General features: G+C 50.2%; 27 protein-coding genes, 5 long non-coding RNA genes, 3 other non-coding genes and 2 pseudogenes across 119 annotated transcripts in view; 26 read left to right on the top strand and 11 right to left on the bottom strand.

Annotated features, from left to right (window-relative positions):
• MYO1A (myosin IA) overlaps nt 1-3,952 on the top strand; it is a 21,582-nt gene extending 17,630 nt beyond the window's left edge. For both annotated transcript variants that reach the window (XM_070051459.1, XM_070051460.1), the window contains exons 23-28: nt 1,591-1,725; nt 2,345-2,451; nt 2,757-2,889; nt 3,028-3,180; nt 3,267-3,394; nt 3,631-3,952. In XM_070051459.1, the coding sequence (XP_069907560.1) occupies nt 1,591-1,725; nt 2,345-2,451; nt 2,757-2,889; nt 3,028-3,180; nt 3,267-3,394; nt 3,631-3,757 (783 nt within the window). In that variant the 3' untranslated portion in view covers nt 3,758-3,952. The remainder of the gene's footprint in view (nt 1-1,590; nt 1,726-2,344; nt 2,452-2,756; nt 2,890-3,027; nt 3,181-3,266; nt 3,395-3,630) is intronic.
• A 4,811-nt stretch (nt 3,953-8,763) lies between these two features.
• TAC3 (tachykinin precursor 3) lies at nt 8,764-15,597 on the top strand. Its single transcript, XM_008274195.4, has 7 exons — nt 8,764-9,452; nt 9,964-10,082; nt 12,227-12,338; nt 12,546-12,575; nt 13,007-13,060; nt 13,287-13,361; nt 15,319-15,597. The coding sequence occupies exons 2-6, from the start codon at nt 9,969-9,971 to the stop codon at nt 13,358-13,360; spliced, it is 384 nt and encodes a 127-aa protein (XP_008272417.2). The 5' UTR covers nt 8,764-9,452; nt 9,964-9,968; the 3' UTR covers nt 13,361; nt 15,319-15,597.
• A 4,395-nt stretch (nt 15,598-19,992) lies between these two features.
• On the top strand, nt 19,993-27,199 carry ZBTB39 (zinc finger and BTB domain containing 39). Its single transcript, XM_070052424.1, has 2 exons — nt 19,993-20,157; nt 21,478-27,199. Exon 2 carries the CDS (start codon nt 21,521-21,523, stop codon nt 23,654-23,656), a length of 2,136 nt encoding a protein of 711 aa, XP_069908525.1. The 5' UTR covers nt 19,993-20,157; nt 21,478-21,520; the 3' UTR covers nt 23,657-27,199.
• A 2,154-nt stretch (nt 27,200-29,353) lies between these two features.
• GPR182 (G protein-coupled receptor 182) lies at nt 29,354-36,492 on the bottom strand. Of its 6 annotated transcripts, none has more exons than XM_070052425.1 (5): nt 36,361-36,492; nt 34,593-34,708; nt 31,636-31,899; nt 31,330-31,377; nt 29,354-30,790 (listed from the first exon to the last, which is right to left on the bottom strand). In XM_070052425.1, the coding sequence occupies exon 5, from the start codon at nt 30,771-30,773 to the stop codon at nt 29,532-29,534; it is 1,242 nt and encodes a 413-aa protein (XP_069908526.1). In that variant the 5' UTR covers nt 30,774-30,790; nt 31,330-31,377; nt 31,636-31,899; nt 34,593-34,708; nt 36,361-36,492; the 3' UTR covers nt 29,354-29,531. The 6 variants fall into 6 exon arrangements, with proteins under 6 accessions (XP_069908526.1, XP_069908527.1, XP_051688951.1 ...); XM_070052426.1 differs by having other exon boundaries at nt 31,636-31,789; XM_051832991.2 differs by lacking the exon at nt 36,361-36,492 and adding an exon at nt 35,824-35,939.
• Nucleotides 36,307-42,490, top strand: LOC103352259 (retinol dehydrogenase 16-like). Its single transcript, XM_008274252.4, has 2 exons — nt 36,307-36,634; nt 40,211-42,490. Exons 1-2 carry the CDS (start codon nt 36,322-36,324, stop codon nt 40,543-40,545), a joined length of 648 nt encoding a protein of 215 aa, XP_008272474.4. The 5' UTR covers nt 36,307-36,321; the 3' UTR covers nt 40,546-42,490.
• A 150-nt stretch (nt 42,491-42,640) lies between these two features.
• On the top strand, nt 42,641-48,610 carry LOC138843007 (retinol dehydrogenase 16-like). Of its 4 annotated transcripts, none has more exons than XR_011380109.1 (5): nt 42,641-43,103; nt 46,010-46,268; nt 46,876-47,039; nt 47,984-48,255; nt 48,425-48,610. XR_011380109.1 is itself a non-coding variant. In XM_070052431.1 (5 exons), exons 1-5 carry the CDS (start codon nt 42,791-42,793, stop codon nt 48,457-48,459), a joined length of 1,047 nt encoding a protein of 348 aa, XP_069908532.1. In that variant the 5' UTR covers nt 42,641-42,790; the 3' UTR covers nt 48,460-48,610. The 4 variants fall into 4 exon arrangements, 3 of the variants coding, with proteins under 3 accessions (XP_069908532.1, XP_051688679.2, XP_069908533.1); XM_070052431.1 differs by having other exon boundaries at nt 46,876-47,043; XM_051832719.2 differs by having other exon boundaries at nt 47,984-48,610.
• Nucleotides 48,611-48,747: 137 nt separating this feature from the next.
• On the top strand, nt 48,748-56,889 carry LOC138843120 (retinol dehydrogenase 16-like). The gene is made up of 4 exons (XM_070052437.1): nt 48,748-51,854; nt 54,315-54,582; nt 55,176-55,339; nt 55,890-56,889. Exons 1-4 carry the CDS (start codon nt 51,542-51,544, stop codon nt 56,105-56,107), a joined length of 963 nt encoding a protein of 320 aa, XP_069908538.1. The 5' UTR covers nt 48,748-51,541; the 3' UTR covers nt 56,108-56,889.
• A 1,925-nt stretch (nt 56,890-58,814) lies between these two features.
• LOC138844369 (retinol dehydrogenase 16-like) lies at nt 58,815-64,360 on the top strand. Of its 4 annotated transcripts, none has more exons than XR_011380108.1 (5): nt 58,815-59,278; nt 62,157-62,415; nt 63,020-63,183; nt 63,735-64,006; nt 64,176-64,360. XR_011380108.1 is itself a non-coding variant. In XM_070052429.1 (5 exons), exons 1-5 carry the CDS (start codon nt 58,966-58,968, stop codon nt 64,208-64,210), a joined length of 1,047 nt encoding a protein of 348 aa, XP_069908530.1. In that variant the 5' UTR covers nt 58,815-58,965; the 3' UTR covers nt 64,211-64,360. The 4 variants fall into 4 exon arrangements, 3 of the variants coding, with proteins under 3 accessions (XP_069908530.1, XP_069908531.1, XP_069908528.1); XM_070052429.1 differs by having other exon boundaries at nt 63,020-63,187; XM_070052430.1 differs by having other exon boundaries at nt 63,735-64,360.
• Nucleotides 64,361-66,355: 1,995 nt separating this feature from the next.
• On the top strand, nt 66,356-72,847 carry LOC138843048 (retinol dehydrogenase 16-like). Of its 4 annotated transcripts, none has more exons than XM_070052436.1 (5): nt 66,356-66,804; nt 69,685-69,943; nt 70,526-70,689; nt 71,265-71,524; nt 71,618-71,926. In XM_070052436.1, the coding sequence occupies exons 1-4, from the start codon at nt 66,492-66,494 to the stop codon at nt 71,480-71,482; spliced, it is 954 nt and encodes a 317-aa protein (XP_069908537.1). In that variant the 5' UTR covers nt 66,356-66,491; the 3' UTR covers nt 71,483-71,524; nt 71,618-71,926. The 4 variants fall into 4 exon arrangements, with proteins under 4 accessions (XP_069908537.1, XP_069908535.1, XP_069908534.1 ...); XM_070052434.1 differs by having other exon boundaries at nt 71,265-71,528; XM_070052433.1 differs by lacking the exon at nt 71,618-71,926 and adding an exon at nt 72,626-72,847 and having other exon boundaries at nt 66,357-66,804.
• Nucleotides 72,848-75,677: 2,830 nt separating this feature from the next.
• Nucleotides 75,678-80,836, top strand: LOC100343254 (retinol dehydrogenase 16). Its single transcript, XM_051832723.2, has 4 exons — nt 75,678-76,128; nt 77,418-77,676; nt 78,290-78,453; nt 79,127-80,836. The coding sequence occupies exons 1-4, from the start codon at nt 75,816-75,818 to the stop codon at nt 79,342-79,344; spliced, it is 954 nt and encodes a 317-aa protein (XP_051688683.2). The 5' UTR covers nt 75,678-75,815; the 3' UTR covers nt 79,345-80,836.
• Nucleotides 80,837-81,231: 395 nt separating this feature from the next.
• On the top strand, nt 81,232-91,316 carry SDR9C7 (short chain dehydrogenase/reductase family 9C member 7). Its single transcript, XM_008274190.4, has 4 exons — nt 81,232-81,673; nt 84,875-85,133; nt 85,760-85,923; nt 89,873-91,316. The coding sequence occupies exons 1-4, from the start codon at nt 81,373-81,375 to the stop codon at nt 90,088-90,090; spliced, it is 942 nt and encodes a 313-aa protein (XP_008272412.1). The 5' UTR covers nt 81,232-81,372; the 3' UTR covers nt 90,091-91,316.
• Nucleotides 91,317-126,840: 35,524 nt separating this feature from the next.
• Nucleotides 126,841-137,095, bottom strand: LOC108178888 (uncharacterized). The gene is made up of 3 exons (XR_011380107.1): nt 135,713-137,095; nt 132,793-132,883; nt 126,841-129,658 (listed from the first exon to the last, which is right to left on the bottom strand). It is a non-coding gene; the product is annotated as an uncharacterized lncRNA (long non-coding RNA).
• Nucleotides 137,096-170,133: 33,038 nt separating this feature from the next.
• PRIM1 (DNA primase subunit 1) lies at nt 170,134-194,435 on the top strand. Its single transcript, XM_002720916.5, has 13 exons — nt 170,134-170,330; nt 170,828-170,985; nt 174,754-174,860; nt 174,931-175,004; nt 176,416-176,552; nt 176,997-177,055; nt 179,414-179,523; nt 180,328-180,419; nt 180,585-180,726; nt 184,550-184,619; nt 185,065-185,156; nt 191,259-191,357; nt 194,296-194,435. The coding sequence occupies exons 1-13, from the start codon at nt 170,228-170,230 to the stop codon at nt 194,313-194,315; spliced, it is 1,263 nt and encodes a 420-aa protein (XP_002720962.1). The 5' UTR covers nt 170,134-170,227; the 3' UTR covers nt 194,316-194,435.
• A 5,116-nt stretch (nt 194,436-199,551) lies between these two features.
• NACA (nascent polypeptide associated complex subunit alpha) lies at nt 199,552-213,217 on the top strand. Of its 7 annotated transcripts, none has more exons than XR_011380091.1 (10): nt 199,729-199,988; nt 200,797-200,868; nt 203,416-204,674; nt 208,459-209,085; nt 210,253-210,338; nt 210,510-210,587; nt 211,246-211,392; nt 211,990-212,118; nt 212,779-212,901; nt 213,093-213,217. XR_011380091.1 is itself a non-coding variant. In XM_051832899.2 (9 exons), the coding sequence occupies exons 2-9, from the start codon at nt 200,799-200,801 to the stop codon at nt 213,105-213,107; spliced, it is 1,275 nt and encodes a 424-aa protein (XP_051688859.1). In that variant the 5' UTR covers nt 199,729-199,988; nt 200,797-200,798; the 3' UTR covers nt 213,108-213,217. The 7 variants fall into 7 exon arrangements, 5 of the variants coding, with proteins under 5 accessions (XP_051688860.1, XP_069908500.1, XP_051688859.1 ...); XR_011380090.1 differs by having other exon boundaries at nt 199,984-200,425; XM_051832899.2 differs by lacking the exon at nt 203,416-204,674.
• A 442-nt stretch (nt 213,218-213,659) lies between these two features.
• LOC138844360 (large ribosomal subunit protein eL22 pseudogene) lies at nt 213,660-214,383 on the bottom strand (annotated as a pseudogene).
• An 8,239-nt stretch (nt 214,384-222,622) lies between these two features.
• Nucleotides 222,623-223,309, bottom strand: LOC127487427 (large ribosomal subunit protein eL19-like; annotated as a pseudogene).
• A 10,301-nt stretch (nt 223,310-233,610) lies between these two features.
• PTGES3 (prostaglandin E synthase 3) lies at nt 233,611-258,130 on the top strand. 9 transcript variants are annotated; one of them, XM_051846383.2, is made up of 10 exons: nt 233,712-234,018; nt 235,642-235,755; nt 250,405-250,518; nt 250,659-250,728; nt 251,868-251,903; nt 251,980-252,078; nt 252,832-252,921; nt 255,393-255,455; nt 256,839-256,863; nt 256,968-258,130. In XM_051846383.2, the coding sequence occupies exons 2-10, from the start codon at nt 235,706-235,708 to the stop codon at nt 256,985-256,987; spliced, it is 567 nt and encodes a 188-aa protein (XP_051702343.1). In that variant the 5' UTR covers nt 233,712-234,018; nt 235,642-235,705; the 3' UTR covers nt 256,988-258,130. The 9 variants fall into 9 exon arrangements, with proteins under 9 accessions (XP_069908519.1, XP_069908521.1, XP_069908520.1 ...); XM_070052416.1 differs by lacking the exon at nt 233,712-234,018 and adding an exon at nt 234,512-234,647; XM_070052417.1 differs by lacking the exon at nt 233,712-234,018 and adding an exon at nt 234,652-234,751.
• On the top strand, nt 249,350-282,195 carry ATP5F1B (ATP synthase F1 subunit beta). Of its 3 annotated transcripts, none has more exons than XM_070052401.1 (11): nt 249,350-249,420; nt 277,142-277,378; nt 277,837-278,019; nt 278,269-278,443; nt 278,822-278,943; nt 279,170-279,354; nt 279,786-279,944; nt 280,044-280,166; nt 280,646-280,858; nt 281,219-281,420; nt 281,935-282,195. In XM_070052401.1, exons 2-11 carry the CDS (start codon nt 277,252-277,254, stop codon nt 282,030-282,032), a joined length of 1,587 nt encoding a protein of 528 aa, XP_069908502.1. In that variant the 5' UTR covers nt 249,350-249,420; nt 277,142-277,251; the 3' UTR covers nt 282,033-282,195. The 3 variants fall into 3 exon arrangements, with proteins under 3 accessions (XP_069908502.1, XP_069908503.1, XP_002711130.4); XM_070052402.1 differs by having other exon boundaries at nt 249,356-249,420; nt 277,174-277,378; XM_002711084.5 differs by lacking the exon at nt 249,350-249,420 and having other exon boundaries at nt 277,078-277,378.
• On the top strand, nt 278,096-278,170 carry LOC127487432 (small nucleolar RNA SNORD59). The gene has a single exon (XR_007914230.1). It is a non-coding gene; the product is annotated as a small nucleolar RNA SNORD59 (small nucleolar RNA).
• On the top strand, nt 279,017-279,092 carry LOC127487433 (small nucleolar RNA SNORD59). The gene has a single exon (XR_007914231.1). It is a non-coding gene; the product is annotated as a small nucleolar RNA SNORD59 (small nucleolar RNA).
• A 1,836-nt stretch (nt 282,196-284,031) lies between the features above and the next one.
• Nucleotides 284,032-320,645, top strand: BAZ2A (bromodomain adjacent to zinc finger domain 2A). 18 transcript variants are annotated; one of them, XM_051832808.2, is made up of 31 exons: nt 284,094-284,233; nt 288,440-288,524; nt 288,673-288,775; nt 302,322-302,459; nt 304,023-304,613; nt 305,472-305,657; nt 306,941-307,159; nt 307,592-307,954; nt 308,076-308,136; nt 309,097-309,205; nt 309,377-309,478; nt 309,632-309,842; nt 311,124-311,221; nt 311,534-311,599; nt 311,785-312,018; nt 312,110-312,364; nt 312,706-312,920; nt 313,171-313,245; nt 313,423-313,603; nt 313,677-313,757; nt 313,951-314,095; nt 315,145-315,809; nt 315,922-316,144; nt 316,228-316,383; nt 316,486-316,637; nt 316,814-317,103; nt 317,211-317,343; nt 317,433-317,579; nt 318,201-318,427; nt 318,550-318,693; nt 318,779-320,645. In XM_051832808.2, exons 4-31 carry the CDS (start codon nt 302,324-302,326, stop codon nt 318,942-318,944), a joined length of 5,631 nt encoding a protein of 1,876 aa, XP_051688768.1. In that variant the 5' UTR covers nt 284,094-284,233; nt 288,440-288,524; nt 288,673-288,775; nt 302,322-302,323; the 3' UTR covers nt 318,945-320,645. The 18 variants fall into 18 exon arrangements, with proteins under 18 accessions (XP_051688765.1, XP_069908479.1, XP_051688767.1 ...); XM_051832810.2 differs by lacking the exon at nt 284,094-284,233 and adding an exon at nt 285,237-285,346; XM_051832814.2 differs by lacking the exon at nt 284,094-284,233 and adding an exon at nt 285,815-285,897.
• A 3,249-nt stretch (nt 320,646-323,894) lies between these two features.
• RBMS2 (RNA binding motif single stranded interacting protein 2) lies at nt 323,895-405,321 on the bottom strand. 7 transcript variants are annotated; one of them, XR_011380092.1, is made up of 15 exons: nt 378,883-379,248; nt 351,148-351,314; nt 342,840-342,898; nt 342,007-342,098; nt 339,907-340,064; nt 332,365-332,444; nt 332,123-332,232; nt 331,782-331,828; nt 331,522-331,615; nt 328,050-328,127; nt 327,619-327,729; nt 326,613-326,693; nt 326,309-326,393; nt 325,367-325,540; nt 323,895-324,113 (listed from the first exon to the last, which is right to left on the bottom strand). XR_011380092.1 is itself a non-coding variant. In XM_008256679.4 (14 exons), exons 2-13 carry the CDS (start codon nt 351,288-351,290, stop codon nt 326,313-326,315), a joined length of 1,134 nt encoding a protein of 377 aa, XP_008254901.1. In that variant the 5' UTR covers nt 351,291-351,314; nt 405,182-405,321; the 3' UTR covers nt 323,895-325,540; nt 326,309-326,312. The 7 variants fall into 7 exon arrangements, 5 of the variants coding, with proteins under 5 accessions (XP_008254901.1, XP_008254900.1, XP_002711128.1 ...); XR_516732.4 differs by lacking the exon at nt 378,883-379,248 and adding an exon at nt 377,756-378,033; XM_008256679.4 differs by lacking the exon at nt 378,883-379,248 and adding an exon at nt 405,182-405,321 and having other exon boundaries at nt 323,895-325,540.
• LOC138844364 (uncharacterized) lies at nt 376,958-379,215 on the top strand. Its single transcript, XR_011380101.1, has 2 exons — nt 376,958-377,204; nt 378,239-379,215. It is a non-coding gene; the product is annotated as an uncharacterized lncRNA (long non-coding RNA).
• An 806-nt stretch (nt 405,322-406,127) lies between the features above and the next one.
• Nucleotides 406,128-420,608, top strand: GLS2 (glutaminase 2). Of its 8 annotated transcripts, XM_051846380.2 has the most exons (19): nt 406,436-406,564; nt 406,688-406,784; nt 412,205-412,304; nt 412,695-412,816; nt 413,397-413,526; nt 413,922-414,085; nt 414,171-414,334; nt 414,557-414,615; nt 416,043-416,075; nt 416,376-416,434; nt 416,925-416,991; nt 417,125-417,175; nt 417,369-417,545; nt 418,491-418,622; nt 418,755-418,847; nt 418,990-419,051; nt 419,428-419,504; nt 419,724-419,787; nt 419,917-420,608. In XM_051846380.2, exons 1-19 carry the CDS (start codon nt 406,561-406,563, stop codon nt 420,071-420,073), a joined length of 1,812 nt encoding a protein of 603 aa, XP_051702340.1. In that variant the 5' UTR covers nt 406,436-406,560; the 3' UTR covers nt 420,074-420,608. The 8 variants fall into 8 exon arrangements, with proteins under 8 accessions (XP_051702339.1, XP_002711127.1, XP_051702340.1 ...); XM_051846379.2 differs by lacking the exon at nt 406,688-406,784 and having other exon boundaries at nt 406,128-406,564; XM_002711081.5 differs by lacking the exon at nt 406,688-406,784 and having other exon boundaries at nt 406,265-406,564; nt 414,006-414,085.
• Nucleotides 420,571-422,610, bottom strand: SPRYD4 (SPRY domain containing 4). The gene is made up of 2 exons (XM_051832836.2): nt 422,422-422,610; nt 420,571-422,061 (listed from the first exon to the last, which is right to left on the bottom strand). The coding sequence occupies exons 1-2, from the start codon at nt 422,504-422,506 to the stop codon at nt 421,523-421,525; spliced, it is 624 nt and encodes a 207-aa protein (XP_051688796.1). The 5' UTR covers nt 422,507-422,610; the 3' UTR covers nt 420,571-421,522.
• Nucleotides 422,611-439,290: 16,680 nt separating this feature from the next.
• MIP (major intrinsic protein of lens fiber) lies at nt 439,291-443,257 on the top strand. The gene is made up of 4 exons (NM_001099961.1): nt 439,291-439,686; nt 440,145-440,309; nt 440,739-440,819; nt 442,415-443,257. Exons 1-4 carry the CDS (start codon nt 439,327-439,329, stop codon nt 442,598-442,600), a joined length of 792 nt encoding a protein of 263 aa, NP_001093431.1. The 5' UTR covers nt 439,291-439,326; the 3' UTR covers nt 442,601-443,257.
• A 925-nt stretch (nt 443,258-444,182) lies between these two features.
• Nucleotides 444,183-476,673, top strand: TIMELESS (timeless circadian regulator). 7 transcript variants are annotated; one of them, XM_051832821.2, is made up of 30 exons: nt 444,797-444,909; nt 444,983-445,020; nt 456,854-457,007; nt 457,819-457,972; nt 458,092-458,206; nt 458,292-458,354; nt 458,569-458,670; nt 458,846-459,001; nt 459,229-459,362; nt 459,551-459,638; nt 459,927-460,103; nt 460,455-460,672; nt 460,850-460,953; nt 461,059-461,228; nt 465,540-465,674; nt 465,780-465,934; nt 468,792-468,889; nt 468,979-469,096; nt 469,192-469,393; nt 469,660-469,805; nt 470,684-470,769; nt 470,861-470,978; nt 471,063-471,145; nt 471,330-471,472; nt 471,618-471,795; nt 471,876-471,944; nt 472,041-472,159; nt 474,872-475,088; nt 475,817-475,903; nt 476,012-476,673. In XM_051832821.2, the coding sequence occupies exons 3-30, from the start codon at nt 456,911-456,913 to the stop codon at nt 476,083-476,085; spliced, it is 3,606 nt and encodes a 1,201-aa protein (XP_051688781.1). In that variant the 5' UTR covers nt 444,797-444,909; nt 444,983-445,020; nt 456,854-456,910; the 3' UTR covers nt 476,086-476,673. The 7 variants fall into 7 exon arrangements, with proteins under 7 accessions (XP_051688778.1, XP_069908493.1, XP_051688781.1 ...); XM_051832818.2 differs by lacking the exons at nt 444,797-444,909; nt 444,983-445,020 and adding an exon at nt 444,183-444,302; XM_070052392.1 differs by lacking the exon at nt 444,983-445,020 and having other exon boundaries at nt 444,793-444,909.
• A 6,546-nt stretch (nt 476,674-483,219) lies between these two features.
• Nucleotides 483,220-484,410, top strand: LOC100344979 (apolipoprotein F). Its single transcript, XM_008256668.4, has 2 exons — nt 483,220-483,359; nt 483,469-484,410. Exon 2 carries the CDS (start codon nt 483,491-483,493, stop codon nt 484,253-484,255), a length of 765 nt encoding a protein of 254 aa, XP_008254890.2. The 5' UTR covers nt 483,220-483,359; nt 483,469-483,490; the 3' UTR covers nt 484,256-484,410.
• Nucleotides 484,411-485,471: 1,061 nt separating this feature from the next.
• Nucleotides 485,472-489,614, top strand: APOF (apolipoprotein F). Of its 2 annotated transcripts, XM_070052408.1 has the most exons (3): nt 485,472-485,610; nt 486,309-486,372; nt 488,605-489,614. In XM_070052408.1, exon 3 carries the CDS (start codon nt 488,622-488,624, stop codon nt 489,561-489,563), a length of 942 nt encoding a protein of 313 aa, XP_069908509.1. In that variant the 5' UTR covers nt 485,472-485,610; nt 486,309-486,372; nt 488,605-488,621; the 3' UTR covers nt 489,564-489,614. The 2 variants fall into 2 exon arrangements, with proteins under 2 accessions (XP_069908509.1, XP_051688709.1); XM_051832749.2 differs by lacking the exons at nt 485,472-485,610; nt 486,309-486,372 and adding an exon at nt 488,368-488,507.
• Nucleotides 487,377-490,328, bottom strand: LOC138844362 (uncharacterized). Its single transcript, XR_011380097.1, has 2 exons — nt 490,146-490,328; nt 487,377-487,618 (listed from the first exon to the last, which is right to left on the bottom strand). It is a non-coding gene; the product is annotated as an uncharacterized lncRNA (long non-coding RNA).
• A 119-nt stretch (nt 490,329-490,447) lies between these two features.
• STAT2 (signal transducer and activator of transcription 2) lies at nt 490,448-509,475 on the top strand. 4 transcript variants are annotated; one of them, XM_051832745.2, is made up of 24 exons: nt 490,448-490,672; nt 493,085-493,220; nt 493,666-493,819; nt 494,142-494,237; nt 494,401-494,490; nt 494,582-494,657; nt 494,790-494,875; nt 495,029-495,177; nt 502,842-502,997; nt 503,099-503,191; nt 503,404-503,463; nt 503,838-503,858; nt 504,086-504,179; nt 504,317-504,364; nt 504,447-504,530; nt 504,694-504,792; nt 504,883-505,018; nt 505,122-505,174; nt 505,274-505,368; nt 505,782-505,918; nt 506,082-506,264; nt 507,098-507,155; nt 507,717-508,021; nt 508,330-509,475. In XM_051832745.2, exons 2-24 carry the CDS (start codon nt 493,090-493,092, stop codon nt 508,470-508,472), a joined length of 2,547 nt encoding a protein of 848 aa, XP_051688705.2. In that variant the 5' UTR covers nt 490,448-490,672; nt 493,085-493,089; the 3' UTR covers nt 508,473-509,475. The 4 variants fall into 4 exon arrangements, with proteins under 4 accessions (XP_051688705.2, XP_051688706.2, XP_051688704.2 ...); XM_051832746.2 differs by having other exon boundaries at nt 490,459-490,672; nt 493,090-493,220; XM_051832744.2 differs by having other exon boundaries at nt 490,459-490,672; nt 493,039-493,220.
• Nucleotides 509,476-510,597: 1,122 nt separating this feature from the next.
• IL23A (interleukin 23 subunit alpha) lies at nt 510,598-512,053 on the bottom strand. Its single transcript, XM_002711079.5, has 4 exons — nt 511,768-512,053; nt 511,470-511,574; nt 511,155-511,301; nt 510,598-511,049 (listed from the first exon to the last, which is right to left on the bottom strand). Exons 1-4 carry the CDS (start codon nt 511,927-511,929, stop codon nt 510,888-510,890), a joined length of 576 nt encoding a protein of 191 aa, XP_002711125.1. The 5' UTR covers nt 511,930-512,053; the 3' UTR covers nt 510,598-510,887.
• A 4,865-nt stretch (nt 512,054-516,918) lies between these two features.
• Nucleotides 516,919-531,908, top strand: PAN2 (poly(A) specific ribonuclease subunit PAN2). 13 transcript variants are annotated; one of them, XM_070052391.1, is made up of 26 exons: nt 516,919-517,068; nt 517,673-518,068; nt 521,646-521,815; nt 521,928-522,048; nt 522,201-522,278; nt 522,635-522,902; nt 523,276-523,618; nt 523,809-523,905; nt 525,051-525,170; nt 525,387-525,506; nt 525,773-525,901; nt 526,027-526,238; nt 526,334-526,470; nt 526,605-526,711; nt 526,909-527,007; nt 527,128-527,201; nt 527,305-527,446; nt 527,749-527,892; nt 528,019-528,078; nt 528,303-528,393; nt 529,541-529,698; nt 529,796-529,939; nt 530,042-530,221; nt 530,337-530,430; nt 530,709-530,906; nt 531,256-531,908. In XM_070052391.1, exons 2-26 carry the CDS (start codon nt 517,787-517,789, stop codon nt 531,288-531,290), a joined length of 3,603 nt encoding a protein of 1,200 aa, XP_069908492.1. In that variant the 5' UTR covers nt 516,919-517,068; nt 517,673-517,786; the 3' UTR covers nt 531,291-531,908. The 13 variants fall into 13 exon arrangements, with proteins under 13 accessions (XP_069908492.1, XP_069908491.1, XP_069908488.1 ...); XM_070052390.1 differs by having other exon boundaries at nt 527,305-527,452; XM_070052387.1 differs by having other exon boundaries at nt 527,278-527,446.
• Nucleotides 524,003-527,432, bottom strand: LOC103348297 (uncharacterized). The gene is made up of 2 exons (XR_011380100.1): nt 527,241-527,432; nt 524,003-524,383 (listed from the first exon to the last, which is right to left on the bottom strand). It is a non-coding gene; the product is annotated as an uncharacterized lncRNA (long non-coding RNA).
• On the bottom strand, nt 531,813-533,410 carry LOC138844366 (uncharacterized). The gene is made up of 2 exons (XR_011380104.1): nt 533,084-533,410; nt 531,813-532,505 (listed from the first exon to the last, which is right to left on the bottom strand). It is a non-coding gene; the product is annotated as an uncharacterized lncRNA (long non-coding RNA).
• On the top strand, nt 532,503-536,310 carry CNPY2 (canopy FGF signaling regulator 2). 2 transcript variants are annotated; one of them, XM_070052421.1, is made up of 6 exons: nt 532,503-532,705; nt 533,306-533,418; nt 533,524-533,639; nt 535,341-535,544; nt 535,707-535,803; nt 536,150-536,310. In XM_070052421.1, exons 2-6 carry the CDS (start codon nt 533,331-533,333, stop codon nt 536,191-536,193), a joined length of 549 nt encoding a protein of 182 aa, XP_069908522.1. In that variant the 5' UTR covers nt 532,503-532,705; nt 533,306-533,330; the 3' UTR covers nt 536,194-536,310. The 2 variants fall into 2 exon arrangements, with proteins under 2 accessions (XP_069908522.1, XP_002711123.1); XM_002711077.5 differs by having other exon boundaries at nt 532,503-532,792.
• A 4,634-nt stretch (nt 536,311-540,944) lies between these two features.
• Nucleotides 540,945-541,016, bottom strand: LOC127491218 (small nucleolar RNA SNORD61). Its single transcript, XR_007919808.1, has one exon. It is a non-coding gene; the product is annotated as a small nucleolar RNA SNORD61 (small nucleolar RNA).
• Between the last annotated feature and the right edge of the window lie 10,854 nt (nt 541,017-551,870).

The raw sequence follows: 551,870 nt of genomic DNA, 5'->3' as shown, positions 1-551,870 counted from the left end.
ATAAGCTCTATTAAATTAAAAAAAAAACAAAACACCTAAGTTAGATCAGGTCATGCACCTGCCTCAAACCCTCCAGTGGCACTCCACTGAGCTTAGAGCGAGAGCCTGGGTCCTGACCTCAGCCCCTAAGGGCCTTTGTCATCTGCTCCGATCAACTCTCTGTTCTTCCCTCTTGCTCGATTTACTCCAGCCACACTGGATTTCTTTGTTTCTGGAATGTTCTACCATACAACCCCGCCTCAGGGCCTGCATCTTTGCTTCGAATCAGATAGCTGGGTCTGGCATTACATTGTATGTGCATGTGCACTTGTGCTCTGAGCTCTGCCCACCCTCTCCTGCAGTGCTCCCTGCCACCCCCCAGTGTCAGGCACAGAGCAGACCCCCAGTACGCATTGAAGGGGGAAAAACTCATGCTCTGGGCTCCTGTGCGAGGAACTTGACTCGGGTGGGTGGAATCCGGGTGGGCAGAGCTGAGTGGAGGGCAGCATGGGCTGAGGCACAGAGTGGAAAGGCGTGGGCTGGGCAGCGGCCACGATGAGCAGTCCCGCCTGATTGGTGTCCTGGAGCAAAGCCCTGGGTCCTGGGTTCGCTGCATGACAAGCTGAGGTGTGAGGCCTGACTGACCATGGGGGAGGTGGGGTCGGTGCCGCCAGCTGCCGGCCGTTGTGGGCTGAGAGCACAGGAAGCTCCAGGAGCAAAAGTTGAGAACAGCTTTCCTTCTGGGAGGCTGCCGCTAATCCTTCTCTCCCCGCCTCTGCTGTCCCTGCTACACCGGCCACCCTCAAGCTACTCTTCCCGCTGAGGGTCATCCAGAGGTGGCTCCCTGCCTTCCTTCAGCTCCACTCACTGTTCTTGCTGTGGCCCTCTTCTGACTCTTTTTGCCATATATATTTTTAAAAGATTTATTTATTTGAAAGTCAGAGTTCCAGAGAGATAGAAAGAGAGAGAGATTTTCTATCCGCTGGTTCACTTCCCAGATAGCTGCAACAGCCAAGGCTGGGCCAGGCTGAAGCCAGGAGCCAGGAGCTTCTTCCAGGTTTCCCACATGGATAGCAGGAGCCCAAGTACTTGCTGCTTTTCTCAGGCCATTAGCAGGGAGCTGGATTGGAAGCAGAACAACCAGAACTCAAGGGAGCACTCGTATGGGATGTCAGTGTCTTAGGCAGCAGCTTAACCCGCTACACCAAAGCGTTGGTGTCCAACGTTTTCTGTGTAAAACATGTATTTATCTGAGAGAGAGAGAGGGAGAGAGAGAGAGAGAGGAAATATTCCCATCTGCTGGGTCACTACCCAATGCCCCCAAAAATCAGGGCTGGACCAAAGCTAACGCTGGGAACCAGAAACTCAGTCTAGGTCTCGCACATGGGTGACAGGAAGCTGATTACTTGAACCATCACCACTGCTTTCCAGGGTTGTGGAGGCAGGCGTTGAACCCGGCACTCTGATATGGAGTGGCAGCATCTTAAGTGCGAGGCCAAATGCCCGAGTCCTCCCTCCCCTGCAGGGGCAGGACGCGGGGGGGCGCATTTGCCTACCAGGAGGGGCTTCTTCTCACCACACCTCTCCCGGTGCCCCTTGCCCCCAACCCAGACACAGAAATTCCTCCTGGGGCTGAAGCGCAATCTGCCGTCCACCAAGGTCCTGGACAGCTGGTGGCCGCCCGCCCCCTACAGGTACTTCCAGCCGGCCAACCAGCAGCTGCATCAGCTCTTCCACCAGTGGAAGGTGAGCGGGCGGCGCCTCGCCCCTCACGCGTTCCTCCCATTCTCCCTCCGAGTTTCCGCTCGCGCCCCCAACTTCGACTTTTCCCCCTCTTTTTTAAGTCGAGGTAAAGCGCACCTAACCGACAGTTGACCATTTTAACCACTTCGTGCAGAATTAGCACGTTGAGTGCATTCACAAGGCTGGGCAGTTGCCTCCACCCCCCACCCTGCGCGCATGTGCCCCGTCACCCCAACTCGAAAACTCAGGACCCACTAAATGACCACTCCCCGACTCCTGGCAGCCTGTAATCTGCTGCTGTTTGCCGGTGTGTTGTGGGTTCCGCATACAAGCAGGCACCACTGGATATTTGTCCCCTTGCGTCTGACTTCCCTCACTTAGCGTAGTGTTGTTTGCTCTTGGATTCAGGAAACGCTTGGTGAGTGCCTGTCTAGGACGAGGCCTTGCCCCGGGTGCCATGTGGTGCCTCATCTTTGCCTGCCTCTCTCCCCACAGCAGCCCCCACTGGCAGCCCTCCTCCCTAGTAGCTTGCCCACCCCGCCCCCCAGTGTCCCAAGTCTGCCCCTCCCACCTCTCTCCCGAGCCCTGCCTTGATCCCAGCTCCTGTCCCCGATCCTCACAGTGCAAGAAGTTCCGGGATCAGCTGTCCCCTAAGCAGGTGGAGATGCTGCGGGAGAAGCTGTGTGCCAGCGAGCTGTTCAAGGACAACAAGGCTTCGTACGCCCAGAGGTGAGGCCCCCTCCTGCCCGCCACAGCCGGCCCCAGCGAGCAGCAGCTGGCAGCCTGGAATTGGCACCAGAGCCACCTGGCATGCTGTCCACACCCCAAGGCCTCGCCTTCTCTGTCTCTGACTCGGCAGGGCTATTGGGGGGCAGGGCCAGGTGGTGCTGGTGTTGTCAGTGCTGGCCCACATGCCACAACCCCTGGACACACAGGCTGCGGTGCTGAACGGGGAGGAGGATGAAGAGGGGGGCTCTTGGGGAGGGGGTGGTTTAGGGTTGGGTTTGCATTGCACCCCGCTCCTGTGCCCTCAGCGTCCCCATTCCATTCCGCGGCGACTACATCGGGCTGCAGGGGAACCCCAAGCTGCAGAAGCTGAGGGGCCGGGAGGAGGGGCCGATTCTGATGGCAGAGACCGTGAGGAAGGTCAATCGTGGCAACGGCAAGGTAAAGGCCTTCAAGCCGACTTCACCAGGCAGGCGGCTGGAAGGCCCAAGCTGGGCCGAGTGCGCTTGCCCGGTCCGGTGCGGGTTGGCTGGGGTTGGTTGGTCCTGCCTTTCCTCACTCTTCCCGTTCCATGCCTAGACTTCTTCTCGGATTCTCCTCCTGACCAAGGGGCATTTGATTCTCACCGACACCAAGCAGTCCCAGGCCAAAATTGTCATAGGGCTGGACAGCGTGGCTGCGGTGTCAGTCACCAGCCTCAGGGATGGGCTCTTCGGCCTGCATCTGAGCCAGGTATTTGAGGTGGTGGGAGACGGGCCAGGGGGCTGCTCCCGAGGACAAAGTGAACCCCTTCCCTGCTCTTCTTCCCTCTTCCTAAGACGTCACCTGTGGGCTCCAAGGGGGACCTGCTGCTAGTCAGCAACCACGTGATTGAATTGCTGACAAAACTGTACCTGGCTGTGCTGAATGCCACGCGGAGCCAGCTCCCAGTCACCGTGACTGAGAAGTAAGGCCGCGTGCTGGGGCGAGGGGTGACCGGACTGCTGGTCATTGTGACCGGGGAGACCTGAGCCGGCAGAGTGCAGTGTTCGCTCATCAGGGCCGGGCTCCGAGGGGTTTCCTAGTCCCCCGCTGGGAGGGAGTCGCTAGCCGGGGCTGGGGGCTCGTGCCTTTGCCTCGGGAAGGGGAGTGGGGGTGGGACCGGGGGCACTAGCTCTGGCTTCTCTGTCTGTTCCGCTCCAGCTTCTCAGTGAGATTCAAGGAGAGCTCTGTGGCTGTGAAGGTCACCCAGGGCCCTGGGGATGGTGAGAACAACAAGCTGAGCTTCAAGAAGAAGGGGGGTAACTGCCTGGAGGTGACTGTGCAGTGAGCGCCTCCCGCAGGGACCTGGATCAGCACCTCCCCTGGCGGGGGAGGGACCCCTGTGTCCAGGGGGCTGATGTGGAACCCCTCTATGGGCAGTGGGGCTTGGAGATGAAAGAGCCCCAAAGGAGGTCCTTTCTTTCCCTGAACCCTGCCCAAGGCAGCTTCCTTCACCCACTAATAAAACATGTGACTTCCAAAAGGCTGGGTCCGAGTGGCTGGGTCCCCGACAGCCCTTGCCCTCCCAGGGCTCCCGCTCCTGGAGGTAATAAGAGTGGAAAAGCAGGGAAATTTTCCCCAGGCTCCTCAACCGGCTGAGCTCTCGGGTGGGGTTTGGAGAGGCTGGGGTGGGGGTGGGGAAGCTGGGCCTGGGGCTTAGGTCGCAGGTGGCCACCGGGCTGGTTCATTAAGTGTGTCCCTGGAGGGAAGAAGTGAGCCTGCAAAGACGCTGGAGGCTGGGGGGCTCAGGTAAGCTGGGGGAGCTGGGGAATGTGGGGTCCCCCGTACCCAGGAGCTCTACGACCTGCAGCACCCTGTGAGCACCGGGCAGCGTCGCCCCGCCTCCCTGGTACCCCTTTCTTTCCATGCGCCTGAGAAGCCTGTGGCCGTCTTCTGGGGGCGTAGCTGGGGAAGGTCCCCCACCCAGACTCTCCTGTCCCTGGGACTCGATTCCTTTCTCTCAGCCTCGTGTATTTTCCCTGTGTCATTGTCATTATCTCATTCGCTGTCCCTCACCATCTCACTGTCCCCGTGTCTGTGGGCGCTGACGCTCATCCGTGATATTTTGTGCTATTATGTCCGTGATATTTGTGTAATGCTTTCTATGTTCTTCCATTGCCCTGCATCCCTGTGCCCTCACAACCACTGTCTTGTGTCGGCTTCTCACCATCCAGGCCACCTTTGGGGAGCACACTGCTCACACATTCACAGTGAGCTCTGCGAGAGCCCACCCCGGGGCTGCCTTTGTTCCTGGCTCTGGCCGGCTCTCCCTCCTTCCCAGCCTCCTCCCTGCCTCCTCCCCTGAGCTCACCGTGCCTTGAGGCTGGGGTCTCCCTGCACCTTGCATCTGCAGGCAGCTCACGGCCCCAGGTAATCACTGTGGCTGGGGAGACCTGATTAACTTCTCTTCCTGCCTGCGGATTAATCTTGCTATCTGAGAGCAAGCCCAGGCTTCCACACGCCCGTGCTCTGGGGTGAGGGCTGGAGCCCGTCCTGTGGGCTCTGTGGCCCGAGCACGGCCGCTCAGGCTCTGGCTGGCCTCTCGCACCCAGGACCGCTCCCTGCATCCCTGACCTCTCAGAAGCAGGCCGAGAAGATCCTGTCTGGCCGAGAGGGAGGTGGTGACCCGAGCCCGTCGCCCCCGCTCTCTGCCTCATCTCCTGCTCCCAGGGCCCAAATTGTCGTCACTTTCCCAGTGAAGTGTCTGGTCATTTCAGAAGCAATTTCAGCAGAAAATGCAGCTGCTGCTCCCCAACCTGCTTTTCCTTTCCCCGGGGCTGAAGGCACTGGCAGCTCTCCACGGCGGGGGCGGGAGGCGGCCAGGGTTCCTGGCCTCCCACATCAACCCTGTAGAGGGGTGCTAGTTCCAGGAAGGTGGGGGCCCCTCTCTTTCTCCTCTGCCCTCCCACACTCCCTTCCTCTTTCCCTTTCCTCCCTTCCCTTCCCTAGTTCAGAGTTTTTACCCCCTGAAGCCCACAGGGACCCCGTTTCCCGTTCTGTGCTACAAGCTTGAACTGGCTCCAGTCTCCTCCTCCCCAGCCTGCCCCCTCCGCCAGCCCCTCGGTTGTTTCAGTGCCAGAGGGGCACAGCCGTCCCCGAGTCCCCTCATCCGGTGAGGCACCACCCCAGCAGCTCACAGCTTGACCAGCTCTGGCTCTGAAGGTCTTTCTTTTCTTTTTTAAGATTTATTTATTGGCCGGCGCCGCGGCTCACTAGGCTAATCCTCCGCCTTGCGGCGCCGGCACGCCGGGTTCTAGTCCCGGTCAGGGCGCCGGATTCTGTCCCGGTTGCCCCTCTTCCAGGCCAGCTCTCTGCTGTGGCCCGGGAGTGCAGTGGAGGATGGCCCAAGTACTTGGGCCCTGGACCCCATGGGAGACCAGGAGAAGCACCCGGCTCCTGGCTTCAGATCAGCGTGGTGTGCCAGCCGCAGCGCCAGCCGCGGCGGCCATTGGAGGGTGAACCAACGGCAAAAGAAGACCTTTCTCTCTCTCTCACTGTCCACTCTGCCTGTCAAAAATAAATAAATAAAAATTTTAAAAAAAGATTTATTTATTTATTTGAAAGACAGAGTTACAGAGAAGGAGAGACAGAGAAGTCTTCCATCTATTGGTTCACTCCCCAAATGGCTGCAATGGCCAGGGCTGGGCCAGGATGAAGCCAGGAGCCAGGAGCTTCTTCTGGGTCTCCCACATGGGTGCAGGGGCCCAAGCACTTGGCCTTTCTCTGCTGCTTTCCCAGGCTATTAGCAGGAAGCTGGATTGGAAGCAGCACAGCCAGGACTCAAACCAGTGCCCATGTGGGATCATGGTGCCCAGACGGTGGCTCTTCTTAATGTCTGCTCTATGGGTTGTCCCCAGATGTGTCCTGGCTGCAGGACAGACACTGCCATCCTTCTGTTCCTCACTGCAGTCTCCACCCAGTGTCCCACAGCGCCCTGGCCCAGCCTCCCGCCCCAGCCCTACAGGACATTGGGGAGTCCACCAGTTGTGCCCAGATGGACACATTCGGGTCACGTCATGTGCACCAGCACCAGCCGGAGCTAGACGCACCTCTAGCCCCTATCTCCTGTCAACACCTCTTCAGGCCTCACCTTCAAGCCCCCCTGGTCACCAAGAGTGGGGGAGCTGCAGGGAGGGGGGCTGCTGGGGAGCCCTGTGACAGGAGCTGTGTGTGAGCAGCTCAGGCCCCAGGAGGTGCTCTACTGGCCACCAGCCTGCCTGCTGCAACACCACTTTACATGCTATTTGCATACAGTCTGTGGCTGGGGGGGGGGGGGCGGCGACACCCCCTCCTTCCTCACCTCTCTAACTTAGCTTACACTGAGCTCTTTCAAGTCTTTGCTAATCTCAGAGATCAAGGGGTGATCAGTGCTCCCTGCCTTCCCCTTGCCCTACCCCCACCCTGAGCCCCCGCCAAGATGCTGCATCATCAAAGGACATTATTCATGGGGGACCTTTGCTGAGGCCAGCTTCCCTGGCCCAGGGCTTGGGGGCGGGGAGGGAGGAGCGGTTTGGGGAGGGGCCTGGCACCCAGATCAGACCCAGGTGGCTGTCGGTCTCCAGCTTTTGGTCTGCCACCTGCTCCCCCTGTACACCCATCTGCCCCCGGCCTGCGTGGTGCAGGCCTGCCTGCGCCTCCAGGTGGGTGAGGCAGAACAGGAGGAGGGTGGTGGCTGGGTCCAATTCAGAAGAGCTTCTCGGAGGACTGAACCAGTCACGGCATTTGCATGTAAACAGCCTTCCATTTGGTTCCTCATCCCGCCAAAGGCTGGCCGGCGTCCTCTGCCCCACAGTCCTGTAATTAGCTGGGTAATGAGAAGCTTTTAATGAGGCCCCATTAGCCTGTCCCACAATAAAGAGGCCTTGAGCCCCAGCTGCTGCCCTCACTCAGAGGCGAACACTGGGCCCTCTGCAGCCAAGGTGGTTTCTGTCAGGGTGGCCCAGGTCCCAGGGTGGGGTGGGGCCGCCAGCGACACTTGAGAGACTCCATGGAGGATTCACATTTTGGCCCATGATGTAGAAGTGTGGCTTTGTTTTCTTTGCTTTACAAATAGATTTTCATTGAGCACCTATTACACGCCAGCCTGTGCAGGGCGAGGGATGCACCAGCATGTGATGGACACAAGCAAATCCTTGCCCTTGCAGCCTCCACACACTTACGCTCTAGTTGGGTGTGTGGGAGAGAGACAGTCAGCAAAGCAAACGGGCATGTTGGGTGTAATACATGCCAGAAGACCAAAAACGGGGGATAAATGAAGCATTTTTTTTTTAACAAAAAAGGTTTATTGTAGTTGAAAGGCAGAAGGAGAGACAGAGAAAGAGAGAGAACGCTCTCATCAGTTTATTCCCCAAATGGCCACAACAGCCGCGGCTAGGCCAGTCCAAAGCCGGGAGCTTCTTCTGGGTCTCAGGGGTGTGGGCCAGCTTCCGGTGCTTCCCCCAGGCACATTAGCAGGGGGCTGGATTGGAAGTGGAGTACTGGGGACTTGAACTTGCACTTTGATATGAGATGCCCATGTCACAAGTGGTGGCTTAACCTGCCGCACAACAACGCCGGCCCCATATGGAGTTATTTTGTTTTTAAAGATTTACTTATTCGAAAGGCAGAGTTGGAGAGAGGGAGAGATCCTCCATCTGCTGGTTCTTGCCCATTCCTGGCGATGGACCAGCAGAAGATCCCAAAAGTCTCTTGGCAGCTGGGCTGCCCACTCTCCCAGGGGAGCGAACTGTTCTTTCATAAGCTACTATTCAGGCAGAGCAGTCAAAAGAGCAGGAGGGAGGGAGGAGGGGAGGGAGAGCGAGCCATGGCTTCGCGGTGCTTCTCCCTGGGGTGATTCACCGTGTGTGCTGGGGCAGACGACTGGACTTCCCAGACTCCCGTTCCCTCAACTGAAACCCAGGAATATTGCCATCTTACAGGGCGGTAGCATTGACACTGAGTGGATCCCTCCAAGCCCAAGCACCTTGCAGGCATCCACACCCCACAACCACCCCTCGATCTGTCTCTGGCCCTCCTCTGGGTGTGGAACAGGCATGTAACATCAGACTAAGAGATCCATGCTGGCATGGGGCTTGAGATGGGGAGGGGACAGCCCAACTTTGGTTCTGTTCCCCTTCTGATGACAGCAGGAGGGATGGAAGTTAGAAGTAGAGAGGCTGCAACAGACTCGGGCTGGCTGGGGTCAGGAAGGAGCCCATGGGGGCCCAGGGGACGGGCGGGCACCAGCACTGGTGAGGTGGGGGTGGGGGCAGGTAGGGGGATAGGTCCTGGAGGATTCTGGATCTAACAGCAGGGGACAGCAATGTGATACAGCAGCTGCAGGAGGCGAAAATGAGGCCTGGGGCAGATATTGGGCTCCCCCACCTCCAAGTCCTCCTGGTGGGGCAGGGGTGGAGAGGCCCCAGCTTGAACCTGTTCTAGCCTGGCAGTCAGGCTCAGAGGTTTCAAGAGCTGGGAGCTGATAGGTGAACGAGGAGGCCGAGGATCTACGCTGCTCAGCTAGGGCTGCGTGTGACCAAGCCTAATCAACTGCATGCTTTAAGCCCAGCTCAGGTGTGGCCAGCAAGTGGGCTCCTGGATACCTTCAGCCATATGTGTGTGTGTGTGTGTGTCCTGGATACCTTCAGCTCTGTGTGTGTGTGTGTGTCCTGGATACCTTCAGTCGTGTGTGTGTGTGAGTGTGTGTGAGTGCGCGTGTCTCTGCTGTCTTCAGCCTCCTTTCTTTTCTCCAACCTCCCCCCCACCAGCCCCCAGCCACCCTGGGATTGGTGACTCTCAGCCCCTCCCCTCGGCTCCCCCAGACCCTCCCAGCCTTTATCAGGGAGCTGGGACGGAGTTCCTGCCACCTTCCCAGATCTCCTCCACTCTGCTGCTTTCTTCGCTGCAGCGGCAGCCGCGGGTGTGGGGAGCAGGCAGTGCTCCCAGCCGGCTCCCTGCTCCTGCCAGACTCTCTGCCGGGCCCCAGGCTCGGAGCAGCTCCACAGGTAGGCACGAGCGGCAGAAGGTGGGAAGGACAGGAGCCAAAGTCAGGAGGGAAGAGAGGGACGGCAGCATGGGGCCAATGAACGGAAAAGTGCCTATAGGGCAAAGAGCTTGTGAATGCGTGGAGCCTGGGAGTGCAGAGGCTGGGTTTTCCATGCCAGAAAGTTGTCGCCTGCATCTCGGTTTATCCAGTGCCGGAGGAGAGTGTCCGGGATCCCCCCTAAGCCGATGGAGGAAACAGACCAGTGTGTGTGCTATCCATGTATCCTCCTCAGAGGAGGCATCCAAGCGTGGCCAGGGAACATCCTGGAAGATGACTGATGGCCCCCGAGTGGCAGCCCCTGCTCAGAGATCCTTTCCACTCTCTCCCCTGACCAGGGCTTGGGTGTGAGAGTTGGCGGCTGGGGAGCAGGCTCAAGCCAGGCTGCTGCTCTTGGTGCTCCTGGCTTTCGCTCCCACGCCATCCTCTTCCTCTGTGCCCCTCACCTGGGTCCTGTCGCTCTGCCCCGGCAGGCACCATGAGGCGCACCCTACTACTGGCAGCCACCCTGGCCCTCAGCCTGGCTGGGAGCTTCGGGGCTGTCTGCGAGGAGTCGCGGGAGCAGGTGGTGCCCGGCGGGGGCCGCAGCAAGGTAAGGTGCCCCCTGGCAGAGTCCGGGAAAGTCCTGGGCACCCGGGGCTCGGCCTGTCTGGAGAGCAGCGGGGAGGGCACAGGTGGGCGGGGCTGCAAGTTGCGTGCGTGAGTTCTGCAACACAGGACATCTGCATCCCCCCAGGATCTCGCTGTCTGGGGTTGTCTGAGGGCGTCACTGTCTCTGCGTGGCCTTGAGCCCCGGCACAGGAAAGGGGCTCTGAGAATATGGCTGGTGACTGGGTAGCTGGGTGGGACCATGGCGGGCGGGGGGGGGGGGTGTGTGTGACCTCGACTTCCTGAGGCCTCTGCTGGGGCTCGGTCCCTTTGTGCAGGGCACAGATCCCCTCCACGCCCAGATGAAGCAGTCAGCTTTTCCCTCGCAAGCTGACATTGGTCTGCTGCTTTGCCCATGACTTGAGTATATTATTTCCTAACTGCAGACAAATTCCTGTGTCCTCTGTTCATGCCTCTCCCACTTCTAAGATCCCAACCCCTGCCCTTCCCTGCCCGCCTCTGGCCTCTGCTCAGTCAGGGTGGGGAAACAAACAAAAGCCAAAATCCAAGAGCCAGGTTTGCGCCCACCAAAGTTCCTCCAAGAAAAAGAATAGGATCTGTCAGGCTGAGGGCAGGGAGGAAGTCTTTTCAGGGTTTCGAAATGACAGCAATTACCTCGGCACAAATGCTTTTAAGATGATTACAGGTGGGACTCATCACCAATTCAGTGTGTGCAGCCGAACAGCCTCTGCAGCTCGGATCTGCTTAGCATCTCATTACAGGCGGCGGGCCGAGCAGCAGAACGATCTAGGCAAGGCGGCTGCCTGGGCAGCTGAGCGCTGGGCCGAGAGAGAGAGATGGCCAGAGCAGCCTTGCAGGTGTCTGCGGTTGTGCCAGGTCCCAAAGACCAGACCCATTCCCAAAACCACACAGGGACCCCAGGATGGGCTGCGGGGCCGTGTTGGGAGCCACAGAGTTCCAGCCGGCAGAGTCAGAGTATTCGGGCTTCTCTGAGATGCCTTTGCTATGGGATCTCCGGCCCTTCCTGGGCCAAACAGAGAGGGCTTGCCCTCTTACCCCCCCCCCCCACCCCTGTTTCCCTGGAGTCTGTGGGGAAGAGGGAAACTGGGGCAGGGAGACAGTAGGACGCAGGTGTGCCCAGGCACCCGAGGGGGTGCATCACAGGTAAATGCACCCCTCTGCCTGCACAGCAGCCCCAGGATACCTGGGCTCTGGGGAGGGAGGGAGGGAGGGAGGGAGGGAGAGAGAGAGAGAGAGAGAGAGAGAGAGAGAAACGGGAGCCCTGTGAGCTCTGAGGTGAGAATCTCCAGCTGGATGTTGTAAATCCTGCAGAGAACAAGAAAGACCCCCACCCCCAGGGGGCAGGGAGGTAGGGTGCCATCCCGATCATGTTTTTGAAATTCTAGATCCAGGGTAGAAAGGGGAGGGGAGAGAAAAACAGAGGCAGAAGAGAGTGTGAGGCTGTGGGACAGCAGGGAGCAAGCGAAACACCCTGGGACCTCGCACACCCTGGGACCTCCACGCAGTCTGGCGGTCTCTGGCTTGCAGGTGTGCCCTGGCCACCTAGTGCCACCTGTCCCCAGGACTGAGTCCCGTCTGTGTCAGCCAAGGAGCACAGAGCAGAACACACCTGCTCTATCTGATGGGCCTTTCGGGGGGGGGGGGGGCAGAGGGGAGGCAGAAGCTGGGATGGGGTCCCAAGGGACAGTCCCCATGAGCTTTGGGTGGGGGGTAGCATGATCAACTGTCCCAGTTTGGACACTGAAAGCCCTGCATCCCAGCAGCCCTTAGTCCCAGGCCACCTGTCAGGACGCCCAGTGTGTTCCCTCCCAGGGCTTCTCAAACTTGGGTAGGTCTTTCCCCTGGGGTGGCTGGCTAAAGTGCACATCCCACGGCAGCCGGGGCAGGAACCAGCTCCATGGCCTGCTGGTGCTGCACAGCGCCCTGCTGCCCCGAGCGTGCACTTCTCTGCCAGTGCAGCGTGGAGGAAACCCTCACAGAAACAGGTTGTCGGATTCCGCTGTCGTGGGCTCAGGAAGGGGCTGGCTCTTGTGGGAAAGGAGCCAGCGGCTGGAGGGTCGGGTGGGAGCCTCCTGCCTCCGCCTTCTTTGTTTCTTCCCCGGCAAGGACGTGGACCTGCAGCAGCAGCCTCCCTCGGTGCTGCGGAGACTCCAGGACAGCAGCCGCCGCCCGTTCTCGCTGGAGGAGCTGCTCAAAGTGCTGAGCAAGGCTAGCGTGGGTAGGGAGCAGCCCTGGGGAGAGTGGGGCTGGGGGCAGGATTGGGCTGGGAAGACGTCCCTGCCGAGGTGGGAGGGAGATGGCTGATGGGTTAGGGCAGAGGTGAGGGTTGTGACCTGTACTCCCCTGCCCCGCCCCGCCCCGCCCTACTCATCATCACTTTCCAGGGTCAGCCCCCCAACCCACACACCTGTTCTCCGTTTCACAGATCCCAAGGCAGCATCACTTCCCCAGAAACGTGAGTAGCCCCTTCTCTCTGCCTTGTCTCTGCTGACCACTTTCCCAGAGCACCCTAGGCACAGGGCCCAGGAGTCATCTTGGCCAGCCCCACGCCCGCTGGCACAGACAATATGCCAGCAGCAGCACTCAGCGGCCCAGGAGGAGGCGGGAGGAAGCAGGTGTGAGGGCTGTGATGGACTCCCCCCTCCCCCACAGCTGCCACCCCCGGCTGCTCACTGGGAACCTGGTGGCCTTGAGGAGTCTGTGCCAGGCGCTTGTGGAGGGCAGAGAATTCTTGAAATCTGGAGGAGGGGGAGAAGGGTGGGCTTAGAGGACCTGCTTGCTCGCCGTGGGGATTCAGAGTGGGTGAGACAGAGGGACTCATATCTGGGGAGATGCCTCCCCCCCATCACCCCCTGGGGCTGTGGACGACACGGGCCTCCTCCGCAGGAGACATGCATGACTTCTTCGTGGGACTCATGGGCAAGAGGAACAGCCAACCAGGTAGGGGGCGTCCCCTGGCCCCCTCCCCAGAGTCAAGCCCTCCCTGGATGCAGAGTTGGAGTCCGTACAAGATAGTCCTCCTGTGGCCCCCAGGGAGGGTTGGAGGCTCTGCTTCCTCCCCATTCGCCCCCCCCCCCCCGCCCTTGGCCGGCTCTTTGCTGTTGGGTCAAGGTCAAGGTGACATTCAGAAAAACACCTCCTACTTCCTCTGTCTGCCTCACCCCAGCTCCTCCTGCTGATGTGGATGAAGAGAAAATGTCCAGCTTTGAAGCATTCAAGTATCTCCCCAGGGCCGAATGAGGTAAGGGCTGCTGGCTGGGGAGCGGAGAGGGGGCTGTGCGGGTGCTGGGGGAAGGTGGCCGGCTCTGCATTTCCTCTGATGTGTACATACATTCGTGCTCATAAACTTGCCCTCAGCACCTAGCGCGCTGTGGGTCGAGCACAGAGACACTTAGAGGCCAGCGTGACTGCCCCTTTTGTCACCACCCTCCCCAGAGTCATGGCTGCAAACTGACTATATCTAGAGGGGTGAGCAAAGGGGCTGGGGGTTGCAGCGGGGCTTCCGCTGGGGGTTCTCGGATAGGCAGCTTCTGCAGTTCCAGCTCCCATCTCCTGGGATCCGTGCAAATTAGGGAGAGAGGGTTATCTACATCAGATGGTACCACACCAGTTGCACAGGTGAACCGTCTGCCTCCCAGGCAGCCTGATCCTTCCAGATCATTCCAGACCCCAGGCTACCAGGCCTAGGGTGTAGTCACACACATGAGGGCAATGTGGGAAGAAATGCAAGGAACTCTGAATCCTAATGGGGGGCAGCCGGGACCCTTGTCTTCCCCTGTCTGTAGAGAGTCATGGATAGAAGCATGACCTGAGTTTGACTCCAGCTGTGTCCCGTTGGCCACGTTGCATAGCCCTTGTGTGAGAACTGGGCGTGATGACGGCGCCCAGTGGGGCTGCGAGTTCAGAACAGTGCCTGGGGCACAGCGCTCTTGCAGCCTGGGAGGGGTGGGGGTGGGGTCGCAGTGCCCCCCCTCCGCCTGCTTGCTGAGAGAGCCGCGTGGGCTGGCCCTCAGGCCTGGGTGGGCTGACGGAGGCCTCCCTGCCGTGCCAGTGTGACAGTCCCCCGGGAAGTGTCTAGTCAAAACACGGAGCTTTCCGCCTTGACACCCTCTTCCCACACAGCAAGAGGAGCTCCGGCGGCGACTCTCTTCTCCCTGGCTTCCGAGGAGATGAGGTGGGGGTGGCGGAGGAGACAAGGATGGGTTGGGGAGCCTTGGCACTCAGAGACTTCTGCCTCTTTCCTGTGTCCCTGCTACCCACACTCATGGGTCTCAAGGGAGTGCCTCTTGGTGATACCGCCCGTGCGAGACTCCCTGGGACCGGGGACGGGGTCTGTCCCCCCATTTAGTGTGGGGCGAGAGGGCACAGCGAGCCGTAATAACTGTAACTCGCTGATTGCATGGTACGCACTGTATCATTTTGCTCTCATTAGATGGTTATTTCAGTCCTGCCGACGGCCAGATAATTACACGGGCAGCTATATCTGGATGACACACTCTCCTCCAGCCTTATGCACCAACCATAAAGATAATTACAGTGCAATTTTGCTATAGTATTTTATACAAATGGCAAAAAAAACGAGTGCATTGTGGAAATCTACTTTTAATGCTTGCTGGAAAATCCAGACTCTTTCTGAGGGCCCAAGTCGATAATTGCAGGCTTCAGAACCTCACCTCTGACGGGGCATTCTCCACCTGCTGGGCGTCCGGGACAATAGGACAGCAGGTCCCCGGGCTGGCATTCAAAGGAGATCAGAGGAGACAGACTAACGCTGATCCCCGTGTCATCTTATTTCATTCACGTGAATCTGCTGCACAAGGAGATGCTCCCGGGCCACTCCTCGCTCGGAGAGGTTTCTAGGAAGACGTGGGGCGAGGCTGAGCGAGGCTGGGGGAGCATTAGCACCCACGTGCCTCGGCTGGGGCCATGTGTCTGGCTCACGGGGGTGCTGGGGTGCTTGGAACTGGGTCACTGCCTCTTCCCGCCTGGGCCCCGCAGACCATGCACGCAATAGCGTGTGTGGGAACACAGCAGAGGGGAGGGTCACGCACCTGCTGCTGAGAGAGGTCAGTCCTCCAGGTCAGAGGCTGCGGGCAACACTGAGGTCAAGACCACGGAGCATGCTCAGTGGTGGTTTCAAAGGATGTAAAATATGATGACCTTGGTTCTCCAGGCTTTTTTTTTTTTTTTTCTTTCAGTCCTTAGCATTCCACTTCTGGACCCCCAGGCTGCACCGTGAAGACCCCGTCTCCCTGTCCCAGCTCCCAGGTGCATGCTTTCCGGTTTCCCTCTCTTGTCGCCGTCCTGGGGACAGCCTTGTGCTTTCACTGTTGCCCGTCCCTGCCCCTAAACAACAGTCAACGTCCCCGGTCCCAGCAAGTTTTGCCTGTGGAGTCCCCAGCAGATTCTCTGGTGTCTTATGTTGAAACTAGGACATCTGTCTCTATCCCTCAACAATAAAGGATTTTTATGTATGAGTGGTGGGATGTACTTGCTTGTTCGGTGGGTTTTCCTTTCCTTGTCTCTTGCATCACACATACACACACACACACACACGTATATATGATTTCTTTTTTTTTTTCTAAGGAAGCAGTATTTTTTTTAAAAAAGATTTATTTATTTATTTGAAAGGCAGATGGAGAGAGGAAAAGAGGTCTGGCTCACTCCCTGGCCCACATCCACCTGCTCACTCCCCAAATGGCTGCTGTAACTAGAGCTGGTCGAATTCAAAGCCAGGAGCCAGGAGCTTCCTCCAGGTCTCCCCACACAGGTGCAGGTGCCCAAGGACTTGGGCCATCCTCCACTGCTTTCCCAGGCCAAAGCAGAGAGCTGGATCGGAAGTGGAGCAGCTGGGATTTGAACAGTTGCCCATATGAGATGCTGGCACTACGGGCAGCAGCTTTACCCGCTACTCCAGTGTCAGCCCTTGTATATATGATTTCAAAACCTGTGCCTAAGTGGGGTCTTCAAAAATGCACAGGAAATGTGTATTATGAAAAAAAATGCATGCATTTCTTTATTTTTTTGTACCAAAGTAAGCTTATCTTTCAATTCCATTTTCCATGAACTTTTTGACATTTTCTCATACATGTCTACATGTCTACATGTGATACACACTCATCATATTTATTTATTTATTTTTCCTCACATCATATTTAAAGGGAAGTATCTTTATTTTGTGCACATACCCATTTCCCCAGCAGTGTCTTACATAATGCTGTGCAGTTCATATCAGGTTTAGTAATTAAAAAAAAAAAAAAAAAAGAATGGGGGCCAGTACTGTGGCATAATAAGGTTAAGCCTCTGCCTGTGGCACTGGCATCCCACATGGCACCACTTTGAGTCCCGGCTGCTCCACTTCCAATCCAGCTCTCTGCTAATGGCCTGGGAAAAGCAGCAACAGATGACACCATGTGCTTGGGCCCCCGCCACCACCTTGGAGACCTGGATAAAACTCCTGGCTCCTGCCTTTGGCCTGACCCAGCCCTTGATGTTGTAGCCATCTAGGATGTGAACCAGTGCATGGAAGATGGCGCGTTCTCTCTATCTCCCTCTCTATATATCTCTGCCTTTCAAATAAATAAATCTTTTTTTCTTTAAATGAATTCAGAAGATGATGCCTAACACGCAGAAACCTTCACAGATCCGCTCCAGATGAAGACAGCACAGGTGTTTGGAACGGCTTGTCTGTATTTCTAGGACGGGCCTGGGACACATCAGTTCTGGAATCTGCACTTGGGCGAGGGAGGTGCACAGCCCTGGTCAGAGAGGGGGTGCCTCTACAGCACTGGAGCATTTTTCCTGTCTCTACCTGTCGAGTGTGGGTTCTGTCTCTACCTGTCGAGCGTGGGTTCTGGGACAGATGCTGGGGATGAGCTGATCTGTGCGTGGGGTTTAGAATCTAGCAGGGCTGGGCACGAGCAAACAGAACTTGATCTTTAAGTGTTGACTGGCTGCCTTAGTTATAGTAGGAAAACATTGATTTCAGACCCCTCTATCGTGAGCCTGGCCCTGCAGCGCTGGCCCCACAGCGGTGTGTGTGGCTGTGATGTCTCTCATTAATCTGATGTGTCAACTATCAACAGGCCCCTGACCCCGAGGCGGGGGTGCCAGTGCCCCAGTGGAAACTGGGAAGGCCTCAGCTCCCTGCCTTAGCCTGGCTGGGAGCCTTGGTCAGACCCCTGAATCGAGCGCCTACAAAGTCGACCCCTCCCTAGGCAGGGGAAGGACAGGGGCCACTTCCTGCAGTTGTCTCAGTCCAGTGAGAGCTCTGCCATCCCAGAACCTGATGGGGCTGCTTTGGACTGAGGGTGAGCTCAGAAGCACAGGTGTCAGCTTCAGAGCCAGACATCAAAGAGCGCCCCCAGCCCCAATTCCAGAGCCTCTCTTTGGCGACTCAGCGCTTTGCTTTAAAAAAAAAAAAAGAAAAAGATCTCTGGAGGGGGCACTTTTGCAGACTGTGGGGAATTCTATGGGTCATGCAAGCCTCGCGCGTTGGTTCTGCTCAGGCTTGGTGGGAGTCAGGCACATAGGAGATGAGACCACTGCTTTGCCAAGTAGGAGCGTCCGTGCAGGAAGGTTGCTCTCTGGTGGGGCTGACAAAAATTGCAGCGCTGAGGATTCCGGCAGCAATGAAGACACATTTAAAAATCAGATTCCTGCTTTTGTACTTGGAGAATATGTGAGCAGATCCCGGCCCTCCCCTTCCTGCTGGAGAGAGGTCGGTGCCTAAGGAGACCTGGTTAACCTGACCTCAGCTAAATTCCTGGCCCTTTCTTCTTCACTGAGCTTCGTGGATGTCTGCTATCGTGACTGACTGGTGATTCATTTTATTTTTTTTTAAAGATTTATTTATTTTTAAAGTCAGAGTTACAGAGAGGGAGGGAGAGAGAGGTCAATTTTCCATCTGCTGGCTCATTTCCCAAATGGCAAACAGCCAGGTCTGGGGCAGGCAGAAGCCAGGAGCCAGGAGTTTCATCAGAAGGTCTCCCACGTGGCTGCAGGGGTCCAAGGACTTGGCCATCCTCCGCTGTTTTCCCAGGCCAATAGCAGGGAGCTGGATCGGAAGTGGAGCAGCTGGGACATGAACTGGCGCCCTTATGGGATGCTGGCCTCACAGGCATCAGCTTTACCAGCTAGACCAGGACACTGGCCCCAGCTATTTTTTAAAAAAAGATTTTATTTATGTATTCATTTGAAAGGCAGAGAGAGAGAGGGAGAGAGAGAGAGAGGTGGAGAGACAGAGATCTCCCATCTGCTGGCTTTCTCCCCAAATGGCTACAATGGCCAGAGCTGGGCCAGACTGAAGCCAGGAGCCCGGAACTCTATCCAGGTCTTCACATGGGTGGCAGGAGGCCATCTTCTACCGCTTTCCCAGGCACATTAGCAGGGAGCTGGATGGGCAGTGGAGCAGGCACATTAGCAGGGAGCTGGATGGGCAGTGGAGCAGGCACATTAGCAGGGAGCTGGATGGGCAGTGGAGCAGGCACATTAGCAGGGAGCTGGATGGGCAGTGGAGCAGCTGGGACTGGAACTGGAGTTCATGTGGGATGCTGGTGTGGGATGCAGCAGTTCAACCCACTGTGCCACAAGGCCAGCCCCGTGATTCACTTTTTAAAAACCTCAGTCTAACAGTATACATGTTATCTGCACACTTCAGGTGGTTTGCTGGCCCGAGGTACCAGGGTCCATGCTCCAGAGACAGCCACGGCAGCTGGTTAGCAAGAGTGAACAGGCCAAGCCCCTTCCATCTGGCACCTCGGTGTTGTGCTGGAGGTCTCGGGCCTGCTGGCTGTGTGATGTCCACTCCCGGTGCAGGGGGGGGCATGACCCCACTGCCCAGCTGGAAGGCTGGCCTGTCTGTAAGAACACTTTCGTGTGTGGGATTCCCTGCCCGCAACCTACAAGAGCAGCTTGTGTGGCTGTTTCCACGTCCTCTAGCTAACAAGCGGATGTTGGCCAGCGTGCGGTACTGCCCACTGGCTAATGAGGAGTGGAGAGGAGGACCCACAATCTTTCGAACTCATCCAGAGACTTGACCATTGCTGAGCAGCCACACGGGCAGCAGTCAGTTGGCAGCATCCCATGCGCCCCTCCCTCGCGTTTATCCTGCAAGGAAGTCCTGTCTCAATTGTGTGCCTACCCTGGGGCTCTGGGCCGGCTTGTGGCAGTGCCTGCGGTTGCAGGAAGAGAGGTTCAAATAAAGGGGGCGGGGGAGGCGGGTCACGGGGACTCCTGCTGTCCCTGGAAGGAGCGGAGGCAAGCAGGTCAGGCAGTTTTGGTTTGATAGCAATTCTTGGACAGGAGCCCTGGAGGCAGAGAGATGATGGAGTGCTCAGGCTTCGGGAAGCAGGCGGGGCGGCCACGGTGCAGGGGCATCCTGTGACTTCCCCCACTGGGCCATCTCGGATGGGGGGCAGCCGCAGTGGACCCTCCGGAGGGAGGGTCTGCCAGTGCGCACCTGCATTCCTTGGCTCACATTCACACTGCGCACCTGACCTCCCAGCCAGCCAGCCAGCGCGCTAAGAGCGGAGAGAGAGTCCGCGCGGCCTAACTTAATCAGCAAGCTGACCACTCAAACTGCAGCAGCGGACGTTTGAGAAGGAGCTTCCGGAACGATGAGACGCGTCACAGGGCAGCCTGGGGCTTTGGAGAGGGGATTTCACCTCCCGGGCACCAGGGCGCGGGAAGACTGGGCCTCAGCACCGAGGTCCAAGCTCGCAAAAGCCAAGCCTGGCCGCGTCGGGACCGCCCCCCGCGGGGCCTCGCGCCCGCCCCGCCGTCGGGGGGCGCTGCCTCCTCCCGGGCGGCGGGGGGCGCTGCGGGCCGGGCGGCGGGGGGCGCTGCCTCCTCCGGGACGGCGGGGGGCGCTGCGGGCCGGGCGGCGGGGGCGGCCCGGGCCGGCGCGGCGAGCGGCGCGGCGGATGGAGAGTCTGGCCGCGGCCAGCGGCGCCGCCTCCTCGTCGGGCCGGGCACAGCGGGCCGGGGCCTTTGTGTGAGGCGGCGGCGGCGATGGTGCTCGGGGCCCGCGGAGCCGGGTAAGCGCGGCCGGGCCGAGGGCTGCCCTGGCCGAGGCCCGACCCCGGCCCGGCCTTTTCCCCTCGCTCTCGCTGGGCTCCCTCCTGCCCGTCCCCGCGGCCGGACCCCTCCTGCCCGCCGGCGCGCGGACCCCGGCCTGCCCCGGCCGACCCCGCCGCCGCTCCCTGGGGCCCTGTCGGCCCCGCGCCCTCGCCCCCCTGCGCGGGGTCGCCCGGATGAACCCGCTGCTGTCTTGGAGGGGCCGAGGCGCTCGGTGCCCGCCCGGAGCCTGAGCGCCCCAGCCCGATCCAACGCCCTTCCCTCCCGCGTCCGACCCCCACAGGGCAGGGGAGACCGCGGCGCCGCCGGCTTGTTGGGGCGCCCTTCTTGGGAAGTTGCGACCCTCCCCGCCCGGCGGCCGCCAGTGCCCCCGACTCGCCGGCCATTGAGTGGCCGCCAGGCCCGGGAGCTGCCAGGCCGGTACCCAGCGACACTGCGGAGCTTCCTGGGCTCCAGGAAAAGTTGGGAGTTGTTGGTAGACTCGGGAGAGCCGGAGACGGGGGGCCGTGCTGCGCGGGGCGAGGCGGGAGACGGACGAGGGGACAGGAATGTGGTGGGCCTTTCTTCCTTGGGCTGCAGGAGTCCAGGGCGGGGAAGGCGGTGTGGACCGCGCCTCCAGGAGGCTTACCTGTGTGTGCAGTGGGCGTCTTTCTCCCGGGGACCTGGCCCGTGTACCCCTGAAGAGGCAGTGAGCAGGAGAAAAAGGCACAGCCCCCCCCCCCCCCCCCCCGTGCTTTCCTGCCCTGGGGTCGCCGTGTTTGCAGAATAAGCAGCCTCTGGGTGTCAGAGGCCAGGAGAGGGGGGCATTCAGGAATGAGATTTATTTAGGGGCTGGAAGGAGGCAGAGAAGGCTTATCTTTTCCTAGGGAGCTGAGGGAGCCTTGGTCGTTGCGTTCGGGGCTGTGTATGGTGTTTGGCCTTGGGAGGGAAGAGAGTGTACTTGCCGAGACGCGCAAGTTTGCTCCTGGGAGGAAAGGAGGCAGAGAACAGTCTGGGCCAGGCGCTCTGCTAACGAAGCGTGGGGTTGTGTCGGAGCGAACGCTCCCACTCGGCTCCAGGGTGCAAGTTTCCCACCCGGCCAGGCCTGCGACCCCTCTGCCTGTCTCTTGAGACCAAGCCACCAGGTCTTTTGCGGTCCTCTGGGAAACGTGGTATGGTGACGGTGCATGCAGGGGGCGGGGCCACTGTCTGGCCCTCCAGGGCCCTTCACTCCTGCTCGGAGTGGTGGTGTCTTCCGCAGAGCAGAAGGCTCATCCGTCTCTGTCTCTGGCTACCCACAGATCAAGCGGCTGAGAAGGAGGCGCCGTCATCGGAGCTGCTAAGATGGGCATGAGGATCAAACTGCAAAGCACCAACCACCCCAACAACCTGCTGAAGGAACTCAACAAGTGCCGGCTCTCGGAGACCATGTGCGATGTCACCATCGTGGTGGGGAGCCGCTCCTTCCCGGCCCACAAGGCCGTGCTGGCCTGCGCGGCCGGCTACTTCCAGAACCTCTTCCTGAATGCCGGACTTGACGCCGCCAGGACCTACGTGGTGGACTTCATCACCCCCGCCAACTTCGAGAAGATCCTGAGCTTCGTCTACACGTCGGAGCTCTTCACGGACCTCATCAACGTGGGGGTCATCTATGAGGTGGCCGAGCGCCTGGGCATGGAGGACCTCCTCCGGGCCTGCCACTCCACCTTCCCTGACCTGGAGAGCACTGCCGTGGCCAAGCCCCTCACCGGCCCCGGGGACAGTCACCCTGCGGCCCTGAGTTGCCCCTCAGCCGAACCTGCCCACCCGCTCGGCGAACTCCGCAGCGGTGGGGAGCACTTCGTCCCCGACAGAAGCTACGCGTTGCCCAGCGATGCCGGCGGAAGCTACAAAGAGGAGGAGAGGAGCGTCGCCGGCGACACCGGCCACGGCCTGCCTCTGTCGCAGCCGCCGCTGCCACCAAAGACAGAAGACCACGATGCTCCTGCTGCCTTCCCGTCCGTGCCCAGTGTGGTGGGCCAGCCAGCCCTGGGCACCGTCAGCACAGGCATCCAGGCCAGCGCGAGCTCCTGCCAGCCGTACAAAGTTCAGAGCAACGGAGACTTCGGCAGGAACAGCTTCTTCACCTCCGACAACGCAGTGGACGTCACCACGGGGGCCAACTCCTGTGTGAGCAGCAGCGACCACTCCAGAGAGCCGGGCTTCGGGCAGGTGGACGAGCTGCAGCTCGAGGACCTGGGGGATGACGAGCTGCAGTTTGAAGACCCCACCGAAGAGATCGGGGCCCCGGAGGAGGTGATCGAGCTGAGCGACGACAGCGAGGACGAGCTGACCTTCGGCGAGAGTGACAGCCGCGAGAGCAAGGCCATGCCCTGCCAGGTGTGCAAGAAGGTTCTAGAGCCCAACATCCAGCTGATCCGGCAGCACGCCCGGGACCACGTGGACCTGCTGACAGGCAACTGCAAGGTTTGCGAGACCCACTTCCAGGACCGGAACTCCCGGGTGACCCACGTGCTGTCCCACATCGGCATTTTCCTCTTCTCCTGCGACATGTGTGAAACGAAATTCTTTACCCAGTGGCAGCTGACCCTCCACCGGCGGGACGGGATCTTTGAGAACAATGTCATCGTGCACCCCAACGACCCCCTGCCCGGGAAGCTGGGTCTGTTTCCAGGGACAGCCTGCCCGGAGCTGAAGTGCGCTGCCTGTGGGAAAGCATTGGCCAAAGATTTCCACGTGGTCCGGGGCCACATCCTCGACCACCTGAACTTGAAGGGCCAGGCCTGCAGTGTCTGCGACCAGCGCCACCTCAACCTGTGCAGCCTCATGTGGCACACGCTCTCCCACCTGGGCATCTCCGTCTTCTCCTGCTCCGTCTGTGCCAACAGCTTTGTGGACTGGCACCTGCTGGAGAAGCACATGGCCGTACACCAAAGCCTGGAAGACGCCCTCTTCCGCTGCCACCTGTGCAGCCAGAGCTTCAAGTCGGAGGCCGCCTATCGCTACCACGTGAGCCAGCACAAATGCAACAGTGGCCTTGACGCACGGCCCGGCTTTGGGCTGCAGCTCCCAGCTCTGCAGAAGCGGAAGCTGCCGGCCGAGGAGTTCCTGAGCGAGGAGCTGGCTCTGCAGGGCCAACCTGGGAACAGCAAGTACAGCTGCAAGGTCTGTGGCAAAAGGTTTGCCCACACAAGCGAGTTCAACTACCACCGGCGCATCCACACGGGCGAGAAGCCGTACCAGTGCAAGGTGTGCCACAAGTTCTTCCGGGGCCGCTCAACCATCAAGTGCCACCTGAAGACGCACTCGGGGGCCCTCATGTACCGCTGCACGGTGTGCGGCCACTACAGCTCCACCCTCAATCTCATGAGCAAGCACGTGGGCGTGCACAAGGGCAGCCTCCCGCCCGACTTCACCATCGAGCAGACCTTCATGTATATCATCCACTCCAAAGAGGCCGAGAAGAGCCCGGACAGCTGACTGGCTCCCCGTGGAGCCTGGGGCAGCGCCCGCAGGGCAGCCAGGACGCTGGTTTTCCCGATGGCCCTTGGGCCCTCCCCAGCCAACGTTGCAGTTTTGCCTTGCTAGGAATTCTGTTCTGTGTTGTGTCGAAAGGAGAGAGAGAGAGCACACGAGCCGTTGCCATCTTTTTATGAAACAGCGGCCCTATCGCATTTACCTCCACACCCGTTCTTGCCCACGAGGGGCGTTTCTGATTCCTTGGAGGCTGGTTTTGGGATCTGGCCAAGCAGCTTGTGTCAGCTAGGTCCCCTGCCCAGCCTCTCCGGTTTTAGTTTACTGATAGGTTTTATGCTGCTAAGAATCCAACCGACAGCCTCACCGGAAGAGAGGAGGTAGAGAGAGGTTTTCGTTCACTGTGGGTGTTAGTGCCGGACCTCCGACCGCGACGACCAGCCGTGAGAAGACTGGGGGAATGTGGTCGTGCAGAGAAGCCTGGGCAGCAGGCCCGCCCCTGCAGGGCCCAGCGCCAGCCCGCAGCAGGGCAAAGGTGTCAGGGATGGAGGTGCCTGCTGGCTCCGCGGCCCTAATCTGCTGACTGGACAGCGAGCAGCTTTGGGGCAGCTAGATCCAAACTGGGGACAGAGCTTTCTGTTCAGGTCAGGAAGCTCTGGGATGAGTTCTTGTCTGCCGGAAGGGGTGTCCTGCAGTGCCGCCTCGAGTGGAAGCCCGGATGGACAGGAAGGGAGGTTGCTCTTTTCTTCTCATTTCCAAAGAGACATGCTTTTTTGCGGAGTGATGGCCCAGGACGCCGGGGCCCCGCTGTGGGGCAAGAGGACGAGGAGCCACTTTGCTGGAGTCACCTGTCGCTCTGGCCAGCTCCATCGGCCTTGATTTCCTGGTGGGGAGGTGGGGATGCCCCTGACAACAGCAGCCTTGCCTTAATTTATGTTTGTGCTCCACCCAGAGGTGTTTGGCCGGTAGCGGCGACGAGAAGAGCCCAGTAGGCAGTGGCGTGGTGGACTCTGAGCCCTCCAGGGTGAGAGGGACCCGAGTGCGTGGTGGTGTGTAGCAGGGTGTGTGTTCTGTTTGTCCCGGTTGGGCAACCTGTTGTTTACTTTGTGCTAACAGTGCGGCTGCTTTGGCCCGCTCACCTTTGACCTGCTGGAAATTATCCCGATCTGTCTGCCCTTGCATCACCTCCAGGGGGCGCTGTTGGATGACGGCTGCTTCAGGCCCTCCCTGGATGTCCAGGACCGCGGGACCAGTGGCTCCATTCTTAGTTGGTTTTTGCTCAAGTCTTGCCCAAAGAAGGCTGGAGGGAGGGCCCCTGGACCTTGTGTACCCGCAAGGGGGCACCTCAGTAGCTCATACTACCTCACCCTGCTCAGGAGAGCTCTGGGAGTCCCTGCCCCGGGGACCATGCAGCACCCCGGGCTGTTTCACAAGCAGGTGTTTTAAGTAACCCACAGAGCCTTTTTGGACCTTACTATTTATTTATTTGTTTTGTTTTGTTTTCGTATACACATTACCCAGCATCTCTTTTGCATAAGAGACTTCAGGAAAATGCGTTTCTTCTCAGCAAGTAGCCATATTCTGGGGGACAGTCCTGCCTGGAGATTGGAGGAACATACGTGGAGGCTTTAAAACAGCAGGTTCTTTTCTTCTTCCCCACCCTTTGGAGTAGGTGTGAGTTCTGGAAAGCCGGGTAGATTCCCAGACCCTCCGTGCCCCTTGTGTGGTCCTGGAGTCAGGAGAGACTGGGTTGGGGGGCGGGGTCACACGCAGGGCCTCGTCCACATGGAGACACGCGGGGCACCCGCAGCTCTGTCCCTGTTGGACCCCAGGCTGGGGCGCCTGGCTGGCTGCTGGGGTGCCCGTCAGATGGAGGGACTTGTCCAGTGGCCAGTTGAGGGCCTACCCTTGACCCTCGCCACCCAGTTCATTCACGGTCCCCTCAGGACTTTCTCCTTGGGCGAGCGGTGCCGAGGCTTTTCCTTAGGACTGCTGGCTTCCCATTGCTCGACGCTGAGCTCTGGGCGTTTAGGCCACGAGGGGGGGCAGACTGCAGTCTGGTGTGTGTGAGCTTCGTGAGCAGGTGTGGCTGGCGAGGACTGACTGAGGGGGCGGTACCTGTGCAGCCCAGCCAGGCCGCTGGGGATGGAAGACTTGCTGGAGAAACCCTTTCCTTAGTGGCCATCGGGGGTGCCGGGTGGTCTGCGTACCTAACTGAAACTGTGAAACTTGCCCTTGTTGCCAGTAAACCAAAAAGCGGACCCTTGGAACACTAAACTAAAAACAAGCTCCCGGCGGTGGCTTGGGAGCTCCCGGGGCCCCTGACCAAAGCCCTGCCCAGCGGCAGCGCCCCGCTCCCGCCTGGACTCCGTCGGGAGCTGCCTTTGCTTCCTCCGCCTCTAGTTCACCTTCTGAATCGTCTTACTCACGCTGTGTTGGCGAGGGCCCTCGGGCCTGACCAGCAGGAGGCACTCACTCCATTTTGCCGTTTTGATTTTCGGCCCTGTGCCCGTTGAGTCGTGTGGTCCCGTCGTCTCCCGGAGCCCGGGGGACCTCGCGTGCCCTCCCATTCCCCGTTCTCTCTCGTTCTGTCCTCAGGACCCGCTCCACTGTCACAGAGCCCTCGTGTTCACATGACCGGGACTTTGAAGGTGACGACTGTAGCGCGTTAAACCCAACGCGGGCTGCTTCCCAGTCCCCTAAGGGCAGGCGGAGGTACTGCTGTGGCACCCAGGGCTGCTTTCGGCCAGAGGGCGGGATCCGTACTCCAGTGCCCGGTGATCCTGGTGTTGGTCCTAACCGTAAGACTCCGTGGAGTCCCTCCCTGCATTCATGGCTACTTGGGAAGAGAGGAGGTGAGGTGGGGGCTTGGCCCAGGTGACCCTCAAGAACAGGAAATGGGTAAGAGTTGTTGACTTCTCTTTAGACTGTCAGCACCCCTCTGAGTCCTGGACAAGCCTCTGGGCCTCCGCACCTTCTTCCCAGTCAGGTTTTTGCTACTGATTTTTCCTCTCCTGGTCTCCTGCTGTGCCCCGTTGTCCAGACCCCAGACCACTCAACCTCAGAAGTGGGTTTCACTCCCTTTATTGATGGACACTGAGTCTGTTGGCATGGGGGTGGGCCGTGCCCCCCCGGGGGTTCCCAAGTGTCCTCCTGCCTAGCTTCGCACCGGCCAGCTGAGGAAGCGGTGGGGTTACGCATCACGCGCTGCACAGTGAGAAGGAAACTTGATTTTGATGTTTCTTTAACACTCCTCCCCATCCCCCACCCCACCCCCCCCCAGCCTGGTCCGCTGCGCAGCTGTACTGGCTAAAGTCTCTTATGAAACAGACGAGTTCTTAACGTCCGACTCCTTCCATTAAATTAAGAAGTACTGACCTCCTAATATTTAAGTGTTTACTATCTATTGCTGTAAAGTTTTGTATATTTTGTAAACTTCTTTTCCCAAATAGTAGATGTCTAAAATCGTTGTACATCTGATTCTTTTATATTCCATTGTTCAGCACAAAGTGTGGTTTTTATTTAGAATAAAAAAAAAGAAATCTGAAACGGGAGTTGTTTTCCTGTGTGCCACGAGCGTGCTCACAACATCTGGGCTCCTGGTCCTGTCAGCAGCAGGTCTCTCAGCAGGCGCCCGGCACGCGTTCCTGTCCCGGGGCTGGAACGCCCCGGGGTTCGTGTGCTGACATGTGTTTTAGTGGGTGCTGAAGTCAAAGCCTGCACCTGTTCAGGGAGCTGTCCCTGAGCGCTGGCTGGGCCACCCTGCAAAGTGAGCGACTGGCCGCACGCTGTGTTGCCGACACTCACTCCTGTGCCTCGCTGGGACTGGGCAGAGGCGGATGCAGAGTGAGAGCAGAGGGAGGGTCAAGCAGGGAGGAAGCAGAGGTTTGGTTTCACTTTGAGGTGGATCCAGATGTGTTCCCACAGAGGAGACAAACCTCTGGCTGTTGGAGGTTGGTGTGGCCCAGGCCAGGCTCCCATGACAGCCTTGTTGCAGTCAGTGCCGCCAGTTCCCACTGCCCACACGTGGGTGAGTGGAAGGGCCCTACGGAAGTAGTCAGTGCCAGGGTGATAACGGCTTGGGGAAGTGGCGTCTGAGTGACCTGGGGCAGGACAGAGGGCGCATCTTCCAGGAACGGGTGGGGTATGACGCGGGCATCAGATCTTGGCTTGGTGGTGGTTTGTTTTGTTCGAGGGGCAGAGGTACAGATAAGGGCTCCCGTCTGTTGGTTCAGTTCCTGTAATGGCTACGGCTGGGCCCAGGGAGGAGCCTGGAACCAGGAGCTCAGTCCAGGTCTCCCAGGTGGGTGGCAGGGACCCAACCACTAGAGCCATCGCCTGCCGCCTCTGAGGGTTTGCGCTGGTAGGAAGCCAGGACGAGGAGCTGGAGCTGGGAGTTACACCCAGGCGTTCTGATTGTGGCTTCAGGCGGTGTCTGAAGCGCCAGGGCAAACCCCTGCTCCTCTGCTGGGTGTTGAACAAGGTCCCTAATGCAGTCTTTGCATTGTTAGGTTAGGCCCCATTGCAGCCCTGAGCCACAACCCAGACTCTTGATCCCAAAAGCCTTCAGCCCTGCACTGGGGCGCTGTTTGTTGCTCCAGGCCCTTAGGTGTGGGCGCGTGCACCAGCGGAGTGCACGCTGAACGCCTCCCATGAGTACAACTTCAGGTTTCTACAGGCGGAGGAGACGGGAAGTGAGAGGATTCCAGACACGGAGCTGTTGAGTGGGACGGAGGAGACCCTGGGGTGATCAGAGATCACATCCACCACCCCTCCCTCTCCACAGCAGGACTGAGAGGATGTGGAAGTGGAAACAGAAGCTAGAAGCTCGTCTCGGGCTTTTACTGCACGGTGCTTCCTGGACACGGTCCGACTTTCCCAAGACCTGCCTGTCAACAACAGGGCTGCTTATCTACAGAACAAGTGTTTATGAGCAGAAGTAGCCGGACAGGAAAACAATGAAAAGAGATGGCCAGGGAGAACTGACTTAACACAGCGTCAGCACTCTGCCCTGTGACAGAACTCGGAAATTTCCACTCCCCCCATCCTGCGGCGGGGACAAAGGCTGAGGGATGGAGCACCTGCCAGGCCCTGCTGCTGCCGTCCCAGGATCTGCTCCCAGCACGGGTGCCCCGTGATCTGGAGGGAAAAGGAGAGATGAGGGTGGGGCGGGCGGTTCTGATAGCTCCGGGTCTTCCTGGAAGCCTCGGAGCATCCCGGATCCAAAGCTGGGAGTATGTCCCTCAGCTTCAAGGAACACTGACTCAGGGACAGCCCCTCTGCTTTGGAGGAGGGGGAGCAGGATGGACAAGGGGGAGGGGAGCCACGGCCAGGAAATAGAGCCCCTGTTTCCTGGCTGGCTGAGGGTGGAGAAACCATCCTGCTGACCCAGCTGCAGGGTGCCTGTGTCTGGCCCTGGCCTTGTCCCCATCCTCCCAGCCCCTGACTTATCACAGCCCTGAGGATGCACGGCCAGGGGCCGCCCTGCTGGGGCCTCCTGGTTCCCTGGCCTCTGGCCTCTTGTCCCCATGGTGAGCTGGAAGTGGAACAGGCAAACACACAAGGGACATGTTGTGAGGTTCCTACAGCGCCCCCTCTTTCTAGCCCCCTGGTGATTTGTGAAACGGGGGGTCCCCTTGCTTCTGCCAGCTCCCTTCCCAACTGCAGCTGGAAGCATGGGGTGATCAGACATCGGAGACAGAGCCGCCTCTACGCTTTATTTCACCTTTGTTTTTTTCCTGCATGGCCCCTTGGATACAAGGACCTGTTCTCTGTCCCCACCCCCCGCCACCTCTCCATTTTGAGGGCTACTCAACATGGCCCGCAGGCGCTCAGATGCTCACACCCCAGGAATCTCTCCCCTGGCCCTCCCGCCTTCCCTTCACTCACGAGGTGCCTGCGGCCCACCTCCGCTGGGCGTGGGAGGTTGGGGCACGGAGATGGGCGAGGTATTTGGAGGCAAAGAGGGCGCCTGGCAGTTGGGGCCCTGGTGTGGCCCGGGGCCTGCTGCAGAGGGCGGGCTGCCCTCCTTGAGGATGACGATGGAATGCTGCGTGGAGGAGGCGGAGGAGCCCCGGCCGCCTGCACGCGCCTGGTCCTTGGGGAGGTAATGGACCACGGCGCTCACCAGCCGGCCCCGGAAGCTGGGGCTGAGGAAGTTGTAAAGGATGGGGTTGGCGACGCAGTGCAGCATGGAGAAGCAGTCGATGATGTCATAGAAAAAGTAGAGCAGGTGGGCCAGGTAGCAGTGGAGGGAGATGTGGGTCCCGTACAGGGTGAGCAGCAGCAGGGCCAGGTGATAGGGCAGCCAGCAGATGGTGAAGACGGCTATGTAGGCACAGAGCAGCAGGCTGTGGCGCCGGCCCTCGGACTGCCCCGGCCACCGGAGCCTGCAGGCCGTGAGCACGTTGAAGACAGCGATGAGAGGGAAGGGCAACACGAAGCCCAGGATGGTGGTGGACAGGGACACCAGCAGGCCCCAGGAGTTGTATGTTTCGAAAGGCGCCATGAAGAGGCACATGGGCTCCAGGCCCTCCATCAGCTGAATGTGCACCACCTCAGGCAGCGGCGCGATGGCCGCGAGGACCCAGACGCCCGCACACACGGCCCGGCGCGCTCGGTGCTGGTGGCGCTGCCAGGAGGCCGAGGCTCGCGTGAGGGTGACGTAGCGGTCCACGCTGAGGCACACCAGGAAGAAGATGCTGCTGTACATGTTGGCCAGGTAGAAGTAGTGTGTGAAGCGGCACGCGAAGCTGCCCCACAGCCAGGTATAGTCCAGGGTGACCTCCAGCATCCACACGGGCAGCGACAGGATGATGCCCAGGTCCGCGACGGCCATGTTGAGGACGTACAGGTTGAGCAGCCCCACGCGGCCCGCACGTCGCCAGTTGACGCAGATCACCAGCAGGTTCTCCACCAGTCCCACCACAAAGATGGCCAGGTAGACCACAAACAGCACAGCACGCTTGGTGTTCTCGCTGAGGTTCAGGTGGCACTCGGAGAGCGTGGCGTTGAGGAAGTCAAGCATCTCCGTCCAGTTGTGGATCTCCGGGAAGTCGCTGGCTGGGGCGGTCGGCGTGACCACCTCCGAGGGGCGGGGCCCCGAGCTGGCTTCGGCTGTCATCAGGACCAGCACACACTCTGCTGGGGAGAAGGTTGTGGTGGGGAGGGAAAGGAGACCTCGAAAGCGGCCTTGGGGCTGGCACTGTGGCGTAAGGGGTAAAGCCGCCGCCTGCAGTGCTGGCATCCCATATGGGTGCTGCTTCAAGTCCCGGCTGCTCCACTTCCAACCCAGCTCTCTGCTGTGGCCTGGGAAAGCAGGAGATGGCCCAAGTGCTTGGGCCCCTGCACCCACGTGGGAGACCCAGAAGAAGCTCCTGGATCCTGGCTTTGAATCGGCGCAGCTCCAGCCGTTGCGGCCATTTGGGGAGTGAACCAGCAGGCAGAAGACCTCTCTCTCTCTCTCTCTCTCTCTCTCTCTCTCTCTGCCTCTCCTCTCTCTGTGTAACTCTGACTTTCAAATAAATAAATAAATCTTAAAAAAAAAAAAAGAAAGCAGCTGCGCATTCGAAAGGTTGAAAGCCACAGGGACTGGGGTGCTTCGGGGAAGATGCTGGGACTGAAGACAAGCAAGAGGGGCGGGGTTTAGATTCAAACTGAATAAATGACATGCAACTCACCTGCCGGCTTTGCCTCCAGAGCAGAGACGCGGTTATGAGGTTTCAGGGCTGGAAGAGACCAGGACTGTTTGCACCTGCTAGGCCCACCCGCCTGTAGCCCCGGGGGTCTTCTCCCCTGACGCCTCACTCTTTGGTCCTTGGCCCAGGTCATCAGCAGTGGCTCTTGCTCTGCCTTGGGCAGTGGGTGTGGGATGGACACACACACACACACACACACACATCTAACTCACCCCTGGGAAAATCCATGCACCCCTATGTGTCCAAGCCCCTGGTTGCCATTGTCCCTGGAGACAGAGCCACACTCACCTGAGCGTCTCTTGTGCGAACCCCCAGTGCGGTGCAGGAGCGCCTGTGTGGTCTGGGCAGCTGGGGAGCTGCGAGGAGGCTGCTGTGGGGCTGGCTTTCCTGCTGGCTGCGGGGGCCGCCCTCCGTCCGGGAAGCAGCTGTCACTGGCTGAGCTCTGTGGCAGATGGATGAGGTTTTCCTGCTGCTCCCCAGTCCCGCGAGAGGGGACGTCCCAGCAGAGGAGCCTCAGCACCCTGTCCCTCTAAGCCTCAGTTCTTCTCTCCTCTGCAAAAGGGGGCAACAGTCACGCCTGCTAACGGGGGTGAGCCATAGAGGCAAAGTGCATCGCACACGTGTGTCGCAGGGTAAATGCGCATTGTCCTCTCCGGCCTGGACTCCCACTCCAGTCCCCCAGAGCAGAGCTGCGTGTCTTGTGCAGGGCAGGGCTGGCGGGGGGTGGGGTGGGGGTTGCTTCTAAAAGAAATAGAAAAATCCAGTTGGGCTTTTGATGACTGGCCCCAGCCATTCTCTCCCGCCCCTCACAGGGCATCCAGCTCCCTGCCCTCATGAGAACCTGGGTGGAAAGGGAAGCCTACCGCATCTCCCCTCCCCTAACCCCCACCCCCAGGCTCCACACTTGCTGCGGGAAGGGTGTGGTACGGGCTGGGGCAGGAGATGGCTCGTGGGGGAGAGACGGGACCTGCCTCTCCCTCTGTCCCGTGTCCTGTGCTACTGTGGGCAGTGCTTCCTGCCCTGCAGAGCTCTCTCAGGCGGTCAGTCCCCTTGAGTGCCCCGTGGGGAGATGAGAGGGGTGTCTTCCTCGTCGCCGAGGCCCAGAGACGTTGCCTGTCTCACACACGCCACACTGCACGGCCACAGAGCCTCCTGGGCCTGAGCCCTTGGTTTTGTAGGCACAGGGTCAGGAGCATGTTGGCTGAGGGCGTGAAATCTGCATGCATCGGAGGTGAAAGTCCCCTAATGCGAAAGGAGCCAGTTTAAAAGCGCGAGATGCTGTGGCAGTGAGTACACGCGGGTTTATGTGCAGCCCCGCTCTGTCGAGCTCCCCAGCACGGCCATCACCCCTAGAGAAAGCCCTGTATCTGTTCCATAGTCACCCCGCCCTCCCCGGCCCCCAGCCCCAGCCCCTGTCATTCCGCCATCTGCTTCCATGGGCGGTCCCATTCCGGCCGTTTCATACACACGGACTCACGGGACAGGCCTTGGGCGCCTGCATTCCGCGCCGCAGTGCCTGGATCAGAGTCTGGTCTCCACTTCACTTCCAGTTTCAGTTTCCTGCCTGTGTGCACCCTGGGAGGCAGCAGTGTTGGCTCTAGTGGTGGGATCCCTGCCATCCACATAGGGGCCCGGGTGGACCCCCTGACTCCCGGCTTTGGCCTGGCCCAGCCCTAGTTGTCAGCATTTAGGGAGTGAACCCGTAGCTGGAAGATTCTCTCCCTCCCTCTCTCTCTCTTTCTCTGCCACTCTTCCTTTCAATAAATAAATAAGATAAAATAATAAATAAATAAGATAAAATAATAAATAAATAAGATAAAAAATTAAACGGACTCGTACTATGTGACTGTCTGTGGCTGTTAGTATAATGCTTCTGAGTTTATCCACACCGTATCTGTGTTTCATTCCCTCTCATGGTAAGTAATATTCCAGTACATGAGGTAGGGGACTTCAAACAGCTTCTGGGAAAATGGAATTAAAAGATAAATTTATTTTGCACAAATATGCAATTTTTTCCATAATAGGTATTTTGTATGAACTTAATGTTTTTTATTTGCATCAACGTGAAAGTCACACACACACACACACACACACAGATCTTCCATCTACTAGTTTATTCCCCAAATGCTCCCAACAGCTGGGGGCTGGACCAGAGCAAAGCCAGGAGCCAGAAACTCCGTCCAGGTCTCCCACATGAGTGGCAGGGGCCCAAGTACGTGAGCCATCACTGCTGCCTCCCAGAGTCCGCATTAGCAGAAAGCTGGAACGAGAAGCGGGACTGGGACTTGAACCCAGGCACTGCCAATGGGGTGAGGGCGTCCCCAGCCAAGTCTTCACAGTGGCACCCAACACTCGCTCCAGTGAAACCCTCACCTTAGCCATCAGACCACTCCCAGGTCAAGAAATCTGTCATCAACTGCAGCAAGGTAAAGACATGCTTGGTTTGATTTTTCAGACAATTCTTTCTGTCTCTAGGCTCTCAGTTTCTGGGCCTTTGATATCTTTTTCCAGTAAGGGGCCTTTTCTCTGCACGCCTTCGCACTGTGCTGACCGAGCCTCTGCTGGACTGAGCCCCCTCCGCGGAGGCCCCTGGCTCCGGGCTCTGTCCTCGCCACGTGGGTGACACCACGGGCATTTCTGTGCATTCTAGTGGCTCAGGTCACCGGGGTCTGGGAATCCTCCCTCCCACAGGGAGGCGTCACCTGCAGCCTTGGCCCCACCTGCTCCACTGCCCAGCGTGCGTTCACAGCAGAAGGAAGCGCCGGGCTTCCCCTGGCGGAGGCTCAGAGCGAAGCCGCTCCCACAGGAACAAATAAGTGACAGGTCTGCACTTTCCATGCAGCATGCAGGTTGTTTTTTTTTTTTTTTTTTTTTTTTTTTGCTGGGAGGCGGCAGCTGGAAAGAGAGGGCCTGGCAGGAAGGCACAGAGGGAGGGGCAGGAGGCAGGCTCCCTGCCAAACTGGGCAGGGGGGGTGGGAGGGTGAACAGCTCTGTTCTCAGCAGCAGCAGCAGGGAAACAATTCCTGGAAATTTACTCTTTCTCCTTCCCCACCCCCAGCTCTTTTTTTTTCTCCCCCCTCCAAAAACTAGACAAGACATTGTGGGCAACAGTTCGAAAGGAAGGAAGGCACCAGGGAGCAGATATTGAGAGGCACAGATAAAGGCAGGGGTTGGCAGCAAGGGGCTTGTGCCCCGGTCCTGGAGGGAGGGGTGAGGCCAGCTGTCCCCACAGTCCCCCAGCTTACCTGTGCAGCCGGGGCAGGTGGACTGCAGACAGACAAGGCTGAAGGGTTTGGGAACTATTGCACTGCTTCCGGAAGGTTCTGGAGTGAAGAAGCCAGGTCCAGCCATGGAGGTGACCCTGCCAAACCCAGAGAGGAGGAACTGAAGCTGAGCTGGGGAAACACGGCCTTGCAGGCCCCCTGGCCCTGTCTGGGACCTCTGGCCCGAGGCTCCCTGGCAATGACTCCCCCGGCCCTCTCCAAAGTCCTGCCTGTAAATACACTCTCTCCGAAGCCCGCTCTTCTGCGTCTCCCTTAGACTCTGAGCTGCGTGCTCCCCAGGGGCCCACATCCACACTCCTGGCCAAGTGTCCTGGCTTGCTAGGAGAAATCTTTGTGGCCTGTTCTTGCTGTCCCCGAGCCCACAGCAGCACTTCGAGGTCCCTCTGAAAAACACGGTGACCACGAGACCACAGTCTACAGCTTCCACACAGTGGTGTTCAGGAGGCTTGGGGACGCCTGTGTCAGGGGACCGGCAGCTGTGTGCCACTAGGCTCTGCCTAGGGCTGCAATGGCGGGCCTGGCACAGTGGAAAGAAAAGCAAGGTGACAGGGATGTCCAATGTCCCCGGGGCCTCAAAGTCCCATCAGACCTTCACAGCTCCTCCCTCCCCCCGCCCCAGGCCTCTCATCCTACAGAGGGGGCCTGCTGCAGCCAGGAGAGCTGAGTCTGCCCGGATGAGGGAGTGGCCCTCACTGCTTTCCGTTGCAACCGTGGCCCTTTCGGAAGAGCAGAGGGTCAGTGACTTCCCACTTCTGCCACCCCTGCAAGGAAGGGGCTGTGTGTGTCCTGTCCCTGGCCTAGCAGGGTGGCACACAGCCTGCAGGCTAGGAACAGGCTGTGTGGTTAACACCTAAACCAGGCCCTTAGCAGCCCATGGCTTTGCTCTTTCCCGCCTTCTTGGAGGCCCCATGTGGGGGCAATGAGGGACATCCTGATACTGAAGAGACTGACCACATGGGCATGGACTGACCAGTCCATGGGGCCTGGTCCAGGCCAGTGCTCAAACTGCAGCCACAGCTCTGCTCCAGCCGATGGTTGGGGCAGGAAACATCTCACCCTCCCTCCCAACTCCTCTGCACCTGCTTTCTGCACGACATTCCCTCCGCCCTCCCTGCAACCAGGGCACTCATCCCGGGAGGGGACCTCTTCCTGCCCTCTCTCCTCCCCCTTCCACTCCTGGAGAGACTCTGACTTGGTTCTCCGAGGGGCGAGTCTGGATGCTGAGCCGGAAGAGGACGTGCAGGCTCAGAGAGGGGATTCCGTCTACTGTGTCTTGCCCATGACTGCAGATCCCCAAGAAAACCCCGCCTGTAATCAGGACGCCCGTGGTTCAGGACTTTGGCCCAATAGAGGCAGTTGTGCACTTGCGCTTACGTAAGAGCACTTGACATTCTCTGTGTGCACACCTGCACCGGCACCTGTGTCAGCAGCAGACAGAGTGTTGCTGAGTACTCATGCTTTCCTTCTGGAAAGAACTTGATAGTTCCAAGGACACAGATTTAGCAATCCCAAAAACAGTCGAAGAGGAGTAAGGTAAGATACAGGAATTTCCAGGAAGATGGCCATCAGGGACGAGGTGAGGACTGCAGTCCAGGGAGCCTGCTGGCCAGGCTGCTGCCACAGCCCTCCTGCCTGGGAGACCAGGCACGGCTCTGAACACCTCTAGTTCATGTGTGACCCCCGCAAAGCCATGCGGCTGTGGCTGGTGGCCCTCGTGGGCCTGTACTACCTGGTGCGCTGGTACCGGGAAAGGCAGGTGGTGAGCCAGCTCCTGGACAAGTTCGTCTTCATCACGGGCTGTGACTCCGGCTTCGGGAGCCTGCTGGCCAGACAGCTGGACAGGAGGGGCTTGAGGGTGCTGGCTGCGTGTCTGACGGAGGAGAGGGCTGAGCAGCTGAGGCGCCAGACATCAGACAGGGTGGAGACGGTGACCCTGGACGTCACCAAGACCGAGAGCATCGCGGCCGCCGCCCAGTGGGTGCAGGAGCGCGTGGGGGACCGAGGTACCAGCCCCTCCCTGCTCCCGTCTGCTGGCTGCTTCTCTCCTCTCTAAGCTGGGACGAGAGTCCTGGGCTCAGATCTGTGGTGGGGGCCAGGCTCCCGCCTCAGCACTTGGTCTTGCTCCTCCTGGAGACCGTGGGCACCCACCGAGAGTTATGAGCTTCCTTCTCTGGAGGAGGCCCTGAGATGGCAGATGGGGCTTAGGAAGGTCAAAGACAAGGAGAGGCCGCTTCTCTGCCTTAAAAAGCACGCAATTGTGTACATTTTATTATGGGAGGGGACGAACCATGCTTTCTTTTATTGAAATATAGGTGGAACATGATCATTGCGGCCAATACCAAGAAGCATAAAGATAAAAACAAAATTCACCCTTCCATTGCCCTCCAGACATAGGTATGGCCAACAATTTGGCACCTGTAGGATTCTATTTAGCACATTTGTATGATATTTTTCCTTTAAAAAGATCAACTTTTAAAAAGATTTATGTATTCACTTAAAAGTCACAGTTAAAGAGAGAGATCTTTTTAAAAAAAAAAGATTTATTTATTTATTTGAAAGTCAGAGTTACACAGAGAGAGGAGAGGCAGAGAGAGAGAGAGAGAGGTCTTCCAAAGGCCGGAGCTGTGCTGATCCGAAGCCAGGAGCCAGGAACTTCTTCCAGGTCTCCCACGCAAATGCAGGGGCCCAAGCACTTGGGCCATCTTCTACTGCTTTCCCAGACCATAGCAGAGAGCTGGATCGGAAGAAGAGCAGCTGGGACTCGAACCAGCGCCCATATGGGATGTCGGCACTGCAGGTGGTGGCTTTACCTGCTGTGCCACTGCACCGGCCCCTTAGAGAAAGATATCTTTTAACCACTGGTTCATTACCCAGGTAGTTACAGTGGCCGGGGCTGGGCTAGGCTGAAGCCAGAAGCCAAGAACTTCATCCAGGTCTCCCACGGGGGTAGCAGAGGCCCAAATGCTTAGGCCATCTTCCATGGCTTTTCCCAGGCCATTAGCAAGGAGCTAGATTGGAAGTGGAGCAGTCAGCACTGGGACTGGTGCCAACGGGATGTTAGTATTGCAGGTGGTGGCTTTCCCTGCTATGCCACAATATCAGCTTCAAGATGAACATTTTTAGAACATGATGGGACTTTTTTTTTCAAATGTTATACTTAACGAGCTAGAATATTCTACCTTTTGATACAGCATTACTTACTTTAAACCACTTTCTGTGGTTGGGTGCTGAAACCATTTACTACATTTTCGTGTCATCCATGAAATCCTCTAAATTTCTATTTTCTGGGACCCTCTGTCCTTATATACTCATATTAATTGGGCTCTTAGAACATCGTGGTGTAGGAGGGCTCCTTCCCACGACGACAGGGGTCTTTCTGGACCAGTTCAGACTTGAGGTCACAGGACGAGGAACTCCGTTCGACCTTGGCATTGTCTATGTCTTCCTGCTAGCTTTTCCCAGAGCTGAGTGAGCTTGAAGGGGAGCAGTTGAGGGTGGCCTTCTGGTTGGGAGAGAGGAGGGGGGACACTTTCAGGGCCACAAGGCAGGGCCTGCATGCCGGGTTCCGGGGAGGGGCAGCCTGGCCTCCCTGAGACTCTGCCCCCCCGGGTTTTCCAAGCCGTGGTGCAGAAGGCTGCTCAGTATGAACGCAGGACGCTCCGGGCAGTCTGCAAGGTCAGAGGAAGGGCTGTTGTCCAAGGTCTCCCAAACAGAGGAGTTCAAGTCTTTCCTTCCCAGTGAAACTCTGCCTCGCTGCTCCACTCCCTCCTCTCCCTCCCCCCTCCCCTCCCCCCATCAGGTGGCTGAGGAGCACTGAGTGTTGGTCAGTTTTTCATTACTGTAATGAAACACCAGAAGCAGGCTACTTCGTCATGAAAGGGGGCTCAAGTTGGCACAAGCTTTACAAGGGCAAGGTCAAGGGGGATCTGGGGTTGGCTCCCTGCAGGCGGAGCCTTGAGGGGTCCAGGACACGCCTGAGCCTGAATCAGAGAGCACCGGGGCATGTTTTAGTCTGGTCTCTGCCCCTCTTACAGAGACCACGTTCACGAACGAGGGCTCCATGTGTTGAAACTGAAGACCTTTCCGGCGGCCCCAGCTCTCGGCACCAGGGTCAGTGTGCACCTCCCGGTAGGGATTCAGCTGCAACACAGAAGTCTCGGGGGACTCAGCCCTTCCCGAACCTCAGCAGGCACCTACTGTGCAAGGAGCTCCCCAGGGCTCACGGAAGACGCATCAAAAAGATAACACGCATTTTCCACACACACTCTTTAAAGATTTACTTGTTTATTTGAAAGGCAGAGTTACAGAAAAAGAGAGAGGCAGAGAGAATCTTCTATCTTCCGCATGGGTGCAGGGGCCCAAGCACTTGCTGCTTTCCCAGGTGCATTAGCAGGGAGCTAAGTAGAGGAAGTAGAGCAGCTGGGACTTGAACCGGTGCCCACATGGGATGCCGGAGTCACAGGCAGCAGCTTAACTTGCTATGTCACAATGCCAGGCCCTGGAAATGTTTAAAGCCCTCTCAAATATGCTGTTAAAAAAAAAAGTCTGAAAATGTTTCCAGCATTGTGGCTTTGCAGGTTAAGCCAAGGCCTGAGCATTGCCATCCCATATCGGCATCCATTGAAGTCCCGACTGCTACACTTTTTTTTTTTTTTTGGACAGACAGAGTTAGACAGTGAGAGAGAGAGACAGAGAGAAAGGTCTTCCTTTTTCCGTAGGTTCACCCCCAAAATGGCCACAATGGCCAGAGTTGCGCTGATCTGAAGCTAGGAGCCAGGTGCTTCCTCCTGGTCCCCCATGTGGGTGCAGGGCCCAAGCACTTGGGCCATCCTCCACTGCACTCCCGGGGCCACAGCAGAGAGCTGGACTGGAAGAGGAGCAACCGGGACAGAATCCGGCGCCCCAACCAGGACTAGAATCTGGGGTGCCGGGGCCACAGGCGGAGGATTAGCCTAGTGAGCCGCGGCGCCGGCCAACGACCCCTACACTTCTAATCCAGCTCCCTGCAAATGCACCTGGGAAAGCAGTGGAGGATGGCCCAAGTCCTTGGGTCCCTGCACACGTGAGGGAGACCCAGAAAAGCTCCTAGCTCCTGGCTTCAGCCTGGCACAGCCATGGCCATTGCGGCTATTTGGGGAGTGAACCAGCAGGTGGAAGATCTCTGTCTCTGTCTCTCTGAGTCTCCCTCAGAAAATCTGAATCTGTAGCGGGGATGATGACGGTGCCCAAGAGGGCAACGTGAGTGTGTGAACACGCAGACGTCAGTCCCATGTCTCCAGACAGTGTGGGCAGCAGGTCCTGTAGTGCAGGGTGTCGTGCGGGGTGGCCGCCTGCTGTGCACTGCACACGCACTGAGCTGGGTCGTGAAGAGCAGAGGGAGGAAGGCTGCCGGCTGCCGCCCAGCAGCTTACAAGATCCTCAGCCCCCCAAGCCCAACAGACCCCGTGTGCTTCTCTGAGCTACCCCTCGCCCCCGTGCCACACCCGTCCCAGTGCTGTCAGGCTAGTGGACGTGGACTTGAACCACAGCTGTGTCCGCACTGCACACACACAACCTAGAGCTGCCCTCTCCTTTCCCAGGGCTCTGGGGCCTGGTGAATAATGCTGGCATCTCCATGCCCGTGGCCCCCAACGAGTGGCTGACCAAACAGGACTTTGTGGACGTGCTCAACGTGAACCTGCTGGGGATGATCGAGGTGACCCTGAGCCTGCTGCCTGCAGTGAGGAAGGCCAGGGGCCGCGTGGTCAACGTCTCCAGTGTCATGGGCCGCCTGTCACTGAGTGGTGGCGGCTACTGCATCTCCAAGCACGGCGTAGAGGCCTTCTCAACTCCCTCAGTTATTGGGATGAGCTGGGGCCCCTCCCTGGGTCCTATTCCTGTTCTTCTGTGGAAACCACTTTCTGAGCTTCCATAAATCACAGAGGTAGAAGCCCCCTCTTGAGGGCAAGGCCGGCTCTGGCATGTGATCCAACAGTTAAGTCTCCTGACTTCTGTTTCTCTGTGCACATGCAGGACACCTGGGGGCAAGCCCAGGAACAAAACTCAGGAAGTGAAAAGCACAGCCGTGGGCGGGCATTCACGGTGTGCCTGTGGGTGCTGTTGCACTGCTGTCCAGAGTGGCAGGGGACTGTGAGGGTCCTGACCCGGCCTGCGCTGCCAGGCTCCCTAGGGGAGGACACGCACCAAATAGGACCTCCGACTTGAGCCACGGACAGCAACCCAGAGAACAACTTGGCGAGAACGGCTTGAGGTAGAAGTCAGTGTGGCTGGGTCAGGTCCCCATCTCGCCCTCAGGGCAGCGCCCCCTCCTGAGCCCAGCCTTCCCCTCAACAAGGGTCCGTCAGTCTGGGAACCTGAGCAGGGGCAGGGGGGTCCCATCAGGGGCCTGGGGCTGTCACCGCAGTGCATCTCCTCCTTCCCTTCCCTTCCTGAGGGGCAAGGGTCGCTGAGCGCCCACCGCAAACCTCTTTCATCCGGGCCTTAGACAGATGCAGCGAGCAGGCAGGGGTCTCTTGTCTCTGGGACCCACTGCACACTTGGTGGGGGCTGCGGACTACAGGGCGGGACCCAGGGCCCCCTCCCCCTGCGAAGCCCAGCCAAGATGGAGAAGGGGGCACAGCAGGGGCCCTCACTGCCAGGCTGAGCCACACCCCGAGGGCCACCACCCAACGCCCCAAGCCGCCAATAGGGGGCACGCGTGGCCGGAGCGCGCAGAGTCTCAGTCTGGGCCCTGGGTCCTGGATCTGTCTGGGCTGTGGCTCCCCAGGAGGCCGAGGTGCAGGGGTAAGGGTGAGGACAGCCTGGGCAGGAGGCTGGCGGAGGGCGAGTGTATGCCAGCGGGAGACGCCCTCAGAGACGTTTGGCGCCTGCCTCGCTCCTCAGCCTCTCTGACAGCCATGATTAGGATTCCAGGGTCCCGGGCTGGGGAGCAGTCCTGCCCCCTCCACCCTTCGTGGCCTCCCCCAGGGCTTCCCTGGCAGTGGCTCTAAGAGCAGTGCAGCCCCCGCCCGAGGGATGACTCTTCCAGGGCTGCAGAGCGCCCCCTGCTGGCACGAGGAGCCCTCAGGCCGGGCTGGGCTCTGCACCCCTGTTCTCCTCCCTTGGGCAGGCTGCCCGGGAGCCTCTGGTTGGGCCAGAACCTCCGTCCCTGCAGCCCAGCTCCTGGCCTCTGTCAGGAGCCCAGGGCCCGGAAAGCAGCACTGGGCGGCGGCGGAGGCAGCACAGCCCTGGCTGCTTCAGGCCCAGGCCCCGGAACAGTTCCCTGCCCTCTTCTCTCCTCCTCCTGCTGGGAAGGGCTGGTCTCAACCTCACCCAAGAGCCCTCCGTGCACACCTGTAGGGGTCGCGCTCCGGCCCTTGTGGGTCTCTGAAGGAAGCTCCTTGCCGTGTCCCAGCCCCATGATACTGACAAAGCTCAGCGCCTGCCATGTCCTGTCCAGGCCATCCCTGTGGTCATCATTTGTCGGGGTCTTTCTGTTCACACCCTGGAGCTCACAGGGGTCCCAACTCTGAGTGTTACACGGCAGGACAGGCCCTACGGAGAAAGGGGGCAGAGGGCAGTGGCAGCAGTGCCCGGGGGGCCACACCTGCTTGTGCACACAGCCCCTCCTCCCTCCTTGCAACTCTGGGGCTTGCATGCCAATGTGTGCACCTGCAGGTGCACCTTTGTGGGTACCTGTGTGTGTGCACAGGAATACTGAGGGGAATCAGTGAGAAGAGGACAGGCGGGACATGGGTTATAATAGACACACATGCTTACACCTGCATATACCTAATCATGTGCACACACACATGTACACACGTACTATATAAGTGTACACATGAATGTGCACACACATATACACACATACATATGCACAAATGTACTAAACAAGTGCATGGGATATCTAATTAAATATTGGTTTATTCAAGTTCAATAAACACTCTGAAGTCCATACATAGGAGTTTGAGCCCTTGCAAAAGAAGTCCAAAGAACAGAGGGGTGGAGTTAGAATAAATAAGAGTTCTAGAAAGACAGTGGTTAGCTGGGAAGGAAGAACCTTGCCAGAGCACCAGGGAGCAGGCTGTCTACCACAGTCTTCTGGCTGCTCCCTCCTCTGCTGGAGCAGGTGCCACACTCAGGTTTCCCCGCAGCCTGTCTGTGCGTGACCCCACAAAGCCATGTGGCTGTGTCTGGCGGCCCTCGTGGGCCTGTACTACCTGGTGCGCTGGTACCGGGAGAGGCAGGTGGTGAGCCAGCTCCTGGACAAGTTCGTCTTCATCACGGGCTGTGACTCGGGCTTCGGGAACCTGCTGGCCAGACAGCTGGACAGGAGGGGCTTGAGGGTGCTGGCTGCGTGTCTGACGGAGGAGGGGGCCGAGCAGCTGAGGCGCCAGACATCGGACAGGGTGGAGACGGTGACCCTGGACGTCACCAAGACCGAGAGCATCGCGGCCGCCGCCCAGTGGGTGCAGGAGCGCGTGGGGGACCGAGGTACCAGCCCCTCCCTGCCCCTGTCTGCTGGCTGCTTCTCCCTCCTCCCCAGCAGGAGTCCCAAGGCGTCTTTCAGGGCTTGAGGTCAGTCTGACTCTGGCCCTCACCGGTCAGGCCAGGCTGGGCCTCTTCTTCCTGCTGGGGGCCCTGTGGCCAGGGTGCGAGGCCGCCCTGCTGAGAATCTGCCCCCAGAACCCTCCTGTCTCGGGGCCTCCTTTCCAAGCAGAAGTTCTCATTGCTGGACGCTGACGCCTGGGCTGGAGCCGGGCACCTGAGGGAGGGGAGGGGAGCAGAGCCCTGGTCTCGGGTTTGCCCTGGAGGCTGGGGCCGCGCTGGAGCAGCCTCAGGCCCTCAGTACCTGCCCTGCTCCTCCTGGTGACCATTGGCGTCCACCGAGAGAGAGGGACTCCTCCCATTTTCAGATGGGTCCGAAGGTTAAGGTCAGGTTTAGAGTAGCCGAGCTGGTGATGGGTCCCCGTTTCCCTCTTTTTACCTGTCTTTTAGGAAAGGAAAAGAACATTCCTTACACTTTTCCAAATGGAAACCATAATCTTTGTGGAAAATACTGAAAAACATAAAAATAGAAACCTGATCATCCCTAATCTGCACTGCTGAGAGAGGTAGTTTAATATTTGATGTCTACAGAATTCTATTTTTTGTCTAGTTTATGTCATATTCTTTTTTCTTAATATAAGTAGTATTACAATAAAAGGGAAATATCTTCAAAATGCCACGTATAGTTAATTAGAATATTCTGTCCTTAAAGCCTGCTATGCTATGTCGAGGTATCTAATTCCAAGTTTTAACTGTCTTGGTAAACTTCTGTACATTTGCCTCTCTGTGTGCCTGTGTGTGATTGGGATATTGGGAATAAATCTCTCTGGGTAGGAATTTGCATGGCCATGGGGCGGGGCTTGGTTCGAGCAGGGGAGGAGCCTGTCCACTGGCCACATCCCCTCATCCGGCCTGCAGTCCGTGGAGCCGTGTCTGCAGGCCGGGAAACTCTGCAGTTCTGGAGCTTGTGTGTGGGTGTTCCAGGGAAGTTTCCTGGCAGATCCGTGAACTGGGGACCGGAAGAGCTGGGGAGACGGTGGCCCTCCCAGTTCACCGAAGAGGGCCCATGTTTTCTCGAGCAGAGGACGGCCTGCCAGGGGTGGGAGAAGTCGGCCTTGCCTGCTCCCCCAAGCCCGCCTGGTGGGTGCTTTCCACTCTTCACAAAAAGGCTTTTTTTTTTTTTTTTTTTAATTTATTTGAAAGGCAGAGTGACAGTGAGAAAGGGAGAGAGAGAGAGAGCAAGAGATCTTCCACATGATGGTTCGCTACCTAAATTGCCCTCGTGGACGGGGCTCCATCAGGCAATTGCCACAAGCAAGGATCACCACACAGTTTACACTTGGGGGTCAGGGACCCAAGTGCTCTGGCAATTGTCCACTGCTCTCCCAGGCGCATTAGCCCAGAGCTGTGATGCAAGATAGCTGGGACTGGAACCAACACTCTGATAGGGGATGCTGGTATCCCAAGCAGCGGCTTATCCAGCGTTGTTCAATTCTGGCCCCACCCACTGGGCTGCCAAGCACTTCCTGCAGGAATGTTGTTCAATATTGATAAAGTGGGGGCCAGCACTGTGGCACAGTATGTTAATCCTCTGCTTGTGGCAACAGCATCCCATATGGGTGCCGGTTCAAGTCCCGGCTGCTCCACTTCTGATCCAGCTCTCTGCTATGGCCTGTGAAGGCAGTAGATGATGGTTCAAGTCTTTGGGCCCCTGCACCCACATGGGAGACTCAGAGGCAGCTCCTGGCTCCTGGCTTCGGATCCACGCAGCTCCAGCTGTTGCGGCCATTTCGGGAGTGAACCAGGGGATGGAAGACTTCTCTATCTCTCCTTCTCACTGTCTGTAACTCTACCTCTCAAATAAATAAACAGATATATATATATAAATATATATATATATTACAGGCAGAGTGGACAGTGAGAGAGAGAGACAAAGAGAAAGTTCTTCCTTTGCCATTGGTTCACCCTCCAATGGCCGCTGCGGCCGGCGCACTGCGCTGATCCGAAGGCAGGAGCCAGGAGCTTCTCCTGGGGTGCAGGGCCCAAGCACTGGGGCCATCCTCCACTGCACTCCCGGGCCATAGCACAGAGCTAGCCTGGAAGAGGGGCAACCGGGACAGAATCCGGTGCCCTGATGGGACTAGAACCCGGTGTGCCGGCACCACTAGGCAGAGGATTAGCCTAGTGAGCCGCGGCGCCGGCAATAAATATTTTTAAAACATTTATACAGTGGGTTTCAAGGCAGTCCACTGACGTCAAACACGTGACCCCTCTCCACATTCCACATTCCAAATTCACTTTCTCAACAAACCTTGTCTCAGCCTGCTTTGTTTTTTCTTCTTTCTGTTTTTTTTTTTTTTTTTTTTTTAATCTTCCTCTATTCCCTCTCTTCCCCGTTTGCTTCTCTCTATGGTCTGTCTTTTCCCGTGATAAACGATCAGCACTCACTACAAGTTGTTCAGAAAGTCTGAAAATGCAGCGGGGATGCCGACGGTGCCCAAGAGGGCAACGTGAGCGCATGAACACGCAGACGTCAGTCCCACGTCTCCAGACAGTGTGGGCAGCAGGTCCTGTAGTGCAGGGTGTCGTGCGGGGTGGCCGCCTGCTGTGCGCTGCGCACGCGCTGAGCTGGGTCACGAAGAGCAGAGGGAGGAAGGCTGCCGGCTGCCGCCCAGCAGCTTACAGGCTCCTCAGCCCCCCCAAGCCCAATAAACCCCGTGTGCTTCTCTGAGCTACCCCTCGCCCTCGTGCCACACCCGTCCCAGTGCTGTCAGGCTAGTGGACGTGGACTTGAACCACAGCTGTGTCCGCACTGCACACACACAGCCCAGAGCTGCCCTCTCCTTTCCCAGGGCTCTGGGGCCTGGTGAATAATGCTGGCATCTCCATGCCCACGACCCCCAACGAGTGGCTGACCAAACAGGACTTTGTGGACGTGCTCAACGTGAACCTGCTGGGGATGATCGAGGTGACCCTGAGCCTGCTGCCTGCAGTGAGGAAGGCCAGGGGCCGCGTGGTCAATGTCGCCAGCTTTGTGGGCCGCCTTTCGCTGTTTGGTGGCGGCTACTGCATCTCCAAGTACGGCGTAGAGGCCTTCTCGGACTCCCTCAGGTATGGGGGTGCTCTTGGAGGGGAAGACTAGGCAGGGCCTGGCAGGTGGATAGGTGGGCACAAGGAGCCTGTGGGGATCTAGGACTCTGGGTGGGGCTGTGCATCCTGCTGTTGGCATGGAGCCCCATGGGAGAGATTGAATCAGGGAGCCACTCAGTCCAGTCTGGGTCGAGAGAGTGCCCTGGCAGGAGGGCAGGGCATGGCCCTGAGTGTGGGAGGCAAGGCCAGAGGCAGACGGACACTCCCCAGAAGACGGTGGCCATGGCTGAGCTGGGACCAGGCTGGGAGAAGTTGTGTGGGGGTGGAGGAGCGGGGGGGGGGGAGGGGCCTATGGGCGGGACCTGGGGCTGCATGGGCTGCGAGGGGACCAGGAGGGCACAGCATGGGAGTGATTGGCGGCAGAATACATCTGACTTACAGCCAATGAGCGCCTGGGTGTCCAATGCGTGGGCCCCGGGCAGAAGCAGCGCTGTGATCCCAGTGCCGTTCCCCAGCTGTGCCCTGGCCTCTGCACCCCAGTGCTCTGTGGGGTTTATTGTGTGTGGGGATGTGTGTGTGTGGATTCCATGAGCGCTGTGTCTGTGCCCTCCGCCGCTCTGCCTTGCAGGAGGGAGCTCTCCCCCTTCGGGGTGAAGGTGGCCATCATTGAGCCCGGTGTCTTCAAGACCAACATGGCAGACCCGAAGAGATTCATGCAGTCCTTACGGGCGGCCTGGGAGCGCGCTGGCCCGGAGGTCAGGGCCATCTATGGCGAGGACTTTCTGGCAGCCTGTGAGTGAGTGTGCACACGGTAGAGGGACAATGTCCTGTGGGAATCCTGAGCCCAGCGCTTGTGCCTCCAGTCCTGACAGGGGGGTCCATCCTGCAGGCTCCGCCTCCACCCCCCCCCCCCAGGGCGGGCCGTTCAGCCCCATTTCCACGGTCATGTGTGGTCAGCAGTCACCTGAAGCCATGTGCAGGCTTAGTAGAACATACACCCCCGAGCACCAGAACCCGGGTAACTGCGGGCGGAAGTGAGGCAGGAAGGGAAGCCGCCGCAGACTCACGGCCAGCTGGCGCTACAGAGAGCTGAGACCCTGTGCCTGCATTTCTGCGTGGCCGAGACCTTGCGTTTAGGTGCCCGGCTTTGCCAGGTGGAGGGGAGTGGGGGCTGAGTGGGGCCATTTTCCTGTGGAGTCAGGGCTGGGGCTTCTCCAGGGGAGCCGGGTGCATGGGATTGGGTGCTTCGGAGGAGGAGGGTGAGAAGTGGAGAGCCCTTTCTTTCTTTCTTTTTTCTTTTCTTTTTTTTTTTTTTTTTTGGACAGGCAGAGTTAGACAGTGAGAGAGAGAGAGACAGAGAGAAAGGTCTTCCTTTTTCCGTTGGTTCACCCCAAAGTGGCCGCTACAGCCGCTTGTTGTGGCCGGCGCGCTGCACCGCTCCAAAGCCAAAGCCAAAGCCAGTGCTTCCTCCTGGTCTCCCATGCAGGTGCGTGGCCCAAGGACCTGGGCCATCCTCCACTGCACTCCTGGGCCACAGCAGAGACTGCACTGGAAGAGGGGAAACCGGGACAGAATCTGGCGCCCCAATTGGACTGGAAACCGGGGTGCCGGGGCCGCAGGTGGAGGATTAGGCTAGTGAGCCGCGGCGCCGGCCAAGATCCCTTTCTTTCTGTGTTGACTACAAGCAGGAGCCAGCAAGGCAGCAGCACACATGAGATCTTTCTTATTCTGTGCAGACATGAAGTTGGGTCAGTTGTTCAAGTCTCCGTTCAGGCAGGACCTCCCCTTGGTGACGGACTGCATGGAGCACGCGCTGACCGCCTGCCACCCCCGCACCCGCTACTCGCCAGGCTGGGACGCCAAGCTCTTCTTCCTCCCCATGAGCTACATGCCCACCTTCCTGGTGGACGCCATCGTTCACTGGTTTTCCCCGAGGCCAGCCCAGGCCCTGTGAAGCCTCGCCCAGGGCACCAGGTGGTGCAGAGCTGGGCTCTGAGAGAGGAGAAAGGTGGGTAGGGGCGCTCTCCTGTCTCCTTCTGCCCCTCCCCAGGGATCTTCTTGTGCTAGGTTGCCTTGGGCGGCCACTCGGGGCTCCCAGCTTCCTGGCTCCCAGGGCACATCTGAACAGCCGTGGGCGTAGCAGGTGCAAGGAGCCCACACCTGCTCTGTCTCCTCAGGGTGGGCGTCGGCCTGTGCACTCTGCACCTCTTGAGAAGACACCTGTGCACTGGTGGGGATGGGCAGAAGCAAACCCCACCCCTGCCCAGCAGCCTGGGACCGACTCAGCTGGTGCTGGCAGGTGGGACACACCTCATAGGTTCTCAGTGTATGACACACAAACCAATTTAGCATTTGTCATAAAACCATGGTTTTCTTGTGGTTGTTTTAAGGAAAAAAATTTCAAAGATGTGGGGAGCAACTGAGACTAGACTAAGTTACTGGAATTAAGACTTATTCTATGCATCTGCTCTCCCACAATATGGCGCTGGGGAGGAGTAAAACTTCTACGCAGCTGCCTCTCGCCAATTTGACTGATGAACTGCAGGAGCTGATCCTGCTCCTGATTGGAGGAGAGCAGCGTGCTCGGCGTGTGGGTAGCAGAATTGGGATTGGTGGAAGAGGACTATAAAGGAGGAAAGAGACAACATGCACCGGGAACATCTGAAGGAATACCTGAGCAGCCCCTGAGAGAGCCGGCCTGCGGTGTGCCGCTCCTCCGTGGAAGCGGGGAAAGTGGCAGGGGCTACCGCCCCTCCACGGAGGTGGAGGGGACGGCAGCCAACCCGGGAAAGACCAGCAGCAAACCTGGGAAGGGCCGAGCAGACAAAAGATGCGCAGGGTCCTGTGTCGTTCCTCCGCGAATGGGGGAGCGATTACCGCATTCTCCTTCCAAAACCTCCCACCCCCTGGTGATTCAACCTTGGCCTTGTTAAGGTGGGCATGGACTTTTGGAGGAAGGGTCAGTAGAGGAGGGGTCGATCCCCGGGGATTTGAAGCGGGACATTGGGTGTTCCTGGGCCTCTCTCGGGCCTGCTGACACACAGGGGAGAAGCAATTGCTTCCCGCTAGGATTAATACCCTGCCCTGATACCAGGATGAGACAGGGCAGCAAGCAAAGAGATGCCCACAGGGGGAGACATGGACCCAAGCCCATTCCCTTGGGAACTCAGGCCCTCACCGCTCCTTTGGCAGCCGTCCCCTCCCCTCCTTTAGATTCCTTGCACCTGCACCTCTGCCACCCGTGGGCACCACAGGCTGGCGCCCCTCCCACACCTATAGCTGCCTGCACTACTGTGCTCATGGGGGTGGACACGCACCCAAATAGGACCACTGGACCGGACACGGACTGCAACTCAGGGAACAACTTGGTGAGAACGGCTTGAGGTAGAAGTCAGTGTGGCTGGGTCAGGTCCCCATCTCGCCCTCAGGGCAGCGCCCCCTCCTGAGCCCAGCCTTCCCCTCAACAAGGGTCCGTCAGTCTGGGAACCTGAGCAGGGGCAGGGGGGTCCCATCAGGGGCCTGGGGCTGTCACCGCAGTGCATCTCCTCCTTCCCTTCCCTTCCTGAGGGGCAAGGGTCACTGAGCGCCCACTGCAAACCTCTTTCATCCGGGCCTTAGACAGATGCAGCGGGCAGGCAGGGGTCTCTTGTCTCTGGGACCCACTGCACACTTGGTGGGGGCTGCGGACTACAGGGCGGGACCCAGGGCCCCCTCCCCCTGCGAAGCCCAGCCAAGATGGAGAAGGGGGCACGGCTGGGGCCCTCACTGCCAGGCTGAGCCACACCCCGAGGGCCACCACCCAACGCCCCAAGCCGCCAATAGGGGGCACGCGTGGCCGGAGCGCGCAGGGTCTCAGTCTGGGCCCTGGGTCCTGGATCTGTCTGGGCTGTGGCTCCCCAGGAGGCCGAGGTGCAGGGGTAAGGGTGAGGACGGCCTGGGCAGGAGGCTGGCGGAGGGCGAGTGTATGCCAGCGGGAGACGCCCGCAGAGACGTTTGGCGCCTGCCTCGCTCCTCAGCCTCTCTGACAGCCATGATTAGGATTCCAGGGTCCCGGGCTGGGGAGCAGTCCCGCCCCCTCCACCATTCGTGGCCTCCCCCAGGGCTTCCCTGGCAGTGGCTCTAAGAGCAGTGCAGCCCCCGCCCGAGGGATGACTCTTCCAGGGCTGCAGAGCGCCCCCTGCTGGCACGAGGAGCCCTCAGGCCGGGCTGGGCTCTGCACCCCTGTTCTCCTCCCTTGGGCAGGCTGCCCGGGAGCCTCTGGTTGGGCCAGAACCTCCGTCCCTGCAGCCCAGCTCCTGGGCCTCTGTCAGGAGGCCAGGGCCCGGAAAGCAGGACTGGGCAGCGGCGGAGGCAGCGCAGCCCTGGCTGCTTCAGGCCCAGGCCCCGCCCCAGCTCCCTGCCCCCTTCCCTCCTCCTCCTGCTGGGAAGGGCTGGTCTCAACCTCACCCAAGAGCCCTCCGTGCACACCTGTAGGGGTTGCGCTCCGGCCCTTGTGGGTCTCTGAAGGAAGCTCCTTGCCGTGTCCCAGCCCCATGATACTGACAAAGCTCAGCGCCTGCCATGTCCTGTCCAGGCCATCCCTGTGGTCATCATTTGTCGGGGTCTTTCTGTTCACACCCTGGAGCTCACAGGGGTCCCAACTCTGAGTGTTACACGGCAGGACAGGCCCTACGGAGAAAGGGGGCAGAGGGCAGTGGCAGCAGTGCCCGGGGGGCCACACCTGCTTGTGCACACAGCCCCTCCTCCCTCCTTGCAACTCTGGGGCTTGCATGCCAATGTGTGCACCTGCAGGTGCACCTTTGTGGGTACCTGTGTGTGTGCACAGGAATACTGAGGGGAATCAGTGAGAAGAGGACAGGCGGGACATGGGTTATAATAGACACACATGCTTACACCTGCATATACCTAATCATGTGCACACACACATGTACACACGTACTATATAAGTGTACACATGAATGTGCACACACATATACACACATACATATGCACAAATGTACTAAACAAGTGCATGGGATATCTAATTAAATATTGGTTTATTCAAGTTCAATAAACACTCTGAAGTCCATACATAGGAGTTTGAGCCCTTGCAAAAGAAGTCCAAAGAACAGAGGGGTGGAGTTAGAATAAATAAGAGTTCTAGAAAGACAGTGGTTAGCTGGGAAGGAAGAACCTTGCCAGAGCACCTGAGGTCAGGCTGCCTACTGCGTTCTTCTGGCTGCTCCCTCCTCTGCTGGAGCAGGTGCCACACTCAGGTTTCCCTGCAGCCTGTCTGTGCGTGACCCCGCAAAGCCATGTGGCTGTGTCTGGCGGCCCTCGTGGGCCTGTACTACCTGGTGCGCTGGTACCGGGAGAGGCAGGTGGTGAGTCAGCTCCTGGACAAGTTCGTCTTCATCACGGGCTGTGACTCGGGCTTCGGGAACCTGCTGGCCAGACAGCTGGACAGGAGGGGCTTGAGGGTGCTGGCTGCGTGTCTGACGGAGGAGGGGGCCGAGCAGCTGAGGCGCCAGACATCGGACAGGGTGGAGACGGTGACCCTGGACGTCACCAAGACCGAGAGCATCGCGGCCGCCGCCCAGTGGGTGCAGGAGCGCGTGGGGGACCGAGGTACCAGCCCCTCCCTGCTCCCGTCTGCTGGCTGCTTCTCCCTCCTCCAGGCAGGAGCCCCAAGGCGTCTTTCAGGGCTTGAGGTCAGTCTGACTCTGGCCCTCACCGGTCAGGCCAGGCTGGGCCTCTTCTTCCTGCTGGGGGCCCTGTGGCCAGGGTGCGAGGCCGCCCTGCTGAGAATCTGCCCCCAGAACCCTCCTGTCTCGGGGCCTCCTTTCCAAGCAGAAGTTCTCATTGCTGGACGCTGACGCCTGGGCTGGAGCCGGGCACCTGAGGGAGGGGAGGGGAGCAGAGCCCTGGTCTCGGGTTTGCCCTGGAGGCTGGGGCCGCGCTGGAGCAGCCTCAGGCCCTCAGTACCTGCCCTGCTCCTCCTGGTGACCGTTGGCGTCCACCGAGAGGGGGACTCCTCCCATTTTCAGATGGGTCCGAAGGTTAAGGTCAGGTTTAGAGTAGCCGAGCTGGTGATGAGTCTCCTTTTCTCTCTGTCTTTCCCCCACACTTTCTGTCTTACTTTGAGAGGAGAAAAGAACATTCCTTACAGTTTCCTATAACTGTGCTCATGTGGATGATACTGAGAAACAAAAACAAAAGCAACTTTAGCCTTAAACTGAAAACCTGGAGGAGCAGACGGGTAACATTTTATTACCAGAGGAACAGTCCGGGCTGGCAGCTCAGTGTGCGGGTTCCAACTTGCTGGAGGCCAGAGCTGGTGGCAGGAGGGAGGCTGTGTCAGGGAGCAGGTGGTCCTGGGAAAGAGGCATCTCTCCATCCAAATGGCTCATTTCCACCCACGAAGTCAGCATGCGGCAGGGGGTTAAAGCACAAGGGGTTTCGCAGGGAGATTAGGAATAAAGCAAGAGAAAGCCCCTGATTAGCAGGCGGCATTTCTAGCTCTGCTCTGCTCTGCTGATTTTCTGGGAAACCCAGGGTGTCAAGCAGGGAGGTTTTGGGGGGCTTGGCAGTCAGGTGCGTCAGGGCTCATTCCTAGCGGGGGGTGAGGTCTGCCTTTCCACTCTCCCCTTTTCTGGGCTCTCTCGGATCCTACGTCAAGCTCATTATTTCTAAGACTGCTGGGGGTAAATCTTCACAGTGTTGGCCTTTGGATCCTTGTCAGTGCAACTGTGAAAGGGGGAGGGAGATGCCTGTTGTAGGGTGACAAATCCCTGTAGATGTAACACAGCGACTTTACACCCTAAGGAAGTTCCCAGTGCTCTTAGTAGAGGTGTTAGTCCTGATTCTAAAAATTTTTTCAAAAATGAACCTGCTTCCAGATGGTACCCAGGAAAAGAAAGGCAAAACCTAGTCTCTGAATCCTTGGAAAAGCATGTGTTTGACTCAGGTCGTCTTGGCATGATTGGTCTTGTAGGTGTGTCATCATTTCACTGCAATCAAAGCAAATCAGAAAGATTACCAGTTGTCACCATGGGCCTTTAAGCTCCACTCAGTAGAGCCCTGGGCGACAGCTCAGGATAGGGGTCAACAGAGAAGTCACTGGGGAGGCATTGGTTAGAGAGCTGGAAAAATGCTCTGAGCCACGTTAGCCCCACCACCACCACCACCACCACCACACACACCCTCCTGTTTGGCTGAGGGCACACGTTTCTGTCTGTCCTGTTCGCCTCTGGGGGATTGCCTTCCTCAGTAGGAAACCTGAAGAACAATCCTCTCGCCTTCCACGCAGCCCAGCAGGCCCTAACACGAAAAGGCACACTTGGAGTCGTGGAGGGACCGGGGTACTAGCCTTAACATCTTCCCTCCCACCTGCGGGACTGGGGGACACACAACCGAAGCCAGGTCCAACCACACAAAGCCCAGTGGGTGAAGATGGAGGGCTCCCTCCACGTACCCAGTTCCACTTCCTGGTCTCAGCACCTGTCCACTCCCCAACCCCCTCCCCGCCTACGAAGTACCCTTTCCTCAGACCAACACAGCGAGAGCAGGGAGCAAGTGGCCAGAGGGTGGGAGGGAAGAGTCCCTGAGAGAAAGGGCGCCCAGTGGTGCTGGGGTGGCCCTGGGGTCCCAGCCTTGAGGACCGCTCACCACCAACTGCACTGGGGGAGCAGTCTTTCCTCCAACCTGAGGGGGGGAGGCCGCAGGAAGAAAAGACGCCAAACGCCTGGGCTGCCTCAACAATTTTATTACCAGATAACCAGGTGTTGCTGCTGGCTGATAGGAGAGAGAGATGAGAGAGGGCACAGAGACAGTTTGAGTCAGGAGCCATCTATCCACACAAAATGTGCTCTTGGGTGTCCAAAAAGCCGCAAGGGGGGATTTTAAAGGACAAGGACTGCCTACAGGATGTGCAGCCTCCCCAAGCCCAGCAGACCCTGTATGCTTCTCTGTGCTATCCCACACCCCAGACACCTGTCACAGGGATGTCAGGCTAGTGGGTGTGACCTTGAACCATGCTGAGTCCCCCACTGCACACACACAGCCCAGAGCTGCCCTCTCCTTTCCCAGGGCTCTGGGGCCTGGTGAATAACGCTGGCGTCTCCACCGCCACGGCCCCCAACGAGTGGCTGACCAAACAGGACTTTGTGGACGTGCTCAACGTGAACCTGCTGGGGACGATCGAGGTGACCCTGAGCCTGCTGCCCGCAGTGAGGAAGGCCAGGGGCCGCGTGGTCAATGTCTCTAGTGTCATGGGCCGCTTGTCGCTGTTTAGTGGCGGCTACAGCATCTCCAAGCATGGCGTAGAGGCCTTCTCAACTCCCTCAGTTATTGGGGTGTTCTTGGAGGGGAAGACTAGGCAGGGCCTGGCAGGTGGACAGGTGGGCACAGTGGGCTTCTGGGGGTCCAGGGCCCTGGGTGGGGCTGTGCATCCTGCTGTTGGCATGGAGCCCCATGGGAGAGATTGAATCAGGGAGCCACTCAGTCCAGTCTGGGTCGAGAGAGTGCCCTGGCAGGAGGGCAGGGCATGGCCCTGAGTGTGGGAGGCAAGGCCAGAGGCAGACGGACACTCCTCAGAAGACGGTGGCCATGGCTGAGCTGGGACCAGGCTGGGAGAAGTTGTGTGGGGGTGGAGGAGCGGGGGGGGGAGGGGCCTATGGGCGGGACCTGGGCTGCATGGGCTGCGAGCGGACCAGGAGGGCACAGCATGGGAGTGATTGGCGGCAGAATACATCTGACTTACAGCCAATGAGTGCCTGGGGGTCCAATGCGTGGGCCCCGAGCAGAAGCAGCGCTGTGTCCCAGTGCCGTACCCAAGCTGTGCCCTGGCCTCTGCACCCCAGTGCTCTGTGGGGTTTATTGTGTGTGGGGATGTGTGTGTGTGGATTCCATGAGCACTGTGTCTGTGCTCTCCGCCGCTCTGCCTTGCAGGAGGGAGCTCTCCCCCTTCGGGGTGAAGGTGGCCATCATTGAGCCTGGTGCCTTCAAGACCAACCTTGCGGACCCGAAGAGATTCATGCAGTCCTTACGGGCGGCCTGGGAGCGCGCTGGCCCGGAGGTCAGGGCCATCTATGGCGAGGACTTTCTGGCAGCCTGTGAGTGAGTGTGCACACGGTAGAGGGACAATGTCCTGTGGGAATCCTGAGCCCAGCCCTTGTGCCTCCAGTCCTGACAGGGGGGTCCATCCTGCAGGCTCCGCCTCCCCCCCCCAGGGCGGGCCGTTCAGCCCCATTTCCACGGTCATGTGTGGTCAGCGGTCACCTGAAGCCATGTGCAGGCTTAGTAGAACATACACCCCCGAGCACCAGAACCCGGGTAACTGCGGGCGGAAGTGAGGCAGGAAGGGAAGCTGCCGCGGACTCACGGCCAGCTGGCGCTACAGAGAGCTGAGACCCTGTGCCTGCATTTCTGCGTGGCCGAGACCTTGCGTTTAGGTGCCCGGCTTTTCCAGGTGGAGGGGAGTGGGGGCTGAGTGGGGCCATTTTCCTGTGGAGTCAGGGCTGGGGCTTCTCCAGGGGAGCCGGGTGCATGGGATTGGGTGCTTCGGAGGAGGAGGGTGAGAAGTGGAGAGCCCTTTCCTTCTACACTGCAAGCAGGAGCCAGCGAAGGCAGACGTACACGTGAGATCTTTCTTGTTCTGTGCAGACATGAAGTTGGGTCGGTCGTTCAAGTCTCCGTTCAGGCAGGACCTCCCCTTGGTGACGGACTGCATGGAGCACGCGCTGACCGCCTGCCACCCCCGCACCCGCTACTCGCCAGGCTGGGACGCCAAGCTCTTCTACATCCCCATGAGCTACATGCCCACCTTCCTGGTGGACGCCATCATTCACTGGTTTTCCCCGAGGCCAGCCCAGGCCCTGTGAAGCCTCGCCCAGGGCACCAGGTGGTGCAGAGCTGGGCTCCGAGAGAGGAGAGAGGTGGGTGGGGGCGCTCTCCTGTCTCCTTCTGCCCCTCCCCAGGGATCTTCTTGTGCTAGGTTGCCTTGGGCGGCCACTCGAGGCTCCCGGCTTCCTGGCTCCCAGGGCACATCTGAACAGCCGTGGGCGTAGCAGGTGCAAGGAGCCCACACCTGCTCTGTCTCCTCAGGGTGGGCGTCGGCCTGTGCACTCTGCACCTCTTGAGAAGACACCTGTGCACTGCTGGGGATGGGCAGAAACAAACCCCACCCCTGCCCAGCAGCCTGGGACCGACTCAGCCGGCGCTGGCAGGTGGGACACACCTCATAGGTTCTCAGTGTATGACACACAAACCAATTTAGCATTTGTCATAAATCCATGGTTTTCTTGTGGATATTCAAAAAAAATTTCAAAGATTACTGCATCTTCTCCCCCCCCCACCATGATTCAACCTTGGCCTTGGGGAAGGTGGGGGGGACTCTAGTAGAAATGTCAGGTGACAGGCCAGCGCCACGGCTCACTAGGCAAATCCTCCGCCTTGAGGCGACGGCACACCGGGTTCTAGTCCCGGTTGGGGCGCCGGATTCTGTCCCGGTTGCCCCTCTTCCAGGCCAGCTCTCTGCTGTGGCAGTGCAGGGAGTGCAGTGGAGGATGGCCCAAGTGCTTGGGCCCTGCACCCCATGGGAGACCAGGATAAGTACCTGGTTCCTGCCATCGGATCAGCGCGGTGTGCCGGCTGCAGCGCGCCAGCCGCGGCAGCCATTGGAGGGTGAACCAACGGCAAAGGAAGATCTTTCTCTCTGTCTCTCTCTCTCTCTCACTGTCCACTCTGCCTGTCAAAAAAAAAAAAAAATTAAAAAAAAATGTCAGGTGCCTCCTGAGGTCAGGTGAGGAGGGGCCAACCTGTGGAGGGATTTGAAGGGGACATTGGGTTTTCCTGGGGCTCTCTCAGGCCTGCTGACACAGGGGAGAAGGGATTGCTTCCCGCTAGGATTAATACCCTGCCCTGATTCCAGGATGAGACGGTGCAGCACACAAGGAGATGCCCACAGGGGGAGACATGGACCCAAGCCCTTTCCCGTGGGTACTGAACCCCTCCCCACGCCTCCAGGAGCTGACCCTCCCCTCCATTAGAGTCCCTGCACCTGCACCTCTGCCACCCTTGGGCAGCCCAGGCCCGCGCCCCTCCCACGCTCTCAGCTGCCTGCCCTGTTAGGCTCATGTGGGTGGACAAGCACCCAAATAGGGCCTCTGCCCGAGGCACGGACTGCAACTCGGGGGCCGACTGAGTGACAACAGCGGGAGGAAGATCAGTGTGTCTCGGTCAAGTCCCCATCTCCACCCTCAGCGCAGCCCCTCCTCCCGAGTCCAGCAGGGCTCCGCTGGGGCCTGACCACCAGAGACCACAATGCCCAAGCGGCGGATCGCCAGTAGAGGGCGCGTGGCCGGAGCGAGTAGGGACTCCACCATGGGCCGGCTGGGTATGCTCTCCAGGACGTCGAGGCGCAGGGGTCAGGGTGGAGACGGCCTGGGCAGGGGCTGGCGGCGGGCGAGCGTATCACGCGGCAGTTGCCGCTGAGACGTTTGGCTCCAGCCTCGCGCCTCAGCCTCCCTGACGGCCAGGATTAGGATTTGAGGGTCCTGGGGTGCAGAGCGGTCCCGCCCACTCTGCCTTCCTAGCAGTGGCTCTAAGAGCAGGTGCGGCCCCCGCCCGAGGGATGACTCCTCCAAGGCTGCAGAGCGCCCCCTGCTGGCACGAGGAGCCCTTCATGCCGGCCTGGGCTCTGCACCCCTGTTCTCCTCCCTTGGGCCGGCTGCCCGGGAGCCTCTGGTTGGGCCAGAACCTCCGTCCCTGCAGCCCAGCTCCTGGCCTCTGTCAGGAGGCCAGGGGGCCGGAAAGCAGGACTGGGCGGCGGCGGAGGCAGCACAACCCTGGCTGCTTCTGGCCCAGGCCCCGGCCCAGCTCCCTGCCCCCTTCCCTCCTCCTCCTGCTGGGAAGGGCTGGTCTCAACCTCACCCAAGAGCCCTCCGTGCACACCTGTAGGGGTCGCCTTCCGGCCCTTGTGGATCTCTGAAGGAAGCTCCCTGGTGTGTCCCAGCCCAGTGATACTGACAAAGCTCAGCGCCTGCCATGCCTTGGCCAGGCCAGACCCCTTGATCACTGGGGTCTTCCTGAGTTGAGACCCTGGAGGTCTTGCGGGTCCCAACTCTGAATGTGACCCGGCAGGACAGGCCCAGTGTATCTGAGGGCAGAGGGCAGTGACAGCAGTGCCCAGGGGAGGCGGGGAGGGGTGAGAGAGCCACACCTACTTGTGCACACAGCCCCTCCTCCCTCCCTGCAACTCTGGGGCTTGCATTCCAATGTGTGCACTTGTGGGTGCGCCTGTATGGGAACCTGTGTGTGTGTACAGGATCCGAGGGGAATCAGTGAGGAGTGGATGGGCAGGACACGGGTTATGATGGACACACATGCATACACACAAGCACACATGTTCTATGTATGTGTACACATGTGTGTGCACACACATATACACACATATATATGCACAATAATTTAGATAATATGTTTAATCCAGTTCAATAAAAACTCTGAAGTCCATACATAGGAGTTTGAGCCCTTGCAAAAGAAGTCCAAAGAACAGAGGGGTGGAGTTAGAATAAATAAGAGTTCTAGAAAGACAGTGGTTAGCTGGGAAGGAAGGACCTTGCCAGAGCACCTGAGGTCAGGCTGCCTACCACAGTCTTCTGGCTGCTCCCTCCTCTGCTGGAGCAGGTGCCACACTCAGGTTTCCCCGCAGCCTGTCTGTGCGTGACCCCGCAAAGCCATGTGGCTGTGGCTGGCGGCCCTCGTGGGCCTGTACTACCTGGTGCGCTGGTACCGGGAGAGGCAGGTGGTGAGCCAGCTCCTGGACAAGTTCGTCTTCATCACGGGCTGTGACTCGGGCTTCGGGAACCTGCTGGCCAGACAGCTGGACTGGAGGGGCTTGAGGGTGCTGGCTGCGTGTCTGACGGAGGAGGGGGCTGAGCAGCTGAGGCGCCAGACATCGGACAGGGTGGAGACGGTGACCCTGGACGTCACCAAGACCGAGAGCATCGCGGCCGCCGCCCAGTGGGTGCAGGAGCGCGTGGGGGACCGAGGTACCAGCCCCTCCCTGCTCCCGTCTGCTGGCTGCTTCTCCCTCCTCCAGGCAGGAGCCCCAAGGCGTCTTTTAGGGCTTGAGGTCAGTCTGACTCTGGCCCTCACCGGTCAGGCCAGGCTGGGCCTCTTCTTCCTGCTGGGGGCCCTGTGGCCAGGGTGCGAGGCCGCCCTGCTGAGAATCTGCCCCCAGAACCCTCCTGTCTCGGGGCCTCCTTTCCAAGCAGAAGTTCTCATTGCTGGACGCTGACGCCTGGGCTGGAGCCGGGCACCTGAGGGAGGGGAGGGGAGCAGAGCCCTGGTCTCGGGTTTGCCCTGGAGGCTGGGGCCGCGCTGGAGCAGCCTCAGGCCCTCAGTACCTGCCCTGCTCCTCCTGGTGACCGTTGGCGTCCACCGAGAGGGGGACTCCTCCCATTTTCAGATGGGTCCGAAGGTTAAGGTCAGGTTTAGAGTAGCCGAGCTGGTGATGGGTCCCCTTTTCCCTCTTTTTACCTGTCTTTTAGGAAAGGAAAAGAACATTCCTTACACTTTTCCAAATGGAAACCATAATCTTTGTGGAAAATACTGAAAAACATAAAAATAGAAACCTGATCATCCCTAATCTGCACTGCTGAGAGAGGTAGTTTAATATTTGATGTCTACAGAATTCTATTTTTTGTCTAGTTTATATCATGTTCTTTTTTACTTAATATAAGTAGTATTACAATAAAAGGGAAATATCTTCAAAATGCCACGTATAGTTAATTAGAATATTCTGTCCTTAAAGCCTGCTATGCTATGTCGAGGTATCTAATTCCAAGTTTTAACTGTCTTGGTAAACTTCTGTACATTTGCCTCTCTGTGTGCCTGTGTGTGATTGGGATATTGGGAATAAATCTCTCTGGGTAGGAATTTGCATGGCCATGGGGCGGGGCTTGGTTCGAGCAGGGGAGGAGCCTGTCCACTGGCCACATCCCCTCATCCGGCCTGCAGTCCGTGGAGCCGTGTCTGCAGGCGGGGAAACTCTGCAGTTCTGGAGCTTGTGTGTGGGTGTTCCAGGGAAGTTTCCTGGCAGATCCGTGAACTGGGGACCGGAAGAGCTGGGGAGACGGTGGCCCTCCCAGTTCACCGAAGAGGGCCCATGTTTTCTCGAGCAGAGGACGGCCTGCCAGGGGTGGGAGAAGTCGGCCTTGCCTGCTCCCCCAAGCCCGCCTGGTGGGTGCTTTCCACTCTTCACAAAAAGGCTTTTTTTTTTTAATTTATTTGAAAGGCAGAGTGACAGTGAGAAAGGGAGAGAGAGAGAGAGAGCAAGAGATCTTCCACATGATGGTTCGCTACCTAAATTGCCCTCGTGGACGGGGCTCCATCAGGCAATTGCCACAAGCAAGGATCACCACACAGTTTACACTTGGGGGTCAGGGACCCAAGTGCTCTGGCAATTGTCCACTGCTCTCCCAGGCGCATTAGCCCAGAGCTGTGATGCAAGATAGCTGGGACTGGAACCAACACTCTGATAGGGGATGCTGGTATCCCAAGCAGCGGCTTATCCAGCGTTGTTCAATTCTGGCCCCACCCACTGGGCTGCCAAGCACTTCCTGCAGGAATGTTGTTCAATATTGATAAAGTGGGGGCCAGCACTGTGGCACAGTATGTTAATCCTCTGCTTGTGGCAACAGCATCCCATATGGGTGCCGGTTCAAGTCCCGGCTGCTCCACTTCTGATCCAGCTCTCTGCTATGGCCTGTGAAGGCAGTAGATGATGGTTCAAGTCTTTGGGCCCCTGCACCCACATGGGAGACTCAGAGGCAGCTCCTGGCTCCTGGCTTCGGATCCACGCAGCTCCAGCTGTTGCGGCCATTTCGGGAGTGAACCAGGGGATGGAAGACTTCTCTATCTCTCCTTTTCACTGTCTGTAACTCTACCTCTCAAATAAATAAATATATATATATATATTACAGGCAGAGTGGACAGTGAGAGAGAGAGACAAAGAGAAAGTTCTTCCTTTGCCGTTGGTTCACCCTCCAATGGCCGCTGCGGCCGGCGCACTGCGCTGAACCGAAGGCAGGAGCCAGGAGCTTCTCCTGGGGTGCAGGGCCCAAGCACTGGGGCCATCCTCCACTGCACTCCCGGGCCATAGCACAGAGCTAGCCTGGAAGAGGGGCAACCGGGACAGAATCCGGTGCCCTGATGGGACTAGAACCCGGTGTGCTGGCACCGCTAGGCAGAGGATTAGCCTAGTGAGCCGCGGCGCCGGCAATAAATATTTTTAAAACATTTATACAGTGGGTTTCAAGGCAGTCCACTGACGTCAAACACGTGACCCCTCTCCAGATTCCACATTCCAAATTCACTTTCTCAACAAACCTTGTCTCAGCCTGCTTTGTTTTTTCTTCTTTCTGCCTTTTTTTTTTTTTTTAAATCTTCCTCTATTCCCTCTCTTCCCCGTTTGCTTCTCTCTATGGTCTGTCTTTTCCCGTGATAAACGATCAGCACTCACTACAAGCTGTTCAGAAAGTCTGAAATTGCAGCGGGGATGCCGACGGTGCCCAAGAGGGCAACGTGAGCGCGTAAACACGCAGACGTCAGTCCCACGTCTCCAGACAGTGCGGGCAGCAGGTCCTGTAGTGCGGGGTGTCGTGCGTGGTGGCCGCCTGCTGTGCGCTGCGCACGCGCTGAGCTGGGTCACGAAGAGCAGAGGGAGGAAGGCTGCCGGCTGCCGCCCAGCAGCTTACAGGCTCCTCAGCGCCCCCAAGCACAACAAACCCCGTGTGCTTCTCTGTGCTACCCCTCGCCCCCGTGCCACACCCGTCCCAGTGCTGTCAGGCTAGTGCACGTGGACTTGAACCACAGCTGTGTCCGCACTGCACACACACAACCTAGAGCTGCCCTCTCCTTTCCCAGGGCTCTGGGGCCTGGTGAATAATGCTGGCATCTCCATGCCCGTGGCCCCCAACGAGTGGCTGACCAAACAGGACTTTGTGGACGTGCTCAACGTGAACCTGCTGGGGACGATCGAGGTGACCCTGAGCCTGCTGCCTGCAGTGAGGAAGGCCAGGGGCCGCGTGGTCAATGTCGCCAGCTTTGTGGGCCGCCTGTCGCTGTTTGGTGGCGGCTACTGCATCTCCAAGTACGGCGTAGAGGCCTTCTCGGACTCCCTCAGGTATGGGGGTGTTCTTGGAGGGGAAGACTAGGCAGGGCCTGGCAGGTGGATAGGTGGGCACAAGGAGCCTGTGGGGATCTAGGACTCTGGGTGGGGCTGTGCATCCTGCTGTTGGCATGGAGCCCCATGGGAGAGATTGAATCAGGGAGCCACTCAGTCCAGTCTGGGTCGAGAGAGTGCCCTGGCAGGAGGGCAGGGCATGGCCCTGAGTGTGGGAGGCAAGGCCAGAGGCAGACGGACACTCCCCAGAAGACGGTGGCCATGGCTGAGCTGGGACCAGGCTGGGAGAAGTTGTGTGGGGGTGGAGGAGCGGGGGGGGGAGGGGCCTATGGGCGGGACCTGGGCTGCATGGGCTGCGAGGGGACCAGGAGGGCACAGCATGGGAGTGATTGGCGGCAGAATACATCTGACTTACAGCCAATGAGCGCCTGGGTGTCCAATGCGTGGGCCCCGGGCAGAAGCAGCGCTGTGATCCCAGTGCCGTACCCAAGCTGTGCCCTGGCCTCTGCACCCCAGTGCTCTGTGGGGTTTATTGTGTGTGGGGATGTGTGTGTGTGGATTCCATGAGCACTGTGTCTGTGCCCACTGCCGCTCTGCCTTGCAGGAGGGAGCTCTCCCCCTTCGGGGTGAAGGTGGCCATCATTGAGCCCGGTGCCTTCAAGACCAACCTTGCGGACCCGAAGAGATTCATGCAGTCCTTACGGGCGGCCTGGGAGTGCGCTGGCCCGGAGGTCAGGGCCATCTATGGCGAGGACTTTCTGGCAGCCTGTGAGTGAGTGTGCACACAGTAGAGGGACAATGTCCTGTGGGAATCCTGAGCCCAGCCCTTGTGCCTCCAGTCCTGACAGGGTCCATCCTGCAGGCTCCGCCTCCACCCCCCCCCCAGGGCGGGCCGTTCAGCCCCATTTCCACGGTCATGTGTGGTCAGCGGTCACCTGAAGCCATGTGCAGGCTTAGTAGAACATACACCCCCGAGCACCAGAACCCGGGTAACTGCGGGCGGAAGTGAGGCAGGAAGGGAAGCTGCCACAGACTCACGGCCAGCTGGCGCTACAGAGAGCTGAGACCCTGTGCCTGCATTTCTGCGTGGCCGAGACCTTGCGTTTAGGTGCCCGGCTTTGCCAGGTGGAGGGGAGTGGGGGCTGAGTGGGGCCATTTTCCTGTGGAGTCAGGGCTGGGGCTTCTCCAGGGGAGCCGGGTGCATGGGATTGGGTGCTTCAGAGGAGGAGGGTGAGAAGTGGAGAGCCCTTTCCTTCTACACTGCAAGCAGGAGCCAGCGAAGGCAGACGTACACGTGAGATCTTTCTTGTTCTGTGCAGACATGAAGTTGGGTCGGTCGTTCAAGTCTCCGTTCAGGCAGGACCTCCCCTTGGTGACGGACTGCATGGAGCACGCGCTGACCGCCTGCCACCCCCGCACCCGCTACTCGCCAGGCTGGGACGCCAAGCTCTTCTACATCCCCATGAGCTACATGCCCACCTTCCTGGTGGACGCCATCATTCACTGGTTTTCCCCGAGGCCAGCCCAGGCCCTGTGAAGCCTTGCCCAGGGCACCAGGTGGTGCAGAGCTGGGCTCTGAGAGAGGAGAAAGGTGGGTGGGGGCGCTCTCCTGTCTCCTTCTGCCCCTCCCCAGGGATCTTCTTGTGCTAGGTTGCCTTGGGCGGCCACTCGAGGCTCCCGGCTTCCTGGCTCCCAGGGCACATCTGAACAGCCGTGGGCGTAGCAGGTGCAAGGAGCCCACACCTGCTCTGTCTCCTCAGGGTGGGCGTCGGCCTGTGCACTCTGCACCTCTTGAGAAGACACCTGTGCACTGCTGGGGATGGGCAGAAGCAAACCCCACCCCTGCCCAGCAGCCTGGGACCGACTCAGCTGGCGCTGGCAGGTGGGACACACCTCATAGGTTCTCAGTGTATGACACACAAACCAATTTAGCATTTGTCATAAATCCATGGTTTTCTTGTGGTTATTCAAAAAAAAATTCAAAGATTACTGCATCTTCTCCCCCCACCATGATTCAACCTTGGCCTTGGGGAAGGTGGGGGGGACTCTAGTAGAAATGTCAGGTGCCTCCTGAGGTCAGGTGAAGAGGGGCCAACCTGTGGAGGGATTTGAAGGGGACATTGGGTTTTCCTGGGGCTCTCTCGGGCCTGCTGACACAGGGGAGAAGGGATTGCTTCCCGCTAGGATTAATACCCTGCCCTGATTCCAGGATGAGACGGGGCAGTACACAAGGAGATGCCCACAGGGCGAGATATGGACCCAAGCCCTTTCCCGTGGGTACTGAACCCCTCCCCAGGCCTCCAGGAGCTGACCCTCCCCTCCATTAGAGTCCCTGCACCTGCACCTCTGCCACCCTTGGGCAGCCCAGGCCCGCGCCCCTCCCACGCTCTCAGCTGCCTGCCTTGTTAGGCTCATGTGGGTGGACAAGCACCCAAATAGGGCCTCTGCCCGAGGCACGGACTGCAACTCGGGGGCCGACTGAGTGACAACAGCGGGAGGAAGATCAGTGTGTCTCGGTCAAGTCCCCATCTCCACCCTCAGCGCAGCCCCTCCTCCCGAGTCCAGCAGGGCTCCGCTGGGGCCTGACCACCAGAGACCACAATGCCCGAGCAGCAGATCGCCAGTAGAGGGCGCGTGGCCGGAGCGAGTAGGGACTCCACCATGGGCCGGCTGGGTATGGCTCTCCAGGACGTCGAGGCGCAGGGATCAGGGTGGAGACGGCCTGGGCAGGGGCTGGCGGCGGGCGAGCGTATCACGCGGCAGTTGCCGCTGAGACGTTTGGCTCCAGCCTCACGCCTCAGCCTCCCTGACAGCCACGATTAGGATTCCAGGGTCCTGGGGTGCAGAGCGGTCCCGCCCCCTCTACCCTCCCTGGTCTCCCCCAGGGCTTCCCTGGCAGTGTCTCTAAGAGCAGGTGCGGCCCTCCAAGGAGGGATGACTCCTCCAAGGCTGCAGAGCGCCCCCTGCTGGCACGAGGAGCCCTTCATGCCGGCCTGGGCTCTGCACCCCTGTTCTCCTCCCTTGGGCCGGCTGCCCGGGAGCCTCTGGTTGGGCCAGAACCTCCGTCCCTTTAGCCCAGCTCCTGGGCCTCTGTCAGGAGGCCAGGGGGCCGGAAAGCAGGACTGGGCGGCGGCGGAGGCAGCACAGCCCTGGCTGCTTCTGGCCCAGGCCCCGGCCCAGCCCCCTGCCCCTGCCCCTGCCCCCTTCCCTCCTCCTCCTGCTGGGAAGGGCTGGTCTCAACCTCACCCAAGAGCCCTCCGTGCACACCTGTAGGGGTCGCTCTCCGGCCCTTGTGGATCTCTGAAGGAAGCTCCCTGGTGTGTCCCAGCCCAATGATACTGACAAAGCTCAGCACCTGCCATGCCTTGGCCAGGCCAGACCCCTTGATCACTGGGGTCTTCCTGAGTTGAGACCCTGGAGGTCTTGCGGGTCCCGACTCTGAATGTGACCCGGCAGGACAGGCCCAGTGTATCTGAGGGCAGAGGGCAGTGACAGCAGTGCCCAGGGGAGGCGGGGAGGGGTGAGAGAGCCACACCTACTTGTGCACACAGCCCCTCCTCCCTCCCTGCAACTCTGGGGCTTGCATTCCAATGTGTGCACCTGTGGATGCGCCTGTATGGGTACCTGTGTGTGTGTACAGGAACTGAGGGGAATCAGTGAGGAGTGGATGGGCAGGACACGGGTTATGATGGACACACATGCATACACACACGTGTACACACAAGCACACGTGTACACACGTTCTATATATGTGTACACATGTGTGTGCACACACATATACACACATACATATGCACAATAATTTAGATCATATGTTTATTCCAGTTCAATAAAAACTCTGATGTCTACACATAGGAGTTTGAGCCCTTGCAAAAGAAGTCCAAAGAGCAAAGAGGAGGAGTCACGATTAAAAAAACATACTGGACAGACGTTGGTCAGGTAGGAAGGCAGAGCCTGTGCCAGAGCACCTGAGGTCAGGCTGCCTACTGCGTTCTTCTGGCTGCTCCCTCCTCTGCCGGAGCAGGTGCCACACTCAGGTTTCCCCGCAGCCTGTCTGTGCGTGACCCCGCAAAGCCATGTGGCTGTGTCTGGCGGCCCTCGTGGGCCTGTACTACCTGGTGCGCTGGTACCGGGAGAGGCAGGTGGTGAGCCAGCTCCTGGACAAGTTCGTCTTCATCACGGGCTGTGACTCGGGCTTCGGGAACCTGCTGGCCAGACAGCTGGACAGGAGGGGCTTGAGGGTGCTGGCTGCGTGTCTGACGGAGGAGGGGGCCGAGCAGCTGAGGCGCCAGACATCGGACAGGGTGGAGACGGTGACCCTGGACGTCACCAAGACCGAGAGCATCGCGGCCGCCGCCCAGTGGGTGCAGGAGCGCGTGGGGGACCGAGGTACCAGCCCCTCCCTGCTCCCGTCTGCTGGCTGCTTCTCCCTCCTCCAGGCAGGAGCCCCAAGGCGTCTTTCAGGGCTTGAGGTCAGTCTGACTCTGGCCCTCGCCCGACAGGCCAGGCTGGGCCTCTTCTTCCTGCTGGGGGCCCTGTGGCCAGGGTGCGAGGCCGCCCTGCTGAGAATCTGCCCCCAGAACCCTCCTGTCTCGGGGCCTCCTTTCCAAGCAGAAGTTCTCATTGCTGGACGCTGACGCCTGGGCTGGAGCCGGGCACCTGAGGGAGGGGAGGGGAGCAGAGCCCTGGTCTCGGGTTTGCCCTGGAGGCTGGGGCCGCGCTGGAGCAGCCTCAGGCCCTCAGTACCTGCCCTGCTCCTCCTGGTGACCGTTGGCGTCCACCGAGAGGGGGACTCCTCCCATTTTCAGACCGGTCCGAAGGTTAAGGTCAGGTTTAGAGTAGCCGAGCTGGTGATGGGTCCCCTTTTCCCTCTTTTTACCTGTCTTTTAGGAAAGGAAAAGAACATTCCTTACACTTTTCCAAATGGAAACCATAATCTTTGTGGAAAATACTGAAAAACATAAAAATAGAAACCTGATCATCCCTAATCTGCACTGCTGAGAGAGGTAGTTTAATATTTGATGTCTACAGAATTCTATTTTTTGTCTAGTTTATATCATGTTCTTTTTTACTTAATATAAGTAGTATTACAATAAAAGGGAAATATCTTCAAAATGCCACGTATAGTTAATTAGAATATTCTGTCCTTAAAGCCTGCTATGCTATGTCGAGGTATCTAATTCCAAGTTTTAACTGTCTTGGTAAACTTCTGTACATTTGCCTCTCTGTGTGCCTGTGTGTGATTGGGATATTGGGAATAAATCTCTCTGGGTAGGAATTTGCATGGCCATGGGGCGGGGCTTGGTTCGAGCAGGGGAGGAGCCTGTCCACTGGCCACATCCCCTCATCCGGCCTGCAGTCCGTGGAGCCGTGTCTGCAGGCGGGGAAACTCTGCAGTTCTGGAGCTTGTGTGTGGGTGTTCCAGGGAAGTTTCCTGGCAGATCCATGAACTGGGGACCGGAAGAGCTGGGGAGACGGTGGCCCTCCCAGTTCACCGAAGAGGGCCCATGTTTTCTCGAGCAGAGGACGGCCTGCCAGGGGTGGGAGAAGTCGGCCTTGCCTGCTCCCCCAAGCCCGCCTGGTGGGTGCTTTCCACTCTTCACAAAAAGGCTTTTTTTTTTTAAATTTATTTGAAAGGCAGAGTGACAGTGAGAAAGGGAGAGAGAGAGAGAGCAAGAGATCTTCCACATGATGGTTCGCTACCTAAATTGCCCTCGTGGACGGGGCTCCATCAGGCAATTGCCATAAGCAAGGATCACCACACAGTTTACACTTGGGGGTCAGGGACCCAAGTGCTCTGGCAATTGTCCACTGCTCTCCCAGGCGCATTAGCCCAGAGCTGTGATGCAAGATAGCTGGGACTGGAACCAACACTCTGATAGGGGATGCTGGTATCCCAAGCAGCGGCTTATCCAGCGTTGTTCAATTCTGGCCCCACCCACTGGGCTGCCAAGCACTTCCTGCAGGAATGTTGTTCAATATTGATAAAGTGGGGGCCAGCACTGTGGCACAGTATGTTAATCCTCTGCTTGTGGCAACAGCATCCCATATGGGTGCCGGTTCAAGTCCCGGCTGCTCCACTTCTGATCCAGCTCTCTGCTATGGCCTGTGAAAGCGGTAGAAGATGGTTCAAGTCTTTGGGCCCCTGCACCCACGTGGGAGACTCAGAGGCAGCTCCTGGCTCCTGGCTTCGGATCCACGCAGCTCCAGCTGTTGCGGCCATTTCGGGAGTGAACCAGGGGATGGAAGACTTCTCTATCTCTCCTTCTCACTGTCTGTAACTCTACCTCTCAAATAAACAAACAGATATATATATATATATAACAGGCAGAGTGGACAGTGAGAGAGAGAGACAAAGAGAAAGTTCTTCCTTTGCCGTTGGTTCACCCTCCAATGGCCGCTGCGGCCGGCGCACTGCGCTGATCCGAAGGCAGGAGCCAGGAGCTTCTCCTGGGGTGCATGGCCCAAGCACTGGGGCCATCCTCCACTGCACTCCCGGGCCATAGCACAGAGCTAGCCTGGAAGAGGGGCAACCGGGACAGAATCTGGTGCCCTGATGGGACTAGAACCCGGTGTGCCGGCACCACTAGGCAGAGGATTAGCCTAGTGAGCCGCGGCGCCGGCAATAAATATTTTTAAAACATTTATACAGTGGGTTTCAAGGCAGTCCACTGACGTCAAACACGTGACCCCTCTCCACATTCCACATTCCAAATTCACTTTCTCAACAAACCTTGTCTCAGCCTGCTTTGTTTTTTCTTCTTTCTGCCTTTTTTTTTTTTTTTAATCTTCCTCTATTCCCTCTCTTCCCCGTTTGCTTCTCTCTATGGTCTGTCTTTTCCCGTGATAAACGATCAGCACTCACTACAAGCTGTTCAGAAAGTCTGAAATTGCAGCGGGGATGCCGACGGTGCCCAAGAGGGCAACGTGAGCGCGTAAACACGCAGACGTCAGTCCCACGTCTCCAGACAGTGCGGGCAGCAGGTCCTGTAGTGCGGGGTGTCGTGCGTGGTGGCCGCCTGCTGTGCGCTGCGCACGCGCTGAGCTGGGTCACGAAGAGCAGAGGGAGGAAGGCTGCCGGCTGCCGCCCAGCAGCTTACAGGATCCTCAGCACCCCCAAGCCCAACAGACCCCGTGTGCTTCTCTGTGCTACCCCTCGCCCCCGTGCCACACCCGTCCCAGTGCTGTCAGGCTAGTGCACGTGGACTTGAACCACAGCTGTGTCCGCACTACACACACACAACCTAGAGCTGCCCTCTCCTTTCCCAGGGCTCTGGGGCCTGGTGAATAATGCTGGCATCTCCATGCCCGTGGCCCCCAACGAGTGGCTGACCAAACAGGACTTTGTGGACGTGCTCAACGTGAACCTGCTGGGGACGATCGAGGTGACCCTGAGCCTGCTGCCCGCAGTGAGGAAGGCCAGGGGCCGCGTGGTCAATGTCTCTAGTGTCATGGGCCGCCTGTCGCTGTTTGGTGGCGGCTACTGCATCTCCAAGTACGGCGTAGAGGCCTTCTCGGACTCCCTCAGGTATGGGGGTGCTCTTGGAGGGAATGGACATGGCTGGGTCTGACCAGAGGGAGGGTGGTGGGCTTGTGGTAGGCCAGGGACCCTGGGCAGGTGCCACACTTCGTTCCATGGAAGGGATTGAGTCAGGGAAACCACTTAGTCCAGTCAGCATCTGGGAGCCCCCTGGCTGCAGTACAGGGCATGGCTCCGAGTCCAGGGGCCAAGGCCAAAGACAGAGAGGCTCCATGGAAGATGGCGGCAATGATTCAGCCAGGAGAGGGCCAGGGACCTGACCAGGGTGGGCATGGATGGGCAGCATGGAGGAGGTGAAACGGACAAAGCCTGGTGATCCGTGGGATTGAGGGCTACAGAGGGGGCAGTATTGCTTGCAGTACCTTGCAGCAGAACAGGTAGGATTTGGAGCTCTTTGAATAAGCATCCCACATTTCTGGGGCAATGCTATCAGAGTTTGTACCCTGGGGATGCTGCATATTATCCCAGTTTACGTCACCCCGATTCTACAAGGAGGTTGTCTTGTTTCTTGTGTGTGTGCTACCACCCGAGACCACAGAAGTCCTTCCTCTCCATCTCCCTGTCTTCTAGGAGGGAGCTGTCCTACTTTGGGGTGAAGGTGGCCATCATCGAGCCCGGCTACTTCAAGACTAGGGTAACGAGTAGCGAGAGATTCATCCAGAGCTTCAGGGGACTGTGGGACCGGGTCAGCTCAGAGGTCAAGGAGTTGTATGGCGAGAAATTTCTGGCAGCCTGTGAGTGAGCTCTGGGCGATGGGGAGAGAAGCACCTCCTTATTTGGAATCTGGGTCAGCATGAGCACCTCCAGCAGTATCAGGATGTGTCTGCGCCTCTGCTACCACCCCACCCCCCACCCCAGCAAGTGCAGATGTACAAGTCCCATTTCCATGGTGCTGTGTGGTCAACTGGGCACCTAAGCAAGTGTCCAGGCTGGTTCAAACATAGAACCGCTGTTTCATTAAAACATTCGATTATTCTAAGGGGCGACGTGAAGCCAGAACAGGAAGGCACGCCTGGACTTGTGGACTGGTGTCAGAGACAGCTAGTCCTTATGTGCTTAGATGGCGTGAGTGTTGGCTGAGACTTTGAATTCGTGCAACCCAGGGATCCCCAGGAAGAGTGACCAGAACAGCTGTTCCTCTTGTTGGGACAGTGGGCACTTCCAGGGGAATTCGATGGATGAGATATTGGGCATGGGTTTTGGGGGTGGGTGACATGAATTCTTAAGAGAAATGTCCCTTCCTAAGTTGACCCCAAAGCAGGAGCAGTGGAGGTGGGAATATACCTGGGTTGTTTCCTATTCCGTACAGACATGCAATCAAGTAAATCTATGGAGCAAAAGTACACAGAGGATCTGTCCTTGGTGACGGACTGCATGGAGCACGCGCTGACCGCCTGCCACCCCCGCACCCGCTACTCGCCCGGCTGGGACGCCAAGCTCTTCTACATCCCCATGAGCTACATGCCCACCTTCCTTGTGGACGCCATGGTCTACTGGGGCACCCCACGGCCAGCTCAGGCCCTGTGAAGCCATGCCCAGGGCGCCTGGTGGTGCAGAGTTGGATGTTGAGTGAGTGAGTGAAGGGGCACCTCGGGGAGAGGTGGAAGGGGCGGGGAAGGTGTCATGTCACCAGGGCCTGCCTTCGTCTTTACCTGTCCCCAGGACACTCTTGGGGTACCAGCTCTGGGCCCATTAGGAGGGAAGACCCAAGAACTCGGCAGTAGAACAGGGAGCTCAGTTGAATTGGGCAGCCACTCAAGCCTCGTGGTCAACCCCGAGGAAGCCACACAAGGGATGGAGGCTCTGCCCGCACCTGCTCTGCCTCCTGTCCACATAGCCAGGGTGTCCCTTGGCCCTGGCCAGTCTGCACCTTCCCATAGGATGGAAATTTCATATCAGGCCTGGCATGGGACCTAGGAACCAATTTTGTATTTGTCCTGAAACCATGGTTTTCTTTTGCTTTTTTTTTTTTTAAATAAAAGTCACACATTTCAGACACACACAGTGATTTCCCAGCCTTGACCTTGTGGAGTCTGGGGCTGTGGGCCTGTGGGAAGAAGCATTGGGGGAGTTTCTGGAGGTCAGGGATGAGCAGGACCACCCAAGGGAGAGCTGTCCCTGCCTTCTCGGTCTCCCTGCCTTGGTGGGAGGGGCACTTGCTCCCCTCTCCAGACTTCGAAAGGCACCCAGAGTGGCAGGGTTAGAGACCAGGACGAGAAAGGTTGACAGTGCAGACTGAGGGGTCCCAACCCCTGTGTGGGGGAGCTCCAGCCCCTCCCCTCAGTGGCTGCGCTGGGCTGCAGGGTCAGTGCAGATGTGCTCCTGCTGTCCCTCAGGGCCCAGGCCCATGTCACTTCTGTGGCCCATTTGTCCTTGTCCTCTAACCCGTGTTGAACTTCCGGGGCTGGAACCTTCTGGAACCACCTAATACCTGCTGAGACCTGGGTCTGCATGTTGCCGGCTTCCTGATGCTCCCAGAGAGCATGGTTGCAGGTTCCTGGGCTCCTGCAGCTGGCAGCGGCACCTCGGGGGTCTCAGTTTTTCCCCCAGCACTAAAATCAAGGGGTGGTGGGGCCAGCGCTATGGCGTAGTGGGCTAAGCCTCTGCCTGCAGCACCCACATCCCATGTGGACTCCAGTTCGTGTCCCTTCTGCTCCTCTTCCAATCCAGCTCTCTGCTGTGTCCAGGGAAAGCAGCTGAAGATGATCCAAGTGCTTGGGCCCCTGCACCCACGTGGGAGACCCAGAGGAGGCTGCTGGCTTCTGATCAGCCCAGCTCCAGCCATTCTGACCATTTAGGGAGTGAACCAGAGGATGGAAGACCTTTCACTTCCTCTGTCTGTAATTCCCTCTCTCTCAAATGAATACAGAAATAAAAAATCAAGGGCATGGAGCCTTTTGTGCAGTAACAGCAAAGCGAGGTACACACCCTGGGAGGCATGGACGGTGTCTGGTGTTGGACTCTGCATGCTGAGGACCCAGAAGACAGGGAAGGGACTGCCAGGAGCCCAAAGGGAGTCCCCTGGCTCCAATCCAACAGCCAAGCTAGAGCTTCCCTCTCAGGCGAAGCCCCCCAGTCCTATCAAACCCTGCACACTCACTCATTCACACTCTCCCATAACTACACGACACACTATCGCGGAGTACAGGCTGCTACTGTGCGTCCCAGCCCCATTTGGGGGGATGGTAGGCGTTGAGGGGGTCCTTCCCCACAAGTCCCCTCCACAGTGCCAGGGAGGGGCCACCCTCCATGCTGGGCTCTGGGTTTGCACTGAGGTGCAACTGTCCCAAAGGACTGCCACTCAAGGGTGCACTTCGGTCACCACAGGACAACTGCCACCAGAAAACAAAGCCGGAGCACAGACACCCTGCTCCACGCAGCCCTTCCCCTCAGCAAGGGTCGGGTCAGACCGGGAACCTGCACAGGGGCAGGAGGGTCCCATCAGGGGCCTGGGGCTGTCACCGCAGCGCATCTCCTCCTTCCCTTCCCTGCCAGCCTCCTGGGAGCAAGGGTCCCTGAGCGCCCACCTCAAAACACTCCCCACCCCACCCCCCCGGTCTTAGGCGCGGTGGGCGGGGCAGGGGTCTCTTGTCTCTGGGACCCACTGCACACTTGGTGGGGGCTGTGGGCTGCAGGGCGGGTCCCAGGTCTGGCGAGGCGCCCCTTCGCGCCCTTCCAGCTGTGCCTCCATCTCCGACACTGCCCCCTCCCCCTGCAAAGCCCAGCTAAGATGGAGAAGGGGGCGCGGCTGGGGCCCTCACTGCCAGGCTGAGCCGGGCTCCCCTGGGGCCCACACCCCGAGGGCCACCGCCAGTAGGGGCCGCGCGTGGCCGGAGCACGCAGGGACTCAGTCTGGGCCCTGGGTCCTGGATCTGTCTGGGCTGTGGCTCCCCAGGAGGCCGAGGCGCAGGGGTCAGGGTGAGGACGGCCTGGGCAGGAGGCTGGCGGAGGGCGTGTGTATGCGCCCGGGAGACGCCCGCAGAGACGTTTGGCTCCTGCCTCGCTCCTTAGCCTCTCTGACAGCCACGATTAGGATTTGCGGGTTCTGTCGTCTTCTGCCCTCTTCGTCTCCCCTAGGGCTTCCCTGGATTCGCCCCAGGAGCTAGCGCGGCCTCCGCTGGAGGAATGACGCTCCCGGGTTCAATGCGCCCCCTGCTGGTACGGGGGAGCCCTTTGGGCAGGGCTGGGATCTGCGTATGCCTATACACACACACACACCCTTCATCTCCTCCCTCTGGGCCAGCTGCACGGGAGCCTCTGATGGAGGCAGGAACTTCTCCCCCAACCTCCCTCTCACCCCTCCCTGCAACTCTGGGACTTCCACTCCTGGGGTCCCCAGTGCCAGTCCTCCTTCCCTTTCTCTGCTGCTGATGCCCGACCCCCTTGGCATCCCCCCACCTTCTTTGCAGAGCGCTCATCCCAGGAGGGGACCTCCTCCTGCCCTCTCTCCTCCCGCTTCCACTCCTGGAGAGACTCTGACTTGGTTCTCCGAGGGGCGAGTCTGGATGCTGAGCCGGAAGAGGACGTGCAGGCTCAGAGAGGGGATTCCGTCCACTGTGTCTTGCCGGTGACTGCCGCTCCCCAGTGAGATTGTCTTGCACTAAGGAAGGCCTGGGTCTGGCAGTGTGGTCAGACAGGATGTGTAGACAAACCAGACCTTCGAGTGATGCCATTGTGTGTGGGCTCCGTGTGGTTACCTGAGTGTGCATCTGTGTGTGCACAGAAAGGCAGAGAGGGATCAGTAGAATGGGAAGTGTTGCTGAGCAGCACACATACACACACAGACACAGTCACAGTCACACACAGACACACACATAGACACACACAGACACACACACACACATAGACACAGACACACACACACAGACACACAGAGACACACACACAGACACAGACACACAGACACACACACAGACACACACACAGACACACATACAGACACAGAGAGACACACACAGACACAGACACACACAGACACAGACACACACAGAGAGACACACACAGACACACAGACACACAGACACAGACACACACACAGACACAGACACACACACAGACACAGAGAGACACACAAAGACACACACAGACACACAGACATACACAGAGAGACACACACAGACAAACATAGACACACACAGACACAGACGCACATAGACACACAGAAACACACACACAGAGAGAGACACACACAGACACACACAGACACACACACAGACACACAGAGACACAAATACAGACACACACAGACACACACAGACACAAACACAGACACACACAGACACACACATAGACACACACACATAGACACACACACATAGACACACACACAGAGAAGGGTACTTCAAAAAGTTTATGGGAGGGGGCCAGTGTTGTGGCACAGCAGGTTAAACCTCCACCTGCGGCACCAACATCCCATATGAGCTCCAGTTCAAGTCCCAGCTATTCCACTTCCACTTCTGGCTTCAGATGGGCCCAGCCACTGCTATTTGGGGAGTGAACCAGTGGACGGAAGACTTCTCTCTCTGTCTGTAACTCTGCCTCTCAAATAAATAAGTAAATCCTTATTTAAAAAAAGTTAATGGGAAATATAATTAAAATATGTTTGTTTTGGTTCAAATAAAATTGAAGTCCATGCATAGGAGTTTGGGCACCTGCAAAACAAGTCCAAAGAGCAGAGAGGAGGAGTCACGATTTAAAAAACATTCTGGACAGACGTTGGTTAGGTAGGAAGGCAGAGCCTGTGCCAGAGCACCTGAGGTCAGGCTGCCTACTGCGTTCTTCTGGCTGCTCCCTCCTCTGCTGGAGCAGGTGCCACACTCAGGTTTCCCCGCAGCCTGTCTGTGCGTGACCCCGCAAAGCCATGTGGCTGTGTCTGGCGGCCCTCGTGGGCCTGTACTACCTGGTGCGCTGGTACCGGGAGAGGCAGGTGGTGAGCCAGCTCCTGGACAAGTTCGTCTTCATCACGGGCTGTGACTCGGGCTTCGGGAACCTGCTGGCCAGACAGCTGGACAGGAGGGGCTTGAGGGTGCTGGCTGCGTGTCTGACGGAGGAGGGGGCCGAGCAGCTGAGGCGCCAGACATCGGACAGGGTGGAGACGGTGACCCTGGACGTCACCAAGACCGAGAGCATCGCGGCCGCCGCCCAGTGGGTGCAGGAGCGCGTGGGGGACCGAGGTACCAGCCCCTCCCTGCTCCCGTCTGCTGGCTGCTTCACTCTGTGCAAAGGAAACACTGCCTGCCTGCTAACTGGGGAAATGCCAAGGTTTTTGTTTTAAATTTTACTTTCAAGGGTTTGAACGTCAGGTTCCTCAGAGCAGAACTCCTGCAGTGATTGCACGGAGCCCCAAGTTGAGCCCAGCTAGGCTTAGGGCTGACCCTGTGGCCAAAGGCTGCATCTGGAGCCAGACCTGGGGGTTGGCACGGGCCCTGGGGGACTGGGCCAGGCTGGAGGCTGGAGCCAGGCGCAGGAGCTCTGCACTTCTTATTGGATCCATCACATTTCTCCCCTCTGCAAGGCTTTAAGGTCATCTGTGCCTGACTTAGGAGAACTGAGGTTGGGAACGCTGAGGGACTTTTGCACCCACACCCATGGTAGATCCTATTCTGCCGTGTTAGGCTGCCTGCTCTGTATGTAAAACTAGAGATCATTGGTTTGTCTTTCTCTGATTGGAAATGTAAAACACACTCTTTCCAGAAAGCACAGAAGAGGGTCAGGGTGAAACCACGTTCACCCTAATCCCACCCTCCAGAGCTGATGACTCGCTCCAGAGTGCACCTTGAGATCAGCGTTTCCATCACCACATCTCCAACACCTGGCATTCAGTGTCCGTGCCTCCCAGCCTTGAGAGACCGTCACAGCACTGTCACAGCTCTCCTACCCTGCTGGCTGTTGATGCTTGCTTCCTGCTTTTCCTGGCAATGGAAGTCTGTTCATATGCTCACAATATTATCTAAACAGAATACAATAATAGGATCCAAGTATTCCTTTCTCGGAGGTCAGGGAAGGTTTATGGGTAGTAAGGACTTATGTTCTTCCCAGTATGCCCAGGGCCAAGCTGTCTCCCCCACCTCCCTGGCCCTTGCCCACCAAAAACTCCTGGTCCTGTTGATCTGAGAGTCATGGGTCAGGAACTCTGACTGTTCCAAATCCCAATGACCTGTCTCTCCCCGTCCCACCCCCGCTTGTCTTCCAGGGAATTTTCCCAATGCCGAGTGGGCTGGGGGCTTATGAGCTTAGGACAAGGGTGCAAAGGTGGTCTTTTTGCTCCCAACCACCAGTAGCTTAAAGTACGTGCACACCCTGACACCCGCATCACCATGCATCATTTCCGCCCTGTCCCTCTTTTCCCGATGTCACACATCGTTATGCACACAATCAATAAATCCCACTGGGACATGAACTTGGACCACAACTGTGTCCACACTGCACATACACAGCCTAGAGCTGCCCGCTCCTTTCCCAGGGCTCTGGGGCCTGGTGAACAACGCTGGTGTCTCCATGCCCACGGCCCCCAGCCAGTGGCTGACCAAACAGGACTTTGTGGACGTGCTCAACGTGAACCTGCTGGGGACGATCGAGGTGACCCTGAGCCTGCTGCCCGCAGTGAGGAAGGCCAGGGGCCGTGTGGTCAATGTCTCTAGTGTCATGGGCCGCCTGTCGCTGTTTGGTGGCGGCTACTGCATCTCCAAGCATGGCGTAGAGGCCTTCTCGGACTCCCTCAGGTATTGGGGTGCTCTTGGAGGGGAAGACTAGGCAGGGCCTGGCAGGTGGACAGGTGGGCACAGTGGGCTTCTGGGGGTCCAGGGCCCTGGGTGGGGCTGTGCATCCTGCTGTTGGCATGGAGCCCCATGGGAGAGATTGAATCAGGGAGCCACTCAGTCCAGTCTGGGTCGAGAGAGTGCCCTGGCAGGAGGACAGGGCATGGCTCTGAGTGTGGGAGGCAAGGCCAGAGGCAGACGGACACTCCCCGGAAGACGGTGGCCATGGCTGAGCTGGGACCAGGCTGGGAGAAGTTGTGTGGGGGTGGAGGAGCGGGGGGGGGGGGTTCTATGTGCGGGACCTGGGGCTGCATGGGCTGTGAGGGGACCGGAGGGCACAGCATGGCAGTGATTGGTGGCAGAATATGTCTGACTTACAGCCAATGAGTGCCTGGGGGTCCAATGCGTGGGCCCCGAGCAGAAGCAGCGCTGTGTCCCAGTGCCATTCCCCAGCTGTGCCCTCCCTGCTCCCTGGCCTCTGCACCCCAGTGCTCTGTGGGGTTTATTGTGTGTGGGGATGTGTGTGTGTGGATTCCATGAGCACTGTGTCTGTGCCCACTGCCGCTCTGCCTTGCAGGAGGGAGCTCTCCCCCTTCGGGGTGAAGGTGGCCATCATTGAGCCTGGTGCCTTCAAGACCAACATGGCGGACCCGAAGAGATTCATGCAGTCCTTAGGGGCGGCCTGGGAGCGCGCTGGCCCGGAGGTCAGGGCCATCTATGGAGAGGACTTTCTGGCAGCCTGTGAGTGAGTGTGCACACGGAAAGAGTGGAAAACTTTTTTTTTTAAGATTTATTTTATTTGAAAGATGCAGCGAGAAAGAGAGAGAGAGAGAGAGAGAGAGAGATCCCATTCATTGGTTCACTCCCCAAATGGCTGCAATGACCGTGGCTGGGCCAGGCTGATCCAGTAGCCAGTAACTCCATCCTGGTTTCCCATGTGGGTATCAGGTACCCAAGTACTTGGACCACCTTCCGCTCATATTCCAAGCACATTAGCAGGGAATTAGGAACTAGAGCAGCCGAGACGTGAACCAGCACCCATATGGAATGCCCACATTGCAGGAGGCTTAACTGGCTGTGCCTCAAGCCAGCCTCCTCTTCATTATTTTTAAAGAGCATACTAAAGCCAGAGAGGGGAGACACCGTGGGCTCCTGGCCAGCTAGGCTCAGAGAAAGTCAGTTTTCCTGTGGTCAGAGTCCCAGCAGAGACCTTTGGCATGTGTTCTGGAACATTCCAGGAAGGGCTGAAGAGGCAGCTCTGGGGGGAAAGGTGCGCACTCCCTGTGGATGAGGCTAGGTTAGGCTTGAGCCCTATCTGAGAGGATTGGGAATTCTTAAAACTCTCCTAATTTATAGCTCTAAATGGGGGAGGGGGATGGGCAAGTACTTTAAGATCTTTTCTCATCCTGAACAGACGCCAAAATGTCTGAAAATGGCCTGAAAGCATGCAAGGTGGATCTGTCCATGGTGACGGACTGCATGGAGCACGCGCTGACCGCCTGCCACCCCCGCACCCGCTACTTGCCCGGCTGGGACGCCAAGCTCTTCTACATCCCCATGAGCTACATGCCCACCTTCCTGGTGGACGCCGTGCTCTCCTGGGGCACCCCACGGCCAGCCCAGGCCCTGTGAAGCTATGGGAGGAGTGCATGGCTGGGGGTCCATGGGGTGCTGCAGGAGGAGCAATGTGTCAGGGGATGGGGACTGGCACGGGGGAGGACACTCTAAGTCTCCAGGGTCCTTTAGCTCACCCCCTCCTCACCTCTGCCCCGTGTTTTTCCTGGGACAGTCATTGTTGGAAGCCTGGGCACATTAGGAGGAATGAACCACTTTTTAGAGTTGAAGAACACAGACCCGTTGCATGTATTGGCGTCCTGTGGCCGTGGGGAGCCACATGAGGATGGAGTCTTCTGGCTTCGGGAGGGGTGGGTGTCGGGGGCCTCACTTGCTCTGCCCCTCTACCTGCTGAGCTCTTGAGTGACATCAGCTGACTTCTCCCAGCCATGGCTGCTTGTCACTCACCCAGGATGCCAGCCTAGGGGGCAGGTACAGAACAGGGGAGCTTCGCCTTCCTCTCTCCGCAGTTCCACCATGCATGAGCTGGAATCGGGGTTGAACCTCCTCTACTCCCTGGCATAGAACAGCCAGGCCCTGCGAAGCATCCCGAAGGTGCCGCTGGCCTCATCTCATCCTGGCTTTGGTCAGAGGTGGTGAAGCGGCACGTGGACGGGCGTCATTTGTCCTTCCGCTTAGGCCACTGGCTGGCCCCGTTTCTGCGTCGGGCCCTCTGATCACAGGTGTGCGGTGTGAGCCAGGGACTGGCAGCTTGACTCAGGGTCTCGTTCTAGGCCCCAGCCTGGTCCTGGGCCTGTACCTTATGCAATGCTGGGTGTGCCCCTCCGCCGCCCACAGCTCGCCCCCTCCGGCATTTCCTTTGCTTTACCAGCTCACCTCCTGCCTTGCCCAGTGTCTGCAGTTTCTCTCCTTCCCCTCTAAGTCCTGACTCTGAGAATTTTCCGGTAGGTCTCTGCCCTGCCCCTCCTCTGCTCCTTCTACATCTTGTGTCCTCCCAGAGCCCGGGACTCTTCCCTCGGCTGCCCGCTGCCTGCCCACGCATCCTGGTCATGCAGCCGTCGCTCAGAGCCCTCTGTTCTTCTGCCTTCCCTCTCTGTGCCCGGCGTCTGGCCTCTGACTTCTTTAGCCACCTGTCGTTCTACCTGTCATTGGCCTCATACCTTTGATTCCATTCCTGCTTCCCCTCTGCACATCCCATTGAACACCAAGTCAGCCAATCTCCACGCCCCCTCCTCCCAGCCCCCCTTCCGGCTCCTTAGCCCACCTAGAATGTGCCTGGTGCTGGGGAGGGGCCCTGAGGGTCCAGTCCTGGGGGAGCTGGGGTGCCCTCAGTCCTTGGCTCTCCCTGCTGGCTTGGTCACCAGGAACTGGCGGTCACCTGGACCTGAGCATCACCCTCCCGGGAGCCAGGCCGGCGTGCCTTGGGTCTATCTTCTGGAGTTGGGGCCCACAGCCCCAGCCACTTCCGTAGGAAGGCCCTGCTGCCTTGGCCTTGGGCTGATGGAGGCGCACTCAGCCGGAGGACATAAAGCCAATTTTTGTTTTCTAACCAGTGAATCTGTCTTATTTCTTTCCCCCCCTGAAAATAAAAATTGAATTTAAAGTACATACATGCACTCAGGACAGATGATTCTGGTTTTGCTCCCTGGCCTGGGGGGTGGGGCTGAGGTCGGGCTGGAGTGAGAGATTCCTGGGGTAGGGGAGGGTCTTGGGACTGGATTCCCCTTCCTCCAGCTACCTCCCTCACCCCACGACACAGAGACCCCTCCTGGCACCCACCTGGCCCGTGGGGGCTTTCCCGCATCCTTGGTGTCTTCAGCCATCAGGGCAGGGACAGGGAGGGAGGCGGCCAGCAGGGCTATCAGAGGTGACAGGGCTTCAGGTTGAGCTTGAATTTCTTGCATCCGGACTAATTGGTGTGGTGACACATCCACCTATAAAAATTACAGAGTGGCTCACTCAGGGCCCCGCATCTGTGGCGAGGGGTGGAAGGCAGGGAGCCCTCCCGTGTGGGCTCCGCAGACTGCCGGCCAGGGCTCCAGGACCAGCCTCTCCCGCCGTCCCCAGAGCCCCCACCCAGGCCCCATGGCGGCTCTCACAGACCTCTCCTTTATGTACCGCTGGTTCAAGAACTGCAATCTGGTCCCCCACCTCTCGGAGAAGTTCGTCTTCATCACGGGCTGTGACTCCGGCTTCGGGAACCTGCTGGCCAGGCAGCTGGTGGAGCGGGGCATGCGGGTGCTGGCGGCTTGCTTCTCAGAGGAGGGGGCCCAGAAGCTCCTGCGGGAGACGTCCTACCGGCTGCACACCACGCTCCTGGACGTCACCAAGACCGACAGCATCCGGGCGGCGGCCCAGTGGGTGAGGGACCAAGTGGGCGAGCAAGGTGGGGCAAATGGCTTTTTCTTTGCGTTCTTCAGGTTAGCCTTCCCGACTCTGTCCATGACCCACAGCATCTGATAGCGCCCGGGGGCCTGGTGTCCAGAGGGTGGGAGAGGTGACGCAGGGAGCCACCCATAGCTGGCCGAGGAGGTGATTTCCTGGGAACACGTCTTTTCTCTCCCTGAAGCCCAGCGGGGGACAGGGCAGACTGGCAATAGGAGGGAGGGAAGGAGGGAGGGGAGAGGGGGGAGGGAAGGAAGATGCATTTTGTTTGTCCAGACGCGGCTGACAGAGGTGCCTCACCGTAGCCCCTCTGGAACACACCCACATCTCTGGCTGGGGTCACAGCCAGTTAAGCCTCCTGCAATGTGGGCATTCCATATGGGTGCTGGTTCATGTCTCGGCTGCTCTACTTCCTATCTAATTCCCTGCTAATGTGCTTGGAATATGAGCGGAAGGTGGTCCAAGTACTTGGGTACCTGATACCCACATGGGAAACCAGGATGGAGTTACTGGCTACTGGATCAGCCTGGCCCAGCCACAGTCATTGCACTTCCCGAGTGGGGAGCATCCGCTCTCCTCCCTGTCAGGCAGGGGAGCAGATTTTTTTTTAGATGTTATTTATTTATTTATTTATTTGAAAGGCAGTTACAGAGAGAGAGAGGGAGAAACAGAGAAAGAGATCTTCCAGGTACTGGTCACTCCGCAAATGGCCAGGAGCCAGGAGCGTCATCCGGGTCTCCCACATGGGCAGGACATGGGTCATCTTCCGCTGCTTTCCCAGGCGCATCAGCAGAGAGCTGGATGGGAAGTGGAGCTGGCGTCGCAGGTGGCGGCTGAACCCGGCTGTGCCACAACGCTGGCTCCAGGCCCCAGGCCCCCGGCCCCCAGCCCCTGGCCCCCGGAGCGGAGCGGAGCGTGAAATCTTTTCTCTTCCTGTGTCACGCTGTGGCTGTTGGTTTGACTCGGGGAGAATGCCTGCATCACAGCGTCTGCTCCTAATTGGCAAAGGAGGCTGGGTGCCCACAGGACTCTGTCCAGCGACTTTCCGACACGCAAGGCGTGGGCGTGGACATGGATGCAGGGACGGGAGGAGCAGGAAAAGCGGGTTGCAGCCTGGGGCGGGTGGGGGCGGTCCTCGCCCAGAAAGGGGTGGAAGTGCACGGCGGGGCTGCAGAGCCCTGCTTAACCTTCTCTCCACAGCCTTTGTCGCTGTGCAGTGCACAACGCCTTTTACTCTACTTTTCTGATTTATCATAAATATTTGTTAAATGAACTAACTAATTAATAATTCAGCAGGGGTGAGCCTCTTTCCTCCACAGGCTGCCTGGCACCTCCCTCCCTCACCCCTGGGCCACACAGGGGAGTAACTCACCAAGTAGCTTAGTTTCCCACTGCACTGGGTGTACCTGTTTCAGGTAACAAATTACCGTGTACCTCATGGCTTAACATGACTCAGCTTTAGAACCTTGTAGGACAGAAGCCCAAGATGGACCTCCCTAGGCTAAAGCCATGGTGCTGGCAGAGTAGCGCTCCTTCCGGAGGCTCTTGGAGAACCCCTTCTGTTGCCTTCTCCAACTCCTGGAGCCGCCTGCATCCCTTGGCCCCCGGCTGCATCCTCAAGGCCACAAGGTTGGGCTGGGTCCTTCTCCATCTCTGGTTCCCTGGCCTCAGTCTCCTTGTCCACTCCAGAGGATCCTTGTGATGATACCGGGCCCCCAGGCTGATCCAGAGTCGCCTCCTCCCTTTAGGGCCAGTGAGGCGCAACCTTGATCCCATCTGCTCTTTCCCACGTAACCAACACAGTCACAGGTCCCCAGGGTGAGGGTGTGGACATCTTTGAGGGGCCTGGGGAGAGAGCGGAACGTGTTGGAATGTGCAGGAATCTTGGGGCTGTGGGGGCCAAGGACGGGGTGCAGTCTGGGGGGAGGGAGGGAGAGGAGACAAGGCTGTGGGATCACGGAACCCTTGACTGAAGGAGCTGGAAGGGGTCCATGAGGACCATTTGGAGGCCCTGCCAGTGACTTTGGCATTGCCCTCCCCGCAGTGGAGTTGGCCTTGGAAGCTCCATGTGTAAAGCAAATGCAAGGAGAGCCACCCCGCACTTCCCCCTGACTTGCAAAATGCAGGCTGGATGCAGGCGCTCTCACCCAGCCCGAGACCCGAGACCCGAGACCCATGGAGGGGAAGTCACTCGCTCAAGGTTGGAGGTGGAGCCCCAAACCCCTGCAGAGCTGGACAGCACTACCCAACATCTCTCCTGCCCTCTTTATCCCAACCCAGTTTAAATATCTCAGCGAGTCCTTTTCACCTTTCCCATAATCATTTCGTTTGAATAGGTTGTGTCTTTACCTACACATTGTTCTTCTCTGGTGTGTGAGCCCCTGGAGGGAGAGGTATGTCTCCTTGGTCCTGTAATTGGCAGAGAATAGAATGAAGGTGTGGATGGATGAGTGGCTGGCTGTGAGAACGAACGCATGGAGGGAGGGACTGATTTTGGTAACGTGAAGTGAGTACATTTCTTGTGCTCTGGTGAATAGAGAAGGGGAGGGTTTACACATGAATTCACTGGGATGACAAGGACACTGCTTAGCCCAGAACTAATAACTTGGTGCTCTTAGCTGAAGCTGGGACTGTGGCCACAACAGAGCCCCCGCCGACCGGCAGGCTTTATGTGAATGTCCCTTAGGGAGAAGACTAGTAAAAGGCTGACGCGCTTTAGGCTGTTATAGCTCCACACCCCAGGCCCCAGGCCCCAAGACAGGTGCTCTTGTATCTTTATTTTTTTTTAAAGAATTATTTATTTATTTGAAAGGCAGAGTTAGAGAGAGAGAGAGAGAGAGAGAGAGGCAGAGAGATATCTTCCATCTACTGGTTCACTCCCTAAATGGCTACCACAGCCAGGGTTGGACCAGGCCAAAGCAAGGAGCCTGGAACTCCATCCAGGTCTCCCACATGGGTGCAGAGGCCCAAGCACTTGAACCATCTTCTGCTGCTTTTCCCAGGCCCTTAGCAGGGAGCTGGCTCAGAAGTGGAGCAGCCAGGACTGGAACCAGCACCCACGTGGGATGCCCGCATTGCAGGCAGTCTGCCCCTGTCCTGTGTTTTAGGCACCTGCACCACCTTTCTCAGACCCTAAGCTGGCAGGTACTGGATAAGCACTGCTGATTTTCTGTGGTTCTTTGTCCCTTCATCTCATTCCCAGGCCTCTGGGCCCTGGTGAACAATGCAGGTGTGGGCCTGCCCAGTGGTCCCAACGAGTGGCTGACCAAGGAGGACTTTGTGAAGGTGATCAATGTGAACTTGGTGGGGCTGATTGACGTGACCCTGCACATGCTGCCCATGATCAAGAAGGCCCGGGGCAGAGTGGTCAACATGTCCAGCTCTGGTGGGCGTGTGGCTGTCATCGGTGGTGGCTACTGTGTCTCCAAGTTTGGTGTCGAGGCCTTCTCTGACAGCATCAGGTGACTGGGTCCTAGGGTCACCCCGCTCTGGGTGGGAATCCTGGGGGTTTTACCTAGGGAGAGAGGGTCAGGGGGGATAGTGTGCGGGCAGGGCCATTCTGGAGGGAGGAAGACAAGACTTCTAGGGGCCTTCTCCAAGGACCATGCAAAGAAGGGATGAGAAGAGGGGGCTGGAGAGCCACCAGGTGGGTCCTCTCTGATGCCATCCCAGGGTGACTAGAACCCTGTTTGGACCCACGGGTGTAGGACAGAGAGGCCTGGGGGCACAGGTGCTACAAGGGGCCCTTGGAGGAGTCTTCTGTGTAGCCCTTGTATAGACCGTGTCACCCCAACAGCCACGTGGGTGCTGGGTGTGGGGCCAAGAGTGGGAGGAACTGGTGGGTGTTGAGGTCTTGGCCTCGATTCTTTATCGGCCTCCTCTGGGCTGGGTTTGCCTAACACAGTTGCTCAGCCTCTGCGGGGCCAGGATGGGGAGGGGCCCAGCCCTAAGGAAGGGCTTTTTCTGCTTGAATGCAATGAGTGGGCCAGGGTGGGGAGAGCACTGTCAGTTCCTGGAGAGACAGGTCCCTCCAGAGAGATGGCTGTCCCCTTGTGGCCCAGTTTGAGTGTGACTCTTAATGTCCCAGGCGTGAGCTCCACTACTTCGGGGTGAAGGTTAGCATCATTGAGCCTGGGAACTACCGGACATCCATCCTGGGCAAGGAGAAGCTGGAGGCACGCTTGCGAAAGCTGTGGGACAGGCTGCCGCAGGAGACCCGGGACAGCTACGGCGAGGAGTACTTGCACACCTGTGAGCTGCCCGGGGCGGGGGGGGGGGGGGGGGGCAGTGGGGGAGGGCCGGGGACATTGCTGGCATTGCTGACAATTGTTCAGTGTCCAGATGAAGGGTTGGAAGCTCCCAGGGGTCCAGAGCCCAGGGCACACAGCTAGTGGCCAAGCTGGGGTGTTCGAGAATGGAGACCAAGCAGTGGCACCATAGCTGCTGGGGTGATGGGGGATCAGGAGAGAGACTTCCCATACTTGGCATCTACCACCCCACCCCACCCCGACCTCGACACCGTCATGCAGGTGAATGCCGTGACAGCGTGCCGAGATGAGTGGCATGGCTCCTGGAGCCGGGATTCCCGGGTTCAAGGCTGGTACTGCCAAGTCCCAGCCAGGAGACATCGCACATGTGTGGTGTCTTCCCACGCCGCTGTGCCAGTGCACTTTCCACAGCCATAACAGCCGGGGCTGAGCACTGGATAAAGAAAAGGAGCTTATTTAGCTCAGAGTGTGACAGATTGAAAGTTCAAGATCAATGGTGGCCCCACTGGGCCCGCCTCGGATGTGGGCTTCATGCAGGTGGCATTGCGGTGGCAAGGGCTCATGGGGAAGAGGTCACAGAGCAAAACACGAAGCCGCCTGGCTCGAGGGTCAGCTGGGCTTTTTGTAGCAACTTGCTCCGTGGGGACTAACCAGGCTCCCTGAGCAATGCACGAATCTCTTCGGAGGTTGATGCCCCAATGACCTCATGACTTCTCGGTAGGTCCCTCTCCCTAAAGGTTCGCCCACCTCCCAACACTGCCTCCCCAGGGACCGAACCTCTGGGGGTACACTCTCAGATCATAGTCCAGTCATAGCAACCTCAGTTTTCTCATCTGTGAAATGGAGCTAACGACAGCGCCTATTTCACAGGGTGGCTATGAGGATGCGTAGGTGGGAAGTATCTCACACCAAGTGCTTGTTAAATAAAGAGGAAAATGAGCACTGGGTGTTTAAAGGGAGCTTCCCGTGCTCTCCCTGTGCTGAGGGTCACCCGCAAGCCTCAGGTGCCCTTGGAGGGTGGATGAGGGACAGCTCCGCTGCCCCCTGCCCAGTTTAGTGTGGCTCTTCCAGTGGGGGCGGGGGCAGCCGCTGTGGCGCGTGGTAGTGGGAGGCCTGCAGGAGCAGGGGAGGAGGAACTGGTCCGAAGGCCTGATGGAACATCTCCTGGTGAGGGAGAAGCAGAAAGCCCCGTAGTCACCGGCAGCTTCTGACTCAAAGCCGGCCCGTGTGGTTTCAGCGGAGGATGACTCGCAACACCTCCCAGCTCTCTCCAAATTTGGCTCCACTGGCCGGGAGGCAGAGCACCCCTAAGAGTCACCCCAGCCGCCGGTACCTGGGACAACCTCTGCCCATAGAAGCAGGTTCCGGCTCACAGTGCAGGCAGCTCCCTCGGCAGTCGCAGTCGCAGTCGGCTGTGGGCTCTCACAATGGGGCCGCCACCAGCCAAGAAGCTGGGCTGGTTCTTGGAGGGCTCGGGAGGTGTGCCACCCCCCCAAGCCAGGTCAGAGCAAAGCAGCCGCACTGCCAGCCCTGCCCTCGCTCCCTCTGGACCTCAGCCACGTCCCACATTTCTCTGATCTGTTTTTTGTTTTTTTGTTTTTTTTCCCTCTCTCACTTGGGACAGACTTTTCTGTCCTGGTCAGGTTCTTAGGCTTGGAACCAGGCCACCCAGGTACGCATTCCAGCTGCCTGCTCACCTGGGGGAGGAGACTTAACCTCCCAGTACTCTCAGCTGCAATGAGTTCTGAGAATCAAGCAAATGAAGCTATGTAAAGCACACAGACTAGCGCTGGCCCCTGGTGACCACGGCGGGTTTAAAAGCTGCGTAGTTGGTATTATCTTTGCTTGGACTGAGTGAGGCTTCCTTCTCTTCCAAACGCTGCCACCTACACACTGTAGGTTCCAGTATTGCAAAGAGAGATTTTTTTTTTTTTTTTTAGTATTTATTTATTTATTTGAAAGGCAGAGTTACAGAGAGACAGGGAGAGGCAGAGAGAGAGAGAGAGAGAGAGAGGTCTTCCATCTGCTGGTTCACTCCCCAGATAACTGCAATGGCCAGAGCTGTACCAAACTGAAGCCAGGAGCCAGGAGCTTCTTCCAAGTCTCTCACGTGGGTGCAAGGGCCCAAGCACTTGGGCCATCTTCCACTGCTTTCCTGGGTCATAAGCAGGCAGCTGGGTGGAAAGTAGAGCAGCTGGGACTCGAACCACACAGGTGGCAGCTTTACTTATTGAACCACAGCACCAGCCCCCAAAGAGAGATCTCGAAATCATAATTATCTGCAGACTGAAGTGATGAATCCTTGATGTACACACAGAAACACTGGGTGAGCTGACTGCAATCACTCAATCAGGTCTGGGGCAGGTCTCCAGCCACCCCGGGGTTATTTTAGTAACAGATTCTCCTGGGTGCCATGCATCAGTGGAGCTCAAAACCAAGACAGCCATTTCTGCACTCAATACAGAGTTCAAGGGGAGGCCACCGCCTGCGGGGTGCTGAGAGGGGCTGCAGAGTAGCTGGGAGCCTCAGACAGAGCTCAACGAAAACAGACTTAATGACCCACGTGGCTAAGGGCCATCCAGGACAAACACAAAGCCTTGAATGACAGCCAGCCACTTGAGTCCACAGTGGCCTAAGACTGCGTTGGGGGCAGCATTTCTATCTTCTCATGTAGTTTTTTTTTTTTTTTTAATTTTTGCTTGCCATGAAGCACTCACACATGTTTATGAGGTAGAATGCAATATCACAACACATGCGCACCGCATAAGCCAATCAACCTTGCCGTTCCTCTATCTTTGTCTATCTGGGGCCTTGCCACTCTGTATGCAACCTATAATTCCTTATTGTGAACTACAGCCACTCCACCATGCTGGGGAGCACTTGAACTTGTGGTGACTTCTACCCGATGGATTCTGGTGGCTTTTTTCCATCATCCAGTATGTCTATTTCTGAATAACATTTTTTTTTCTTATGTGCTTTGGTAGAAAACGTGGGAATTCAGGAAAGGGCACAGAAGGAAAACAGACACTCTGCAGTATGTGAGAATCCTATCAGTGAGACAGGGTTTTCCCTTCCTCCAATTTTCCATGCACACATATATATGTTTGCTCCTGTCTTGCCCCCTCATCTCCCTGCCTTGCATCATCCAAGCATTGCTGTCCCCACTTTACAGACTGTGAGAGTTTAAACTCAAGGTTTTGTAATTACGAAGTGGCACAGTTAGAGGAAGAACCAGGCACAGCTCTCATCGCGGGTCTAATGCAAGAGTAGGAAGTCCATGCACTGCACTCGGCAGGAGAAATACGATTATTTGCTATAACCTGACAAGTGGCTGTTTGTGAAAGGTCAATGCCAGGGGTGGTTGGCAGAGCCACCTGAGACATTAGACCCAGCAGCTCAAGGAAACGGAGCTTGGATGGCACTCAGAAGCAACCACCTCGGGGCCGGCGCTGTGGTGTAGGGGTAAACAGCCGCCACTTGCAGTGCCAGCATCCCATATGGGCACCCATGCAAGTCCTGGCTGCTCCACTTCCCATCCGGCTCTCTGCCATGGCCTAGGAGAGCAGTAGAAGATGGCCCAGGTCCTTGAGCCCCTGCACCCACATGGGAGACTAAGAGTAGGCTCCTGGCTCCTGGCTCCTGGCTCCTGGCTCCTGGCTCCTGGCTCCTGGCTCCAGGCTCCTGGCTCCTGGCTCCTGGCTCCAGGCTCCAGGCTCCTGGCTCCTGGCTCCTGGCTCCTGGCTCCTAGCTTCGGATCGACACCGCTCCAGATATTGCGTCCAATTGGGGAGTGAACCAGAGGATGGAAGACCTCTCTCTCTCTCTCTGCCTCTCCTTCTCTCTCTGTGTAACTCTGACTTTCAATCTTAAAAAAGAAGAAACCACCTTTCACAAACAGTAACAGACCCTTTTGTGTTTGTGCCCTGAAACAGATACCGAGAAGTTGAAACACATGATGCAGCTGGCAGAGCCGAGATTCAGGGCCGTCACCGACAGCATGGAGCACGCCATTGTCTCCCGGAACCCCCGCATCCGCTACAACCCCGGCCTGGATGCCAAGCTCCTCTACCTCCCCCTGGCTAAGCTGCCCACCGCGGTGACGGACTTCATTCTGAGCCGCTACCTCCCAAGGCCGGCAGACAGTGTCTGAGCTGGGCAGGCTGGAGCCGTGGTGGGTGGAGTGTTGAGGAGGCGGTGGGGGAAGGGACGACACGGTGGCAAGTGGGGGCCTCGCCCGTCCCGGGGGTACTTGCTGCTAAGGACACTTTGCTAGGCTGATGCCCACCACCGGCGGATTGACCTGTAACTTCTAACAGAGGAGTGGCTGCCTCTGCCCACACCCTGGGGCCCAGAGGCTGGAAGTGGTCTTGGCAGGCTCAGAGCGCTGCGGCGTGGCGGAGGACGTCTTCCTCCTGGAGAAGTCAACGAGAGGAGACTCACCGCCTGCTGGGGTGCAGTCCATTGGGAAACCCGGAGAATATGGCCCCGGGGGGACTCGAACCCCTTTCCTCCTGGGTCTGCAAGCGCGCGCTAAGCCTGCTCACATGGCCTCTTCCTGGAGCAGGCGGGCAGTGCGAGAGTAGGTCGGACAGTTTAAAAAAACGCTTTCTCTCTTCAGATTTCTCTTTTCATAGGTGATTGGGTTCCGCATGAAACAACATTCGTTTATTTGCTCACCACGGATGAAATATTCAAATATTTATCCAGTGCCTACTACCCATGAGGCACTGCATAGTTGCTGGGAGGTGGAGTGGTATAAATATGATTGAATCATTGTCTTTTTTATGATTTGTTTGTTTTGTTTTAGCACAATGTCTGGTAGTAGGGATAGGATGAACAGTGATAGAAAGAACAGAAATCAGAAACTACATTTTTAGAGAGATCATGGATGCCATCGCCCAGTAACTTCTAGATGGAGCTATACATCGTCATCACCCAGTGAACTAAAGCTACAGCTCCGTGGGCCCCAGTGTTAGAGTGATCTGATCCAGTAGGCCTGAGAGCGAGCCCAACAGTGTGTATTTGCACCTACAACCTGGCTGACGCTGATGCCTTAGGGCACTTGGGAGCCACTGATAGTTCCATGGACAAAATAACCAATGCTCAGAAGACAGAGGGGTCTACCCAAGGACCCCAGCTCACTGGCCAAGGACAGAGCTCAGGTGTTCAGACCCCCAGACCTGGGATCCTTTTTCCATCGTCAGAGAATCAATTGCTTAAATTAGGGACACCATCAAATGAGTCTTGGAACTAATTCTTTCACAAAACCTTAAATTTCTGGCGTAAGTTCTGTTGAAAATACTTTTTTGATCTTGACGAGTGGTCATGTAACAGAGGTCAAGTTTGAATTTTTTAATTAAAATGTCTTGAACTTGTGTATCCGCAACATCTGGTTGAACTTGAAAACAAGAATGTGACTTAATTATATCCATAGCTAAGACTATTTTTCCAAATAAGATAACAGTCACAGGATCCAGAAACTAGTGTGTAACATATCGTGTTTTTTTTCTGGGGAGGGGGGTACCTTGCAACCCACTACTGTCTACTATTTGCAGTAGTTCTGTTCGTGGTATCAAATTCCGAATCAGGAAGAATGCATTAAGCAATAAGCAACAGAAAAGCCAACCCACGCTGACTCCAACAGTGGAGCGCCGACAGGACCCTGTGGCTGACTGCTGACGTCAGCACCTGGGCTCTGTCTGAGTCTGTGCTCCGCCATGCAGCTGCCATGAATTCCTTAATCATGGGACAGGATGAGGGTGTTGGGGAACTGGTCACGGTGCCTACTGCCTCGGAAAATTCAAAACTCAGACCCACGCACTGTTGAGAAGGTTACAGAGGCCCAAAAGTAATTTTCTTAGTTGAAGACACAAACACTTTACGGAGGAAATCAGGACTAGGAACTACTTTGAGATCCTAACGTATGCTTTTCCGCAGTTCCTTGTTTTCTCGCTTCCTCTTTCCCCGCGGAAGTGGGTAGCCATTGGCACTTCACGACCTGGGTGAGATGTGGGAGAGGCCTGGACGCAGATTTCCTCCAGCTTGAGTTTCCCCGACTGCAGTATCTTTAGAAAACGTGCAGAGTTTGGAGAAAGAAGCAGAAGGGTGTGTGAGCTGTGGGTGTCCACACGTCTCAGAGAAGCAGTGCCTTTCCCCTAACGCAAGGAGAGTCACTGGCCCATGGGAGAGGAGGGCAAGGTTTGGGGGCCCCAGAGCACGAGGGACCAGGGCTCACTTTCTGGAAGCACCTCTGGGAGTGGCACGGCCTCAGGGAGCCACAGCTCCACCATGCGCTTAGGCAGACCCCAGACGACCTCACAGACCTCGCGTGCTCTGGTGAAGCTGGCCTGAATAGAAAGGACACGAGGTCTGGGACGGAAGCTATTTAAGTGGTAACCTGTGCATTTAGGTGGAAGACGTCATCATTAATAGTTGAAGGTGGGGGCTGGCACTGTGGCGTAGTGGGTAAAGTCATCGCCTGAAGTGCCAGCATCCCATATGGGCACTGGTTCAAGTCCTGGATGCTGCACTTCCCATCTAGCTCATCGCTGATGGCCTGAGAAAGCAGTAGAAGATGGCCAAAGTGCTTGGGCCTCTGCACCCCCATGGGAAACCTGGAAGAAGCTCCAGGCTCCTGGCTTTGGTTGGCCTAGCTCCAGCTGTTGCAGCCATTTGGGGAATGAACCAGCAGATGGAGGACCTCTCTCTGTCTCTTTCTGCCTCTGCCTCCATAACTCTGCCTTTAAAATTAAATATATAAATCGTTGGGGGAAAAAAAAGAAAAAAAATAGTTGAAGGTGATGTGGCATGGGCTTTTTCTGTTTCCACGAACCTTCTAACCTGCCTTGCTTGGGCCCCTCTTCCAGCTCTTTCCCACAGGGGCGGGGGTCAGCTGCCCTCCAAACCTCCTCTCTCCCATGGGCCAGGCTTGCCCCCCCTCCCCCCGCTGAGTCTCAGCATGTTCCCCAGCCCCCAGTGGATCTCAGCCGAAACAAAGGGCAGCAGAAAGAAGAAGGAGCCTGGAGTAATATGAAGGTCATTGAACTATGGCCGGCCGGCCGGCCTGCCCGAGACATTCTCGAGCGAGAACTCCCTCTGCATCAGTGCCGACAGGTACAGAGACGGCTACAGCCAGACTTGGAGCAATAGACACAACGTCCCAGTCGGAGTTTCTGACATGAAACAGGCAGGGTAATGACTGAAGAAATGTGTGTAAATATACTTCTTAGCCAAGGACATCTTCCAATCAGGAGGCAAAAAAGGAAGTACTGCTAGTCAACAATTCTTGAAGGCAGAATGGAGTCTCCACCTAGGAGACATCACTGAGGGCCCCCAGCTCTTCTGCAGCATTCTGGTCATCGCAGGCATTTGATGAGTCAACCAACTGATGAAAGATTTCCGTCTGCCTCTGTCTCTCTGCCTTTAAATAAATAAATAAATAAATACATCTTTTTAAAATTTAATACACTATTTTAGCTCCTCTGTTGATTTTTTTATTTGCCTTTTTTTTTTTATTTGACAGGTAGAGTTATAGACAGTGAGAGACAGAGAGAAAGGCCTTCCTTCCATTGGTTCACTCCCCAAATGGCCGCTGCGCCAATCCAAAGCCAGGAGCCAGGTGCTTCTTCCTGGTCTCCTATGCAGGTGCAGGGCCCCAAGCACTTGGGCCATCCTCCACTGCCTTCCTGGGCCACAGCAGAGACTGGAAGAGGAGCAACCAGAACTAGAACCTGGCGCCCATGTGGGATGCCGACGCTGCAGGCGGAGGGCCCCCTCTGTTGATTTTTTAAAACTGTTTTTTAAAATACTTATTTTATTTATTGGAAAGACAGAGTTACAGAGAGAGGTAGAGCCAGAGAGAGAGAGAGGTCTTCCATCCGCTAACTCACTCCCCAGATGGCCACAATGGCCGCAGCTGTGCATATCTGAAGTCAGAAGCCAGGAGCTTCCTCCTGCTTTCCCAAGCAGGCGCAGGGGCCCAAGCATTTGGGCCATCTTCCACTGCTTTCCCAGGCCATAGCAGAGAGCTGGATTGGAAGAGGAGCAGCTGGGACTCGAACCGGCGCCCACATGGGATGCCAGCACCGCAGGCTGGGGCTTTAACTCGCTGCACCACAGTGTCGGCCCCGAGTTTTTAAAACTTTCAAGAAATGTTATTTCCTCAATGATTGCTCTAGAGAAATGGTTGTCAACCAGGGACAAGTTGCCCCCCCCCAGTCCCACCCGAAGGCACTGGGAACATGGAGACATTTTTGGTTTTCACAGCCTGGGAGGGCCTTCCAGTTCCAGACAATGATCAGTGTTGGCTTTGCTTTCGGCTCTGCTCCGGTATTGCATTGACTGGTTTCCAGGCTGCAGATCGTGAACTAGGTTTCTGGCTGGTCTACTGCTGGCCCAACAGGCCAGAGGAGCTGTGTTCCCTATTGTCTCTGTTCCTTTCCTACCGAGTTTGCTGCTTTTACTGGTAAGGCTCTGGTGTGGTCACTTCTGCCTGAAATTGAGCCTGCCCCGACTGGCAGCAAAGCTGTTGGCTTTCCAGCCAACCCTGCACCTGCAGCACTGCCATCTTGCCGCACAGGGTAGGGACAAAGGGAGTGGCCTCAGCTGGAGAGGCCAGATTTCTGCCATCTTGCCTGAAGATCTAGCCGTTTTCCACAAATAAATGATTCTGAATTTGTCGTTCACCTGTATTTGATGTCAGAGTCCCTGACCATTATCTTTGGGTCCTCGCTGTGGTGGCAGCTTCTCCCTAGCACATGAGGTGTCCCCATTTCCCTGGCTTTCCTACTGCACCTTGCACACTTGTGTGGATGCCCAGAGAATTGGGCAGTTTGCTTTCTGGAGCAATTCAACTGTGGTTTCAGTGAGGTGCCCTGGGAAGGATTTGCTGTAGATCCGCTCCTCCTCGTGCCAAAAATCAGGGACGACCCTTTATTCATTCATTGAGCTGACACTTGGGGTGAGCCATCCCCATACGCTGGTTCTGTGCCTGGGGTTGCAGACGTGGTGGTGAAATGCCTCAATCTCCATCTTGGAGGAACTTCCAGTTCTGCGGCGTAGGACAAGGAAATAAGTACTTATAAAAAGCATGATTTGCGTAATGCTGAGCGAGGAACCATGTGTTGCAGGAACTCATACAAGGCAGGGGCAATTAGTCTCGCCTTGAGGGATTGGAGGAGGCGTCTTGAAAAAAGAGATGTCTAGACGGACACTAAGGCATGAGCTAGGCGGGAGCCAGCTTGTTAACTCTATGAGATATTCACCACTGTTCAAAACTAGGCAAGCTTAACTCCACCTCTCCCCCAGCCTCCTCTGCTTTGCCTCCTTGCCTCACCCCACCCCTGTAATCATTATGTGATCTTCCAGGAACACCAGCTCATTGCATGTGCATTTGAGCCACATAGATTTAGCAAGGCAAGTATGCAGCAATAAAAACAATCGCTGACTTGAGGACTGAGCAATCAAGCCCTGAAATTCCTGGCAGCCTCTGAGCATGCTCCAGAAACCAGTTGACGAGGTTTTTTCCTAAGAGCCCTACTGGCCTGGGGGTGGGACTACACAGCCCTGACCTTCCAGACCAGGACCAACCACTGGGTAACTGGCAGGCCGGACTATTATTATCAGCATTGCTGACAGCAGTAGTAGGACTGGTGTACCACGCTGACTTATTTCAAGCAGAGACATAGAGATAACATAACAATGAGAATAGAGTTTATCTAGTGAGGTTAAAGAAAAACTATACACCCAGAGACACAATGGGGACAACACATGAGGAAAATTCACACCACAGAGGCCTGCCCCCACCCCACTTTTGTGGTCTCCTTTCTTGGGTAGGGGCATACCCTGAGTATACAAATGGGGTGGAGCTTGGGCTGCAGTCAGTGCCCACGATGATCTCTGGGAAGGTTTTATAGTGTCTCTACGTGGAGTTCAGCATACATGTGTTCAACATGGCGTCTTCTTCATGGTGGAGGAGGCCCAGGTGCATCATGGGAAAGTGGGTGTGCTGAATTGGCAGGGAAGGGGGTGGAGTCAGGGTGCCAGGCCGTGGGCCAGAGACTGCAGGAAACCTGTCAGCTGCTTTGTTCCTCACTCCTTCCCTGCCTAGCCCACGTCCCAGGAGAAGTACTGCTTTCCCAGGTCATAAGCAGAGAGCCGGATCGGAAGTGGGGCAGCTGGGACACAAACTGGAGCCCAGATAGGCTACCGGCACCGCAGGCGGAGGCTCAGCCTACTACGCCACAGCGCCAGCCCAAATCACGTTTGTTTCAAAGCCGAGTAGAAATGATTTCTTGAACTGGTGGTGCCATAGATAGCAGGCTGAGGTCCTCACTCAAATGAGAACAATGGTTCCTAACACGCCGGGTAGAGTTAAGGAACGGAGCTGGGGGTCTTGCCGTCTGCCCCGTGGCTCTTTACCACTTAAGGTGCAGCCCCCTCACAGTCCCTTTCCTTGACACGTGATGGAAGGCCCTGCGCCTACCTCCCAATGTTACTGAGTGCAGCCAATCAGAGCTGCCTCTCGGGACAGGCAGCGAAGGACGGATGCTGACTGGTTCCTATCCCCATACTTCCTACGCTGCTGACGTAAATGCTACCTTCCCCTGTCCTACTAATCAGCTTTCCTGGAGGAACCCCGATCCTATTTGAGACCAGGCAAAAGCCCTGCATAAGCGAGGTAGCCCCTCTGCAGAGCCCGCGCCCGCATCCAGAGGGTCATTTGCAAGATTAAACCACAAGCTCTCTACAGGCTGTGTGAATGGCTCACAGCCTTGCGCCTGCTCCCCAGCACCTACAAGAACCCGCCTCCTGCTCCCTGCACCGGGGTTCAAAGAGAAGTTGGGAACTGGAAGCCAGCGCCTGGGGCCGACTCCTCAAGCGGAACACCACCATCCCGGTTTTCAGCCAGGCCTCTTGAGTCACGCTGCTGCAGGCATTTTCAGCAGAGGACTTGGCCACCAGGGGCTTTGGTTTAATCTTGGTAAGATTACTAAGGAGAAACTTTGCCAAGATCAGTGTACGCTTTTGACATGAACACACAAAGGGCCAATCAGGAAGCTACCAAATTCTGTTCTCTGGGTGTACTGTCTCCTACAGCGTGGCTTGTCGCTCCCCGTCTTCGTGGAGGAACGACACAGGACCCTGCGTTGTTCTTTCGTCTGCTCGGCCCTCCCCGGGTTTGCTGCTGGTTCTTCCCGGGTTGGCTACCGTCCCTTCCACCTCCGTGGAAGGGCGGTTCCCCCTAGCCACTTTCCCCACTTCCGCGGGGGAGCGGCACACCGCCGGCCACCGGCTGGCTCTCTCGGGGGCTGCACAGGTGTTCCTTCAGATAGATGTTCCCTGATGCATGTTGTCTCTCTCCTCCTTTATAGTCCTCTTCCACCAATCCCAACTCTGCTACCCACACGCCGAGTACGCCGAGTACGCTGAGTACGCTGCTCTCCTCCAATCAGGAGCAGGTCCTACAGTTTATTGGTTGAACTGGAGGCAGCTGTATAGAAGCTGTTACTCCCTTCTCAGTGCCATATTGTGGGAGAGCAGATGCATAGAATAAGTCTTAATTCCAGTAACAGTCTAGTCCGAGGTGCTCCCCACATGGCTGACATAACTGAGAATGACGTTGTTATCTTTGGGGTGGCTTCAGTTGATTGTCCGATGACCCCAGGTGGTTATTTATTTATTTTTTTATTTTTATTTTTTGACAGGCAGAGTGGACAGTGAGAGAGACAGAGAGAAATGTCTTCCTTTGCCGTTGGTTCACCCTCCAATGGTCGCCGCGGCCAGCACGCGGTGGCTAGCGCACCGCGCTGATCCGATGGCAGGAGCCAGGTACTTATCCTGGTCTCCCATGGGGTGCAGGGCCCAAGCACTTGGGCCATCCTCCACTGCACTCCCTGGCCACAGCAGAGAGCTGGCCTGGAAGAGGGGCAACCGGGACAGAATCCGGTGCCCCGACCGGGACTAGAACCCGGGGTGCCGGCGCCGCAAGACGGAGGATTAGCCTAGTGAGCCACGGCGCCGGCCCCCAGGTGGTTATTTCTTCCAGGTTTATTGTCCCAATAAGCGGTGGGTTAAGCCACCGCCTGTAGCACCAGCATTCCATATGGGTGGTGGTTCAAGTCCTGACTGCTCCACTTTGAGCCAGCTCCCTGCTAATGCACCTGGGAAAGCAGTGGAAGATGGCCCTAGTGCTTGCACCCCTGCCACCCACAGTAGACCCAGATGAAGTTCCTGGCTCCTGGCAGCTGCACAGCAAAACATTTTTATTTTTTTAACCTGTGAGGCTTGTTTAATTTTTTTCCTATTATCAGATTAAGAAATCTCAGTCCTCTTGACCTGAATTGACTTAAAAATGTAAAGAATTTTTTTTGAAAGATTTGTTTACTGGGGCCAGCACTGTGGTGTAGGGGGTAAAGCCTCTGCCTGCAGTGCCAGCATCCCGTGTGGGCACCAGCTGGAGTCCTGGCTGCTCCACTTCCGATCCAGCTCTCTGCTATTGCCTGGGAAATCAGTAGAAGATGGCCCCAGTCCTTGGGCCCCTGCACCTGTGTAGGAGACCCAGAAGAAGCTCCTGGCTTCAGATTGGCCCAGAACCAGTCGTTGCAGCCATCCAGGGAGTGAACCAGCGGATGGAAGACCTCTCTCTTTCTCTCTGCCTCTGCCTCTCTGTAGCTCTGCCTTTCAAATACATAAATAAACCATTTTTAAGGTTCACTCCTCAAATGTCTGCAATAGCTGGAGCTGCCCAGGCCTAAGCCAGGAGCCAGGAACTTCTAGAACTTCTGAGGCTGTGAGAATTAAGTTCAATTAAACACAGTTATTAAACAGTGTTAGTTTATTAGTAAAAAAGAAGGCAGAGAGTTCTTCAGTCAATCCCCACACTGCTTTTGCTTCTTTTACAGTGAATCCAACTCATAGCAGAGTTAAAGGACAGGGCTGTGTCCTGCCTCCTGGCCCTGTGCCTAATTCAGCGCCTGGCACCTGCTGGGTGTTCCACCCGGCTTGTTCCATGCAGTTGACTCAACCTGTAATGGAAATGTGCCAGGTTAAATATTCAACTGGGAATGTATAAGTACTCTGAATCTTGGCTGAAATCCTAACGGCAATTATGTTTGGGTAGTGAGATGCTTGTGGCTTTAATTCCCATCTTTATGCTTTTGGTATTTCCTCCAGATCACAGCTTTAGCTGTTTGCAACAGAAGGCTGCTTGCAGAAATCAAGGGAATCTTCTCTCCATCTCCTTCTTTAAATTGTGTGTAGTTTTCGTTTTAAATTTATATGGGAGGCAGACACACACAGAGAAACAGAAAGAGAGGAGAGACAATGAGAGAGAGATAGCATGATCCCATTCACCAGTTCACTCCCCAGATGTCTGCAAAGGCTGGACTGAGTTGAGTGGGAGATGGGAGCCAGGAACTCAGTTGAGGTCTCCCACATGGGTGGCAGGAGCCCAATTACTCAGACTATCGGTGCTGCCTCCCAGGGTCTGCATTAGCAGGAAGCTGGAGCGAGCAGCGGAGCCAGAAATCAAACTCAGGCACTTCAACAAGGGACAGGGGCATCGTACCTGGCATCTTACCTGCTAGACCAAATGCCTGCCATTGAATGGTGCCTGTCACTTTTTACAACTTTTACCAGCATTGAATAGGGACCCAGCCAGCTAGACGGTTCTATAAAGACAGCTGTGGAAAGCGGAAGTCCCCCTCCCCACTCTCCCACCATCATGGAGGAAGTGCTTTGTTTTCTGGTAGCTGATTCTCTGGGTTTTTGCCGCCATACGTCTGACTGGGATGCTCTCCTGGGTCGGTTTTGATTTGGATGCGTTCCGTGGCCTCTCAGTGTGCAGCCTGATGCTTCAGCCTGTTTCCCCTCCTCTGCCTCCGCAGCCTACACTCTTCCAACGTAGTTATTCTAAAATCTGGCCAGACTGATGCTCAGTGTTGAAGAAGACTAGGCAAGGGGCCGGCACTGTTGTGTAGCAGGTGAAGCCACTGCCTGTGATGCCAGCATCCAATATGGGCACCAGTTCAAGTCCCAGATGCTGTACTTCTGATCCAGCTCCCTGATAATGCACCTGGGAAAGCAGAGGGAGATGACACAAGTATTGGGGCCCCTGCACCCATGTGGGAGACCTGGAGGAAGCTCCTGCCTCCTGGCTCCTGCCTGGCCCAGCCCTGCCCATTGCAGCCCTTTTGGGAGTAAACCAGAAAATAGAAGATCTCTTTCTCTCTCTCTCTCTCTCTGCCTCTCAAATAAAATAAATAAATCTTTTTAAAAATACTATGCAAATTATTATTTTTTATTTTCTGCACATTTTATTTTCTCTAGTTAACAACTGTCTTTATTTGCTTAGTTTTTTTATATCCTAATCACCTAAGTGAGTATTCCTCTAAAACTGCCATTGTTTATTGCTTTTCTTATCCTCTCTCTAATGCAAAGAGCATGCAGTGATACCTACCTTTTTTAAAAAATGTTTATTTTACTTATCTGAAAGGCAGAGTTACAGACAGAGAGCAAAGAGAGGGAAAGAGATCCTCCATCTGGTGCACTCTCCAAATGGCTGAAACAGCCAGGGCTGGCCCAGGCCCAGGCCAGAAGCCTGGAACTCCACCCTAGTCTCCCACGTGGGTGTCAGGGACCCAAGTACTTGGGCTGTCTTCTGCTGCTTTCCCAGGTGCATTAGCAGAGAGCTAGAATTTGTACCAGCACTGAAATGGGATGCTCGCGTCACAGGGGGCGGCTTAATCTGCTGTGCTACAATGCCAGCTCCGAGTATCTCATCTATCTTATTGGGAATGAAATTATAGAAATAAAGGATTGGTTCTTATTTTAAAGTGTAGTAAACAAGTAAATGAAATCCTAGTAAATAAGTAAATGAGAGCAATAAATAAGTAATGTTGAAAGCAATTAGTCAATTCACCCTTGTTTTTCCCAGTATTTGACTTAGAAGAATTGGAAAGAAACATCTGCCACCGTGGAAAAATGGTCACCTATTCTCCCAAATCCAGATCTCCAGGTTCAAGATGTTAAATCCCAAGAGAAGCTCCCAGATTGGGATTGGGTGCAAGGGGTAGGAGGGAATTTGTTCCCAAAAATATGAGAGTGTCAGGATGCATTCCTCCACTTTCTGTCATTTACAGCTGCAAATTGATTGCACTGACCTGAAATGAGCCAGCTAGCTCCAGTGGGCCAAGGGAGAGTAAGACCAGCCATTCATCTGAGGTCAGATAGTCTATGAGATACATATAACCAATTAACGCCCCCACCCCACGTGTCCAGCGGAAGAATTCCTATGAAAACCAGGTCACTTACTGCAAACCATGGCTGCAGTAGGGATCAGAGTTAAGCATTTGTGTGCCGTAAGCCAGGAAAACACAGGCAGGGAGAGTGTGTGGGCAGGGAATGTCTTTGTACAACCAGCCAGTGAGGTGCTCAGGGCCCAGTCCCACAGGGTCAGTTGGACAAGTCTTGCCATCCAGCAAGAGGAGCTTTCGCTTGAGAGAGCAAAAGTTTCATAAACAGAAGAAAAACCTTATCATCTGTCGAAGAGAGGGAAGGCTAATGCTAGTGCCAAGTGTTAAGCCTAGAAACAAATCCAGGAGTAATGCTGAGCCAATCAGACAAAGGTTAGGCAGCAAGGCAGGTGCAAGGCTGTCAAAGGAGCATTGAGCTGTATAGGGAGAGCGGTGGTGTTGAATGAATCAGAGGAGGACCACGCATGATTTGCTGTGTTTCCTGGATTCCCCGGAGTAGCTACTTCCATGAGCTCCACGGGGTCAGAGGGTTGCCTGATGGGGAGTTCAGCTGGACAAGTTCCACTGAAGGAGAGGATGCTCTCTCAGCTGGCACCCTGCAGGCATAAGCAGATGTCCGATGCACACAGCCTTGTGTGAGTGAGATGACCACTGAAGCTTAATAAAGCTAATTTGCACGCCAGATGAATCTTTCTCTCTCTCCGGGAAATGGACAATGAGTTGGCTTCTCATTCTAATGAGGCATGCAAATAGGGTGCTTGTTTGTGTGATTGTTCTATGCACCTGCCAAAGACACAGGGATTGCCACCCAGAGGTGAATAGCGATAAGGCCTTGTGTCTTCTCCTTGTAGGAGGAGAATGAGAATGTCTTCATTGTACAGAGGAACATGCATCTCCCAGCCAAAGGCACAAGTTGTTTTGTTGTCTTGTGCCCAGAAGCACTGAGGGACTGAGAGACGGACTGTGTTGGTTATGAAGCCATTTTCTAAGTTTCTTCCCTTTTTTTTTTTTTTTTTTTTTTTTTTTTTGACAGGCAGAGTGGACAGTGAGAGAGAGAGAGACAGAGAGAAAGGTCTTCCTTTTTGCCGTTGGTTCACCCACCAATGGCCGCTGCAGCAGGTGCGCCGTGGCCAGCGCACCGCGCTGATCTGAAGCCAGGAGCCAGGAGCTTCTCCTGGTCTCCCATGGGGTGCAGGGCCCAAGCACTTGGGCCATCCTCCACTGAACTCCCTGGCCACAGCAGAGAGCTGGCCTGGAAGAGGGGCAACTAGGACAGAATCCGGCGCCCCAACCGGGACTAGAACCCGGTGTGCCGGCGCCGCAGTTGGAGGATTAGCCAAGTGAGCCATGGTGCCGGCCAGCTTCTTGTTTCTTTATGTTACCATGCCTGGAAATCTGCAAGTCGTGTTTTTCCTCTGCTAGCTTCTCTCCAGGATCTTCTAATAGGGGCTCCACGGGGAGAGCAGGTGCGGGATTTCCTCCCTCGTGTTTGCTTTCCTTCCCTGCCAGTGTCACCAGGCAACTGTTCCTCACCAGGGCATCAACACTGGGTCCAGCAGCGACCTTGGGCTGCAGGTTGCAGCTCTTCACCCCAGGCACCTGCTGCGCCCTCCGCAGGGTCTGAGTTCCAGCTCCTTCGGGAGCTCTCTTTGGAGCAGGGAGATTCAAATAATCAGACCACTTTTCCTCCGCAGGCCTAGGAGCGGCCATTGCTTCTGGCAGTTTCCATGTCATGAAACCCAGTGCTCCCTTCCTCTCTTGTCAGTTCTCCCAGTTGCTGGTTAGCAGTTACGTAGGTCCCATTCTGGTGTGGTCTCTGGCTTTCTGCTTGGACTCTAAATGCGGCTTGCACCCCTGGGTGCATGCTGACATGCTCTTTCACTTACGGAAGATCCTGCCCTTTCCCCATTTCAGAATCGCCACAATAACCAGGCTCACCATATATCCCAGTTTGCCTAGAAAGATCCAGGGTTACGCTCGTTGTCCAAGCACAGCTGAGAGTAGCGTCCCCTTTCTCTTTCGAAGGCATTTCTATGAAATGAAATACACGGCTGTCTTGAATATAAGGAGCCACTGTTCCTGGTGCACACCTCTGGTGTGGTATAGGGCAAGAAAACAGAAACCATGGCTTAACAACAACAAATGGATGACATTAATTAAAAGTAAAAAATACCAACAACAAAATAGATTATGACATTTAAAAATTCATGAAAGAAATTAAGTAGTCCAAAATTAATGTAGAAAATATTAAGTATGATTTATTTGAAAATTGCTAAGAAAGATTTTAAGTGTTTTTACTACAAAAAAGATTAATATGTGAAGTTATATATATGCAAATTAGTTCATTTAGCCATTCTACAAAGTATACATATTTCAAAGCATCATGTTGTATAGCATAATTATATATAATTCTCATCAATTTAAACACCTAATAAATTAATTTAAAATGATGATTATTGGCCGGCGCCGTAGCTCACTAGGCTAATCCTCCGCCTTGCGGCGCCGGCACACCAGGTTCTAGTCCCAGTCGGGGCGCCGGATTCTGTTCCGGTTGCCCCTCTTCCAGGCCAGCTCTCTGCTGTGGCCAGGGAGTGCAGTGGAGGATGGCCCAGGTGCTTGGGCCCTGCACCCCATGGGAGACCAGGATAAATACCTGGCTCCTGCCATCAGATCAGTGCGGTGCGCCGGCCGCAGCACACCAGCTGCGGCGGCCATTGGAGGGTGAACCAACAGCAAAAGGAAGACCTTTCTCTCTGTCTCTCTCACTGTCCACTCTGCCTGTCAAAAAAAAAAAAAAAAAAAAAGATGATTATTTTTAAATGTTTGGTGTCGACATGGAAAAATATATCTAGTTTAGACAGGACTAATTTATAATAATGTTAAAAGAAAATGTTTCAAGTTTGTTACAAAAATTACATAACTGAGAGCCAAGCATGGTGCATAGTGGGCTAAGCCACCTGGGATGCCCACGTCCCATGTCGGATGCCAGCTTTGAGTCCTGGATCCTCCACTTCTCATTCAGCTTCCAACTAATGTGCCTGAGAAGGCAGCATATGATGGCTCAAGTACTGGGGTCCCTATCACCCACATGGGACACCCAGAGGGAGTTCCTGGCTCCTGGGTTTGGCCTGGCCCATCTCTGGCTTTTGCAGTCATTCAGGGAGTCAATGGGTGAAAGGGAGATCTCTCACTCTTCCTTTCAAATAAACAAATAAGTCTTAAAGAAATTATATAACATAACAGAGAAAGTAAACTCTCATTTAAAATAGAGCATTTGGGGCCAAGACTGTGGTGGAGTAGGTTAAGCCTCTGCCTGCAGTGCCAGCATCCCACACCGGCACCAGTCTGAGTTTTGGCTGCGCCACTTCAGATCCAACTCCTTGATTATGGCCTGGGAAAGCAGTGGGAGATGGCTCAAGTGCTTGGGCCCCTGCAGCAATGTGGGAGACCTGGAAGGAGCTCCTGGCTCCTGGCTTCAGATCGGCTCAGCTCTGGCCATTGTGATCAGAGTGAACCAGCAAATGGAAGTCCTTTCTCTCTCTCTCTCTTTTTCTCTCTCTGTAACTCTACCTCTCAAGTAAATAAATAAAAAATTTAAAAAAAATTAAATGAGGATATGTGGGTGGACCTAATCCAATTTATAAGAAGTGGAATGGTTGGAGCATGGGCAGGAGGGAGCTTAGGGTGGGAAGTATCACTATGTTCCTATGTATGTATATATATATATATATATATACACACACACACACACAAAATACATGAAACTTGTATAACTTGAATACAATTTTTTTTTTGACAGGCAGAGTGGACAGTGAGAGAGAGGGACAGAGAGAAAGGTCTTCCTTTGCCGTTGGTTCACCCTCCAATGGCCGCCGCGGCTGACGCGCTGCAGCCGGCGCACCACGCTGATCCAATGGCAGGAGCCAGGTGCTTCTCCTGGTCTCCCATGGGGTGCAGGGCCCAAGGACTTCGGCCATCCTCCACTGCACTCCCGGGCCACAGCAGAGAGCTGGCTTGGAAGGGGGCAGCCGGGACAGAATCTGGCGCCACGACCGGGACTAGAACCTGGTGTGCCGGCGCCGCAAGGCGGAGGATTAGCCTAGTGAGCCATGGCGCCGGCTGCTTAAATACAATTTTAAAAATAAAAATTTAAAAACTTTTAAACAAGAAGTGGAAGATCTCGCCCCCCCCTCCACATGAGGACACAATGACAAAGCAACCATCTACAAGCAAGGAAGGGCTCTCATCAGAACCACATCACGGCCAGCACCATGGCTCACTAGGCTAAACCTCCACCTTGTGGCGCCGGCACACCGGGTTCTAGTCCCAGTCGCCCCGCCAGATTCTGTCCCGGTTGCCCCTCTTCCAGGCCAGCTCTCTGCTATGGCCCGGGAGTGCAGTGGAGGATGGCCCAAGTGCTTGGGCCCTGCACCCCATGGGAGACCAGGATAAGCACCTGGCTCCTGCCTTCAGATCAGCGCGATGCGCCAGCTGCAGCGCGCCGGCCGCGGTGGCCATTGGACGGTGAACCAACGGCAAAAGGAAGACCTTTCTCGCCTTTCTCTCTCTCTCTCTCTCTCACTGTCCACTCTGCCTGTCAAAAAAAAAAAAAATCACACTGGACTTTATCATGGACTTCGCGCTCCAGAACTGCGAGACAATGGCCTCCTGTTGTTTAAGCCACCGGGTCTAAGGTATTCCATTATGGTAGTCCCACACTGATATTAATTAATGGGTAACAGATATTTATGTAACTTCATAGTTACCCCCCTCAAAACACTTATTACCAAAGAAAATAAGTAACTTCATGGAGGCGAAGCCTGGCAAAGGCCGCCTGAGCCAAGTGGCGAACACAAACGATGTCGGGAATGAGACAAATCGGAATTACGTGCCCCCTAGAGGATGCAATGAGATCGCAGCCTCCTTTGGATGAGATTCCTGCAAAAGATGCCTAAATCCAGCCACCAAGGATTTATCAGACATTCACGAACACAGCTGGTCCATGAACTTCAAAACCACCTGGGTGGTGAAATTCAAGGAAATGCAGAAAAAATGTGTACTGAGAAGATGCTCTAATTCCTACTGCTGAGCTCTGCAGGAGCAGCTAGGCTTGGGGGTCAGTGTCCACAACTCCACAGCGGGAGCCCCAACACCACTTCCTCGCACTTGCACACGCTCACTCTCCAGGCCTCCTCCCCACTCCCACCACCCTTACCTTACTACCGAAGACCACACCTTTAATCCACTCAGCAATCACAGGCGTGAGCTTCAAGCCTGGAGACTAGGACACCCCCATTCCACATCATCATGTCAGGTAGGAAGTTAGAAATGAGCCGTGTGTGAGGGAGGGGCCTAGGAAAACAGCATCTGCAGAAGCCCACCTTGGAAGCAGCCCAGCATCTACGCTGCAAAGTCCTGCCCAGACCCCATAACCTTCCAGGTGGTCTCAGCCCTTCCCACTAGGGACGCTCCCCAGGATAATCCTCTCTTCTCAGCACCCAGTGGCTTACCTGCCTGATAACACCGAGCCGTAAAACCACTGCGTTCTCCCTCTGAGGCAGGCGCCCTAGGGGAAGCTCCTCTGGCCCAGGTGGGCTCCCTGGTCTGAGAGCACTGCGTAGTAAAGCCTGGGAGGAATTGTCTTTGTCCTGGAGAAGGAGGGGAAGGAGAAACAGCGAGGAAAACTGGATGCTTTCCCTTACAAGCCGCAATCTGAGCTGTGCTCAGTGCTCAGCTCTCTGCCGAGCCACCCACCCGGCCGGCCAGGTGTGTCCTCTCCATTTAACTATGGAGCCTTGCTTTCCCCAGTCTGACTGCACACTCTTTTGGATTCTGTCCCATCCGTTCTGATGGATGCCCTACCCCCAATAAACCTTGCCACTTTGCTCACCACTGCTCTCTGTCTCACACCTGAATTCTTTCTTGTGCGAAGACAAGAACCCCACACTACTCATCTCCGCTAACAATAGCACCTGGGTCCAGGTCTCTGCGACACTTCTGACTCCAGCTTCTTGCTAATGAAGACCCTGGGAGGCAGCAGGGGTGATTCAAGTACTTGGGTCCCTGATCCCCACATGGGAGACCTGGATTAAGTTCCTGCCTCTTGGCTCAGGCCTGGCCCAGCTCCAACTGATGTGGACATCTGAGTGGGGAGTGAACCATTCAGTGAATGAGAGCTTTTTCAGTCTCTCAAATAAACAAATTTTTAAAATTTAAAGATGTATTTTATTTATTTCAAAGGGAGAGAGAGAGAGACAGAGAGAGATCTACCATCCGCTGATTCACTTCCCAAATGGTCACAACAACCAGGGCTAGGCCAGAGTGAAGCCAGGAATCTGGTACGTCATCCAGGTTTCCCATATGAGTGGCAGGAGCCCAAATCCTTGAGTCATCATCCACTATCTTCCTAGGCACATTAGCAGGAAGCTGAGTCGGAAATGGAGCAGCCGGGACTCAAACCAGCACTCTGATATGGAACGCCGGCTGGCATTGCAACCCATAGCTTAACCCGCTGCACTGAAACAAAAATAAAAAGGAAAAAAAGAAAAGAGATCAGAACCCCTGGTCTGCACCTGTCTGTCTCCCTCCCTGCGTCCACCAGTCTGTCAGTGGCTCCCAATGCTTTTGGGCTTCTCTACAGAAGGAACAATGGGACTGCCCCAGTTGTGACAGTGAAAAATTTCCCCTGCCAGTGCCAAATGTCCCCTGGAGGCAAAGTCACATCCTGGAGAGTAACTGATTCAAAAATACAAACAGGGGAGAAAGGACAGGGGAAGGAAACTGCCTTCCCAAATCAAAACTCTTCCTCTACATTAAAATTGCATGGTGCTATCCAGACACTGACCAATACCTCGAAAGAACAGAAGAGAATCCCAAAACAAACACATGCGTATGTGGACATGCAGTACATTGCGATGGTAACATTCCAAATGAAGGAGGAAACGCTTAATCATGTATTTGTTCTGATGAATGGTGTTGAGACCATGGGCTATGTCTCAATGGGGGACAAGTTAAGGCTCTCACGCTACAGTCATTCATCGGTCTTCTTGGGGGACGGGTTCTAGAACCTCACGATACCAATATCTGCTCAAGTCCCTTAAGAAGGGGGCTTTGTGACAGCCGAGCGATCTCTATAATAAATGGCAAGCTGATGAAGGCTCTACTCGATGCTGCCCAGCTGCCAACAAAGGCTGCTATTGTTCACTGCAAAGGCCACCAGAAAGATAAACAGCAGCTTACAACCAGGCTGCTTTCCCAGGCCAACTCTAACCCTAACCCTAATATCAGGCCACCCCCACTCCCCATCCACCAGGCCTGCGGGTCACTCCCAGGGAAGGACTGGAAGATTGAGTTGACCCAAATGCCACCAGTTAGGCGGACATGTTACCTTCTGGTTATGGTGGACACCTTCTCGGGGTGGGTGGGAGATTTCCCCACTACAGACAGAAGAGCTTCCTCCACTCCCACTGTACCATCCCAAGGTTTGGACTACCTGCTTCCATTCACTCAGATGATGGCCCGGAGTTTACCTCTCACGTTACTCAAACAGCATTGCCTCTCTTCATGTCTCATTCTCTAGCTTCTTCAGGAAAAGTAGAACGGATGAATGGAATTTTAAAACGAGCTCTAACTAAACTCTCTGCCCAGGTCCACTTAGATTGGATAAGGCCCCTTCCTCTAGCTCCGTTAATAATTACATCTCTCATGGGGCTGGCACTGTGGCGTAGCAGGCTAAAGCCCAGGCCTACAGTACTAGCATCCACCAGCTCGAGTCCCAGCTGCTCCACTTCTAATCTAGCTCCCTGCTAATGCTCATGGGAAAGCAGCAGAAGGTGGCCCAAGTCCTTGGGCCCCTGCACCCACGTAGGAGACTCAGAAGAAGCTCCTGGCTCCTGGCTTTGGATCAGTTCAACTTCAGCCATTGCAGGCATTTGGGGAGTGAACCAGTGGATGAAAGACCTCTCTCTCTCCTGTTCGGAATTCTCTGTGGAAGGCTCTTCTTGCATCCGACTTCCCTCCCCTCCAAAGTTCTGGAGCTATTCCTCCTCCTCTCGGTGACGACCTACGCAGACACACACCTACCCAAACCGCACTCTCTGCCTCCCAACCACGCTCCTAGCTTTCAACCTGGTGCCTGGGTTTATCTAAAACAAAATGAGGCTGCTCTAAGGCCAAAATGGAGCTTGTCCCTACCAAGGGACACTGACCACTGCCACAGTCAAGAGGAACCCCCGCCCAGACACGTTTTACTTCGCTGGAACTAGTGACACCTCCCTCCTCTAAGTGCCACCTCTCCCCCACAAGAACCGCCTCCTCGGGGCCCTGCCAGGACAATTCCTGAATTCTGTAGATTTCTGCAAGAGTTCTACAGGGAAGCTACTGTTCTCTACTGTTCATCTCTGCCCCGTTTACCTTCCTGACCTCATCTGATTGCTGGTTCCCAGGGTGACCTGTGACCCCACACCTACGCAAATATCATTTTCTACCTCCTGTTTACATTTTTCACTGTAATACACTGTCCCCTTTTGCCAGTGTCTTTAGTCAGTCTTAGCCCTAATCCTGGCCCCAACCGACTGAAAACACTTCTCTTAGCACTCTCATTTCCTCTTCTAGGAAAGGTGCTTTACTGTTGTCTGCCGCTTCTAACCTGGCCCCCTTTCATGGCTCCAAGTCCCCGCTACCTGTCACCCCCACTTGTCAATCTTCCAGGCCCACCCCCTACTGGCCACCACTCCTCCTCACACCCGGTGGAAGTGGCTGCCATGGCAATTACTCATCAAGTCCCCCGACCAGGAGGAAGCCCAAAGGTTGTCTCTTTCCACACGGTTGCCATGTACAGGACCAGAAGCACGGGCTCTCCTTCTCTGTGGCAACCAGGCGTACCTCTGCCTCCCCACCAACCAGACGGGGACTTATACACTCACCTTCCTGTCTCCCACTTTGTCCTATACCCTAGACCAATCTCTATTTTCTGTCCCTCTAAGTCACCTCATTGAGAGGAATTTTGGGCTTGGCCCCTTGCTAATCTCATTGGGTGGCTTGGTAGGAATTGGAACAGGAATAGCTGGATTGGCCATTTTGGGAGACAAAGCAAATAAAATTGAAGACCTATCCCTCCCTCAGCAACCGTCTCACCTCCAGGATCAGGTGGATTCATCGGTGGCTACAAGTAGTTCTCCAGAACCTTTGGGGCTAGACCTCCTTTGCCTCTTTTTGGGTGAATAATGTTGTTTTTACACCAATAAATTGGGTGCGGCAAGAGTAGGGTTCAAATGCATTAAAAAATGTGGTAACAAAATGTGTTCCCAAAATAATTCTGCCTCATCTTGGCCATCTTTTCTGCCATAGGCAAGGTCTCTAATATCTCCTTTTATCCTCCTAATCATAGTGCTCCTACTCCAACCATGTATTATTAACTTATTTTGGGGCCAGCGCTGTGGCACAGTGGGTTAACGCCCTGGTCTGAAGCACTGGCATCCCATATGGGCACTGATTCAAGTCTTGGCTGCTCCTCTTCTGATCCAGCTCTCTGTTATGGCCTGGGAAAGCAGCAGAAGACAGTCTGAGTGCTTTTGCCCCTGCACCCGCGTGGGAAATCCGGAAGAAGCTCCTGGCTCCTGGTTTCAGATTGGCACAGCTCCGGCCATTGTAGCCAATTGAAGAGTGAACCAACAGGTGGAAGACCTTTCTCTCTCTCTGTCTCTCCTCTCCCTGTGTAACTCTGACTTTCAAATAAATAAATAAAAATCTTTATAATTAACTTATTTCAAAAGTTCTTCAGGAATGAATGACTACTATATCCCAAGCCATCACGCAGGAACAACACAAGACTGCTCTCCTTCTTCCATCAATCCGATCCTGAGTATAGATTTCCCCGCCCTGCATCTATGCCCCGTATCAGCAGGAAGTAGCCAGAAAGAAACCGGAGCCCATCTCCTTGTCTCTACACAGAGCCAGGATTGATGGAACAGAGACATAGGCTTCAGCCATTCTAGCTTCTCAAACAAAAATAGATAAAATCAGAATTTACCCCTTATCCTTAACATCCTTTTAAGAGACCGATTGAGTCTCATACCCTGTGTTGTTCTCCACCCCCAACCCCTGCAGTCTTTTTCAGGTTTGGAAGCCAGCGCCAAACTTGAAGAAAAAAAAAAAAACTGCATGGAAAAATTCACCTCCATCTATCACTTCCACCTCTGCTCCAGACCCCTAGCCCACCATGAGATATAACAAATCCAGTCTGCTAAGGACTGGGCCCTCTGCCACATGTTCAGTCTGTGTGTGCTGGCAGTGGGTCACCACCTCTGCAAATTTATTTATTTTCCTTAAATAAATTCGCTCTGGCTGAGAGTTTGTATCCTGTCTCCTCTCAGTTCTGCACCCTTTTCATTACATTATTCGCATATAACCAGCTCATCTTCCCATATACTTTAAAATCATCTATAGATTACTTATAATAACTAATATGGAGGCTGCTATTGTGGCATAGCAGGTTAAGACGCCACCTGCAGCACCAGCATCCCACATGGGTGCCAGCTGATGTCCCGACTGCTCCACTTCTGACCCAGCTCCTGCTAATGCTCCTGGGAAAACATCAGAGACTGGCCCAAATGCTTGGGCCCCTGCACCCATGTGGGAATCCCAGATGAAGCTCCTGGCCCCCATCTGGGGAGTGAACCAGCAGATAGAAGATCTCTTTTTCTCTCTCTCCCCCCTCCCCTGTAACTCTGCTTTTCAAATACATACATACATAAATAAATCTTTGAAAAATAGACTTGTCATGCTGTGTTGTTTAGGAAATGATGACAAGCAAAAAATCTGTGTGTTCAATAGGGGCACATTTTTCCCCTGATATTTTTGATTGATGGTTGATTGAGTCCATAGGTATAGAGGACTGACTGTACACACAAATGCGAGTTTCAGATGGACTGTGATTACAACTGGCTTAAAGCTTATAAAAGTATTAAAATAACATATATAGGACAATATCTTATCTTGGGTGCAGAGAATGTATTTGTAAACATTATGCAAGACATACAAGGGTACCTCAAAAAGCTGGTGGAAAATGGAAATAAAAGATAATTTTAGGGGTGGGCATTTGGTGCAACAGTTAGGACACCACTTGGCACACCTGCTCCCACATCAGAGTGCCTGGCTTTGAGTCCCAGGTCTGCTCCCAATAATCCCTTCCAGCTAATGCACATCCTGCTCTGTGCTGTGGTCTGGGAAAGCAGCACAAGATGACTCAGGTCCATCTTCTGCACCCACATGGGAGACCTGGAAGAAGCTCCTGGCTCCTGGCTTCGGATCAGTGCAGCTCTGGCCATTGTGGCCATTTGGGGGAGTGAACCAGCAGATGGAAGACCTCTCTCTCTCTCTCTCTTTCTCCCTCTCTCTTTCTGTAACTCCAACTCTCAAATAAATAAATAAATAAATGTTTTTTTAAAGATTTTTACTTATTTGAGAGGTAGTTACAGACAGTGAGAGGGAGGGACAGAGAGAAAGGACTTTTATCCACTGGTTCACTCCCCAAATGGCTGCAACGGCCAGAGCTGCACTGATCCGAAGCCAGGAGCCAAGAGCTTCTTTCTGGTCTCCCACGCAGGTGCAGGGGCCCAAACACTTGGGCCATCTTCTACTGCTTTCCCAGGCCACAGCAGAGAGCTGGATTGGAAAAGGGACAGCCAGGACTCGAACTGGTGCCCATATGGGATGCCGGCACTTCAGGTGGAGAATTAACCTACTGCGCACGGCGCGGCCCTCCTAAATAAATGTTTTAAAAAGAGAGATGTTGATGATTAAGTAAGTGAAAATGACAACCATCAACCCGCGTGGGCAGCATGGTCCTGTATAGAGGGATGCAGAAACAGAAAAGATAGGCAGACTCTCAGCAGCTGTTGTCATTAGGTGGTGGGATTTCCTTGGATCTTCATTTTCCTCTTCATCTTTATCTCTTCCAATTTTATCAACTGAAACAAATCTATTTTGAAGGACAGTTAGTGTCGCTCCCCGTCTTCGTGGAGGAGCGACACTAAACCCTGCCTAGGCTTCATATCCGAGTCACGGCACCATTATGTCGCTCCCCGTCTTCGTGGAGGAACGAGACAGGACCCTGCGCTGTTCTTTCGTCTGCTCGGCCCTCCCCGGGTTTGCTGCTGGTTCTTCCCGGGTTGGCTGCCGTCCCTTCCACCTCCGTGGAAGGGCAGTTCCCCCTGCCACTTTTCCCCACTTCTGCAGGGGAGCGGCACACCGCCGGCCGGCTCTCTCGGGGGTTGCACAGGTGTTCCTCAGGTGTTCCCCTTAGATGTTCCTGGTGCATGTTGTCTCTCTCCTCCTTTATAGTCCTCTTCCACCAATCCCAACTCTGCTACCCACACGCTGAGTACGCTGCTCTCCTCCAATCAGGAGCAGGTCCTACAGTTTATTGGTTGAACTGGAGGCAGCTGTGTAGAAGCTGTTTCTCCCTTCTCAGCGCCATACTGTGGGAGAGCAGATGCATAGAATAAGTCTTAATTCCAGTAACTTAGTCTAGTCCGAGTTGCTCCCAGTTGCTCCCCACAGTTAGGTCTTGTTTTAGAAGAATACTGAGCATACACCCATCTGTCCAACACTGGAGACCACTGCATTCGCCGCCCCCCCCGCCCCGGGAGATGCCCCTCTTCTCAGAGAATCTGCTCACACAGTCCCCAAGGTGCACCCTGCCCCCCAGGAACTTGCCCTGCAGGCTCCAGTTAATTGGTCCACAAGATCTTTGATCATTGTAAAGCAGCAGAAACACTGCCAGCGTGGGCTGAAAGCGACAGGGAGAATATGAGATGAAAGAAGCCCTCAGGGCCCCCCAGCTGGATTGACAGGAAGCTGCCTGATCAAACCACTCAGCTGCAAGAGCCTGCGTTCATTGAAATGGGAAGATGGATCGGGGCGACAAAAGCACCCAGGGAAGCGCCCAGAGCATAGCACACGGGACTGGGGACACGGAGGACGATCCCAGAGCATAGCACACGGGACTGGGGACACGGAGGACGATCGCTTCCAGGCCTGGCTGGGTTTCAAAACACAAAACGGACCTGGCATGGTGATTTTTTTTCCTAAAGATTTATTTATTTACTTACTTATTTGAAAGGTAGAGTTACAGAGAGAGAGAGAGGCAGAGGCAGAGAGAGAGGTCTTCCATCCACTGGTTCACTCCCCAAATGGCCGCAGCGGCAGGAGCTGCGCCAATCTGAAGCCAGGAGCCAGGAGCTTCTTCTGGGTCTCCCACGCGGGTGCAGGGGCCCAAGGACTTGGGCCATCTTCCACTGCTTTCCAAGGCCATAGCAGAGAGCTGGATCAGAGGAAGAGCAGCTGGGACTCGAACCGGTGTCCATACGGGATGCCGGCACTGCAGTTGGCGGTTTTACCCACTACACCAACCTTCCACTTCCTCCCCTTTGAGCCGGAAGGTCCGTAACTGTGATCCCAGCCCAGGTCATCATTACATGTTGGGAGCAGATGACTTGTTTACTTAACTGATCAAGACCACAGATGGAGAGGCATTGTGCCCAGATCCTTGTCCACACCTGATTGAGATTATAGGCTGAGATTTGGGATTTAGGATTTGGGAGTCGATGACATTTTCGGGTAGGATTTCTTTGCTCCTACCATATGCAGCCCAACTTTGCCTGGAAGAAGTCGGCCTGATACCTGCTTTTTCCTCCACAGTAAGTGTGGAACAACGGTCTGACAGTCCACAGGGATGCCTGGGGGGCTAACTTCTAAAGAATGGAAAAGGAATATTTTAACAAAAACCCTCCCTAGTTCTCCCGATGACAGGCTGGGGAAGATGGGTCATGAGGGGACGGTTTACGCATGCGCAGGCCGGACCCGTATAGACCCCCCCAGTGCGCATGCTCTGGCTGGACCCCCACATGGACCCCTGTAGGTGTTCCCTCCAGTTCTGCATTGCATTCCCAGGCAGTCCTATTGCCATTCCAACAAGAAATTTCCTGTCCACGCTGGGGTGAGGACAAGAATACACACTGAGCGCTGTTTTTCTTGGAGCTGGGAACTTGGCAGGCACTAGAAGCCCACATTACAAAGCTCATGTGTGCCAGATGCGTGGTCTGTTGGTCAGGCTGCTCAAATCCATACACGTTTCAGGAGAAAGAGGCCCAATCCTGGCCCCTTCTACACTCCTCTTCCCTCCTTAGCCACTCACTGTTCAGAGGCTCTGAACCAAGTGTGCCCAGCTGCTCTGAGGAAATTCTCAGGTAGTGAAGACAAAGAGTCTCCCACGTGGGCGCAGGGGCCCAAGGACTTGGGCCACCTTCTACTGCTTTCCCAGGCCATTAGCAGAGAGCTGGATCAGAAGTGGAGCAGCTGGGACACGAACCAGCACACACATGGAATGCTGGCACTGCAGGTGGCGGCTTTACCCACTACACCACAGCATCAGCCCCAACCATAATCTTTTTTTTTTTTTTTTTTTTTGACAGGCAGAGTGGACAGTGAGAGAGAGAGACAGAGAGAAAGGTCTTCCTTTGCTGTTGGTTCACCCTTCAATGGCCGCTGCGGCCGGCGCACTGCAGCCGGCGCACCGTGCTGACCCGATGGCAGGAGCCAGGTACTTATCCTGGTCTCCCATGGGGTGCAGGACCCAAGCACTTTTCTATTTCATGACCATTTTCTAATATATTCCTCAACTGCATACATTTCTGATTATAATCATAAGATAATCAGATTGGCTCAGTTCCAGCTATTGTGGCCTTTTGGGGAGCAAACCAGCAGATGGAAGACACCTGTGTCTCTCTTTCCCTTTGTAACTCTGCTTCTCAAATAAATAAATAGAGGCCTACACTGTGGCGCAGTGGGTTAACACCCTGGCCTGAAGGCCAGCATCCCATATGGGCGCCAGTTCGAGACCTGGCTGCTCCACTTCCGATCCAGCTCTCTGCTATGGCCTGGGAAGCAGTGGAAGATGGCCCAAGTCCTTGGGCCACAGTACCCATGTCGGAGACCCGGAGGAAGCTCCTGGCTCCTGGCTTTGGATGGGCACAGCTCCAGCCATTGCAGCCAACTGGGGAGTGAACCAGGAGATGGAAGACACCTGTGTCTCTTTCTCCCTTTGTAACTTTGCCTCTCAAATAAATAAATAAAATCTTGAAAAGAGAATGTACTTAGACTGTTTTGTGTTCACCCAGATTGATACCACAGTAGATCCTTTGGACACACTTACTTTTTTGCCAATGTTTCTGTGGTGTAAGTTTCAAGGTCTCAAATTGCTGGTGGAACTCTGCGGCCTGCCTGGGCTGTTCTGGCCCCACCATACTCTCCAGGCTGCCACAGGTGGATCCACGAGCCTTGGGAAGCGGGTAACAGGAGAGATGGCTGCTGTTCTAGTCCCAGGGCTGAGACGCCTGCTCCACGGTCTTGCCCCAGCTTCCACCCCCTGGCCTGGCCCTGAGCGCAGGCAGAGACACAGACAGAGCCACCGCCTGGCCACTGGACACCCCCAGTCTGAGTGACTTTGCTTTGGATTCAGGGGGACAGGGGTAGCTGTCCATCGCACAGCTGGAAGAATTCACTCCAGAGTCTGGGGCAGCGGACACGGAGTTTCCGGGTGCTGCTTCCTAACTTACCAGCGCCCTGCCTTGCGGTTTGAAGCAGTTTGAAAAGGCACCAGATTCAAGGGTGCCCCTAGCAGCAGCTAACACTGCAGTTTTACGGTGTTGGGAAATAGCTCGGGCCATCGTAAACTCTGAGTCGAATTTTTCTCATTACGAAACAGAAGGCACAGGAAGCGGAAGCATTGAGAGAAGGCAAGTTGTGGATTCAGTGGTGCAGTGGCCAAGTCGCGGGCGGTGGCTGGGCAGCAGGTTAGAACCCCCCACCCCCGGACCCTCACAGGGGACCTGACGCTCCTTGCCGGGCGCTGCCGCCCATGGGAGCAGAGCTGCAATTTCCCTGCTCACTGTCCGCTTCGGAAAGTCGGCTGGCTAATGCCTGTGACCACTCCTGCTGTTCAAATGGGCAGCCTCAAGGGACAAACATGGTGAAAATCATCAGGATAAAAGTGACCACAGAGGTTTGCCTGTGAAAGCTGCCAATTAAAAACAGGGTGAAAAGAATGTCCCTGGTTAGCCTGGCAAGCGCAGGCTGACACTCCTGGGCCAGAGGCAGGCTTTAGGCGAGCGGTGGGGCCAGGGGAGACGTTTAACAAAGCGACCACGACGCCAGCTCAACAGGCAGCAGCTGAGCTGGGAAGGGCCATGTTTATGATCGCCTTGGGGACATGGGGCTATCTTGGCTTCCCTCCATGTCCTGTGGCATCAGCCAGGAAACTTGCCCAGAGAGCAAACTCGGCTCCCACCCCATGTCTGCTCAATCAGAACTCGGGGTCAGCGGCCCCTCCAGGGGATTCTGCTGGCTGCTCCTGTCTGGCAACTACCAACAGAAACCAGCAGCCTTGGCCCGGTGTGGCTCTCCCCTCCCTCTCCCCACCCAGGAAATGCTGGGCAATGCCTGTGACACATTTGGCACAGTTGGGAACAAGAGGGTGCATTTAGCCAGACAGGTCAGAGAGGCCGCCCACAGTGACCCTGCCCAGGAACCCTGCTCTGCCACACCTGCTTCCCTGTCGGTCTGGCCTTGCCTCCTGTGTGGCAGGCTCGGCCACATTCAGAGTGCTGCCAGTCCCCAGCCACAAGCACGCCCTCCCCACAGTGAGGCGCCCGTGTCTCCGCCTGAAGCCCGGCTGACATGGCGCAAGGGGAACCTAGCGGGGGAAGTAGAACCAAAGTCTTAGTGAATCTGCTCCATGAAAGCCGGCTGAACTCAACGGCCTGGAAACAGCAGAGCTAGCGCAAGATCAGACACTGCTTTGCAAACAGGAAAGACTGCAGCATTGCATCCCGAGTGGGTATCGTCTTGGAGCAAACGCTGCTTCTAGGAACCACGTGGAAAAAAGACACCTTTCCCCAACGTTTTTTTTTTTTTTTTAAGATTTACTTATTTATTTGAAATTCAGTTACAGAGAGAGAGAGAGAGAATCTTCCATCTGCTGGTTCACTCCCCAAATGGCTGCAATGGCCGCAGCTGTGTGATCTGAAGCCAGGAGCCAGGAGCTTCTTCCAGGTCTCCCACGCGGGTGCAGGGGCCCAAGGACTTGGGCCATCTTCCACTGCTTTCCCAGGCCACAGCAGAGAGCTAGATTGGGAGTGGAGCAGCCACTTTCCTTGGAAAAATGACCGAATGCAGGGCTGAAGCAGGGAAAATGCAAGATGAGTCTGGAGGAACAGGCACTGTTGCGTAATAGGCTAAGTCTCCGTCTGCAGTGCAGGCATCCAGTATGGGAGCCAGTTTGAGTCCCAACTGCTCCACTTCTGATCCAGCTCTCTGCTACGGCCTGGGTAAGCAGTAGAAGATGGCCCAAGTGCTTGAGTCCCTGCACCCTTGTGGGAGACCTGGAAGAAGCTCCTGACTGCTGCCTTCAGATCTGCCCAGCTCCAGCCATTGCAGCCATTTGGGGAGTGAACCAGCAGATGGAAGACCTCTTTCTCTCTCTCTTTCTCTCTGTAACTCTACTTCTCAAATAAATCAATTCTTTGTTTTGTTTGTTTGTTTTTGACAGGCAGAGTGGACAGTGAGAGAGAGAGAGAGAAAGGTCTTCCTTTGCCATTGGTTCACCCTCCAATGGCCGCCGCGGCCGGCGCGCTGCAGCCGGCGCACCGCGCTGATCGGAAGGCAGGAGCCAGGTGCTTCTCCTGGTCTCCCATGGGGTGCAAGGCCCAAGCACTTGAGCCATCCTCCACTGCACTCCCGGGCCACAGCAGAGAGCTGGACAGGAAGAGGAACAACCAGGACAGAATCCGGTGCCCCGACTGGGACTAGAACCCGGTGTGCCGGTGCCGCAAGGCGGAGGATTAGCCTATTGAGCCATGGCGCCGGCCTAAATCAATTCTTAAAAAAGAAAAATGATGACTCTAGAATCTCCTGTTTTACCAGGAAGTTTGAAAATGGTCTAATAACATTTTAAAATATACTTTTATATATTTTTATGCTTTTAAATATAAATTATAAAGAACTATAAGTATATTATAAAATATAAATATATAATATAAATATATTTTAAAATAAACTTTTAAAAATACAAAAGACAGTCCTACAGGGTATGCATTGGACAACTCGATAATTTGAATATCAAACTAAATAATATTTAAACAAAGTATAGCTCATTGAATAAAATAGGAATCCATGAATATATTGATATAAATAAGAAGGGAATATTCTTCCTCATTGTAGAATGTCAACTAATAAATGTCAAAGAGATGACAGAATTAGAAAGTCCCCATTTGACCAGCCATCAGAAAAATAATTAAGCACAGGACCAGTGCTGTGGTGTAGCAGGTAAAGCCACCACCTGTGACACTGGCGTGCCATGCGTGTGCTGGTTCAAGTGCCAGCTGCTCCACTTCCCGTCCAGCTCCCTGCTAATACTCCTGGGAGGCAGTGGAAGATGGTCCAAGTCCTTAGGGCCCTGCACCCACGTAGGAGACTGGAAGAAGCTCCTGGCTCCTGGCTTTGGCCTGGCCCAGCCCCAGTCGTTGCAGTCATTTGGGAGTGAACAAGGGATGGAGGATCTCTCTCTCTCTCTCTCTCTCTCTCTCTCTCTCTCTCTGTATTTCTCTCTCTTTGTGTAGCTCTGCCTTTCAAATAAATAAAATAAGTCATTTTAAAAAAAGAAGCACAAATCAATAATAGATGCCAAACCCAGGGAATGAATTTTTCTTTTTAAGATTTTGTGACTAATTGATGAGAATTGGGGTATTTACATAATCTCAAAAAGTGTCTCCCACAAAGTACTTATTAATTATAGAGGAAAAACATTAATTTTACAGTTACAAAAACTGGCAGAGAAAATAGCAAGTGATCCAAGTTAACATCAGCCATAATAGAATAAACTGACATCACGGGCCTCCTGATATGGTACACTAAGGTTTTGGGTTTTTTTCCCTCTGAGGCCGCTTTTCGGGAACTCATCACACCTGGTTGTCTTGGAGACTTCCTCAGAGCCTAGCTTCCTGCTCTACATCCTGCCTGGCTGGGGCATGCAAACCCAAGACCTGCAAACTCAAGCTTGAAGCAGCCAGAAGCCCTCCCATAATGCAATCCTTCCTCCAAGCCTCAGGGCTGCTGCTTGTTGAAACACAGCCCTTCACAGCTCAGAAAAGTAAACCTTTGCCAATAAACCCCTGCCAAACCAATCTTGGTTATTCTGTGTCCCTGGGCCTGCCAAACACCTGCCATTAACTACTAGGCAAGACACCTGCACCTGTAGTGCTCAGCATTTCAGAATCAAAGAAAAATCTTGATGAGCTGAATCAGATGGCCATTAAATTCCTTTTCCTATGAGATTACTAATCTAGAAAATGAAAAAGAGAAAATAAAAAAGGGCAACTTATTACATCTACAGACTGCAAGTGTGGACTTTGTGGATTGAGCAATTTCTTCCTGCTACCGCCACCAGGAAGCATTCAGTGTTGCTCCTCTGTGCGTGATCACGACTGAATTTTGCTCAAAAAGTCTCATTGTCACACCAAATAGACCAGAAAATGACGTTCCACCGTCAATATACTATAGCAAAAACTATTTTGCACTTCTATAACAAGAAGTTGTGCGTTGTACCTCAGCAGGTTAAAACTAGCATCGCATAGCAGAGTGCCAGTTCGAGTCCTGGCAACTCCACATCTGATCCAGCTCCCAAATAGTGCTCCTGGGAAGGCAGCCGATGGTGGCCAAAGTCCTTGGGCCCCTGCCACCCACATGGGAGACTCAGATGGAGTTCCCGGCTCCTGCTTTTGACCTGGCCATTTAGGGAATGAACCAGTGGATAAAGGTGCTCATCCTCTCTCTCGCTCCCCCTATCTCTGTCACTCTACTTTTCAAATAAATAAATAAATCTTTAAAGTGCTTGAGCCCTGCACCCACATGGGAGACTAGGATAAGTACCTGGCTCCTGCCTTCCAATCAGCATGGTGCACTGGCCGCAGCGCGGCGGCCGCGGCGGCCATTGGAGGGTGAACCAACGGCAAAGGAAGACCTTTTTCTCTGTCTCTCTCTCTCACTGTCCACTCTGCCTGTCAAAAAAAAAAAAAAAAAAAAAAAAAAAAAAGACAAAAGCCTCCTCTTCCACACACCCTTCCACTGGGTGAGCCTGGAAGATTTTCCTTCTTTCTCCAGGAGAGATCCCTGCCTTGTGGCCCTTAAGGGCCTGTACTACCTCCTGTGCTGATACCAGGAGAGGCAGATGGGGTGGCACCTTTGAGACAAATTTGTCCGAGTCACCAGCTGTGACATGGGCTCCAGGAAACTGCTGGTCAGACAGTTGCACCTGTGGGCTTAAGGTTGCTGGCGCCTGGGGCTGTCAACCGTGTCAGAATGACTCAGGCCAAAGTGGGATATGCATCCTCACGGGAATAATCTGATTTATTTTTTTTTCATTTGTTTTTATTTTTGAGATAAATCTGGGGCTGTGCCAGGCAGAAGCCAGGAGCTTCTTCCGCGTTTCCCACTTGAGTTCAGGGGCCAAAGCACTTGGGTCCTCTTCTACTGCTTTTCCGGGAGCATTAGCAGGGAGCTGGACTGGAAGTGGAGCAGCCCCGGACTGAAATCGGTGCCCATATGGGATGTCAGCATTGCAGGCAATGGCTTTACCCACTGTGCCACAGCGCTGCTCCAACATGATTCTAATTTACATTACAGTCAAAAGCTTAATGCTCGACTGAATAAAATCAACAAACAGAAGTAGGCCGGCGCCGTGGCTCAATAGGCTAATCCTCCACCTTGCGGCGCCGGCACACCGGGTTCTAGTCCCGGTCAGGGCGCCGGATTCTGTCCCGGTTGCCCCTCTTCCAGGCCAGCTCTCTGCTATGGCCAGGGAGTGCAGTGGAGGATGGCCCAGGTGCTTGGGCCCTGCACCCCATGGGAGACCAGGAAAAGCACCTGGCTCCTGGCTCCTGCCATCGGATCAGCGCGGTGCGCCGGCTGCAGCGGCGGCCATTGGAGGGTGAACCAACGGCAAAAGGAAGACCTTTCTCTCTGTCTCTCTCTCTCTCACTGTCCACTCTGCCTGTCAAAAAAAAAAAAAAAAACAGAAGTAAAAAGATCATAATGAATGGCAGAGTTTTAAACACCAAGGTTTTGGATACTCTGTGCTATTAGGGAGAACTCAGCAGCCACTCAAAGAAAGGGATCGTTTGGTTGCTTTGACAGTGAGATCCGGGTCCTTCCGGAAAACCTCGGGCCAGGCAGGAATTTCCTCTGAGTTAACATTTGCTTCCTTGGGGAGCAGGGCAGGCCTGGCGGGTGGAGGGTGCATGATTGGCAGGAGGCACAAGAACTTGGTTAAATGATTGCTTTCTTTGTAACTCACTGCGTGGTTATTTTGGCTTTGCTTACTGCGCAGATCCCTCCCTTCCCAGTTTTGAAAAGGAAATGAGGAACTGATATTCTGTCTGCCCCCTCTTCCAGCTCTCCAAGCCCCAGTGGCCCTCGGCTCCAGGCAGCTGTAGGAAGCTGGTAAAATACCCACTCTGGGAGGAAAGCAAAGCAGCTTCCTATTGAGACTGGAGCAAACAGAGGCCTTTCACAACACAGCTCAACCTCATGGCAAGGAAACTATTTAATTTGTTTTCTTAGGTTCTTGATTTACTTGACAATAAAGTGAGGCAAAAAAGGGGGTGGAGGGTGGAGAATGGATTCTTTGCTATCCTCACCATAGCCTGGCTGGCTTACTACTCACATCGACCAAACACCTGACATGGGGCTGGCACTTGGCACAGCGGTTGAGACACCACCTGCAACCGATGTCAGAGTGCCTGGTTTCAGTCCCAGCTCTGGTCCAGATTCCCACTTCCTGCTAATGCACACTCTGGGAGGCAGCAGCTGATGGCTCAAGTACTTGAATCTCTACCACACACACACACATACACACACACACACACACAGGCAGAGAAGCAAGAAAGAAAAGAAACCTCTTTTTACCACAAGACGTCCTGTGCTGCCTCAGGACTGTGCCAACAGAAAAGTTAGCACAGCTGTGGTTTCAACCTTGGATGAGAACTCTGTCTCAAAATAAACCTCAGAAGCACAGGCAGTCAAAGCCAAAATTCACATTTGGGATTGCATCAAATTGAGAAGTTTCTGTACTTCAAAAGAAACAGTCGGGAAAGTGAAGAGACAACCGACAGAATGGAAAAATATATTTGCAAACTATGCAACAGATAAAGGGTTGATAACCAGAATCTACAAAGAGATCAAGAAACTCCACAACATCAAAACAAACAACCCACTTAAGAGATGGGCCAAGGACCTCAATAGACATTTTTTCAAAAGAGAAAATCCAAATGGCCAACAGACACATGAAAAAATGTTCAAGATCACTAGCAATCAGGGAAATGCAAATCAAAACCACAATGAGGTTTCACCTCACCCCAGTTAGAATGGCTCACATTCAGAAATCTACCAACAATAGATGCTGGAGAGGATGTGGGGGAAAAGGGACACTAACCCACTGTTGGTGGGAATGCAAACTGGTTAAGCCACTATGGAAGTCAGTCTGGAGATTCCTCAGAAACCTGAATATAACCCTACCATTCAACCCAGCCATCCCACTCCTTGGAATTTACCCAAAGGGAATTAAATTGGCAAACAAAAAAGCTGTCTGCACATTAATGTTTATTGCGGCTCAATTCACAACAGCTAAGACCTGGAACCAACCCAAATGCCCTTCAACAGTAGACTGGATAAAGAAATTATGGGACATGTACTCTATAGAATACTATACAGCAGTCAAAAACAATGAAACATGGTAATTTGCAACAAGATGGAGGAATCTAGAAAACATCATGCTGAGTGAACTAAGCCAGTCCCAAAGGGACAAATATCATATGTTCTCCCTGATCAGCGACAACTAAATGAGCACCAAAGGGGAAACCTGTTGAAGTGAAATGGACACTATGAGAAACAGTGACTTGATCAGCTCTTGTCCTGACTGTTGATGTACAATGTAATACTTTATCCATTTTAGTATTTTTTTGTTCTAGTACTATTGGTTGAACTCTGTAATTAACACACAATTATTCTTAGGTGTTTAAATTTTAACTGAAAAGTGATCCCTGTTAGGAATTTGGAAAACATTATGCTGAGTGAAATAAGCCAGTCCCAAAGGGAAAAATATCATATGTTCTCCCGGATCGGTGACAACTAACCGAGCACCAAAAAGGAAACCTGTTAAAGTGAAATGAGCACTATGAGAAACGGTGACTTGATCAGCCCTTGCCCTGACTGTTGATGAACAACTTAATACATTATTCCTCTTAGTATTTTTGTTTGTTTGTTCTACTTAATACTTTTGGTTGAATACTGTAATCAATACACAGTTATTCTTAAGTGTTGAAACTTAACTGAAAAGTGATTGCTGTTAAATATAAGAGTGGGAATAAGAGAGGGAAGAGATGTGCAATTTGGGACATGCTCAAGCTGACTTGCCCCAAACAGTAGAGTTAGAAACATACCAGGGGATTCCAATTCAATCCCATCAAGGTGGCATGTACCAATGCCATCTCACTAGTCCAAGTGAGCAATTTCTGTTCACAATTGATCATAATGATAGGACTAAGAGCCAAAGGGATCACATAAACAAGACTAGTGTCTGCAAATACTAACTGATAGAATAAAAAAGGGAGAGAACGATCCAACATGGGAAGCGAGATACACAGCAGACTCATAGAATGGCAGATGTCCTAAACAGCACTCTGGCCTCAGAATCAGCCCTTAAGGCATGCGGATCCGGCTGAAAAGCCCATGAGAGTATTTTAGGCATGGAAAGCCAAGACACTCTGGCAAAAAAAAAAAAAAAAAAAAAACTAAATGAAAGACCTCCGCGAGTGAGATCCCAGTGGAAAGAACAGGTCATCAAAGAAGGAGGTACCTTTCTCTGAAGGGAGGAGAGAACTTCCACTCTGACTACGACCTTGTCTAAACAAGATAAGAGTCGGTGAACTCAAAAGGCTTCCATAGCCTTGGTAACTCATGACAAGAGCCTAGGGTGATTACTGATGCCATAAACAAGAGTGTCAAATTGTTAAGTCAACAACAGGAGTCACTGTGCACTTACTCCTCATGTAGGATCTCTGTCCTTAGTGTGCTGTACATTGTGATTTAATGCTATAACTAGTACTCAAACAGTATTGTTCACTTTGTGTTTCTATGTGGGTGCAAACTGTTGAAATCTTTACTTAATATATGCTAAACTGATCTGTATATAAAGAGAATTGAAAATGATTCTTGATGTGAATGGAAGGGGAGAGAGAGCGGGAAAGGGGAGGGTTGCGGGTGGGAGGGAAGTTATGGGTGGGGGGAGCCATTGTATTCCATAAGCTGTACTTTGGAAATTTATATTCATTAAATAAAAGTTAAAAAAATTATTTATTTATTTGAAAGTCAGAGTTATACAGAGAGAGGAGAGACAGAGAGAGAGAGAGAGAGGTCTTCCATCCCCTGGTTCACTCCCCAGTTGGCCACAATGGCCAGAGCTGCACTGATCTGAAGTCAGGAGCCAGGAGCTTCTTCCGAGTCTCCCACGTTGGTGCAGGGGCCCAAGGACTTGGGCCATTGTCCACTGCTTTCCCAGGCCATAGCAGAGAGCTGGATCGGAGGAGGAGCAGTCGAGTCTCCAACTGGTGCCCATATGGGATGTGGTGCTTCAGGCCAGGGCGTTAACCCTGGACATTTCAAAACAGGATTTGCTCAGGGGCTTTGGATAGCAGCCTCCCAAGGTGCAGAGCAAGGAGACGTTCTGCAAAGGCTGCAACTCCCTCCTCCGTTCCCAGAGAGCAGGGTGGCAAGCATATGTGTTCAACCCACAGTTACCGACCACCCGTTCCAAGTTCACATTCTGGCTGCCTTTTCTCTGACCTCAACACTCAGTGCACATGCGCTAACTATCAGGCAGTGTCCTCACTACTTTAGAATAACTCAGAATGTTCAAACAATCCAATGTGTGTACTTTAATCAACTCCTTTTTGTAGGTCAGCAAATTAAGGTAAGCAGGGGACTGGCATTTCGGCAGAGCAGGTTAAGATGCTGGCATCCCTTGTAAGAGCGCTGGTCCAATCCTGGATGCTCTGCTTCTGATCCAGCTCCCTGCTAATGCACCTGACAAAGCAGCAGAGGAAGGCCCAAGGGCTTCAGTTCCTGCCCCCATATGAGAGACCCAGAGGGAGTTCCCAGCTCCTCGCTTCTGCCTGGCCCAGCCCTGGCTACTGCAGGCATTTGGGGAGTAACCAGCCCATGGAAGGTTCTTTGTCTCTCCCTTTCTCTCTCTGCCATTCTTTCAAATAATAAAGAAAATTGTTACACAAAGAAAACTAAGGTAAGCAATGTACAGTTTTTTGCCCAACACCACCCAAGAAGTCAGTGGCAGGAGCAGGGAGGCATCCAGGCAGTCAGCATGGAGGCGGGGCCATCCTTCCTGTCACTTCTCATCACATCCGCCAGCAGCCACTGCTCAGCCAGCAGACCCCAAACTGCTGCAGCCACAGCACAGGTGACAGGCTGACCCCAAAGATGAATGGCGTGACACAGCATAAAGAGGCAGACTCAGATGAAAGACTTCGATGTGGGGAAACCGGGGGGCTCTCTGTCAAAGACCAAAGGCAACAGCAGAGGCCCCGATGCCCGGTTCGTCCCAGTTTTATTATCACCAGTGATGTAATCCATTCATCATAAACAATGTGCAGCTTCACAAAAATGGGGTCTTGCATCAAGGAACTTTAAATACAGAAAAACAAGCAATAATAAGTTTCAGTGATTATAGGAAAGTATAGGAAATCACAGGTTACTCACAACAACTTAAAAACTAGTAACTACAGGGCCGGCGCCGCAGCTCACTAGGCTAATCCTCCGCCTTGCGGCGCTGGCACACCGGGTTCTAGTCCCGGTCGGGACGCCAGATTCTGTCCCAGTTGCCCCTCTTCCAGGCCAGCTCTCTGCTGTGGCCAGGGAGTGCAGTGGAGGATGGCCCGGGTGCTTGGGCCCTGCACCCCATGGGAGACCAGGATAAGTACCTGGCTCCTGCCTTCGGATCAGCACGGTGCGCAGGCCGCAGCGCGCCGGCCGCGGCGGCCATTGGAGGGTGAACCAACGGCAAAGGAAGACCTTTCTCTCTGTCTCTCTCTCACTGTCCACTCTGCCTGTCAAAAAAAAAAAAAAAAAAACTAATAACTAATAACTACAACGGTCATCCCAGGATCGGGAAATCCTAAAGAAAACACATTCTTCCCCACCAAACACTAACCAGGAGAGAATGTTTCAACTGCTGCTGCCCGAGCCCACGGCATCTCCACACCTGCCTCGGCGTCAGGCGGCTGACCTCTGCCAGCGGCACAGCCTGACCGGTCACCTTTGCAGCTCGGCCAAGCGCGCTTCAGCAGAGCTCAGGCCATGCCGTGGTCTCCGACACCTCCCACTTTTTTATTATTAATTTTTTGAAATGGCAACACTGTCATGGTAAGCTGAGGCAGAATCATCTTTAATTGGTCTCTTACGTGGGTTGCGTTTTGGCAGACTGCAAAAGAGAAAACAGAAAAGAGAAACCGTGAGCAATATAATCATCAAAAAGATACAGTTTCTTCGTAACCAAATCGTTGGATAAAAAGCCTGTAAGTCTTTAGTAATACTAGAAATGATACCGTCTCCAGCGGCATCCAAATGGAGAGTACAGAAGCGATCGATATCCTTTTTCAGAGCAATTACGTCTAAGGTAGCGTTGTGCTGTCCCCACGCACCCAGAACGTGCGCTCTAACTTGATTCCAGCTGTACTCAGATACATTGTATCTTAAGGGAGTGATGCAGTAGGCAGTGACATTAACATGACATGGCAACTCCACCTGAGTATGCACAGTGTCCAAATCTTGTCCCAGCCAGGAAATGGCATCTTTCAGACTGTCTAGTTCATCCCTAACAGCAATATCCAGTCGATGCTGGGTTTGCCAGAGCTGTGAAGAGTTCATTACCATGTTACTAACAAAGGCATGTGTTTGTACATCCTGGGTGAGAGCCACCGCAGCGGTAGCCACAGCTGAAATTATGCCAATGATGGTCAGACTAACGCCAATAAAGAACTCCAACATACGTTTAGTCCTAATGACAACTGCTTGGATCACTGAATGAAGAACGGGTAATGTAGGAGTTTGTGTCCACAGCTCAGTTAAATTCACAGGGAGCCAAACAGCAGTGGGTTGATACATAAACAAAATGGTTTGATTTTCGTTATCCTTAGAAATGCAATGATGTAAAAAACAATGTTTACAGGAAACATGAAAGAGGCCTGTGTGGTTATCCTTTTGGATAACCACGTTTTGTCCGACAAGCAAAACATAAGGTGCAAAAACGCAAGATTGGATAGGGACAGTATAAGCAAGAGGTACATAAATAGAGGTTGCATTAGTGGTGTCTAGGGTGACATCCATTTTAAAAATACTTAAAGCACCTAAAGCTGCAGCAACCTTCCACTGGGTGTCTTGTAAGGGACCAGAGCTAAGCTGTAGCTGTGGTCCAGCCATGCCACCATCACGCCACCGTAAAAGACCTGGTGAAGTGACGGTTTTAGTAGTACTGTTATAAAAAATATTAAGATGAGAGGGGGAAATTATATGCCCATAGGGGCCCCAATTAAAATAAACCTCATCTAACAGTTTATAAGCTTTTGAGTAAGGAGAGATGCAACTGTGCCATTCTAATTCCCCCACCACCCAGGAAGATTGGTGCTGACAAAAGTGTTTGTCTGGTCGGTCAGGGAACTTAGAGGAATTGACCTCTGCCCCTCTAAGACTATATGCTCTAAGCAAATACAGACCCTGAGTGGAGGAGTCTGTATCCGGTGACTGCAAAAGCCATCCTTGATACCCAATGGAAACACATGCTGGACTAAGAGACTGATTTTTTGTGATACAAAAGGGCCTGTATACTGTTTGACCAGTATAATTAAATGGAGTTCCTTCTTTTGTCATATCTGGAAAATTCGTAATTTTGGGATGGGGCATGTGAGTTGTATCATTAACATATACAAGAGGTGGTCTGTCAATCCAGGTCATTGCTCTCAACACTGGGGGCCTGGGGATAAATGCCCAGTAATGTTCCCCCTGCGCTCCTGCTACCACAACAGAAAGTATGGTGAAGACACCCATCCAGAGGCTGGCTGAGGAGGTGAGAGGGAGGTTTTGTTGACAAAGGTTTTCAGTGGCTTGAATGGTGTTTTTGAACTGGCCCCAGGTGACTGGAGAGGAATCAGGGGTTGCTCTGGTCTTCGTAGTTGGTATCATACTAATGGCTGGCGCCTTCCGGGTCCCGCTGGGGTTCAAGGCCGTCCTCCGGAAGCTCTGGTCTAGCTGGTCATCCTCCACGCCCCGGCCTGATGGAAGCACCTGGAATCCAGAAGGGTGTTGCAGCTGTTTAGGAAAGACAAGCAAATCCCCTTCCCCAGGTTAGTAAGGGGTCCGGTCCTTTCCAAATTCCTTCTTCTTGGTTTTCCAATTGACAAGTGGAGAAGGGCTTGCAGATTTTTGACCAGAATGTCTTTCCATAGAACTCACATTTTGATTATAACAAATAAAAAAAATTAAAGTTAGTAGGGCTAGTTTTAGTCTGTGACGGGGCTTTGCTGTCATGAAAGGCCATCAGATTCCCCCTTTGGCTTTTTAGTTTTAAATAAGGACATCCAATTATCTCTTGAGCTTGTGGGCTATAAGGGATGCCAGTAATACGGAGAACTCCCCAAATTTGACAGAAATCATCAAAGGCCTCACTTGTACAAGCTGGGCCGTTGTCAGTTCTTACAGAGTGCAGAATGCCGAGGACAGCGAAAGCTTCTAAACAAGGATTTTTAACATGTGAAAGGTTCCACCCACCTGTGCAGGTGCCCAGATGAGTGAGCAGAAGGTATCAACTCTGACATGAACATGTTTTAGACGCCCAAGTGAATTTGTATGCATAACATCCATTTGCCACAGCTCATGGCTCCCAAGTCCTCTAGGATCAACCCCTTCATTAACCAGAGTGGGAGCCAAATTTTGACACATTCTTAGAATATTCTGGGCCTGGGCCTTGAAAATATGAAATTGTCGTCTTAGCATTGCCACAGGTTCCTGCAACAACGTATGGGAGGCCCTAGCCATTTCAAATGCTGACATCATCAACTCGTCAACTGTATCATTTGCTGTGTGTGGAGGTCCTGGCAAAGAAGTATGAGACCTAACATGAGTAATAAAAAAGGGTGAGGTCCTATTTCAGATTACTTGTTGCATCTGGAAGAATAACATAAATAGTTCTTCATCCTGTAATTACTTTAGTTTAGCTGTTTCCTGTAATTACTTTAGTTTAGCTGTTTCCAATTTTTGTACTAGAGTCAGAATAACGTTTGTAAGATAAGGACCCTTTAGGCCAGCCTTCCCAATGAAGGACCCATCAGTAAAGCATGTCTCTGCACCTGGAATAGGTTGTGTCTGAGTGATTTGAGGAACGATAAAAGTAGTTTCTTGTAGAAACCTTAGAAGTTTATTTTGGGGGGACCATTATCAAGATATCCTGCAAAATTCAGTAAGGCTATCTGCCAAGGAACAGAAATTTGAAAAAGGGTCTCTCTGACATTTATCTAAAGGCACATGTATAATTTCTGGATCTTGCCCGGTAAGTTGAGTAAGACACTTACGTCTTGGTTGATGCTATAAGATTCACATACAGTGCAGCTGTTTTCATTTCCCGATTAGGGAGATGAATCCACTCTACAACACCGAAATGTGGCCGTTGCTGTATAAGAACAGCCGTGGGAGACACACTGGCAGGAAGAACTACGGGAAGTACTAGCATGATCAGTGCGCTGTGATTGAACTCTACGCTTCGACCAGCTTTGATTCGGCCAGCACAGCAGATGACATCTGTTGAGGAGATGAAAGGTCTGGGTCCCCTTCAAGCATTTTAAATGAATTTGCTAATTGGTGGAGAAATTGCTAAATAAGGATGAAGCCAATTTATATTTCCCAATAACTTTTGAAAATCATTAAGAGTCTTTATCCCTTTGGCTCTCTATCTTCTGTGGCTTAATTGATCTATTTGCAATTATTGTTCCCAAACATTTAAAGGGTGGTAGTTGTTGTATTTTTTCAGGCGCAGTAGAAAGCCTTTTGCTTTAAGATGTTGTTCTGTTTCTAGTAATACCTGCTGAACCCATCTTTCTGGAGGAGCAGAAACTGAGATAGCATCCATATAATGTACGAGATAAATAGAAGGAAATTTGGAAGTATAGCTGCTAAGGCTTTGTCAATGAATTTCTGACACATAGTAGGTTTACTCTGACTATTTTTCATTCTTGGAGGGAAACCTTCCACTGACACCTTTGCGTGGGAGCTGTGTTATTGAATGTTGGTGCTGAAAGAGCAAATCTCTGTTTATCCTGAGGTGCTAAAGGAACTGGGGAAAAAAAGCAGTCTTTGAGATCTATAACTACTAACTTCCACTCTGCAGGAACTGCTGTGAGGGAAGGAAGCTCGGGCTGTAAAGCACCCAGAGTCTGCACAGTTTTGTTTATTTCTCTTAAAGTCATGTAGAAGTCTCCATTTTCCTGACTTTTTAGGGATAGTAAAAATGGATGTGTTCCTAGGGCTAGTGGTCTCTTCAGTATGTCCCACCTTAAGTTGCTCATCAACTAATTCCATGTACATGTGAGAGCGTCTCCTCACCCGGGGACCACTGATCCACCCTACAGGGTCAGCATTTGTCCACTGCACGGCTCTGCATGGACTAATGGAGAAGCTTCGGTGGCCCCAAGGAAAAATCCTCAGAATAGCTGAGTCCTTGCTGATTGTTTTTTGGGTGAGTCTCAGTAGGCTCAGGGACTTCTTGACTATTTTCTCTTGACCCTTGACCTGATGAATAATCACATCTTTCCATTATTTCCCAGCCCAGGGAACTATGAGACACATTAGAAGTACTTGTAAGAAAAACATCCTCAGGGCGGGTGCTGTGGCGTAGCAGGGTAGGCCTCAGCCTGTGACGCCGGCATCCCGTATGGGCGCCGGTTTGATTTCCTGCTGCTCCACTTCCCATCCATCTCTCCTCTATGGCCTGGGAAAGCAGTGGGAAATGGCCCAAGTCCTTGGGCCCCTGCATCCACATGGAGACCCAGAAAAAGCTCCTGGCTCCTGATCAGCTCAGCTCCAGTTACAGTGGCCTTTTGGGGAGTGAACCCAATGGTTCTCTCTCTCTCCGCCTCTCTCAAAAAATTAAATCTTAAAAAAAAAAATTTTGCAGTGGTTAATTTTAGTTTCATAGCTGAGAGCAAATCTTGATCCCATAAGGTGACAGGAATATCAGCTATACAGAGCTTAAAATAGCCTTATTTTCCTTCAGGCCTTCCCCAGAAAAGTTCTCCTGTACTTTGCCTTCCTAGGGTAGGAGCCCCTAACCCCCTCAGCCTGCACTCTGGGGTGTGGCTTCCCAAGCCTGTGGATCCCAGAGGCGTCTGGCCCTGAGCCTGTGTGCCTGTGAGCCTTTCCCCACTTACCTTTGTGATCATCTGAGGTCTTTCTGCAGGAAGGGCCTGAGTCTAAAACACTTGAGAAGCGCCTGAACCGCCAAGCTCCTTAGAGCGGCGTCTTCCTAAGTGAAGATAAGGTCAAATTAGTAACTGCAATTCTCATGCCTGGTTGCAATGTATGAATAGGATTTGATTTGCCATTACTTTAATTCCCCCCTTGAAAATCAGCGTCAATGACTCCAGGTAACACTGGAGTGTTACTTCTTCCAATGATTAATCCAACTATTTTCTTTCCTTTTTTAAAAGATTTATTTATTTGAAGGCAGAAAGAGAGAGCGAGAGCGAGAGTGAGAGCGAGAGAGAGAGAGAGAGGTCTTCTATCCACTGGTTCACCTCCAGATGGCCACAATGGCCAGAGCTGTGCCGATCCAAAGCCAGGAGCCAGGAGCTTCCTCCAGGTCCCCCCACATGGATACAGGGGCCCAAAGACTTGGGCCATCTTCTACCACTTTCCCAGGCCATAGAAGAGAGCAGGATCAGAAGTGGAGTAGCCAGGACTCGACCTGGCACCCATAAGGGATGCTGGCACCGCAGGTGGCGACTTTACCCACTACACCAAGTGCCCCGATCCACCTATTTTCGATGGAACAGGACCATATATTTCTGTAGGAATGGCCTAGACTCCTTGTTCAAAGGTTAGTACTGTCGAGATGGAGCAGGTAAGTCCAGCCCTGTACTGTTTGAGGTGGCTCTGAAGACAGAGACAATTTGCTTGGGGTCGGAGCCACAAATTCCCTCATTGGTTGACAGGGCTGGGGTGGGCCCGGTTTCCCGATTCCCGAAGGCTGAACAACTAAAGGAGTGCCATCCTGATAGAATTTAGATTCCCATTGATTTGCCCAATGGTTGCTTCTTTTACATCTAGGGCATAACCCTGGAGCAACAAAAGGTAGGCGACTCATTGCAGTTTTTGGATTCTGTCTGCAATCCTTTCACAAATGTCCTAATTTACCACAACTGAAACACCTCTTTTGGCTGCACTATATGTTCCTTTAAGAGCCGATGCCAACATTGCTTGGGTATGGCAGGTTCTGCCGATAGCCTGACAAGCTCTAATATAGTCTGAAATTCCCTGTGTGTGTGTGTGTGTGTGTGTTTTAATGAGTGCTGCAGTCTTCTAACCATCTTTATTTACATTTTCACATGCCATTTGCGTTATCAGAATTTCTGCAGCCTGGCTGGCGCCGCGGCTCAATAGGCTAATCCTCCGTCTGCAGCACCGGCACACTGGGTTCTAGTCCCGGTCGGGGTGCCAGATTCTGTCCCGGCTACCCCCTTCCAGGCCAGCTCTCTGCCGTGGCCCAGGAAGGCAGTGGAGGACGGCCCAAGTCCTTGGGCCCTGCACCTGCATGGGAGACCAGGAGAAGTACCTGGCTCCTGGCTTCGGAATAGCGCGGTGCGCCGGCTGCAGCGTGCCAGCCGCAGAGACCATTGCAGAATGAACCAACGGCAAAGGAAGACCTTTCTCTCTGTCTCTCTCACTGTCCACTCTGCCTGTCAAAATAAATAAATAAATAAATAAATAAATAAAAAATAATTTCTGCAGCCTGACTGTGTGATACCTGTCTGAACTGCTCGTGTTAACCGATCCACACGTTGGGAATATGGCTCGCTAGGGCCTTGGAGACATTGAGTAAAGGGCCCCTGGGCGTTCCGTGTTTCTGGTATAGTCATCCAAGCCCTGTGGGCTGCTAGTCATTCAAACCCTATGTGCTGTTCATAAGCTCAGAGTTCGTCCTAAGTTAGCTGATTCTCCAATTCTAGATAAAGTCCTATTCCAGTGAGCATTTCCAAGGCGATTGGGATGTTATTTCTTTGATTAGCCTGTGCTCATTCCTGACAGAAACCTGCTAAGCTAGATTTCCAAATCAAACACTCTCCTCTATCTAGCGTAGCTTTGGCTAACACGAACCAATCCCACGGCAGGAGTGTCACTGACCTATGGTTTCAGTCATACTTGCAGTAGAAGGGGCAGTCACTCTGATTTCAATCACACCATCTCTAAGAGCTTTCAGAGACTTGAAATCGAAAGTTTGACGTAAAGGCAGCATGCGACCTTCTGCTTGTGGACCAGGTTCCATGGTTGTGGGACCTGCAAGCTGGACTTGATCTAAGCTGACTCTGCTGCAGCTTGGACTGAGGGCAGCCTACCTAGGCTTGTCAGCAGAGGAAGCGAAAGGATTTGTGGAAGGAAGTGCAGCAGTGGGGCTGTTTTGCCTAGGAGGCTCTGTTATGGGCTCCAAGATGGGTTTTATTAAACTCCAAGTAGAGAAACTTGTCACCAGGGGAGAAGCTCCAGTTTTGTGAGCCCTTTTAAAATTTTCCCCTTCTGGGGCCGGCGCTGTGGTGTAGTGGGTAAAGCTGCCGCTTGCAGTGCCGGCATCCCACATGGGCACTGGTTCAGGTCCCAGCTGCTCCACTTCCAATCCAGCTCCCTGCTAATGCACCTGGGAAAGCAGCAGAAGACGGACTAAGTCCTTAGGCCCCTGCACCCACATGGGAGACCCAGAAAAATCTCCTGGTTCCTGGCTTCAGATTGGCCCAGCTCTGGTCATTGCAGCCATTTGGAGAGTGAACCAGCAGATGGAAGATCTCTCTCGCCACCTCTATCTCTCTGTAACTCTTTCAAATAAATAAATCTTGAAAAATAAATAAATAAATCAAATCAAATCTTCCCCTACTCTATCCCAACATTCAGCATCTACAGTACCTTGTTAGGAACCAAGGATTATGCTTAATTACAGCCTCTAAAAGGTCCTCCAATTTAGTTTCTGAGATGTTAGCTCTTGGTTGTTTAAGCATATATCTCAGTGACTGAACAGAATGTTACCTCCCAGAGATTGATTTTGCTCCCACTGTTACCCTGGTTTGAACAAAACAAAACTACTTGCCTTCTCACGGCCGCGACTCTGACCAGCACCAGGGCTGCCGCTGGCCGTCTGTGTTTCACTTTCTCCTCTCCTCGCCACTCGGCTTCGTCCAGTGCAGCACCGCAGGGCACAGAGTACAGAAGTGATGTGGGGCAAGTCAGGCACACAACTTAAGTTCAGGACCTGGAAGCCACACCTCCCCTACTCCGTGTTACCATATCAACCCGACTGTCAATCAGATGACCTCTTCCCCAGGATGTACCTCTCCTCACCGAGACCTTCGGGCAGTACTTTGTAACCACTCCCTTTTCTAAGCGTGTAAGAAGCCTGGTAAAGGGGAGGGGGCTCTCTCTCGCTCCCCTGCTCTCTCCCCTCACCGACCCAGGGAAAGCAGGGTGTGGAAGTCCCTCTCTACCCGTCCTTCCGCACGCTCCCTAGATAAAGCCCTCCGGTGCCTGTGCATTCTCTCACTGTGTAAATAAACCTCTTCGCACTGCACGGCACGTTTGTGCCTGTACTCAGAGTCCTCCACGTAAAAGGCAAGAGTCCGGAATAGAAATTTAGGCCCAACCAACCTCGCCCACAACAGAAACAGACGCAGATTGATTCTGTGTGCGGAAACCAGAGTCTCTGTCAAAGACCAAAGGCAACAGCAGAGGCCCCGATGCCCGGTTCGTCCCAGTTTTATTATCACCAGTGATGTAATCCATTCATCATAAACAATGTGCAGCTTCACAAAAACAGGGTCTTGCATCAAGGAACTTTAAATACAGAAAAACAAGCAATAATAAGTCTCAGTGATTATAGGAAAGTATAGGAAACCACAGGTTACTCACAACGACTTAAAAACTAGTAACTACAACGGTCATCCCAGGATAGGGAAATCCTAAAGAAAACACATTCTTCCCCACCAAACACTAACCAGGAGAGAATGTTTCAACTGCTGCTGCCCGAGCCCACGGCATCTCCACACCTGCCTCGGCGTCAGGCGGCTGACCTCTGCCAGCGGTACAGCCTGACCGGTCACCTTTGCAGCTCGGCCAAGCGCGCTTCAGCAGAGCTCAGGCCATGTGTCTCCGACACTGAGCCACAGATAAACCTTGTCTCCTTCCCTGCTTCACAGGCTACACTTAGTGTTCTGTGTGTTTTTTCTTAGTTGCTTTCCTTTTCATGTGCTGACATCTCCCCTTAGGAAGGAAACCATCCCAACACAGTGAAGCCATATATGAAAAATCCGCAGTTAACATCACACTCGATGGTGAAAGACTGAAAGTTTTTCTTGTAAGACTGAGAACAAGACAAGGTTGTCCATTCTTCTAGCTAGAGCAGTCAAGAAAAAAAACTGGAAAGGAAAAATAATCTCTGTTCACAGATGAAATGATCTTGTATGTAGAAAAATCTTGAAGAGTACACACACACACACACATACACACAGTTATATTAATTCCACAAAGTTTCAGAATATAAAATCAATACACAAAGATTAGTTGCATTTATTTTTTCAAAAAAAGATGTATTTATTTGAAAGCCAGAGTAACAGATAGGGAAAAACAGAGACACGGAGATCTTCCATCCACAATGACTGAGGCTGGGCCAGGCCAAAGCCAGAAGCCTGGAACTCCATCCTGGTCTCCCACACAGACAGCAAGGAGCCAAGCATATGAGCCATCTTCCGCTGCTTTCCCAGGCATGTTAGCAGGGACCTGGATCGGAAGTGAAGCAGCCAAGACTCCAACTGGTGCTCATATGGGAGGTCGTCATCGCAAGCAGCAGCTCAAACCACTGCACCACACGCCATCCCTAGTTGCATTGCTATACATGCACAATAAACAATCCAAAAAGGAAATTACAAAACTAATTCCAATCACAATAGCATCCAGAAGAATAAAATCCTCAGGAATAAATCTAACCATGGCAGCAAAACATTTGTGTGTTGAAAGCCACAAAACATTGCTGAAAGAAATGAAAGATGACACAAATAGTGGAAAGACATCTGTGTTTGTGAACGGGAGGACTTGAGACAGTTAAAATGCTATCCAAAATGATCTACAGCATCAATGTAATCCCTACAAAAACCTCAACAATTCTTTTTGCAAGAGCAAAAATATCCATTCTAAAATCCACTTGGAATATCAAAGGCCTCTGTATTAGTCAGCTTTTCTTCACTATAACAGACATCTGTGAGAGCCAGTTAGAAAGGAAGAAGGGTTTTCCTAGGCTCACAGTTTTGGAGGTTCGCAGTCAAAGATCGGGTAACCCATCAGCCTTGCAGTTGATAATGGTGGAGGTTGGTGAGGGTGGAGCACGTTACACAGGGATGATGACATGCTGAGCCAGGAAGCAGAGAGATAGAGAGCACATTCTTCCCGTGTCTGGGGTCCCTCCTAATAAAACCACCCTAATTCAATCACACGAGCTCCAAACCAGCAGTCCAGTCCGATCTGATCCCTTTCTAAGGCCCCACTTTCAGACACCCTAATTGAATTAAGCTCCTTCCTTAATCCATTAACTTAAGACTCTAAGGATCAAGCCCCTAACACATGGGACTTGAGGGATACTCAAACTATCATCCAAACCATAAAAGACCCCCAAACAGCCATCCCTGCTGATGCACCTGGGAAAGCAGTAGGAGATGGCCCAAGTGCTTGGGTCCCTGCACCCATGTGGGAGACCAGGATGAAGCTCCTGGCTCCTGGCTTTGGCCTGGTCCAGTTCCAGCCATTGCGGTCATTTGGGGAGTGAACCAGCAGAAGGAAGCTCTCTCTTCCCTCTTCTCTCTCTCTCCCCCTCCTTCTCTCCCTCCACCTCGCCCCCCCGACTCAGTCAAATAAGTAAATAAATCTTTTTTTTTTTTTTTTTTAGAAAAAGGCAACATTATAATTGATGCTACCAAACCCAGCTAGAGTCCCCACCAAGCCCAGCTGGAGTCACCCCTCAAATTCCTACAAGGGAGTATGCTAAAGCCCCCTAAGATAGAGCTGGTGGAGATTCCAAAGAAGCACGGAAGGCCACGGTCACCGCAGTGACCCTCATGAAGTGTAATGAGAGAAAATTTTCCTACCTGGGTTTGTCCTCTACAAGGGGGTGGTGGCGCAGTTTTTATGAGGGCTTAAGGAACTCAGCTTAAGACTGGGACTTATTTCTTTCAGTGTTCTAGGCAACAACCTAAACACCTTTATCAGTGCCTGGCAATGTTCAAGGCTCCAGCTTGGATTCAAGCTGGCAGAGAAAGATATACAGTTAGCCTGTTCATCGAAGGGTCAAAATACTCTATTTCTCAGGACAGAGAAAACGGTAGGAAAATCGGGGATCCTAAGTGTATTAGCCAAACGGCCTTTGACCAAAAAGCATTAACGGAAGTAGATGAGAGGCCAGCATTGTGGTTCAGGGGTTAAGCCACCACAGGCAATGTTGGCATCCCATATGAGCACTGCTCCACTTCTGATCCAGTTCCCTGCTGATGTGCCTGAGAAAGCAAGGGGGGAAGGACCAAGGGGTTGGACCCTGCCAGCCACCTGGGACAGACGGATAAAGTTCCAGGCTTCTGACCCAGCCCTGGCCATTGCAGCCATTTGGGAATGAAGCAGCAGATGGAGGGGTGTGTGTGTGTGTGTGTGTGTTTCCCCTCTATCATTGTAACTCTGCCTTTCAAATAAAATAATAAATAAATCTTTAAAAAAAAACTGGAAGTAGTTGAAACCAACCCTTCATGTGGAAAATCACTTCTCTCTCTAGAGCTTATCCAATATTCCAGACAAAACTCTTTTTCTCGAAAGGTAGTCAACGCACAAGCTGTATCTGAGACGCTGATGATCCACGTTGTCTCTAATGCCGTCTTACATGCTCCCATGTCCTAATTACAGATCGCTGCATCCTCTTAGTCTTGTCATCCAGCCCAGCCTCCCCCGTTTCATTTCAACAAGAAAAAGAGTGCAACTTTGCTTTCATTATCTCTGTTAGGCAAAATGTTCCCTGAGTTCCCATCAAGATTTGATTTTATCTAAGAAGCCTCATCACAGTTCTCTCAAAGGCCTGTTCCGAGTTGTCATTCCTCTACCTCTGAATTCATCACAGGTTCCACCAGCACAAGCTCCTTTGAGTCATCCTTGTTTGCACTTAGTGAAGTCATGTTGTTCAGGTTCTGGTAGAACCTGGGGCCAGGCTCCACCGCAGGCCAAGGATGGCAGGACCGGCTGGGCCCGGGAGACCTGGGAGCTGTAGTGGAAAAGCAGATAGACTCTTGGGAAGCAGGCCCAAGCCTAACTCAGAGAACAGCCTTGGTTTGCAGCAGGCAAGGGCTTGTACTACAGTACAACCAACCCCTCCAATGGGGATTTTCTTCCCTTTCCCCTTCTGACGTCCATCCCAAAGCCTCAAAAGGAATGTGAGGTTCAACCAGGCAAAGCAGGTCAACCACCACCTGGGCTCAGGACCACAGGAAGGACCTGCCCTGGCTTGGCCTTGGCCAAAGGTGAACCTTAGAGAGAAAGTGCAGGCATGAAGTCTCCGGAAGACAACTCTACCCGGGCCCAGATGAGCCTGGAAAAACGCATGGATGCAGTTAATAGACCGCTTGGCTGTGGCATTCTCAACTAGACTGATGCTTTGCAATGTGTCTTCCTCACATCCCAAAATATGTTCATCTCACACGGTGAAAACATAAACTCTGCGCACTAACCTGCCCACTCAAGGTACCTGCGCTGAATCTAAAGAAGTCTCTAATGCAGACGCTGCCTTGTGACGGCTCTGGCTGGAGCAAAGACGAACCATGACTGACACTGAAGCCCGACGCTGTGGAAACCGAGTCCCAGGGCACCTCAGAAGGCTCACGGGGGTGTGGGGCAGGGAAATGAGCACGCTGTGCAGCTGGCAGATGGCGACGGCCTTGTGAGGACGGGAACCAAGCACACAGCATCTCTCGTCACCAACCTCGAACCAAGAGTGGGAAAAGGCCAAGCAGGAGGGCCCCCGGGCATTCTCGGCTTGGGTCACAGGCACCTGAGGCATTTACGTCACCAGAACCGGAGCTGCTGGGCTCCCACAGGGCTGCCTTGCCCTGGAGAAAGAACCCAGTGCTCACTGCACCCTCCCCCTCCCAGGCTCAGCTGCCTACAACCATCTTGAGACCCCGCCCACCTGCCCCACCTCCACCTCCGGGAACTGCTCCCAGCAGCTCCGCAGCACTTGCGGAAGAGCCCTCCTCTGCAAGCCACCCTTCCTAGCCATCCTCTACTGTTTTCCCAGGCCACAGCAGAAAGCTGGACTGGAAGTGGAGCAGCCAGGACTTGAACCAGCGCCCACATGGGATGCCAGCACCACAGGCAGTGCACTACACCACAGCGCCAGCCCCAAAGAGTATTCTTAAAACAGGGGCCGGTGTTGTGGTGTAGGGGATAAAGCCACTGCCTACAATGCCGGCATCCTACATGGGCACCTGTTCATTTCCTGGCTGCTCCACTTCCAATCCAGCTCCCTGGTAATGACCTGTAAAAAGCAGAAGAAATGGCCCAAAGGTTTGGGCTCCTGTACTCACATGAGAAACCCAGATGAAGCTCCTGGTCCCTGGCTTCGGCATGGCCCAGCCCTGACCCTTACAGCCATCTGGAGAGTGAACCAGCAGATGGAAGATTCTCTCTCTCTCTCTCACTCTGCTCCCCCACTTTCTTCCTCTCTTTGTGAATCTCTGACTTTCAAATAAATAAATAAATAAATTTTTAAAACCAAGAGAAAGGCATAAGTCAGTTACAAGAGAATGCCTGTTAAATTAATGGCAGACTTTTCCTCTGAAACCTTACGGGCAGGAGAGAATGGAATACAACACTCAAAGTTCTAAAAGAAAAAAAAAAGCCAGCCAAGAATACTATTCCCAGAAAGCTATCTTCCAGAGGTGAAGGAGAAATAAAGATTTTCTATGACAAGCAAAAGCAGAAAGCATTGCCACCACTAGAACAGCCCTCTTAGAAATGCACATGGGGCCGGCACTGTGGCATAGCCGGTAAAACCACTGCCTGCAATGTTGGCACCCCATATGGGTACCAGTTCTAGTCCTGGCTGTTCCACTTCAGTCCAGCTCTCTGCTACGGCCTGGGAAAGCAGTAGAAGATGGCCCAAGTGCTTGGGCCCCTGCACCCATGTAGGAAGCACCCGCAGAGGAAGTTCCTGGCTCCTGGCTTCAGACAGGCACAGCTCAGGGTGTTGCGTCCAATTGGGGAGTGAACCAGTGGGTGGAAGACCTCTCTCTCTCTCTCTGCCTCTCCTTCTCTCTGTAACTCTGACTTTCAAATAAGAAAGAGAGAGAGAGAGAGAGAGAGAGAGAGAGAGAGAAAGGAAGGGAGGAAGGGAGGGAGGAAGGAAGGAAGGAAGGAAGAGAGAGAGAGAGAGAGAGGGAAAGAAAGAGAAAGGAAGGAAGGAAGGAAGAGAGAGAGAGAGAGAGAAAGAAAGAGAGAGAGAGAGAGAAATGCTCACAAAGTCCTATCTCGGAAGCCGAAGTGTGGTAACTACTGCCATGAGATCACACCAAAGCGTACACCAAAACAGCAGAGCAGATACACAAAGGAGAAGAAAAAGCGAGTGATTCATGTCTTAATATTTCTGGATTTGATCTGCCATACACTTAATGAAGGGTTTTTGTTCACCTGTATGAATTAGAACTGTAGTTCTGAAATGTTTTTCCTCTCATAATCATTAGGGTCTGATATCTGGGTTATGTTGTTCTCTTAAAATGAACTGGAAAGCATTTGATCCATCTCCATTTTCTGAAAGACTATATTATTATACTATTATTTCTTCTGTCTAGTAGAAGTCACCAGTGAAACTATTTAGGCCTTTAAGTTTTATCTCTGGGGAAGCTTTTGAAAATGAATTTAATTTCCTAAATGCATATGATGCTGTCCAAATTTTTTTCTTTCCAGATCAGTTTTCTGAATTTGTGTTTTGGAAGAACTGTGTGCATTTCACATAAGCTGCCAAAATTGTTAGCATAAAAATGTTTAACCATCTTTTTTAAAAAATAAAAATAGAGCTACCCGATGATGTAGCAATCCCACTGCTGGGTAAATATCCAAAGGAAATTAAATCAGCCTGCCAAGAAAACATCTGCACACCCACATTATTTTTTATTTTAACTTCTGTTGTTGTTTTATTTGAAAGGCAGACACGCACAGGGAGAGAAAGAGAGAGAGCTTCCATCTACTGGTTCATTCCCCAAATGCCTACCACAGCTGGACTAGGCCATAGCCAGGAGCCTGGAACTCAATCTGGATCTCCCAGGTGAGTGGCAGGGACCTGAGTATCGGAGCCATACCTGTGCCTCCCAGGGTGCACATCAGCAGAAAGCTGGAGTCAGAGGTGGAGCTGGGACTCAAACCCAGGATATGGGGTCCAAGGCGGCATCTTCTCCGTTGCACCAAACACCCACGCTCACACCTGTGTTCACGGCAGTACTGTTCCCAATGACCAAGATAGAGAATCAACCCAAGTACCTGTAACAGATGAATGGAAATGTCATATACAGATGTATGTGTAATACGTCTAAGTAAAATGGAATACTATTCAGCCATAAAAAGGGCTGAAGTCCTGTCATTTGTGACAACATGGATAAGCCAGAGACCGTGAGGGCAGCTGAAGTTAGCCACACACAGAAAAACAATGCTGAAAACCACAAGATCTCATTCAAACGTGGACTCTAAAACGAGTTGATGTCACAGAGGTTGAGTAGCCCAGTGGTTACCAGAGGGTAGGGGGTGGAGTGGGGCATGGAGAGAGATTTGTCAACGGGTGCAATGTTACAGTTAGTAACACAGGAGGAAGTTTTGGTGTTCTGTCCCAAAGTAAGATTGCTAAGGTTAACAATAAGGCATGACATATTTCAAACCAGCTAGGAGACGATATTTAACGTTCTCATCACAAAGCCACGATACATTTTGACATGATGAATATGCTAATTACTCTAATTTATCATTATACAATGGATACACATCAAAACATCACACTAGAGACTAGTGTTATGGCATAGCTGGTTAATCTACGGCTTGAGACACCAGCATCCCATATCAGAGTACTGGTTTGAGTCCTGGCTATTCCACTTTCAATCCAGCTCTCTGCTGTGGCCTGGGAAAGCAGTGACGGATGGCCCAAGTGCTTGGGCCCCTGACATCCATGTGGAAAACCTGGATGGAACACCAGGCTCCTAAGTTTCGGCCTGGCCCGGCCCCATTCCTCTGGGGAGTAAACCAGCAGTTGGAGGATCTCTCTCTCTGTTTCTCCCTCTCTGTTTCTCTCTCTGTAACTTTCCAATAAATACATAAAATCTTCTGTTAAAATTTTGTGGGAGGGGCCGGCGCAGTGGCATAGCAGGTAAAGCCGCCATCTGCAGTGCCAGCATCCCATATGGGCGCCAGTTCGAGTCCTGGCTGTTCCACTTCCGATCCAGCTCTCTGCTATTGCCTGGGAAAGCAGTAAAAGATGGCCCAAGTCCTTGGGCTCCTGCACCCACGTGGGAGACCTGGAAGAAGCTCCTGGCTCCTGGTTTCAGATCGGTGCAGCTCCGGCCATTGTGGCCAATTAGGGGGTGAACCAGTGAATGGAAGACCTCTCTCTCTCTTCCTCTGCCTCTCCTTCTCTCTGTGTGTAACTCTGACTTTCAAGTAAAATAAATAAATCTTTAAAAAAATTTTGTGGGGAAATTGAACTTAAAGATGTTTATTTTAGTGCAATTTTTTTAAAATTCACCAATAGAATGATCTTCAAGAAGTTCACAGAAAATGCATACTATAGAAAAACTATATATGGATTTTTAGAAGTTTTTTGTGCCAAGAAAAAATGTTTATTTATATCGAGATAGGGTAGTTGAAAGGGAGAGAGAGATCCCTGTCCACTGATTCATTCCACAAATACTCACAATGGCCATAGCCGGACCAGACCCAGAACTGGAGCTCTAATGCAGGTATCCCACATGGGTGGCAGGAGCCCTGACACTTCAGCCATCACCGCTGCCTCCCAAGACCCAAATCAGCAGGAAACTGAGATCAGGAGCAGGAGCCAGGGGCAAACCCAGGTGCTCTGATATGGGACAAGGGCATCCTCACTGACATCTTAACCACTAGGCCAACACTTGCCCCACACTTGTATTTTAATTCCATTTTGCCATGAACTTTTTGAAGTACCCTTGTATTTCAACACATTTTCAATATTTCATGTTTGTAAAACAATGTTGGTGCTACAAGCATTATGTAAATTGAATTGAACTAGATGCTTTCCTGTCTGGATTTATTGAATTTTGTTAGAGTTTCTATTTTATCTTATAAGAAGCAGCAAAGAAATTGATTTTTTTTTTCATGTGTACACATTGAGCAATTTACAAAAATGCAGAATTCCTATCGATAGGTGAGAGGCATGACAGTAGCACAGAGAACAAGCTTTTCATCAAAAATCATGTAATAAACACCTGATTGTCAAGGTCAAGGTCATTGCTCTTGGTCCTCAAGTCACTGGAGCAGAGGAGTCCTTCCCCACCATTTATGCAATCACTCACCAGGTCCCACTCGTTCTTTTCTTGCAGTGACTCTAGGCTGAATCACTTTCTCTCTACTATAAAATAATAGTTCTTTTTTAAAAAACATTTTCTGTAAACTGGACAGCACTGGGATGTTTCTGTTATCCCGGTTGTGGTCTCCTCACTCCAGGCCAACACTGGCATCAGCACCTCTGTGCCCTTCTGATCTCCTTTCCCCAGTCTTAACACCTTCCTCTCACTGATTTGCCATTAAAGATCGTGACTGCCTTTGTCACAACTGTATCTCCTCTCTGGGACACAGGAGGTGTAGCACACATGACAAGCAAATCTTTACTAGCTGTGTCATATAGCACGTCCCACCTATGTTGGGCGACAAAAGCATCAAGACCCATTGGATATGAAAGCATAGAATTACGCTCATTGGTACAGAAAAGAAATGGATCCAGAGCCAGCGCTGGGCACAGCAGGTTAAAGCCCCAGCCTGTGGCACCAGCATCCTATATGGACTTCAGTTCAAGTCCCGGCTGCTCCATTTCCAATCCAGCTCCCTGCTAATGTGCCTGGGAAAACAGTAGAAGATGGCCCAAGTGCTTGGGCCCCTGCACCCACATGGGAGACCCAGAAGCAGCTCCTGGCTCCTGGCTTCTGCCTGGCCCAGTCCTGGTCATTGCAACTATTTGGAGAATGAATCAGCAGATGGAAGACCTCTCTCTGTCTGTCTCTACCTCTCTCTGTAACTCTGCCTTTCAAATAAATAAAAAAGAAAAGAAAGAAAGAAAGAAATGGATCCACAGAGACCTCAGGCATCTTTGCTGTCATTTAAAGGAATTTATCTATTTTCAAACTAGCTGTTGTAGAATCATGAAAATGTCTTTGCTCCCGATCTCCTTTCAGGAAAATAACACAGGGCAGACGTTTGGAGTAGTTAAGATGCTGCTTAGGACGCTTGCATCTCATACCAAGTTCTTGAGTTCACATCCCAGCTCTGTTTCTGATTCCAGCTTTCTGCTGATGCACCTGTTTGGGTGCCAGCTCATGACCCAGCTGCTCCACTTCCAAGCCAGCTCCCTGCTAATGGCCTGGGGAAAGCAGGAGATGATGGCCCAAGTGCTTGAGTTCCTGCTCACATGTGGGAGGCTCTGAGTTCCCAGCTCCTGGATATTGCAGGTATTTGGGAAGTGAATTTGCAGATGGGAGGACTCTGATATAAATTTCTAAAAAAAAAATAAAATAAAATGAAACAAAGAAACTATAAACCTATAGTCCCAGTAATGCTTAGTATTTAAAATCACAAATATTTGTAAACAATTTAAATTTCCAATTACTAAGTTACACAAATTACACACCATAATACCACTGATTAAAATATTTATGTCTGTATAGTGACAAGAACTAGAAGGAAATGTGAAAACAAATCAAACAGGTTAATTTGTTAGGCTGACTGAACATTTTTTTAAGATGCATTTATTTACATGAAAGTCAGAATTACAGAGAGAGAGACAGAGTCACAGGGAGAGATCTTCTATGCTGGGTACAATGTGATCATTCCACACACAACTCAATGGGTGATAAGTCTTTCCAGCTCCTTAAACATTTAAAAATGTTTAAATTAAAACTTAACTGCTTGCACATATTTATGTGGCACAGTGTGGCATTTCAACAAAGGTACCGATCCTATCAAAGCGACCAGTGCATCCCTCTCCCGTTATCATTTTATGCTAGGAGACTTTGAGCTCTCCCTTCTATCTCTTCATAAAATATGCAATGGGTTATGATGTCGTCCTATTTAATAAGTCTCTACTGAACAACTACCAAGACAAACTTATAGACAATTGGCTCCCCTTAACTAACAGAGCCATCAGTTTCCTTTGAGGAACCACATAAACTCTAAAGAAGTAATTCCTAGGCCGGTGCCGCGGCTCACTAGGCTAATCCTCTGCCTGTGGTGCCGGCACACCGGGATCTAGTCCCGGTCGGGGCACCGGATTCTGTCCCGGTTGCCCCTCTTCCAGGCCAGCTCTCTGCTATGGGAGTGCAGTGGAGGATGGCCCAAGTGCTTGGGCCCTGCACCCGCATGGGAGACCAGGAGAAGCACCTGGCTCCTGCCATCGGATCAGCGCGATGTGCCGGCCGCAGCGCACCAGCAGCGGCGGCCATTGGAGGGGGAACCAACAGCAAAGGAGGACCTTTCTCTCTGTCTCTCTCTCTCACTGTCCACTCTGCCTGTCAAAAAAAAAAAAAAAAAAAAACTTATTATGAAGTTTCTTAAAATGTAAAAATAAGACACATTTATTATAGATAAAAATGTTGAAAGATAAAAATAAAGATAACTGAAATTGCACTGTTAGCATCTTGATTTACGTATTTTCAGTTATTTTGACCTATACCTTTTACAGAATTTTCTTCACATGTAAAAATAAGACAATTTATAGATAAAAATACTGAAAGATAATTTGAAATTACATCACTGTTAGTATCTTGCTTTATGTATTCTCAGTTATTTTCTTTTTTAAAAAGATGTATTTATTTATTTACAAGTCAGAGTTACACAGAGAGAGGAGAGGCAGAGAGAGAGAGAGAGAGAGAGGGAGAGAGAAAGGTCCTCCATCCAGTGATTTACTGCCCAACTGGCTGCAACGGCCGGAGCTGTGCCGATCCGAAGCCAGGAGCCTGGAGTCTCCTCCGGGTCTTCCAATGTGGGTGCAGGGCCCAAGGACTTGGGCCATCCTCTACTGCCCTCCCAGGCCACAGCAGAGAGCCAGATTGGAAGTGGAGTAGCCAGGTCTCGAACCAGCGCCCACATGGGATGCCAGCACTCCAGGCCAGGGACTTAACCTGATGAGCCACAGCACCAGCCCCTCTCAGTAATTTTCAAGCTATATTTTAAACAGAACTTGGATCATTCTCAAAATAATCTATATTTTATTTAAACATATACTGTGAACACTTTCCCATTCATTAAGCATTGCCTTCTACAATTTGACCATTAGTGTCTACTGTTTCACCCTTATTGTGGAGGGGTTGGATGCCTGAAATTTTTTGAGCAAGAGAATTGAGGTTGTTATGGAAAAGTATTCTGAAAAGCAGTTACAGGTGGAAGGAAGTTAGAGGCAGAGGCAGTTGGAAGTGGAGGAAGTCGGAGGTGCAAGACCCACTCAGAGGCCCATGTGCTCGCCTGTACCAGACCACCATTCCTCTGCTTCAGGGAGCTCCAGGGAAGACTGAGAAATGCGACTGTGGCAGCTCAACAAACGCAGGTACTCAGATACAGGGTCCAGGGCACAGGAGTTGCCATGGTTTGGGTGTGGTGGGTCTCCCAGGGTTGGTGTATTGGGAGATTGGTCCCTGAGAGGTATTGGGAGGTGGTACGGAACCTTCAAAAGATAGGGCTTGGGGCTGCCTGAAGCGCCGGCATCTCATATGGGCGCCAGTTCAAGTTTCAACTGCTCCTCTTCTGATCTAGCTCTCTGCTATGGCCTGGGAATGCAGTAGAAGATGGCCCAAGTCCTTGGGCCCCTGCACCCACGTGGGAGACCTGGAGGAAGCTCTTGGCTCCTGGCTTCAGATCAGCCCAGCTCCGGCTGTTGTGGCCTACTGGGGAGTGAGCTAGCAGATGGAAGACCTCTCTTTCTCTTTCTCACTCTGCCTCTCCTTCTCTCTGTGCGTAATTCTGACTTTCAAATAAAATAAATAAATCTAAAAAAAAAAAAAAAACAGAGATAGGGCTTTAGGTCAGTTGGGGGTGTACCCTTGACAGGGATTAAGGTTTTGCTCATGAGACCCTGTTAGTTCTCTCAAGAGCATTTTGTTATAAAAGCCTGAGCCTAGTCTCTAGTTTCCTGTTTCAAGATGTGACGTTTTCCTCCCACACACACACTTCCACCATTGCCACCTGCCCTGAGGTGACACAGCCAAGTTGGGGGGTCGGAGAGAGGACCCTCACTTGAGCCACAGCCATGCAGTTTGGACTACGAACCTCCAAAACTGTGAGCTAAAGAGAACTCTTTACAGAGTTAGCCCACTTCGTATTCCATTATAGTAACAGAAAGCTACCAATAGAGGAGAGGAGCCTGGAACGAGTCCTGCAAGAGCTTAGGGGGTGGGGGCAGTGGGCCCGGAGGTCTGGCAGGGATTCCTCAGGGCAGAAGGGAGGCTTGGGAGGAGCAGTGGGGATGGGGCATGGGGCCTCAGCAGACGCTGGCTCACCTGGGAGAAGACAGTACCGACCGTGAACTCCTTCATTCTCTTCCTTCTTCCTCTTTCCCTGTGAGGACTCCTTCCCCAGCCCTCACAGAGGAAGACCAGCCCAAAAAACCTCCAGCCCCAAGGAGGGTGACTCCGTGGAGCTGCTGCTGCCCGGCTTCCAGTTTTGGAAATGACCTTTGGCAACTTCCTATTTATCTCCCTCATCACTTCATGCTTTGTCAGCTGGTGCTTCCAAGCTGTTTCTTTTTAGAACACATATGTGGGGCTGGTGTTGGAGTACAGCAGGTTAAGCCACTGCCTGCAGTGCCAGCATCCCATTCGAGCACTGGTTTGAGTTCCAGCTGCTGCACTTCCAATCCAGCTCCCTGCTAATGCGCCTGGGAGAGCAGCGGAGAGTGGCCCAGGTACTCGGGTCGCTGATTTCCCACATGGGAGACCCAGATGGAGTTTCAGGCAACTGGCCCAGCCCTGGCTGTTATGGCCATTTGGGAAGTGAACCATCAGATGGAAGATCTTTCTGTCTCTCTATGTATCTCTGCCTCGCCCTCTCTCTCTGTAACTCTGCCTTTTAAATAAATATTTTTAAATAAATAAGACATGCACATGTGCACACACACACACAAGCAAACACACTCAACAGACGTGTGCACACACTTTGTTTAGCAGCAAATTTCTGCTTCACTTTCAAGGTCTCTCTCACCTCTTACTTTCTCTAAAAAAAAAAACCTTTCCCTAAATTCTTGGCTCCCTGCCCACACCCCCAGTACTGGCTCCTTCTCTGAGCCCACAGTCCAGCCCAGCCCTGGTTTGTTCTCTCCAAATGCAGGCATCCTCAGCTCCCCACCTGTGTGGCCTCAAGGCATGGCTCCTAGCAGTTCACTTGTGTTCAATGGACACAACTTGAAAAATAAAAGCAAAAGGAATTGGAGAAAGGTTTAGGGGATATCCACGGCACCATTTTCTATCCTGCACCCGGCGTGTTCCACTTCAAACAGAACTTTGTTACCCCTGCCACCCACACCACAAACCCCCAGCACAACCCAGTGAGCAACTCCTCACAGTGCAAAGATCTGAAGTGGCCATCTCTGCTCTCCCATTCAATGAATATTTATTAAGCAACTATTATGTTCGAGGAACAGGCTCTTTCGGCAGCCCCCTTGAGACCTGCTGCAAGAGACAAATGAAGGCATTATTACAAATGTACACCCAGACACTGAGTAATGACAGCTGAGGGTGCATCTAGCTTTTCTTGTGCAGCTCATGCATTCAGAATCGTTTCACCCTGTCCCAGCTTTCCGTGTACCTTTTAAACTTTTATAACTTAGGCTGTCAGCATGATACGAGCCATGGAGAAAGAGCTTTTAAAAGGCTATTAAAGTCAGCGAGAACTTTGTTGTTTGCCATCGTTCCTGGGCCTAATGAGAAGTGAGTATAATACGAGAGAAGCAGAGTGTGTCCTCAGACCCAGGGAACTGAAGGCCTTGTTTCCTGTCACCAAATTCGCCCATCTTCCGCACTAAATTGCATTGACATACAAGTTTCATTTCTAACTTATCAAGAAGTTTACAAAGCAGGCTCTATGTAGAGAAAAGGGCTGGGGTCAGTGGGGGAGCCCAGGGACACACAGAGGAAGGGGTCTTCCTCCACGGAGACTTAGGAGGACGTGGCGTTAGGGGCAAGAAGAATAAAAACAACGGAGAGAGCAAGAGGCAGGTCCAGGCACAATGAAGCTGAAATAAAGGCTGAGTCGTAGCCGCGAATTTTGCAGTCTACAAATGGCAAGAGCAGTGCCAAGGCTAGCAACGGAGATGGCTGAGCTGCACTGCATTGAGAAGGGCCTCAGGGGACCAAGTGCAGGGGTGAGCACAGCCCACTCCACCGAGGAATCTGATTTCACAAAGAAGAGCAAGGGGGAGGAGACAGCTCAGCAGACAGGACGCCGCTGGGGATGCCCACGTCCGATATCAGAGTCCCTGGGGTGACTCTGCTTCCCACCCTGCTTCCTGCTAATGCAGACCCTAAGAAGCAGCAGATGGTGGCCCAGGTACTTGGGCCCCTGCCCCCCACCAGGGAATCCAGGCTACTGGCTCAGTCCCAGCTGTTGTGGGCATTTGGGGAGTAAACCAGCAGACGGAAGATCATTCTCTCTTGCTCACTCACTCTCTCTTTGTCTGTCTATGTCTTTCAAAGAAAGAAGCAATAAATGAGTGTTTTCAATGCTGCAAATGAAATAAAGAAAAAATAGTTTAACAACATTTTTCAAAAGAAGGTATAATTTTTTAAAAAGAAGAGCAAGACAGGAGAGTATCCAGAAAGGTACTAGGGTCCAAAGGGACACAGCAGAGACCCAAGTGTGTATCTAGGAATGGGGGGAGCCAGTGGACAGCAGACGCTGAGGACAAAGAAGGGACAGGCATGGGGAGGAATAATGAGTGGGGTAAAGACAAGCGAGGGAACGAGATTCAGAACCACAGGAATTAGCCCTCCATAGGAGGAAGGACACTTACTCCATAAAACTGCAGGAAAGGAAATTATGTTGGTCCATGGGGAAAACAGCAAAGAGGGAAGATTTCTCATCTGGGCACCTTCAATTTTCTTTGTGGGGTCAAGGCATTCAGAACAATGATGAATGCTTAAGATAACTCCTGCGGAAACAAGACAGCTGGTTAAGGACAGAGATGCTGCCACAGCAAGTTCAGGGTTAGACCATGAGCTCATTATATTAGCAGAGAGTGAGGAGAAACAACAGGGTCTGTTCTCCCCTGGGAGGAAAGCAAAGGCAGGAGCAGTGACAGACTGGAGGAAATGCCTAAGGGACCTGTGTCTCCCCATGAGGAACTCTGTTTGAGGTAGAAGAACAGGATTTAGGACAGAGTGAGACCAGTGTGGTGGAGCTGAAGACGGCTGAGGAGTGGCTCTGCATGCTGAAAGTTGAAGTTACGACCTGAAGTTGCCTGAAGCAAAAATAAAAGTCACTGAGGTCAGGGAGATCGAGTAGCTAGGGGCCCGTGCTCTGGCGTAGCGAGTAAAGCCGCCGCCTGCAGTGCCGGCGTCACATATGGGCACTGGTTGGAGTCCAGGCTGCTCCACTTCCAATCCAGCTCTCTGCTATGGCCTGGGAAAGCAGTAGAAGATGGCCCAAGTGCTTGGGCCCCTGCACCCACGTGGGAGACCCAGAGGAAGCTCCTGGCTCCTGGCTTCAGTTCAGCACAGCTCCGGCTGTTGCGGCTAATTAGGGAGTGAACGAGCAGATGGAAGACCTCTCTCTCTCTCTCTCTCTCTCTGCCCCTGCCTCTCAGTAACTCTGCCTTTCAAATAAAGAAAAGTGGGGGAGGGGGGCTAGATACCATCATATCTTCCTCCTGAGCACTGAAGTCACCCAAAATCATGGCAAGACTGCAATGGAGGGGGAGCCAGGAGAATGCAATGAGCACAGTGAGCACGTGGCTTTTCACTGCCCAGCTTCTGTTTCTCCGCTCTTGAAAAATTGTATTTATTTGTTTGAGAGGGAAAGAAGGAAGGGGGGGGAGGGAGGGAGGGAGGGAGGGAGGGAGGGAGGGAGAGACGGGATCCTCTTCACTAGTTCACTCTCCAAAAGCCTGCAACAGCCAGGGCTGATCTGGGGCCGAAACCAGAAACCAGCAAAACAGGGATGCAACCACTAGAGCCTTACCTCTGCTTCCCAGGGTCTGCGCTGATGGGACGCTGGTATCACGAGCCAGAGCCGGTACTCATCTCTAATGCAGGATGCAGGCATCTTAACCTTTAACTTAAGTGCCTACCCTTCTTCCTCTGTTGATGTAACACTGTGATTTCCTTTCAGGGACAGACCTCTCTATATGGACTGCACCTCGCTTTTCTCTAGCCAAGGGTTGGGCACAGCACCACAGTCCAATAGAAATCTCTCTCTCTCTCTCTCCCACCCCCCGCCCTCCTTCCATCTCCTTAGTTTTCCCTCTTGACTTTGAGCAGTACAGAACAGTGCAAATGCAAAGGGTGGCTAGGACACATCTATTTCAGAGTGGTGCCTGACAAATAAGGAGTTGTCACTACTGAAAGTCTTTCTCCAAGCCTGGATCTCCAGCCTTCAATTCTTTGCACCACCCTCAGTAATTTTATGCATAATTTTTTGTTTTAATTAGCCAGAGTTAGCCTCTGTTGCTTGCCTAACTACTAGAGAGCCTCACTACTACAATTATGAGATCTTGGTTTACCTGAACAGTCCCAGTTGACCCTGTACCATTGTCACATGTGGCTAACACTTATCCTAAAATTTCTCCAGCGTAATGGAGTTTTACTTACAGTCATTAAAATAAACAGGGATGGGTTCCACTTTGTGCTTTTACATTCTACCATGCTTGTTTGGAAGCAGTGATGTGAGTTCTCACTTAAACAGATAATTAAATCCAAAATAAAACAGCATTAATGGATCTCTTTTCCCAAGTATTCCCAAAGTGCTTAAAATAAAACAAAAGGCAAGGTGTAAAAAAATAAAATAAAAAACCAAGTGTGTTTGGGCATGAGTAGGCAGGGACAGCTAACTCCTTTTGGTCTCAAATGGTCACCCCTGCTGGTCACTCGGTGAACAAACCAGCCCACTGTTCATGGTCTGTACCATGGCCTATGAGGTGTACATGCCCTGAGTTAAAAGCTTATGGGGGCAAGGAGAAAGTACAGATTAAGAGTATATGATGGGCCGGCACCGCGGCTCAATAGGCTAATCCTCCGCCTGCGGCACCGGCACACCGGGTTCTAGTCCCGGTCAGGGTGCTGGATTCTGTCCCGGTTGCCCCTCTTCCAGGCCAGCTCTCTGCTATGGCCCGGGAGTGCAGTGGAGGATGGCCCAAGTACTTGGGCCCTGCACCCCATGGGAGACCAGGAGAAGCACCTGGCTCCTGCCTTCCGATCAGTGCGGTGCGCCGGCCGCAGCGCGTCAGCCGCAGCGGCCATTGGAGGGTGAACCAACGGCAAAGGAAGACCTTTCTCTCTGTCTCTCTCTCACTGTCCACTCTGCCTGTCAAAAAAAAAAAAAAAAAGTATATGATGGGGGGCCTGTGCTGTGGCATAGCAGGTAAAGCAGTTGGCTAGCAGTGCCAGCATCCCCTAAGGGAGCCAGTTCTAGTCTCGGCTGCTCCACTTCCAATCCAGCTCTCTGCTATGGCCTGGGAAAGCAGTGGAAGATGGCTCAAGTCTTTGGGTCCCTGCACCCACATGGGAGACCTGGAAGAAGCTCCTGGCTTCTGGCTTCTGGCTTCGAATAGGCGCAGCTCCAGCCGTTGCAGCTAATTGGGGAGTGAACCAGCAGATGGAAGACCTCTCTTTCTCTCTCTCTTTCTGCCCCTCCTTCTCTCTCTGTGTAACTCTGACTTTCAAATAAATAAATAAATATTTAAAAAAAAAAGAGTGAGCTAGTATCATCCAGGGTATTTCAAAAACTAAAAAAAATAAAATAAAATAAATAAAAAAAAAAGACACCACTTGGGACACTTGCATCCCATACAGGAGCACCTGGGTTTGAGTCCTAGGTCTGCTTCTGATTCCAGTTTCCAGCTAACGTGCACTCTGGGAGGTAGCAGGGGATGGTCAAGTACTTGGCCACTCTTGTAGGAGACCCAGACTGAGTCCCAGGCTCCTGGATTTGGCCCTTGTCCAGCCCTGGCTGTTGCAGGCATCTGGGCAGTGACTCAGCAGATGGAGAAATCTGTCTCTCTCTGTGTGTCTTTCAAATAAATAAAATTTTAATTTCATCCTTACAAAATCAAGATAGGAACAGAACAAATTAACAATGAGAACTCAAATTGTGAATCAGGTTTAATTTTGAAATTCTGTAAGTGCATTTTGGATTTATGTCCATATATTCATATGGACTTATGGGAAGAACATTTTGATAGAACTCCTATTTTTAATGTATAAACTTATATTCTTGACTTTTAAATCCAATTATTAAAATCAAAATGAAGCTCTTGGAAGTTATTCTGTCAAAGGTGGAAAAATATGTGGCATAAGCCGGCACCACAACTCAATAGGCTCAATAGGCCTGCGGGGCCAACACACCGGTCCCAGTCGGGGCGCCGGATTCTGTCCTGGTTGCCCCTCTTCCAGGCCAGCTCTCTGCTGTGGCCAGGGAGTGCAGTGGAGGATGGCCCAAGTCCTTGGGCCCTGCACCCCATGGGAGACCAGGAGAAGCACCTGGCTCCTGCCTTCCAATCAGCGCGGTGCGCCGGCTACAGCGGCCATTGGAGGGTGAACCAACGGCAAAGGAAGACCTTTCTCTCTGTCTCTCTCTCTCTTTTTTTTTTTGACAGGCAGAGTGGATAGTGAGAGAGAGAGACAGGTTGGTTCAGCTGGATTGGAAGTGGAGCAACCGGGACTAGAACTGGCCCCCATATGGGATGCTGGCGCTTTAGGCCAGAGCGTTAACCCACTGTGCCACAGCACTGGCAGTATATATTATTTTTAATAAGAATTTTCTTTTTCAGAATAGATTTGAGAAGAACTATTACGTTTTCCATTAAATTTATAACTAATTTGTGGTGCACCAGGTAAAGCCACTCCTTGCAACACCAGCATCGCATATGAGCACAGGTTCCTGTCTTGGCTGCCCACTTCTAATCCAGCTCTCTGATAATACACCTGGGAAAACAGCGGCAGGTGGCCCAAGCACCTGGCCCCTGCCACTCACATGGGAGACCTGGATGGAGTTCCAGGTTCCTGACTTCAGCTGACCCAGCCTTTGCTGTTGTAACCATCTGTGGGGTGAACTAGGGAATAGAAGATCTCTCTCTGTCTCTCTCTCTCTGCCTTTCAAATAAATAAATAAATCTTTTTTTAAAAAACTAATTTTTTCTGTTACTATATACTTCAAACATTATATGGCTTTATTATTTCAGCACCTTCTTTCGTTCCCCAAAGCAATCTGGTTTTGACCAAAAATTCTTTGATCTTCCTATATTTGGGATCATATGCCATTTTCAACTTTTTCTTTTTTTTTCTAAAGATTTATTTATTTATTTGAAAGTCAAAGTTACACAGAGAGAGAAGGAGAGGCAAAGAGAGAGGTCTTCATCCGCTGGTTCACTCCCCAACTGGCTACAACGGCCAGAGCTGAGCCTATCGGAAGCCAGGAGGCAGGAGCTTCTTCCAGATCTCCCACGCGGGTGCAGGGGCCCAAGGGCTTGGGCCATCCTCTACTGCTTTCCCAGGCCACAGCAGAGAGCTGGATCGGGAGTGGAGCAGCCGGGACTAGAACTGGTGCCTATATGGGATGCCAGCACTGCAGGTGGCGGCTTTACCCGCTACACCACAGGGCCGGCCCCTGAACTGTTTTTTTTTTTCTTCCAATTAACATTTTTAAAAATATTTTCTCATACTCAGAAATTTTCAAAACATTCCACTGTTTCTATTTATGATGTGCTGTTCGCCTCTCTGCACTTGTCTCCATCTTTCCCAGCCAAAAGTTTAAAATAAACAACTTGTCTTAAAAGCCGAAAATAATTTTGCTACATTAGAATCTGCTCTTTTCAATTTGACATATTGGTGCTGGAAAATTGTTTATATCCACTTGTTCTACAAATATTTACTATGTTTGGTGCAGGCATGATGGCACAGCTGGTAAAGCTGACACTTGTAACATCCATGTCCCATACAGAGTGCTGATTTGAGTCCCTGCTGCTTTGGGTTCCAGTATGGCTTCTTGCTAACGTACACCCCAGGAGGCAGCAGTTGTTGGCTCAAGTGCTTGGATCACTGTTACCCACGCGGGAGACCCGGATGGAATTCCAGGCTCCAGGCTTCAGCTTTGGCCCAGTCCTGGCTGTTGGGGGTATTTGATCGGTGAACCAACGGATTTCTCCCTCTCTATCATTCTACCTTTCAAGTAGATAAAAATAAATAAATAAACAAACAAACATTAAAATGTAAATTTACTGTGGTCTAGGTTGGCCTAGGGATAGCAGGTACTAAGGGACAAGACGATTTTTTTTAATAATTTTAATGTATTTAATTTCATTGTACTTTAAAGCTGCAAACAAACAAAAAAGACATATAGAGCTCTTCCATGCGCTGGTTCACTCCCCAGATGCCCACACCAGCCAAGGCGTGGGCCAGGCTGTGGCCAGGAGCCAGAAACTCCACCAGGGCTCCCACGAGGGCGGCAAGGACTCGCTCTGGAGCGCTGCTGCTTCCCGGCACGTGCATTCACAGAAGGCGGAGTCAGGAAGGGCTCCAGAACTGAACCCAGGCACTCTGCATTTTAATTGCTATGCTAGACACCCGCTCCCCATGCATCCATTTTTTAAATCAAAATGACAGCACACCATTCACTGTTTGGTAGTCCTTTTTCACTTTTTAAGTACACTGTGAATACATGTATGCAATTCTCATATCAGACTAAATGTTAATAAAGTTTGGGTGACTTTCATTTAATATCAATGTTTATATGTATCTTATAAATATTAATTTATTGAATACTTTTAAATCTGTAAAAATTTACATATTGTTAAATATATTGTGAGTATTTGTAGTAAATATTCTCCTATGGCATGATTGCTGTGTTTTTGATATAATATTTCCCCTATTTTGGGAAATACACATTATTTCTTAATTTGTCTGTATTTCTTTTTTAAAATACAGTTGTGGGGCAGGCATTTTGCTTACCCATTAAGACACCACCAGTTAGGGCTGGCATTGTGGTGTAGTAGCTTAATCCACCGCCTGCAAACCTGGCATCCCATATGGGTGCCTGTTCAAGTCCCCAGCTGCTCTGCTTCTGATCCAGCTCCCTGCTGATGCACCTGGGAAAGCAGCAGAAAATGGCCCAAGTACTTAGGATCCTGCTCCCGTATTGGGGACTCAGATGAAGCTCCTGGCTCCTGGCTTCGGTCTGGCCCAGGCCTCTCCATTGCTCTTTCTTCCTCTCTCTCTCTGTCTCCCCCTCTAACTCTGCCTTTCAAACAAATAAAATAAAGCTTAAAAAAAAAAAAAAAAAAACCCACCTGCATTCCATATTGGAGTGCCTGGAGTCAGGTCCCAGCTCCACTCTCAATTCCAGTCTCCTGCTAATATGCAGCCCACATGGTAGCAGGTGATGCCTCACCCATTTGGGTCCCTGCCACCTACATTGTGGGAGACCTAGATTGAGTTCCTGGCTCCTGGCTTCAGCCTGGTCCAACCGTGGCCATTGTAGGCATTTAGGGAGTGAACCAGCAGATATGAGGTCTCTCTCTCATCCATATTCATTCTCTCTCACCCCACCAATCTCTCTGTCTAAAATAAATTTGTTGGGGCCGGCGCTGTGCCAAAGCAGGTAAAGCCAACACCTGCAGTACCGGCATCCCATATGGGCACTGGCTCAAGTACTGGCTGCTCCACTTCCCAACCAGCTCTCTGGTATGGCCTTGGAAAGCAGCAGTAGATGACCCAAGTCCTTGGGACCCTGCACCCATGTGGGATACCTGAAAGAAGCTCCTGGCTCCTGGCTTCAGATCAGCCCAGCTCAGGCCATTGCAGCCATTTGGGGAGTGAATCAGAAAATGGAAGACCTCTCTCTCTGTGTCTGTCTCTCTGTAACTCTGCTTTTCAAATAAATAAATAAATCTTTTTTTTTTTTTTTTTTTGACAGGCTGAGTGGACAGTGAGAGAGAGACAGAGAGAAAGGTCTTCCTTTGCCGTTGGTTCACCCTCCAATGGCCGCCGCGGCCGGCGCGCTGCGGCCAGCGCACCGCGCTGATCCGATGGCAGGAGCCAGGAGCCAGGTGCTTTTCCTGGTCTCCCATGGGGTGCAGGGCCCAAGCACCTGGGCCATCCTCCACTGCACTCCCTGGCCACAGCAGAGGGCTGGCCTGGAAGAGGGGCAACCGGGACAGAATCCGGCGCCCTGACCGGGACTAGAACCCGGTGTGCCGGCGCCGCTAGGCGGAGGATTAGCCTAGTGAGCCGCGGCGCCGGCTAAATAAATAAATCTTTAAAAAAAAATAAATAAAATAAAATAAGTCTGTTTCTATCTATCAAATTAATTAATTTAAAAAAAAAACATTACAGGAGGGCCGGCGCTGTGGCGCAGAGGGTTAACACCCTGGCCTGAAGCAGCAGCATCCCATATGGGTGCTGGTTCCAGACCTGGCTGCTCCTTTTCTGATCCAGCTCTCTGCTGTGGCCAGGGAAAGCAGTAGAAGATGGCCCAAGTTCTTGGGCCCCTGCACCCACGTGGGAGATTGGGAAGAAGCTCCTGACTCCTGGCTTCGGATCGGCACAGCTCCAGCCATAGCAGCCATTTGGGGAGGGAATCATCGGATGGATGATCTCTCTCTCTCTGTCTCTCCTCTCTGTGTAACTCTGACTTTCAAATAAATAAATAAATCTTAAAAAAAAAAATTACAGGGGCTGGCATTGTGGTCCACCAGGTTAAGCCATCATCTGGATACAGTCATCTCATATCAGAGTTCCAGTTAGAGTCCTGGTTGCTCTGCTTCCAATACAGCTTCCTGCTAATGCACCTGGGAAAGCAGTAGAGGTTGGCCCTGCCACCCATGGAAGACCTGGATGGAGCCCCAGGCTCCTGCTTTTAGCCTGGCTCAGCCCAACCTGTTATAGTGATTTGGGGAGTGAACCAGTGAACGGAAGATCTGTCTCTCTACCTGTCTCTCTCTCTCTCATTCTGCTAGTCAAAGAAATATTTTTTTATAAAAATGTACAATGCATAAAGTACAGATCCAATCCCTTGAGATAAACACTAATTGGGATTATATTTCATACACATGTGCACACACATGCATGGATGGATATGTACCAATATAAATTTATTTTTCCAGAAGCTTCATATAACACTTTATATTTGTAATACTTAATAATATATCTTAGCACTGTGGCGCAGTGGGTTAATCCTCCACCTCTGGCACTGGCATCCCATTTGGGTGCCAGTTCTGGTCCTGGCTGTTCCTCTTCAAATCCAGCTCTCTACTATGGCCTGGGAAAGCAGTGGAAGATGGCCCAAGTCATTGGGCCCCTGCACCCACGTGGGAGACCTGGAAGAAGCTCCTGGCTCCTGGCTTCAGATGGGCGCAGCTCTGGCGTTACGGCCATTTGGGGAGTGAACCAGCGGAGGGAAGACCTTTCTCTCTGTCTCTCCCTCTCACTGTCTGTAGCTCTACCTCTCAAATGAATAAATACAAATCTTTAAAATAATAATAATAATAAATCTTAGAGCTTTCCTGATAAGTTGATAATGTAGAGATTTGCTGAAATAGTCCATTAACAGGAAGGTCAAAATTTTGTTTATACCAACCAGCACATCTAAATGAATATGTAGAGGCTCCCAGCATTATGAAATAGTGTAGTGCACAGGAAAATTCAGACCTACATAGAGAGCTATCACACTGTCTTGGGTTCCAGTTGCAATTTAAACACTGCTGGCCGGTGCCGCGGCTCAATAGGTTAATCCTCCACCTGCGGCACCAGCACACTGGGTTCTAGTCCCGGTCAGGGTGCCAGATTCTGTCCTGGTTGCCCCTCTTCCAGGCCAGCTCTCTGCTGTGGCCCGGGAAGGCAGTGGAGGATGGCCCAAGTCCTTGGGCCCTGCACCCGCTTGGGAGACCAGGAGAAGTACCTGGCTCCTGGCTTCGGAATAGCGCGGTGCACCAGCCGCAGTGCGCCGGCCGCGGCGGGCATTGGAGGGTGAACCAACAGCAAAAGGAAGACCTTTCTCTCTGTCTCTCTCTCTTTCACTGTCCACTCTGCCTGTCAAAAAAAAAAAAAAAAAAAAAAAAAAAAAACACTTAAACACTGCTTCTTTTTCCTATGGCTTTAACTTAGCAAAAACAACTCCCTCTCAAAGCATCAGAAAAATAGCCTTTTTGCTTCACAATCTTGTATTTCCTACATTTGCCTCATTCAGCAAATATTTATCTATCAGTTGACTGGCTATCAGGACTTCCTGTGAGTGATCTGCCTGAACAGATTCTTTATAATAGTCTTTGGCCACAAGAAAACTCCCAGCAATAGTCACAAAAATAGAAAATATAGAAAAGCAAATCCAAATTACTAGTCCCTGTTGAAAATGCAGCATATGGCTTACTTTCTATGTTCAAAAAGTACTTTTTGACTTGGGTACCCTGTAATAGGTATATAAAGAGGTAGGTCCTAAAGTTTGAGATTATACAGACCAAGAAATCCACTTAAATTTTATTTTTACTATTAGATATTTGAGGCACAAAAATAGTATCAAGAATATTAACACTTACACTTATATACCTAATATTCAGCTTAAGAAATACAACACTACTACAGTTGACATCTCGGTATACACATCCTCAGTCCCAAAAGGTAATCATTGTCAGGAATTGCATAATTATCATCCTCATAACCACTGTAGTACTTTCATTATTTACATATTTATCCAGACACAACATATAGCATTGCTATGGTCTGGATATGATATGGCACTTGAAAACATGCAGACTTTAATTCTCAAAATCATGTGTTAATAGTACTAAGAAAGCTGGAAATTTAATCCAATGACAGTATTTGAGAGGTGGTCCTAGTAGGAGGTCCTTGGGTCACTAGAGACATGCCCTTGGAAAGTAAATCTCACAAGAGATTTGGTTATAAAAGCCACGTTGGGTCCAGCCTCTCTGCTTCCTGGCTTGCTTTGTGATCGGTCGCAGACTGCCCAGACAATGGAGATCTGTGAACCTTCAAAACCATGAACTAAAATAAACCTCCTTCCTTTGTAAGTAGCTTCTCTCAGGTATTTTGTTAGAGTGATGATAAGCTGACTAACACAAGTATTTTCTGCAAGTTTTAACACCTTGAACAAAATGTCATACCACTAATCACATCTTCTATAACTTAATTTTTTCATTCATATGTTCTTACATTTTACCTACATTGATACATGTAATTCAATCTCATTCATGTCAACCATCATAAAAATAGATGACTGGATGGATTAATGGTGGATGGGCGGATGGATGGAGAGTTAGCTATAGGCAGACCAAACAATCAACCCATTCTCCTGTGAACAGGCATATAAATTGTTCTAAATTTATCATGATTTAAATAATAGAGCAATGAAGATTCTTATACAAGTCTCCTTTGCACTTGCATGATATTTACAATATGTATGTGATATTGAAATTGTTGCATCATGGGTTAAATAGTTCAACTTTTTAGTTATCAGCTGTTTCCCAAACTGCTTACCAAAGTTGCTATATAAATGTATACCTGCCTGCAGGAGGATGTGAGCTCCCAGGGATCTATAGCTTCATTCTTGGTACTGGCTGGCTGTAATTTTTGTCAACATTGTAAATGTGAAATTGTGTCACACTATGGCTTTATTTTGCATTTCCATGACAACTAGTGAAAATTAACATATTTTGTATGCTTATTGGCCATTCTGATTTTCTTTTATTCTATTTTTGTCAAGATCTCTTTTGTTTGTAAATTGACAGGAGTTCCTCCTACTTCTTAATAATAAAACTTTGTGGTTCTCTATGATGCAAATACATCCCCCAGTTGGTGGATTATTCTTTTGCTCTAAGTAAGTTGTGTTTTGTTGTAGAGAAGGTCTTGATTTTATTGTAGTCATATTTAACAAAGAGAGAAGAGACAGAGAGAGATCCTCCATCTACTGGTCACACCCCAGATGGACAGGGCTGGGCAAAAGCCAGGAGCTAGAACACTATCCGGGTCTCCCAAGTGGGTGCCAGGGACCCAAGCACTTGAGCCATCCTCTATTGCTTTCCCAGGCACATCGGCAGGGAGCTGGATGGGAAATGGAGCAGCAGGGACTCCAATTGGCACTCATATGGGATGCTGGCATTGTAGGTGACAGCTTAACCTGCAGTAGCACAACACCAGCCCCAAAAATAAATTTTTGGTATCAAAATAAACTTACCTGTAAATCCATTTTTTCCACTAACTTTTTGAAGTTACATAACAGGTTATTGTGAATTATGAGGTTATACAGTAGGTTATTGTGAATTACGGTCACCCCACTATGCTGTGCAACAGTAGAACATATTTCTTTTCTCTGTGTTCCGGTGGCCATTATCCACCCTCCCTTGGCTCACTCCCACCCATGTCAACCTATAATAATCACTATTCTAAGTTTTTTTTTAAGCTTCCACATATGAGAGCGAGCATGCACTAATTGTCTTTCTGTGCCTGGCTTATTTCACTTAGCATAATGTCTGCCAGTTCCATCCACTTTCCTCAAAATAGCAGGTTTTATTTCTTGTCTAAGGCTGAATACTATTCCACTATAGAGTATATCACATTTCTCATGCATGCATCGGTGAGGAAGCACCTCCATTGGTTTCTTTTTTTTTTTTTTTTTGACAGGCAGAGTGGACAGTGAGAGAGAGAGACAGAGAGAAAGGTCTTCCTTTGCCATTGGTTCCCCCTCCAATGGCCGCCACGGCCAGTGCGCTGCGGCCGGCGCACTGCGCTGATCCGATGGCAGGAGCCAGGTGCTTCTCCTGGTCTCCCATGGGGTGCAGGGCCCAAGCACCTGGGCCATCCTCCACTGCACTCCCGGGCCATAGCAGAGAGCTGGCCTGGAAGAGGGGCAACCGGGACAGAATCTGGCGCCCCGACCTGGACTAGAACCTGGTGTGCCGGCGCCGCTAGGCGGAGGATTAGCCTATTGAGCCGCGGCGCCGGCCCGGGAGATCTATTTTTATGTTTCTTTAGGAACCCCCATACCATTCTCCATCATGATGCCCACTGTGCTCTGTTGCCCTGCTAGTCCTCATGTTTAGACTCTAAAGCTCTTGGAAGCCCATCTGCAGCTGGCACAGGGAATGGTGCATGACAGATGTTTTGTAAATGTTGTTAGATGCACCAAGTAATACTAAATGAAAATATCCTGAGGGAGAAACAAGGAACAGGGAGAGTGAACCAAAAAGTAATAGGAGCTGACAGGAGCCCAGGGAAGAGGGGCAGACTGGGGCAGACCGGAAAGCATTCGGAGGGCGCTGGTGGCCTTAACAGGGAGATTCTTAGGAAGCAAAGGGCACAGAAGCCAACCTGCTGCAGGCTGACGGAGGCATTGGAGGGAGAAGGTGGAACCACTTGGAGGCTTTTTCCAAAAGCCTGGTCTAGGACGGAGGGGAGAGAAGGCAGAAGCCAGTGAAGTGCAGTGCAGGGTGAAGAGAGCACAGGGAAGGAGGAGAAAATAGTTGGCAAAGGCAATGAATGCTCCTCCCCCTTCTCTCCTTCTCCACTACCCCCGCCCACCGCAAGCCTTCTGCTCTCCCGGGTCTGAGAGCAGGTGTCCTCCAGCCAGCGGCCTCTGTTCCACCCACCTGGCACTCTCTGGTGCACTGCAGTAAGGCAGAGAGCTCCCGCCTGCCTGTTTATTTCCCGAGGTTGGTCAAAGGTGAGAATCCACATCCCCCATTAAGGAGAGGCTTGGACCCACAGTCTCCCTGGGTGCCTAGGGACAAGAACACTACACTTGCAGAACAGACAGGCCTGGCAGAATCCCAAACTCCAGGTCAAACATGATCAAATACCTGTTTCAAATATCAACCCAGGGGCCAGCACTGTGGAGCAGTAAGTGGGTTAAGTCACAGCCTGCAGGTCCAGCATCCCATAGAGGCACTGGTTCGAGTCCCATCTGTCGCTCCCTGTCTTCGTGGAGGAACGACACAGGACCCTGCGCTGTTCTTTCGTCTGCTCGGCCCTCCCCGGGTTTGCTGCTGGTTCTTCCCGGGTTGGCTACCGTCCCTTCCACCTCCGTGGAAGGGCGGTTCCCCCTGCCACATTCCCCACTTCCGCGGGGGAGCGGCACACCGCCGGCCGGCTCTCTCGGGGGCTGCACAGGTGTTCCTCTTAGATGTTCCCCTTAGATGTTCCTGGTGCATGTTGTCTCTCCTCCTTTATAGTCCTTTTCCACCAATCCCAACTCTGCTACCCACACGCCGAGTACGCTGCTCTCCTCCAATCAGGAGCAGGTCCTACAGTTTATTGGTTGAACTGGAGGCAGCTGTGTAGAAGCTGTTTCCCTTCTCAGCGCCATATTGTGGGAAAGCAGATGCATAGAATAAGTCTTAATTCCAGTAACTTAGTCTAGTCCGAGTTGCTCCCAGTTGCTCCCCACACCATCTGCTCCACTTCTGATCCAGCTCCCTGCCAGTGTGCCTGGGAAAACAGCAGGAGATGGCCCAAATGCTTGGGCATCTGCACCAATCTGGGAGACCCACAGAAAGCTCCTGGCTCCTAGCTTCCACCTGGCCCACCCTGGCCATTGCAGCCATATGAGGAGTAAACCAGCAGATGGAAGATACCTATCTCTCTCTCTCTCTCTCTCTCTCTCTCCCCACCCTCCTTTCCTTCTCTCTCTGTTAACTCTGTCTTTCAAATAAATAAATCTTTATAAAAATAAAATCCTGGCAATAACAAATATGCTGGCACTCTTCCATTTTTTAATAGTTTATGCTAACAAGAGACATAAATCATATAATCTGAAATACAACCTTGATCCCATGTGGATAGTCTCCCTTTGTTTATTATGTTCCCGTATCAACAGAACAAATTCTCTAATATTCTCTTCCTTATCTGATTGAAAGGGAAAACTATCATAGAGGTACATTAAGTTTTCAACAGCTTATTTCAACAAGAATATTACTTCCAAGTTTGCTGATCAAATGTTGATATGATCAGTATTTTATTTCAACCAAAGCTGAATAAAAGTGGAAGAGGAATAATTTTTACTTCCACATTCCTGCAAAGCTCAGTCCATGGTTTGTCTCTCAGCCGCATTCCCCACTATGCCTCCCCTGAGTCTGAATGCTGTCTGTGTGGATCTACTGATGGTTTCCTGAAAGCGCCATGCCACTTCAACTTTGTGCCTATGTTCTCTGTACCAATCTTATGCAAGTTTTAAGGACTATCGTGATATCAATATAGAATGCAGGGGCTGGCACTGTGGCGTAGCGGGTAAAGCTGCCACCTGCAGTGCTGGCATCTCATATGGGCGCCAGTTCAAGTCCCAGCTCCTCCACTTCCAATCCAGCTCTCTGCTATGGCCTGGGAAAGCAGCAAAAGATGGGCCAAATGCTTGGGCCCCTGCACCCACATGGGAGACTGGGAGGAAGCTCCTGGCTCCTGGCTTCGAATCAGCCCAATTCTGCCCTTTGTGGCCATTTGAGGAGTGAGCCAGCAGATGGAAGACCTCTCTCTCTCTCTCTCTCTCTCTCTCTCTCTCTCTGCCTCTGCTTCTAACTCTCTGTAACTCTACCTTTCAAATAAATGAAAAAATCTAAAAAAAAAAAAATTGCAGCTATGAGGGTGCTTCACAAAGTTCATGGAAAAATGGAATTGCAGAGTTTGTTTTGGTGCAAAAATTTTTGAAATTCATGCATAGTTTTTTCATGATATGCATTTTCTGTGAACTTTTTGAAGACCTCTCACATAGGATTTTATTTTTTTTTTAATATTTATCTTATTAATTTGAAAGACAGAGTTACAGAGAGAGGTAGATACAGAGAGAAAGAGAGAGGTCTTCCATCCACTGATTCACTCACCAAATGGCTACAATGGCCAGAGCTGAGCTGATCCGAAGCTAGGAGCCAGGAGCTTCTTCTGGGTCTCCCACATGGGTACAGGTGTCCAAACCCATCTTCTACTGCTTTCCCAGGCCATCAGCTGGGAGCTGGATCAGAAGTGGAGCAGCAAGAACTCAAACTGGTGCCCATGTGGGAATGTTGGCACTGCAGGGGGCCTTTAACCCACTGAGCCACAGCACTGGCCCTTATTATACTTTTTTATTTGTGTCTATTGCCCCAACAAAAAAACTGCTTTCTTGGAAGCAGAAGCCATTCATTAGTTTTTTTTTTCTCCCTAGATTCTACCTAAGTGTCCAACACGTACGATATTGGTCAAGATTCTCATGTACATATGTGTGTGTGTGCGTGTGCATTTATACACACACACACACATATATATGAGTACTTCACAAAGTTTGTGAAAAATAAAATTAAAAGATAAACTTATTTTGGTGCAAAAAAAATTTAGAAATCCACATACATACATTTTTCATGAATGTTTAAAAACCATCTCATATGCACAGGTTTCAAAATTTTTTGCACCAAAATTAATTTATTTTTTAATCCATTTTTCCACAAATTTGTTTGAAGTACCTTCATACAGCTATAGACTGCGATATATGAGAAGGGATTTATTAGGGGAACTGTGTCACACCATGGACGATAGGGGTGGGGTGGGAAGAAGTCCCATGCCAGGGACTCTGGTGGCTGCCCAACTCCAAGTCCAAAGGCCAGGGAAGGCCTGGCAAGCCTGGAATTCTCATGTCCAGGAGCAGAAGAGTGACCCTATTCCTAGAGAGTGGAAACCACCTTCCCTTTGCCTCATTCGTTCTATCCAGGTCCCCAGCTGATTGCCTGGGGCCGGCCCACAGTGAGGTGAGATGTCCTCTTGGTCCATAGATTCCTGTGCCAGTCTCCTTACAAACACAGATGCAACGCTTTACCTATAGTTTAGGTGTTCCTAGTCCAGGGGACACATAAAATTAACCATGGCAATACGTTCATTAACTATTTGCGAAATAAGTGAAAGAATGAAAGAGTGACTGATGAGTCATCTTCACAAAATAGATCATCCTTTTAGATGCTAAAAACACCCAGAATAACGTTAGAGTTGAATGGCAAGGGAGGTCCATGAGTAGGTTCCAAGCCTGCAAAGAACTTAGGGAGAGAGATCTGGGCTGATAGGCAAGTCCAAAAAGGTTGAAGAGCGTGGGCTAACCAGAAGCCGTAAGACTTGATGGAGAAAAGGGTTTTGTATCACTGTGGATAAAAGCACAAGGGGAAATTATCTGAATGGCAACACCGCCTCCTAGTGGCACTTGGGATAAAGGTCTCTACAGTTGATCTTAGCCAAAGGGCTGAGAAGCAATATAAAGGTCTCCACACCAAAGCATCTTTAAAGAACCTTGTCTTGTGTGGCTCTGGACTTTGGACTGTGTACCACATACTCCTTAGTTTATCCAATGTAACCCTCACAACAACCTCTTGTAGAAAGATACAGCAGCATACAGCTTAGGAGTTAAACATAAAGACTCTGGAAGCCAGGCTATCTGATTCTCTGCTTCATGCCTCTGCCACATACTAGCTCTGTGATGTCATTCATGTTACTGAAATTTTCTGCATTATGGGAGCACTTCAAAAAGTTCATGGAAAATGACAGTAGGGGTGGAAGCTGTGGCACAGGCGATTAAGCCACCGCTTGTAACACCCACATCCCGTATCAGAGTGTCAGTTCAAGGTCCGGCTCCTCTGCTTTGGTCCAGCTTCCCACTAATGCATTCTGAGAAGCAGGGGGTGGTGGTTCAAGTGCTGGGGCCCCTGCTACACACATGGGAGTCCCAAATGAAGTTTCAGGCTCCTGGCTTCAGCCTGGCCTATCCCTAGCATTTGGGGAGTGAACCAGCAAGTGGAAGATCTCTCTCTTTGTCTCTCTCATCTCCCTTTCAAGTAGATGCAAATAATTTTTTAAATTACTTAAAAAATAGGGACTGCTGTTGTGCCAGAGTGGGTCAAACCACCACGTGCAATGCACGCATCCCATATGGGTACTGGTTTGAGTCCCGGCTGCTCCACTTTCAATCCAGCTCCCTGCTAATGCACCTGGGAAAGCAGCAGAGGATGGCCCAAGTGCTTGGGTCCCTGCACCTATGTGGGAGACCTGGAAGAAGTTCCTGGCTCCTGGCTTAGGAGTGGCCCAGCTCTAGCCATTGTGACCATTTGGGGAGTAAACCAGCAGATGGAATCTCTCTCTCTCCCTGTAACTCTTTCAATTAAATATATAAATCTTTAAAAACAAATAAAATCAACCAAGTTTTGCATAGGAAGCCAGATCTCTAGGAATATTCAAATAGGTCTGATATACCTAGAGCCCATTTTTTTACTACTTTGCCCACAGGCACGAGGAAACCAGTTCATTTTCTGAATTAGACTAATTAGCAGCTGACTAGAGAGTCTAGTCTTTCCTTCCTTTCCTACTATTATTGTAAAAAATAAAATTTATTCAGATGATGGTTTTCTTTTTTTTAAGATTTATTTTATTTATTTGAAAGGCAGAGTTACAGAGAGAGAGAGGGGTCTTCTATTCGTTAGTTCACTCATCAGATGGCCTCAACAGCCAGAGCTGTGCCAATCTGAAGCCAGGAGCCAGGAGCTTCTTCCAGGTCTCCCACGTGGTGGGCCATCTCCTACTGCTTTCCCAAGCCATAGCAGAGAGCTGGATCGGAAGTGGAGCAGCCAGGACTAGAGCCACTGCCCATATGGGATGCAGGCACTTCAGGCCAGAGCTTTAACCTGCTGCGCCACAGCGCCGGCCCCATCAGATGATGATTTTCAAGTGACAGGATACTTGGTCCCCTGTCTTTCCCTCTCAATGTCTATAACTCAGCCTCTCAAATAAATAAATAAATCTTAAAATGAAAAAAAGCCCATCTTTGTACACAAACAAGCTAATAATATATTTTTTTAAATGATATGTTACTTCTAAACAGCCATAAGGTTAGCATGGAACATCTTTTTCACTTCATTCCCTAAGTCAGAACGTTTCCAGCCTCGTGTCTCCGGGGATCCTTCCAGAATAGACAGGGACCACAACAGCGGTGCCCCTAGTGCTCCCGTGGCCTAGGCCAACCCTAAGCAGGAACTACAATTCCCAGCAGCCCCAGCGTCGCGGGGACGCGGCCCAACGCGCCTGCGCAGTAGTGGGCGCTCGGGTCGTGCCGTTCCCGCCAATTCTTGCGGTAACCCTGCCTGGACCTGGTTCTGCGCTCATGGAGTCGTTTGACCCAGCCGAGCTGCCCGAGCTGCTTAAGCTTTATTACCGGAGGCTGTTCCCCTACGCGCAGTATTACCGCTGGCTCAACTATGGCGGAGGTGATGGAGGCGGGCGGCGGGGCGGGAATTGGTTGCAAGCGGGGGTCTTAGAACGACCATAATGTGCCGCCTGCGCGCCGAGCGTCGCGCCGGAGCCTTCCCACCGCTCTGCAGTGGGCGCCCCCGAACTCCCATCCCGGGTGTGAGCAGCTGGCGACCCCTACGTGGTCGGGCGCACGGCGGGAGCGCGTTACCGGGTCGCAGCAGGAAACTGCGGAGGCGTGATCTGCCCGGGACGGAGGCGCGCCTCCTGGGGAAGTGCAGCGGAATTTATTCGTGCCCACCGAGGAGAGAGAAGTGACATTACAAGTTTTAATATCGCTTATCCCTCGTAAATGTGGGATGGTAAACCTCTTCAAATTAGGGACTAGGTCCTGTCTTTTTTTTTTTTTTTTTCACCCCTAACACATTGTGGGGCATCTTCTGATGGATTGATGTCATAATATCCAGAGCTGACTGCAGCACCGAATTGACTAAAATGCGCACTTGTTTTGCAGTGGTAAAGAATTACTTCCAGCACCGTGAATTTTCGTTCACTTTGAAAGATGATATTTACATTCGCTACCAGTCCTTCAACAACCAGAATGACCTGGAAAAGGAGATGCAGAAAATGAACCCATACAAGATTGATATAGGCGCAGTGTATTCCCACAGAGTAAGAGAGCTCTTCTGTGTTTTGTGGCTTTGTTTTGTAAACCAAGAATGGGTCGACGCGCCCAGCGTTTTTAGATTAAGTTTGTTCTAGAGTGTGGAGAGCCGCGGCTGTAGCCTGTTTGTGTGCTTTGGCTTGCTGTGTTGCTGACTGGAAATCTTCTGGAAGTGATTTGCTTGCATTCTCACTGGGACAAAAAATTGAGTTATCTGGTTGAAAATCGGACTGGGGAGGTCGTGTGGTTTAAGAGCAGGCAATACTCATAAAAGAAGCCTTCGCTTCCAGCACTGGAGGTGTTTTCGATCATCTCTCACACTTGTACCCATTCCAGTCCCTTTGACCTGGCCGTGGTAGACACCTGAAGTCCAGCTACCGCTGCCAACATCATTCCTCTCACTTGCACTACTATAAAATCCTCCTCCCAGGGGGTCCCTGGAGACTAGAGGCCGCTGTCAGCACAGCAGCCACAGTGTCCCTGGTCCTCCTAAACCAACGCAGATTTTCAGATTTTCTGCTCAAAACCACCACGTCTCGTCCACCCCCCCGTTTCACTCAGACTAGATAGCTCCTCTCTCTCCTCTCCTCACGCCCCTCCTGGCACACTGGCCCTTGCTCAGGGCATTTCCACTGCCAACAACCCATTTCCCCAGATCACCACTTGGTTTATTCGCCCACCTCCTTCCAGTCTGACCCACATAGCCCCTTCTCAGTGAGACCTTCTTCATCCTGTCACTGGACCATCCTGAGTGCCTAGAATAACACCCACCAGAAAGAGTACACCATAAGCATTTGGTAAATGAATGAGCAAATTAAAATTTTCTTCATTCCCCTCCTTAAGCATATACATAGGATAATAGCTTCTTTATTAAGTTTTTTACGTGTTATACGGTTATCCATGTCTGTGGGAGGTTAGTTGCAGAACCTCCTGCAGACGTTAAAATCCCTGGATACTCTATTGTCTTACGTAAAATGGCATAATGTTTGCATATAACCTACACATGTTCTCCTGCATACTTTAAATCATCTCTAGATTATTTATAATACCAACTATAGTATAAATGCTTTATAAATAATTGTATTGTTTAGGGAATAATGCAAAAAGTCCACATATTCAGTGCATACGCAGGTTTGTGTGTGTGTGTGTGTGTATGATTGTTTTTTAATCTGTATTTTTTGTTGTTTAATCTTTTAATAAAATGTAGAAAGAAAAACTGGTTTACTCTACTGGTTTCCTCCCACAACAGTCAGGGCTGTGCCAGGTCAAAGCCAGGAGCCCAGAACTCATTCTGAGTCTCCCATGTGGGCAGGGTCCCAACTACTTAAGCCATCACCTGCTGACTCCCAGGGTATGCATAAGCAGGGAGCTGGAATTGGAGCAGAGGTGCCAGGACTGGAACCAGCACTCCAGTATGGGATGCAGACGTCCATGCTGCAGCTTGACCCGCTGTACCACAACCTATCCCAGTGGCAGTTTTAAAAGTTCTTCTGTTACACTTTTCTCTACATTGCTTTTTTTCTATTTTCCCCCTGTCTTTCATATTAGAGGCTTGCCTCAGATGTCTGGTTATTTTTTGCTTGCTGTTCATATTTAAGATTGGAGTACTAAAAAGCTGGCTAGAAGCTCCATACAGACATCTGTGATTTCTCTGCTGCAGGGGTGACCTGGCTAAACCGTGTTATTCTGGAATCTAACGTGAATTTCTCTAAATCTTTGTCAAAGAATGAAAACTCCATTAGTACAGAAATATTTGTTTTGATTGCTGATCTATACCTTGAGCCTAGAACAGTGCTTGGCCCGTCTGGTCAGTTTCTTCAGAGAAAAATCTTCCAGTCTCCTGCCTGGGTTGACAGTGGAAAGGTATGGAAGTGGAGCTCCACATTCCTCATATAGAAGTTGAACCCCCCTAATAGCAGGACAATACACTCTTGTTCAGCTGTGCCTGTTGTCCCCTCAGCCTGGAGACTGCTTATGCTGTCCAGATAATCAGGCGTCTTCTGCCATTGACACAGAGAGCAGTCACCTGGCTCTGCAGGGATCTGGGGGGCATCCTGCTTCTTAAACAGGCTTTGAATCAATCTTTTTTCTAATCTCAGCATCACCACCACACAAATGCTTCCTCTTCCAGAGACACCTGGTATTGCTACTGCTGAGCCTCTCCAAGTTCTCAGGTGTAAATTGGTATCTCTTTCTTTACAATTCAGCTTTCATGAGTCTTAAGTTTTCTTCCTGAGTTACAAAGTTATAAATTTATAAAACATTCTGGTGGTAGTATCTCCTCTCTGATTTTTTTAAAAGCCTTATGCCTTAAAAAAAAAAAAAAAGAAAGAAAAAAAAAAAGCTTTACTCACTTTTGTAGGGGTTTGAAGAGAGTAGAATAAGTACCTATATTCAGTCCACCTGCTTTATCTGGTAGACCATAGCCTCTTGATAATAAACCTTGGTTCAAACTACCTGGGGAGATTTTTTTTGAGTTATTGAAAAATTGAAGCACCGGCGCTGTGGTGCAATGGTTTAGTTAAAGCCCCAGCCTGCAGTGCCGGCATCCCATATGGGTGTCGGTTCATGTCCTAGCTGCTCCTCTTCCAATCCAGCTCTTTGCCTATGGCCTGGGAAAGCAGTGGCAGATGGCTCAGGTGCTTGGGCCCCTGTACCCACATGGGAGATCTGGAGGAAGCTCCTGGCTCCTGGCTTTGGATCCACTCAGCTACAGCCGTTAGGGGAGTGAACCAGCAGGTGAAAGACTTCGCTCTGTCTCTGCCTCTCTCTATAACTCTGTCTTTCAAATAAATAAAATCTTTTTTTAAAAAAGAAATTTTAAAATTAATACATATTTGTTACCTTCGTATAGTACCAAGTAAAAGTCCTTAAAACATCTTGCAATAGGGCATTATCTCTACATACTTGTCCTTATCAGAAACCTAAAAACAGCTCTATTGTAATTTCTCTCAGCCAACAAATATTAAGTGGGTAAAAGTGAAAGCTGTCTTCAATTCTGGATACGTGGGATCCAAAGTAATGCACTTCAGGGCCAGGCGTTTGACACAGTGATTAAGTCACTGCTTAGGATGCATCCATCCCATATTGGAGTCCTGGCTACTTCGGTCCAACCCAGCTTCCTGTTCATGTACGTCCTGGGAGACTGCAGTTGATGGTTCAAGTATATGGGTCCCTGACACCTACGTAGGATACCACAATGGAGTTCCAGGGCTCCTGGCTTCAGCGTGGCCCAGCTCTGGCTGTTGCCACCATCTGAGGAGTGAACCAGCAGGTAGAAGATTGCTGTCAGTGTCTCTGCTTTTCAAATAAAATGAAAATCGTACTTTAAAAAAAAAGTGATGAGGGGCCAACATCCCACATGGGCACCTGTTCAAGTCCCGGGTGTTCCACTTCAGACTCAGCTCCCTGCGAATGGCCTGGGAAAAGCAGTGGAAGATGGCTCAAGTGCCTGGGCCCCTGCCTCCCATATGGGAGACCTGGAAGAAGCTCCTGGCTTCAGCATGGCCAAGCCCTGACCATTGTAGCCATCTGGGGAGTGAACCAGCAGATGGAAGCACCCTCTCTCTCTCTCTCTCACTTTCTCTCTCTCTCTAACTCTGCCTTTCAAATAAATAAATAAATCTTTTTAAACAAAATGATGAACTTGGACATAGACTTGGCATTATATAGTTTCTTCATTTCGTTTTGACCACTTTTTCCACATAGCTAAAAAATAAACTTTTAGCTACATGGCAGCTACTGTAAAAACTAAGCAGTGTTTTGTGTACCTGCAGCCCAGTCAACACAGTACCGTGAAGCTGGGCGCTTTCCAGGCTCAGGAGAAAGAGCTGGTGTTCGACATCGACATGACTGACTACGACGACGTGAGGCGATGTTGTAGGTGAGCCCGGGGGCCTGGCTGCTGGAGCGGGGGACCTCACTGACGGGCAGTAATGGCTCCTCTGCTCCAGTTCCGCAGACATTTGTTCCAAGTGCTGGACCCTCATGACCATGGCCATACTCATCATCGACCGAGCGTTGAAGGGCAAGTATCAGCGGTGTCTGAGCGGGATCAACTGCGAGGCAGTGTTCTCCTCCAAAGAGTAGTCTCTGCGTTTGATAAGTTTCTAATACGTTTCCTTGAAGCACATAAGAGGAAAATAAATTATAAGGATGAAGTTGGAGTGGAAACATTACTACAGCTATTGAACAAGCCAGTTATTTTTTTCCAATTCAGTCATCTATTGAGCAGGGATAGGCACTAGGTACTATTCTAGGTGAGAGAAATAAAAAAGGTAATTTGTGTAGGTTACACAGTCTGAGGAGACAAGTAAGAAAAGTGAGGGTTAGATTCGTGGTGACTAATATGCACAGCGAGGTGTGGGGACACCGAAACAGCAGGGATGCAAGAAGGGCTGGGGAGAGTTTGACTCAAAAGAGACTCCCAGAAAGGGGTGGTGGCAGTCACAGCAAACTCAGGCTTGTATAGAGGGTTCATTGTGTGCCAGACGATGTTCTATTTCTACTCTTTAAATATTCCTAGACCAAGGTTTTTTTGTTGTTTTTTGTTTTTTTAAGATTTATTTATGTAGTTGTTTTGAAAGAATCCTACAGAGAGAAGGAGAGACAGAGAAACAGATCTTCCATCTGCTGGTTCACTCCCCCAAGACAGCCACAACAGCCAAGGCTGGGTCAGTCAGGAGCCAGGAGCTTCTGGGTCTCCCATGTGAGTGCAGGGGACTTAGGACTTGGGCCATCTTCTGCTTTCCCAGCCCATTTTCAGGGTGCTAGATCAGAGTGCTAGAAATGGAGCAGCTAGGACATGAACTGGTGCCCATATGGGATGCCAGCATCACAAACTGAGGCTTTACCCACTATGCCACAAGGCCAGCGCTGTGGCGTAGCAGGTAAAGCTGCCGCCTGCAGTGCCGGCATCCTATATGGGCGCCAGTTTGATCCCAGCTGCTCCACTTTCCGATCCAGCTCTCTACTGTGGCTTGGGAAAGCAGTAGAAGGCCCAAGTGCTTGGGCCCCTGCACCCATGTGGAAGACCTGGAGGAGGCTCCTGGCTTCAGATAGGCATAGCTCTAGCCGTTGCGGCCAATTGGGGAGTGAACCAGGAGATGGAAGACTGACTCTCTCTCTCTCTCTCTCTCTGCCTCTTCTCTCTGTGTAACTCTGACTTTCAAATAAATAGATAAATCTTTAAAAATAAATAAATAATAAAGATAAGTGGTGATGGGTCAGGGACAGATGGAAGTGCTTCTTGGCAGAGGAACCAGGATTGGTAAAGACAGGAAGGCAAGACCATGAGGGACTCAGGAAACCGGAAGCCATTTAGTAGTGAAGAGGAGAGCACATGTAGATAACGGGTGAGACAAATGGAAGCCGGGAAGTAAGCAAGAACTGGAAGTTTATATATTTGTCTTAAAACCTGTGGTTGCTCCCCTCCTCAGAGGACTTTGGATTTAAGCATCGTCTCTGGGTGTATTCTGGAAGGAGAGGTGTTCATTGTTGGGTCTGCGATGAATCGGTTAGGAAATTGTCCTCCGCAGTGCGTTCTGGAATAGTTGAGTATTTGAGTCTTGTAAAGGTGAGGCCCTTTAAATTATAGTTTTATGTGTTTTTGTTTGTTTGTTTGTTTACTAGATGTTTGCAAGCCTGGTATGTTTAGTAAAAAAGAAAATTAAACCATCTTTACAGCATTCACATTCCAGAGTGGATTATTTTACCAAAAGATCAATTTAAGTCAATAGCTGCATTTAAGTATTTCGTAACTTGCTGTAAGTGTCCTCTTTTGTGGCAAAAGGAAAATTAATTTACTTTGCTATTATGTTGGTTAAAGTTAGCCCAGATAGTTACAGTTGTTGAAACTCTACAAAATAGGTTTCAAGCTTCTGTATTTTGACAGAATTTAATCAGTATTTTTGAATTTACACGATCTTAACTATAATAATAGAACACATTAAAGGAAATTTTAAATTATTTCTGTTATATAATATACATGAAGTATTTTTTTTGATGGTTTATTTTTCAGGGCGGTCAAGACGTTAAGAAGAAAGTTCACCTAAATGAAAAAGTTCACCCTTTTGTCAGGTCAGAAAATACTCCACACAGGTTAAGCTGTGTCTCATTTGCCTGCGTGTGCGTGTGCTGTTAGAATTACCATGCCATCAGTTTTCACTGCAGGGTAGCATTTTACAACAGTAACAGCTACAGTTGCTTGAGAGCCTGTTTTCTGCAGCAGTATTCATGAGGGTGCTCTAACATTGTTCCCACTGTCTTTACCATCTATGAGAAACATGACAGTGTCTCCACTTATGGGATGAGAAAAGTATGATTCAGAGAGAGTCTATAATTTGGTGTTACACAGCAAGTCTTTTTTTTTTTTTTTTTTTTTTAATTAATATCCCAGGTTCTTTTACTTAGAGAAGAATTTTTTTTTTTTTTTTTAATTTTATTTATTTACTTGAAAGAGTTACAGAGAGGCAGAGGCAAAGAGAGAGGGAGATGTCTTCCATCTGCTGGTTCATTCCCCAAATGGCTGCAATGGCCAGAGCTGAGCCAATCTGAAGCCAGGAGCGTCTTCCAGGTCTCCCACACAGGTGCAGGGGCCCAAGGATATGAGCCAGCTTCCTCTGCTTTCCCAGGCCACAGCAGAGAGCTGGATCAGAAGTGGTGCAGCCGGGACTCGAACTGGCGCCCATGTGGGATGCCGGCACTGCAGGCGGCGGTTTTACTTGCTATGCCACAGCACCAGCCCCAGCAAGTCTTTGTTAAATTCAGCATTCATGGCCCGGTCTGCCTGGCTCCAGAGCTCATGTTCTTCCATTTAATTCACTACTTCTCTAAGACAGCAGAAAGAATGTTGCATTAGGAGTAAGAATCCCTATTCCACCTATGACCTTGATGAAATATTGGAGCCTCCATTTCCTTGTCTGAGGAGAACCTCACCTGCTCTCAGTCATGGCAAAGACTACTGAAATGTTAGATGAGAAATACAATTTGCAAGCACTATAATTATTGAGATGTTAAAACAAGCAATCAGAATATAGACTGTATCCCCACAACCTACTACTCATGTCTTTGTTTTTGTTTTAAAGATATACTTATTTATTTATTTGAGAGGCAGAAAGAGAGAGAGGTCTTCCATTTGCTGGTTCACTCCCCAAATGGCCACAATGGCCTGATTTGAACCAATCCAAAGCCAGGAGCCAGGAGCTTCTTCCGGGTCTCCCACGTGGGTGCAGGGGACCAAGCACTTGGGCCATCCTCTACTTCTTTCCCAGGCTATAGCAGAGAGATGGATCGGAAGTGGAGCAGCCAGGACTCAAAATAACACCCGTGGGATGCCAGCACTATAGGTGGTGGCTTTACCTGCTACGTGAAAGCCCTGGCCCCTACTACTCATGTCTTATGAAGTCCCGGCGTTGGTCACTTTCTACCATTGTCGCACAGGGGCTTGAGCCATCATCTGCTGCTTTTCCCAGGCCATTAGCAGAGAGCTAGATCAGAAGTGGAGCAAACTGGTGCCCAAATGAGATGCCATCATTGCAGGCAGAGGCTTTACCTGCTGTGCCACACCACCAGCCTGTTATACAACCTGGATACCTGTTCTTTTCCAAGTACTATGCTGGGGTCTTTTTTTTCTCATGTAACACTCATAACCCTGCAAAGAAATATATAATTCTTTTTTTTTTTTTTTTTTTTTTTTTTTTTTTTTTTTTTTTTTTTTTTTGACAGGCAGAGTGGACAGTGAGAGAGAGAGACAGAGAGAAAGGTCTTCCTTTGCCGTTGGTTCACCCTCCAATGGCCGCCGCGGCCGGCGCGCTGCGGCCGGCGCACCGCGCTGATCCGATGGCAGGAGCCAGGAGCCAGGTGCTTTTCCTGGTCTCCCATGGGGTGCAGGGCCCAAGCACCTGGGCCATCCTCCACTGCACTCCCTGGCCACAGCAGAGGGCTGGCCTGGAAGAGGGGCAACCGGGACAGAATCCGGCGCCCCGACCGGGACTAGAACCCGGTGTGCCGGCGCCGCTAGGCGGAGGATTAGCCTATTGAGCCGCGGCGCCGGCCAGAAATATATAATTCTGATTTTAGCTGATTAAGTTATAGAATTTCTCTTTTTACTTGTTCAGTATGTTTAGTGGTGAATTAGAAGTCTTTGAAAATAGAATGGATTAAAATTATATCTTTGCAAAAAACGATGAAGAGAGGGGAGAGAGGGACAGGGATGAATGGGGGGAGCAGGGGAGTGAAGGAAGTGTGGTTGTCTTCCTGGAACCGTACCTATCAAATAAATAAAATCTGTTCTCTTCATTTTAATAAAAATTAAAAAAAAAATTCCAGAAATTCGGTAAAAATAAGCATAGCCTCCCACCCAGTGGCAATAATACCTGTGTCGCATATGTAATGTTAAACAGTGTTGGGACTTTGTTGTCATTGTTGTTCCTGCAGAAGATCCATAAACATAATTAAAAAATACTTTGAAGAATATGCCTTGGTTGGTCAAGATATTCTTGAAAATAAAGAAAGCTGGGATAAGATATTAGCCCTTGTTCCTGAAGATATCCTTTCCTGAGACTATTTCTAGTTGTATTTATCTGTGATATGCATTTTGCTTGCATATTCTCTTACGCTTATTCCTGTAAATTTAACCCTTATTGCTCAAAATATCTCAAGTGTTTCTGCCTTTTTATTTTTCTTTTATTTCTTTTTTTTTTAAGATTTTATTTATTTGAGAGAAGGAGGTCCTCTACTGGTTCACTCCCCAAATGGCCGCTAAGGCCAGACCTGGGCCAATCCAAAGCCAGAGCCTAGGAGCTTCTTCCAGATCTCTCACACAAGTGCAGAGGCCCAAAGACTTGGGTCTTTGCTGCTTTCCCAGGCCATAATAGAGAGCCGGATCAGAAGTGGAGCAGCCAGGACTCAAACCAGCATCCATATGGGATGCCAGCACTGCAGGTGGCAGCTTTACCCGCTACGCCATAGCACCAGCCCCACCTCCTCTTTCTATCATCTTCCTGCAGCACAGTCAGAAAGAGGATCATTTTTATAAGCCAGTTTCCTCATTTTGGAAATTGGTCCTAGAATGAATGGCTAAAGAATGTTTCATCATTTAATCAAAATATGTGCAGGCCAGGGAAATCTTTCCCTCTTGCAGCTGCTCTGACATTCTTTCTCTGATGTTACCGCTGTATTTTTACTGGGGAATTCTCTAAGGATATAAATGTTTAACGTTTATGTTTTAGAGGACCTTAGTAATTACTTTCTCAGTAGTTAGAAGTGTTAGAAAACATGATGATCCACACTGAAAACTGAGTTGTTCGTGTATATGCCCTGAGTGGGTGTGTTCCTTAATGATCCATCACCAATTCATGCTGATCTTCAACAAGGCTTCCAGAAGTGTCACAGCTCTCTTCAGCGTTGGGAGCACCTGAAGAAAACAATAGCCAAACATCAGGTATGTTCCACTGAATCTGTGTTACAAATATAATATGGCAATTCTTAGTTAAACTCTGTTTTGCTTAGTCAGCTAATGATGGTTGGAAATCATTTTTTAACCTTCCTCAAAGAAATCTTCAAAAGGTCCTACCAGTCCTCATAATGAGCTTACCTCTGTTTTTAGAATAACACCAAAAACGACAAATGTGCACCCTGGCTGGAGTGGGAGATTATGCTGCAGTACTGTTTTCCACGGCTGGATATCAATGTTAGCAAAGGAATCAATCATTTACTGAAGAGCCCTTTCAGTGTGCATCCTAAAACAGGTACTGTGTGACAACAGTAAGGAAAACTAAAAGGAAAATTAGTTGTTTTTCTGTTTCAGCGAGCATATCACTAGGTGTGAACACACGTGATGTCTGATTAGTAAAGGCTAAAGGATTGCTCTGTCAGCCAATACCTAAGTTAACATTTTGCATTGTTGATTAAGTAGCTACCAGGTGAGTTTCTGCTATGCAAATGTTTTTCAGTTGGGTTTCTGAAAAGTCAGAAAGTGTTAGAATCAGAGTTGGCGAGTACTTCATAATCTCAGGACAACAGGTCTTGTAATACAAAGAAGACAGTGGCCCAGGAGTTTAAAATCACTTGTCCAGAGTCATAAACAAATGTCATATGTCAATGCCAGGAACAGAATTCGCTCCTTAAAGTTCTGGGGCTGGCATTGTGGCATAGCGTCTTAAGCCACTGCCTGTGATGCTGGCATCCCATATGAGCACTGGTTTGAGTCCCAGTTGCTCCACTTCTGATCCAGCTCCCTGCTAATGTGCCTGGGAAAAGCAGTGGAAGATGGCCCAAGTCCTTGGGCTCCTATACGCACATGGGAGACCCAAATGAAACTCCTGGCTCCTGGCTCCATCCTGGTCTAATCCTGGCCATTGTGGCCATTTGGGAAGTGAACCAGCAGATGGGAGCTCTCTCTATCTCTCCATCTCTCTAACTCTGCCTTGTGAATAAATAAAATCTTAAAGAAAAAAAAAACTCAAAGTTCCTTGCATTTTCCACTATGCTGCTTCCTTCAAAATTTTCTTAATAGTTCTGTCTTGGCCAGCACCACAGCTCAATAGGCTAATCCTCTGCCTAGCGGCGCCGGCACACCAGGTTCTAGTCCTGGTCCGGGCGCTGGATTCTGTCCCGGTTGCCCCTCTTCCAGGCCAGCTCTCTGCTGTGGCCCGGGAGTGCAGTGGAGGATGGCCCAAGTGCTTGGGCCCTGCACCCCATGGGAGACCAGGATAAGCATCTGGCTCCTGCTTTCCGATCGGCGCAGCACAGCAGCCGCGGTGGCCACTGAAGGGTGAACCAATGGCAAAGGAAGATCTTTCTCTCTGTCTCTCTCTCTCACTGTCCACTCTGCCTGTTAAAAAAAAAAAAAAAATGCTCATTTACATTTTTCTTAAATAATACTTGATGGACTGAAGTTAAAGTAGATATAAAAGTAGCTATATTCTCATAAAACATTACTCCATCCAATCAAGGGACATATTGTAGAAGTGTATTTAGTTGTGCTCTTTAAAATTGGAAAGCAGAGAGAGAGAGAGATGGACAAAGAGGTCTTCGCTCATTCACTCCCCCGGTGCCAACAATAACCAGGCTAGGCCAAGCCAAAGCCAGGAGCCTAGAACTCCATCTGGGTCTCCCAAGTAGGTGACAAGGACCCAAGCACTTGAGCCATCATCTGCTGTCTCCCAGAAAGCGCATTGGCAGGAAGCTGGATCAGAAGTGGGGGAGCTGGAACTTGAACCAGGCATTCCAGTATGGGATGTGGGTGTCCCAAGCAGCAATGTAACCACTGCACCACATGCCTGCGGCTAGTTGTTCACTTCAGTGTCAACAGTCCAACCCCACCACTTGTTATGAGATCTTAGACAAATTAACTCTTTTCTGTGCCTCGGTTTCTTCATCTGTAAAGTGGAAATAATAGTGTCTACCTCAGTGAGGTATTTTAAAGATATAAAATGTAAAGTGCTTAGAAAAATATCTGGCACACATTGCATTCTTCCAAACGGCTCGGTTTCCTTTAACAGTCTATAATGACTGCAGTTTATACGCTTACATAGCAGTTCTTCAAACCTGTCAACTATGTGTTTTTAGCTTCTTTTGCTAATGAGCTTAATATTTATTTTATGGGCCGGCACCATGGCTCACTTGGTTAATCCTCCACCTGCGGCGCCGGCATCCCACATGGGCGCCAGTTCTAGTCCTGGTTGCTCTTCTTTCAGTCCAGCTCTCTGCTATGGCCCAGAAGGACAGTGGAAGATGGCCCAAGTACTTGGGCCCCTGCACCTGCATGGGAGACCAGGAGGAAGCACCTGGCTCCTGGCTTCGGGTCGGCGTAACTCCAGCCATAAATCTTTTATGCTTAATTCTAAAGCTCCAATAGGTATCAGGTTTGTGTAAATAATTTTGCTCACTCATAAGTGTATACATTTTCAGGGCATCTGTTTGCCTTTTCTATCAAGTAACTGCAGTCCTGTTACTCTTTCTTCAAGTAACAACTCCTAATTTTCTTAATTATTCTAGTAGCATTCTGGCATTCTGTAGACTCATTTTGAAAATGTGATCTCCCAGGTGTAGATGTTGTAGAAAAAGTAAGATACTGTTAACTACAATCATGCATCATTTAACAATGGAGATACTTTCTGGGAAATGCATCATTAGGCAGTTTTGCGGCTGTGTGAATATTATAGCAGATGAAAGATTGTTTGTGTGCCTTCACTTGTCTCTTCTCCTCTGTCACTCTGCCTTTCAAGTAAGTAAGTAAATAAATAAATATATAAATAAACTGAGAAGGAAGTACGTAGTTAAGATGCCCAAATCTAGCTTCTGATTTCAGCTTCCCACCAATGTAGACCCTAGGAGGCAGCAGTGATAGCTCAAATAATTGGGTTCCTATAACATCGACATGGGAGACCTGGATTGAACTCCTGGTTCAGTTGTCCCAGCCATCATAGGCATTTGAAGAATGAACCAGTTCTCTGTCTCTCTGCCTCTCTATTACTCGAAAGAGATATGAAAAGCACAGTTAATGTGAAAATGTGAAAGTATATTTCTAAATACTGAGGTTTTTTGTGTTTTTTTTTAATATTTATTTATTTATTTGAAAGAGTTACACAGAGAGAGGAGAGAGAGGGGAGAGAGAGAGAGAGAGAGAGAGAGAGAGAGAGAGAGAGAAAGGTCTTCCATCCACTGGTTCACTCCCCAACTGGCCACAACGGCCAGAGCTGGGCCAATCCAAAGCCAGGAGCTTCCTCTGGGTCTCCCATGTGGGTGCAGGGGCCCAAGGACTTGGCCATCCTCCACTGCCTTCCCAGGCCATAACAAAGAGTAGGATCGGAAGTGGAGCAGCCGGGACTCAAACCAGCGCCCATATGGGGTGCCAGCACTGCAGGCAGTGGCTCTACTTGCCACGCCACAACACCGGCTCCTTTTATTTTTAATTAATTTATTTACTTGAAAGGCAGAGTTACAGAGAAAGATCTTCCATCCACTGGTTTACTCCCCAGGTGACTGCAACAACTGGAACTGGGCAGATCCGAAGCCCGGAGCCAGGAGCTTCTTCCAGGTCCCCCACATGGGTACAAGGGCCCAAGGACTTGGGCCATCTTCTACTGCTTTCCCAGGCCATAGCACAGGGCTGGATTGGAAGTGGAGTAGCCGGGACTCCAATTGTTGCCTATATGGGATCCTGGCTCCACAGGTGGCAGCTTTACCCTCTATGCCACAGTGCCAGCCCCTAAATATTGTCCTTAACAGATAAGTCTATTTCATCTGCTTGGTTCACTCCCCAAATGGCCACAATAGCCAGAGCTGGGTCAATCCAAAACCAGTAGGATTCTCCGGTCTCCCACAGACGTGGATCATCTTCCGCTGCTTTCCCAGACACATTAGCTAGGAGCTAGATCAGAATTAGAGTAGCTGGGACTCGAACCAGTGCCCATATGGGATGCTGGCACTGCAGGTGGCAGCTTTACCCACTACACCACAGTGCTGGCCCCAGATAAAAATTTTAACCAAAAATAACTTGTAGAAGATAGCCAGTCTATGATGATTTGTATTTTGCAATCATCACTTTATAACTTTTGGTTTTTACAGGTCGCATTTCTGTGCCCATTAATTTACAGAAAGTGGACCAGTTTGATCCGTTTACTGTTCCAACCATAAGGTATGTACCAGATCATTGAACACTGATTTGTGTGTGAGTGCTGCTCTGAATCTGAAGCCAGTTAGATTAGATACCTTAGAGACCAGCTGGAGGAGCATGCTGTATATCGTCATGGAGATGGTTCTAAGGTGAGATGATGATGCCCTGAAATAGCTGCTATACAAGCTATTCCGCTGCCACGTAGGAAAAAGATTTTAAGGTCAAATCAATTTGGGAAATGTGGACTGAAATAGATTATTTCTTTTATATAGGATTTCCCTGTCTTTAGTATGATAATGCACATCAAAACCTCTAAGAAGAGACCATAGTTTTTAGAATATGCCAAATTTAGTTGGCCACATAATTTTTTCACAGAAAATATTGTAGGATTTGTGTTCTGTATCGTACATACACAGGGTAATGCCGACCAGGACCCAGGTTAAAATGCTTATTCTGTTACTTGTAGCTCCATCTGCCGTGAGTTAGATGCCATTTCCAACAATGAAGAGGAAAAAGAGGAGAATGAAGCTGAATCAGATATCAAACGTAGAACCAGAGGTTGGTTAATATATTGAAACTTCATATGATCACAGGCTTTTTATTTTATTGTTATTATTTTGTAAAGATTTATTTTATTAGGCAGAGTTACAGAGAGGGAAGGAGAGACAGAGAGAAAGATCTTCCATCCACTGGTTTATTCCCCAAATGGCCTCAGTGGCCAGGGGTGGGCCCAGCTGGAGCCAGGAACTTCATCCATGTCTCCCCTGTGGGTTCAGGGGCCCAAGTACTTGGACCGACTTCTGCTTTCGCAGGCATATTAGCAGGGAGCTGGATTGGAAGTGGAGCAGCTGAGACTCGAACTGGTACCCATATGGGATGCTGGCACTGCAGGTGGTGGCTTTACCTGCTACACCACAGTGCCAACACAGGCTTTTTATATGGATAAGCATCTGTCATTCCAGTCATTAATTCTTGGATTTAGCAGAGGATATGTCAATGTTTTAAGCAATTTGAAAGCAACTCAGTAACAAGTAAGTTTGTAGCAATGTTTCTGCCTTCATCAATTGCCCAAATGGTATTTTTGCATCCAATATTAGATTCAACAAATATTTACTAAGCAATTTCTAAATGCTGGAATCTAAGAACAGTGAGTTGTCAGTTGTTACTGATAATTATCTAACTCAGCATCTTAGATTCAATAACTATTTATTTCACACCTAGTCTGCATGCAGTACTTATGTTCTTTATTTTGGATAAATCCAGATGGGTTTTATGGTAAATATGTTTAAGCTGTTGACTGCATTGTATATTCAAGAGTTTGAAGGAGCTGAGGAATCTAAATCTCCCTGCTACTCGCAGTTAGATCTTATACTAGCACCCAAAAGACGCTCTGTAGCAGTAGAATCAAATAGCACTTTTTGTAGCGATGGGAATGTTATGTATTCCACTGCCTATTACGATAGTCACTAGCCACATGTGGCTTCTGAGCATTTGACATGTGCCTGGTGTGACTGAGAAATTTTTAATTTTGCTTTCACTTAAATAGCCAGAATGGGATGCTGGCAATTGTACGGTACAGATATGTGGTCTGTTAGATCTTTTTTACTCAAATATTACTAACCTCTGTTAACATCCAACGCCTAATGTTGCTTCAGCCACTCCAGCTCTAACATGATACCAAAACTGTGGCTGGCATTGTGATGTAGCAGGTTGAGTTCACCATTTGCAATACCATCATCCCATATGGTCAAAGATTCAAGTCCCATCTGCTTCACTGCTGCTGCAGTTCCCTACTAATGTGCCTGAGAAAGCATGGAAGACGGCCCAAGTACTTAGACCCTGCCACCACATGGAAGAACCAGAATGAGGCTCCTAGCTTCAGCCTGACCCAGCTGTTTGGGGAGTGAACCAGCAGATGGAATATTCTCTGCCCCTCTTTGCCCCAGTCACTGCCTTTCAAATAAATAAAATATTTTTTTTGAAGTTCAGTTTCAGAATCATCTTCCCCTCAACCCCATCCCTCCAAAAATCCACAAACTTAGAAGGAATGACCTCAGATTTCTAAATAACAGAGAAAATGCTAATTTGTTAAATGTAGTTGTCATTCAAGAGCACAGAAGTCAGAATTAGGGCAAATGGCTGCTACTGTTTGCATTATGCACCTGTTAGCGCTAAATTTATTATTTATGTGTTTGAAAGGCGGAGCAACAGAGAAAGATTTCTGTCCTCTGGTTCACTCCCCAAATGACTGCAACAGCCAAGGCTGGGCCAGGCTGCAGCCGGGAGCCAGAAACTCACTCCAGGTCTACCACATGGTGGCAAGGGCCCAAGTACTTGGGCAATCCTCTACTGCCTCCCCAGGTGCATTAGCAGGGAGCTAGATGGGATGTATGGCATCCAGGACTCAAACTGGCCCTCCAATATAGGATGCCATGTTGCAAGTGGCTGTTTAACCCACTGTGCCACAATGCCAGCCCCTATTTTATTCTTTGAATAGTATGTATTTATTACTTTAGCACAGCTTTTCAAGCTGAATATTATCTTTGTGAACATCTTTTTTGTTTTACTCAAAGTTTTTAAGGAGACAAGTTTGGTTTCTTACAAGGAAAAACTTATTAGTAAATACAACTGCAGGAATAAACCGAATGGCCTGTCATTTCATGTATTCATAAATAGGCAACTCGCTGCTAGTCTGGGATGTTTTAGAACTGATGGACATTGGAATAGATGACATGTAAATTCCTTATTATCTGTTTAGTGCCTATGATTTTAAGCCTTTGCCCTTTTCACAATAGTTCTGTTTGCTCTTTATATTCTTAAATCCTTAATGTTCTCCAACCTCCACTCTGTTCTAATTGTGCCTTTTTCTAAGATCCAACTCATAATCCACCTTAGTCAATATGCATGGATTCTTTGGATGCCTACAATTACCCCATGCCTGTTTGGCCTTTAATACATATATTGATTTTATAGATAGAATTTTATAGATAGATCTTGTTATTCAGAGTTAGACAGTGAGAGAGAGAGAGAGACAGAGAGAAAGGTCCTCCCTTCCGTTGGTTTACCTCCCAAATGGCTGCTACAGCCAGTGCGCTGCGCCAATCCGAAGCCAGGAGCCAGGTGCTTCCTCCTAGTCTCCCACGTGGGTGCAGGACCCAAGCACCTGGGCCATCCTCCACCACCCTCCTGGGCCACAGCAGAAAGCCAGACTGGAAGAGGAGCAACCGGGACAGAATCCAGCACCCCAATCGGGACCAGAACCCAGGGTGCTGGCGCTGCAGGCGGAGGATTAGCCAGGTGAGCCACGGCACCGGCCAATATGCCATATGCTTTTATAAAACTTAGAAAATGGGACCAGTGCTGTGTCATGGTGGGTAAAACCACCACCTTCAATGTTGGCATTTCATATGGATGCCAGTTCGTGTTCAGCTACTTCACTTCCAATCCAGCTCCCTGCTGATGGCCTGCAAAATAGCAGAAGATGGACCAAGTACTTAGGCCCCTGCCACCCAAGTGAAGTTTCTGGGTTCAGCCTGGCACAGTCCCAGCTATTGTGGCAATCTGGGGAGTGAACCAATGGATGGAAGATCTCTCTATCTCTCCTTCTCTCTCCATAACTCAGCCTTTCAAATAAATATATCTTTAAAGATATATCTATTTACATTTATATATATATGTAACTTAGCATAGTACTTAATATATAATATGTGGGCAGAAAATATTTGTTTAAATAATTATTGACTGTTATATCTTCCAAATGGTAAAAAATATAAACCTCATCCAACGGGCTTAGAATCTTGAATTAAAAGCTCAAAGTACCATATAGCTGATCCCAAAATAAGCTGTTTCTTTGGTATAAATTTATTCATTACATGAAAATTCATTACATATAAAGTTAGAACAAAATTGTATATACTATCATAATTGCCACAGCTCAGATATTCATCCTTAAATATTGTTGTCAAGATGGTTTTTCCAATCTCAAGTAAACCCTGTAATTTTTTTAAGATTTATTTATTTGAGAGGCAGAGGGAGAGAGATCTCCCATCCACTGGTTCACTCCCCCAAATTCCCACAACAGCCAGGGCTGGATCAGGCCAAAACCAGAAGCACAGAACTCAATCCAAAGTCTTCCAGGTGGGTGACAAGGAGCCAAGTACTTGAGCCAACATCTGCTGTCTCTCAGGGTGTACAACAGCAGGAAGCTGGAGCAGAAACATCATAACTGGGACTCAAAAATACTGATACAGGATGTGGGTATCCCAACCAGCAACATAATCACTGTATTGGCCGGTGCCGCGGCTCACTAGGCTAATCCTCCGCCTAGCGGCGCCGGCACACCGGGTTCTAGTCCCGGTCAGGGCGCCGGATTCTGTCCCGGTTGCCCCTCTTCCAGGCCAGCTCTCTGCTGTGGCCAGGGAGTGCAGTGGAGGATGGCCCAGGTGCTTGGGCCCTGCACCCCATGGGAGACCAGGAAAAGCACCTGGCTCCTGGCTCCTGCCATCGGATCAGCGCGGTGCGCCAGCCGCGGCGGCCGTTGGAGAGTGAACCAACGGCAAAGGAAGACCTTTCTCTCTGTCTCTGTCTCTCACTGTCCACTCTGCCTGTCAAAAAAAAAAAAAAATCACTGTATTATGCTATGTACATTTTAAACATTCTTTTATGAATCAGGTAAGACCCAATGCAGTGCATTTATCACCATTCTGAAGTTTAGTTTTGTTAGTAAAAAGCTATTTCTTGGGGGCTGGCATTCTGGCACAGAGAGTAAAGCTACCTGTGATACCAGCGTCCCATATGGATGCCAGTTCAAGTCCCAGCTGTTCCACTTCTGGTCCAGCTCCCTGCTAATGTGCCTGGGAAAAAAAGCAGAGGATGGCTCAAGTACCTGGGCCTCTGCCATCTGTGTGGGAGAACCAGATGAAGCTCCTGGCTCCTGGCTAAGCCTGGCCCAGCGTTAGCTGTTGCAGCCATCTGGGGAGTAAACCAGTGGATGGAAGATCTCTGTGTCTCCCTATCCTGTAACTCTTTCAAAGAAATAAATAATTTTTTTTTAAAGCTACTTCTTATTAAAGCCAGAGTTTCTAAAGAAGGGAATGGTAGGGCATGCATTTGGCAGAACAGTTAGAGTGCCACTTGGGATTCCTGCGTCCTGTGTCAGAACGCCTGGCTCCAGATCCCAGCTGCGCATCCTGAGAGGCAGCAGGTATTGCCTCCAGTACTCGGTCCCTGCCACACACCTGGAAGACTTGGATTAAGCTCCTGGCTCTTGACTTAGCTCTAGCTGTTTTGGGCATTTGGAAAGTAGACTGGCAAATAGAAGGTATCTGTTTCTATTTTTAAAAAAAGCTGAGGTGGGGGATGTTGAGTGGGGCTTAATAGAGTATGTTGGTCTGATACCAGAAAGCATGACTACCAGAGTAACTGTGGTTTTAGATGCTACAGAGCAGCCCCGTTCAACAGTGACCACATATGCCTACTAAGCACTTGAAATATGGCCAGAATAACTAAGGAACTAAAGTTTTTCCTAATTAATTTTAATTAGATTTAAAAGCTAAGGATAGGGGACTGGCACTGTGGTGCAGTGGGTTAATGCCCTGGCCTGAAGCACCGGCATCCCATAGGCGCCGGTTCGAGACACGGATGCTCTACTTCCAATCCAGCTCTCTGCTATGGCCTGGGAAAGCAGTGGAAGATGGCCCAAGTCCTTGGGCCCCTGCACCCATGTGGGAGACCCAGAGGAAGCTCCTGGCTCCTGACTTTGGATCAGCACAGCTCTGGCCGTTGCGGCCAACTGGGGAGTGAACCATCAGATGGAAGACCATTCTCTCTCTGCCTCTGCTCTGTCTGTGTAACTCTGACTTTCAAGTAAATAAATAAATCTATTAAAAAAAAAAAAAAAGCTAAGGATGAGCATTTGACACAGCACTCAAAACACCACTTGGAGCACCTGTGTCCCACACTGGAGTGCCTAGCTCGAGTCCTAGCTGTGCTCCTGGTCCAGCTTCCTGCTACTGCAGGCCCTGGGAGACAGCAGGGATGCCTCAAGTACTTAGGTCCCTGCTGCCCATGTAGGAGACCTGAATGGAATTCCTCGCTCCTGGCTTTGATCTGTTACAGCCGTTCGGGGAGTGACCCAGTGGACGGAATACTTCTATGTCTCCTTCTCTGTTGCTCTGCCTTTCAAATAAGTAAATTAAATAAAAGATTCCCACTTCAAGGTCCCTGAGTTCAGTACTCTGACTTCTTACTCTACCTTCCTGCTAATGCAGACCCTGGGAAGCAGCAATGATGGCTCAAGTAATTGGGTCCCTGCCATTCACAGGGGAGACATAGATAGCACTCCTGGATCCTGGCTTTGGCCTGGCCCAGCCGCAGCCATTGCCTGCACTGTAGGAGTAAACCAGCAGATGGGAAGAGTAAATCAGTGGATGGAGCACTGTCTCTCTCTCTATTGAAATAGTACTTTAGATATAATGGGTTAAGTATCTTATTAGAATGAATTCTGCCTTTAATATGACTATTAAACTTTTAAATTATTTATGGTTTTCTCATATTTCTGTGGGGTGGCACTATTTTACACAATTCTTACAAGAAAGTCAAAGTTATATTTTCCTTTTATTCTTGCTGCTAACATGCTAATAATATGCTTTCTTCATTCAGATTATAAGAAGACCAGTCTGGCACCTTATGTCAAAGTTTTTGAACAGTTTCTTGAAAACCTCGATAAATCCCGAAAAGGAGAACTCCTCAAGAAGAGTGGTAAGACTGTGCCTCTTCCATTTATTCAGTCAAGTCTTAATGTAGCACTTTAAAGCACCCAACAAATGAGAGATTTCTGAACTCTAGTTTTTGCCTACCTCCCAAAATGTACTATTTTACCAGCTTTAATTTTTTAAGTTTTTATTTATTTATTTTAGAGACAGATAGAAAGATCTTCTGCCTTCTGGTTCATACCCCAGATACCTGCAACAGCCAGGGCTGGGCTGGGACCACAGCCAGGAGCTAGAGTGTCAACCCAGGTCTCCCACATGGGTGACAGGAACCCAGTTACTCAAGAGTCATCACCACTGCCTCCAAGGGTTTAACATATATCTATTGAACACATTTTCTCTGTCAAGGTACTATGACAAGCAAAGATGGATTATACAAAAATGAATTCCATACAGTGGAAAAGGATGGTATGTGAACTCCTTTCAGTGAGCTGCTGTTGGGAATTCTAATCCCCAGTGTCTTGAAATCTGAGTAGGATTTCCATAAGCAGAGATTTGGTGAGATAAGGCTACTGCATACAGAAAGGAGAAGAGCTGTTCACTCTTCTTTTTTTTTTTTTTTAAGATTTATTTATTTATTTATTTGAAAGGCAGAGTTACAGGGGTTGGGGAGGGAGGGAGGCAGAGAGAGAAATCTTCCATCTGCTGGTTCACTTCCCAAATAGCTACAACAGCCAGGGCTGAGCCAAGCTATAGCCAAGAGCATGGATCTTCATTCAGGTCTCCCATGTGAGTGGAGAGTCCCAAGGACTTGGGCCATCTTCTGCTGCTTTCCCAGACACATTAGCAGGATTGGAAGTAGAGCAGCTGGGAACTGAGCCAGCACCAATATGGGATGCTAGCATTGCAGACATCAGCTTAACCCATTACGCCATGACGCCGGCTCCTAGCTGTTCATTCTTGATGGAGCAGCAAGAGCAAAGGCATAGAGGCAGAAAAACATCCTATCACTCTGGAGGTAATCAAATCTATCAGGTAGTAGAGCTAACCTGGAAAAAATTATGTCAGGATGTGAGGAGGTGCAAATCTGAAGAAGCAGGCTGAAGCCAAAGTGTGATTGGCCTTGAATTACTCCAGACTTGGGAGTTCAGGCTTCATTTGCTGGGAACAGGAAAGTCATTAGAGGTTGTGCAGGGAGTGCCTTGATGTGTAGGTTTATGTGGAAAGAAAAATCTGGGGGAAAACAGGATGGGAAAGAACCTAAGAGGCCAGTTGGGCTATTGCCATTAGGACAGTAGCATTGGAGTTTCCAAAAGATACCAATACTGGAACCATCCTTGACACTTGGTAATGATTTAGAAGTGGAAAGGTCTGGGTACTGGGGCCAACGCTGTGGTGTAGCGGGTAAAGCCACTGCCTGCAATGCCAGCATCCTATATGGGTGCTGGTGGTTCAAGTCCCAGCTGCTCCTCTTCTGATCCAGCTCTTTGCTATGGCCTGGGAAAGCAGTAGAAGAGGACCCAAGTCCTTGGGCCCCTGCACCCGCATGGAGACCCGGAAGAAGCTCCTGGCTCCTAGCTTCTGATTGGCACAGCTCCAGCTGTTATAGCCATCTGGAGAGTGAACCAGCGGATGGAAGACCTCTCTCTCTTCTCTCTCTCTCTCTCTGCCTCTCTGTAACTCTGCCTTTCAAATATTTTTTTTTTAAAAAAGGAAGGAAGGGAGGAAGAAAGAGGTGTAGGTATTGTGGTACAGCAGGTTAAGCCTCAGATCGGGATCTGGCAATCCTATGGGAGTGCCTGGGTGTGAGTCCCAACTCTGCTTCCAATCTAGCTTCTTGCCAATGCCCACCTTTGAAGGCAGCAGATGGCGGCTTAGGTAGTTGGGTCCCAGCTACCCATGTAGGAGACCCAGGTGGAATTCCAGGCTTCTGGCTTTGGCCTGCTCCAGCCCTGGTTGTTGCAAGCATTTGGAAGTGAACCAGCAAATGGAAGATCTCTCTCTCTCTCTCTCTCTCTCTCTCTCTCTCTCTCTCTCTCTCCCTTTCAAGTAAATAAACATTTAAAAGAAGTAAGGCCCATTGTTGTGGCACAGCACATAAAGCCATCACCTGCAACACTGGCATTCCATATGGGTGCCAGTTTTGAGTCCCAACTGCTCCACTTCTGATCCAAATCTCTGTTTATGTGCCTGGGAAAAAAGCAGCAAAGGTTAGCCCGAGTGCTTGAGCCCCTGCCACCTACATGGGATTCCCAGATGAAGCTCCCAGCTCCTGGCTTTGGCTCGGCTCAGTCTGGCTGTTGTGGCCTCTTACAGAGTGATCAAGCAGACAGAAGTTCTCTAATTCTCCCTCTCACTCTGTAACTCTGACTTTCAAATAAATAAATATTTTAAAAAGAAGAAGCCATAGTAGAGAGATGCAAGGTAGAAAGGACGGTTTCAAGATGAGGAACTGATGGAGTCCTGTAGTCCTGTAGGATACAGCAATGAGGAGGTTCAAAGAGAACAGCAGTGTCAAATGAAGAGCTCTTTGAATGGGAGACCTGAGCGTATGTGTGAGCCAAAAGGAAAAAAGTCGGAATACTGTTCAAGAGATTGATGGGTACGCTAGGAAACAGAGGCAACGTTACAGAAATAGACTCCCTCTCCGCTTTATTTTCTAATTAAATGTGTGATAGTTTAAGGAGTACTGCCTAAGATAATGCTCTACTCAGACACTCAAATTTGTTCTTACTGAATGAACAATGATGACTCTGAACTTGGAAAGCCTTGCTGAGCCACCATTCCAACTGGCTGTATTAAGTCCTTTGTATTCTCGTTGTTCCATACTGGCTCAGCCTAGAATGTGGGCTTCAGCAAATGTGAAAGCAAATCTTCATGCATGATGTGAATTTAATGGAGGCATTAAGCAAATCAGAATGTGAAAATAAATGGGTTTTGTTTTCTTTTCTCTTACTGTCCCTTGATGAAAATATATTTTATTTTAGATTTACAAAAAGATTTCTGAAGACAGCGTGCCTCAAACCAGTGTGGATATCTTCTGTTTTCACCCAACAATCAAGTATTTCTAGAGACATTTTAATAAATATGGCAGAACTGTGTAGGCATCTTCATGCTCAAAGTAAAATTTTCTTTTCTTGAGAAGTAATTTATGTTGAAAAGACATCTTGAGACAACCAAAGGGGAGGGTTGAGCTTCCTGGAAGGAGCAATTAAGGAAAGAATAAGTAGACTGCAGACAACTTGTAAATTTAATATTATACAAAGGTCCTAAGACATCAGATAGAAATGCTGAGTTCTGGGGCCAGTGCCGTGGCTCACTTGGTTGGTCATCCGCCTACAGCGCCGGCATCCCATATGGGCGCCGGGTTCTAGTCCCAGTTGCTCCTCTTCCAGTCCGGCTCTGCTGTGGCCCGGGAGGGCAGTGGAGGATGGCTCCCTGCACCCGCATGGGAGACCAGGAAGAAACACCTGGCTCCTGGCTTCAGATCGGCGCAGCACTGGCCGTAGCGGCCATTTGAGGGGTGAACCAACAGAAGGAAGACCTTTCTCTCTGTCTCTCTCTCTCTCTCACTATCTATATCTCTACCTGTCAAATTAAAAAAAGAAAAAAAGAGCCCAGGCTCTATTAAAAGAAAAAAAGAAGAAGAAAGAAAGAAATGCTGAGTTCTACCAGCTGCCATGTATAGTAAGTAAGCAGTAATATGTCCAAGACTTTCATCTCAGTCCACTGGATACCATCTCTATATTTCTGGGTCATTGAGGGCTTTGTCCTTAAGTCTTTTTTTTTTTTTTTCTGACAGGCAGAGTGGACAGTGAGAGAGAGAGACAGAGAGAGAAAGGTCTTCCTTTGCCGTTGGTTCACCCTCCAATGGCCGCCGCTGCAGCCGGCGCACCGCGCTGATCCGATGGCAGGAGCCAGGATCCAGGTGCTTTTCCTGGTCTCCCATGGGGTGCAGGGCCCAAGCACCTGGGCCATCCTCCACTGCACTCCCTGGCCATAGCAGAGAGCTGGCCTGGAAGAGGGGCAACCGGGACAGAATCCGGCGCCCCAACCGGGACTAGAACCCGGTGTGCCGGCGCCGCAAGGTGGAGGATTAGCCTATTGAGCCACGGCGCCGGCCTGTCCTTAAGTCTTAAGACATTTAAGTTGGGGCCAGTGCTGTGGCGTAGCGGGTTAAGCTGCCACCTTCAGTGCCAGCATCCCATATGAGTGCCAGTTCGAGTCCTGGCTGCTCCACTTCTGACCCAGCTCTCTGCTATGGCCTGGGAAACAGTAGAAGATGGCCCAAATCCTTGGGCCCCTGCACCCACATGGGATACCCAGAGGAAGTTCCTGGTTCTTGGCTTTGGATCGGTGCAGCTCCAGTCACTGCAGCCATCTGGGGAGTGAACCAGCTGATGGAAGACCTCTCTCTCTCTCTCTCTCTCTCTCTCTCTCTCTCTCTGCCTCTCCTTCTGTCTCTCTGTAACTCTTTCAAATAAATAAATAAATCTTTTTAAAAAAAAATTGGTTAAGTTGATTAAACCTGGAGTGTATGTTCAGACACTTCCTGATTCGCCTACTGATATTTTCATTGGTCAGGTGACAGCCTTCTTTTTCTTTTTTTAATATTTATTTTATTTATTTGAAAGAGGTAGAGCCAGAGAGAGAGAGGGAGGTCACTCCCCAAATAACTGCAATGTCCAGAGCTGAGCTAATCCGAAGCCAGGAGCCTCTTCTGGGTATCCCACATGGGTGCAGGGGCCCAAGCACTCGGGCATCCTCTGCTGCACCACAGCACCAGCCCCCTGCCCGTCTTTTTAAAATCACTTTTTGGGCTAGCGCTGTGGCTCAGCCTGCAGTGCCAGCATCCCATATGGGTGCTTGTTGAAGTCCCAGCTGTGCCACTCTGATCCAGCTCCCTGCTAATGTGTCAAGGAAAGCAGCAGAGGATGGCCCAAGTGTCTGGGCCCCTGCAACCCACATGGGAGACCCAGGTGAAGCTCCTGGCTCCTAGCTTCAGCCTACCCCAGTCCTGGGCAGCCATTTGAGGAGTGAATCAGCGGATGAAAGATTCTCTCTATATAACTGCCTGTCAAACAAATAAATCTTTAAATAAGTAAATAAAATCACTTTATACTGTGTATCTAAACCTACCAAAAGTTCAACTCGAAAGATATGTTACTAGATTAACAATATTAGGGCCTAGTAGGGTTGTTTTCACAACTACAGCTATCATAGCTCCTAAATTTCCATCAGAGAACAAAGGGGTTACTGTAAAGAGCAGCTTAGAAAAAATAACCCAACTTTATTTACATAAAACCTGTTTTTCTCAGAACACTTGGACTTCTTACATATCTACATAACTTGTTTCTTCCATGTTTGATTTTGTTTGAGGGATTCTAAGTGTCATGTTGCTCTCGCCTGGATTTACAACAAGATTAAACAAGACAGTCCTAGTGTACTTTCTATCTTCTGAGAAGAAGGAGAGGCAAGCTGTCAGGTTGGTGCTGCCGTTTAATGGAAATTTTCCTTCATGTTTCCTTTAACATAATTTCTTTTTTCTTTCTTTTTATATAAAATGGATTATAATACAGTCAGCATGCTAAAATGCTTTGCATTTCTTCAAACTTTTTTCCTGTTTTTTAAAAAAATACTGGGATTATTGACTGGCATAGCTGGTAAAGCCGCCATATAGGCACCAGTTTGTCTCAGCTCCACTACTGATCCAGCTCTCTAAAGTGCCTTGGAAAAGCAGGCGAAGATGGCCCAAGTACTTGACCATGTGCACTCAAATGGGAAACCTGGAAGAAGCTTCTGGCTCCTGGCTTTGGCCTGGCCCTGGCCATTGCAGGCCATTTGGGAAGTGAACCAACAGATGGAACATCTCTCTCTCTCTCTCTCTCACTCCCTGCCACTCCTCTCTCTGTAAGTCTACCTTTCAAATAAATCTTAAAAAAAAGACTGATGTGCCAAGTTCCTCATTAGTTGAGCACCAGGGCCGGTGCTGTGACATAGTGGATAAAGCCGCTGCCTGCAGTGGGTGCCGGTTTGAGCCCCGGTTGCCCAACTTCCAATCCAGCTCTCTGCTATGGCCTGGGAAAGCAGTAGAAGATGGCCCAAAACACTTGGGCCCCTGCACCCATGTGGGAGACCCAGAGGAAGCTCCTGGCTCCTGGGTCGGATCGGCACAGCTCCAGTCATTGCAGCCAATGCAGGGAAGTGAACCATCGGATGGAAGACTCTCTCTCTCTGCCTCTCCTCTCTGTGTAACTCTGACTTTCAAATAAATAAATAAAATCTTTTAAAAAAAATAAAAAATTACTGATGACTTACTAGTTCGTCTTAGTGAGAAAGACTGGTATTAGGCTTCCAACAAGAGACACAATACTCATGGTTTTTAAATTAACACTTCTAATATCAAAGTACTTGGACAAAAGCTGGTATACTTGTCAGTGAACTTATTACAGAACATACTACACTCGTTTGAAGAAAAACCATTCTCAGAGAATGCTAGCTTTCTTTTTCTCTGACTTTCCAATTCACATATACTAAAATGTAGAACCAAAGGGCCTCATCCCCAAACTTGGAAATGTAGAAATAAGCCCAGAGAAAAAGAAAATACATCCTTAGGCTAGTGACTTCAACACAGAGTTAGGGAAACTCAGTGTTGGGGAGGAAGGGGGGACGGTCCCTGTAGGAGGTCTGAGGAGATGGCTATTTCTAGTCCTGACTGTAAACAGCAGAGATCGCATATTTACTTCGCTAGAAATGAATCTTGTCTACAACTTCAATAGTAACTAACATTTGCTCAGGCAAATGACATGTATTACCTAATCCTCCTAGTGGTCCCCATTTGACATATAAGGAAACTGGCAAAGATGAATCAGCAGGGATGGGGGACCTTCTGCCAACGGCCATTTGGATATTTATGATATTTGCAGGACATACAAAATTATCAACTCAAAAATTATCCTACTCTAGGGGCCAGTGTTGTGGTGCAGCAGGTTAAGCTGCCACCTGCAACACTGGCATCCCAAATAAGCACTGGTTTGAGTCCCAGCTTCACTTCTCCCTGGATGTGCTTGCAAGGCAGTGAGAGATGGCCAAATACCTGGGCCCCTGCCACCCATGTGGAAGACTTGGACAGAGTCCAGATTCCTGGCTTTTGCCTGGCCCAGCCCCAGCTATTATAGGCATTTGGGGGAGTAAACCAGCAGATGGAATTTATTCTCTCTCCTTCTTCCTCCCTCTGGGAAGCTACCTTCCAAATAAGAAAAATCTTAAAAAAAAAAAAAAAAAAAAAAAAAAAAAAAAAAAAAAAAAAAAAAAAAAAAACTCACTGTCCACTCTGCCTGTCAAAAAAAAAAAAAAAAAGTCATAGATGTACTAAATTTTGAGTCCTGCCTGTGGTTCCCTTGGCAGCATAGGCCTACTGGCCAGACCCCCCGCCACCCCTGGAAAGTGAGTTGAGATTCAGATAAAGAAGTCTGACTTCCGAGTCTGTTCTTAATATTTCCACAATACTGCCTCCTGAGAATTTCAAAATTTACCATTCGTAGTAAGCTCAATTTCATTTAATCCTAACCCTCAATTTACTGTGGCAAAGCTGTCAGAAATTTTAAAACAGCTTTCAGGGTATTTTAAATTCCCTACTTCCAGGGCAGGCACTTGATGTGGTTAGGACCTGGCTTGGAACACCTGCATCCCATACTGGAGTGCCTGGGTTCCCATCCTGGCTCTGATTTCTGATCCCAGCTTCCTGCTAATGCAGACCCTGGGGAGCAGCATGTGGTGGCTCAAACGGTTGGGTCCGTGCAAACTATGTGGAGACCAGGATGTAGTTCCTAGCTCCTGGCTTTTGCCTGGCCCAGCCCCAGCTGCTGCAGATATTTGGAGAGTGAGCCTCTCTCTGTACCTTTACTCTTGCCTTTCAAAGAAATAAAAATAATTTTCACTTCTCGCAAAAAGCAGCCGCAACTGTCTTAAATGGCTTAGAGAATTCAAGGACGTGTTCGCTGCGTCCTATTCCAGGAGAGTATGGGCGTCAGTGGCCCTTGTCTTACCAAAGTGCTGATTTCACATTCTACTTTTCAAGACTGCGTTAAGGACCTGCACTCCTAAAATGGATGTCTAAGGATATCCAGGACGCGCCCAAAAGAGCAGGCAGAAAAAACTGCGAGTGTGCCTGTTTTCCCGGGAGGGGGACACGCTGTAACAACTTCAGCGTCGTGTACTCCAATAGAACTACGTCACTTCTCCTTTCCGGCGCTGTGAACACCACCTCTGAGCCTCTCGCTCTAATTTATGGTCCCCCATCTTCCCGCTGTGGTGTCACGCAGGGAAATCGCGAAGGCGCCTTCCCACAGACGCCAACCGCGAGACTTTGGCGACCGAAAGCCGGAGCCTGCTTCTCACGGTTTCTCACACACGCTCGCGGGTGTCTGAGGGCCGCGCCGAGTTCCGGCCGGACGAGCTCGCCCAGTTCGGAATTCTTCCCTTATTTAGACCTCGCCGCCACCCCGGCCCCAGGCACAACCGGACGGTCACGCAAAGGAAGTGGCTGCCTGCGCCTCCTGACCCGGAATCGGATCCGGGCCCCGCCCCCCGCGCGCCGCGCTGCCTTCTGCAACAGGCGTGGGTCACGCTCTCGCTCGCTCTCTTTCTGCCGCCATCTTGGTTCCGCGTTCCCCGCACAGTAAGTGCTGTCTGCGCCGCTACTCTCTATCCGCAGCCATCCGCCCTTCTTGCAGGCCGGGCCGCCCCTGGGATTGAGAATTCAGGCGAATTGGAGGCTTTATGAGCCCACGGGCTTTCTGCTCGTCCCTGGGCCTCAGGACAAAATGGGGACTGCCGTTGGTGTCGGGCAAAAGCAGGGCATAAGGGCCGCGGGGGCCGTGGACCCTGCGTCCGGGCCTGGAGACATGGGGGGCCGTTGTCGTAGGTGGGCGGAAGCGGAGTGCGAGTGCTGTTGGGAACGGCTTCGTAAGAACCCGGAGGTTACGGGGTCACGGCCTTCGAACCCCTCACACCGTACTTATGTGACAAGCGAGTGTTGGGATTTAGACGCCCCCACCCCCCGCGCCTTCTCCCCTGCTGACCCCCGAAGACTGGGCAGAGGGGAGGGGGTTCGAGGTAGCGTCTGAAGCCCCCCGCGCTCGGGAGCCGGACTGGAATGCCGCCCCTCGGGTGGAGAACGCACTGGCTCCCGCTGGCCTGGTGGGGTTTGGAGTGTGGGATAAGACGAGCCCGGGCCACCGGGACGACCCGTGTTTGCAGTGGGAAGCGGCTCGAGGAGAGGTGATTGGCTTGCCGGAGGGAGTCCTGAGGGTCGCGTCGATTTCTGCCCGTTCCCTGCTGCCTTGGAGGGGCGGGTTGTCGCCAAACTGTCGCGTGACTTGTTTTCTCAGGAGCCCTCCGCGGAGTTCTAGAGGATACTTGACCCTGGGTTAAAGAGGGGACTCCTGCCTGTCCATTGAGGCCTCCTTTTTATTCCCTTCCTTCAGAAATGCCCGGCGAAGCCACAGAAACCGTCCCTGCCACAGAGCAGGAGTTGCCCCAGCCCCAGGCCGAGACAGGTAGGTGCCCTTCGCCCGCCTGCGCATCATTAACACGGACCCTGAGGCCTTTGCTGGGGGAGGGGGAGTGAGGAAGGGGATGTGGGCTGCTGCCACCTTTCAGAGTTAGCTGTCATTGAAGTTGGGGTTGCAGCTTTACCGGGTAACAGCCATCCTGGGAGGATTTCTTCAGGGGGTGGGCTAAAAGATAGTACCCTTAGGATGTGTGGACATTAGGAGCCCCCTAGCCTATTTTGTGATTTAGCCAACTGCCTCAGAAGAGGCTGTGCTGGGCTCAGGGATTCCTGCCTATGAGGACTGGGTCACACAGGCAGGCCAGGGAGACCTGAGCTTTTGAGAAGTTCAGCCAGCAAGTTGGATCAAGGTTTTAGATAGCAGGGCTTGGCACAGTGCCTTCATCACATGTCTGGATGACACGGGTGCTGGTGGTAACCGTGTCCTGCTGGGCCCCAGAGCTCTCCGAAGTCGGTTCGCTTGCCTTATGGGTGGGTGCTGAGATATTTCTGGTGTGCTGGAATAATGCCTGTACTATCATCTGGCACTCGGGATTGATTGAAACAAAGCCTGCCTTTGCCTCGTCTTAGGTGTTGGAAATAGTGGATGGAGAATATGGTGTGAAGGCAGGTTTTGAATTCTATTTAGAACATGTCTCTGTAGAAGACTTGAGGTGGTAGTCTTGCTAAGTCGTGCAGTATTAAATGAAAGGCATCTTCAGGCTGTGACCTCCGCTCCCCTGTGTTTATGGTAAATTTAATATTTCTTCAAGTTCCACCTGTCGCTTAAGGGCATCTTTTGGAGTTAAAATAGAGTTGTTTATGGCTGAAAGCATTGAGGTTCTCCCTCTCCACCTGTCTGATTTTAGCAGCTGAAGGGATTACTACAGCTGCTAAGAGAGGAGGGGGCCGGGAGCTGGGGTGTGAGCAGTGTGAAATACTGACCCACACAGATCTTAAGGAAGAGGGAAATAAAGGACTAGTGTAGATCCTGTAGTTTTAATGCTAGGCGGTATATTTTAGAGATTGTTTCGTTGAACAACTTATTTACAAATGTAGAGAGTGAAGTTCAGGTACATGTAGGGTATTCTGGTTTCAAGCTTTCTAACTATAATGCCATATACTTCGGAAGCAGTCCCGACAGTGTTACTTAAACATACATACACCTGAATAGTCTGAGCTTGTGCAGGTTTATAATAAAGCTGTGCTGGCTAGAACACAGGTTCTGTCTGTAGTTAAATAGAATGAATGAAGTAACTAGTTCAGGGAACAAAGCAGGTAAAAGTGTATTCTAATCCTGAGATTTTGAGCTGTCAATTCTCTGGAGAAAAATGGTTGAACCATTTGCGTTTCTACAGTGGGACGCCATAAGAACTTCAGAATTACTGGTTAAGTGAATTTTGAATGCTACTGGCTTTTTTTTTTTTAACACCCCTTCTAGGCATTGAGCATTTGTTAATCTAACCCTGTGTTACTCCTGAATGACAGACAATGGTGTTTTGCCCCTCTATGACAAAACCTTTTACGCAGTTTTACTGTAGTGCCAAGTATTGGTCTGTTTTGAGAGAATGAAAAATAACTTGTCCAAATTAGTGGGTAAGGATCCAGTATATTCTCTCCACTCTAATTCTCTCCTTCCAAAATAGAGCTACAGTCTGGTTTAACAAGTTGGGTTACAATTTCATAATACAGTCCCTACCCTTGTGACTAAGCTGTCTCCCTGGAGGTTTTATTCATCTTTGATTGATGTCTGAAGATCTAACATTACCAAGGAAGATTTGTAGAGACTAGAGGCCAGCCCAATCATGGTTGGTTTTGTTTGTTTTCTTTTTGGTTTTGATGAATAAGTAACTTGGCATAAGGAAGCTAAGGGACTTAGTAAAGGACTAAATTGTACCAGGCACCCATTTCCTAAAACTGTTCTAGCACAGATTTTTTTCCTAGTGGAAGCCTGGAAGTATACACACCCTGATTTTCTGTTTTGTTTTGTTTTGTTTTGTTTTTTTCCGTATTCAGCTCTGATTTGCCATTGTTGTCACTGCGAGTTCCAGTTTTCAGTATCTGTTTCGGTCAGACCACGCTCCTTGGGTGGACAGGGTAGCACAGCTGTTCTTCAGTGGTAGTTCTGTCGACTGTGTGAAATGCTTAGGAGTGGGGTCCGTTTCAGGAGGCAGTTGGAGGGCACAGTGGAACACACTACAAAGCTGTTCCCAGCCTTCTGGGCCTGTGCTCCCTCTTACAGATAAGCTTGTCTTACATTGTCCTCCTGTCCTAAAATAGTTGGTTTATTTTAGTAGAACTTGGGAAGTGTGGGGAGACGAGGAGAGGAATGTATTCTCTTGAACACTGATAGGTGTTTTGGGAAGGTTTGTTGCCTGTCACCTTCATCTAATCCTGTGTGGTGACTCTCAAATCTCAGATTTTAAATTCCAGTGTTCCCTGTGAGGCATGTTGTGCCAAGTTGGGCTGCATAACTCACCTTTGTTTTTGTTTTTGTTTTTTTTTCCTTCCCTTCTTTATCTCTTTTTTGCTTTTCCAACTGTGCTTTTTTCAGCTATGCGTGTCACTGCTGCCTTAGGGCAGCCTGGACCTGCCCTTCCCCCTCCTGGCTCCCTTGCCCCCCAACAGTGCCCTCTGGCAACTGCTAACCAGCCTTCCCCGTTCCCTCCTCCCTCTGCTATTGCCTCAACCCCCTTTGAAGTTCCTTTTCCCCAGTCATCTTCTGGAACAGCCCTGCCTTTGGGAACTGCCCCTGACACCCCGGTTTTCCTGCCAAACCTGATAGGGCCTCCAATCTCCCCCGCAGCCTTAGCTCTGGCCTCTCCCATGATAGCTCCAACTCTGAAAGGTGCCCACTCCCCTTCAGCTCCCTTGGCTCTGGTTGCCTTGGCTCCCCACTCAGTTCCAAAGAGTTCTACTTTTCCACCTCTTAGCTCACCACCTGCAGTTGCTGTAGCTGAGTCAGGCTCAGTGACATCTAAATCAGGCCCCACTGCTCCAGAATCAAAGACTTCTCCTATTCAAATTCCCCCTCAAGGAGTCCCTAATCCGAAAGGTATTGCCAGTGCTCTTCCCTCCAACCTTGTAACCCCCTTGGCATCTGTTCCATCTGGAGTAGCCTCCTGTCCTCAGACACCACCCGCCACTCCCCTGACCATTACTTCTCAGGTCACTTCCTCAGCTCTGACTTCTCCACAAAACCCTGTAAACCTCCCCCTGAAGGAGCCTGTTAGTCCACCTGCTGCCTTACCCTTTTCAACCCAGTCTATTCCTGTGGTAACCTCTTCTCAAAAGACTGTGGCTCCCAGCAGCCCCTCAGTTTTCCCCACCATGCTGGGTTCTCATCTTGGACCTTTACATCCGAGTTCTTCTGTTGGTTCTCCTGTACAACCATTAGGTCAGAGAGAGCCTAATGATCCGTGCACACTGCGTACCACTTCTCTAGAGCCTTCTTCAGGAGCATCTTACCTCTCTCACAGGTCTGCCGTTCCTCCCCTTCCTTCCAGAAATGAGCCAGTGACTACTCTTCCCACAGGAGCTGCAGCTTCCCCTCTGGCTCCATCAGTGAACAAAGGGCCCATAATCTACAGTCCTTCTGACTCCCCAGATGTAACCACTTCTTCACTATCTCCTACATCCCCTTTTGTTCTTAAAGGCTCTCCTAATGCCACTCAGCAGCAGCCTTTTGGAACACAGATTCTTCCTTCTTCAGGAACAGGCATTGGAGAAGCACCCATTTCTTCTGTTGGAACCTCCCCATTTGTGATGACTACTAACCCCTCTACAATTTCTGCAGCACCTACTACCTTTCAGGTAGCTACTTCTGTCTCTTCTCCAATCTCATCTGGTCCAGTAAGTGGGAAAGAACCAACTTCCCCTAGCGCCATGGTTGCGGCACCTGTGGCTCCCCAAGTGCTTGCTCCTACTCAAGCAATAGCTGGTTTGGCAGAACCAGTCTCTCCTCAGCCAGTCCCTGAAGACTTCAAAAATCTCCCCACTTCAGAGTTGGTAAAGTTCCCAACCCAAAAAGATCTTCAAACTATATCATCCTGTCCTGTAGGAGCCCCTGTTTGTCCAGCCCAGGCAGGACTCTCCACCGAGAATGACCCTACTCTACCACCATTGGCCTTGGCAGCCCCTAAAAATTCCCCTTGTCCTCAAAAGACAGCATCTTCTCTGGACATGCCACTTTCTCCAGAAGCTGCCCTAGCAAAGAAAAGCCCTGTGGGTGCTCTCCCTGTAGATAAGTCAGCAGTTGCTGCTGCTGCTCCTCTAGGTGGTAAATCCCCAGCCTCTATCATTGAGACAGATTCTCACATAAGCACGGACCCTGCTAGTCTGCTTCTCAAAGGTTCTTTCACCACCTCACCCGTGGTTCCATTTTCTTTGGAAAGTAGAGACCCTGTGGCTCATAAAACTCCCACAAGTGCCTCTGCTGTCACTATAAGCAGCCATTTCCCAGAAGGAGCTGTCTCTTCAGCTCCTACTACAAAGGGAACTTCCACTCTTCCTACTTCACCTGTGACTCCTGAAGCCTCTGGAAGTTGCCCTGTGCCTCCTGGCGTTTTATCCTCCCAGACTATTTCTGCTTCTGCAGATGTCTTGGCCCTGGCCCCTGAAATTCCCAAGTCTATGCCCTTTCCCTCTCTTCCCCCAGCTGGGACTTCTCCAGGCACAGAGAAAGTTTATGGTATTTCTCAAACCTCAGCACTGGCTCCTGTGACTTCCTCTCCTGAGGGTGCTGGTGCCTCTGTCACGGCATCTTCCAAGGGCTCTCTGACTTGCCCGGCTGGCTCCCCGTCTCCTTCGGGACCTCTTGCATCTCCTCAGACTAAAACACCTCCAGCTAAGAAGGGGTCTGCTCTTCCTGATGCTCCGGTTGGGAATCTCTCATCTGCTGTTCCTTCAGCGGAAACTTCCTCTCCTCCAGAGGCCAGTCTGTCTGTGCAAGGCCCCAAAAGCTCACCAGCCAAGAAGCAGTCTTCTATTTCTCCATCCTCCCAAGAGGCTCCCACTCCCCCAGCTACCCCATCCCTTAAAGGAGTCCCTGCTAAGACTTGTCCCTCTCCCAAAAAGGCCCCATCCTCCACAGAGGTCCCTGTTCCCCCAGCTGTGACTCCCTCCCCTAAAGAGCCCCCAAAAACGTTAGCCCTCAAAGAGGTCCCAGCTACCCCATCTACCAAAGAGGACTCTCCTCCCCCAGCAGTGACAATTCCCTCCTCCAAAAAGGCCCCATCCCCCAAAAAGGTCTCCACGCCCCCAGCTGTGACACCTTCATCTCCCAAAGAGGTCTCAGTTACCCCATCTCCCAAAGGGACCTCCACTCCCCCTGTTGCAACTCTGCCCTCCCCCAAAAAGGCCTCAGCCCCAAAAGGAGGCCCGGCTGCCCCACCCCACAAAGAGGCTCCCTTGCCCCCAGCTGTGACACCTCCCTCCCCTAAAGGAGGCCCGATTTCCCCATCCCCTAAAGGGACCCCTATGTCTCCAGCTGTGACACCCCCATCTCCCAAAGAGTCCCCCGTTCCCCTGGTTGCATCTCTACCCTCTCCGGAAAAGGCCTCAGCCCCCAAAGGAGGCCCAGCTACCCCACCCCCCAAAGAAGTTCCCATGCCGTCAGCTGTAGCACCTCCCTCCCCCAAAGAAGTCCCAACTACCCCATCCCCCAAAGAGTCCCCCACTCCCCCAGTTGCAACTCTTCCCTCTCCCAAAAAGGCCTCAGCCTCTAAAGGAGGCCCAACTACCCCACCCACTAAAGAGACCCCCGTGCCCCCAGCAGTAACACCTCCCTCCCCCAAAGAGTCCCCTGTTCCCCCAGTTGTAACTCTTCCCTCCCCAAAAAGGGCCTCAGCCCCCAAAGGAGGCCCAACTACCCCACCCCCAAAAGAGACCCCCGTGCCCCCAGCAGTAACACCTCCCTCCCCCAAAGAGTCCCCTGTTCCCCCAGTTGTAACTCTTCCCTCCCCAAAAAGGGCCTCAGCCCCCAAAGGAGGCCCAACTACCCCACCCCCAAAAGAGGCCCCCGTGCCCCCAGCGGTAACCCCTCCCTCCCCCAAAGAGTCTCCTGTTCCCCCAGTTGCATCTCTTCCCTCTCCAAAAAAGGCCTCAGCCCCCAAAGGAGGCCCAGCTACTCCACCCCCCAGAGAGGCCCCTGTGCCCCCAGCGGTAACCCCTCCCTCCCCCAAAGAGTCCCCTGTTCCCCCAGTTGCAACTCCTCCCTCTCCGAAAAAGGCCTCAGCCCCCAAAGAGGCTCCCTTGCCCCCAGCTGTAGCACCTCCCTCCCCCAAAGAGTCCCCCACTCCCCCAGTTGCAACTCTTCCCTCTCCAAAAAAGGCCTCAGCCCCCAAAGGAGGCCCAGCTGCCTCAGCCCTTAAAGGGACTCCTATATCTCCAGCTGTGACACCTCCCTCCCCCAAAGAAGTCCCAACTACCCCATCCCCCAAAGAGTCCCCCACTCCCCCAGTTGCAACTCTTCCCTCTCCCAAAAAGGCCTCAGCCCCAAAAGGAGGCCCCACTACCCCACCCCTCAAAGAGGCCCCCGTGACCCCAGCTGTGACACCTCCCTCCCCCAAAGAGGGCCCAGCTATTCCAGCCCCCAAAAAGGCCCCAGCCCCTAAAGGAGGCCCAGCTGCCCTATCCCCTAAAGGGACCCCCACTTCTCCAGCTGTGGCACCCCCGTCTCCCAAAGAGGCCCCCCCTCCCCAAGCTGCAATTACTCCCACCTCCAAAAAGGCTCCATCCTTCAAAGGAAGCCCAGTTACCCAACCCCCTAAAGAAGTCCCAACAACTTTAGCCCCTAAAGAGGTCCCCACTCCCCCAGCTGCAACTCCTTCCTCCCCAAAAAAGGCCCCAGCCCTCAAAGAGGCCCCTATTTCCCCAGCTGTGGCACCTCCCTCCCCCAAAGAGGCCCCAACTACCCTATCCCCCAAAGGGGCCTCTACTTCCCCAGATGCTACTCTCCCCTCCCCCAAAAAAGCCCCAGCCACCAAACCAAACCCACCTACATCACCTAAAGGGGTTCCCACTCCCCCAGCTACAACTGTTCCCTCCCTCAAAAAGGCTCCATCCTCTAAAAAGGCCTCTACTACCCCAGTTGAGACACCTCCAGCCCCTAAAGGGGCCCTGACTCCTGCCACTTCTCCCCCAAAAAAGGTCCCGACCCCCAAAGCAGATCCAGCTACGCCATCACCCAAAGAATCTTCCACTTGCCCAGTCATGACTCCACTTCCACCCAAAGAGGCTTCCACGCCTCCAGTTGCAGCTCCTTCCTCTCCCAAAAAGATGGTCGCCACTCCAGCCCACAAAGGCGTCCCAGCTGCTCCACCCTCCAAAGAGGCTCCCATATCCCCAGCTGCAACACCTCCCTCCCCGCAAAAGGCCAGAGCCACTTCAGCACCCAAAGGTGGCCCAGCAACCCCATCCTCCAAAGGAGCCCCGGCTGCCCCATCCCATAAAGAAATTCCCAGTCCTCTACCTGTGACTCCTGTCTCTCTCAAAGGCTCCTCTAGTTCCCCAGTGTCAGTCAAAAGTACCTCTGAGGCCATTGCCCCTCAGGCCTCTGAAGGGCTACCAGCTCTCAAAGAAGTACTTGTTGCTCCAGCTCCAGAAAGTGCACCCGTCGTGACAGCTCCCACTCAGAAAGGTCCACCACCCAAGAAGAGTTCTGCTACTTCAGCTCCTGTGTGCTTGGATCCTTCAGCTAAGACTGATACTAAAGGACCTGTTTCAGCATTGGCTACAGCCCCTCTACAGACAGTCCCCATTCACAAAGACTCTGCAAAGGCTGCAAAAGTGGTCCCTGTTTCTCCTGTGAAAGGCAAAGATTCTTTTCATTCCCCAAAGGGTCCCTTGGCTCCTCCCCCTGAGTCTGAGACATCTCCCCCTCCAGCAGCAGCTGCCTCTGAGAAGGGCCTTCCTAAAGCTGGATCAGCATCTGTCTCTCCAGCATCCACCCCACCAGTCTCTCTGCCTCTTGCTCCCTCCCCAGTTCCCCCTCTGCTTCCTAAACAGCAATTTCTGCCGTCCTCACCTGGGCTGGTGCTGGAATCACCCCCTAAGCCCGCAGCCCCTGCTGATGAGGATGAGCTGCCGCCTCTGATCCCCCCGGAACCAATCTCTGGGGGAGTGCCTTTCCAGTCGGTCCTCGTCAACATGCCCACCCCTAAACCTGCTGGGATCCCTGCCCCAACCCCCTCTGCCAAGCAGCCTGTTCTGAAGAACAACAAGGGTATTTGCCTTGGTTTGCCGTGTGCATGGTGTGTTGCCCACACCCCTCTTGGGGGCTACCCACCAGTACTAACCCTAGGATGCGCCGCTTTCTCCAGTGTATCTGCTTGTGTTTAGACGTAGAACATAGAGTGATAATTCTAAATGCAAAAGCTCTAGGAATGAGAGATTGAATCTTGGTGTTCATCACCTCAGGTAGTTTGGTATGGTCCAGAATAAACCCTTGGTCTGCCATCTATTTTACCTACCTGATGTGACATTGAAAACCAAGACCTTGCAGACTTTGATTTGCTCTAATCCCTATCACATCACTAACCTTGTCCCTGGGCCTGGGATTTGCTAACTATTGGGGAATCTGAAGTTAATGTCAACTTCTTTTCACTTCTTAGTAATGACCAGTTGCCCAGGAACTCCCTTTTCTTTAAAATGTAGAGACCTGTTTTTTATAGCCTCAGAATGGTGCAGATGTACGCTTTTTTCCCTCAGTAGTCTTTATTGATGCTTGGCCTTTCAATGAAGAGAAACTTAATGTGTTTGGAAGAAATGGAGGAAGTCATAGGACAGTATCTAATAGAGAAAATGACTTATTGGATCTGTAAGTTGCCACTGAGAATCTTCCAGCTATGCTGACTGAATCAAATCACTATGATGGATGGCTTGAAAATAAGGCTGAATGTGTGTACACAACTGCTTCTGGCCTCCTCCAACCCAGTTTAAAGGATGCAGGGAAAGCACCCTGCTTTTTCTGCCTCTACAGTGTAATTCTATTGTTTTCCACTTAAGTATATATGGAGATACCTTCTACCAGAACTTTTCCAGGATTGTTGTGCTATTGGGTACAATTGGAGTTAATGGGTCATTGGTGTTTATTTGTGCCAAGAAATAAAGACCTCAAGGGAAAGAAAGCAGTTATAGTGCATAAACTGCTCGGCTATATCTAGTGATTACCTCTCGTTTCTGGGACTAGGACTTTAATAGATATGTACACACTACTTTATGACCGAGTTCGAGGCTCTCAAGCTGGCCTCACACAAACCAGTTGGCTTACAAATGTTTAACTTTGTCAGGTCTAGCATAGAGCAGTGACCTGTAGTCTAGATAGGCCGTGGTGAGGTACCTCCTCCTTACCATCTGTACTATGAAATGTAAAAGTTGTTTGTTGTCTTAGGGTCTGGAACAGAATCTGACAGTGATGAATCAGTGCCAGAGCTTGAGGAACAAGATTCCACACAGGCAACCACGCAGCAGGCTCAGGTAGGTATTCTAGTGGTATGTGTCCTTGAATCATGGGAGCATTGGACAGTCAGAGTTGATCACAGATGACTTTTGTATTGGAGACTTGTGAACTTTAATAAAGGGAAAGCCCTGTGGAACATGTGGTATCTAGATCTTAGTTTCATTTAACTCAAAGCTGTTTTATCTTAGCTGGCCGCCGCAGCTGAAATCGATGAAGAACCAGTCAGTAAAGCAAAACAGAGTCGGAGTGAAAAGAAGGCACGGAAGGTAAAACTGAGTGATACGCAAGGATAAAATGGATCTGTAGTAGAACCCTTGGTAGCAGTAGAATCTTCCTTAGTTAAATTAATGTCATATAGGCCGGCGCCGCGGCTCACTAGGCTAATCCTCCGCCTAGCGGCGCCGGCACACCGGGTTCTAGTCCCGGTCGGGGCGCCGGATTCTGTCCCGGTTGCCCCTCTTCCAGGCCAGCCCTCTGCTGTGGCCCGGGAGTGCAGTGGAGGATGGCCCAAGTGCTTGGGCCCTGCACCCCATGGGAGACCAGGAAAAGCACCTGGCTCCTGGCTCCTGCCACCGGATCAGTGCGGTGCGCCGGCCGCAGCGCGCTGGCCGCGGCGGCCATTGGAGGGTGAACCAACGGCAAAGGAAGACCTTTCTCTCTGTCTCTCTCTCTCTCACTGTCCACTCTGCCTGTCCAAAAATACAAAAAAAAATAAAAATAAAAAAATAAAAATAAAAAAAAAATTAATGTCATATAAAAGCCACTATTGGAGAAAGCCCAGGAATCCTGAAAAACGATTCTCTATTATTGTATAAACTTTTAACCTGGGAAAAGACTTTGCTTTGGGTGTTGTATTACTGTGTTCCTTGCTTCCTGGAGCTACTTCTAAGAAGTTGAAACCTGATGTTCTTTTCTGTTCTGTAGGCCATGTCCAAACTGGGTCTTCGACAGGTTACAGGGGTTACTAGAGTCACTATCCGGAAATCTAAGAATATCCTCTTTGTCATCACAAAACCAGATGTCTACAAGAGCCCAGCCTCAGATACCTACATAGTTTTTGGGGAAGCCAAGGTGAGTACAGTTTTCTGTGGATTACTCTAGATCAGGGTTTTCAACCTCGACTACTGACATTGTGAATCAGATAGTTCTTTGTGGTGGAAGGGCCATTCATCCTGTACATCTTAGACATTTAGCAGCATTGTATCCAGTTGTGATAACCAAGAAATTGCCCAGACATTGTCAGCTGTTCTTTGGAGGCATTATCACCCTTCTTTGAGAACCACTTCTCTTTGTACAATGATACATAGGCTGAGTGAGGGGGAAGCAGTTAAAGCTATTTAGTAAGTGGGTGTAGACTGAGGGTTTTGAGGGACTTTGATTTCTCTCTCTCTTTAATTCTGGCTTTCAAATAAATAAATAGGAGCCAGCACTATGGTGTAGTAGGTTGAACCTTTGCCTATAGTGCAGGTATCTTACATGGGCATGGATTCAAGTCCCAATGATGACTTGGGAAAGCAGTGAAAGTTGGCCTAATGCTTGGGTCTCTGCACCCACCTGGGAGACCTAGAAGAATTTCTTAAAAAAAGAATGAGGATTTTGAGAATACATACATGATTTTTTATTTCATGCACACTAATTACTTCAATTCCTGTATTCTCTGCCCTATAGATTGAGGACTTATCTCAGCAAGCACAGCTGGCAGCAGCTGAGAAATTCAAAGTTCAAGGTGAAGCTGTCTCAAACATTCAGGAAAACACACAGACTCCAACCGTACAGGAGGAGAGTGAAGAGGAAGAGGTATACCAGGAAATGTCTTACACTTTGAATCCTCTCAATAGCAGTGTTTGTGTTGGCGGATAAAGACTTTACTGTTTCAGGCCAGAGGCAACTGCTGTCAGGACTTGAAATTGAGCAAATCTTTAACAAGCTAATTTGTAAATTGAAAATTTGAAGCCGGCGCCGTGGCTCAATAGGCTAATCCTCCACCTTGCGGCGCCGGCACACCGGGTTCTAGTCCCGGTTGGGGCGCCGGATTCTGTCCCGGTTGCCCCTCTTCCAGGCCAGCTCTCTGCTATGGCCAGGGAGTGCAGTGGAGGATGGCCCAGGTGCTTGGGCCCTGCACCCCATGGGAGACCAGGAAAAGCACCTGGCTCCTGGCTCCTGCCAGGATCAGCGCGGTGCGCCGGCTGCAGCGGCGGCCATTGGAGGGTGAACCAACGGCAAAAGGAAGACCTTTCTCTCTCTGTCTCTCTCTCTCACTGTCCACTCTGCCTGTCAAAAAAAAAAAAAAAAAAAAAAAAATTTGGTGCAGCCTGTAAGTGATATTATAAATATGCAAATGGCCCTGCTTGAGGCACTCAGCTTGCATTGAGTTGAGTGGCTTTTGAATTATATTATCTAGATTTAAGAAACTAACTCCAAAGAACTACTGAAGTTACTCTTGCCCTCTCCTTTCAGGTCGATGAGACGGGTGTGGAAGTTAAGGATATCGAGTTGGTCATGTCACAAGCAAATGTGTCAAGAGCAAAGGCAGTCCGAGCCCTGAAGAACAACAGTAATGATATTGTAAATGCTATTATGGTGAGTGTCCAAGCCCTCTGCCCTGACCAATTAAGAGTGGCATCATTTTTTCTCTGCTTAATATCAGCCACTTAAGAAGCCTCATCCCAAAGCCTCTTCTGAGTTGCCTTAGGTTTTAGTGACCTGGATTTGCCCATGCTGTCTATAACTACCTCTAACTATCTTTTTTTTTTTTTTTTTCCCTCTTACAGGAATTAACAATGTAACCATCTGAAAAACAAGGATCTTTTTTGGTGTTTCAAAGAGTAACTGCAGCTTGGTTTGAAATTTGTACTGTTTCTATCATTAATAAAGTTATGGCTTCTTGTTGGATGAACTCAGTAGGTGCTTGGTCTCTTCCCCCAAGAAAAACCAGGAAGCTTCTTATTTGGTGCGGTCTTTAAGATGCAGTTTGGAAAACCACATCCCATTGTCAGTGTGCTTAATTTTAGTAGCAGCTACACTACTTTTGATCCAGCTTCCTGCTAAGGCACACCCTACGAGGCAGCAGATAATAGCTCAAATTGTTTGTTCCCTAACACCCCCATGATTTCAAGCTTCTCTCCCTTTCAAATAAAATGAAAATAAGCAAATTTTTTGTTAAAATCTCAGTCTTTTCACCCTTTGTAAGAAGTTTTTCAAGATTTATTGTATTTATTTGAATGGCAGAGAGAGAGAGAGGTCTAACATCCAATTCCCTAAATGGCCACAATAGCCAGGGATGGGCCAGGCTGACGTTAGGGGACAAGAGTTTGTTTCTGGACTCCACTGTGGGTGCAGGGGCCCAAATGCTTGGGCTATCCTCCTGCTCTCCAAGGCAAATAAATCTTTTTTAAAAAGAAAAATTGTACTTGCGAGTTTGAATTTTCATCTTTTCCTGAGCTGGCAATATGTGATCTAGTATACCAGCTGGGCACAGGGGACCAGGGTAAGCAACAGATTCTTGCCTTTTTTTTTTTTCCCCCAAATTTTATTCAAGAACTCATACAAAATAGTCCAGATAAATGAGTTTTAATCCTCCTCTTCATCCTGGTTAATCTGGAAGTATAATTCCCAATTCTGTTTGCTGTTAGCAACTATTTGTAACCAATCATGTAGATGATTATTTAAATTTTTTTAGCAAGATATTTCAAATATTTTTTGGAAAAAGGCACCTCAGAAGTCATGGTGATCTCACTCTTGCTCCTTTTCGATGGTCACAACCCCTCCACCAAGATTCCCAGCTTTTCCATTCAATTTGATTCTCTGGAGAAACTGCTCAAAATTTGCAGTATCAGGTTCCATCTTCTACAGGGTGGGTGGGGTTGAGGGTGAACCTCAGAACCTGCTTCTGCCCCTGTTTGCTACAAGCTTTTTCACGGGCACCATAGCAGCAGCCTAAGTGCATTTCCAACTTAGGTGTTTCACAGCTTTAGGTAGGTTTCTCAGAATGTAATCGCATGCTACCATCTATACAGTCTTCTCAATGTACACTGAGGCTTGTGTGGCCTCTGGGGAGTTTAATTTTGACATCTAAGTGCTTGTACAGGACTAGAGAAGATGGATGCAGATGAAGAGTCTGCTGCTGTGGCATATACACGTGGGCTTTTTTGTTGTTGTTGTTTACAAAGTAATGATGAGGATAGGTGAAGACCAGTGCTGTCTTAAGGCAAACTAGAACATAAGAAAAATCATTTATGATAAAGATTAACTGTATGAGAGTTTGGGTTGTCAGAGAACAGTTTGGGGAGCAGAAGGATGAAATTTAAAAACAGGCCACAAGTAAATTTAGAAGCAAAACTCCTAAAACTACAAGTGAATACACCTAGAAGGAATATGTTAGAATAAATTAATACCATGGGAGGTTTTTTTAGAGCTAAACTAAGACTCATTTTGATAATTCTGTGAGAAGACTTTAGCAGATGTGAGTGCAAGCTGAGGAGTAGAGAAAGGAGAGTTGGGTCTTCTCATTTACCTCACACCTAGAAAATCAAGTTTTGCAAAGAATAATGGCTATCTCACATGGGTAAAGCAGTTTGGATCATTTGATGAAAAGAACCCTTACAAGGATACAGATAAGCCCCTTGAAGCGAAATTAGAGTGAACACAGTTTCCATTTCAGGAAAAAGTTTTGGGATGTTAACTTCAAATATCCTCACTCTTCCAAACAAAAAGTAGTAACTGGGGCCATTGCTGTGGCGTAGTGGGTAAAGTGGCTGCCTACAGTGCAGGCATCCCATATGGGAGCCTGTTCGAGTCCTGGCTGCTCCACTTCTGATCCAGTTCTGCTATGGCCTGGGAAAGCAGTGGAAGACGGCCCAAGTCCTTGGGCCCCTGCACCCGCGTTGAGGACCTGGAAGAAAGTCACAAGCGGGGAAGTCTGGATTACTTGCTAGGGATCTTGCTCAAGCACAGCCATTCCTGTCCCCAGTGCTGTGTTGTCATTCTCCAGAACTGCTACATCACTTTGCTTGCTTTCCCCCACCGTGCTTGATATGCAACTAGCTTCTGTTCACCAGACTGATTAAATTTGTTCGCACATTAGGAGATGTGTAATTTGAATGAGGCTTTTAAAAGGAATTCTTCCTGATGTAAAGCTGAAACACTTGTATTAGAATACTTTAACAATGACATTTTAAGTAAAACTGCTCTGACCACATGTGAAGATAGACCTAATTCTCCCAAAATATATATAGAAGCCTTTGCTAAAGGTCGGTGTGAAATCATTGGCACTGGACATTGACTAAGTGACCCTTCTGATTCCCAAAGAAAATCTCATTCATTAGGTCAGTTTGGCTAACTTCTTATTTGTATGATTCTTATACCATTTTACTTAATTTTTCAATGGGAAATAATTGAAACAGATAAAAGGCTATATGTATACCCACTGCCCAGCTTGTTTTGTTGTGTGGGTCTCCAGTGTGCCCTTAATCCCAAAAGGAACACGTTAAAACAAGTGTTCAGGGCCGGCACCGCGGCTCGCTAGGCTAATCCTCCACCTTGCGGCGCTGGCACACCAGGTTCTAGTCCTAGTCGGGGGGCTGGATTCTGTCCCGGTTGCCCCTCTTCCAGGCCAGCTCTCTGCTGTGACCAAGGAGTGCAGTGGAGGATGGCCCAAGTTCTTGGGCCCTGCACCCCATGGGAGACCAGGATAAGTACCTGGCTCCTGCCATCGGATCAGCGTGGTGCGCCGGCCGCAGTGGCCATTGGAGGGTGAACCAGTGGCAAAGGAAGACCTTTCTCTCTCTCACTGTCCACTCTGCTTGTTAAAAAAAAAGACAAGTGTTCAGCCTAGGGGTTAAGAGGCCAGCTATGAGGTGCCTACCTCATACCTCATACCATATTGGAATGCCTGGGTTCAAAGCCTAGCTCCATCTCCTGACCCCAGCTTCCTGTTAATGCCCAAGTATTTAGGTTCCTGCCACTTTCTTGGGAGACCTGGATTGAGTTTCCAGTTGCTGGCCTCAACCTGGACCTTTCCCGTCCCCACAGTTGTAGATCTTGGTGTAGTGAACGAGCAGATGAGAGCTCTCACTCTACCTCTCAAGTAAATAAATGCATGTAATCCCTATCATAATCTACTGTTTTATAGCATCCATACATAAGATGGTGCTCTTAATATACCAAAAATAAAATTGTGCTAGTGTTACAACTTTTTAGTAAAACTTATTTAACACATAACGTCCTACAATTTTTTTTTTTTTAAAAACAGGCAGAGTGGACAGTGACAGAGAAAGAGAAAGGTCTTCCTTTTTTGCCGTTGGTTCACCCTCCAATGGCCGCCGCAGCTGGCGCACCGTGCTGATCCGAAGGCAGGAGCCAGGTGCTTCTCCTGGTCTCCCATGGGGTGCAGGGCCCAAGCACCTGGGCCATCCTCCACTGCACTCCCATAGCAGAGAGCTGGCCTGGAAGAGGGGCAACCAGGACAGAATCCGGTGCCCCGACCGGGACTAGAACCCGGTGTGCCGGCGCCGCAAGGTGGAGGATTAGCCTATTGAGCCACGGCGCCGGCAAATTATTTTCAATTCTAACTTGTTTTTAAAATTTATCGGTAGGGGTAGATACAGCTGTATTCATTTCCTTCCGATCCAGTGCAGTCTGCCTCTCATCAAGGTCATAAAGTTGCTAATTCCCCTGGATATTCATCACACATAGCTGTGTTTGTGTTTTCTTCAAAGGGGTTTCCTTGACACCTTTCTTTTGGTTTGTCTTAGATCTCTTTAGGAGCCGGTGTTGTGGCACACAGTTAAGGCACTGCATGTGATGCTAGCATCCTAGAGTGCTGGTTGAAGTCCTGGCCACTCTACTTCCCATCCAGCTCCCTGCTAACGGTGTCTGGGAAAGCAGTGAAAAATGACTGAAGTACTAGAGCCCCTGCTACCCACGTGGGAAACCCAGATGGAGGTCCTGGCTCCTGGCTTTGGCCTGCACCAGCCCCAGCTGTTGCAGCCATTTGGGAAATAAACCAGCAGATGGAAGATTTCTTTCTGTCTCTCCCTCTCTGTCTGCCTTTCAAAAAATTATGAATCTTTGTTTAAAAACCTAGTTAATCTTCAGTTTCAAAATGTGTGGAATTACGTTATTTTCTAGGAGCCTGGAACTCCATTCAGGTCTCCCATGAAGATGGCAGAGGCCACCCTCTGCTGCTTTCCCAGGCACATTAGCAGGGAGCTGGACCGGAAGCGGAGCAGCTGAGACTAACCAACACTCCTGTGTGAAATGGGGCTGTTCAGAGCATCTTAACTGCCGTGCCAAACAACTACCCCCTCTCAGTGCCTTTTATTTTCTCTTTGCCTAATTGTCCTGGGTAGACCCTCCAGTACCACACAGAGCAAGTGAGACAGGGATAAACTTTTTTGTCTTTTTCCTGATCTTAAAAGGAAATCACTAAATTTTTCACCATTAGTAAGATGTTTAGCTGTGGTTTGTTCTTAGTTGCTCTTATTTATAAAATTGAGGAGTTCCCTCTTTTTCCAGTGTTGAGTGTTTTTGTCCTGAATCTGTTAAATGCTCTCAATTGCTTTTCTGCATTTATTGAAATATCCTGTGCTTTTTGTCTTTTATTCTATGGATATGGATAGATGTGTTACATCTATTGAATGTTGGCTATTAATTTTTTCTTAATTGTGTCTGTATACATATTTTTAAATTATTGGCTTATTAATTTGAGAGACGAAGAGCTCCCATTTGGGTTCAATCTCCAAATTCCCACAGTGGTGTGGCTGGGCCAAGCCAAAGCCAGGAGACAGGAATTCAATGCGGGTGTCCCCTCTGGGTGTCAGGGACCTGACAATTTGACTTATCATCTGCTATCTCTCAGGGTACACATTAGCAGGAAGCTGTCATTGGAATCAGAGCTGGAACTTGAATCCAAACACTCTGATATGGGATGTGGGTGTCCCAACTGGCAGCTTAGCTATTAGGCCAAACACCCACTCCTCTCTTTATTTAAAGTGGGTTTCTTGTGGCAATATATAGTCGAGTCTATTTTATTAATCTGATAATTTCTGTCTTTTAATTGGGAATTTTTTTATTTAAAGATTTGCTTATTTGAAAGGCAGAGCTACAGAGAAAGGGAAGAGAGAGATTCCACCTACTGGTTCATTTCCTAAATGGCTGCAACTGCCAGGACTGGACTAGGCCAAAGCCAGGAGCCAGGAGCCAGGATCTTCTTTTGGATCTCCCAAATGGGTACAGGAGGCCAAGCATCTGGGCTTTCTATCTTTCAGAAGCTGAGCAACCAGAACTCAAACCAGCGCCCATAAGGGACAATAGGCACTTCAGGTAACAGCTGCCATGCCATGATGCCAACCTCAACTGGGACTTTAAAGAGCATTCACATTTCATGTGATGGTTCAGATAATTGTATTTAAATCTAACTTTTTTTTTCCTTTTTAAAAGTTTATTTACTTATTTGAGAGGCAGAGAAACAGGCAGAGCTCCCTTCTGGTGGTTTACTCCCCAAATTCCTGAAATGGCCAGATTGGGACTAGAGCTAAAACCAGGAGCTGCGAATTCAATCCAGGTCTCACATGGGTGGCCTTTGAGCCATCCCTATCAGCTGGCAGGGTCCCCATGAGCAACATGGGTCACATTTTCCTGCTTTACATGTGTGTTATTTTTTTAAAAAAGATTTATTTTATTTATTTGAAAGAGTTAGAGAGGTAGAGACAGAGAGAGGGGTCTTTTATCCGCTGATTCACTCCCCAGATGGCCGCAACGGCCAGAGCTGCACTAGTCTGAAGCCAGGAGCCAGGAGCTTCTTCCAAGTCTCCCATGCAGGTGCAGGAGCCCAAGGACTTGGGCCATCCTCTACTGCCTTCCCAGGCCATAGCAGGGAGCTGGGTCAGAAGAGGGGCAGCCAGGACTAGAACCAGCGCCCATATGGGATGCCAACACTTCAGGCCAGGGCTTTACCCCTCTGCGCCACAGAGCCGGCCCCATGTGTGTTAATTTTTTATTGAGTGCCAGACATGTGAATTTTACTTTGTTAGGTTCTTAATAGTTTGATATTTGTTCTAGGATGCAGTTAATTACTTGGAAATAATTTGATCCTTCCAGGTGTGGCTTTTAGCCTTGTTAAATGGTACCAGAGTACAGTTTAGTCTGGGCTAATTCTCCACAATTCATTCCCCAAATGGCCTCAGCAATAGGAGCTGGGCCAGACAGAAGCAAGGAGCCAGGAGCCAGGAGCTTCATCCAGATCTCCCACGTGGGTGCAGGGGCACAAGGGCTTGGGCCATGTTCCACTCTTTTCCCAGGCCATAGCAAAGAGCTGGATCAGAAGAGGAGCAGTGGGGTTTCGAGCTGGTGCCCATATGGGATGCTGGCATCGGCTTATCCTGCTATGACACAATGCTGGCTCCTCAGATGCTAGTTTTTATCAAACATTTTTAGCAGTTATTACAATATGTTAATATGATCAAAACAAATTATAGTTATTGATATTCTTAAGATTAAACCACCACGGTATTCCCAAAATAATTTAACTTGGTTGTAGAGTATTATTATACACTGATAGAATCTCATTACTAATATTCTATTTAAAATTTTTCACATCTGTGTTTGTAAATAGTATTGGTCTATAGTGTGTTTTTTTTTTTTTTTTTCAGAGAAGTGTTTATCCTTTTTTAAGATTTGTTTTATTTGGGCCGGCGCCGTGGCTCACTAGGCTAATCCTCTGCCTTGCGGCGCCGGCACACCGGGTTCTAGTCCCGGTCAGGGTGCCGGATTCTGTCCCGGTTGCCCCTCTTCCAGGCCAGCTCTCTGCTGTGGCCAGGGAGTGCAGTGGAGGATGGCCCAAGTGCTTGGGCCCTGCACCCCATGGGAGATCAGGATAAGTACCTGGCTCCTGCCATCGGATCAGCGCGGTGCGCTGGCTGGGGCGGCCATTGGAGGGTGAACCAATTAACTTATTTTTTAAGGAATACAAGTTTCATATGTACAACTTTAGGAATACACTTATTATATATATACTATATATACTACATATACTATAACTATACCTGCCCTTCCACTACACTCCCAAGCCTCCTCCTCTCTCCCCCCTTGCCAGTCCCATTCTCCGTTAAGATTAATTTCAATTAACTTTATACACAGAAGATCAATACGATACTAAGTAAAGATTTCAACAATTCTCACACACACACACACACACACACACACACAGAACTAGTTTCACAGTTAACTCTCACAGTACAATTCATTGAGGACAGAGATCCTGCACGGGGAATTAGTGCACAGTGACTCCTGTTGTTAACTTAACAATTAATACTCTAATGTGGCCGGCGCCGCGGCTCACTAGGCTAATCCTCCGCCTTGCGGCGCTGGCACACCGGGTTCTAGTCCCAGTCGGGGCACCGGATTCTGTCCCGGTTGCCCCTCTTCCAGGCCAGCTCTCTGCTGTGGCCAGGGAGTGCAGTGGAGGATGGCCCAAGTACTTGGGCCCTGCACCCCATGGGAGACCAGGATAAGTACCTGGCTCTGCCATCAGATCAGCGCGGTGCGCCGGCTGCAGCGCACCGGCCGCAGCAGCCATTGGAGGGTGAACCAGTGGCAAAGGAAGACCTTTCTCTCTGTCTCTGTCTCTCACTGTCCACTCTGCCTGTCAAAAAAAATAAATAAATAAATACTCTAATGTATGATGTCTGTGATCACCTGAGGCTCTTGACATGAGCTGCTTAGGCTATGGAAGCTTTTTGAATCCACAAACTGTCAGTAATTAGACAACGTCATAAGCAATGTGGAAGTTCTCTCCTCCATCCACCCTGTGGTTTTCTTAGAAAAGAAAAAAACCGGAGCTGGCTCTGCAGCATAGTAAGCTAAGCCTCTGCCTGCGGCGCTGGCATCCCTCATGCGCTCCATTTCATGTCTCTGCTGCTCCTCTTCTGATCCAGCTCTCTGCTATGGCCTGGGAAAGCACCCACTTTGGGGACCTGGAGGAAGCCCCCGGCTCCTGGCTTTCATCAGCCCAGCTCTGGCTGTTGCGGCCATTTGGGGAGTGAACCAGCTGATGGAAGATCTCTATCTCTGTCTTTAACTCTTTCTATAGCCCTACCTCTCAAAGAAATAAAACCTTAAAAAGGAAAAAAAAAAAAAAACTATAGCAGACTGTAGTGAAAAGGCTGGAATAGCTGTGATGTAATAAGAATATGTTTACAGGCCAGCGCAGTGGCTCACTTGGCTAATCCTCCACCTGCGGTTCCGGCACCCCAGGTTCTAGTCCCGGTTGGGGCGCCGGATTCTGTCCCAGTTGCTCCTCATCCAGTCCAGCTCTCTGCTGTGGCCTGAGAAGGCAGTGGAGGATGGCCCAAGTGCTTGGGCCCTGCACCTGCATGGGAGACCAGGAAGAAGCACCTGGCTCCTGGCTTCGGATTGCCACAGCGTGCCGGCCGTAGCGACCATTTGGGGGTGAACCAACAGAAAAAGGAAGACCTTTCTCTAACGCTGCCTGTCAAAAAAAAAAAAAGAAGAATATGTTTACAAATCAGAAAATGACATTATTACATTAATACTAGCAAATCAGAATAAAATTTTTTTAAGATTATTTATTTGTTTGAAAGGCAGAGTTATAGAGAGGCAGAGGAAGAAAGAGAGAGAGGTCTCCCATCCGCTGGTTCGCTCCCCAAGCAGCCGCAACAGCTGGAGCTGGGCCAATCCAAAGCCAGGAGCCAGGAGCTTCTTCCAGGTCTCCCATGCAGGTGCAGAGGCCCAAGGACTTGGGCCATCTTCTACTGCCTTCCCAGGCCATAGCAAAGAGCAGGTTCGGAACTGGAGCAGCCCGGACTCGAACTGGTACCCATATGGCACTGCAGGCGGTGGCTTTACCCACTACGCCACAGCACCAGCCCTGGAATAAAATGGTTTTTTAAACATTTATTTATTTGTTTGTTTTAATTGAATGGCTGATCCACTGTAATCACTGATGCTACTAATTGCAGACAAGAGAGGTGAAGTGAAGATTCATTTCTTGGTCTCCTTCCTTGGACCTTGGACGGTCTTTTTTTTTTTTTTTTTTTTCCCCAAGATATGTTTATTTTGGGGCCTAGCTGTGGTGTAGCAGGTTAAATTGCCACCAACAGTGCCAGCATCTCGTATGGGCATCAGTTCAAGTCCCAGCTGTTGCACTTCTGATCCAGTCCCCTTTGGCAGAGTTACAGAGAAAAAGAGAAAGAGATCTTCCATATACTCGTTCACTTTCCAAATGGCTGCAATGGCTGGATCTGGGCCAGGCCAAAGCCAGGAGCCTGGAACTCCATCTGATTCTCCCACATGGGTGGCAGAGACCCAAGCACTTGGGCCATCATCGGCTGCCTTCCCAGGCACATTAGCAAGGAACTGGTTCGGACGTAGAGCAGCCAGGACTCAAGCCAGCACTCAGATGGGATGCCAGTAGCCTAACCCACTGTGCCACAACAGCGGCCTCTGGACAGTCTCAATGGTCTCCTCCTTCTTGGCCTGAAGGCGCTCTTCATGATGTTTGCCTGCTCCTTTGGTCTTAGACCTGCAGGCTTCAGCCGGGGCAGCCCGAAGCTTCTTGTGGGCCTTGTCTGCCTTCTGTCTGTGGATGTGTTCTCTGAGAATCCCCTTGTTTTCACACATTTCCCCTTCCGTTCAGGTGCCAGCTGTGTTGCATGGAGCGGTCAGTCTTGGATTCACAGTATTTTCTGAGCAACTGGACTGAACCCACCTCCTCCTTCTCCTCCTCCAGGTTACCTTCTCTGGCTTTTGAATGTTGGCTGGGCGCTGTTGTGCCCATATGTTTGCCCTTCCGCCTGGCCAAGGTGTTTTTCTGGCTTTGAGCCCTGGAATGGACAGGCGCAGGCTCCAGAGCTTCCAGATCTGTGGACAGGAGTTGGCATGGGAGATTTCCTGAGTCTCACTGGGATCCAACTAGGCCTTTCTAATAGCAGAAGACCCTGAAGACAAGTCTTTTCTGAAGCCTGAGCATGCTCTTGGCTGTGGCTGAGGTAGCAAAAAGAACTCCCATCCATAGATTTTTGTCTTTTTTTTTTTTTAAAGATGTATTGATTTGAAAGACAGAGGAAGAGAGAGAGATATCACAGAGAGAGGATACACAGAGAGAGAGAGAGAGAGAGAGAGAGAGAGATCTTCATCTGCAGGTTCACTCACCAAATGGCCACAATAGCCAGGACTGGGCCAGGCCAACCCTAACAGTCAGGAGCTTCTTCCGGAGGCAACAGTGATGGCTCCAGTGGCTGGGTCCCTGCCACCTCTGTGGGAAACTTAGATTGAGTTCCTGGTTCCCAGCGTCTTCCCAGCCCTGCACCAGCTGTTGTGGGCATTTAGGGAGTAAATGCAGATGGGAGCTTTCTGTCTGTCTCTGGCTCTCTGCCTCTCAAATAATAATAAATATTGAAATCTTCTTTGCTCGTACTCTCACCCCAGGAACTGTAGAATACATCAACCACTGAAAACCTAGGCACACAGGTGGAAATCTGTTGCTCTCATAGGATAATGGAGGGCTTCATGAAAGCTCTAAAGAAGGGACCCAGAGATCAATTGGATGCAATTCACACAAGCCTCTCTCCTTACCCTCTCAAGGTGCCTCATTTCTGCTATGCCTTCTCCCCTTACTTGAAAACCAGAAATATAATCAAATGGTGATATTAAAAAGTGGTTCTCTCAACCTCTGACTTGGAGAGGGTGGGGTGAGAGTCCACAGACACAAGACTACAACAACTTACACTCGCAACTGAACCTACCGAAGGAATGTAGAAAACTCATTTACAATGGGCAGTAAAACTACATCCCCTTCTCCCCTTCAGTTACCTAGACAAGCAGAAGAAGATAATTTCACCTTGAAGAAACTCTGAAGGAATTAAAGCTGGCGAACACTGGAGCTGGGCTCTCCAAGTTTCTTGGTGGCTTCTGGGCCATGATGCAGAACCAGAGGAAAGGGCAACCTGACCCTACTTTCTCTGCAGTTTACAAAACTGAAGTGAGGGTGGCTGAAGCTCTCTGTACAGTGAACACAGCTCATTAGGGTAGGCAGGAAATCAAGATTGGTTCTTTCAGGAATGTGTTGTGCATTTGACAGGTAGGTCCCTGCCTTTTGGATTATACTTCTATCAGGTACAGGTAGCTGTGAGAACTCCCAGAACCTCAATAGGATGCAGCTCAGATAAAGCTACCAACAGAATCTTCTTGCCCCAATGAATTGAAAGGTGTGTGTGTGTTTTGTTTTTTTGAAAGAGGCAGGTAAACAAGGTAAATGCATTAATAAGTGGTACCACAAGTTTTAATTTATAAATATATACATGCACACATAGTTGATCCTCATTATTTACAGATTCTGTGTGAATTTGTGGTCATTCATGGACACATGCAGAGCTGTGCAGTTCCAGCTGAGTTTGAACAAGAACATGTTCTGTCTTCTTGTTTCAGCTCTCATATTGTAAACAATTATCTTCTTTGCAGATAACTTAGTGAATTTTTCACATTTTTGCGGTATTTGTTGGTGATTTCGCCATCTAAAATGGCCTGCATACTGGCATTGCGGCCCAGCAGGTAAAGCTGCCGCCTGTGACACCAGCACCCCTATGGGCGCCAGTTCGTGTCCTGTCTGCTCCACTTCCAATCCAGCTCTCTGCTAATCACCTGGGAAAGCAGTGGAAGATGGCCCAAGTGCTTGGGCCCCTGCCATCAGCATGGGAGTCCTGGATGAAGCTCCTGGCTTCTGGCTTGTGACCATATGGGGAGTGAACCAGTGGATAGAAGATCTCTGTGTGTCTCACCCCTTCTCTCTTTTAAAATAAAAAAATAAGCAAATCTAAAAAAACATCTCTATGGAGACCAGAATTGTGGTATAGCAGATTAGGCCTCTGCCTGCTATGCTGGCATCCCATATGGGCACTGGTTTGTGTCTCAGCTGCTCCAATTCTGATTCAGAGAGAGAGAGAGAGAGAGAGAGAGAGGTCTTTCATCTGCTGGTTCACTCCCTAAATGGCTGCATGGTTGGGGTTGAACTGATCTGAAGCCAGGAGCCAAGAACTGCTTCTGGGTCTCGCACATGAGTGCAGAGTCCAAGACTTGGGCCATCCCAGCTGCTTTCCCAGGCACATTAGCAGGGAGCTGGATCAGCAGTGGAGCAGCCAGGACTCCAAACCAGCACCCATAGGGGATGCTGTCACTGCAGGCTGGGGCTTTAACCCACTGCATACAGTGCCGGCCCCAATTTACCAGTTATCATTGCACTTATTCGTGTTCTCACTTCATATAGATGGAAATTATAGGTTTCTGCCTCTCTTTGTGCTTAATCAGTTTTCTACTCATAATCATCAGGAAATAAATCATATACCCTAACAGAGGGCCTAAAAACCTAAGTGGCCTTCGGCATTTTCCTGAAAGTTTCAAAGCATTTCAAGTTACCTATATTGGGGCAATATTGCGGTACAACCCGTTTCATGCTAATGTGCCTGTGAAGGCAGCAGGAGATAGCCCAAGTTTTGGGCCCCTGCCACCCACCTGAGAGACCAGGCCATACCTTCTTCACTCCTGGCTTCAGCCTGGTCCACCCCAGCTGTTATGGTCATTTGGGGAATGAACCAGCAGATGGAAGGTCTCTGTCTCTCCATCTCTCTCTCTCTCTCTCTCTCTCTCTCTCTCTCTCTCTCTCTCTCCTTCCCTCCTTCCCTCCCTCCCTCTCCGTCACTCTGTTTTTCAAATAAATAATTTTTAAATAAAGAAAAGCATAGTTATTTATATAAAATGTAACATACAGTGTTAGAGTTAAGATATTAGTTTTATTTCTATATTGCATAACCTATCAAGTCTGGAAACAGAACTCAAGTGGAACATATTTTTCTGTCTGTTTCACCCTATCTGTATGCCTCTGCCTTTCAAATAAATAAATAAATATTTTAAGAATTTATTGGCCGGCACTGTGGCATAGTGGGTAAAACCACCGCTTGCGGTGCCGGCATCTCATATGGGCGCCGGTTCGAGACCCGGCTGCTCCACTTCCAATCCAGCTCTCTGCTATGGCCTGGGAAAGTAGAAGATGGCCCAAGTCCTTGGGCCCCTATACCCGCATTCTCTGCTATGGCCTGGGAAAGCAGAAGATGGCCCAAGTCCTTGGGCCCCTGCACCCGCATGGGAAACTGGGAAGAAGCTCCTGGCTCCTGGCTTCAGATCAGCGCAGCTCTGGCCTCTGCAGCCATCTGGGGAGTGAACCAGTGGATGGAAGACCTTTCTCTCTCTCTCTCTCTCTCCTTCCCTCCCTCCTCTCTCTCTCTCTGCCTCTCCTCTCTCTGTGTAACTCTGACTTTTAAGCAAAATAAATAAATCGTAAAAAAATTTATTGAGCAAGAATCAAAATAAAGCCCATCCAGTAGAAATAAAACCAATTCTCTGAAGACTGCTGTTGGCATCTGCAGGGGTCAAGAAAGTGACTATGGGCTAGGAATTAAGAATGTTCCTCTATAAGCCCGAAGCTCCCTGAGAAGTCAAGAGTCTGATTTATGCACTTTATTATTTTTTAAAAAGATTCATTTTTTGGCCGGCGCCGCGACTCAATAGGCTAATCCTCTGCCTGTGGCGCCGGCACACCGGGTTCTAGTCCCAGTCGGGGTGCCAGATTCTGTCCCGGTTGCCCCTCTTCCAGGCCAGCTCTCTGCTGTGGCCTGGGAGTGCAGTGGAGGATGGCCCAAGTCCTTGGGCCCTGCATCCGCATGGGAGACTGGGAGAAGCACCTGGCTCCTGGCTTCGGATCAGTGCAGTGCACCGGCCACGGCGGCCATTGTGGGGTGAACCAATAGCAAAAGGAAGACCTTTCTCTCTGTCTCTCTCTCTCTCACCATCCACTCTGCCTGTCCAAAAAAAAAAAAAAAAGATTCATTTTTTATTTGAAAGGCAGAGTTACACAGAGAGTGAGGGAGAGACAGAGAGAGAGAGAGATCTTCCATCTGCTGGTTCAATTCCCAAATGGCCACAATGGTTGGAACTGGGCCAGATCAAAACCAGAGTCAGGAACTTCTTCTGTGTGTTTCATGTGGGTTCAGGGGCCCAAGCACTTGGGCCATTTTCTACTGCCTTCCCAAGCACATTAGCAGGGAGCTGGATCAGAAGCAGAACAGCTGGGAATCCAATCAGTGTCCAGGCACTGCAGGCAGCAACTTAACCCACAAAGCTGCAATGCTGGCACCAGATTTATGCACTTTAATGTATAATTCAATACAAATTATTATGAAACAAAGCAAAACAAAAAGTCTTACCCTCACAGGAAGAATAGGCTTTCTGAATGTATCATTACTGGTATCTATCAGCAAAATTCAAGTGGTAACCCCAAAAATCTCCACGTTCTGGGAAGATTCCCCATTCTTCTCAACATTCACAGTCTTTCTACCATTTTCTCCTTTGGGAGGATCATGCCCCTCATCCTTATTTATGTCAGTTATCATTAGAATCCAGGACTGCCTGGCTATGCCTCATGTCCTAGACTTGAATGTTCCCACAATCTGTACATCACTGTTTCTAACTCCATCTTATACCCCTTCCAATTGCTTGAAGCCCTTTCACAATTGAACTGAGGCTCAAAAATCTGCAAAATCCCTGGCTTTCAGCTTTGCCCAGTCCTGGCTGTTGCGGCCATTGGGAAGTGACCAGTGGATGGAATACGTCTCTTCCTGTTACCTGCCTTTTTTTGTAAAGCATCAATGATTTCACTATTCTTCCACTCAAACTTCACCATAAACTTGTTTGTTCTTGGTTCAGTTTAGCAGAATGCATGTTTCTCTGACAGTTCTTTTCAAACTGAAGCAATGTCTTATCCTTCTTAGAGCCTTGAACTAGATCCTATTCAAATAACATTTTGAGGCAAAAAAAAGTTTGAAATCCATACATAGGGTTTTTATTTTCTTTTTCCTTTTCTTTTTTTTTTTTTTTTTTTTTTTAAGGAAAGGTTTATTGTCAGGTGGGGAAACCCAACAGGCATACATAGTTTTTTATAATGTGCCTTTTTTTTTTTTTTTTTTTTTTTGACAGGCAGAGTGGACAGTGAGAGAGAGAGACAGAGAGAAAGGTCTTCCTTTTGCCATTGGTTCACCCTCCAATGGCCGCCGTGGCCGGCGCGCTGCGGCCGGCACACCGCGCTGATCCGATGGCAGGAGCCAGGAGCCAGGTGCTTTTCCTGGTCTCCCATGGGGTGCAGGGCCCAAGCACCTGGGCCATCCTCCACTGCACTCCCTGGCCACAGCAGAGAGCTGGCCTGGAAGAGGGGCAACCGGGACAGAATCCGGCGCCCCGACCGGGACTAGAACCCGGTGTGCCGGCGCCGCTAGGCGGAGGATTAGCCTAGTGAGCCGCGGCGCCGGCCACCTCAATGTAGTTTAAACCAGACTGATAGTGAATACTTCTAAACTGTGAGAATGATTGAATCAGAAAATAAAAAGTAATTTAAGTGGACATCTACAATGTTTATACTGGGTCATGATGTCTCCTTTGGGGTTTGTGGCCAATGTTTCATTCCCTAGACCCAGAAGCTATTCTTACCCATTGCTTCCCTTCCTTTGACTTAAAATATGAAATTAACCTCTAGTTTCTTGTTTTGTTAGAAGACTCACCTTAACTGGAAAGTTCTCACCATCTGTTGTGTAATTTAAAGAAAAAAATTGTACATGTCAGTCTATAAAGTTATTTCGCTGTTGACTATTTTTCAGTTCAGTTCTCAGAAAAATAGCTGAGTATACAGATGCTAAGATCATAATTGATAAAATTACTATGATCTGGTAATTATAATTGATAAAATTACTATGATCTGGTAAATTTTTAGGAGCTTGTTAGGATTAAATTTGTAAAATGGCATCTAATACTTGCCAAATATTTTCTAGTTTGTCCCAGTCAGGTTACAGATTTCTCTCCCAAAAGCCCTGACACCTTTAAAATGTTTGAACTTAAGATTATTTTTCCATGTATAAAATAAGTTTGTTAGTGAATTTTAAAAAGGGACTGTGGGGAGCAACTCGGACTAGACTAAGTTACTGGAATTAAGACTTATTCTGGCCGGCGCCGCGGCTCACTAGGCTAATCCTCCGTCTTGCGGCGCCGGCACACCGGGTTCTAGTCCCGGTCGGGGCGCCGGATTCTGTCCTGGTTGCCCCTCTTCCAGGCCAGCTCTCTGCTGTGGCCAGGGAGTGCAGTGGAGGATGGCCCAAGTGCTTGGGCCCTGCACCCCATGGGAGACCAGAATAAGTACCTGGCTCCTGCCATTGGATCAGCACTGTGTGCCGGCTGCAGCGCGCCGGCCATGGCGGCCATTGGAGGGTGAACCAACGGCAACGGAAGACCTTTCTGTCTCTCTCTCTCTCACTGTCCACTCTGCCTGTCAAAAAAAAAAAAAAAAAGACTTATTCTATTTATTCTATGCATCTGCTCTCCCACAATATGGCGCTGGGAGAGGAGTAAACAACTTCTACACAGCTGCCTCCAGTTCGACCAATAACCTGCAGGAGCTGATCCTGCTCCTGATTGGAGGAGAGCAGCGTACTCGGCGTGTGGGTAGCAGAGTTGGGATTGGAGGAAGAGGACTATAAAGGAGGAGAGAGACAACATGCACCAGGAACATCTAATGGGAACATCCGGATAACATCTGAGCAGCCCCGGAGAGAGCCGGCCGGCGGTGTGCCGCTCCCCCGCGGAAGTGGGGAAAGTGGCAGGGAGAGCAGCCAACCCGGGAAGAACCAGCAGCAAACCCGGGAAGGGCCCAGCAGACAAAAGAACAGCGCAGGGTCCTGTGTCGTTCCTCTGCAAAGAGGGGAAGCGACAAGGGACCTGAGATAACTTGGGTCCCAGCAGCTAATGGATATTAATGGCATGGGAAAACTGTTTACAAACTGAACTACAGAAAGAAGCCATTTCCAGAGCTAAAATGGAATTCCTTAAATATGCTCCGCAAAGAATGATACAGGAAATAGGTAAACCGAGAATTAGAATGGGTCTAAATTTTTAAAAACTATTTCATGTGAAACTATTTCCCATGCCAGTTTTTTTGGTAAGGGAAACTACTATTTGGGATTGCAGTCTTACAATCTTTGATTCACTTTTTTTTTTTTGACAGGCAGAGTGGACAGTGAGAGAGAGAGAGAGAGAAAGGTCTTCCTTTGCCGTTGGTTCACCCTCCAATGGCCACCACAGCTGGCACACTGCACTGATCTGAAGGCAGGAGCCAGGTACTTATCCTGGTCTCCCATGGGGTGCAGGGCCCAAGCACTTGGGCCATCCTCCACTGCACTCCCTGGCCACAGCAGAGAGCTGGCCTGGAAGAGGGGCAACCGGGACAGAATCCAGCACCCCGACTGGGACTAGAACCCGGTGTGCTGGCGCTGCAAGGTGGAGGATTAGCCTATTGAGCCGCGGCGCCGGCTCTGATTCACTTTTAACATCATTACCAAATTCTTTCTAGAACAAAGTGTTAGTCTTCTTAGAAAAACTTCAGTAGCTTGCCATTGTCAGAGCAGTGCCATTATCTGGATGTGACTTTCTTAACTTTTATCTTGGATTAGTTCCTCACACTCTGGACTAGCTAGGCCAAATACTGCCTGCAGTCTACATTCAGCCTACCATCAGTCTCTTTGACTCGAGTTACGGTTTTTAAATTTTTCAGTCGGAAAAAATGAAATTGCTGTATGTGAAAACACATTCAGGCCGGCGCCGCGGCTCACTAGGCTAATCCTCCACCTAGCGGCGCCGGCACACCGGGTTCTAGTCCCGGTCGGGGCGCCGGATTCTGTCCTGGTTGCCCCTCTTCCAGGCCAGCTCTCTGCTGCGGCCAGGGAGTGCAGTGGAGGATGGCCCAAGTGCTTGGGCCCTGCACCCCATGGAAGACCAGGGAAAGCACCTGGCTCCTGGCTCCTGCCATCGGATCAGCGCGGTGCGCCGGCCGCAGCGCGGCGGCCATTGGAGGGTGAACCAATGGCAAAAGGAAGACCTTTCTGTCTCTCTCTCTCACTGTCCACTGTCACTGTCTCTCACTGCCTGTCAAAAAAAAAAACAAAAAAAACAAAAAAACAAAAACACACATTCAAATTCCAGATCCTGCAATAGTTTCACTGGTACAGAGTCATCCTCATTTGTACACATTGTCTACAGTTTTTTAAGCAGTTCTAGAGTTGAGAAGTTACAACTGCGCCCTTATGCAAAGCTATCGGACCCTTTATAGAAAAAGCTGCCTAACCCCTGACCTAGACATTCTAGTTTCTATCTCCTCACCTATCAAGGTTTCTACTGTCACCTTTATGAGGCTGTCAAGGTAGAATTTTAAAGAAAGTTAAAAACATGACTCTTTCTAACATTTATTTGAAAGGCAGAGGAAGGTCTTCCATCTGCTGGTTCACTCCCCAAATGGCTGCAACAGCCAGAGCTGGGCCCATCTGAAGTCAGGAGCCAGGAGCTTAGAGCCTCTTCCCCTCTTCTGAGTCTCCCACGTGGGTGCAGAGGCCCAAAGATTTGGGCCATCCTCTGTTGCTTTCCCAGGCACATTAGCAGCGAGCTGGATCAGAAATGGAGAAGCTGGGACTTGAACTGGCACGCATATGGGATGCCCGCACTGCAGGCGGCTTTACCTACTATGCAACAGCGCAGGCCCTTAACAACAGGATTCTTCCACAGTGAGCTAAACTCCAACTGGCAGAATCAGTACAACGGTAAAGCTGGTTCCAGGAACATTTAAAGAGCAAAGTATTGACAGGTTTAAAGGTAAAAATTAGAGTAAGGCTGCAAGTTACCTTTTTTTTGTGTGTGTGTAAAGATTTATTTCATTTGAAAGACAGATTTACAGAGAGGTAGAGACAGAGAGGTCTTCCATCTGCTGGTTCACTCCCCAGATGGCTGCAACGGCTGGAGCTGGGCTGATCCAAAGCCAGGAGCTAGGGGTTCTTCCGGGTCTCCCACGTGAGTTCAGGGGCCCAAGGACTTGGGCCATCTTCTACTGCTTTCCCAGGCCATAGCAGAGAGCTAGATTGGAAATGGTGGATCAGCCGGGACTAGAACTGGTGCCCACATGGGATGCTGGCACTTCGGTCAGGACTTTAACACGCTGCACCTCAGCACTGGCCCCAAGGATGCAAGTTAAATAAAATTGTTTTGCATCCCACAGGGCAATACCACCTTAACTTGGGGTTTGTTTTTCTATCAGAAATCTTACAATTCGAGAAATTTCACAATGTCTAGCCAGGTCAAACACAGGTATCTAGAATTAAATAACCATGGGGCAGATTATAAACAACAGTCCAGTGTGAACTGAAAGGCCATTCCTCCACTCTTTGCCTTATTTGCCATTTGGTCAGTTTTTCTTAAGGCCTGTCCTGATTCTTCCAAAGTACACCTCTCGCCCTTTCAGGCTCCCATTCCTTTCCCTACTTTTATTACAGCACCCAGTTCTGTCTTCCCTGACAGGTATTAGGTTCCTAGGCATCCCAGTACTTAAACTGGGATTTTATCTTCCTTTTGGGACTTGCGTGTAGGGTCCAAGTTCAATAAGCCCCCAGCACCGGTCTTGCCTAAGTCACAACACCTTCTCCCTTAATATGACGGCCTCATTCTTTCCAAGCGTCTTATGCTATTTTCCTTAAGCCTCCGTCTTCCAAAGAGGTGAATTTCCCCCTTACTTCTGGTAGGCGAGCTCTGTTTTGATATTTTTGGTTACCACCCATTAAGATCCTTAACTCGTAAAAAAAAAAAAAAAATGAGACCCTTCCCCCAGCTGACTCCTCAGAGCCAAGGAGCGTCGCAGTCTCTCCAGTCCCAGACACCGACCCTGTTCCTTCAAACATTATTCCTGCGCCACCTTCGGCACCAGGGGCTCAGAGCGGCGGCAAACGCCCGCCGCCTCCCACGGCGACCGCGGCTCCCCAGCCAAGGCCTCCAACCTTCAGAAACGCGGCCTGAGGCCCTGGACTGAGTTGGGCCGCGGTCGCAACTGCGCCCCTCACAGGCTCGCCACGTCTTCCCGCGGCGACACGTTTGCCTCCCGCGGCTGGCTCACTCCCTCCAAAGCGGCCAAGGCCCCACTTCGCTTCTCAAGGATCACGACCCCGCGTCCCTGCCTCCCACTGCCGACGCGGCCCGTTCCCCAGCGACATCGCCAGGGCCGTGCGGCCGCGGACGGTTGGGCGGCCAACGGCTCCCCGACGCGAGGCGGCAGCGCGGCGGGCGAGGCGGGAACGAGGCGGCCCGGGGCGGGGGCGCAGGGCGGCGCCGGCGCGGGGAAGGATCGCGAAGGAGCGGGGAGGCCCCGCCCTTTCCGTAGAGATCTCTAGAAAGCCGCGCAGCGGCCCGAAAACACGGACTGCGCACGCGCGGCGGCCGGGCCCGGGCATTTTGCTGCGTCACCAGCCGCCGCCCGGCCTCACCACCCCTCGCTCGCACGCACGCACGTTCCTCCTCCGTCCTCGCGCCCCTTTTCCTACACTTTCCTCTTCTCCCCGACCGGAGGAGCCGCTCGCGCCGCGCGGTGCATTCTGGGGACCCAGGTCGAGCCCGCCGCCGCCGTCGCCGCCGCCGCCTGAGGGGAGCGAGGAGAGGCCGCGACCGGAGAGAAAACGCCGGAGTCGCCGCCGGAGAAAAGTCGACTCCCCAGCCGCCGCCGCCGCCGCCAGCGAGGCCCGCCCACCCGCTCGCCCGTCCCCCTGCCCCGTTCACAATGTGAGTGCGACACCCCGCCGAGTGAAGGTCGCCCCGGGAGTGAGGCCGAGGCCGCCCCGGGGCCCCCAGGCCTTGGGCTCCTTCGCCCTTCTCCCCTCCGTGGTGGCAGTCGCTCCTGGGGGTGGGAGGGCCGGGGTCCTGGTTCCGGTTCCCGTCGGCGGGGGGAGGACATTTTTTCTCCAGATGTCCTCTCCCCGCACCTTTAAGCCGTCCCTCAGCCTCCCCTGCCCAGAACTCGTCCCTTTTTCGTAACTTAGCCCCAGGCCCTCAGCCCTGGCGAGCTCTCGGCCATGCGGGCGCCCTGCAGGCGGGGACCCTCGTGGGCTGCCCGGGCAGTCGCTCCCGCCGCCCGTGACGCCGCGCCAGGGCCAGGTGCACCTGTGGTGGCGGCCACCAGACGCCCGCGGCCCGGGCTCCCCGGTGGAGCGGCACGCGGCCGTGCGCCATGCGCGGCGGGCACTGCTAGGCAACTGGGGGGTGGCCATGCCGCCGCCACAACTTCCTGTCTGCTGGGTCGTGGGGGTCCTTGCAGGCCGCCTGCTCCCCCCAGTGCCCGGGGAGAGGAGGGCGAGTGCCCACCACGCACTCGGCGACTTCCCTGGCGGCGAGGAGGAGTGACCGTTGAGCAGGTAGTTGTGCACGTGTCCAGGCCAGGCCGGAGAGAACCTGTGGACATTTTCTGTGTTCCCCAGGAAACTTGAGGAGATCACTTTTCGCTGTGAGATGGGAAGAGGTGTGCGATCACCTTTTGTTGACGTGGAAGCGACTGCAGATTTTTTTCTTTTTTGCACTTTTTTTTTTCTTTTTATGAATCATGGTAAAGTCAAACCTTGGTAGTTTTCCTAAGAATCCTTGGCCCTGCCGCTGCCGGGCCTTCCGTTCTTTTCAGAAAAAGCTTTACCTCTTCCACTGCGCGGATATTCGGGGTTTGGGGGTCATTTTTGCTTCATGTTCTTGGGTTTCCTGGGTGCTGACTTCCCTGAAAGTTTTAGAGATGAACAGTTGAAAGGGAGCAATTTTGATTCCCACAGAAAGTAATACACTTGAAAGAGTTAATATCAGGTAAGTATATAGGGTAAAAATCTCCATGCCCTCCAGCCAGTTGAAGAGCGCCAAGGACTCCAGAAGAAAGCCTGTATCCCTGCAAGGGCGTGTGTTTGCATTATGGAGAATTTTTTTTTCGCTCAAAAGAGATGTCTAAATTTTTTTTAAAGAAGGATTTAGATCTATATAAAACAGTTCCTAATTTTTCCTTTGAAATCTGAGTTACATGGCAAAGAGTCAGTCTTAAAACGACTTTTATAACTTGAAAATTGTCTGATACAGCATTACTAACTTGTAAATGCAGTTACGTAGCCAAACGAAAATAGCTTTTCAAGAAGAAATATTTTTTTAAACAGCTTGAAATAGTGACTCTGGAGGTCAGAAAAAGTAGCTAAATGGGTAAGAAACATGAAGTTTTGTAGATATGTGGGGACTTAAAGTTTGTAGGAAAATGAGATTAAAGGTAAGGTTATTTTAGTCCAAAAAGTTTTGAGCTCATAGTTTATGGACAATGTATATTAAAATTGTGCATTACAAAAATTTTTACACCAGAATTCTTCCTTCACAAATTCTTTGAAGTACCCTCTTAGATTAAAAACTTGGAAGAAAAGTGTAGCAGCCGTAGTCCAAAAAAGCAGTCTCCATGTGGTCACACGAACGCTACCTTCAAAATGAGTGTTTTCCAGAAAGCAGGTAATTCTTACTCTGTTCAAAATGGTATGTGCCCTCTTGTAAATTTTTCAGGGGGTCTTACCTAACCTAGTGACTTAAGTGAAATTATAGAATGAATATTATGAGTTGGAAGAAACCTTTAATGGGCCATCTAGTTCTCAGAAGAATCTGCTTGACTGATAAGGGTTCATTTTATTGATTTTATTGATGTCAGTTACAAAGATTTTTTTTTTAATATATAGAGGGAGACAGTTATGTATCTTAAAGGCTTGGAGGTGTGTGATTATACAAAGTTAATAAAAGTTTTAATAGTTTTTATGAGAACTCTTAATTTGACTTCTTCCTTGTAGTAGGCTGGAATTTTAAAGTTACTCTTTTCTCCCTTTTGAGAATTTGTGCTAACCTAACCTTATGAGGGGTGCCACTCTGAGGTTTTCTTTTAGTGATTGTTGTTGGGTACATTAACAAATATAAAGTAAAATGTTTTGAGATACTCTAAGTAATTTTTAATGCTCCATGTCTTTATTGTCTTGAAACATACTGTGTCTGTCTCTGTTGGTTAAAACCTTTGCTACAACTCAGCGTTGTAGGGTAGGATCCCCAAAATAAAATCGTCAGTCTTTGGCTTTCAGGACATCTTTCCCTAGTGAGAATATGGTGTATAGTGAATTTCTGTAAGTTAGAAAAGAGTAACTGGTCATGGCCTTTGTTCGTGTTGATTTTCTAACCACTGTAACCTGGCAACTGGATTTTCTTCTTTTTTTTTTTTTTCTTTTTTTTTTTTTTTTTTCCTGTGCTGAGTTAGACTTTAACTAGAAGGCAGTAGAAACTGGAAATGACATGACTGAGTGCAAGCCACTTTTGCTAAATTAAGATTCTGCTGTTTATATTTTGCTTGAAACTCTTTTAGAAGCCATATGATTTGGTGGTTTTAACGTGGTTAGAGATTATTATATCAATTGTTTAGAATCACCCTAACTCTTATTGCATTTATTGTGTTTTGCCATGGAAAATCGAAGTATGTGGTATTAAACGTATTAATTTATGTGGATGGGCAATGATAGATTTTAAGTTGAAGCTGCTTCCCTCATATATGTATGAATTTATGGTTTTCCATGAAGATACCAGTTAACGTTTACCTTGAGCACTAGGCCCTCCTCCCCATAACATGTTATTACAAAGCTGAAATAAAATGTACTGTTAGATTTTTTTTGTCCCACAGTTGCTTTTCACATGTAGTTATGCTTTGTCAATAAAGAATGTATGTATAAGTATCATTTCCAACTCAGGATATTCAGATACATTCATGGATTGAAAGGATCTCAATCAACAGGTTTTTAATATTAGGCTGTGGGAACTAATTCTTAAAAGTACTGATTAGTATCATAAGAGGAAGTCCAAAATGGGATTGGAACCCAGGGTTTTTTACAGACTTTCTTCTTTCTTGAGATGTATTTATATTGACGAGAGATCTTCCATCCACTGATTGACCGCCCACTGACCCGCAACAGCCAGGTCTGGACTAGGCCAAAGCCAGGAACTGCATCCGGCGTGATGGGAACTCATACTTGAGCCATCAAGTATGCTTCTCAGGCACATTAGCCGGGAGCTGGATCAGAAGCGGAGTAGTTGGAACTAGGACTCAAACCTGCTCTCCATTATGGGATTTGGGCATCCCAAGTGGAAGCTTAACCCACAAAGTCTACCTCCAGAAGACTTTTGCTACTTCATAAAAAGGAAAACAATGTTCAGGGTGTACCTTCTTTTTCCAAATAAACAGCCATGTCTCTCTGGTTCAGATTTATTATATACTCTAAGCTGCTTGTCTTACAACCTATGCCATACTTCTTTTTGATTTATTTATTTGGAAGAGTTACCAGAGAAAGAGAGGCAGATGCCTTCCATCTGCCAGTTCACTCCCCAGATGGCAGCAACCCCTGGGACTGGGCCAGGCCAAAGCCAGGAGCTTCTAGGTCTCCTACTTGATTGGCAGGGACCCAGGTACTTGGACCATCTTCTGCTTTTCCCACGCCATTAGCAAGGACTTGCAACAACACCCATATGGGATGCCAGTGTTGCAGGTGGTGGCTTTACCTGCTGTGCCACAATGCTGGCCCCTGTGCCATACTTGACGTAATGGTAGTAAATGCTTGTGTGTATAAAATTTGTATCTTATTGAGGCAATAAGACTGACAATTAACCTTGAATCTTTTTTATGAAGAAAAAAAAATTCTAAGATTTATTTCAGAGAGTGGCAGAAACAGAGCTCTTCTATCCACTGGTTCACTCCCAAAATGGCCACAGCTGCCAGGGCTGGTCCAGACTGAATTCAGGGTCTTCCGTGTGAGTGGCAGGGGCCCAGGTACTTAGGCTATCATCTGCTGCTCTCTCAGGCACACTAGCAGGGAGCTGAATCAGAAGGAGTGCAGGTAGAATTGGAACTAGCACTGATATGGGATGGTAGTCTTGCAGCTTCATTCACTGTGCTAAGGCACTGGCCCCTGGAGAAATATTTTTATCTGCTTTGGGGATCTTAAAAGGAAGAATGCACAGAAGCAGTAAGGTGAGGAGGCTGTTAGCTCGAATAACTTTTACCTTTATATCTTGGAACAGAAATTGCCAAATAAAGGAACTAGCACAAAAATTCAAAGATGTTCTTGTTTCATGGTGCCTTTGGTGCCTTTTTACTGTCTTGGTGGTCCAAAAGGAGTAATTACCAATTCTTCCCAACAGGCTCCTAGTTATTTGAGAAGCTAATACACAAATTATACGTACCATAGCTACTAATAGGATATATATGTTGGGCACTGTATAACTTAGCTAATCTTTGGAGTCAGATAATATACATAGGTACCACTTCTGTTAACTTGCTGGTGTGTGTGATGGGCTGGTGAGTTGGGAGTACTTGTTTTGATTTTTTGTGTGTGTGTGTGTGTGTATGAATCAGCTGTCACCAGAAATCCAACTTTGAAATGAGACTTTTTTTTTTTTTTTTTTAATTTTTTTTTAACAGGTAGAGTGGACAGTGAGAGAGAGAGAGACAGAGAGAAAGGTCTTCCCTTTGCTGTTGGTTCACCCTCCAATGGCTGCCGCGGCCGGTGCACCACACTGATCCGATGGCAGGAGCCAGGTGCTTCTCCTGGTCTCCCATAGGGTGCAGGGCCCAAGCACTTGGGCCATCCTCCACTGCACTCCCGGGCCATAGCAGAGAGCTGGCCTGGAAGAGGGGCAACCGGGACAGAATCCGGTGCCCCAACCGGGATTAGAACCTGGGGTGCCGGCGCCACTAGGCGGAGGATTAGCCTATTGAGCCACGGTGCCGGCCCTTTTTTTTTTTTTTTAAGATTTATTTATTTGAAAGTCAGAGTTAGAGAGAGAGGTCTTCCATCCTCTGGTTCACTCCAGCAATGGCTGGAACTGCACCTTTCCGGAGCCAGGAGCTTCTGGGTCTCCCACGCGGGTCCAGGGGCCCAAGAACTTGGGTCATCTTCTACTGCTTTCCCAGCCCACAGCAGAGAGCTGGATTGGAAGAGGAACAGCTGGGACTAGAACTGGCACCCGTATGGGATGCCGGTGCTTCAGGCCAGGGCGTTAACCCACTGTGTCACAGCACTAGCCATGAGAAGATGAGACTTAATGGAGAGGACTTTGAAACTAAACCACCTCAAACTGGTATAATGGCTTGCTTGGTGTCTTGTGTGAGGTTCAGTGAATTCCTCTCATTTTATTTTTTTAAGATTTATTTCTTTATTTGAAAGTTAGTTACACAGAGAAGGAGAGTCAGAGAGAGAGAATGGTCTTCCATCTGCTGGTTCACTCTGCACATGGCCAGAACTGAGCCAATCTGAAGCCAGGAGCTTCTTCTGGGTCTCCCACGTAGGGGTAGGGGCCCAAGGACTTGAGCTGCCATCTACTGCTTTCCCAGGCCATAGCAGAGAGCTGGTTCAGAAGTGGAGCAGGGATGCCAACACTACAGGCTGTGGCTTTACCCACTATGCCACAGCGCCAGCCCTTCAAATTTTAAATAACCTGTACAACCCAGTGAGTTCTTCCATGATATTCTGGTACCCCTTAGCACATGATTTGAGAACCACAGAACTATCACATTTATTCATGTGGCCATTTAGAAAGTTTTATGTAGTAGTATAACTAAGGTGCAGAAGATCTGAAAATATGAAAAGTATATCTTGGGGTTTCTCTAAACAGTGTGTTAGTGATGGTTTCAGATATTTATAAGTGGGTTTTCTTTTTGTTTTAATTTGAAAGGCAGAACAGCACAGAGGGAGATACTCCATCAGCTGGTTCACTCCCCAAATGGCCATACTGACCAAGGCTGGCCTAGGTCGGCCTGGGGCCGGCACTGTTGTGCAGTGGGTTAAAGCCCTGCCCTGAAGCACCAGCATACCATATGGTGCCAGTTCTAGTACTGACTGCTCCTCTTCCAATCCAGCTCTCTGCTATGGCCTGGGAAAGCAGTAGAAGATGGCCCAAGGACTTGGGCCCCTGCACCCACGTGGGAGACCCAGAAAGAAGCTCCTGGCTTCTGATTGGCGCAGCTTCGGGCGTTGGGGCCATCTGGGGAGTGAACCAGCGGATGGACGACCTCTCTGTCTCTACCTCTCTCTCTGTAACTCTTTCAAATCAATAAAATCTTTTTTTTTTTTAAGGGCAGGAGCCAGGAACCCCATTTTGGTCTTATATCTTTTCACTGCCTACCCAGGTGTATTAGCAGGGAGATAAATTGCACTCTGATGCCAGTCCTCACGCCGGGCTTTCTCCGCTTAAAAACTCTGCTTAGTTTGAACTCAAGACTTCCTCATTTTCCATTGCAGAGCTTAAGTATTTCACTTCAGCTATTACAGGCTGAAGTAGATTTAGTTCTTTTATTCCCTTTTGCAAATGATAAATTTTTATTTTGAAATTAGTACTTCTGGGGCTGGGGCTGTGGTATAGTGAGTAAAGCCACCACCTGCAGTGCCAGCATCCCATATGGGTGCCGGTTCTGGTCCCAGTTTCTCCTCTTCTGATCAGGCGCTCTGCTGTGGCCTGGGAGAGCCCAGGTCCTTGGGCCCCTGCTCCCACATGGGAGACTGGGAAGAGGCTCCTGGCTCCTGGCTTTGGATCGATGTAGTTCTGGCTGTTGTAGCCATCTGGTGAGTGAACCAGTGAGTGGAAGACCTCTCTCTGTAACTCTTTCAAATTAATAAAATAAGTCTTTTTTAAAAAAAAATTATGTCCAGCAGATTAATCTGCTAATAACTCCAGCATCGTCATTGGAGTGCTAAGTGCTGGCTTCTGTGCTTCTGATCTAATTTCCTGTTAATGTACCTGGGAGACAGAAAAAGGTGGCCTGAGTGCTTGGGCCCCTGCCATCCACATGGGAGACCTTCCTGGAGTTCCTGGCTCCTAGCTTCTGCCGAGTCCAGCCAGACCTTTCTGTTGCAGCCATTTGGGGACTAAATCAGTTAATGGCAGATCTCTGTCTTCTCTGTCACTCTTTCAAATAATAAATAGTAGTGTTTCTGAATTTGATGACATCTTTTATTGCTGCTGATCTTTTTTTTCTTTCATCTTAGTGTTGATTGTTGTACAACACTTGTTTTTATACAGATACTTTTTGGCTGTATAAAAGATTAGTTAATCTAGTCTTCAAATAGTTTTTTCTTTTATTAGAAATCTGTTTAGTTTATTCCTAACCCTAAAAGACAATTACTCTGTTAGTAAGCTGTAGTAAAAAGCTAGTCGCATTGTTATTTTCAGCATTCAGTCATCATACTCTTATAGTAAGCTCACAAGGGAAGTACGATTACCTTTGAATAAAGCATGTGAGGTTGTGTACTAGACAACATATTATGTTCTCTAGTATTTTACATATTTAGATATCAAAATAGACAAGTTTTTGAAGTACTAACAATAAAGAACATCTTACAATAAATCATATAGTTATATCAAGAAAGGTAAACCACAAACAATAACGTGTTTGCCTACTTTTTTTAGAAGAAGGTTTTTTTGTTTGTTTGTTTGTTTGTTTTTAGTTCATCACTAATTTGAACGTAAACTTAAGGGATTTTTTTCTGTTTTGTTGGCTGTCAGAAGGATTCTTGGCAGCATGTCCAATAAGTTCACAAAATATTTTATCTGTATAGCTTAAGTACATGTGAATTACTTTATGGTTAATGCTGAGTCTAACTGGGGATTCCTGCAACACCTGCTAGGTCAAATTCAGTATCATATTATATTCATTGGAAAGTGGATTGTAGATGAGAGACACAGTTGTTTTGTTGTTGTTGTTGTGTGTGTTTTTTTTTTTTTTTTTTTTTTTTTTTTTTTTTTTTTAAGGATTTATTTACTGGGGCTGGCGCTGTGGCATAAGTGGGGAAAGCCTCCATGTGCCATGCCAGCATCCCATATGGGTGCCGGTTGCTGGTTCGAGTCCTGGTTACTCCACTTCCAATCCAGCTCTCTGCTATGGCTTGGAAAGGCAGTAGGAGATGGCCCAATTCCTTGGACCCCTGCACCTGCATGGGATACCTGGAAGAAGCTCCTGGCTTTGGATCAGTGCAGCTCCAGCTAGATGGAAGACTTTCTCTCTCTCTGCTGTTGCAACTCTGCCTTTCAAATAAATAAATCTTATTAAATAAATACCTTCTTTTAAATTTTATTTGAAAGGCTTAGAGAGGTCTTCCATTCACTGGTTCACTCCCCAGATGGCTGCAACAGCTAGAGCTGGACCCATCTGGAGCTAGGAACTTTCTCCCAGTCTCCCACACATGTACAGGGGCCTAAGCACTTGGCTGTCTTCTACTGCTTTCCCAGGCCACAGCAGAGAGCTGGATTGGAAGTGGAGCAGCTAGGTAGGATTCAAACCAGCACCCATAAATAAGGGATGCCGGCACTGCAGGTGGCAGCTTCACCTGCCTGTTGACGCCACAGTGCCAGCCCCAACAGTTTGTGAGAGCAACCTATAAATCCAGTTTTCTTTTAGTAGTTTATTAAATATTGAGGCTTTGCTGTATTTTCAGAATTCTGAAAAAAGTATAACCAGGTCAGTATATACCCTTAAAGTACATTTGACTTCTTTGTGAGCCCTTATTAAGAGTGTTTAGCTTGTTATTCATGGTGAAGTCTGATCTTTTTAAAGTGTGTGTCAACCCCATAGGTTCCTCTTTTTAATCTAAAGAGGTTGACTTTTTAATTAAAACTCTGACTTTTGCTTATTCTGTTTTTTATTTCTTTGATAGACCACTAAATAAAAATGGAAAAAAACAGGTTTCAAAATAGTTTTGATATTTTATTTAAAAGGTATTGTTAGAATGTCCTTGTACCTCATTTTACCATCACTTAAATGAAAGTTTTTTTCAGTATATTTATAATATTTTACAGTTCCAAGTTTTTTTGTTTTTTTTTTTTTTTAAAGAAGAGAGGTTTAGGCCGGCGCCGTGGCTCACTAGGCTAATCCTCCGCCTAGCTGCGCCGGCACACCGGGTTCTAGTCCCGGTCGGGGCACCGGATTCTGTCCCGGTTGCCCCTCTTCCAGGCCAGCCCTCTGCTGTGGCCAGGGAGTGCAGTGGAGGATGGCCCAAGTACTTGGGCCCTGCACCCCATGGGAGACCAGGAAAAGCACCTGGCTCCTGGCTCCTGCCATCGGATCAATGCGGTGCGCTGGCTGCAGCGCGCTGGCCGCGGCGGCCATTAGAGGGTGAACCAACGGCAAAGGAAGACCTTTCTCTCTGTCTCTCTCTCTCACTGTCCACTCTGCCTGTCAAAAAAAAAAAAAAAAATCAGAAAAAAGAAGAGAGGTTTATTGTGGGGTGGGGTCGGGGGGAGAGTAAGAGAGCAAGATGCAAGTATTTTGTACTAGATACATCATCCTGATTTTTCCCCCAATGATTTAAGAATTAAGAATCTAGATATTAATGGTTTGTCACACTTATATATAGAGAGAAACTTTTAATTTATAAAGAAATTGCTGGTTATTTTGAATCATGCTCTACATCTATTGAGTCACTAAACAATAAAAAAGATCCATCAAAAAAAAAACTGTGATTAGACTGAGAGGAAAGTATTAAAGATAACTGGGGGAGGTACAGAAGAATGGTGTGTTGTTCTATGGAAGAGCATGCATTGCACACATATGTATATATCTCCAGTGAGATTGTTCTAAGTAATGCATGTTAGGGAACCAAATCTGAATTACTGAACAGCTCAGGGTATTTCAGTTAGTTTCCATAAGATAAGCCTTGTGCATAGTAAAGTATCCAAAAAAATTGCAATAACTGGAACATTTTTCTTAGCAAATTATTTCCATCTAGGTTCCCAGGTGCTTCTTTTTGGGGGGGGGGGGGTAGTGGGTCAGTTATAGATCTTCCGTCTGTTGGTTCACTCCTAAGAGGGTGGCAGTGGCCCAAACACTTGGGCCATCCTCCATTGCTTTTCCTAGGCCATTAACAGGGAGCTGGATCAGAAAGGGAACAGCTGGAATACGAACCAGCACCCATATGGGATGCCAGCATTGCAGGTGGCAATTTTACCTGGTATGCCACACACCCAATCCTCTAAAGTCAAACTGCTTATGATTTTCTACAAGACAGAATTAAGACCCATCAGTTTTCTTGCCTGTAAAAATTTGTGGCAGGAGGTGGATCTGGCAGTTAAGACAACAGCTTAGGTTACCCTCATCTCATAGGAGGGCCTGGTTTGAGTCCTGGCTCTGCTTCCAGTTCCAGCTTCCAGATAATATGCATCCTGGAAGGCAGCAGGGAATGGCTTGAGTACTTGGATCCCTGCAATCTGTGTGAGAGAACAGATTGAGTTCTGGATTCATGGCTTCAATCTGGCTAAGCCTTGGCCATTTTAGGCAGTTAGGGGAAAAAGCAGCAGATGGAAGATCTCTTTCTCCATGGCTTGGTCTCTGCCTTTCTTATTCTTTTTGACAGGCTGAGTTAGTGAAAGAGAGAGACAGAGAGAAAGATCTTCCTTCCATTGGTTCACCCCCGATATGGCTGCTGTGGCCAGTGCACAGTGCCGATCCGAAACCAGGAGCCAGGTGCTTCTTCCTGGTCTACCATGCGGGTGCAGGGCCCAAGCACTTGGGCCTTCCTCGAGGCACTGCCTTCCCAGGCCACAGCGGAAAGCTGGACTGGAAGAGGAGCAACCAGTACTAGAACCTGGGGTGCCAGTGCTGCAGGCAGAGGATTAACCAAGTGAGCCGTGGCGCCGACTGGTCTCTGCCTTTCAAATAAAATGAAAAATGGAAAAAATTTAGTATGGTGTTTGGGAACAACATTTTCATTCAGTCCTTAAAGTTTTGTTTATTTGAGAGGTAGAGTTAGAGAGGTCTTCCTTCCGTAGGTTCACTCGCCAGATGGCTGCAACGGCCAGAGCTGCGCTGATCCAAAGCCAGGAGCCAGGTACAGGTTCTCAAGCACTTGGGCCAACTTCTGCTTTGTCAGGCCATAGCAAAGAGCTGGATTGGAAGAGAAGCAGCTGGGACTAGAACCAGTGCCTATATAGGATCCTGGTGCTGCAGGCAGAGGATTAACCTACTGCACCATGGTGCCGGCTCCAAAAGTTGTCTTTAGTCAGAACTCTTCTGGAGATATACGTTATTCAAAACTTAGTTACTTTAATTGGCATATAAGAGGGTTCTTCAGAAAGTTCATGGGAAATACTTATTATGCAGGGACTTAAAAATTTTTGGACCAGGATAAACTCATTAAAAAAAATTTTTTTTTCCCCAAATGCCAGCAACTGCTGGGGCTCTGCTGGGCCAAAGCTGGGAGCTAGGAACACAGTCCAGATCTCCTGTGTGGGTGGCAGAAACCCAGCAAATTGGGTCAACACTGCTGCCTCCCAGTGTCTGCATCAGCAGAAGTTGACATCAGAAGTCAACAGCTGGGAATTGAATCCAGCTGATAATTCTCTGATGAAAGATTCAGGGTTCCTAACCAGTAGGCCAAATGCACACCCTGATTCTATTTTTTGATAAGCTGTTTTTTGTTTTGTTTTTTAAGATTTATATATTTGAGAGGTAGAGCTACAAAGAGGGAGGGAGAGACATGGAGAAAGGTCTTCCATCCAAACTGGTTTACTCCCAAAATGGTTGTAACAGCCAGAGCTGGGCCAATGTGAAGCCAGGAGCTTCTGCCAGTTCTCTACACAGATGCAGGGGCCCAAGCATTTGGGCCATCTTCCACTGCTTTCCCAGGCTATAGCAGAGAGCTGAATCGGATAAGAGTAGCTGGGACTTGAACTGGCACTGTAGGTGGTTGCTTTACCCACTATACCACAATGCCAGCCCCTCTATAAACTGAGATTTATTATTTGAAAGGCAGATCGGTATAAGTAGAGAAATATCTTCCATCCACTACTGTTTGAGTTTGCTGTATAGCATTAATGTTTAGCATAGAAATGCTAGACAGCCGGCGCCGTGGCTCAATAGGCTAATCCTCCACCTTGCAGCGCCGGCACACCGGGTTCTAGTTCCGGTCGGGGTGCCGGATTCTGTCCCAGTTGCCCCTCTTCCAGGCCAGCTCTCTGCTGTGGCCCGGGAGTGCAGCAGTGGAGGATGGCCCAAGTGCTTGGGCCCTGTACCCCATGGGAGACTAGGAGAAGCACCTGGCTCCTGCCTTTGGATCAGCGCGATGTGCTGGCCGCAGTGGCCATTGGAAGGTGAACCAACGGCAAAGGGAAGACCTTTGTCTCTCTCTCTCTCTGTCCACTCTGCCTGTCAAAAAAAAAAAAGCTAGACAAAAAAGCATAGAATGTGATCTTTTTTCATAAAAGGGATTTCATAAACATCAATTTGTGTTTATTGTTGGCTTTAGTTAAGTGTGGGACATTTCACTCAGAATTGTATTTTTGGTGTCTTAGAGTAAACAAAGCTAGTAAATATTGAGTTACAGTCCACAAAATTCTTTCTCCTCCCTCTCACTCCTTTTTGCCCCCCTCCTTTTTTGTGAAACAACCTTTTACAAACATAGAATTAAATTTTGGCTTACAGAACACCTTCTGGTTAGGTAATTTAAATTGTTTTGTATGGGTCCAGCTTAGTGGCACAGCAGGTTTAGCTGCTGCCTGCAATGCCAGCATTCTGTATCCTGTGCCAATTCAATTCCTGGTTGCTCTGCTTCTGATCCAGCTCCCTGATAATGCACCTGAAAGGAGAGTAGGGGATGGCCCAAGCATTTTAGAACCTGCCACCCTTGGGGCCAACGCTGTGGCGCAGCGGGTCTGAAGTGCCAGCATCCCATATGGGCACCAGTTCAAGACCCGGCTGCTCCACTTCCAATCCAGCTCTCTACTGTGGCCTGGGAAAGCAGTAGAAGATGGCCCAAGTCCTTGGGCCCCTGCACCCGCGTGGGAGACCCGGAGGAAGCTCCTGGCTTCGGATCCTCGCAGCTCTGACTGTTGGGGCCAATTGGGGAGTGAACTGGTGGATGGAAGACCTCTCTTCTGCCTCTCCTCTCTCTCTGTAACTCAGATAAAAATAGATAAATCTCTAAAAAAAAAAGGGGGGGAGTGAACCAGCAGAGGGAAGATCTCCCTCTGTTACTCTGCCTTTCAAAATAAGTATGTTTTAAAAAATGGTTATTGTGACATGGGAAATGGTTGTACTGGTTTGCTAAGGCTCTACTATAACAAACAGGCTGGAGAGTTGAAACAGCAGTTACTCCCCCCTCCCCCCACATTTTTCTGAGGCTGGTAGTCCAAAATGATGGGGTCAACTGGGTTGATTCTTATATGCGGTCAGCCTCCTTGACTTGAGCTAGTCAATATATTGTTCCTTTCCTCTTTGTGTTAAAGCCTACTCTATAGCCTCACTTTTACTTAATTGCCATCTAAAGATCCTATCTCCAAGTACAGCCACCTTCTGAGGGACTGAGTAGTCCCAGGACCAACATTAAGATTTGGGGAAAATATAGTTCAACCCATGACAATTTCATGACTAGATTATTGTTTGAATATGAAGAAGATTGATTGTCCCCTGATTCCATGTTCTTGATAGGAACAGAAGCTGAAGAGCTGATAGACTTAGTTTTTGATATAACCTTTGCAATAACCCAGTCATCAGTGGGTTGCTCCCCTGTTACTTTAAAGATTTATGTATTCATTTGAAAGGCAGAAATAGAAGGGGAGGGAGAGAGAGCTCTTCCATGGACTGGAAGAGCTACCCAAAATGGTAGTGACGGTGGGGGTTGGGCCAGGCTGGATCCAGGAGCTTCATCCAGGTCTCCCATGTGGGTGCAGGGGCCCAAGGACTTGGGCCATCTTCTGATTCTTTCTCAGCCACATTAGAGAGTTGGATTCTAAGTGGAGCAGCCGGGGACTGGAACCAGCGCCCACATGGGATGCTGGCACTGCAGGTGAAGGCTTAACCATTCTGAGCCACAGTGCCAGCCCCTGTTACTATAGCCTTAATATGGAATTTGCTGTTTACAGAGTAAACAGTACTGATAAATATGTTCAGATTATGTGGCTGCAAAAGCATTTACCAGAATTTATTGAAAATAAACATGAAATCTGTTAGGATAAGAATTCCTGTCAACAACCAGGCTAATTTTTAACTTGATTGTAGTTTTAAAGCAAAAAAGGTAGACTTGTACAGTGAATCCTCAAGACCTGTTAGCTTTAGCTATTATCAAGATAAAGTGGCCGGCGCCGCGGCTCACTAGGCTAATCCTCCGCCTAGCGGCGCCGGCACACCGGGTTCTAGTCCCGGTCGGGGCGCCGGATTCTGTCCCGGTTGCTCCTCTTCCAGGCCAGCCCTCTGCTGTGGCCCGGGAGTGCAGTGGAGGATGGCCCAGGTGCTTGGGCCCTGCACCCCAATGGGAGACCAGGAAAAGCACCTGGCTCCTGGCTCCTGCCATCGGATCAGCGCGGTGCGCAGGCCACAGCGCGCCGGCCGCGGCGGCCATTGGAGGGTGAACCAACGGCAAAGGAAGACCTTTCTCTCTGTCTCTCTCTCTCACTGTCCACTCTGCCTGTCAAAAAAAAAAATATATATATATATAAAATTGGGAGACCAGGAGAAGCACCTGGCTCCTGGCTTCGGATCAGCGCGGTGCGCCGACCGCGGCGGCCATTGGAGGGTGAACCAACGGCAAAGGAAGACCTTTCTCTCTGTCTCTCTCTCTCACTGTCCACTCTGCCTGTCAAAAAAAAAAAAAAAAAGATAAAGTATTTTATTATATATTGCTCCCCTTCTCCCTTTTAAGCAACATCTATAATCTGGGTAAAACTAGGGCAACATTTACTTGCCTCTAATTTCTGAGGTTTTTTTAAGATTTATTTATTTGAGGCCGGCACCGCAGCTCAATAGGCTAATCCTCTGCCTTGCAGTGCCGGCACACCTGGTTCTAGTCCCGGTCCAGGCACCAGGTTCTGTCCCAGTTGCCCCTCTTCCAGTCCAGCTCTCTGCTGTGGCCCAGGAGGGCAGTGGAGGATGGCCCAAGTGCTTGGGCTCTGCACCCGCATGGGAGACCAGGAGAAGCACCTGGTTCCCGGCTTCGGATCTGCGCAGTGCACCGGCCGTGGCAACCATTGGAGGGTGAACCAACGGTAAAAAGGAAGACCTTTCTCTCTGTCTCTCTCTCACTGTCTACTCTGCCTGTTTAAAAAAAAAAAAAAAAGAAGATTTATTTATTTGAAAGAGTTACAGAGAAGAGTCGGAGCTATCTTTCATCTGTTAATTCACTCTCCAGATGGCCAGAATGGCCAGGCCAGAGCCAGGCATTTCTTCCAGTCTCCTGTGTAGGTGGCAGGAGCCCAGGTACCTGGGCCATTAGCAGGCAGCTGGATCAGAAGTGGAGTGCCCAAGAAATGAACCAGTGTCTACATAGGATGCCAGTGTCACAGGCTGTGACATTACCCATTGAGCCACAGTGTGGCCCTTCATTTCTAAGAATTTAAAGTGAATGGTAATTGGACAATCATAGTTGTATTTTATATGTGTATGTGTGTGTGATTATTGTAGTCTTTTAAGATTTATTCATTTATTTGAAAGGTGGAGGACAGTCATTTCCCATGCCTTTTTTTTTTTTACTTGAAAGAGTTACACAGAGAAAGGTCTTCCATCCTCTGGTTCATTCCCAAGATGGCCGCAACGGATGGAGCTGTGCCAATCCAAAGCCAGGAGCTTCTTCCTGGCTTCCTGGTATCCCATGTGGGTGCAGGGGCCCAAGGACTTGGGCCATCTTCTACTGCTTTCCCAGGCCATAGCAGAGAGCTGGATGGGAAGAGGAGCAGCCGGGACTAGTGCTGGTGCTCAAATGGTATGCTAGCGCTTCAGGCCAGGGCGTTAACCTACTGCGCCACAGCATCGGCCCCTACCCATGCTTTTTAATGCCCATAGTTCTTAACATAAGTAGAGATGTTGAATACTATAATTTCACTGAAATTGTATTAGTTTACTTTCTTTATTCTGTGAATTTTAGTTTTAGGAGTAGGGCTATAAAGGAATAGCAAATGATTTCTGACAGGGCTAACCAGTGGTTATTCTGTAAGGCATTGTTTGATGTTTTAAATCTCGTGTTAGGAAATTGGTGTCATTCTGAAACTAAACCTTGGTAGAGCCCTGACTTACCTTGGAATGTAATATCATTCATTTGTTTAACTTTAGATGTTACAAACAATTCATTGGCCTGACTTTGTCCAATTTTATCTTTGTAGGCAGCCTGCTTCTGCAAAGTGGTATGATCGAAGGGACTATGTCTTCATTGAATTCTGTGTTGAAGACAGTAAAGATGTTAATGTAAATTTTGAAAAATCCAAACTTACATTCAGGTAAATTGCCATTTAATATCATTGGATGAAAAGCTTACCTGAGACAACTAACTTCAGCTTGCTTGTTTTAGTTTTTCACTGAAGTTTTTGTTACTTTTTATCTCTTTGAAAAGACTTAATTCTTTTTTTTCCCTCAACAGTTGTCTTGGAGGAAGTGATAATTTTAAGCATTTAAATGAAATTGACCTTTTTCATTGTATTGATCCAAATGTAAGTAATCTTGATGCTTTAATCTGATTTTTTTTAAAAGATTGATTTATTTGAAAACCAGAGGTGGGGTAGGGAGAGAGAGAGATGGAGGAGATGATTTTCAGCTGCTTATTTGCTCCTTCGATGACCATAGGGGCCACAGCTGAGCTAAGCAGACACCAGGAGCCCTTTCCTAGTCTACCACGTGGGAAGCAGAGGCCCAAGTATTTGGGCCATCTCCTGCTTCTTTCCCAGATCCGTTAGCAGGGAGCTGGAGCTGGATTGGACATAGAGCAGCTGGGACTCAAACAAGTGCTTATGTGGGATGCTAGATTTAGTCTAAGGCAGCTTAACCCACTCTGCTACAATTACAGCCCCCTTTAATCATGGTCAAATCATGAGGGAATGGACATACTTCAAGTATCCTTAATAGTAGACATTGGCCGGCGCCGCGGCTCACTAGGCTAATCCTCCGCCTTGCGGCGCCGGCACACCGGGTTCTAGTCCCGGTCGGGGCGCCGGATTCTGTCCCGGTTGCCCCTCTTCCAGGCCAGCTCTCTGCTGTGGCCAGGGAGTGCAGTGGAGGATGGCCCAGGTGCTTGGGCCCTGCACCCCACGGGAGACCAGGAGAAGCACCTGGCTCCTGGCTCCTGCCATCGGATCAGCGCGGTGCGCCGGCCGCAGCGTGCTGACCGTGGCGGCCATTGGAGGGTGAACCAACGGCAAAAGGAAGACCTTTCTCTCTGTCTCTCTCTCTCACTGTCCACTCTGCCTGTCAAAAAAAAAAAAAAAAAAAAAAGTAAAATAGTAGACATTAATCCTGATTTTCTTTTTCTTTTTTTTTTTTTTTTAGATTTTTTAATTTAAAGATAGCATTTCTTCTCTGATTTCCTCATGCAAACTGCACATAAAATAATAATCCTGTTTTCCTTTACTCTAGGATACTAACTAGATATATTTCTGTCTTGCAGTATTTTCCCCTTTAATTCAAAATTTTTTTCTGCTTGTTTTTGTTTTTGCTATCAGTATTTGAGTATAGGAAGCTACTTCTAAGACTTTATTCTGTTCACCCTATGTAAGGGAGGAGGGAAAATGATAACTTCCCAGGTTTTTGTTTTGTTTTTTTTAAACTGGGTAGTCACAGGTGTGTTTCTTTTCAGTCTAGAGAACGTAAGGGAAGAAGTAAGAAAGGAGAGGTGAGAAATGACAGTCCTTCTTTCTGTCTTGTCCTGATACTGGAGAGAAATGGTGTGATGATGCTTTTCTTTTTAGGATTCCAAGCACAAAAGAACGGACAGATCAATTTTATGTTGTTTACGAAAAGGAGAATCTGGCCAGTCATGGCCAAGGTTAACAAAAGAAAGGGCAAAGGTAGGTTTCTTTTCTTTATTTTTTCAAAGTTTAATATTTTTACCATTTGTCCTAGCCAAATAAAAAACCTCCTGTGTTGTGAAGTCACAAAACAATATTTACTATTACTACCTTTTTTTCTCCACACTGAGTATTTTAGCCTTTTTTGTATATGTGTGCTAATTACGTGCCCCCACAGCTCAAAAAATGTGGATTCTTTTGTTTTTGTTTGTTTTGTTTATTAAGAGTTAGAGGGAGAGAGAGATCAGTCTTCCATCCGCTGGTTCACTCCCCGGATGGCTGTATTGGTCAGGGCTGAGCCAGGCTGAAACCAGGAGCTTTATCAGGATCTCCCATGTAGGTGGTAGGGGCACAACAGTTGGGCCATTTTCTGCTACTTTTTTTTTTTTTTTTTTTTTAAGATAACTTCTATTTAATAAATATAAATTTTGAAATTACAACTTTTGGATTATAGTGGTTTTTTCCCCCCAATAACCACCCTCCCACCTGCAAACCATCCCATCTCCTGCTCCCTCTCCCATCCCATTCTTCTTTAAGATTTTTATTCTCTTTATATAATTTCTACTGCTTTTTCAAGACCACTAGTAGATTGGAAATAGAGCAGCCAGGACATGAATTGCTGCCTACACGAGATGCCAGCATCACAGATGACAGCTTTACCCACTATGCCACAGCACACGCCCTAGATAATGTGGGTTTTAAAGTGCAGATTGACCTAGTCACACATACAGTGATGTTTTTGTTGATCCATAGCTCAATTGGCTTAGTGTGGACTTCAATAATTGGAAAGACTGGGAAGATGATTCAGATGAAGACATGTCTAATTTTGATCGTTTCTCTGAGGTAAGTTCCTTTCACTACATTTTCTCACCCCTCTGCAGTGCATTTCTTTTTTAAAGCTTTATTTATTTGAAAGAGTTAAGAGAAGCAGAGGCAGAGAGAGAGAGGTCTTCCATCAGCTGGTTCACTCCCCAATTGGCTACAACGGCTGGACCTGTGCTAATCTGAAGCCAGGAGCTTCTTCCTGGTCTCCTACATGGGTGCAGGGGCCCAAGGACTTGGGGCATCTTCCATTGCTCTCCCAGGCAATAGCAGAGAGCTAATCAGAAGTAGAGCAGCCAGGACTTGAACCAGCTCCCATATGGGATGTGGGCACTTCAGGCGGCAGCTTTACCCACTATACCACTGCACTGGACCTTGCAGTGCATTTCTATATAGTCATTTTAATTTGGTTGTAAGCACCTGGTAGTATTCAAAATGTGCACCATTTTGTTTTTAAAAATCATTTTGCAGTGACAGTTTTGAAGTGTAACCTCTATGATTTCAAAAGAATTGTTAAAGCTGATGTGTAAAAGCAAAAGACAAGCCATACAGTCTTATCAGTCCAACACACCTAGTTTTCCTTCTAGCATTGGAACAAGTCGGTGGTGGAGGGTGTGATCACAGTAGTCTTGCATTTTTATCTATAAAATACAAATAAACACCTTTAAACACAATCCTTGTGAGATGTTGACACTGGGAAGTATGCAGGAATATTTTTAGTTTGCAAAAAAAGGGGGGGGTTAATTAGCCTGTTTTCTAAGATGTCACTCAAATGCGTATTGTTATGGCCAACGAAAAAATGATATTTGTAGGCAGAATAAATCTTAAATGTACTAGAGATGAGTATATTGGGTTATAAGTTCAGTGTGCACTTAAGAAATCCATTTCTTATTGGTAATTTGAAATTTTGAATTAACTAGACTTCATTTGTATTTCTTCATTGAGAACTAAGAGTTAAAAAGAGCCAAGTTTCCACCTTTGTGCATGCAACTGCTGATTTAACATCTCTCAGTTATTCTAGAACATCTCAATTATTCTGGCACTTTCAATAGAAGAGAACTATATATTGCTGAGATTATCCTTATTTGTGTACAAGTCACATCTTAAAATTGTTCTCTTGCTGTTTTTGTTCTCTGTTTTACCTTTGAAGTAGTTCTTCAATACTTTAAATTTTCTCTTGCTATTCTATTCTTACCTCTTAATACCGTGCCTAGCACGCTTTGAGCATTTTTCCTGCTCAAAGAAACTGAGTATCATTGGAGATGGAAAAACTACTAGTTCCTCCTGTTAATACAAGACTGGATTGCCCATAATTTTTGTGCTGAGAGATTTGACTAGGGGGAGTGTGTGTTTATTAATTGAGATAAGAACATTTAATGAGATACACCTCTTAACAAATTGTAAGCACATCACAGCAGATGTTTAGAACTTGCTCATCTTGTATACAGCTGGAACTTTATACCTGTTGGAACAGCAACTCCTTGTTTTCCCTTCCAAGCACTTCAGCCATCTTTTGCTGCCTTCCCAGGCTTTTTAACAGGAAACTGGATCAGAAACAGAAACTAGAGACTGTGGGATGTTAGCATCACAGTTGTTTCTGTGACTGTCTTATTTCTCTTAGCTTTATCTTCAAGGCTAATAGTACTCAATTTTAAAAAATAACTCATTTAAAATATTAGCAATATATTGCTTATTTGAGATATAGGAAATTTGCTGGCTCATCCCCTAAATACCATGACAGCTAAGGTTGAGCCCAACTGGATCTGGGGCCTCAGTTCAGGTTTCCTACTGGAGTAGCCACCTAGGGTATGCATTAGCAGGCAGCTGGAATGTAAAACAGAGACAAGACTCAAACCTAGGCACTCCCAATATGGGATACATGCATCTTTTTAAGACCCCTTCCAATGTTAAAATCTAGGTAGGCAAATGTTTTTGCTAGAAACTGTTTGTATTTACAAAGTTAATATATTATATTGGATTTTATTTTTCTGGAATTCAAATGTTACAGAGAATTGTTAATTTGAGGAAATAAATTTTTCCACATCTGTTAATAGTAGTTTAGTCTTTGTTTATGTCCTCAAAATCTGTACTGTTAGCTTTATGATTTAAACGACTGAAATTTGAGAATTTGTCATATAGTTGTTTATTGGCTCTTTATACTATAATTACAGAATACTACAAATAATAACATACACCTATCTTAAGATAAAGTTTTAACAGCTGCAAAAAAAATCCCACCCCACCCCCCTTTATTTAACCAAAATAACCACTATTCAGGATTTTGATGTTTAAAACATTTCTATCATCTTGCTGGGTGAATTTAGTCTTCCCTACAGGTTTTCAGGATTTTATGTAACTACCTTTTGCAAAAACAAAAGTGCTTGAGTTTATCATGTGCAAAAAAATCTGACAGATTTACAACCTATTCTGGAGTATGCAATCTAGCAATTAGGGCTTAATTTAATATCTTTGAAATTTTATACTTCACATAGATGATGAACAACATGGGTGGTGATGAGGATGTAGATTTGCCAGAAGTAGATGGAGCAGATGATGTAAGTCTAAATTTTATTTTCTGTTTACTTTAATAGTAAGAAACAATGTATTTACAGGATAAAATTTAAGGTTACTTTCTTGGGCCACTTCTAGTGTTTTTTGTTTTTTTTTTTGTTTTTTTTTTCCCCTCCTAAAAAATACAATAGGGAAAGGAGTCTTTAAATGTGTGCATTTTTAAAGACCATACCTTAAAGTGGCCAGATTTTGCATAGATGCATTATGTGTACCTTATTTAATAGTTACTTTAAGGCTTATTTTGTCTTTCTTTGTTAGTTTATAGAGAGGGAGAAACACAAATCTTCCATCTGCTGGTTTACTTCCCAGATGACTGCAATAGCCAGGGCTGGACCACACCAAACTTCTGCTGGGTCTCCCACAAGGGTGGCAGGGACCCAAACACTTAGGCCATCTCCTCTGCTTTTCCCAGACCATTAGCAGGGAGCTGCATCAGAAGTGGAGTGGCCATGGCTTGAACCAGCACCCATATGGGATGCCAACATTGCAAGCAGTGGCTTTACCTGGCCATAGTGTTTACCCCAGATTATTTTGTCTTAAAATGATAAGTTAAATAAACAAGTTTTATAGCAGAATTGGTCAGAGGCTAGATTTTTTATACTTGAGACTACTTTCTCAGCATTCCCTGTTAGCTTTTTTTTTATTATTTTTATTTTTTTATTTATTTGAAAGGCAGAGTTAGGCAGAAAGAGAGAGGTCTTCCATCCACTGGTTCACTCTGCAGATGGCTGCAATGGCCAGAGCTGTGCCGATCCAAAGCCAGGAGCTTCTTCCGGGTCTCACATGAGGGTGCAGGGGCCCAAGCACTTGAAACGTCTTCTGTTGTTTTCCCAGGCCATAGCAGAGATCTGGATCGGAAGTGAAGCAGCTGGGGCTCAAACTGGCACCCATATGGGATGCCAGCACTGCAGGCGGCAGTTCTGCGCACTATGCCACAGCACCAGCCCCTCTCTGTTAGCGTTTTATTAACATCTTCCAGAAAATTACTGAATGCAGTTTGGAAATTAATTCAGAATGAGCTAAATTTAAAGTTGATTGTCCATTGTTCATGAGCCATTTTTCCTCTTTAATGAAATGCCAAGTGGGAGGGGGACGATTTAGGGCCAAATTCAAATGATAGGTTAAATTCTTAGCAAAAGCACATGCTAGTTTTTACAAGGGTTAGATGCTTGCCTGTTGATTTGTTCACACCAAATAGATAAACTTGGCCTTAAATTAGATGCTTTAATTCCTTGACTTAATGTAACCATGTATTTTTGCTACTTTGGTTTAAAGAATATGATAATTCAGCTTTTTAAAGGTAAACTTTTGAGTTCACAGAGTAATTTGTTAAGCCTGGTAAATTTTTTTTTTTCCTACTTCTTTAGGATTCACAAGACAGCGATGATGAAAGTAAGTGTCTTTTTAATTTATTTTTGGTACTTTTCCTATAAGACTCATTTAAAATTGGTATTATTCCCTGGTATTTCATATTAATGTTTTTTAAATTCTTTCAGAAATGCCAGATCTGGAATAAGGAGTATTGTCATCACCTGGATTTTGAGAAAGTGATTTCTCTGCAAAATTTCATAATTGAGAGAATTCCTGAGTTGATAGCTCTAAAGGTGGATGCTGTATTTGCCTCCTTTAACCCATTTTTCAACCTATTTGTTTTTTTAAAAGGCTTCACTAAGGGTTGATATGTACCATTGTAAGGGGCAGTTTTAAGTCAGCTAAGGCAATAACCTTATGCATGAACATTTCCCAGACTTCATGAAGCTGTTGAGGTCCTAGATAATTGATACAGCAGTTGTGATAAATAAAAACATTTCACTTAAGTCTCCTTTACTTCTTCATAACATAGATACTGACATGATAGGAAGTGCTCAGCTTAGGGAAAGATAAGTAAATTTTAGGGTTTAGAACATGGACTCAAACGTGGCTGAAACAAATTGGCTGACACCTTAAACTGATAACCGGCTATTCCTCTGGTGTATCCTTCAGGAGTGTTCCACTAAAGTTTATTTTTCAAAAAATTCACTTCACATTATTCTATGTAAGTGATCACTTGTCAGTGTTCCAGATGTATCTTAGCTAAAACTAGTGAATGCCCTAACTTAGATGGTTTTTGAAGCCTATACATTTGGTATTGTTTGGCCCTTAAGCTTTTACATCTCTTAGCATGGAGGACGAAGAAAGCTGTACATTGTTGCTTGAGAGTCTGTACATTTAGACCAGATTTGTATTTGCACTGTCAGTATGGCAAATGAGTGAAGAAAATGTTAATACACTATTGGAAATTTTTTTTTATTTCTTTTTTTTTTCTGGTTCAGCTTATACCAGGGCTGAAAACCTCAATTTATGTTCATGACAGTGGGGATTTTTTTAAATGTCTACATTCTTTCTAATAAACTGTTGGAAGACTTCTTGGCTGTCCTTTTAAGTGTCTGGTTTACCGTAACTTCATGTATTTACCATTTACTGGAATGGAATTTTTATTTTTATTTGAGAAAGAACTTGGGACTATTCCTCTGTTGAATAAAGAGGCTTGCTGTAATGTCACAGGAGACCTTCTTAAAGTGGATCTGTAATAGAAAATTGTAGATGCACTTGGCAGCAGTTGAAAAAGGAAGTTGTTGTGATTTGATTGAAATAAAACTGAATGTGTTGTCCTCCACTACATCTTTGAGCTTCTACATTTTGGTAGTTTTCATTGCCTCACAGCTGCTGTATTTGTCATAGCCCAGAAATGCGTAGTATTTCAGCACTTTAATTTCTAATTTCAAGAGGAAAGAGAGCGGGCTTTTGGTTGGTTCACTCCCCAAATGCTTGCAACAGCCAAATGAAAGCCAGGAGCTGGGAACTCAATCTGCGCTTGTCCCAAACTCCTTGAGCAATCGCTGCCTTCCCAGGGTGTGCATTATCAGGTAGCTAGAGTAGAAGCAGAGTAGCCAGGATAGGCAACTTAACCAGTATGCCATAGGCCTGCCCCTCGACACGTCCTATGACCAGTAATTCAGGTGCAGTGCCAGGCAGTGTGTTAAAAGTGCTAGGAGGGCCAGTGCTGTGGTGTAGCAGATAAAGGCATTGCCTGCAGTGCCGGCATCCCATATGGACGCTGGTTTGAGTCTCAGCTGCTCCACTTCCGATCCAGCTCTCTGCTGTGGCCTGGGAAAGCAGTAGAAGATGGCCCAAGTTCTTGGGCCCCTGCACTCGCATGAGAAACCCAGAAGAAACTCCTGGCGTCTGGCTTCGGATTGCTGTAGCTCCAGAAGTTGGAGTCATCTGGGGAGTGAACCAGAGGATAGAAGACCTCTCTTCCTTCCACTGGCTCACTCCCCAAATGAATGCAGCAGCTGGAACTTGGCCAGGATGAAGTCAGGCACTCTGTCCAGGTTTCCCACCTGGGTGGCAGGGCCTAAGCACTTCCTACCAGTGAAAGCATTGTATATCATTGCTTTGCTTGGCAGTAGGCATGTGTCAAAGACCTAAGTATTTGTTGCATGAATTCTCAAATACGATAGCATGACTAGTGTTTTACAGAAGGTTGTGGAGGTAAGGAAGGAAACAAGAGTGCAATATTCAGTTCTTGGGGGATGGGAAGTCATGTGTCTCAAAGTGATTTAAGCCACTACCTACAATGTCAGCATCCCATATGAGAGTGCTGCTTTGAGTCCCAGCTGCTGTGCTGTTGATCCAGCTCCCTGCTAATGGTCTGATAGTCCAAGTGCTTGGGTCCCTGCCACCCATGTGGGAAATGGATGGAGCTCCTGGCTTCAGACCAGACCAGCCCTGGCTGTTGCAACTGTGGCACTTGGGAATGAACCAACAGGGGAAATCTCTGGCCTTTTTTTTTCCACTCTGCCTTTCAAAGAAAGAAGGAAGGGACAGACTTAAGCATTGGCAGTAGGGCCCAGACACCCACCCATCCCAGACAATTCTTAATGGGTTTGGTGAAAACCTAGGATACTACCAGTCTTGCTTTGCTCTTAAGTACTAGTTAGGTGCCCGTGGTGTGGCACAGTGGGTTACGGCCCACTTGGAATGCTGGCATCACATGGGTGCCAGTCCCTGCCACTTCCCTTACAATCTAGCTCTCTGCTAATGCACTGGGAAAGCAGTGGAAGATGACCCAAGTACTAGATGATAGGGCCCTAACCACACATGTGAGAGACCAAGGTGGAGTTCTAGGCTCCTAGCTATTTGGAGAGTGAACCAGTGGGTGGAAGATTTCTCTGTAAAACAAAAAGACGTACAAGCTTCTGTCTGCTTTTTAAGACTTATTTTAGTTGATTACATACAGGGAGGGAACCAGAACTTTATCCACTAGTTCATTTGCCAAATGGCCACACTGGGCCAGGTAAACCAGGAGCTTTTTGGGAGGAACCCAAGCATTGGGCTGTCTTCTGCTTTCTTAGGTGCATTAATGGAGCTGGATTGTAAGTGGAGCAGCTAGACTAAACCTCTGACTATGGGATCCCAGCACTGAATGCCACAGCTTAACCCACTGCACCACAGCACTGGCCCCAATTTTTATTTTGGAAAGGCAGAGAGCCAGTTTATATCTTCCATCTGTTTACTAAACAGGAACTCTTTGTTACATGCATAGCAGGGATCCAAGTACATAAGCTATTATCTGCCTTCCAGGATGTACATTAGCAGGAAGCTTGATCTGATCAGAGGAGCTGAGATTCAGTCCAGGCCCTGTGATGTCTCCAAAACAGCATTTTATCCTCTGAACCCAACAACTGCCCCGTGTGTCTTCTGAAATGAAAAATGTCAGTAATATTGGGTGATTGAATGATTTCATTTGTGAGAGGAATCTGTTCTTTTATCATTTGAAAGAGTGACATGCTGCTGGTTCACTCCCCAACAGTGGGAGCTGAGCCAGGAACTCCATCCAGTTTTCCCGTGGGGGTTTCAGGACTAAAGCACTGGAGTCATCCCTGGAAGTATAGGAAACTGGGTTGGAAGTGGAGGTGTGACCTGATGCCAGACATTCAGACCTGTATGGGATGCAAGTGTCCCAAACTGCAGCTTAACCTGCTGTGCCACGAAATTTGTTATGAGAAGCAGAAACTTGCTCCTTCATTTCCTAAATTCCTGCAACAGTGGGAGCTGGGCCAGGCCCAGAACTCAGTCAAGGCCTCCCATGTAGATGGCACAGCCGCTTCTCAGCATCCACACTGAGAGCGGAGTTGGGGCTGAAACCCAGACACTGACGTGGGAATGCAGACTAAAATATTCACTTTTATGTTTTGTTTGAAAGGCATAACGATGTTTCCTATCTGCTTGTTTGCCTCAGAGCCTGGAATTCCATCTAGGTCTTCCATGTGAGAGGAACGAGCCCAAGCCCTTAAGCCATCACCTGCTGCCTCCTGTGTGTGGCAGGGACCTTTCATAATCAGCAACCCAGTCTCATAACTGTGCCATGATTACAAGATAAATAGAGTTAAGATTATTGGCAACCAAGTCTGTCAACCAGTGTTCTTTCTCTGACTTCATGAGCTTCCTAATTCTCATTCCCTATGTCTTCAGCCCTGTTTGATCTTGAACCCAGCACTGTACCAAAGTTACAGGGTTCTAATCAACCAAGGGGTCCATCATCAGATGAATGAATAAAGAAAATGGTATATACATATAATGAAATATTGTTCAGCTATGAAAGAAGCAGAATGGCTGCAACCGGAGGACATGTTGAATGGAATAAGCCAGAAACAGAAAAACATTGCATCTTCTGCCTTATGTAATGGGCCTATAATTTAAAAGAAATTCTAGGGTTCTTTGTGATAATGTGGATTCTTAGGTCCCAACCAAGAGTTCTGATTTTGATTACTTGATACCAGTCGTTCCTCGGGTGTGGTCCTTCCATGAGCAGCATCAATCTCACATAGGAACTTTGAAAACCTAAATTCGGCATTGCCTAACAGACCCACTCAATTCAAAACTTGGGAGGGCAGGGATTCAACAGCCTGTCCAGCGCTCTGGGTGACTCGGTGGTAGGAAAGTTTCATAGCCAGTGTTTCAGGTGTAAGTGCAGATTCTGATGCAGTTGATCCTGACAAGATACCACCCTTGTCTAGTGTGACATTCATGAAGGGGATGTTCTAGATCGCCACAGACTGACACGGTAAGTACTAGCCACTTAGTTACTGAAGGTCTAAAGTACTGGTTAGTGAGACTGAGGAAGTAGCAGTGGCCATTGGGAGGTGAACCAATGGTAAAAGGAAGACCTTTCTCTGTCTCTCTCTCTCTGTCCATTCTGCCTGTCAAAAAACTGGAAAAAAAAAAAAAACCTGGAGGAGAGGGAGAGACAGGGGTATTCCATCCACTGGTTCACTCCTCAGATGGCCACACTGGGTGGGACTGAGCCAGGCTGAAGCCAGGAGTCTAGAACTTGAGTCTCCAAGGGGCCCAAACTTGTGTTCATACGGGATGCCAATGTCACAGGTGGTGGCTTAACTCACTGTGCCAAAGCACCAGCCGCCTCTGAGTTTATTTTATTTGGAAGGTTCTACTTGACTGGTTAGCTCCCCCATAGGCCAGGGGCTACCAGGGGTGGGCCAAGGCCCGAGGGTAGATCCAGTTCCTACATGGGTGGCAGGAGCACAATTACTTGAGCCATTTCTGCTGCCTTCCAAGGGCTGTATTAGCAAGGAGCCAGAGGTGGGCATGGGATCCAGGCATAGGGAACACAGATACCCTAATCCAGTGTCTTAACTGCTCGGCCAAATGCATCCCCCAGTAGTGAAGATTTTATAAGATTCTTAGGTGGTTCTTGGACCACTCATTGACAATACAATTCATGCGTTAATTCCTTTAAGAGTTCGTTTGAAAGAGCAACATAAATCTTCCACCCACTGGGTCACCTCCCAGATGGCCACATGAGACAGGGCTGGGCCAAGCCGAATCCAGGGTCCCACAGGGACACAGAGTCCCAAACACTTGGGCCATCTTCCAGTGCTTTCCCAGGTGCAGTAGCAGGAACCTGCATCAGAGAAGCATACTAGCTGGTACTTAAACTGGGCTCCAATATGGGATGACTGTCACAAGTGCATCTGCTACACCACAATGCTGGCTCCTAAAACATTTTTTAATGTCTGTTCATGTATTTTTTTGAAAGGCAGAACAACAGAGAGAAACAATGATCTCTCGAGCTGGGGCTGGGTCAGGCTGAAGCCAGGAATCAGGGACTCGAGGTCTCACACATGTTCCACAGGGACTCAAGTACTTGAGCCATCACCTATTGCCTCCCAGGAGCCGGGAACTCCTTCCGGGGGTCTCCCACATGAGTGCAGGGCCTAAGAACTTGGCCATCCTCTACTGCTTTCCCAGGCCACATCAGACAGCTGTATCAGAAGTGAAGCAACCAAGACCAGATTTATTTATTTATTTGAAAGAGTTACAACCTGTGGCGCCAGCACCAGTTCTAGTCCCGGTCGGGGCGCCGGATTCTGTCCCAGTTGTTCCTCTTCCAGTTCAGCTCTCTGCTGTGGCCCGGGAAGGCAGTGGAGGATGGCTCAGGTGCTTGGGCCCTGCACCCACACAGAGACCAGAAGAAGCACCTGGCTCCTGGTTTCGGATCAGCGCGGTGTGCTGGCCGCAGTGGCCATTGGGAGGTGAACCAAAGGAAAATGGAAGACCTTTCTCTCTGTCTCTCTCTCTCACTGTCCACTCTGCCTGTCAAGAGAGAGAAGCGAGAGAGAGGTCTTTGATCCGCTGGTGCACGCCTCAATTGACTGCAATGGCTGGAGCTATATGAGTCAGGAGCCAGGAGCAGGGGCCTAAGGACTTGGGCCATCCTCCACCGCTTTCCTAGGCCACAGCAGAGAGCTGGATCGGAGAAAGAGCAACTGGGACTTGAACTGGCACCCATATGGGATGCTGGCACTGCAGGCGGTGGCTTTACCCTCTATGCAACAGCACTGGCCTCCCGGGGTGCGTTTTGTCTAGGACCTAGAGCCAGGGCTGTATCTCAGGCTCTCACATATGAGATACAGGATCCTAAGCCCCCCTAATTACAGCATTTTTTTTTTTTTAAATAACTTGGTATCAACACCAATCCGAAACCAGGAGCCAGGAGCTTCTTCCAGGTCTCCCGTGTGGGTGCAGGAGCCCAGGAACTTGGGCCATCTTCTGCTTTCCTAGGCCACAGCAGAGAGCTGGATGAGAAGCAGAGCAACCAGGACTCGAACCGGTGCCCATATGGGAAGCTTGCACTGCAGGTGGTGGCTTTACCTGCTATGCCACAGCGCTGGCCCCTAGTTACAGCATTTAACAACATGGCATTTGAAGAGCACTTACTCATTTAAAAAAAAAATATTTATTTATTTGTAAGTCAGAGTTACACAGAGAGAAGAGAGGCAGAGAGAGAGAGAGAGGTCTTCCATCCAATGGTTCACTCCCCAGGATAGCCGCAACGGCTGAAACTATGCTGTTCCGAAGCCAGGAGCCAGCAGCTTCTTCCAGGTCTCCCATGCAGGTGCAGGGGCCGAAGGACTTGAGCCATCTTCTGCTGCTTTTCCAGGCCACAGCAGAGAGCTGGATCAGAAGTGGAGTAACCGGGTCTTCACCCAGTGCCCCTATGGGATGCTGGCACTTCAGGCTAGGGCATTAACCCACTGCGCCACAGTGCCGGCCCCATAGCACTTAGTCATTATTACAAGCCAATGGAAAACAAATGGCATTTGAAGGCAAAATATAAGGAGTAATTGAAAAAATACAAGTGGACAATCAATGTGGAAAAAAATACTATTAGTAGCAATTAAGGAAAACACAACCTAAGTCAATAATTTCATTATATTAGCCACACCTTTAAAAAAAAAAAAGTTTTGGCAAGGTAGTCCGGCGCTGTGGCACAGCCAGTAAAGCTGCCACCTGGAGTGCTGCATCCCATATGGGCGCTGGTTCAAGGCCCGACTGCTCCACTTCCCATCCTACTCTCTGGCTCCTGATCTGCACAACTCCGGCCTTTGCGGCCATCTGGGGAGTGAACCATCAGGATGAAAGATCTCTCTCTTTCTCTGCCTCTGCCTCTGCCTCTTTGTAACTTTGCCTTTCAAATAAATAAAAACTTTTTTTTTTTTTTTTTGACAGGCAGAGTTAGAAAGGTCTTCCTTCTGTTAGTTCACCCCCCGGTGTGCTGCAGATCTGAAGCCAGAAGCTAGGTGCTTCCTCCTGGTCTCCCAGGGGGTGCAGGGTCCAAGGACCTGGGCCATCCTCCACTACCTTCCCGGGCCACGGCAGAGAGCTGGACTGGAAGAGGAGCAACCGGGACAGAATCTGGCACCCCGACCGGGGCTAGAACCCGGGGTGCCGGTGCCACAGGCAGAGGATTAGCCCAGTGAGCCGCGGCAATGGCCAATATATACATCTTACAAAAAAAAAAAAAGTTTTGGCAAGGATGCTGGTAAATTAGCAGGAGGGTTTTAGAAGGCAATTTGGCAAAATCTCATATAGGTGAATATTTGAATACATGGATTTCAAGTTTTTTATTGTTTTTTGTTTTTATCAAAATAAATATCTTGGGTTGGGTGTTAGGTATAGTGGTTAAGACACTTTGAGGGGCTGGCGCTGTGGCATAGTGGGTGAGGCTGCCTTCTGCAGTGTTGGCATCCCAAATGGGCAAGTCCTGGCTGTTCCACTTCCGATCCAGCTCTCTGCTATGGCCTGGGAAAGCAGTAGAAGATGACCCAAGTCTTTGGGCCCCTGCACCCACGTGGGAGACCCTGAAGAAGCTCCTGACTTTGGATAGCCCAGCTCCAGCTGCTGTGGCCATTTGGTGAGTGAACCAGCAGATGGAAGATCTCTCTCTCTCCTCCTCTGCCTCTGCCTCTGCCTCTCTGTAACTCTGTCTTTCAAATAAATAAATCTTAAAAAAATAAAAATAAAAAAGCTTAGAGACATTGGTATCCCATATTGGAGTGCCTAGGTTTGGGTCCTGGCCCTGCCCCGATGGCAGCTTCCTGCTAATGCAGAGACCCTGGGAGGGAGTGGTGATGGTTGAAGTGTTTGCGTCCCTGCCACCCACAGGGGAAACCCATATTAAGTTCCTGGCTCCATTTGGCCCAGACTCAGATGTTGCAGTCATTTGGGTAGTGGTTCAGCTGATGAAACATCTCTGTCTTTCAATAAATAATTATTTTAAATCTTTTTCATTCCTTTTTCTTTGAACTTTTTGAAGAACCCTCGTACTTTAGGCCAGTATTTTATTTTTGGAACCAGTATTAGCTGGTACAGACAATCCTGTAACATTAGATTTTTCTTTTTTGCTTCAGTACCATGTGGACTAGCCATATGAGATAACCCCAAGTGGCGATTTTGTAAAAAAAAAAAAAAAATTGTTTGAAGGGCAGAGTAACAGAGACAAAGGTGGGAAGAGAGAGAGAGATTTTGGTTCATCTGCTGGTTAGCTCCCCAAATGGCCACGACAGTAGGATCTGGGCGAAACCAAAGCGACAAGCCAGGAATTACATCCAGATCTTACATGTGGGTGGCAGGACCCCAGATGTTTCGGTCATCATCTGCTGCCTCCCAAGTACACCAGCTGGAAGCTGGATCTGAAGCTTGAAGCACCTGGGACTGGAATCAGGTACTCCCATGTAGGATGTGGGTACCCACTGCACAACGCCCACAGTGCAAATGACTTTTAATGAAATGAAGGAAGTTATGGCCTGATCCGACTATGGCATACTAAGCAGTCTTGATCAGTAAACTAAAATGGACTGATACAGAAAGTTCTCCTAAACACAAGTATCAGAAAACCTACATTGCCTATAGGATGCTTTAATTGAGATTATTAATTTGGGGCCAGTGCTGTGGCGCAGTAGGCTAATCCTCCGCCTGTGGCACCAGCATCTCATATGGGTGCAGGTTCTAGTCCCGGCTGTTCCTTTTCCAATCCAGCTCTCTGCTGTGGCCTGAGAAAGCAGTGGAAGATGGCCCAAGTGCTTGTACCCCTGCACCCACTTGGGAGTCCAGCTCCTAGCTTCGGGTCGGCACAGCACCAGCCGTTGCGGCCATTGGGAGTGAACCAACGGATGGAAGACATTTCTGTCTCTCCCTCTTACTGTTTGTAACTCTATCTCTCAAATAAATAAATAAATAATCTTTTTTTTTTAATTTTTATTTTTTTGACAGGCAGAGTGGACAGAGAGAGACAGAGAGAAAGGTCTTCCTTTGCTGTTGGTTCACCCTCCCATGGCCTCCGCGGCTGGCGCACCACGCTGATCTGATGGCAGGAGCCAGGTGCTTTTCCTGGTCTCCCATGGGGTGCAGGGGCCAAGCACTTGGGCCATCCTCCACTGCACTCCCGGGCCACAGCAGAGAGCTGGCCTGGAAGAGGGGCAACCGGGACAGAATCCGGCGCCCCGACCAGGACTAGAACCCGGTGTGCTGGCGCTGCAAGGCAGAGGATTAGCCTAGTGAGCTGCGGCGCCAGCCCAATAAATAATCTTTTAAAAAAGAGATTATTAATTTGTTTTGGGAGACAGAGAGCGAGCTTCCATCGCTAGTTCACTCCTCAAAAGCCTGAACAGTCCAGGGCTGGGCCAGGCCAACTCAGAGCCAGGACTCCATCCAGGTCTCCTACATGGGTGGCAGGGACCCAACTACTTGAGCCATCACCTGCTGCCTCCCAGAATGTACATCATAAAGTTGTTACTGGGAGTGGAACCAGAATTGAGACCCAGGCAGTCTGATAGGGTAGGGGTGTGGACATCCTAACCATTTTAAACGCCAGGCCAAATGCTTCATTGAGTGTTTTTTAAAAGTGGGAATATATGTTCAACTCCATGAAGTGACTAGAAAGTAAATCGGCTGTATGTAAAATGCTTTTTCAGTAGTTACTTCTGGGCAAGGAAGTGAGATTTGGGGGGTAATAGTGAAAGGACGCATACCCTACCATGTACAGTTAGTATGTTCATGTATTACATGTGTAATAATAAATAATTCCCCAAAACTGTGGCCTAAGAAGGAAGTATCAGGAGCAAGCATTGTGTTGTAGGGGGCTAAGCCCCTGCTGGGGGCACCTGCGTGCCATGGTGGAATGCTGGTTTGAGTCCTGGCTCCTCTGCTTCCAATCCAGCTTCCTGCTAATGTCCACCCTGGAAGGCAGTGTCCTTGCCACCCATGTGGGAGACTTAAATGGAGCTCCTGGCTCCTGACTTGAGTCTGTCCTAGTCCTGGTTGTTAGGGGCATTTGGGGAGTGCGCTAGGGGATAGAAGCGCTCTCTGTCTCTCCACTCTCTCACTCTTTCAAATAAATAATAAAAATTTAAAATTTTTTTAAGGAAGGAGTATCAGATGTCTGAGGTAGAGCATTTCAGGAGGAGTGGGAAAGGAGCAGGCTGCTTAAGTGAAATGTGATCGGAATTGAAGAGGCTAGAAGCTAGAGTATGAGTGGGTTACACGGCCTCTCCTCCTCGGGGCTCTGTTTTCCACGTGTTCAGTGAACCTGTCAGCCAGTAATTGCTGTGTCTTAATGACCCTCTTTCAAAGGTCACCGGTAGCCTAATGCTTCCTCGCAGTGCCCTGTCTTCCCCTCACTTTATCTCGTTCTGGGGGCATTGCACCGTCTCACATCGATAGAAGAAGGCTGAGAACAGTAAAGTACTTTGAGAGAGATAGTATTGATGTAGCTTATTATGGTATACTATGATAGTGTTGTTCCAACTGTTCCTGTGCCTCACTTGCAAGTTGAGCTTGGAGGAATGCAGGGGGATGATCAGCGTGGAGGAGTTGGTGCAAAGTGAATTTTTACCTTTTTTAAAATTAATTAATTAATTAATTTTTTGACAGGCAGAGTGGATAGTGAGAGAGGGAGAGACAGAGAGAAAGGCCTTCCTTTTCTGTTGGTTCATCCCACAATGGCCGCCACGGGCGGTGCACTGTGGCCTGTACACTGTGGACCGGTGTGCTGCGCTGATCCAAAGCCAGGAGCCAGGTGCTTCTCCTGGTCTCCCATGCGGGTGCAGGGCCCAAGCACTTGGGCCATCCTCCACTGCACTCCCGGGCCACAGCAGAGAGCTGGACAGGAAGAGGAATGACAGGGACAGAATTCTGCGCCCCTACTGGGACTAGAACCTGGTGTTCCAGCGCCACAGGCGGAGGATTAGCCTAGTGAGCCGTGGTGCCGGCTGAATTTTCACCTTAAGATAAAATTGGGAGGCCGGCGCCGCGGCTCACTAGGCTAATCCTCCGCCTAGCGGCGCCGGCACACCGGGTTCTAGTCCTGGTCGGGGCACCGGATTCTGTCCCGGTTGCCCCTCTTCCAGGCCAGCCCTCTGCTGTGGCCAGGGGGTGCAGTGGAGGATGGCCCAGGTGCTTGGGCCCTGCACCCCATGGGAGACCAGGAAAAGCACCTGGCTCCTGGCTCCTGCCATCGGATCAGCGCGGTGCACCGGCCGCAGCGCGCCGGCCGCGGCGGCCATTGGAGGGTGAACCAACGGCAAAGGAAGACCTTTCTCTCTGTCTCTCTCTCTCACTGTCCACTCTGCCTGTCAAAAAAAAAAAAAAAAAAAAAGATAAAATTGGGAGACCAGGAGAAGCACCTGGCTCCTGGCTTCGGATCAGCGCGGTGCGCCGACCGCGGCAGCCATTGGAGGGTGAACCAACGGTAAAGGAAGACCTTTCTCTCTGTCTCTCTCTCACTGTCCACTCTGCCTGTAAATAATAATAATAATAATAATAATAATAATAAAATTGGAAAGGTTTTCAGTGATAAATTGCAGGGCACAATCATTTGGAATTAGCTTCAAAAAAGAAGCTACGTCGAGTCTCTGTAGTTCCTGTTGTCTCATGAAAAAAAAATCTTATATTTTACAAGAAATTTAACTCAGACCATTTGAATCTCGATCAATAAATAAGTATAAGTAGTAGGACCAAAACATGTCAGAAGATGACTTCTTTTGTTCCAAAAGCCTGGTAAGGGACCAGTGCTGAGGCTCAGGTTAGGACAGCACCTGGGATGCCAGCATTCCAAAAGAGCGCTGGTTCAAAACCCCACTGCCTGACTTCTGATCCCTGCTAGTCTGCCTGGGGAGGCAGCAGAACTGGCCCAAGTACTTTGGCCCCTGCACCACATGGGAGACCCAGGTGGTGTTCCCGGCTCCTAGCTTTGGCCTGGGTCACCCCTGGCTGTTGCAACCATTTGGGGAATAAACCAGCCAATGGTTCCCTGTCTCTCTGTAACTCTGCCTTTCAAATACATTTTTAAAAAATTTTAAATGGGTCTGGCACTGTGGCACAGCAGGTTAAGCTGCCACCTGCAACACCAGTATCCTATATGGGTGCCTGTTCTAATCCCAGTTGCTCCACTTCCAATCTAGCTCCCTGATAATGTGCCCAGCAAGGCAGCAAAATGCAGCTTAAGCACTTGGGCCTCTGCCACCTATGGGAGAGCTGGTTGGAGTTCCGGGCTCCTGGCTTCAGCGTGACACAGCCCCAGCCATTGTAGCCATTTACGGAATGAACCAGAGGATGGAAGATCTCTCTCTCTCTCTCTTTCTCTCTCTCTTTCTCCCTCTCTGCAACTCTGCCTTTCAAATAAAATAAATAAATCTTTTTAAAAAAATTACAAGAAAAAAAAAAAGTCCGTTAAGGTCTCTCTCAACCTAAGTTAATCAAGCATATTTAATCCTGTTTTAGATGGTATTATTTATAGATAGACCAGGTTATCTGACTTCAGGAGAGGAGAAGAAGAGGTTACAAAGATCACAGACTTGAGTTTGATGGTCTCTCTTTTTGTATTTTTCTTTTCCTTTCTTTTCTTTTTTAAAGATTCACTTACTTTATTTGAAAGTCAGAGTTACAGAGAGAGAGAGAGAGAGAGAGAGAGAGAGAGAGCGAGCTATCTTCTATCTCCTGGTTCACTCCCCAGATGGCTGCAGTAGCCACTGCTGGGCCAGGTTAAAGCCTGGAGACAGGAGCTTCATATGGGTCTCCCATATGGATGGCAGGAGCCCAAGCACTTGGGTCATCTGCTGCTTTTCCTAGGCCAATAGCAGGGAGCTGGATCGGAAATGGAGAAGCCTGGACTCGAACCGGTGCCCTTATGGGATGCTGGCACTGCAGGCATTGGCATTACCTGCTATGCCACAACCACAATGCCAGCCCCTTTTTGTATTCTATTCTTAAAGATTTGTTTGCTTATTTGAAAGGCAGAATGATACAGAGGGCAAGACAAGGAGAGATCTTCCATCTGCTTTTCACTCCCCATAAGGCTACAACAGGCAGGGCTGTGCCAGGCTGAAGCCAGGACTTAGAAACTCCATCTGGATCTCCCAAGTGGGTGTCAGGGTCTCAAGTACTTGAGCCATCACTTGCTGCTTCCCAGGTGTATTAGCAGGGAGCTGGATTGGGAGTAGTGTAGCCAGAACTCTAATATGTGATGATATATCCCAAGTAGCAGCTGAATCACTGTTCCACATTGGCCATCCCATGAGAGTCTCATTCATGGAGAAATAATTATATACATCCTTCTCAGTAACACTGAAAATATTTAGCATTATGATGTGATACAACGAAGAACCCAAATGCCTGAGAAAAGTTAAATTACTTGATAATCTGCTAAGAGAACAAAGACCAGTGTGATCTATTTTAAAAGGTCAGGGGCCAGTGTGTGGCTTAGTGGGCTAAGCCTCCACCTGCGGCACCTGCATCCCTTATGGGTGCTGGTTTATGTCCTGGCTGCCCCTCTTCTGATCCAGCTCTCTGCTATGGCCTGGGAAAGCAGTGGAAGATGGCGCAAGTTCTTGGTCCCTGCACCTTCATGGGAGACCTGGGAGAAGCTCCTGGCTCCTGGCTTCGGATCGGCTCAGCTCTGGCCATTGCGGCCATCTGGGGAGTGAACCAGCAGATGGAAGAACTCTGTCTGTAACTCTACCTCTCAAATAAATAAAATCTTAAAAAAATAAAATAAAAGGTCTTGAGCTTGTTATCTGGAAATTTATGTGATAATCTTTCTGTGTAAATAATTTGATGTTTAATAAAACTTAGTTTGGCCAAAGCCAAAATTACTGATATGAACATAATTTCCAAGTGATATTAGGTCTTTCCAGTCTTGCAGAAAAGAGGGAAGAAGAAGGAAATTTTGGAGCTTCTTGTTGAAATAAAATTATGCTTGTGGCCGGCGCCGCGGCTCAATAGGCTAATCCTCCACCTTGCGGCGCCGGCACACCGGGTTCTAGTCCCGGTCAGGGCGCCAGATTCTGTCCTGGTTGCCCCTCTTCCAGGCCAGCTCTCTGCTGTGGCCCGGGAGTGCAGTGGAGGATGGCCCAAGTCCTTGGGCCCTGCACCCCATGGGAGACCAGGAAAAGCACCTGGCTCCTTGCTTCGGATCAGCGCGATGCGCCAGCTGCAGCGTGCTGGGCCACCGCGGCCATGGGAGGGTGAACCAACAGCAAAGGAAGACCTTTCTCTCTGTCTCTCTCTCACTGTCCACTCTGCCTGTCCCCCAAAAAAAAAAAAAAAAAAAAAAAAAAAAAAAAAAATTACGCTTGTTCTTTTTCAGGTCAGAAACAGCTGAGGCCATAGACAGGAAACAATGAACTAAAAAAGCTTCTTTCGGCTAGGAAGACAAATAAATATTTACTGGTTTGTTTTTAAGATTTATTTATTTGAAGGCTGAGTGACAGAGAGATGGGGACTCGGTGTGTGTGTGGGGGGGATCTTCTATCCACTCGTTCACTCCCTAGATGGCTGCAAACAGCCAAGGCTTGGCTAGGCTGAAGCCAGGAGCCAGGAACTCCGTCTTTGTCTCCCACAGGGCCCACGGATTTGGGTCATCTGCAGAGAGCTGGATCAGAAGTAGAGCAGTGGGGACTTGAACCAGTGCTCTGATATGATGCCAGTGTTGCAGTTGGTCACTGTACCACAGTGCTGGCACCAGAAATATTTATTGCTCCCTTTCCTCTCTCATCTTTTTTTTTTTTTCTTTAAGCAACTGTTTCCATCTAGAATAAAAATATAATAACAAAATATTATTTGACATTTATTCCTTTTTTGAGGGTATTTACATCAAATAAACTTTGCTTACCAAATGTATGAGTTCTTCTAATAGTAAGTGAATAGTAAAAATAACAATAGCAGGGGCAGGCATTTTGGCATAGTGGATAAAGCCACCACATACAACACCAGTATCCCATATGGGCGTGGGTTTGTGTCCTGGCTGATCCATTTCTCATCCAGTTCCTGCTAATGGCCTGGGAAGGCAATGGAAGATGCCTCAAATGTTTAGGCTCCTGCCACCCACGTGGGAGATGCAGATGAAGGTCCTGACTCCTGGTTTCAGCCTGGTTCAGTCTTGACAGTTGTGGCCATCTGGGGAAGAACTGGTGGATGGAAGATCTCTCCTCACCGATTCTTCTGTCTCTGAAACTCTGTGTTTCAAATAAATAATTAAATCTTAAAAAAATCCAATAGCTAACACATTCCTAACAATGGGCCAAACATGGTTTTAAATGCTTCCTTCAGGCACTAATCTGTTTAATTCTGAAAACAATCCTGAGATAATTTCCATTTTATTATTTTCCCTTTTACAGATAAGGAGGTTGATGTATAGGGAAAGTAAATAACTTGCTCAATGACAGATAGACTTTCTTTTTTTTTTTTTTTAAGATTTTTTAATTTATTTTATTTGAGAGGTAGAGTTACAGACAGTGAGAGGGAGAGACAGAGAGAAAGGTCTTCCTTCTGCTGGTTCAGTCCCCAAATGGCTACGATAGTTGGAGCTGCGCCCATCCAAAGCCAGGAGCCAGGAGCTTCTTCTGGGTCTCCCATGTGAGTGCAGGGGCCCAAGGACTTGGGCCATCTTCTACTGCTTTCCCAGGCCATAGCAGAGAGCTGGATTGGAAGTGGAGCAGCTGGGATTAGAACTGGTGCCCATATGGGATGCTGGCACTGCAGGTGGAGGAATAACCTATTGTACCAGGGCACCAGCCCCAAGCTAGATTTTCACCCAGTCCTAGCCCATCTAAGGAACCTTCAGTTATAAGGGTTGAGGGAGGCAACCTTCGCGAAAGACAAAAGGCAAAGACACACATGGGTCTTTATTCAGTGGAAGCCACCTTTCATAATGGAAAGAGCACAGAACTTGAATCCAAAGTGGACATCCTTTTTTTTTTTTTCTTTAAGATTTATTTATTTATTTGAAAGTCAGTGTTACAGAGACAAAGGGCAAGACAGAGAGATATTCCGTCTGCTGATTTACTGCCCAATTTTTCGCAATGACCAGGACTAGGCCAGGCTGAAGCCAGGAGCCAGGAGCTTCATCTGGGTCTCCCACTTGGGTGGCAGGAATCCAAACATTTGGTTCATCTCCTGCTGCTTTTCCTAGGCCAGGCGCCAGATTAGAGGTGGAGCAGCCAGGACTCGAACTGTTATTCCAGCGTCACAGGTGGCAGCTTTACCCACTAAGCCACAACGCCAGCCCCTAAAAGTGGACATCCTTGTTGCAGTCCACTGAAATGGCTTTGATCCCATTCCACCAATAAATGTTTTTGTTTTTTTTTTAATAGTTTTTTTTTTGACAGGTAGAGTTAGACAGTGAGAGAGAGACAGAGAGAAAGGTCTTCCTTCCACTTGTTCACCCCCCAGATGGCTGCCAGGGCCAGCACGCTGCGCCAATCCAAAGCCAGGAGCCAGGTGCTTCCTCCTGTTCTCCCATGCGGGTGCAGGGTCCAAGCACTTGGGCCATCCTCCACTGCCTTCCCGGGTCACAGCAGAGAGCTAGACTGGAAGAGGGGCAACCGGGACAGAATCCGGCGCCCCGACTGGGACTAGAACCTGGGGTGTTGGCGCCGCAGGTGGAGGATTAGCCTAGTGAGCCGTGGCGCTGGCTCGAGAAATGTTTTTTTTGTTTTTTGTTTTTTTTTTTTTTTGTTTTTTGGTTTTTTTTTGACAGGCAGAGTGGACAGTGAGAGAGAGAGACAGAGAGAAAGGTCTTCCTTTGCCGTTGGTTCACCCTCCAATGGCCGCCGCGGCCGGCGCGCTGCGGCTGGCGCACCGCGCTGATCCGATGGCAGGAGCCAGGAGCCAGGTGCTTTTCCTGGTCTCCCATGGGGTGCAGGGCCCAAGCACTTGGGCCATCCTCCATGCACTCCCTGGCCACAGTAGAGAGCTGGCCTGGAAGAGGGGCAACCGGGACAGAATCCGGTGCCCCGACCAGGACTAGAACCCGGTGTGCCGGCGCCGCAAGGCGGAGGATTAGCCTAGTGAGCCGCGGCGCCGGCCCTCGAGAAATGTTTTTTTAAGATTTTTTAGATGTTCTTTATCTAAAAAAAAAAATGTTTTAGGATTTTTATTTTATTTGAAACGAAGAGTTGCAGAGAAAGGGAGAATGAGAGAGACAGACAAAAATTCCATCCTCTGGTCAATCCCCAAATGACTGCAGTGGCCAGGGCTGGGGCAGGCTGAAGCCAGGAGCCAGTCTCATCCAGGGCTCCCACATAATGCAGGGGCTCAGGTACTTGGGTCATAGTCTGCTGCTTTCCCAGGTGCATTAGCAGGGAGCTGGATTGGAAGTGGAGCAGCTGGGACTGGAACTGGTGTTCCAGTACAAGATGCAGGCATCACAGGTGGTAGCTTAACCAGCTATCTCACAGTGCTGGCCTTCAGTCCAAATTTTATAGGAAATGTATCGCTTCTTTCTCTTTGACATTTTCTCTTTGATTCTTTAGTCATTTAAAAATATTTATTTATTTGAAAGGGAGAACTACAGAGATATAGAGAAAACCTTCCATCTGCTGGTTTGCTCCCCAAAGGGTCACAGTAGCTGGGGTTTGACTTGGGACAGGGCTCCCATATGGGTGCCAGGGACCCAAGTACTTGAGCCATCTTCCATTGCTTTCCTAAGGTCATTATCAGGGAGCTGGATCAGAAGCAGAGCAGCCTGGACTTGAACTGGCACTAAGATAGCATGCCAGTGTCCTCAGCAGTGGCTCAATCAGCTGAGCCATAAAGCTGGCCTTCTTCCTTTGATGCCTTTTTTTTTTTTATGATTTATTTTATTTGAAAGGCATAGTTAAAGAGAGGGGCAGAGAGAGAGAAATCTCCCATTTGCTGGTTCATTCTTAAATGGCCATAATAACCAAGGCAGGGCCAGGTCAACACCAGGAACCAGGACTCCATCCGGGTCTCTCATGTTGGGTGGCAGGAGCCTGAGCACTTGGGTCACCTTACGTTGCTTTCCCAAATGCACTAGTGGGGAGCTGGATAGGAAGTGCAGCAGCTGAGACTTGAACCTGAGACTTGACACAGGGATGCCTGTGTCAGGTGGCAGCTTACCCAGCTGTACCACAACGCTAGCCCCAAAAGCTTCATTTTGAAATTTACCTTTCAGACTCAGTGCTTGTGATTAAAACACTTTCCTGACAATTTTCCGTCCTTTGATACAGAAACTATGCTAGATCCTGCCATGGACACATTTACACACACTGGGACCACCACGGTCCCCAGGCATGCTGTTGCGTTTCAGACAACCTCCTGAGAACATGAGGTCCCACAGCAGGAGCCACAGAACGGCTGCCGGGCACACGCCGCACGCAGACCTGGGGGCTTTCCCACAACCTTCTTGGTCTAAGGGGCCTGAGAGCCTCGTGTTATTAGAGGCAGTATTACAGGAAGGTCTAATGTGGTATGTCAAATGCTGCACCATCTGAGTGTCTCTAGACCCCCGCCAGCAGGGGCTGACTTTCAATTCTCAAAAGACACAGCATCCCTGCCCAGCCCCTGCTCTCACCAAAAGCCCCCTGAATCCAGCCTCTGCTTTTCATGCTTCGCTCATCTCTTTACTCACCTGGACCTTAACAGGAATGGTCTAAAAACAAAATTTACTTATTTGATTGGCAGAGTATGAAAGTGAGACACAGACAGATCTTCCACCTGCTGGCTCACTCTCCAAATGGCCGAAAGATAGGGCTGGGTTGGGGGTGGGAGCCAGGAGCCACAAACTGGTCCATCCGGGTCTCCTGGGTCTCCTACCCGGGTGGCAGGGCCTCAAGTACTTTCCCAGGTGCAACACTAGAAGCTGGATGGGAAGCAGTGTGTGTGACCGTACTGCTCTGGGATGCGGGGATTCTAAACTGCGGGCACAACGCCTACCCCGGAAAGGAAACGTGATGGGGGACAAAAATGGGTAAAATTTTTTTAAACAGGAAAAACGAAAGGCCCCGAATCTCCCTCTTTTTGTCTCCTCAATGTCTAGCATACATATGTTCAATGACTGGTTGCATTCGTTTCCTTTTCGTACAGATTTAAGCACTGATGATCCTTCCGGGTTTCTGACCTGCTGAGCCGCCCGGGAGCTTCCAATCTCAGTACTGCGAAACAAAACCCGTGTTTTTGACTCTAGAGAAAGCGCCTTATTTCGTCACCGTCACAGTGAGGACAGCTTCCCGACGATCCTAATTCCCTAACCCCCACCCTGTCACCTAGCTCAAGGTCTCGCTAAGGAGACAGCCCAAGGACAGGCAAAGGCAGCCCACGTGCTTCCCAACAGGAACTCGGCCCCTTTCCTAAACGTAGTTCCGCCCAGTACCCTCTCTGACTGACATTCCGGTGGCCCAATTAGGTTTCCAGGCTTGGAAGGCGGCAGCTCCAATAAAAAAGGGAGTTTCAGATTAGCACCACAGTTGACCAATGATTGAGAAGATCAGAGCCTATTAACCTATAGGAGCACGGCTAAAAATGATAGGCAGAAGAGTTAGCCAATGGACATACCTACAGCAGACTAGACTTCGCCCCAACTGCTGGATTGCCGGTGGAGGGGCAGCTGCGGCACTCAGTCTCCACCCGGGCTCCGCCATGTTGAGTCTTGTAGGTCGTGTGGCCTCGGCGTCGGCCTCCGGGGCCTTGCGGGGACTCACCCCTTCAGCGTCCTTACCCCAAGCTCAGCTCTTATTCCGGGCCGCCCCGGCAGCGGTCCAGCCTGGTGAGTGCTTTCCTATAGATGAGTTCATTTCTGCCGCCCCAGTGACCTTGAGGCGCGGCGGATTGAAGTTCGGGCCTAAAATCCGTGGTGCAAGAACGCCAGGGTGGTGTGCAGCCTTCTAATCGCAGAAGATCAAGAACGGTTCGCCCCTGCGAACCTTCTTCGACCTAGTTCTGTGTCATTTTGAAGAAAGGGCTTTGTGTGACGGGAAGGTGTGGGCAGGTGCGTTGACCTTCCCCTGCAGCGGGGCTACCGAGCTCTTGCATAATTCGGTGCTGTGCGTGGAGGTGGGGAGATCGTGCAGGCGCTTTCTCCGCGGCCCCTCGCTCTAGACACGCCTTCCGTACTAGCGGAAGGAGGCCCGGCCAGGACGGACGTTGCTTGTCCTTGTGGGTTAAATCGGAGCTTTCGAAGGCCTTTAACGTCCTGAACCCTTGCGATATGTTTCTGTCTGTTAGCTCGCGACTATGCCGCACAAACCTCGCCGGCGCCGAAGGCAGGCCTTGCCACCGGGCGCATCGTGGCCGTCATTGGTGCCGTGGTGGACGTCCAGTTTGATGAGGGCCTGCCACCTATCCTGAACGCCCTGGAAGTGCAAGGCAGGGAGACCCGGTTGGTTTTGGAGGTGGCCCAGCATTTGGGTGAGTAGATTCTTTTTTTTTTTAGTACCATAAGGACTTGATTTAACCAAAATAAATTAAAAAACCAACCTGTCTCCTTTCTATGATGATTTTATCAAAATGACTTTCGTTCTTCTGAGTCTGCTGAAGCCATGTTTCGATACTGAGAAGGAGTCTTGGTTGAGGTCTTTCATGCCAGCTACACTTGATTAAAATGTTAGGAGCTCAGCTTGTTCTTGTGTGTAACTGTGCAATGTCTTTTCCTGACAGGTGAGAGCACAGTACGAACCATTGCTATGGATGGCACAGAGGGCTTGGTTAGAGGCCAGAAAGTCCTGGATTCTGGTGCGCCTATCAAAATTCCTGTTGGTCCTGAGACTTTGGGCAGAATCATGAATGTCATTGGAGAACCTATTGACGAGCGAGGTCCCATCAAAACCAAACAGTAAGACTCTCTTGCCGTAGCTTGCAGTTTTCCATGTTAAAATGTCGCCATCCAGTAAAACAGACCATTCCTGTAGGGGATCCTTAAAAGTGCTGCTATTTTCCATTACTGAAATCACACTGCGGTTTTCCTGAAGCAGTTAAGGGTGCAGGGTGCAGAAGTTCTGATGGATAAAGATCTGCTGTTTAAGACACTAGATGATTATTAAAAGGTCAGGTTTACGGCTTAGGTTGTGGAGTCTCCAACACGTGGAACTCTGTATTTCCTGTTGGTATGCTAGTAAGGAAGTCTGCTTTATCGTAGAAAGTTGGGGTGGGCGCTGGTGACGGCTTTCACTAAGGTGAATGGACACTGGTCCTCCTCGCTCCTTCTCTGCAGATTTGCTGCTATTCACGCAGAGGCTCCCGAGTTCATAGAGATGAGTGTGGAGCAGGAAATTCTGGTGACTGGCATCAAGGTTGTGGACCTGCTGGCTCCGTACGCCAAGGGTGGCAAGATCGGTATGTTGGTGGGCAGGTGTTTTCCAAACCTAATATGGAAGGGGAAAAACAAAATAGGTACTGAGTGCTCTCTCCTTCACTGATGAGTAGCTTCTGACTTTCGTTCTTCTGAGTTTGTCGAGTGAAGCCAGATGCTGTTCCTGAGATGGAAAATGCAAAAGTTTATTTGAAGTTTGGTATAACCGGACAGAACTCTTAGATAATCCTTCTTTTCAACCTCTTGTAGGGCTCTTCGGTGGTGCTGGAGTTGGCAAGACAGTACTGATCATGGAGTTGATCAACAACGTTGCCAAAGCCCATGGTGGTTACTCTGTGTTTGCTGGTGTTGGTGAGAGAACCCGTGAGGGCAATGACTTATATCATGAAATGATTGAGTCTGGTGTTATCAACCTGAAGGATGCTACCTCCAAGGTGAGCATTGAGCTGACTGATGGCCTTGTCAGAAACTTGCCAGCTGAACCTAGGTTTTTAGTATCCTGGGCCTACAGAGGAAATTCCTGCCTTTTTTTTTTTTTTTTTTTTAACACCCAGCTTCCTAAGACACTTAGTCGTTTTCTCTTTGACATTAAATTGCATTTTTAGATTTTTTTTTTGTTGGTATACTCATAGTCCCATCATTTGGGAAGGTAAATTTTTTTTGGAGGGGGAGAGGTGAAGTTGGAGGTGGATCCTGTGCCTCAGATAACCCTATTTTGTACCTTACACTTAAACAGGTGTTTACTAATTTCCTGCGTTGACCCCTTCTGGGAAGGAGGGTCTGTGCTACCTCTTATTTGGTGGTGTTGGGCACGTGGCTTCCTCAGTCCTCTGCCAGGTTTTCTGATTATGTCTGATTACTGCAGGTAGCGCTGGTGTACGGTCAGATGAATGAACCACCTGGTGCCCGTGCCCGGGTAGCTCTGACTGGACTGACTGTGGCCGAATACTTCCGAGACCAGGAAGGTCAAGATGTACTGCTGTTTATTGATAACATCTTCCGCTTCACCCAGGCTGGCTCAGAGGTAAGGGGAAGCCATGAAGCACATCGTTCATGTGATGTTTCCGTTGTGCAATGAGGCTAACGGTGGAGGCATTGAACACCTCTTCTTACTCTCCTTCAGGTGTCTGCCTTACTGGGCAGAATCCCTTCTGCTGTGGGCTATCAGCCTACCCTGGCCACTGACATGGGTACCATGCAGGAACGCATCACCACCACCAAGAAGGGATCCATCACTTCCGTACAGGTAAGGAAAATGAAATTGATGCATAAAGGCACTCAGAGTGGGCTTTTAACTGGGGGGAGGGAAGCGGTTCAGGAGTTCCCTGGAGTAGTGTGTAATATACTCTGTGTGCATGTTAACGTCCCTAAAAGATTAAGAAATAATGGTGTTAATATACTATAAACTATCTAAACATTATGTGGCCAGATTCTAAACTTTCGTGATTCGTTGAACTGTTGTAGTACAAGGAGAATTTTGGCTATTTTTTAATTCAAAGTGAGTATCATTAAAGTTAAAATACAGAATGAAGAACAATATAACACAATTCTTTCATCATGGCCTATAAGCTCAGCAGATACAGCGATTGTAAGAAAGCCCCCTGTTCTTAGCATTCAAAAGTTTGCCTCAAAAAGAGTGAGGTGGTGATGAGAGGTCAGAAAAGGGGGTGGCTTCGGTGCAGTGACTTTGGTTACTGCTGTTTATGGGTTCTTGGCTCCCTGTAGGCTATCTACGTGCCTGCTGATGACTTGACCGACCCTGCCCCTGCCACTACCTTCGCCCACTTGGATGCCACCACTGTGCTGTCCCGTGCTATTGCTGAGCTGGGCATCTATCCAGCTGTGGATCCTTTAGACTCCACCTCTCGCATCATGGATCCCAATATCGTGGGCAGTGAGCATTACGACGTTGCCCGTGGAGTGCAAAAGATCCTGCAGGTGAGTGTGTTGCCGTGAGGGATCAGTGGCCATAAGATCCCTTAGGGTATTTGGGGAGTCTGTTAGGACTACATCTGTCCTAGTAACTTGTGATAGACTTTGGAATTGGGAAAGTTGCGACGAGCATTGGAATTGTTAGTGCTAATGAAGATTTGGGTTTCCAGGTACTTAGGCTGAGCTTTGGAATTCACTTTTTTTCCTAACAGCACCAGATTAGCAGTTGGGAGAACTAAACACGGAGGCCAAGGGCCCTTGTGACCTGCGAGTGTGTAACTTCCCCTTTGTTTGCCTTTTCGATTTTTTGTCAGAATTAAAGGAGTATGAATACTTAGACCTTGTTTTCATCCTGTTTTCTCACAGGACTACAAATCCCTCCAGGACATCATTGCCATCCTGGGTATGGATGAACTTTCTGAGGAAGACAAGTTGACTGTGTCCCGTGCACGGAAAATACAGCGTTTCCTGTCCCAGCCATTCCAGGTTGCTGAGGTCTTCACAGGTCATATGGGGAAGCTGGTCCCCTTGAAGGAGACCATTAAAGGATTCCAGCAGATTCTGGCAGGTGAGCTTTTTGACTAGTACAAACCGAACATAAAATGATAGGAAAACTAAAATCTTTTAAGTTACTGTTCCTATTCCAATAGCCATCAATGTGTGATGTGTTCACCTTTCTTTTAATTACAAAAATAAGCTATTTCTCATAAATTTTGTTTGGAAATACTCTACACTGACTTGAGAGTCTGAATGCCTCTCCGAGTCGCTGGCTCCCTTTCGTGCAAATCCAGCACTTGCTGTGTTCAGTGCAAGCTCCCCTCTGCTGTGAGGGGCGCAGCCTCTTCAGGAAGGCCTCATCCTGCTTAATTAACTGCTGGGATGCAGGCAGGAGAATCTGAACTCAGGGTGCTGTAATCCACCCTGCATCATGTTTTCTTGTCCATTTGAGGGTGAGAGAAGTTTGAATAAAGGTTTCTTAGATTATATGAATGCATCACATTCCGACCCATGCTCGGCCTTGAGTGGTGATCAGAAAGTTCATGCCCTCTACTTCTCACAAGTTGGTTTTTTTCCCTGTGTAGGCGAGTATGACCATCTTCCAGAGCAGGCTTTCTACATGGTGGGACCCATTGAAGAAGCTGTGGCAAAAGCTGATAAGCTGGCCGAAGAGCATTCGTGAGGGGTCTTTGGCAAACTGCAAGCACTCACCCCGTGCTGTCCCTCTCCTTCCCTCTCCAAAACGTTTCAGTTTTCTGTGTAGGCCATGCAAGAGCCTTGGTGGAAAACATTATGTTCTGTTTGAAGAATATTTAAGGTTTGCAATAAAATGTAACCCCTCAGAATCTGTCTGATTTTATTGGTTCTACCAACACTTATTTATTTATTTGTAAGAAGAAGAGGCAGAGAGTGAGGTCTTCCATCTACTGGTTCATTCCCCAGTTGGCTGCAATGGCTGGAGCTGCACCAATCTGAAGCCAGGAGCCAGGAACTTTTGGGTCTCCCACATGGGTGCAGGAGCCCAAGGACTTGAGCCATCTTCCACTGCTTTCCTAGGCCACAGCAGAGAGCTGGATCAGAAGTGGAGCAGCCGGGACTCGAACTGGCATCCATATGGGATGCTGGCACTGCAGGCAGCGGCTTTACCTGTGCTGGCCCCAACACTGAAGTTTTTGAGATTTTTAGTGACCACAATCAGTTTTAGCAGAAAGTAGGCTTTGTTTGTTTGAAATGGTGTTCTCAAAAATGAAAAGCCGTTCCCTTGGGTTGATAGTGTAGGTCTTTTGAGAAGATTCCTGTGGGTGGTAGGATCTTAGTAGGGCCTCTCCTTTGGCTGTTTGATTCCATTAGTTCAAAGCAAATGGATATTTTTTCCTCTTAAATATTCTATACTCCATGATTAAACTTTTAAAAGGGCATATTGGGGAAAATGGGTTGGTTTTAGAAATAACTCCTAGAAGATGCAGGGGGTTCATCAGTTAATTTTTGTAGGAAATGATGAAAACTGATTTTTGTTAAGATGGAGTCAGAAGGGCCCCCTCCACCTTGGCTGGGTGGTTAGGCCTTCATTTCTTCAGAGTGCCCCACTTCGGGCAAGCCCGGACTTGCATGTTGGATTCCTTGAGGCTCTGCAAGGGTATAAAGTAGCATGAGGCCTAGTCTGAGCTCTGCTAAGAAAGTTCAGGACAGAGAATCTGTTGCACAGAAGTGGCAGTTTGCAGGGTTGCTGGCTTGCACTGCTGAACTAAATGGAGTTCAATCATTTCCCATTCATTTTCGCCCACTAAGAGGTGTAGAGTGGGAAGATAGCACCATTTCAATTTACAAAATAACGCAAGGTCAGACTTGGTGCCCCTTGTGTTCCGTTCCGGACCCAGACCCGTCCTACTGCCCTCTTGTGGTAGTCGGGACCCGGTCTGCAAGAATTCTGATCTCACCATTTTGAAATCCCTGAGGGCCATTTGCTGGGATGTGATTCTCGGCAAATGACTGTTTACAAACCAGCTGGGGCTTTTGTCCTGAGGAGGAGCCTGTTCCTCCAAGCCCCACCTCCTGGGACCTTCAGTTGGGTAGGAGCTGGGCGGAGACAAGCTGAGCTCCCAATTCAGAGGCCCCTGGGGGCTGAAGGCTGGGGAGGGGCCTTGGGAGAGGCGCCCGGGGTGGAGTAGGGGCCTCTGAGCTTCCTCCCATCTGCCTATGACGTCCTTGGCACCAGTCTCCCCTGTGTCAGGATCTGGACGGAAGGTGGAGCCCCGGAGCTGCTTGTGCCCGGTAGTTTGCTCCCAGAAAAGCTCGACTGGGGGAAATGCTGAGTTATGGGGGTTGGGACACTTCCTCCAAGTCCCGACCTGAGTGGGGAAGATAGTGGGGGGAGGCCCCAGGGTATGGATCAGCCCTTTCCGCTTTGTTTTCCCACACCGCCCAGAGGCAGACCTGGGAACCTAAAGGTTGTTTGCATCCCTCCACCCCTTCGCGTCCTCCAGCATTTGTCTAGAACATTCTCCCTCTCACCCGGCTGCAACCGCTTATTTCCTTCCCTCTTTACCGCACCCTCTCTGTGCACGCCGCTGGAGTGTCAACACAGCCTAACCTCCCTCCATATTTCTCCTGGTCTGCCCTGTCCTCGCCTCCTCCCTCTCTCCACCCAGAGAAAGCCCCGCCCTTCCCTCCTCCCTCCCCACCCGGGTCTGTCACACAGGGACATCACCCTACAGCAGTTCGGGCTGTGTGGCTCGCAGGAAGCATACATTGGCCTTTTGGTTCTTGCTAGTTCCCAGCTCACAGTTTGGGAGGATCCTACAGCAAGCCTCCCAGCAAGAAGGGGGTCCAGCAACAGCGAGGAGCTGGGTGGTCCCAGCCTTGAGCCCTGGCAGCCTGACATGGGTGAGTCTGGGGACCAGCCCCGGGGAAGGCCTGAGGGATGCCTAGCTCCCTCCCTGGCTGACTCAGCAGGGGTGGGGCTTAACCTTTGCTCGTTTGGGGGGTGAAGGAGGGGAAATGAGACTGGGGGGGGGGTACAGGGCTCAGCTGGTGAGGCTGCCGCCTGGGATCCTGAGCATTGGCAGGCTGGAGCTCTTAAGGAACAGTGAGGCTGTACCTTAGGCCTGGGCGCCCCCCACCCCCACCCGCGTGGAGTATGGCCCCTCGCTCCTCCCCATCTGAGCTGCTGGGAGTCCAGTCTATAAAGAGTACTCACTGCTGGCCCCCACAAGAGCAAGCAGTGTTGGAGGGTCTCCACGGTGTCTCCCCTAAGCCTTAGTCTCAGGCCTTTAAATCCCTGGCTTCTCTCTTCCCCCACCCTGACCCACCACCAGGTGGGGGCTGCCCTGAGCAGCTGCTTCCTGTTGCCCGAGGTGGCTGCAAGGGTGGCCATGGTGGGGATACTGAATTAAGAGTAAAGCCGCCCCCAGGGTCCCACAGCAGCCTCCCTGCAGCTCTGCTGATGGCCTCCACGCCACAGTGCCGGCGGCCCTTAGGCAGCGCTAGCATGGAGGCTGAGCTCCCAGGAGGCAGCTGCCCTCGTGGCTTCCTGATTCCACAGCCCCCGCAGCTGTAGGGACGCGGCCCCAGAGGAGCTAGGACGCCGGGAACCTGTTCCCCTAGTAGGGCGCCGTGCGTGACCCCCCGCACGTCAGGCCTGGAGTTCCCTCTCCTGCACTCCAGGGCCTCCTCTGGGCTCCTGCAGCGCGGGCACCGGCTCCCAAGTTCAGGCCCACTGCCGCCCCCCACTTCCCCGTAGAAGTTTCTGCGTCCTCTCGGGATCCGTCCTGTTCCGCCATCTGGGACCTTTCCTGGGTCTGGCCCTAGGAGACGCCTCCCGCTGCCCCCTCCCCGAGCGCTCGTCCGCACCCCAGCGGCTCCTGCCCCTTTAAGCGCCACCTCCCCCGCGCCGCCGCCGCCGCCGGCCCAGGGCTGGGGGAGGAGGCGTCGCCGCCGCCCGGCTCGGCCACCTGCGCCGCCGCCGCCGCCGCCGCCCGCGGCCCGGCTCAGCTCCAGGTGAGGCCCGGCACCCACCTCCGGACCCGGAGCCCCCGGGCGGGCCGCTGCCGCGGTTGCCTGGCCCAGAATTCAGGACTGGACGCTCCCGCTGCGGGAGCTGCCCTTCCTCTTCTCTCCCCCGCACTATCGACTCGGCCGTTTTTTTCCCCTGTCCTCTGCCGCCCGGAATCCGGAGGCTCCTCACGCCCCTCCGCCGTCCTCCCCGGCGACTCCTCCAATTCTGGGCCGTGGGGGGGGGGGGCTCCCTTTCTCGCGCCTTCCTCGCCCAAAAAAAAAAAAAAAAAATCTCCCGCGGGCTGGGCTTCGCCTCCTCCCCTCTGGAACGAGCGCTTTCCCACGCCATCCTAACCCCGATGGGAGGGGGAATAACCGCCACCCCCTCGCCTCTCCTTCCCCGTAGTAAGGGGCGGGGGAGCCGCAGCGATTACAGTCGCCGCGCCGCCCTGCAAGTTCAGCTAAGTCCTAGCTGAAGCCGCTCTGGGGCCCTCACCCCCTCCCAGGGCTCCCAGAGTTTGGGGTCCGACCTCAGCACCGCCTACTGAGCCCAGGTGGGAAGGGCCCTCTTCTAGGGCCGGGGTTGGCGGGTCCAGCCTGGGAACGCCCCTCCCCCAGAATCCCGGAGCTGGGGGGGCGGGGATCTTGTGTTTCAGGATTTAAGGGGCTGTTGGTGGAGAGTGGGGCGCGGGGCTGGGGGAGTGGGGGCCGGGGGCCTGTGGGAGTTGAGTTGGTGGGGAAGGCCAGGGAAGCACCGCTTTCTGTATTCAGATGCAAAGAGAGCCCCCACCCTCAAAGGAAACAGAATTCTCCATTTTCTAGCAGCTTCGAGGAGAAGCCCTTTGGGAAGTTTGGAAACCGGGCTGGATCTGAGGTGGTCCATTCCGACCTGGAGGGGAGAAGGGGAGGCCACCATTCCCCCAAAGTATGTCGTGGGGAGCTATTCTGCTTTGACCTGTGGGGGGGAGGGGTTGGAGAGGTTATAGGGTTGAGAGCCGGCTCCTTCCTCGCCTTCCTCGCGCCTGTCCGTCAGCGTGACCCATTCTGCCATGGCCGGGAAAGGAGGTCTTTGAGGACTGCCCATTTCCACTGGGAGTCCTCCCTCCCTGATCCAGCTGGGCCCCAGCTCTGTGGCTAGCCTTGGTGTCTTCACTGCCCACTGCCCACCTCCAGAAGTGGCGGCCTGGGTGTCAGGAGGGTCTTCAGACTACTGAGTGGTGTTCCAGCGGGCTTGGGAGGAGAGAGGGCTGCTGGTGGGAGTGTCTGCAAGGTAGAGGGATGCCAGCGAATCCCTGGGCTCTCTTCCCCCGCCTGGAAGTGGAGCCCGACGCCATGGCAGCGCCCCAAAGTGCGGGAGGTGCCACAGGAACATGGGGGAAGCAGGTGCTAAGTTCTCCCTCCCTCCATTGCTCCTGGCTCGAGGGGGGCCCAGTCTGTTCCCCAGACACTTTTCTAACAAGTTGCTAATAAAATGGCCCCTTTCCCCCTTTCTTGGGGTTGATCAGTCACAGCTGATGGGGCTGAGGACTGTCTGGGGACAAAAGGGGTCACTGTGTCCTGTGTTGTCAGGATAGAGGGACGCACTGCTGCTGCTTGGGGTGGGCTCTGGCTGCTGGGCGTGTTGGCTGCACGGCACCAGACAGGGGTTCCTCCAAGGATGAAGGGGATGGTAGCCCCCTGTGTCAGGTGGGGGAAACGGACCCTGTCTCATTTTCTTTTGCACCACCCCTGTGCCCATCCACTCCCGGCTGGGAGAGTCCTGGGGGTTGCCCCGGAGACTAGGCCTGGGGCTCGGAAGGGGCGGGGGCCGTCTGGGGCACAGGAGTAACCGGCTCTTCCGGAGCCGAGCCGAGCTGAGCCGGCGGTGGGTGTGAGTGGGTGTGCGGCGGCCGGGGGAAGGGGCGTGGCCGCGGCCGGCCGGCTGGCGCAGGCTCCTCCCCTGCCTGCTCGGGCTCCCACTGGCCAGCTCTAGGACTGGGGGCGGGAGGTAGGAAGAGTCTCCCTCATCTGCCCTGGAAATGCTAAGGGTAAAAAAAAAAAAAAAAGGGATACTAGCTGTCCCCACCCCATCCTCCCACCCGCCACGCTCCCTCGCCCCCGCGACCTTCAGGTGCTAGGTCCATACTCCGAGCTCTGTACCCCTGCCTTTATTTTTTATTTTGAGGGTAAAGAGGGCTTTCCTTGTCAGGAGTTTGCTAGGTCCCTGTCCTTTCTCCAGAAGGAAGTAACCTCTCGCTCAGCGTGGCCTCTACTTACCCGGGCACGCGAGGTCAACGGGCTGTTGGGGGTGGGGAGAGAGGTGACTGCATTTTTCCCAAGGTGACCTATACATTGGTTTCGCCCGGGAGGAGAGATTTTTGGTTTCTACCTGTCTACTCCTTTCCCTTGTAATCTACTTAGGAGACAGAGAGAAACCTCCCTTAGCCTCTCTCTCTCTCTTGAAGCTTTGCTGAAGCAAGCTTCCTTCTTATCTTTTCTGAGCTACTGGTAGCCGTGGGTGGAATCTGTTCTCAAAACTCAGAAAGAGCCCCCTGCTCTGTGGAGTAAGGAAATCCAGTCTAGAGTGGATTTGGCTCTCCCTTTGTCCTGTCCCCACCCGGTTTTCAGATCCTTCTTATCAGACCCCTAGAGGTAAAGCTGCCGGAGTTTCATCATCCCCACTTCTGTTTCCCTTCTAGAATATTCCGCCTGAGTGTTGCACAGTTTAGGCAGTTGTTTACAGAACCGCATGACATTGAATCGAGTGGGAATTATCTTGAAACCTGCAGAGTGTTGGGTTCCTAGCTCTGTTCTGTCCAGGTTTGACCTTGAACGAGTACGCGAGCCTCTCTGGGCCTTAATGCCTTCGTCTGACAGGGAGAGGGTTGAACCAGGCGATCTGGGAGCTCTACCGCCGGTTCCCGCCCTGCAGCTCTGCAGTAGACACTAGGTGACAGGCAAGCTCTGGTCCTGTGCTGCATTTGACTCTCAGGTTCTCGGAAGGTGTCGCACTGTTAGGTAGCCTTGTCAAACAAGTCTTACAGCCGTGGGCATTTGGGGCTAGACACAGGTCTTCGTTGTCTGGTCCGAGTCGAGGCTCCTTTACCCCACGCACAGGGATCTTTCCGACGCTCAGGGCCCTGCAGATGTCGCCAGGAAAGTGGTGATCCAGGCAGGACCAGACTGCCCCAACAGGACAGAGGTGAGTGGGCGGCAGACCCTTGCCTCTCTCTACCCCTTTACCAGGACTGACTCAGGGCCCTATTACTAATCTTTCCACTTCCACTGTCCCGCTACCCTTGCATGGCCCTCCCTACACCCCTACTCAGGGACGCACGCTTCTGCCCTAGAAATTTGGCCCGACCTGTAGAGACGGTGGCCTGCCTTTCAGTTTGCCCTGTGTGAAGAAAGTCGACTGTCTGCAATGAGATTTGGTGCAGAGGCAGCTGCTAGGTGAGCCAAGGAACCGGAGTCGCTGCAGACGCAGCGGCGCTAGGACCCAGATCCGGGGCGGGTGCGCCGGCGTGCCGGCGCTAGGACCCCGTGGCGAAGGGCGGCTCTCTCTAGGCCGCAGCTTCCCCGCCCCCTCCGGCTGCGACTCACTCCTCCCCCGCCGGCCATGTTGGCTCCGCTCGGGCCCCGCGGTTGAGCCGCGTCCCCCTCCCCCCTCCCGGACCCCGGACCCCGGACCCCCGCCTCCCCGGGCGGGCGTCTCCTCCCCTCCCGGCGTCCGGAGCGCGGCCATGTGAACCGCTCGTCCCCCGGGGAGAGGCGAGCCCCGAGCCGACCGGACGTTGCCTCCTCAGGTTTGTGGGGTCTGTGCCCGGGGGCGTGAGGGGGCGAGAGCCCCACTTTGACCTGCGGCTTCCCTCCAGGAGCAGAGGCTCCGCAGCCGCCTTAGAGCCTTGCCTGGGGCGGGAGGCCGACTCGAGCTTATTTCCTGCTCGCGCCCTGCGGGAGCCGGGGGTCTCCCTGCCCTGCGGGCCGGGAGGAGACCGGGGCTGGCGGCTCCGCCGCGGACCCCGGCAGGAGCCGCGGGGGCGGGAGGAGCCGCGCGACGGGCACCGGGAGGAGGCGGAGGAGCCTCCTGGCTGGTGGAGCCGACTCCTGTGGGGGACTCGGGGTGGAATCCCCGGGAGGGGCTCCACCTCCTCGGGTGGGGGTGGGGATTGCCCGGGTGCCAGCGCTGGGTGCGGGGGTTCCCTGGGAAGCTTGGTCGTTCGGTTTGTGGAGCGCGGGGCGTTTTGGCTGTGGTGAGTGGAGGGCAGAGGGGGGCTTCCAGGGGTCCCCAGGGCGTCTCTCTCGGGAGCACGCCAGTGCTGCTGAGCGCGGGGAGCTGGGGACGGTGCTGCGCCTGCCTGGGGCCCTAACGTCCCGGGAGACTCCCCCACTCCGGGGATGGGGGTTGGTGAGGCTGACGCTCCAGCGTCCGGGTTTGAGCGGAGCCGAGGGGCTGAAGGGGAGAATAAAGAGGGATTCCTTTCCGAGGAGATCCCTCACCAAGGGGATCCCCGCTTCGGTGGCAGACAGGATGATCTCACACATCCCTTTCTTCCCTGTTGTTCCCAGCTTTCTGGAGAAGGCAAGCCGTCATCCTTTGTAGGGTTTATTGGAGTGAGGGATTTGTATCCTTTGGGGGGCGATGGGGGAATAGCTTCCACCTCCATCTGTACACAAACAGCCCCTCCCCCAGCCTCCCGCAGGAAGTGGCCGGGGAAATGGCAGCTGTGCGTGTTGCCGCTGCGTCTCTTGTTGTTTTGAAATGTCCATTTTAATCAGATTTGGTTTCATTTTCTGAGACCTTCTGGGCAGGCGTGGATCCTGCCAACCATGTGGCCTGCGAGATCTCTCCTTGGACTTTTTGGTGTTGTGAGAGGGTTAAACTCAATTTGTCAACTGGAAGTAGTGACCTGCAGTTGACTTCCTGATCCTCTTGCTCCCCTCCATAGCATCTCCTCTCTGTCTGGGTTTTTGGGTTTTTTTTTTTGTTTTGTTTTTGTTTTTCCTTTTTTTTCCCCTTGAGCTAGAGGTCATAGAGAAGCAAACTCAGTTATTCACCAGCAGGGTATTCGCTGTGCAAGTGATGCAAATCGCCACAGCACAGGGAACTGCCAGCCCGGACTGGAGATCTTCTGTGGCCTGCTTTTTGAGGCCTTCCTCGTGTTAAGTTTGACAGTTTTGTCCTGCAGAGCGCCTAAGCAGGGAAGCTTGTGACGTGAAGCAGGGTGGAAGATTCTGAGACAGGGAGTAAATGGAGGGGGTGGGGAAGATTTTCACCATGACTGGGATTTATGTATTGCAGCAGAACCTGGTTTATAGAGTGAGAATGGTGAGCTTGTTCCTCAATGGTGTAGCCTAAGAACAGTCCCTTTGGGAAGCCTGTCGATTGAGGTAGGCTGCTGCAGAACCAACTAACTAGAACAGTTTGCTGTCATGTGACTTACTCTTCAGTCTTTTGAACGCCTCTCTTGTTCTTGGAGAGAGAGCGAGCTTTTCCTGTGTTCTGTGCACAGCCATGCACCCAGATTTTCTCTAGTTCGCACCTGGTAATTCTGCTTTTTCTCTATAGCACGACGTGATGAACTGTGTGCTGTGTCCCTAGGCATTTTATCGGATAAGGGATTTGGTTAGGGACAAGAGTTGGACACAGGATTTTAGATCTTGAGAGTTGAAGATATTAACATCATTTGGACTATCCTGAAAACTGTAAATCTGGCCTGTAAATCATCTTTTCACCGTTTGCCAATCAGAAGCCCTCCACCTGCGTGTAGATCCCTAGATTAAAGATCCAGGAGAGGAACAGATGGACATAACGACTGTGAAAGTGTCTTCATCACTGGTAGTATCATTGCTCTTTTCACTGGAGTTCTTAATATTCTGAAAACAGTAAAAACAAATCCATCTCCTGTTAACATCTTTTTCTTCTGCTTGTCTGGTTGATTCCTTTGGGTTGCTCTCCAGTAGGGTTGATTTGACACTGATTTTTAAATTCCTCTTTCCTCTTCTTCTACCTGAGCTTACTTAAATCGGGACCTGATACAGTAAATTGATTTCTCCTGTTGGGGATTAAAAGTGAAAGAAGAGTAACTATTTATTCTTTGGGCTTTTTGCAAGAAATAGAAGTAGACTTTGAGAAAATAGTGACTTCATTTGATAAATGATTGATTTACGAGCTGAGTGAAGCCAGTCTTTTTCATGTCCTTGTTATAAAATTGATGCATTTTTCTGTTACGGAAATGGGTTTCTTGATACTGACTGGTTGTTATTCCTCCCCTCCTCCCCCAAAGACTCTCCCTCCCTTCCTCCTCCAAGTTTTAGGTATAAAGAGACTTAAATGGACTGATCTCAGTACCAGTCAGAAACCTAGATTGCCTTGAGAGGCTCAACCTCTTGGTTCTGGGAGTTAGGTGTTGCCAACAGAGAAGCAAAACCTCTTAGGGTGACTGTCTTCCAGTAGTTGGCGTTTGTTATCACCTTTGACAAGGTCAAGCACCAAAGTGCTGTAATTTTTTTTTTAAGATTGATTGATTTATTTTGAAAGTCAGTTACAGAGAGGGAGACAGATCTTCTGTCCTCTGGTTCATTCCCTCGATGGCCCCAACCATCAGCACTGGGCCAGGCCAAAGCCAGGAGCTTCCTCTGGGTCTCCCACATGGATGGCAGGGGCCTAAGCACTCGCACCATCTTCTGTTGCTTTCCCAGGCCATCAGCAAGGAGCTGGATTGAAAGTGGAGCAGCTGGGACATGAAACCGTTGCCCATATGGGAAGCCGGTGTCACAGGGATTCACCCCACTATACCACAGTGCTGGCCCCAATTCTTTTATTCTTAAAACAGTAGAGAAGTTAGTCAATAATTGGTTTGATATTTGACCTTGTGTGACATGTGTAAAATAAGGCAATAATGCCAGTTTTTATGTCTCAGGATAGAGTCAAGTATGTAACTCTCAAAGTATTTCCAGAGGTAAATATGGTTTCTTAGGATATTGATGTTCTCGTATGTCTCATAGCTCAGGAAGAATGCTTTCCCAGCATTGCTGCATGTAGAGCAGGAGGACTATTTTTCATTAGCTTGTCAGTCTGCATTGTTTTGAAGTTTTAGAAAATTGTGCAAAACCAAACCTTTCTGCTTTGAAGAGGTGTGGAAGTTCCTGTTACTAGCAGTGATAGTAGCATTGGCTTAGTGTTTTGTACTTCTCCTAAAGAGAATACAGTCATATCCTTGGAGGACTGGTTCTAAGACCCCATGGGTACCAAACTGCAAATGCTGAAGTCCCTTACATAAAATGACCCAGTGTTGGCATTTGAATATAATTTGTATACATCATGCCATATATTTAAGATTTTTTAAATTTTCATTTTATTTGAAATACAGAGATCTTGCAACTGTTGGTTCACTCCCTAAGTATCTGCAACAGCCAGGGCTGGGCCAGGCCAAAGTCAGGATCCCAGAACTCAATCTGGATCTTGCACATGAGTGGCAAAAACCCAAGTATTGGAGCCACCATCACCTCCTGCCTCCCAGGGTATGCAGTAGTAGGAAACTGGATTTAAAGTGGAGTTGCTGGGCCTTGACCTAAACTCTCAGCTGTGGAATGTGGGTGACCCAATTGATGATTTAAACACTGCTTCAAATACCTGTCCCTTGCATATACTTAAATCATCTCTGGATCACTTACAATACCTAATACAATGTAAATGTTGAGTAATAGTTTTTATACCATATTGTTTAGCAGATAATGACCCAGGGGCCTGCGCTGTGGCGCAGTGGGTCAACGCCCTGGCTTGAAGCACTGGCATCCCATATGAGCGCTGGTTCAAGACCCGGCTACTTCACTTCCTGTCCAGCTCTCTGCTATGGCCCAGAAAAGCAATAGAAGATGGCCAAGTCCTTGGGCCCCTGCACCCATGTGGGAGACCTGGAAGAAGCTCCTGGTTTCAGATCGGTGCATCTTCAGCCGTTGTGGCCATCTGGGGAGTGAACCATCAGATGGAAGACCTCTCTTTCTCTCTCTGTCTCTTTCTCTCTCTCTGTATAACTATTTTATTTTATTTTATTTTATTTTATTTTATTTTATTTTATTTTTGACAGGCAGAGTGGACAGTGAGAGACAGACAGAGAAAGGTCTTCCTTTGCCGTTGGTTCACCCTCCAATGGCCGCCGTGGCTGGCGTGCTGCGGCCAGCGCATCGCGCTGATCTGAAGCCAGGAGCCAGGTGCTTCTCCTGGTCTCCCATGGGATGCAGGGCCCAAGCACTTGGGCCATTCTCCACTGCACTCCCAGGTCATAGCAGAGAGCTGGCCTGGAAGAAGGGCAACCAGGACAGAATCCAGCGCCCCGACCGGGACTAGAACCCGGTGTGCCGGCGCCGCAAGGCGGAGGATTAGCCTATTGAGCCACGGCACCGGCCTCTTTGTATAAGTCTTTCAAATAAATAAATAAATCTTTTTTTAAAAAAAGGAGATAATGACCCAAAAAGTCTGTGCATGTTCAGTATAGATACCATTTTTCTCCTTCCTAACTATTTTCAATCTACAGTTGGCTGAAGCCACAAATGCAGCATCTACAGATGTGAAGAACCAACAGTAATTATTAAGGGGGCATTTTACAGACTGAAAGAATACTGTAACCTTACTGGAAGTTAACAAAAAAGTGAAGGTTCTTAAGAAACAGGTTGTCTTACTACTTTTAGTTTTCTATTCAGGAGGTATTTAACCTCCATGCTGAGCTCCTTTTGAGGGTAAGGGAACATTTTCTTGGAGGAAAAGGTGGAATCCTTTACTATTAAAGTTGAAATTCTGAGAAACGGCTGAAAGGGAGAAATAACCTTAACACTCTGGACTGTGGCTTTTAGTGTCCTGCAATTTCAGAGACATTTCCAGTCTTATTTATGACAGTTGACCAGATTTGTTACAGAAAACCAAGTCAAGGTTGTTATGTAGTGTCTTATTTAGGTAGGCTTTTTAGAACCTTCCACACACTTTAGGATGTTTAGTTAAGCAGAAATTTTACTAATTTAGAGCTTAAGTATATTGTGTTCCAGTATTTTCTTTTTTCTTTTTAAAGATTTATTTATTTTAAAGATAGAGTTACAGAGAGGCAGAGGAAGAGAGAGGTCTTTCATCTGCTGGTTCACTCCCCAGATGGCCACAATGACTGGAGCCAGGCCGATCAGAAGCCAGGAGCTTCTTCTGGGTCTCCCACGTGGGTGCAGGGGCCCAGGGGCTTAGACCATCTTCTACTGCCTTCCCAGGCCATAGCAGAGGGCCAGATCGGAAGTGGAACAGCCTGGACTCAACCGGTGCCCATATGGGATGCCAGCACTGCAGGCAGCAGCTTTACCCACTACGCCACAGCACTCGCCCCCAGTACTTTCTTGTTTGAAGGCTGTGTTTTCTACCAGGGATGGCTATCTAAAATACATGAAGATTGGAGGCTTTCTTTCCTCTGGGAATTTTTTTTTCTAAAATCTCTGAAGAATGAAGCTCAAATTTTTGGATCTCTGAAAATAGGAACAAAGCTTTTACAACCTTTGGATGAGTAAGCTAGTAGTGTCAGAAAAGGTAGATTTACTCTCCATTTATTCAGTTCATGGTTTCAGTACATATTTCCTTGGTTATTTTATGTACTGAGTAGTACTAAGTTAGGTGCTGGAAATGCAAGGGTAGAGTTTAATATCCAATTGATGCTACCGAACTACATTGTATAGGAGAAATAGAAGAGTTACCTTTGTATTTTCCTGAGCAGCCTAGACAGTGGCAATTTTGAGTAGCTCTTTTATTGTAATCTTCCTTCTTTCATGATCATCCTCCTGCCTCACATAGAGTCCTAACTAGGGAAGGGTTGAAAGAGTGGGTATCTGAAAGAGAATGAGCCTCAGTTAGTACAAGCTGAGGTTTATCTGAGTCAGGGTTCCAAGGGCTGTCAGAATGGGGTAATTTCCTGCATGGAAATGCCAATTTTGTGGTTTGGCACTTGGAACTTTTTTTTAGTTTATTTGAAAGGCAGAGTTACAGAGAGAGATCTCTTCCATCCATTGGTTCACTCCCCCAGATGGTCGCAGTGGTCACAGCTGGGCTGGTTTGAAGCCAGGAGCTTTTTCTGGGTCTCCCAAGTGAGTGCAGGGGCCCAGAAACTTGGGCCATCCTCTGGTGCTTTCACAGGCACACTAGCGGGGACTGATCGGAAGTGGAGCAGCCGGCACTCAAACTGGTGCCCATATGGGATGCTGACAGTGATGGCCTCCACTTGGAACTCCTTATTCCTAGGCGATGGTTTAGCCAGAGAGAAGGGGATTTTAGATAGAAAAGTCAAAGCATCCTTGCTTGTGGGGTCAGGAACTAGAAGCAGTGAAAACTTAGAATTTCCCTGGGAGTGGAACAGGAATGGGACAGTTTCTGTGTTGGAGCAAGATTTCTCAACCTTAACACTGTTGTTGTCTTGAGCTAGATAATTCTTTTTTGTGGGGGGCTTAGAAGCATCCCCAGCTTCTACTTGGTAAATGCTGGTAGTATACACCTTCAGACGTTACTAAATGTCCCTTAGGAAACAAAATTGTCCCTGGTTGGAAATCTTTGCATTAGAGTATGGTAGGTAGTCCAGAGATGTGTAGAATTGAGAAATGTCCTTAACTTTCATAGTTATAAAACTAAAAGGTAGTGGCATGATTTCTTTATCATATAGTAGAATTTACTTTCCTTATTTAGTCGGCAAACATTTGAAATCTCTCCTAAATTCCCAAAAATATGTGGACATCTCCCATTTGTGGGATTTTGTTGTTTTACAGTGAGCATGAAACAAAGAACTGCGGGGGCAGAGTCCAGCTAGAGTGTGTTAATGAATCTTTCATTAGACTTGATCAGGCAGGGTACCTGTAACAGCATTGAAATCTAATTTATTTCAGCACCTTGCATTGTCAGCCTTTTTCTGTTGAAACCATGTTATAGGCCCACCAAGTAGAAGCTCTCTGATTGTAGTTAACAGAAAAGCAGTCCATTTGGCTTTACTGTGTTAAACTTAAGGGCAATGTCCCTTACCTCTTTTTTTATTTTTTTATATTTTTTTACAGGCAGAGTGGACAGTGAGAGAGAGAGACAGAGAGAAAGGTCTTCCTTTACCGTTGGTTCACCCTCCAATGGCTGCTGCAGCCGGCGCACCATGCTGATCCAAAGCCAGGAGCCAGGTGCTTATCCTGGTCTCCCATGTGGGTGCAGGGCCCAAGTACTTGGGCCATCCTCCACTGCACTCCCGGGCCACAGCAGAGAGCTGGACTGGAAGAGGGGCAGCCAGGATAGAATCCGGCGCCCCGACCGGGACTAGAACCTGGTGTGCTGGCGCCACAAGGCAGAGGATTAGCCTATTGAGCCTCGGCGCCGGCCCTTAACTCTTAAAAATGAAACATAAGGACGCTTAAGAGATCCATTTATATATACCTGGGACTGGGGCTGGGTTCTTGTCTGATTGTACTTCCTGGTTTGAGAGCTGTCTGCTGTTCTCTGGCTGGTTTCTTTTCATTTGGTGAAAATCCTGTTTGTTCAAAGGGAGACACCCTCCTTTGCTTTACTGTTCTTTCCCGCTCTGGATTGGAGGTCAGTTTATCATCAGGCTTTGTTGTGAAGAGCATTTTGGGTAGGAAGCTTACAATGAAATAACTCTAGGTTTACTGCTGAGAACTGTTTTCAATTTCATTGTATCCCAGTATTGTAATTCCATATTTAAGTGACATCTGATACAAGGAATCAAGTTGCATATGAAGAAGAATGGCTCGATCTTCTCTGGTTTTGTAGTATCTTCCATTTGGTAGTAATTTTAAATTATATTTAGATCTTTTATTTGTTTTAAAAATATTTTATTGGGGCTGGCACTGTGGTGTAGTAGGTTAGGTCTCCGTCTGCAATGCCAGGATCCCATATGGACTCCAGTTCAAGTCCTGGCTGCTCCACTTCCATCCAGCTCCCTGCCAATGCGCCTAGGAAAGTAGTAGAGGATGGCCCAAATGCCTGGGCCCCTACACCCACATGGGAGACCTGGAGGAAGCTCCTGGCTTTGGCTTGGTCCAGCTTCTGCCATTGCGACCGACCGTTTGGGGAGTGAACCAGTGGATGGAAGACACTTCTCCCTCCCTCCCTCCCTCCCTCCCTCCCTCCCTCCCTCCCTCCTTCCTTCCTTCCTTCCTTCCTTCCTTCCCTCTACCTTTCTCTCCCTCTCCCTCTCTTTCTCTCTCTGTAACTCTGCCTCTCAAGATCTTTTTTTTTTAATATCTATTTATTTATTTGAAAGAGTTACAGAGAGGTATAGGGAAGACAGAGACAGCGAGAGAGATGTCTTCCATCTACTGGTTCACTCCCTAAATGGCTGCAATGGCTGTAGCAGCACCGAGCTGGAGCCAGAAGCTTCCTCTGGGTCTCCCTTGTGGGTGCAGGGGCTCAAGGACTTGGGCCATCTTCTATTGCTTTCCCAGGCCATAGCAGAGAGCTGGTTCAGAAGTGGACCAGCTGGAACTCAAGCCAGCACCTATATGGGATGCTGGCACTGCAGGTGGCAGCTTTACCTGCTATGCCACAGTGCCAGCCCCAATAAATCTTTTTATTTTATCTATTTATTTGAAAGGTAGAATGACAGGGGGAGAAGGGTGAAGACAGAGATCTTCCATCTGCTGGTTCACTCCCCAGTTGGCCATGGTAGCTGGGGCTGGGCCAGGCTGATGCCAGGAGCCTGGAACTCCATCTGGGTCTACTACTTGGGTACCAAGGGGCCTGAACATTTGGGACATCTTCTCCTGCGTTTTCAGGCCGTTACCTGGGAGCTTGGGTCAGAAGTGGAGCAACAGGGACTTGAAAACCTGTGCTCTGGCATTGCAAATAGTGGCTTAACCTGCTGTGCCAGAACACCAGCCCCCTATTTAGACCTTTTAGAAGTAATTATATTTTTGAAAACTAAGCAGTTCTAGTAATAATAGCTAATGTTTATTAAGTGCATTTTGGATGACAGACACCATACCAGGGCCTTTGTATAGTTTTTCTTGTTTAATCTCTCAAGCCTTGTAATTGGGCACTTTTTTTTTTTTTTTAAGATTTATTTTATTTATTTGAAAGACAGAGTTTCAGAGACTAGAGAGAACTTCTGTTCACTGGTTCACTCCCCAAATGGCCAGGGCTGGGCCACACTGAAGCCAGGAACAACTCCCACATCGGGAGAGGGACCCAGCGACTTGGGACATCTTTTGCTGCTTCCCTAAGCACATTAGCAGAGAGCTAGATTGGAGGAGGAGCAGCTGAGACTTCTACCAGTGCCTATATGGGATTCCAGTGCTGCACGCGGAGGCTTAACCTGCTATGCCACAACACCAGCCCACTAAAATTTTTATAAATAATGAAATTGAGGCACAACAAGTTGAAGTCAATTTGTTCAAGGTTAAGCAGCTTGTAAGTAGAGCCTGCTGCCTTGCGTTACCCTCACTGCACAGAGAATTTTATGTGTCTGGGAAACTTGTTGTAAATGAAGTGGTGGTCTGATGACCCTCGGGTAAAAGTGCATGGAGAAACAGATGCCAGGCACCAGATAACTTACCATTCCTTTTATTTTCTGATTCCTGTGAGCCATCCATGTATTGTAACTAGTTTGTAATTTGTGAAACAGGATGTGTGTTTTGCTCTCCCATGGCAGCAGAGAGGAGGTCTCTGGTTTCTTCTGGATTCAAATAGAGATTGGAAAAATGAACTGTGACTCTTGAATGAGTGGGAGGATATAGTCCAGTGTGCATTGGAAGGCTGAGGGTGTGTGTGTATCCCACACACCTGGGGAGATACGGCTGTGCTTAAAACTGTGGAAGAGAGGGGCTGGCGCTGTAGTGCTGCGGGTTAACGCCCTGGCTTGAAGCGCTGGCATCCCATATAGGCGCAGGTTCTAGTCCCAGCTGCTGCTCTTCCGATCCAGCTCTCTGCTATGGCTTGGGAAAGCAGTAGAAGATGGCCCAAGTCCTTGGGCCCCTGTACCTGTGTGGAAGACCTGGAAGAAGCTCCTGGCTTCAAGTTGGCGCAGCTCTGGCCGTTGTGGCCATCTGGAGGGTGAACCAGCGGATGGAAGACCTCTCTCTCTGTCTCTACCTCTCTCAGTAACTCTGTCTTTCAAATAAATAAAATAAATCTTTAAAAAACAAACAAAAAAACTGTGGAAGAGGAGAGGTGGGAATCAGATGAATTGGCACTCCAGGTATAGCATTTCCAGGATTTCTGAAGTGAACTACTAAGTGTCTTTGTTGCTCTGTGGTAGAAATTTTGGAAGAAATTTAACAGAAATTAGGGCATGAACTTTCCTTTTTTGTTCATTTCAAATGGAATTTTTTCAAAAAATATTTACTTATTTGAAAGGCAGAGTTACAGAGGGAGACCGAGAGAGAGAGAGATATCTTTCATCTGCTGGTTCACTCCCCAGATGTCCACAACAGTCAATGCTGGGCCAGGTCGAAGCCAGGCGCTTCTTCCGGGTCTCCCATGTGGGTGCACGTGGGCCACCTGCTGCTGCTTTCATAGGCGCATTAGGGAGTTAGATCGGAAGTGGAGCAGCTGGGACTCAAACTGTCATTGGTATGGGATGCTGGTGCTGCTGACGGCAGCTTAATCCCCTGTGCCATAGCAGCAGCACCCTTAGAAGGATTATTCTCATGTTTATATTTCAGACCCACCCGCTGCTAAAGAGTGGCTTTAACTGATAGAGAAATCCCGGAGAACCCTGAGATCTTTTCCTTGAAGAGGGCCAGTTTTTTCATGAATGCATATCAGGTTGAGGTCGTTTTAGAATGAAGATAGGAAATCCTGTATGGGAGATAAGTCAGTCCTAAAATGTTGATTTTTTTTTCCCCCTTAAATCAACAAAACACAAATTGCTTTTATTTCTTAGAGTTCATTTAAAATTGGTTGGAGTAGAGACAGTTAGGATATTTAGCCAGGAATATCATAACAGTTATCATGCCATGTACTATACAGCATTTGAATTTCATATTCAGAATTGTGTTATATTCACACATATGCCTGGTAGTGTCTGACTTGAAGTGTGCAGCACATTCATGAGTGTAACTATTACTGACCTTGTCCAGAGATCATATATATGTTCTGAACCAAGCTATTCATCTTCTTAAAAGCTTTACCTCTGGTTCTCTTTTAAAAGGTTATTTGAAACATTACCTAAATTTTCTTATTGCCAGTTCTTGGGAGCTTGTTAAAGAAGCCTTTCTATCTGAATTATTCTGCCCTTATTGAAAACATTGTAACATAATCCAGGGAGATGGGTTTTTCTGTATGATGGATTGTGTCTCATGTCAAGTTAGTGTGTACTGTTTCAGCAGAGTATATGATTGATGTGTCATGTCAAACTTCAACAGTTTTGGCTTCTGCATCTTTCTTTCCTCTTTGCTCATTTTAAAGTGCAATTGTGATCAGTGACTTCACTTTTTATCATTCCTAGTATTAATCATATCACATCTGGGAAAGGGTAAAAAGTTAAGAATCCCCTCAGTGATGTCAGCATCGTGTTGTTATGTGACCCTTTATTTTTTTTATGTTAACGTGATATTAATACAAAGCGAATAGATTCAGTGTAGTTCATAGATACAATTCTAAAAATATGGCGATATTCCCTTCTTCCTTCCTTCTCTCCCTCCTGACCTTTAATATTTAAGCCACAAAACCAAGGAAATAACTATTCGGGACACCATCTTTCTTTCTGTGACAAAAGGAGAGAGGGAGGGAGGGAGAGAGATGGAGAGAGAGGTCTTCCATCTGCTGTTTCACTCCCCAAATGGCCATGACAGCCGGTGCTGGGCCAGGCCAAAACCAGGAGCCCAGAATTCCATCTTGGTCTCCCATATGGGTGTCAAGGACCCAAGTACTTGGGCCATTATTGCTGCTTTTCCATTAGCAGGGAGGTAGACTGGAAGTGAAGCAGCCTGGATTGGCACCAGTCCTCACATTGGATGCTGGTGTTGCAAGTGGTGGTGCACTGTGCCACAGTGTTCTTGGAACACCATCTTAATGAAAGCTTGTCACTGATGACATTTTTCTGATCTGTGTTCTTGGAGTCCATGGTATTTCCCATGTATAAGAAGTAGAATATTGCTGGATGATTAGGGTTTTACCATTATTGTTACCTTTTCTGAAATGTATTCTCCTTTTCAAATCCCTTGACACATGTACCTAACTGTATTGTCTTTAGTAGTCTAGGGCTATAGATAGGATAACTAGAAACTTTGTTTAGCTCAAGTATAACAACAAAACCAAGCAGGGTGTATATCAAATGCTTTTCCTGTCAATGCTTCCTGTCAGAAAGATGGCTTTGGGGACATTCTGTGGACCCTAGGAGTGGATCTCTGGCCTTGCTTTGAGGATTAAAAACACAAGGATGGAGAATGTTCAATGTTAAAATAGAGGGAAGATACCTAAGATAGAGGAATAACCTGGGCTGGGAATTTGGAAGGCGGGGCTTACACTGAGGAAGACTCTTCCAGGCTTGTGTCTTGTTTATTCTCACTGACTCTCCATAGCTCTACAAAGCTAGCATTACATCTAACAAATTTTGTTTATTTGAAAGGCTCAGGGAGAGAGAGATCTCCCAAGTGCCTACAACAGCTGAGGCCTGGCCAAGTTGAAGTCAGGATTTGATCTGTGTCTCCCACCTGGGTGGCAGGGACCCAGCCATTTGAGCCATTACTTGCTACCTCCAAGGGTGGCAGGAAACAGGAATTAAGAGCAGAACTGGGACTGAAACTCAAGCACTCCAATATGGGATGTGGATGTCCCAAATGTCATCTTACCTGCTAGGGCAAGTGCCCACCCCTGCAAAGCTCATAAGGCTGTTTGTGTAGGGAATATTCTCTTTTCTCATTCTCCACTTCACCTCAAAGTACTTAGGTAAGAGAAGGGTAAGTAGGTAGAGGGCATTCCAAATGACGTAACCTTGTTTAACCGCCAGTATTTTTTTTCCTCCCTCTCTCTCCCCTCCTGCAGAAATGGAGGCAAACGACCATTTTAACTTTACTGGCCTTCCCCCTGCACCTGCTGCCTCAGGACTGAAACCCTCTCCTTCCTCAGGGGAGGGCCTCTACACTAACGGGTCTCCCATGAACTTCCCCCAGCAAGGGAAAAGTGAGTGTGAGGGTCATCACGTGGCCCGGGGAGGGAGTGGGTCTCATTCCTTTTTAGAGCAGGTTGATGGGAGAAGACTTGGCTCTACCTCAGCCCATCTGCCCTACAACGACTCCTGTCTGTCAGGTGGGGAGGGAGGAATTGAATCCATAGAATGCCAGCTGCTGGAGAGAAATCAAGCCTCTAAGAGCAAATTGTAGTGGTTTATGGAAGCACCGCTTTTACTCTTAAAGTTGGAAGGGATTAGAAAATCTACTGGCTTGTTTATATTAGTCTGCTCTTCTGTCAGGACTGTTTCCTGGCTACTACCAGAGAGTGATGAGGTGGTTACTGCTACTGATAACCAGGTTGGACCCATGAGAAAGAGATAAAGGACCAGCCCTCTGAGAAGCTGTTTATAGAGGTTGGGGAAGCTGGGCTGGGCTGGAACCAGTAGTGCCCTGGGTGGGGAAATGGGGTGAAGGGTGAGATGTGTTTGTCTTTGAGCTTGTAGCAAAGAAGGCAGATGCTAGAAGGGTTTGTGCCACCTTCTGTCCTTGGTAGATGGTAGGGACAAAGGAGGGGCCAGTGCTTACCTAATTCCCCAGAGAGTAATACATAATTCCAGATGGAAGTGTTGCTACCAGGATCTGGCTTATCAGTTGCTCTGTACCATGGCTTTGCCAAGTACCTATCTAATCTGGCTTGGGTTTCAGGTCCTTTATGCTTAGAAGCAGAGAAGCTCACATGCTTCCTTCCTTGTCGCAGAAAAATACAGGCTTTTACCTACCACTTCTCCCTCCTGTTTTCTACGAGGGGGTTGCAGAAGAAGCTTCTTTATTTTATTGGGGTTCTTCCCCTTCTCAAGATTTTTTTGGTGTCTTGATTCCCATTATTTGATGGTTTTTCCTTCATCATCCCAGAGGTTGCCATTGGTATTCAGAGCTGAATTCCCTGGTCATGCCAAGATTTTTATTCACTACATATTACCCTCCAGTGCCCATGGGGAGGGCTCAGCCAAGCCTCTGAGCTGGAATCTTGTCGCTGTGGTGACTACAAATTCTATTCTTAGCCTAGCACAAAGTGCAGGATCTGCATGTGCCAGTGAGGTGGAGGCCGTCCCTTCTGGTGCCACTGTGGGACCAGATAGGCACTAGGAAAGGGGTGTGTATGTGCGCAGAGTTCAGTCATGCCCTTCCGAGGGAGACGTTCCCTAGGGAATCAGAGTGGGGACGAATGCAAGTCACTGTAGGAGGTCTGCAAACAGCTTCATTTAATAATTTAAAAAAAAAAAAAAAAAAAAAAAAAAACTGCAGCCACAGCAGCTCATTGCTGGTCGCTCCCATGGCAGGCTGGGAAAGCTCTCCAGCCCCCTACCCAGCACCTTCAGCGGCAGAGACTAAGCATTATGCAGGAGCAGCTGGGTTTGGTGTTCCCCAGAGATCCAAAAGCTAAATATAACAGGGGAATCTCCCTCCTCTTTACCTTCCTGTTTTCTAGCCAGTGCTATTACTTTGGGGCTCTTTTGTTAACGTTCCTGACATACATATATGTTACTGACCCGTCTTTCTCCTTCTCTGCCAGGTTTGAATGGGGATGTGAATGTTAATGGCTTATCTACTGTATCTCACACTACTACTTCAGGGATTTTGAACTCTGCTCCCCACTCCAGCACCTCACACCTCCATCACCCCAACGTGGCCTACGACTGTCTCTGGAACTACTCACAGTACCCATCTGCTAATCCTGGCAGCAACCTCAAGGACCCACCCCTTCTCTCCCAGTTCTCGGGGGGACAGTACCCACTCAACGGCATTCTTGGGGGCAGCCGGCAACCTTCATCCCCAAGTCACAACACTAATCTTCGGGCTGGGAGCCAAGAGTTCTGGGCCAACGGTACCCAGAGTCCCATGGGGCTTAACTTTGACTCGCAGGAACTGTATGATTCCTTTCCTGACCAGAATTTTGAGGTGATGCCCAATGGACCCCCTAGTTTTTTCACCTCCCCACAGACTTCTCCCATGTTGGGATCTAGCATCCAGACCTTTGCACCCTCCCAGGAGGTAGGCAGTGGCATTCATCCTGATGAGGCAGCAGAAAAGGAGCTGACTTCCGTGGTGGCGGAGAATGGCACTGGCTTGGTAGGCAGCCTGGAGCTGGAAGACGACCAGCCAGGTATGCCTGGGTCCCTGAGCTGGGGGGCAGGGGGAGAGGGGAAATTGGGTTGTGGGGACAGTGGCTTTTGAGGTGAGGAAAACTTGTCTTTCCAGCTCTCTACAGTGCAGGCTGATTTGCATGTTGGTGATTAGCAGAGCCAAGTGGCTGGTGTTTTTGTGGTAGCAGCACCAGCTCGCGAGTGGGAGTGCAAATTATTTCAAGCTCATGCAGAGCTGCTGGCCTGGAGAGGGCAGGTGGGCGAGCCTGAAACAGCCCCAACAGACACCCTGCACCAAGAAGGGCTTCTTCCAAAATGCGTAAAGGAGTTGGGCCTTTAGCAGTTTGCATTGAGGCCGTTTGGACTGGCTGAAGCAGGGTCAGACTGGCTGCTAAGGTGGCCTGAGCCCCAGTGGTGATTGGCATGTACAGGAGGGAAGGAGGCAGGGCAAGCACATCATTGCTTGTCTGCTCAGTTTCCCTCATTGTTAGTGTTGGTACATGTGACGACTCCTCATCTTCTCTCTCAAAAGAGAAAAGTTTAGCATGTAGTTGATTCCCTGTCCAAGGGAACCACCCTGTAAAATCATAGTGTGTTTTCCCTTCCCACTGGATGGGGAAGATTTCTGAGAACATATTGGGGTTCTTGTGTCAGGCCTAACTCCTCTGCACTGCCTCAGGATTGATTTTCCCAGCACACTTCTGCTGACATAGGGTATCTTGATGTGGTTGGTTCCAGCATGTAGAACTGGTGTCCTGGCAGCGATAAATGTTGAGTGAATGAAAACACTTCTAGCAAAGACTGCCTGCTTATTGTAGCTGAATGAGTCAGTTGAAGGCACTGATTTTTGACTTTTGCTGTCTCCTGGAATTCCTTAGAACTGAAGATGTGTGGCTACAATGGTTCTGTCCCCTCTGTGGAGTCATTACACCAAGAGGTCTCAGTCTTGGTCCCTGACCCCTCAGTGAGCTGTTTGGATGATCCTTCACATCTTCCTGATCAACTGGAAGACACTCCAATCCTCAGTGAAGACTCCCTGGAGCCCTTTGACTCTCTGGCACCAGGTGGGCTGGCTCCCTTCAGCAGCTGGAAGAGCTGGTAAACCAGGAACAGGATTAAGGAATATGGGGTGCTGGGACCTCCAGATAATCCTGTGGCAGACACACCACTGGCCTGCCTGGGCCAGCTGCACTCTGAGCTGAATTGGTTCATTTCCCAGGTTCTCTCCTAGTGTTCCATTTGGCCAAGAGCCCTGAGCTATAATAATTCACTGGATAGGGACCTACTACCAGACAGGTGGACTGTTTGGGTTCTAACTAACTAGAAAGAAAGCATTCACCAGTTAATAGTGACCTTTTACCCTAGTGCAGTATTAGGGAGTCCTGTTTCAATGATAAATGCTAGAATTTTGCAAATCTATGTGGGTAGACGTTCAGTTAATGCCCTTCCTTTTGTTTCTATCTCAGACTTAGGATTTCTACAGTCTCATAGATTTAATTATTGTCTTAAAGATTTGTTTATTTTTTAATAAAGATTTAATTATTTATTTGAAAGAGAGAGAGAGAGAAACTTCTGTCTGCTGGTTCACTCCCTCAAAAGGCCACAACAGCCAAGGCTGGGCCAAGCCAAAGCTAGGAGCTTCTTCCAGGTCTCCCACATGGTTGCAGGGGCACTAGCAGTTGTACCATCTTGTGCTGCTTCCCCTGGCACATTAGCAGGGAAGTGACTTGGAAGTGGAACAGCTGGAACTCAAACTGGCGCCCATATGGGATGCTTGTGTCACAGGTGGTGGCTTAACCCAGTATGTCTCAATGCCGACCCTGCATGACTTTATTTCAGGGAGTGGGCAGTAAATTTTTCCCTAATTTAATACTAGAAAAAATCTTTATACTGTGAAAATAGAATTGGGTATTGGGACCGGCGCTGTGGCATAGCAGGTAAAGCCACTGCCTGAAGTGCCAGCATTCCATATGGGTGCTGGTTCTAGTCCCAGCTGCTCCACTTCTGATCCAACTCTCGGGCTATGGCCTGGGAAAGCAGTAGAAGATGGCCCAAATCCTTGGACCCCTGCACCCATGTGGGAGACCTGGAAGAAGCTCATGGCTCCTGGCTTTGGATCCGTGCAGGTCCTGCTGTTGCGGCCATCTGGGGATTGAACCAGCCTCTGTCTCTGCCTCTGCCTCTCTGTAACTGCCTTTCAGATAAATAAATAAATCAAAAAAAAAAAAAAAAAAAAAGTGACACCTTCTTTAAAAAAATTGAGTATTAAACCAATGTTTCTTTAATATTGCTTTTTGATTTTTTTCTCAATATCCTGTATTCTGATTTTCCCGCCTCCTATGAAAAGAGCCAGTGAGCGGAGGACTTTATGGTATTGATGACACTGAGCTGATGGGTGCAGAGGACAAGCTGCCGCTTGAGGACAGTCCTGTGATCTCTGCCCTCGATTGCCCTTCCCTCAACACTGCTACTGCCTTCAGTCTCCTGGCAGATGACAGCCAAGCATCGGCCTCTATCTTTGCCAGCCCTGCCTCTCCACCCGTCCTAGGGGAGTCTGTCCTCCAAGGTAAGTAAAGAGAGGTGGAACGAAGTTCTTGACCTGTGAAACGTGAGAGAGTAGGCTCCATAGTTAGGGCCTAAAGGGTAGGAAACCTCCAAGAGCACCATGCTGGAAGCTGAGGGGATCTGACTAAAGAGAACAAGCCCCAGCCTGCGCAGCTGTGGTCTGTGCTCTGCACTCAGAAGAACTCGGAAGACTTGGAGTTCGCAGGCAGGAGGAAGCTGGAAGCTCAGGTGAAAGAGGAGTTTTCATAGAGTGACGTCCAGCAGCAGCTTTGTCCTGTGAGAGTGCTTGGGGACGAAAGCCAGAAGCTTATTTCTGTCTAACCCTAAGGAAAAACCCTTGAAGTTGCTCTGTCTAGCTTAGTCCAGGTTTGAGGAGGTTCTCGTCTTCCGTGACACCATTTTTCCTTTCCCACCCTGTTTGATTGGATTCCAGATAACAGCTTTGACCTGAATAATGGAAGTGATGCTGAGCAGGAAGAGATGGAATCTCGGGCTTCTGACTTCCCACCCGCCCTGATGGAGCCAGCCCCCGACCAGGCGTCCGCTAGTCCGCTTCGGCCTGCAGCCTCCCCAGCAGTCTCCCCCACAGCCTCCCTCTCAGTGTCTCCAGCCGCCTCCCCCGCTTCCTCCGCAACCCTCCCAGCAGTCTCCGTGACCGCTCCAGTGGCCTCCCCAAAAGTCTCTCCTGTAGCTTCCCCAGCAGCTTCCTCAGCAGTGCAGGAGGTCGGCAGCTTCCCCGAAACCTCTGCTGGCCTGGACGAGGTCGCCGGAGAGGGGGTCGCTGCTCCCAGTAGTGGTGAGTGTCCAGACTGCTCTGCCTGCAGCTGCTTCCCAGACGTTTATGTCTTTCCTCCTGGCCTGTTTAGTAGTTTGCTGAAACTCGAAACTCTTGGGTAATCCCCTGTTTTCCCCCCAAGGTGATGTCCTGAGAAGACGTATTGCTACCCCAGAGGAAGTTCGTCTCCCACTGCAACATGGGTAAATGCTCTCGTGTGCTACACGCATGGACGAGTTTAATGCATGTCTCTAGAACAAGGGCGCTCCTTTGTCCATCTGAGGTGGGGGAGGAATGGGCTAGGTAAGAGTAGATGACAGGAAACTTAGCCGCAATGCTAGTGTTTCTTGAGATGTCCTGGGTTTTCCTTCTCTCAGGGTCTGTCTTCACTCACATTTTCTTCCTCTTGGGACTCAGTTTTGCTCAAGGGGCTCCAGCTATTACCTTTTCCAAACTAGCTGGCTTGTCCTCTTTTTAAGGAGAGAGGATAATGACGAATGGGGAGTGGCTTATTACCAATGAATTGAGGTGGTTTTGTTATGGTCCCTCTTTGGTGAAGTTAGGGCAGGAAGCTCCTTCACAGAGGAGCAAGCCAGCTAACCTCAAGGGCCTGGTAGGATTAGCTGCCTTCCTGGGATTTCCCCTTCTCTCTTGGCTACTTGTGATCATCAAGTCTGAGTGTAAGGTTTAGTCATAGAATAATTTTGCTGCTTAGAACACAGGGTTCGTAATTAAATCCTGGCCTGCGGAGTCATTTCATGGAGTCAGCGTGGATTTCTCTGTGCTGCCTGCCTCCCCATCCTCTGTCCGCTCTGTCCCCTTAGGCCTTCAGCTCTAGAGTGGAAACTCAGTGATTGCCCTGAACGGCCTCGGGGAGGGGTGTCTGGCTGCTTGGACGTCTGCCTTTGTGGAAAAGAGGGGTGGCGGTCTTTCAGAGCTGGGGCATTTTGCTGCATTGCTTTCCTCCTGAGGGGTTTGCAGATTTTTTGTAGTTCAAGTCTGCCGTTTAATCAAGCTTGTGTGTCCTGCAGCATTTGCATTTGCATGCAGTTCTAGTGAGACAGATGCGGGAGGGTCATCTGCTCAGTGGGCTTGCTCCTGGGTGGCATGGGGAGTGAGTAGGGGTGTGACCTGGCGACAGGGCCCGTGTGCTTCTCTGGCAGGTGGCGGAGAGAGGTGCGCATCAAGAAGGGCAGCCACCGATGGCAGGGGGAGACATGGTATTATGGCCCCTGTGGGAAGCGGATGAAACAGTTTCCAGAAGTGATCAAGGTAATGTGGCTTTTGTGGGCTTTTTAAAAGGAAGCACAGACTCCTTTCCTTGCGCCCAGTAGCAGCAGGCTGGCATTGTTTGCTCCAGGGCCTGTTCTGCTTGTGGTGTTGCTTTCCAAAGGCATGATAGGGCTGTGACCTCATTAATGTTGCTTTACTTCCTCCTTGTAGTATCTGAGCCGCAACGTGGTACACAGTGTCCGCCGTGAGCACTTTAGCTTCAGTCCCCGTATGCCTGTTGGAGATTTCTTTGAAGAGAGAGACACACCAGAGGTACAGACTCAAGGGTTTATATATGCTTCTGTCACTGAGAAAGGTAGTGGACAAGCTGCAGCTTCTTGTAGGGTTTGGGGATTCTGGGAGGCACTGACTGGTTCAGAAGGCCTAACAGATTCCTTCCTGTAATGGTCTCCCTCTTTCCCTTAGGGCTTGCAGTGGGTACAGCTCTCGGCCGAAGAGATTCCTTCCAGGATCCAGGCAATTACTGGCAAACGAGGCCGACCTCGAAACACTGAGAAGTCTAAGACTAAGGAAGTTCCCAAGGTGAAACGGGGCCGAGGTCGGCCCCCCAAAGTCAAAATCCCTGAGCTATTGAATAAAACAGATAACCGCCTCTTAAAGAAACTGGATGCCCAAGGTACAGTGGTATTTGTTACTGTGGGATTCCGCTCCTTTCGTGAGGTACCTGAAGCATTGCTGGTTACTAATGCTTGGGTTCCCCAGAACTGGGACTGCCATTATCTGGACAGAACGAGTCTGGAATGCAGCGTCTGGGCCCCAGCCCTTTGGGCACTACTTTTCTAACCCGCTTCTTCCTTGAGCTGCTCTGCCCCTAGATGTGGTTACAGAGCCCAAAGGAGAGGCCTTCTGTACCCGCTGTTACTCATTCTGCAGCTCCGTACTTGCCTGATTGCAGCTGTACCCTCTTGCCCTGCTCGTTACCACCTTCATGGAGATTCAGAATTCACATCTGAATTCAGAAGATAATCAGCTCTATTTTAGTAGGATAGAGAGGTGGGAAATGTCTGGGTTTTCTTCAGTAAATACTGCATTTACTCGTTTAGTGTGAAGAATAGGAAAACATTGAGTCGTTGGATTCTCATTCAGAGTTCAGCTCTGCCATGTTCTTCTGACTGTAGGAATGAGAACAAGTCTGATGTTTAACGGATGCTGTAAGTGCTTCATCTGCCCATGCTAGATCTGACTTAGAGGATTGCCATGTAGAAGTAGGGTGGTGTTTCTATACCAGAAACAAGAAGATGCACTGTTATGTTGAAAACATCAATTTGGAAATGCCCTATTGTTTGCAAAAATTATACTTCAGTATTCAGTTTTTCAGAAAGGAAGAAATTCAGATGGTTTAGTGGAGCGAGACTTAGGAACTGACTGTAAGCGACGCCACGCGAGGGTTAGTGTGACTGTAGTGAGGCGTCTGCCTTTTCATCAGGTGTATTCTGGGTTTGTTGGTGCCTCTGTCTGCTGCCCTCCTCTCCGGTAGTGTGGCCTTCTGTTTCCGTTCTCAGTTCCCTCTGCTATCAAGTCTGGGTTATTGCCCTTGTTGGGTAGCCTGGGAGAGAGACAGGCCAGAAGGCTACTCTGCCATTGTGGCTTCTTTTCCATCAGCAGGACCCCTTCCAAAGCAGTCCGATTGGAGCCAGGGGTTGCTGCTTCTGGGCAGGAGATGCCATTTGAGTTCTTTGTGCCACCTCCGTAGCAGGTGCCTCACCTACATTTTTTCTCCCAACGTTTTATTATGTATACTTTGAAATTAAAAAAAAAAAAAAAAAAAAACCAGAAAACTCTAGATTCTTCAGGGTGCTGCTTGGGAGGCCAGCTTTGTGACAGGTGTGTGCTGCCCTGGATGCCAGGGATTCATCGTCCTGTCTCACTTGATTACTTTTTCTTTCTGCCTTCACAGAAACACTGAGTGAGGAGGATAAAGCAAAAATCAGTAAAAGCAAGAAGAAGATGAGGCAGAAGATACAACGGGGAGAGTGCCAGACCACCCAAGGGCAGGTGAGGACATCAGTGGTGGTGCCCTGGTCACTTTGCCTACGACCTGCTTCATCTTCTCTTCCATCTCCCACATCTGCCACCCCTGTATAGCGGCACTTCCATTACCCTGACATTTCTTGGCTTTGATTTTAGCGAATTGGCTTGTTCAAGAAAATGTGGACACCTGCAAGGTGAGGGAAGGATCCGTTGCCAGCCTGTCATCCCATCGCTCGCCTCTCCTCCAGCACCTTTGTCTGTTTTTGAATCCTAGCCTGTGCAGAGATGCTGTCAAGGGTTTTGAGGAGAAATGACTTCTTCCTTTATGATTTACAGGCCAGAAACAAGCGGAAACAAGAGACCAAGAGCTTAAAGCAGAAGGAAGCTAAGAAGAAACCCAAGGTAAGTGCGTGTACACATTTGCTGAATATAATTTTGAAGCCACTGAACCGATACTTTGTGCCCCAGTCTTGCTTTGTAGTTGCATTTCTGGGCTCTCTCTCAGGCTGGGAAAGACCAGGACCAGGACAGGGTGGTGACTGGTGTCTTCATGGCACTCTTCGTTTCTCTCTGCTTTGGGTGTGTAGGTTGAGAAAGAGAAAGTAAAGACAAAGCAGGAAAAACTAAAGGAAAAAGTCAAGAGGGAAAAGAAGGAGAAGGTGAAGGTGAAGGAAAAGGAGGAGGTGGCCAGAGCCAAGCCAGCGTGTAGGGCAGACAAGAGCGTGGCCACGCAGAGGCGCCTGGAGGAGCGGCAGAGGCAGCAGATGATCCTGGAGGAGATGAAGAAGCCCACAGAGGACATGTGTCTGGCTGACCACCAGGTAAGAGGGGAGGGCTCTGTTAGAGGCAGAGCTTCGTGAACAGCACTCACAGGATGTGTGACAGAACTCCTTGCTGCTTCTGCCCCTCCAGCCTCTGCCTGACTTCTCCCGCATCCCTGGTCTGACTCTGCCCAGTAGGGCATTCTCAGACTGCCTGACCATCGTGGAGTTCCTGCATAGCTTCGGCAAGGTGCTGGGCTTTGACCCTACCAAAGACGTGCCTAGCCTGGGGGTGCTGCAGGAGGGACTTCTCTGTCAAGGTGACAGCCTGGGCGAGGTGCAAGACTTGCTGGTGCGGCTCCTGAAGGCTGCCCTCTGTGACCCCGGCCTGCCCGCCTACTGTCAGGTGAGCTCAGCTCCTCGGCAGCCGGGAGGGAGGGCCCGAGGGCCAGCCCTTTATCGTCTTACTTTCGCTTTTTCTTTGAGTTCCTCCCTCCGAACAACTAGAGGAGAAACAGAGCTTTCATTTCTGTTCTCCTTCTCTTTCCTTTTCTTCCTCTCTCCTTATTTTGTCCATTTCCCTTTATTTTATTCCTTTTCTTTTGTATTCTTCCTTCCTTCATAGTCAGTCTTCATGTTGTCCTTTCTTGATCCCATAGCATTCTGCTGTGTTTTACTGTTCCAGGTTCATGTGTCTCAAGTTGTTTCTCTTCCCTCTTCACTCCCGTTATGCTCTCCTCCACACAGTCCCTAAAGATCTTGGGGGAGAAGGTGTCTGAGATCCCCCTGACGAGGGACAACGTGTCTGAGATCCTGCGCTGCTTCCTTATGGCGTACGGTGCGGAGCCGGCCCTCTGCGACAGCCTGCGCACGCAGCCTTTCCAGGCCCAGCCCCCGCAGCAGAAAGCAGCTGTCCTGGCTTTCCTTGTGCATGAGCTCAACGGCTCCACCCTCATCATCAAGTGAGAGGCTGGGGGTGTCACAGTGGGCTGGGAGAGGGGCTGGCCTCCCAGGAGTCCTGGGGTGACGTGGATTCATTGCTGTGTTCTGAAGGGCCTCTTCAGAACTTGGCACTGAGTCTCGTTGCCCACCTTGCCGACTGGGTTCTAGGCTGAGACTCCATGTTCAGCTGCAGCCCCTTTTTCTATGACTCTCCCTCCCTCTTTCCTGTGCTGCCACTTTCGCCTCTCAATCCCATTCCCTGTTCTGCAGTGAGATTGACAAGACTCTGGAGAGTATGTCCAGCTACAGGAAAAACAAGTGGATCGTTGAAGGTCGGCTCCGGAGGTAGGGACAGGACTGAGCCCGGAGAGGGTGGGCCATAGCCAGAACCTCTGCCTGGAGTGCGATGCCCTCGCTCCTCCCTGCCGTGGGTTTGGGCTTGCTGGGGCTCTGAGTGGCCTAGAGTCTGGGTCTGTTAGGTTCCTCAGCGCGGTTTCCCTTACTCTCCTCATCTGTCTCCAGACTGAAAACTGCTCTGGCTAAGCGAACTGGGCGGTCTGAGGTGGAGATGGAGGGTCTGGAGGAAAGCCTGCGAAGGAGGCGTAGTTCTCGGATCATGGAGGAGACCAGCGGCGTGGAAGAGGAAGAAGAGGAAGAAGCTGCTGCCGCCGTCCATGGCCGCAGGGGACGGAGGGATGGAGAGGTACTGGCCAAAGACCAAGGAAAGTGGAAGTGGGAAAACAGATTATTTCTCTTTTTTGAGTTCTTTTTCTCAGTGTCCTCTTGCCTCTCTGCAGGTTGATGCCACAACATCTAGCATCCCAGAGCTGGAGCGCCAGATAGAGAAGCTGAGCAAGGTACCGTGCGGGCTGCTCCTGGGGCGGGGGTGTGTGGGGGCGGGCAGTGAGTCGCGTCGGAGCTGGGCCCGGGTGGTGCTGACTGCATAGGAACTGAGCTGTTAGCATTTCTCCCGTATACTGGATGCTTCACCGTTGTCACTTCGGAAGTGTGGTTTTTATTTGTTGTCTTCCTTTTCCACTGCCTACCCAGCGTCAGCTCTTCTTTCGAAAAAAGCTGCTACATTCATCTCAGATGCTTCGGGCAGTCTCCTTGGGTCAAGACCGATACAGACGCCGCTACTGGGTGTTACCATATTTGGCTGGTATCTTCGTGGAAGGAACAGAGGGGAGCTTAGGTAGGTGTGTGGGGGAGGCGGAAGGGGAGAGCCTAGATTCTGAATCCTGTCTAACAACAAAAGTTACACAATTTCTTTTGCTCTACCTGGTAGTCTTGGGTCTTTCATTTTATGAGAATCAGTATAGGGATGAAGAGCGCAGGCGCTGGGCCAGTTGTCTTGCCTACCTGTGAGCGTGCACCACACGGAAACACACCTGGATTTGATGCCCGGCTCCAGCTCTGTCTTCTAGCTTAATGCCAGTACACGTTCTAGGAGCAGTGCTGATGGCTCAAGCAGTTGGCTTCCTGCCAAGTTTGTGGAAGACCTAGATTGAGTTTCCTGCTTTTGGCTTCAGCCTAGCCCAGCCCCAGCCTTTTTGGGCATTTGGGCAGTGAACCAGCCAATGTGGGCTCTGTCTCTGTCGATCTCATTTTCTCTCTGGAGTAAGATTGCTCACCTCTTCCATTTACCAACTGTAGGCTTCAGTGTGTCATTTGTAGAGGTCTTTCATGAGGCTGGGAGTACAGTAACGTAAGTTAATACTCTTCGAATACTACTTAACAGAGTTGGTTCTCAGTAGATGCTGGCTTTTGATCTGTTGCTGCTGACTTTGGAGGAAAGTGTTTCTTTTCCAGATACTGTATTTATTGATATAAGCTGTTCTTATTCCAAGAGAAAATGAAAGTATATACTATGTTTAATTTTTTTTTAATCTGAAAGGCAAAGAGACCTAGCTCTCATCTGCTGGTTCACTTCCCAAATGTCTGCGACAGTCAGGGCTGAGCCACGCTGAAGTCAAGAGCCAGGAATTCAATCTGTATCTTGCACGTGGGGGCAGAGACTCAAGTACTTGAGCCATTACCACTGCCTCCCGGGTGCAGATTGGGAGGAAGCTGGGATTGGGAACAGAGCCAGGACTTGAACCCTAGCACCCCAGTATGGAATGTGGACTGCCCAAGTAGCATCTTTACTCCTTACCAAATGTCTTCTCCATCCTGGCTTATGTGCCTTCTTTCTTTCCCACTATATAGCTGTATGTGTCTTATGGTCTTTGCTTCTCTTTGTAGTTCCTGAGGATGCTGTAAAGCAGGAAACAGAGTCCTTGAAGGTGGCAACCCATCCTCCACCCAACCATGTGCTCTTCTCTGTGAAGAGGGAGCCTGGTGGCTCCAGCACGGCTGCCAGTTCTCCTGCCCGGGCCCGAGGCCGACCTCGAAAAACTAAGCCTGGGTCTCTGCAACACAGACACCCGAAGTCCCCTGCCAGAGGACAGGATTCAGAGGAGCCCCAGGCGCAGCTTCAGCTAGAGGCTCAGCCCTGTCCTCAGCTTCAGGCTCCTGCCCAGCCCCAGCCCCAGCCCCAGCCCCAGTCGTGTCCTCAGCCCCATAACGGATTCCTGGAGCCAGAAGGCTCCCCCGTGTCCCTGGGTCAGAGCCAGCATGATCTCAGCCAGTCGGCCTTCCTGTCTTGGCTGAGTCAAACTCAGAGCCATGGCTCCCTGTTGAGTAGCTCAGTCCTCACACCTGATAGCAGCCCAGGAAAACTAGACCCAGCCCCGGGACAGCCCCTGGAGGAGCCGGAGCCTGAGGAGGCCGGGTCCAGTCCTGATGCTCCAGCACCCTGGCTTAACTTCCCAGCCCCGACACCGTGCAATGCTGCCCCGACACCGCCCCCTGCAGGTTCCGAGGACCAGCCCGCACCCTCCCCTCAGCTGCCTGCCTCCTCCAAGCCAGTAAGTCACCAGCACTAGTGGTAGGTGCTTCATCTTGCCACAGGCTCCGTTGCCTGAAGTTAAGGGGCCTCAAAAGCATGGACATGCCCTCATTCCTGTGTTCTGTTCACAGGGCAGCAGAGCCAGTGCTGCCAACTCGTGTTCTCCGGTGCAGTTCTCTTCTACCCCTTGCCCTGGGCTGGCTGCTAAGCGGCGGACAGGAGATGCTGGAGAGATGACACAGAGCCCCACAGAGTTGGGACAACTGAAGCGGAGAGGGAGGCCTCCCAGTAAGTTCTTCAAGCAGATGGAGCAGCGTTACCTAACCCAGCTGACAGCGCAGCCTGTGCCCCCTGGTGAGTGACCTGGAAGTGGTGTGGAGGAGGAGTGACAGCTGCTTCCTGCCCCCGCCGGTCACATCCATGTGCTCTGCCCACAGAGATGCGCTCGGGCTGGTGGTGGATCCGGGATCCTGACGTGGTGGACGCCACGCTGAAGGCCCTGCACCCCCGAGGCATCCGGGAGAAGGCACTCCACAAGCACCTCAGCAAGCACAGGGACTTCCTGCAGGAGGTCTGCCTGCGGCCCTCAGCTGGCAAGTAGACCCGACGGCGCCTGCCTGGGGAGCCTGGTCGGCGGTGGGCGGCTGCTGTGGACAGTGGCCTGATGGCCTCGCCCTCTGCCCCTCCCTTCTCAGACTCCATCTTTGAGCCCTGCCAGCTGCCTGCCTTGCAAGATGGGATTCTGAGCTGGTCCCCCACAGAGAAGACCTATGAGACAGACTTAGCCGTGCTTCAGTGGGTGGAGGAGCTAGAGCGGCGAGTTGTCCTGTCGGATCTGCAGATTCGGGTACCATGGGGCTTGCCCTGGGCGGGGAGGGGAGGGGAGGGGGGTGTCTTAATCCCTTGTTCAACCACTTGCAAAAGCCCTGAGTGCCCACTTGACAAACGACCTAATGTTCCTTTTCTTCCCATGTCCGGTTTCCTTCCTGTGTAATGAGTTTTATTCCTCTCTCTGGCATCAAGGGCTGGACATGCCCGAGCCCAGACTCGACTCGGGAGGATTTGGCCTACTGCGAGCACCTGCCTGACTCCCAAGAGGATATCACGTGGAGGGGGAGGGGCAGGGAAGGACTGGTACCGCAGCGTAAAGCCACCAACCCGCTGGACCTGGCCGTGACACGGCTGGCCGCCCTGGAGCAGAACGTGGAGCGCCGGTACCTGCGGGAGCCTCTCTGGCCGGCGCATGAGGTGGTGCTGGAGAAGGCCCTGCTCAGCGCACCCAATGGTGCCCCTGAGGGCACCGCCACAGAGATGTGAGTGTCTCCCACTCCCCCAGTCTTGCTCCTGGAGAGAGAAGGGGTGTGTTCTCCCTTCAGTGGATCCCGCTCCTCATCCAGGGGTCACCATCTTCTTCCTCCAGATCATATGAGATCACCCCTCGCATTCGGGTGTGGCGCCAGACGCTTGAGCGGTGCCGGAGCGCAGCGCAGGTGTGCCTGTGCCTGGCCCAGCTGGAGCGCTCCATTGCCTGGGAGAAGTCCGTCAACAAAGTGGTAAGGGGTGGGGGGCAGCCGCACTGGGGAGGGTCGCTGGCAGGTGGAGGCCTGAAGCCTCACTCGGCCTCCTCACAACCTTGGTCCAGACCTGTCTAGTTTGCCGGAAGGGTGACAACGATGAGTTTCTTCTGCTTTGTGATGGGTGTGACCGTGGCTGCCACATTTACTGCCATCGGCCCAAGATGGAAGCTGTCCCAGAAGGAGACTGGTTCTGTGCTGTCTGTCTGGCCCAGGTGAGGCTTCTGTTCCTTCAGGGCCCTCCCGTTTACTACCAGTCCTACAAAGGACCCTATCATGCCCTTGGTCTTTGCAGCCTCGGTGGCACGAGACCTGGGTTCTAGTCCTCCTTAGGATGTGTTACTTATGTGGCCTTAGCTGCTTCCTCTTTAAAATAGGCATAATCAACCACCTTCCACGTAGATTCACATGTTGGCTTCTGTGTGAAAGGATTCTTTTCAAGATTATTTATTTGAAAGGCAGAGAAAGAGAGAGACAGAGGTCTTCCAACCATTGGTTCACTCCACAGATGGCTGCCAACAGTCAGGGTTGGGCCAGGCTGAATCCAGAAGGCAGGACCTCCATCCCGGTCTCTCATGGCTGGCAGGAACTTAAATATTTGAGCCATCTTCCCATGCTTCCCAGGTGCATTAAAAGCAGGGAGCTGGATCGGAAGCGGAGTAGCCAGGACTTGAACCGGGCACTCTTCTGGTATGGGATGCGGGCGTCCCAGGTGGCAGCTTAACCTGCTGCACCACGACACCAGCCCCTGTGAAAGTATCTGGATTCCCGTGACCTGGAGGGCATGCAGCATACGGTGCCAGCGATGGCTGCTTTTACCTTTTTCCTGTCCTCAGCAGGTAGCGGAGGAATTCACTCAGAAGCCTGGTTTCCCAAAGCGAGGCCAGAAGCGGAAAAGCAGTTACCCGCTGAGCTTCTCCGAGGGGGACAGCCGCCGGCGCCGGGTGCTGTCGCGGGGCCGAGAGAGCCCTGCGGTGCCTCGGTTCTCAGAAGAGGGGCTGTCTCCATGCAAGCGGCGGCGGCTCTCAATGCGGAACCACCACAGCGATCTCACGTTTTGCGAGTGAGTTGAGCGAATCCTGGGAACAGCTGGCTGTATGTACCCTGCCAGAGCCAAGGGCTGGGTGGGCTGCGGTTGTCCACGTCTATCCTGAGATGGAGCTGTGGCTGTTCTTGTGGTGCCAGGATTATCCTGATGGAGATGGAGTCCCATGATGCAGCCTGGCCTTTCCTGGAGCCTGTGAACCCTCGCTTGGTCAGTGGGTACCGGCGCATCATCAAAAACCCTATGGATTTTTCTACCATGCGGGAGCGACTGCTCCGGGGCGGGTGAGTAGTTGTCAGCTGCGCACACACACACCCCCCGCTTCTTCACCGCAGCTCTGAGCCAACTCCCGCCCCCCACCCCGCCCAGGTACACCAGCTCCGAGGAGTTTGCTGCAGACGCCCTCCTGGTCTTTGACAACTGCCAGACCTTCAACGAGGACGACTCTGAAGTGGGCAAGGCTGGGCACATCATGCGCCGCTTCTTCGAGAGCCGCTGGGAGGAGTTTTATCAGGGAAAACAGGCCAATCTGTGAGGCGAGGGAGGCGGGGTGGCCCCGCCCACCTTCCAAACAAACAAACCTGCCATTCTCAACTGCTGATGCTGCCCTGGGTCAGGCTGAGTCAGATAATCCTGATTTTGGACCCTGCCCACGGCAGCACCCACATCCTCTCTTACCCCGCACCCATCTCCCTTCCTCCTCCTGCTCCTTAGATCAGAGGGGCAGAGATGAGGTCCTTCTGGACTGAAAGCCAAAAAAAGAAAAATAATTTCTCCTTTCTGTTTTATTTCCTACTTAAAAATGGGAGGGGGAGAGAAGGCCCCGCTTCCTCCTCCTGGCCCCCCCCTCCCTGTACCGCCCCAGCATCCTGGGGTTATTTAACAATAGCAATAGTTCTAGTGAATGTGTGAAACCGAGAAACACTCTGTACTGTGTGCAGACCCGCAGTGACGGCCAGTAAGTGGACTTACTCCCAGTGTGTCGAGCCGGACACCGGGCCCTGGACATGCTGCTTCCATGTTCAGTCTTTCCTGCTCCTCACTTGCTCTCGAGTTTTTCTTTTCCTTCCCCTCTGCCCTCCATTTTTTCAAATTTTCTCTCGTCCAATAATGGAAAACTATCGTGTACGGGTTCTTCCCCTCCTTTCTCCCACTTTTTACCCTGCAAAGGAAAAAAAAAAGTTCGGAGGCCCCCGTCTTGCTGTCCTCTTCCTGCCGTGGCTGTCCTCCACGCTGAGTTTCCAGCCTTCTCTGAAACTCGGCAGCTGGGGAGAGGGGCGGCCGGCGCCTGGGCCTTCCCGCCTCCTCCCCAAACCTCCCGCTCGGGAACTCCTCAGGGACAAGTACTGCTGAGTTTGGGCACACCCCAAGATGAAGGCCAGGGAGCAGTTAACTGGCCTCAGAGCGAGTGTGAGAGTGTGTGTGTGTGTGAGTGTGAGACGGGGGGAGGGAGGGGATGCTGTGACTGCTGGGATCCCATTCAGTTTCCCCAAATTACCTGTTTTTATCCCTTTTCCCGTCGTCTCAAACTATCGTTTGTTTTTTGTCTTTGGGAAACCACAGGAACAAGCTCTCTGGGGACAAGGCTGTTTCCCTCCTCTCTCCTCGTCCCTCTGTTCCAGCCTCTGCAAACTGTGCAATCTTTCAGCAGGCGCTCCCTCCTCAGAGGCTTCGAGTTTTAAGCTTTTGCAGGGAGAGGGCTAGAACTGGATCTTTCCAAAATCCCTTGAGCTTCTGTGGGTTTAGTTGTGCTTTCTGCCCCCTCCCCAGCAGCAGAGACCCCGGAGCACAGGAGAGAGGGCAGGGGGAAGCCCTGGGTCTACCACTGCCCCGCAGGGCCGGTGAGTTAAGCCCCCAGCAGGTGAGAGGAAAGCGCCTAAGTGCACGTGATAGCCATGGGCCCCGGCCCCCCGCTTTCCTGCTCAGCAGAGCGCCTCCCGTCGGAGATTACGGGTACTTGCACTGGGGAGGCCGCTGCTCCCTTGGCGGGGGAGGGTGCCGGGCGGGGCACAGCACTGGCGGGGCGGGGCAGTGTGGGCCCGGGCAGCCCCTCCCTCTCCCGTATGTCCCTTCTCCCCCATAGCCTATTTCTAAAGTCGCCTTTTCTGTCAGATAAACCTCAAAACTTTTAACTTTATTTGAGATTTTTGTTTTTTGCTTTTAAATAAGAGGTGGATTGAAGAATATTTGAATTGACTTTATATTATGCATAAATATTTATATTTTATCTAAGTAACTGCGCTGTAACAGACTTTGTGTTGGCCAGCTGTTTGGGCTGTTGGAGCGGGGGCTCCTCCACCCGGGCTTCCCCGGCGGCGCCGCGCCAGCTCGCTCTCCTCGCAGGGGAGGGGAGGCGGAGGGCCTGGCGGCTCCGGCTCTGTGTTCCGCCCCCGCCCACCTCTTTCCCTAGGGACCAGGCACTCTTCAGGTGGGGGGGGTCCTCACCTCAGGTTTGAAGGGGGTGGGGAGCGGGGATGATCACAGGGGCCATTTCTCAGTTCTCTTTCCTCATCCTTACCACCCCTTGAGTTAGGTGGGTTTTCTCTTCTTGACGATAAGGAGTATTCGGTAGGGAAGACAGGTGAAAAAGCAAAGACAAGCCACCCTGCCCTCTGTTTCCCCTCCCCCATCAGTCTGGTAACAGGAAGAAACCACACCATCGACACCAACAAGTTTCCACGTTCCTTTTACAACAAAAGGGACTGACTTTTTATATAACCAAATGTGGTGTTTTAGTGACTTTTTGATAATGTACAGTTTTTTGTGAATTTAAATTTATTTCTTTCTATATTTTTAGGACCAATCTCATTTTTAATAAGGTTTAAAAAGGAAAAAAAAAAGTCTAGAGAAAGACTCCTGTTTTTGCCATGTGATGTTCCACAAGTGCAGCTGTAGAAAGTGCTTGTCAGTTGAATAAAAACCACATTTGATAGAGATTCAAAGCCTCTGTGTATTTATCTTCCCTTGCGCATGGGCTGTCACCCAGGCCTCGGGGGGGAGGTCTGTCTCCGTGGGCGGGGTGGGGCGGGTGCACTCCTGAACCTCCCCACTTCACCCGCCCCGCACGCACGGAGGCGTGGAGGCGTGGTTCTCGGTGCGGCAGCCTGAAGTGAGGGAGGTCCCTGGGCAGAGTGGGGGCAGTGTGCGGGCAGCGTGCCTGGTTCCTGCCTTCTTGGGAGCCGCGGCCTTAGCTTCCTAAACTGCTGTCCGTGTTTCTGGAGTAGCAAAGTACGGGCCCATCACCAGCTTCCCACCTCCTAACCATAGACAAGGCACCAAGATGTGAACTTTTTTATTAAAAAATAAGGCAAAACACAGCTCTTGTCAAATTGTAGGACAGCAATGTGGGAAGACCAGGGGGTCAGAAAAGCTACAGGCAGGGCCGGCGCTGGCATAGAAGAAATAAAAACACTGGATAATGGAAAAAAAAATGCAGAAGCTGCTTAAGCCTATTTCCTGTCCAAGGCAGTAAGTGCATGCGACAGACTGCTGGCCCACCCAGAAAGGCCGGGCAGGGCGTTGGCGTGGGGAAGCCAGTGATGAGCTGGAAGCCGGGGCCCTGCGGAGGGAGGGTAGGGACAGCCCCTCCCGCAGGTGCCCGGTTACCTTCCCTCCTCCACTGTGCACCTGGGGGCGACGCCAGGCACGCCCAGCCTGCCCAGCCCATTCTAGGGTGAGGAGGGAGCTAACCTCTTCAGCGACCTTCCAGAGATAGAAACAGCCAGTGGTCATTTCCTGCCCCCAGTTTCCCCACCCTTAGGAAGAGGACAGTGAAGAGATGAATCGAGTGCCCGGGAGGCTGAGGTAGATGAGTGAGTAGGACAAGGAAGCTGGATCTGCCTGAATGGCGGTAGTGATGGGTGACCACCCTGAGGGTGCGACACAGCTCCGCCCAGGGCTGCTTTTAGCTGCTGAGAGAGGACTCTCCACAAGGGCAGCTGAGAGTGGAGTAGCGTGGACAGACCGGAGACGCAGGTGGCAGAGTCATGGAGTCGTTGGTTTAAAGAGGAATCAGGACGAGTCGGTAGATGGCGCAAGATCTAGGACCACAGGCCTCAGACTGGCTTTAGCGACACCCACGTTCTCTGAAGCCCACTGATTCCAGCGGATCCGGGGCAAGCGTGGACCTGGACCTCATCACCAGCCCAAGCTCAGCGCCCGGGGCGAAGCAGCCTTTCAACAGTGCAGTGCTGCCGCTTGACCAGCAGGTGGGGCGTGTGCACAAGGGAGCACCAGCGGTTTTCTTTTTTTTTATTTATCTTTTTTATTTTTTAACAGGCAGAGTGGACAGTGAGAGAGAGAGACAGAAAGGTCTTCCTTTGCCGTTAGTTCACCCTCCAATGGCCGCTGCGGCCGGCGCACTGCGCTGATCCGCTGATCCGATAGCAGGAGCCAGGAGCCAGGAGCCAGGTGCTTTCCCTGGTCTCCCATGGGGTGCAGGGCCCAAGCACCTGGGCCATCCTCCACTGCACTCCCTGGCCACAGCAGAGAGCTGGCCTGGAAGAGGGGCAACCGGGACAGAATCCGGCGCCCCAACCGGGACTAGAACCTGGTGTGCCGGCGCCGCAAGGCGGAGGATTAGCCTAGTGAGCCGCAGCGCCGGCCAGTTTTCTTTTCTAAATCCTTAGTCCCTGTGGGGACCTCGCCACATTCCACCGAGGGCTCTCCCAGCATCCTCACCCACAACCTTTTGCTACTGGAGTAGCAAGGAGTGAGTGCTGGAAACACCGGAGGCGCAGCAGGAGGTGCTGGAGCTACTGCAGTAGCAAGTTAGGGAAGACAGGAGACTGGACCAGGGCCCAGGTGGCCTGAGCCAGCACAGCCTGTGGAGCAGCAGTGGTAAAGCCAGGTTTTCCTCCTTGGCACGGGCAGCGTCCTGACCACCACACCGACGAGCACGGTCACCGCATCAGGGCCACTGGGCTTCCTAGACAGGGCAGCTCCGAATCCGTTGGCTAAAAACACTGGAAAAATAGATGTCCTCCCTGCCATTCCACCTCTTCCTAACCTCCCCACTGCCCTCTGGGAGTCCAGTCAGCCCAGGGTCTGAGTTTCACCTCCGAGCCTGAGAAGAGCAGCGGCAACCCAGGCATGAGGCGGGCCGCCAGGCTTGTGGCCTGGTGAGGGGCCACACCATCTGCTGTGCTCCCTTTGAGAACAGGAAGGCACAAAGTACTAAGAGATCTTAAGGCTGAATCGGTAATGAGCTGGGGCAAGAGACCAGGGACAGAGAGGAGAGTGGGAGTGGGCCCGTCAGGCTGGGCAGCTCTGGGCAGGCCACTTCCCCTCTGCTCCATGCACTCCTGGAGCGGGGCCTGGACGCCAAAAGCACCAACAAGGAGTTCCTCTGCGTCCCCACTCCTGGCGACCGCCTCAGGCCCCCTCCATCACCGCCCAGGCCCAAATGAGACCCTCGGACTCCAGCAGGTCCGTTCCCGGGAGGAGCTACCGGAGGAGATTTGACAATTGAAAGCAGAACAAATCGTGACCATTTAAACATTTTTTAAATACAGAAAAAAGGGGCAGGAGCAGGGGTTCTGGGAGGCGGAGGAGCGGTGGCAGTGCTGCAGCAGGCCGCACGCACCACCTCCTCAGCACGCTGCCTGCAAGCCTCCGTCAGACGTGGACAGGGTTCCAGGCGTGTTTTCTGTCTCTCGAAGGCATTGACAAGAAAGCAGCTACGCTGTGCTTTCCTTGACTGAGGCTGGAGACAGAAACAAGGCTCACCTGCTCAGCCAAATCCTTCTAGAAGGTTGCTGAGCTTGGGGCTGCCTCACCCCGGGTAAGCCCTTCTGTGAGGAGAATCTCAGCCTTTGCATCCTGGGTGGGGTCAGGGGGCACTGGCAGATGCCTGGTGGGGGCGGGGGCAGGCTGGGCCCCAGCTCAGCTCTTGCTCCCAGCGCCTCACCAGCGCCTCTTCCCCCCTCCACTGTTCGACTTTGCAGAGGCCTGGCAGACAGGCACGTGCCTGGAAGTGAAGGGAGCAGAATTCTTCTCGCCAGGCAAGGCAGCGACCAGGGAAGACGGCAGCAGGGCCTTGCTCCCCGCAAGCCAAGCCACGGCTTCCTCCTGGGCGCGGGCCTCGCAGGGGACGGCCAGAGGGAGGGACTCGGGCTCGGACTTCCCATCCTGCTCCCTGTTGTCCTTCCACAAGAAGGAAAATGCTTGCTGATGGCCTGGGCCCAAGCTCAGGGAAGGGGTCCACACACGGTTCTAGAGCTTCGCCCTTCCCCACCCCCACGGCCAGGTGTGTGCAGGCACAGTGGCCACAGCCTTCTGAGGCCGGCTCCTGCTGGACGCACGGGGTCACAGGTCAGAGCCTAAGAAATCAAGGATCCCACGGCTGCCCCTCCAAGCCAGGTACATGGATGTGTGAAGGCACGCGGTGTCCAGAGCTGGGCTGGGGATCGTCCCCACCCCAGAGAGCAGGGACAACCCTGGGTCAAACTCTTTCAGCTTTGGCATGAGGGATGACATCTGGGGCCAGAGACGTCTTTGCTGTCCCGTGCTCTGCAGGCTGCCAGCAGCACACACCCCCGGCCGCAGATCCCCCGTGGACGGAGGCTGTGCCGCAGGGAGCGCAGGGAAGGGGGCCGGGAGACGTCCCGAGGCAGGGAGGCAGGTGTGGAAAGACCTTTGCTCAGGTGGTGTCAGCTGGCGTGAGAAGCAGCAGAGGCCGGGCGAGTCCGTCCTGAAACGGTCTTCAGCCCCTCGGGCCCACAGGTGGCTTCCAAAGGCTGCAGTTCGTCTCGTGCAAGAGCCTTGGTGCTGTGTCCACGTCCTGAAGCCCAAATGGACTCCTCACCCGGGAGGAGCAGCAGCTTCCGTCACCTCGTTCCTTGCCCAGCTCCCCCAAATTCCACATGAAGTTTCATTCAAAAAATAAGCCCACAAAATTAAAGACTGAACAAAGGTAGCGGAGGCAACTCGGCTGTATGGGAGAGAAAAATGACCAACCTGGAGGAGAGAGGAGGCACAGCGCGCGAGGAGGGCCCATGGGACAGGGACAGGAGTGCACGTTAGCAGCCCGCACCGTGTCCCCAGACACGCATGCATCCACGAAGTCCAGGGCAGCACACGGCGAGCGGGACTCCCTCGTCCACGTCCTAGCACCACAGCTTTCTGGGTTTTCTTAAAGATACAATGACAAATCATTTAAGAGGCCTCCAAAAATAATCCCAATACATACAAAACAGGTTTTTTCGGCCGGCGCCACAGCTCACTAGGCTAATCCTCTGCCTGCGGTGCCAGCACCCTGGGTTCTAGTCCCGGTTGGGATGCCGGATTCTGTCCTGGTTGCCCCTCTTCCAGGCCAGCTCTCTGCTGTGGCCCGGGAGTGCAGTGGAGGATGACCCAAGTCCTTGGGCCCTGCACCTGCATGGGAGACCAGGAGAAGCACCTGGCTCCTGGCTTCAGATCGGCACAGCGCGCTGGCCACAACACACCAGCTGTAGTGGCCACTTGGGGGGTGAACCAATGGAAAAAGGAAGACCTTTCTCTCTCTCTACTCTGCCTGTCAAAAATAAATAAATAAATAAATAACAAGTTTTTTCATGGGGAGGAGCTGCTCCAGCTGAGCTCTTTGAGGGGAAAAACCCACAGCGCAGCTACAAGGGGACAAAAAGCTTTCTTTGCAGAAGGAAAAATGCGTCTTGAACCCTGAGACTGCAGCACAAGTGAGGGCCTCCCAACCCCCATGGCCAAGTAGATGGTGCAGAGGGTGGGGCGCCCGGCCCGCGGAAGACAGTGGCTGTGGCTAGCGCTCTGCGGGGCGACAGACCTGTGTCTGGAGAAATTCATTTCTGTCTGACCTGGCAGGGAGCAGGAACCTAGAGGAGGCACAAACCAGGGAGGGGAGAGAGGGGCCCTGTCTCCGGTCTCCCCATGCACAGGGCTTACCCGGTTACTTGGAGAACTGGAAAGAATAGACCCCAGGGTCAGAGGGGGCATCCACTGCCACCTGGCTCTGCTGGCCGCTGCTATCCTGTACCATGCCCAAGAACAAGAGTCAGCTCACACCGCCCACCGAGCCATCCTTCCTGGACCACCCCTCCACACTCACTGTGTCAGCATGCACACCGCCCCGCCCCCCAGAGCTCAGGGCAGCCTCTCTGTGCCCCGCAAGAGGAAGGCCCTGAGCAGGGGAACCCGCCTCTGTTCACCTCCCTTAGCCTCAGACCAGAGAGGCGACGAAGGCTCTTACCTCCACCGACACACTGGACGAGGGCACCGGGGCGTACTGGGGGATGTAAGCGTTCTGCAGAGCCGCCACCGCGGGCACGTACTAGAACGAAAAATACCGATGGGCTTAGGGCAAGGACTCTTGGCAACGTTTGAAGCACCTGGGAAGCTTAGAAAAGAAAAAACGAAGCCCTGATGCCTGTGTTCTACCTCTAGAGCCCTGGCTTCTTAAAGGTGCGCCAGGCCGTCTAAAGCGCACTGTGGCTTAGAGACACGCCTGCTGCAGGGCTTTCTCCCTCCTTCCCGGCACCTCCTGCTTCTCCTGGGTCTACTGCCTGCTCTGCCTGAAGCCCTCCTGTGTGGGCCAGGAGGCAGCAGACACAAGAAACGGAATGAACGTCACCCACTCTTCCTCTAACTCCCGAGCATTTGGTGAGAACGTCCAGGAAATGAATTTGAACACTTAAACTCACATAGGACAGAAACATCATCAGTGAGTTCTGTGAACTAACAAGCAGGGTGCAGGGGCTGCGTTCCCAGCATCTGGGCGATCAGTTTATCTCCTGTTCTGAGTGTTGCCCTAACGATGCTTAAGTGAGTCCACCATCACTCCTAAGTATCTAGGCTGAAGGGCATCACAGATGTCCCCTCTCCTGCAGGACCCAGTAACCAGAATCTCCACTTTGGGCTGGCCCTGGGGTGTGGTGGGTTAAGCTGCTGCCTGTGACGCTGGCATCCCATATGAACACCAGTTTGAGTCCTGGCTGCTCCACCTCTGATCCAGCTCCCTGCTAATGTGTCTGGGAGAGCAGCAGCAGATGGTCCAAGTATTTGGGCCCTTGCCACACATATGAAAAACTCAGGCGGAGTTCCTGGCTCCTGGCTTTGGCTTGGTCCAGCTTAGGCCACTGTGACCATATGGAGAGTGAACTAGCAGATAGAAAATCTCTCTGTATCTCCCTGTCATTCTGCCTTTCAAAAAGGTAAACATACTTTAAAAACCGAAAAGAAAAAACATGCCACTTTACCGTGCCTGTGCTGCCAAGGGAGAGGTGGCCCAGTTGCTGGGCCAGAGGTCCCACCACGGAGGCCGGCGGCAGTGAAACAGGGTGATCCATCCCTGGCGTCAGGACCGAGCCCTAGAGGCAAGGACAGCACCAGCGGTCAGCAGGCAGCACCCCGGGAAGCCGCCTAAAGCACTGACTGCTGGCGACCAGGACCTCTGAAGCAGACAGACGAGCCAGGTGAGCAGCAGCCCAGACTGGAGCAGGAACAGGCGCTCTGCCGCCTGGCCGGAGAGCCCTGGCCTCAGAATCACGCACACAGAATTGAAGGTTTTAGAGTTGGGCTGCACAGGGACTGAGCCAGAACTCACACCCACATCTCCTGTCATCAAAGCCCACTGTTTTTCTCTACATCACACCGCCTCTTTTGCTTCTGCCCGCTTCTGAACACTCACTGAAGGCTGCATGAGGTACGACTGGTGGTGCATCCAAGATGGGGTGGGCACTTGCAGAGGAGAAGTCTGAGTCACTCTCTAATGCAAGCAAAGACAAACAGAAATGTTAATTCTCTAGAAACTACGGTTCAGCCCGATGACCCCGTAATGTTCTACAAAGCCCAAAAAAGTTGGAATCCTTTCCTCAGAAAATACAAACATTAAGAGTAAATATTTAGGGGCAGGCACTGTGGCGTCACAGCTAAAGCCGCCACCTGCAGAGCCAGTATCCCATGTGGGTACCAGTTCAAGTCTTAATTGCTCCACTTCTAATCCAGCCCTTTGGGAGCTGGCATGCTATGGCCTGGGAAAGCAGAAGAAGATGGCCCAAGTGCTTGGGCCCCTGCACCCATGTGGGAGATCTGGAAGCTCCTGGCTTCAAATCAAACCCAGCTCCAGCCATTGTGGTCATCTGGGGAGTGAATCAGCAGATGGAAGATCTCGCTCTCTGTCTCTGCCTCTAACTCTGCCTCTCAAATAAATAAATCTTTAGGAAAAAAAAAAAAAAACAACAGAACAATATTGGCAACTCTTCCAACTAAGTGACCCCATTGAAAAATGGACAAAAGAGGTGAGTGTTTAGCCTAGCAGTTAAGATACTGGCTAAGGGGCTGGCATTGTGCAGTGGTGAGTGCCAGCTCAAGTCCCAGCTGCTCTGCTTCTGATCCAGCTCATTACTCTGCTGCTTTCCCAGGCACGTTAGCAGGGAGCTAGATTGGAAGCGGAGCAGCTGGGACTTGAACCAGTGTTCATATGGGATGCCAGCTTTGCAGGTGGTGCCTCAACCCACTGTTCTACAATGCTGGCCCTAATAATAATTAAATCTTTTTTTTTTTTTAAAGACACTGGTTACAAGGCTCACATTCCACATCAGAGAATACATGGGTTCCAGTCTTGGCTCCAGCTCCTAACTCCAGGGTTCCAGGTAATGAAGCCCCTGGAAGCAGTGGTGCCTGCTCAAGTGAGGGGGTTCCTGCCATCCATGTGGGAGACCTGAGTGAGTTCCCAGCTGCCAGCTTGCACCAGTCCTGGGCCCACCACTGGCTGTGTTAGGCCTGTGGGGAGCACACCGGTAGGTGGTGTACTTTCCTGTCTGTGTCTTAAACGACTTTTTAAATGGGCAAAATATTTAAACACTCATCCGAGAATGATACACAAATGTCCAATAAACATGAAAGAGACTCAAATAAAAAAAACCCAACAACAGCATATAGCACTTCAAACTCATGAGGAAGGCTGTCATTAAAATGACACTATTGGTGGGGGCCACGCCGTGGTGCAGGTTAATCCTCCGCCTGCAGCGCTGGCATCCCATATGAGCACCTGTTCTAGTCCCGGCTGCTCTTCTTCCAGGCCAGCTCTCTGCTATGGCCCGGGAAGGCAGTGGAGGATGGCCCAAGTGCTTGGGCCCTGCACCCCATGGGAGACCAGGAGGAAGCTCCTGGCTTCAGATCAGCGCAGCTCCGACCTGTCTCTCTCTCTGTAACTCTGCCTCTCAAATAAATAAAAGTCTTTAAAAAAAAAAAAAGACACTGTTGAGGGGATGTAAAAATGCTGCAGCCACTTCAGGAACCACTTTGACAAGAGATTCAAAATAGAGACTGTGTAGCCCAGCGATTCCACTCCCGGGTACACACCCACGTGACATGAAAGGCTATGTCCACACAAACACGTACACAAGCGTTCACAGCAGCCAAAAAGGGGGGCAACTCAGACGGCCCGCTGATAGATGGATAGACAAAACACACCACATTCACACAATGGCATATTATTCAGCTAAAAAAATGAATGAAGTACTGACCTTGCGAAGTGAAAGAAATCAAACACAAAAGAGCATGCGTGGTGGGGCTGAGGCAGTGGTGCAATGGTTAAGCCACTGCCTGTGGTGGCTGCAGGGACCCAAGGACTTGGGCCCCCTTCCATTGCTTTCCCAGGCACATTAGCAGGGAGCTGGATGGGGAGTGGGGCAGCTGGGACACAAACTGGCGCCCATATGGGATGCCGGCACTGCAGGTGGAGGCTTCACTCAACTTCTATGCCTCAGAGCCTCTCCCCTCCTTTTTTTTTTTTTTTTCCAAAGTCCATGTGTTGTATGATTCCATTCATATGAAATGTCCTGAAAAGTCAAATCTATAGACACAAAAAGTGTATTACAGGTTACCTGAGCATTTCAATTCAGTAGGGAAAAGATAGATTTCTTAATAATTTGGTGTTAGGACAACTAGTTACATGCAGTAAGAAAATATAATAGATGGGCCAGCACTGTGGCTCACTTGGTTAATCCTCTGCCTACGGCGCCAGCAACCCGGGTTCTAGTCCTGGTCAGGGTGCCGGATTCTGTCCCGGTTGCTCCTCTTCCAGTCCAGCTCTCTGCTGTGGCCCGGGAGTGCAGTGGAGGATGGCCCAGGTCCTTGGGCCCTGCACCCATATGGGAGACCAGGAGTAGGCACCTGGCTCCTGGCTTTGGATGGGCGCAACGCGCCGGCCGTAGAGGCCACTTAGGGGGTGAACCAACGGAAAAAGACCTTTCTCTCTGTGTCTCTCTCTCACTGTCTAACTCTGCCTGTCAAAAAAAAAAAAAAAAAATATATATATATATATATATATAATAAGACCTCTATGTTATGTCAGATATAATAACAGTTTCCTGGGGGACAGACGTTGTGGTCAGTGGGTTAAAAAGCCACTGCCTGGAACACCCGCACCCTGAGTCGGAGCAGAGCGCCAGTTTGAGTTCCAGCTCCTCTGCTGTCCATCTATCTCCCTGCTAATGCACTTGAGAAACAGAAGTGGTGGCCCAAGTACTGGGCCGCTGCCACCCACACGGGAGACCTGGATGGAGCGCTGGGCTCTTTCCTGTGGCCTCACCCAGCCCTGGCCATTGTAGCCATTTGGGGAGTGAGCCAGTGGATGGAAGGTCTGTGTGTGTGTGTGTGTAACTCTGCCCCATCCTGAGTTTCTAATTCAGTAGATCTGGAGAGTCCCAAAATTTATGCTCTAGAAATTCCCAAGGGATGCAATACTTTGATCTGGCACCATATTTTGAGAATCACTGATCTAAGACATTGTTAAAAGAGACAAAAATTTATTTCATACGGTCCAAGTTTTCTAAACTGAACAACTCCCCAAACCGTATACATTTGTGTACTTGCATATTTGTACAAAGAAAAGTATGGAAAATGCCATGTAGTAGGGAACTCACGTGGGTTTACTGTGGGGGTGGTGGAAGGGGCGTAAGAGGGCCCATGTGTGTATAAATGTGAGCGTGGACACTGCTCCTACAGAGTGACTGCACTTTATATTTCCATGTTATTTGCGTGCAATATGTAGCAAGGAAACAAAACCAAAAACCCAAGTGGTTTCTTGCCTTACATTCCTTCACCTGAAACACAGTGGCAGAGAAAGACCCGCCCCACTCTGGGTACAAGCATACCTGATAGGGTGACCCAGGAGACGGAAGGTAAGGGGGGAGCGCAGCCTGAGCAAGCATCCTGCTGGAGGTGATGTTGTAGGGGGCAGGGTAGAACCTGCAGGAAGGAATGTCAATCAGTAATGAGTGACAGGAGTTGCAAAGTAAGGGCAGAGCCACTTCCTGCTAGTCAACTGGTACCCACGAACCAGGATGACACCCTGAGTGCCTGGACACGGGTCATGGTCATTTTCAGGTAGCCTGATGATATATAACACCCTTACCCATTCTGCAGAGCTGTGGTGGGGTCATAGGTCAAGGCCATCCCACCCTATAAAGAAAGAACACAGCATTCGTATTGTGAGTCTTGAGTGAGAACAGGAGCCAGGCCAGAATGCAAGACTTGCGGTGTATTTTGTTCAGCCGCTGAAGTCTGGACAAGTCTCACTACAGCTGCTGCAGAGTTTTGCCGACTATGCAGGCTGCGAAACCCTGCATCAGACAGATGCACAGTGAGGAGCCAGCACCTCTGAGGCACAGCTCTGGAGTCTGCCACCTGAGCTCACAGATGTCACGCCACAGTCTCTTCCATTCCACCTTCAGGCCCCCTCTGAGGTCCTCTTACCATGTCTCCATTCCTTGGCCAGGCCCGTCCATTTTGCACAAATTTTCCTTGGTTCTGTCGTTTCTTTGGGCCGCCATCGGCAAATTTGCAAAGCAAAGGATCAGACGGGGCTGTCAAGAGAGAAGGCAGAAGGGCAGCTGAGGCCCACCTCGCTCAGCCCCTCGTTCTCGCGCAGTCTGCTCCAGGCGTCTCATACAAGTCACAGCTTGTGGCTCTCTCGGCCTGACTCCCAGATGCCTCACCTGGTACTCCAGGGGGTGTCTTGATATATTTTCCATTGAAGTGGGTGATGATGGCTTCACACTTCTCTGTGGACTCCATCCTGAGGAGCAAAGAGGGGTTAGGCTCTGGCTCCTGCAGGGGAGCTCTCTGCACATTCCGAGAGAAAGCGCCACTTCCCAGCCCCGCAAATGCCCCCCAAGTCGTGACCAGAGGTCCGCCACACACGTCCAGGGCATCTCGAAGAGGGGTCCCCACGTCTACTAAAGGTTCTCTCAACTGTTTCCTGCAGGGGCTTGTCATAGGAAGGGTGGAGGTCCTCAGGCTACTCCTATCCCAGAGCAGACATGGACGGGCCCACTACTGGGTCTGGGACATGCGGAAGGATACAAGAAATAGTACCTATTACTCTTATTTTTAATACAAAATTCTAAGTGCAAGTTGCTCCTTTGCTCTGATACAAATGCACAAACTGAGAATTTGTCAGTACTTATTCTCTGCTCTGGCTACAGTTATCAAAGTGTAATCAGTTATGACATCATCACTCAGATCTAAGTCCATGGTCCACTGCGGCAGAAGAAGGGCAGGCAGGAACTACCGGGAAAGAGGACGGGGAAGAAATGTGATCTAGATGCAGCTGTCCACCCAGTGCTCGGTGAGTCAGGACACCCAGAACCCTCTGCGCCCACTCCTGCTCTACCACAAGGTGCTGCACAGGCCACACGAGGGCACAGAAAAGAGTTCTAAAAACTATAGGGGCCCATATAGCACAAGGTATAGTATCTTCACCTATTTCTGCATTTAAAGTAAGTCTAGGTCTATTTTCTATGCCAATAAGCAATAAATATATACAAGCCACACCTCAACAGGAGGTAACTACCGAGAGGCCTCAAATGGAAGCTTTCAGAGAAAACAGCCCATTAGACAGGCATCTTCAGTGGGCTCAGTTCCACGCCTCACAGCAGGCAGGGAGAGTTTCAGGACCTCAGCTTCCCGAAAGGCTCCTTCCTCAAACCCATCGCCTGAGGGATAGCTCTGAATGCCAGTCCCAGTCTCTCCTCACCCACGCGCAATCTCAACAGCAGGCACTGAGACCTGAGCCGCAGCTCCCTTCATAAGTCAGTCAGATGGTTTCCAAGTATTTGCTGTCATCAAAGTTGCAAGACTTTAGCAAAGTCTTCACATAAAAAATCATTTTTGATATCAGATCACCTTGTTTCTGAGCATATAATTCAGAAAGAAGTCTTCCATTCCCATATACATATTTGTGCGAGCAAAGTTTCTCAGTAGGAAAACAAAAAATCACCACCATAACTGATATTAAATCCTCTTATTATAGCACTAAACAATATTCACTGATGGCTACATGACCTAATTAGGAAAATCTAAACAAATTAAAACTTATCTGTCATAGGAGAAACATTTCTAATAAAATTCACTTTTTTTTTTTGACAGGTGGAGTGGATAATGAGAAAGAGAGACAGAGAGAAAGGTCTTCCATTTTCTGTTGGTTCACCCCACAATGGCCGCTGCGGCCAGCGTGCTGCGCTGATCCGAAGCCAGGAGCCAGGTGCTTCTCCCAGTCTCCCATGCGGGTGCAGGGCCCAAGGACTGCACTCCTGGGCCACAGCAGAGAGCTGGACTGGAAGAGGAGCAACTGGGACAGAACCGGCACCCCGACTGGGACTAGAACTTGGGGTGCCAGCGCCGCAGGCAGAGGATTAGCCTATTGAGCCGCGGCACCAACTTTAAAATTCACTTTTTTAAATAATTTTAATGAACATCTTAATATATTTACATTGTTCAGGGGAACCATGGACTACCAACAGTAAAGATAATTCTTTGGGGGCCAGCTCTGTGGTGTAGCAGGTAAAGCCATTGCCTGCAGTGCCGATATCCCATATGGGCACTGGTTCGAGTCCCGGCTGCTCCACTTCTGATCCAGCTCTCTGCTATGGCCTAGAAAAGCAGTGGAACATGGCCCAAGTCCTTGGGCCCCTGTACCCATGTGGAGACCCGGGAGAGGCTCCTGGCTCCAGATCAGCACAGCTCCAGCCATTGTGGCCACCTGGGGAGTGGGCCAGCAGATGGAAGATCTCTCTCTCTTTGTATAACTCTTTCAAATAAGTAAATCTTAGCCGGCGCCGTGGCTCAATAGGCTAATCCTCCACCTTGCGGCGCCGGCACACCGGGTTCTAGTCCCGGTTGGGGCGCCGGATTCTGTCCCGGTTGCCCCTCTTCCAGGCCAGCTCTCTGCTATGGCCAGGGAGTGCAGTGGAGGATGGCCCAGGTGCTTGGGCCCTGCACCCCATGGGAGACCAGGAAAAGCACCTGGATCCTGGCTCCTGCCATCGGATCAGTACGGTGCGCCGGCTGCAGCGGCAGCCATTGGAGGGTGAACCAACGGCAAAGGAAGACCTTTCTCTCTCTGTCTCTCTCTCTCACTGTCCACTCTGCCTGTCAAAAAAAAAAAATAAAATAAAAAATTAAAAAAAAAATCAAATAAGTAAATCTTTTTTTAAAAAGATAATTCTCTCACAGATTAAGTTATTACACATGTCCTAAGGGCAACAGGGGAACTTCTAAATTTATGCATATGTTTTTGTTGGATAGAAGTATGACAGGATGATCCATAAAAAGACTTCCCACTGTAAGACATGTTTTACTTTAGAGGAGAAAAAAGGAACACTCTAAGAGTGATGAGACTACGAGTACTAAAAAAGAAATAGCCCTTATTTATTATTATTATTATTGATTTTAATATTTAATTTAATTTATTGATTTATTTATTATTGATTGAAAGGCAGAGAGAGAGAGGGAGGAAAGGAGAAAGGGAGGGAGGGAGGGAGATTGAGAGAGATTGAGAGAGAGAGAGAGACAAAGATCTCTCACTCACTGGTTCATTCCCCCAATACCAGTAACAGCCATAGCAGGGACAGGCCAAAGCCAGGAGCTGGAAACTCAGTCCCAGACCTCCCACATGGATGGCTGGAACCAAACCACTTGAGCCACCATCACTGCATCCTGGGATCTGAATTAGCAGAAAGCTGGGACTGGGAGCAGAGAAAGCCCTCGGAGCCAGATACTCCAACACGAGACACAGGCGTTTTAACTGCTAGGGCCAAATGCCTGCCCCCCCTTTTGTAATTTAAGTTTTTAAGCTTTTTATTCAGTGAGAGAAATGCACAGGGGAGTGAGGGCCCTATCCAAGAAAGAAGGGGAAATCTGGATTCATACCCAGCAGAGAAGCCTGCCACGTGGAGGGAACATGCAGGCCTGGAAGCATGGAGCTGCCTGCCCCTTCTTAAAAGTTTGATTTTGTATGTCAAATTACTATTTTTAGATCTCACTTGGATTTATTTATTTATTTGAAAGTCAGAGTTACAGAGAGAGAGAAAGAGAGGCAGAAGGCAGAGAGGTCGAGAGGTCTTCCATTCGCTGGCTCACTCCCAGCTGGCTACAACGGCAGGAGCTGCATCAATCAGAAGTCAAGAGTCAGGAGCTTCCTCCGGGTCTCCCACATGGGTGCAGGGGCCCAAGGACTTGGGCCATCTTCTACTGCTTTCCCAGGCCATGGCAGAGAGCTGGATTGGAAGAGAAGCAGCCGGGACTCGAACCAGTGGCCATATGGGATGCTGGTACTGCAGGCCGCGGCTTTACCAGCTAGGGCGAAGTGCTGGCCCCTCATTTGGATGTATTTTAAATGCTATAACATTTTGATTTAAAATGGCAATGTTTATAAGTTGCTGAAAATTATATTTTGTGAGAATCTAAATGCACGAAGAAAATCTGTAGATAATACAGAAACATGCAAGAGGTTTCAGTTTTTCAAAACTTTCAAAGTAACAGATCTCAGGCATCCTGGGTTATTGTGATAAACTAAAAAAAAAACCAGCAACATCTGCATATCACAGGGACTACTAACTCAAATATTAGTTCACTTATTTTTTTTAAAGATTTATTTATTTGAAAGAGTTACGTAGAGGCAGAGGTAGAGGCAGAGGCAGAGGGAGAGAGAGAGAGAGATCTTCCATCTACTGGTTCACTCCCCAAATGGCTGAATCAGCCAGAGCTGCGCTGATCCGAAGTCAGAAGCCAGGAGCTTCTTCCAGGTCTCCCACGTGGGTGCAGGGGCCCAAGGACTTGGGCCATCTTCTATTGCTTTCCCAGGCCACAGCAGAGAGCTGGAATGGAAGTGGAGCAGCTGGGACTCGAAACGGCACCCATATGGGATGTCAGCACTGCAGACAACAGCTTTACCCACTATGCCACAGCACTGGCCCCTTATTTTTGTTTCTTAAAGATTTATGTAGGGGCCAGCATGGTATTGTGGTGGGTAGAGCTGCTGCCTGCAACACCAGAATCCCATATGGGCACTAGCTGAGTCCCAGTTGCTCCACTTCTGATCAAGCTCCCAGTTACATGGGAAGAGTAATGGAAGATAGTCCAAGTGCTTAGACCCCTACCACCCACTTGGAAGATCTGGAAGAAGCTCCTGGCTCCTGGTTTCAGCCTGCCAGAGCCCCAGTCTGTTGCGGCCATCTTAGGAGTAACGAGTAGATGGAAGACCCCTCTCTGAATCTCCCTCTCCCTGTGCAATCCCTCCTTTTAAATAAATAAATATATGAATCTTGAAAAAAATTACTTATCTATTTGAAAGTCAAGTTACAGAGAGGGAGAGACAGACAAAGAGAGACAGAGAAAGATCTACTGCAGCCGATGCTGTGGCATAGTGGCTAAAGCTGCCCCGTGCAATGTCAGGATCCCATGTGGGTACTTTTTTTTTTTTTTTTTTTTAAGATTTATTTGAAAGTCAGAGTTACACAGAGAGAGAAGGAGAGGCAGAGGCAGAGGCAGAGAGAGAGAGAGAGAGAGGTGTTCTATCTGCTGGTTCACTCCCCCATTGGCTGCAATGACTGGAGCTGCGCCGATCAGAAGCCAGGAGCTTCTTCTGGGTCTCCCACGTGGGTGCAGGGGCCCAAGGATTTGGGTCATCTTCTACTGCTTTCCCAGGCCATAGCAGAGAGCTGGATCAGAAGTGGAGCAGCCGGGACTTTACCGGTGCCCATATGGGATGCCAGCACTGCAGGTGGCAGCTTTACCCAATACACCACAGTGCCGGCCCCAGGGGTGCTGCACCACGTGGGAGACCCAGAAGAAATCCTGGCTTCGGACTGGCACAGCTTCGGCCTGGCACAGCTCCGGCAGTTGCAGCCACTGGGGAGTGAACCAGCGGATGGAAGACCTCTCTCTTTCTCTGCATAACTCTGTCTTTCCAGTAAATAAATAAATCTTTAAAAAAAGAAAGAAAAAAAGAAAGATCTTCCATCTGCTGGTTCACTCCCCAGATGGCTGCAATAGCCAAGGCTGGGCCAGGTTGAAGCCAAGACCTTCTTCTAGGTCTCCTATGTGGGTGGCATCGGCCCAAGGACTATAAGGTAACCACTGTGCAATGAGAAATGAGGTATGAGTGCCCATTCTGATACCAAGGTTTAAGAAGTTGTGTATCTGTTTTAGAAGTGCAGTTACTTAAGGTTGAAGCATTTCCTCTTTAAATATATGTATAATTTTTTCAAGTGGCTATGAAGATGCTGAACACTTAAACAGTTGCTTAGATATTTTGATTATTTAATAAATTGAACTGTTCAGCATTTCTTCTGTTCTAGATAGAAAAGGTATTAAGACAACTAAGGGTCCCATGAATTGAGAGAGGCTGAGGACCTGTGCTTTAAGAGGCTGAGAGCAGAGTTTACAGGCCCCAAGCCCGGGAAGTCCCCTTTGGTTATTCCTGGGAATGCCAGCAGGTGGTGTCACTAAGATGGAGCCTACTAGGAAAAAGGAGCTTTTTGCCAAGGTCTGCAACAGTGAGGGAGCACTCAGGAACCAGACAAGATACTATGGAACGAAAATGAACCTTAGTCCACTAGTTTTCAAACTCAAAAATGAACAAAACAGAACCTCTTTTTGTACAAAACCTTAAGATAAATAAAAGTAGAAACTTTCTTAAGCGGCTGACGCCCTACCAGTGACACCAGCGCCCAGCAGAGGGAGCCCTGGAGCACTCTGCGGCCCCAGGAACACCTGAGAGGAAGCACTTATCTAAGTCAGTGTCCATTTCTCAGGTCCACAAAGGTTCCCACATGTATGATACCACAGGCCAGTTAGTGGCAGAGCTGGTTCTAAGATGTCGGTCTCCCAACAGATCGCAAAGGTAGACCAAGGCTTCTGCTTCAGCCTGCTCATCTTGATGCCGGCAGTATTAGGGCAATGCTGTACCCGCTGTCCCTGGGAGACCTTGGGCAAATCACTTCACTCTGGGAAATTCACTTTCTTCATCTATAAAGTGGAGAATATTTATTTATGTTCTTTAGTTTTTATTTCATGATCATGACTTTAACTCTGCAACCCAGCCAGACTTGGAGGAACCGAGTAAGGAAACCATGGAAAACCCAAAGAACTGCAGGATATCAGGAGCAGATGGGAGGGAGGGGTGCTCTCCTGAGCTGGTGGTTAAGATAAAACAGAAACCAGATGATCTGAGGGGCCCACAGTTGGCAATAGTCATCTTCTAGCTGGCCTTGTCATTCTCAGACCCAAAGTGCTCCACGGCTTCCACAATACTCACGCCCCCTTTCACTCTGCCAATGACCACACACTTGCCATCCAACTCTTCTGTCTGGGCAGTGCAGATGAAAAACTGGGAACTGCTGTGTTGAGTCTAGCACTTGTCACAGACAAGATGAAATGTAGGAGCTGGTGCCATGGCACAGTGTGTTGGTCCTCTGCTTGTGGCACTGGCATCCCATATGGGCACCAGTTCTGGTCCCAGCTGCTCCTCTTCCAATCCAGCTCTCTGCTATGGCCTGGGAAAGCAGCAGAGGATGGCCCAAGTGCTTGGGCCCCTGCACCCACATGGGAGACCTGAAGAAGCTCCTGGCTCCTGGCTTCAGATTGGCACAGCTCTGGCCGTTGCGGCCATTTGAGGAGTGAACCAGCAGAAGGAAGACCTTTCTCTGTCTCTCCCTCTCACTGTAGTTCTATCTCTCAAATAAATAAATAAAATCTAAAAAAAATAAAATAAAAAAAGATGAAATGTAGAATATTTAGCTCACTGGGTTGTTTGTTGTGAAGATGAAACGAAGATAATATACCAACAAGATATTCAGTAAGCTGTACTAATATAGAGAATTATTTTATTCTGGTTAGGTCTAGATCAAAGAAACACAGACTAGAGGAGCAGGAAACAGTGGGGAAGAGATAAGGATCTGGGGACTAATGGGTTTTCGAGTCTTGTGACTTATAATAAAATGAACTTTTGATTTATTCAAGTATTTTTGACCAATAGTTTGAGGAGGCAGAGATTTTTTTTTTTAAGGGAAAGAGTTTATTGCAGGAAACCTGACAGACTGGAGTGAAGGGGCAAAGAAGGAAAAGAGGGAGAATGAGAGCGTAAGAGAGAGACAGACAGAGAGAGGTCAGGAGAGAAAGAGAGAGACAGAGATATTTTTGGTGACATCCTGACATTCTTATTAACCTTGTCATCTCCCGTGGTTGCCACCCCTCACCTTGCAAAGCCGACCCCTCTGCTGGTCCCGCTGGTGTCTCGCAGGATCCGGGTAGAGATGACCTGGCCGAAGGGCTTCAGCATCCCCTCCAGCTCCTGCTCATCCATGGACAGTGGCAGGTTTGAGATGTATAAATTGGTGGGGTCCTGCTCCTGTTGCTATAGAAATAGAAATAAAGGTGAGGAAATGAGGCTCATGTCTTACCCCTGCCTCACCCTTAACCCTCGTCCACCAAATAACATTTCAGTAAAGAGACAGTAGGAAGAGTTCTGCAGAAACCAAGGGAATCCTGACTTTGTAACACCCAGTTGCACTACCATGGGTTGGATATTGTCCAGGAGGAAAACAGCATATTTAATATTTCCAATATCATCCAAGCGCACTGTAAGTCATCAGCGGTGCTGGGCTCTTTAAGGAAGAGGCAGAGCAGCCACCCTCCCCCAACAGCCTGCTCCAGAGGCTGATTCCCTGGGACTGCCTTGCTCCATGGCTGGATTGTTTTGAGTAATCCCCCTCCCCCTCTTCCGGCCGGCCGAGGCAGAATTCTCTGAACAGGAATGCCTGCTCATTCCCTGAGAGGGAAAGCAGGAAGAGGGGAAGGGGCCAGACAGGGCCAGATGTGTAGTTCACTGGGTCACCACAGAGCTCAGAAAGCTCTAATCTCCTAGGAACCTTGAAGCCTCCTAAACTTCAGAGTCTCCCACCCCACTCCCCTCTCCTCGCACCCCTGCAAAAGGCAGGGTGAGAGAGAAAGGGAGAAAGACAGAGATCTTGCATCTGCTGGTTCATTCCCCAAATGGCTGCAACTGCCAGAGCTGGGCCAGGCTGAAGCCAGGAGCCTCATCTGGGTCTTCCACATGGGTAGCAGGAGTCCAAGTACCTGAGCTATCATCTGCTGTCTCCCAGGTGCATTAGCAGGAAGCTGAATGGGAAGGAAGGAGCCAGGACTTGAACTGGCACGCTGATACAGGCTGTGGCTATCCCAAGCAGTACCACAGTGAACACCCCTAAACTTTTGAGCTTTTGTCAGAGGGCTCTCCTCCAGAAAGAGGTGGGAGAGCACCTCCAGGCAGGTAGGACACACAAAGCGGCAATCTCCTGACAGCTGTACTTTGAATCATTTGTTGGGCCGGCACGGTGGCATGGCAGGTTAAGCCACTGTCTGTGATGCTGGTATCCCTTGAGCACCACTTCAAGTCCCAGCTGCTCCACTTCTGATCCAGCTCCCTGCTAATGTTCCCAGGAGGCAGATGATGATGGCTGTAGTGTTTGGGCCCCTGCGACCCACACGGGAGACCCAGACCAAGTTCCAGGCTCCTGGCTTCGGCCTGGACCAGTCTCCACCATGGCAGCCATTTGGGGAGTGAACAAGCAGATGGAAGATCCGTTTCTTCTTCTGCATCACTTTGCCTTTCAAATAAATAAGATCTTAAAAAAAATTCAGTCATCCCTCTGCCCTTGACAGTGGGTCCCCAGCAATCTTAACACCCCATCTGTCTCTCCTTTCAGGATTTCCTTTTCCTTTAACCATTTCAGCAAAGGCAGAAGCACAGCGTGTTCACGCCTGCCTCAGACAGCCAGGCAGGGCTCGACTCCACATAGGAGAAGTGATAGAAAAGCTCTCCGTGTCCAGTGATCAGATGACAAGCCAGAGCCGAGCAGGGACAGCTTCCTCTCTTGTTGTGCTTCCCGCCCCTCCCCAAACCACCACCCTGCTGGACAGGGACAGGATCCGGAGGTGGAGAACATTGTTCTGCACTTCGGAGTTGCACAACTGGCTTCTTCAGAGAACGTTGCGAAACTGCCAGGCTCCCGGAGGCAAGTGGGGTCAGGGTGGGGCCAGGGCGGTGGCAGGAGCCCCAGCAGGGCCCGGCCTTTCTGCTTGCCAACTTCACCTGATACGAAGGACTTGGAGTGCATTCTTCCTCCTGCAGCCCGGGTGCTCAGGGCCTCTGGCCAGATGTAGTCAGAAAGCAGAGCCGGCAGCACCGGCCCATCACATCACCTTCACGGTTCATAAGCACTCCAGAAGCCAGGGAACCAGAACCTTGGTGCCCACCACAACCCTTTGGGGAAACAGCTGTGGGGACCACACCTTACCTTTGCCATCTGTGCCTGCACGCCACTGGCTCTCAGGGCCGTGACAGCCTTCTGGGCAGCCGAGGGGCTGTCAAAATCCACAAAGCCATAGCCTGGAACAGGGAAACAGCATCACTGGGAGATGGGAGGTGAGAGGGGCAGGAAGCCCAGGCCTTTCAGGAGACAGAGGCAGAGTTATGATCCATGAAGCAGAAGTGGGAGGGAGAGAGAGAGATGAAGAGTTTTCGGGTGCTTATCCATACGTGCCTCAAAACCAGAGACCTTATCTGTTTGTGGCTAACGATGCCAGGGGTAATGAGGTCCCTGTGGACCCTGCCCTTCTCCCCCCACCTGGAGAAGTATGAGGCATCAGGAACTAGGCTCTTCAAGTAACCTACAGCCCATCCCCACACCTCAAAAAGAACCCCCTTCCCTCTTTTCTAGACACACCCCAGAAATGCCGGCATGCAGGGCAGACAGACACCTGCTGGAGAAGCCCCTCCCACCCCAACCTACGGCCCTTTCTCCTCCTGCGTTTTTCCAGCACCACCAAGAGCTGCTCAAAACCCAGGGAACTACTCATCCTCAGAGGAGATCCGCCAAGTCATCCCCTCCCCCAGCAAAGCCACCACCGATGACCCCTGTGCACGAGGTTCAGGGGACACCTCAGGGACACGACCCCGGTTCAGCTCTAGCTATCTGGGCTCCAAGGAATCTAAACATCTACTGATGTTGAAGCCTGAAAATCACAGGCTCCTCCCTGGCACCACATGCTCAGGACTCAGGGGTGAAGGGCAGAAGCAGGGGACGGTCCCTCACTGCCGCCTCCACCGGCAGGAGAGTGACTTTCTCACCTTTGCACTTGTTTGTGGTCTTGTCCAGTATGGCCTTAGTGGAGACAATCTTGCCATATCTAAGGTAGAGGAGAATGCAAAGTGATACTCTGGGGACAGGGATCGAGACAGCTGGATGAATCTAGGCCCTTTCTTGGTCCGCGTCATGATACTTTTCCTACTCAAATCTTAATAAAAACAAAAAGGAAATGAACAACAAACAGTAGCCTTAGTGGAAACCTATTCCCTAAAGGGGCCTATAAGGAAATACGTGACTGCAGTCCTTATAACACCAACACTGTTCTCTCCTCTTCCCCAAGACTCAGACACGTTAGAGAGAGTCCTTTTGGGAAAGAAGCTTGGCAATGTCCACACAGCAGAGGGGAGGGCAGAGCTCCAGCAACAACTTTTGGTATTACTGATCTTCCCTGCACAGATACCATTCCTACCATGGAAAACAGCAGACCTCTCCCCCCATCCTTCTACTGACCCCTAGGTGAAGGTCACCTGAGCCCAACTGCTTTGGTTCAAATCCTGGTTCTGCCACTTTCTAGCTATGTGATTCTTTTTAAAGATCTATTTATTTGAAAAGAAGACACACAGAAGTGTGTGTATATATATAGAATCTCTCTCCATATATATATGGAGAGAGAGAGAAACAAGGATTAAGAGAGAATGAGAATCTTCTCAAATGGTCGCAATGGCTGGGCCAGGTCAAAGCTAGGAGCCAGAAACTCCAGCCAGGTCTCCCATGTGGATGGCAGGAACCCAAGCACTTTTGGCCATCATCTGGAATTTTCCCAGGCATGTTAGCAGGAAGTTGGTTATGTGTGATTTTGAATAAGATATTTAAACTTTCTGTGTCTCAGTTTTATTGTCTATGAAATGGAGATAAGATTGTTGAGACTATGAAATGAGTTAATGAATATAAAGCATTAATACATACTATATGGTAAGCACTTATAAAATCTTAACTGTTGTTATTGTTGTTATATTTACTGGACTTCAACTTTATTGCAAATAGTTCTCTCTTCTGCCTTATTCTAAGACTTCAATTTCTCATTGTCAATATTTGAGTGTGTTAAGAGAGAGAGGAAACAGGACCAGGGGTAAGCATTCAGAAAGCTATCTTGGGGTGAGTGTTTAGCTTAGCCAGCAGTTAGGATACCTGTGTCCCACAGCAGAGTGCCTGGGTTCAGTGCCAGCTTTGGCTCCTGACTCCAGCTTCTTGCTAATGCGTACCCTGGGAGGTAGGGTGATGGCTCAAATAACTGGATTCCTCCCAACCTCATGGGAGACGTGACTGCATTCCTGGCTCAGTCACGGAAGTTGCAGGCATCTGGGGAGTGAACAAGCATATGGGGAGGGGTGAGTCTGTCTCCCTTTCTCTGCTTCTCAAGTGAAACAAAAGAAAAGAAGAGATGAGAAAAGATCATCTAAAACTTGACGATAAGGCAAAAGGCAGGAAAACTGCATAGACTTAAAAAAATTTCTTTATTTGAAAGGCAGAGAGACAGAGGGAGAGAGACCAAGAGGGCAAGATTTTCCACCTGCTGGTTCATTTCCCAAATGGCCACAACGCCTGGGACCAAGCTGAAGCCAAGAGCTTCTTCTGGGTCTCCTTTGTGGGTACAAGGACCCAAGCACGTGGGTCATCTTCTACTACTTTCCCAGGCACATTAGTAGGGAACTGGATCGGAAGTGGAACAGCTGGACTTGAATGGTGCCCATATGGGATGCTGGTGCTGCAGGAGGAGGCTTAACCTTCTACACCACAGCACCGTCCCCTGGACATTCGTTCAAAATGTCACTCTGGAACATTCTCTAAAAGGCCCTTTTCAGGAATTCTTTAAAAAATTTATTTGACAAGGGCCGGCGCCATGGCTCAATAGGCTAATCCTCCACCTAGCGGCACCGGCACACCGGGTTCTAGTCCTGGTCAGGGCGCCGGATTCTGTCCCGGTTGCCCCTCTTCCAGGCCAGCTCTCTGCTGTGGCCCGGGAAGGCAGTGGAGGATGGCCCAAGTGTTTGGGCCCTGCACCCCATGGGAGACCAGTATAAGCACCTGACTCCTGCCTTCGGATCAGCGTGGTGCACCCGCCGCAGCGCGCCAGCCATGGCGGCCATTGGAGGATGAACCAACGGCAAAAGGAAGACCTTTCTCTCTGTCTCTCTCACTATCCACTCTGCCTGTCAAAAAAAAAAAAAAAATTATTTGACAAGGCCGGCGCCACAGCTCACTAGGCTAATCCTCCACCTTGTAGCGCCGGCACACCGGGTTCTAGTCCCAGTCGGGGCACCGGATTCTGTCCTGGTTGCCCCTCTTCCAGGCCAGCTCTCTGCTATGGCCAGGGAGTGCAGTGGAGGATGGCCCAAGTCCTTGGGCCCTGCACCCCATGGGAGACCAGGATAAGTACCTGGCTTCTGCCATCAGATCAGCACGGTGCGCCAGCCGCAGTACAACGGCTGCGGTGGCCATTGGAGGGTGAACCAACGGCAAGGGAAGACCTTTCTCTCTGTCTCTGTCTCACTGTCCACTCTGCCTGTCAAAAAAAAAAATTTTTTTTTTATTTGACAGTTAGTGAGAGAGAGAGAGACAGAGAGAAAGGTCTTCCTTCTGTTGGCTCATCCCCAAAATGGCCGCTACAGCCGGAGCTACGCCAATCCGAAGCCAGGAGCCAGGTGCTTCCTCCTAGTCTCCCATGGGGTGCAGTGCCCAAGCACTTGGGCCATCCTCCACTGCCTTCCTGGGCCACAGCAGAGAGCTGGACTGGAAGAGGAGCAACTGGGACTAGAACTCAGTGCCCATATGGGATGCCAGCACCACAGGCAGAAGATTAACCAAGTGAGCCACAGCGCTGGCCGTAGGAAATTTTTTTAAAGATTTATTTATTTGAAAGGCTGAGTTACAGAGAGGCAGAAATAGAGAGAGGTTGGTCTTCCACCCACTGGTTTACTCCCCACATGGCCACAATGGCAGGAGCTGGGCCAATCCAAAGCCAGGAGCCAGGAGCCTCATCTGGGTCTCCCGTGCGTGTTCAGGGGCCCAAGGACTTGGGCCATCTTCTACTGCTTTCCTATGTCACAGCAGAGAGCTAGATTGGACGTGGAACAGCCAGGACTCGAATTGGCACCCATATGGGAAGCTGGCAAGTGCAGGCGGCGGCTCTATCTGCTATGAGGGCCCTAGGAATATTTCATTATCTAGGAGGCTGTTTCTTGGCTGGATTATTTACTGCTTATTAGGGCCCAGATTTGTAAAGATAGGTTAACTTGCAGACTTTTGTCCAGTAAAAATGCAAATAAAGCCTTTCCAGCACAAACGATAACCCAGAGGTTACTGGTTTTATTATTCCAAAGGATACAGACTACTTTTATATCTAACTTCACAATTTTTTTTTCTTTTTATAAAGTTCAGGTTTGTTTTTCTTTTTCTTTTTTTAGATTTTTATTTGAGACATAGAGTTATAGACAGAGAGACGGAGAAACAGAGAATGAGGTCTTCCACCCGCTGGTCCACTCCCCAGATGGCAGCAACGGCTGGAACTGGCGCTGCTCTGAAGCTAGGCACTTCCTCTGGGTCTCTCCCGCGGGTGCAGGGGCCCAAGCACTTGCACTTGGGCCACCTTCTTTCCCAGGCAACAGCAGAGAGCGGGATCAGAAGAGGAGTAGCCTAGGCTAGAACCGGAGGCCATATGGGATACCGGCACTGCAGGTAGAGGCTCAGCCCACTACGCCACAGTGCCGGCTCCTAACCTCACAATCTTATTCCAACAGTCTTTCTTCAGTGTTATAAATACTGAGCTCCACAAATTCCCTCTGAATCCACTTTACCAGCCTGCGATTCCCTCCTTAATGAGTTAAGTAAATCCTTGACATGTGCTCATTCTATATTCATATGAGAGTCATGTTTTTCAATTTTTTGAAGTCTACATTGGCAGCAGAGTCATGTGGGACTCCAAAATCTTGAAAAGTGGGGTATCACAGACCAGGAATTACACTGGAGGTGTTCCTAGAAAAAAGCCTGCACATGCCACTCTAGGAGGACAAAAATATTAAAGAGACAGAAAAGAAATCACCAACGGATCAGCAGCACAAGAGCTAACCGAAAACAGTTGGCAGGCACTGCACTGGAGCCCAGCACCCAAAACAAGCACTTTTTTTTTTCCACCTCTCCTCTCATCCCTAAAGAACTTACAATGATTGATTTATTTGTTTTTACTCCTTGGCGGCCTCTCCCTGACTTTTTTAGTGGAGCTTCTGTGACCCAAAAGATTAGACAGAATAAGCCAAGCAATGCCCTGGAGGCTGGGCAAAGAACACATTAGAAGTAGGGGTGGGAGGTGGGGTGGAGATGGATGTGTCAATCCTAGCCCTCTGGGCTGCATACTTGGATTCTTTCCCAAATTTCAGCAAGGGGTGGGACTAGGAGGAGCCTGACTGTAGGCCAGAGGACACACATGCTCTTGCTCTCCCTGTCAAGGCCCCAGGGTGGAGCTGGCTGTGGTCTAGCAGCCTGAGACTCTGAGCTCAGAATTTCCACTGCAGCTGGCAACAGCTGGGTCACTGCTGCTTCCTCCTTGGAAAAAGGAGGCCCTCCAAGAGAACCAGGAGTTCCAGTCCCAGACTCCAAGCCTCTCTTTCCGGCCCACCAGAGTTTAGGATCCAGCAACATTTACTTCTCGTGCAAGCCAGGAAGAGACAACTGGGACAAAGGCAGGAAGTCCTTCTGCACATGAGAAACACCCTTCCTAGAAAGGCTTACTAAGCCTGCTCCCTGCATCCACTAGGGCTCCACCCACCTGCTCTTTTCAGCCTCCCTTTCTCCTCCCCCGAGCTCTCCTGGCACCAATTCCCACCCCTGCCTCCCTCTGGCTTCTCCACAGTCCCCTTTTGGGCTGCTTACTTCCATCCTACGTGCTGATCCTGACTACTCTCATCCCTTTAGACACAGCAAATGATGAGGCAACTACTGGGAAAGGCAAAGTAAAAGCCTCAAAGTACAGTGAAGCTGAATTGAGTTTCTTCTCTCACTTGTGATGGGAGAGGATTTTTGTAGCACGTATTGTTTAGTACAACAGAGTATGGAAGGGGCCGGTTTTGTGGCTTACTAAGTAAAAGCCACCACCTGTGAAGCCACTGGCATCCCATGTGACACTAGTTGGAGTCCCGGCTGCTCCACTTCCAACCCAGCTCCCTGCTGATGGCCTGGGAAAGGCAGCAGAGGACGACCCAAGTGCTTGGGCCCTTGCATCCACGTGGGAGACCCAGAAGAAGCTCCTGGCTCCTGTTGTGGCCATTTGGGGAGTGAACTAGTGGACGGAAGATCTCTGTTTCTCCTTCTCTCACTTTCAAATAAATAATTAAAAAAAAAGAGTACAGAAATCAAGGACCTACATTGATAAGATACTGCTCTCTCACAGCCAACACATTTGTCCAATCTCAGCACCCCTAAAAATGACTAGTCTTAGATCAAGTCCCTAGAGTTCCACCTAAATACTTTCCCAGCAAAGTAAGCTAAGAGAAAGAGCGAGCCAGCTTTATAGCTACACCTAGCCCTTAGATACAGAGTTGCATGACCTGGTACTGGCAAAACTCCATATGATCTGCATGAGCAAAAAACTACCTCAGAAAACCTTGTAAAGGATTTTCTAGAAGATCTCTGCTACTACAACATTTTGGAGTAAAAGGTTCTCCAGGATCTAGAACAGCTAGAATATACCCATAGTGCCACAGGAGTTTGAATTAGCTTAACCATTGCATAAAATTAGTTAGTAGTATCTGTAAAAGCCGAGCAGATGTCTATCCAATGACTCAGCAATTTTACTCCTATGTAATACCTAGTGTGTACACACATGACTACAAGATGACAGTAGGTGGGGCCAGCGCTGTGGCATAGCGGGTAAAGCCGCTGCCTGCAGTGCTGGCATCCCATATGGGCACCAGTTTGAGTCTTGGCTGCTCCACTTCCAACCCAGCTCTCTGCTATGGCCTGGGAAAGCAATGGAAGATGGCCCAAGGCCTTGGGCCCCTGCACCCGCATGGGAGCCCCAGAAGAAGCTCCTGGCTCCTGGCTTTGGATCAGCGCAGCTCCAGTCATTGAGGCCAACTGGGGAGTGAACCAGCAGATGGAAGACCTCTCTCTCTCTGCCTCTCCTTCTCTCTGTGTGTAACTGACTTTCAAGTAAATAAATCTTAAAAAAAAAAAAAAAAGAAAGAAAAAGATGACAGTAGGTTCATGGCAGTACTATTTATATTCATAAGTCACAAATGGAAACAACCCAAATGTCCAACAGTAGAATGAGTAATTGTTATATTGCTGTGATGGAAATGTATACAGCAATAATAACATTTTGTGGGGTGGGGATGTTGTGCAGTAGGTAAGTCACTAAGTGGGCATATCTATATCCCGTATTGGAGTTTCTGGTTTGAGTCCTGGCTACTCTGCTTGCAGTCCAGTTTCTTGCTATTGTATACCCTGGGAGACAGCAGATGATGGCTCAAGTACTTGGGTTCCTGTCACCCATGTGGGAGACTTGGAGTTCCTGGCTTCTGGTTTCAGCCTGGCCCAGCTCAGGCTGTTGCAGGCATTTGAGGAGTGAACCAGTGGATAGAAGATCTTTGTTTCTCTCTGCTTTTCAAATAAAATGTAAAAATTTTTTTTCTTTAAAAGAAAAAGTTTTGCAACATGCAATGAATCTCACAAACAACATTTAGCAAAAGCAGCCAGACATAGAAGGTTATATATACCTTATGATCATATTTATATGAAGTTCAAACAGGCAACACCAACCTATTATTTAGAAGCCAACTAGTGAATATCTGAGGGATGGGTGTTTTAATTGTGAGGGAGACTTTTGTAGAGCTGCTAATGTTCTGTTTCTTGATCTGGGACACAAAGGATAATTACAAGAGGGGATTCTCTTTGTGAAAACTTCCTGTACTGGGGACAGGAGTTTAGCATAGCAGGTAAAGACACTGCTTAACATGCCCACATCCCATAACAGTGCCTGGCTTCAAGTGCTGGCTCTGCTTCCAATTCCAGCTTCCTGCTAATGCAACACCTTGGGAGGCAGTACGTGATGGATCCAGTACTTTACTTTTTACAATATTTATTTGAAAGGCAGAGTAACAGAGAGAGAAATCTTCCATTTGCTGGTTCATTTCCCAACTGCTATACCAGCTGGGGCTGGGTAAGGCCAAAGACAGGAGTCAGGAACTCCATCCTGGTCTCCCACATGGGGAGGGGTCGAAGTACTTGGGCCATCTTCTCTGTTTTCCCAGGTACATTAGTAGGAAATTTAACTGGAAGCAGAGCAGCCAGGACTTGAACCATTATAGGTTCCTATATAGGATACTGGTCCCCCACAGCTGGCCTTGGTTCCAGCACCCGGGTCCCTGCCACCCCTGCTGTAGACTCAGACCGAGTTCTGGGCTTCTGGCTTCAGCCTGTTTCATCCCTGCGTGTTGCAGGCCATATGAGGAGTGAACCAGTGGATGGAATATCCCTGTTAGTCTGGCTCTATCTCTCTGCCTTTCAAATAAAAACAAATTAAAAATTTTTTTTTTCATTTAGAAAGATGGTAAATTCAGTTCTAATTGTTACCTCTTTCTATGGTTCATGTCCCCAGACTCAGTTCTTTCTGTCCTCCCATTAGTCTGTCTCAATCTCATTCGTCTTCTTCTAACATTTTCCCAAACATATTATGTGAAACACATGCTTTTCTGCCAGGTGGGACTGAGCTGAGCATCTCTGTGCTCTTGCCCCTTCCCAGGTTCCTACCTGGGCTAACCCCAGGGTAGCCGTGTCTGCCTTCGAAGGCAGCTCCACGGTGAGACCTCACAGGGAGATGCCGAGTGACAGCCTCCTTCTCCACCTTCTTTACCCACTAACCTGAGGTCTCCTTTGACTCACTGGGACTATCCCTGGCAGCAGAAACCCTTCAAGGTGTATAACTGACCAGCCCCACTTTCTTCTGCCCCCTGCCAGCTCTCACTGCCTTCTAATCATTACCCACAGATACTGAACATTTCCCTTGAAGGCGCAAGGTCAGCAGTCTTTGCATTAAGGCTAAAAGTTCAGAAGAGATGCTGTAAACAAAGTTGGACAGTGGGCCCCAAGGGTGAGCCCCACCTTGGCTCCCCTTAGGGAAACATAGAAGATATTTATTAGTAGTGGGCAGAATTTTGTTTTTTAAGGAGAGGTGCTGAGAAACCTTGTGAATATGGGTTAAAAGTAAAACAATATTGCACTCCAGGGTAAGAGTAGCCGGCAAGCAAGCCAACTCCATCCTGTCCCTGGAAGCCCACTCCCCGTTCCACGACTTACGGCTGGCACAGCTTGACGAGGTCCTGGTCAGTAGTGCCTGGCTGCAGTCCTCGGATGTAGAGGTTGGTTTTGCTCAGCTGGTCGTTTCCACTGCTCCCGCTGCTACTGTTGGGGGTGCTGTTGCTGGGACTAGGTGGTGCCATCTGCTGAGCCAGGGACACATATGGCTGTATGGAGACACCAGGAGCAGGAGGTAAGAGGATTACATGGGAGAAAGGGAGATCGTGGCTGCTGGAGAAAAGTGATTCCAATTTTTTTAAAGATTTTTATTTTTATGTATTTTTGAAAGTTACAGAGAGAGGTAGAGACAGAGACAGAGAGGTAGAGAGGTAGAGACAGAGACAGAGGTAGAGAGAGGTAGAGAGAGAGAGAGAGAGAGAATCTTCGATCCACTGGTTCACTCCCCAAATGGCCACAATGGCCAGAGCTGAGCCTATTGGAAGCCAGGAGCTGCTTCTGGGTCTCCCACGTGGGTGCAGGGGCCCAAGAATTTGAGCCATCATCCACTGCTTTCCCAGGTGCATCAGCAAGGAGATGGACTGGAAGTGGAGCAGCCAGGACTCAAACTGGTGTCCATAGGGGATGCCAGCATTGCAGGCCCTGGCTTTAACCCACTGCACCACAGTGCCAGCCCTATGATTCCAAATATTAACAGTGATGAACTCAACAGAAGAATGAAGAAATAAAGAAAAGAAAGAAGGGGGTAAGAGTGGAAGGAAAGAAGGAATTCATTCCTTTGCCACAGAATAAGAAAATATGTAACTGTCCTCCCTTTAAGAAATGAGAGATTAAAATGAGACTGCTAACGTTTTAAAGGAAATTACCTTATGTTATAGTGGCTTTTTTTTAATCAAACAGATGTTTCAGAACACGATTAATGTCGGTACCTTAAATAAGTTGTATAAGAAGGCAAGATAAATTAAATCTAAGTTCCATTAAAAAGTGATGAAGAGAAGGGGCAGGTGGTGTGGAACAGCAGTTTAAGCTCAGACTGGGATGTCTGCACCTGTATCAGAGTGCCTGGCTACTCTGCTTCCCATCCAGCTTCCTGCTAATGCACGGCCCAGGAGGCAGCAGGTGATGGCTCAAGTACCTGAGTCCCTGACACTCACAAAGATTGAGTTCTGGCTTTTTTTTTTTTTTTTTTTTTTTTTTTTTTTTAAGATAGGCAGAATTCATGGAGAGAGAGAGAGAGAGAGAGAGAGAGAGAAGTCTTCCATTCACTGGTTCACTCCCCAGATGGCCACAATGGCCAGAGCTGGGTTAGTCTGGAACCAGGAGCTTCTTTTTTTTTTTTTTTTTTTTTTTTGACAGGCAGAGTTAGACAGTGAGAGAGAGACAGAGAGAGAGGTCTTCCTTTTTCCATTGGTTCACCCCCAGATGGCCACTGATCTGAAGTCAGGAGCCAGGTGCTTCCTCCTGGTCTCCCATGTGGGTGCAGGGCCTAAGCACTTGGGCCATTCTCCACTGCCTTCCCTGGCCACAGCAGAGAGCTGGACTGGAAGAGGAGCAATCGGGACAGAATCTGGTGCCCCAACCAGCACTAGAACCCGGGGTGCCAGCGCCGCAGGCGGAGGATTAGCCAAGTGAGCCGTGGCACCTGCCTGGAACCAGGAGCTTCTTTCAAGTCTCCCACATGGGTGAAGGGGCTCAAATATTTGGGTTACCCTCCATTGCTTTTTTGAGGCCATTAGCAGGGAGCTGGATCATAAGTGGAGCAGACAGGATTCAAACCATTGCCCATATGGGATGACTGCATCCCCTGGGGAAGCAGTAGAAGATGGCCCGAGTTCTTGGGCCCCTGCACCCACATGGGAAACCCCGGAAGAAGCTCCTGGCTTCTGGATTCAGATTGGTACAACTCCAGCCGTTGCGGCCATTGGGGAGTGAACCACTGGACGGAAGACCTCTCTCTCTGTCTCTCTGCCTTCGCCTCTCTGTAACACTGCCTTTAAAATAAGTAAATATTTTTTAAAAAGAAAAAATGGTGAGAAATACTAACTTTGAAGGGCAAGAGAATCCAAGAAAATAAGAAGTTGAGAAAATCCCTAGGTAAAGCATATCCAGTTTCCTAAAACCAACTATTAGAAGAGGGCCAGCATCCTGGCTACTCCACTTCCAATCCAGCTCCCTGCTAATGCATGTGGGAAGGCAGTGGATGACGGCTCAAGTGCTAGGGCCCTTTGCAACCAGATGAAGTTTGTGGCTTCTGGCTTTAGCCTGGCTCAGACCTGGTGATTGCAGCATTTTGGGGAGTGAACCAGAGGATGGAGGCTCTCTCCCCCTACCACCCATCACTTTGCCTTTCAGATAAGTAAATACATTTTTTAAAACAATGAACTATTTGAAGAGCAAACTACTACTAGTCCACAGTTGCCCATGTCTGTGAGAGAGAAAGCAGCAGGACTCACAAGCGTCTAGGGAACAGAGTTGAGAGCTATGGCTTCTCCAATGCCCTAACCGGGGTGAGTAAAATCCACAACTCTTGTATCTATTAATTTGCCACCAAATTCATCCCCACTCTGGGCTTCCACCTTTCTATTACCCACCAGAGCAGAAGAAAAACCCATCCCACATCTGGTTCCAAGTTCACGACACACAGTGGGCATCGATGTTGGCTACGATGAGTAAAATAATCTTATGAGATTTGCCAAGTTCCTGAAGAGTCTTACAGATACACAACCCAGTGGCCTGACATCAAAAGTCCTATTACAACCTGGATACAGATGACCCAATGGCCTCTAGGACATGCAACACGTTTTTGCCCAAATACACCATTTCCTGGGTTCCAGGTCATGGTATCTCTTAGTAAGAGAAAATTCACTTTGTCTCTGGCAAGTAACAGGACCCCCTCCAGTGATTATTTATGAGATCCTTGCATGATTTCAATCACCCAATATATATGAATATCTACGTGCAAGCTGAGTGAAATGTGTGTGCTAGTAAAGAGCTAAGTAAAATGATCTAAGACCATGAAAGAAGACAATTCCTCAGAGAAAATTTTCTCTGAGGCTTTGGCCTAGTGCAGCCCTGGCTGTTACAGGTATTTGAGGAGTTAATCAGGGGATGGAAGATCTCTGTCTCTATCACTCTGGATTTCAAATAAATAAATCACTTGAAAAAAAAGACAAATAACAAGTGTTGGTGAGGATGTGAAGAAATTGGAACCTTCATACACTACTGCTGGGACTGTAAAATGAAGCACAATGTTACCATAGGACTCACCAAGAGAACCAAAAACATATGCTCACATAAATTTCACAGCAGCATTATTCAAAATAACAAAAAGAGGAGACAATATAAATGCCCATCAACTGATGAGTGGATAGATTGTGGTCTATCCATACAGTGGAATATTATGTGCCTATAAAAAGTAAGGAAGAACAAATACATGCTATAATAGAAATGACACCAACACATATTATCCTAAGGGGAAAAAGCCAGTAATGAAGGACCTCAAACTATATAATCCCACTTATATGTCCAGAATATGCAGATCTATAGAGACAGAAAATAGATGAGTGATGATCTAATTAGTTATTACCTATGGCTGGGAGAGAGAAATAATGAGAGGAGTTAGGCTAAGTGGGTACAGTTTCTCTTAGGGGATAACAAAAATGATCTAAAATTGATATGGTAATGGATATAAAAACCTAAAAGCCACTGAATTACATACTTTAGATGGATAAATGGTAGAATATGTGAATGATACCTCAATAAAGCTGTTAGAATAAAGTTCTCATGAGGATGGGTACCAAGACAGCATTCCAACCACTGAAACACAGATGCTACCACAGGTTGCCGAGAACGAGCACAGAACACAGCCTCTTCTGGCATTAGCTTACTTCATCTCCAAGTAGAGAAGTCACAAGACAAATGTATTTGTTGAAGTCATATCGGAGAAAGAAAGTGGCATTTCCTGCAGTCCCCCTTCCTGAAAACAGCAGCAACATAAAACAAGAACAGCATCTCTGAACATGCAGATTCTGAGGAGAGAACCTGTGCTTTGTATCAGTCCACACAGCTGGTTAAAAGCTGACCCTTGCACCGTCTACCATTTCCTTTCAGATCAAGTAAACCTAACACCATTCCCAGTTCCTCATCTCTTCCCTCTTCCTTCTCTTGGCTCTCACCACTGTAAAGGTAACTGTGTCCCTCACCCCATGAGTCCCAAGGTGGTGACAGCAACATACACCAGCCACATGACCCCTGGAAGTTGTATGTATTCATACCAGCCAGACTCAAACAAGGTTTCAAGTATAAAACTGACATCTTTTTAAATTTATGTGAAAGAATTATATAGAGAGGTCTTTCATACACTGGTTCACTCCCCCAAATGGCTGCAATGGCCAGAGCTGAGCTGATCCAAAGCCAGGAGCCAGGAGCTTCCTCCAGGTCTCCCACATGGGTGCAGGGGCCCAAGTTCTTGGCCCATCCTCCACTGCTTTCCCAGGTGCATTAGCAGGGAGTTGGATTGGAAGTAGAGCAGCCAGGACTCGAACCAGTGTCCATATGGGATCCCAGTGCTACAGGCGAGGGCTTTAACCTGCTGTGCCACAGCACTGGCCTCCCAGCTGCTCCACTTCTGATCCAGCTCCCGGCTAATGTGCCTGGGAAAGCAGCAGAGGATGGCCCAAGTCCTTGGGCCTCTGAACCCACGTGGGAGACCTGGAGGAAGCTCCTGTCTCCTGGCTTCAGATTGGTTCAGCTCCAGCCATTGCAGCCATTTGGGGAGTGAACCAGCAGATGGAAGATCTCTCTCCATCTCTTCTTCTCTAACTCTGCCTCTCAAATAAATAAATTTTTAAAAAGCAGTCCCTGAGGGCCGGCGCTGTGGCTCAGTGGGTTAAAGCTCTGGCCTGAAGTGCCAGCATCCCATATGGGCACCGGTTCTAGTCCTGGCTGTTCCTCTTCCCATCCAACTCTCTGCTATGGCCTGGGATAGCAGTAGAAGACGGCCCAAGTGCTTGGGCCCCTGCACCCATGTGAGAGACCTGGGAGAAGCTCCTGGCTCCTGATCAGCGCAGCTCCAGTCGTTGCGGTCATCTGGGAAGTGAACCAGCAGATGGAAGATCTCTAACTCTGTCTTTCAAATAAATAAAATAAATCTTTAAAAAAAAAAAAAAAAGCAGTCCCTGAAACAGCCCAAGTAGTAGGCCAAGGAGATGGATGAGGAAGAGAGATTTTCAAGTAACAAAAAGAAGCGCAGAAGAAATTGGGGGCCGGCGCTTCAGCTCACTTGGTTAATCCTCCACCTTGCAGCACAGACATCCCATATGGGCGCCGGGTTCTAGTCCCGGCTGCTCCTCTTCCAGTCCAGCTCTCTGCTGTGGCCCGGAAAGGCAGTGGAGGATGGCCCAAGTGCTTGGGCCCCTGCACCTGCATAGGAGACCAGGAGGAAGCACCTGGCTCCTGGCTTCGGATCTGCACGATGCACCGGCCGTAGCAGCCATTTGGGAGGTGAACCAACTAAAGGAAAACCTTTCTCTCTGTCTCTAACTCTGTCAAATTAAAAAAAAAAAAAAAAGAGCAGCAGAAATTGGAGGAATTAAAAGTGAAGGCCATGGGAATGGGCCCTTTGGCCACAGGTGGATTTGAAAAATGTAACAAAAAGTAAGCTGTTCTTTGTGCTTGAAGCCACAGTGACCCTTGATTCCATTCGTATATAAACATCTGGATTCCCTGCCATAGCATCTTTGGCTACCCACAGCTAGAATTTTTTTTTTTTTTTTTGACAGGCAGAGTGGACAGTGAGAGAGAGAGACAGAGAGAAAGGTCTTCCTTTGCCGTTGGTTCACCCTCCAATGGCCGCCGCGGCCGGCGCGCTGCGGCCGGCGCACCGCCGTGTGCGCTGATCTGATGGCAGGAGCCAGGAGCCAGGTGCTTTTCCTGGTCTCCCATGGGGTGCAGGGCCCAAGCACCTGGGCCATCCTCCACTGCACTCCCTGGCCACAGCAGAGAGCTGGCCTGGAAGAGGGGCAACCGGGACAGAATCCAGTGCCCCAACCGGGACTAGAACCCGGTGTGCCGGCGCCGCTAGGCGGAGGATTAGCCTAGTGAGCCGCGGCGCCGGCCTACCCATAGCTAGAATTAAGTGTTGCCTAGGAGCCCATTGTACATTTACAAAGAATCATTGTTTGAAAAAACAAAGAAAGGAAAAAAAAGCATACTGTCCTGCTTAGTTGTTTTCATGCAGGCAGTCCTTTCAATGATTCAGGAGTTACAGAGAATGAGAGCGATCTTCCATCTACTGGTTTACTCCCCAAATGGCCACAACAGCCAGGGCTGGGCTGGACTGAAGCCAAGAGCCAGAAACTCCACCCTCATCTTCTAGGTGGGTGGCAGGGGCCCAAGCACTTAGGCCATTTTCCACTGCTTTACCAGGCACATCAGCAGGGAGCTGGATTGGAAGCAGAGTAGCCGGGACTTAAGCCAGCACTCCAACTATGGCAGCTTAACTCACTGTGCCACGTGGGCCCCTCGGTTTACACATTGCTTGTCTTCAGGTGAATAAATCTATCTGATTCTGGGTTTAGTACTAGAACATGCACTGGCCCCAAATATAAGCTCTTATTTTTTCAAATATTTGTTTTAATTTTATTTGAAAAGGCAGAGACACAGAGAGAAGAACAAAGGAAAGGGAAAGGGAAAGGGAAACTCTACCCATTGGTTCACTCTCCAAATGCCCACAACAGCCGGGGCTGGGCCAGGCTGAAACCAGAAGCCCAGAGCACCATCTGGGTTTTGTGGTTGGGTGGCAGGGATCCAACTACTTGAGCAATCCCCTGCTGCCTCCCAAGGGGCATGCTAATAGGAAGCTGGATCGGAAACGGAGGCAAAACTCAATTTCAGGCACTCTGATAAGGAATGTGGGCATCTCAAGCAGCGGCTTAACCTAACGTGCCACAATGTCTGCAACCTGCCCCTACCTTCTTGAATATTAGTTTTATTAGTAATAAAAGCATTACTTTCATTTCCTTTTGAAAGATTATTTGAAAGTTACAGAGAGAGAGAGATCTTCCACCTGCTGGTTTACTCCTCAGATGACTGCATTGGCTAGGGCTGGGCAAGGCTGAGGCCAGGAGCTTCCTCTGGGTCTCTCATGTGGATATAAGGGCCGTAAGACTTGGGCCATCTGCTGCTGCTTTCCCAGGCACATTAGCAGGGAGCTGGATACAAAGTAAAGTAGCACCAATATGGGATGCCAGCATTGCAGGAGGCAGCCTTACCAACTACACCACACCACCAGCCCTATTACTTTTATTTAAATCTGTCAAGTGTTTCTCTCAACAATCTTAAAATTCTAGGCAGGGACCAGGTTGTGGCATGGCAGGTAAAGTTTCCACCTGTGATGCTGGTTTGAGGCCCAGCTATTCCACTTCCAATACACCTCCTTGCTGATGGGCCTGGGAAAGCAGCCACCCATGTGGGAGACCCCAAAGAAGCTCTAGGCCCCTGGCTCCAGCCTGGCCCAGCCCCAGCCATTGTGGCCATTTCAGGGAGTGAACCAGCAGATGGACGCTCTCTAACTCTACCTTTCAAATAAATAAAAAACAAATCTTTAAAAACAAAGACTTGGGGGGGGGGGCGGTGCTGTGGTGCAGTGGGTTAACGCCCTGGCCTGAAGTGCAGGCATCCCATGTGGGCACCGGTTCGAGGCCCGGCTGCTCCACTTCGAGGCCTGGCTGCTCCACTTTCGATCCAGCTCTCTGCTGTGGCCTGGGAGGGCAGTGGAGGATGGCCCGGGTCTTTGGGCCTCTGCACCCACGTGGGAAGCCCAGAGGAGGCTCCTGGCTTCATATCCGCGCAGTTCCAGCCATTGCAGCCAATTGGGGAGTGGACCATCGGATGGAGGACTTCTCTCTCTCTCTCTCTACCTCTACCTCTCCTCTCTGTGTAACTCTGACTTTCAAACAAATAAATAAATCTTTAAAAAGCAAACAAACAAAGACTAGGCAAATACTACCTTCGGTAGTTGAAATAGTGGAGTAAAATATAGCTCAACCAGTTTGCAAATCCTATTATTTATAAAATAATCATTCAATAGAATTTCACTTTGAGTTATTAAGGTACATAATTTTCATTCCTAATGTAACAAATTAACAAATGAGGAAAAGCACAATTTTAAAAATATAATTACTCAATTATCCACTATATACAACTGAGTAAGCAATAAATCACCATTTATTTATTTTTTCAAAAGTATGCTTTGCTATAGGTCCCATTAACTAGCAGAAAATTATATTAAAATACAGGCTCAAAAGTCACAGAGACTTAGGTTTCACTCCAGCATTGCCATGTTCCAGCTGGGAGACTTTGGGTAAGTTGTTCAACTTCCTTGCACAGTGGGGACAGTAACAGCCCCTATGTAATAGGATTGCTGTGGGACTTAAAATAAATTGGTAGCTGAAATATAAATGGAGCTCACATCCCTTCATTCAGCAAATACCGATGGTCACTCTAGAGCTCCAGGCACTATGCTCCATACCAAGCACAAAATGCTGAGTTAAAGCAGACGCGGTTTTGGCCCTAACTGAATTCAGTGTTCAGTGGGGGAGAGATACGTTAATCAATGAATCATAAGATAACTGTGAAGCTACCCACTGTGATAAATGGGCTACCAAACCAAAAAGGAAAGAAGGCTGTGAACTATTTTTGTAAGGCAAGTCAGAAAGGTGACATCCATTCAGAGAGTAAGAGGAAGGTCACACCAGGGAGAGGGAAGAATGGTTAAGACATGAGGTGAGACTTTCAACAGAAACTCACAGGAAGAGAAGGAGTAAAGCCGGAGCTAATGAAGGATGCAGGGTAGGCAGACTCTTTCGGGCTGTGGTAAAGTGTTTCTGTGTGGGGCGGTGCTGTGGCGTGGTGAGTAAAGCCACTGCCTGTGTTGCCAGCATCCCAAATGGGCACCAGTTTGTGACCTGGCTGCTCCATTTCTTCTCTTTCTTCTTCTTCTTCTTTTTTTTTTTAAGATTTATTTGAAAGGCAGAGCTACAGAGAGACAGAGAGAGAGGTCTTTCATCTGCTGATTCACTCCCCAGATGGCCGCAATCCAGAATTGAGCTGATCCGAAGCCAGGAGCTTCTTCCAGGTCTCCCAAATGGATACAAGACCCAAGGACTTGGGCCATCTTCTACTGCTTTCCCAGACTATACCACAGAGCTGGAGGGGAAATGTAACAACCAGTTCTCAAACAGGCGCCTATAATGGGACGCAGGTGCGGCAGGTTGGGGCCTTTTTTTTTTTTTTTTTTTTTTTTTTTTTTTTTTTTGACAGGCAGAGTGGACAGTGAGAGAGAGAGACAGAGAGAAAGGTCTTCCTTTGCCGTTGCTTCACCCTCCAATGGCTGCCGCGGCCGGCGCACCGCACTGATCCGATGGCAGGAGCAAGGAGCCAGGTGCTTTTCCTGGTCTCGCATGGGGTACAGGGCCCAAGCACCTGGGCCATCCTCCACTGCACTCCCTGGCCACAGCAGAGAGCTGGCCTGGAAGAGGGGCAACCGGGACAGAATCCGGCGCCCCGACCGGGAACCCGGTGTGCCAGCGCCGCCAGGCGGAGGATTAGCCTAGTGAGCCGCGGCGCTGGCCAGGTTGGGGCTTTAACCTGCTGTATCACACAGGTCTGGTCCTGATCCAAGTTTTAAAACTACTACTCCAGGCTGGCGCTGCGGCTCAATAGGCTAATCCTCTGCCTGTGGTGCTGGCACACCGGGTTCTAGTCCCGGTTTGGGCGCTGGATTCTGTCCCGGTTGCCCCTCTTCCAGTCCAGCTCTCTGCTGTGGCCCGGGAGTGCAGTGGAGGATGGCCCAAGTCCTTGGGCCCTGCACCCACATGGGAGACCAGGATAAGCACCTGGCTCCTGGCTTCGGATCAGCACGGTGTGCTGGCCGCAGCACGCCAGCCGCAGCGGCCATTGTGGGGGTGAACCAAAGGAAAAAAGGAAGACCTTTCTCTCTCTCACTGTCCACTCTGCCTGTCAAAAAAAAAAAAAAAAAACCCAAAAACAAAATACTACTACTCTAGGGGTTGGTACTGTAGCACAACAGGTAAAGTCACAGCCTGCAGTGCCAGTATCCCATATGGGTGCTGGTTCGAGTCCTGGCTGCTCCACTTCCAATCCAGCTCTCTGCTATGGCCTGGGAAAGCAGTGGAAGATGGCCCAAATCCTTGGGCCCCTACACGTGGATGACCTGGAAAAAGCTCCTGACTCCTGGCTTCAGATCAGTGCAGCTCCAGCCATTGCAGCCATCTGAGAATGAACCAACGGGTAGAAGATCTCTCTCTGCATCTGCCTCTGCCTCAACTCTGTGTCTAAAATAAATAAATCCTTTTTTTTTTTTTTTTGGACGGGCAGAGTTAGACAGTGAGAGTGAGAGTGAGAGAGAGAGAGAGAGAGAGAGAGAAAGGTCTTCCTTTTTCCGTTGGTTCACCCCCCCAAGTGGCCGCTGCGGCCAGCGCACCGCGCTGATCTGAAGTCAGGAGCCAGGTGCCTCCTCCTGGTCTCCCATAAGGGTGCAGGGCCCAAGGACCTGGGCCATCCTCCACTGCACTCCCAGGCCACAGCAGAGAGCTAGACTGGAAGAAGAGCAACCAGGACAGAATCCGGCCCCCTGACCAGGACTAGAACCTGGTGTGCTGGCGCCGCAGGAGGAGGATTAGCCTAGTGAGCCATGGCGCTGGCCTAAAATAAATAAATCTTTAAAAAAAAAAAACTACTCTAACACATCAGGATGAGACAGAAGCCGAAATGGAAGGATGAATGAGTAGGCCTCTCTAATAGTACAAATAAAAGACAATGATAACACAGAACTAGAGACAGCAGCAAAGATGGAGAGAAGTTGAAAGACCTGAGATCTGGCCAGTAGGTAGACTCAAAAGGGCTTGCCTACAGATTGGTTGTAGGCAAGAATGGTGTCTGGCTTGGATAATTTCATGGACAGGAGCATCATTCATTGATATCATACAGATAGGAGGAGGGCCAATTTGAGAATTCAAAAACAAGTATTATGTTTTTGATATGTTAAGTTTGAATAACCTATGGCATTCCTGGAGAAAATATCATGTAATCAGTTAGATACACAGATGAAGAGTTTAGTTTAGAAATTGTAATATGTGAATCTGTTAGCATAGTAATAGTGAATTCTAGGAAGAAAGTATATTTGGAGAAAAGGCAAGAATGCCTGAAGAACACTCAGAGATTAGGTAGAGTAAGTAACAAGAAATGAATAGAGAAGGGCCAAAGACAAGACTCAAAAGGGTGGTATGTACTATTAGGGTCAAGGAAGAGAATTTAAGAATGGGCAACATGCTACTAAGAGGTTATTAAAGAGGAAAACTAAAAAAGTCAGTTTGGAAGGAGTAGGTATTGGCCTTGTAGTTTAGACACTTGCATCTCCTGTCAGCCTGGCCCAGCCTAGTGGTTGTTGGAATCTGTGGAACAAACCAGCAGACGGAAGCAAACTTGTGCTCTTTCTCAAATAAATAGCCTGCTGGGGCCAGCGCTGCAGCATAGCAGGTCAAGCCTCTCCAACTGCAGTGCTGGCATCCCATATGGGCAACAGTTCAAGTCCCAGCTGCTCCTCTTCCAATCCAGTTCTCTACTTATGGGCTGGGAAAGCAGTGGAAGATGGCCCAAGTTCTTGGGCCCCTGCACCCACATGGGAGACCTGAATGAAGCTCCTAGATTCGACCTGGCTCAACATTGGCCATTGTGGCCATCTGGGGAGTACACCAGCAGATGAAAGATCTCTCTATGTAACTCTGACTTAACAAATAAATAAGTACATCTTAAGAATAAACTTCTGGCCGGCACTGCGGCTCAATAGGCTAATCCTCCACCTGCGGCGCCAGCACCCCGGGTTCTAGTCCCAGTCGGGGCGCCAGATTCTGTCCCGGTTGCCCCTCTTCCAGTCCAGCTCTCTGCTACGGCCTGGGAGTGCAGTGGAGGATGGCCCAAGTGCTTGGGCCCTGCACCCTCATGGGAGACCAGAAGAAGCACCTGGCTCCTGACTTCGGATCAGCGCCATTCGCTGGCTGCAGCGCGCCAGCTACAGTGGCCATTGGAGGGTGAACCAACAGTAAAGGAAGACCTTTCTCTCTCTCTGTCCACTCTGGCTGTCAATAAATAAATAAATAAATATACTTCTTTCCTTATATATTTCCCAGTCTGTGGTATCCTGTTACAGTAATACAGAATGGACCAAGATGGGGCTGGTGCTGTGGCGCAGAGGGTTAATGCCCTGGCCTGAAGTGTCGGCATCCCATATGGGCGCTGGTTCAAGACCCAGCTGCTCCACTTCCGATCCAGCTCTCTGCTACGGCCTGGGGAAGCAGTAGAAGATGGCCCAAATCCTTGGGCACCTGCACCTGCGTGGGAGACTTGGAAGAAGCTCCTGGCTCCTGGCTTCAGATCGGCACAGCTCTGGCCATTGCGGCCACTTGGGGAGTGAACCAATGGATGGAAGACCTCTCTCTCTCTGTGTATCTCTGACTTTCAAATAAATAAATAAATATTTTTAAAAAATGGACTAGAACAGATGGCCACTATTAAAAAAAAAAAGTGTTAACAAGGATGTGGAGAATTGGAACTCCTGTGCACTGCTGGTGGGAATATGAAATGATAAAGCCACAGTGGCAGCTCCTAAAAAATTCAAAATACTTACTAGCAATAAAATAATTGAAAGCAGTGTCTCTATGAGATTTTTTTAAAAAGATTTTATTTATTTGCGAGGCAGAGGTTATAGGTAGAGAGAAGGAGAGACAGAAAGATCCATCTACTGGTTCAATCCCCAAACGGTTGCAATGGCTGGAGCTGATCCGAAAGCAAGAGCCAGAAGCTTCTTCTGGGTCTTCCCATGTGGGTGCAGGAGCCCAAAGACTTGGGCCATCTTCCACTACTTTTCCAAGCTATAAGCAGAGAGCTGGTTCAGAAGAGGAGCAGCCAGGCACTAACGGGCACTCATATGGGATCCGGTGCCCCAGGTGGCCACTCCACTTCCAATCCAGCTCTCTGCTATGGCCTGGGAAACCAGTAAAAGCTGGTCCAAGTCTTTGGGCTCCTGCACCCGCGTGGGAGACCCAGAAGAAGCTCTTGGCTCCTGGCTTCAGATCGGCCCAGCTCCGCCCATTGAAGCCATTTTAAGGAGTGAACCAGCAGATAGAAGACTCTCTCTGCCTCTCTGTAAATCTGCCTTTTAAATAAATAAATTTTTTTAAAAAAGTGAAACAAGTCCATCATAAAAAAAGATAAATACCCTGATTCCACTTATATAAGGTATCTAAAGTAGGCAAATTCATACAAAGCCCAACAGCCCTTGCCAGAGACTGCATGGAGGGGGAGCTGTTGAATGGCTACAGAGTTTCAGTTTTGTTAAGATGGAAAGAGTTCTAGAGATTGGCTCCAGACCAGGTAGCTCCACTTCTCATCCAGCTTCCCGCTAATGTGCCTGGGAAAGCAGAAGATGGCTCAAATGCTTGGGCCCTTGCACCCATGCAGGAGATCCGGCAGAAGCTCCTAACTCCTGGCTTCGGCCTGGCCCAGCCCTGACCATTGTGGCCACTTGGGGAGTGAACCAGGAGATGGAAGAACTCACTCTCTGTGTCTCTTCCTCTTTCTATAGAACTCTTTCAAATAAATAAATCTTGGGGGAAAAAAGTAAGTATTATGTGACACTGAAAGTGAAATAAACCACACACATCTATATGCAACATGAATGAATCATGAAAACCTAACACTGAATGAAAACAAAACAGAAGACTATGTACTACAGTAAGACAATAGGGCAGTGGGTGAGAACACAGACTCAGAGCCAGATAGCTGGGTTCAAATCCTAGGGGAACCATTCACTAGCAATATGATTTTTTCTTACATACATATTTTTAAAGATTTATTTATTTTGAAAAGCAGAGTTACAGAGGGAGAGAGAGAAGGATCATTCTTTTGTTCACTCCCCAAATGGCTGCAACAGCCTGGGAGGAGTGAAGTCAGGAGACTGGAACTCCATCCAGGCTCTCCCACATGAGTGACCAAGTACTTGAGCATCTTCCATTGCTTTCCTAGGAAGCTGGATAGGAAGTGGATCAGGCAGACTTGAACCGGTGCTCCTATGAAATGCTGCTGTTATAGGCGGCTGCATAACCTGCTATGCCACAATGCCAGCCCCTAGCCATGTGATTAAACTTGATGCAGCTCATTTGTCTTCATCTATCAAATGGAAATAAAAATAATGTTGTTGGAAGTATTAAACGAAATACAGATAATTATGTTATGCACTTGTATAACTATATAGCTTATAAAACACTTAAAAACAAAGTAAACAAGTGAATTATACACTATCTTAAAACTACATTTAGGCCGGCGCCGCAGCTCAATAGGCTAATCCTCTGCCTGTGGCGCCAGCACCCTGGGTTCTAGTCCTGGTCGGGGCACCTGATTCTGTCCTGGTTGCCCCTCTTCCAGTCCAGCTCTCTGCTTTGGCCCGGGAATATAGTGGAGGATGGCCCATGTGCTTGGGCCCTGCACCCACATGGGAGACCAGGAGAAGCACCTGGCTCCTAGCTTCAGACCTGTGCAGCCACGGCAGCCATAGGAGGGTGAACCAACGGAAAGGAAGACCTTTCTCTCTGTCTCTTTCTCTCACTGTCCACTCTGCCTGTCAAAAAATAATTAAATAAATAAATAAAATTACATTTAAAAAAAGCAATAGAGAGGGGGCCGGCGCTTTGGCTCAGTGGGTTAAAAGCCCCAGCCTGCAAGCACCAGCATCCCATATGGGCATCGGTTCGAGTCCTGGCTGCTCTGCTTCCCACCCAGCTCTCTACTATGGCCTGGGAAATCAGTAAAAGATGGCCCAAATCTTTGGACCCCTGCACCCGCGTGGGAGACCTGAAAGAAGCTTCTGGCTCCTGGCTTCAGATCAGCTCAGCTCTGGCTGTTGCAGTCATTTGGGGGGTGAACCAACAGAATGGAAGACCTCTCTCTCTCACTCTCTCTCTGGCTCTACCTCTCTCTGTAACTCTTTCAAGTAAATAATTCCTTAAAAAAAAAAAAAAAAGCAATAGAGGGGCTGGTGTAGTGATATAGCGGGTAAAGACATGCCTGTGACACCATTATCCCATATTGGGTGCCAGTTTGTGTCCTGACTGCTACACTTCCAATCCAGCTCCCTGCTAATGGCCTGGCAAAAGCAGTGGAAGATGGCCCAAGTTTTGGGCTCCTGCCACCCATGTAGGAGACCTGGGTGAAGTGCCTAGCTTCTGGCCCTGAGTGTTGTGGCCATTTTGGGAATGAATCAACAGATGGAAAATCCCTAACTCTTTCAAATAAATAAACCTAAAATAATAAAATAAAGTAATAGAATTAAAAATATAAAATTTAGGATAGTGGTTACCTTTGTCTGCAGAGCAGGAGGGGGCCCAAGATAAGGTGGGAAGAAACTCATGAAATACATGCAACTTACTGGCAATTAGTCTGGTACTTCAATTGGAAAATGGGTTCACAAGTGTTCCTGATACTATGCTTTACATCTACATGTAATTTTTTGTATTATTAAATAATAAAAAATGAAAAAGAACAGAAGGAAATAAATTAGAAAAGTACATATGAGAATATTTCAAAAAGTTGGTGGAAAATGGATTTAAAAGGTAAGTTTAAGCACATGTGTTGTGTGTAGCCGGTTAAGCCACCTCTTGGGATGCCTGTATCCCATATCAGAGTGCCCAGTCTGTGTCCTGACTGTTCTGTGCTTCTGATCCAGCTTCTTTATGCTAATGTGCTTCAGAGGCAGTGGATAATAGGTTCCTGCCACCCACATGAGAGATCTGGATGGAATTCCTGTCTTCTGTATTTTCCCTTGGCTCAGCTCCAGCTGTTGCAGGCCATTTGGGGAAAGAACCAGAAGAGAGAAGATTTTTCTCATCTTGCCTTTCAGATAAATAAATCTTTTTTAAAAATGTCTAGAACATTTTTAAGAAATAATAAACTTTTTAAAAAAATATTTGAGAGGGAGAGCTAGAGAGAGAGAGATTTCTCCCCAAATGGCCACAACAGTTGGGGCTGGGCCAGGCTGAAGCCAGGAGCTAGGAGCCCATCTAGTTCTCTCACATGGGTATACGGGCCCAAACAATTGGGCCATTTTCTGCTGCCTTCTTAGGCACACCAGCAAGAAACTGAATTGGAAATGGAGCAGCTGGGCCATGAAGCAGCACCAATATGGGATACCAGTGTTGCAGGCTGTGGCCCCACTAGCTATGCCATATGCTGGTCCCATATTATTTATTTTTTAAAAGAACAGATTTATTCATTTATTTGAATGGCATAGAGAAAGAGATCTTCCATTGGCTGGAAGTGGATGAGCTGGGACTCCATCTCAGGCACTCCAAGGTGGGATGCACAGGTCCCAAGTAGCAGCTTAACCACTATGCCATGACACCTGTCCCAAGAGATTTTTATTTGGTGCAAAAAAAAATAATTGAAATCCATTCTCTCTCATGCTTTTTGAATATCCCTCACCTGCATGGATTTAAAAATTTTAATCTTTTTTTTTGGACAGGCAGAGTGGACAGTCAGAGAAAGAGAGAAAAAGGTCTTCCTTTGCCGTTGGTTCACCCTCCAATGGCCGCTACGGCCGGCGCACTGCGGCCGGCGCTGCGCTGATCGGAAGGCAGGAGCCAGGTACTTATCCTGGTCTCCCATGGGGTGCAGGGCCCAAGCACTTGGGCCATCCTCCACTGCACTCCCTGGCCACAGCAGAGAGCTGGCCTGGAAGAGGGGCAACTGGGACAGAATCAGGCGCCCCGACCAGGATTAGAACCCGGTGTGCTGGCGCCACAAGGCGGAGAATTAGCCTAGTGAGCCGCGGCGCCGGCCCTAAACTTATCTTTTTAGAATGGATTTATTTATTTGAGAAGAGATTGAGAGACAGATCTTCCATCTGCTGGTTCACTCCCTAAATGCTCTCAACAGCTGGGAGCCTGGAACTCAATCCAGATTTCCGATGTGGGTGCAGGGACCCAACTACCCAAGCCATTACCTGCTGCTACCTCCCAGCATGTGCATTAGCTGGAACTGCAATCTGAAGTGGGGTTGGAACTTGAACCCAGTCCTCTGATTGGAATGTGGGTGTACCAGTGATACCCTAACCCCTGAGTCATACTCTGGGCTGTGGGCATTTTCACTGCAGGCTCAACACTGCTCTGAACTTGCCTTTTAATTCTGTTTTCTGTAAACTTTTTGAAGTACCCTAATATAACTCCTGAATAAGATATTTCAAGATATTCTACTGCACAAGGAAGAAGACAAATGGGATAACAGCTAGAAGAGGCATTAAATTTTTTTTGTTTTGATAAGGGAAATAACAATTTACATACTGATACATGATGATAAACATTACTGTTCATCACAATAATCCAATAAAATAAAATACATAAGTAATACAAAGAATTCAAGGTTATAGAGTTTAAGAAACTTGGCACTAGGTCACATAGCTAATAAACGACAAAAGCCACCTTTTAATTCTATCTAACTCTCTATTTCAGGACTCCTATAGAATGCAATACCACCTTCCTTTGCTTAACCTAGATTTAGTGCCTAACATTCACTTAATCACATTTTTAAAAATTTATTTATTTGAAAGAGTTACAGGGAAAGAGAGAAAGGGGGGAGACAGGGAAAAGAGAGAAAAAGAGATCTTCCACCCACTAGTTCCTCCCCCCCACCCCCCAATGGCTGCAACGGCCAGAGCAAGGTTGGTCTGAAGCCAGGGGCGGCTTCTGCATCTCTTTTGTGGGTGCAGGGGCCCAAGAATTTGGTCCATCTTCCACTGCTTTCCCAGGCGCATTAGCAGGGAACTGGACTGGAAGTAGAACAGCCAGGACTCAAACCAGTCCCATATGGGATGCTGGTGTTACAAGTGGCAGCTTCATTTTCTATGCCATAGTGACAGTCCCCAATCACATTTATTAAGACATTTTTTTACTATCTACTAGATAGGCTTAAGATGCTATGCTATTTTAGGTATTTTTTAGGATAATTAAATGAATAACATTTTTCTTACCCTTACAGAATTTACATCCAGCAACAAGAACACAATTACTTAAGTGATTTCAATATAATGCAAAATTATACATACAGAGAAGTATAAAAAATGGAGGTTCAGAAAAAAGTTCCTTTTGGGGCTGGGAAGTAGAGGGATTAGAAGAGGTAATACTTCTGCTGAATTTAAGCTGCTGTCTGTAAGCCAGCATCCCACATGGTTGCTGACTCAAGTCCTAGATGCTCCACTTCAGATCCAGCTCCTTGCTAATGTGCCTGGGAAAGCACTGGAAGATGGTCCCTGCTCCCACATGGCAGACCTGGATGAAGCTCTTGGCTCCTGGCTCAGCCTGACCCAGCAGATAGAAGATCTCTCTCTCTCCTCTCCACTCCCTTTTCCTGGCCCCTTCCCTCTAACTCTGCCTTTCAAATAAATAGAATAAATCTTAAAAAAAATCCATCTCTGTTTTTTATTTGAAAGGCAGAGAAAGAGGGAAGTCTTCCATCTGTTGGGTCACTCCCCAAATGGCTGCAATGGCTGAGCTGATCTGAAGCCAGGAGCCTGGAGCTTCTTCCAGGGCTTCCACATACATGCAGCAGGCCCAAGGACTTGGGCCATCTTCTACTGCATTCCCAGGCCATAGCAGAGAGCTGAATGGGAAGTAGAGCAGCTGAGCCTCAAACCAGTGTCCATATGGGATGCTGACACTGCAGGCGGCAGCTTTACTTGCTATACCACAGCACCAGCCCCTAACTGTGAGTTATTTATTTATTTATTTATTATTTTTTATTTTTTGACAGGCAGAGTGGACAGTGAGAGAGAGAGACAGAGAGAAAGGTCTTCCTTTGCCGTTGCTTCACCCTCCAATGGCCGCCACGGCCGGCACACTGCGGCCAGCGCACTGCGCTGATCCGATGGCAGGAGCCAGGTACTTATCCTGGTCTCCCATGGGGTGCAGGGCCCAAGTACTTGGGCCATCCTCCACTGCACTCCCTGGCAACAGCAGAGAGCTGGCCTGGAAGAGGGGCAACCAGGACAGAATCCGGCGCCCCGACTGGGACTAGAACCCGGTGTGCCGGCGCTACAAGGCGGAGGATTAGCCTAGTGAGCCGCGGCGCCGGCCAACTGTGAGTTCTTCAAGGGCCACAGTTGTGTCTTAGGACCTCTCAGGCTCCAGCTGTTCTATGAATGTGGGTAGAATGAACAGATGAACAGAAAGACCATTTCAGAAGCATGAAACACCACAAAAGGATCAGACAGTCATAAGGATAGGGATAGATACATTTTGAGAATAAGTATCATGATTCTGTTTCCATTTAGCTCCCGATTCTCCCACATTTAAGAAAATTGTCTCAGATCACCACATCCATCCTCTTCCAACTTTTATCTAATTTCTCTGCTCCACATCTTTTTAAATAAGAACTTCACTGAGATATAATTCACATGCCAGACAATCCACCTATTTAAAATATATGTTCTAGGGCAAATGTTGCAGCACAGCAAGTTAAGCTGCCACTTGGGATGTCTGGATCCCAAATCAGAGTGCTGGTTCAAGTTCTAGCTACTCTGATTCTGATCCAGTTTCCTGCTAATGCACCTGGGAAGGTAGCAGATGGATGTCTTGCCACCCATGTGGGAGACCCGGATGGATTTCTTGACTCCTAGCTTCAGCCTGACCCAGACCTAGATGTTGTGCACATTTAGGAAGTGAACCAGCAGATGGAAGCTCTCTCTGCCACCTAAAATTTTATTTTAAAAGACCCATTTACTTATTTGAAAGTCAGAGCTATAGAGAGAATGAGAGACAGAGAGGTCTTCCGTCCACCGGTTCATTCCCCAGGTGGTTGCAACAGCCAGGGCAGAGCCTGGCCAAAGCCAGGAACCAAGAGCTGAGAGCCTCATCTAGGTCTCTCATGTGTGTGGCAGGGGTCCAAACATGTGGGCTAACTTCCACTGCTTCTTCCAGGCCACTAGCAGGAAGTAGAGCAGCCAGAACTTGAACCAGTACCCATATGGAATGCTAGCGTCACAGGCAGCAGCTTTACCTGCTATGCCACAATGCAGGCCTCCACATCAATCTTTAAAAAAGCAAATAGAAATTCAATGGTATTTAGATCAGAGTCATGCAATCATAACCAATCATAACCACAAACAATTGTCACTACCCCAAAAAGCAACCCAACAGCCATTATCAATCACTTATTTCCTCCCAGCTGTGGGCAACCACTAATCTACTTTCTGTATCTATAGATTGGCCTATACTGGACACTTCCTATAAATGGAATCATACAATAGGCGGCCTTTTATGATTGGGTTCTTTCATTAGCATAACGTTTTTAAGGTTCTTCCATTTTGTAGGAGGTACCAGTCTCCATTTCTTTTTATTGCTGAATATTCCATTGATTGGGTACACACTATTTTATTTATCTGTTCACAAGTTATGGCTATCTGGGTTGTCTGGGCTACTATGAACACTTTTATATAGATTTCTGTGTGCACATGTTTCATTTCTCTCAGATATGTATCTAAAAGAATTGTTGGGTCAGGTGTTAAATCTTTTGAGGAACTGCAAAACTGTTTTCCTAAAGCAGCTACAACACTCTGCATACCTCCTAGCAGTGTATCAGAGCTCCAGTTACTCTACATTATCATCCATCTTTCTGATGATAGCTGTCCTAGGAGGTGAGAAGTGGGATCTCACTGCAGTTTTGCTTTGTATTTTCTTAATGGCTAATGATACCGAGTGTCTTTTCATGGCCACCTGAAGATACTTTGGAGAAGTATCTCTTCAGATCTTTTGCCTATTTTTAAACTGAATTCTGCTCTGCCTCTTAACCAAAGTTCTTTGAAAATCAGTCTAGGGTCCAGCATTTTGGCATAGCGGGTAAAGTTGCCACCTACAATGCTGGCATCTGATATGGGTGCTGGTTTGAGTCCTAGCTGCTCTGCTTCTGGTTCATACAGCTCCCTGTTAATGTACCTGGGAAAGCAGTGGAAAATAGCCCAAGTAGCCGGGTCCCTGCACCCACATGAGAAATCTGGATGAAGCTCCTGGCTTTGGCCTAGCCCAACCGTGGCCATTGCAGCCATTTGGGGAATGAACCAGCAGGTGGAAGATCTCTTGCTCTCATTCTCTCTTGTTCTGTGTAATCGTACTGTTCAAATAAACTTTTTTAAAAAATATTTATTTATTTGAAAGTGAGAATTAGAGAGAGGCAGAGGCAGAGGCAGAGGCAGAGGCAGAGGCAGAGGCAGAGGCAGGGAGAGAGAGAGAGAGAGAGAGAGAGAGAGAGAGAGAGAGAGAGGGGTCTGCCATCCTCTGGTTCACTCCCTAGATGGTTGCAACGACCGGAGCTGGGCCAATCTGAACCCAGGAGCTTCCTCCAGGTCTCCCATGTGGGTTCAGGGACCCAAGGACTTGGGCCATCTTCTACTGCTTTCCCAGGCCATAGCAGAGAGCTGGATCAGAAGTGGAGCAGCCAGGACTCAAACTGGTGCTCATATGGGATGATGGCACCACAGGCAGTGGTTTTACCCACTATTCCACAGAGCTGGTCCCACAAGTAAATAAATTAATCTTTAAAAAGAGAGAGAGGGGAAGAAAATTAGTCTATACACATCATCTACATTTCCTAACCTTTCACTCATCTACTCACTTCAGTCTTGCTTTGGCTCCCTATTCTGCTCCTGCTTGTCAAAATCATCAACTACCTGTCACTAACAAATTCAACAGCTGTACTTCAGTCTGCATCTTCTAGCATATAATTTATGGTTTGCACACTTGAATTTTTATCCAGTTGACCTCTTCTTCTACTTTGTATTTACCTTGTCCTATTTCTTATCTATATTTCTGTTTTACTGAATATTTTTCTATAGAATGAGAAATGTAAGCCAATAATGAAAAGAGATATCTAGAGAACTGAGGCAACACAACTGGCCTAGCATAGGGAAAGCAAGGGAACCAGTGGAAGGAAGAGTTGAGTTGGGAGGATAAAGAGAGGCTGGATGGACAGTAGGGACTAGAACAGGGATTTAGACTTTTTTTCAGCAGGTAATCCATAACCATTAAGGTCATCTATCCAATAAATACTTAGGGACCAGCATTGTGGTGTAGTGTGTGTTAAGTCACTGTCTGTGATGCCAGCATCCCATATGGGCGCCAGTTCAAGTCCCAGTTGCTCTACTTCTAATCCAGCTCCCTGCTAATGGCCTGGGAAGGCAGCGGAAGATGGCCCAAGTGCTTGCACTGCCACCCACATGGGAGACCCAGAAACAGCTTCTGGCTCCTGGTTGCAGTCTATCTCAGCCCTGGCCATTGTGGCCATTTGGGGAGCGAACAAGTGGATGGAAGACTTCTGTGTCTCCCCTCTCTCTGCAACTCTTTCAAATAAATAAGTCTTTTAAAAAATAAATACTTAGCACTGGATGCTGAATTGTTGGAAACTTTCCTTGCAGCAGTTATAAAATTACCTGGCAATAAGGAGTAGGGGGTAGAAAAATAGGAGGCAAAGAGATCATGAGGGATGTTTATTATAGTAGTAAAGATAGTTGGTAATGAGGGCATAGATTAGGGTAGCAAGGCCACCCTAATGGAAGGGTAGTGATTAATGGAAAGACATCGCCACTAGACTTTAAATGTCTTTTTTTTTTAAAGATTTATTTTATTTATTTTAAAGAGAGTTACAGAGAGAGGTAGAGACAGAGAGAAAGGTCTTCTATCCACTGGTTCACTCCCCGGATGGCCGCAATAGCCAGAGCTGTGCCAATCTGAAGCCAGGAGCATCTTCCGGGTCTCCCATGTGGGTTCAGGGGCCCAAGGACTTGGGCCATCTTCTACTGCTTTCCCAGGCCATAGCAGAGAGCTGGATGGGAAGAGAAGCAGCCGGGACTAGAACCAGCACCCATATGGGATGCTGGCACTGCAGGCCAGGGCTTTAACTCACTACACTACAGTGCCGGCCCCACCACTAAACTTTAACCATGTGAGTTATTACTGGTAACAGAGCTAATAGCTGTCCCAGTTGAGATGTCAGACCTAAAAGTTCTCAGTTCTGGGGCCAGCACTGTGGTATAGCAGGTAAAGCTGCTGCCTGCAGTACCGGCATCTTATATGGGCACTAGTTCAAGTCCTGGTTATTCCACTTCCCATCCAGCTCTCTACCATGGCCCAGGAAAGCAGTAGAAGATGGCCCAAGTCCTTGCGTCCCTGCACCTGTGTGGGAGACCCGAAGAAGCTCCTGGCTTCTGATCGGCTCAGCTCTGGCTGTTGCGGACAACTGAGGAGTGCAGATGGAAGACCTCTCTCTCTGCCTCTCCATAACTCTGACTTTCAAGTAAATAAATAAAATCTTTAAAAAAAAAAAAGGTTTTCAGTTCTAAATTTCACTTGACAGAAACTAGATAGAAATGTAGTTAACACACACACACAGAAAATTCTTTCTCCCTGTTAGAAGCACAGATGATTAAGGAATTGCTTTCTGCTTTCTCTGCTGAGTAAACACTTTTGGCACTATCTGGTAACTCAAGCTGCCCAAAAAGTGACGGTCTAGTTAAACCTGCCAGTCGATCTTATTTTCATCATTGCTTCCAGCCCCCCATCAACATGATAGCATCAAGAAGAAATTAATGCAAAATATGTGGAGAAGGCAAATTATCCCAAGTTAAACACGGTCCCTTTTCTTTTTTTGCAAAGGAAATGGTTGTTGATGCTACGAGGAGTTAAATTATAATAACACATGCCAGGGAGATGATGTCAGGGAAGGGGTGGTTAGGCTCTTTACAAGTATGAAATTCCTTTAGTCCTAAACATTTCCTCTTTCAATCTCACCTATATTCAAATCTCTCTACTGAGGCTACTCCTTCAAGCAATGAAGAAACAGTGTAGAGACCCTCTTTTTACTTCAGCCTTGTCTTTAATGAACCAAGAATAACTTAGGACCATTAAAATTGATGTTTTAAAAAAGTACTACATTGAAGTTTCTCACAGAATTCCCTTTTTGGAGTCCATGTTTTCTCCTTCTGTAACTATGTTAATTCCGAAGCAGCGAATGGGAGTGCAACAGTACATCCTGAGAAGGAATCTGCCTTTATTAGGCATTATACATCTGTTGACTGCATTCCTATATTTACTACTAGCCAAAAAAAAGTCAGAAGACTGATGATCAGGAGTTTCCCAGAAACACCTTCCTTGATAAGTGAAGTGTGTAAGGACATTTCAAAGTAAAATAATCCTACTCTTAAAGTCAAATTAATAAAAGCAATATGCTTTAAAATAAGCACATCACAATACTGGGGCACAAATAGTAGATTTTCAAACTGAGGACACTGGTGATTATTTTTTTATGCACAAAACAGAGGTGATGACTATAGCCAAAAGCAAACAATATTTCTTACATAAAGGAAGCAGTAGATATTTATAATTTGTGTTTTTCAGAAGTTTGGAATTGGATTTTTGTTTATTTTTACAGCATTTTGGACAGATCTAAGAACTTTATTACATAGACTTGCTCTACCAGACAGACAGCTTATAAGAGAAATGGCAAATAAGCCATTGTCAAAATTAAAATCGTCTTTTTTTTGTTTTTAAATCTGTAGGGATACATACACCAAACTGCTCTCAGTTACTTTTTTTGAGGAGTGGGAATGATTAAAGAACTCCAGGACAGGAAGCAATGACTTCCATTTTATGTACTTTATTATGCTTAGTTTTAAAAAAAACAGTATAACTTATATTACACAAAAGTAATACAAATTTTAAAAATTTAACCTTTCGTATAAAAATGCATAAATGACATGAGCACATGCATCCAAAATACTCTTCCCCAGAGAAACAGCTATTAAGCCCTTCATGTCAACATCAAAACACAGAGCAATGTAGTAACACTTTAGCTTAAATACTTGTCAAAGCCTGTATTTACACACACAAGGAGTCTCACATGCAGTCACAAAGTGATGCACACATACAGAGCCCTCAGACACCATTGTTAACACTGACCTGTAAGAACCCAAAGAATTCTTGATAGACACGTTAGAAATCAGGTAACTATCCCCCAATGTTTCCTGAATTGCTTCCCAAACCTTACAAGCTATCAGGAATAGTTTTGAGATTTGAAGCCAAATTCATAACCATATCTCTTATCTCCTATACTATTAGATTTGTAAGTTGGTTAAATGTTTCCCATGCCCCAAATGCAGAAAAGAAGTGAAGTGTTGAGAGAAGAAATTTTTAGATAGCTTCAAATACACCAAATCCCTAGTAGAGAAAAAATTAATTTTGGGAATTCATTTTACTTTGTTTTAATGGGTTCTGGGTAACCTGGGAGACTTGGAGGGAAAAAAGAAATCAGGAACAAAATTTATATATATATATAGGTTTATAGACATACCTACTAAAGTAACTTATAGTTCTATACAGATGAACTATCTGTATAATATATAATACATACTCATTTGATGGGGGATAGTGGTACATGGACATACATACACTGATAACCAACAAATACATACAGACCCATATTTCTTAAGGATGTAAACGGAATGAACACCAAACTTATCCCCGTAAACTAAGTGTTGAGGGTCTAAATATTTACCCATTGCCTGGATCAGACACTTGTGTTTCAATCTACGTGTTGTAGTCTCTTCAGGTTCATAAGAAAGTAGCAGGAATCTTTCACCACCTTCCAACACCCCTTTAAATGGGCAAGAGAGCCCTAAATGTCTATGGCACACTTTTTTTCTTCTCCAAAGAACAGCTACAACATGCAGAGAGAGGTGAAAGGGTCTTCCTGCTGCAGCGCTGGGAGCCCTGCAATGCTGAGATACTGCCAAGGAAACTCCGTGGTGAATGTGGGCAAACTGTCCATCCCTCCCCGACTGCCCATGTGGACAAACGCAGCACAGCTGTCTGGCAGCCATGGGTTAATTATAAAGATTCCAAGGATCCCTGCTGAGCCTAGCTATCTGCAGAGCTTCCAAGGATCAGCTCAAGAGCAAGACTCACAGGGCTTTCTGCCTTAAGCCCAAGGTACGTGTCTCTGAGGGCTCCTTCTCTACAAGCGAGGTGGGGTAGGGTCTCCAGTCCAGAAGACTGCACTCAACTCTTGGTGAGCTATCGTGAGTTCACTAACCCTCCGTGATTTCAGCTACCTGATAATGCGGGTGCTGTGGGCTGGAAGGAGGGTAGAATGGAAGAGAATGGAATGTTAAAAAGGTTAAATAACCTTGTGTGTGTATGCGTGGGGTGGACTGGGGACAGAGTCAGATGACAAATTATCCCCGTGGAGACTGGGACATCAGCAGAAAGTCAAACAACTAACTTCATTTCACAGGGATACAAACTTGCAAGCTACACTTGTGTGTAATCCCTTCCCCTCTCAGGCTTCACAAACCCAGTGTAAATTCCTTAACTCCAGAACCAGGTGAGAAAAAGACAGCACAAGAAGTGGTGCAAAAGGGAGAGGCGCCGAGACAGAGGAGGAATCCCGTTCTTTTCTTGGAGAAGAATGTTAAAACCAAGGGCACTCCCGGTCCCCAGAAAAGGAAGTAGCTAGATTCCAAAACAGCGCTTTCCCCTACCTTCTTGTTGTTCTTGTTATAGCCAAAAGTCGAAATCCCAGGCCTGGAAGTCACTGATAGCAGCATTTTCTCTTTAATGTTAGGGAGCTGAGAGAGGGAGAAGAGGGAGAAGGCAAGGGAGGGGTGAGGGGGGAGCAGGGGAGAGGGAAAACGGGAGGGAGGGAGAGAAGGAGGGAGGGAGAAGGGAGGGGGAGGAGAAAGGGGGAGAAAAGGAGCAAGAGGGAGAGTTGGGGGGGGGGGCACGCCTGCGGGTGGAGAATGAGCTAGGGCTGCTGCTCTACGTCAGAGAGAAGTTAAACCAGAGTCTGAATGAGGTACTTCCACTGGGTCCTAATGCCCAAGATGTTATTTTTTTGTTTGTTTTCCAGTAGTTAATGCTAGGAAGAAACATTCTTAGTTGTAACCCCTTTCAAATTTATTTCCTTTCCTCTATGAATAAGTTGTGACTCTCATGAAAACACAACAAAATCCTTCCCCCCCTAGATCTCCATTAGAAGATTTCAAGCTTAATTATAAAGAGGTTCCTGAGACGCTGCCTCGGAGAAAGTCACACTGAGCTGGGTGTGAGAGAGGAGCTCGGGGTCCCCCTGCTTCACATTTATGGTGGTCTGAAAGCACCAGGAAAGAACAAACAGGAACACACCAAAGAGCACAGACAAGCAAAACCGAGCATGGAAAAGAGCCAGTTTCACAGCCTCACAGCTGCTTCTCTTGGGCCACACTGAGGGGCTGAGCCCCTCACTCCGATTTCAGGTTCTCCCAGGAAGGAGCTCACATGTTACAGGGCATCATCAAACTGAACAACACTTGGTGAAACTTGGGAAACTTGGTGCCTGCAGGTTTCTTCAACAACTGGAAACCGTCTAACATCTATCTTTACCCTACTGTTCCCTGGTGTTCAAGATCCATGGAGCTAGCACAGTTGCAGTAACTCGCCAAACCTGGCATTTATATCCAGACTGAAGTTCACAGAGTTGGGATGTGTACTTCAAGCTGTCTCTGAACTGTAAGAAAATATATAACTATTTAAAAAGCATAAGCTTCACACAGAAGAAAATTATAACATTTCTTAGGAAAGAAGGTAAACTTAAGAGTCAAGAACCTAACACAGTTGCAACAACACTCACCTCTAACAGTCAAGAAGTGTCCTCGGAGGAGTTGCCTTAACAAGAAAAACACTTGTACAAAACCGAAAACTTGAGGACCATACCCAGGTATCCAAGTGGAACAGGAATGGCCGATGAGAATCTCCAAACCCCTTCACAAGGCCACCTTGCTGCTATGGCAAGTGTTCTCCAGACATAAATCAATCCTGTCTGCTGCGTCACAACAAACATGGAGCCCAAACACTCCCTAAAATGAAGTCCTGGTCTCTACTCTCGTTTTCCTGTCACTTTTTGCTATGATAATGGAACAGACAGTACTAACATTCTGCAGAATAAATACACACACACATCCTACCCTCAATCTCTAACTTTCATTTCCAATAGGACAGGAAGTGCCTGCTCAGCTCAAGGGACACAGGAAGGGTGGGAACAGCCTCAATGTGGGAATTGCAACTGAGACTGGAAACAGCAGCCAAGTGCAGTAAATAAACACACAGCATCTTTCAGTGATACCATGTTTTTTAAAAGACCCTTTTCCGTCCTCAGAGACTCTCATTCATTATATGCCCATTTGTCTTTGGTAGATATATTCTCCTTTATCCAAACAATGTGGTTCAGAAACCTTAACTTTTATTTATTTCTTTTGAGAGGCAGAGGGAGAACCAGCTGCTATCCACTAGATCACTCCCCAAACACCTGCAATGGCCTGAACCGGGCAGGGCCAAAGCCAGGAGCTACAAGTATAATCCAGGTCTCCCAAATGGGTGGCAGAAACCCAATTATTTAAGTCATCACTGCTGTCTCCCAGAATCTACATTAGTGGAATTCCACATTAGTGGAAGCTGAAGTCAAGCACCAGAGCTGGGAGTCTAACCCAGGCACTCGGGATGTGGGACAAATGTCAACTATGTCTAAATGCCTGCTCCTCCTCCTTTACGATGGTCATCCTAATGGGCGTGCAGTGCTATCTCACTGCAGTATTTTTATTTCATTATGAACTGATAATTTATGATTGTGTATTTATGGGGTACGAAGTGAGGTTATTATTTATTAATATAATGTGGAATAACTAAAATCAATGAACATACCCATAACCTCAAATACTTATCTTTCATCATAGTGAGAACATTTGGAAGTCACTCAGCAATTTTGAGATGCGTTAATATGCCGTTATTCACCATGCTGAGCAATATCTCAAAAAATAATCTTTTCTTCCTGAGATTTTTTATACTTTGCTCATCTCTCCATTCCTACTACCTCTCTGCAACCACCATTCTACTCTCTGCTTCTTAGGAGTTTCAGACTCTATATGTAAATGAAAACATGCAGTACTTATCTTTAACCATGTGGTTTGGTTTACTTAGTAGTGTTCTCTAATTCTATCAATGTTATCACGGATGACAGACTTTCCTTCTTGTTAAAGGCTGAATAGCATTCTACTGTGTGTGTGTGTGTGACAATTTAACCATTCACTTGATGATGAACACTTGAGTTGATTCCATAACTTGACCATAGTGAATAGTGCTGCAATGAACATGGGAGTGCAGACACTGCTTCAAAAAACTGACTTCAAATATTTTGGAGAGTGGTAGGCACTTGGCATAGTGCTTAAGACATAGCTCAGGATGCCCACATTGTACATCAGAGTGCCTGGACTTAAGTCCTGGCTCTTCATCCTATTCCAGTAACTACTAATGCATATCCCAGGAGGCAGCAAATGATGGCTCGAGATCCCTACCACCCAGAGGGGAGATGTAGATTGAATCCCAGGCTCCTGGCTTCAGCCTGGCCAGCCCCAGTTGTAGGCACCTGAGGAGTGAACCAACAGATGCAAGATCTCCTTTTATTATTATTATTATTATTATTTTTGACAGGCAGAGTGGACAGTGAGAGAGAGAGAGAGAAAGGTCTTCCTTTTGCTGTTGGTTCACCCTCCAATGGCTGCTGCGGCCGGTGTGCTGCGGCCAGCGCACCGCGCTGATCCAAAGCCAGGAGCCAGGTGCTTCTCCTGGTCTCCCATGGGGTGCAGGGCCCAAGCACTTGGGCCATCCTCCACTGCACTCCCGGGCCATAGCAGAGAGCTGGCCTGGAAGAGGGGCAACCAGGACAGAATCCGGCGCCCCAACTGGGACTAGAACCCGGTGTGCCAGTGTTGCAGGCGGAGGATTAGCCTATTGAGCTGCAGTACCGGCCTCCCTCTATCTCTTTCTACCTTTCAAATAAAAATAAAATTTGAAAACCAAATAGTTTTGGTAAATACTCCAAAACTGGAACTGCTAGATCAATTTTAATATTCTTAAATATTAACCTTCTGCATTCCTTAATGTTGTGATATCTCAGAATTTTAAAACTGTTTTTTGAAAAAAAAAAAAAAAAGAGATTTTAAAGGCCCAATGACAAAGAGGGGAAAGGGGCAGGGGAGAGACAAAGATATGCCAACTGCTGGTTCACCCCCCAGATTCCCACAACAGCTGGGCTAGGCCAGACTGAAGCCAGCAATGCAGAACTTCATCCAGGTCTCCTACGTGGGTGGCAGGGACTCGAATGCTTGGGTCACCTCCACTGCTTTTCCAGGTGCATTAGCAGGAAGCTAAATGGGAAGCAGAGTAGCCAAGACCCAAATACTACTCCAAAATAAGATGCAAGAACCCCAATGGCAGCTTCACGCAGTGTGCCACAACATCGGTCCCAAAACCGTGGGTTTGAGAGAGAGGCAGATCCAAGCAAATCCTAACACCACTTCACTTAACTAGATACGTGACTTCAGGCCAGTTTTGTTTACTCATGGACAAAATGGAGATACCTACCTCATTAACCTTTGGAATAAGATCCAAGTTCTGGTTCTGTCATTTACAAACTGACACTGAGGTAATTATCTTGTATGTCTGAACCTTAGTTTGCTCATCTGTAAAATGTAGTAAATATTTACTGCCTGAAATTTTAGTGAAATGAAGCAATACAATGCACATAACACCCTTAAGAAAATCCTTGGCACTTGGTAAACACTCCATAGATGTTAGCCCCATTTTGATTAATTACTCTACTGTCTCTCAGTATATGTCCCTCGGGGAATCATTTAGCCCAGATTTGAAGATCTGAAGTGAACACTTCTAACAGTATCTTAGTTACATTAGAAATATTCTACTAGGTCTAAACAAGCTAAACTACATACCTGGAAAGTATCAGATAAGAAGTTTCAGGAATCATCCCATCCAGTTTCTTCCCCCCACCTCCGCCAAAGCAAACAATCTGATTATTCAGAAATTCTTTTCATTACTCCCAATTTCATGGAAATTGGCAAAACTTATCTTAAAGAGAAAAAGGAAAGAAAACAACACAGAATCAAAGAGCACTAGATATGACACCCCAAGTCCCATCTTAGGGTCCCACTACTCCAAGAAATAGAAGCAGAGCTAGGGGGAAACAGTAGGATTTTCATGCATCCAAAGATTTAAACCTGTTTCTTTTCTCTAACAGAAGAAAGTATCAGAGAGAAGAGAGATCAACAATGATCTAATAAATTCTGTATGAACTAATACAAAACTATCATACACATGGACATACATAAAACATGAACTGCTGTCACAAGTGAATTATGTCATATGGCACCAACAAAACTAGAAACTATATCCTTAATTTGGGTGACTGTATTTTTTAAAAAGATTTATTTACTTGAAAGTCAGAGTTACACAGTTACACAGAGGGAAGGAGAGGCAGAGAGAGAGGTCTTCCATCCGATGGTTCACCCTCCAATTGGCTGAACGGCTGGAGTTGCCCCGATTTGAAGTCAGGAGCCAGGAGCTCCCTCCAGGTCTCCCACGCGGATGCAGGGGCCCAAGGACTAGGGCCATCTTCTACTGTTTTCCCAGACCATTGAAGAGAGCTGGATCAGAAGTGGAGCAGCTAGGTCTCAAACCAGCCCCTATGGGATGCCAGCGCTTCAGGCCAGGGCATTAACCCATTTCACCACAGCACCGGCCCCAGGGTGGCTGTATTTTTGAAGGCAGTTATAGAATTTTGTGGAAGGGTTGAGGAAGGTAATGGAGTTCTGTGGTGAGATTCAGGAGGAAGAAGGAAGCATCTTATTTCTTCCAACGTTGACTCCCTTCTGCTTTGCCCATTATACTATCTGCGTTTTTCTAGATTTATTCGGTGTCCCAATAGTTCTTAGTTCTCAAGAAACCAGCACCCCAGCTGTTTTGAGGCAGAAAGGTAAAATAAGAGATATTTGTTACTTCTCTTAGGAAAACAGACATTTATAGTTGATTCGGTATCAACTGGTTTGTGATTTCTCCAGAAAAACACTTTTAAGCAAGTGTCCCAGGTGAAGGAGGTGGGGTTAGATCAGTCCTGGGCTGTTCGTGGAAGGATTTCTGTGTGCCATTATCAGCCCTCCACAGCAGGTGGGGAACACAAAGAATGTGCCACCTGCAAATGTGCTGGACCCAAGCCAGGCACTCCCCTAGAGCCTAGCTGCGGAGGCACACGTGGCTGAACGCAGCGAGGCAGGCCAATTTGTTAGTGAGGTCTGAGTGTGGTTCAGAGACCTCAACAAGGTATATGAGAGCCCCAACAACTTTACAAACTCCCTACGGGCTATCTTTCCTCCAAAGATAAAATTTTGTGGCCCAAAGGTTATGTAATGGAAGTAGTCCAAAAAGTTGAGTTCATTTCCTGGTAAAGGAATGAGGTGAATGTTTTAGGAAGAAATGAAAGAAAGAGATTCTTTAACACATTAGCTTCCTTGGGCTGGAAACCTAAGTGGCCTTATCACACCAGGAAGCAAGGCTCAGGGACTGCTTCAGGTGAAAGCTGGAATCACACAACCAACCAGAAGTCTGGCCCTTTAACTCCTTCCTTGACTTACTTCACTGGAAAACTGGGAAAAAGACAATTTGGAAGAAATATATATATATATATATATAATATCTCACACCTTGTATATCACTGCTGAGAACATGTGCTCCTCTTCTAAAAAAACAGGCATTTATGGCCAAAACTTACAACAGAGAATATTTTCTTTCTTCTTTTTTAACAGGCAGAGTGGACAGTGAGAGAGACAGACAGAGAGGAAGGTCTTCCTTTTGCCGTTGGTTCACCCTCCAATGGCCGCCATGGCCGGCGCACTGCGGCGGGCACACCGCGCTGATCCGAAGGCAGGAGCCAGGTGCTTCTCCTGGTCTCCCATGGAGTGCAGGGCCCAAGCACTTGGGCCATCCTCCACTGCACTCCCGGGCCATAGTAGAGAGCTGGCCTGGAAGAGGGGCAACCGGGACAGAATCCGGCGCCCCGACCGGGACTAGAACCCAGTGTGCCGGCACCACAAGGCGGAGGATTAGCCTAGTGAGCCACGGCGCCGGCCTCAACAGAGAATATTTTCAAATGGACTTTTCCTTTGCTAGACGCTGAGAGAATGCAGGAACCAAATCATCTGGAATCACTGGACGAGAAAAAGACTGGATTCTATGTACACTCAGAATGGACTGCATTGATTATAACACAATATTCACCAGATTGTCTAAATATAGGTATGTTTCCTTCACAGGGAGGTATTACTTTTTAATGATTTATTTATTTGAAAGGCAGAGTGACAGAGACAGAGGAAGGGACAGAGAAATTTTCCATCTGTTGGTTCAACTCCCCAAATCACTGCAACAGTCAAGGCTGGGCCAGGCTGAAGTCAGGAGTCAGGAGCTCCAGCTGGGTCTCCCATGTGGATGACAAGAACTCAGGCACTTAGTCATCATCTGCTGCCTCCTAGGCATGTTATCGGGGAGGATGGCACAGTAGCCGGGATCCCAACCAGTACTTGGATACAGGATGCGGGATCCCAAGCAACAGCTTAACCCACTCTACCACAACACCCACTTCTCTAGGCATTAATTTTGCTGACCTCAATAATCCCTAAAATAAATAATTCACATGCTCTCAATAGGGTGTACAACAGAATTAAATTACATTGAATCAAATGAAATTGCTGTTTCTAAAGGTCAAAAGGTCAAATCTAAATCTTTTTCTCAGATACTAGGGATTTCATATGCTAAACCTTACATACTACAAAAAAGTGTGACACTGTGACACTGTGGCATGATAATGAACCAAAATGGTGATTAACTGGATAGTTGGTGGTTTTTTTTTTTTTTTTTTGTGACAGGCAGAGTGAGACAGTGAGAGAGACAGGGAGAAAGGTCTTCCTTTTTCCGTGGTTCACCCCACAAGTGGCCGCTACAGCCAGTGCATTGTGGCTGGCCTGCTGCGCTGATCCGAAGCCAGGAGCCAGGTGCTCCTCCTGGTCTCCCATGCAGGTGCAGGGCCCAAGGACCTGGGCCATCCTCCACTGCTTCGCAGGCCACAGCAAAGAGCTGGACTGGAAGAGGAGCAACCGGGACAGAACTTGCGTCCCAACCGGGACTAGAACCCGGGGTTCTTGGTGCCGCAGGCAGAGGATTAGCCTAGTGAGCCACGGCACCGGCCAAATAGTTCATTTTTTAAGAACTATTTTAATTTCAGATGAAAAACATCTTGGTGAGGTATTCTCGCTTATATAAGGTCATGGAAGTCATATAGTGTCACAACTGATAATATAATCTAGATTTTCTTACTCTCAATTCTATCCTTTCTATTTGCCTGCAAAATTAAAAATTCCAATTAATATATATGTTGGGATCAGAAATAATAAAGGAAAACTCCTAGAATTCAAGAGGTGAAATCTCAACTATTTCCCATAAACAAACCTTTTCTCTCAAGTAACAGGGCTACTCAAATTCTGACTTCTTTATTTGCATATTGGGTAATATTTTTAGGAATAAAATTATAAGGCAAAAAACAACAGGTTCTGTAGAAAACTACAGTTGTTGGGAAGGACTCCTAATGACATGTTCAAGATTGGGGGGGGAGGGTGGCACTGCTATGGATCAGTTGGTTAAAGCCACGGCCTGCAGCACCAGCATTCCGTAGAGTAGCTGGTTTGAGTCCCAGCTACTCTACTTGCAATCCAGCTCCCTGGTAATGTGTCTGGGAAAACACCAGAGGATGGCCCAAGTACTTGGGCCCCTGCATTCATGTGGGAGACCCAAAAGAAGCTCCTGGCTCCAGCCGGTGTGGCCAATTGGGGAGTGAGCCAGCGGATGGAAGATCTCTTTTCTCTTTGCCTTTGTTTCCTTCTCCGTGTAACTTTTAAATAAATAAATCTTTAAAAAATAATTTCAGTGCAGCTAGTGCTGTGGCGTAGTAGGCTAAGCCTCCACCTGTGGTACCAGCATCTGATACAGGCACCAGTTCATGTTCCAGCCGCTCCTTTTCCAATCCAGCTCTCTGCTTATGGTGTGGAAAAGCAATGGAAGATGGCCCAAGTACTTGGGCCCCTGCACCTGCATGGGAGACCCAGAAGAAGCTCCTGGCTCTGGATTGGCACAGCTCCAGCCATTGCAGCCATCCAGGGAATGAATCAGCAATGGAAGACCTGTCTCTACCCCTCTCTGTCTGTAACTCTATCTCTCAAATAAATAAATGAAATATTTTAGTTTTTTTGACAGGCAGAGTAGACAGTGAGAGAGAGAAAAGTCTTCCTTTTTCTGTTGGTTCACCCCCCAAACGGCTGCTACGGCCGGCGCGCTACGCCGATCCAAAGCCAGGAGCCAGGTGCTTCTCCTGGTCTCCCATGAGGGTGCAGGGCCCAAGGATTTGGGCCATCCTCCACTGCCTTCCCGGGCCACAGCAGAGAGCTGGACAGGAAGAGGAGCGACCGGGACAGAATCCAGCGCCCCAACTGGGACTAGAACCCGGATATTTTTGTTGGACATTTTTGTAGGTTTTAAACTTTTCTTGACAGCTATCCATCTCTGCCTCTTGCTCCTAGACTGTGAACTACTCCTAGGACAGAGGCACTAACCTTACTAATCCTTTTATCTTGAAGCCCTAAATATAATTTGCATTCAAGGATGTTTTAAGTATTTTCAATGGGGAAGTGTGAATGCCCATTAAATATTGAAGGAAACACTGCCACCTCCTGGGTAAAATAGGTCAAGCCTCCTTAATCAAATGCTGGGAACACAGTATTGGATTTGTTGAAGTTTGAAATGTAAACCCAGCTCTACCACTTGCTGTGTTAAACTGGAAAATCTTTTTTTTTTTTTTTTTTTTTTTGACAGGCAGAGTGGACAGTGAGAGAGAGAGACAGAGAGAAAGGTCTTCCTTTTGCCGTTGGTTCACCCTCCAATGGCCGCCACGGCTGGCGTGCTGCAGCTGGCACACCGCGATGATCCAAAGCCAGGAGCCAGGTGCTTCTCCTGGTCTCCCATGGGGTGCAGGGCCCAAGCACTTGGGCAATCCTTCACTGCCTTCCCGGGCCACAGCAGAGAGCTGGCCTGGAAGAGGGGCAACCGGGACAGAATCCGGCGCCCCGACCGGGACTAGAACCTGGTGTGCCGGCGCTGCGAGGCGGAGGATTAGCCTAGTGAGCTGCAGCGCTGGCCCGGAAAATCTCAATTTTTAATAAAAACATCTGTTCCTCTTACAAAATCAAAGTATCAGTGTTGTTTATCTCTCAGGAATTACTAGGACAGTCAAATCAAATCACTTTATAAATATGAGATGTATTTTTTCACTAACACAAGATACATTTGTTGAGGTGAACAAATCCATTTCTTTAAGATATTTATTTATTTATTTAATTGAAAGGCAGAGTTACAGACAGACGAAGGGAGAGATGGAGAGAAAGGTCTTCCATCCGCTGGTTCACTCCCCAAATGGCCGCAGCTGGGCCAATCTGAAGCCAGAAGCTTCTGGTTCTCCCACTTGCAGGGCCCCAAGGACTTAAGTTATCTTCCACTGCTTTCCCAGGTGCATTAGTAGGGAGCTGGATTGGAAGTGGAGCATCCAGGACTTGAACCAGTATCCATATGGGATGCTGGCCCCAACAAATCCATCTTATACCTTACTATAAACCTAGGCAAGGAACACACACCTAGAGGACCAAAGTTAACACATTAAATTTAGGTAAAGGAAAATGTCCTTCTTTACATGTTAATGCAAGTTCATCATCAACAACTTTTTAAAATGTGTTTTTGGGGTGTGCATTTAGCCTAGCAGTGAGGATACCAGCTAAGGTGTGGGCACCTCACATTAGAGAACCTCAGCTCAATTCCTGGCTCTGGCTCCTGGTTCTAGCTTTCTGCTGTTGTCAACCCTGGGAAGCAGCAGAGGATGCTCCAAGTACTTGGGTCGCTGCCACCAACATGGGAAATCCAGATGGAGTTCTGGGCTCCTGGCATTTGGGGAGTGGACCAGAAGATGGAGGATCTTTCTTTACATTTCAAATAAAGTAAAAATAAATTCAAAACTTTTAAGAACAACAACAAGGGTAGGTGGTTGGCATAGTAGTAAAGGCACCAGTTAAGAGATTTGTGCCCTGTGGGGAGCAACTGAGACTAAATTACTGGAACTAGGACTAATTCTATGCATCTGCTCTCCCACAATATGGCGCTGAGAGGGAGCAAACAACCTCTACGCAGCTGCCTCATCAGTTTGACTGATAAGCTGCAGGAGCTGATCCTGCTCCTGATTGGAGGAGGGCAGCGTGCTCGGCGTGTGGGCAGCAGAGCACAGATTGGTGGAAGAGGACTATAAAGGAGGAGAGAGACAACATGCACCAGGAACACCTGAGGAACATCTGAGCAGCCCCCGACAGAGCCGGTGGTGTGCTGCTCCTCTGCGGAGTTGGGGGGCCGGCAGCTAACCCGGGACGGCATCGTTCTTCCACAAGTGAGGGAACGAACGACAGCAAACCCGGGAAGGGCCGAGCAGAAAAAAAGAACAGCGCAGGGTCTAGTGTCGTTCCTCCACGAATGGGGGAGCGACAGTGCCCCATATCAGAGCGCCTGGATTTGATTTCCTGCTGTAGCTCTTGATTCCAGCTTCCTGCTAATTCGACCCTGGGAGGCAGCAGTTAATGGATCAAGTAGTTAGGTCCCTGCCACCCACGTGGAAGACTTGGATTGAGTTCCTCGATCCCAGATTTGGCCTGACCCAGTCCCAGTATTGTTGAGCATCTGGAGAATGAACTGTCTTTCTCTGCACCTCCAAAATAAATAAGTAAATAAAATGATAGTAAGAAGAAAATATTTTGAATGTGTTTGAGAAAATGGGCATGTTTCCCCTGATTGGCTATCACACAATGTATATGTGCTGCAATATCACAATATCCCACAAATATATACAATTTTAAAATGTATTTGAGGCCGGCGCCGTGGCTCAATAGGCTAATCCTCCGCCTTGCGGCGCCGGCACGCCGGGTTCTAGTCCCAGTCGGGGTGCCGGATTCTGTCCTGGTTGCCCCTCTTCCAGGCCAGTTCTCTGCTATGGCCCGGGGAGGCAGTGGAGGATGGCCCAAGTGCTTGGGCCCTGCACCCACGGGAGACCAGGATAAGTACCTGGCTCCTGGCTTTGGATCAGCGCGGTGCGCCCGCCGCAGCGCGCCAGCCGTGGCGGCCATTGGAGGGTGAACCAATGGCAAAAGGAAGACCTTTCTCTCTGTCTCCCTCTCTCACTATCCACTCTGCCTGTCAAAAAAAAAAAAAATGTATTTGAGAGTGATCAAAATCTCCCATTCAATGGTTCACTCCGTAAATGCCTGCAATAGCTAGGTCTGTGCCCAGCCAAAGCCAAGAGTCAGGAACTCAATCTGATTTTTCCACATGGGTAGCAGGGACCCAACTTCTTGAGCCATCACCTGCTGCCTCCCAGTATGCACATTAGCAGGAAGCTAGAATTGGGAGCAGCGCTGGGACTCCAGCCCAGGCACTCTCACGCAGGATGTGAGCAGCCCAAGTAGCATCTGAAGTGTGTGCTGAACATCTGCCCCAATTTTTATGCCAATTAAAATTTAAAAAATTTTTCAAAAAGTCTAACAATCACAAATAATGTAAATACATAAAATCTATTAGAAACCATTTTCCCCTCTTGATCATCAGTTCTTATCATAATGTCTCTGTGCTTAATTTTAAGGCCATAATATTTTCTCTATAAATGAATTTTTCACCCTTACAGATGACATAGATGACACTCAGTACTCCTAATTCCCTAAAGATCATGTTATTGCATATGCTTTAAATGCATGCATTATCTCTTTCAACCCTCAAAGTTCCCCTATTACATCATAAAAACAATGATTTTTTTAAAAACCCTAATTAAGGGGCCAGCACTGTGGTGTAGCAGGTGAAGCCACTGCCTGCAGTGCCAGCATCCCATATGGGCACCAGATAAAGAGTCCCGGCTGCTCTACTTCTGATCCAGCTCTCTTCTGTGGCCTGGGAAAGCAGAAGATGGCTCAAGTCCTTAGGCCCCTGCACCTACGTGGGAGACCCAGAAGCAGCTCCTGGCTTCTGATCAGCCCAGCTCCAGACGTTGCAGCCACTTGGGAGAGTAAACTGGCTGATGGAAGACTTCTCTCTCTGCCTCTGCCTTTCTGAATCTTTCAAATAAATAAATCTGCCTTTCAAACAAATAAATAAATCTTTAAAAACAGAACCAAAAAATCCTAATTGATCAATTTTAGAGGATATTATGGAATCAACTTAGAATCCTGAAAACTTGCAAATAAAGGGAAATAAACTGAATATATGGTCTACCTTTTCTCTATGGACTATGTCTCAGAATAACCAAATAGCTGATGAAGAAAAGCCCCTATTTACAGGATTCAAAATAATAAAGACATAAGAATGATAGACTAGCACCACTTTGCAACTCTCAGTGAAACAGTTGATCTAGGCAACATTGTCAAAGGCTTCTGTATGGGGCCAGTGCTATGGTGTAGTGGGCTAAGCCTCTGACTGCAGCACCAGCATCCCATATGACTCTGGTTCATGTCCCAGCTGCTCCTCTTCCAATCCAGCTCTCTGCCTACCACCTAGGAAAGCAATGGAAGATGGCCCCCAAGCTTGGGCCCCTATACCCACATGGGACACCCAGAAGAAGCTCCTGGCTCCTGGTTTCAGATTGGCCCAGCTCTAGCTGTTGCAGCCATTTGGGGCATGAACCAGCAGATAGAAGACCTTTCTTTCCGTCTCTCCATCTGTCTGTAGCTCTACCTCTCAAATAAATAAATAAATAAATAAATAAAATCTTTAAAAATAAAAAGGCTGCTGTATATCAATGTCCCTCATGAATAATACAAGTAGAAAACCTTGACAAAATATTAGTAAACTGACTTCAGAAAACTACAAATAATTGTTTATACACTATGACCAAGCAGGATTTATTCCAGGAAAGCAAGGCTGGTTATGTGTCCAAAAAAATCATGTAAGGTAATATGTTGGCCGGCGCCACGGCTCATTAGGCTAATCCTCCGCCTGCGGTGCCAGCACCCCAGGTTCTAGTCCCGATTGGGGCGCCAGATTCTGTCCCGGTTGCTCCTCTTCCAGTCCAGCTCTCTGTTGTGGCCCGGGAAGACAGTGGAGGATGGCCCAAGTGCTTGGGCCCTGCACCCACATGGGAGACCAGGAGGAAGCACCTGGCTCCTGGCTTTGGATCGGCGCAGCACAGTGGCCATTTGGGGAGTGAACCAACGGAAGGAAGACCTTTCTCTGTCTCTCGCTCTTACTAACTCTGGCTGTAAAAAAAAAAAAAAAAAGGTAATATGTCACATTAATAAAAACCAGAAACCACATGGTAATCTCAACAGACTTAGAACAGGAATTTGACAAAATTAGTACCCATTCAACTGGGGCTGGCATTGTGGTACAGCAGGTAAAACCAACACCTATGGTGCCAGCATCCCATATGGAGACCAGTTCATGTCCTAGTTCCCCTACTTCCAATCCAGTTCCCTGCTAATGGCCTGGTAGCAGATGACCCAAGTGTTTGGGCCCCTGTACCCACATGGGAGACCCAGACAAAGCTCCTTCGGTCTGGCTTAGTCCTGGCAGATATGGCCATCTGGGCAGTAAATCAACAGATGGAAGATCAATCGATTTCTCTACGCCTCCCTCTCTCACTGTAACTCTGACTTTCAAACAAATAAATCTTAAAAAAAAAAAAAAAAAAAAAAAAGCCAGTAACAAGGGGCTGGTGCCGTGTCACTTGGTTAATCCTCCGCCTGCAGTGCCGGCATCCCATATGGGCACCAGGTTCTAGTCCTGGCTGCTCCTCTTCCAGTCCAGCTCTCTGCTGTGGCCCGGGAAGGCAGTGGAGGATGGCCCAGGTGCTTGGGCCCTGTACCCGCATGGGAGACCAGGAGGAAGCACCTGGCTCCTGGCTTCGAACTGGCGCAGTGCCGGCGTGGGGGCCATTTGGGGAGTGAGTCAATGGAAGGAAGACCTTTCTCTCTGTCTCTGTCTGTCTCTCTCTCTCACTGTCTATAACTCTACCTGTCAAATTAAAAAAATTTAAAAAAAGTAACAAAAAAAACCTCTAAACTAACAGAAGAAAATATTCTGAGTTTAATAAAGAGCAGTTACAAAAACTGTGCAGCTACTATCGTAATGCTGAGAGATTGAGCATATTCCCCCTAAGACTGGGAACAAAGCACTCTCACTGCTGTTCAACACTATATAGATGGAGCACTAAGAAACACACAAGCAACAACAAAGGCCCTAGGAGCTTAAAGGCATTCAGACTGGAAAAGAAGCAAAACCAACTGCATCCACACACAACATCATTGTGTAGGAAATCCTAAGGAATCCACAATAATATTACTAGAATAGATGAGTCAAGCAATGTCACAGAGAAAAAATCACTACACAAAAATCTGTTGTTTTTCTATATACTAGTAGTAAACAGTGTATTAGGAAAATAATTCCATTCATAATAGCATCAAAAAATGAAATACTTAGCAATTAATTTAAAAAATATCTAAGATTTACATTATGAAAACTATAAAACAGGGGCAGGCAGGCCTTTGGCCTAGAAGTTATGATGCCAGTAAGGATTAACAGTTTAGGGATGGTTGTTATGTTGCACCAGGTTAAGCCACTGCTTGCCACGCCTGCATCCCACATACAAGCGCCAGTTCAAGTTCTAGCTACTCCACTTCCAATGCAGCTTCCTGACAGACAGCAGATGGCGGCCCAAGTACTTGGGTCCCTGCCACCCACGTGGGAGACTGGGAAGATCTCCCATTCTGTGCCTTTAAAATAAATAAATCTTTTTTAAAAGAGATACTATCAAGGAAACAAAAAACCAAGCCACAAGTTGAAATATTTGCAAATCACAATCTGAGATAATATGTGTATCTAGAATATAGATCAAACTCCTTTAATGCAACATTAAGACAACTCAGCTAAAAATGAGCAAAAGAGGGGCTGGCATTGTAGCACAGCAAGTAAAGCTGCTGCATCCCATACAGGCACCGGTTCAAGTCCCAGCTGTTCCACTTCCAATCCAGCTGCCCGCTAAAGGCCTGGGGAAAGCAGAAGATGGCCCAAGGGCCTGGGTACCTGCTACCCACGTGGAAGACTTTGAAGAAGCTCCTGGCTTTGGCTTGTCCCAAGCCTGGCCATTTTGGCCATCTGGGGAGTGAACTAGCAGATGGAAAATCTTTCTCTCCATCTCCCTCTTTCTCCAATTCTGACTTTCAAATAAATACTTTAAAAAATAAGCAAAAGACTTGAATAGACATTTCAACAAAGATATCCAAATGACATCTGATAGCTATGTTCTCAAAATCTTTAGGCATTAGGGAAAAGGAAATTAGAAACACAATACGATACAATATATCTAGCACACAGTATTCACTAGTATGCACAGAATCGGAATCTTTATGCACTGCTAGCAGAAGTGTATAACGATATAGCCACTCTGAAAAAGCTCGGCAGTTTCTTAAACCACACCTTATATTATAGCTTTATAAAAGGTTTTGATATTTTGCAGAGGGATGCTTGGCCCCTCTATTCTGTGTAAAACCCTAGTGATTTTTTTTTTTTTTTTTGACAGGCAGAGTGGACAGTGAGAGAGACAGAGAAAGGTCTTCCCTTGCCGTTGGTTCACCCTCCAATGGCCGCCGCTGCAGCCGGCGCACCGCGCTGATCCGATGGCAGGAGCCAGGATCCAGGTGCTTCTCCTGGTCTCCCATGGGGTGCAGGGCCCAAGCACCTGGGCCATCCTCCACTGCACTCCCTGGCCATAGCAGAGAGCTGGCCTGGAAGAGGGGCAACCGGGACAGAATCCGGCGCCCCGACCGGGACTAGAACCCGGTGTGCCGGCGCCGCAAGGTGGAGGATTAGCCTATTGAGCCACGGCGCCGGCCGGCCTAGTGATTTTTTTTAACATTTATTTGACAGAGAGAGAGAAGTCTATCATCCAACCAGTTCACTCCCCAAATGGCCACAATGGCTGGGCTGAAACCAGGAACTTCTTCCAGGTCTCCCACATGGGTACAGGGGCCCAAGCACTTGGGCCATTTTCTGCTTTTCCAGGCATATTAGCAGGGAGCCAGATTGGAAACAGAACAGCCAGGGCTCAAACCAGCACTATATGGGATGCTGATGCTACAGATGGTGGCTTTACCTGGTATGAAACAGTGCCGCCGCGTGCCCCCACCCCACCCCACCCCCACCCCGAGTGAAATTTTTGTTGTAACTGAATTTATGAATTGCATTGGGGGAGGCATCTATCTTTTTGATACTGAACTTTTCTATTGAACATGTTGTATTAGTTATTTAGGAGTTATTACTATATGATAGTACCACAATTTAGCAGTATAAAACACAGCTATTACGTTTCTGTGGGTCACAAGTCTGGTTGTGATTCCACTGGAGGATGTTAGCCAAGGCTGGGTTCTCATCTGAGGCTCAACTGGGGAAGGATCGGGTTTTTTTTTATTTTTGACAGGCAGAGTGGACAGTGAGAGAGAGAGAGAAAGGTTTTCCTTTACCGTTGGTTCACCCTCCAATGGACGCTGCGGCTGGCGCGCTGCAGCCAGTGTACCACGCTGATCCGAAGCTGGGAGCCAGGTGCTTCTCCTGGCCTCCCAGGCGGGTGCAGGGCCCAAGCATTTGGGCCATCCTCCACTGCCTTCCCGGGCTGGGCCACAGCAGAGAACTGGACTAGAAGAGGGGCAACCGGGACAGAATCCAGTGCCCCGACCAGGACTAGAACCCGGTGTGCTGACGCCACAAGGTGGAGGATTAGCCTATTGAGCTGCGGCGCTGGCCAGGATCGGGTTCTAAGCTCACGTGATGTCTGGCAAATTCAGTGCCTTGAAGGAGGCTGCACTGAGTGCCTCAATGTCTTGTTGGCTAAATGTTGCTGTCAGCTCTTTGCCATACAGTCCTCTGTAGGGGAGCTCATGTGGCAGGTTCCTTCTCAAAAGCCAATCATGGAGTCACCTTTTTTTAAAGATTTATTTGAAAGTCAGAGTTAGAAAGAGGTCTTCCATCTGATGGTTCACTCCCCAATTGGCCGCAATGGCTGGAGCTATGCGGATCCAAAGCCAGGAGCTTCTTCCGGGTCTCCCACGTCGATGCAGGGGCCCAAGGACTTGAGCCACTTTTTACTGCCTCCCCAGGCCAAAGCAGAAAGCTCGTTCAGAAGTGGGGCAGCTGGGTCTCGAATTGGCACCCATATGGGATGCCTGTGCTTCAGGCCAGCGCGTTAACTCGCTGCGCCACAGCGCAGGCTCCAACCAAGCTTCAATTCTTAGAATCAAGCCTCGGGTATCATTTACACACCAAAGGAGGAGACAGTACAGGGGCATGAACACCAGGAGGCAGGGATTGGGTGAAGGGTGGGAGCTGACATACAGAGTCTCTTCGCTTTTATAAATTCTTTCCATAAGTTTGTATGCATCCCAAACTAGGTTGATTCATACATGCTTCTCAATTTCTAACACTATCATAAGTGATAGCTTTTTTTTTCCCCCCAAGATTTATTAAAGGCACAGTGACAGGGAGACAGAAAGACATCTTCAATCTGATGATTCACTCCCTAAATGGCCACAACTGCAGGTCTGTGCCAGGCCAAAGCCAGGAGCCTGGAACTCCAACCAGGTCTGTCAGGTGGGTAGCAGGGGCCCAAGCACTTGGGCCATCTCCCCTTGCTTTCCTAGGTGCATTAGCAGGGACTGGATTGGAAACAGTAGCCAGGACTCAAACAAGCACTCCAATAGGGATGCCAACATTGCAAGTGGCAGCTCAATCCAGGCACCACAACACTAGCCCCCAGTGTTAGCTTTTAAGAATAGGCATAGGCCGGCGCCGCAGCTCAACAGGCTAATTCTCTGCCTTGCGGCGCCAGCACACTGGGTTCTAGTCCTGGTCAGGGCGCTGGATTCTGTCCCAGTTGCCCCTCTTCCAGGCCAGCTCTCTGCTGTGGCCAGGCAGTGCAGTGGACGATGGCCCAAGTGCTTGGGCCCTGCACCCCATGGGAGACCAGGAGAAGCTCCTGGCTCCTGGCTCCAGATCAGTGCGGTGCGCCGGCCACAGCGCACCGGCCGCAGCGGCCATTGGAGGGTGAACCAACGGCAAAGGAAGACCTTTCTCTCTCTCTCTCTCTCACTGTCCACTTTGTCAAAAAAAAAAAAAAAAAGAATAGGCATAACTGGGAGCCAGCTCTGTGGCTTAGCTGGTAAAGCCACCGCCTGTGGTGTGCTCCTGGCTTTGGATCTGTCCAGCTCTGGCTGTTGCAGCCATTTTGTGAGTGAACCAGCAGATCAAATATCTCTTGATATCTTTCTCTCTCTCAGCCTCTCAAATCAATCTTTAAAAAGGCATAATTATTACTCTAATATATGAAAATTATCTAATTTTGGATATTGATCTTTTATCTAGCAAACTTGTTAAACACTCTTATTGACCCTAACAATTTACCTATAGATGCATTTGGATTTTCCTCCCACATATCATTTGTAATAATTTTATTTGATACTTTAAATTTTTTTTGTCTTACTGGACAATGAGACTTCCAATAACATACTTGACAAAGGCAGTGACACCAGGCCTATTCCCTGATAATCCCTTTTCCGAATTTTAAATTGTCCTTTTCTTGTCTAGTTAGCTAAGAGCTTTGAAGATGAATAGATATTTAACAAATATTTTGTATGCAGTGCTGGGTGGATCAGATATATTTTCTTCTCATTTGTTGATATAGCAAATAAGTCCTTTTAAAATGTTAAACCATTCCAGCAGTCTTGGATAAACACTACTTGTTCACATAAATATATAAATGTATAGATTCAATCTTATACTGTTTTATGACTTTTACATTTATGTAATTTTTTTAAAGATTTATTTTATTTGAAAGACAGAGTTAGAGAGAGAGGTATTCCATGGGCTGGTTCACTCCCCAGATGGCTGCAATGGCCGGAGCTGCACCCATCCGAAGGCAGGAGCCAGGAGCTTCTTCCAGGTCTCCAACATAGCTGCAGGGGCCACCTTCTGCTTTCCCAGGTGCATCAGCAGAGAGCTGGATCAGAAGAGGAGCAGCCAGGACCAGATCTGGCACCCATATGGGATGCCAGGGCTTTAACCCGCTGCACCACAGTACCGGCCCCTTACATTTATGTATTTATATAAACTTGGCCTACAACTTGGTTTTCTTCTAGTGTCCTTGTCTGGTTTTGGTTTGAAAGTTTACACTAGTTTCACTAAACAAACTATTAAGTTTTCCTTTTTTTTTTCCTGTGTTGCTTAGAACAAAGTGCCTAAGATAGGTATTATCTGACCTTTCAAGGTTTAATAGCACTTTCACATAAAACTATCTGTATACTGTTTCTTCTGCATAAATGTTTAAGCCAAAATGGGAATGGCATTGTGGTGCAGCAGGTTATGCCACCACTTGAAATATCAGCTTCCTAGATCACAGTGCCGGTTCAAGTCCTGGCTACACTTCTGATCTAGATCTCTGCTAATGTGCCTAGGAAGACAAAGATGGCCTTGGGTTCCTGCCATCCATGCGGGAGAACCAGATGTTGTTTCTGGATCTCTACTCTAGCCTGGCCCAGTCCCAGCCAGCTATTGCAGCCATTTGGAGAGTGAGCCAGCAGATAGATGATCTGTCTCCCTGTCACTCTGCCTTTCAAATAAATCTTTTTTAAAAAGATGTATAAATGACATAGGATCTCCCTATTTCCCAGCACACTCATAAGACTCTAGAGCAAGCAGCACCTCCTAGTCTCCACTGTAGCTATGCTAAATATTTAACACTCTCAACTTCTCTACTGTTTCTGCTTACATTCTTTGCATATAATACTCACCTGCTACCTTTTCATCTCGACAAAACAGGGACTGCTAGCATTGCTGGTTCAAGTCCAGGCTACTCTGCTTCCAATCCAGCTCCCTGCTAATCTTCCTGGGAAGGGAGGAGATGACAGCCCAAGAACTTGGGCCCCTGCTACCCATGTGGGAGACCAGAATGGAGTTCCTGGTTCCTTGCTTCAGCCTGGCCCAGACCTGGCTGTTACAGTCATTTGGAGAGTGAATCAATGGATTGAAGATCAATGATCTCTCTCTCTGCCTTTCAAATAGATATTGAAAGTAAACAAAAAGGCTAAACAAAAACTTGTTTAAATAAACAAAAATGCTTTCCTTGAAGTCTAAATTCTTTTCCAGATAATTTTTTAAAGATTTGTTTATTTGAAAGTCAGAGTTACACAGAGGAGAGGCAGAGAAAGAGGTCTTCTATCCACTGGTTCACTTCCCAATTGGCCACAATGGCCAGAACTGTGCCAATCCGAAACCAGGAGCTTCTTCCAGGTCTCCCACGCAGGTACAGGGGCCCAAGGACTTGGGCCATCTTCTACTGCTTTCTCAGGCCACAGCAGAGAGCCGGATCAGAAGTGGAACAGCAGTGGTTTGAACTGGCGCCCATATGAGGTGCCGGCGCTTCAGGCCAGGGTGTTAACCTGCTGCACCACAGCACCGGCCCCTTCCAGATATTAACTTTACCCACAATAAAGAGTAATCTATACTGTTGACTGTTATGTCCTAATCTCCCATTTGTTTTTACACTATTTGTTTTTAAAATAAATGTTTATTTACTTTTAGTTGAAAAGCAGACAGAAAAATAAAGAGGCAGAGGGGCTGGCGCCATGGCGCCGTAGGTTAATCCTCCACCTGCAGCGCCAGCAATCCATATGGGCGCCAATTCTAGTCCCAGCTGCTCCTCCTCCTGTCCAGCTCTCTGCTATGGCCCAGGAAAGCAGAAGATGGCCCAAGTCCTTGGGCCCCTGCACCCACGTGGGAGACCAGGAAGAAGCATCTGGCTCCTGGCTTCAGATCAGTGCAGCTCTGGCCGTGGTGGCCATTTGGGGAGTGAACCAACGGAAAGAAAACCTTTCTGTCTCTCCCTCTCACTTCCTGTAACTCTACCTGTCAAATAAATAAATAAAATCTTAAAAAAAAAAAAAAAGAAAAGAAAGAGGCAGAAACAGATACTGGCTCACTCCCCAAATACCCCACGGTAGCCATGGCCTCTGGGTCTCCCACATTGGTGGCAGGGGTTCAGCTACTTGGAATTATTCCCTGCTCCCTCCAAGGGTACCCATTAGCAGGAAGGTGAAGTTGTAAGAGGAGCTGGGATTTAAACACAGGCACTCTGATATGACATGAGAGCATTCCAAGCAGTATCTTAATAAATGTAAACTCCTGCCTCTTCTACATTTTTATTGTACGTTAATTTTTTAGAGTTGGAAAATTAGTGGTCATATAAAAAAGCAACACCATCAGATCTGCATTTCTAAAATATTACTTGTAGCTACGTTGTAAAGAAAATATTGGAAGAAAGCAAAACTAATAGGAGACCTAAATTAAGGAGCTTAACTAGGACAGTAGCAGTGAGAATGGGAAGTGGATGGATCTGAGACCTGTTAAGGCTGTGAAGGATGAAGAATCAGGAGACATAAAAGACTGCACAGAAGTGCCTTAACTGAACAATGAACTGTTTATGCCATTTATTGAAAATGGGAATACGAATTAAGAAATCTTCACTACAAAAAGAAAAAGTTTCTACATGGCAAAAACCACAAAAGGAAAACCAAAAGTTAATGAAACACACTGGAGGGCTGGGCCAGGCATTGGCATGGCAGACGCTACTCGAGAAGCCTGCACCCCCGTCAGGGGGCCAACAGCTCTGCTTCACGTTCCAACTCCCTACTCATGTGCGCCATGGCAGCAGACGATGGCTCAAGCACTTAGGCTCCTGTCACCCATTTGGGAGTTCTTGGCACCTGACCCAGATCTGACCATTGTGGTTATCTGGGGAGTGAACCAGCAGATACATGACCCCTCTCTGTCACTCCACCTTTCATATAAATAAATCTAAGAAAAAGCATGGGGCCGGTGCTGTGGTATAGTGGGTAAAACTGCTGCCTGCAGTGCTGGCATCCCATATAAGCACCGGTTCAAGTTCTGGCTGCTCCACTTCCAATCCAGCTCTCTGCTATGGCCTGGGAAAGCAGTAGTAGATGGCCCAAGTGCTTGGGTCCCTGCATCCACATGGGAGATCCAGAAGAAGCTCCTGGTTCCTGGCTTTTCCAAGGCCCAACCTTGGCCGTTGAGGGCATTTGGGGAGTGAACCACCAGATGGAAGACCTCTCTCTCCCTCTAATTCTGCCTCTCAATAAATCCTAGAAGAAAAAGAAAATACCCTAGTAATGAGTTAGACACGACTTATATTTTCCTGTTTATTCCTACACTGAATAATAATTCTGCTAAACATGATACTCAAAGTCCTTAAATTGACATTTAAATTCTGCTGTAAGTGCAGGAATGAGGATAATTCAGAATAAAACTAAGATGATATTTCAGAGAAATATGAAATTATTAGTAGCTGTCACAGAAAATTTATATGTAGATATTTTTATCTCTTTTTAGAAAAACTTATTTACTCGAAAGGTAGAGTGGCAGAGACAGACATGAGAGTCATCTTTCATCTGCTGGTTCATTTCCCAAATGCCCACAACAATCAGTGCTGAGCCAGGCCAAAGCTAGGAGCCAGGAGCTCCATCTGGGTTTCTCAGGTCAGTGGCAGGGACCCAAATATCTGAACCATTATCTGCTGCTTCCCAGGGCACATTAGCAGGAAGTCGGATTGGAAGCAGAGAAAGGACTTGAACCAGGCACTCAGATATGGGATGCAGGCGTTCCAAACAGTGGCTTAAACTGCTGTACCACAACACCCACCCCAGTATTAACTCATATTTTGCATCTTGTGTGCTTTTTACTATAATGTTTTCATCTAATTAAATTGGGATAAGATATGCAAACAAATATACTTAGCCCTGAAAAATCTCTTTTCTGAATGGTTATTACTACACAAATTACCTGATGACCTCAAGCTATTTTATCTAAAATTTCTTGAAGGTCAGAGCTATAACATAGGTTCTTAAAACTGTCAAAGTAGAAGATATGAAAATTTTCAAATTACATAAGATCTTGATTTATATCTTATGGAACATTTCAGTTAGATAATTGTGGTTAAAATTAATTTTACGGGGCCGGCACTGTGGCTCACTTGGTTAGTCCTCCGCCTGCGGCGCCGGCATCCCATATGGGCGCCGGGTTCTAGTCCTGGCTGCTCCTCTTCCAGTCCAGCTCTCTGCCGTGGCCCGGGAGTGCAGTGGAGGATGGCCCAAGTGCTTGGGCCCTGCACCCCATGGGAGACCAGGAGGAAGCACCTGGCTCCTGACTTCGGATCGGCGCAGCGCCAGCTGTGGTGGCCATTTAGGGGAGTGAACCAATGGAGGGAAGACCTTTCTGTCTCTGTGTCTAGCTCTGTCAAATAAATAAAAAAATTAATTTTAAACTGTCTCTTAGAGTTTTGTTTTTCACTATATGGTAATACATTTTTTTGGCTTAAAAAATAAAAAACAAGTATTAAAATACTATCAATCAAACCCTGAAGGTGTTTTCTTTTTGCTGTTTCAGCAAAGCCTTTCAGATTCTTTCAAATTAGTGTTAAACTACAAAGAGTTCTTTTAATCTTTTAGGAATTCTGGCAAAACCTAAATTCTCAGCATATTTTAATGATTCTGACTTGCTATAATCTAATGATTATAAGAGAAACAATAGAGGAGGCATTTATCAAAATACAAAAAATGTGTATTATCAGGCACTGTAAATGAACTGGTGTTATGTTGTTGTTCTTTATTTTCTTGAGAGGTGAAAAGACACAGGGAGACAGTGAAAGAGAGGAAGGGGGGAGGGAGAGCACTCAAGCACATTCCCATCTGACGGCTCACTCCTCAAATGCCCAGGGAAGCCAAGACTGGGTTAGACCACAGCTGGGAGCCTGGAACTCAAACCAGGTCTCACACACATGTGACAGGAACCCAACTACTGAGTAAGGAGCTAGAGCTGGGACTTGAACCCAGGCCCCTGGTAGTGAGCTGCAGGTAACTTAACCGCTAAGCTGAACATCCACCATTTTCTATATGTTCATTTTATTTCTGTCTTATAAAACTTGGTGTTGTAACTGCTAAGTCAAAGAGGATTTAGGAAAGGACACTGGGACATACACCAGATACATTTAAATTCTTATGAAATTTCATTTACTCCATGAACATCTAGTATCAAGTTAACATACAGTCCCACCTACATCCTCAACTGCATTGGTCTGAACATTCTCATAGCATCCTTTCACTCCAGTCAGATACAGTCCCTCAAATGTTCTTCTCATGCTATTATCTGTATGCGCAGAGACCTCTGGAGCTCTCTCGTTAACAGCTGGTTTCTGGGGTGTACAACTGGGATGCCTGCTTTGCTCCTGATTCCAGCTTCCTACAAATATGCACCCTGGAAGGTAGGAGTGATGGTTCAAGTAGATGGTTCCTTTCACCCATCTAGAAGATCTGGATTGAGTTCTGGGCTCAGCCTGACGTGAACCAGCAGACAGATGAAAGATCTCTATCACTCCCTCTGCTTTTCAAATAAATCAGAATTGGCTCTTAAGATTTTATTCATTTGAGAGGCAGAGTTACAGAGAGAGAAAAAGAGAGAAAGGTCTTCCATCTGCTTGTTCACCCTGCAAATGGCTGCAATGACCAGAACTGGGCTGATCTGAAGCCAGGAGTCAGGAGCTCCCTCTGAGTTCTCCCATGTGGGTGCAGGGGCCCCAGGCACCTGGGCCATCTTCCCATTGCTTCCCCAGGTCATTAACAGGGAGCTGGATTGGAAGAAGGGCAGCTGGGACAGGAACTGGCACCCATATGGGATGCCGGCACTGCAGGCGAAGCTTACCATACTATGCCATAGCATCAGCCCCCCAGAATTGGCTTTTGTCACCCAACATTCCCCAAGGCCTCCCACCTGTCTTAGCTACCCTTCATCCCAGCTTAGTTAGCTATTCTTTCTTTGGGTTTCCTTCAGCATATTCCGACATTATATTTAAAATTCCCAGTGAAGGATGCTGTAAGTTTTCTCACTTTTCCCAAAAGTCAAAAACACAAGTTTGTTTAGGTATTTATATATTTTTCAAAATTTCTGAATTCCTCAGCTCTGGGCCTCGTACACTATAGGAAAACAAATAAAATGTCTGCTAAATGAATGTACACTGATTATGTCAGAGCTCCCCACACTTTTTTTTTTTTTTTTTTTTTTTTTTTTGACAGGCAGAGTGGACAGTGAGAGAGAGACAGAGAGAGAAAGGTCTTCCTTTGCCGTTGGTTCACCCTCCAATGGCTGCCCTGGCCGGCACACTGCGCTGATCCAAAGCCAGGAGCCAGGTGCTTCTCCTGGTCTCCCATGGGGTGCAGGGCCCAAGCACTTGGGCCATCCTCCACTGCACTCCCTGGCCACAGCAGAGAGCTGGCCTGGAAGAGGGGCAACCGGGACAGAATCCGGCGCCCCAACCGGGACTAGAACCCAGTGTGCCAGTGCCGCAAGGCGAAGGATTAGCCTAGTGAGCCGTGGCGCCGGCCTCCCACACTCACTTTTTATCCAATAAAATATAAGTTTATATTTTACAAAAATGGAGGAACTAAGGCAGGAAGGAGTTTGCACCAGAGAACTGTTAGCAAAGATTAACAGGAAAAAAAAAGAAACAATCTTCCATTTTGACTAATTAACATTCCAGTTCTTTATAGAACAAATGAGTCTCTAAATCATTCTCCAAACACAAACATCAAATTCCCAGTTTTGCCCACAGAGGATTTAGCTTTTCTTATTTAAGGATTCAAAATCATTAAAACCAGCTCTCTCTCATTCCCCCACAGAACTCTGGCACAGCCAGGGACTAATCTAAAAAGCCAATAATAGAGACACGTGGAAGGGTTTTCCTTTACTCATGAAAACTCTCACTTCCAGCTACCCACGTCACAGTTGGCTAATCCTTTAGCACTGATTCAACCAGAAGAGCCCTTTTCAAAACAAAGCAAAACAGGACCTGACCCTGCTAAGTTTGAATCACCTGAGATGACCAACTTGTTCTTGAATTTCTTACACTTTGCACAGTGCTAAGGGCCTCCCGATTCCCCGTTCTTGCTCCATCCTCCTGCAAAGGCAGCAATATTGGAGAGGAGGCACAATCAGTCCAAGGGTCAAAGTGCAGCTGGGGCCAGTTCTCTATACAAAAAAGAACCTTCTATCGTCTACAGGTGTGTTTCCTTCACTCTCAACTGGTTCCTATTAGCAGAAGAGTGCAGGAGAAAAAGAGGAACTTCAGCGCTGATTATAACTAAAGCTGATCCAATGCAGCAGGGATAGGAAGTAAAAGAAAATAACTTCTGAGCAACACTTAAAAATTCCTTAACATATGGTCTTTTTCCTCTTGAACGGATTCAAAGTGCTTCATAGAAATAGTAATACTCCTAACGAACAAGGATAAAAAGAGCTTGTTACATATGGAGAAACCAGTACTGGATTGAGTACTAAGACTCGAATTTTGCCTCTGTGGCAAAGCCACCCGCGAGACAGCAAGCTGGAGTCCCCGAAATTAAAGGCAGTCCCACTGACAGAACAGAGAATGCCTACAGAAGGGAAAAACAAACAGAAGAGAAAGGTCACTCCAACTGATTTCAAACCAAATAAACCCTCCAACCCTAACCAATGCAAAGGAGAGCCGCCTGGCCACAGAACACAGTGGAGTCTGGTTTTGACACTTCATTTTCCCACGGTTACCCCTGTGGTTTATTGTAATCCAAAAGTGACAAGAAAACTTTGTGATACAGCCAGAGCTGCCTCAAAAGGCAGTTTGCCTACCATAATGCCCCTAAGTAAAATATTTCAGGGGAGGCCTCATTACTCGCAGGGTAATTCCACTCGATCGTTAATTTCTGGGGTGGAGAGAGCCGTCTTGCAGTCAGGGAGACTTGGGTCTAATTTCTGGCTCTGTCCTTACGAGCCCGAGTTCTCTCCTCCAAGAAGTCCTAATTTCTGAGTCTCGGCTTCCTTACCTTCAAACCGTCGCTAGTAACAACTGCTTAGTAGGTGGGTCTGTGGCGTGAGAGAAGCCATCTTGGCGGCTGGCACGCACTCAGTAACGGCTAGTATTTACAGAATGAGTTCTTACTAAACAGAGGCAGTCGCAAGGTGAAAGTTCTCCCAGTGGCAGAAGACAAAACCCTCGCACGTGCGTGGCTTCCACAGCTTTTGTGCACCGCCCCCTATCGGCTCTCGACGAAGACGAGGGCAAGCGACCGAAACTTGGGCTTATAAAATGTTTGTGTCCGCTGCCAGGTTGTTCATGTCCTAACTCTACAAATAAGAAAACGAACCCTACACAGCCACCAAGTAAATTCTGGAAAGGCGGATCCGGAACACGGGCGTCCTCACCGCCACCACCACCTCGCCGGCCCGCGGCTCACTAGGGCGTTCTCAGCTGTCGCTGCGCGGCTCCGCGGCGGGCATCCGCCTCTGCACGCACCACCCCGTGCGTCGGTGACCAGCCTGCGCTCGGCCTCCAGGCCGCGCCCAGCGACGGGCGGGCAACTGAAGGCCGGTTCTGGCCTTCGAAATGTCGAAGGCCGTTAAGTGACTTCTGAACAGGGCCCACTCCTAGCCTTCTCTCTCGAGGCAGCGCCCGCTTCTCTACCCGAGAGTTCCATCATCCTTCCCGGGTTGGGCCCCTGTGACACCCCAGGGCCTCGCCAGCCCTCAGCCTCGCCTTTCCCGCCCTGAGCGCCTGCACGCACCGCCGACCTTAAAGGCCCGTGCACGGACGAATCCACGGGGCTTTGCTCCCTTCTCGCCTCCTTGTTCTTATTGGGTAGCCTCACCTTTTCCCCGCCCCAAAGATTTTGACTTCGTTAAGGATTGGGCCTGGGCGTCGTCCATCCCGACAGCTTCCCCCCTCCCCCATTCCCCGGCACCGTCCGCCGCCTTTTGCCCACTAGACCCCCAGGCCGCAACCCTCCCTTATCCCTTGCACTCCCCAACCATTCCTCGTCTGGGTGGAACTGGCGCACCTGGCCACGGCCCGAGCCTGAAAGGGACTGGCCCCTCCTCCTGCTCCAACCCCACCCACCGGGCCCTTCTCCCCCATCTCCCGAGCCTCGCGCTCCATCCCAGAGCGCCCGCGCCACCTCCGCCCGTCGCTCTCGCCCGCAGCTCAGACACAGCCGGGGCGCTCGGCAGAGCCCGCGGCGCGCGAGGGGCATGCGCTCCATGAGGGCTCTGCAGAACGCGCTGAGCAGGGCCGGCAGCCGCTGCCGGCGGGGAGGCTGGGGTCACCCGAGTCGGAGCCCTCTCCTTGGCGGGGGCGTCCGGCACCACTTCAGTGAGGCCGCGGCGCAGGGCAGAGAGCCGCCGCACATCCACCAGCCGCAGCGCCAGGATGAGTAAGGCTCGCGGGACAGGGGCCGGGGACAGGCTCGCTCCCACTCCCACCGTCCCCTTCCCCAGGGAGCGCATCTCTTCTCCCCCTTTCCTCGCTCAGTAGCCTGCGATGCCTTTCCCTTTAGATTTGGGGCTCTGGGTCCGCCGCGCTCGGGCGGTTAACTGCCGTGCGCCCGGGAGGGCGTTTGGGCAGGTCGGTCCTCGGGATGATGCCTGTCCAAGGTGCGTATTCAGCTAGGGGCGCAGTGGGTTTGGAGTGTTGGCGTGGTGCACGTGTCTGAGTGCAGGGCCGCGTGCGCGCGCGCGCCCACCCGTACCCTCCCTCACCTACCCGCGCCGCGTGTGTGTTTTGGGGGGATGCGTGAGTCTGGAATAGCCTCCTGCTTCGGGTGCAGGCGTACTTGGGGCTGTGTGTCCTCGGCAGGTAATGGGTGATGCGTGGGTATTATGGTACATGCGTGTGTGTCCGATGGATGCGTAACAGGGCCCCCTAATATATAGAATAAGGGCGGCTTTACAAATCGGTTGTCGATGATGATGAGACCAGTTCTAATGAGGAAAATCGTTGAGACGCAGGTTTCCCTGGCTAGGGCAGGTCAGTGCGGTTGTTCCTACTGCTCGGGCTCCCTGATTTAAAGGGTTCTCTTTCCGTGGGCGCTTCTTCCTCCGTGAGGCTGATCCTCCCTCTCCTTCATCACCCAGGAACTCTGGGTGATGGAGCCTTTTCTTTTTTCCCCTGAGCTTGAAATCCAGTCCTCCCAGAGGGCCAGCTAGACACTGTCCAAGTGGCCCCCCATCTGTGATACAGGAACAGGAACCGGCCATCTCCCCTGTCAATGCCGTTTACCTAATGACGCTGGGAAACATAGGCACACCGTAATCAAAGTCGGCAGGCTGACACAGCACACTGCCTCACCATCAGTGAAGTCCCTGTCCTCCACCGTAACAGACCAACAGATATTTATTACTAATAATCGTTATTATGCCACAGTTTTGCCATTAGCCTCTTCTCAGAGATATAGAACATTAAAAGGGTAAGCCCTCTCCCTCCTGTTCCAGCGTCCGCCCTAGCAATCACCAGGGGAGAAGTAATTTTGGGATACAGCTAAGACTTCACCTTCCTCCCTCTCCAAACCTTCTGTGGGGGAGCTAGAGGTACCCCTAGTTTTGCCTCCCTCCCCATCTCCTTGTCCAGGGGAATCCAGCGCTGGATGTCTGTAGGGGACTTGTTTCTACTTTCTGTGGCTGCCCGTTTCCCCAGGGAACCTCTCACGGCCTGGGACTGGTGCCCGCTGGGCAGAAGCGGGTGAGAACACCAGGGTGGTGGGCTCCGACAGCAAAGGAGGGCAGCAAAATGGAGATGCTGCGATTTGGTTCACTGTTTTGTTTGGGTTTGTTTTGTTTTTAAATATTTAGCTTTATTGTGTTTCTAATTTTAAGAGAAAACCAAGATAAATACAGAGTGTCAAGGAAAAAATAAAGATCTCAGTGTTACCGATAATCAATTAATAATGATATACCCATATATAGCCTATACATGTACGTGTATGCATGTAATTTAACAAAAATGGCATCCTAATATTCATGTTCTTTGGTAGCCTATCTTTTCTATTTCTCAACAGCTTTTACTGTCATTGAATTTATGTGTGTGTCACTTGGCATTTTTAATAGCTGCCAAAAAATGTTGAGGTATCACAACTTATTTAAACCAATCTTCCTTAAGGAAGATGAGTCATTCTTACCCGTTTTCTGTATGTCCATCCTTCCGAAATACCTTGTGCCTGAATAAGCAAGTGTATTTTTCCATCTTAAAGATAAGTAGTATCATACTATGTACACTGTTTTACAATGTTCTTCTTTTGGTTAATGTTACATCTTAGAGATAATTACATATCAATATAGCACTACCTAGTTTCTTATTTTATACTGAATGATATCTGTTATATGAATATACCATAATTTACCTAACCAATTCTCTACTGATGCACAGTTTCCAATCTTAATAACAATGCAGTGAGTAATTGTGAATATGTTACTTTGCAAGTATGTGAGTATACCTGCAGGATAAATTACTGGAAGTCAAATCATTGATTCAAAGGATTTTTATGGGTCTTAATTAGCTATCATATTTGGAAATGAACTGATAAAATAATTCCTCTAAATTGGTTATATTAATAGGATAACTCTTGAAGACCAAGAAGTCTTCAGTACCTAGAATTTTAGGTGTTATAAGCCAGTAGGGCCTTCCTAGCCATGCTACTTGGTAATTCTTACTGAAGACCCACTGTGTGCTAGGGACTTTGCTCAGTGCTAGGGAGACAAAGACCTAACAGTGGAGCAAGGGAGATTGCCCTGACACTACAATGGTCGCACAGTAGCAGAAGCAAAATCTGGAGGTCTGAGGAAGCCTTTATGGAGTAGGTGACATTTGAAAGGGACCTTGAAGGACAAGCAGGATCGTGCTGGGTGAAGGTGATTCCATGCAGCATTACCACGTAAGCAAAGGCCAGGAAGCCTTTTGGGGCGCCATCTGCAGTCTGTCATTACTGGTGGGGGGCACCATGGGGAATAGGAAAGGAAGGTTGGCAGATTTTAAAGAGCCTTAATGGGCCGATGTTGTGGCACAGTGGGTTAAGCTGCCACTTGTGCCAGCGCCCCATTATCAGAGTGCCAGTTCCCATGTCAAGTGTCCATTCAAGTCCCAGCTACTCTGCTTCCAACCCAGCTTCCTGATAATGTGCCTGGGAAGGCAGCAGATGATGGCCCAAATAGTTGGGTCCCTGCCACTTACATGGGAGACCCAGATGGAGTTCCAGGCTCCTGGTTGTGACCTGGCCCAGCCCTGGCTGTTGCAGCCATTTGGGGAGTAAACCAACAGATGGAAGATCTCTTTCAGTTTCTCCCTCTCTGACTGCCTGCATTTCAAATAAATAATTCTTTTTTTTAAAAAAAAAAAAAAGGAAAATTCAGAGATGGAAATTAAAAATAAATAAATGCCCATACCAAGAAAGAAGAACTTAGAACTTAGTTGTGTAGGCAGTATAGAGGTAACCAACGTTTTTTGTGTTTCTTCTTTTTAATTTTATTTATTTGCTTGAGATGCAGAGATAGAGTGAGCAATCCCTTTTACTGGTTTACTCCTTAAGTGTCCGCAATGGCCAGAACTCTGCAGGGCTGAGGCCAAGAGCAGGGAAGCTCAATGCAGTTCTCCCAAGTGGGTGTCAGCAACACAATTACTTGAGCCATTACTGTTGTCCTCTGTGTTAGTAGGGAGGTAGAATAAGGAGTCAGAAATGGGACTTGAACCCAGGCACCCTGATAAGGGATACTGGCATCCTAATTAGTTTCTTCCTTCCTTTTCCTTTTCTTTTCTTTCTTTTTCTCTCTTCTTTTTCTTTCATTTATTTGAAACAGAGAGAGAGAGAGATCGATCTTCCATCAGCTGGTTCCCTCCCCAAATGGCAACAACAGCTGGAGCTGGGCCAATCTGAAGACAGGAGCCAGGAGCTCCTACCAAGTCTCCCATGTGGGTACAGGGACCTGAGTATTTACGTCATTTTCTGCTGCTTTCCCAAGCACATTAGCAGAGAGCTGGATCAGAGGTGGAGCAATCAGGACTCTAAACTGGCACCTGTGAACTGCAACTGATACCAATGTTGCAGGCATCAGCTTAACCCACTGCGCCACACCATCAGCCCCTACCAATAGTTTTTTTTTTTTAATTTTTTTAAATTTTATTTTTTGGCAGGCAGAGTTAGACACTGAGAGAGAGAGAGACAGAGAGAAAGTCTTCCTTTTTTTGTTGGTTCACCCCCCAAGTGGCCACTACAGCAGGTGTGTTGCAGCCGGCGCGCTGTGCCGATCCAAAGCCAGGAGCCAGGTGCTTCTGGTCTCCCATGCAGGTGCAGGGCCCAAGCACTTGGGCCATCCTCCACTGAACTCCTGGGCCACAGCAGAGACTGGACTGGAAGAGGAGCAACTGGGACAGAATCAACGCCACAACCAGGACTAGAACCCAGGGTGCCGGCACCGCAGGTGGAGGATTAGCCTAGTGAGCCACGGCGCCGGCATACCAATAGTTGTTTGTTTGTTTGTTTGTTTTACAGGCAGAGTGGACAGTGAGACAGAGACAGAGAGAAAGGTCTTCCTTTTGCTGTTGGTTCACCCCCCAAGTGGCCGCTGCATCCAGCGCACCGCGCTGATCTGAAGTCAGGAGCCAGGTGCTTCTCCTGGTCTCCCATGGGGTGCAGGGTCCAAGTACTTGGGCCATCCTCCACTGCACTCCCGGGCCACAGCAGAGAGCTGGCCTGGAGGAGGGGCAACCGGGACAGAATCCGGCGCCCCGACCGGGACTAGAACCCGGTGTGCCGGCGCCGCAGGTGGAGGATTAGCCAAGTGAGCCGCAGCGCCGGCCATACCAATAGTTTTTAAGCACAGAAATTACATTTGAATTTTAGAAAGGTAATTGGCATGTTGGTGGATGATGGATTGGAAGTCAAGCGATTTGGTAACAGACAATAAAGAGCTGATGAGGGGCCGGCGCTGTGGCGTAGTGGGTAAAGCCGCTGCCTGAAGTGCTGGCATCCCATATAGGTGCCCATTTGAGTCCTTTGCTGCTCCACTTCTGATCCAGCTCTCTGCTGTGGCCTGGGAAAGCAGTGGAAGATGGCCCAAGTGCTTGGGCCCCTGCACCTGCATGGAAGACCTGGAAGAATCTCCTGGCTTGCGATCGGCCCAGCTCTGGCCATTGCAGCCATTTGAGGAGTGAACCAGTGGATGGAAGACCTGTCTCTTTCTCTCTCTCTCTCTCTCTCTCTCTCTCTCTCTCTTTCTCTTTCTCTTTCAAATAAATAAATATTTTTTTTAAAAAAGAAGAGACCTGGATTTTGAGCACTTGTACTCTAATCACTGCATTAACCAGCTAATAACTGAACAAATGATTCTACCACTCTGAGCTTTATTTTCTAAAAAAAAAAAAAAAAACAAATGAGCTGATGATAAAGAAGCATGATATACCGAGCATGTACTTTGTCAGTTTTCCACAGAATTATCTTAGTTAAGCCTCACATCGCCGTTGTGATGCAGTCATGCCCCCCACCCTTACTTTACAGATGAGAAAGCAGGTTGAGCTAGCTTGAGTGACCTACCCAAGGCCATATGCAATCAACAATAAACTTTGGTTCTTTCTACTGCACCCAGCTGGCACAGGGGAAAGGAGAATAGATGGTGGACTTGAGAGACATTATGGTGGTATATGCATTCCATGTTGTTAACCAACTGAACGTGGACCTAAGGTGTGGGACTATCAAAATGATTCTGTGTTTCCAGCGTGGCACCGGGTAGGTGTTAATGCTATTATTACCCTAGGCAGGTGAGATAAGTCGGATCTGGATGTGTTTTTAGTGCCTGTGGGAAATCTAGCCTTGGCGATGTTTACAAGGCTGAAGGTTAGGAGTGAAGGAAAGCTGGAGAGCAAGGTTTACAACTTCTTAGGACAGATGTGAAAGTTGGAATTCTGGGGAGAGCTCAGAGAGTCCAGGGAGGAGGCACAGCCTGAGGACAGCCAAGCTCACGCACAAGGAGGAGCAGCAGGAAGTGGTCCTCAGGCTCCTGCCCTCCTCCCCCATCTCTGCCCCAAACAGGGATGCATCACAGAGTGGCATGCTGTCCCGCCTGGGGGACCTGCTCTTCTACACTATTGCCGAGGGACAGGAACGCATTCCGATCCACAAGTTCACCACCGTAAGTTGACCTCTACTTGTTCAGACCCCGCATTCCATACAGTCTCTGGGAAGTGGGAAAAAGGAAGACTGGACAAGTCCAGGGCAGCTAACGGGTTGCTCTATGAGGACGGAGACAACAGATGGGTGATGACAGATGCCTAGGTAGACAAGTGGATCCCATCTCTGCCCTAGGGCTGCAAGATATAAAAATTTGGGGCACCCTCCCCCCAAGATTTAAAAACCCAGCGGCTGGTGAGAGTGACAGGAAACCACTTCAAAGCTGCTACCTCCCTTCCTTTCTAAGCCTCCATTTGTTCCACCTATTGTAGTCATTGGGGTTGAGCTAATTAGTAGGTGAAAGGAGCATTGTTGGAGCTTGACTTTACCAGGCCCCTTCTTTCTCCTAAAGGCACTGAAGGCCACTGGGCTGCAGACCTCAGACCCCCGGCTCCGGGACTGCATGAACCAGATGCGCCGCACGGTTCGAGAGTCCAGCAGCGGTGGCCTCTTGGATCGAGATCTCTTCCAAAAGTGAGGGCCCCAGAAACAGGAGCACTACTTGCAAAACTACTCTGTGGACGCAGATTTTCCAAGCAGGAAAGGCTCTTCGGGGTCATGTACTTCAAGCCCTCACTTTATTATTTATTACACAATACGTGGATACTCTTTATAAAAGTTCAAAAATATAGAAATAAACAGTCCCCTTTCCCTGTCTTCCCAATCCCTGGGCCCTTTCCCCAAAGTAAACACTGTTAAGATTAGTGGGGTGACTTCTTGATAGTACACTATGTATTTACATACTTATGTGAATATATGTAATTTATGACTTAGGATTTTTAACATGAACATGAAAGACTGTATGTATTGTGCTGGTTTTTCTGATCCCAAGACATTATGTGGTGGGACATCTTCCCATGTAATTACAAGCTCATTTCAGAGGCGAGGAAACTAAGAGCTAGAAAGACAAGCTGACATGTCAGAGGTCACACAGCCGATGGTCCCAAACCCGATGGCTGCTCACAACCTCTTTGTTCCCAACTTCCACGGCTCCAGCGTGAGTCCCAGCTGCATCTGTCTCCAGTCCCCTAATCCAGTCGTGTCTGGGATCCAGGTGTGTGAGCAGCAACATTGTGCTCCTGACCCAGGCTTTCCGGAAGAAGTTTGTCATTCCTGATTTTGAGGAGTTCACGGGCCACGTGGATCGCATCTTTGAGGATGCCAAAGAGCTCACTGGAGGCAAAGTGAGGACCAGGGGACCAAGGGAAGGGCAAGGGCTCTGGGCCAGACACCCCTTTCTTAGAGATTTTCTGGGGCTGAGAATCCAGCAGATGAGAGATAATAAGTAAAACCTGTTCCTATACAGGTGCTTCCTAGAGCAGGTTGGGGAGCCCTAGGTCCTTATGGAGACAATTACCGTAGTCAGCAGAGCTTTCAGAGAGACTTATAGGGTAACTGAGCATAAAAACCAAAAAGCAAAGTTGAGCCCAAAAATTTATTTTACTTTCCATGAGCTTTACAGGATTGGAGTGGAAGAAAGATAGGGCCCTCTAAGACTTAAGGCTTGGGTGTTTCTGGGAGCACTAGGCAGGAGGGACCCCTTTGCCCTGCAGGAGACAGAATCTGACCTTTTATCTAGACGACTCTCCTGACCAAGAAGCTCAGCTTCGTGCCTCTTCTGCACAGCCACGTGTCTTTCTTCTCTCCACCCACTCATGCCCAGGTGGCAGCCTACATCCCTCAGCTGGCCAAGTCAAACCCAGACCTGTGGGGCGTCTCCCTGTGTACTGTGGATGGTCAGCGGTGAGATGCTGGGTGAGAGGGAGGGGAGGCAGGGCACAGGTGATGACCAAGGGCCGGCCCTTTCATGGTACTTGTCTGCCCCCAGGCACTCCGTGGGCCACACAAAGATCCCCTTCTGCCTGCAGTCCTGTGTGAAGCCCCTAACCTATGCCATTGCCATCAGCACCCTGGGCACTGACTACGTGCACAGATTTGTGGGCAAGGAGCCCAGTGGCCTGCGCTACAACACGCTCTCCCTCAATGAGGAAGGTGAGCACTGCTGAGGGCTCCGACCAAACTCGTGTCTACCCCTTCTCCTCTCACCACCTGCCCCCAGCCCGGATTGTTCTGTGTCTCCACCCTTCCCGATTAGCCAGGCCAGGCCTTCCTCCTCGGCACATTAATCTTTCTAGTCTAACCTTCAGGGTGGGTGGGCTGTAAAGCAGGCTTTGTTCAGGGCTGACAGGCTCTGGGTGGTTTCTGTTTCCCCAGGAATCCCCCATAACCCTATGGTCAACGCTGGTGCCATCGTTGTCAGCTCCCTGATCAAGGTCAGTGCCACCCTACCCTCCTGAACGGTTCTCTTCCCTAAGCCCCCTTGATCCTATATCCCTCATAATCTGTTCAGCACTGGTGGGACCCTAATTCCTTTGAGGGTCCCCAGCAGACACAGGGGAGCACAGCAGGGCCCCACGGGCTACACTGAGGGTGTTAGTAAAAGGGACTGCACCACCTCCCCCACTGCTACCTTGTACAACGCCTGCCCCCACGCATGAGTCTAGAGCCCAGACCTTGCTGGCCATTAGGAAAGTGAGCAGGTCCTGACCTCTGCCTGGGACCAAGGACCAAATGCCAGAGACAGGGGGAGGACAACACTGTTCAGCACTGATTGGCCACTTGTGGGTGAGGAACACATGGAGGAAAGGGTGAACGGCCAGGCCAGGGCAGTTATTCACGTCACCTGGAACTGTGAGTTGGCCTTGAGCAAGGCTGTCAGGCTGGCTCATCAGCTGTAGGCCTCCCAGGGCTTGAGCAAGAACCCAGGGGCAGTGTAGGCCGCGACACTCTGGAGCCAATCACAGCCCCTCCTGGGGAAGGTGGTGTTAGGATCCCTCCCCTGGGGAAGCAGGTGTCAGAGTCCCTGTGGTGTTGACACTGTAGTTGACACATACATGGAGCAACGTGTCTGGGAGAGAGACCAGGCCGCCTGTCACCTCATTCTGTGATGACGCCATCTGCAGCCCTGTGTCTGGGGACCTGCCTCATCACATTCCCACCTACACAGGCCCTATCAGACTCGACTCTCAGCTAAAATCATCAGCTTTATTTCAGTTATAGGTAAAATAATACACGACAGACATCCTCATCCCATTCCTGCCACACCATCCAGTCTTGGAGATGGTACTGGAGTTGGGAGAGGGACGGAGTAAGGCCGTAACAGGGGGTGTAAGGAGTGGGGACAGAGATCAGGCGTAGGGGTTGGGGACAGGACTGGAGTTAGAAAAATAATATGACTTATTTGAAAGGCAGAGAGACAAAGATTTCTCATCCTCTGGTTCACTATCCCAAATGCCCACAATAGCCAGGCCGAGGCCAGGCTGAATCAAGGACTCTCACGTGGGTGGCAAGGACCCAACTACTTGAGCTATCCCTGCTGTCTCCCAGGCTGTGTGCTATAGCAAGCTGGGGTCAGGCGCAGAAGCTGGAATCAGAATCAGGCACTCTGATATGACATGTGGGCATCCCACCTGGCGTCATAGCTGTTGCACCAATGCTTGCCCTGGTTTGGTTTCTAAGATCACCAGATAATGTGTGGATACAAAAAGGTCCCCATTATATTTTTCAGAAGACTGTAAAATGCAACATATTCCAAGTAGCAAGACCAGTCTAACATTTTAACCCCAGGTCCTCCTCACCTTGCCTCTGTCATCCTCCTAGGTTTGAATACTGACAGCTCTCTGTCTCGCTCTCTCTGCAGATGGACTGTAACAAAGCGGAAAAGTTTGACTTTGTAAGTTCCCTTGCTACTCAGCCCCTGGCTGCTTTTCTCCTGGCATGCTGCCCCCTCCGGCTGCCTCTGTGGTTGACTAATCCCACTATCAGGTGCACCAGCCCATACTTAGAAACCTTATCTCAGGATGTGTGGGAATCAGCTGGCCTTGGGGAGCAGAGCCCCTTGAATCCCCTGCCCGGCTGGGTAAAGCTGGGAGGAAGACAGAGTAGTTCCAAGGGCCTGGTCAGCCTGGGATGTGTTTAATAGGGGTCTGTGGGCAAGTAATGCCTCCCATGCCCCTTCTTCTCTTCTCTTCAGGTGTTGCAGTATCTGAACAAAATGGCTGGGAATGAATACATGGGGTTCAGCAATGCCACGTAAGGAGGGCCCTGTTCAGATGGTCTGAGCAGGCTGAGGGGGACTGTGGGGCGGGAGAGAGGATCAGGGGGGCTGTGGGGTGAGAGGATCGCGGGAGGAAGAAGCCTCAGGGGAGCCCTGGCCTCCCACCTTCCTGTGAGCCCCTTTGCTGACACTTGTTTGCTATGTGAAATAACCTGTTCCTTTCCCAATTCGTGGGTAATGAGTGAGGCCGTGTGATGCCCTGTGCCTAAGCCCTTTCTCGCCAAGATTTTCCACAAGCTAAACACCAGCTCTCCTAGACATCTAGGCAGTCTGGGCTGGTTTTGTGTTTTTGCCATTTTACAAGAAAGCTCTGCTGAGAGTTGGCTCAGGGTCAAATGTTTCCTCTATTGCTGCTATTGCTGGCAGAAGGTATTAGGGGCTTAGTTTACTTATATCTGTGATGGACGTCTGACTCCCCAAACCCACCCCGCAAACTCCAAGCACTAAATTGGGTATTTGCCTCAGATTTCAGTCAGAGAAGGAGACTGGGGATCGGAATTATGCCATCGGCTATTATCTCAAGGAAAAGAAGGTAACTGAGACAGGCTGGGAGGAAGAGTCCCTGGGACTCCTGCTGCTGGTGGAGGGTGTTCGGGACGGGGACCGGGGCTGAGCCCTGGCAGTGTGAAGGGCTCAGAGAAAGGCTCCCCTCCTTCTCCTTGCAGTGCTTTCCTAATGGGGTAGACATGATGGCCGCCCTTGATCTCTACTTCCAGGTAAGCAAACAGTGCCCAGGGCCAAGGAAGCAGGACACACTGCCCTCCTTACTCCGGCCTGCGGGAGGGAGTCTCCTTCCAACTGGTTCTGGCAGCCGTCAGACACAGCTAGGGAACTTGTCCAGAGATCTAGATGCCAAGAGCAGTGTGTTCAAGTCCACACCACACCCTGGCCTCTCCCTTCTCTTCACAGCTGTGCTCCGTGGAGGTCACCTGTGAATCGGGCAGCGTTATGGCAGCCACCCTTGCCAATGGCGGGATCTGCCCCATCACCGGCGAGAGCGTGCTGAGCGCTGAAGCAGTGCGCAACACCCTCAGCCTCATGCATTCCTGCGGCATGTATGACTTCTCTGGCCAGTTTGCCTTCCACGTGAGTGTCTCTGGCCCTTCCACTCACCTGCCAAGAGCCCAGTGCCAAGAAGAGAGGATACTGGCTCTCTGAAGTTAGGAGAAGTGGAAGAATGCTTGGTCCTGCCTATCACTCTCCCAGCTTCCAGGCTGGAGAACTCCTAATTCCAGGCAGTTAGGCTGAGGCTCTCAGGGGAGTTTATCAACCACACCACATTCCTCACACACGTAAACCTGTGATGTCAGGCCTCTTACCCGCTCTTCCCTCCAGTGTCTCGGCTTAGGTGTCACTTCTAAAGAGTGGCTTTTTTTTTTTTTTTTTTTTTTTTTTTTTTGAAAGGCACAGTTAGAGAGAGTTAGGGAGAGAACTTTTCAACTTCTGCTTCACTCCCCACATGGGCACAATGGCTGGGGCTGGGCCAGGCCAAAGCTAGGAGCCTGAACTCCATCTGGGTCTCCCATGTGGGTGCAAGGGCCCAAAGACTTGGGGAGTTGGATTGGAAGTTGAGCAGTCGGGACTTGAACCAGCTGGTAATGCAGGTGGTGGCTTAATCCATTGTGCCACAACGCTGGTCCTACAAGTGGCTTTTCTAACTGCCCTCTCAAGTGGGCCCTGCCCGGCCACTGCTCATGGTGCCTACCATTTTTCTTCCCAGTTTGTCAAAATTATTTTTGTCTGTTAACCTGTCTGTTAACCTGTGTGTTGCCTGTCTCCTACCACCAGAATGTAAGTTAAATGACAATTTTAGCACATCAACCAGCATGCTGTTATTATTCATAAGTAGTTCCTAACTGAAACGATGAATTGAGGAAGTAAAGGGCAGGAGTAAGAAAGGAACTAATTAACAAGCCGAAGATTGAGGTAGGGTGTGCCTCACCTATGCAGCCACATGGGATAGCTGACTGGTTTATTTTCCCAGATGTGGGACATCCCCAACTCATCCTCAGCTCCAACTCTCTTTGCCAGGTGGGCCTGCCAGCCAAGTCAGCCGTGTCAGGGGCCATTCTCCTGGTGGTACCCAATGTCATGGGAATGATGTGTCTGTCACCTCCCTTGGATAAGCTCGGGAACAGCCACAGGGGCATCAACTTCTGCCAGGTAAGCTGCTTTGCACACAGGACTTAATAAATTGAGCAGTAAATTTAAATGGTAGCTATTGAAGTAAAGCAGTTTTGAGTTCCTTCTAAGTACAAGGTCTGAGTATACAATATCCGTGGCCTACAATTCTAGAGGTTGGTGTCTCTTTTCAACTTCCACAACTATGACAACCTGCGGCACTGCGCACGGAAGTTAGACCCACGGCGTGAAGGGGGAGAAGTCCGGGTAAGGAAAACCCCAATTGGCTGTTATGTATTTCAGAAGAGAACATCCCACCACATTCCAGCAATGCCTTTGGCCAGGCCTCCAAGGGGAGGGTCACAGGGAAGCCACAGTCAGTCTCAAGTGGGTGTGATTTGTGTTCCAGAACAAGACGGTGGTGAACCTGTTATTTGCTGCCTATAGTGGAGATGTCTCAGCTCTGCGAAGGTAATTCTGAGGCACAGCTCTTAGGAGACAGAATGGACACAGGTGGCATCTGAATGATGTATTTTTTTTTTAAAGTGCTTGCTTGCCATATGGTAAGAATTTGATTCATGACAGCCGCTGTTATTAACTTGGGTGTCAGGAGCAGAATGAGGGGAGGTAGGGACCCTGCCTGAAATGGCCGATAACAAATGAGTACTCATCTCTCTGTGATGGGAGCAAATCTCTTCTGGGTATAAAACACAGGTTATACAGAGCCCACAGACCTTGCCATGAACTGTTTTACTTTTTCTGGAACATATCCATCTGACCCCACTCCAGAAAGGACACTGATTCCAGACTGAGCCAGGTAACTTGAGCCACTTTCCACTCCCTTCAGGTTTGCCTTGTCAGCCATGAATATGGAACAGAAAGACTACGACTCCCGCACAGCTCTGCATGTTGCTGCAGCTGAAGGTATGTGAAGGGCTAAAGGGGAAACATTCTAAACCCTTTCCCACCAAGGGTACCCCCACTGTGTGTGTGTGAGTGTGTCCTCGACTAGTTGGGGCAGCAACTGTTTTTGTCCAGATGCCTTTTCCCCTCCCGTCTTGGTACAGACTCCAGCAGCCAAGGGTCTGCCTCAAAGGGTTCAGCAACTGTACCCTCTCATTTTTCTTCTGCTTGTATTCCTAGGACACACTGAAGTTGTTAAATTCCTGATTGAGGCTTGCAAAGTGAATCCTTTTGTCAAGGACAGGTGTGTAGGATGAGGCTGGGAGGGAGAGGAGAGGTGGGGCATGGCTCCACCATTGCCTCAAAGCCACCAGGCTCATGGGAACAGCCGTGGTCTGTGTCTTGACCTGATCATAATCACTTTTCCTCCCAGGTGGGGCAACATTCCTCTGGACGATGCTGTGCAGTTCAACCACCTGGAGGTGGTCAAACTGCTCCAAGATTACCAGGACTCCTACGTACTCTCTGAGACCCAGGCTGAGGCCGAAGCTGAGGCCCTATCCAAAGAAAATTTAGAGAGCATGGTGTGATCCCGGGTCATGGACAGTCCCTGCTTAAGCATGAGCTGGCCACACACTTAACCTATAACCACCAAAAACGCTATGGAGCTACAGTGCTTCAGTGAGCACCAAGAAATTCATTTGGTGACACAGCCCAGTGCTTTCTGTGAGTCACTATACCCAGCCCCTTTGCAGACCTCGAGGACAGAAGAGGGCCTCCGTGGACACCTGCAGTAGAGCCATCCATAGAGACTGTGGGCTTCTTTAAGGCACAGCCTGATGGCTTGGCCCAGTGACAGCCACCCCAGGCCTTCACCTGGGTTCCCTCCTCCTCTCCCTGAAGCAACTATCACGTGAGAAAGAGACACGGTGGAGGGGCTCCAGCTATCAAGCACATGTGTGAGTGAACAGAGTAAGACAAAAGGAGAGCCTGAGCACCTGGCCTTAGGAGTCTGGACAGATGTGGCCCCCTTAGGCAGGACTTGCTGCTGCTACTGTTAACAGCAATTTTATAGACAGAGAACGTATTTTGTGCTCAAATAAAGTTTAATTACACAAACTATAATTTTTGCTAATCCCAGTTTTCTGTTTCTCCCCAGTGGGTATCCAGTTTCATCACCATCATAGAAAGTAGAATGAGAAAGAATCACAGGGTCAGACTGAGCCCAAACAATGCATATTTCATAGACATATTTGCCTACCCCACCAGGTTTCTCAGAACCCCAGACACTGCTTTGGGTTAGCTTGCTCTCCTTCCTCTAGAGGTTCCAAGTAGGGCAGCAATGAATACAGAACTTCTCAAGAAAGTTTCTAACACTAACCCTAGATATCCCCTTTGGTCATATTGATTATGACAGACTGGCTGGTGGTCAGAGGTGTAGGTGAAGATGACCTCCAGGTGAGGACAGCTGTACTGGACTGAGGGTCTGTGGTGCTGAGGTGCTGGGGAAGGAAGGCTCTGTTCCCACCCTGACACACTAAATCAATAAAGCACTTACCAAGGGAGCCAGAGCACTCTGTGCGCTGTAGAGAGAGGGGCAACTCATTGAACGCACCTCCTCCAGCCAGAGGTAGAGATTTGGTAGAGCCCCAAGAACAAACAAGCCACACGAGAGCAAAGGGAAGGAGAGGTATCCCCATGATTAACAAATCCAAACAAAGCTCAAAGATCAGACTCAGGACAGAATACAGTTTGAGAATGGCCTGGGCACAGGTGATGTGGAGAGACTGAAGAAAGAAAGGGAAACACACTCAAGGTGGTCTAGGAAATTGGCAGCTGTTGGTGGGGGGGAAGGGGGGGTGCTGGTGGTATGCCTAGCTTTCACAGGGCAGGGGAGGGAGAAGGATGAGTGAAACTGCACAGGGGACTCCACGCAGGGGTGTGGGAATCAGAGATTGCTTGGGGCAGAGTAAAAAGCCTTCAGACACTTAATAGAACACTGGCCAAGACCATGATTAGCGACTCCAGTGAGGAACATTCTAGAGGCCTTTGGGCACCTCAAGCCCTGAGTGAGTCAGCAGCTCTCCATCCCAAAGAGCAAAGGCAGGCACCACTGGACCCCGGAAGTCTGTCTGCAGCGTGTAGATCACAGAGACCTGGTTCACATCTACCAGGCTCAGCTTCTGCGCCTCATACTCCAGCAGCAGCCCCACTTTCTCTGGCTGCCCGATACCCTCAATCGGAGCTTTCTCATTGGCCAGCATCGTATGCCACTTGCGCTGGGCATAGGAGAACACCCAGGATCGATCATCAGCACCAATGCAGCTATCCCGGGACATGTCCACATCGGCCACTCCTATCCGGAACTGCTGGGAGCGCTTCACCGTCACCTCCCAGTAGTGTCTCCCGCTGGTGACCGCTGTGTCTGCCAGCACCACTGCCCACTCCCGGAAGCGCTCCGTATTCAGGGCCACCTTGCTGGGTTCCAATCCCACCAAGCCATACTTGACACCTGTGTCACCTTTGAAGAGCGCCAGGCTGCTGTGGGCAGTTTTTTCTTCCAGTTTGAAACTGACGCCTGCGGGTAGAGCAAAAAGACTGGATAACGACACGGACTAGACCCTTAGGGCTGGTGATAAATTCCCACGTGAAGCAGGCAGGCAGGCAGGCGATCACTAGCAAGCCGAGAAGAATCGGGACGCCAAACTGGCAGCAGAGGAGGTTGCTTTTAGCATGGGCGGCCCCAGGAGCCAAAAGACTCGAACTGGGTAATTCTCGGGGTCTAAAGAAAACAGATGGCAGCCCCAGTTTGGAACCTCGAGACTAACACAACCGGGAGAGGGGAATTGACCCGGGGTTCGGGCTGTTTCTTGGAGCGTGCTCCCGGAGTGACAGAGAGCCATTTCGGAGGTAAAAGAATAAAAGTTGACAACCCTACCTCTCCGGGCTTCCGCAGCAACACCCCCCAATCGTTTGACTCCCCAGCGGCACCAGCGCAAGGAATGTGCAAAGCGCAGTGCCATCTTGCGCCACGGACGAACGAGGTGAGCCCCCGGCCTGACCCCCAGCCATCTGCAGGCGGGCAGCGCCAGCGCGGGGTGCGCGGCGCCCGCGCGGCTTGATGACGTCAGGCGCCGCCTCCCGGCGCGCGGCGCGCTCTCCGCCGGTCCTGTCAGGTTGCAGCCAATCTTGGGTGTAGTTTACTTACCGTTGTTATTTGCTAGAGGGCCGCTGCTCCAACTAGGACCTCGGGAGGTGGTGTAGCCACGCACTTTAAGAATATAGAATTTAGAGGCGTGTATTTGCCCCGGCGGTTCCGACGCCGCGCGGGACACTTATGCCCGACTCCAGAGTGCCTGTTCAAGTTGTGGCCTTGCTCCGGAAAACGGCTCCTACGGTTGCAGACCCTGGGAGGCAGCGGTGATGGCCCAAGAAGTTGGGTCCCTGCCTGCCACAGAAGGGACTGACTCAAGCCTGGCCAAGCTGCTGCTGCTGTTATTTGGAGAGTGACCCAAAGGATGGGTGTGCCATCATCACTCTCTCTTCAAATATTTTTTAAGGTATAGATTTTAGAATGAAACAATAATTGCTCCACTGTATGACTTTGGGCAAGTCATTTAACTACTGTGAGCCTTCATGCTCTTGTTTGTAAAACAAATGATATACAGCCCTTAGGCCTTAGTAAAAATTAAATGAGAATAATCTAGAATACAGCTAGACGAACAGCAACTACTGGTATAACAGTTGGAATATTAAATGTATACTGTAAATGTCACGTTTATGTTCTGAAAGCTAAGAATAGATGGTTTAATTCAATACAGCATTTGTTTTTTCGCATCTTAGTGTTGTGGTTCAGAGTGGAGCAGTTATGAAGTATGCATTTAACATTTTGATATGCTTGAGGCTCTGAATCCCTGCCTTCTAAAGTTTTCAGTCTACTTCTCAACGTTCTGCTGGTCAGCCCAATGTCAACATCACCCCTTCATCCTCCTACCTTCTAAAAAGAAGATATTTTAGATCTTTAAATGCCTAAAAAATTTAACCCTCAACCCTTTACCCTCCCAGAATTCCATGGACATTGTCTTAGTAGAGGGCCTCAGTTTTTTTTTTTAAAGATTTATTTATTTATTTGAGAGGCAGAGAGAGAGAGAGGCCTTCCATCTGCTGGTTCACTCCCCAGATGGTTGCAACAGCCGGAGCTGGGCAGATCCAAAGGCAGGAGCCTGGAGCTTCTTCCAAGTCTCCCTCGTGGGTGCAGGGGCCCAAGGACTTGGGCCATCCTCCACTGCTTTCCCAGGCACATTAGCAGGGAGATGGATCAGAAGTGGAGCAGCAGAGTCTCCAGCCAGCACCCATATAGGATGCCAGCATTGTAGGCAGTGGCTTTACCAGCTATGCCACAGCACCGGCCCCAGAAAAGATTTTAATTATTTATTTGAAAGGCAGAATGACAGAGGGAGAGAGACAGAGAAAGAGCATCTTCCACCTGTTGATTTACTCCCCAAATAGCTATAGCGGCAGCCTGGCCCAGGCAGGAGCTAAAACTCCATCCAGGTGTCCCATGAAGGTGGCATGGACCCAGGCATTTGGGCCACCCTCTGATGCCTTTCCAGGTTCATTAGCAGGGAACTGCATGGGAAGGGGAGCAGCTGGGACTCAAACCCGTGCCCCATAAATATGGGATACCTGCATCACAATTGGCAGCTTAACTCCCTGTGCCACACACAGGCCCCAAGGGCTGCTCATCTTCCAACCTGGTCTCAGCTTCCATCTGTCTGCGTTTAATCTAGAATCCGTACTACATCTGGATTAATATTTGGAAGCCGCACATCTGATCTTGCCACGCCCCTGCTTAAATGTTTTCAGGTGCTTGCATCACATTCCCTTGCCTGGCCACAAGGCTTTACATGACACGACTGTTAGCAGACACAGGGTTCCATTCGCTTGGGCTGTCGCTAAATAATCCGACTCAAAAGGGACTTGTTCAGAGGAAAATATTTGCTTGTAACAGGAAAACGAGATGGAGAAAGGAATATAGTTCCCTAAAGAAAATACCTCCCCAAGAAGCAATTTGCCAGGGTTTTTATAGCAAGGGTTAAGGGACTGTCCGGGATGAAGGGGGGCAAGGGGATGACCCTTCCTGCTTGCAATACACATCTTTATACATTGCATGTTAACAAAAAAATCTGACTCAGGGGTGGGCATTTGGTGCAGTGGTGAAGCTGCTACTTGGGACTCCTGCAATCCGTATGAGAGTGCCTGGGTTTGGATTTGAGTCTGGCTTCTGGTTTCAGCGTCCTACTAGTATGCATCCTGAGAGGCAGCAGCGATGGCTCAACTAGTTGGGTCCCTTTCACCCACACAGGAAATCTGGATTGAGTTCCTAGTTCCTGGCTCCTGGCTTCAGTTTGGCCCAGACCCAGCAGTTGTGGGCATTTGGGACGTGAACCAGCTGGTGGGAAGATCTCTGCCTCCCTCTCTCTCTCTGCCTTTCAAGTAAATAAAAAATAAAAAATTGACAAAAGGAAACTGAGGGGGCAGCACTGTGGCCTGAAGCGCCGGCATCCCATATAGGCACCAGCTCTAGTCCCGGCTGCTCCTCTTCTGATCCAGCTCTCTGCTATGGCCTGGGCAAGCAGTAGAAGATGGCCCAAGTGCTTGGGCCCCTGCACTCACATGGGAGACCTGGAAGAAGCTCCTGACTCCTGGCTTCGGATCAGCGCAGCTCTGGCCGTTGCGGCCATCTGGGGAGTGAACCAGCGAATGGAAGACCTCTCTCTCTGCTCTACCTCTCTCTGTAGCTCTGTCTTTCAAATAAATAAAATAAATCTATAAAAAAGAAAGAAAGAAAAAAGGAAACAGACTAGTTTCCTGCAGCTTTAACCTTCCTTGTTTGTGGTGATCTGGGTGCAGAGTTGCAAGACAAGCTTTCCTCAGATATCCTTGGAAAAAACTGCTCAGGACACTAAACTTGCAGATGGTGCCCACAATGCAGTGCCCCCTTCCGCCTAAATCCAGTACTCTTGGTTACAACTGCTGCCTCCCATCCTTGTGCATGTTCACAAAATAATTCCTTCTTTCAAGGGCCTATGATCTAATTGGGAGTAGATGAGAATATTGGCTGTTGTAATAATATGCATTAAGTGCTGTAATTGATATGATTTACAGGGCCAAGGAAGCAAATGAGAAGCCTCAGAGTTAGTATATGGGGGAATGTGGGGAAGAGACTTCCTAGAACCTTCTCAAGAGCTCAGCTAATGTCTTCCTCAGGTGTACTCTGACTACATCATCTGAAGTAGTCCACTGTAACCTCTTGGCAATGAACTTTCAAAAATCACTACTCCAGGGGCTGGCATTGTAGCACAAATGGTTAAACTGCCCCTGGCAGGCATGGCGTATCAGAGCGCCAGTTTGAACTCTCGCTGCTTGGCTTTTTTTTTTTTTTTTTTAAGATTTATTTATTTATTTATTTGAAAGAGTTACACAGAGAAGGAGAGGCAGAGGGAGAGGGAGAGAGAGGTTTTTTTGTTTGTTTGTTTGTTTGTTTTTGACAGGCAGAGTGGAAAGTGAGAGAGACGGAGAGAAAGGTCTTCCTTTGCCATTGGTTCACCCTCCAATGGCCGCCACAGTCGGCATGCTGCGGCCGGCACACTGCGCTGATCTGATGGCAGGAGCCAGGTACTTATCCTAGTCTCCCATGGGGTGCAGGGCCCAAGGACTTGGGCCATCCTCCACTGCACTCCCTGGCCACAGTAGAGAGCTGGCCTAGAAGAGGGTCAACCGGGACAGAATCTGGCACCCCGACCGGGACTAGAACCTGGTGTGTCGGCGCCGCAAGGCGGAGGATTAGCCTAGTGAGCCGCGGCACCGGCTGAGAGAGAGGTTTTACATCCACTAGTTCACTCTGCAACTGGCCACAACGGCCAGAGTTGCGCCAATTCAAAGTCGGGAGCTTCTTCTGGGTCTCCCACATGGATCCAGGGGCCCAAGGACATGGGCCATCTTCTGCTGCTTTCCCAGGCCATAGCAGAGAGCTGGATTGGAAGTGGAGCAGCCAGGACTAGAACCAGCGTTCCATATGGGATGCTGGCACTACAGGCAGCGGCTTTACCCGTTACGCCACAGTGCTGGCCCCTGCTCTGCTTCTGATGGCCCAAACACTTGGGCCCCTGCCACCATGTGAGAGAGTTCCTCAATCCTGGCTTTGGTCTGGCCCAGCCTTGGCCATTGCAGCCATTTGGGGAGTGAACCAGCAGATGGAAGATCTCTGTCCCTCTCTTTCTGTTGCTCTGCCTCTCAAATAAATAAATATTTTAAAAAATACTCTCTACCTGTGGGGAGCAACTGGGAGCAACTCGGACTAGACTAAGTTACTGGAATTAAGACTTATTCTATGCATCTGCTCTCCCACAATATGGCACTGGGAGAGGAGAAAACAGCTTCTACGCAGCTGCCTCTTGCCAACTTGAGTGATGACCTCCAGGAGCTGATCCTGCTCCTGATTGGAGGAGAGCAGCGTACTCGGCGTGTGGGCAGCCGAGTTGGGATTGGCGGAGGAGGACTATAAAGGAGGAGAGAGACAACATGCACCAGGAACATCTGAGGGAACACCTGTGCAGCCCCCAAGAGAGCCAGCCGGCGGTGTGCCGCTCCCCTGCGGAAGTGGGGAAAGTGGCCAGGGGGAACCGCCCTTCCACGGAGGTGGAAGGGACAGTAGCCAACCCGGGAAGAACCAGCAGCAAACCCGGGGAGGGCCGAGCAGACGAAAGAACAGCGCAGGGTCCTGTGTCATTCCTCCACGAAGAGGGGGAGCGACATAATGGTGCCGTGACTCGGATATGAAGCCTAGGCAGGGCTTAGTGTCGTTCCTCCACGAAGAGGGGGAGCAACATCTACCCTATATTTTCTGAGTTCCCTATATATTTATATTCAATAGCCTGGTCTATGGCCATACCACCCTGAATGTGCCGGTTCTCATCTCATCTTGGAGTAGGCTATGGAAATTTTTACCCAGCTGTTCCCAGGTCACCCCAAACTCAATGTCCAAAGCTGACCTCATCCTCTGACACAAATTTCACCCTCCTAAATTTCCTGACTCTGAGCTGCACCCCACATCCAGCCAGTTGCCCAGGAACCTGGGAGGCCCTGGCTTTTTCATCTCTGTCATCTCACACGTATGATTGTTATTGACTCCTTGTCACATTATTTCTCCCCTGGTCATAGCATCAGCCTTCTAACCTGTCTCCCCTTATCCACAGGGCTGCCAAGGGAACCCATAAACAGGCAGCTACCTATCTCACCCGATAGGTTGTGGAGTCTTAAGAATTAGGGTTTAAGCCGGCGCCGTGGCTCACTTGGCTAATCCTCCGCCTGTGGCGCCGGCACACCAGGTTCTAGTCCTGGTCGGGGCACTAGATTCTGTCCCGGTTGCCCCTCTTCCAGGCCAGCTCTCTACTGTGGCCAGGGAGTGCAGTGGAGGATGGCCCAAGTCCTTGGACCCTGCACCCCATGGGAGACCAGGAGAAGCACCTGGCTCCTGGCTTTGGATCAGCGCGATGTGCCGGCCGCAGTGCGCTAGCCGCGGCAGCCATTGGAGGGTGAACCAACGGCAAAGGAAGATCTTTCTCTCTGTTTCTCTCTCTCTCTCACTGTCCACTCTGCCTGTCAAAAAGAAGAAGAAGAAGAAAAGAATTAGGATTTAGTACTTTGTCCTTGGTGCCCCAGGGCCTCAGTGTTTCTCTTCGCACTGGATATGTGTTCACTGTTTTTGAATGAATAAATAACCAAGTATAAGGGAAGAGGCTTTTGTGCCAGCATTTTTTGCTTGCAGTGGTTCATTCTGTCCACTAGGGGTCAGCCTGGCCCACTTAACTGAGATTTCTTTCCTTTTGAGCACAAGAGCCAGTGCCCAGAGGGAGAGATTGTGGGCAGAAAAGGCCGGCTCTGTGGGTACGTTGCATGTTGGTAGTAACAAGAAAAGTTCTGGGGCTGTGTTCTGTAGGGCTTCTCCTGGGCTCCCGTCCTGCCGTGAGGCCTGAGGCCGCCACTGCACTTCCCTCACGCTGCCACTTAAGATACTCCTCTGTGACTGTGTTCCCTCTTCAGGGAAGAGCTTATCTGTCATGTCTTGTCTTATTTTACCCTCCACAGACTGACGCTTTCTCTGATACACTCATCTCCATCGTCCTGACACCTTACCGGCCTCACTGCTAACACGCAAGTCCTTAGCCCTTAACATTTCCATCAGGAAGTGACAGAACGGTACCTGACAGACCAGAGGGGGAGGGTATTTAAGACAGAAGGAACAGCTGAGGCGAAAGCGCTGGGTTATGAAGCAGAACAGAGTGTTCGAAGAGCCACCAGGAGCACACTACTGCCCAACTGTCGTGGAGGGGAGACGAGGAGAGCGGGGAGGGGGGAGGTTGGGTCTGGGGCCGAGCATTTGGCCTAGCAGTTTCACCTGGGCCCGACATCAGTGTGCGGTGCTCAGCACCTGGCTCCTGCCTCCAGGACAGTGCAGACCCTGGGAGGCAGCACTGAATGGGAGTCCTCTCTCTCTCTGTCTCTCTCTGCCTCACAAATACATTTTTTTAAAGATGTATTTATTTATTTAGCTAGAGAGAGAGATGTCTTCCATCTGCTGGTTCACTCCCCAAATGGCCGCACAGCTGGAGCTGAGCCAATCCAAAGCCAGGAGCCAGGAGTTTCTTCCATGTTCCCAACGCGGGTGCAGGGGCCCAAGGACTTGGGCCATCTTCTGCTGCTTTCCCAGGCCATAGCAGAGAACTGGATTGAAAGTGGAGCAGCTGGGACTCGAACCCGCACCCATATGGGATGCTGGCACTGCAGGCGGTAGCTTTACCCATTATGCCACAGCGCCAGCCCCTCAAATAAATTTTTTTAAAAATTTTGATTGTTCCCAGCATTGTGGCATAATGGGTTAAGCAGCTGCTTGCATCACTGGCATCCCATATGGGTGCGGGTTTGAGTCCCTACTGCTTCACTTCCAATCCAGCTTCCCGCTAATGTACCTGGGAAAGCAGTGGAAGATGGCCCAAATTCTTGGGCCCCTGCACTCACTTTAGAGACCCAGAAGAAGCTCCTGGATTCTGCCTGGCCCAGCCCTAGCCATTTGGGGAGCGAACCAGCAGATGGAAAACCTTTCTCTCTCCTCTCCCCCTCCCTCCTCCCTCCCCCCCCAACTCTGCCCTTCAAATAAATAAAATAAATCTTAAAAATTGTTTTAGAAAAATGAAAAGTTGAGACTAGATTATAATGGGCCATGTATGCCATGGTAAGGAGTTTAGACTCTTTTGGGCATTCAGGAACTGTTGAAGGAAACTCAGGAGAATGACAAATGGCAGGTAGTGAAAAATAATGCTGGGGGGTCGGCGCTGTGGCTCACTTGGTTAATCCTCTGCCTGCGGTGCCAGCATCCCATATGGGCGCCAGGTTCTAGTCCCAGTTGCTCCTCTTCCAGTCCAGCTCTCTGCTGTGGCCCAGGAAGGCAGTGGAGGATGGCCCAGGTGCTTGGGCTCCTGCACCCGCATGAGAGACCAGGAAGAAACACCTGGCTCCTGGCTTCGGATTGGCGCAGCACTGGCGTAGCAGCCATTTGGGGGGTGAACCAACAGAAGGAAGACCTTTCTCTCTGTGTCTCTCTCTCTCACTGTCTAACTCTGTCAAAAAATTAAAATTAAAATTAAAAATTAAAAAAATAAAAAGAAAAATAATGCTGGGTGCACATGGAGACTGAATCAAAGGGAATGAGATTTGAAATAGGAGCAAACAGGGTCTAAGGCCACTAGAATTCTCAGGTGAGACATGGGGCAGACTCAGCTATCTAAGAGGTAAAATTGGTGGCTCTTGGGTGGCTGATTAGATGGGAGAGACTGGGGAAGGGGTCAAAGCTGTTGGGATGAGAGGAGGGTCATTGGTTCAGCTCTATGCAGGCTGGAGTGTTTCTGGGACAGTCAGGTAAAATGGCCTGTAGTTATACAGATGTACGTTTCAAGGGCGAGGTGGGTGTGGATGAGGTCATCAGGAAGAGAATGTAGACTGGAGGAAGCAGGGAATAAGCTGAAGGTACAACTCGTGGGAAGACCAGTGCATGAGCTAACTCCTCTGTAGTGCCTAGAACAGGACCTGACCCACATTGAGCACTGGTCTGCCTGACTCCCTAGAGAGGAAGGGGAGAAGGAGGCAGGACTAGGCTGAGCCAATCCCTTTAATACTCTGCTTCTCAGATTACCCCATTTCCAACACGTGGGGGCCCTGGTCTGATCCAAGTGCTAACTGGAGCCCTTAACCATGGATAGGAGAGGGATGATGCACTCAGAGGTTGGCGATTGTTCTGGACTTTGCCAGGAGTCAGCAGTCAGCAAAGCATAGCTAGAGAAAGAGAGGGAAGGGAGGTGGGGGCCTCAGGAGCTGGCCAAAGGGGCTGCTGGGCTGGCTGGTGCTGCGCTGGGCCTTTGTCCTGCTGAAACTGTCCACACAATGGAGCCGGCTTCCATGCTGACCTGGCATTCTGCGAGGGAGGCTGTGCTAGAGATTCTGCATGGTGGAAGCCGAGGTAGGCGGCCACCTGGTCCCCCAGGATCTCATCTCGACTGCCTATTGAGATGCCGGAGAGGGGGTTCAACACCTGACAATAATAAACTATGCTTCTCTGTGCTTCATTCGTGAATTGATTTCTTTTCTGTCTTTTTTTTTTTTTTTTTTTTTCTGACAGGCAGAGTTAGACAGTGAGAGAGAGAGGCAGAGAGAAAGGTCTTCCTTCCATTGGTTCACCCCCAAATGGCTGCTACGGCCGGCGCGCTGCACTGATCTGAAGCCAGGAGCCAGGTGCTTCCTCCTGGTCTCCCATGCGGGTGCAGGGCCCAAGCACTTGGGCCATCCTCCACTGCCTTCCCAGGCCACAGCAGAGAGCTGGACTGGAAGAGGAGCAACTGGGACAGAACCCGGAGTACCAGCGCCGCGGGCGGAGGATTAACCCAGTGAGCCACAGCGCCGGCCTCATGAATCGATTTCATTTATGCTTTGATTAAGGCAGCTAGCTTCGTATGCCTATAGTGCTTGGGCATATGTCTTTGATCCTCAGACAACCCTGTAACAGCAGTAAGGTGGGCATTTTCATGGAACTCACATTCAGTTTATTCTGTAGGACCTGTTGGTAATGAGCTGACTGGGGAACAGCTGCAGAAAGGTAGTGACTCAGGCCTGGACAACCTTGCAGGGGGCTCGGGTGATCACCTGGGACCCACCGTGGAGGAAGCAAGACAAGCAGCTCCATCTGCAAATTCCCTGGGCTGGGTGAGGATGGACCCACTGGCTCCCTGTTAGTATTAATGAGGCCTTCATAGCACTCCCTGGGGCAGAGAAACAGGGCCTACTTTATTGGAAGGGAGTACACTTAGGATCATTGGTTTCAGATTTAGGAAGAGCTTCAAAGGTTGATGGTTAATAGACAAGAGACAACTAAGTGTAGAAATACATGGGAAGGCAGAATGATCCCTGCTACATGCCGTTAGGGCTTAGAACTGGGATGCCAGCATAGTGGCGCAGTGGGTTAAAGCACAGCCTGCAATGCTGGCGTCCCAGTATGAGAACTGATTTGAGTCCTGGTTGTTCCACTTCCAGTCCATCTCTCTGCTAAAGCTCCTGGAAAAGCAATGGAAGATGGCCTGAGTGTTTTGGCCCAGTAAGAGACCCGGATAGAGTTTCTGGCTCCTGGCTCCTCGCTTCAACCTTTTCCAGCCCCAGCCGTTGTGGCCATTTGGGGAGTGAATCAGCAGATGGAAGGTCTCTTTCTGTTTGTTTCTTCCTCTCTTCCTTTCTCTATGCAATTTTGTCTTTCAAAAAATAAATAAATTTTTTTAAAAGACTTCCAATAACTTTGTAAATACCCAAGCTTATTTTACAAATCTTGCCTCCATGTCCATTGTTCCTACTGGAAAAAAGCAAAACTGCTTGTCTGCTTACTTAGAGCCAGAAAGAGAGAAAGGTGGAAAATCAATAGTTAGATAAATTTTTTATTTATTAATTTGAAAGGCAGAGAGTGAGAAACAGAGAAAAAGATTCATCTCCCATCTGCTGGTTCACTCTTCAAATGCCTGCAACAGCCAGGGCTGGACCAAGCTGAAGCCAGGAGCCGGGAACTCCATCTGGGGCTTCCATTTGGGTAACAAGGACCAAGGCATTCTGATATGGGATGTGGGTGACCCAAACAATGTCTTAGCTACCACCATGCCAAAGGCCCACCCCAACAGGTAAACATTTTCTTCAGGGGGTTGGTGTTGTGGTACAATGGGTTCCACTGCTTGAGACTCCCACATCCCCACAGTGCCAGTTTTGAGTCCTGACTACTCTGCTTTTTTTTTTTTTTTTTAATTTGACAGGTAGAGTCAAGACAGTGAGAGAGAGAGAGAGAGAGAGAGAGAGAGGTCTTCCTTCCATTGGTTCACTCCCCAAATGGCCGCCAAGGCTGGCGCTGCACAGATCCGAAGCCAGGAGCCAGGAGCCAGGTGCTTCTTCCAGGTGTAGGAGCCCAAACACTTGGGCCATCTTCCACTGCCCTCCTGGGCCACAGCCAAGAGCTGGACTGGAAGAGGAGCAACTGGGACTAGAACCAGGCGCCCATATGGGATGCTGGTACCACAAGGCGGAAGATTAACCAAGTGAGCCATGGCACTGGCCCCTACTCTGCTTCTGATCCAGCTCCCATCCAGGGAGGCAGAAGATGATGGCTCAAGGGTTTGGGTCCCTATTACCCACAAGGGGGACCCAAATGGAGTTCCTCTTGTCTTTGGTCTGGCCAAGCCTTGGCTGTTGCAGGCATTTGGGGAGTGAAGTAGCAGAAAGATCAATCTCTTAATATCTCTCCCTCTCTCTCTTTCTCTCTGCCTTTCAAATAACAAACAATTAAAGAAATGTTTTTGCAACCCCTAAAGAGAACCCCTTATGTAAGAATGGAGTTGAGTTCAAGCAAAAAGGTGGGATATGCTATCTAGGAAAAAATGAAGATGAACTGGGGTGTGTCCTAGGTAATCTCAGGGGTGGCAGACCCTGGTAACTCCCTGTATTCCCAGGCAGCTCCCCCAAAGCACTGCCTTTGCAGATTCTGATGGCATAGTTGCAAAGCCAGCACTGGCACCGCCTCATTGGTTTACTCTGCTTCTCCTAGGGGATGGAGATCCTCACTTTAGCTTTCCTCTTAAAAAAAAAAAAGATTTATTTATTCATTGGAAAGGCAGAGCTATAGAGAGAGAAGGAGAGACAGAAAGAAAGATCTTCCTTCTGCTGGTTCACTTCCCAAATGGCCACAATGGGGCTGGGCCAGGCTAGGCTGAAGCCAAGAGCTTCATCTAGGTCTCACACATGGGTGGCAGGGGCTTGGGCCACCTTGTTCTGCTTTTTCAGCTGCATTAGCAGGGAGCTGGATCAGAATTGGGGCAGCCAGGACTCAAACCAGCACCCATATGGGATGTGGGCACTGCAGGAAGCGGCTTAACCCACCATGCCACAGTGCTGGCCCCTTAACTTTTCTCTACTTCTTGGGCTCCTGAAACACAGCTTCACAAAGATGGTCAGGAAGCAGAAGGCTGAGTCTCTGCCTTCACTGTGAGCATCTCTGGTTGACAGGAGCCATTATCAGATCATACGCCAAGTACCTGGGCCTCTACCACCTGCATGGGAGACCTGGATGGAGCTTGAGGTTCCTGGCTTCACCCTGTACCAGACCTAGCTGTTGCCATTTGGGGAGTGAACCAGCAGTTGGAAGATTCTCCTCTCTCTCTCTCTTCAAATAAATAAAACAAATGTTTTTTAAAAAAATGCAGATTTGGGAGGTAGAGAACTGTTTCTTCTCTCTATTGACAATATCCTTCTGTTGAAGACCTTGCTAAGCCCCAGGCTACCCAAGGGGTGGCTTCTTCTCTGACTGCTCCCTTATTCTTTCCTGCAGTTCTTCTGACTTCTTCCTGGGCCAGGTGCTTGGAGGTTCACAGGTACAGAATTAAGAAGCTGGGACTTGTTTGAAGTTTTTAATTTAATTTAATTTAATTTTTTTCTTCTTTTTTGACAGGCAGAGTGGACAGTGAGAGAGAGAGACAGAGAGAAAGGTCTTCCTTTGCCATTGGTTCACCCTCCAATGGCCGCCATGGCCGGCGCACTGCACTGATCCGAAGGCAAGAGCCAGGTGCTTCTCCTAGTCTCCCATGGGGTGCAGGGCCCAAGCACTTGGGCCATCCTCCACTGCACTCCCTGGCCACAGCAGAGAGCTGGCCTGGAAGAGGGGCAACCGGGACAGAATCCGGCACCCCAACCAGGACTAGAACCCGGTGTTCCGGTGCCGCAAGGCGCAGGATTAGCCTAGTGAGCCACGGCGCCGGCCCAATTTAATTTAATTTAATTTTTAAAAAGATTTATTTGAAAGGTGGAGTTACAGGGAGAGAGAGGAAGAAAAGGGGAGGGAGGAGAGAGAGAGAGAGAGAGAGAGAGAGAGAGATCTTTCATCTACTGGTTTGAAAGCCAGGAGCCTGGAAACCATCCAGGTTTCCCATGTGGGTGGCAGGGCCATCGTCTGCTGCTTTCCCAAGCATATTAGCAGGGAGCGGGATCGGAAGTGGAGCAGCTGAGACTCAAACCGGTTCTCAAATGGGATGCTGGTACTGCAGGCAGCAGTTTAACTGGCTCCTTTGTTTGAGTTCTTTAAGGGAAGACAGCAAGTTAGTGAGAACAAAGAGCAGGATGTGAGAAGGTCTGAGGCAGCCAGCCCAGACAGCCTGATCTTGTCTCCCTCTTCTCCTCGCTCTCCCCAACCCCAACTATCTGCAGAGCCAGTGTCTTTTTTTTTTTTTTTTACAAATAAAAGATTTATTTTATTTAATTGAAGACAGTTACAGAGAGAGGTAGAGACAGAGAGGTCTTCCATCTGCTGGTTCACTCCCCAGATGGCTGCAATGGCCAGAGCTGCACAGATCTGAAGCCAGGAGCCAGGAGCTTCTTCCAGGTCTCCCATGTGGGTGCAGGGGCCCAAGCACTTGGGCCATCTTCTACTGCTATCCCAGGCCATAGCAGAGAGCTGGATCGGAAGTGGAGCAGCTGGGACTCAAACCAACACCCATATGGTATGCCCAGGGTGTTAACCTGCTGTGCCACAGCACCAGCCCCCCCCCCCTTTTTTTTTTTTTGAGAGTAGTTCCAGCCGAAGGTTTTGGTGCCCTAATCTCTGTATGGGTAGTCCTTGGCATCTCATGCCCCAGTGGGAGCTCCGTGCCAGGCACAGTGGCTCACCCCCTGAACTGGCCCCAGCAGAGTGGCTGGTGGCAGTCAGCTGGCCAAGGCTTTTGGCAAGGTTGGTGAGGCCCAGGCAAGTCCGGGCACTGCTCTCCAGACAGCTGATGTGGAGCAGCCAGGACTCGAACCAGTGCCCATATGGTATGCCAGTGCTTCAGCCCAGGGTGTTAACCCACTGTGCCACAGCACTGGCCCCAGGGAGAGGTTTTTAACAACAAATAAAGAAATCTAAGTATTTTATGTGGTGTCTATGAGGAACTAAATTAGATGCCCTTCTGTTCCGAATTAAGAGGTTGTAAGTTTGGTGGGTACAAACACTTTCCCTTTAATAAAACTCTCATTAATGGCTCCTGATTTTTTTTTTTTTTTTTGACAGGCAGAGTGGACAGTGAGAGAGAGAGATGGAGAGAAAGGTCTTCCTTTTCTGTTGGTTCACCCCCCAATGGCCACTGCGGCCAGCGCACCACACTGATCCGAAGCCAGGAGCTTCTCTTGGTCTCCCATGCGGGTGCAGGGCCCAAGCACTTGGGCCATCCTCCACTGCACTCCCAGGCCACAGCAGAGAGCTGGACTGGAAGAGGAGCAACTGGGACAGAATCCGGCACCCCAACCGGGACTAGAACCCGGGTGCCAGCGCCACAGGTCTGCGGAGGATTAGCCTAGTGAGCTGTGGCGCCGGCCGAATGGCTCCTGATTTTTAAGTGCTTTACTCTGTGCCAGGCACAATGCCTGCATTAACTTATTCAACCCAGAGAAGACTAGAGGCTGAGAGATCTTACACTAACTGACTCAACAAGTTTATTTACTGCGTGCTGCGTGTCAAGCATCAGGTTTGCAGGGTGAACAAATTGGGCCTGGTGCCTGCCCTCTGGACTTTATGTCTGATGGGAAAAACTTGAACTTGTACCTAGAAAGTGGTGAAGAAGGGTTGTCATTATCACTGGGGTCCTTGATGAGTTTTGGTTACACATAATTTTTTTTCATGATACCCTCTCCTCATTGGCTTACACATGGTTTTCACTTGTTTGTCATTTATTTATTTGAGAGACAGACAGAAAGAAAGCCCCATTTGCGGGTTCACAAAATGGAAAGCCTAGGCCAAGCTGAAGCCAGGAGCCAGGAAGCCAGTCCAGGTCTCCCGCTTGAGTAGCGGGAACTTAGCTACTTGGGCCATCACCTATTGCCTCTGAGGGTGTGCATTAGCAGGAAGCTGGTGTCAGGACTCAGAGCCAGGCACTGTGATGTGAGATACCTGGGTGTTAACTGGAGTCTTTTTTTTTTTTTTTTTTTTTTTTTTTTGACAGGCAGAATTAGACAGTGAGAGAGAGATAGACAGAGAGAAAGGTCTTCCTTTTTCCGTTGGTTCACCCCCCAAATGGCTGCCATGGCTGGCACGCTGCGCTGATCCGAAGCCAGAAGCCAGGTGCTTCCTCCTGGTCTCCCATGCAGGTGCAGGGCCCAAGGACCTGGACCATCCTCCACTGCTTCCCGGGCCACAGCAGAGAGCTGGACAGGAAGAGGAGCAACCAGGACAGAACCGGCGCCCCGACCAGGAGTAGAACCTAGGGTGCCGGCGCTGCAGGCAGAGGATTAGCCTAGTAAGCCGCGGCGCTGGCCAATTGGAGTCTTAACCACTAGGTTAAGTGCCTGCCCCAATTTATTTATTTTAATAATGATTTTATATAATTTTAAACCATCTATCCAACAGGAAAGCCAGAACCTTGGGCTCCACATAAACCTACGTGTACTGTATATATGTATGTACACATCTCATCCCTTTGCCTCCTTTAACCCAGGGTAAACACCACCCTAAATTGTGTGTTCACCTTTTTTGCATCTTTGTATCTTCTATACGTATTCTAAAAAGTGTATTTTGGGGACTGGCATCGTGGCACAGGAGGTTAAACTGTCACTTGAAATGCTGGCATCCTGTATCAGAGTGTGTGTTCGAGTCCCTGCTGCTCTGCTTCCAATTCAGCTCCCTGCTAATGTGCCTGGGAAAACACTGATGACTCAAGTGTTTGGGCCTCTGCTACCCAAGTGGGAGGCCAGGATGGAGTTCCTGGCTCCTGGCTTTAACCTGGTCCAACCCTGGCTGTTGTAACCATTTGGGAAGTAAACCAGCAGATGGAAGATCTCTCTCTCTCTCTCTCTCTCTCTCTCTCTCTCTCTCTTCCTGTCACTCTGCCTTTTAAACAAATAAACTAAATATTTTTAAAGGCATTTTTTATTTTAGCTGTTTCTAGCTTTGTAACATAATTATCAACCTATCTATAGTCTTCTGGAACTTAATTTGCCATTTTGTTGCTAAGATTCATCTGCATTAAGTGTCATTGTAGTGGTCCACCCATGTTGAGGGACGAATATGTGAATATACCACTGCTTATTCATTGAATAAGTGAATAGGTGAACTGGGTGGGGCCACGCTGGGTACCATCCTTATAGATTTTGTCTCCAAGTCTCTGTTCTCCACTGGTGCTTCCAGGAAGAAGCTCGTGGCTTGAATGGCCAGCTGTGACATGGAGACAGTGGAGCCTATTGGTAAGTCTCGTTTGGCCTTCTCTACCACCACATTGCCCCCACCCTTGGTCTCAGGTCCACTGCCAGGCCTGAGCACAAATGGACCTCCTTCCCCAGAGCACCCTGCCCCACGTTTTCCTCTCTCCCTTGGGAAGCACTCCAGCATCCTGATCATGGGTATATGGGAGGGCACTGGAGCCTTGCATTGCTTCAAAGCCCTGACTCAGTTTCCTTCCTTTCACTGCTTCCCGCTTTGACCTTGTGAGTGAGGGGAGGTGAAGCGCTCACCGATTCCGAAGCTTAACTACTTTCCCTTTTCACAGTCCCCAGCTTCTTCCCCCGCCCCGCCCCCATCTGTCTCTGTGGGCTAAAAGGCCAAGCTGAGGGTTTGGAGGGGGAGGTACTGGCATGGGCTGGCGGTGGGGGCCGCGGGCTCAGGGAAAGCCAGACGCAGCAGAACTATTCTGTCCCAGAGCTGCAGGGTCCACAGATTCCAGCCCAGCCTGGCCAATGGGAGATGGCCGTGTAATCCCAGGGAACTAAAGAATTCCCTTGTTATCCAACTTCCCTGCTGAACCCCACTCCTTACCCACTCCCCACCCCCACCCTTGCTCCTGGCAGGCTTAGAGGAGCCTGAGGCCCCCAGCTGCACAGCTCCGTACCCCATGATATGAACTCAGCCCCATGGGCCTTCTGAGGAGAGTGGAGGTGTATCCTAATACAGGTGTTGATCAAGACTGTGAACCCCAACTTTTACACGAATTGGGTAGCGTCTTCCAGGCCCCCTTGCTTGGTCCTTCCCTGACTCATCCCCCGGGTGAGGAAGGAAGGGGAAATCCAGCAGATTTATCAGATGTGTGCGAGTAGGTCCAGCCCTCCACAGCCATGAAAGGGTTAAAAGGCCTGGCCAGCTATCCCAGCCTGCCCCTCCCAGGGATTAAGAGTCCTCTATAAAGGGGACTGTCCATCCAGACCAGACCAGGGGGGTATCAGGGACCCAGGCACTGTGCCCATCCCCCCTGCCATGTGGGAACTGCGCTCAGCCTCCTTCTGGAGGGCCATATTCGCCGAGTTCTTTGCCACCCTCTTCTATGTCTTTTTTGGGCTGGGCGCCTCACTGCGCTGGGCCCCCGGACCCCTCCATGTCTTACAGGTGGCTTTGGCCTTTGGCTTGGCCCTGGCTACGCTGGTGCAAGCTGTGGGCCACATCAGTGGAGCCCACGTCAACCCAGCAGTCACTTTTGCTTTCCTTGTGGGCTCCCAGATGTCCCTGCTCCGGGCCATCTGCTATATGGCAGCCCAGCTCCTGGGGGCTGTGGCTGGGGCCGCTGTGCTGTACAGTGTTACCCCAGCTGCCGTCCGAGGAAACCTAGCACTCAATACGGTAATGGGTGGCTGAGAGGGGCTGGGGTCCTGGGTTCTCTTGGTGGCCCTGACTCCCTGCCTGAGGCAGGTGAATCAGCTGCTTTGGGTCTGGGACAACGTGTGTGTGTGTGTGTGTGTGTGTGTGCCACGCGTGCGTGTGTTTCAGGGTGGGGCGGACCCATAGGTGGTTTGGAGGGGGTGAGGAAGGCACAGAGCCTTGGACTGAGAATGAAGACCCCCAAGTTTGGGTCCCAGCTTTCCGAACTCCTTGCGTGTTCTTGAGGAAACTCATCTCACCTAACCAGGCTTCAGCTCCCTCAGGGAGGAAGTGGGTGTGAATCCAATGACTGTGAAGGGAGTTTATTATCCTTCCTCTCCAGGGGACTGATACCAGGAGGGGGACCCTGTCTGGGAGGCCTGAGGAGCTGACGCCGCGGCAGCCCTAATGAGCTGCCTCCCTTCTTCTTCCTTGCTCAGCTGCATCCTGGGGTGAGCTTGGGCCAGGCTACCACGGTGGAGATCTTCCTGACGCTCCAGTTCGTGCTCTGCATCTTTGCCACATACGACGAGAGGCGGAATGGCCGCCTGGGCTCTGTGGCCCTGGCCGTTGGCTTCTCCCTCACCCTGGGGCACCTCTTTGGGGTAAGCAGGAGCTGCAAGTAACTTCCGATTCAAGGACTTCCAGGCCCCCAAACCTTTCCAGACTTTTTGAACGTTCTTCCTGGCCCCTTTCTCATGGTCAAACACGCATGCACATTGTCGGCCTCTGTCAGCGCAAGAAGACGCAACCCTGCCCGACCTCTCCCCTGTGACTGCTGTGTTTAGTCCTTCTTCACCAAGGTAGAAATGCATGGTCATGGGTGCACTTGGGCTTTGCCTATGGATCCGGAGTCTATGGCCCCGGATGGGGCGTCTGTGCCCTCCCCTGCTGTGGGAATCCCTGGAGAGGTCTGCAGGTTGCCCTTTCCCCCTTGCTGGTGGCTGGAGACAGCATCCAGGGCCCATGTGGGTGGTGGGGAGAGAAGCTGGGGGGGACGGCGGGGGTCTCAGTTATGACTGTGTCTTTTTCAGATGTATTATACTGGCGCAGGCATGAATCCTGCCCGCTCCTTTGCTCCTGCCATTCTTACCCGGAACTTCACCAACCACTGGGTGAGTGAGGGGAGAGGGGCAAGATCCTGGAGCCCTTCTGCATGGGTGCGGACCACAGGTTCCAGGTTTGGGTCCTCCTTGCCAACTGGAGGTGTTGGCTACTGTACCTGCACTCAGCCAAGGAGGCAGAGAGGCTGGCATGCTTGTGTGAGCAGGATTCTTTATTTTGCCAGAAAAGGAGGCTCTTGTGCGTACAAGTATTGTTCCTTCTCTTGTTAGTCAGGGATTTTAACTGAGTATCTGTGGATGTCAAAACTGGGGCCCACAAGAACAGACAACCAAGTGTGAAGACGAAGCCTCCTGCTGTCCGAGAGTAGGATGTGCTGTGAGCACAGACAGGCCCCATCCCCACTCTAACACTTTACCAGCCTCATGGGTGACACAGAAAAAAAGAAAAGTTAGAGAAAGTTGCTTTCTTTAACTGCAAAATGGAGTCCTGTGAGAAACAGGTTGAAAGTTCTCTGTGTGAAACATTCAGCACGGCATCTGGTATAGTGTTGAGTTCCCGGCAAGAGTTGATTACGTTTATGTTGTTTTGGCCACATGCAAGCCAAACATGAAAATAATTCAAAAGATATTCAGAGCTGTACACTCACATGCATAGTGGAAATATTCCAGCAACGCTAGTGTCACTCAGTGGGCGAAAGGATAAATGAAATACGGTGTGCACGTACAGCATACAGACGTTAACGGGAAGGAAATCTGGGGCAGGCTTTTGACCTAATGGATTACAATGTTGCATGGGACTCCTTCATCCCATATCAGAGTGCCTAGATTTGAGCCCTAGCTTCACTGCTAATGCGGACCCTTGAAGGCAGCAGTGATGGCTCAAGCAATTGGGTCCCTGGCACCCATGAGGGAGGTCTGGGGTGAGTTCCTGGCTCCCAGCTGTAGTCCTGTCCAGCCCTAGCTGTCACAGGCTCTCGAGGAATGAACCAGTGAATGGAGGTTCTGTCTATCTCCATTTGTCTTCATTTCTCTGCCTCTCAGATAAATAAATAAATTTTTAAAAGGAAGAGAATTCTGACACACATTACTACATGAATGAACCTTGGGGACATTATGTTAGGTGAAATAAGACAGTCATAAAAAGACAAGTACCATATGCTTCCACTTAGATGACGTACTTAGAGTACTCAAATTCATAGAACAAAGGCTGGGATGAGACAGTTGCTTCCTGGGTGTAGAGCTTCAATTCTGCAGGATGAAGAAGTCCCGGAAATGGGTGGTACAGCAGTGTAAGTAGACTTTACACTGCTAAATCATACATTTGGAGATGGTTAAAATGATTAAGTTTTATGTTAAGTGTATTTACCACAATTTACAATTTTTTGAAAGAAATAAGCTAGTATAAATTGAAAACAATAAATAGAATATCCATGCACAAAGAAGGTGTGGGATAAAATAATTCACTGAACCAAAAAAGAAATGGTGAGTTTGGAAGTACAGGCAGTAGACCTTGGAGCTTATCAAAACAAACACTGATCTCTACTTAGACAATGCCCTGTTGTGTGAATCAGGTGCAGAGCTGGGGGGGGGGGGGCGGGCTGCCGCTCAGTGCTGCCGAGCTGAGTATTCCTGTTCTCTTCCTACAGGTGTACTGGGTGGGCCCAATCATTGGAGGGGGTCTGGCCAGCCTCCTCTACGACTTTCTCCTCTTCCCCCGGCTCAAGAGTGTTTCTGAGAGACTGTCTATCCTCAAGGGTGCCAGGCCCAGTGACTCCAATGGACAACCGGAGGGCACAGGGGAGCCTGTTGAACTGAAGACCCAGGCCCTGTAAAAGTTCCAGCTGCAGAGAGGGAGTAGAGAGCTGCTGGGTTTATGTGGAGGGGCTGAGCCCACCTTTAGATGAAGAAAGAGACTGTGGGAAGGGGCATGTACTTCTTTATTTTTTAACTTATGTGTGTGTTTTTTTTTCCCCTTTTGCTGTGTGAAATCTTTCAAGTTGCATTCATGAGCTGGTTGGTGCAAACTTCCCTTCCTCCCCATCTCACCTCCCTTCGCCGTGTGTGCAGGAACACGACTGTGCGTATGAATGTGGGTGCGTGTGGTTGTGTCTGAGTTTCGGGGCATGAGAGTCAGGGAAGGGAAAAGTGTCCCCCCACAGTCCAGTGTGGTGAGCACCTGATTTCTGGGGGAGCAGGGAAGCACGGAGCTGCTCCTCTCAAGAGGCAGATGGAGAGAAGAGGAGGAAACGACGCCTTCCAAGGGTTGGGAGAAGGAGCTCTCCAGGGTTGTGGGGGAGACAGGAAATGGAGGAATCAGCCCCAGACCAGGATGCAAGTGTACCAAAAATTTTAGGGAAGTAAACAAGAGTATACAGCCTGCTAACCTCAGGGATGCTTGCCCAGGGACTTGGGTGCGGAAGTAACTCTGAGAAAAGTGAACGCTGGGATTTGAGCTGTTCTGTAAAGCCACATAAACCTGTCTACATCCACTGGCTGGGCTGTGTGTTCATTCTGGCACAAAGGATCTCTTCGGAGACCCTGGGCCAGGGAGCTCCCAACCTGAAGTGCCGGCGAGCCTAGACTCTAGAAAATTAGGCAACTGGACTCTTGGCTTCATATCCGCTGTTGTGGCCTTCCGGAAGATGGCACAGAATTGCTCCCTAAGGCCAATATAGGGAAATCTGACGCCTGGAGCAAACAGACGGGGAGGAGACTGGAGGGACAGGAGGCAAGGGCTTTGAGCCTCAGAGTTTTATTTAGAGCAAATCAAAACACTCTTCAAACGGCATCTTGTATCCCTAGCTCCACGGTCTTCCTTTTCGTATGTGTGTCTTTTCACTTTTTTCTCACGTGCTTTCTTCTCCAACCTCTTCTAACTTTCCCTCATACCCCAGAAATGGGTTCCTTGCATTCCGATGCTTAGTAACTCCGTAGGTCATTAGTCCCATCTTCCTTTTGTTTTTGGAAATACACTCATCTCAGCAGAGGCGGGAGGAGACCCTCAACTAAACAACGGATATTCATCGTTGATCTCTTGCTTTCGTGAGCCTCCTACACACTTCACAATCTTTAATGAGCCGATAGTACGACAGATCCCATTCACCAAACGACCACTCCTCCCGACTACCTCCGCTGTCCACTTTCTCCCAAATACAACCGAACTTTTCTAACTAACCACGTAACACGTCGGAACAGTCCACTTGACCGGAAGGGGAAGAACGTTCGCAAATTCACCCTTAATCGGACTTTTGATTCCTATCACAATCCAGAAGAACATTGAAAGCGCAGTAATCTTTAGTTCATTGTGGGAGACCGACTCACAAGAGCAGGCCGACTACTCGCTTCCCTCTTCTTCATTTCATCACCAACTCCACAACCCCCCGCGTCCGGAGCCACGTAGACCGGCCCGGGTCACCCCGCCCAGCTCCGAAAGCAGGCGGGGACTGGTCGGCTGTGCCGGGTGGCGGGAAATGCTGCAGCCCGCTGTTTGAGGGCGGCAGGCTCCTCGGGCCTCCGAAGACCCGCAGGGAGGGGGTGAGTGAGTGTGGCGAGGGGGCTCTAGGCGGACACTGACCCCTTCGAAGCCGCAGGGGTATCGCGGGGAGCTGCGGACTCCCCTTTCCCGCTACGGGGTTTGAAGGCAGGGGGCGGTGCGCGGCTCTGGGTGCGCAGGCGCAGTGCCTGCCTCTCCCGCGCGCCGCAGCTGTTTCCGGTGGCTTTCGACACCGTTTGAGCTTGGCGCTGGGCTGGGACCGGAAGGGGCTTGGAAACCCGGAAGTGGAGCAGAAGGTTCCCGGGGATTCGCACTTAAGGACTCCCCGTCCGATTGACACCCTAAAAAAAAAAAAAAAAAGCTGGCTTGCGGCGTGGTGGACATCAGGGGTCAGAATTCACAGGCCGCTTGACTTAGGTCTTGGGTTTTTATGGAAGGGATTCCTCCCTTCCCTTGGGTTTAAAGTTTAAGGACGACTCAGCATCTTGTTTGGAATTGTCAGCGGGAACCACCAGCCATAATTCAGCTCCTTCTCTTGAGGCTCTGGATTCGTTATTGCCACTAGTATTCTATAGAAAGTCAATAGGCTTGTTCATGTTAAATTTAAAATTCATCTTTGGCCACTTAAAGTCCACCTTAAATCCTCAGGTACTGACTGTCGCCTGTCACCTGCCCTTTTTGCTCAGCATAATTTTCTGAGGCTCCCAATCTTTTTTTTTAGTTTTTGATATGCACTTGACCTCCGGACACAGGGAAATGGTATGTCTGCGTTGTGGTTGTTCGTACCTCTGCCTCTATTCCTGCCGCACCCTCTCCTTGGGAGTTCATTTCCCTGTCAGATGAACTTGTCTGGGGACTGAGCTCAGTTACCCTCTGAAAGCCAGTTTACCCCGCCCTCCCAGGCTAGTAGTCACGTCTCCGGTGCTGTCTGTTACCACTGGCCCTGTGAACTCTGGAAATTTACTGAGTTCCTGACTGCTCAGCACCAGGTGTACATAGATGAGCCGGACAGAGTTTTTCCTCTTGAGCAAGTCCCTTTGGGATAGGAAAAACAGGTGCCGGTGGGTCCTATGAGTTTACAATGGTGGGGTGACAAAGAAGCCCTCCCTGACTCCTTCCCTGGTCTCAGTCCACGCTCCCTCACACGTCCTGACCCCTCCTCCCTCAACTGTAGGCCTGTCTGTTTTAGTTCAGTTTAGTAAAACATTTACTGTCACCTGCTCTTATGCCGCTTATGAGGGTTCCTGATCCCCAGGAGTTTTCGTTCTAGTGCTGTTGACAGAGGATTGAGATAGGATCACCTAAGAAATGTTTTCAAAATTCTGATCCAAGCCTCGCCCCCTAGAAATTTTGATCAGTAACCAGGCTGTGCAAATTCAAAGGTGGATAAGAACCAAGTCCTATCCACAGGGAATCTGAGGCTAATGGAGCGAGACAGACGTTTAAATGTTTTTAACTATCAGGTATAAATGAGACGTAAGTACCATGATGGAAGTCTGGGTAGGGCACAAAGGAGAAGTCAGGAGGAAGTGCCATTTGGGCAGAGTCTCACGATAAGAGGTTGACAGACTCCAGGTCGGTGGGAGAAGGACATTCTGGGCAGTGGAGTGGCTTGAGCAGGAAGCTTGGAAGGTAACCAGCAGGCAGACGGTGGAGAACATGGTATTGTCAGCTTTGGTGGGGAGGGGGTATCACTAAAACTTTAGTTTTGTATAGTAGTGTATGCTAATGGTAAAAACAGTTCAAATACAGTAGTACCAGACTGAAAGGTAAATATTTCTTCTACGCTATAGCCTTCAGTTTTCCCCATGGACGATCACTATGAAGTTTCTTATGTGCCCATAGAAAAGTTTTAAGTAGGGTAGTTATATGGCCAAATGAGGTAGCCATATTGTGGCTAGATTTAAGGGAACAGGATGAGAGGCAGGGAAGGAGGTTAGAAAACGGTGAGTAATCTAAGCAGGAGATCCTGGGGATCTGAACTAAGGCAGCAGCAATGGGTCTGGATAGGGGCCACATAGAGGAGCTTAAGGAAGCTAAGAGCGCAGGAACTTTCCTAAAAGGTGACTCCTGGGTTTCTTCTAATGTTAACAGCAAAGGGGATATTGTAGTCCTGCAGAGATCCCAGACAGAAGTGCAGACAGACTTGTGGGGAAGATGCGTTCAATTTTGGACATGTTGAGTGTGAGGCGTCTTGGAGACTTAAAGATGAAGAATGCTCTTCATTGGTTGCTTTAACATATGGGATGTTCGAGGGACCCGACATACAGGCTTGCTGACTACGGAGCTCACATGGTAGTTAAAGTGTGAAAAAGGATGAATTTGCCTAAGAAACCTGGATAGAGTGAGATGGGAAAAAGACTAAAAATGCAGGTCTATGGAACATTAGCACTTAGGGGGAGAGGAGGAACAGCCAATACAGAACCAAGGGAAGGTGTTTTGTTTTTTGTGTTTTTTTTTTGTTTTTTGGTTTTTTTTTAAGATTTATTTATTTGAAAGAGTTACGGGGTTGGGGGGGTGGGTAGATGGAACAAGATAAAGACCTTCCTTCCACTGGTTCACTCCCAGGGCCAGGGTTGGGCCAGGCCAAAGTCAGGAGTCAAGAGCTTCATCTCCGTCTCCCAGTGTGGTTGCAGGGGCCCAAGAACTTGGATCTTGTGCTGCTGCTTTTCCCAGGACATGAACCAGTGCCCATTTGGGATGCCAGTGTCACAGTGGCTTTACTCATTATGCCATATGCCAACCTCTCTCTCTCTCTCTTTCTTTCTTTTTTTTCCCTAAGATCTATTTAGTTAGTTGTCAGGCAGAGCATCAGAAAGAAAGGGAGAGAGCCAGGAATGCCATCTTGATCTCCTATATGGGTGGCAGGAACCCAAGTACTTGGGCCATTTTCTTCTGCTTTACCAAGCATATTAGCAGGAAGCTGGATTGGAAGCAGAGCAGCCAGGACTCAGACCAGCCCTTCAGTTAAGTGGTGGCTTGACCTGCTGTGTCACAACACCAGCCCCAGGTTTCGTTATATGTTGGATTTCTACCCGCCCCCCACCCCCAAATGAGAAAGCTTTGAACAACTTATAATGTATACAGAAGGGGCCAGTACAGATAAGTGGGAAATGAGGAACAATCAACGTAGGTTCCAGAAACTACTGATCAAGATCACAAAAATGAATGGCTTAGATTAAAAGCAAAGAGGTAAAGGTGGGTGAAGTATGTGTGTTTTCAGTCTTGGGTGGAGGCAATTGAGAGTTCATGTCTGGTGACCTCAAGTGTTCCCAAGAGCAAAGAGGCTGAGATACCAGCTGAGAGGCAGAGGAAGCAGTGGAGTATAGGGACTTGAGGACAATGGTACAAGTCAGAAATAGCTGTTCCTTGGGAAAGAGAAGAGGGAGCACCAGGAATACTAAAAAGATAGGCTTCACCCAAGCTGAGAGGCCCTGCTCAGGTTGGAGACTATACATCTGTGGCCTGTCATTATACAGTTATTGTTTTTATGTAGCAAATCTGAATTTAGATTTGAGTTGCAGCATTTAGGAAGCAGATGGTTGGATTGATCTGAGGTTGTGGTCTCTTGGAGGGTGAGTGTGGTGAGAGGAAAAGAGATGGAGGCTGTGTGAGAGTGGCTAAGCTGATGTGTGGTGATACCATAGAGGGTAGGTGCAGCCCGGTTTGAACATTTTGTTTTCCAGCTCAGACATTTTCAGTAGCTCCTTGGTTTATCTTCTAAGTCTTGGAATTGATGAACAGAGTTTTCCCATAAAGCTGCTTCCAATTCCTTTCCCATTGCTTTACTGTTGAACTCCTCTGTTGAGAGTGGCTCCCTCCTCTCTGCCTTTGCTCTGGTGCTTCTTGTCTAAATGCCCATCCTCTTCCCATCTGCCTGAGCCCTGTGCAACCTTCAGAGGCTTCTGGTAAAACCACTTTGGCCACTTGAAAACAGCCTTAATTTTTTCAAAGTGCTCCCCCTTATCACCCATTTAGAGCGGCACTGCCTTGTCTTTGACACTGTGGCTTCATTATTATGTGAGTGTTACTTCTGCAGCTGGGTTTCTTTAGCAGTGCCGCTGCAGCTGCACAGCGCTATCTTATGCCTAAGCTTTGAGTGGCTGCCCATAGCGTCTGGCAGGTGGAGAGGAAATTGATGTTTGGGAGTTCTTATATTGTGCTGGTGCTGGGTAGAGCGCTGGATTGATGTCATTGCTCTCCAAGTTATCTTGAAAAAGGGCCTGGTAGCAGTCCCCCCTCAAGCTATTGCACACCAAGGACTACTTTCCTGAAAACACTTTGATAAAATGCAATTATCAGAAAAATAACATAAGACTTTTTTAATGACTTTTTATTATGATTATCATCAGTCTCAGCAGAGGTAAACCAAGCCTGTTACCGTTGTTTAAAGAGGTTCTACAGTGCGAATGCTTGGTTTCTGGACTTACCTTGTGAACCCACAATGGTCTGAAGACCACAAACAATGCACTCGGAGTAGTGTTGCTTTACAGGATCTCATTTAAACCTCCCACTACCTTGTGAGGTAGGGTGCTGTTATGATTTTCTCAGTACACTGAGAAGGAAGCCGAGATTTGGTTAAGCCACATCCTCCAGGTCGCCAGTATAGCATTGGACAGAACTGAATTTCAAATGCTAAATGTCACTCCCTTTCTTACCTGTGGTTCTCAAAGCTGGATTCAAAAAGTAGGTTAATTGAACTGCAAATACATTGACTGTTTCATCGTCTGTTTCCCTTGGGCATTTGCAGTTTGAGGCCTGTGCATCTTAATTTAGATGAATATTGCGTCATCTGAACTGCCTCACACAGCTAGCGCATAACAACGTTTTGTTCAAGGTGGACCATGTGGACCGTGCACCCGGGGCCCAGCAGTGTCCTGGCTGTCTCTATGTGTGGGAGTGTGTGTGTTCTCATGTTTGCACAGCGAGGAAGTCACCTAAAGACAGGTTTCTCAGAACCTATCCTTGTGGTTAAGCAATGTGTGATTATACTTAACTTGGGTGGGAAACCTAACTAATTCCTCTTTTAAATGTCTAGATCTGCTGGGTCTACAGTGTCTGACAAAGTTTTCTTCTGGTCTGTGATGACATGTGAAAATAAAGACAGTGTAATGCGTGTTTTTTTTTTTCATAAATTTGAATTCATTAAATTTAAAGGATTGTACTTTATCCTGAGAATTTTGTCCTTAGTTGTTTTGCTTTGTTTTGTTTTGGTATTAAAGCAGTGAAAATCACACATATAATTATTTAGAATTGTTTTTAGCAGCTGTATTGAGATATAATTCACTATAAAGTTCGCTCTTTTAAAGTAAACAGTTCAGTTGTGTTTAGTGTATTCATGGAGTTGTGTAACCATCACCACGGTCTAATATCAGAGCATTTTCATTACTCCCAAAAGACACTCGGCACCTATTAGCAGTCACTCTGCATCCTTTTCCCAGTTCCTGGAAACCACTAATACATTTCCTATCTTTATGGATTTGCCTATTCTGAGTGTTTCATGTAAATAGAATCATATGAGATATAACCTTTTGTGTTTGACTTCTTTCATTAAACGTAATATTTTCAAGTTTCACCTACTTTGTAGCATGCACTCCATTCCTTTTTATTGTCAAATAATATCCCACTGCATAGAAATATCACTTTTTTTAAGTTTTTGTTTTTAAAGATTTATTTTATGTATTTGAAAGACAGAGTTACAGATAGTAGTATAGACAGAGAAAGAGAGAGAGAGATCTTCCATCTGCTGGTTCACTCCACAAATGGCTGCAATGACTGGGGCTGGGCCAGGCTAAAGCCAGGAGCTTCTTCTGGGTCTCTTACTTGGGTTCAGGGGCCCAAGGATTTGGGCCATCCTCCACTGCTTTCCCAGGCATTAGCGGGGAACTAGATTGGAAGTAGAGCAGCCAGAACTCGAACCCATGCCCATATGGGATGCAAGCGCTGCAGGCCAGGGCTTTAACCCTCTGTGCCACAGCACCAGCCCTTGAAAGCACCTTATGAACTGGAGTATACTAGGAAAAAGTCTTATTATTTCTGGTTTTATACAAGTTGTTTTCTTTCCTTTTTTGAATTATTTTCTTGAGTTACACAAGTATTTCCTGACATAGGCTTACTGGTTCAAAGGATTTGACCCAATAAAATCAATTGATTCACAGTTCAGCAGAGGTGGGTGTGTGACATAGTGGTTAAGTGGCTGCTTGGTGCACCTCCATCCCATATCAGAATGCCTGATTTGAGTCCTAGCTCCTCAGCTTCTGATGTAGTTTCCTGCTAATGTACGACTGGGATGCAGCAGGTGCTGGCTGAAGTATTTGGATTGTTGCCACTCAGCGGGGAGACCTGGATGGAGTTCTAGGCTCCTGCCTTTGGCCTGGCCCAACCCTGGGTGTTATAGGCATATGGGAACTGAACCATCAGATGGAAGATACTTATCTGTCTTTCTGTCTTTTCTGTATCTCTTTCAAATAAAATGAAAATAAGTACATAAAAAAAGTTTTAAAATTCATTCATTTTAAATTCATACTGAGGATATGTCAAACTCTACTGCAGGCTCTAGGGATTTGCCGCAATGAGCAAAATAAAATGAAGCCCTTGTTTCATGGAGCCTTCTCTCAGCTGGGCTGGTTTGTGAGCTTTGTTTTATGGATATCATAGAATTATGTAAATCAGGGGCCAGCACTGTGGCTTAGTGGGTAAAGCCGCCACCTGCAGTGCCACCATCCCATGTGGGCGTTGGTTCAAGTCCTGGCTGCTCCACTTCCGATGCAGCTCTCTGCTACGGCCTGGGAAAGCAGTAGAGAATGGCCCAAGTCCTTGGGCCCCTGTACCTTTGTGGGAGACCCAGAAGAAGCTCCAGGTTCCTGCCTTCAGATTGGCCCAGCTCAGGCCATTGCAGACATCTGGGGAGTGAACCAGTGGATGGAAGACCTCTCTCTCTGCCTCTGTCTCTCTGTAACTCTGCCTTTCAAATAAATAAATAAATCTTTGAAAAAAAAAAAAAGAATTATATAAGTCAGTGATCCTTAAGTACCAGAGGGACAGTAGTAGCCTATGATGACATTTCTACCAGCTGGAAGTAAACAGGAGGAAAAAGATTCATGTAGGAAATTTCATATAAGGTCTTGTTTATTAAAGGAAAGGTTAGAGCTGATATGACAGCATGTGTCCTTTTTTGTTGTTAAACTGCTCCTTTTACAAACCAGTAGTGTTGGGGCACTGGATTCTGTCCCGGTTGCCCCTCTTCCCTTCCAGCTCTCTGCTGTGGCCCAGGAAGGCAGTGGAGATGGCCCAAGTGCTTGGGCCCTGCACCTGAATGGGAGACCAGGAGGAAGCACCTGGCTCCTGGCTCGTGGCTTGGGATCGGCGTAGCGCGCCGACCGTAGTGGCCATTTGCAGGGTGAACCAATGGAAAAGGAAGACCTTTCTCTCTGTCTCTCTCTCTCACTGTCTAACTCTGCCTGTCAAACAAACAAACAAAAAACCAGTAGTGTTAAGAGATGTTGGTAGGTTGTTTTTTAATTTTTAATTTATTTAATATCCTGGGGCCAGCATTGTGGCATTGCCTCCTGCAGTGCAAGCATCCCATATGGTCACTGTTTTAAGTCCCGGCTGCTCCACTTCTGATCCAGCTCCCTGCTAATGCACTTGGGAAAGCAGTGGAAGTGCTTGGGCCCCTGCTCACATGTGGGAGACCTGGAAGAAGCTTCTGGCTTCTGACTCTTGGCTCCTGACTCCTGGCTCCTGGCTCCTGGCTCCTGGCTCCTGGCCTCGACCTGGCCAGCTCTGGCCATTACAGCCATTTGGGGAGTGAACCGGCATATGGAAGACCTCTGTCTCTCTCTGTCTCTCCCTTTCTCTCTTTGTAGTTCTGCCTTTCAAATAAAATAAATAAATCTTTTTAAAAAGTTAGCTATTAAAGGACTTTTCTCAAGACTACTGGGAGGAAAATGGGTTTTAGATTTAAGATATGTTAACTTTAAGCACTTGCTTGGTGATGTAGAAGAGTGCTCTAATTTTTCAAATGCATATATTGAAGTAAGACTAGAATGACCAACCTTCTCTGTTCTGTCCTCCTCCTCCAATTATCTTGATCATAAACATTTGGAATGTATTGGCAGACTTTTCTTGTAAAGGACCGAATATTTTAGGCTTTGTGGCAACCTCTCAACTACTGTCCTAGTGAGAAAGCAGCCACAGATAATACGTAAATAAATGTGTATGGTTGTGTTCTAATTTTTTTTTAACAAAAGTAGGCATCTGGGGCCAGTGTCAGGGCATAGCTGGTAAAGCCACCACCTGCAACACCAGCATCCCATACGGGCACCAGTTTGAGTCCCAGCTGCTCCACTTCTGATCCAGCTCCCTGCTAATGCACCTGGGAACACAGCAGAGGATGGCCCAGGTGCTTGAGGCCCTGAACCCACATGGGAGACCTGGAAGAAGCTCCTGGCTCCTGGTCTCAGCCCTGCCAGCCCCAGCTGTTGCAGCCATTTGGGGAGTGAACCAGCAGGTGGAAGACCTCTGTCTCTGTCTTTCCCTCTCTAGGTAACTCTACCTTTCAAATAAATTTTAAAAAATAAATAAATCTTTAATAATTATTGATTTAATATCCATATTAAGGTAAGATGGGTCCCTCAGTTTTTGGGGAAAACACTGACACATAAAATCAAAAAGCATGATAATCACTAATTTATTTTAAAGATTTATTTATTTGAAAGGTGGAGTTACAGAGAGGCAGAGGCAGAGAGAGAGAGAGGTCTTCAATCTGTTAGTTCACTCCCCAAATGGCCACAACAGCTGGAGCTGTGTCAGTCCGAAGCCAGGAGCTCCCTCCTGGTCTCCCAGATGGGTGCAGGGGTCCAAGTATTTGGCCATCTGCTACTGCTTTCCCAGGCCATAGCAGAGAGCTGGATCAGAAGTGGAGTAGCCAGGACTTGAACTGGTGCCCGTATGGGATGCTGGCATTGCAAGCAGCAGCTTTACCTGCTAAGCCACAGCACCAGCTTCCAGTAATTTAATTTAAATTCTATTATCTATTGCAGTTTAGCAAGTGATATGAGTTACTTTGTTGGATTCTCACAATAACCATGTAAGGGTAGGTATCTTCATCAGTACTCGTCCTCCAGAAGCGAACACAGATGGAGTAAGGGGTGCTAGAGGTTTATGGAGGAGCATGCCTGTGTCAGGATAAGAGGGAGGGGGCAGGACTGGGGGCAAGGGGAGCCTCAGACAGTAAGACAGATCTGATAGTCTCAGCCGACCCAGGGAGAAGCTCTGGAGCAGTGACTGCCTGGCAGGGGCATCCTTGGGGTAGGAATGGCTAAGGCTGGACTCTGCAGTGTCCTCTACTGTTGTGCTGTTCTCGGTTACACCAAGTTTTATTCTAAAGTTTTTACTGAGAGTGTCCCATATGAAAATTCCTGGATTCATTCCATTCGGAAATGTGTAACATTTAACAGAAGAGAAGACAACGGTTCTGGGTAGTAATAAGAGAGCGGTTAGGTGGTGGAGTAGGAGGTCCGTGTGCAGGGATGCATGCTGGCGGATCACGTCCTGCTGGGGCTATCAGAGAAGGCTTCATGGAGGAGTGCCATTTGAAATGGGCCTTGCAGGTTAAAAAGGCTTAGTGCCTCTGGGGATAGGGGAGGGAGGTCTTCCAGGTGGCCAAGGTTTGGGGACCATGAGGGGGGCTCTGCATCTCAGAACGTGTGTGTTTGTGTTCCTCGGTGGAGGCTGACAGCCAGAGGAGGCAAGCAGGCATGGGTCCGAGAGGAAATGGCGCCTGGGTGGGACTGCACAACAAAGGTTATAAACGGAGAGGAGGGAGAGGCCAGACAGACGGGGTGCGCAGCTTTCAGTTAGCTGGATGTGAATGAAGAATGTGAACTCCCGCTTTCTGTCCCTGGCTGACGTTTTGTTTTTTGTTTTTTGTTTTTTGTTTTTTTTTTTTTTTTTTGACAGGCAGAGTGGACAGTGAGAGAGAGACAGAGAGAAAGGTCTTCCTTTTGCCGTTGGTTCACCCTCCAATGGCCGCCGCGGCCGGCGCGCTGCAGCCGGCGCACCGCGCTGATCCGATGGCAGGAGCCAGGAGCCAGGTGCTTTTCCTGGTCTCCCATGGGGTGCAGGGCCCAAGCACCTGGGCCATCCTCCACTGCACTCCCTGGCCACAGCAGAGGGCTGGCCTGGAAGAGGGGCAACCGGGACAGAATCCGGCGCCCCGACCGGGACTAGAACCCGGTGTGCCGGCGCCGCTAGGCGGAGGATTAGCCTAGTGAGCCGCGGCGCCGGCCTCCTGGCTGACGTTTTTATTAGTGTGTGTCTACCAGGGAGGGATGGAACTCCTACTGAAAGCTCTTTGATTCCTGTTTTCAGTGAGTGGGGCCAGGGGCCCCCGGCCTGGGAGCTTCACAGCACATCGCCTGACCCATTTCTTCTGTTGCTCGGCAGCCTGGAATTATCAGAACTGCAGGGGATTAGAACCGGATGTCCTGGGTCTCTTACATAACCTCTTTCCCCCTCGCCTTGGTCAGGAGGGCTTCGTCCCTGTCTCCCTTCTCCTGCCCCCCTTACTTTGGTAGCCAAGCATGATGGCTGTTCCTGCCTCCGGGGGAGAGCAGAGGCCTGAGTGCAAATACTGACTTCTACTTAGAATTGGTGTGCTGTGGAGGAGCCGAGGTACTGCGTGAAGTCGCCTGGGTGCATTCCCACACGTGGCTCCGTCTGCTGTTAGAAGCCTTGACCCTGTCACACCTTGTAGCGCCACAGTGTGATGTGGTGGCTCGTTTCAGGAGGACCTGCAGACCCCGCATCTTTGCACCTCTGCTGTCTGTTTTCATCAGCTTCCTGGGTTGCCACTCCCAGAGAGCAGGCAGAGAGCCCTTTAGTGTGGGTACATGTGTGTGTATGTGCACACATATGTGTCTGAACATGCACAACATGCGTATGTGCACACACACCAGTCTGGTCTCTGAAGAAGCTCAGTGTATCTGTGAGGAGAGCAGGGAGCTTGCACCCTGACCTGTCTCACTGCAGCCCAGGTGCCAGGGTCTGCAGGCCCCTGAGAAGGGGGGTGCGGCAGGGCAAAGGGGAATCTCCCTTCAGTTCTGTAGGTTGCTCGGTGAGTGCTTTGCTGGCTACCCCTATGCTGGGCTGAGTGGTCAGAAAGTAGGTTAACATGGGCTGGGGCGGGGGTGGGGTGGTTAGGGGGTTAGCAGGCAACCTGAGGAAGTGGATGAGTTACGTAAAAGCAGAGATAACATCAGACATTAAACCTTAGTCCTTGGACGCTCACTCTGTATTTCCTGTGTGTGAACAGAGGTGGAGTCTGGGGCTGGAGGTAAGCACCAGGACCTGGAAAGGCCTTTTTAGTGGAGACCATCAAGGGCAGAGGGCAGCGTGGCCGTAGGAGCCAAGGGGCTGGCTCTGATGGATGTCCCCGATTCTCCGTAGGAGCAGGGGAAAGGATGCAGTGTGTCGGTGCGTGTTTATGCGTTGCTCGTGTCGGGTTGTGAAACGTCCCAGATTCTGGGTCTGTGCCTGCTTATCCCTCGGTGGGTACAGGGAAGGGATCCAAATGGAAGGGGATGAGCTTCAGAGACGGGCTATGATTCTTCCAGGGAGAGTGACGGGGAGTTCACCAGTCCCTCGCCACTCCCTCTCCTCTCATTCTGTTCCAGGCTGACTTCTGACATTACCAGGGTTTAAGGGTAGCTTTGGGGAGGAGAGCAATGGAATGTTCTGTTCTCATCCGCAGTGCCCCAGAAATTCCAGGGCTCCCAGGATGTATCAAACTCTAAGCTGAATCACTGTGTGGTCAGAGCTAGGTTTTCTTAATTCCTGTGAATGCCGGCGCTGTGACTGTGTGAACTGCAGGTGGCTGAGAGGTGAACCTCCCCTCACCCTCCCAGGGCGGCAGAGCTCTCTTAAGTGACAGTCTCAGAGTCAATGCCCTTCTCTAACCAGCCCAGCTTCCTGCTCAGTTATCCACACTTTCAGACCCTGGGCAGGAGTCGGGGCAAGTCCATAATCCATAGTCTGGAGCCTCTTTGATTCTGATCAGGTAAAAGCCTGAACTTAACACTATCCCTGGGGCTGCGAGCAGCACTTCTGATCCTGATAAAAGCAAAGCATTGAGGAGCTGGCTGCAAGTGCTTTGTCAGGCTCGCGCTCGCACTCGCTCTCTCTCTCTCAGATTTATTTATTTATTTGAAAGGCAGAGTTACAGAGAAGCAGAGAGAGAGAGAGAGAGATCAATCGGTTGGTCGGTTGGTCAGTCGGTCTTACATTTGCTGGTTCACTCCCCAAATGGCTGCAAAGGCGGGAGCTGTGCCGATCCAAAACCAGGAGCCAGGAGCTTCTTCTGGGTCTCCCACATGGGTGCAGAGGCCTAAGGACTTGGACCATCCTCTGCTGCTTTCTCAGGGACATTAGCAGAGAGCAGGAATCAGTGGAGCAGCCAGGACTTGAACCAGTGCCCATGTGGGATGCCAGCACTGTAGGCAGCAGCTTTACTTGCTGTGCCCTGGCACTGGCCCGTTCGCTCCTTGTCATGGAGACCACCTTGCATTTGTTTTTGTCCCCATCTCTGCAGGCCTCATCGTTTCCATCTCCCTCTTCTTTACTTCCCTGTTGGCTGATCCTCTGATGTATGGACTTGTACATGATGAACTGTGAACTTCTAGCTACGTGTAGTGCCCTGGGGTACCTGGAGGGAGACACTTACCACAAAGAACCAGATTGCTTAGGTAAGTACCTTTCTGAGAAAGCAGGTAAAATCTGTGCTTGCGAGGTGGATATTTGGGCAGTGCTTAAGATGCTGCCTGGGATGCTGGCAGTATCAGCTCCTCCACTGTTGATCCAGCCTCCTGTTAATGCACACTCTGGGAGGCAGCAGGTGATGGCTCAAGTGCTTGAGTCCCTGCCACTCATGTGGGAGATCCAGATTGAGTTCCTGGGCTCCTGTCATTGGCCTGGCCCAGCCCTTGCTATCGCAGGCATTTGGGGGAGTGCACCAGTGGGCGGGTGATCTCTATCTGTCTCTTTCAAATAAAATGAAAATATAAGTTTTAAAAAATTGTAATTGTGGCCGGCGCCGCGGCTCACTAGGGCTAATCCTCCGCCTTGCGGCGCTGGCACACCGGGTTCTAGTCCCGGTCGTGGCACCAGATTCTGTCCTGGTTGCCCCTCTTCCAGGCCAGCTCTCTGCTATGGCCCGGGAGTGCAGTGGAGGATGGCCCAAGTGCTTGGGCCCTGCACCCCACGGGAGACCAGGATAAGTACCTGGCTCCTGCCATCGGATCAGCGCGGTGCGCCGGCCGCGGCGGCCATTGGAGGGTGAACCAATGGCAAAGGAAGACCTTTCTCTCTGTCTCTCTCTCTCACTGTCCACTCTGCCTGTCCAAAAAAAAAAAAAAAAAAAAAAAATTGTAATTGCTTGAACTGAAGAGGTCTGTTGAGTTTCTCATGCCATGGGCATGAAAAGCACATAGGCCTGAGGTGGGGGTGGGAGTACACTTCACCAGGGTCCCATATGTATGTTTTATCCTGTCTCTGAAGAGAGTGTGAAAGATTTGATCCGCTACTTGAGGCATGAGGATGAGACGCGGGACGTACGGCAGCAGCTGGGAGCAGCCCAGATCCTGCAGAGTGACCTTCTGCCCATCCTCACCCAGCACCGCCAGGACAAGCCTCTCTTTGATGCTGTTGTCAGGTTCAGTCCCAGCTTTCTGACTTTGACCGTGTGCCGGCACTGGCAGTCTGAGCCGATGGGTTTGGCATTTGCACCTGGTGAGGATCCTTAATGACTTCTCCCTCTCTTCTTCCTTCCAGGCTGATGGTGAACCTGACACAACCGGCCTTGCTCTGCTTTGGCAGTGTGCCTAAGGAGCCCAGCTTCCGGCACCATTTCCTGCAGGTACTCACTTACCTGCAGGCCTACAAAGAGGTGAGGCTTTCCTTCCAAGGCCCTGGGGCTGAGTGTGAGGCGGTGAGGAAGAGAGGGGCTACTCAGGACCTGTTCCCTATGTCAGGCCTTTGCCAGCGACAAGACTTTCGGAGTCCTCAGTGAAACCTTATACGAGCTGCTGCAGCTGGTGAGTGCCCACCTTCCGAGGCTCCCTCGGGGCTGGGGAGGAGACGCTGGTTTGAGATCGGCCCCGGTCCTTGGGCATCCGTCCCTCGACTCCAGCTGCTCCCGGGAGCTGCTTTAAAGCCCAGTTCTCTTCCGTGCCTCAATCCTCTGGCTAGGGTGGAGACCATCTGCCTCCCAGGGGAGTCTCTCCCTCTGATCCTCCTTCCCGTGAGCAGGGCTGGGAGGAGCGGCAGGAGGAAGACAACCTGCTGATTGAGCGGATCCTGCTGCTGGTCAGAAACATTCTGCACGTGCCAGCTGACCTCGAGCAGGAGAAGGTGAAGGGCGTGGGGAGTCTGCGTCCCTGCGTGCCCGGGTTGAGTGCCCTCCACCTGCTCGTCCTCTTGGCGCGGCCGGGGGATGAGCCCTGGTTGTGGGGTGAGCCGGGGAGCCTCAGAGCGGAGCAGTGGGACTGAAGGAGCTCCCCGTCTCCCCTTGCCACTCACTGCTTAGAGCATCGACAATGACGCCAGCGTCCACGACCAGCTTCTCTGGGCGATTCACCTCAGCGGCCTGGACGACCTGCTCCTCTTCCTGGCCAGCTCGCCTGCTGAGCAGCAGTGGAGCCTGCACGTGCTGGAAATCATCTCCCTTATGTTTCGTGACCAGGTGAGACCCTGGGGTGTTGCCTCCGCCCCTTTTCTGCTATGTAGCCAGAATTGCTTTTGTTGTAATGGCTGAATTATCTAGAATTACCTGGAAAAGGCTGGTGACAGGTAGAGGGGCCATGTCTTGAGTATAGGGTCCCATCGACAGTCCTGTTTTGCTGATTCTTTGTGTCCCAGTAAGAGTCAACTCAGGATAAGGACTGACTATCCTCCTTGTCCCACATCTAGAACCCCGAGCAGCTGGCAAGAGCAGGGCAGGGCCGCTTGGCTCAGGAGCGGAGCACAGATGTGGCGGAACTGGAGGTGTTGCGCCAGCGAGAAATGGCAGAAAAGAAGACTCGAGCCCTCCAGCGAGGCAGCAGGTGCGAGGCAGAGAGCTGCGCAGCTGTGCGGCGGGATGCGCAGGGCTGGGGCAGATTCTGGGGCGGTGGCGACGGATACCCTTGGGCAGCCTCGACTCCCTGTGGTGCACTGATGGGAGCGAATGAGAACAAAGCTGCCCCACAGTCGAGAGATCGCCTTGGACCTTTTTTCTTTTTCTCCCCCACAGGCATTCTCGATTTGGGGGCTCATACATTGTCCAGGGGTTGAAATCCATCGGGGAGAGGGACCTCGTCTTTCACAAAGGCCTTCACAGCGTGAGTGCCCTCACCGCTGGGCTGGAGATGCCGGAGTTGTGGGCGTAACAAGGGTGACACTCCGGGGGTTAGAGCTGCTCTCCTCTTAGGCTTAGGAAGCTGGTGGCAGGAGGAGAAGGAGAGCTTCTGCATTAGCCGCCTTGCAGTCCCCTTGCCTTCACTGAGAGCCCCAGCGGGAGCGCCTGTTTAGTTTCTTTTGAGAAAATTGCAGCAGCCAGGGACATGGAAAAGCAGCAGGGGGGGCGCGGTGGTTTGGAGTCATTCTAATCCCTCAGCTCACACCCCCAGTTTCAAAACTACACCTCGGACTTGGGGAAGCAGCCCCGAAGGGTGCCGAAGCGGCGCCAGGCCGCCCAGGAGCTGTCCAGCCAGCGCCGCTCCGCCCTCAATGTGCGGCTCTTCCTCCGAGACTTCTGCTCCGAGTTCCTGGAGAACTGTTACAACCGGCTCATGGGATCTGTAAAGGTGAGAGTCTACAGAGGATGTGAGGTGGTCAGGGATGGAATAGAGAGGTGACGGGCCCAGTGGTAGGGACGAGCCAGGGGAGGCCAGCCCCGGAGGGTGGACTGGTAGAGGGGAGGGCATAGGGGCCCCTGAGAGATGGCAGAGGTGCCAGGAGGGAGTGCGTTGTTGCATGACAAAAGAGCCCTGGAGAAGTTGGGCACAGAGGGAGAGCAGGGACTGTGGAGAGACCCCGGGAGGACAAGAGAAAGTGGGAGATTGTTTGCCACAGGGGTGTCCAGGGCCCAGCCGCCATCACAGGCCAGCAGGAAGCCCTGAAACCATTGTCGGCTTGTCTTTTGCTGTGGACATTAGGATCACCTGCTCCGGGAGAAAGCTCAGCAGCACGATGAAACCTACTACATGTGGGCCTTGGCTTTCTTCATGGCCTTCAACCGGGCCGCCTCCTTCCGGCCAGGCCTGGTTTCCGAGACCCTCAGTGTCCGCACCTTCCACTTCATCGAGCAGAACCTCACCAACTACTATGAGATGATGCTGACTGACCGCAAGGAAGCTGCCTCCTGGGCACGCCGGTCAGTGGGGTGATCTGGGGTCAGAGCGGGACCTGAATTGTGTGTGGTACTTCGCCCATGTGGTCATGTTGGGGAGCAAGGACTCTGGGGTCATTCTGGTTTTGGTATGGGTGGCTGCTGGCTCATGAGCCATGCCCTAATTTGACCTCCATTTGACCTCTTTCTCTTAACTCCCAGGATGCACTTGGCGCTAAAGGCCTATCAGGAGCTGCTGGCTACAGTGAATGAGATGGACATGTTCCCGGATGAGGCTGTGAGGGAGAGCAGCCGCATCATCAAGAGTGAGGCCCTGGCCTTCCCTTCTGTTCACTGATCTCCTCCTTCCCAGGCCCAGTCTCATCTGTCTCAGACCAGTCCTTGCATTCCTCTCTCTTCCCCATTCCTAGACAACATTTTCTACATGATGGAGTACAGAGAGCTATTCCTGGCCCTCTTTCGCAAGTTTGATGAGAGATGCCAGCCCCGCTCTTACCTCCGTGACCTTGTGGAAACCACCCACCTCTTTCTCAAGATGCTAGAGCGCTTTTGTCGGAGCCGGGGGAACCTGGTGGTGCAGGTACTGGGCAGCCCCCAAAAGGTGGAAAGAGCGCTGAGGGCGGGGTCAAGGTCAATAGGCTGTGTCTCCTCACACTGCAGCCACGCTGGTCAGTTGGCACTGCTCTGAGCTGGAGGGCAAGAGGCTTGTTGCTGCTGATGTGAGTCTGCCAGTCTCCTTCTCCCATTACAGGGATCCCTACCACAAATCTACCACAAATATCAGGATTCATTCAGGAAACATTTACTAAACACCTACCATGTGCTAAGCACATAAACCCTGGGGATTCACAATTTTAGAGTTTGGAAATTATGCTGTAATATCTCCTGGTTATATGCAGGTACTTCAAAAAAACTTCCAGAAAAATAGAATTAAAAGATAGATTTATTTTGGTATAAAAACATTTTGAAATCAAGGCATCATTTTTTTCTATGAACTTTTTGAAAACTGTGTGCATCAATTTCAATTTTTGTACCAAAATAAATATTTTTTTTTAAAAATAGCAGTGGCAAGTGAGGATTTTTATTTTAAGATTTATTATTTAATTGAAAGGCAGAGTTACAGACAGGTAGAGGCAGAGGCAGAGAGAAATGTCTTCTTTCCACTGGTTCATTCCCCAAATGGCCACAACAGCTTCAGCTAGGCTGATCCAAAGCCAGGAGCCAGGAGCTTCTTCCAGGTCTCCCATCTGGATGCAGAGGCCCAAGGACTTGGGCCATCTTCTGCTGCTTTCCCAGGTGCATTATCAGGGAGATGGATCAGAAGTGGAGCAACTGGGACTTAAACCAGCGCCCATACAGATGCCAGCACTGCAGGTGGTGGGCCTTGGGCCTTACCTGCTGCACCACACTGCTGGCTACTATCTTTTTTTTTTTTTTTTTGACAGGCAGAGTGGATAGTGAGAGAGAGACAAAGAGAAAGGTCTTCCTTTTTGCCGTTGGTTCACCCTCCAATGGCCGCCACGGCTGGCACGCTGTGGCCAGCACACCGCACTGATCCGAAGGCAGGAGCCAGGTGCTTCTCCTGGTCTCCCATGGGGTGTAGGGCCCAAGCACTTGGGCCATCCTCCACTGCCTTCCCGGGCCACAGCAGAGAGCTGGCCTGGAAGAGGGTCAACCGGGACAGAATCCAGCGCCCCGACCGGGACTAGAACCCAGTGTGCCGGCGCCGCTAGGTGGAGGATTAGCCTATTGAGCCGCGGCACCGGCCCCCTTTTTTTTTTTTTTTTAACGATTTATTCATTTGAAAGTCAGAATTACAGAGAGAGCTCCCATCTGCTGGTTATGTGACTGCACTGGCCAGGGCTAGGCCAAGCAGAAGCTAGGAGCCAGGAGCTTCATCCAGGTCACCCACATGGGTACAGGCCCAAGCACTTGGGCCATTTCCCGCTGCTTTCTCAGTCACATTGACAGGGAACTGGATCAGAAGTGGAGCAGCCGGGACTCAAACTGGCACCCATATGGGATGCTGGTGCTGCTATGCCATAGCACCAGTTCCAAACTTAACGTTTTTTTCGTTTTTTTTTTTTTTTTTTTTTTTAAGATTTATTTATTTATTTGAAAGTCAGAGTTACACAGAGAGAGAGAGAGAGAGAGAGAGAGAGAGAGGTCTTCCATCCACTAATTCACTCCCCAGTTGGCTGCAATGGCTGGAGCTACGCTGATCTGAAACCAGGAGCCAGGAGCTTCTCCCAGGTCTTTCACGCGGGTGCAGGGTCCCAAGGACATGAGCTGTCTTCTACGGCTTTCCCAGGCCATAGCAGAGAGCTGGATTGGAAGTGGAGCAGCTGGGTCTCGAACTGGCGCCAATAGGGATGCCGGTGCTTCAGGCCAGGGTGTTAACCCACTATGCCACATCGCTGGCCCCCAAATTTAACCTTTCTTTTTATTTTTTTCCTTTTAAAATATTTTATTTATTTATTTGAGAGGTAGAGTTACAGACAGTGAGAGGGAGAAACAGAGAGAAATGTCTTCCATCCATTGATTCACTCCCCAAATGGCTGCAACGGCCAGAGCTGTGCCGAAACAAAGCCAGGAGCCAGGTGCTTCCTCCCAGTCTCCCATAAGGATGCATGGGCCCAAGGACTTGGGCCATCTTCTACTTCTTTCCCAGGCCACAGCAGAGAGCTGGATTAGAAGAGGAGCAGCTGGAACTAGAACCGGCGCCCATATGGGATGCCAGCACCGTGCTACAGTGCCGGCCTGAAACTTGACATTTCTTTAAAATGTGTTTATTTAAGAGACAGACAGGCAGAGGAAAATCTATCCACTGGTTCACTTTCCATATGCCCACAGCCTGTGGCCAGGGCAAGTCCAGGCCAAAGCCAGGAGTCTAGATCAATCCAGGAGTCTCACGTGGCAGAGACCCAAGTACCTGAGCCATCACTGCTGCCTCCCAGGGTGCATGTTAGCAGGAAGCTGGAACTGGGAGTAGAATTAGGAGCCAAACCCAGACACTCGGATATGAATTGCCAGTGTCCCAAAAACTATGCCAAATACGCGTCCCGAAACATCTTTTAATTCCATTTTCCAGGAACTTTGTGTGATACCTTTATACTTCCAAAGCATTGTGATGAGATGGAAAGAACCTCAAGTTGAAAGTTAGGAGGTCTGAAATCTAAACCTGCATTAGTTACTGACAGAACAAACTCAAGCTGCTCTTGTCAGTCCCTAAAACCCTAAAGGTAGGCTTGTACTATCAGTGTATGAGCCCCGGCCAGCGCCGCGGCTCACTAGGCTAATCCTCCGCCTTGCGGCGCCGGCACACCAGGTTCTAGTCCTGGTCGGGGCGCCGGATTCTGTCCCGGTTGGTCCTCTTCCAGGCCAGCTCTCTGCTGTGGCCAGGGAGTGCAGTGGAGGATGGCCCAGGTGCTTGGGCCCTGCACCCGCATGGGAGACCAAGAGAAGAACCTGGCTCCTGGCTTCGGATCAGCGCGGTGCACCGCGGCGGCCATTGGAGGGTGAACCAACGGCAAAGGAAGACCTTTCTCTGTCTCTCTCTCTCTCACTGTCCACTCTGCCTGTCAAAAAAAAAAAAAAAAAAAGAGAAAAGAAAAAAAAAAATCAGTGTATGAGCCCCAACTGGAATAAGAAATGAAAAGCCTAGAGAGGAAAACCACAAGGAATTCTGCTTTGTTCACACAGCGTTTCTTGCCTGAACCTTCCTATAATCCTGTTGTTGCAGCTTAAAAATCGCCCAGAGCCAGACTCGAAAGGGATACTTGTAGCAGTGAGACTTTGCACAAAGACATTTTACATCAGGGCTCTGCGGTATTATCAGTGATAAAGCGTGCTGTCATTAATTGAGTGTTCACTCTGGGTCAAATCTTGGGCCACAGCTTCCAAGTACCCTCACAGCAGCACTAACATTATGCACGAAAGTGGCGAGGCAGTTTGTCCAAGGTCTTCTCGGCAAATGGCTGGCGTCTGATCCAGATCTGCTGGTCTTCAAAGCCCATGCTCCTGACCTCTGATACGTTCAATTAGAAGTTCCTTGAATAGAACATGAACCTCAAGGGCCTCCCAGTCCATCCTCTGTGCCTTCCTAGTACACATGACTTCGAGTAACCACCCAAAACCTGGCTCACAGCTGTGACATGTTTGGGTGTTGACTCACTCTCCTACTTTTCAAGGAAAAAAAATTGCAAGCTTTATTTACATAGTGTTTTGCATTTTACAGAGCTTTTTCATTTATCTTTTATCTTTTTATTCTGTAAGCAAATTTTTAAGATATCGCTGCTTCTGTAAACATTCTCTGGCCCAAGAAATGACTCAGTGCTGTTCCTGAGTCTTGCAGTGGCTTTAATTTTTATTTATTTATTTTATTTGAAAAACAGATTATATAGAGTTCTACCATCCACTAATTCACTCCCCAAATGCCTACAGCAGCTGGAGCTGGGCCAGGCTGAAGCCAAAAGCCAGGAACTCAGTCTGAGTCTCTGACATGGATGGCGGGGACCGAAGTATTTGAGCCATCACCTGCTGCCCACCAGGGTATACGTTAGAAGGAATCTGGAATGGAAAAGCTTGAATGCAGGCACCCAGCAAGAAGCCTACCCTGCCATGGCTTTTTACATTCACCCACATTCCAACAGTTATCCACACTGTCTTAAAATTTCATGTTTACTTTCCTGGCTTCCCGACTAGAGCATAAGCTACTCAAAGGCAAGAAAGTAACAGTCTTCACTGGTGCTTTCCTTGCCTGTGAATAGCCCCCTGATGGGCACTCTGTGAATGTCCAATGATTTAATTAGTGTTGTGATAGATAAGTCATCAATGAAAAAAAAGACTTCCTTAGTCCTCCTGCCATCCTCACACAGTTCTTTCCCCACAGAACAAACGAAAGAAGAGGAAGAAGAAGAAGAAGGTTCTAGATCAGGCTGCTGCTTCTGGTAATGTCCCAGGTAGTCCAGGGGAGCTGGAGGCCATGTGGCCAGCCCTGGCTGAGCAGTTACAATGCTGTGTCCAGGTAGGCGGTCGCAGTAACCCAGTCTTTCTTGAGGACAGTGCTCTGGACCAGAGATCTAGGTCCCCCCTCCCCTTTGCTCTCATAACCTCATCTCTCTCTCTCTAGAGTCCTGAGCTCAGTGCAGACTCCATGGTTGTTCCCTTTGATGCGGCCTCAGAGGTGCCAGTGGAAGAACAGCGGGCGGAAGCCATGGTGCGCATCCAAGACTGCCTCCTGGCTGGCCAGGCCCCTCAGGCTTTGAGCCTCCTGAGGTCTGCCCGGTAAGAATGCTGCCCGCCCATCCTGGGCTTTGGGGAGGACTTCACTGTGGTTCTGAGGCTTTCAAAGAGAGAGTCCCATGGGGGCAGGTATTGTGGCACAGCATGTTAAGCCATGGCTTGTGACGTCTACCTCCACAGTGGAGTACTGCTTTGAGTCTGGCTGCTCCGCTTCAGATCCAGCTGCATACTAACACACCTAGGAAGGCAGCTGAGGGTGATGAAAGTGTTTGGGCCCCTGCCACACACCTGGGAGACCTAAAAGGAGTTCCAAGCTTCTGGCCTTGGCCTGGAACAGCCCCAGCTGTTGGGGCCATTTGGGGAGAGAACCAACAGATTGAAGATCTAGCTCTGTCTCTCCCTCTCTGTCACACTGCCTTTCAAATAAATAAATAAGTAAATAACCTTCAAAAAAAGAGAGAGAAAGAGAAAGAAAGTCACTGGCTCCACTTAGGATGCCCACATCCCATATCAGTGTGCTTAATCCAAGTTCTCACTGCTCCCCTTTAAAAAAAAAAAAATCTATTTATTTATTCTGAAAGAGTTACACAGAGAGATGGAGAGACAGTGAGAGAGAGCCTCCATCTGCTGGTTCATTTCCCAGATGACCACAACAGCTGGGACTGGGCCAGGCTGAAGCCAGGAGCCAGGAGCTTCATCTGGATCTCCCCCGTGGGTGGCAGGGGCCCAAACACCTGGGCCATCTTCAGCTGCTTTCCCAGGCCATTTTCAGGGAGCTGGTTTGGAAGTGGAGCAGCCAGGACACAAACCGGTGCCCATAAGGGATTCCAAATTCACAGTGGCGGCTCTAGCTGCCATGCCACAACATCAGCCCCTATTCCTCAGCTTTTCTTAAGACTTATTTATTTATTTGAAAGTCAGAGTAACACAGAGAGAGAAGGAGAGGCAGGGAGAGAGAGAGGTCCTCCATCCACTGGTTCAGTCCCCAGATGACCATAACGGCTGGAGCTGAGCTGATCCGAAGTAGGAACCAGGAGCTTCTTCCAGGTCTCCCACACGGGCACAGGGATCCAAGGACCTGGGCCATCTTCTACTGCTTTCCCAGGCCATAGCAGAGAGCTGGATTGGAAGTGGAGCAGCCAGGTCTCAAACCAGCACCATATGGGATGCTGGCACTGCAGGCGGCAGCTTTACCCACTGTACCACAGTGCTAGCTCCTGTTCCTCAGCTTTTGATCCAGCTTCCTGCTAGGAAGGCAACAGATGATGGCTCAAGTACTTCAGTCCCAGCCATGCACATGACAGACCCAAATGGAGTTCCTGGCTTCTGGCTTCAGCCTGGCACAGCCCTGGCTGTTGCAGCCATTTGGGGAGTGAACCAGTAGATGGAAGATTCTCATTCTCTCTCTCTCTCTCTCTCTGTCACTCTCCTTTCAAATAAATAATTTTTTTTTATTTGACAGGCAGAATTAGGCAGTGAGAGAGACAGAGAGAAAGGTCTTCCTTCCACTCGTTCACCCCCCAAATAGCCACTACAGCCAGCGTGCTGCGCCGATCCGAAGCCAGGAGCCAGGTGCTTCCTCCTGGTCTCCCATGGGGTGCAGGGCCCAAGCACTTGGGCCATCCTCCACTGCCTTCCTGGGCCACAGCAGAGAGCTGGACTGGAAGAGGAGCAACCGGGACTAGAACCCGGTGCCCATATGGGATGCCAGTGCCGCAGGCAGAGGATTAACCAATTGAGCAGTGGCACCGGCCCCTCAAATAAATTTTAAAAAAGAAAAAAGCAAGTCCCATGAGACGTTCCTGGGCTCCTGTACTCAGCACTGACTCCTGGAGAGTTTTGATTAGTTTGTCATTTGAGAACGCACAGAGAGCTCTTCCATCCACTGGTTAACTCCCCAAATGCTTGCAACAATCATGATTGGGCCAAGATAAAACCAGGAGCCTGGAACTCACCCCTGGGTCTCCCATGCAGGGGGACAGGGCCCAAGCACCCGAACATCCCTGCTGCCTCCCAGGATGTGCATTAGCAGAAATTGGGTTGGAGGTGGATCTGGGACTCAAAACCAGAGACTTGGTTATGGGATGTGACATCTTAACCACTGCCCCAAATGCCCACACCTTTTGCCATTTTTGAGAAATATCAGAAAGTACAGTGAAATGATGAAAAAAGTAGAGATGATGCTACTAACCAAAGGGAACCATCAGTAATGTTTTGAAGAATAGCCTTCTAGATTTTTTTCTTTGTCATACAGAGAGAAACATTGCCCATATGTCTCCTTTTATGAAAATAAAATACTGTACACACAGATTTATATTTTCTTAGTATATTTGAAGCATCATTTCTCACTATAATTGTTAATGGCTTTAAAACAGTGTTACAGGACAGGTATGGTAGTTGTTGTGGGTAAAGCCGCTGCCTACAGTGCCGGCATCCCATATGGGCGCCAGTTTGAATCCCAGCTGCTCCACTTCCGATCCAGCTCTCTGCTATGGCCTGGGAACGCAGTGGAAGATGGCGCAACTCCTTGGGCCTCTGCACCCTGGTTTCAGATCGGCCCAGCTCCAGCTGTTGTGGCCATTTGGCAAGTGAACCAGCAGATGGAAACCGCCCCCTCCCCCCTGCCACCGCCTCTGCTGCTCTCTAACTCTGACTTTCAAATAAATCTTAATAAATAAAATCACTGTTATGTGACTACCTACAGCTGCTCAGCCAGTTGTCAGACATTTAGATCACTCACGTTTTGTTCTTCCATTGCATTGTGCCTTAGGGGCAGAGCTTTCCTTGGAGTCTTGTCTCATCTCTGAGGTTTCAGTTTGCATTCCTTTTCTAGCTGACGTGGGAAATAAGTTTAAATTCCTTCTCCCTCTTCAAAGCCTTCTTTCTCTCCACACTGCAGGGAGGTGTGGCCAGAAGGAGATGTGTTCGGCTCTCCAGACGTTTCCCCAGAGGAGGAGACCCAGCTGCTGAAAGAAATCCTCTGTGCTCCGCTCCCCCGTGAGTCTCCGTCCCCTCGTGTCTGTCTCCTGCCAGCTGTTCTCCAGCGCCAGGGTAACACAGACCCAGTGATCCTCAACTTTGTGTAGGGCAGCAGGGGCCAGAGGAACAAGGGGCAGAGGAAGAAGAAGAGGAGGAGGAGGAGGAGGAATTGCAAGAGGTCCAGGTGTCAGAGAAAGAATTTAACTTCGTGGACTACCTGAAACGGTGCGGGCCGGCAGGGCTGCGTTGGTTCCGGGGTGGCGACTGTGAGGATGAGCAGGCCTCGAGCTGACCTCTTCTCCCTGCCTGTGTTGGTGCAGCTTTGCCTGCTCCACTGTCGTGCGAGCCTATGTGCAGCTGCTGCGGAGCTACCAGCACAACAGCGCCCACACGAACCACTGCGCCACCAAGATGCTGCACCGGCTGGCCCACGACCTCAAGATGGAAGCCCTGCTCTTCCAGCTCTCGGTCTTCTGCCTCTTCAACCGGCTGCTCAGTGACCCTGCTGCTGGAGCCTACAAAGTGAGGGACTTCCAAGGGGTGGAGTCTTGGGGAGGAGGTGTCAGAGACCTGGAGTAAATAGATGGCCTTTGGAACACAGAGGATGCTGAGAGGCGTCCAGGGCCGGGAGATGAGGAGATGATGAAGAAGGCAGAGAGCCATGTGAGGAAGGATAGAAGAGGCAGAGTGAGGACGGGGCAGCTGCGAACAGGTGGAGAGAACAGCTAGAGGCCAGCTTCGTGTATCCATCTGGGCCACAAGCCTCATAGCAGCCTTTCATTCTGTAGGAGCTGGTGACTTTTGCCAAATACATCCTGGGCAAGTTCTTTGCATTGGCTGCAGTCAACCAGAAAGCCTTTGTGGAGCTGCTGTTCTGGAAGAACACAGCTGTGGTTCGAGAGATGACGGAGGGCTATGGCTCCCTGGATGCCGGGTGAGTTTGGGGACGGGCAAGGATGGGCAGGAGGGGAAGGTAAGGCAGAGTGTCAGGGCTGAAAGACTTGTAAATCTTGATGGCTGATGTTTCCCCATCACTGGTAAGAAAACAGGCCCAGGGGACTGGTGCTGGGGTACAGCTGGTAAAGCTGCCTCCTGCAGTGCTGGCATCCCATATGGGCACTGGTTAGAGTCCCGGCTGCTCCGCTTCTGATCCAGCTCCCTGCTGATGCGCCTGGGAAAACAGCAGAAGATGGCCCAAGTGCTTGGGCCCCTGTCAGCCACATGGGAAACCTAGAAGCAGCTCCTGGCTCCTGGCTTCTGTCTGGCCCAGTTGCGGCAATTGTGCCATTTGGGGAGTGAACCAGAGGGTGGAAGACTGATCTCTCTCTCTCTCTCTTTCACCCTGACTTTTCAATAAATAAATATGTCTTTTAAAAAAAGAAAAGAAAAAAGAGGCCCAGATGGTAAAATGCTTTACCTAAGGTTACCCAGGAGGAGTAGGGACTGGAGCCCAAGTGCACAGGCTACTCGTTTCTTTCTCCTTCATATGCCATCACGGGGGTGGGGGTGGGTGCTGGGGGGGGGTGCCGTACCTCCCCCACAAGCATGCATAGAAAGGTTTGTCCTCTTTCCCTGACTGGCTCAGCCCCTCTCCTTTCACACCTCTCTCTGTTTCCCATAATCCTCTTAGCCCCTGGAACGTCAGGTTGCATGGGCCCAGCCCAGAGAGGAAGCACAGTGCAGGCCCCTGCTAGCCAGTTCCTTCAGGCTGCCCACCTTGCCCTTGTTCCTTTCAGAACTGGTGAGGGAGGGCCTCTGGTCTCCTTTTTGGGCCAGCAACCTCCATGCTCTCCTCTCTCTTCCACCCTGCAGATCGTCCAGTCGCCGGGCCCCTGCGTGGAGCCCAGAGGAAGAGACCCAGCTTCGGGAACTGTACCTTGCCCATAAGGACGTGGAAGGTGTGAGGCCTTGCGACCTGAAGCACTTGTAAGGGGGCATCCTGAGCTCCAGGAGGACCCTTCCTCACCGCCTCACTCCCTGTCCACCCAGGTGAGGATGTGGTGGAAGCCATCCTGGCACGTCTGAAAACCGTTCCTCGAACACGCAAGCAGGTCATCCACCACCTGGTGCAGCTGGGACTGGCCGACAGTGTCAAGGACTTCCAGAGGTGGGGGCGCATGCTGTGGAGGGCATCCGGGTGGGGAATGCGCTGTCCTCTCCCTGGGCCCCTTCACTGACTCCCCCTAAGCAGGAAAGGGACGAACATTGTGCTGTGGACAGAGGACCAAGAACTGGAGCTGCAGCGGCTGTTTGAGGAGTTCCAGGACTCGGATGGTGAGTGCCCCGCTGCAGGTTTCTGTTCCTTCCACCCTTCGTCTACCCCTTTTGCCACGTGCTTTGTTTGGAAGCGCCTCTCTTAGGGGAAATGAGCCGTCCTCATTTGTCCGTGTCCTCTGACTTCCTTTACTAAACCCTTTCCCGTACTGCTCTGGGGTCCTCACACATGCCCTCTCCATAGACGTCCTGGGTCACATCATGAAGAACATCACGGCCAAACGCTCACGCGCCCGAGTCGTAGATAAACTGCTGGCTCTGGGGCTGGTGACTGAGCGGAGGGAGCTGTACAAGAAACGGCGGAAGAAGCCGGCGCCCAGCAGCCTGGTAACGGTCTTGCCCCTTCTCTGCCGGCTTGGGCCCCCTCCCTGGAAGCGCTCCTTAGGAGAGCCCACCCAGACCCTCAGGAGGACTGGGGCAAGAAGAGCCGCTGAGTTCCTCATGTTGCCTCCCCACCCCCGATGGATTGCAGCCCAATGGAAAGGAGTCCCTGAAAGATTTTTCCCAGGAAGATCTGGAGGAGGAGGAAAACCTGCCAGAGGAAGAGAGTGAAGGAGATGAAGAGACGGAGGAGGGCTGGGAAGTGGAACAAGTCCAGGGCAGCTCAGCGTTTACAACTGAGAGCCTCGGTCAAGGCCTGCGGCAGGAAGGTGAGGATCTTGCTTGGGAGCAGTGTCTCGGGTGGAGAGGGGGAGCAGGAGCCAAAGAGAAGCCTCCCTTTTGCGCTTAGGCTTTTCTGCTCCCATCCTGTGGCTCCAGAACTGTCTGATCCGCGTAGCAGAGGATCGGGAAGAAGATGGTAAGTGACAGAAGGTTCTAGGAGGGCTGGAAGCCGCCAGAGACCAGTCGTGGGTTGGAAGACCACTTCTTTCGTATGAGTGTCGACCTGTCCTAGGCTGCTCCCAGGCAGTTCCATTGGTGCCACTGACAGAAGAAAATGAGGAAGCAATGGAAAATGAGCAGTTTCAGCAGCTGTTGCGCAAGCTAGGGGTTCGGCCCCCCGCGTCTGGGCAGGTAGGTACCAGGTACAGTGCTGGACAGCACATGTTGTCCCACTTCAGAACACAGGTCCTCCCTTTCTCTGCCCACTCCATCCTCATCGTTGTCATCTCTCTTCTCCCCATTGTCTCATTGCCCCTCATCCTTCTTGTTCACTTTGTCTGGCTTCCTCATCACCTTGTCATCTCTGACTCTGAGACTCCTGGTGGTCTTCCTCACTCCAGTCTTCCACAGCACCCAAAGATTTATGTTTCTAAAATACAGTATTGGTTATCAATCGCTGTCCAGAGCACTGGTGGTTCCCCCCACTGCTTGCAGAAGAGAATCACAACCTGCAGGCGGCATGCCCAGCCTTGGCCAACATTGTAACCTCATGGCCATGTCACACGCTCACCTACTTTACGCCATAGTCACCCTGGACTGCTTTCCCTCCTTCAAAAGTAGGCTTTCCCTTCCCTCCATTGGAAGGTCTCAGCCACATACACAAGATGATATGTACATACAAATATACACACATCCACACACACCAGATGATATGTACACACATGTATATACACACACACACACCTGCAAAATGCTATGTACACACACATGTACCTATACATCCACACACATAAGAGATGATACATATACACACAAAAAATAATACACACACACATAAAAGATGATAGGTACACACACATCCACACACACAATATGTACACACACATTCACACACACAAGATATGTACACACACATATATACACATCTATACCTACAAGATGATATGTACATACACACAAAAGATGATACGTATACACACAAAATAATATGCACACACATACAAGATGATAGGTACACACACATCCACACACAAGATGATACACACATCCACACATACAATATGATATGTACACACACATTTGCACATACAAGATACATCTGCACACACATCCACACACATACGATACACACACATGCATCCACACATTCACGTACACGGGATGGCACGTACACACACGCAAAGATGATACTTGCATCATGCACACACATCCCCCATCTATCTTCTTGATGAAGAGGCAACCCAATCACGCCCCCTCAGTGTAATCACCTGGTACCTGGTCATTGTTACTTCCCTTGTTATAGTCCAATACTATAAGATTACAGCAAATTCACTCTTTCTTCCATCAGAGTGTAAGAGCAAGGATCATACCTGATTCACCTGTAGATCCCCGGGATCCATTCATTTATTTATTCCAATTAACTGCATTTACTTCTTGTAAATTTTTATTTCTTGGGGCTTCTGGCACAGAGGTTAAACAGCTACCTACAACACCAGCATTCCATATGGGTGCTGGTTCCAGTCCTGGCTCCTCCATTTCTGATCCAGCTCCCTGCTAACGCACCTCAGGAAGCAGCAGAAGATGGTCCAAGTGCTTGGGCCTCACCACCCATGAGGGAGACCCAGAAACAGCTCTTGGCTTCAGCCTGGCCCAGCCTTGGCTGTGTGACCACTGTGGAGTGAACCAGCTAATGGAAAATCTCTGTCTCCTTTTCTCTGTGTGTAACTCTACCTTTCAAAATAAGAAATAAATCTTTTTTAAAAAAAGCTTATCTAGGCCGGCGCCGCAGCTCAATAGGCTAATCCTCCGCCTGCGGCGCTGGCACACTGGGTTCTAGTCCCGGTCGGGGCACCAGATTCTGTCCCAGTTGCCCCTCTTCCAGTCCAGCTCTCTGTTGTGCCCGGGAGTGCAGCAGAACATGGCCCAAGTCCTTAGGCCCTGCACCCGCATGGGAGACCAGGAGAGGCACCTGGCTCCTGGCTTCGTATCAGTGCGGTACGCCGGCCACAGCATGCCGGCCGCAGTGGCCATTGGAGGGTGAACCAACAGAAAAAAGGGAAGACCTTTCTCTCTCTCTCTCTCTCACTGTCCACTCTGCCTGTCAAAAAAAAAAAAAAATTATCTAATCTCTTTTTATTTGAAAGGCAGATGGAGACACAGAGAGATACCAAGATGCCCTCAACAGCCGGGGCTGACCAGGCCAAAGCCAGGAGCCTGGAACTCAATTCAACTCTGCCACATGGGTGACAATCACTTGAGCAATCCCCTGCTTCCTCCCAGGGTATCCATCAGCAGGAAGCTGGCCCAGAAGTGGAGGAGCCAAGACTCAAACCCAGGCCCTCTAATGTGGGATGCAGGCATTCCAAGCAGTATCTTATCTTCTTGGCCCCCCCCCCTTTAAGATTTTATTTATGTGAGAGGTAGACTTACAGAGAGGGAGAGACCGTCAGAAAGGTCTTCCATTAGTCCCCAAATGGCCACAATGGCCAAAGCAGGGCTGATCTGAAGCCAGGAACCAGAAACTTCTTCTGGATCTCCCATGTGGGTGCAGGGGGCCTAAGCACTTGGGCCATCTCCTACTGCTTTCCCAGGCTGTAGCAGAGAGCTGGATTGGAAAGGGAGCAGTTGGGACACGAACCAGCGCCCATATGGGATGCTGCCACCACAGGCAGAGGTTTAGCCTATGCCACACCACCAGTCCTCCAATCAGTATCTTACCCCTTAATGTAGCAGGCGCCGTGCTAGACATTGGGCCTGTTTTGGATAAACAGCAACATTCACAACCCTTGTGTGCACCTTCATTAAGAAGGGTCACATTTATTCAGTGAAAAAATAACAACATGTGGTGCAGTCAAGGTTGCTCCTTTCCCTTTGCTGTCATTTTCAACTGCTTTGCCTCTACAGGAAACCTTCTGGCGAATTCCAGCTAAGCTGAGCCCCACCCAGCTCCGGAGAGCAGCAGCTTCTTTGAGTCAGCTGGAGGAGAGGGGAGAGAAGCTGCAACCAGAGCAAGACTCTGAGGTCCCTGGGGAGCAAGGCCCCAGCGAGGAGCACCGAGCTGAAGCCCTACAGGCCCTCGTGTTAGCTCGTAAGAAGAAAGCAAGCCTGGCAACTCCAGAGGGTAAGTGTGACCGCTCGTCTGTCACTCCTCACTGTGTGCCTGCCCTATCAGTGCTGAGGCAGAGAGGTACTTCAAGGATATGAGGGCCTCCGTGTATCAGTCAGACTTTAATTTTAAAAGTTCTACAACTTATTCTTTAATTTGAGAAGCAGAGACCGAGGAAGAGAGCTCTCATCTACTGATTCACTCTCCAAATGCCCACAGCTGCTGAGGCAGGGCTGGGGCAGAAGCCAGGAGCAGAGAATGCAATGCAGGTCTCCCACGAAGGTGACAGGGGCCGTCACTGCCTTCTCAGGTCTGCATTGGCAGGAAACCAGAGTCCAGAGCTGGAGCCCAGAGTCAAGCCCAGGCACTCTGATGGGGGAGGGAAATGTCTTAATTAAGCCACTAGGCTAAAAGCCTGCCTCCCAGCCTTTTGTTAAAATGAAATACCACAGGCAGGCTAACTTTGTAGAGAAAAGAGAATGATTTTGGCTCATGATTCTGGGGGTTCAAGTTCAAACACTATGCTGCAGGCTCTGGTAAGTTCCCCCCGGAACTGCATGTTTATTTCTGTCCCTCTCCTTATAAGGCCACCTCACCTCAACATCACAGGTTAAATTCGCACCCTTTTCAAACCATTACCGTAAGGCTTTGAGGACTGCCCTCCACATTGGTTTAGAGGGATGAGTCCTATCTGCACCCTGGCAGCCCGGGTCCCTGACTTTGTGCCTTTTATGTCACTTCAGAGGAGGGGACTGCTGATGAGCAGGAGCAGCTGACAGCAGCACCCAAGAAGCGACAGCTTCTGGACAGCGACGAGGAACAGGAGGAGGGTAAGGATGGGAGCAAAGGTGGTGCGTCCGGCTGAGACCCTTGCTGCCACCCTCCTTACCTTTGAACAAATTTAGCTATTCTGTCTCTCACCCCTGTCATTCCCACAGCACCAGAACTGGGAGCCCCAAGAACCCAGAAGAAGAAACGGTTCCAGATTGAGGACGAAGACGAGAGCGACTGAAGACCCAGAAGCGTGGGGCCGAGATAGACCTGACTGCAGGTGGCACGTCTGAGTCAGGCTGGAGGCCCCGGATTTCCCCTTCCTGGGCACAAGCAGTAGAGTCCTGGGCTTCGCTGTGGATTTAGGATCCCGGGTTTTTAGGCAACAGTGTTGGACTCCTCTGCAGTCAGTCCCACTTCTGCCAGTTTCAGCAATGAGCCCGGCAGCCCTCTGGAACCTACGCTTCTCTTCTAGGAACCATTTCTTTTGGCTGCCAGAGCCCCTTAGCAAATGAGAGAAGTGAGTGAATTGCAGAAGCTTCCCTGGACCCACTCATTGTTCTGTCCCTCTAGACTTTGTGCCGGAGCGCGGCCCCAGCCCCCGATGGAGAGCTATACAATGCAGTGGGTGGGGGTGCTGACCATTAGAAGCACTGGATGCCTCTGTCCTCGTTTTCCTTTTTCCTGTGATCACCCCCTATGTACCAGATTGAGCCCAATTCCTGCTGCTGAGGTAGGGGTGGGATGCTGTCATTCTCCAGATGATGAATGTGTGTTGTTTATCCTTGGTATTGAATTAAACATGAACAATTAAAAGTTGTTGATCTCATTCTGAATTGCCAATCTGTCAAAGTTCTACAGCTGCATTTTTGGTGCTGCAAGCCAGGGTTCTAACCCGCTACACCACAGTACTGGATCCTGAAGTGTACTTTTCTGATATGATATAGCCACCACAACTTTCTGTTGATTAGTGTTAACATGGTATAGCTTTCTCCATCCTTCAAGTGAATCTCTTGTGGGAAGCATGCAGTTGGATTTTTTTTCTTTTATCCAGTATGATAGTCTGCATTTTAATTTGGGCGTTTAGTGCATTTATATTTAATATGATTATTCATATTGTTAGATTTAAATCTGTTATCTTACCATTTATTTTCTATGTGTTCCATGCATTCTTTTTTCCCCTTTTCTTTTTCCTGCTCTTGGTTAAACTGAGTATGTTTTACGATTCCATCTTATCTCTGTTGTTGGCTTATTAGCTATAACTCATTGCTTTGGTATTTTGGTTTGTTTTAGGGTTTGAAGTATACATCTTTAACTTATCATAAGTACTTACTGTACAGTGTCAGAAACTTAACAGGGGTTTGGCGCTGTGGCACAGTGGGTTAAAGCTCCAGCCTGCAGTGCCAGCATCTGATATAGATGCTGGTTCGAGTCCTGGCTGCTCCACCTCTGATCTAGCTCCCTGATAACCCACCTGAGAAAGCAACAGAGGATGGCCCAAGTCCTTGGGTCCTTGCACCCATGTGGGAGACCCAGAAGAAGTTCCTGGCTTCTGGCTTCAGACCAGCCCAGCCCTGGCCGTTGTGGCCACTTGGGGAGTGAACCAGCGGATAGAAGACTTTTCTCTCTCCATCTCTACCTCTCTCTGTAACTCTGTCTTTCAAATAAATAAAATAAATTTTTTTTAAAAAAATGGAAAACTTAACATGTGTACTTCCATTTTCCCTCTATGCCATGGTGCTATTGCTACACATTTTATCTTTACATGTTAAACCCTACACTACATAGTTTTTTATTTAAATAGTCAATTCTTTTTTTTTTAATCTTTTTTTTTTTTTTTTTTTTTTTTTTTTTTTTTGACAGGCAGAGTGGACAGTGAGAGAGAGAGACAGAGAAAGGTCTTCCTTTGCCGTTGGTTCACCCTCCAATGGCCGCCGCGGCCGGCGTGCTGCGGCCAGCGCACCGCGCTGATCCGATGGCAGGAGCCAAGAGCCAGGTGCTTTTCCTGGTCTCCCATGGGGTGCAGGGCCCAAGCACCTGGGCCATCCTCCACTGCACTCCCTGGCCACAGCAGAGGGCTGGCCTGGAAGAGGGGCAACCGGGACAGAATCCGGTGCCCCGACCGGGACTAGAACCCGGTGTGCCGGCACCGCAAGGCGGAGGATTAGCCTAGTGAGCCGTGGCGCCGGCCTTAAATAGTCAATTCTCTCTTAAAAGACATATATTTACCCACATGATTATAATTTCTTATATTGTTCATTCATATATATCCTATTTCTACTGGAAGTCATTTTTCTTCTACCAGAGGAATTTCACTAACATTTCAAGTTGCTGGTGGCGAATTCTTTCAGATTTTGATTTTTTTTTTTTAGGTAAAGTATACCATTTGATCATCTTAAAGTATACAGCTCTGTAGTTTTTAGTACACTCACAGCGTGTGCAGCCATCTCGACTGTCTAATTCCAGAACACTTTCATTGCCCCAGAATAGAAGCCCTGTGTCTGTGGTGTGGATGTGGCAAAGCAGTGAAGCCACTGCTTGGGATGCCCACGTCCCATATCAAGGGTTCCTGGTTCAACACCAGCCTCTCAGCTTCTAATCCTAGGTCCTGCTAGGGCACCAGGGAGGCAGCAAATGGCAGCTCAAGTACTTGGGGCCCTGCCACTCATGGGAGACCTGGGTTGGGTTCTTGCCTCCTGGCCTCAGCCTGGCCCAGGGCCAGCTGAAGTGAGCATTTGGGGAGCAAGCCAACAGACGGGAGATAATATATCTCCCCTCTCCCCTGCCTCGCTTCCTCTCCCTCTTTCCTTGCCTCTGCCTTTCAAATAAATAAAATTCTACCACCTAGGTTTGTAGATCAAACAAGATTGCTTTAGCTGCAGCAGCTGCTGACCATACAAGAATAAAATACACACTGCTTGCACTCCCAGAGTGCATCCCCTCCCCTTTATTTCTGACCCAGACTCTTAAAATAGCTGACTTGCTAGAGTTCTTCCCTTCAGTCTTTCTTCTCTCTGGTTCATTTCCATTCTGCTTGCAGGGTTTTTTCATAAAACATGGTTCTGGTGCAGGCATTTAGCACGGCGGTTAAGATGCCACTTGGAGCCCCTGTGTCACATAGCAGAGTGCCTGGGTTCAAGTCCCAAGTATGCTGCCACTCCAGTTTCCTGCTGATGCTCACCCTGGCAGGCAGCAGTGATGGCTCAGATAGCTGGGTTTCTGCCACCCTCACGGGTGACCCAGATTGAGTTCTGGGCTTCTGGCTTTGTCTAGGCCTAGACCCAGCTGTTGTGGGCATTTGGAGAGTGAACCAGCAGATAGAAAATCTCTCTCAGTGTGCCTATCTCTATGTCTCTGCCTTTCAAAAAAAAAAGTGGAAGCAAATAAATTATTCTCATTATATAATCGTGCTACTTAACAGCACTTGGTATTTCACACTTCTTCCAGGACAGAGACCAGAAACAGGCTCTGCCTGAGCTAAGCCAGCCAGTCTTCGTAGCCTCCCTGCCATGCCTGATTCTACCCACATTTCACATTGTTGCCACCCTCGGCTATTTCCGGCAATACAGAGCAGACCTTCCCATGCTGCCAAGCTGCTAATTATGCCAGTATCTACTGGAGGACTCTGTCTATCCCTGCCCCATCCTTCAGGAATCAGCTCGGGGGCCTGGCACTGTGCTGTGGCTTAGCTGCCACCTGCAGTGCGAGCGTACCCGATCAGAGTGGCAGTTAAGAGTGATGGCTCGGCCGGCGCCACGGCTCACTAGGCTAATCCTCCGCCTGCGGTGCCAGCATCACATATGGGCGCTGGGTTCTAGTCTCGGTTGCTGCTCTTCTAGTCCAGCTCTCTGCTGTGGCCCAGGAGGGGGAGGAAGGTCCAAGTACTTGGGCCCCTGCACCGACATGGGAGACCAGGTAGAAGCTCCTGGCTCCTGGCTTCGGCTCGGCACAGCGCCGGCTGTAATGGCCATTTGGGGAGTGAACCAACGGAAGGAAGATCTTTCTCTGTCTCTCTCACTGTCTAGCTCTACCTGTCAAATAAAATAAAAGTGATGGCTCAAGTAGTTGGGTCCCTGCCACCCATGTGGGAGGCCTGGGTTGAGTTCTGGGCTCCTGAATTTGGCCCGGCCCAGCCCCAGCCATTAAGGCCATTTGGGAAGTGAACTAACAGATGGAAAGATCTCTCTCCCTCACTCCCTTATCACTGCCTTTCAAATAAAGAAATCTTTTTTTCAAAAAAGAATGAGCTCGGGGCAGGGGTTTAGCGTAGCAGTTAAGATGCTGTTAGGCCACATACATCCCATGTTGGAGTGCCTGGCTTCAATTCCTGGCTTCAGCTTCCTGCTACTGCAGACCCTGAGACACACAGGTGATGGCTCAAGTAGCTGAGTTCCTGCCACCCATGTGGTTGAGTTCACAGCTTCTAGCTTCAGCCTAGGCCAGCCCCTGCCATTGCAGGCATTTGAAAAATAAGCCAGCAGATGGGACCTCTGTCTTTGTGTCTCTTTGACTCTCAAGTAAAATGTTTAAAAAGACAAAGGCCGGCGCCGTGGCTCACTAGGCTAATCCTCCACCTCGCGGCGCCGGATTCTGTCCCGGTTGCCCCTCTTCCAGGCCAGCTCTCTGCTGTGGCCAGGGAGTGCAGTGGAGGATGACCCAAGTGCTTGGGCCCTGCACCCCATGGGAGACCAGGAGAAGCACCTGGCTCCTGCCTTTGGATCAGCGCGGTGCGCCGGCCCCAGTGCACCGGCCATTGGAAGGTGAACCAACAGCAAAGGAAGACCTTTCTCTCTGTCTCTCTCTCTCTGTCCACTCTGCCTGTCCAAAAAAAAAAAAAAAAACAAAAAAAAAACCAACAACAACAACAACAAAGAATCAGCCCAGATGTGGTTTAGTTTTGTGACCCTGCACTCCAGAGCACAAGTGATCACTTACAGCTCAGCTTTGGTTGTGCCCCTCATAAAGTACAGCGTTTCATTTTGTTCTTTATTCCCTGCCCGTAGACTTTGAATTCCTCTAAAGCAAGTCTTGGGATGTTTATGTTCCAAGGGTACATTCATTAACATGTCCACGTAACACACACACATGCTTCTCAACCTGTGGTGGGCTGCATCCTGATAAACTGATGGTAAGTTGAAAACATCTCTGTTTAAAACACATTTTCTAGGGGCTGGCACTGTGGTGCAGCAGGTTAAGCCACCACCTGCAGTGCCAGCATCCCATACAGGTGCCTCTTTGAGTCCCATCTGTTCTACTTCCCATCCAGCTCCCTGCTAATGTGCCTGGGAAAACAGCAGAAGATGGCCCAAGCCCCTGGACTCCTGCCATTCACATGGGGGACCCAGAAGAACCTTCTGCTCCTGGCTTTGGCCTGGCCAGCCCCAGTCATTGCAGCCATTTGGGGAGTGAACCAGCAGATGGAAGATTTTTCTGTCTCCCTCTCTAACTCTTTCAAATAAATAAAACTTTTTTTAAAAAAGATACTTTAAAAAATGTTTTTACTATCCCTAAACATACTCACTTAACCCATTTTACCTTACATCAGCCTATGACTTGCAAAATTAGCTAACACAGAGTCTATTTCAAAATAAAGGATTAGATATCTTTTGGAGAATATGGTAGGATGCAAACTACAAAAACATCTAGAAAACCCTGGTAACTTGGCACATTGCATAGTACATGTTGTTCACGTGGCTGGCTGGGAGCTGTGTCCACTGCCACTCCCTACATCACCAGAGAGAACTCTGCCATAGCAGAGAGCTGGATTAGAAGAGGAGCAGCCGGGACTCGAACCGGTACCCATATCGGATGCCGCCGCTTCAAGCCAGGGCATTAACCCGCTGTGCCACAGCACTGGCCCCAGAATGCATATAGCTTTCCTGCCATCATTATGTCAAACCACTGGAAGTTGAGAGCCATCTATATGTGTATTCAGGGCCTTCTATGCAGGAGTCACTGTGCTGGACATTGGACACTGATTGGGAGTGACTACCCAAAGGCTGGAGAGACATGAATAAAGCCAGAGTTAATGCCAACAACCTGCAGATCTCAAGGCTGTTCCTGGGGTGAGTATTTAGATTAATGTAGATTTAATTAGTATTTAGATTAAAAGATGCTGGCTAGGACACACGTGTCCCATATAAGAATGTCTGGATTTGGGGCCTGTGTTGTGGCACAGCAGGCTAAGCCCCTCTTAGAACTGGCATTCCATCCCATCATGGAGTGCCAGGTTGAGTTCTGGCTGCTCCACTTCCAATCCAGCTTCCTGCTAGTGTACCTGAGAAGGCAGCAAATGATAGCTGAAGTACTAGGTTTCCTGTCATCCATGTGAGAGACCAGGATGGAATTTTTGGCCCCTGGTTTCACCCTGGGCCAATTAAAAAGAAATTAAATTAAATTTAAATTAAATTAAAAAGAAAAAAAACTAGCCCAATACCCCATTTGTGACAACTGCTGGGCCCTGATGGGGAACAGGTAGAAGTTGAGGGCAAGAGCAAAGGTAGGAAGTCTGAATGGGGGCACCTGCCCTTGTCTTCATCCTGCTTTCACTCTACATCTAAGTCCTGGAGACAAACTCACCACTGCTTCCTCTGCCCCTACCATAGTTGCATATTCGGTTTCTCTTCTTCGTAATTTCTATAGCACCAGAGTTGGAAATTCTATGCCTCTCAAAAGCTGGTTTCAAATTGAGGAAGTTGACACCAACTGAAAAACCAGAAGCTTCATGGTAAACAGAGGCCCACTTACAGACGACTGCAAGTCAGACATGGGAGAACCAGGGCAGGCATGTGGTGCAGCGGTTCAGTTGCTGCTTGGGTGTCTGCACCCCATACCATATCTGGAGAACTTTTGGTTCAAGTCTTGTCTCCTCCACTGCCAATCCAGCTTCCTGCTAATACACGTCCTAGCGGGCAGCAGTTGTTGGCTCAAGTAGTTGGGCCCCTGCACCCATGTGGGAGCCGTGGAAGAAGCTCCTGGCTCCTGGCTTCGGCCTGGTTCAGCTCTGGCTGTTGTGGCCATCTGGGAAGTGATCCAGTGAATGGAAGTGCCATCTCACTATCGTGCGCGCACTCTCTCTGTCTTTGCAACTCTTTCAAATAAATAAATACATTTTTAAAAGAAAATAAAATTAATGTTGCTGCCTTTTGCCTCCCTCTTCCCCTTAGAGGGACTTTTCCTGATCCAAGTTTAGGTCTAGGAAAAATGCTTAGGGTGACTGGGACATGGGCCAGGAAAAGCAGGAGCCCCAAAAGAAGACAGTCGGCTTGGGTGAAGGTGAGCGGGACAAAGTCTGGGGCCAGCAGGGGTAGATAAATATTTGTGAATGTTTGCAGTTTGCAGAGGGCATCAGCTGTTTGGACTGGGGTAAAGAAGTGAGATCTAGAAAGCAGCCATCAGGCTGGGGAAGCACCGCGGAGAGGCGTGCTGGCAGCATCTCCTGGCTTGATCTTCCCACAATCAGTGAGGACCACCCACAGTCTTTAAGGAGGGCGGGAGAGGTGAAGCACGTCCAGGGTAAGTGAGGTTTCCAAGGGCTGAGGCACTTCCGGGCTCTGGCTCGTCCCTGGGTGTCTCCATCCTGAGCCTCGCCCCACTCACCAGCCTGGGCACTGCTTCTTTCCAGCTGGGCCGTTCTCCGTCCCACCATGATCCGGGTTGTGTCGCTCCTCTGCTGTGTCCTGCTGTCCCCAGTGGCTGCCTTTCCAAGAAATGCCCAGAATGGAGCCCTGACCTCCCCGCCGTCTGTCACAGAGAATGGGCCTCAGCCAAGCACGCTCCCCAGGCGGAATCCTCTCCCAGATCCCAGGGCCTGCCAGGATCTCCTGCACATGGTCCCCTCCTTAGCCCCTCTGCCTGAGCACCTGTCCAAGATAGCGCTGAGGGTGGCCCTGGAGGAGGCTGGCTGCCTGGCGGAAGCCCGCAACCTGCAGCTTCAGCTCACCAGGATGGGCGCAAAGGACATCACCGAGACTCTCATCCAGCAGAGTCAGGAGCGCAGGGAGGGGGGCGGGATCAGCAGCACGCAGGTCATTCTGAGGGATCTGGGGGGCTCCCCAGGGGAGCTAAGGCGGGCCCGGCGCTCAGCTCCCCTTCCTGAGGCGTGTTCCTCCCGATACGGGTGGGTGCTCCACGACACCTCGGAGCTGATCGCGGAGTTTGCTGAGAAGCTCCCTGCCACCGAGCTGGCAGCAAAGCTGAAGACGGCTGCCCTCAATGTCACCCAGAAGTGCACGCAAGAGTCTTGGGAGCAATTGGAAGAAGTGCTCAAAGAGCTGATAAGAAGCCCTGAAGTGAGGAACTACACAATGCCTTTAGAAGAGCAGACAGGCTTTGCCATTCGAATCATGTACATGTGGAAGCGTTTTATAGTGGACATGATAAAGGAATTTTTCCAGACTTATTTTGGATAGGGAGGGCCTCCTAGCATCACCTTTACTTTCTCGATGTTTCTGACAGGCCTGTGTATAGGGAGAGTTTAGGACAGATGTTTGTTCTTCATTTGATCCCACTGTGACCGTAACCAGCCTTGCTCCTCTCTTAGTAGGTCCTAGCCCCTATTTCTTCTCCCAGTTTCTCTTCCTTCCAGTTGTTAAATACTGCGGACTGATTATGTACCATGCATGAAGCCTGTTGTGATCTCCCCGTTCATCTGCCTTGTACTTTGTAGTTCCCCAGCCTGCCGCTGGAGCTTGCTTACGTGAATGTTTTTAACTGCGAAGAAGAAATAAATAGCTGTTTGCATGTCAGAATCATGGTTGTCTGGTCTCTTGAGTCTGGATCTCTGGGGATCCCTTTTGTGAGCCCTAGGTGGAAGTTGGCAGGGACACATAGGAGGTGTGTGCATCCTCTGAGGCTGAAGGTTCGAGCAGTCATTACAAATTGGCAAATATCTGTGGAGATCATGTCCCTTACTGATCATCAGGGAAAGCGATTCCCATCCCCCACCCCCACGGGGCAGGGAACTGGGCACAGGGCCTGCACCCATCCAAACAGTCTCACTTCTCACTCATGGGGCTGCATGGTAATGCAGGGAAGTGGAGCAGAGGAGGGCTCTGCTGATCTGGTATGGGGAGACCAAGAAAACAAAATTGAGTCTCATTCCTATTTCCTGATGAGGACACAAAGGCTGGGTGATTAGCACAACCATTAAGTCACCTGCTTGAGACACCACATCCCACATCAGAGTGCCTGGGTTTGAGTTTCCGCTCTGCTGCCAACTCCAGCTTCCTGCTAATGCTCACCCCTGGAGTCAGCTGATGATGGTTCAAATACTTGAGTCCCCACCACCCTCATGGGAGACCCAGATGAAGTCCCTGGCTGCAGGTTTTACCATGGCCCAGCCCCAGCTGTTATAGGCATTTGGACAGTGAACCAGGGCATTGAAGATCTCTCTCTGTTTCTCTTTCTTTCAAATAAAATGAAAATAAAGAGATGCTTTAAAAAAATAAAAAGGAACACAAGCTGAGAGCTGATGGGTGAGACTCCTCTAACCGAGCCCTGGTTCCTTTCAGACAGAGCCCCAGGGGAACGGTTTGAGTGTCGTCTTCTGTGCTGGCACAGTCTGATCAGCTGAGCGTCACCTGAAACCCACCATGACCTGCCCCTCTTCTGCCTCCCACGGTTGTCATGTCATGTGAAACCCAAAGTCCTTGGTGCCTTTCTCTTCATCTCTGAAGATCCAGTCACCCTCCTGGCTCTTGGTTATGGTGAAGTAACACCTTGACAGTAGGGACTCCATTTTGAAGAACCTGAGACTCCATTCTGGGTAGGTGCCCCCACCCCCACACCCTACCCCCACACCCTGAGACTCTAGTCTGAAACTATGATCTGAAACAGTTAAACAACAGAAGTCCACTAGAGCACACTTGGCAGAGCATAGAAACCCCCTAGGATGATTGCTCAAGCTTGGAAGTGGATAGGCTGCTCCTGGGTTAATGATAAAAATGTAATTTGTCTATGTCCTACATATGATTAAAACCAATACCTGGATTAATGTCAAGATTATAATTATAGCCGGCGCCGTGGCTCAATAGGCTAATCCTCCACCTGCGCCGCCAGCACACCGGGTTCTAGTCCTGGTCTGGGCGGCGGTTCTGTCCCAGTTGCTCCTCTTCCAGTCCAGCTCTCTCCTGTGGCCCAGGAAGGCAGTGGAGGATGGCCCAAGTCCTTGGGCCCTGTACCCGCATGGGAGACCAGGAGAAGCACCTGGCTCCTGGCTTCGGATCAGAGCAGTGCGCCGGCCGCAGCGGCCATTGAGGGGTGAACCAACGGAAAAGGAAGACCTTTCTCTCTGTCTCTCTCACTGTCCACTCTGTCAAAAAAAAAATTAATTAAAAAAGATTATAATTAAGATTGTTAAGATTGTAACTGGTAATGTCAGTTAGGAAAGCCCCCGATTCCTCTTGCAGCATGCATGTTTTTGGTAGTGAAATCGATTGATCTCATTCTCCTTTCGTTTGGCAGTGAGGACAGATGGCACACAGCTCCTGTAGCCCGAGTTCCAGGATGCCTCCTGCAGGGAGCTGAGGTAAAACATTTCCTGTCAGCCCCCGCCCCGCCCTGAAAGGCCCTGAAAGGCCCTGAAAGGGCCTGAAGCCCTTTTGGACATGGCCAAGCACACCTCATGGCACAAGAGGCCCCGACCTCCAGGTGTGCCGGGTTGAGAAGTCCTTTCCCTGGAAAGCACCCAAGGCGATCGTGGTCACAGACAGGGTGGGGAGTGACGACCTCACCACTGTGACCAACAGCACTTCTGAAACAGCAGCAGCTACCTGAGCACCAACATTCCCGGTGCCTGTGACGGCAGTTAATCCTCTGCCTGCAGTGCTGGCATCCCATATAGTCGCTGTTCGAGTCCCATCTGCTCCACTTCCCATCTAGCTCTCTGCTATGGCCTGGGGAAGCAGCAGAAGTTGGCCTAAGTGCTTGGGCCCCTGCATCTGCATGGGAGACCTGGAAGAAGCTGCAGGCTCCTGGCTTCAGATCGTCCCAGCTCCAGCCATTGCAGCCATTTGAGGAGTGAACCAGCAAATGGAAGAACTCTCTCTCTCCCTCTGCCTTCCAAAGAAATAAATAAATCTTTAAAAAAAAAAAAAAAAAGAAATGTTTTTATTGGGGCTGGCATTGTGGCCTGCAACCTGGGAAGGCAGCTGAAGAGGGTTCAAGTACTAGAGCCCCTGCCACCACATGGGAGCCGCAAATGAAGTTCCTGGCTCCTGACTTTGACCTGGCCCAGCCCTGGCTGTTGTGGCCATTTGAGGAGCAAACCAGCACATGGAAGATCTCTCTGTTTCTCTCTGTTGATCTGCCTTCAAAAAAAATAAATAAATATTTTTTTAAAAATAAAAAGAAATAGGGGCTGGTGGAATGTATTGTGGTACAACAGTTAAGCTGCCACTTGGGATTCCTGTGTCCTGTATCAGAGACACTGGTTTGAGTTCCGGCTACTCAGCAATTCCAATCCAGCTTCTTGCTGGAAGATATCGCTCTCTGTGTCTCATTCTGCCTTTCAAATAAATAAAAAGAAAAATATTTATTTATTTATTTATTTATTTGAAATTCAGTTAGGGGAGTGAGGGGAAGAGAGAGAGAGAGGGAGAAAGAGAGAGGTCTTCCATCCGATGGTTCACTCCCCAATTGGCTGTAACGGCCGGAGCTGTGCCGATCCAAAGCCAGGAGCCAGGAGCTTCTTCCGGGTCTCCCACATGGGTGCAGGGGTCCCATACAGGTTGCTAGCGCTTCAGGCCAGGACGTTAACCCACTGAGCCACAGCACTGTCCCCGAGAGAGAGAGAGAGAGAGATCTTTCATTTGCTGTTTCACTCTCCAAATGGCTGCCACAGCCATGGCTAAGCCAGGCCAAAGCCAGAGCCTAGAACTGCATCCAAGTCTCCCAAAAGGATGGCAGAGGCCCTGGCACTTGGGCCATCTGCTGCTTCCCCAGGCACATTAGCAAGGAGCTGGATCACAAGTGGAGTAGCCAGGACTGGAACCGGCACTCTGATGTGGGATGCCAGCATCACAAGCGGCAGCTGCCCCACCAGCCCCTATTTCTTCTCTTCCACCTTTCTTCTCTTTAAATCATCAAATATTGTGCATTTAGCATGTGCTATGCATAGGAGGTTATTTTAACCTTTTCTCATCCACCTTCCCTGAACTTCCTAAGTACCCAACCTGATGCTATAGTTTGCTAACTTAATTTTTAAACTGAAAAATAAGAGAATCATAAACATTAAATTGCTCCTAATTCTGAGTCTCCCTGGCTTCTGTCAGGAGCTTAGAGTGGAAACGTGGCAGGGGCAGATAGCAGACACCGAAGAACAAGGTCTCAGGTACTGACGGTGAGTGTGTGACCAGGGGACAAGGTCTGAACACCCGATAGAAATGAGCAAATATTTGTAGAGATTGCATTCCTTACTGATAACGGGGGAAAGCAAATACCCCCTTCCTCACGGGACAGAGAATTGGGCAGAATGGGAGCAACCAGCCTATCAAGGCAGTCTCAATTATCAGTGACTGGGCTGTGTGGTGATGTGGGGCCCCTATAAGTGGGTGGACGTAAAACAGAGGAAGCCCCTGGTGACCTGAACAGAGGGGAGACCATGTGGGAGCACCGGGGTTGACTTTTCTACTTCTAGGTCTTTATGTGAAAAGAAGTGTGGAGGTAAGTGGTGGATGAGCGTCCACTGAGTGTTGGGTTCCTTTCGCACCACGGCTGGTACAGAAAACGTCTGCACGGTCTCTGTCTCTCCCCTTTGCAGAGAACTCCGCTCCAGACATGTGGGGCCTCAGATTCGTCATGGTGCCAGTGGAGCTGCTTCTCTGCTACCTCTTGCTGCACTCTGTGGATGCCACTCTCCATGCAAAGCCGACAAATGTCTCAAAGCACCTTCCCTCATCCTCCCAGTCGCCCTCCTCAGGCTCCTTGTCCTGCCAGACCCTGCTCCCAAAGTCCCTGCCTGGCTTCAACCACTTGGCCCCTCTACCTAAGTTCCTGGTAGGCCTGGCTCTAAGGAGCGCCCTGGATAAAGTGGGCTGCCAGGCTGAAGCACGGGCCGTGCAACGGCAGCTCCACCACTGGGGCGGTGTGAATGCCACCCAGATCCTCATCCACCATCTTCAAGAGCTCCAGGAAGGCGGAACCACAGAGAGGCGAGTGTCCGTGGAAGCCCTGGCCTCTGCCCTGCAGCTGTTAGCCCAGGAGCAGGCAGGCCCAGAGCGGGCCCGACGCTCCCTCCCCCGTGAGAACTGTGAGAATGAGCGGGAGCAAGGTGTGTACAGCATTGTCCGGCTCTTGCCGGGAGTGGGAACCTACTACAACCTGGGCACAGCTTTGTATTATGCTGCTCATAACTGCTCTGACAAGGCCCATGAACGGGGCCAGGATGGGGCCATAGATTTGGGTTATGACCTTCTGATGGCCATGGCTGGGCTGTCAGGGGGGCCCATGGGTCTAGCCATCAGTGCTGCACTTAAGCCCGCACTAAAGGCCGGGGTTCAGAAGCTGATTCAGTATTATCACAGTGAGAAAGAGGCAAACACTCCTCCACCAGAGACTGGCACTGACAGCTTGGGAGGCTTCTTGGATGTGAGTGATTTGGAGGAAACAACCCCCACAGATCCTCTGGGCTCAGAAATGCTGAATTCAGCTCCCTACAGGCAGTGGGAGGTTTTCAACAGCTATGACTCATATCCTGAGGCTGGGAACCTTGTGATATAAAAGAAGGGGGTAACCACAGAATGAATAAATCTGACACGTTGTGTATTCTGACACGTTGTGCATGTGTGCATGTGTTCAAACCCCAAATTCAAAAGTATTACCTTGGAGGAAAGCAGTGCAAGATTTATGCATTTGTTTGAAAGGCAGAGTTATGGGGGGAGAGAGGCAGAGAGAGAATCTCCCATTCACTGGTTCATTCCCCAAACGGTCATCTCGGCTGCAGCTGGACCAGGTCAAAGCCAGGAGCTTCATCCAGGTCTCCCAGGTGGGTGCAGGGGCCCAGGCCATCCTCTGCTGCTTTGTCAAGGGCATTAGCAGGGAGCGCGGAGGCCGGCGTTGCAGACAACGGCTTGATCCACTACGCCACAACGCGGGCCCCAAAACGTAGGAAATTAAAAGGATTCTGCTTTGAGCCCAAGCGCCTCTCGTTAGTGCCTGCGATCACTGACTTGTAACTCCTTTCTGGAAACTCGGTTTTTAAATGTCTAAGGTGGGAATAATTTTCACCTGCAGAGTTTTTTCCAGTGGAAACTGACAATCAGGGTACCGACAATAAATTGTTTATTATTTGGGATTCATTACCTCAGTGTGTCCCTTCCACTCCCAAAGAGTTAAACTTCTGGTTCCACCACTTCCGGTCGAGTTTTTAGTGCTTCCAGAATTCTCAAGATGGTTTCGGTTCTCCAGCCCCGGCGCGGGTTCTCGAAAATCAGCTGTTTTGAGTCCCCGGCTGTTCCGCTCATTGGACTCCTCCCCGTCGCGGGCGCGGGGTGGGACCTACTTGGGCGTCTTGACCAATCACTGGAACTGTAGGTGTGGTTCTGGCGCAGTTTGTTCCGCCCTGCGGAGAGGACGGATTTGTGGCAGCGCCAATGAGCTCGCAGCCTGGGGGAAGGCTCGGTGGAGTGGCAGCCCGCGTCGAGGCGCCGGCTGGGGACTTCGAGCCCCGGGTCTTCAGGCGCCGGTCCAGCCCACTCGGAAGGGGCGGGCTCAGGTGCCAGACGGAATTTGTGAGTGGGTGGGCGGTACACTTTGGTATCTAGCTCCCTCAGGGGACGGAAAGTCGCGTCCTGAGCCACTGGAAGGAGCGGGGACTACGACCCTCACAGGTATGGGCCTTGAGAGGGTGTGCGAGGAAGAGGTGGGGTAAGAGCGGCTGGCTCCAGGGGGTGCGCCCCGTTGGGGACAACTTCTGTCCTCGGTTTGAAGTAGGAGCTGTCTTCGTGCGGGGTCTCTCGCTCTTGTCCGTCCAGCCTAGCTCCCCAACCCTAACGCCCCTTTGTCAAAACTCCCCTGCTGCCCGAGACCCGGCACCTAGCATTATTGCATTGGTTTGATGTCCAACGTATTTGCCTATGCACTGCATTATTTTTTGAAAGATTTATTTATTTGAAAGTCTGAGTGACAGGGAGAGAGAGATTTCTTCCATCCACTGCTTTACTCCCTGAAAAGACTGCAACAACCATGTTTGAGCCCCTGAATCGTGGAGCCAGGAACTCTATCCAGGATTTCCACGTAGGTGGCAGGGGCCCAAGCACTTGGGCCATCCTGGCATGCTTTTCCCACGGGGATTAGCAAGGAGCTGGGTTGGAAGTGGAGTAGCCAGGACCAGAACTGGCGCTCTGATATAGTATGCCGACAACACAAGCAGCATCACTCACTGCACCACAACTCTGCCCCTGCTGCATTATTTTTGATCCTTACCAAAAAAGTGTCCAGAGATAGATATTTTTTATCATCTTTGTTGCATAAAAAGGTACAAAGAACTAAAGTGCAAAATGATATGCTTAAGGGAACACGCAAAATCCATTTCATTTCAGAAAAGTTTGTTGAGTGCAAAATATGTGCCAAAAAATGTATTACAGTCACTTACCTCGATGTTTGCAATCTGGGGAGATCAGGTTTTGTTTTGCTTGTTTGTTTTCATATTTAAATCTTGTTCCTTTAATATAAGCCTTTTAGTTCCTCCAGAATAATGACCTCCTCATTGTTTAAATTTATTATCATTATTTAAATTTCTTAAAAGCAGTAGAGATGCATAGGTTAAAAATTCAAACTTTACTGGAAGAATTAAAATGAAAATTAGGAGCTTCTGCCTGAGTTAGAAGGGCAGCTGGTGTTAATTCATGCATTGTAATAAAAGCAGGTGACATTTTTAGACCACAGATGTGCCCGTTTATTCAGTTCTGTTAGGCTCAAGCTGCAACAAGAAGTAAGTTTTAATTTCCTGAAAAGATATAAGATGGCTGTGGCCACAAAAAGGTGGGGGGAAATATACAAGGCACAACCTGTTCCATGACAAAAAGGAGTTTCAAGTGAGATTTCTGAGTCTTCCCAAAGTTGATAATCCATATGGAGAGCCGAGATTGAATGAGGCCATAAAAGTGTCCGAGTCTAAGAGACAGAGTGGCAAAGTATTTAACATTCTTCCACCGTGGAATTTGTCCTTCCTACCTGGAGGGCAGTTTGAGGAACATTTATTTGATCTCCAAAAAGATTTCATCCCCTAAAACAGCACCAGGCCAGCAGGGATCATGCTGTAATAAATACTTAGGACTGACATCGATCTTTACTCCAGTATAAACACATATGATCACAAACAAATTCAAAATAAAGAGGGTGTGAAATGAGACAGTAGGAATATTAATGTTTCTTGAGGGTGGATGATAAGTACATGGATGCCTTGTACTATTTTATTTAAATTGATGGGGCCAGAGTTGTAATGCAGCAGGTTAAGCTGCCTCCCCCAACACCTGCATCCTATATTTGTGCACCAGTCTGAGTCCTGGCTGAAACCCCGTTTTGATCCAGCTCCCTATTGCTGCACCTGGGAAGGCAGCAGAAGATGGACCAGGTACTTGGGCCCTTGCTACCTACATGGGAGTTCCAGGCTTCTGGCTTCAGCCTGGCCTAGCCATGGCCGTTGTGGTCATTTAGGGAGTGAACTGGCAGATGAAGATCTCTGTCTCTCTCTTTGTCTCTGCCATTCTGCTTTGAAATAAATAAATGCTTAAAAATATTTTAAGTTAGTAATCAATTTATCCTGACTGGACTTTGCATACCATACACACGTGGGGCAGGTGTTGTGGTGCAGCAGGTGAAGACGCTGCTTGCGATGCCAGCAGCCCACATCAGAGTGCTGGTTTGAGTGCCGGCTGCTCTGCTTCTGTTCCAGCTCCCTGCTGATGTGCCTGGAAAGGCAGCAGATGATGACCCAAATACTTGGGCCTCTGCCACCCACATGGGAGACCTGGATGGTGTGCTTGGCTCCTGGCTTCAGCTGTCCCAGACCTGATTTTCTGAACCATTTGGGGAGTGAGCCAGCAGATGGGAGATCCCCTACTCTCCCTCTCTCTTACTTTGTCCTTAAACTAAGTAAATGTTTTTAATATATATATACATATGCTGAAACATCACATAGTACCATAAATATGTTCAATTTTTATATGTAATAAGTATGATTTTTACAATTTAGTCCTGCAAAAAACTCAGTTGGAATCTTGCATCCTTCCATCTCGAAGCCCAGATGGCACAGTGGGAGATGCTGCAGGATCTGGACGGCCCATATCAGGATCTGCTACACCAGCTGTACTCACATAGCCTCCTGCCAGTGGACATTCGACAGCACTTGGCTGCCTGGATTGAAGACCAGAACTGGTGAGAGTTTCAGTAGGTTGGAGGAGATAAAGGAGGGTTTTGTTTTTTTTTTTTAAGACTTACTGTATTTATTTGAAAGGCAGGGTTAGAGAGAGAGAGATCTTCCATTTACTGGTCCACTCCTTAAATGGCTGCAATGACTATGGCTGGACCAGGCCGAAGCCAGGAGCTGGGAGCTTCTTCTGGGTCTCCCACACATGGATGCAGGGGCCCAAAGACTTGGGCTGTCTCCACTGCTTTCCCAGGCGCATTAGCAGGGAGTTGGATTGGAAGCAGAGCAGCTGGGACTCGAACCAGTGCTCTGATAGGGGCTGCCACAATGCCAGCCCCTGTTTCTTTCTTAGGAGTGCCTAAGATCCTGGAGATGTCAAAAGCAGGAAGAGGTTGGGAGGGTTCAGGGCAGAAGCAACCTTGTGGAGACACTAATGCTGTTCCTGGCCCCCAGGCGAGAAGCTGTGCTGGGCAACGATGATTCTAAGGCTACCATGCTGTTCTTCCACTTCTTGGAGCAAGTGAACTTCGAGTGTGGCCGCTGCAGTCAAGACCCTGAGTGCTTGTTGCTGCAACACAACTTGAGAAAATTCTACCGGGACCTTCAGGTACTGGGAGAAGCTGAGACTATAGGGTAGGACTGGAAGCCAAGTGTAGAGTAAGGTTTGGGGTATAGCATGGTACCTGGAAGTACAAAGAGAAGAGCATGGATCTGGGGAAAGAACACAACATGAAGTTGGGGAATCTGCGACAGAGGCTAGATGACACCATCGGGAGGGTGGCCGGGTTTAGGAAACCCAATGGTGAAAAGGGAAATGGCCAGGACCCTGAAGGAGGGGGAACTACAGGGGACAGTGTGGGGAGGGTCAAGGGTGGCAGGACACTAAGAGGGGTCGAATTAGATTATTCCTTCCTCTTCTCCCACCCTAGGCCTTCCCCAGAGGCCCTACCCAATTGGCTGAAATGATGTTTAACCTCCTTTTGGAAGAAGAAAAAATTCTGAATCAGGCTCAGAGGGCCCAGATGGTAAGAACAATCTGCTGGTGGTGTTGGAAGCTCCTGGAGTAGGGAGTGACCGTGAGAAGGACTCTTAGAACAGGATTCCCCACTATATTCTGTGGTATAGTTTCAGGTCTGGCCCTCAGGGCCCAAAGGTCGGAATTGAAATATGCTCAGTCTCTTGTTTCAGGAGCCAGGCCAGCCGGCTCTGGGAGCACCTGTGGAGAGCCAGCAGCATGATATCGAGTCCCGGCTCCTGGATTTGAAGGCTATGATGGAGGTTGGTCAGTGTGGCAAGAGACGGGGCAGGCAGGGCTTATTCTGTGGCCTCCCTCAAAACAAGCCTCAGTGGGACCCCATCCCCTCCGCAGAAGCTGGTGAAGTCCATCAGCCAGCTGGCAGACCTGCAGGACGTCTTCCGCTTCCGCTACAACACACAGGCCCAAGGTCGGGAACATCAGATGGGGGAGAACAGGAGGGGAAAGCTCCAGGGAGTCAAAGTCAACCTTGACTCTTAAGAGGTAGCCAGAAAGTAGAGGGGAGAGAGCCCCTTGACTGACTCTGGCTCCTGTCGTTCAGGGAAGGCAGCCTGTTCGGATCCTCATTGGAACAGACAGCAGCAGCTACTGCAAGAAACCCTCAATGAACTGGACAAAAGGAGAAAGGTGGGCGGGGGGGGGGGGGGGGGGGGCAGGACACTGAGAAAATGGGAGGGACCCGGGGGCTCTTGGTCCTGGCTGCTTCTTCTCAGCATCCCCAGTTGCATGGTGGAAGCTTCAGGTGAGAGGCACTCGGCACTCTTGCTGTCTCTCTTCCAGGAGGTGCTGGATGACTCCAAAGCACTGTTAGGCCGACTGACTACCCTCGTCGACCTGCTGCTGCCGGAGCTGGATGAGTGGAAAGCCCAGCAGCAAAAAGCCTGCATTGGAGCCCTCCAGCAGCCTGGGCTGCAACAGCTGGAGAAGTGGTGAGATGCACCTCCCCAGCCCTGGTCCTTGCCGTGCAAGTTGTAGATAGCCCTGTATGTAGCAGATGTCGCCCGCTGTTCTCTGCTCCCCACAATGATCCCAGCTCACTGCAGCTCTACTCCGCCCTTCACCCTCACCACCCAGGGAGCCCACAGCTCAGTCCTTGCTTTGGTCAAAGTAGTGGATTAATCCATAACCTGACTTTTTTTTTTTTTTTTAAGATTTATTTTATTTATTTGAAAGACAGAGTTAGAGAGAGAGGTAGAGACAGAGAGAGAGGTCATCAATCTACTGGTTCACTCCCCAGATGACCGCAGCGGCCAGAGCTGCGCCGATCTGAAGCCAGGAGCCAGGAGCTTCTTCCAGGTCTCCCATGCGGGTGCAGGGGCCTAACAACTTAGGCCATCTTCTACTATTTTCCCAGGCCATAGCAGAGAGTTGGATTGGAAGAGGAGCAGCCAGGACTAGACCCAGCACCCATATGGGATGCCCGTGTTTCAGGCCAAGGCGTTAACCCGCTGCGCCACAGCACTGGTCCCTGGCTTCTCATTTTTTAAATCACTGCCTAAATAGATTTTCTTTTTTTTTTTAGAAGATTTATTTATTATTGGAAAGGTAGAGTTACAGAGAGGCAGAGGCAAGAGAGAGAGAGAGAGGTTCCTCATCCGCCAGTTCACTCCCCAAGTGGCCGCAGTGGACGGAGCTATGCCAATCCGAAGCCAGGAGCCTGGAGGTTCTTATGGGTCTCCCTCATAGGTGCAGGGACCCAAGGACCTGGGCCATCCTCTACTGCTTTCCTAGGCAGAGAGCTAGACTGGAAGTGGTGCAGCCGGGACTTGAACCAGCACCCACTTGGGATGCCAACACTATGGGTGGTAGCTTTACCCACTATACCTCAGTGCTGGCCCCTAGATTTTCTATTTTTTTAAATTCAGTACAGTGAATATAGGGGTATTTTTAAAATTCATGGAAAATGGAATTTGTGTGTGTGTGTGGAGACATTTTTTTAAAAAGATTTTATTTTATTTATTTGAAAGAGTTACAGAGAGAGGTAAAGACAGAGAGGTCTTCCATCCGATGGTTCACTCCCCAGATGGCCACAATGGCCAGAGCTGTGCTGATCTGAAGCCAGGAGCCAGGAGCTTCTTCTGGGTCTCTCACGTGGGTGCAGGGTCCCAAGGACTTGGGCCATCTTCTACTGCTTTCCCAGGCCACAGCAGAGAGCTGGATCAGAAGATGAGCAGCCGCGACTTGAACCAGCGGCCATATGGGATGCTGGCGCTTCAGGCCAGGGTTTTAACCCGCTGCGCGATAGCGCCAGCCCTGGAAAATGGAATTAAAAGAGCAGTTTTTAGGGGAGACCTAATGGTTAGACTACCAGTTTGGATTCTGTATTGGAGTGTCCAGGCTTGAGTCCTGATTCCAGCTTCCTGCTAATGCACACCCTGGGAGGCAGTGATGATGGTTAAAATAATTGGGTTCCTGCCATCCATATGAAATAGTCTGGATTAAGTTCCCAGCTTCTGGCTTCAGCCTTTGCCCAGTCTTGGCTACTGCAGGGAGAGGCATTTAAGGAGTGAACCAGCAGAGAGGAGCTCTGTCTCTCTATTCATCTCACTCTAGTATCTATTGCCTCTCAAATTAAAAAAAAGAAAGAAAGAAAAAAGAAAAACAAGATTATTTCGGTGCATAAAATTTTGAGATGCATGCTTTTTTTTTCATTATTTACGTTTCCATAACTTTGGGGGGTGTTGTTGAGTGGCAGAGACAGATAGAAAGAGCTCCTATCTGCTGGTTCATCTTCCAAAAGCCTTTAGTGGCCAGGGTTGGGCTGGTCTGAAGCTGAGCACCTAGAACTTAGTCTAGGTCTCCATATGGGTTACTAAGGATCCAGTTGCTTGAACCACCACTGCTGCCTCTCAGGGTCTGCATTAGCAGTAAGCTGGAGTCAAGAGCTAGAGCAGAAACCGAACACAGTTTCTGATGTGGGACGTGGACCTCTTAACCACTAGGCTAAAATGCTCACCCCTCCGGAACTTTCTGAAGACCCCTTGTACAATCCCAAACAAGAAAGTGACCTGTTATCTTACCACCCAGATGTAGTTCATTAGAAATCGATCCATGTTGTTCATGCTATTTTGAAACCTGTTAGTTTGTTTTAACTTAGCAATATATTATGATATTTATCACATTACTTCTTTTTTTTAAGATTTATTTATTTATTTGAAAGGCAGAGCTACAGAGAGGCAGAGGCAGCAAGAGAGAGGTCTTTCATCTACTGGTTCACTCCCCAGTTGGCCACAACGGCCAGAGCTGTGCTGATCTGAAGCCAGGAGCCAGGAGCCAGGAGCTTCCTCCAGGTCTCCCACACAGGTGGAGGGGCTGAAAGACTTGGTCCATCCTCTACTGCTTTCCCAGGACATACCAGAGAGCTGGATCGTAAGCAGAGCAGCCAGGACTCGAACCGGTGCCCATATGAGATGCCGACAGTGCAGTTGACAGCTTTACCCACTACACCACAGTGCTGGCCCCATCATGCTCTCAGTGCCAGCCCATACATACATTTAGGTTATTTTCTATTTCTTACTATTTTATTCCTATTAAACTATTTTATAGTAATTTTTTTTTTTTTTTTTTTTTTTTGACAGGCAGAGTTAGACAGTGAGAGAGAGAAACAGTTGAAAGGTCTTCCTTCTGGCCGGCGCCGTGGCTCAATAGGCTAATCCTCCGTCTAGCGGCGCTGGCACACCGGGTTCTAGTCCCGGTCGGGGCGCCGGATTCTGTCCTGGTTGCCCCTCTTCCAGGCCAGCTCTCTGCTTTAGCCCGGGAGTGCAGTGGAGGATGGCCCAAGTGCTTGGGCCCTGCACCCCATGGGAGACCAGGAGAAGCACCTGGCTCCTGCCTTCGGATCAGCATGGTGCGCCGGCCGTAGTGCACTGGCCACGGCGGCCATTGGAGGGTGAACCAACAGCAAAGGAAGACCTTCCTCTCTGTCTCTCTCTCTCACCGTCCACTCTGCTGTAAAAAAAAAAAAAAAAAAAAAAGGAAAGGAAAGGTCTTCCTTCCGTTGGTTCACCCCCCAAATGGCTGCTACGGCCAGCGCACTGCACTGATCCGAAGCCAGGAGCCAGGTGCTTCCTGCTGGTCTCCCAAGTGGGTGCAGGGCCTAAGCACTTGGGCCATCCTCCACTGCCTTCCCGGGGCACAGCAGAGAGCTGGACTGGAAGAGCAGCAACTGGGACTAGTATCCAGCACTCCAACCAGGACTAGAACCTGGTGTGCCAGTGCCACAGGCGGAGGATTAGCCTAGTGAGCTGCAGTGCAGACCTATAGTAATCTTATAATATGTAAATAAATCACTATTATATCATTCAACAAGTTTGAAAAATACCTACTGTAAGGTCGCCACAAAACACCAAACACAGATTAAGGGAAAGGTTTATTGTCAGGTAAGGGAAGCCCGATGGGCCAGGAGGAGAGGGCAAGAGAGTTAAGAGAGAGAGGAATCAGGAGAGAGAGAGCATGCATGCTGGAAGCAGGTCCTGTTAAACCTTTGCCAGGGGACAGGGAAGCAAATCCCATTAGGGTGTGGGGTTGGAACTGACATTAGTGGTTGGGCCATGGGGCTTGGTGACCAAGGCCAGGGATAAGATGGCGCCCGGGGCATAAATGGCACCACAGATAATAAGACTTTGCCATTTTACTAACACCTACACTTAAAAGTATTTTCTCATAAGAAAGTTCATTATAATTCAAACTTTTAAAAATGTATCAGGGGCTGACATTGTAGTACAGTGGGGTTAAGTCACTACTTACGATGCTGGCATCCCATATCAGAGTGTTAGTTTGAGTCCTGGCTGCTTCACTTCTGATTTAGCCTATTTTTTTTTTTTTTTTAAGATTTTATTTATTTGACAGGTGGAGCTAGAGACAGAGAGAAAGGTCTTCCATCTGCTGGTATACTCCCTAAAGAGCCACAACTGCTGGAGTGCAGGGTCCTAAATACTGGGCCATCTTCCACTGCTGTCCCAGGCCATCAGCAAGGAACTGGATCAGAAGAGGAGCAGCCAGGACACAAACCAGAGCCCATATGGGATGCCAGTGCCACAGTTGGAGGCTTAGCCCAATGCACCACAGTACTGGCCCCTAGCCTACTGTTAATGCAGACTGGGAGACAGCAGGTGGTGGCTGAAGTGCTTGAGCCCCTGCCACCCATGTGGGAGGCCAGGAAGGAGTTCCTGGCTCCTGGCTCTAGTCTGGCCCAGTCCTGGCTGTGGCAAGTAAACCAGTAGATGAAAGACCTCTGTTTCTCTGCCTAAAAAATCAATAAATATATTTTTAAAAATAAATAGAAATGTACCACAACTGTCCATGTAAGTTGAAAACCAGGTACGCAGCCAGCGCTTAAACTTCAGTTGTGAGTGTATCTATCCGTATGGGGTTGACAAACTGCAGCCTGCCTGTTTTTTTTTTTTTTTTTCTAAGATTTAATTATTCTCTCTCTCTCTCTCCCTCCCTCCCTCCCTCCCTCTCTCGATCTGTCTTTTCCCCTTTCTCTGTAACTCTGCCTTTAAAAAAAAATAAATCTTTTTTTTTTTTTTTTTTGATAGGCAGAGTGGACAGTGAGAGAAAGGTCTTCGTTTTCCGTTGGTTCAGCCCCCAGTGGCCGCTGAGGCCAGTGTGCTGCGGCCAGCGCACTGTGCTGATCCAAAGCCAGGAGCCAGGTGCTTCTTCTGGTCTCCCACATGGGTGCAGGGCCCAAGGACTTGGGCCATCCTCCACTGCACTCCCGGGCCACAGCAGAGAGCTGGACAGGAAGAGAAGCGACCGGGACAGAATCCGGTGTCCCGACCTGGACTAGAATCCAACGTGCCGGCGCCGCAGGCGGAGGGTTAGCCTATTGAAAGAGAGAGATCTTCCAATCGCTGGTTCACTCTCCAGATGGCCGCAACTGCCAGCACTGGGCCAGGCTGAAGCCAGGAGCCAGGAGCTTCTTCCTGGTCTCCCTCCTCTACTCCTTTTCCCAGGCCATTAGCAGGATTGGAAGTGGAGTAGCCAGGATGCTTTCATATATCCCATGAAGCCCGTATGGGATGCTGGCATTGCAGCATCAGCTTTACATGCTATGCCACAATGCCAGCCCCTGAACACACTTTAAAAAACTTATTTATTTGTTTGAAAGACAAGGTAACAAAGAGGAAGACAAAGAGAGAGAGAAAGAGAGAGAGAGGTTGGTGCTATGGTACAATGGGTTAAAGCCTTGGCCTGAAGTGCCAGCATCTCATATGGGTACCGGTTCTAGTCCCAGCTGCTCCTCTTCTAATCCAGCTCTCTGCTATGGCCTGGGAAAGCAGTAGAAGATGGCCCAAGTCCTTTGGCCCCAGCACCCACTTGGGAGACCCGGAAGAAGCTCCTGGCTCCTGGCTTCAGATAGGCACAGCTCCAGTTGTTGCAGCCATCTGGGGAGTGAAGCAGCAGATGGAAGACCTCTCTCTGTCTCTACCTTGCTCTGTAACTCTGTCTTTCAAATAGAATAAAATAAATCTTAAAAAAAAAAAGAGAAAGAAAGGTTGATTGATTTTCCATTTGCTGGTTCACTCTCCAAATGACCACAATTGGCATTCTCAGGAAGTCCATGAAAGGGTTGCCCACATGGGTGGCAGGGGCCTAAGTATTTGGACCATCCTCCACTGCCTGTCCAGGTGTGTTAGGGAGCTAGAGCAGAGGGGACTCAAACTGGTACTTACGTGGAATGCCAGCATCTCAAGCAGCATATTAACCTGCTGTGCCACAATGTTGCTACTACCTTCCAAATTTTTGTTTTAAGATTTATTCAGTTTTTTAATGTTTATTTACTTGAAGTTCAGAATTACAAAGAGAGGGACAGACGTACAAAGAGATCTTCCATTCACTTCCCAGATGGCTGCAACAGCCGGGGCTGTGCTAGGCCGAAGCCAGGAGCCAGGAGCTTCATGCAGGGAGCAGGATCAGGAATAGAGCAGCCAGGACTTGAAGCAGCGGCTGTTTGGGATGCTGGCATCGCAGGTAGCAGCTTAACCTGTTGTGTCACAACACCAGCCCCTATTCATTTATTTGAAAGCAGAGTTACAGAGAGAGGGAAAGAGAGATCTTCCTTCTGTTGCTTCACTCCCCAAGTGGTTGTGACAGTCAGGAGTGGGCCAGACCAAAGCCAGAGCCCTGGAACTCTATCCAGGTCTCCCATGTGAGTGGTAGGGGCCCAAGCACCTGGGCTGCCTTCCGCTGCTTTCTCAGGTGCATTAGCAGGACTGGATCAGAAGTGGAGGAGCTGGGACTCGAACTGTCACTCATATGGCATGTCGGGGTCATAGGCAGCTGTTTAACCCAGTGTGTCACAACACCAGCCTCCCAAAAAATGTTTTTAAAGGTAGCTCCAAACAGCCTCCCAGAAAAGTTGTCCAATCTATTTTATCATATGTAGTATATGATTGTTTTCCTGTTACAACATTGCTTATGATTATTGTTACTTATTGTAGAGACAGTAAAGTTCGGAGTTAAAAGTATGGATTCTGCAGCCTGTCTGCCTAGGATCCCATAAAAGCTTTATCCCAGGGTCTGTGCTGTGGTGTAGTGGGTAAAGCCACTGCCTGCAGTGCCAGCATCCCATATGGGCGCTGGTTCAAGTCCTGGCTGCGCCACTTCCAATCCAGCTCTGCTGTGGCCTGGGATAGCAGTAGAATATGGCCTGGGTCCTTGGGCCCCTGCACCTACACGGAAGACCCAGAAGAAGCTCCTGGCTCCTGGCTTCAGATTGGCCCAGCTGTGGCCATTGCAGCTATTTGAAGAGTGACCCAGTGGATGGAAGACCTCTCTCTCTTCTCTGCTTTTGCCTCTCTGTAACTCTGTTTTTCAAATAAATAAATAAATCTTTAAAAAAAATCTTTATCCCTTACTATTGTAGTTTTAAGGCCTTGAGCAAGTCACTTAGCTGTTCTATACCTCAGTTTTATCATCTGAAAGATGGAGAAAACTTACAGTACCTAGCTCATAGGATTGCTGTTAGGATGAAATCCATTAATATGTATAAAGTATCGGGGCCAGCGTTGTGATACAGTGGGTAAAGCCGCCACCTGCAGTGCCGGTATCCCATATGGGCTCCGGTTCGAGACCCGGCTGCTCCACTTCCAATCCAGCTCTCTGCTATGTCCTGGGAAAGCAGTGGAAGATGGCCCAAGTCCATGGGCCCCTGCACCTGCATGGGAGACCTGAAAAAAGCTCCTGGCTCCTGGCTTTGGATCAGCCCAGCTCTGGCCATTGTGGTCATTTGGGGGAGTGAACCAACAGATGGAAGACATTTCTGTCTGTCTCTGTCTCTACCTCTGTGTCTCTGTAACTCTGCCTTTCATATAAATAAATAAATCTTTGAAAAAAAAGTGCTTAGTATAAGCCATACATAGCAAGTATCATATGGAAGGTAACTGTTATGTGATAAGCCTTTTATCGGTTTTATTTGTTTTGAGAATGGCTTTGATCTTCATGTCTGGGTGTAGGAATTATACTGAGTAATCTTTCATATGCTTCCAGAGTTCTTTGTCCTCTTCCCCCGAGTTTCTGACTGCCCTGATAGTTAGAGGTGAGCTCCAGGAAACTCAAGGGTTCCCTCTCCCTGGGTTCTGTCATCCAGGTTCACAGAGGGAGCCAAGCTGCTGTTTCACCTGTGGAAGCTAACTAAGGAGCTGCAGGTGACCCACCTGGTTACCTACGAGAATGACCCTCTGATCAAAGGTGTAGACCTGCAGAAGTCCCAGATCCTAGAACTGCTGAAGCGTCTGCTCTACAGGTCTGGAGGCCAGGGCCGGGTCTGTAGGGAGAGAAGGAAGCAAGCGTGGGAGCCACGCTAACAGACCCTGAGCTGTGCCTTCTCTCCATGCCCCTCTCCAGAGCCTTTGTGGTCGAAACCCAGCCCTGCATGCCCCAGGTTCTCCATCGACCCCTCATCATCAAGACAGGGAGCAAGTTCACTGCCCGAACAAGGTTAGCTTTTCAGAGCTCAGTCCTGCTTCCTCTTCCCAGCCCCACTGCTGGGCAGCTCCAGCTTCACAGATTTCCCCCACTCTCGGCCCTTTCTTCTCCCTTTCCCCTCGATCTACCCACCCTTCCCCGTCCCTGCCCTCATCTCTTTCAAACATCTGGCCTCTCCAGGAAGCTCAAGTTCACCAGGTTCTCCATCTCCCCTTCCCCCCCAGGCTGCTGGTCAGACTCCAGGAAGGCAGTGAGTCCCTGACCGTGGAAGTCTCCATTGACAGGCAAGTCGAGGCAGGTGAAGGGTGGGTCCAAGCGGCGGCCAGACCGTGGGCTGGAGGGGTAGAAGAGAAACCCAGTCTACAACAGGGCCCTAGGGCGGTCTCCTTCCCCCTCCATTCCTCCCTCGCTGGAGTAAGAACGCATCTCTTTTGTTGAGCACCTACCATGTGACACGTGGCATGTCAAGTATTCATTTAATTGTCATGGCAGCTCTGTGAGTTAGCGTCACCAGTGCAGCATACAGACAAAGAAAGGGCTGCTGGAAGTCCACACAGTGAGCTGCAGAGTTGGCTTTGAGGCCAGAGACCACATTCCCAACTTTATATTCTGTGCCCATAAACCACTTCAACCATTTTTTTTTATTATTTCTTTTCAGGAATCCTCCTCAATTACAAGGGTACGTGCCTGACAAGGACACTGCAAACATGTGCGCAGTGCGGGGCTCATACAACCACGTTTGGCTGTCCTGGTGGGAGCACAGAGAGGAGGAGGGGGATTAGGGTGGGAAATGGACCGAAGGAGAAGGGGAGATCTGAAATGAAGTGGAACTTGGGTTGTTCTCCTGCCGAGTCTTCAGAGTGATTGTGCTCCTTGTCTCTGTATATCTTCTTCCCCCTGGAACAGCTTCCGGAAGTTCAACATTCTGACCTCAAACCAGAAAACGTTGACACCCGAAAGGGGGCAGAGTCAGGGCTTAGTTTGGGACTTTGGCCACTTGGTAAGATGGGTCAGCAGCTGGGACTTCTAGTCCAAAGGGACAGGGACTGGGGGCTGGAAGAGATCTTGAGGTAAAATAGGGGCTTCCAGGGACCCTGGGATCCCCACTGCAGCACTGCCTTTCCCCTCAATTCGCAGTCCCTGGTGGAGCAGCGTTCAGGCGGCTCAGGGAAGGGCAGCAATAAGGTGAGGCCGGACAGAGAATGGGGGAGGGGCAGGGAGAACTGGACGAGAGGCCTTCTGACCCCCGTGTCTCCAACTGTCCCAGGGGACACTGGCTGTCACAGAGGAGCTGCACGTCATCAGCTTCACGGTCAAATACACCTACCAGGATCTGAAGCTGGAGCTGAGAGTGAGAGCAAACGGAGGGCGGGGCAGGGGCAGGGGTCTGGAAGAAGGCCTAAGGAGGGATCAGGGGAAGCTGGGGGGTGGGGGTGGCTGTCACCCCCTGTCACTCCCAGAGGCCTGTGCCTGGAACCCTCACCTCCCTCCTCTGCAATCCCTGTGCCCTTCAGACAGACACCCTCCCTGTGGTAGTCATCTCCAACATGAACCAGCTCTCCATTGCCTGGGCCTCCATTCTCTGGTTCAATCTTCTCAGCCCCAACCCCCAGGTAGGAAGTGGGCCCAGCTCCCTACCTAGAGGGAGTGGGGGGGAGCTCGAGGGTGGGAGCTACTTCTGAGCCTCCCCCCAACCTCCACAGAACCAGCAGTTCTTCTGCAGCCCCCCGAAGGCCCCCTGGAGCTTGCTGGGCCCCGCTCTCAGTTGGCAGTTCTCGTCCTATGTTCACCGGGGCCTCAACCCGGAGCAGCTCGCCATGCTCAAGGACAAGCTGTTTGGTAGAGATCGCTGCCTGCCCCAGCCGTCCGCCCAGTCTCTCCCGGGCCCCCTGGCTGGGCCCCCCTTCTGTCCTCTGAACCGTCTGTGACCATCTACCCACAGGGAAGAGCGCTAGGAATGAGGACCCATTGTTGTCCTGGGCCGACTTCACCAAGGTGACTCCCCGCAGCCCAACCCAGGTCCCCCATCACTCCTTTCCCACGCCAGGCCATGGCAATCCCACATCTCATCCTGCCTTCCCGCTCCTCCTCCAGCGAGAAAGCCCCCCTGGCAAGATCCCCTTCTGGACGTGGCTGGACAAAATTCTAGAGCTGGTGCATGACCACCTCAAGGAGCTCTGGAAAGACGGGTACGGCCTTGGCCTTCCTGTGCACCCCCGTGTGGCCAATAGGTAACAAAGCGGTGCAAAGGCGCCCCCTGGCATCTCTTGGTGCCAGCAGTGCCCTCACAGCTACACCGAGGGGGGGGGGGCTCCATTGCAAGTGAGGGCACTGAGGTCTCAGAGGTGTAAAAGAGTCGGGGTTCAAAGGCAGGCCTGTGTGACCAAGCTGCCATCCCTCTGTGTAACCTCACTGACCCTACCCCCCTCCCTGGAACCCTGCGAGGGGGGTGTTGTCAGTCCAGTACTGCAGTTTAGGTGAGTTAAGAGGAAAGTGCACAAGGGACCGAGCTAGGGCCCAGACCTGAGGCCTGGCCCCTGTGCTGCGGCCGACAGGGCCCCCTGCTGGCTCCACCTGCCCCACCACTGCCTTCCATGCGCAGGCGCATCATGGGCTTTGTGAATCGCAGCCAAGAGCGCCGGCTGCTGAAGAAGATGGTGTCTGGCACTTTCCTTCTGCGCTTCAGTGAATCGTCAGAAGGGGGCATTACCTGCTCCTGGGTGGAGCACCAGGAGGACGGTCAGCCGCCCTGCCCTGCCCCGACCTCCCCGCAGCCTCACCCTTCTGCCCCCCAGCCTGCCCTTGACTTCTCTGGCTCTGTCCGGGGTTGGGCGGCCCAGGCACGGGAGCTCCCGGGCCAGGCCGGTTCCCTCAGGCCCGCCTGCTCCTGCTCCCCCTCCAGATAAGGTGCTCATCTGCTCAGTGCAGCCCTACACCAAGGAGGTGCTGCAGTCGCTCCCGCTGACTGAAATCATCCGCCACTACCAGCTGCTCACCGACGAGAACATCCCCGAGAACCCACTGCGCTTCCTCTACCCCCGAATCCCCCGCGATGAGGCTTTTGGATGCTACTACCAGGAAAAAGGTGGCAACCGATTTGTTTATTTACATATTTATTTACTCACATGTATTTAGTAAAAAGGCAGAATGATAGAGAGGGATTTCTGTTCACTGCTTCACTCCCCAGATGCCCACTAATAGCCAGGCCTGGGCCTGAGCAAAGCCAGGAGTCAGGAACTCCATCTGGAGTCTCTTATGTAGGTGGTGGGGCCCCAAGCACTTGGGCCATCATCTGCTGCCTTCCCAGGCATATTAACAGGGAGCTGGTTCAGACTGCAACATAGGATGCTGGCATTGCAAGCAGCCGCTTAACTGTGCTACATGGTGGGACTTGTTAACATACTTGATTACTAGATTGCAGGAATTCTCAGACATCATAAATCCAGCTCCATTTCAAACATGGGAAAATGATATCCAGGGGCCAGCATTGTAGCATAGTGGTTTAAGCCACCACCTGCAACACTGGCATCCTATATGAGCACTCGTTCGAATCCCAGCTGTTCCACTTCCAATCCACCTCCCTGCCATTGCACCTAGGAAAGCAGCAGCAGATGACCCAAATGCTTGGGCCCCTGCCATCCACATGGGAGACTCGGGTGGATTTCCATGCTCCTGGCATAGCCCCTGTCATTTGAACCATTTGGGGAGTGAACCACTAGACAGAAGACCAACCTGCTTTTCAAAGAAACCAATAAATCTTTAAGGAAAAAAAAAATGATACCCAGAGAAGTGAAGGGATTTGTTGATGGGACCCTGCTAGCCCACAGGGAGGTGTGACAGCCAGGACCACCTGTACTGGGAGACCTGTGGGCCGTGTGTGCACCCCACTGACCCCAACTCCTTGTATGGCCCTCACAGTTAATCTCCAGGAACGGAGGAAATACCTGAAACATAGGCTCATTGTGGTCTCCAACAGGTGAGGTGTGAACTCTGCCCATCCTCCTTGATCCTTTCAGGCTGTCAGAGCGACTCTAACCTGCCCGATTCCAGCCCTCCCCCTCTCCCCCCAGCAGGCTCCCTGTGCTGACCCACACTCTCCGGCCCTCTGGCTTTCTCTGGTTCTTCTAGTCTTTGTCCTCTGTTGTTTCTTCCCTGCTGCCATCCTCATATCTTCACAGTGGTTCCCCGGGAAGAGAGGCTATGCTTGCTGGTAGCAATGGTCGCCCACCTGATGCCAGGCGTAGTACTAGATGTTTTAAGAACCTTTGATCATTTAATCCTTGTGAGAACCCGTCAGAGCAGGTGGTAATCAGAGCCACGTTTATGGAAAGCTTCCTACACGCCAGCACCGGGCTGAATGCTTTGTGTTCACTTTCCCTTTCTCTTGAATCTTCGCCAGTGGTCCTGTGAGGTAGCCATTGTGATCATCGTTGTCGTCTGAGGAGACGGATGTTCGGAGTGGGGAAAGAGGCATGCCTAGGGCACGTGGCTACAGGTGACCCGGGTTCATCAGATTCTCCTGTCTTGGTGTTTGCAGACAGTTGGATGAGCTGCAGCCACCGCCACTACCACTGCCACTGGAGCTGGAGCCAAAATTGGAGCCGTTAGAGCTGGAGCCGTTAGAGCTGGAGCCGGGGCTAGCACCAGGCCTGGAGCTAGCGTTAAGCCTGGAGTTAGGGACCCTGCTGGAGACAGGGCTGGACCTGGGGCTGGAGCCCACGCTGGGCCTGGTGCCACAGAGCATGCCAGAGCCAGACCTGCTTCCTGACTCCCAGCCAGGGCCGGAGCCAGAAGCAGATCTGCCCGGCGACCTGAGACACTTGAACACTGAGGAAATGGAAAGTAAGTGAGGGGATGTGGCTAGGGCTGAGAGAGTGGCCACTCCGGCCTGCCCAGTGGTAGTCCCTCTGGCCTTCTCTCCCTTTCCCACCTTCCCTCCCTCACCTGTCACCGGTGCTGCAAGCTCCTCATTGGAGAAGGGCTCATTTCCGGGTCATACCTTTCATTAGGAAACACCCACGCCTTCCCATGTCCCCTGTTCCCCTGAGGTCCCGTCCAGGCCTTTTCCCACCATCCTCCCTCACTTTGCCTGCTGGGCTGGGGTCTCCCAGCTGAGATCGGGGCTTGACTTCTCGCTCTGGATCCTCTAGTCTTCAGAAACTCTGTGAAGATTGAAGAGATCATGCCCAATGGAGACCCGCTGTTGGCTGACCAGGACGCCACGGACGATACTTACATCTCCTGCCACAGCCACTTTGACTCCGATGGGCCCTTGGTTCCGTCTGACTACTAGGAACTGCATTTCCTCTGTCCCACATCTCTTGCTGCTCCTCCCCCCTCCCCACATCATGATGCTGCTCTCCAAGAGTGGGAGTGAGAGTGGGAGGTGAGAGCCTCACACGGACATGGAAGGGCACCCCGGGATCAGAGCAGATGCTGGCCGTAGTTCCTAGCAGGATCCCCGGGGCTACCTGCTGGGCCCGAAGCGTGGGCTTCTGGGGGCAGGCCAGGATAGTGGCAGGTGCTGGAAGATGCTCGGGCAGGGCTTCTTGCCAGCTTGGAAGGACTGTCGCATTGAATTCCAGGTAAGGCTGAGCTAGTGTACCCTGGCACCGGCCCTCGGCGGGGAGCACAGAGGCATAGCGGGACTGTTTTTCTGACTCAGCCCACCCAGGGAAGCTATACCCTGAGGACGGCAGTAGGAGGTAGCCCTGCTCTTCTCACTAGGCTCATCCCTTGCTCCGCCCCCTCAGCTGGCCACGTGCATTTCTCCCACAAGATGACTCAGCCAATCCACTGTGGCTGTGAAGCTTTGTACACTCACTCAAGTTGCTTAGTCTCCACTTCCCCAACACTTAGGGGACAGATTGCCACGGGAGGGCAGGGATGCCAGGAATTTAGGCATTGGTTTCAACGGCACTGGGTAGAGTTCAGGGATTTCTGGAAGAAGACAAGGGTTGGGTCTTACCTATTTTTCTACTACACTGTCATCCTCCTCCTTTATACACTGTTTTTACCTGAAGGGAAGGCTTCTCTTTCTTGGGAGTGGAGCTGGGCAAAGACCAAGTCCCTGGAACTTAGTGCCTCGAAGGTTTAACATAGACCCTGGACAACCTCACACCTCCGCCGCCCCCAGGGGTAACTGCCATTGTGCTAGATGTGCTTCTGGTGTAACTCGAGGTGGATGAAGGTGAGGCCCAGGCACGTGGCTGCTTCGTGTCTGCTGTGTCAGCACAACAGCCCCTCGAGGCCCCTCCCAGCAGCAAGAGCTAATAAACGTCATGCTGGCCTGGAAACTTTCATCTCTGCATGTCTTTACTTCTCTGCTCATAAAGGCCAATGTCCTGAGGCACATCAAGATACAGGAACAAGGTGGGCGAGCCGTGGCCTGTCTTCCACAAACCCCAGTATGCCCCACTCCTCACGGTTCTTCCCTCTCAGTTGGGAGCAGCTCCTCCTGTCCCTTAGCCTTGCTGTGGCTGTGACTACGTATGTGTCAGGGAAGAGGAAGAGTGGTTATTTAACTGTCCCACTGTCACTCTGCTGGTTGGTGGCAAAGCCAAGACAGGAACCTGGGGCTGGGCAACTCCAAAGCCTACATTCTCAATGCTGTGACTTTGGGGGAAAGGAAAGGAAATAACCACTAGCCCCTTCTCCTATTTTTTTTTCCAAAAATGTTTTGGCTCCCCTTGGGTAACCAAACTCTTGAAGAGGTCCACGGCTTTCCTTTATGGGAGAATCCTATTGGTTTGGGAGATGGACTTTCATCTTCCAGGAGCACCCTTCCTACTCAAAACTCAGCTCTCGGATCCCACAGTCCTCAGGACTCCTGTCTATGGCCAGATATACTCTTTTTAAAAAGATTTATTTGAAAGAGTTAGAGAGAGAGAGAGGGAGAGACAAACAGATCTTCCATCCACTGATTTACTTTCCAAATTTCTGTAACAGCCAGGGCAGGAGCCAGGAGTTTCATCCGGGTCTCCCACGTGGATGCAGGGGCCCAAGGACTTGGACCATCTTTACTGCTTTCCCAGGAACATTAGCAGGGAGCTGGATTGGAAGTGGAGCAGCCAGGATTCAAACCGGGGCCCATATGGGATGCCAGCATCGCAGGCAGTAGCTTTACTTGCTATGCCACAGTGCTGGCCCCTGGCTAGATAAATTCTTGGCCAAGAAAGCTGGGAAAGAGCCAATGGATCAAGAAGTGAGTGACCCCAGGTGTGCCCCCATTTCCTAATCTCAAGCTGTTCTATTTGCTCAGCCACACAGGGATTAATGTCAGAAAGATCCCAGTTTATGCCAGGGGCTCTGGAGAAAGTAGTATTTTATATGTTAGTCTTCAGAGGAGAAGCAAAGGATGAGAACTGAAGTCCCCCGGCCCTTCTTTCCCAGCTGAACCTAGAAATTAGACTCTCATAGGCACATAAATAAGTCTTTATTGGAAAAAATACATAATTCAGTATAAATATAATAAATAATCCTTGAACTGCTCCCATGAGAATAAATAGTCCCAGAGTTTCCCCTCCCACCTAATAAATACTCAGCTTTGTCATAAGTCAGCATCATAAGTCAGTCAGTTGATAAATTTTTCAACATTTGCAAGTCCACTGGAAGTGATGGACTGTTAGTGCACAGTTGTCTGGGGCACTAGATTTGTCTTGGCACCACTGAGCCAAGAGCTCTGGGTGCCATCCTCAAGCTGGTAGCCTTAGGGGCTCAGAGTTGCCGCTCCATGGGCAAAGACTCGGGCAGCCACGGCCAAAAAGGCCTGGAGGCTGCGAAGGATCTTGAAGCGGAGGAGGCGGCGCTGCCATGGCTGGCTGGGATGGAGGCTCGGGGTCTGCGGAGTCTCCCGGTGGTGACCCTCGGGCTGAATGGACACAGGACATGGTCAGAGAGGGCTCAAGTTCCTTAGCCCCGCAGCCTCTGCCTCTGCCCCCTGCAAGCCCCCATCCTCCAGGCCCCTAGTTCATACCTGCAGGAGTTGGCTGAGGCCCAGGAGAGAGGCGTGAAGCTGACCCACAGGGCCGTCAGGGAGGAGAGCCGGCTCCCCTGTGAAAATGTCTGAGCCCAACAGCTTCTCGTAAAAAAACAAACCCTGGCGGATCCTCTGCAGGCAGAACTAGGGAGAGAGGGGAGGGATAAATGAGGGCGGAACACCCTCTTCTTCCCCATTCGCTGAAGACCCACCCAGCTCCTCTCAGGTCTCAGACGCAATGTCTAGTTCACCACGGTGCTAGCACGTTCCCAGCCCTCTCTTCCGCCTGGCCCAGGCTCATCTGAGTGGTACCTGAGTGTTGTCCCTTAGTCCCTGGGGGTCACAGCCATCTTCACACTGGATATGGGGGACATCGTCACTGGTAGTCTCTTCATCTCCCTCTTCTCTTAGTAGCTCCTGGAATGGAGGAAGGGAGAAGGAAAAACAAAGAATAAGAACTCATGTACCGCATCTGGATCTGCAAGTCCATGAGCCCCCTCTAAATCCTGTTGGCCTTCAACCCTCCAGCTTCTACCTAAGGCCAAGAGTGTCCCACTGCAGTCTTGAAGCTGGGGGAGACTCCTGTTTGGTCCCAGAAGCTGTCACTCACCATGGGTCCCATCTGGGGATGTGCACTCCAGGCCAGTGTGCAGAGCTTCTGGGAGAGCTGCTGGCACTGAGTCCAGGCGGGGCTGCTGTCCCCAGGCACAGCCCGGCCCTGAGCAGTCCAGAGCAGCAGCAACAGCAGCAACCCAGCTTTGAGCCCCAGCATCCTGTTGCCTGCTTCTCAAATCGGGTTGGCTCCGGGATTGCCCCAGTCCTTAGGGAATCTCTGCCCACTTCCCCTTGCTCTGAGCCCGATGCTGTCTGTCTTGAGCTGCTTCCTGTTGTTTTTCTCCCTTTGCCTCAGAGTCTCTTTTTAAGGTCCCCACATTGCAAGGCCCGCCCTCCGTCCTAGCAGGTGACTCACAGCAGGTGGGATTCCCCTCTCTGCATCATCCTCTGTTTGTGGAGAGCCCAGGTATGCAGCCCAGTGGCAGGGCAAGTGGTGTGGTGGCTGTGGTTGGAGGTCTGGAATGGGACACACGTGTGTAGTGCTCTTCAGGAATCTAAGTGGCTGTCAAAGCGTGTGTGTGGCGGGGAGGAACGAACATTTAAATCACTCTGGTCTCAAGTTCCTTCCTGTGTAATCGTCCCCTGATCTCTCTGCCTCTCAAGGTTGTACCACTACCACACCCTAAACCTAATTTCCTCACTTCCTCTTGCTTGAGAAAAAAACAAACAGAGAAGCACTCAGTCATCTCCCAACGGGATGGTGAGCTCAGTTGGGAATGAAATTTGGTTCCTACCTCACGCCTGCTATCTAAGAATTAGGGAACTTCTTTTTCTCCACCGGAAACAATGTTATTTTCATGAGACTCCCTGGTTTCCTCGAGGAGGGGAGGGAACGTAGGAGAAGATGCTTTGTGAGTTGGGAAGCCACGCAAGTGGTCTGATTTTGCCCTCCTGCCTCAGGCCTCTTTGTGTGACATTTGGAGGGCTCCTGTGGGGAGCATCTGATTCTTCAACCTTCATTGCCCAGGATTTCAGGGGAGGGTTTTTCAGGATACCAGTGTAAGCAAGACCAGGGAGTCTAACCTAGATTGCCAGTCCCCAGTCCCTTCCCCATGGCTAAGAAGCCTCGGAATTCTGGGTAGCTGAGAATGCACGGTGTCCAGGACCCTGCCCAGTCCTTCGCCTATTGCATCTGTGGGTAAAATCCGCTGACCGATTTCATCACCTCCCTGATGCAACGTTCAGCGAAACAACTGCTAGTGGAAGGCTGGGTGTGGGAGTGGAGGGTGGTCCAAGGCTGGGGCTGCCCCAGCCCTGGTGGAGGGTTCCAGAACCATTTGGACGTCAGAATGAGGCTCTGGGTGACCACACAGCTGGCTCTCAATGCCTTCCCAAAAGGCTGACCTTTTGCCCTCTGTGAAGGTCTCTCTTCCCTCAGACCCATTCAAAACTGCCCAGTGAAACTTCTGGTGCAAATATTACGAGTCTGGCAAATCCAACGTTTGGATGAAACATTTCTAGCAACAAGTTAGCTCAGTTTGGGCAAGAAAATGGTTTGCCTTTCCCTACATAAAATGCACACAAATGAAATCAGGACATTAGAAGGAGGGGCGTAGGGGACTTCATCTCAAGTTATGTAATGTCTCCTATGCTTTTCCCGCCCCGTCCCCACTCTGGGAGCCCTAAAAGACAGAAGATGAAAGGTGAAGAGGAGGGGGAGGAAGTGGAGCCCTAAGGGACGAGGTGAGAGGGACAAGGGTGAGCTGGAGGCTGGGGCTCTGCCCTTTGTTTCACTTCCTGCTGCTGCAGGAGTTCAGCAGGAGCAGGGTTGATGGGGGTGACTGTGGGACTGTTGTGTGAACAGGAAATACTTCCAGGATTACATCTGACCTAGAGCTGCAAGGAGCACTTGACGTCAGCTGAGCCTCAACCGCTATGCAAATCACATTCGCAAGACACTCCTAGGTAGGCCTTTCCGGCTGGATCACCAGATTCCAAATCCGGCTGAAATTCCCCTAGGTGGTTAATACCAATGGCTAATCCAACACGCACTTTAGGCCAACTTCTTGGTCTAAGCACTTTTCAGGTGTTAACCTATTTCTCACAGCAAGTCTGCAAGTTGGATATTGTCACTATCCCCATGTTACAGATGAAGAGAGGGAGCTCCAGGTGGGCAGTTTTCTGGAGAGCTACCAAGTGGCTAGAATTCCGGTGCAAACAATCCACCTTCAGCCTGATCCTACGTGTGTGTGTGTGTATAAACATATATATGTATGTATGTATTTGATTTATTTAACTTATTCATTTGAAAGACAGCTTCTATCCTCTGGTTCATTCCTCAAATGCCCACAACAGTTGGGGCTGAACCAGCCCAAAGCCAGCATCCAGGAATTCAGTTCAGGTTTCCCACATGGGTGGTAGGGACCCAAGTGCTTGAGCCATCACCCCTGTTTGCTAGGGTGTACTTTAGCAGGAAGTTGGAATTGGAAGTAGAGCTGAAATCTGAACCCAGGCACTCTGAAATGGGCTGTGGCGTCTTTAGCAGTGCACTGCACCAAGGCCCGCCCTCAAGCCTGCATGAATCACTGAGTTACCGTGGATGCTGTGAGGAGACACAGGAGCATCTTTGCCTTATGGTTTTAAATAATGTCCAAGTATCTCAGCCTGTATGGAGTCTTTCTCAATTTGAGACCTCAGGCTAGAGATTTCTGTCTTCTAGATCTCTTCATTTATTTGAAAGAGTTACACAGAGAGAGGAGAGGCAGAGAGAGAGAGGTCTTCCATCCAATGGTTTACTCCCCAGATGGCCACAATGGCCAGAGCTGCCCGATCCAAAGCCAGGAGCCAAGAGCTTCCTCCGGGTCTCCCACACAGGTGCAGGGGCCCAAGCACTTGATCCATCTTCCACTGCTTTCCCAGGCCATAGCAGAGAGCTGGATAGGATGTGGAGCAGCCGGGTCTCGAACCAGCGCCCACTTGTGATGCCAGCACTCCAGGCCAGGGCATTAACCCACTGCACCACAACGCTAGCCCCTTTTTTTGAGAGAGAGAGAAGAGCTCCCATCTCTGCTGATTCACTCCTCCAAATGCCCAATGACCCTTACTTGGGGGAAAAGCTGGGAGGCTGGAACTCAATCCAGGTCTTGGGTGGCAGGAACCCAATAATTTGGATCATCTCTGTTGCCTCCCAGGGTCTGTATTAGCACAAAGTTGGAGTCAGGAGTGAAGTGAAGCCATGTGTTGAACCCAACCTTTTTTTTTTTTTTTTTTTTTTTACAGGCAGAGTGGACAGTGAGAGAGAGGGACAGAGAGAAAGGTCTTCCTTTGCTGTTGGTTCACCCCTCAATGGCCGCTGCGGCCGGCGCACTGCACTGATCCAAAGCCAGGAGCCAGGTGCTTCTCCTGGTCTCCCATGCGGGTGCTAGGCCCAAGGACTTGGGCCATCCTCCACTGCACTCCTGGGCCATAGCAGAGAGCTGGACTGGAAGAGGAGTAACTGGGACAGAATCTGGTGCCCCAACTGGGACTAGAACCCAGTGTGCCAGTGCCGCAGGCGGAGGATTGGCCTATTGAGCCGCGGCACCGGCCTGAACCCAACCATTTTGATATAGAATGCGAGCATCTGGGACCTGTGCTTTGGCACAGCGGGTTAAGCCGCTGCCTGCAGTGCCAGCATCCCAGAAGGGCCCCAGTTTGATCCCTGGCTGCTCCACTTCTGATCCTGTTCCCTGCTAACAGAAGATGGCCTGAGTGCTGGTGCCCCTGCACCTTTGTGGGAGACCTGGATGAAGCTCCTGGCTCCTGCTTGGGTCCAGCCCAGCCCTGGTCTTTGTGGCCATTTGGAGAGTGAACCAGCAGATGGAAGACTTCTGTCCCTGCCTATACCTCTCCTCTGTGATTCTGCCTGTCAAATAAATAAATAAGTATTTTTAAAATCTTAACCACTAAGCCAAATTCCCACTCCTTATAGGATTTTGACATCTAAGCACCTGTGTCAGATGAGTTTGAGAGACCTCTGAGTTCGGGTATTTTCCTCTTGGTCTGGAACCCCTTTGAGTCCTAGAGAAGTTTAAATTCTTGGGTCTTTTTATGAAGGTCTAAATACTTTATTTTTTTTCAAAAAGATTTATTTATTTGAAAGAGTTATACAGAGAAAGAGACGGAAGAGAGAGTCTTCCATTCGCTGGTCCACTCGGCGCTGATCTGAAGCCTGGAGCTTCTTCAGGGTCTCCCACGCGGGTGCAGGGGCCCAAGGCCTTGGTCCATCTTCTTAATGCTTTCCCAGGCCATACCAGAGAGCTGGATCGGAAGAGGCGCAGCCGGGACTAGAACCGGCGCCCATATGGGATGCTGGCGCTTCAGGCCAGGGCGTTAACCCGCTTCGCCACAGCGTGGGCCCCCGGTCCAAATATTTTAAACCTGCATCCTCCACAAAGCGTGTCTTCCACTGAGTCCCTCTCCATGGCCTTTAGAAACAGTAAAAAGTGCCCAGAGACATCTCCCAACCTGGAGTCTTTCAAGCTCACTGGCCCCGAGAATCCCTCAGCGTTTTCTGTTGGTAAATCCTATGCGTGTTCGGAAGGCAAACGTCCCCGTTGGCTGTGCCCCCTTCCCTCTGAGGGACTACTGCACCAGCTAGGGGAATTTGTCAGCTGGGGAGCCCTATTCACTGGGAATATTACGGGGCCTCTGGGGAGCAAGCAGTCACCGATGGGAATTTTAGATGGATGCTTTTGGGCCATGTCAGGAGTGTGGCTCCTGCTTCCTTTTTTCTCACCCATATCTACACATGATAGGAAATACCAGCGAGTTTCGGGGGCAGCAGGGTCAGAAGTGGCGGGGTGGCTCACAGGAGCGCCGCTTGGAGAGGGGGTGGACCAAGCCACGCCGGGAATACCCAGGAATCGCCGGCCAGCACCCTGCCTTGGGCGCCCCTCAGTCTGACTTTCTAAAGTTACAGAGAGCATAAAGGCTCGGCTTCTAAGTCTAGGGCTAATTTCATTCAAATAGGGTTAAGCAAGAAACTACTTTTCACACCACGGAAACGCCGGGCCCGCCTCCACTTGTCCCCATCGGCACACCGTAACTCCGTTTCGCCTCGCTCTTGCGTCACACACGTTCTCCGGGGCCGTCAGTACCTGGCTCCTTCCGATTGGCTTCGACATGTCCCAAGCCCTTCCTGATTGGCAGCGGCAACTATGAACCCGCCCTTCTTCCCGCCGTAAAGTTCGGTTGAGCTGGAGGCGCGGGGGAGAACTAGGGAAATTGGAATTTCCCACGTAGCTGACGGCGCTTGCTCTCGTACTACTCGTTTTAATTCCACGCGCTCCAAAATATCCGCCATGGAGAAATCTTGGTAATGACCCATTCCCCCGTAGGCATCCCAGGAACACATCTGACCCTTGCCCTAATCTCCTCCCCGCCGCCGGGGGAGAATTCTGGGTAACCGATTTCTCAGGTTCCCCCAGAGAATTCTGGGTAGCTATCCGTTTCCATCACCCTCCCCTACCCCCACCCTACTCGTGCATAAGTGGCCATTCTTGTTTTCCCCAAAGAATCCTGGGTAACTATTGCTTAGGATTCTGGGAAACTGACATCTCTAGTTCCCCTCACCACTCAAAGCCAGTTCTGGGGGAAAAGCTCCTTGGACCCCTCAACCTAGCTCTACCCGCTATGGTTCCCGCTGCCTTCACCTGTCCCAGGGTTGAAGTCTCCCGAATGAGCGGGTCTGAGGGAGGAGGGAGGGAAAGCAAGGATGAGGTCGGACAGCAGGGCGGTGAGAAGAGAGGGCCCAGAGGAGAATAAGGATAAGTGTTCCCACCTCCCCACCCCTGCCTGCCTGCTTCGTCCTCTCCCTGCCATCTCATCCCTTCCGCCAGCCTCGCGGCACCCCTGCCCGCATAACCTAGGACCAGTACCCAGGCCTACCCGTGACTCAGTTAACCTCTTTCCCTTTGCAGGCCAGGATGTTCAGTCTAGGCCCTCTGGTGCTGTCTGGCTGAAGGCTGGGCCCGGCATCTAAAGGGACTGTGGCAAGGGAGGGTGCGACACAGGTCTGATCAGCTGCCTGCATCATGAACTTTGAGGGTCTGGACCCTGGATTGGCAGAGTATGCTCCGGCTATGCATTCCACCCTGGACCCTGTCCTGGATGCCCACCTGAACCCGAGTCTGCTACAGAATGTGGAGCTGGACCCGGAGGGAGTAGCCCTGGAGGCTCTTCCCGTCCAGGAGTCGGTGCACATAATGGAAGGCGTCTACTCTGAGCTGCACAGCGTGGTGGCTGAAGTGGGCGTGCCTGTCTCCGTCTCTCACTTTGACTTGCACGAGGAGATGCTGTGGGTGGGGAGCCACGGGGTAAGAACTGTATCCCTTTGTGGGGGAGTGAAAGGAGCTGCTGGCAGTCTCTGGTCTCTGCCCAAGGAGAGCTGCTTTGCCCAGAGTTAGAACTGAGTGGAAATGATGAGTGAGTTAGCTGGGGCTCTAAATCCAGACCAGAGGGTGGAGGCAGAACGGGGGGCCTAGGATCCAGGGATGAGTTACACAGATATTCGTTCTCAGGAGGCATCCTACTTTAGCCTGTTTGCCCTTCTTGTTTTGATTAATCTTGATAATTACCCATCAGTTAGACTATAGCCACCTAAACCTAATCTCTAATGGCTTTCTCTGTTTTCCATGTTTATAATTATAGAATGTTTAGCGAATGTGTCTGTATACCTTACAAGGAATTGTTTTGTCTTCTCAGGTTGATTTAATCTCAGAGAAGTTATCAATGTGATTTAAAAAAAAAAAAAAGATTTATTTGTTTGAAAGGCAGAGTTACAGAGAGAAAAGGAGAAACAGACAGAGATTTTTCCATCTGCTGGTTCACTCCCCAAATGGCCACAAAGACTAGGGCTGGGCCAGGCCAAAGCCAGGAGCTTCATTCAGGTCTCCCATGAGGTTGCAGGGGCCCAAGGACTTGGTCCATCTTCCACTGCTTTCCCAGGCACCTAGCAGGGAGCTGGATCAGAAGTGGAGCAGCTGGGACTGGAACTGACACCCATATGGGATGTGGGTGCTTCAGGCCATGGCTTAACCTGCTGTGCCACAGCGCCAGCCCATCAATGCAATTTTTAAAAATATGTTTCCATATTGCCAATATATTATGGAGCCATAGATTTTGTAAGAAATAATATGCTTTGGGGCCGGCGCTGTGGTGTAGTAGGTTAAGCCTGCAGTGCCAGCATCCCGTATAGGTGCTGGTTTGAGTCCCACCTGCTCCACTTCCAATCCAGCTCCCTGTTAATGGCCTAGAAAAGCAGTAGAAGATGGCCTAAGCCCTTGGACCCCTGCACCCAAGTGGGAGACCAGGAAGAAGCTCCCGGCTTCTGGCTTTGGATCCACCCAGCTCTGGCCATTGCGGCTATTTGGGGAGTGAACCAGTGGATCGGAGACCTTTCTCTCTGTCTCTCCCTCTTTCTATCTGTAACTATGCCTCTCAAGTAAATAAATAAATCTTAAAATAATAATAATAATGTGCTGCCCATTGTTTACTAATTTACCTTATGGGATGCTGGCACTGTAGGCAGCGGCTTTACCTGCTATGCCATAGCACTGGCCCCTAATTTACCTTTTACAGGACATGAATTGTTTTTCCATTAGAAGGGATGGATTTTTTTCTTTGTGACTTATTCCGTTTAGTAGGCAGTATCTAGGCAGAGAAGAAAGCTGAGTAAAACAGAATCCTTTCCCTTGAGGACTTTATGGGACACTGAAGAAGAAAAGATTTAAACAGATAATTCCATGGTGCTAAATGCCAGTGTGAAAATAGTTACTGCAGGGTCAGAGAGGGCCTTCCTTCACTTTACTTCAGGAAGTGATACCTGACTGCTTTTTGAGCTACCTGCTTGGTGCCAAACCCTGCTATAAGGTTTTAAGTTTGGAATGAGCAGTAAACAAATTAAAAAAATACAATATTCTCAGATGTTGGTTTGTACTAAAAAAAAATTACAGTGTAGTTAGGGAGGTGAGACAGTGAGGGGTGGGAGATGGTACTATTTTAGATCAGAAGATGTCTGATAGAGTCACCCTTGAGTAGAGAGACCTGGATCCAGGCTAGGATGACCATTCTATGTTTTCTAGAAGGAAGAGAAGGAACCATGCAGATATTTGGAGAAAGAACCTTCTAGGGAGCTTCATATGCTGTGTTGAAAGAGTTTAGATTTGATCATCCCGGATTTCTATCTGGAATGACAAGGTGTGGCTTGCCTCTAGGTGGAATGCTGAAGTAGCAGCATATAGTTTGGCTTAAAGAAGATGGAGCAGACTACTGTAGCAGCTCACATAAAATGTGACAAAGGGGGTGGGCATTGTGTCCCAGCAGACTAAGCTGTCACTTGGGATTCCCACATCCCATATCAGAGTGCCTGGGATCCAGTCCCACCTCTGCTTCCCATCCAGCTTCCTGCTAATGTCCACCCTGGGAGAACAATGAGTGACAGCTGAAGTACTTGATTCCTTGCCACCCATGAGAGAGACCTGGAGTTCCTGGCTCCTGGGCTCAGCCTGGCCAAGCCCTGCCTGTTACAGGCATTTATGGAGTGAACCAGCGGATGGAAGACGTCTTTGTCTCTCCTTCTGTGTCACTCTGCCTCCCCTCCAAAAAAAAGAAAAACATAAACAGCAGGAATGAAGGCCTGAAGGATGCACTGCTAAGATGGGTACATAAGAACGGACTTGGGAAATATTTAGAAAGTGAAATAAACCGGACTTGACTATTCTATGACTTAGTCAACTGAGTGGATCAGGTAACATAGAGAATATAGTACGAAGAATTAAAATGGGATCCAAGTGGTGAATGTCATTAAGAATGTAATGAATTTGAGGTTCTCCGGGCTGTCCAAGGGGAGATGATGTTTAGTAGGCATTTGGATCCTCTAAGTCTGAAGCTGAGCTAGGGAAGGAAATAAGGCTTCATTGCCCTTAACATGTTTCACTGAAACCTTGGCAGTGGAAGACAAGTAGCATGAGAAGATAGTGGGCTGGGGACAGCCGTGTTTCAAGAGTGGTCAGAAGGGAAGGGAGCACGGAAGGACAAGATATGAACTAAGAGTCAGGAGGGAAACCAGGAGCAAGTGACCTCATAGGAGTCAAAGGGGGAATGGGTTTCACATGCTCTGTGTTCCAGCCTGTGACTCATAGTACCCCTTTCCCAGCTGGCTGGCAGGGACTAGGACTGTGGAGCATGAGGAAGCCAGCCCGACACTGGGAGATGGGACCATATTCCTCACTTTTTTTTTTTAAAGATTTATTTTATTTATTTTGAAAGACAGTTATACAAAGAGGTAGACAGACAGAGTCTTCCATCTACTGGTTCACTCCCCAAATGGTCGCAACGGCTGGCGCTGAGCTGATCTGAAGCTAGGAGCTAGGAGCCAGGAGCTGCTTGTGGGTCTTCCACGTGGGTGCGGGGGCCCAAGAACCTGGACCATCCTCCACTGGTTTTCCAGGCACATTAGCAGGGAGCTGGATCCGAAATGGAGCTGCCGGGATTCAAAGTGGTGCCCATATGGGATGCTGGCACTGCATGCTGGGGCTTTAACCTGTTTCGCTACAACATTGGCCCCTCCTGACTTTCTGAACACCGTCCAAAGCAACTGAGGCATTACCTATTCACAGAGTCACTATAAGGATAAAATGAAGGATTTACAAATGTACTTTGTAATACATTAACCAAATGTGAGACAGTATTTTTTTTTTCTTTTTATATGAGACAGTTTTATCGGTTTCTTTATTGCTAAGATGTCTGGTCCCTGGCCTTATGCCCCAGTTGCTACTAGCTAGAAAGGCCAGGAAAGGAAGGAGAAAAGCTAAGCAAGGCCTACTTCTTGACCTGTATTGGGGTGGCCCTGTCCCTGCACTGTGCTGTACCTGTTGTCTCCTTCCCCAACAGGGCCATGCCACTTCATTTTTTGGCCCAGCCTTGGAGCGCTACTCATCCTTTCAAGTCAATGGCAATGATGACATTCGACAGATCCAGAGCCTAGAGAATGGTATTCTTTTTCTCACCAAGAACAACCTCAAGTATATGGCCCGTGGGGGCCTCATTATATTTGATTACCTGTAAGTGGCTTTGTGGCTTTGGACGTGGAAAGAGGGAATGCACAGGATGGGAAGGCTTGGGGTTGGCAGCCTGGGAGGCCCTGGTCCCTTAGCCTCTCCTGTTCCCCCACAGGCTGGATGAGAGTGAGGATATGCACAGCCTCCTGCTGACCGACAGCAGCACTCTCCTTGTTGGTGGGCTGCAGAGCCACATATTGGAGATCGATCTTAACACTGTCCAGGAGACTCAGAAGGTACAGGGGCAGGCAAGACCCACGCAGGGTCTGAGGTTATGGGGCTGGGCCAGGGCCAGTGTATGCTCGGGCTGGTGGGTGTGACCTCGCAGTTACCCCATTCTCTGGGAAAAATCATCTGTCCCACTGGTTTTCCCTGCTTCCCTCTGCAGTATGCAGTCGAAACACCTGGAGTCACCGTCATGAGACAGACAAATCGCTTCTTCTTCTGTGGCCACACATCCGGCAAGGTCCTCTCCCCCACAGTACCCTGTTTCCCTGGGCGTCTGGTGGGCTTCTGCTTCTCCTCCATTCTGCCCGTGGAGTGGTGGCCTGGAGGCAGGGGATGAGAAGGGTGAAGTCACTTCCTGCTCAGTTACATCACCCTGTTTGCAGCCTCTTGTTTTCTGTTGTGACTCAGTGCCTCGGAGGCAGAAGGGTGAACACGAGTTCTCCTGCTCTTGGCTTCTGTTTGCCTTTTCTGCATCCTACCTGTCCATATCCTAGAGCGCCAGTTCTTCTGGTCATGACCTCACAGCGTCAGGCGGGTGGCAGATAACTCTTCCTGATAACAGGGTTGGCAGATAACAGACTGTCTCTTCTTTAGATTTCCCTGCGAGACCTCCGCACTTTTAAGGTGGAGCATGAGTTCGACGCTTTCTCAGGGAGTCTGTCAGACTTTGACGTGCACGGCAACCTCCTGGCTGCCTGCGGCTTCTCCAGCCGCCTCACTGGCCTGGCCTGCGACCGTTTCCTCAAGGTGTACGACCTGCGCATGATGCGTGCGATTACACCGCTTCAGGTCCACGTGGATCCCGCCTTCTTACGCTTCATCCCCACATATACGTCTCGGCTCGCCATCATCTCTCAGTCGGGTATGAAGACATCAGAGCAGGTGGCAGAGGTCATGAGTGAAGGGGAAGTTGGCCCCAGGAGGAGTGCTCTCCCAGAGACCTCTTTGTGGAGAAAAGAAGTAACCTCTCACCAGGGTCCCACAGTTTCACTGGGGTTTGGGCAGAGTTAAGAGCTTTGATTTTTCCCCCCCTTTTGGTTGTGAGGAACACCACAAAAAGAGATAGAGTAAGGAGAGTCACTCTTAGAATGGCTCCTGTGGCTTATGGGAAGGAGTCAGAGGACATGCTGCCTCTAGACGTGCCTCGGGGTCCCTGTGGCCTGGGTATCAGGGCACCTGGGTAGGAAGGGCTCCTTTCACATCGCAGGGCTCACTGAGCTTTTCCTCCCTCCTAGGACAGTGCCAGTTTTGTGAACCCACCGGCCTGGCCAACCCAGCAGATATCTTTCATGTGAATCCTGTGGGTCCTCTGCTAATGACATTTGATGTGTCAGCCAGCAAGCAGGCCCTGGCCTTTGGGGATTCTGAGGGCTGCGTGCACCTCTGGACTGACTCCCCTGAGCCTTCTTTCAACCCCTACTCCCGTGAGACTGAGTTTGCTTTGCCCTGTCTCGTGGACTCACTACCTCCTCTGGACTGGAGCCAGGACCTGCTGCCTCTTTCCCTCATCCCTGTGCCACTCACCACTGACACACTTCTCTCTGACTGGCCTGCTGCCAACTCCGCTCCAGCCCCCAGGTTGTACCTCACCTCTGGGCCCAAAGGAGGGAGGGGGAAAGAACTGAGCTGAGTCCTCTGCTAGCCCTGTCATTATTTACTACTTTCCTGGTTTTTGTTTACCTTCCGTATTCTTTCTGGACCCTTGGGGTTGGGAGTGGATGGGTGGACACTGTGACCCTTTAAGCCCTAGACTTGTACTGCATTATAGGCGAGCACCTCCCGTGGATGCAGAGATTCTGCGCACCATGAAGAAAGTAGGCTTCATTGGCTATGCCCCCAACCCCCGCACCAGGCTACGTAATCAGGTGTGTTCAGAGGGGACGGAGCTGGCCCCTCCCCAGTCCACTGGCATTGCTGCTTTTGTCTTTGTTGGTCTTTTGGTTTTAAACAGTTCGTAAAGGCTTTTGGGGACCACTGAAATATTGACAGAGCTGTATTAGGTGTTAGGGAGGATTTGGAGACTTCAAAGATGCAGTCCCTGTTTTTAGGAAGTTTAGTGTGTGGTTGGTGAAGGTGAGACATTGCTGTATCAGAAATTGCTTCCATGCTGTTGCTGAATGCTAAAGGAATGTCTAAGCATTCAGTGCCAGAGATGCCACAGTAGTCAAGGATGGCACCATGAAGAAGGCGGCCGCTGAGCAAGAAAGGTGCAGTAGGGCAGGCAGATGGTGATACAGAACAGGCACGATGAGGGCAGCGTTAGGAAAGCTCTCGGAGGCATAAACGCAAGAGGCGCTTCTGAGGGGGCTCTGAGTCCACCAGCCTGGCTGCAGGAGACTTGGCCTTGGGAAATTGAGAGAGAGATAAAGTTAGAAAGGGCCAGGTTGGGAGCCTGGCACGCCAGTGCGTAGTAGTGACACACCGAAAGCAGCCTTCTGGGAGGGTTAGTTTGGTGGTGGTGAGCTAGAGAGAGTGAACACAGGGGAGACCCGTGTGGCAGCTGTCACAGCTGTGCAGCTGCGATGACGCAGAGGGATGGCAGTGAGAATAAAAAGGAAGAAGTGGGGGTTGGGCGTTTAGCCTAGCAGTTAAGACACCTGCGTCTCATATCAGAGTACCTGATTTCACTTCCTGGCTCTGGCTCCTGATTCTGGCTTCCTGATAATGCAGACCCCGTGAGACAGCAGTGATTGCTCAAGTAATTGAACTTCTGCTATTCATCTGAGAGACCTGGGCTGAGTTCTTCAGTTCCTGGTTTTGGCTCCCTAGAGGCCTAGTCCTGGTCATTATGAGCATTTGGGGAGTGAACCCCTGGAATGGCAGTCTCTCTGTCTAGCTTTTTTTCTACCTCTCGAAAAAAAAATTAAAATTAAAAAAAGGCAGATGCTGAGAATGCCATGAAAATAGATAGTTTAGGACTTGATGGCTCTTTCAGCATTGGGATAAAGGTGAAGAAGAAGCCAAAGATGGTGAAGATCCAACAAAGATAACTCTTTTTTTAAAACTCTAGATTCCTTACCGACTCAAGGAGTCGGACAGTGAATTTGACACCTTCAGCCAGGTCCCCGAGTCACCGATAGGGCGGGAAGAGGAGCCACATCTGCACATGGTCTCTAAGAAATACCGCAAGGTGCTAAGGGACAGCATGGCAGGGGCCCTGTGGGATGTGGGGCAAGGTGCCCTGGGAGGGAAATGGTACATGAAGGAGTTGGAGGACTCTGTCAGGAGGCCTTCGCCTACAACCTGGGCCCAGGAGGGAGGATCTGGGCAAGGCTGTGGCTACTGGGGAGGTTTGGGGGGCACTCTCAGGATCTCCTTGTCCCTGCTCAGACTGCTTCCATCTCAGGTGACCATCAAATATTCCAAGCTGGGGCTGGAAGACTTTGACTTCAAGCATTACAACAAGACCCTGTTTGCTGGACTAGAGCCGCACATCCCCAATGCCTACTGTAACTGCATGATCCAGGTAAGGGTTGGTGTTCCCATGCTTGGGTGGGCTTATTGCCTGTGGCTCCTCAGCCCCGACTGTACTCTTTCCAGGTCTCCTCAACCAAGCCCACCTTCCCGTGGTCGCCTCTGCCATTCCTTGTTGCCTCACAACTGAGGTCCCTTCTGTGGGCACCAGTGCTCATGGGTGGCCCCTGCCTTGTATCCCCCATCAGCTCACCTCACCGCTGCATCCCTTGTCTTCCCTGTCCCGGTTGCCTGCACCAGTCCTGCTCTCCCCTCCAGGTGCTCTACTTCCTGGAGCCTGTTCGCTGTCTCATCCAGAACCACCTTTGCCAGAAGGAGTTCTGCCTGGCCTGTGAGCTGGGATTCCTCTTCCACATGCTGGACCTCTCTCGTGGCGACCCTTGCCAGGTCAGTGCCTGGAGACCTGGGACACTTAAAATGGACGGAGAAGGGAGGTGGACAGCAGGCAGGGGCACTGCAGTGCAAATGACCCCCAAAGAGAAAATGATTCCTTTCCTCCGACACACTTGCAGGGCAGTAATTTTCTTCGAGCATTCCGCACCATTCCCGAGGCCTCAGCCCTTGGTCTGATCCTGGCTGACTCGGATGAGGCTTCCGGCAAGGGCAACCTGGCCAGGCTCATTCAGAGGTGGAATCGCTTCATTCTCACCCAGCTGCATCAAGATATGCAGGAGCTGGAAGTGCCCCAAGCTTACCGCAGTGCTGGAGGCAGCTATGGGATCAGGTCAGGAATAGTGGTAACTCCCGTGACAAGCCCCTGTGTGCCTCAGGGGGTCTCCAGCTCCCTCAGTGTGCCTCTGTCGCCTTCCCCACTTTTAGCAGCTTTTGCTCATCGGGGGACTCTGTCATTGGGCAGTTGTTCAGCTGCGAGATGGAGAACTGCAGCCTCTGCCGCTGTGGCAGCGAGACCGTGCGAGCCTCCTCCACTCTGCTCTTCACGCTCTCCTACCCTGAGGGTAGAAACAGTGGTAACCCTGCAGCCGGGTCGGGAAGGCTTCCCAGAATGTCCTGGAACACCAAGGAGGGGGCGTGGGGGGGTTAACCAGGGCTGAGAGGAGAGCCTGGGATGAAGCATCCAGTTTCTTCTCAGATAAAACCGGGAAGAACTATGACTTTGCTCAGGTGCTGAAGCGAAGCATCTGCCTGGAGCAGAACACACAGGCCTGGTGCGACAACTGTGAAAAGTACCAGCCCACGGTGAGCAGGCTCTTGTACCTGACTAGTCCTGCCATGCTGGGGACTCGGCCATGGGTTCATCTGGGGCTGGCACTGCCACCCAGGCGTCTAATCGGGAGTGGGAGGAACCCTAGTTCTTAGGATGCAGGCCCGGGCTTTACTGTCTAGGATTCTTTCCCCATAGATTCCCAGCTACCCCTTCTTTGTTTCATCCTCAGATTCAGACCCGCAACATCCGTCATCTGCCAGACATTCTTGTCATCAATTGTGAGGTTAACAGCTCCAAAGAGGCCGATTTCTGGAGAGCGCAGGCTGAGGTCAGGACCAGGGCTGAAAACGGGCCTGTCGAGGCATGCCTTTCCTGTTCACCCCCTAGGGCTGCCTTCTGTTTGTGCTTACGTTCCTAAACAATCAGAAGTTTTCCTCCCTGTGTTCAGGTTGCCTTCAAGATGGCAATGAAGAAGCACGGTGGGGAAGTCGTCAAGAACAAGGAGTTTGCTCGGGCTGACCGGTAGGCACCATCTTGGGAGCTGTCAAAGGATGGTGTTACCTGGCGGATCCTCTTGTTACCAGCTGGATCTCTGCAGGACACATCGATTCCTCTGTGCTGACAGGAAGGAAGTGGGGAGTCCCGAAGGTGCGCTGCTCTGTCCCTCCATGGAGGAGCTGAAGAATGTCTGGCTTCCTTTCTCCCTTCGCATGAAGATGACCAAGAACAAAGGGCTGGATGTTTGCAATTGGACTGATGGGGAGGAGGTGCAGGTTGTTGAAAAACTGGGAATGGGGGCAGGGAGGATACGGGAGAGGAGGTGGGGCAGAAGGTGAAGCTGGCTGGGGAAAGGTGGAACTTAGTAAGGGAGTGAGGCCTGTGATTTACAACTTGTAAGATCTTCCAGACCAGCTCAGGTCAGCCCTGGGAGTCGTAGACGGGCTAGGATGGAAATAACCCACCCTGGTCCCCCATTCCCTATACCCCCAACTCCCTGTCCTCTGTCCCCATCCCCCCTTCCTTCCCCATCCTTAAACTTAGCTTAGCAGCCTGGGTGCCCCCCTCACAGTGGGGCCCAGCCAGGGCAGAGGAGGAGCATGGTGTCTATGTGTATGACCTGATGGCAACTGTGGTACACATCCTGGACTCACGCACAGGGGGCAGCCTGGTGGCTCATATCAAAGTTGGAGAGACGTACCACCAGCGCAAAGAGGTGAGTGAGGTGGCACAGGGCAGGGACATTCCTGGGGATGGCCACAGTGGAGTCCCAGGTCTGTCGCTGAGTCTGAGACAGGGGTCCAGCCGTCACTCTGACATCCATCTTCCTGTGTCTCCACAGGGTGTTACTCACCAGCAGTGGTATCTCTTCAATGACTTTCTCATCGAACCCATCGATAAGGTTAGTTGTCACACGTTCCACTCCACCTTTCTTCTCCCCTTTTCCTAGCATCTTCATCCTTGGGGCCTTATAGAAAGCCAGGCAAAATCAAGAGGGAGGGATCCTCAGGAATGAAAAGTATTATCAGAGTTAAAAATAGCACCCCGGTCCTGGCTTCTGCCTGGCTTGGGGAAAAGGAAGAGGGGGTGTATGCAAAGGCCATAAGTGCTTTTTTTCTTCTATAGCATGAAGCCGTGCAGTTTGACATGAATTGGAAAGTACCTGCAATCCTTTATTACGTGAAAAGAAATCTCAATTCCAGATATAACCTGAACAGTAAGTAACAAAGAGTAGACCCAAGGGTATGGGCAGTTTAGATAGTTTAGATAGGACTTTAGGAAGAGATTTGGGATAGAGTGTGTCAGTATTTTGGATTGGTAATCAGCATTAATATTTCTGGGCACACTAAAAAGATTTCTGCTTACTTATTTTAATTATGTTTAAAAACATTATTTATTCGTTTATTTGAGAGGCAGAGAGACAGATAAACAGAGAGGAGAACTCCCCTCTGTGGATTCATTCCCAAAGTGCCTACAATGGCTGAGGCTGGGCCATGCTGAAGCCAGAAGTTGGGAACTCAATCTAGGTCTCCCACGTGGGTAACAGGAGCCCAACCACTTGATCCGTGCCATCACTGCCGTCTTCTGGGGTCTGCATTGGCAGGAAGCTGAAACCCAGATGGCTGGATACAAGTTGCAGGGATCCTAACTGGCTGCCTAGCTGCTAGGCCCGACACTCACCCTCGACCTTGTGTTTAGAGCTGGCGATCCCGGGGGTGGGGTGGGGGAAGAGATGAGGGTGGGAAGTTTGATCAGAGTGATTCAGGTCTCAAGTTTGAGTCTAACCATGTTCATAATCACATGAAGATCTCCCCTTTGGGAGATATGTTCCTTATTAAGTCTCTGTTTGGTAGCTTTAAACTGTACTTTCTCTGTAGGCTATGATTCAAATGAAAGCTTTGTTCTTTCTTGTCTGTTCTCAGTATATTTCTTTTAAAAATTAGCTTATTTTGTGAGGCAGACATCCCATCCTCAGGTCTACCGCCCAGTTGCCCTTGATCCAGGAACTCAATCCCCATCTTCCACGTAGGCAGCAGGGACCTAACCATTTGAGCCATCACCTGCCACCTTCCAGGGTGAGCGTCAGCAGGACACTGGAATTGGGAGTGAAATAGAGCTGGGACTGAACCCAGGCACTCCAACATGGGATGCAGGCATTCCAAGCAACCGTACCAAACTCCTGCCACTGTTTCTTTGTAATTTTCTGATTAAACCTGCTCTGTTCATCAGATAGGATCTTAATACTTGCATGCCTTAATTATTGAGGGACGACAGCATAGACCCAGAGTCTCCCATTAGCCACCTTGGGCTTTTCTCCTCTGATACCTATCCCAGCCCCCTGTCCTGTGTGTTCTCCCTTCCAGTCAAGAATCCTATTGAGGCTAGTGTCCTGCTGGCTGAAGCCTCACTGGCACGGAAGCAGCGGAAGACACATACTACCTTTATCCCACTGATGCTGAATGAAATGCCACAGGTTGGGGATCTGGTGGGCCTCGATGCTGAGTTTGTCACCCTCAATGAGGTAACCAAGACTAAAAAGACAGAACACTGGCATGGAACTGTAAGGCCATTAGGAGTTACAAGCATTTCTGATTTCCTTATCAACTCTCCTCACATAGGAAGAAGCAGAGTTACGCAGTGATGGCACCAAGTCCACCATTAAACCAAGCCAGATGTCAGTAGCAAGGATCACCTGTGTTCGGGGCCAGGGACCAAATGAGGGTATCCCCTTCATTGATGACTACATCTCTACCCAGGAGCAGGTATTACTGTAGGTGTGCGAGTGAGGCAGACCCTGTACTTGAGAACCCAGGGAAGAGTGGCAGGAGGAGACTCTGCGCCTCACTTCCTTTCTCTATTCCCAGGTCGTGGATTACTTGACTCAGTACTCGGGGATAAAGCCGGGAGACCTTGACGCCAAGATATCCTCCAAGCACCTCACAACCCTCAAGTCCACGTACTTGAAGCTTCGGTTTCTCATTGACATTGGCGTCAAGTTCGTGGGCCATGGCCTGCAGAAGGACTTCAGGGTCATCAACCTCATGGTTCGGGCAGGGACTCTTAGGAATCACCTTTGAGGGTGGGCCCCCAGGGTATACATTGTGCTTTTGGAGAATGGGAAATGAATCTTTAACTCTCCCACTGTTTTATTTCTGCCAGGTGCCCAAGGACCAAGTACTTGACACTGTGTACCTGTTCCACATGCCCCGAAAACGAATGATTTCCCTGCGATTCCTTGCATGGTACTTTCTGGGTGAGTTGCTCCATCTTGTAGACAGCGGAGGTGCTCATTAGAAATAGGAAAACTGCTGGAGGTCAAAGGGGAGTAGGGACAGCCCTGAATTAGCGATGAGATTGACCAAGGGATTTTTACAATTAGCGTCAGTATCTCCTCTACACTAGGGAAGGTGTTTGACTCTTTGCCTTATAGGTAATTTATTGTTTTCTTTGAGTCATAGGGTGGGAGTCGGGGGGATATGTCGCTACCTCCCTTTGCCTGGTCCCCAACTCTTCTGCCTTTACTCGCCCTAGACCTGAAGATTCAAGGGGAGACCCATGACAGTATTGAGGATGCCCGCACAGCTCTTCAGCTCTATCGAAAGTATCTGGAGCTAAGCAAGAACGGCACTGAGCCTGAATCCTTCCACAAGGTGCTCAAGGGCCTTTATGAGAAGGGCCGGAAGATGGACTGGAAGGTGCCTGAGCCAGAGGGCCAGACAAGTCCCAAGAGTAAGGCCTGGAATGGGAACAGGGAGACTGGCTCGGACAGGTTTTGATTGCATACATGGAGGTTATACCCACCACCACAACGATGTTGATGAGTGATGATAACAAGACCAATCTTACCCTATTTTTTGTAAAGTGATTAGCAATTACAATTGCACTTAATCCTCCTAACAGGCAGGGAAATTGTTTTTATTATTGAAACCCTGCATCAGTCCTATAATCTCCTCTTGCTGAATTCTGAAATGTTTGGGGAAGGTCCACGCCCGTTTTCTCGTCCATTTTCTTCACGAGAGGCGTCCAGGTGTTCTCTGCACTCGCCTAACAGTCGTGCTCTCGGTTTTGTCTCTGACAGACGCAGCGGTCTTCTCCTCAGTGCTGGCACTCTGACCTGCCCTCTCCCTTCAGTGCTCTGTAGCCCCAGAACTGGGAGATGGCTTCCCAAGTGGGTCCACTTCCAGAACGGGACCTGCTCAGTCTCCACAGATGGTGCTATTAATAGAACTGGAACTCAGAAAAATCGATGCAAAGGTTCTAGGAGCCGGATTCCTTCTTCATCCTTTGCAAAACAGCAGGCCAGATACAAAGTCTAGACCCAGACGGAAAGTAATTGGCATTCTTAATAAATACCCGGGGTGATTAGTATCTAGGCGGAGAAGGTTCTGGGACCAACACTCTCAGCTCCTAGCTGGCTGGGGACTGAAGTACTGGACAGTGACAAGAGGATATACTTAGTAGCTCAAGATTTAGCTCAAGTCTTCAATTGCTCAGGGGATGCCTGGAGGGATCATCATGTTGCAGCTTGGGGAATCAAGAAAACCACAGTTGCCAATACCATTGCCAAAAGGGACTTTGTTTCCTGGACAAAGCTTGGCTGCTGGCTCCATTCCTGCTGACAGCTGAGAAGCATCTGTCTTCCATCTTCTTTCCCGTCTCAAGTTTTGTTATTTTTTAAAAATTTATTTTAAGCCGCATGTTTTATAAAATAAAAACGAAAATATTGTCTAATCACCTGTCTCATTATAGAACTGCTTTTGTAGGGGTTCTGTGAAGCTCTATTATTATTTTTTGGTTTCTTATTAACACTCAGAAAACTAAAGTTGTGCTCAAATCCACATCCGGGAATGAAGGTAAAGCTTCGGGGTCCAAAGTTATGGATACGGGAGAAGTGAAATTACTCCCTTCCTGGACAACACTAGGTGTTTGCTGTAGATGCCCAGTACCCTAGGGTCAGACTGCTGTGAAGACACGTGGTATGGTTTGCGTAAGCCGCAAAACTACAAGTCCCAGGGCATCTGCTGACGCCAGCAGCTGCCGAAAGGGTCAGCTGGTGCTGCAGTGCGTTCTGGGAGATGTAGTTTCGAGGCGAGGTCGTCTGGCTGGCTAGCCGCAGCCCGGGGTTCTGAAGGCCCTAGCCCACCTAGAGCGATGCATCGCTCGCGCCTCACTGCTCCCGTGTAACACGCCGGGCTCCGTCCGCGCCTGGCGCCGCTCCTGTTCTGCTACCCGCCGGCGGCCAGTCACGTGGAGCCCTTCGCCACGCAAGTCTGGGTCCTTCTGCAAGCCACCGGGGTCCTCGCCACTTCAGTGCCGCTCCCACGTTGCCTGTTCGCGCGAGAGTTTGCAGGGGCGGGTTTAGGGTCGCTGTGTGGTGGGGGCTCGCCCGGCCACACAACCCGAGCCCCGCTTAGGCGCCCAGTTAGGGTGCAGGGAGCTGGGTCAGGCGGCTGCCTGGGCACCCCGTTTCTAGAAAGCACCGACGCGCTCTGGAGGATCACGGACAGCCCCGCTCCCCCCTCAGCCAGGTGCGAGGCTCGGGAGCCACCGAGGCCAAAGTGAGAGTCCGGCGATTTTGCAGCGCCTGGGCCACGGCGGCGGCCCTGGGAGCAGAGGTGGGACGCGTGCGGCGCTAAGGGCTGGGGACGGGCTGCAGCGAAAGCAATGGGGGAGCCCTCAGAAAGGGGGCTGGTCCACACGTGCAGTCCCTTGGAGGCTGGCGGAGGGCATGCGGGCATCTTCTGTGCAGGATCCTGTCAGGCCCTGGTTGTTGAGCGCTCTGCTCGCCGGCCGCCTGGCCTGACCGCAGGCCCCTCGCACGGTCACCGGCCTCCGTCCCGTAGCTGCCACATAGCCCTGTGAACCCTTGGCCGCTAATGGTAACGTACCAACACTTAGGGACTCACCTGCCCCTGAGCCCCAAGCCCTGCGCTCCGGAGGGGTCAGCCCTCAAGCGCCGGCGCAGAGGAGCTTCTTTGTGTCCCAGCCATTTCCTGGAAAGCAGTCAGAATGGCAGGAGGCTCTGGAAGGCCTTGGGATGGAGAGGTGGAGTGTGGGGGGTGCAGGGGAAGTAGAGTCGGTTCCTTACTCTGTTTTGTTTTTTTTTTTTTTCCCCCACCCAAATTCAGGTGGAGCAACCCCATTACGTTAAAGATGAAAGGCTGGGGTTGGCTGGCCCTGCTTCTTGGGGCCCTGCTGGGAACTGCCTGGGCTCGGAGGAGCCAGGATCTACACTGTGGAGGTAAAGAAAAGCACACAGAACATAAGAAGGGGGAGGGAGTGGACTCTGGGCAGGGCTCGAGACCCAAGGCCTGGGGGGAAATGAATGCGAATCCCTCTTACCCAGCTTGCAGGGCTCTGGTGGATGAACTCGAGTGGGAGATTGCCCAGGTGGACCCCAAGAAGACCATTCAGATGGGATCTTTCCGGATCAATCCAGACGGCAGCCAGTCGGTGGTGGAGGTAACTGTTAGTTCCCCCGGAGAGTTCACTCTGGCTTTGAATGAGAACGCAGCTCATTAAGACGGACTTTGGTTTTACAGAAATGAAGACTAACTCAGAGAGGTCCCTGGAAGATTGGGCTCTGTCTCATGAGGTTATCCCTTGTGTGCCTTCTTTCTGGCTCCAACCCCTAAATACTCTGTTTCTGTACAGAACTTGTCACTGGGAGCCCTGATCAGCCCTCTTCTTTATACATCTTTAATTCGTGTAACTCCTGTTTCCTCCCTAGCACTGGGATACATACAGACTTTCATTCAAAAAGAATAAAAGGTCTTATGCTTGTAATTAGGAAATTGATTTCAGCTGAAAATGTAACACACACAAAGCTGTACATAGTGAGCAATATGTAAACATTAAGGTTATGAAGCTTTTGGGTTTTTTTATGTACCTTTTTTTTAAAAAAAGATTTATTTACTCATTATTTGAAAGGCAGAGTTACAGAGAGACAGAGGCAGAGAAAGACAGAGAGGTGTCTTCCATCCGCTGGTTCACTCCCCAGTTGGTTGCAACAGCCAGAGCTGTGCCAATCCAAAGCCAGGAGCTTCCTCTGGGTCTCCCACGCAGGTGCAGGGGCCCAAGCACTTGAACCATCTTCTACTGTTTGCTCAGGCCACAGCAGAGAGCTGGATCAGAAGTGGACCAGCCAGGATTTGAACCAGCTCCCATATGGGATGCCAGCCCTGCAGGCGGCGGCTTCACATGCTATACCACACTGCTGGCCCCTGTGAAATTTTTTTTTTTTTTTTTGACAGGCAGAGTTAGAGAGGGACAAAGGTTTTCCTTCCGTTGGTTCACCCCCGAAATGGCTGCTACGGCTGGGGCACTGCGCTGATCTGAAGCCAGGAGCCAGGTGCTTCCTCCTGGTCTCCCATGCGGGTGCAGAGCCCAAGCACTTGGGCCGTTCTCCACTGCCTTCCCTGGCCACAGCAGAGAGCTGGACTGGAAGAGGAGCAACCGGGACAGAACCGGCACCCCAACCGGGACTAGAACCCCGGGTGCCGACGCCGCAGGCGGAGGATTAGCCTAGTGAGCCGCAGCACCGGCCGAATTGTTTTAATAGTTGTCATCCTCAAAGCCTGTTTTGCGTCTCTATTGCTGTCCTACTGAAAACAAATGTTGGTTTCATTCTAATACTAAAAAAAAATAAATAAATTATCAAGGAGTGATAAGAGGTGCTGAAGGTTGGGTTGGTACCCATGGTCAAAAATTTAATCAATCACACATAGATAATGAAGACTCCATAAAAAAAAACAAAAAGGACAGGGTTCAGAGAGCTTCTGGGTGGCTGGAGGATGGTGCTCAGGGCATGGAAGCTCTGTGCCTCTCTTCATCTGAAGCCTTTGTAATATTCTTTATAATAAGTTGGTAAACATGAGTATTGATCACCTACAGTCATAAGAATGAATTCAAAGGAAAAGAACACCATTGATCAGAGTTGATAATTTGGAGTTAATGCTACATGTCTTATTTGTGCCATGCAGTAAAGATAAAACCATATATTCAAAAGTACTTTGAAACTATACAAATATAGCCATACTGTGTTAGTTAGGGAAGGATTTTTAGAATAAGTTAGTTGAGCCAGAGTTGGAAGGAAGAGTAAGGATATAAATTACTAACGCGCAGACATAGGAGATAGTGACCGAAGGCTGAGGACTTTTCCAGGTGCCTTACGCCCGCTCCGAGGCCCACCTCACAGAGCTGCTTGAGGAAGTGTGTGACCGCATGAAGGAGTATGGGGAACAGATCGATCCTTCCACCCACCGCAAGAACTACGTGCGCGTGGTGGGCCGCAACGGAGAATCCAGCGAACTGGACCTGCAGGGCATCCGCATCGACTCGGATATCAGCGGCACCCTCAAGTTTGCGGTGAGCTCTGGCGCGGGGGTAACTCGTTCTTGGAAATCGGGAGGGCTGTTGGACGGCTCAAGTAGAAAGTTGGGTTAATGTCCTTGTCCTCGTCTCTGGAGGTAGAGGCAGGAGGCCTCTTCCTGCTGCCCTGTATCACTCGTCTCTCCTTTGGGTTGGCAGTGTGAGAGCATCGTGGAAGAATATGAGGATGAACTCATTGAATTCTTTTCCCGAGAGGCTGACAATGTTAAAGACAAACTTTGTAGTAAGCGAACAGGTAAGCTACTACCCATTTATCTCATGTTCTCACCGCCCTATGGAACCTAGCTACCTTCTCTTGGGAAACCTGATAATAGCCCAAGAGTTGGTTTCCATTTCCTTTGCCCCTTGGCTTAGGGACTAGGAGTGTTCCTCTCCATTCTCTGTCTGCTTTCAGATTGGAGATAGAAGCAGGGTGCGGGGCGGGGGTGGTGCAGAGGGGCATGTTTTGTCATTTCTAAGCATATGCTCTCAAGCATGGTGGTTGGTGTGTGCGTCAGTTTGGCTTACCGTATTTCCTTGTTAGTGGTGTGTGTCAGAATGAAAGTGGCGTTTCCCTTCCAATCGTTATGTACTGTTTGCAGATCTGTGTGACCATGCCCTGCACATATCTCACGATGAGCTATGAACCATTGGAGCAGCCCAGACTGACTTGATGGATCACCCCCAGGAGGGGAAGACGGTGGCATTGCCTTTTATATTATGTTTTTACCGAAATGAACTGAAAAAAAATATGAAACCAAAAGTGCAGATGTGTTGTCTTTGCATGCCCGGAGTCAGCCTTTCCATTAGGCCTGAACATCGGGGATTACAGATAGGGAAGGGAGAGCTTGAGGACTGGGGCAACAGAAAGAGGGCTCTGAACCTTTCACTCTGCCTTCGGAGGTTACGCCCCACTCATGAACTAGGTAAGCATTTATTCACTGCCCACCCGAAACGGTGTGCTTAGATTCTAATTATGGAGAAGAGAGGACCCTCTACGCCGGTGGTAGTATAGAATTCTATAAACTCCTTGTACCCATGCCAACAAAGCACGTAAAACAGAGCTCGGTCTTAGAGGAAATACTGCTCATGCATTCTTGTTCCTTCCCTGCCCTTGCAGATGGAGGGACCAGCAAGAGCAGAGACAGGAAGGGGAGAGTGGATGTGACCAGCTCAGCTGACAAGTAAGGGGAGAGATGAGGGAAGCCATGTTATTGCGTGAAAGGCCTTGCATGTGAGCATAAGCTTTAAGATTTGATGCCAGCAGCAAGGAAGAGCAGGTCTTTCTCATCTCTGTCACAAGCCATTGTCAGTCTGGACTCTGTTAAGTTTAGAGATTCTGCACTAGGCTCAGGAATTAGAATCTAAGGGTACCTTTCTTCCTGCAGGGGGTGGAGGGGAATTTCTTAAACACCCTGATTCTGAAGTGTAGCTGTCTCAGGGTTTAGAATGAAACACTTCTGTCTCAGGAATGCCTTAAGGAGGGAACACTTGAACAAGGATTTTTTTTATTTTATTTTTTTATTTAAAGCATTTTAAAATCTAAAGGGACCTGGCCGGCGCCGCGGCTCACTAGGCTAATCCTCCGCCTAGCGGCGCCGGCACACCGGGTTATAGTCCCAGTCGGGGCGCTGGATTCTGTCCCGGTTGCCCCTCTTCCAGGCCAGCTCTCTGCTGTGGCCAGGGAGTGCAGTGGAGGATGGCCCAAGTGCTTGGGCCCTGCACCCCATGGGAGACCAGGAAAAGCACCTGGCTCCTGGCTCCTGCCATCAGATCAGCGCGGTGCGCTGGCCGCAGCGCGCTGGCCGTGGCGGCCATTGGAGGGTGAACCAACGGCAAAAAGGAAGACCTTTCTCTCTGTCTCTCTCTCTCACTGTCCACTCTGCCTGTCAAAAAAATAAAAAAATAAATAAATAAATAAATTAAAAAAAAAAAAAGAAAATCTAAAGGGACCTTGGAGGTCATCTGGCTCATGTCTGCCCATTTTACAGGCAGAGAAACAAGGCCAAGGGAGGCCATGGTTACTGACTTACTGTTCAGTGACAAAACCGGATCTGCAAGGATCTTGCTTTCCCGAGTGCCAGTCTGATCTAGTGCAGCCAGAGTAGCTTCTGATTTAAATCGTTCTTAGTACCCTGCGCTAGGCCTGGCCAGCAGTATCAAAGTTCAGCGGGGCGGGCTTTTGGTGCAGTGATCGAGATGCTGCTGGAGCCCGCGTCCCACATCCGTGTGCCTGGTCTCACGTCCTGGCTGTGCTGCCATTTCAGCTCCCTACTAGTGTGACCCTGGGAGGCAGCGGAGATGGCTCAGGTACTTGACCCCTGCCACCCACATGGGAGACTTAGATAAAGTTTTGGGCTCCTAGCTTTGGCGCGACCCAGCAACAGCTGTTGTAGGCATTTGGGGAGTGAACCAGCAGATGGGAGATCAATCTCTGTCTATCTGCTTATCTGTCTCTGTCTCTGCCTTTCAAGTAAATAAAAGTAAATTGGAAAAAAAAAATCTGTTAGGTATTCGACAAAGCTTCCTTATAGCACACATCGCTATGAAATGTTATTGCTAGTGAAAACAATGACTCTTATAACTCATCTATTTAATCAGACGTTTTTGTTTTGTTTTTGATACATAATAATGTGTACAGTTCTATAAAAGTCTTTTTCCTTAACTGGGAAAGCTCTTGTTTTATTTATTGGCCTCCCTTCTTTTTTCCTTCAAGGTGTCCGCCTCTTTGTACCTCCTTCATTTAACAGTGTCATCTACAGGAATTCCTACTCCCTGCACGTTATCCTGCTGGTGAGAAAACCCTTCCTTGGGACCAAGGAGGTGTAGGAGGTGACCACGGCCTCTGAAAGCGTTAACACATGAGCCCAGAACAGGCTCTGTGGTGCTAGTTCACAGAACTCAGAGCCTGGTGTTAATTCCATCTTCTCTCATCAGCCCAAAGCAATGCTCTGTCCTGTCGAATCAGTTTCCCAAACCAGTTCTAAGGAAGCTTTTAAAATTTTTTGTTTATTTTCGTTTATTCAAAAGGCAGAGAGACACAGAGATCATTCTTCCATCTTCTGGTTTGCACTCCCAAATGCCCACAACAGCCGAGACTGAGCCAGGCTAAATCCTGAAGCTCAGAACCCAATAATCCAGGTCTCTTACGTAGGTGCAGGGGTTCAAGTATTTGAGCCATCACCTGCTGCCTTCCAGGATACTCAAAGAAGCTGGAACTGGAAGCAAAACCAGGACTTAAACCCAGGCATTCTGATACTGGATGTGGATGTTCCAAGTAGCATCTTAACCACTGCACCAAACACCCTTCTCTTATAAATTTTTTCCTTCTGTGATGCATATGAGTAATATTCACATTCTTCATACTCCAGAGAGTATACCTGATTCTTCCACTGCCTGCTGGATGTCTAAACATTCCTTTCTCTTCCAGAAGGCTAGGTCTGTCAGAAGTATTCAGGGTGATACGACTGTAGAAGTATAAAAACATTCTTATAGGAGATTTGAGACTTTTACCAAAAACAAAAATTACAAGTTTTAATAAATTTTCTATTAAGATTTGTTTGCGTGAAAGGCAATGACAGAAAGAGATTTTTCACCTGCTGGTTTATTCTCCAAATGGCCTCAAATCCAGGGGTGGGCTAGACTAAAACGAGGAGCCCAGAATTCCATTTGGGTATCCCACAAATAGGGGGGCAGGGGCCCAAGTAATTGGGCTGTCTTCCCAGGTGCATTAGCAGGGAGCGGCATTGGAAACAGAGCAGCCAGGACTTGAACAGCACTCCAGTACGGGTTGCAAGTGTTAACAATTGGGGCCTTAACCTGTTGTGCCACAACCTTCCTGGCCCCCGTAATAAACTTAGTGATGAAACTCACTGCTTTGTCAAGGTACAGCCATTAAGAACTCTCCAGCTTGAGAGTCCGCCACAGTGATACGTCCTGCGTAGGAAAGGGTAGAAGTTACCTTGATTTGCTCCTCAGAAGGTTATAAGGATACATGCTACACATTTCTAAGTTCATACCACAATGAATCCATGAATTAGTCTTAACCTGTCTGGAGGCTTACTATAACAACTTATCAACTTATTCCAGCCCAACATTGGGTGTAGCATGTACTTTTTTTGGGGGGGGGGGGACAAGAGTGAGAGCTGTCACTTGCTGATTGCTAATCCCCAAATGTCTGCATGGCCAGAGCTAGAAACTGGAAGCTTGCGAACTCAGCCCAGGTCTCTCGTGTGGGTGGCAAAAGCCCAACCTCTTGAACTACCACCACTGCCTCCTGGGGATCAGGAGCTGGAACTTGGGGCAGAATGTAGGCACTCTGATAGGAATGTGCATCTTAACCAGTGTCTTAACCGGTAAGCTAAACACTAGCCCCAAGCATATACTATTAACCCTGCAAATCTGGTTACACTTTAAAGATGTAGGGGCTGGGGCTGGGGCTGGGGCTGTGGCACAGCGAGTTAAAGCCCTAGCCTGCTGCACCAGTATCCATTTGGTACCACCTGCTCCTCTTTCAATCCTGCTCTCTCCTATGGTCTGTGAAAGCAGTAAAAGATGGCCTGAGTGCTTGGGCCCCTGTACCTACATGGGGGACTCAGAAGAAGCTCCTGACTTTGGATCAGCTCAGTTCCAGCCATCGCGGACATTTGGGGAATGAACCAACAGATGGAAGACTTCCCTTTCTGACTCTTTTCAAATAAAATAAATCTTTTTAAAAAAGAATTTAGATGCCATATAATTTGTCAGTGAAATGTTTGAAGGGCAGGTATTATGGTGCAGTAGATTAAGCCACTGCTGCCTGGGATGCCCACATCCTGTATTGGAGTGCCTGGGCTCCACTTCTAGTCCAGCTTCCTGCTAATGCACCTGGGAGGTAGATGAAGGCTCAGGGACTTAGGTTCTTGCCACTCATGCCCATGTGGGAGACCTGGATGGCATTCCTGGCTCCTGGCTTTGCCCAGCCTCTGCTATTGCAGGCATTTGGGGAGTGAACCAGCAGATGGAAGATCTTCGTCATTCTATGCCTTTCGAATAAATGTTAGAACTTAAATACTTCCATGGTAATAAAGCTCCAGGTGTAACTAGGAAAATTTATTTGAAAACACGATCCTTTGGTAATAACTTTTAGAGGAATTTTTTACTGTTGAGAAGGAGTCACAGCAAGGACAAGAATCCTTTAAATATAGGATAGGGATGAGAAGCTGAATATGCAAATAACAGCCACACATGTTCTCATTTACAACTCTTAAGCTCAGAGAGGCTAAGCATCTTGCTAGGCAGCAAGGAGCCATTTGTCAACTCCAGTGGTCATCTTATGTGTGAGGCAGTGGTCTTTCTGCTGTACCTCCCTCCATGTAGTCTCCAGTGGCTTTGTACTTTATTATTATTATTATTTTAAAGCTCAGAACTTCTTAGAGGACAAAATACATTATCATGTCTGATGATCAATGCAATCAAATTCATCATAGCTCTGTAAAGTACTTTTAAAGGTTTAAAGAATATATTTTAATTTATTTGAAAAGCAGACAGAGACAGAAACTGTCCATCAGTTGGTTCATTGCCCCAAATGCCCACACAACAGCCAGGGCTGAAGCTGGGAGCCAAGAACTCCATCCAGGTTTCCCACATGAATAGCAGGGACCTGAGGACTTGAGCCGTCACCTGCTGCCTCCCAGAGTGTGCATTAGCAGAGCAGCCAGGACACAAACCAGGCACTCCCATGTGGGGTGAGAGCATCCTAGACAGTATTAACTGCTGCACCAAACACTGGCCCTTAAAGCAGTACTTAGAATTTGTTTGGAGACCACCTCCAAGTTTGCATGCCTGCCCTCTGATTCTAGTAAGCTGTAGCGGAAAAGCCTTGCGTCATTCTGTTCTGCCATTCAGGTCTGTTTCCCTGAAGAAGTCCACTTTACCCCTCTGGCCATTTTAGGTATTAAGTCTTTGTCTCTCCTACCTTTATATATTTTCTGGAGGTCACCATCGATCATGTTTTTCAGGTATAGATAGGCAAAGTTTTTAAAGGTAAGAGCAGGGTTCCTTTTCTTTTAAAATATCATTAAATATAGCCACACATTGAGCTCATGTTTCCAGTTGACAGTGATTCAAAAACCTTCTTACTGAGTTACAGCTGATAATTCACATTCAATCATCATATAAACAACAAAGCTTAGTAGATAAGAGACAGGCTCTGCAGTGAGGCTGGCTTGGGTCTGAATTCTGGCTATGCCAATTATGAGCCGTGACCCTGGATGGGATACTTCATCCAAACCTTGGTTTCCCTTTTTAGACACACTAACTAACTAATATTAATTAATAGTATTAATTAATATTACCTAAATATCATAGATGTTATTGGGAATTAATACATATACCATATTTGGCTAGCCTCTGGTAATAGTAACTACTCAAACTTTAGCTATTAAGCTATTAAGTTGGGTTTATCCTTGCAGTTTTGAAAGGATTTAAATTCAGGCTGTATTGTCCCACTTTGGCCACCAGAGAGCACCATTGTCACTGCCCATTTTAAAGAGATCCTCCCAAGGTCAGGATGACCTCAGTGCTCATCTTCTCTAATGCTCCTTTAGTTACCAGGCACTTTGTTGTATGAGGGTACTTCAAAAAGTTCATGGAAGAAATAAAACGTTTATTTGGGCACAAAGAAAATTTTGAAATGCACGCATAGTTTTTTCATAATATGCATGTCCCACATATTATCAAAAAAATGTTTTTGCACCAAAAGCAGCTCACATTTTTTATTCCACTTTTCCATGAACTTTAAAAAATACTGTCTAGTTGGACCTAGCACTCACTTACCTGCCTTATTCTTAACGTCTCCCTTAACTTACTATGTGCCCAGGCCTCCACCGTGCTCAGAAAGAGACTCTCCGCCAGCTTCTGTGAGTTCCCGTTTAGCCCCTCTGATCCCTGGGCTTCCTCACTGCCCTCACAGTAGTGGGTATCAGGACTGGACAACTTCAAAAAAGTCCATAAAGGCTTTGCGAGGCTGTGTTCTGGGACCCTGTGTCAAGGGGCTGAGAACACTGCAGTCCCTCACTGTTTCTTCAATCACAAAAGCTCCAAAGTAGGTCACCCTCCGGTCACCCAGCTGGCCCTTCAGTAGCCTCATCCTGAGCGTGCCACCTGTCTCCTGGGGCAGCAGAGTTCAGTCCTCTGGTCTGCCGGCTAGTCTCTGTGGATGATTAACCGGAGGGGAGGAACCAGGTCAGACTATTCTAGGGTTAGGAGGAAATCCCCTGTGAGATGCTAAATTGGGAGCAAATATTGATCACTGAAGCTTTGAAGTCGCCGGGGAGTTGGCTGCGGTCCGTGCTGCTCAGGGACTTTGTGTGGCTTCTCTTTGTGGACTTCTTTCCTAAGACCTGTCTGATCCCCAGGCCTGGGGAGCACTGGTTGACAGGTGTGACACCAACTATGAGGAAACTGGGGAAGGGAGAATAAGGCTTTCAACATTTTTTTTCTTTTTTGAGGTCTGGGCTATGAAACTGTCTTTATAAATGAGGTCTATCTAAAGCTGGCTGAAATGGATCCTGAGACCGGTGAACCTGGTTGTTACTGCCATGTCTCAGAGAGTTAAAAAGGCTGTTCACAGCTGGCACTGCGGCTCACCTAGGCTAATCCTCTGCCTGCGGCGCTGGCACACCGGGTTCGAGTCCCGGTCGGGGCTCCAGATTCTGTCCTGGTTGCCCCTCTTCCAGTCCAGCTCTCTGCTGTGGCCCAGGAAGGCAGTGGAGGATGGCCCAAGTGCTTGGGCCCCTGCACTTGCATGGGAGACCAGGAGGAAGCACCCGGCTTCTGGCTTTGGATTGGCGCAGCACGCCGGCCGTGGCGGCCATTTGGGGGGTGAACCAAAGGAAGGAAGACCTTTCTCTCTGTCTGTCTCTAACTCTGCCTGTCAAAAAAAAAAAAAAAAAAAAAAAAAAAAAAAAAAAAAGCTGTTCACTTGGGGCTTGGGGTTTATAGATAAGAAGCTCTGCTCTTTGGGTCAGTTCCCCTCTGCCTTTGAGTCAGTGATGATGACAGACTCAAGGAGAGAAAAGTCCAGGGGTCTTGTCTACCCAGAGGAGTTCATGGTGTGGACGATCACTTTAGTGCCATGGGTCATGCAGCGGTCTCTGGGGAGCACAGGGTAAGAGAGGACAGAACACAGCCAAGTAGGAGAAATGCCCAGAGGCTCAGAGGGAGCGATAGGACAGGGAGGGGGCCGAATGCCTGATGTGGCATGAAGAGTGAGTGTCCACTTCCTGATCTTGTGGCTAGATACAGGGTGGACTGGCCGTGTGGGGTTCTGTGACTGGGGTAGCCCTAAGACTGAAACCCGGCTGGCGCCACGGCTCACTAGGCTAATCCTACGCCTAGCGGCGCCGGCACACCAGGTTCTAGTCCCGGTCGGGGCGTCGGATTCTGTCCCGGTTGCCCCTCTTCCAGGCCAGCCCTCTGCTGTGGCCAGGGAGTGCAGTGGAGGATGGCCCAGGTGCTTGGGCCCTGCACCCCACGGGAGACCAGGAAAAGCACCTGGCTCCTGGCTCCTGCCATCGGATCAGCGTGGTGCGCCAGCCGCGGTGCGCCGGCTGCAGCGCGCCGGCCGCGGCGGCCATTGGAGGGTGAACCAACGGCAAAGGAAGACCTTTCTCTCTGTCTCTCTCTCTCACTGTCCACTCTGCCTGTCAAAAAAAAAAAAAAAAAAAAAAAAAAAAAAAAGACTGAAACCCAGCATTCCAGGTGAAATGGTGGTGGTTGGCCGGCGCCGCAGCTCAGTAGGCTAATCCTCCACCTCGCGGGGCCGGCACACGGGTTCTAGTCCTGGTCGGGACACCGGATTCTGTCCCAGTTGCCCCTCTTCCAGGCCAACTCTCTGCTGTGGCCCGGGAGTGCGGTGGAGGATGGCCCAAGTCCTTGGGCCCTGCACCCCATGGGAGACCAGGAGAAGCACCTGGCTCCTGGCTTTGGATCAGCGCGGTGCACTGGCTGCACCGGCCATTGGAGGGTGAACCAACGGCAAAGGAAGACCTTTCTCTCTCTCTCCCACTGTCCACTCTGCCTGTCAAAAAAAAAGAAAAAAGAAAAAGAAATGGTGGTGTCAGAGGAAACTGACAAAAGGTTACCTCCGTTCTGTGTCTCCCATGGAAGGAGAATGTCCGAGCAGACAAGGCAGAGATAAAAGCAAGATTTATTAAAGTCAGAGACCTGGTGCAGTGGCCAGGAGTGGGGCTCCTGGAGAGGCAAAACCCAAAGAGGCTGGTGGTAGTGGGGTTTCTAAGCACAATGTCGGGAGGAAAACCACAGTCATTAGTTACAAGGTGGGGACAACCCATCAGAAGACCTGATTTGTAATCTTATTTGCCCTGTCTGGCTTGCTCATGATAAAAAGCCAGGGGCAGGGTAGGGAATGGCAGTCCAGACGGGGTTCGAGCAGGAGCTGTGGAGAAGCTGCTTCCACCTGAGGTTTCATGTGCATGGCCATCTAGAAGTCTCGCTGTTTCAGGTCTGGAGATAGTGAATCTAACAAGCAGATTAAAATACAGAGTCTAAACAGAGGACAGGATCATTATTAGAGGACCTAACAAAGTTTTTCCATTGAAAGAAAAATAGAAACTGAGAGGAGGGGCTTGATGATAATCAGGTGGGTGTTAAGGCCTGGCCAGGTATATATGGGGTCCAGACCTATGTGTCTCTTCATGTTGGGTTCTGGACGAGACATCATACGGGAGGTGTGAACCTCCTTAGGGAAGGCACCCTGTTGATTTCCATTACCTAGCTGGCTGGGGAAGAGAGCTGGCATCTCTAAAAGGAGACTTACAGTTCTGCCTGCAGTGTACTGACCCTAGGCCATCCCGACAACAGCAGTGTTTACTTTGGAAGCTGGGCAGAGTGAAGGGCTTTTCAGCTTAGAGCCAGCAAGCTCTGACCTGGGAACTTTTCGATTCCAGGGCAGTTCTGTTTCCAGTGACCCAGCTCTTGGCTGGCAGAGCCAACCAGGCTCTTCAGAGGCTGGCGACCTCCTGGCTTTCCACATCAAAAACCAATGCCGTCTGGAGTGGACTGGCCTGGGGGGCTCCTTGATGGCAGATCACTGGGTAAAAGCTGTTATTGGGGCCGGTGTTGTGGCATAGCCAGTTTAGCTGCTGCCTGCAATACCAGCATCCCATGTGGGTGCCAGTTCGAATTCTGGCTACCCCACTTCTAATCCAGCTCCCTGCTAATGCGCCTGGGAAAGCACTGGAAGATGGCCCAAGTCCTTGGGCCCCTGCACCCAGGTGAGAGACCCAGAAGAAGCTCCTGGCTTCAGATCAGCCCAGCCCTGGCCATTGTGGCCATTTGAGGTGTGAACCAGCATATGGAAGACTCCCCTCTCCCCCCACTAACTCTGCCTTTCAAATAAATAAATGTTTTTTTGGAGGAAAAAAAAAAAGCTATTACTAATTGTCCTGCCACCTGTCCTTACGTTGCTCCTACTGCCTAGCTTGCTTCTTTTCCTCCTGGTTTCTGGTAGACTACGAAGGAGCTTTTAATGTCAGCCAATAGGGTGTTCAGTACCCTCCCTAACCTCTGGTGGCCTGAGCTAGAAATCTACAGTCACAGGCGTGTTCTGACAGTGTTCTCCCTGTGAGATAAGATGATGCCACAAGGAGAGCTACGTCCTCACTTTAGGATCACACTTGATGGCCACCTTATGCAAACGGTCTATAAATTTTGAAGGTAAAGACTTCAAATTAAAACTTTTTATTTGTACAGGGAGGTTTTGGGGCCAGCGCTGTGGCACAGTGGGTTAACGCCCTGGCCTGAAGCGCCGGCATCCCATATGGGTGCTGGTTCTGGTCCCGGCTGCTCCTCTTTCAATCCAGCTTTCTGCTATGGCCTGGGAAAGCAGTAGAAGATGGCCCAGTCCTTGGGCTCCTGCACCCTTGTGGGAGACCCAAAGGAAGCTCTTGGCTCCTGGCTTTGGATTGGCACAGCTCCGGCCGTTGCAGCCATCTAGGGAGTGAACCAGCGAGTGGAAGACTCTCTGTCTCTACCTCTCTCTGTAACTCTGTCTTTCAAATAGCATAAAATAAATCTTTAAAAAGAAAAAAAAAAAAGAAAAGGGGGGTTTTGCTTGTTTACTGTGCCCACGGGAAAGCCATCCCTTTTATAAGGTCTAAATATCAAACTGTACATCCTGGAGAGTTTTTTTTTTTTTTTTTTTTTTTTGACAGAGTGGACAGTGAGAGAGAGAGACAGAGAGAAAGGTCTTCCTTTGCCGTTGGTTCACCCTCCAATGGCTGCTGCGGCCGGCGTGCCGCGGCCGGAGCACCGCGCTGATCCGATGGCAGGAGCCAGGAGCCAGGTGCTTTTCCTGGTCTCCCATGGGGTGCAGGGCCTAAGCACCTGGGCCATCCTCCACTGCACACCCTGGCCACAGCAGAGAGCTGGCCTGGAAGAGGGGCAACCGGGACAGAATCCGCCGCCCCGACCCGGACTAGAACCCGGTGTGCCGGCGCCGCTAGGCGGAGGATTAGCCTAGTGAGCTGCGGTGCTGGCAGAGAATCCTTTAGAATAGTCAGTTTCCCATGTTGAATAGAATAGAGGAGAAATGAGGAGACAAATCAGGCCTTGTAGATTGCTTGCTCTTAGTAGCTTAATATCAAGTGAAAACGTAGCAAGCAATTTTAATTGTTAAATAACAACTTAGGAAAAGATTTACCAGAAGGACGAATGCCTTTTATAAATTTCAAGATAAGAGTACATGTATTTGGAAACATTGCTTAAATATCTAACACAAGTGTAACTTGTTTGACCAGCAAACCTAAACACAGATATGTCAATGAAACATTTTTAGTTTCTTTTTTTTTTTTTTTTAAGATTTATTTATTTACTTGAAAGAGTTACAGAAAGGCAGAGAGGTCTTCCATCTGCTGGTTCACTCCCCAAATGGCCACAATGGCCGGAGCTGGGCCAATCCCAAGCCAGATGCCAGGTCTGCTATGTGGGTGCAGGGACCCAAGGACTTGGGCCATCTTCTACTGCTTTCCCAGGCCATAGCAGAGAGCTGGATTGGAAGTGGAGCAACTGGGTCTTGAACTGGCACCCATATGGGATGCTGGCACTACAGGTGGTGGTTTTACCTGCTGTGCCACAGTGCTGGCCCCCTTTAGTTTCTTTCTTACCAACATTTTTTTTAAAGATTTATTTATTTACTTGAAAGGCAGAGTTATAGATAGGCAGAGGCAGAGAGAAAGAGAGAGAAGTCTTCATCCGCTGGTTCACTCCCCAGATGGCCACAATGGCCAGAGCTGTGCTGATAGGAAGCCAGGAGCCAGCAGCTTCTTCCAGGTTTCCCACGTGGGTGCAGAGGCCCAAGGACTTGGGCCATCTTTTACTGCTTTCCCAGGCCACAGCTCCTAGGTGGATTAGAAGTGGTGCAGCTGGGATTTGAACCAGTGCCCATATGGGATGCCGGCACTGCAGGTGGCAGCTTTACCTGCCACACCACAGCGCCAGCCCCTATGTACATACTTATAATACATAACATTACAGGATAGAACAATAAAGCAGTTTCAGTATTACCTTCTTAAAATCTTTATTTGGTTTTTTTAAAAATTACCATCAATAAATAAGAATTACTTCCTGCTCTTAGTAACCTAAATGAACCACACTTTTTCTCAGTTGGACTCTGTAGTCCATTCTTGGCTTTATCTGCTTACAGAACTATCTCAAAGTACTGAATACAACAGAGGTCAGGGATAAAGAAATCCTGTGGAAACTAAAAGAGGACACATCTAAACCCAGAGCCGCCAACAATGTTCTAACTTCCATAAGCAGGAAATCTGATTTTTAGTGTCTGGAGAATACAAAACAGTGGACTTTGGGGGTGGCACTGTGGTGCAGCGGGTTAAAGCCCTGGCATGAAGCGCCGGCATCCATATGGGCGCTGGTTCTAGTCCCGGCTGCTCCACTTCCAATCCTGCTCTCTGCTATGGCCTGGGAAAGCAGAAGATGGCCCAAGCCCTTGGGCCCCTGCACCTGCATGGGAGACTTGGAAGAAGCTCCTGGCTCCTGGCTTCGGATCAGCGCAGCTCTGGCCGTTGCAGCCAATTGGGGAGTGAATCAGTGAATAGAAGAAAAAAAAAAAAAAAACAGTAGACTTTAAAAAGACTTTAAATAGCCATGGTTAAAATTATAAACTTATTAACCAACACTTGCTTACTCCACACGGTAGTTTAGAAAGCACCTGTAAGATTTTATAAAGCATTTATCCCCTTTAGGACTCAGGGCCTTTCTCATTAAGATAAGCATCATGTCTGATAACAACAAAATATTAGACTTTTGTAACTTTTAGACATTTAAATCAGTAGCATTTTACATTATCATAACTTACAATTTAGCAACACTTCACATCGTGACATTTAATTTTCTTTTTATAAAATAAAATTTATATTTATATTTTTTATATATTTACTTTAATATATTCCAAATAGTCTTAATAGTTGGTTTCTTCTACAATATGAGATATATATCCTTTGATATTTCCAGGGGCCCAACTGAAATATCAAAGTCCAAAGAATTTGGAACTTTGATTTTTTGAATGCCTGTCAAAGATGCCAAAAAAGTTTAAAATATCTGTTAAACAGGACCCCTTAACATGACGACATAACATAGACCAGATTTGATCACTGTTATAAGGTGATCACTCAAATGCTGTAGAATAAGTATATATTTAAGGGGCCAGCGCCGTGGCTCACTTGGTTGATCCTCCGCCTGCGGCGTCGGCATCCCATATGGACTCCGGGTTCTAGTCCCGGTTGCTCCTCTTCCAGTCCGGCTCTCTGCTTGGCCCGGGAGGGCGGTGGAGGATGGCCCAGGTGCTTGGGCTCCTGCACCCGCATGGTAAACCGGGAAGAGGCACCTCGCTCCTGGCTTCAGATGGGCATAGGGCCAGCCGTAGCGGCCATTTGGGGAGTGGACCAATGGTGGGAGGACCTTTCTCTCTGTCTCTCTCTCTCTCACTGTCTGTAACTCTACCTGTCAAATAAAAAAAAAAAAAAAAGAATAATTATATATCTAAACAATGTAACTCTTAAAACTCAGCTGTTTTTAAACAATCAGAATTTAAACACCGACATTAAGAGAACACAGATTACTTCAACAGAACACAAAATCTCTGTCTCTTTGGTCATCCCAAAAATTGGAAGGAAATAAAACCTTAAATATAAGAGTGAGCACACAAGCCGGCGCTGCGGCTCAGTAGGCTAATCCTCCGCCTTGTGGCACCGGCGCACTGGGTTCTAGTCCCGGTTGGGGCACCGGATTCTGTCCCGGTTGCCCCTCTTCCAGGCCAGCTCTCTGCTGTGGCCAGGGAGTGCAGTGGAGGATGGCCCAAGTGCTTGGGCCCTGCACCCCATGGGAGACCAGGAGAATCACCTGGCTCCTGCCTTCGGATAGACGCGGTGCGCTGGCCGCGGCAGCCATCGGAGGGTGAACCAACGGCAAAGGAAGACCTTTCTCTCTGTCTCTCTCTCTCACTGTCCACTCTGCCTGTCAAAAAAAAAAAAAAAAAAAAAGAGCACATGGGAATCATATCTCATAACTTGGAACAATTTTAACAGAGTCAGAAGTAGGAAAGAGAAAAGAGCTTACTGGAGCTGGCTAGAAAACTGACAGTCACCTATTAAAAACTATTAAAAGGAGATGCTCAGATTTCAAAATCAGAGATTTAAAACTGTTAAAATATTCCTATTGATTTCCTTTTTGAAATAACCCTTTAAAAATCTCTAGATTAAGACAACATTTTCTTTTCTTTTTTTTTTTTTAAGATTTATTTATTTATTTGAAAGGCAGAGTTACAGAGAGGCAGAGGCAGGGCACACAAAGAGAGGCGCACTGGCCCCAGACAACATTTTCTACATAAGATAACACTTCAGATTTCAGCTTTAATTACATTTAAGCAGTGTTGAACTATTTTTCACAGGCAGTTTATGAAAGCATATTTGTTAACAAAGCCAAATAGTTTTTCCATAGAGTATAAGTGCTAAGAGTACCAACATTTACACTTAGAAACATTTATTTCACTTACCTTTGCCCAATTTATGTTTAGCAATTACACCTAGATGACTTAAGATGCTGATATTTTATCATACTTTATCTGAATTAAGGTCAAAATTACATTTATATGGAGTTCAACTCCTGCTTGTAAAACTCTAGCTGGAAATCAGTGACATAAGCCAGAGATTGCAAAATACACCTTAGGGCCTATAATAAGCAGTGATTACCCATTTCTATCTCATCCACATCTGTTAAACCAAGTCACAAAGCAAGTTTGGCAAGTTACAAGGCAATTTTTTTAAGTCAGTGATCTTCCTAGATTCAAAAGAAATTCCTTTAAGCCCAGTGTCTAGGTACTGTTGAACCAAATTCTCATGCATGAGATTTACTAGACATCTCTAGATTTTAGTTTATTTGAATTTAGTTTTCTTTTTACCCAAAAACCCCACTTTAGGCCAATAGTGCCCGTCAACAGTGAACTACTTGGGACTGTCTCTGAAACAAACATGAGTTCAGGCATCTGCAAGACAGTCCCAGGGGTCAGCACTATGGCGTAATGGGTAAGGCCGCTGGCTCCTGCGGCGCTGGCATCCCATGTGGGCGGCAGTTAACGTCCCTGCTGTCCCTGCTGCCCCACCTCTGATCCAGCTCTCTGCTATGGCTTGGGAAAGCAGTAGAAGATGGCCCAAGTCCTTGGGCCCCTGTACCCGCGTGGGAGACATGGAAGAAGCTCCTGACTCCTGGCTTCAGATCAGCCCAGCTCAGGCCGTTCCAGCCATTTGGGGAGTGAACCAGTGGATGGAAGACCTCTCTCTCTCTCTGCCTCTCTGTAACTAGGTCTCTCAAATAAATAAATCTTAAAAAAAAAAAAAAAAAAAAAAAAAAAAAAAGAGCTCTCCTCCACCTATTAACCTGTCCGACTCCTCACGCCACTCACACTAGGACTGGCGGCTCTGACGTGCCCTGGAAGCCTTCATGTTACAGGAGCGTTTGTAAGATTTTGATTTCCTGGCCTTAGACAGAAGTGACAGTTGACAAAGAGCACTGAAAATTTAGGCTGTTCTCCACACAGGTGTGTTGGTATCTGGACTAATGTAGCCTCCTCTGCTGACCTAAAAATGTTCTCCACCAAGCATCTAACTCTTCTGCCATCACAGCCTGTTTTCCACATGATGTCATCTCCATGGTCATGAAGTCTTTAACCAGACATTATTCAAGGAAGCAAGGCAAAGTGCAGGGGGAACGAGCAAATATCAGTTGTCACGATGACATATTTAAGGA

The sequence above is a fragment of the Oryctolagus cuniculus genome, chromosome 11 (assembly GCF_964237555.1).
Source record: "Oryctolagus cuniculus chromosome 11, mOryCun1.1, whole genome shotgun sequence".
Taxonomy (NCBI): Eukaryota; Metazoa; Chordata; class Mammalia; order Lagomorpha; family Leporidae; genus Oryctolagus; species Oryctolagus cuniculus.
The sequence above is the reverse complement of the archived record's forward strand: the minus strand, read 5'-3'. Positions and strand labels throughout refer to the sequence as shown.

Excerpts from the sequence above, each read along its gene's own strand:
- LOC138843007 (XM_070052431.1), top strand. The coding sequence starts at position 42,791 with ATGTGGCTGTGTCTGGCGGCCCTCGTGGGCCTGTACTACCTGGTGCGC. Across the intron at positions 43,104-46,009 it reads GGAGCGCGTGGGGGACCGAG|GGCTCTGGGGCCTGGTGAAT; the intron begins GTACCAGCCCCT and ends CTCCTTTCCCAG. Across the intron at positions 47,044-47,983 it reads GACTTTCTGGCAGCCTGTGA|ACATGAAGTTGGGTCAGTTG; the intron begins GTGAGTGTGCAC and ends TATTCTGTGCAG.
- ZBTB39 (XM_070052424.1), top strand. The coding sequence starts at position 21,521 with ATGGGCATGAGGATCAAACTGCAAAGCACCAACCACCCCAACAACCTG.
- LOC138843048 (XM_070052433.1), top strand. The coding sequence starts at position 66,492 with ATGTGGCTGTGTCTGGCGGCCCTCGTGGGCCTGTACTACCTGGTGCGC. Across the intron at positions 66,805-69,684 it reads GGAGCGCGTGGGGGACCGAG|GGCTCTGGGGCCTGGTGAAT; the intron begins GTACCAGCCCCT and ends CTCCTTTCCCAG. Across the intron at positions 69,944-70,525 it reads GCCTTCTCGGACTCCCTCAG|GAGGGAGCTGTCCTACTTTG; the intron begins GTATGGGGGTGC and ends CCTGTCTTCTAG.
- LOC138844369 (XM_070052427.1), top strand. The coding sequence starts at position 58,966 with ATGTGGCTGTGGCTGGCGGCCCTCGTGGGCCTGTACTACCTGGTGCGC. Across the intron at positions 59,279-62,156 it reads GGAGCGCGTGGGGGACCGAG|GGCTCTGGGGCCTGGTGAAT; the intron begins GTACCAGCCCCT and ends CTCCTTTCCCAG. Across the intron at positions 63,188-63,734 it reads GACTTTCTGGCAGCCTGTGA|ACATGAAGTTGGGTCGGTCG; the intron begins GTGAGTGTGCAC and ends TGTTCTGTGCAG.
- LOC138843120 (XM_070052437.1), top strand. The coding sequence starts at position 51,542 with ATGTGGCTGTGTCTGGCGGCCCTCGTGGGCCTGTACTACCTGGTGCGC. Across the intron at positions 54,583-55,175 it reads ACTCCCTCAGTTATTGGGGT|GAGGGAGCTCTCCCCCTTCG; the intron begins GTTCTTGGAGGG and ends TCTGCCTTGCAG. Across the intron at positions 55,340-55,889 it reads CGAGGACTTTCTGGCAGCCT|ACATGAAGTTGGGTCGGTCG; the intron begins GTGAGTGAGTGT and ends TGTTCTGTGCAG.
- SPRYD4 (XM_051832836.2), bottom strand. The coding sequence starts at position 422,506 with ATGGCACTGCGCTTTGCACATTCCTTGCGCTGGTGCCGCTGGGGAGTC. Across the intron at positions 422,062-422,421 it reads TGCTGCGGAAGCCCGGAGAG|GCGTCAGTTTCAAACTGGAA; the intron begins GTAGGGTTGTCA and ends CTCTACCCGCAG.
- TAC3 (XM_008274195.4), top strand. The coding sequence starts at position 9,969 with ATGAGGCGCACCCTACTACTGGCAGCCACCCTGGCCCTCAGCCTGGCT. Across the intron at positions 10,083-12,226 it reads CCGGCGGGGGCCGCAGCAAG|GACGTGGACCTGCAGCAGCA; the intron begins GTAAGGTGCCCC and ends TTCCCCGGCAAG. Across the intron at positions 12,339-12,545 it reads GCTGAGCAAGGCTAGCGTGG|ATCCCAAGGCAGCATCACTT; the intron begins GTAGGGAGCAGC and ends TCCGTTTCACAG.
- RBMS2 (XM_002711082.5), bottom strand. The coding sequence starts at position 377,821 with ATGCTGCTATCAGTGACTTCCAGGCCTGGGATTTCGACTTTTGGCTAT. Across the intron at positions 332,445-339,906 it reads AGAGGGGTCGGCTTTGCAAG|GATGGAGTCCACAGAGAAGT; the intron begins GTGAGGGGTGGC and ends TTTGCTCCTCAG. Across the intron at positions 327,730-328,049 it reads CGTACCTCATGCAGCCTTCA|GGCTCGGTCCTGACGCCAGG; the intron begins GTGAGTGTTCAG and ends CCTTGCCTCTAG.
- PAN2 (XM_008256657.4), top strand. The coding sequence starts at position 517,787 with ATGAACTTTGAGGGTCTGGACCCTGGATTGGCAGAGTATGCTCCGGCT. Across the intron at positions 521,816-521,927 it reads CTCATTATATTTGATTACCT|GCTGGATGAGAGTGAGGATA; the intron begins GTAAGTGGCTTT and ends GTTCCCCCACAG. Across the intron at positions 527,008-527,127 it reads TCTGGAGAGCGCAGGCTGAG|GTTGCCTTCAAGATGGCAAT; the intron begins GTCAGGACCAGG and ends CCCTGTGTTCAG.
- GPR182 (XM_051832989.2), bottom strand. Across the intron at positions 31,378-31,635 it reads TTCGCACAAGAGACGCTCAG|CCCTGAAACCTCATAACCGC; the intron begins GTGAGTGTGGCT and ends GGTCTCTTCCAG. Across the intron at positions 30,794-31,329 it reads TCTGGAGGCAAAGCCGGCAG|CAGAGTGTGTGCTGGTCCTG; the intron begins GTGAGTTGCATG and ends CCTTCTCCCCAG.
- IL23A (XM_002711079.5), bottom strand. The coding sequence starts at position 511,929 with ATGCTGGGGCTCAAAGCTGGGTTGCTGCTGTTGCTGCTGCTCTGGACT. Across the intron at positions 511,575-511,767 it reads ATCCCCAGATGGGACCCATG|GAGCTACTAAGAGAAGAGGG; the intron begins GTGAGTGACAGC and ends CCTCCATTCCAG. Across the intron at positions 511,050-511,154 it reads GCCTCAGCCAACTCCTGCAG|CCCGAGGGTCACCACCGGGA; the intron begins GTATGAACTAGG and ends GTGTCCATTCAG.
- LOC103352259 (XM_008274252.4), top strand. The coding sequence starts at position 36,322 with ATGCGGCTGTGGCTGGTGGCCCTCGTGGGCCTGTACTACCTGGTGCGC. Across the intron at positions 36,635-40,210 it reads GGAGCGCGTGGGGGACCGAG|GGCTCTGGGGCCTGGTGAAT; the intron begins GTACCAGCCCCT and ends CTCCTTTCCCAG.
- CNPY2 (XM_070052421.1), top strand. The coding sequence starts at position 533,331 with ATGAAAGGCTGGGGTTGGCTGGCCCTGCTTCTTGGGGCCCTGCTGGGA. Across the intron at positions 535,545-535,706 it reads GCGGCACCCTCAAGTTTGCG|TGTGAGAGCATCGTGGAAGA; the intron begins GTGAGCTCTGGC and ends TTGGGTTGGCAG. Across the intron at positions 535,804-536,149 it reads ACTTTGTAGTAAGCGAACAG|ATCTGTGTGACCATGCCCTG; the intron begins GTAAGCTACTAC and ends TACTGTTTGCAG.
- LOC100344979 (XM_008256668.4), top strand. The coding sequence starts at position 483,491 with ATGATCCGGGTTGTGTCGCTCCTCTGCTGTGTCCTGCTGTCCCCAGTG.
- GLS2 (XM_051846379.2), top strand. The coding sequence starts at position 406,383 with ATGCGCTCCATGAGGGCTCTGCAGAACGCGCTGAGCAGGGCCGGCAGC. Across the intron at positions 412,817-413,396 it reads GATCGAGATCTCTTCCAAAA|GTGTGTGAGCAGCAACATTG; the intron begins GTGAGGGCCCCA and ends TCTGGGATCCAG. Across the intron at positions 419,788-419,916 it reads AATCCTTTTGTCAAGGACAG|GTGGGGCAACATTCCTCTGG; the intron begins GTGTGTAGGATG and ends TTTTCCTCCCAG.
- PRIM1 (XM_002720916.5), top strand. The coding sequence starts at position 170,228 with ATGGAGTCGTTTGACCCAGCCGAGCTGCCCGAGCTGCTTAAGCTTTAT. Across the intron at positions 176,553-176,996 it reads AGTATTTGAGTCTTGTAAAG|GGCGGTCAAGACGTTAAGAA; the intron begins GTGAGGCCCTTT and ends TTTATTTTTCAG. Across the intron at positions 179,524-180,327 it reads ATTAGCCCTTGTTCCTGAAG|CAATTCATGCTGATCTTCAA; the intron begins ATATCCTTTCCT and ends ATGATCCATCAC.
- STAT2 (XM_051832745.2), top strand. The coding sequence starts at position 493,090 with ATGGCACAGTGGGAGATGCTGCAGGATCTGGACGGCCCATATCAGGAT. Across the intron at positions 494,658-494,789 it reads CTACAACACACAGGCCCAAG|GGAAGGCAGCCTGTTCGGAT; the intron begins GTCGGGAACATC and ends CCTGTCGTTCAG. Across the intron at positions 508,022-508,329 it reads GAACACTGAGGAAATGGAAA|TCTTCAGAAACTCTGTGAAG; the intron begins GTAAGTGAGGGG and ends TGGATCCTCTAG.
- LOC100343254 (XM_051832723.2), top strand. The coding sequence starts at position 75,816 with ATGTGGCTGTGTCTGGCGGCCCTCGTGGGCCTGTACTACCTGGTGCGC. Across the intron at positions 77,677-78,289 it reads GCCTTCTCGGACTCCCTCAG|GAGGGAGCTCTCCCCCTTCG; the intron begins GTATTGGGGTGC and ends TCTGCCTTGCAG. Across the intron at positions 78,454-79,126 it reads AGAGGACTTTCTGGCAGCCT|ACGCCAAAATGTCTGAAAAT; the intron begins GTGAGTGAGTGT and ends CATCCTGAACAG.
- APOF (XM_070052408.1), top strand. The coding sequence starts at position 488,622 with ATGTGGGGCCTCAGATTCGTCATGGTGCCAGTGGAGCTGCTTCTCTGC.
- BAZ2A (XM_051832803.2), top strand. Across the intron at positions 311,222-311,533 it reads GCCAGACCACCCAAGGGCAG|GCCAGAAACAAGCGGAAACA; the intron begins GTGAGGACATCA and ends TATGATTTACAG. Across the intron at positions 314,096-315,144 it reads AGGAACAGAGGGGAGCTTAG|TTCCTGAGGATGCTGTAAAG; the intron begins GTAGGTGTGTGG and ends TTCTCTTTGTAG.
- MIP (NM_001099961.1), top strand. The coding sequence starts at position 439,327 with ATGTGGGAACTGCGCTCAGCCTCCTTCTGGAGGGCCATATTCGCCGAG. Across the intron at positions 440,310-440,738 it reads CCCTGGGGCACCTCTTTGGG|ATGTATTATACTGGCGCAGG; the intron begins GTAAGCAGGAGC and ends TGTCTTTTTCAG. Across the intron at positions 440,820-442,414 it reads GGAACTTCACCAACCACTGG|GTGTACTGGGTGGGCCCAAT; the intron begins GTGAGTGAGGGG and ends CTCTTCCTACAG.
- NACA (XM_051832899.2), top strand. The coding sequence starts at position 200,799 with ATGCCCGGCGAAGCCACAGAAACCGTCCCTGCCACAGAGCAGGAGTTG. Across the intron at positions 200,869-208,458 it reads CCAGCCCCAGGCCGAGACAG|CTCCAGAAAGTGCACCCGTC; the intron begins GTAGGTGCCCTT and ends TTGTTGCTCCAG. Across the intron at positions 210,339-210,509 it reads CAACCACGCAGCAGGCTCAG|CTGGCCGCCGCAGCTGAAAT; the intron begins GTAGGTATTCTA and ends GTTTTATCTTAG.
- ATP5F1B (XM_002711084.5), top strand. The coding sequence starts at position 277,135 with ATGATAGGCAGAAGAGTTAGCCAATGGACATACCTACAGCAGACTAGA. Across the intron at positions 279,355-279,785 it reads TGAAGGATGCTACCTCCAAG|GTAGCGCTGGTGTACGGTCA; the intron begins GTGAGCATTGAG and ends TGATTACTGCAG. Across the intron at positions 280,167-280,645 it reads GATCCATCACTTCCGTACAG|GCTATCTACGTGCCTGCTGA; the intron begins GTAAGGAAAATG and ends GGCTCCCTGTAG.
- SDR9C7 (XM_008274190.4), top strand. The coding sequence starts at position 81,373 with ATGGCGGCTCTCACAGACCTCTCCTTTATGTACCGCTGGTTCAAGAAC. Across the intron at positions 81,674-84,874 it reads GGACCAAGTGGGCGAGCAAG|GCCTCTGGGCCCTGGTGAAC; the intron begins GTGGGGCAAATG and ends TCTCATTCCCAG. Across the intron at positions 85,924-89,872 it reads CGAGGAGTACTTGCACACCT|ATACCGAGAAGTTGAAACAC; the intron begins GTGAGCTGCCCG and ends GCCCTGAAACAG.
- TIMELESS (XM_051832818.2), top strand. The coding sequence starts at position 456,911 with ATGGACTTGTACATGATGAACTGTGAACTTCTAGCTACGTGTAGTGCC. Across the intron at positions 459,363-459,550 it reads GCCCTCCAGCGAGGCAGCAG|GCATTCTCGATTTGGGGGCT; the intron begins GTGCGAGGCAGA and ends TCTCCCCCACAG. Across the intron at positions 471,146-471,329 it reads GGAGTTCCAGGACTCGGATG|ACGTCCTGGGTCACATCATG; the intron begins GTGAGTGCCCCG and ends CCCTCTCCATAG.
- PTGES3 (XM_051846383.2), top strand. The coding sequence starts at position 235,706 with ATGTGGTCACACGAACGCTACCTTCAAAATGAGTGTTTTCCAGAAAGC. Across the intron at positions 250,729-251,867 it reads TTCATTGTATTGATCCAAAT|TCTAGAGAACGTAAGGGAAG; the intron begins GTAAGTAATCTT and ends GTTTCTTTTCAG. Across the intron at positions 251,904-251,979 it reads GAAGAAGTAAGAAAGGAGAG|GATTCCAAGCACAAAAGAAC; the intron begins GTGAGAAATGAC and ends TTTTCTTTTTAG.